The 563,312-nt window shown below is 47.2% G+C and overlaps 14 protein-coding genes, 1 long non-coding RNA gene, 2 other non-coding genes and 1 pseudogene across 31 annotated transcripts; 13 read left to right on the forward strand and 5 right to left on the reverse strand.

The window, feature by feature from the left end:
• Window positions 1–601: 601 nt before the first annotated feature.
• On the forward strand, window positions 602–1,750 carry LOC150051489 (uncharacterized). The gene is made up of 2 exons (XR_016538332.1): window positions 602–765; window positions 1,602–1,750. It is a non-coding gene; the product is annotated as an uncharacterized LOC150051489 (long non-coding RNA).
• Window positions 1,751–2,270: 520 nt separating this feature from the next.
• Window positions 2,271–2,377, forward strand: LOC150051490 (U6 spliceosomal RNA). Its single transcript, XR_016538512.1, has one exon. It is a non-coding gene; the product is annotated as a U6 spliceosomal RNA (small nuclear RNA).
• A 6,682-nt stretch (window positions 2,378–9,059) lies between these two features.
• Window positions 9,060–43,344, forward strand: Prpf8 (pre-mRNA processing factor 8). 2 transcript variants are annotated; one of them, XM_090350455.1, is made up of 43 exons: window positions 9,060–9,075; window positions 10,594–10,704; window positions 11,104–11,272; window positions 12,978–13,142; window positions 13,234–13,452; window positions 13,581–13,793; window positions 14,335–14,460; window positions 14,556–14,661; window positions 16,410–16,600; window positions 16,729–16,848; window positions 17,994–18,183; window positions 18,277–18,396; window positions 18,482–18,616; window positions 20,363–20,492; window positions 21,794–21,990; window positions 22,121–22,327; window positions 22,457–22,620; window positions 22,754–22,880; window positions 23,000–23,192; window positions 24,018–24,205; window positions 24,372–24,610; window positions 24,808–24,954; window positions 25,122–25,332; window positions 25,801–25,917; window positions 30,834–31,081; window positions 31,200–31,379; window positions 32,704–32,839; window positions 32,943–33,112; window positions 33,264–33,393; window positions 33,507–33,653; window positions 33,841–34,001; window positions 34,417–34,608; window positions 35,076–35,313; window positions 35,457–35,585; window positions 37,602–37,715; window positions 37,797–37,970; window positions 38,476–38,669; window positions 40,914–41,153; window positions 41,236–41,377; window positions 42,160–42,300; window positions 42,410–42,549; window positions 42,649–42,851; window positions 43,015–43,344. In XM_090350455.1, exons 2-43 carry the CDS (start codon window positions 10,605–10,607, stop codon window positions 43,167–43,169), a joined length of 7,008 nt encoding a protein of 2,335 aa, XP_090206581.1. In that variant the 5' UTR covers window positions 9,060–9,075; window positions 10,594–10,604; the 3' UTR covers window positions 43,170–43,344. The 2 variants fall into 2 exon arrangements, with proteins under 2 accessions (XP_090206581.1, XP_090206580.1); XM_090350454.1 differs by lacking the exon at window positions 9,060–9,075 and adding an exon at window positions 10,279–10,375.
• Window positions 43,345–45,211: 1,867 nt separating this feature from the next.
• On the forward strand, window positions 45,212–49,546 carry Rilp (Rab interacting lysosomal protein). Of its 3 annotated transcripts, none has more exons than XM_090350464.1 (8): window positions 45,212–45,510; window positions 45,584–45,677; window positions 45,752–45,858; window positions 45,939–46,178; window positions 46,402–46,547; window positions 46,823–46,945; window positions 48,752–48,835; window positions 49,111–49,546. In XM_090350464.1, the coding sequence occupies exons 1-8, from the start codon at window positions 45,283–45,285 to the stop codon at window positions 49,253–49,255; spliced, it is 1,167 nt and encodes a 388-aa protein (XP_090206590.1). In that variant the 5' UTR covers window positions 45,212–45,282; the 3' UTR covers window positions 49,256–49,546. The 3 variants fall into 3 exon arrangements, with proteins under 3 accessions (XP_090206590.1, XP_090206589.1, XP_090206588.1); XM_090350463.1 differs by having other exon boundaries at window positions 49,048–49,201; XM_090350462.1 differs by having other exon boundaries at window positions 45,216–45,510; window positions 45,939–46,124.
• Window positions 49,547–49,895: 349 nt separating this feature from the next.
• On the forward strand, window positions 49,896–63,777 carry Scarf1 (scavenger receptor class F member 1). The gene is made up of 11 exons (XM_090350456.1): window positions 49,896–50,043; window positions 50,351–50,412; window positions 50,639–50,740; window positions 51,799–52,321; window positions 54,998–55,216; window positions 55,636–55,764; window positions 57,866–57,969; window positions 58,803–58,920; window positions 59,802–59,923; window positions 60,005–60,151; window positions 60,948–63,777. The coding sequence occupies exons 1-11, from the start codon at window positions 49,943–49,945 to the stop codon at window positions 61,742–61,744; spliced, it is 2,424 nt and encodes an 807-aa protein (XP_090206582.1). The 5' UTR covers window positions 49,896–49,942; the 3' UTR covers window positions 61,745–63,777.
• A 6,853-nt stretch (window positions 63,778–70,630) lies between these two features.
• Window positions 70,631–120,710, forward strand: Slc43a2 (solute carrier family 43 member 2). Of its 4 annotated transcripts, none has more exons than XM_090350458.1 (15): window positions 70,631–70,675; window positions 71,540–71,742; window positions 82,392–82,599; window positions 84,561–84,616; window positions 85,601–85,677; window positions 102,464–102,556; window positions 103,785–103,918; window positions 104,005–104,207; window positions 104,562–104,708; window positions 107,292–107,303; window positions 107,843–107,981; window positions 109,305–109,434; window positions 112,387–112,460; window positions 113,626–113,749; window positions 114,723–120,710. In XM_090350458.1, exons 2-15 carry the CDS (start codon window positions 71,583–71,585, stop codon window positions 114,882–114,884), a joined length of 1,719 nt encoding a protein of 572 aa, XP_090206584.1. In that variant the 5' UTR covers window positions 70,631–70,675; window positions 71,540–71,582; the 3' UTR covers window positions 114,885–120,710. The 4 variants fall into 4 exon arrangements, with proteins under 4 accessions (XP_090206584.1, XP_090206587.1, XP_090206585.1 ...); XM_090350459.1 differs by lacking the exon at window positions 70,631–70,675 and adding an exon at window positions 71,119–71,343; XM_090350460.1 differs by lacking the exon at window positions 70,631–70,675 and adding an exon at window positions 71,121–71,138.
• Window positions 120,711–131,782: 11,072 nt separating this feature from the next.
• On the forward strand, window positions 131,783–167,972 carry Pitpna (phosphatidylinositol transfer protein alpha). The gene is made up of 12 exons (XM_090350467.1): window positions 131,783–131,820; window positions 132,082–132,112; window positions 138,745–138,890; window positions 145,834–145,925; window positions 151,338–151,345; window positions 152,305–152,379; window positions 155,338–155,421; window positions 157,474–157,551; window positions 157,704–157,814; window positions 158,591–158,713; window positions 163,314–163,382; window positions 165,418–167,972. Exons 1-11 carry the CDS (start codon window positions 131,798–131,800, stop codon window positions 163,356–163,358), a joined length of 816 nt encoding a protein of 271 aa, XP_090206593.1. The 5' UTR covers window positions 131,783–131,797; the 3' UTR covers window positions 163,359–163,382; window positions 165,418–167,972.
• Window positions 167,973–169,231: 1,259 nt separating this feature from the next.
• Inpp5k (inositol polyphosphate-5-phosphatase K) lies at window positions 169,232–189,410 on the forward strand. The gene is made up of 12 exons (XM_090350465.1): window positions 169,232–169,539; window positions 171,960–172,067; window positions 172,373–172,481; window positions 178,374–178,490; window positions 178,795–178,970; window positions 179,557–179,668; window positions 180,500–180,609; window positions 186,531–186,717; window positions 188,257–188,394; window positions 188,655–188,738; window positions 188,864–188,968; window positions 189,136–189,410. Exons 1-12 carry the CDS (start codon window positions 169,484–169,486, stop codon window positions 189,193–189,195), a joined length of 1,362 nt encoding a protein of 453 aa, XP_090206591.1. The 5' UTR covers window positions 169,232–169,483; the 3' UTR covers window positions 189,196–189,410.
• A 3,309-nt stretch (window positions 189,411–192,719) lies between these two features.
• On the forward strand, window positions 192,720–218,655 carry Myo1c (myosin IC). 5 transcript variants are annotated; one of them, XM_090350469.1, is made up of 33 exons: window positions 199,258–199,277; window positions 200,026–200,126; window positions 200,500–200,655; window positions 200,749–200,864; window positions 201,304–201,502; window positions 201,584–201,664; window positions 203,505–203,684; window positions 203,766–203,864; window positions 204,043–204,156; window positions 204,251–204,322; window positions 204,711–204,830; window positions 204,948–205,030; window positions 205,189–205,294; window positions 205,402–205,482; window positions 205,707–205,798; window positions 207,503–207,597; window positions 207,932–207,978; window positions 208,092–208,172; window positions 212,197–212,302; window positions 212,399–212,516; window positions 213,035–213,148; window positions 213,223–213,299; window positions 213,490–213,558; window positions 213,647–213,731; window positions 213,822–213,981; window positions 214,298–214,381; window positions 215,444–215,537; window positions 215,631–215,686; window positions 215,852–215,987; window positions 216,065–216,135; window positions 216,219–216,316; window positions 216,428–216,527; window positions 216,940–218,655. In XM_090350469.1, exons 3-33 carry the CDS (start codon window positions 200,530–200,532, stop codon window positions 216,964–216,966), a joined length of 3,087 nt encoding a protein of 1,028 aa, XP_090206595.1. In that variant the 5' UTR covers window positions 199,258–199,277; window positions 200,026–200,126; window positions 200,500–200,529; the 3' UTR covers window positions 216,967–218,655. The 5 variants fall into 5 exon arrangements, with proteins under 5 accessions (XP_090206598.1, XP_090206596.1, XP_090206597.1 ...); XM_090350472.1 differs by lacking the exons at window positions 199,258–199,277; window positions 200,026–200,126 and adding an exon at window positions 192,720–192,817; XM_090350470.1 differs by lacking the exons at window positions 199,258–199,277; window positions 200,026–200,126 and adding an exon at window positions 193,605–193,686.
• Window positions 218,656–228,675: 10,020 nt separating this feature from the next.
• Crk (CRK proto-oncogene, adaptor protein) lies at window positions 228,676–247,641 on the forward strand. Its single transcript, XM_090350473.1, has 3 exons — window positions 228,676–228,953; window positions 238,862–239,397; window positions 245,079–247,641. The coding sequence occupies exons 1-3, from the start codon at window positions 228,713–228,715 to the stop codon at window positions 245,214–245,216; spliced, it is 915 nt and encodes a 304-aa protein (XP_090206599.1). The 5' UTR covers window positions 228,676–228,712; the 3' UTR covers window positions 245,217–247,641.
• Window positions 247,642–269,897: 22,256 nt separating this feature from the next.
• Ywhae (tyrosine 3-monooxygenase/tryptophan 5-monooxygenase activation protein epsilon) lies at window positions 269,898–309,120 on the forward strand. Its single transcript, XM_090350474.1, has 6 exons — window positions 269,898–270,070; window positions 292,663–292,862; window positions 298,601–298,707; window positions 300,543–300,749; window positions 301,010–301,146; window positions 308,087–309,120. The coding sequence occupies exons 1-6, from the start codon at window positions 270,007–270,009 to the stop codon at window positions 308,137–308,139; spliced, it is 768 nt and encodes a 255-aa protein (XP_090206600.1). The 5' UTR covers window positions 269,898–270,006; the 3' UTR covers window positions 308,140–309,120.
• Window positions 270,531–289,067, reverse strand: LOC150051500 (small ribosomal subunit protein uS8 pseudogene; annotated as a pseudogene).
• Window positions 309,121–318,771: 9,651 nt separating the features above from the next.
• Doc2b (double C2 domain beta) lies at window positions 318,772–348,932 on the reverse strand. 2 transcript variants are annotated; one of them, XM_090350479.1, is made up of 9 exons: window positions 348,406–348,932; window positions 340,223–340,302; window positions 336,873–336,947; window positions 335,809–335,918; window positions 335,567–335,693; window positions 330,758–330,915; window positions 322,940–323,021; window positions 322,382–322,478; window positions 318,772–321,599 (listed from the first exon to the last, which is right to left on the reverse strand). In XM_090350479.1, the coding sequence occupies exons 1-9, from the start codon at window positions 348,776–348,778 to the stop codon at window positions 321,463–321,465; spliced, it is 1,239 nt and encodes a 412-aa protein (XP_090206605.1). In that variant the 5' UTR covers window positions 348,779–348,932; the 3' UTR covers window positions 318,772–321,462. The 2 variants fall into 2 exon arrangements, with proteins under 2 accessions (XP_090206605.1, XP_090206604.1); XM_090350478.1 differs by having other exon boundaries at window positions 335,492–335,693.
• Window positions 348,933–374,631: 25,699 nt separating this feature from the next.
• Rph3al (rabphilin 3A like (without C2 domains)) lies at window positions 374,632–472,310 on the reverse strand. 2 transcript variants are annotated; one of them, XM_090350477.1, is made up of 9 exons: window positions 472,226–472,310; window positions 454,982–455,090; window positions 452,765–452,908; window positions 450,009–450,138; window positions 422,132–422,218; window positions 397,050–397,224; window positions 376,943–377,056; window positions 375,136–375,282; window positions 374,632–374,759 (listed from the first exon to the last, which is right to left on the reverse strand). In XM_090350477.1, exons 2-9 carry the CDS (start codon window positions 455,056–455,058, stop codon window positions 374,725–374,727), a joined length of 909 nt encoding a protein of 302 aa, XP_090206603.1. In that variant the 5' UTR covers window positions 455,059–455,090; window positions 472,226–472,310; the 3' UTR covers window positions 374,632–374,724. The 2 variants fall into 2 exon arrangements, with proteins under 2 accessions (XP_090206603.1, XP_090206602.1); XM_090350476.1 differs by lacking the exon at window positions 472,226–472,310 and adding an exon at window positions 471,073–471,227.
• Window positions 405,837–406,211, forward strand: LOC150051503 (cytochrome c oxidase assembly protein COX20, mitochondrial-like). Its single transcript, XM_090351457.1, has one exon. It carries the CDS (start codon window positions 405,837–405,839, stop codon window positions 406,209–406,211), a length of 375 nt encoding a protein of 124 aa, XP_090207583.1.
• LOC150051504 (U6 spliceosomal RNA) lies at window positions 447,333–447,436 on the reverse strand. The gene has a single exon (XR_016538515.1). It is a non-coding gene; the product is annotated as a U6 spliceosomal RNA (small nuclear RNA).
• A 37,098-nt stretch (window positions 472,311–509,408) lies between the features above and the next one.
• Liat1 (ligand of ATE1) lies at window positions 509,409–513,820 on the forward strand. Of its 2 annotated transcripts, none has more exons than XM_090351654.1 (2): window positions 509,409–509,704; window positions 513,106–513,820. In XM_090351654.1, the coding sequence occupies exons 1-2, from the start codon at window positions 509,479–509,481 to the stop codon at window positions 513,576–513,578; spliced, it is 699 nt and encodes a 232-aa protein (XP_090207780.1). In that variant the 5' UTR covers window positions 509,409–509,478; the 3' UTR covers window positions 513,579–513,820. The 2 variants fall into 2 exon arrangements, with proteins under 2 accessions (XP_090207780.1, XP_090207781.1); XM_090351655.1 differs by having other exon boundaries at window positions 513,109–513,820.
• An 18,535-nt stretch (window positions 513,821–532,355) lies between these two features.
• Rflnb (refilin B) lies at window positions 532,356–542,284 on the reverse strand. 2 transcript variants are annotated; one of them, XM_090350481.1, is made up of 3 exons: window positions 541,975–542,284; window positions 538,549–538,658; window positions 532,356–535,251 (listed from the first exon to the last, which is right to left on the reverse strand). In XM_090350481.1, exons 1-3 carry the CDS (start codon window positions 542,194–542,196, stop codon window positions 534,921–534,923), a joined length of 663 nt encoding a protein of 220 aa, XP_090206607.1. In that variant the 5' UTR covers window positions 542,197–542,284; the 3' UTR covers window positions 532,356–534,920. The 2 variants fall into 2 exon arrangements, with proteins under 2 accessions (XP_090206607.1, XP_090206606.1); XM_090350480.1 differs by having other exon boundaries at window positions 538,549–538,661.
• Window positions 542,285–563,312: the final 21,028 nt, after the last annotated feature.

Below are 563,312 nucleotides of genomic sequence, written 5' to 3' on the forward strand. Positions count from 1 at the left end.
CCGCGGCCGGGGGGCCGTGGGTGAGGGGCGCGGGGCGGAGGAGGGGCGCGGCCGTGGGGCGGGGCTCCCGGGCGTGCCGGGGGCCCCGGGATCGGGACCCATTTCTGAAACTCCTGCCGAGGAAAACTCCGTGGACATTCTGGAACCGTCCCAGAGCTCGGCGGCCGGAGCCCCCCGAGCTGCCGCGCTCGAGGTGGGCTGGACGCGAGCGGTTGCCGGGGCTCCTCGGGCGGTGGCTCCGCCGCGGCTCCAATCAGCGCCCGGCCGAGGCGCGGAGGCGGGGCCAAGCCCGGAAAGTTCTTGCAGCTTGGGCGGGCGGGGCCGCCAGGGAGCCCCGGGACCGCGCCCTACGGGAGCCAGCCAGACCCGCCGCCCCGCCCGAGGCCTCGGGCCCGGCGCTGCGGGTGACCCTGGCCCCGACCCCCCCTCCTCCGCCGTGTTTCGAGGGGGCTGCGCTGGCGGGCTGCCGCGGTGGCCCACGCCAGGATCTTGCAGCTCGGGATCGCTGGAAGCGGCGGCACCTCTGCGTCCTGCAGGTGGACAACCTGCCTCACCAGCGCTGGGATGCGGCTCGGGTGCTCAGAGCCTGAAGGTTGGAGAAGCACCGGCGTGAGGATGCGGGGGTGGAGGGCTGAGGTTAGACGATCCGGCCACAGCACCGGTGAAATTCGTGAGAATTCCAGAGTCGCTGAACTGGGGGACGTGGGTGCCTGGGGAGAGCCTGGGCCAGGTCGGAGAGACTGTCCACAGCTCCCGCCCCTAAGGGTAGGGCTTTATCCTGAGGAGGACCCACCCACCCACTCCGGGCACTGGGACTGGGCCTCGGGTTTGTGAGTCAGCCTGCAGGCAAGGTGGAGCCAGTGAGGGCAACCTTGGAACTAGAATCCCACGTCTTCTTTTCCCGACTTCCGCAGGGATCAGATGTTTCTGGCGCTTTACTAGGGGGAAACTAAAGAACTTTGGGGCGGGGGAGCGGGAGACAAAAGAACCAACCAACAAAAGAACTAGGGAAAGAGAGGTTTGGGATTTCTTCCTAGGCTGTGTCCCAGCCCTGGAAAGCCTGATACCTTCACCCCTCCACACCCACGGGTGACTTCCTGACTGATGGAGCTCACACGTTGTGGAACCAGACTTTGAGCCAGGCCTGGGACCTTCTCTATCACCCTTTGGTGGTGAGACTCTGAAGGAAGAAAGCAAACCTGAGGAGAAGCATGTCCAACCTAGGATCCCAACATCTCTTCAGTACTCTGCCCTCTGAATTCCCACAAGTTCTCTGATTCTTAACCATCCGAACCTTGGGCCGAACTAGGAGGAAGGGAGTAACTGCTAGCTTCAGCTGATATAAACACTGCCCAGCGAGTCTGGATTCCGCTGTGATCGAGTCCACCTGATCACAGAACCATTGAATATGACACTTTTTTTTTTTGTCAGTCCTGGGGCTTGAACTCAGGGCTTGAGCACTGTCCTTGAACACTTTTTGCTCAAGACTAGCACCCTGCCACTTGAGCCACAGCACCACTTGTGGATTTTTAAGGACCTGGCTAGTGGAATGAATACAAATGATGACAGGTTCTCTGACCTTGAGCTTTACTTACAGGTAGTGAGCTATCCTAGCACTGGCTACTAGGTTTCTCTTTGGTGTCTAGTCCTGGATCTGAACTCTGGAACTCTGCCTGCTTGTACGTGCAGAAGCGTCTGCTGATTGTTTCCCGGGCCCCATCCCTGGGAATATAGTCAATTGTTCACTCTGGTCCACTTCCATCTGGTTGGTACCTCTGGTGGTTGTAACCACCAGGCGCCTCTGACTCTGGTTGGTCTTGGGGAAAATGGGGTTGGTCACTGTGAGTGTGACAAACATCATACTAGGTGTTCACATTCCAGTTGGGAATAGTCTGTGGTCTTGGGTCCATTTATGCTTAGGCTCAAGGAAATTAGAGGGACCAGGATATGTTGCGATGTGGAGCTAGTCATCAGAGACAATTCCATTCTCAGCCTAAAAGACTAGAACATAATGGCAGGCTTCTCTTCTGCCTGCCCTGGTGGAGGTGGGGCTGGCATAAGGGGATAGTGGACTGCATCCACAACCCCCAGGTGAAAAGGCCAAACTGGGTTATCAGGATCTCAGATCCTCTTTCACCTAATTCCCTTTCTCTCTCCTTTGCTAGTATCCAAGTAGAAATCCTGATGTTAGCAGTTGGGTGGGAACCTGTGTTCACTGAATTCTATCAGATGACCATATTTTCCAGGAAAAAAAAAAAACCAACCCTCAGGTGCTCGCTTTGGCAGCACATATACTAAAATTGGAAGGATACAGAGAAGATTAGCATGGCCCCTGTGTAAGGATGACACACAAATTTGTGAAGCATTCAATATTTTTAGTTCAAGAAGCTGTTTAAAATTCAGAGGTTTAATAATGACAAATAAAAGACCTATTTGTGTGAGGGGGAAAAAAACTCAGGAGGTAATATCTAGAGCTGTCAATAAAGGATAGTTAGAGGGATGAAGATAGAAGGAACTGCCAGGAAAACGAAAGACCCTTTGCTCTAGCATCAGGACAGTTGAGAGAAGGAGGGGTCCCAGTGGGATAAGAGAGATGTAGCATGGAGTGGATGAAGTCAAAGAGAAGAGAGACCTCACTTAGGACCAATTCTGGCAGCAGGAAGAGGGCACAAAAGACAATATCTGTGGCCAACAAGGATGGCATGACAGTTGCCAAATGACAAAAGAGCCCAGGAGACTGCGTTGCTGCTAATACTTCTGATTCCAAAAGCTACATGGCAAGTATTAAGTTTGTATTTAACCCATCTGCTGGGTCCAGCCTGTTTAATGTTTTTGTATCTTCTAAACTTTCAAAGAAAATAATTCTGAGCCAGGCATTAGTGGCTGAGATCTTAGGACAGAGGTTCAAAACCAATTTCAGGCAGAAAAGCCTGTGAGACTCTTCTTTTTGGTCAGTCCTGGAGGTTGAACTCTGGGCCTAATTGCTGTCCCTGAGCTCCTTTTGCTCAAGGTTGGTGCCATACCACATAAGCCACAGCTCTACTTCTAGTTTTTCTGTGGTTGATTGGAGACAAGAGTTTCCTGTCTAGTTGCTTGGAATCACAATTCTCAGATCTTAGCTTCTTGAATAGCTAGGGTTACAGGTGTGAGCCACTGGCATCCAGCTCTGTGAGACTCTTATCACTAGTTAACAAATCTGAAGTATAACTGTGGCTCAAGTGGTAGAGAAAAAAAGAGAGAGAGAGAAAGAAAGGAAGGGAGGGAGGGAGGGAGGGACTGAAGAAAAAGAGTCGGGTGTCAATGGCTCACACTTGTAATCCTAGCTACTCAGGAAGCTGAGATCTGAGTGAGGATTGTGGCTCAAAGCCAGCCCAGGCAGGAAAATCCATGAGACTCTTTTCTCCCATCAACTACCAGAAAAAATTGGAAGTGGCACTGTAACTCAAGTGGTGGTAGAGCACTAGCCTTGAATGCAAACAGGTTCAGGAATGGTGTCCAGGTCCTGAGTTCAAGCACAGGACTGGTAAAAAAAAAAAAAAAGAAAGAAAGAAAGAATGGGAGAAGAATTCTTTAGAGGAATGAGCACATGGCTAGGTGTGTCTTCAGTCAGCACAGCAGCCCAGAGTCATAGAAATACTTCATATATCCAATGTTTGCACTTAGTAGAGGGCTTTCCAGGGCCCACGATTTCACTGAGGAATGAGAGCAGAGATAGAATAGGTGAGAGAAGACTGCTACTTGGCTAAAGCGGGATAAAGGAATAGTTGACTCTCTTCCTTGCTGTTTCTGCTGAATTTTTCCTATTGCACAAGACTCCTTCTTTTTCAGAACATCCAAGAGGTTACTGGAAGTGAGCACAGATTAAGGTTACTATTCCATTAAACAATGGACAGAAAGAGATAACCTTTAATCATCCCCAGAAAAGACACAAGAGCAGAAAAACAAGAGACAGGAAGTTAAAAAAAATACTGCTAAGAAGCTGAGGGAGAGAAGGGCAAAGAGAATGACAGAGACTGATACACATAAAGGCATAGATAGAAGGAAAGAGAGAAGAATTAATTACATAGACAAGCCAGAAACAGAGAGAGACCGAGGGTGAGGGGGAAAGAAATCATGGCAGAAATATTGAGAAAGATTGTTACAGGGCTTCAGAGCCACCCAAATCATAGAATTGGTTTTAAAAAATAGTCATAAACAATAAAGACAAGATAAATAGAAAAACATGCAGACAGAAAAAGGACCCCAAAGGTGGAAGACAGCTAGCTTAGACAGCTGAATAGTGAGAACAAATGATAAGAAAGAACAAGCCGACTCAGGAGGGAGGGAAATGATAGAGATGAGCAGATGAAAGAAGAGAGGAGGAAAATGCAGAGGATAGGGATTAGACAGAGAGCTGGGGAGCAGAGGGGCTGGAAGCGGAGGAGGAGGTATCAATGAAATGATGCACTGGTGGAAAAGAAAAGGAAATAGGTTGAGCTAGAGATGGGCAGAAAGACAAAGGACAAACAGCTGCAGTGCCACACAAAGGCAAGGCTGACAATAATTGATAGGCTCAGATGGCAGGAGGATGAGGACAAGTCAGAATCTAACATACACTTTGGCATAGAAGAATAGCAACGGGCTGATGAGGAATCATAGGGAGGAAAAGCAGGGCAAGCTCAGAATAATAGAATAAATATCCCGAAGAAGGGATGAAGAAGGAGGGATGCAGAGACAGTAAAAGAGGGGAAAGAGGAACAAAAACTAAGATGGCTGTCTATCATAAAAATAGGCACATAAACTAGGTGCCTGTGGCTCATGCTGGTAATCTGAACTACTCAGAATCAGCAGGTTTGTAGCCAGCCCCAGCAGGGAAGTTCAGAAGCCTCATCTCCAATTAACCACCACAAAACAGGAAGGTGGTGCTGTGGCTCAAAGTGGTAGAGTGCTATCATTGAGCAGAAAAAGCTCAAGGACAGAGCCCAGGCTTGATTTCAAGCCCCGTGACCACCAACAACAAAAGCAAGCAAAAAGGGAGAAAGTAACTAGGAGAAAGGAGAAACTGATTACTGAAAACAGATAAATGCAGGCAGAATGTAAGAGCAGAATAATAAAGAAGAATAGTAAAACTAAAGTGACAGGCCACAGATAAAAGACTTAAAATAGGAAACATTGAAGTTATGTTTTCTTGTTTTTTTTTTTTGAGACAAGGTCTTGTATTCTCAACGCTGTCCTCAAATTCCTGGGCTCAAGCATTTCTTCTGCTTTAATTTACTGAATAGTTGACACCAAAAGTGTACAGCACTGTAGAAAGTAGTCTCGGTCAGTTTGTCCTTAGTAGAAATGCCTCTGTGTGTGTGTGTGTGTGTGTGTGTGTGTGTGTGTGTGTGTGTGTGTGTGTGTGTGTTGTATACTGGTGCTCTCACTTTTTCTTAACTTCCCACCCCCAAAGCTGACATTCTATCACTTGAGTCATACCTCTACTTCCAGTTTTTTTGCTGGCTTTGAACTGTGATTCTCAGATCTTAGCCTCCTCAATAGTTAGGATTACAGGTATGAGCTACTAGCACTCAGCTTAGAAATGTCTTCCAATAAAGTAAGCCATACTACATTCATAACTGAATGTCCTGAGTAAATGCTGTCCACCTAAAGTTTTCAAAGAAATGCGACAATCTTGCAAGACATCTATTCCTTACGAATATAGTGAGGTCTTGGATATGTGGCTTAGTGGTAGAGAGCTTGCCTAGCATGCATGAAGCACTGGGTTCCATTCTTCAGAACCACATAAATAGAAAAGGTTAAAAGTGGTGCTGTGGCTCAAGTGGTAGAGTGCTAGCAAAAGAAGCTCAGGGACAGTGCCCAGGCCCTGAGTTTAAGCCCAGGATGGGCAACACACACACACACACACACACACACACACACACACACACACAAGATTTTGTTTTGTTTTGTTTTGTTGGTCATGGGACTTGCACTCTGGGCCTGATCACTGTCTCTGAACTCTTCAGCTCAAGGCTACTACTGCTCTACCCCTAGGCCTGGGCCTTGGTGTTGTCCCTGAGCTCTTCAGCTCAAGACTTCTGTCCTACCCCTGGAGCCACAGTGCCACTTCCAGTTTTCTAGAGATTAATTGGAGATAGTAGTCTCAGGGCTTTTAGTGCTGAGCTGGCTTTGAACCGTGACCTTTAGATCTCAGCTTCCTGAGAAGCTAGGATTAACAGGCGTGAGCCACCACGCCTGGCTCAGAAGTTTATTTTTGTCCTGCAATGTGTGTGGTTCCCTGAAAAAGCTCTCTGCTTACCACCATCAATGCACAGACACCTGTATAGTTTATGATATTCCAGGGATACTAGCTTTGCTCTCTCATGCCTTCCCATGCCTTTGAGAGAACTCTTTCATCTCCTTGACCTTCACTAGTTAACACTGCTAATCCTAAAAATGAAGAGATTTACATGGTGGCTCTTTTTTTTTTTTTTTTTTGCTAGTCCTGGGTTTGAGTTCAGGGCACTGTCCTTGGACTTTCTCAAGGCTAGAGCTCTACCACTTGATCCTCAGCACCACTTCCGGCTTTTTTTTCCCTATGTATGTGGTACTGAGGAATCGAACCCTGGTCTTCATGAATGCTAGGCAAGCACTATACCACTAGGCCAAACTCCCAGTCCCATGGTGGCTCTTCTTGTCTCAGATCCTGAGCCAGCTCACTCAAAAAGGACAGAGATCCCTGCAGAGCTGGAGTGCCACAAATTTGCTGCCACCCAGTGACATACCTGCTCCTGTTAACGGCTTCCCTCGGCTCCTACCATTTCTTCCCCAATACCAAACCCTGGCAAAATCCAATCATGGCAATCAGAAGGGAGTGTTGGGGAGAAGGCACAATCCAAGGCAGCTATAACAGCATTTCCTTAAAATAACTTGATTCTTAAAAATTCATGTACAGGGCTGGGAGTTTGGCCTAGTGGTTAAAGTGCTTGCCTAGTATGCATGAAGACCCGGGTTCGATTCCTCGGTACCACATACATAGAAAAAAGCCGGAAGTGGTGCTGAGGCTCAAGTGGTAGAGCTCTAGCCTTGAGAAAGTTCAAGGACAGTGCTCAAGCCCAGGGCTGGCAAAAAAAAAAAAAATCATGTACAGGGCGGGGAGCATGGCCTAATGGGTAGAGTGCTTACATAGCATGCCCAAAGCCTTGGGTTCGATTCACTGGAACTACATACATAGGAAAAGCCAGGAGTGGCACTGTGGCTCAAGTGGCAAAGTGCTAGCCTTGAGCAAAAAATGTCCAAGGATAATGGGCCTGAGTTCAAGCCCCAGGATTGGCAAAAAAAAAAATCATATACAGTTTTTGGAGAAAGTCATATGAACTTTGCATTCTGCTTCAAAATCTTCCTGTCTGTTTTAGTGTAACATCTGAAACAACTTAAAAGTTTCAATCCTTGATTTAAAAAATTCTTACAAAATGTCAAAATGAGACTTAGCATTATGGTCTAAGGAACATATATCTTTTTATTCTGTTGTTCTAAGCACTACTGGCATAATTCATTTTTCCTCATTCTTTCTCTTTCCAACAAATATTTACAAAGGACCTAGGATGAGTGTAATAGAGAGTAAAGGTACCAAAGCCCTGGCCTCAAATGGACTGGTTGTCCATCTGTGAAATATAACAGGCTATCAATAACCTGACTCAGAATAATCTTCTCCTTCTTTTCTCCTTCTCCTTCTCTTTCTCCTTTTCCTTCTCCTTCTCCTCCTCCTCCTCCTCCTTCTCTTTTCTTCTTCTTCTTCTTCTTCTTCTTCTTCTTCTTCTTCTTCTTCTTCTTCTTCTTCTTCTTCATTCCTCTTCTTCCTCCTCCTCCTCCTCCTCCCCCCCTTCCTCCTTCAGTCTCCAAATTTGTATTTTGCAGTATTCTCTCCCAGGTTAGTCATAGCTCTGCCATATTGTGTAAGTCAGTAATATAAGAATCAGCTTCAAGCTACCACTTCCCACCCTGTACATATACATGCAATTAATTAATCATTAGATTCAGAATCACTCTGCCATTGTTCCTTTGTGTTCTTCAGTCCCATCCAGGTCTGAGACAAACTCCAGCTTGGGTAACATAATGATGCTCATACTATTTGTTTTGTTTTGTTTTGTTTCAATCCTGGGTCTTTTCCCTTGAGCATGTGTGCTCAAGGCTACTACTACTCTACCACTTGAGTTATACATCCACTACTGGCTTTTTGGTGGTTATTTGGAAGTAAGAGTTTTAATAGACTTTCCTGCCTGTTGTTAGCTTTGAACCACAACCTTCAGATCTCAGCTTCCTGAGTAGTTAGGATTATAGGCATAATCTACTGGCACCTGGTTTCATCTCTCTCTCTCTCTCTCTCTCTCTCTCTCTCTCTCTCTCTCTCTTTCTCTCTCTCTCTGTTGGTCATGGGGCTTGAATTCTGGGCCTGAACTCTGTCCCTGAGCTCTTCATTCTTCATGCATGCTAGGCAAGCACTCTACCATTAAGCCACATTCCCTGCCCTGAAAATATTTTTTAAGTAGTACTATAAAAAGTTAAATTAGAGGGCCGGGGGTTTGGCCTAGTGGTAGAGTGCTTGCCTAACATGCACGAAGACCCGGGTTCAATTCCTCGGTACCACATATATAGAAAAAAGCCAGAAGTGGTGCTGAGGCTCAAGTGGTAGAGCTCTAGCCTTGAGAAAATCCAAGGACAGTGCTCAGGCCCTGAGCTCAAGCCCAGAACTGGCAAAAAAAAAAAAAAGTTAAATTAGAGCCAGATGCTAGTGGCTCATGCCTGTCATTTTATCTGGTCAGGAGGCTGAGATCTGAGGATGGAGGTTTGAAGCCAGCCTGGGTATGAAAGTCTATGAGACCCTTATCCCCAATTAACCATGAAGAAGAAGAAGAAGGAGGAAAAGGAGGAGGAGGAGGAAGAAGAAAAAGGAGGAGGAAGAGGAGGAGAAGAAGAAAAAGAAGAAGAAGAAGAAGAAGAAGAAGAAGAAGAAGAAGAAGAAGAAGAAGAGGAGGAGGAGGAGGAGGAGGAGGAGGAGGAGGAGGAGGAGGAGGAAGAAGGAATAGAAGTAGAAGTGGTGGAGCTGGGGCTCAGGTGATTAGAATTCTACCCAAGTTGAAAACTAGGTCTGGAGCATAAAGAATCTTTTACATATGGTTCAGATTTCAAGACATTGATCAATATAATAGTGATGCTCCAGGTTGATAAATTCAATATTCATTTTCTATACCCTCACATCCCTTCTCCCTTACTCATTTTGCATTGCTGGGGATGGGATCAGGGCCTTCTGCATGCTAAGTAAGTACTCTATTATTGAATCAGCTCTCCTCCTGTATATTTTTCCCTAATATTTTTATCGTTTTAGCTCTTACTTGTAGATCTATGATTCAAATCTAATTAAAAAATCATTTTCTTTCTGGTGGTACTGGGGGCTTGTACTCAGGGCCTTGCACTTGTTTGGTTGTGGCTCTAGCAATTGTACCACGCCACCAGTCCAGCTGATTATTTTGTAATGTCAGACTTTTCTTTCTGGGCTGGTTTCAACTGAAATTCTCAGGATCTCAGCTTCCTGAGTAACTGAGACAAGGGAATTGGGCAATTCCCAAAAAAGTGAGTCAAATTTTGTGTACAGTATGAGAGGAAAGAGAAAGACACCACCCAATGAAGTTCCTCAAAGTATCTTTCATTTTCCTAGGCTCTCTGACAAACTCCTCTGTAGCTTCTGAGGCGGAATTTTTTTTGTTTTTCAAATTTTTTTTTTTGGCAGTGCTGGAAAACAAACCTAAGCCCTTTCACATACTAGGCAAGCACTCTACTACTGAGCTTCAAGGCTAAATGCCTTGCTTGTGAACTGTCACCACTCCACGTCAGAAGACTGCATTTTGGTCCACTTTCCTGCTATCTTGTGCGTTCCACCAGATCGTTCTCCCCACCGACTTGTGCTCTCAATCTTTGACATATAAGGGAAACTGAAAATGATAATGGAATAAATGAATATATGAACAAAGGGCTGATTGAATTGGAGCAAGTACTGCATATCAAGTCTGCACTTAAGAGATAGAATAGTTTATAATTTTGACAAATTTATTAAGATTCTGATGGCTCGCCCATCTAGGAGCAATGCAGAAAACCAATGGGGTTTACTAGAGGCCTCAGAAGGAGCCTAGGAGACGCGGGAGGCGGAGCTTGGAGTCGACCACACCCCTTTTCCGCTTATAGGCCCGCCCCCTCCGGCGCGGTACCCAATTCTAATTGGTCTTCTCATTCATCCATCTAAGTGCGAGGGCGCCTATTGGATCAGCTTCTGAACTCCGATTGCGCACTTCCTGGTGTTGGGAACGCGGGGCGGACGTGGGCCACCGCCATTGCGCTGCCGGGATAGCGGCTGTCTGTGGTAGGGGCTGTGGTGTGGGTGCCTTTCCAGGGTGGGTTTCAAGAGGCTAATCGGTTCCTCTTGAGCGGTCAGAGGGTCTGGGTCGGGCCGCGCTGGATGCATTCTTAGCGAGGCGGATTCAAGACGGGGGCTTCTGGACGAGTTCCATCTTTCTCAGCCTTTTGTGGGCCTGGGCCTTGCTGGTTAATTAATTTTTTTTTCCTCCCGCCGCTCTGTAGATTCTCCGGGTATGGCCGGAGTATTTCCTTATCGAGGGCCGGGTAACCCGGTGCCCGGCCCTCTAGCCCCACTGCCAGACTACATGTCGGAGGAGAAGCTGCAGGAGAAAGGTGAGGAAAGAGTGGGAGCGGCGCGCGCGGGCCCAGCTACGCGACGGGCATGCGCATGCGCGCAAGCAGGTTCCGAGCCGAAGTTGGATTTAGATGGATGATTAGGTGTCAGCTCACAGCTTAGCGCCATTTCACTATTTAGTCAAGTCACTTAAAGCTGCTGTTTGCAGCCAATGATTCAGTGTGTGTGCGTGGGGGGGGGCGGTTGTCATAGGGTTTAAATTGCAATGAGGAGGTATCGGTAAAAAGGCAAAGAGGGCAAAAATAAAACAGTATGATGTCAGGATAACTGGTAGGGAGCACTCCTCCGTCGAATGCCCTGACAGGAGTGTACCCAAGGGCGAGAGGGGGGATAATTAAGCAAAGGGTACAGCCCTTTAAACCGAAGTACCTTTGTAGCCCGAAAATGGCAGCAGCTGCAGGCCAAGCGATATGCAGAAAAGCGCAAGTTTGGGTTTGTGGATGCCCAGAAGGAAGACATGCCCCCAGAACATGTCAGGAAGATTATTCGAGACCATGGAGACATGACCAACAGGAAGTTTCGTCATGACAAAAGAGTCTATTTGGGGTGAGTATCATCCTGGAATAATTTCACCTGGACTTTCTTTTCCCCTATACTTTTCTCTGCCCTATCATTTTTAGTCTTGGATAGATCCTTTATCATCTGTCATCTAGCAGGGGTGTGTGTTCTGATACTAAGGTATAAAGCAGGTGTGTGTGTTTTGATACTAAGGCATAACAGTTTGTTTCTTGTTGTTTTCATTCAAAGCTAGCACTCTTTAGCCCCACTTCTACTTCCAACGTTTTGGTGGTTAATTGGAGGTAAGAGCCTTACTGGGTTCCATGCTAGGGCTGGCTTGGAACTGATACTCAGATCTCACCTTTCTGAGTAGCTAGTAATACAGGTATTTGTCACTGGCAGCAGTTCTGTCTTAGTGCTTAGAAGAATAAGAAGAGAACTGTTTGAACTTGGTGATGTTTCAGTGAAACAGTTTAACGTTTTGTTGTGTTCTGTGGGTGTTGTTATAAATGCCTGTATCATTGAACTGTGTGAAACCCAAAGTAGACAGTGTATATAGTCTAGATCCCTTTAACTTCTCAGTGACCAGAATTCTGAGATTTAGGATATTGAATTCCTAAGATCTGGGTACTGTTTGTTTGTTTGTTTGTTTTTCCTTGTAACACTAAGCTGTATGAGAACAAGAAGTTTCTTCACAAATCTCTGTTCTTGTGTACACAGAAATTTTAGTTCATTAATGCCCATGCTTAAGGCAGCCATGAGAGTTTAATTCAATAAGTAGTTTTGAACAGTATATTGGTGGTGTGGTGATGCATGTCTGCAATCCCTTGGGTGCCCAAAACTTGGGAAGCTGAGGCAGGAGGATTGAATTTGAGACCAGCCTGGGTTTCATAAGTTAGACCTTGTGTCAGAACAAAAAAATGAAGCCTCCAATAAGTGCTAAGCAGGCAGTAGTAATGATCTCCACTTTTCAGAAGTATAGAATCCAGTGACCTGATAGATATGAGTCAAATAGATTTAAAAAAAAAAAGTCTAGTTGAAGGAGGGAGGGAGGGGAAAAAAAGTGTGGTAAATATTTCACCATTATCTACAGGGAAGTATAGAGGGAGTAGACTGTGAGATTGCCTAGATGTTGTCTTTAGAAGGACAACTGTTGCTTTAGTCCTAATATTGCAGGAGACTGAAGTTTTAGTGGGGCAGGGAATGTGGCTTAGTTGTAGAGTGTTTGCCTAGCATGCATGAAACCCTACGTTCAGTTTCTCAGTACCACATAAACAGGAAAAGCCAAAAGTGGTACTGTGGCTCAAGTGGTAGAATGCTAGCCTTGAACAGAAGAAGCTCAGGGACAATGCCCAGGCTCTGAGTTCAAGCCTCAGGACTGGCAAAAAAAAAAAAAAAAAAAAGGTTTTAGTGAAAGAGTGATAGGAGTCAGAGTTTCTGGTCTTAGAGGACCTGACTTCATGGTGACTTGGTAAGTTTGGAGTTTGAGTTAGGATTTTCTTTTTTCTTTTTTCTGGTGGTTAATTGGAGTTAGGAGTCTCATGGACTTTCATGCTGAGTCTGGCTTTGAACCACAGTCCTCAGATCTCAGCCTCCTGAATAGCTAGGATTACATGCGTGAGCCACTGGTGCCCGGCTGAGTTAGGATTTTTCTGTGGAACATGGTACTGTGATAAACATGTGGCTTGTTAGCATAGCAAAAGTAGCAGAACCTCTTGTCATTTCTAATAACTTTCTCTCTTTGTTGTGACAGTGCCCTAAAGTACATGCCTCATGCAGTCCTCAAGCTCCTGGAGAACATGCCAATGCCTTGGGAGCAGATTCGGGATGTGCCTGTGCTTTATCACATCACTGGAGCCATTTCCTTTGTCAATGAGATTCCTTGGGTCATTGAACCAGTCTACATCTCCCAGTGGGGGTGAGAAGGGCTAGAATTTGGCATGTGATGGCGGTAGTGGTAATTGAGGGTCAGTGGGTAGAAACTGTTATGTGATATTCTTGCCACCTAGGTCAATGTGGATCATGATGCGTCGAGAGAAGAGAGACAGGAGGCATTTCAAGAGGATGCGTTTCCCTCCTTTTGATGATGAGGAACCTCCCCTAGATTATGCTGACAACATCCTAGATGTGGAGCCACTGGAAGCCATTCAGCTCGAGCTGGACCCTGAGGAGGATGCCCCTGTGTTGGACTGGTTCTATGACCATCAACCCTTGAGAGACAGCAGGAAGTGAGTAATGCACTGGGTGGACTGCTCACTTCTCGAGAGTTCTGGAAACAAGGAGTCCTGAAAGAGCAGTAGAATTATATGGTTTGGTTAGCCACCTGCCTCATATGAGGCCTCTTTTTTTTCTCTAGGTATGTTAATGGCTCTACTTACCAGCGCTGGCAATTCACACTGCCTATGATGTCTACTCTCTACCGCCTGGCCAATCAGCTTCTTACAGACTTGGTGGATGACAACTACTTCTATCTATTTGATCTGAAGGCCTTTTTTACTTCTAAGGCACTCAATATGGCCATTCCTGGAGGACCGAAATTTGAACCTCTTGTTCGAGACATTAATTTACAGTAAGTTGGAGAGAGATTAAGAGACTTAGCTCTTTGAGTGGAGTAAAGTCTAATCCTTTTTCTTTTTCTTTTCTTTTTTTTTTGGCCAGTCCTGAGCTTGAACTCAGGGCCTGAGTCCTATCCTTGGGTTTTTCTCAAGGCTAGAACCCTACCACATGAGTCACAGCACCACTTGGCCAGCTTTTTCTATGTATGTGGTACAGAGGAATCTAACCTGGGTCTGCATGCATGCTAGGTAACACTCAACCACTAGGCCAAACTCCCAGCCCCTAAGGTCTAATCTTTTTTGTTGTCAGTCATGGAGCTTGAACTCTCGGCCTGTGTGCTGTCCCTGAGCTCTTCAGCTCAAGGTTACCCTACCCCTTGAGCCATAGCCCCACTTCCCATTTTCTAGTGATTAATCGGAGATAAGAGTCTCACTGTTCTTTAATGCCCAGGCTGGCTTTGAACCAGGATTCTCAGATCTCAGCTTCCTGAAGTCCAATCTTAATCCTTAAGACTTTGCCAAACTTGTATACTTATCCTTGGTTTTGTATCCTAGGGATGAAGACTGGAATGAATTCAATGATATTAATAAGATAATAATTCGGCAGCCTATTCGAACTGAATACAAGATTGCTTTTCCATACTTGTACAACAACCTTCCACACCACGTCCATCTTACCTGGTAAGATAATGGGAACACAGCAATTAGAAAGGAAAAGGTTGATATTTAGATTGAGGCCAGGGAAGGAGAATTTTGACACAAACTTTCATTTTTAGGTACCATACTCCTAATGTTGTGTTTATCAAGACTGAGGATCCTGATTTGCCAGCTTTCTACTTTGATCCTTTGATCAATCCAATCTCCCATAGGCACTCAGTAAAGGTAAGAGAAAATGACACTTTCTGGTTCTGGGGCTTGAACTCAGGAACTGGGTGTTATCTCTGAGCATCTTTGTCCTCCATGCTAGTGCTCTAATACTTGAGCCACAGCTCTACCTCCAGCTTTTTTTGAGTAGTTTATTGGAGATAATAAGTCTTACAGGGACTTTTCTGCCTGGGCTGGCTTTGAGCCATGATCCTCAGATCTCAGCCTCCTGAGTAGTTAGGATTATAGGCATGTGCCACAGGCTAGTGGTTTTTAATGTAGTCTTGATGTTGTACAACTGTTACCAGGGAGCTTTATGGTTTTCATTATACCAAAAGAAACTGCATGGTTGGGTGTCTATTTTTCTCCTACTTCCCTTACTATAGACTACTTTTTGTCTCCTTAGATTTACCATTCTGGGTATTTGACATAACTATAATCATGCACTGTAGAGTATTTTGTGACTAGTTGCTTACACTAAGCATTATGTTTCCAGTGTTTATATTCTGTTACATTAATTGCTTGGTTGATTGTTATGCTTGAGCTTGAACATGGCCTCATGAATACTAGCCAAGGACTTTTTTACTAAGTTATATTCTTTTTTATTTTTTGGCCAGTCCTGGGCTTGAACTCAGGGCCTGAGCACTGTCCTTGGATTTTCTCAAGGGTAGAATTCTACCATTTGAGCCTCAGCACTACTTTCGGCTTTTTTCTGTGTATGTGGTACCAAGGAATTGAACTTGGGTCTTTGTGCATGCAAGGCAAGCACTCTACCACAAGGCCAAACGTCCAGCTCTAAGCTATATTCTTAATCCCCATTGTGTGCTTTATTTAATTTGTTGAGACAGCGTCTCAGTATTTCAGGTTTACCTTGACCTCATTATGTAGCATAGGTTGACCTTAGACTGTCAATCTTCCTGTTTCAGCCTTATGGATAATAGGAGCTGGGATACAAGGAGTTTTGTTTTTCTTTTGATGATACTGAGATTTGAACTCCAGGCCCATGCTTCTTTTTTTTTTTTTTTTTTTGCCAGTCCTGGGCTTGAGCTCAGGGCCTGAGCACTGTCCTTGGACTTTCTCAAGGCTAGAGCTCTATTTCTTGAGCCTCAGCACCACTTCTGGCTTTTTTCTATGTATGTGGTACCAAGGAATCGAACCCGGGTCTTCATGCATGCTAGGCAAGCACTTTAACCACTAGGCCAAACTCCCGGCCCAGGCCCATGCTTCTTAGGCGGTCACTACCACCTGAAGCCTCCTTTGGGATTCTTGGGGCTTGACCTCCTCAGGGTATTTGAGTTCTTTTGCTCAAGGCTAGCACACGATGACTTGAACTACAGTTCTCTTTCCAGGTTTTTGGTGGACAGCCTCATGGACTGTCCTTCCTTTGCTAGAGTTGAATCACAGTTCTCAGATACCAGCTTCCTAAGTAGCTAGGATTGGCACCTGCATCATATTGTGTTTATAACTTGAGTAGATAGATCTCTTAAGTGTAGTCTTTGAACCTCATGCAGGAACTTTTGCCTCCTTTGGGAGACCCTTTTGGTGGTGAGGTAATTGAGGTATGTGGAAAGATGCTTGCTTTGGTTGACCCTGACTTGTTGTCTGTTCCTTGTTCTTTTCTCTGACCCTGTAGGGCTTCTCTTGTCAGCATTCTAGTATCCATGGCAGATGTAGTCACTGTGCTTTGCTCTAGAGAATTTCCCTCTGATTTCAAGTTGTTGTGCAGTTCAGTAGGAGCTGAATCTTTGGTTGGGTTCCTTTTTCAGAGCCAGGAACCTTTACCAGATGATGATGAGGAGTTCGAGCTCCCAGAGTTTGTGGAGCCCTTCCTGAAGGACACACCCCTCTACACAGATAATACAGCCAATGGCATTGCCCTGCTTTGGGCTCCCCGACCCTTCAACCTACGTTCTGGTCGCACCCGCCGGGCCCTGGACATACCACTTGTCAAGAACTGGTAAACTTTCTACCTAGGGAAATGGCAGCAGGTGTTTAGACTGTAAGGCTACATCTAGTTAGGCATGTAGCCTTTTCCAGCATGTGTAGGAAAGATGGACAAAGCTCTAATGAGTACGTTTCTCCTAGGTATCGAGAGCATTGTCCAGCTGGACAACCTGTGAAAGTACGAGTCTCCTATCAGAAGTTGCTTAAGTACTATGTGTTGAATGCCTTGAAGCATAGGCCTCCTAAGGCCCAAAAGAAGAGGTAAGACACCAGCGGGCCCCTGCTTTAACTTGTGTTCCGAAGGTAATCAGCATGTATGTGCCTCTGATCATATAAAATAGCATTTATTGAAATGAAATTGGGAAAATGGAAGCAAGAGGTTTTTTTTTTTTCCCCAGTCTTTGGCTTGAACTCAGGGCCTGGGCACTGTCCTTGGACTTTCTCAAGGCTAGATCTCTACCTCTTGAGCCTCAGCACCACTTCCAGCTTTTTTCTATGTATGTGGTACCTAGGAATTGAACCTGGGTCTTCGTGCATGCTAGGCAAGCACTCTACCACGAGGCCAAACTCCCAGCTCTGAAGAGGTTTTTTTCTTTGCTGTTTTTTGTTTTCATTTTGTCTTATTTGTTCATTTATCTGTCTTTGGGAGGGAAAGAGAGGAGGGTTCACAGAAATGCAGGGACAAAGGCTGAACAAATGCAGCAGTGGCACTAGAGTGAATAAGAACTATACAACTTGTAGGTGGGGATGCAGGGAAACACTGGGAGAGAAGGTGACATTGCTTAAAAAGAGTTGGGTGCGGTGGCTCATGCCTGTAATCCTAGCTATTCAGGAGGCTGAGATTTGAGGATCACGGTTCAAAGCCAGTCCAGGCACTAAAAAATGTGAGACTCTTATCTCCAGTTAACCAACAGAAAACTGGAAGTGGCACTGTGGCTCAAGGGTTAGGGTGGTAGCCTTGAGTTGAAGAACTCAGGGAGAGCACCCAGGCCCAGAGTTCAATCCCAACAACAGACCAAAAAAAAAAAAAAAAGAAAAGAAAAAGGGGAAATAAAAATAAATAGTACTTTTTTTTTTTTAATGTTATTGTGGGATTTGAACTCTGAGCTCCTCAGCTCAAGGCTGGTGCTTTAATACTTTGAGCCATAGCTCCAGTTTTCTGGTGACTAATTGGAGATAGAGTCTCACAGACTTTTGGACTTTTGTGCTGTGATTGCTTTGAACTGCGATTCTCAGATCTCAGCTTCCTGAATAGCTAGGATAACAGGCATGAACAATCAGTGCCCAGCAGAAATAGTACTCTTTACCTGACTTACATAATTGTGACCCTTTGTACATGACCTTTATAATAACAATAAAAGTAAAGATAATAAGTATGCTAATTTTCACTCTTTATTCTCACCTAGGTATCTGTTCCGCTCCTTCAAAGCTACCAAATTCTTTCAGTCCACTAAACTGGACTGGGTGGAGGTCGGCCTACAAGTTTGTCGCCAGGGATACAACATGCTTAACCTTCTCATTCATCGTAAAAATCTGAACTACCTGCATCTGGACTATAACTTCAACCTCAAGCCTGTTAAGACACTCACTACCAAGGTGTCTACATTGGACCTTACGGTTTTCCTCAGCTTAGGGATGTGTTATTATTGTCATTGCCAATTTATATTCTTTCTGTTTTGATATCTTCAGGAAAGAAAGAAATCTCGTTTCGGGAATGCTTTTCATCTTTGTCGGGAAGTACTGCGATTAACTAAGCTGGTTGTGGATAGTCATGTGCAGTATCGCTTGGGCAATGTGGATGCTTTCCAGGTGAGGCCAGGTATCCCTGACCCATGTTGGGGGAGGCTGGGTGGAGTCGCTTAGGCTCAAAGTCTGATGGGCAATTACATTTCAGCTGGCAGATGGATTGCAATATATATTTGCCCATGTGGGGCAGCTGACGGGCATGTATCGATACAAATACAAGTTGATGCGACAAATCCGCATGTGCAAGGACCTGAAACATCTCATATATTACCGCTTCAACACGGTGAGACTCTTCACTGACTTCTTCCATTTATTTTATTCTGTTTTTTTTTTTTTTTTTTTTTTAATTTTCGAAATCCTTCTGGAGAAAATGATTTTTTTTTGGTTGGTTATAGGACTTAACTCAGGGCCTGTGTGCTGTCCCTGAGCTATTCAGCTCAACTCTAACACTCTACCACTTGAGCCACAGAGCCACTTCAGTTTTCTGGTGGTTAATTTGAGATAAGAGCCTTACGGACTTTAGTTCCTGGGCTGGCTTGGAACTGTGGTCCTCAAACCTCAGCCTTCTGAATAGCTAGGATTATAGGCATGATCCACTAGCACCTGGCTTTTTAAAAAAAATTTTTTTCTTTTGCCAGTTCTGGGGCTTAAACTCAGCCTGGGCACTGTCCTTAGGCTTTCTCAAAGCTAGACCTCTACCCCTTGGGCCACAGCATCATTTCTGTTTTTTTTTTCTGTATATTTGGTATTGTGGAAACAAACCAGGGCTTCATGCATGCTATACAAGCACTCTACCACTAGGCCACACTCCCATCCTCCCCCTTTTCACCCCCCCCCTTTTTTTTGTTGTTGTTGTTGTTGGTTGTGGGGCTTGAACTCTGGGCCTGGGTGTTGTCCCTGAGCTCTTCAGCTGAAGACTACTGCTCTGTCCCTTGAGCCACAGGGCCATTTCTGTGATTAATTGGAGATAAGAGTCTCATGGTCTCTGGCCAGGAGTTTGGCCTAGTGGTTAAAGTGCTTGCCTAGCATGCATGAAGACCCGGGTTCGATTCCTCGGTACCACATACATAGAAAAAAGCCGGAAATGGTGCTGAGGCTCAAGTGGTAGAGCTCTAGCCTTGAGAAAATCCAAGGACAGTGCTCAGGCCCTGAGCTCAAGCCCAGGACTGGCAAAAAAAAAAAAAAAAAAAAAAAAAAAAGAGTCTCATGGTCTTTAGTTCCTGGGCTGGCTTTGAACCATGATCCTCATATCTCAGCCTCAGGAGTAGCTAGGATTACAGGTGTAAGCCACCAGTGTCCAGCACTGCCACCCCAACCCCATTTTTTTTTTTTTTTTTTTTTGTTAGTCATGGGGCTTGAACTCTGGGCCTGGGAGCTGACCCTGAGCTCTTCAGCTCAAGGCTAACACTCTTACCACTTGAGCCATAGAGCCACTTCTGGTTTTCTGGTGGTTAATTAGAGATAAGAATCTCATGGACTTTAGTGCCTGGGTTGGCTTGAACTGTGATTTTTTTTTTTTTTTTTTTTTGCCAGTTCTGGGCTTGAACTCGGGGCCTGAGCACTGTCCTTGGACTTTCTCAAGACTAGAGCTCTATCACTTGAGCCTCAGCACCACTTCTGGCTTTTTTTTCTATGTATGTGGTACCGAGGAATCGAACCTGAGTCTTCGTGCATGCTAGGCAAGCACTTAACCACTAGGCCAACCTCCCGGCCCCTTGAACTGTGATTTTTAACTGTTTTTTTTTTTTCCTTTTTTGGTATTGAATCAAACCCAGGTTGTTGTACTTGCTAGGCTACTGAGCCGCATCCCAGCCCTGAACTGTGATTTTTAGACCTTAGCCTCTTGAGTTGCTAGGATTACACCTAGCCACTGTGCCCCCTCCCCCTTTTTTTTTCCCCCTGAGGATTGAATCCAGGGCCTTGAGAATGCTAGGCAAGTTGCCATTGAACACATCCCCAGTCCTCTGCCCACTTGTGATCTTTTAATAAATTACTAATTCATCTTCTTGATTTCTGCTTGTGGTTGTAGGGCCCTGTAGGGAAAGGCCCTGGCTGCGGCTTCTGGGCTGCTGGCTGGCGAGTCTGGTTGTTTTTCATGCGTGGCATTACCCCTTTGCTGGAAAGATGGCTTGGCAACCTCCTGGCCCGGCAATTTGAAGGTGAGTAATCCTCTTTATCTGACTTTTTGTTCATTTGTTTAAGTTTTAGCAAGGCTTTATTTTACTCTAACAGGAAAAGGAAGAGACAAATAGAAAAAGAGAAACGTTTCCTGTCAACATATAGGATGGACAAGGACTACTGTCCAACTTCACATTGCTACTTGAAGGGTAGATGACGTGTGTCCTTCTGTCTTTCCTTCCTTCCTTTCTTTGTTTCTTTCACCAGTCCCGGGGCTTGAAGTCAAAGTTTGGGCACTGTCCTTGGGTTTTTCTTTTTTTCTTTTTTGCCAGCTCTGGCTTGAACCTCAGGGCCTGAGCACTGTCCTTGGATTTTCTCAGGCTAGAGCTCTATCATTTGAGCCACAGCACCGTTTCTGGCATTTTCTATGTATGTGGTACTGAGGAATTGAATCTGGTTCTTGGTGCAGTCTACCACTATGCCAAACTCCTGGCCCAGGGTTTTTCTTTCTTTCTTTCTTTCTTTTTTTTTTTTCATTAATGGGGCTTGATTGTGGGTCTTGGGTACTGTCTCTGAGCTCTTCAGCTCAGGGCTAGCCCTCTACCACTTTGCGCCACAGCATCAGTTCCAATTTTCTGGTGATTAATTGGAAATAAGAATCTCATGGAGTCTACTGTCCAGGCTGGCTTTGAACCATGAGCCTCAGATCTCAGCCTCCTGAGTAGCTAGGGTTATAGGCATAAGCCACTGGTACCCAGGTTTGTCCTTGGATTTTTCTCAAGGCTAGCACTATTCCAATTTAGCCACAGCACCACTTTTGGCTTTTTTTCTGTGTATGTGGTATTAAGGGGTCGAACCTGGCACTTCATGCATGCTAGGCAATCACTCTTCCATTAGGGCATACTCCTGGCCCTGATAACCGGTCCCTGTGAATCATGCTGGAGTGCTCTCCTTTTCAAATAAATGACCTCTAGCATTCTGTTTGTTTGTTTGTCCTGGGGGCTTGAATTCAAGGCCTGAGCACTGTCCTTGGACTTTTTCAAGGGTAGAGCTTAACCACTTCCCATAGCACCACCCAGCTTTTTCTATGTATGTGGTACTGAGGAATCCAACCCAAGGCTTCGTGCATGCTAGGTGAGCACTCTACCACTAGGCCACACTCCCGGCCCCTCTGTTTCTTTTTCTCAGGAATTTTGAGGCTATCAAGCATTTGCAGGAATGGAAATTTCTCACAAGTATAGTTGTGAATATGAGATAGCTTGTCTTTTTACATGTGTTAGGTGTTGAGATGCTTTGTTCATATTTACTGATTTCATCACCATGGGTCATTCCTTACTTCTAGGCCGACATTCAAAGGGGGTAGCAAAGACAGTGACAAAGCAGCGAGTAGAGTCCCATTTTGACCTCGAACTTAGGGCAGCTGTGATGCATGATATTCTGGACATGATGCCTGAGGGCATCAAACAGAACAAGGCCCGAACCATTCTGCAGCACCTCAGTGAAGCTTGGCGCTGCTGGAAGGCAAACATTCCCTGGAAGGTAGGCTTGTCCCCACCTCAATGGAGTCACGACCATCTTCTTTCTGGGATTAGGGTTACCACGCCATGCCCTTAAAGGCAGCCTGGATTTTATCACATCTATCATTTTCTCATTGCACTTGTATGTTCAGGTCCCAGGGCTGCCAACACCCATAGAGAATATGATCCTTCGATATGTGAAGGCCAAGGCTGACTGGTGGACTAACACTGCTCATTACAACAGAGAACGGATTCGTCGTGGGGCCACTGTAGACAAGACTGTTTGCAAAAAGAACTTGGGCCGCCTCACCCGGCTCTACCTGAAGGCAGAACAGGAGCGGCAGCACAATTACCTGAAGGTTGGTTAGAGTACCTAAGGCAGGATATTGGGGGTTGGTCAGGAGAGTGGATCACAAGAGTTGGGACCATGTCTTGTCCTGGGTTTGGACTTTAGGGAGAGACTAATTACATGTATGTCCTTCTTGCAGGATGGGCCTTACATCACAGCAGAGGAAGCAGTAGCCGTGTATACCACCACTGTACATTGGTTGGAAAGTCGTAGATTCTCTCCCATCCCTTTCCCCCCACTTTCCTACAAGCATGATACCAAGTTGCTCATCTTGGCTCTGGAGCGACTCAAGGAAGCTTATAGGTAAGAAGTAGGCTACATGGGTAATAGAGGAATTATTTTTATTGTCAAGAGTCCAAAGAAAAGTTTAGCCTTCATTCTTTCTGACTTTGGTGTCCTCTTGGTTTTTTCATTCACCTTTCTATTACTTTGTTAGTGTCAAGTCTCGGTTGAACCAGTCACAGAGGGAGGAACTAGGTCTGATTGAACAAGCCTATGACAACCCCCACGAGGCATTGTCCCGCATCAAGCGTCACCTCCTCACACAGAGAGCCTTTAAGGAAGTGAGTGAGATGCACCCTAAGTTATCTTTTGGCCTATTGGCTATTTATTCTTGGCACCAAGGTGGCAAGTTACTCAGGTGATTATTGGATTAATGTGAGACAACTTCCTTATCTCACAGGTGGGCATTGAGTTTATGGACCTCTATAGCCACCTAGTACCAGTGTATGATGTGGAGCCACTGGAAAAGATAACTGATGCTTACCTGGACCAGTATCTATGGTATGAAGCAGACAAGCGACGCCTTTTCCCACCTTGGATTAAGCCTGCTGACACAGAACCACCTCCATTGCTTGTTTACAAGTGGTGTCAAGGTAAAACTTCTGGAATCATCCTTTGAAGATGTGAGGAAAAGGAGTCCGTCAGTTGGGTTCTATCCTTTGAAGATGTGGGGAAAAGGAGTCCGTCAGTTGGGTTCTGCATCAAAATTTTTCCCTCATCTGAATCATCAATCCACTCTTTTGTAACAACGCAATAATGTTGATGTTAAATTGAGCATCGTTGGCACTTGGTAGCAATATGAAATAGTGAATGCGTGGTAGTGGAATTGAGTTATAGAATGGCACTCACTATAAGGGGAATTTCTAGCCGGGTGTGGTGACTCACACCTGTAATCCTAGCTATTCAAGAGACTTAGATCTGTGGATTGCTGTTCAAAGCCAGCCCGGGCACTAAGGAACTGGAGATTCTTTTTTTTTTTTTTAAACTTCACCTTTGAGGTTTTATTTATTTATTTATTTATTTATTTATTTTGCCAGTCCTGGGCTTGAGCTCAGGGCCTGAGCACTGTCCTTGGACTTTCTCAAGGCTAGAGCTCTACCACTTGAGCCTCAGCACCATTTCTGGCTTTTTTCTATGTATGTGGTACTGAGGAATCGAACCCGGGTCTTTGTGCATGCTAGGCAAGCACTCTACCACTAGGCCAAACTTCCAGCCCCGGAACTGGAGATTCTTATTTCCCATTAACAACTAGAAAACCAGGCATGAAACTGTGGCTCAAGGAGTAGGGTAGTAGCCTTAAGCTAAAGAGCTCAGAGATAGCACCCAGGCCTAGAGTTCAAGCCCCACAACTGACCAAAAAAAAAAAACAAAAAAAGGAATTTCTAACTTGCTGGCGCTCTGTCTTGCCTATTTCTTAGGTATCAATAACCTGCAGGATGTATGGGAGACCAGTGAGGGCGAGTGTAATGTTATGCTGGAGTCACGCTTTGAGAAGATGTATGAAAAGATTGACTTGACCCTACTTAATAGATTACTGCGACTTATTGTGGACCACAACATAGCTGACTACATGACAGCTAAGAACAATGTTGTCATCAACTATAAGGTGTGTCCCAGGGCAAGGCAGCATGTAATTAATTGTGTTGGGGAAGAGATTGCTTGGACCACAGAGTTAGAATTTGGTAAAAGGAGAACAAAAGAGATTGGATCCTCAAATGACCTAAGTCATAGCCATCCATGGGTTGTGAAGATTTGTGGTTCTTTATTTTTAGGACATGAACCATACAAATTCATATGGGATCATCAGAGGCCTGCAGTTTGCCTCATTCATAGTGCAGTACTATGGCTTAGTGATGGATTTGCTTGTGTTGGGATTGCACCGGGCCAGTGAGATGGCTGGACCCCCTCAGATGCCAAATGACTTCCTCAGTTTCCAAGACATAGCCACTGAGGCTGCCCACCCCATCCGACTCTTCTGTAGATACATCGATCGCATCCATATTTTCTTCAGGTAAGAGACTTGCTCAGACTTATTTCTCTGTGATGAAGCAATCCTACATACTAAAGCAGCTATTAAAATCTTGACTTCTGGGCAGACTTGAAAGTGAAATGAAATTTGGTTTGAGGAGTGGAATTTTCATATCTGGAGCTAGAATTTCTACAAGGTGTCAGTGTTTTACTCATCAACAACATGATTTCTTTCTGTAGATTCACAGCAGATGAGGCTCGGGACCTGATCCAGCGTTACTTGACAGAACACCCTGATCCCAACAATGAGAACATTGTTGGATATAATAACAAGAAATGCTGGCCCCGAGATGCTCGCATGCGTCTCATGAAGCATGATGTCAATTTGTGAGTGTTGCATTGGGCCAGTAGGAATATCAGCCTGAGGGACATGAAAGCAGTTAGGAATTTGTATTCTGGTGGGGGGAATGAAGGGGTGGGAATATCATTGGTCTGACCTTTGATATTCAGGAAGTATCTGAGGACTGATGTGACTATATGTTCTCTGGATTCAGGGGTCGAGCAGTCTTCTGGGACATCAAGAACCGTCTGCCACGATCAGTGACCACAGTTCAATGGGAGAACAGCTTTGTGTCTGTGTATAGTAAAGATAACCCCAACCTGTTGTTCAACATGTGTGGTTTTGAGTGCCGCATCCTGCCTAAATGCCGTACCAGCTATGAGGAGTTCACCCACAAGGATGGAGTCTGGAACCTACAGAATGAGGTATAGTCTAGAAAGGACAGTATGACTAACATTACCTTTCCCCTCCACTTCTGTGGTAAATGAGATGAGAAATACAGGCATCCAAAAAAAAAGGAATGAAACCATAGGTATTCTTTTTCTTTTTTTTTTTTTTTTTTTTTTTCCTGCCAGTCCTGGGCTTGGGCTCAAGGCCTGAGCACTGTCCTTGGACTTTCTCAAGGCTAGAGCTCTACCACTTGAGCCTCAGCACCACCTCCAGCTTTTTTCTATGTATGTGGTACCAAGGAATCGAACCTGGGTCTTCATGCATGCTAGGCAAGCACTTTAACCACTAGGCCAAACTCTCGGCCCCATAGGTATCCTTTTTCATAATCAGTCCATTGAGCCGCTTATTGTGTTAGCAGTCTATTGAAACTTAGTGGTGCTCACAGTTGTTCCTTGCTTCTGTTGCAATCCCAGAGATAAATTAGATTTGACCTTGTGGTTTAGGTAACCAAAGAGCGAACAGCCCAGTGTTTCCTGCGTGTGGATGACGAGTCAATGCAGCGCTTCCACAATCGTGTGCGTCAGATTTTGATGGCTTCTGGATCTACCACCTTCACAAAGGTACAGAAAGCCCTAAGCCCTGACTTCACTTATCCTACATCCCCTGCTCATCTCTTAGCCCTTTCAACTCCCCTACTGATTTGAGCTCCTTTCTTCCCAGATTTGCTTTTAGTATACCTGTGTCCATACTTCATGGCAGAAGTAGGGAGTGCCCTTGAGAATTCTCTGTAGGGATTCAAACTTATGTCTTTTTTTTTTTTTTTTTTTTTTTTTTTTTTGCCTGTCCTGGGGCTTAAACTCAGGGCCTGAGTGCTATCCTTGGGTTTCTCAAGGCTAGAGCTCTACCACTTAAGCCCTAGTACCACTTCTGGTTCCTCCTCCCTGCTCCTCGTGGTACTGAAGAATCGAACCTGGATCTTTGTGCATGCTACACAAGTACTCTACCGCTAGGCCAGACTCCCAGCCCAAACTTGCATCTTTGAAAGTATGATGATTCTAAAGGCAAACATACGAGTTGGAATCTCTAATTTGAACAAAAAGTAATCAGTTTCCCAGTTTCCTTTTTGTCAGAAAACTCATATTTTAACCATTAGTATGAAATGTGGTTCTCAGTCTTTCTTTTTCCCTTCTTCCCTTTGTTCCTTCTTTCCTTCATTGTTTTTTTGCTGGTCCTGGGGCTTGAACTCAAGGCTTGGGCTCTGTCCCTGAGTTTCTTTTTTGCTAAAGGCTAGCACTCTACCACTTGAGCCACAGTGCCACTTCTGGCTTTTTGCAAGTAGTTTATTGGAAATAAGAGTCTCATAGACTTTTCGGCCTGGGCTGGCTTCAAAACATGATCTTAGCCTCCAGAGTAGCTAAGATTATAGGCATGAGCCACCAGTGTCAGGCAGTTATTATTTTTTTGTTATTTCCAGAGGCCTAGCTGAAGGCAGCTGGAATTAAGAAAAAATAATATGAAAATTTGTTGATGGTTAGAAGGTTATTTCACCCTGGTTTACCTTAGCATTTCACTTGGTATATTTCCCTTTCATTCTCACTTTTCTAAATCTTTATGCAGCATATGCAGAATTCTTCATATATTTTTATTAGGGCTTCTAGTAAGGTCATATTTTCTTACCTTTTTGAAAAAGGTTTTTAATTGTGCCAATCTTGGGACTTGACCTCATTGACCTGAGCTCTTTTTGTTCAAAGCTTTCCCACTTTAGCATAGCTCTGCTTCCTTTTTTGTTGCTCAGTTAGAGATAAAATTCTCATGGCCTTTCTTTCATGGTCTGGCTTTGAACTATGATCCTTATACTTCAGCTTCCTGCGTATCTAGGATTACAGGTTTGAGCCACCAGAACCTGGCTGTATTTTATATTAAAAATTGATTGTGGTGCTGGGAGTTTGGCCTAGTGGTAGAGTGCTTGCCTAGCATGCACAAAGACCCAGGTTCAATTTCTCCGTATCACATACATAGAAAAAGCCAGAAGTGATGCTGTGGCTCAAGTGGCAGAGTGCTAGTTTTGAGGAAAAAGCCCAAGGACAGTGCTCAGGCCCTGAGTTCACGCCCCCCGACTGGCACAAAAAAAAAAAAAATTGATTGTGGCGGGCCGGGAGTTTAGCCTAGTGATAGAGTGCTTGTCTAGCATGCACGAGGACCTGGATTTGATTCCTCAGTATTACATACATAGAAAAAAAAGCCAGAAATGGTACTGTGGCTCAAGTGGTAGAGCTCTAGCCTTGAGAAAGCCCAAGGACAGTGCTCAGACAGAGTTCTAGCCCTGGAACTGGCACCAAAAAGAAAAAAAAGGGTGCTATCACCAAGGAAATTAGAATGAGAAGAATAGAGAGCAGATTTGGACCTGTGAACAGACAGAGAAACAGTGTAACCAGAATTGCAGTATTTTGGGATGTCAGGAACACATGTTCAGAATTGGAGTGGGTCCTTAACAGTGTCAATTGCCTCAGAGCATTCAGTTAGATAAGGACTGAAAAGTATCCATTGGAGTTGCCAGTTAGGACGTCATTGGTGACCTTAGAGCTGTTTCAGAAATAGTGGTGATGGAAGCCAGATGGGAGGCTTTATGGGGGATGAGTGATACAGCAAGAACTTTGTATTTGCCAGAGTTGGAGTGAGAGCAAATTAGATGCCACCTAGAGGGAGCTGTAAGTCAAGACAGGTATTTTGAATAAGAATAACTTGAAGGTATTTAAATTAAATGAGTAGCTTGCAGCTCAAAAGTAAGCAGAGAAGCTGAGTAGGAAAGTTCAGTACAGGTAGAATACAGAAAAAGAAAGGGAAAACAAAACATTCTTTGAATCTAATAGAAACATGTTCTGAATAGCAGTGAATACAAATGAGGTTAGCAGGAAGTTAACACGAGATCATAAAATTTCAGCTTTGCTTGCTTGGGAGTAAGGAGTTAAAAGTGCACATAGTGGGCTCGATGACTGGGATGCAGTATGGTAACACTTGTTGAAGGAACTGAGAGGGATAGACAAATGTGTTGAGGTTCCAGATGGGTTCCGAGAAAGTAGTGGTAATTATATGGGTGATCATTCTAGAAGCATGCAGCTACTTAATGACAGGATGAAGAAAGTATTATAGTGTTGGTCTCAGAGTTCTAAGGTCCAACTAAAGGTCAAGGGTGCCATCCCCCTTGGGATCTTAGATAATGGGAGAGGAAAGATAAGGAACAGACCAGAGGAGGCCACTGTCCTTGGAAAAAATGTAGGCATAAAGGGACCAGATGAGAAATCAGAGCCTGTATAATAGAGGCTGTAACCACTGTAGTTAGAAGGACATGACCCATTCCAAATGTACCCCCCCCCTTTTTTTTTAACATGGGTCATGGGGTTTGAACTTGGCCTGGGTACTGTCCCTGAGCTCTTCAATTCAAGGCTATTGCCCTACTCTTGAGCCAACCCCCACTTCCCTTTTCCAGAGGTTAGTTGGAGATGAGAATCTCAGGTCCTTTTGTGCCCAGGCTGGTTTTGAACCTAGATCCTTAGATCTCAGCCTCCTGAGTAGCTAAGATAACAGGTATGAGCCACAGTGCCCGGCTTCAAAATGTACCTATTTTTATTTCTTTTAAAAATTACTGAGGGTGGGAGGAGGGAAATGGGGACCAAGACATGAGAAAGGGTATCAATGTTTGTGAAGTAATGCACCTTCTATCTGGTGAATATAATGTAACCCTTCTATTAATTACAATAAAAAATATATGGGAGAAAAAAAATTACTGGGCTGGGGCCGGGAGTTTGGCCTAGTGGTAGAGTGCTTGCCTAGCATGCATGAAAACCCAGGTTTGATTCCTTGGGCCACATGCATAGAAAAAGCTGGAAGTGGTGCTGTGGCACAAGAGGTAGAGCTCTAGCCTTGATAAAGCCCAAGGACATCACTCAGGCCCCTGAGTTTAAAGCCCAAGGACATCACTCAGGCCCCTGAGTTCAAGCCCAGGACTGGCAAAAAAAAGAATTACTGGGCCAGGACCAGGAGCATGGCTTGGTGGTAGAATGCTCACCTAGTATACAAGAAGCCCTGGGTTTGATTCCTCGGTACTACATACACACAAAAAGCTAGAAGTGGTGCTGTGAGTCAGGTGGAGGAACACTAGCCTTGAGCAGAAGGTGTTCAAGAACAGTTCCCAGACCCTAAGTTCAAGCCCCAGGACTGGCAAAATAAAAGTCTCATGGACTTTTGGGCTTTTTTTTTTGTCTTTATGGGACTGGCTTTGAACCATAATCCTCAGATGTCAGCCTCCTGAGGATTACAGGCATGAGCCACTGGTGGCTTCAGTTCTTTTTATAGATTAGTAACATTCCAACATACAGATATACCACATCTGTTTCCATCTTTGTAAGTCTATGAGCATTTGGATTTTTTTCCCCCTCTGTTTTTTGGGTATTATGGGTAATTTGCTATTGTTATGATTTTTATAGATTTGTATGTTTGCTTTGTGACAAACCACTTCTAGCTTTTTTCTATGTCTGTGGTACTGAGGAATTGAACCCTGGTCTTAGTACATGCTAGGCAAGCACTCTACTACTAGGCCAAACTCCCGGCCCTATGACAAATCCTTTAAAACAGGATCTCACCATGCTGCCCAGGTTGACTTCAGGTTTGGTATGTAGTTTAGACCAACATCACACTTGATACTCTCCTGTTGCTGCCAGCGGTACTGTTTTTTTCCCCTGTTGGGATCAGTCTTGGGGCTTGAACTCTGGGCCTAGTTGTCTCTGAGCTGTGCAGCCCACGGCTATGCCCTACCCCTGGAGTGACTGTGCCACTTCTGGTTTTCTGGTGATTAATTGGGGATAATGGTCTCAAGGACTTTTTAGTGCCTGGGCTGGCTTTGAACCACGATCCTCATTTCTCAGTCTTCTGAGTAGCTAGATTTACATTATAGGTTTGAGCCATTGCACCCAGCCTACTTCCAGTTCTTTTGGTTGTTAACTAGAGGTAAGAGTCTTACGGACTTTTCTTGCCCATGTTGGCTTTGAACCGTGATCCTCAGATCTCAGCCTCTTGAATATTAGGATCGTTGCCACCTGACTTGTACAGGGTTTTATGTGGACTTTTTTCCCCCTTTTTTCCTTTTTTTTTTTTTTTTTTTTGTGCCAGTCTTGAGGCTTGAACTCAGGGCCTGGGCCCTGTCCTTCGGCTTTCCACTTGAGCCACAGCACTATTTCTGCCATTTTATGTGTATGTGGTATTGAGGAATCGAACCCAGGGCCATGCTTTGGCCCCATGGACATGTTTTTATTTTACATGGGTAGAATTTCTCAGTAATACAGTAACATTTTCTAGTAACTTCTAGTATTCAGTAATTGCACCATGTTATATGGCTACCAGTAGTACATGAAGGTTTCATTTTCTTTATAATCTTGCTAATTTTTGTCACCTTTCCATCCTTGTAGTCTCAAGTTTCTTGTGAATCCCCCTTCCTTTCCTCCATGACTCACTTGGAATTATTCTTTCCTACCAACTTTAGATTGTGAATAAGTGGAATACAGCTCTCATCGGTCTTATGACATACTTCCGAGAGGCTGTTGTAAACACCCAGGAACTCCTAGACTTGCTGGTAAAGTGTGAGAATAAGATTCAGACACGTATCAAGATTGGACTGAACTCCAAGATGCCAAGTCGGTTTCCTCCTGTTGTGTTCTATACTCCTAAGGAATTGGGTGGACTTGGCATGCTTTCCATGGGGCATGTACTTATCCCCCAATCTGACCTCAGGTAGGGTTTCATTGAGAATCTCTAGTGTAAGATGCTATTGTTTAGACCTTTCGGGTAAAAGGCTATTTCTTTACTTTTAGGCTTTACTTTTCTCTATTATCTTGGTTGCCCAAAACAGGTGGTCCAAGCAGACAGATGTAGGTATTACACACTTTCGTTCAGGAATGAGTCATGAAGAAGATCAGTTGATTCCCAACTTATACCGCTACATACAGCCATGGGAGAGTGAATTCATTGACTCTCAGCGCGTCTGGGCTGAATATGCACTCAAGAGACAAGAGGCCATTGCTCAGAACAGGTGGGCATCTGGGAAGCCATGACAATCTGTGAGGAGTCTTGTATGGAGGTGATGGGCGGAATATTACTTGTATTTATTTATTTTGTGTCTGTCCTGAGGCTTGAAATCAAAGCCTGAGTGCTGTCCTAGAGCTTTTTTAGTCAAGGTTAGGTCTCTTAACACTTGAGCCACAGCTCTACTTCTGAATTTTTGGTACTTAATTGGAGATGAGTCTCATGGACTTTCCTGCTCATGTTGGCTTCAAATTTCAGTTCTCACATCTCACCCTTCTGAGTAGCTAGGATAACAGGTATGAGCCACCAGCACCTGGCTAGAACATAACATTTTTTTTTTTTTTTGCCAGTCCTGGGCTTGAGCTCAGGGCCTGAGCACTGTCCTTGGACTTTCTCAAGGCTAGAGCTCTACCACTGGAGCCTCAGCACCACTTCCAGCTTTTTCCTATGTATGTGGTACCGAGGAATCGAACCCGGGTCTTCATGCATGCTAGGCAAGCACTTTAACCACTAGGCCAAACTCCAGGCCCCTAGAACATAACATTTTTAAAAAATTATTTTTTTGCCAGTCCTGGGGCTTGCACTCGGGCCTGAGCATTGTCCTTGGGCTTTCTCAAGGTTAGAGCTCTACCACTTGAGCCACCGCACCACATCCGGGTTTTTCTTTTTTCTTTCTTTATTTTTTGGGGTCATGGGGCTTGAACTCTGGGCCTGGGTGCTGTCCTTGAGTTCTTCAGATCTAGGCTACCACACTACCCCTGGAGCCACAGCCCCACTTCCTGTTTTCTGGTAGTTAATTAAAAATGAGTCTCACTTCTTTAGTACCCAGGCTGGCTTGGAACCGCAATCCTCAGATATCAGCCTCCTGAGTAGCTAGGATTATAGGTGCCTGGCAATTTCTGCCTTTTTTCTATGTATGTGGTACTAAGGAATTGAACTGGGTCTTCATGCATGCTAGGCAAGCATTTTACCAAAGGGCCAAACTCCCAATCCCAAACACACCATTTTTTTTTTTTCCTTTTTGTCTTGAACTCAGGGCCTGGGCACTGTCCTTGGGCTTTTCTCAAGGCTAGTGCTCTACCATTTGAGCCACAGCATCATTTCTGGCTTTTTTTTCTATATATGTAGTACTGAGGAATCAAACCCCGATCTTCATGCGTGCTAATAAGCAAGCACTCTACCACTAGGCCAAACTCCTGGCCTCCCAAACATACCATATTTTAAAAGAAGGAGTTAGGTTTTTCTGTTCCTGCTTATCCTTATCCAGGGTGGAATGATGATCTTGCTGCATGAGAGTATTATGACCTTAGTTTTTGGGTTTTTTTGGACAGACGACTGACTTTAGAAGATCTAGAAGATTCATGGGATCGTGGCATTCCTCGAATCAATACCCTTTTCCAGAAGGACCGACATACATTGGCTTATGATAAGGGCTGGCGTGTCAGAACAGACTTTAAGCAGTACCAGGTATGTGAAAGGGGTAGTAGAGAAATTTTATCTAATGAGGAATACTTAACGACCATCCTAGGAACTTGGAGCAGAAGCCTGACAATACTTGGTTTTCCATTAGGTTTTAAAACAGAATCCTTTCTGGTGGACACACCAGCGGCATGATGGAAAGCTCTGGAACCTAAACAACTACCGTACAGACATGATCCAGGCCCTGGGAGGTGTAGAAGGAATTCTGGAGCACACACTCTTCAAGGGCACTTACTTCCCTACCTGGGAAGGTCTTTTCTGGTAAGGATTCTCCTCTCTTACAGGAACTTATTACAGTTCTCTGAGCTCATCCCTATGAGCTTTTTTTAGTCTAATCTGGTATTTCCCAGATAGCTACCACCTGAAAGTCAACAGTGCTCTGATAGAATCTCACCTCACATGATTCTTCCAGGGAGAAGGCCAGTGGCTTTGAAGAATCTATGAAGTGGAAGAAACTAACTAATGCTCAGCGATCGGGATTGAACCAGATTCCCAATCGTAGATTCACCCTTTGGTGGTCCCCAACCATAAATCGAGCCAATGTAAGTATGGTTCTTAGACAAGGGAGCTGGAAACAGACAAAAAGATGTCTTAATTATATCCTGAGAACTAGAGTCTCTTGATCTCTAGTGACACATTCCCTCTCTCCTGGCAGGTATATGTAGGCTTTCAGGTGCAGTTGGACCTGACAGGTATCTTCATGCATGGCAAGATCCCTACACTGAAGATCTCTCTCATCCAGATATTCCGAGCTCACTTGTGGCAGAAGATCCACGAGAGCATTGTTATGGACTTGTGTCAGGTAGGCTAGAATTGACGGATGAGGGTATCAGAAAAAGAGTTCTGTCAGCCTTCTCTTTTGAGTATGAGAGATCTACCTTGGATGCTATAATGATGGAGATTCCTATTGCTTGCTTCTCTTAAAGTCTACACTCTCATCCTAAGTGGATTTCCATAGTAAGTTACCACCTATCCATCTTCTCATTTAGGTGTTTGACCAGGAACTGGATGCACTGGAAATTGAGACTGTGCAAAAGGAGACAATCCATCCTCGAAAATCCTATAAGATGAACTCTTCCTGTGCAGACATATTACTGTTTGCCTCCTATAAGTGGAATGTCTCCCGGCCTTCATTGCTGGCTGATTCCAAGTAAGTAATTTATAACCTACTTTTCAGCATCCAGGTAACTTGGTATTACACTGTTTTTCTAGCAGGACTAAAGAAGGTGTTATTCTCATCTTTCTTTATCCTTTGTTTGCTTTTATAGAGAGAGGCTCACTATGTAGCTCAGCCTGGACTTGAACTTAGGATCCCCCCATTTCATCTTCATAAGTTCTAGGATTATAAATATGTCACTGCACCTAACTCCCTGCCTGACTTTCTTTCAAGCTTGAAGCCTGTGCTATCACTGTAGCCTATGATACTCTTAATGAGACCTACTGATCCTGAGGTAGAAGAGGCAGAGGGGATGGCTTCGTGATTTCAATGTCATGATTAGAGGTTCTTGTGGCTCTGAAGACGTGTTTTACTTGTAGCTTTCAAGAAACCTCTTTCCACTTTTTAGGGATGTGATGGACAGCACCACCACTCAGAAGTATTGGATTGACATCCAGCTGCGCTGGGGGGACTATGATTCCCATGATATTGAGCGCTATGCCAGGGCTAAGTTCCTGGATTATACCACGGACAACATGAGTATTTACCCTTCACCCACAGGTGTGCTCATTGCTATTGACCTGGCTTATAACCTGCACAGGTGAGTTAGAGTTTTGAAGCATATAATATCCTTTAACTATACATATAGTTTTATATACTTGTTGGTGGTGGTCATGGGGCTTGAACTCAGGGCCTGGGTGCTGTTCCTGAGCTCTTTTGCTGAAGGCCAGCTTTCTAACACTTCAGCTACAGTGACACTTCCCAATTTTACTAGTGTTTAATTGGAGATAAGACTCACACAGCTGGCTTTGAGCCTTGATTCTCAGATCTCAGTCTCCTTGAGTAGTTAGGATTACTGGTGTAAGCCACTAGAGCCTGGCTTACATTTTAATGCTCTCAATTTAAGGTAAAGATCTTTTGTAATTTTCCCAGGTGAGATGAGATTTCCTATTCTGAGTCTCATTTCCTAGTACATATGTACATTCATCAGTTATGTTAACCTAGCCAAGTATGTCTTCCTATGAAGAGCTATACTTATCCTTGTTCTTGCTCCCTCCATCTTCACAGTGCCTATGGAAACTGGTTCCCAGGTAGCAAGCCCCTCATTCAGCAGGCCATGGCCAAAATCATGAAGGCAAATCCTGCCTTGTATGTATTACGGGAACGGATTCGCAAGGGACTCCAGCTGTATTCATCTGAGCCCACTGAGCCTTATTTGTCCTCTCAGAACTATGGTGAACTCTTCTCCAACCAGATTATCTGGTTTGTGGATGACACTAATGTCTACAGAGTGACAATACACAAGGTGAGTGTTAGAAGCAGTGTGGGGGGTGGGGGTCCAAACACCTTTGTGAGTATATAAGACGAAGTGTGTGTAGTATGTAGAGATTGGGATGAAAGCAAGATGGTTATGTCTAGGTCTTGCTAACTAATGTGATCATTTTTTAGACCTTTGAAGGGAACTTGACAACCAAGCCTATCAACGGAGCCATCTTCATCTTCAATCCACGCACAGGACAACTGTTCCTCAAGATAATCCACACATCTGTGTGGGCTGGACAGAAGCGTTTAGGACAGGTGAGCAGCTTAAATTATGGTGAGGCCATTGAATCTTGCTGTCTCTAAATCTTGGTGTGTAAGAGGACAATGAGAGAGAAAAAAGTTACTGTTTATTGAAAGATAATGTCTCATTTGAATATTACCCTTTTCTTTTAGGAGGTCTAGAATATGTGAGACTCTTTATTACATTCTGGCTGATCTTTCTGAATCTCTGATTGCTAATTGGGCAATTGGTTACTTTTTCTTTTTTTGCCAGTCCAATAGCTTGAACTCAGGGTCTAGGAGCTGTCCTTGAGTGTTTTTTGCCCAAGGCTAGTACTCTGTCACTGAGCCACAGTTCCACGTCTGTCTTTTTGGTGGTTAGTTGGAGAGGTGTTGGGTTTTTTGTTTTGTTTTGTTTTGTTTTTTGCCAGCTGTGGGGCTTGAATTCAAAGCCTGGGCACTGTGCTTGGATACTTTTTGCTCAAGACTAGCACTCTGCCACTTGAGCCACAGTGACATTTCAGGCTTTTTCTGTGTATGTGGTACTAAGGAATCGAACCTGTGTCTTTGTGTGTGCTAGGCAAGCACTTTATCACTAGGCCATGCTCCCGGCGCCGAGAGAAGGATTTTGTGGACTTTCTTGCCTGGGCTGGCTCCAGACTGTAATCCTCAGATCTCAGCCTCCTGAGTAGCTAGGATTACAGAGGATAGTTACTGGCATCCAGGTCAGGCTACTGATTTCTAAAGGGAACATCTATTTTTTTGCTTCTTAGACATTTGTTACATGTGCATTTCAGTTGAGCCAGCTTTTTTTTTTTTTTTTTTTTTGGTGGATCTTGGGGTTTGAAATCTGGGCCTAGGAGCTGTCCCTGAGCTCTTCAGCTCAAGGCTACTACCCCCCCCCCCCCAGCCACAGCCCCACTTCAGGTTTTTTAGTGATTAATTATAGATAAGAGTGTTTTGTTTTTGTTTTTTGTTTTTTGTTTTGCCATTCCTGGGCCTGAGCAATGTCCTTGGACTTTCTCAAGGCTAGAGTTCTACCACTTGAGCCTCAGCACCATTTATGGCTTTTTTCTATGCATGTGATATTGAGGAATCAAACCCGGGTCTTTGTGCATGCTAGGCAAGCACTCTACCACTAGGCCAAACTCCCGGCCTCAAGCCAGTTTCTTTATGGCATGTTTCCTCTAGCAATAAGTCCAGAAGTTAGGGGCCGAGAGTTTGGCCTAGTGGTAGAGTGCTTGCCTAGCCTGCATGAAGACCTGGGTTTGATTCCTTGGTACCACAAACTTAGAAAAGCTGGAAGTGGTGCTGTGGCTCAGACATTAAAGTGCTAGCCTTGAGAAAGCCCTAGGACAGTGCTCAGGCCCTGAGTTCAAGCCCCAGTACTGGCAAGAAAAAAAAAAAAAATCAAGAAGCTACTATTCTAAAACCCTAATCTTTGTATCTACTCTGTAGCTCCCCCCTACCCAGTCCTGGGGCTTGAACTTAGGGCTTGGGTACTGTTCCTGAGCTTCTTTTGTGCAAAGTTACCACCCTACCACCATGAACCACAGCACCACTTTTGGTGATTAACTGGAGATAAGAGTCTCACGGACTTTTTATTTTTTAGTGCCCAGGCTGGCTTTGGTGCTCAGCCTTTGTGCTGTTTTTTTTTTTTTTGCCAGTCCTGGACCTTGAACTCAGGTCCTGGGCACTGTCTCTAAGTTTCTTTTGCTCAAGACTAGTTTCTTTTGCTCTACCACTTGAGCCCACAGCACCAGTTCTGGCCTTTTCTGTTTATGTGGTACTAAGGAATTGAAACCAGTCCCAGCTTTGAACTGTGATCCTTAGATCTTAGCTTCCTGAGTAGCTAGTATTACAAGTGTAAGCCACTCACCCCCCAGATTATTTAGTGAGAAGCCCCTCTGTAAAAGGCTGATACTTTTTCTACTTTGTAAGCGTCTCATTTAATACCAGTGTTTATCAGGAGCATAGTTTATTTGGAGACTAGGAATCTTATGTTCTAGTTCTGGGAGAGTAGGCTCAATATTCTTCTCTCTTGGTTTTTAGTTGGCTAAATGGAAGACAGCTGAAGAAGTGGCTGCCCTGATCCGATCGCTGCCTGTGGAGGAACAGCCCAAGCAGATTATTGTCACCAGGAAGGGCATGTTAGATCCATTGGAGGTAAAAGGGCAGTTGAGATATGAGGGAAGAAGTCTGAGGTGTTCAGGTTCCATTTCTAATCTTAGACTTGTCTTGTCTTAGGTACACTTACTGGACTTCCCCAACATTGTGATCAAAGGATCAGAGCTCCAGCTCCCCTTCCAGGCTTGTCTCAAAGTGGAAAAGTTTGGGGATCTCATCCTTAAGGCTACAGAGCCCCAGATGGTTCTCTTCAACCTCTATGATGACTGGCTCAAGACTATTTCATCTTACACGGTAATATGTCACTTCAAGAGGGTGTCCCTGAAGGAGTGCATTTAGTGTCAGTAGAAGATCCTATGCCTTAGGTTTCCCCACAAGCCATTTAATGAGGCGATTTTCAACTTTTTTTTTTTTTTTTTTTTTTTGTGGGTCATGGGACTTAAACCCTGGGCCTGGCCACTGTCCCTGACCTCTTCAGCTTAAGGCTACCATCCTACCCCTAAGCCACAGCCCTACTTCCCCTTTTCCTGGAGATTAATTGGAAATGAGCCTCAGGTTCCTTAGTGTCAGGCTGGCTTTGAACCGCATCCTCAGATCTCAGCCTCCTGAGTACCTAGGCCTGAGCCACCACACCCGGTGCCATTTTCAAATTTTTGATACATAGATGGGAAGAAACTGTCGCCATGAGAGGGATTAGGATCCTAGAGTTTGAAGTCAATTCTTGAGTTTTCTGGAACAATACAGAAAGATGGAAGATCTTGAAGTGGTTGACTTCTTGACACTTTGAAATCTTTTTCAGGCTTTCTCCCGTCTCATCCTGATTCTGCGGGCCCTACATGTGAATAATGACCGTGCAAAGGTGATTCTAAAGCCAGACAAAACTACTATTACAGAACCCCACCACATCTGGCCTACCCTGACTGATGAGGAGTGGATCAAGGTGGAGGTGCAGCTCAAGGATCTTATCTTGGCTGACTACGGCAAGAAAAACAAGTGAGCAGTGATGGTGGGGAAGCATGTAGGAGATCCCCAAAGGGCAAAGTGCATCTAAGCTTAGCATTTAGTCCTACGAATTTTTCAAGAAATAATCTTAGAGATGCCAAAAAAGGTAGACAGTATTTTCAGATAATGTAGACAGCACCCAGTCTCTTGGCCATTGCTTTTCATGAAGGTATTCTTGCCATTCTGAGCAGGATCTTTCTTTTCCTTCTTCCCTCCCTCCCTCCTTTCTTTCCTTTCTTTCTTTCTTTCTTTCTTTCTTTCTTTCTTTCTTTCTTTCTTTCTTTCTTTCTTTCTCTTTCTCTCTCTCTCTCTCTTTCCTTCTTTCTCTCTCTCTCTCTCTCTCTCTTCCTCTCTTTCTCTCTTTCTTTCTTTCTTTCTTTCTTTCTTTATTTCTTTATTTCTTTATTTCTTTATTTCTTTATTTCTTTCTTTCGTCCTGGGGCTTGAACTCAGGGCCTAGGCATTGTCAGGCTTTCTCAAGGCTACTGCTGTACCACTTGAACCACACAGTACCACTTCTGGCTTTTTCTGTGTATGTGGTACGGGCTTTATGCATGCTAGACAAGCACTCTACTTCTAGGCCATACTGGCCCCAGGATATTTCCTTCCTTCCTCCTCCTTCTTTTTTGTGTTTTTTTTTTTTTGTGGTCCTGGGTTCTAGGCCTGGGTGCTGTCCCTGAGCTCTTCAGCTCAAGGCTACCACTCTACCACTTTGAGCCACAGTGTTATTTCCAGTTTTCTGGTGGTTAATTGGAGATAAGACTCACACAGACTTTTTTCCCCAGGCTGGCTTTGAACTGTGATCCTCAGATCTCAGCCTCTTGAGTAGCTACAATTATAGGCATGAGCTGCTGGGCTCATGGCTCTGATTTTTTTTTTTTTCTTCCACTCCTGGGCTTGAGCTCAGGGCCTGAGCACTGTCCTTGGACTTTCTCAAGGCTAGAGCTCTACCACTTGAACCTCAGCACCAGTTCCGGCTTTTTTTCTATGTATGTAGTACCAAGGAATGAAACCTGGGTCTTCGTGCATGCTAGGTAATCACTGTACCACTAGGTCAAACTCCCCGCCCCTGGCTCTGATTTTTGTTCATTTTATTTTTGTTATTGGTGCTGATTTGGGACTTGAACTCTTTTGCCCAAGCTAGCACTCTACCTCTTACTACTTCTGACTTTTTTGGTGACTAATAATAGATGAATCTTATGAACATACCCCTGCTGGGCTTACTTCCAACTGCAGTTCTCAGATCTCAGCCTCATGAGTAGCTAGGATGAACAGGTGTGAACTTAGCTTATCTATAGTTTTTGTTGGTCAAAGGGCTTGAACTCAGGGCCTGGTACTGTCCCTAGCTTTGAACTATGATCTTCAGATCTTGGCCTCCTAAAGTAGCTGGGCTTATAGGCACCAGCCATCAGTGACAGGGTTTTTTGCAACAGAGTTTTACTATGTGGTCCAAGCTGCCTTGAATTTATAATACTCCTACTCAACCTTCTGATTGCTGGAATTACAATCATATGCTACCATGCCTGGCTTGAAATACATACACATGTGTGTGTGTGTTTCCCTTTTGGGTACTGGCATTTGAACTCTCCAGGCATGTACTGTCACCTGAATCACATATATAGGCTAGCATTTCTTTTTTCTTTTTTTCTTCCGGTTGTGGGGCTTGAACTCTGGGCCTGGGCACTGTCCCTGAGTTCTTCAGCTCAAGGCTACCATCCTACCTCCTGAGCCAGAGCACCACTTCTGGTTTTCTAGTGGTTAATTAGAGTTAAGAGTCACTCAGGGTCTTGAGTGCCTGGGCTGGCTTTGATCCCTGATTCTGAGATCTCAGCTTCCTGAGTAACTAGGATTATAAATGTGAGCCATTGTACCTGGCTAGCATTTTCATTTTTGAGAATTGTTTTGTGTCATTTGAGAACTATCTGGGATAGTGTGTTCTGCCCTGTTCACAAGTTCTATCCTTGGCAAGGAGTGTAGCCTAGTTGTACTCGCCTCGCATGCACAAAACCCAAAGTTCGATTCCTCGGTACCATATACACAGAAAAAGCCAGAAGTGGTGCCATGGCTCAAGTGGTAGAGTCCTAGCTTTTAGAAAGTTCAAGGACAGTGCTCAGGCCCTGAGTTCTGGCCCCAGGACTGGCAAAAAATAAAAATAACAAAACAAGTTATATCCTTGATATTAAGGCACAAGTGATTAGGGGAAAGGATCTGTTGTAACTCAGACTGTCCCCACAGTGTGAATGTGGCATCCCTGACACAGTCAGAAATCCGAGACATCATCCTGGGCATGGAAATCTCAGCTCCATCACAGCAGAGGCAACAGATAGCTGAGATTGAGAAGCAGACCAAGGAACAGTCACAGCTGACTGCAACCCAGACTCGCACTGTCAACAAACATGGTGATGAGATTATCACCTCTACTACCAGCAACTATGAGACCCAGACCTTCTCATCTAAGACTGAATGGAGGGTCAGGTACTGTGAAGAGCAAGAGGGCAGTGATGCACAGTTTGTTTGCTGATAGTGTTGAAAGATCCTGACATTCTCTGTTTTATAGGGCCATCTCTGCTGCCAATCTGCACTTACGGACCAATCACATTTATGTTTCATCTGATGACATCAAGGAGACTGGTTATACTTACATCCTTCCAAAGAATGTGCTTAAGAAGTTCATCTGCATATCTGACCTTCGTGCTCAAGTGAGTCTGTTTAACGAGGCCATAATTGTACACATATGTCATATGCCTCAAACTTACCTGTAATTCCCAGAACATGAGATGTTTGAAGATTCATGAATGAATAACTAGAAAAGGATAGCCACAGTAGCAGGAAGGGTTTTGTTTTTGTTTTTGTTTTTTTGTAACAGTACTGGGACTTAAACAATGGTCCCCTTTGAAGAGATAAAAGGTAGCTCAGTGAAGGAACTGAAAATGACGAATATAGTATGAAAAGGTGATTATTAGTAAACAAGGATTTTGTATTTTATGAAACACCATTTTGTGGCTTTCAGACTGACAAATTTGAAGATTGTTAATATCATATGAGTAACTTGGTAGTAGATGGTTCCTCTGTTAGTATCAAACTTAACATACCAATCTGGGATGTGTAGCTTGGTGGTAGAATGTTTGCCCAGCTTTCATGAGGATTCAATCCCTTGCATATGTATGTGCATGCGCGCACACACACACCTACACCTACACCTACACCTAAATTCGAACCCCATGTAGTCCTGTTTTTTCTGATGTAGTATTTAGTATTCATTGAGCTGTATGCTTATGGATACGCAATACTTACTGAAAAGAGCATACCCAGGAGATACTGGTGGGGACAGTGATTGAAGTCCAGGTGATTCTGATGCAGGGCTTTCTGCTTGTATTTGAGAAAATTCATTCTTATTCTTGTTAGTGGATGAAATCCAAACTGACATACCTTAATACTGTGGGCTGATACTAAGAATGTTTCTTGCCTCCCTTATCTTCAGATTGCTGGATACCTGTATGGGGTGAGCCCACCAGATAACCCCCAGGTAAAGGAAATCCGCTGTATCGTGATGGTACCACAATGGGGCACTCACCAGACTGTGCACTTGCCTAGCCAGCTGCCCCAGCATGAGTATCTGAAGGTTAGTGTGACAGAGCTTGGGAGGCTTCCTGCTATAGATGAGGTAGTGGGAAAGTAGTAATTTTATTATTATTACTGAAGATCATTATTTTATTCCTCTTTGCCTGTAGGAGATGGAACCCTTAGGTTGGATCCACACACAGCCCAATGAATCCCCCCAGCTATCTCCCCAGGATGTCACCACCCATGCCAAGATCATGGCTGACAACCCATCTTGGGATGGTGAGAAGACCATAATCATCACCTGCAGGTAGGTGTGGGTCCTCTGGAAGAAGTATGATGGAGAAGACAGTGCGTGCCAGGGTCCAAAATGGTAGCCTGTCTCACTCCTGTCTTTATGCCTCCCCAGCTTCACGCCAGGCTCCTGCACGCTGACAGCCTATAAGCTGACTCCTAGTGGCTATGAGTGGGGCCGCCAGAACACAGACAAAGGCAACAACCCCAAAGGTTATCTGCCCTCACATTATGAGAGGGTCCAGATGCTGCTGTCTGATCGCTTCCTTGGCTTCTTCATGGTTCCAGCCCAGTCCTCATGGAACTACAACTTTATGGGTAAGTAGTGAGTAGTGTGTTTGTGTGATTTCAGCACAGATGGGGGGATTAGTGATCGGTGAGACTTAGACCCTTAGCACTTGGGGCCTGATTCTGCCTTGGAAATGCTTGGTGAGGCAGGCGACGACCCTTGTTAACATTTGATGTTTCCCTCTCCCCTAAGGTGTCCGTCATGATCCCAACATGAAGTATGAGCTGCAGCTGGCAAACCCCAAAGAGTTCTACCATGAGGTGCACAGACCCTCCCATTTCCTCAACTTTGCGCTCTTGCAGGAGGGTGAAGTCTATTCTGCAGACCGTGAAGACCTCTATGCCTAGTGTTTTCCTCAACCCCTCCTGCTTCAGAGTCCCCAAAGGCTGGAGCTTCCTTTCCCAGCCCACAGACAAGCTGGTGACATTCAGCAGCTTGGCCCTCTTTCCCTGTTTTGTGCTTGTGTTGTTGATAGCTTGTGATCCTGAACAAAATAATAATAAATTTTGTATAAATGGGGTAGTTTGGGATTTTTTTTTCCCCCTAAACTCAGATTCTGCATGTAGATAGGTCAGGGGGCTGGTCTGAGACAGCTGTTGACACCAGAGTGCTGTGCTCGGTCTTGACATGGGGTATTAATATATTCCCTCTGTTCAGGACTTGGAGGTTCAAGGTCGCTTAGACTCGGTACCAAAATGTGGTTGGCCTTCACCCTCTGCTGCCTTGACCACATTTGCTGCTTTCTCAATGCAGAGTACATGCACATCCCCCATTGTCAACATCGCTTGAAGCAGCTGAAATTTTATGAGTCTAGTTTGGGCTGTATTGTCTGGCCTAGTGCTTCTCCCTCCTCCCTTCAGGTGTACTGGGGCTTTGAATTCAGCTTTACTCTCCCCCCCCCCCCCCAGTTGTGGGGCTTGAACTCAGGCTTGGGCACTGTCCCTAAGACTCTCTGTGCACAAGGCTAGTGCTCTACCACGTGAGCCACACAGCACCACTTGCGACTTTTTCTGTTTGTGGTACTAAGAAATGGAACCCAGGGCTTCATTCATGTTAGGCAAGCACTCTACCACTAAGCCACATTCCCAGCCCCTCAAGCTTTACTCTTGCTAGGCAGCCCTCTACCAGGAACCACCCCAAATCCTTATACTGCTTTCCTATTCGAATCAGGGTCGCACATTTTCTCTGGGCCAGTCTCAAATACCAATCTTCAGATCTCTGCCTGCTGAGTAGCTGGGATTTCAAGCATGAGCCATTCTTCTAAACTGGCCTTTGTTGTGTTTTTTTTTTTTTGCCAGTCCTGGGCTTGAGCTCAGGGCCTGAGCACTGTCCTTGGACTTTCTCAAGGCTAGAGCTCTACCACTTGAGCCTCAGCACCACTTCTGGCTTTTTTCTATGTATGTGGTACCGAGGAATCGAACCCGGGTCTTCATGCATGCTAGGCAAGCACTTTAACCACTGGGCCAAACTCCCGGTCCCTGTGTTTTTTTTTTTTTTTTTTTGCCAGTTCTGGGCCTTGAACTCAGCATCTGGGAGCTGTTTTACTAAGGGTAGCACTACCACTTGAGCCACAGCTCCATACCTGGCTTTTTATTTTTACCAGTCCTGGGATTGAGCTCAGGACCTGAGCACTGTCCTTGGATTTTCTCAAGGCTAGCGCTCTACCACTTGAGCCTCAGCACCACTTCCGGCTTTTTTCTATGTATGTGGTACCGAGGAGTCGAACCCAGGTCTTCATGCATGCTAGGCAAGCACTCTACCACTAGGCCAAACTCCCAGCCCCCATACCTGGCTTTTTTGGATAACTAATTGGAGATAGTCTCAGGCTTTCCTGCCCAGGATTGGAGCTGTGATCCTCAGATCTCAGCCTCCTGAGTGGCTAGGATTACAGGCTTGAGCCACTGGTGTCAGGATTGTTTTTGCTTTTTTGAGGAAAAACTAGTCTAGGTTGACCATTTCCTCATATTCCTCCTGCCTCAGTCTCCTGCGTGCCAGAATTACAGGTGTTCACTATTACCTGCCATCCTATCCCTTTTTCAGCTGTGCCATTCTGGGAAAACACGCACAGGAATAGCTGAGGCTATTTACTGGCCTTCAACCTTTCACTTCTCTTGACACTCAAAGTCCAGCCTCTGCTTCCAGATAAGGGTGGAGCCTGGCTGGGGTGCAATGGGGGAGGGTTTGCCTAAAGTGAACACTGACAGTGCTGGCCCTCAGCTCTTGGATGCCTGCCTGGAGTTGGCTGTCCTCTTTCCAGTGACCTTGGGGCTGAGCAGGACAGGGCCCAGGGGACCTAGTACCCGGTCTCCCATTCTAGAGCCCTTTCCCCTGGGCCCTCCTCCCTTGTCACTTCTACTCCGCCCCTTCCTAAACTTCCTGGGCTGGAACTTGTGGCTTTTTCCTGGCCCAATAGAGAGTAAGAGTGAAATTAGCCTAAGTGGGGCAGGAGGGACAAGTAAAATGGAGCCCAGACGGCCAGGGCCTGGGCCAGCTGGCTGTGGGTCTCGAGGGACCACGGGGTCGGGGTCAGCGGCGGAGCTCGTGTACCATCTCGCGGGGGCCCTGGGCACTGAGCTCCAGGAGCTGGCGCGCCGTTTCGGTCCAGAGGCGGCCGCCGGGCTGGTGCCGCTCGTGGTGCGGGCACTGGAGCTCCTGGAGAAGGCTGCCGTGGGGCCCGCTCCGGACTCGGTGAGTCTCTGTCCCCTCCGCTCGCGCCCGGCAGGGGTCGCGGTCCCTAACCGCGAGGCCCGGGCCTTTCCAGCTGCAGGTGTCAGCGTTGCAGGCCGACCTGGAGCTGCGGCGGCTGCAGGAGGAGAACGAGCAGCTCCGCAGGGAGCTGCGCTCCGGGCCGCAGGGTGAGTGTCAGCCCCTTCCAGGGTCCGGGGCAGGAGCCCTGCGAGGGCCACCGTTAAGAACGCCCCTTCCTCAGAGGAGCGCGCGCTGCTGCGGCAGCTCAAGGAAGTGACAGACCGACAGCGCGACGAGCTCCGCGCGCACAGCCGCGACCTGCGGCAGCGCAGCCAGGAGACCGAGGCCGTGAGTGCGGCCAGGGCCGAGGGCGCGGGGCGGGGCCTCGGCGAAGCCCCGCCCACCGCGTCATCTCGCACCGCCCCCAGTTGCAGGAGCAGCTGCAGCGCCTTCTGCTGGTGAATGCGGAGCTTCGGCGCAAGCTGGCGGCCGTGCAGGCCCAGCTGCGGGTAGCGCAGGACCGCGAGAGGGAGCGCGAGCTTTCTCGGGAAGGCGCCCAGGAGTTGGCTGGAGACCAGAAGCAGGAGCCTGAGCGGGCAGCCCCTGAGCACCCTGTGAGGATCAGAGAAGGGCAGAGACCTGTTACAGAACTCAGCATTTGGCACTCGGTTTGCACTGGGCAGGGATTGCTGCATGGCAGATCCACAGGATGGCGGCCCATGGGTTTGGTCCCCAGTTGACTTCTGGCTCCCATTCAGGCGCAGCAGTGCCTTGCCCATCAGCTGTAGCACCCTGGCTCTCCGCCTCCCGGTGTCCCCTTCCCTAGTGCTCCGGTGGTGGGGCTGCTGTTAAGCCGGAGATCACTATCTAACCACACCTGGCTTTCCACAGGTGGATGCCCCAGAGCAGCCCGGGAGCCCCCTGCAGGGAGGCCAGTGTGGCTTCAGCCGAGAGGAGGTTGAACAGATTCTTCAGGAGCGGAATGAGCTTAAGGCCAATGTGTTCCTGCTGAAGGAGGAGTTGGCCTACTTTCAGCGGTGAGGGCTGGGAAGCCAAGGGTCCTCCAGTCCCGCCTGTTCCCCGACTTCCTGCTGCTGCACCTCCTTCTTTGGTTCATTCTTGTATCAGCAGTAATATTTGCCAGGCCCAGCCTGGGCGTTCCTGCCCTTCTAGAGCTTGGTGCAGAGGGGAGTGAGCAGGCTCGTTAGGAGCCATCTAAGGGAAGGTCTGAGGAAGGAGGAACACAGGTACTTGTCTGAGACAGTCTTTGGCATCCCCATTGCTTTCTCCCTGCTCCTGCTCTTCTCTGCAGGGAGCTGCTCACAGACCACAGGGTCCCTGGGCTTCTGCTGGAGGCCATGAAGATGGCTGTCAGGAAACAGCGAAAGAAGATCAAGGCGAAGATGTTAGGGACACCAGAGGAAGCAGAGAGCAGGTAAGATCCTGCCTCCATTCCCACTGAGCCAGCCTTCCTTCCTCTCTCCCTCAGTTCTGCTGAGCCTGAGAATCCGGCCTGGCTACCTCTGGCATCCATGAACCCAGCCTCATTACCCCCTTGAGACAGCACAGTCAAGTTACTTCTTGGACCTGCCAACCTGGCCTGGTTTCCTTTTAGCCACCTTTCTCTCTGAATTTGGCTGCTCCAACCTGTCCAGCCCACTGCAAATCTTGCTAAAAAAATCTAAGCGCCAGGCGTGGTGGCTCACACCTTTAACCCTAGCTACTCGGGAGGCTGAGATCTGAGGATCAAGGTTCAAAACCAGCCTGGGCATAAAAGGATCTGAGACTCTTTTTTTTTTTTTTTTTTTTTTTTTGCCAGTCCTGGGCTTGAGCTCAGGGCCTGAGCACTGTCCTTGGACTTTCTCAAGGCTAGAGCTCTACCACTTGAGCCTCAGCACCACTTCTGGCTTTTTTCTATGTATATGGTACCAAAGAATCGAACCTGGGTCTTCACGCATACAAAGCAAGCACTCTACCACTAGGCCAAACTACCGACCTGAATCTGAGACTCTTATCTCCAATTAACCTCTAGAAAACAGGTAGTGGGGCTTGGCTCAAGGGTAGGGTGGTAGCCTTGAGCTGAAGAGCTCAGGGATAGTGCTCTGACTGAGTTCAGGCCCCATGACCCCTAAAAATCTACTAAGAGCTGGGCTGGATGGCTCAAACCTGTAATCCTAGCTACTCAAACTCAGATGGAGCAGTGACTCTTATCTCTAATTAACCGCACACACACACACACACACAAATCTAGAAATAGAGGTGTGACTCAAATGATAGATTGGCATCTTTGAGCAAAAAAAGCTAAAGGAGAACACTCTGGCCCTGAGTTCTCTCTCTCTCTCTCTCTCTCTCTCTCTCTCTCTCTCTCTCTCTCTCTCCCTCCCTCCCTCCCTCCCTCCCTCCCTCTCCTCTCCCTCTCCTCTCCCTCTCCCTCTCTCTCTCTCTCTCTCTCTCTCTCTCTCTCTCTCTCTCTCTCTCTCTCTCTCTCTCTCACACACACACACACACACACACACACACACACACACACAGAAGAGACAAAGTGACAGAGGGCTGGAAATGTGGCTTAGTGGTAGACTACTCCCATACTATACATGAAGCCCTGGGTTTGGTTCCCCAGTATCATATACACAGAAAAATCTGGAAGTAGTGCTGTGGCTCAAGTGGTAGAGTCTTAGTCTTGAGCAAAAGGAAATTCAGAGGTGCCAGGAGTGTGGCCTAGTGGTAGAGTGCTTGCCTAGTAAGCATGAAGCCCTGGGTTCAATTCCTTGGTACCATTTACACAGAAAAAGCCAGAAGGGGTGCTTGGCTCAAGTAGTAGAGCACTAGCCTTGAGAAAGCCCAAGACCCTGAGTTCAAGTCCTAGTACTGGCAAAAAAAAAAAAAAAAGGAAGGTCTGGGGACAGTGCCCAGGCCCTGTCCTTGATTGGCAAAAGAAAAGAAAGTAACAAAGAAATGAAGGAAGGAAGGAAAGGAAAAAAGGAAAAGAGAGAGAGAAAGGAAAAAGAAACTTGCTAATCACATTTTCACATTTAGCCTTCAGTTTTCTGCTCGGCTGGAGATGTGAAGCTGTGGCTGCAGCCCTCGGAGGCTTGCTGTCTGCCAGGCTATACAGTGAAAGCCTCAAATGTCCAGCCCTGAGGTCCCTGCAGTCACTGTCCTCCCTGACGCTCCTGGGAACAGTGAAGGCACACAGGAGCGGGGCTCCTGCTGTTTCATCATGCCCCTCCCTCTGTCTTAGTGATGAGGAAGACGGCTCATGGCTCCTGCTCTCCATGGATAAGGAAGATGGCCCTCCACCTACGGAGTCCAGAATACAGAGCTTGTATGTTGGGGGAAGGGAAAGGGCGGAGGAGGCAGTGAAGGGGCAGCCCACCTAGTTTTCCGTGCTCTTTCCTGTTCTACTTCCCCTTACCCAGCTGTCCTGAACATTAACATTCCTCCTGCTTCTGTGTCCTGGGCCCCTTTAGTTCCCTTTGATCTCATGCCACACTTTCTTTCCTCCCTTTCCTTTTTCTTGCCACTCCCTGCCCTTAGCCCATCTCCCTGACTTCTCTAGAAGGCTTTCTGGCTCCAAGACCCTCTTGGCTCTCCCTCCAGCTTTAGCTTGTGGTATCACGGTGAAGCAGAGGCCTCTGACGCTGAGACCAGCAGCAGTTCTCCCAGCAAGCTAAGGGAAGAAAAGGAAGCCCCCCAGCAACCTCCCCTGGATCCTGTGGCCAGTCCTCTAGCCCCCCCCTCCTGACTGTCCTTATCTGCTTCCCAAGACACGTGGCTTCAGGGTTTGGCTGGAAATGGATGTATGACCTCAAGTGAAGACAGGGAACTTCCTTGCAGTTCTGAAAGCTGCACTGGGGATTTTCAGCTGTCTCACTTCTCTGACATGTGTGCACCACACTGCAGGGCTAGATATAAAAGTGACTTGTCAGGCCCAGTTTCCCCCCTCCGGGAGCCAAGAGAACTGCCTGACTACCTCCCAAGACTCTGTGCATATGCCTCAGCTAATATAATAAAGTAATACCCTAAAACTGCTTTATGTCTGTCTGTCAGTGCCCTGTCAGCAAAGGGGAAGCCTAAACCTCCTCCCAGGTTCCCCTTTCCTCTCCCAGCCTTAGCCTCTCATTGACAGTATGGCTTAATGAAAAGCCATGGCTCCTACGATTACCCCTCTTCTTTGCCTCTCACCAGTGCCCAAGAACCTATGGCTTCTAAGCACTGTAGGTGACCCACTCTGTCCTTTCTTAACTTTCCTTTCTTTCTAATTTCTGGGTCTCTGGCTTTCCTAGTACCTTCCCGCCCTCTGGGGAGGTGCCTCAGGGCAGCCCGCCCCTCCGGCCTGGTTTCCTCAGGAAAAGCCTTGGGAGGAAGTTGGGAGGGGGTTGGGAGCTTGTGGGGGCCTAGCTACCCAGACCCTCCCACTGCTCTGGGCGCCATGGGACCAGGGCTGCTGCTCCTACTGCTGCTGTTCTGGACCAGGGGAACCCAGGAATCCACGCTAAACCCAAAGGGGCAGCATGTCTGCCCTGGCAGCAGGTGGGTCTGTGGGGGCCTGATGAGATGGTTGGCTGAACTATCACATCACGTTTGGGCATATGGGAGCAAGGGTGTGGAGAAGTTACTGGCCTGAAAAGAAGGGACCTTGAGGGACAGCCTGGCAGGCAGAGGATAGCCAGCACAGACAGTGGGAAGGCCAGAGAAGAGAAAGAGAGAGCTTGGGGACACAAGGGCCCTGACTCAGGGACTGTGATTACAGAGCAAGCTCTCCCTGGTAGGGCGAGTAGAGTCTGTGATCAAGCACGCTAGCCCGGGCTGCCCCAAATGACCCCTTTCTGCCCCACAGCCCCTCTGCGGAGCTCCAGTGCTGCCCAGGCTGGAGGCAGAAAGATCAAGAATGCACCATCCGTGAGTAGCCAGGACGGATCCCCAGGCAAAAAGGGGGATACACAACCTGTTGACTTCCTTCCCACCTCTTTCCCCTTCTGAGCCCTAGAAATAGGGTCCATCCTGTGACAATTTTAAGGGAATGGCTTTTGAAGAAGCAGAGCTCCCCTCCCGCATGAGAGCGGGAAAGGCAGGGGTACCCGATAGTCATGCCTGCCCCTTCTCACCTGGGTGGGGTGTTTTTCAGCTATCTGTGAAGGGCAGGATGCCTGCAGAAAAGACGAGATATGTGTGAAGCCAGGCCTCTGTCGATGCAAACCTGGATTCTTCGGGGCACAGTGCGGTTCTCGTGAGTTTGGGAAAAACCGGAAATGGGGCAGCGGTAGCACAGAGAGTAGAAATGTAGCCTTAGGCCAGGTGTTGGCTATAATCCTAGCTACTCAAAAGGCTGAGGTCTAAGGATCACAATTCAAAGCCAACAACAGGAAAGGAAAGGCTGTGACACTTATCTCCAATTAACCACCAGAAAGTGGCAGTGTGGGCTCAAAATGGTAGAGTGCTTACTTAGCCTTCAATGAAAAAGGCCAAGGCAGGCTCTAGATCCTGCGTTCAAGCCCCAATATTGGCTCAAAAAAAGAAAAAGGAAAAGAAAAGAAAGTAACCTTAGAGCAGCAAGGCCCAGAGCCCCAGAACCCTCACTGAGGAAATTGAGGCCCAGAAACTGGAAATGGTGTCTTCCTGGAAATGCCCTGTAAGACCCGGTTTTTACCAAGACCCACAAAGTCCCGGCACCTTCATTTTCCTTTTCAACTTCTCCATCGATGTGGGCCCTATTAACTGCAAAGTGGATGCATTCCCAGTCTCCCCCACATCTACCTTATACATCAATGGACCGAGGCCAGGGGCCGGGCTGACTGCCCTTTCTGGCAGGAAGAGGGGGGAGGGAAGTGTGGGGGGAGAGTGACACATAGCCGGTGGAAAGACACCAGGAATCCCTGGTCTGGGAGGGGACTTAGAGAAATGCAACTCTTCCTGCCACCCTGGTGGGCAGCACCCTCCTGATATCTGGGTGTGTGTGGACTCCCAGCTTGTCTCTGAGGTGGGGGGGGGCGTGGAAATACACCTCTGCATTGGTGACTCTGGGCACATCCCTTCCTTCTCAGGATCACTAAGTGTGCTCTGGAATGTGTAGTGAGAGGCAGGGCCCAGGCTAAGGTTGATCTGGTTCAGAGTCTGAGGCAGGAAATGAGCTCTAGTCAGGGAGGAGAAGCTGCTAGATGTCCTGAAGGACTGTCCCTGACTTAGGGGATCGGCCTGGTTACCCTTCTGCCTTAGGGAAAGGCCAGGGTGCTGATTTATCCCTGACTCTGAGCTCCCATCCCCCTGTTCTATCCCCAATTCCTGCAGAATGCCCAGGCCAGTACTGGGGCCCTGACTGCCGTGAGACCTGTCCCTGCCACCCCCATGGCCACTGTGAGCCTGCCACAGGTGTGTGCCAGTGCCAAGCGGGCCGCTGGGGCAGCCTCTGTGAGTTTCCATGCACCTGTGGCCCCCATGCACGCTGCGACCCTTCTACGGGCACATGTCACTGTGACCCAGGCTGGTGGTCACCTACATGCCACCGCCCATGCCAGTGCAACCCAGTGGCACGCTGTGACCCAGCCACTGGCGCCTGCTTGTGCCCGCCTGGCTGGTGGGGTCGACGCTGTAGCTTCCGATGCACCTGCCACACCTCACCATGCCTGCAGGACTCTGGCCGCTGCACCTGCCTGCAGGGCTGGTGGGGCCCCGAGTGTCTGTGGCAGTGTGAGTGTGTCCGTGGCCAGTGTAATGTTGCCTCTGGCCAGTGCACCTGCCCACCCGGCTTCCGTGGCAAGCGCTGTGAACTGCCCTGCGACCCTGGCCGCTATGGGGATCAGTGCAGTGAAAGGTGAGCCATGGGGGAAGACAAAGGAGGCCCTGGATAGGGGGAAATGAAGAAGAGGTAGGGGAGCGAGGGGAGAGGTGGACAGGTGGGGAGAAGGATGGGAGAAAAGGGTAGGATGTCCTAGTGCTATCCCCAAAGCAAGGATGAGACAAACAAAGCCTTGATTCCTCTAGTTCCACCTATACCTACTCTTTTTTTTTTTTTTTGCCTTTCCTGGGGCTTGAACGTAGGGCCTAGGTACTGTCCCTGAGCTTGAACATAGGGCTTAGGTGCTGTCCCCGAGCCCCGCTGCGCTAGCGCTCTACCAGTTGAGCTACAGTCCTGCCTTTTTCTACGTAGTTTCTTGGAGATGAGTCTCATGGACTTTCTGCTGGGCTGGCTTCAAACTGTGATTCTCAGATCTCAGCATCCTGAATAACTAGGATTGTAGATGTGAGCCACTGGCACCCTGCTCATTCCTACTCTTTTCATCCAGTGACTGTTAAAAAGTACAAGACCTCAGCAAGAGAGCAGCTGCCTAGCAAGCAGGAAGGCCCAGCTGGAGTGATTGTATACACCTGCAATCCTAGCATTCAGGAAACGGAGGCTGGAGTTTTAGGGTATATAAAAGATCTTGTCTCAAAACCAAAGGCCTATGTTTCAGTTTTTATGTAAACAATGACTAATTACCCTATAAAATATATTTAAAATAACAAGTGCCATTATATCTTTGTTGCTTTATGAAATACCTTTAAAGGGTTCTGATTTTGTCATATATGAAGCCCCCCAAATAATATTTAACGACTCTAAAAAAAGGACAGGTGGGCATTGTGGCTTAGTGGTAGAGTGTTTGCCTAGAATGCAATACAATTCCTCAGTACAACAGAAAAAGCCAGAAGTGACAGTGTGGTAGAATGCTAGCCTTGAGCAAGAGAGTCTCAGGGACAGTGCTCAGGTCCTGTATTCAAGCCCTAGGAGTAGCAAAAGAAGAGAAAAGAAAAGGAAAAAAGGTCTACTATTAGAATCCTGCTACAAAGAATGGTAAGGTCCCTTTAGGACTCAGTACCTTTCAGACATTGACCAATTTTCCATACTGAAAGAAATTATTGTCAGGTGCCAGTGGCTCATCTCTGTAATCCTAGCTACTCAAAAGACTGAGATCTAAGAATTGTGGTTCAAAAGCAACCTGGGCCAGACAAATCTGAGACACTCTTTTTTTTTTTTTTTTTTTTTTTTTTGCCAATCCTGGGCTTGAGCTCAGGGCCTGAGCACTGTCCTTGGACTTTCTCAAGGCTAAAGCTCTACCACTTGAGCCTCAGTACCACTTCCGGCTTTTTTTTCTATGTATGTGGTACCGAGGAATCGAACCCGGGTCTTCATGCATGCTAGGCAAGCACTTTAACCACTAGGCCAAACTCCCGGCCCAAATCTAAGACACTCTTATCTCCAATTAAACATCAAAAAGGTAGAAGTGAAGGTGTGGCTAAAGTGGCAGAGTGCTAGCCTTGAGCAGAAAAAAAAAAAAAGTCAAGCAAGAGAAGTTACCCACCCCACCCTACCCAGTATATGTAACACATATTTGATATAACTGAAATAAAAGTTCAACACATACTTCACTTTTATTTTACTTACTTAGGAATACATGAAGCTGAGCACTAGTGGTTCACGCCTGTAACTCTAGCTACTTAGGAGGCTGAGATCTGATTATCATGGTTCAAAGCCAACTGAGGCAGGAAAGCGCATGAAAAGGCCAGAATGACTCAACTATGACTCAAGTGGTAGAAGAAAATTTAAAAAAGCTCAGGGATAGTATCCAATCCCTGAGTTCGAGCTCCAGTATGGTACAAAAAAAATCTGGGTGCTGGTAGCTCACACCTGTAATGCTAACCACTTGAGGCTGAGATCTGAGGATTATGGTTCAAAGCCAGCCCGGGCAGGAAAAGCTGTGAGATTCCTATCTCCAGCTATCCACTAGAAAACTGGAAGGTGAGCTAGGGCTCCAAGTGGTAGAATGGTAGCCTTGAGCGAAAGAGCTCAGGGATAGCACCCAGGTCCTGAGTTCAAGTCTATGATCAAAGATAACAAAGTATCTGGAGAAAAACTTGAGGTACAGTTTGCATCAATGGAAAACTAAGACAAACTTGAAAAGAAAAATGGAACCCAGGGATTCATGCACACTAGGCAAGCCCTCTGCCACTAAGTCACATTCCCAGCCCATTTTGTTTTTTTGTTGTTCATATTTTGCACCTGTCTTCAGGTGTGAGCTCAGGTACTAGGTGGTATCTCTGAGCTTTTGTTGTTGTTGTTGTGTTGTTCAATGCTAGTGCTTTACCACAGCTCCCTGTCCAACTTTTTTTTTTTTTTTTTTTTGGTGTTTAATTGGAGATAACATGAGTCACAAAGCAGAGATTCAGATAACAAGAGGATGGCAAGTGGTTTTGCACTGCCTCTCAAGCTGAGAAGTTGAGTTCAATGCCCAATAGTGTGAGCACACACACACACACACACACGTAGAGAGACGGGACACAGAGTCCTATAAGCGCGCTCATGGCACAGCATGCAGAAGCCTTCCTGAGCAGACCCAGTGGGGACCTGGACACTCCCTTGTGTCCCTGAAGGCCTGCCTGAGTGGACAGGGCAGGGGTTGGAAGGGGTGGTACCCCATCCATCCCCAGTGCTCTCTTGCACCTCTTTTGTCAGCTGCGGCCACTGCAAGCCCAATGCAACCTGCTCCCCAATCACGGGCAGCTGTGACTCCTGCAAGCCCGGCTGGAATGGAACCCAGTGCAAGCAGCGATGCCCACCTGGTACCTTTGGCAACAACTGCAGCCAGCGGTGCCCCCGCTGCCATCTTGGAGAGCCCTGTCAGGCAGACACGGGGCACTGTAAGCGCTGTGACCCGGGCTGGCTGGGGCCCAGGTGAGAGAACCATACGGTCAGGACAGGCACCCTTTTCCCTAGTGCCGACTCCTCTGTTGCTCCCTCTGTGGAAGCCAACCTTTCAACACACACACACACACACACACACGCTTGTGCACGTGTGCACGTATACCACAGGTAGAACTCTAGTACTGCCTCCTAGAGAGACAGCTGGAGGCGGAGCTGAGGAGGGCTCTGCACAGTGCTCTCCTACTTCTCCCACTACTCAGGCTGCCTGCCCTCTTCTCCCCCTGGACATCCATAGTCTGTTACCTACTGGGTTTGGCTCTAGGTTCAAGTCCTGTTTGCAATAGAATCTTGCTGCTAAGGAATAGTCATTTGGGTCTCCAAGTCCAGGAGTGTGGGGGCAGAAGACCTACTACCCTCCCAGACCCTGACTGAATCTTAACTTTTCCCAGGTGTGAAGACCCCTGCCCAACTGGCACCTTTGGGGAGGGCTGTGGCTCTACCTGCCCCATCTGTGTTCAGGGGGTCTGTGACACGGTAACAGGGGAATGTGTCTGCAATTCTGGCTTCTGGGGAACCAGGTGAGGACTGAACCCTGGGGATGGGAGAGAAAAGAGCCCAGGCGAGGCCTCTGTGATATGTTTTCTAAACTTCCCTTCCTGGGTCTCTTCACTTACCAGACACCAAATGTCTTCCTCTAAGAAGGTAGTGATGGTACATCAAAGGAAATGTCTGCTGATACCTAATCCAGTAGGACAATAAATAAATAAATAAATAGATAAATAAATATCACAGTTTGGGGCCGATTTAGGCAGAAAAGTCTATTAGACTCCAGCTCCAAAATAACCAGAAAAAAAAAAGATGCATGGGTAGTGATATAGAACACTAATCAAGCAAGCAAACTGAGCAAGGACAAGGCCCTGAGTTTAAATCCTGGTTATGGCAAAAATTAATTAAGCAATGCAGAATAGGAAAAGAAATTGAAAGGATGGGAGTTGCTCCAGACATTTCCTAAGTCTGTACAGTGCCTGTGTACAGTGACAGATGGAAAAGATCTCGTTTCACAGGGGAGGGGGCTGGGGCTCAGGGAGTTGGGTCAGGGCTGGCTCAGACCATCAGACCCAGAGCCTGGGTCCACTGCATGTGGCTGATCTCACGTTCCGTGCTGGGTGGCCTGCAGGATGAGTGAGTGCAGTCAGAGATGACGCTGCCCCAAGGAAGCACACTGTCCTGAGGAAGGATTCCCCGACATGCTGCCATGCCATGGAGAATGGCTCAGAATGCAGAAGGGTCTGTTTGGGCATAGTCCAGGAAAATCTTCCTGACAGAGGAGTGGCAATAGTGCCCAGAAATCTACCTTGGCCTCTCCCTACCCATTCCCTCTCCTCCTACCCAACCTGTAGCCTGCTCTTCCTTCCTCCTTCCTTCCCTCCCTCCCTTCTTTCCTTTCTTTAAAAAAAAAAAAATTTACGCCCTTGTGCCTGTAATCCTAGCTACTCAGGAGACTGAGATCTAAGGATCTTGGTTCAAAGCCAGTCCGGGCATGAAAAATTTCATGAGACATTTATCTCCAATTAATCACCAGAAAAACGCAAGTGGTGCTGTGGCTCAAGGGGTAGGGTGGTAGCTTTGAGCTGAAGAGCTCAGGGACAGTGCCCAGGCCCAGAGTTAAAGTCCCACAACCAAACAAAAATATTTTTTTCCAAGTCTTGGGGCTTGAACTCAGGGCCTGAGCACTGTCCTTAGGTTTTTTCTTCAAGGCTACTGATCTACCACTTGAGTCACAGCCCCACTTTTGGCTTTTCTATGTATATGGATTTGAACTAGGGTCTTCATGCATGCTAGGCAAGCACTCAACCACTAGGCCAAACTCCTAGCCTGCTTTTTTATATTTTAAATTTTAATTGTTGTTATAAAGATGATATACATAGAGAGGAGTTGCAGTTATATAAGTCTGGTAATGAGTACATTTTTTTTTTTTGCCAGTCCTGGGGCTTGAACTTGGCCTGGGCACTATCCTTGGACACCTTTTGCTCAAGACTAGTGCTCTGCTACTTGATACATAGCACCACTTCAGGCTTTTTCTGAGTAAGTGGTACCTAGGAATCGAACCCAGGACTTTGTGCATGCTAAGTGAGCACTCTACCACTAGACCACACTCCGGCCCTTTTTTTTTTTCTTGGTTGGTCATAGGACTTCAACTCTGGGCCTGGACATTGCCCCTGAGCTCTTCAGCTCAAGGCTACCTCCTTACCACTTGAGCCACAATGCCACTTCCTACATTTCTTTTTGGACAATATTTCTTTCTTTTTTCTCTCCCCTCTCTTTCTCTCTCTGTCCCTTTTCCTTCCTTCTTCCTTTCTTCCTTTCTCTCTCTCTCCCCCTCCCTCCTCATCCCTCTTTATTTTGTGCCAGTTCTGATCTTAGGACCCGAGTGCTGTCCTTGACCTTTTCCACTCAAGGCTATATTGCTCTACCACTTGAATCACAGCTCCACTTCTGCCTTTTTGTTGTTGTTATTGTTAATTGGAAATAAGATTCTCATGGATTTTTTGCCTGGGCTGGCTTTGAACCATAATCTTCAGATTTCAGCCTCTGTCTAGCTAGGATTACTGTATAACTAGGATTACAAGCGTGAAATAGCAGCTCCCAGCTCAATTTGCCTTTTCTTGTTACACCTAGCTGCAATAGTTCCTGCTCATCTGGCTTCTATGGAAGCAACTGCTCTCTCTCCTGCCAATGCTCAGAGGGATTCTGCCACCCCGTCACTGGGGCCTGTCAGCTGGGTAAGGTAGAGGGAGGGCCTGGAGCATGGTAACTGGGTAAGTCTGGCTCTTTCCATGGGCTGGGCCCTATCTGCTGGGGAGCCTGGGCCACTTCAGTGATCCTGCCAATGCCTGAAATCTTTTTATTTTACTTTTGCCATTCCTGGGCCTTGAACTCAGGGCCTGAGTACTGTCCTTGGGCTTTCACAAGGCTAGAGCTCTCCCACTTGAGCCACAGCACCACTTCCAGCTTTTTTCTATGTATGTGGTACAAGGAGTTGAGCCCAGGTCTTTGTGCATGCTAGGCAAGCTCTCCACCACTAGGCCAAACTCCTGGCTCTTCCTGAAATCTTTTGCGGTACTCTGATACCCCTGTGGATACCCCTGAAGATGTGACAGAGCCTCTGCCCTTGGAAAACAGGAGAGTGGGGCAATGAGTGGGTGTGATTCTAGTATGGCATAAGAACTGGGACAAGAGGTTGTGGAATGAATTCTGGATCATCAGGAGGTGACAGCCCTGGTGAGGGTGGGAAAGCCACAGGTAAAAGATGGTGGAAACATAAAGCCGGGCGTGGTGGCTCACGTCTGTAATCCTAGCTACTCAGGAGGCTGAGATCTGAGGATCAAGGTTCAAAGCCAGTCCAGGCACAAAAGGACCTAAGACTCTTATTTCCAATTAGACTCTAGAAAATGGGAAGTGGGGCTTGGCGCAAGGGTAGGGCGGTAGCCTTGAGCTGAAGAGCTCAGAGACAGCACCCAGGCTGAGTTCAAGCCCCATGACCCCCCCACCCACCCCCCCCACACACAAAAAAAGAGGAAACATAATGTCCTGAATATTGAACCATCTCTCCTAGGCCATCATGGTAAGAAAGCCCTCATTGCTGGCATTCTTGTGCCTCTGCTGTTGCTCCTCCTGGGCATTGCCTGCTGTGCTTACTGCCGCTGGGCCACCCGGTTGGATCCCAAGGACAGGTGAACACTGACTGGTGCCATTTGGTTTCAGGGCTGGGGAAGAGCTGGCTTTGTTACACATTTAGGTTGGAGGTGAGATGCCAGGTCAGCCACTTGGCTTTCTTGGAAGCCTTTGATAGGGAAGGTCTCAACTCATGTGACATGAGTGAGGGATACTGGGCACCAAGCTGTCCAAATACAACTTGTAGCAGGAAGCTGAGCTCATCGGGGAGAGCAGGAAACACAGAAGCAGAGGCCCAGCTCTGGGCCAAGAGAGGAGATCAGAACTCACGCCTCCAAGAAATGAGATGGTTTAAACTCAGTGCAGAGGTTTGGCAAAGAAGGTGGTTTTCTGAGGAATAGACAGCTGGGCTGGTGAGGCCTCCTAGAGAGATGTGGCTCACATTCTGTTCTTTATAAAACCTCTTTTACACCTCTTGGCTCCTTTGAGACAGGAAACGTGGGGGTGGGAAGAATTATTTTGTCTTCAGTTCACGGAAGATAGCAAGGCTCAAGCTGACCCAGCTAGTCAAAGCTCCCACAGAGCCCCTGCCCAGTTTTCTGGACTCTGTCCTCATTTTTCAGATGAGGAAACTAGAGCCCAAGGAGGTGACAAAACTGTCTGACTTTTCAGCCACCTTGCCTTTGGTGACTCAGATCTTGGGCTCAGTAGTTTAGGTTTTCTTCTACCTTCAGTATGGAACCATTTAGTCCTGTAATCCCAGTACTTAGGAGGCAGAAGAAGGAGGTTCACAAGTTTGTGCTATGTGAGACCCTGTATCGGACAAAACAAAAGAAAACAGCATTGAAGTATATGTGATCACTTTGTCATACTGTGCAAAGGTGACTCAGGTTATCTTGGCTCATGGGCACTGACCACCCACCCTAACCCACCCTTCCAGGGCATCGAGCGACGGAGCTGCCTTGTCCAGGATGAAGCAGCAAGTCTGGGGAGCACTGACGAGGCTGGGTTCTGCACTGTCCTGTGGCTCCCTCAGCAACTATAAGCTTCCCTGGGTGACAGGTAGGTGGGTACGAGGGGCTAGGGGCTGAGAGGGGGCAAGTCTTCCCAAAAGGCTGTGCACCTGACTTGAAGTCCCTACAGTCTCTCACCACGACCCGGAAGTCCCCTTCAACCACAGCTTCATCGAGCCACCTTCTGCTGGTTGGGCCTCAGATGACTCCTTCTCTTCTGATCCAGAGTCTGGAGTAGAGGATGAAGGTCATACCTACTCTGTGCCACCCCGAGAAGGTAAGCCTCCCCCAAGGGCTCACTCAATCCTTGAGCAATTGCCTACCTCAGTCTCTTCTATACTCCTTCAGCTAATGTGGACCCAGTAAAGAATGAGACAGATTCCCGTCCTCATTAAGCTGGTAGTGTGATAGACATGAATCAGATATATCATTAGGTAATACAGGACAGTGTGATACATGTTTGATGTGTGTGTGTGTGTGTGTGTGCATGCGTGTGCGTGTGTGCATGCGTGTGCGTGTGTGCATGCTATTCCTGGGACTTGAACTCATGCCTTTAGTACTATTCCTGAGGTTCCGTGCTCAAGGCTAGCTAGCACTCTACCACTTGAGCCACAGCTCTACTTCCAATTTGTGTGTGTGTGTGTGTGTGTGTGTGTGTGTGTGTGTGTGTGTGCTTAATTAGAGGTAAGAGTTTCACAGACTTTCCTGACGAGGCTGGCTTTGAACTACAATCCTCAGATCTCAGCCTCCTCAGTAGCAGGGATTACAGGTGTGAACCGCCAGCACCTGGCTTGACATATGTTTTGATGGGGGAGGTACCTGGTGGTTCAGGGAGAGGCATTAGCATACACATGGTTCACATGACTCTAAGGCTTTGAAACTTTCAGCCTGACAGTGGTGCAAAGCAGGGAGGGGTAGGGAGAGAAGAGCAAAGGAGCCAGGGCTATGGACCTGGCCTTTCTCCTGCCATTCTGCACTTTACTTTGCTAGAGGCCTCTGGGAAGATGCTGCAGGTAGGATGAACTGGAGTAGCCAGCATAGCTACAGCCTAGCTCTTTTGTCTCCTCTGCCAGGGATGATCCCTGTGGCCCAAGCAGAGTCTCCAGAGCCCAGCCTGGCTGGAGGCTCCTTCCCGCCCCCCGAGGACGCCTCCACACCATTTCCTATCCCGCGCACCTCCAGCCTGGCCCGGGCCAAGCGGCCCTCCGTTTCCTTCGCTGAAGGCACCAAGTTTGCACCACAGAGTCGCCGAAGTTCAGGAGAACTCTCCAGCCCAATCAGAAAGCCCAAGAGGCTCTCCAGGGGGTCCCAGCCACGTCCTGAGGGCCAGGAGGCCGAGGAGTCCACAAACCCAGAGCAAGCGAAAGCGGAGGAGGCACCTCCTGAAGCTGCTAGTCCAGGAGAGGCGGCTGAGTGTGTGGACGTTGTCAATGGCAGTGCCCAGGACAGTTCTAGCTCTGTAGCCACCATCTACATGCTAGCAGGAACACCCCAGAAATCTGAGGGCCCTACCCGGTCTGTCTTTCATGGTCTTGGTAACTTCCAGAAAGGGCAAGCAGAATCCAAGATCAAGAGTGCCATTCCTAAACCCATACGCCGAGCCCTGGGTCAAAACAAGGGTGGCCTAGGGCTGGCCTCTGGCTCTACCAGCCAGAGCCCTGGCTCAGCCCCCAATGCCAGCATGGGGACAATGCCAGAGGATGTGCCCAGGGAGCTAGAGGATGGCACTAAGAGTGCAGGGAAGGTCCAGGAGATAGCCTCAGGAAGCATTTCCCCAAGACAAGATTCCCAGAAGCAAGCTGAAGAGGAAAGGCAGGAAGAGCCTGTATATGAGAATGTTGTACACATGTCTGGGCCACCACAGCCCTGAGGGTCTTGAATTTGGGGAGTGGGAAGAGGATGGATAGGGTGGGGAGGGGAACACCAGAACTGACCACCATTATATTGTGCTTTGTGCTAGAAAATGTTCTTGAGGCCAGGAGAGACATCAAAGCCCCTGCTCTGGAAGAGGCCAGGGTTGGAGGCCAACTGGCTCTGGGCCCTCGCTGTGCTTTGGGAGTAAATCTGTCTGGAAGGCCTGGGCAGAGACCCTGCAGGATGGGGTCAGGAAGGGGAGACAGATGGCGGTAGGGACTTTTCCTCTGTTTTCCTGGATCCTGCCCCAAAGGACACTACCCTTCTTCATTTGCAAAACATTTTTCTGAAATGGGAAACAACCTAAATTTTAAGCAAATATTTCTTAGGCTAAGTTACCACACAACCAGTGGGAAAAAAAATCATGTACCAGCCACTGGTAACTTACACCTATAATCCTAACTACTCAGGAGGCTGAGATCTGAGGATCACTACTCAAAGCCAGCCCAGACAATAAAAGTTGGAGAGATCCTTATCTCCAGTTAATCACACAAAACTGGAAGTGGATCCATGGCTGAAGTGGTAGAGTGCTAGTTTTGGGCACTCAGGCTCAGGGACAGCACCCAGGCCCTGAATTCAAGCCCCAGGACTAGCACCTCCCTACCCCCACCACATACTCAGATTGTAAAAAGCAATTTGGATCTTTGTTTAGAAAATTAAAGTAGTGACACCCTTTGCATTTAGTTACTCAAGAATTAAATAGTAAACAGCACAGTAAGAACTATCTCAGAAATGAAATTTGGTAGTAGAGGTCTGGTTCAAGTAGTAGAGCTTCAGCTGTGAGTGAAAAAGTCAAGTAAGAATAGGAGGCCCTGAGATCAAGCCTCAGCACACATAAGATAATAAAATTAAAACTAGGGCTGGGAAGGTGACTTAGTGGTAGAGTGCTTGCCTAACATGCATGAACCCCTGGGTTCATTTCCTCAGTACCACATAAACAGAAAAGGCTAGAAGTGACACTGTAGCTCAAGTGATAGAGTGCTAGATTTGAGCAAAAGAAACTCAGGGACAGTGCCCAGGCCCTGTGTTCAAGCCCCAGGAAAGGCAATGTATAAATGAATGAATGATGAATGAATGAATACACAAATATGTATTTCTCTTAAAATATTGCAAACCAGTATACTAGGAATGTACCTTTTTAATCTTTACTAGTTATTGTGAGATTGCTGTGTAAGTTAATAAAACATTTGTAAGTACATTTTTTACAGGGGAAGAACTTCTGAGTTAAAGCTCAGAAAAGGCCTGCTGAATCTATGTTGTAAGCATTACTTTACACAGTATAAAGATGAAAAGAAAAAAAAGAAACATGGTATCATTGGCCCAGGAGTTTGGCCTAGTGGTAGAGCGCTTGCGTAGCACGCACGAAGACCAGGATTTGATTCCTTGGTACCACATACATAGAAAAAAAAAAGGCAGAAGTAGTTCTGTGGCTCAAGTGGCAGACCACTAGCTTTAAGAAAGCCCAAGGACAGTGCTCAGGCCCTGAGTTTAAGCCCCATGACTGGCAAAAAAAATGGTAACATCACAAATATCTATAAAGTAAAACAGATTTCTCCCCAGCATAGGGGTAGGAGAAGTGTGACTTACTTTTCTGAGTATCTTTGGTCTTGTTTGGATTCTTGACTTTCATATTGCATTACACAGTCAGAAAAGAAGGGGAGAGGGCCTTTTACCATTTATCCTGGTGCTCAGAGAATCTAACAGTTGAGGCAGTGCTTATTTTGTTGTTGTTATTGTAGTATTTGGGGCTTGAATTCAGGACCCGGGCACTGTCCCTAAAGTTGGTTTGTTTTCACTCAAGGCTAGCACTCTACCACTTTGAGCCACCTTACCACTTCTAGTTTTCTGATGTTAATTGGAGGTAAGCATTCAAGGACTTTCCTTCCTGGGCTTCCATTCACCATCCTTAGCTCTCGGCCTCCAAAGTAGCTAGGATTATAGGCATGAGCCACTGATGCCCAGCTGAGGGTTTTCTGTTTTTTTGTTTTTTGTTTTTTTTTTGCCAGTTCTGGGCTTGAGCTCAGGGCCTGAGCACTATTCTTGGACTTTCTCAAGGTTAGAGCTCTATCACTTGAGCCTCCACACCACTTCTGCTTTTTTTTCCCCCCTTTTTTTTAATGACTTAACATTTTTTTCTCATTGCTGGCACTCTACCAATTAAGCTGTATCTCCATTTCTGACCTTTTGCTGGTTAATTGGAGAGAGGGAACTCACAGACTTTGCTGTCTTAGCTGGCTTTGAACCAGGATCCTCAGATCTCAGCCTCTTGAGTAGCTAGGATTACAGAGATAATAAAATGTTTTATTATTTTTTTTCAGATGTTTTTGTACATTTGTAAATACAGGTTTTTGGAACAGAAGATCATGCTCAACTAACAGCTTGTTGTATGTATGTGTATGCATGTGTGCATGTCCATGTATCTGTGTGTGTGTATGTGTTTGTGTATTGGTGATGGAACCCAGAGCCTCACACATGCCCTACCACTTGAGCCATACCCTTACCCCTGCATCTTAGCAGTATATCCTAGATATCTTTAGATGCCAATAAAAATAAAGCTACCTCTTTACATTAAAAACATGACATGGGGGGCCGGGAGTTTGGCCTAGTGGTAGAGTGCTTGCTAGCATGCATAAAGACCTGGGTTCAATTCCTCGGTACCACAGACATAGAAAAAAGCTGGAAGTGGTGCTGAGGCTCAAGCGGTAGAGCCCTAGCCTTGAGAAATCCCAAGGGTAGTGCTCAGGCCCTGAGCTCAAGCCCAGGACTGGCAAAAAAAAAATGACATGGAATTCCATCATGTCACAGGTAATTCAAACCAAGACTCTGCCTTGGACATTTGTTTCTAATTGTTTTGATACAATAAACAATGACTCTGGGTGTAAGTAACTTTGTCCTTCTTTTGTACTAGTGCAAATTTTTCTATAGCATAGATTCCTAGAAGTGGAGTAAGTTGAGTTATAGGGTAAGAATATTAAACATCTTGGTACCTACTCCGAAGTGCCCTCCCCAAAAGTCTTGTGTGTTTGTATTTTCACAAGGAATGGGTGGACCAATTTCTCCACATGCTATCAGAAACCTGTAATCCTAGCTACTCAGGAGGCTGAATTCTTAAGAATGACAGTTCATAGCCAGCCCAGGCAGGAGAGTTCATAAAACTTTTATTTCCAATGAACTACCAAACCCAGTCCAAAGCGGAAGTATGGCTCAAATGGTAGAGTGTTAGCCTGAAGAAAAAAGCTCAGGATAGCACTCAGGCCCTGAGTTCAAGCTCCAAGACACACACACACACACACACACACACACACACAAATGGTATCTCAGGGCTGGAGGTGTGAGTTGGGTAGTATCTTGCCAGCCTGGAAAACTTGAGGTACTGAGTTTGAACTCCAGTTGTGAAAAAATAAGAAATTAATAAAGCAATACATGTTAAAGTGTTTGAAAGTAGAAATGAATAAAATTTAAAAATAAGGACAACTCTCCTAGATAGCTAAAACTAGCTTTGAAGTTACTATATAGTCCAGGCTGGCTTTGAACTGCAGATCTTCCTGTTTTAGACTCCTGAGTGCTAAGATTACAGGTGTGTCCCACCACCAATTAAAAAACATCAAAGCTGGATGCATGCCTGTAATCCTAACTATGCAGGAGGCTGAGATCTCAGAACTGAGATTCAAAGCCAACCCAGGAACTATAAAGTCCATGAGACTCTTATCTCCAATTAAGCTGTGGCTTCAGGGTAGGCAGTATCCTTGAGCTGAAGAGCTCAGAGACAGTGCCGAGGCCTAGAGTTCAAACCCACCCATGACCAACAAAAAACAACAAAACGATTAAGTTGGGTATGGGTGGCTCATACCTGCAATCCTAACTACTCAGGAGGCTGAGTTCTGTGGATCATGGTTTCAAAGGCAGCAGCGACAGAAAAGTCCCTATGAGTTCCGAATCTCCAATTAACCACTCAAAACCTGGAAATAGAACTGTGGCTCAAAGTGCTAGAGCACTAGCCTTGAGCCAAAGAGCTCAGGGACAGCGCCCAAGCCCAGAATTCAACCCCCATGAATGACCCCCCGCAAAAAAAAATTGAAAGAGGCCAGGCACTGGTGACTCACACCTGCAGTCCTAGCTAACACAAGAAGAATCTAAGTTCCCAAGTTGTGCAAAAAAGCTAGGGTCCTCTTCTCAACAGAAAAATCTTGGCATGGTACACACATTTGTCTTCCATCTCGAGTGAGAAATCTAGGTTCGAGGATCACAGTTGAGGTCCAGGCAAATGTTAGACCTTATTTGAAAAAGGCTGAAGATGTAGCTCAGAACTATTTGCCTGTCATATAAAAGACCCTAAAGCTCTACCCCCAGACACACTCACATACAATCATTACAACTTAAACTTATTTGATTATTTTTTTTTTGCCAGCCCTGATGCTTGAACTCAGGGCTTGGCCATTGTCCCTTCTTTTGCTCAAGGCTAGCACTTTACCACTTAAGCCACAGTGTCACTTCTGGCTTATTCTGTTTATGTGGTACTGAGGAATTGAATCCTGGGCTTCATAAGTGCTAGATAAGCACTCTACCACGAAACCACGTTCCCAGCCCCAGATACTTTTTTTGTTTGGTCATGGGACTTGAACTCTGGGTGTGGGTGCTATCTCTGAGCTCTTCAGCCCAAGGCTACTACTCCACCCCTTGAACCATAGTGCCAATTCCAGTTTTCAGGAGATTAATTGGAGATAAGAGTCTCACAGACTTTTTAGTACCCGGACTGGCTTTGAACCATGATCCTCAGGTCTCAGCCTCCTGAGTAGCTAGGATTACAGGCATGAGCCACCACACCTAACCTCTTTTTTATTTTTTTTTGAAACTAAAAGTGACTGGGAGAGAGTGAGGGAACAGAAAACACTGTATGGAAAGAAATGTAGTCATTACCTGACTCATGTAATTGTACTCCCTCTGTATATAACCTCTATAATAACAATAAAGTAAATTAATTTAAAAATTTAAGAGTCTTACAAACTGTATTTTCAGGCTACCTTTCAACCTTGATCCTCCCATTTCAGCATTTGGAGTAGCTAGGATTACAGATATGAGCCATTGGTGGCCAGTTCCTTGTTCAAAGATCTTAATTGCTATTAGTTTTATTTTAGAACCAAGCAATAGTTCTATTTGTTTATGATTTTCAGCAATGCTATGTTGGGATCTTAACACTCCTGATGAAAAAATAAAAATAAAACAAAATCAAGTTTCATTTAGGTGGATCTGGGTTCAAGTTCCAGTTGTGGTGTGTGTGTGTGTGTGTGTGTGTGTGTGTGTGTGTATGTGTGTGTGTGTGTGTGTGTGTGTGTGTGTGTGTGCACGCGCGCTGTCTGTCTGTCTTTTGGGAGAGTCATTTAAAGCCTGCACTTTTCAACTAGAAAATGAGCTAAGGGCCTTTCCCCTACTGGTTATGGGATTAAGTGACACAATGATGTAAGGCCACCTATTAAAGGTTTAGCTTTCAAGAAAGGGTCATTAAGGGCTGGGACTGTGGCATAGTGGCACAGTGTTTTCCTAGTATGCAAACACTGCCCTAGGTTCAATTTCTTGGTACCACATAATAAAAAACTAAAAAACAACATAAAATGTAACATTTTAATACTGATATTGTACACTATTTTACTTAACACTTTGGGTAGTAACTGCCTCTGATATCAAGAAAAACATTTTTGTTGCTAATGAAATCAGTTTTTATAATGGCAGCCAACAAATAAAGGGATACTTATTATTAAAATAAAACCTAAAAAAAAGTCATTATTGCTAGTACTGCCATCATTCTCCAGCTTTAGATCTTGGTCCAAAATCCTACTTTTTTTCTTTTGTGGGTCATGGGGCTTGAACTCGGCCTGGGCGCTGTCCCTGAGCTCTTCAGCTCAAGGCTTCCACCCTACCCTGGAGCCAAGCCCCACTCCCCATTTTCTAGAGGTTAATTGAAGAGTCTCAGGTCCTTTTGTGTCCCGGCTGGCTTTGAACCTTGATCCTCAGATCTCAACCTCCTGAGTAGCTAGGATTATAGGCGTGAGCCACTGTGCCCAACAAGAACCTATTTCTTTTGTGGTCTGGTATTAGGGCTTGTACTCAGGGCCTGGGCACTGTTCCTTACCCTTTTCAATTAAGGCTGATGCCCTACCACCTGAACCCCTTCAGGCTTCTTTTTTATGGGGGCGGGGTTCATTAATTGAAGATAAGAGTCTCTTGGATTTGTCTGGCTCAGGCTGGATTCTCAAATCTCAGCATCCTGAGTAGCTAGGATTCCAGGCATGAGCACTTGTGCCTAGCTAAAACAGGTATTTTTTTCTTGTGATTTTCCTTCCCTTTCCTTTTTTATTGTAGTTTATTGGAGATAAGCTTCTCATGGACTTCTCTGCCCAGGATGGCTTCAAACCACAATCCATAGATCTTAGCTTCCTGAGTAGCTAGGATTAGAGGTGTGAGCCACCAGCTCCCATTTTATATATGTTCCCATATATATATAGATAGATATGTATTTATATACATATATATATGTTACCACTCTCACTTGTGTTTACACTAATGAACTCATATTATGCACTTGCTTTGTTCATACTTCAGTATTAAGGACTGTTCATGCAAAGCTAAGACATATTCCTGCCCCCAAATAATTTATAGTCATTGGTAAAGGGGAGATGTATACAGATGAATAATTATAAAAATAATGTAATCAATGAACATAGAGAGCTAAATAAATTCTGGAGTGTGGCTAAGGAAGGCTTCCCAGAAGAGATGTTGGGGCTATCTACATTAAGGACCAGAGATGAGAGAACAGTGAAACTGGAACCACAGGTAATTTCATCTGAGTGGATCTTCTAGATCAGACAGGGCAAATAGCTTGTAGAGGGGGGAAAAAGTGGTGGGGAAGACCCAGTGTGGGATCAGGTTGGAGAACTTGAGCTTTATCTTGCAGAACAAAAGGTAGTTTCTAAAGGACTTTGGTAGAGGTCAGGTTTACAAGATCAGGTTTGTTTTTCTCATAGCTCACTAGCTCACGAGGATGGCTTGAGAGACTTGAGGAGCAGAGATAGAGGTGCAGAAAATGATTGGGTAAGATAAACTGGAGGCATTGCTGTAGTGGTGTGTGGAGGAGAGGGGAATCACAGCGAGTGTCCAGTAAATATTTGTTGGAAGATCTACTTCAGTAGATAAAAGTGCTATTGTCTGAGGGAGAATGACAACACAGTTTTGAGGGAGACAGTGCCTTATTTAAATGCTGGAGGCCTGGAGAGGTCCTTGAGCAGGTCCATTAGGGAAGACCAGTGAAGGGCTGAGGATTTGTCAAGTGAGAACTAAGACCCTAAAGGGACGAGATTATGCAGGATGGGTAACCGGCTAGGACTCCTGCAAACCCACAGGCCTCTCTCCCTGTCTGTACAGAGACTCTTGCAGGAGCCGGGAGTTTGGCCTAGTGGTAGAGTGCTTGCCTAGCATGCACAAAGAACCGGGTTCGATTCCTCGGTACCACATACATAGAAAAAAGCCAGAAGTGGTGCTGTGGCTCAAATGGTAGAGCTCTACCCTTGAGAAAATCCAGGGACAGTGCTCAAGCACTGAGCCCAAGCCCAGGACTGGAAAAAAAAAAAAAAAAAAAAAAAAAAACTCTTGCAGTGGGCAGCGACGGGCTCCGGACAGCAGGGGGCGCACGCAGACTGGGCGAAGGGGAGCAAGGAGGCGGCTGCACTCGGGGCCCAGGGGTAAAGCAGCTTCCATAGTCAAAGCAATCTGGGGAGACCGAGTCTTCCGAGTTTAAGTTAGGACTTGTGACCAGAAAGATGTAGCCAGGCAGGTGAATCTTCAGAACCGCGGCTCCATCTATGCCTCCATCTCCAGCCATAGCCAGCGGATGTAGAGACAGGCCAGAGACCTCTAGATCCCTGGGGAGAGCCCGTGCATCTTGACAGCTTGGCAATATTCGCCTTGCAAAGAAAACCCTGACCTGAAGGAGACATTGGGGAACAGGGAAGAAGGGCAGGGAGCACCGGTCTGGGTAGGGGTTCCCATGAGGACTGAGGAGTGGTAGGAGCTGGAGTGGGGTGCGTGGGGGGGGGGCCCAGATCTGAGGACCAGAGGAGACACGGTCCTCTTAAGGGACAGACAAGCCCCCAAATACCTGTATAAAGATCTTCAGGGTAGAGTTACGATGAGCAGGCCGGTGACGCTTAGGAGAGGGGAAGGGACCCCGATCCCGAACCTTCACAATGTGCCCGGTTGGGGACCACTGGACACAGGACAGCTGGGAACCAGGATACAAGATCAAGGAAGCAGGGGCTGCAACACTGGATGAGGAGGGGACGGGAAAGGGTGCCCCTGGAGCTGAGCAGCCCCGTGGGGAGCCAACGCGTCCGGGCGTGGCGCCCTGGGCGCGGGGGAACTGGGGACGACCGAGCCGGCCGGAGCGGAGCAGCGGCGGGAGCCGAGCAGGGTGTGCAGAGGGACCGCGGTGCTGCTGGGGAAGTTCGGAGAACGGAGGATCGCGGGGCCAGGCGACCCGCCCCAGCGTCAGGGCTCGGGACAGCGGGTAGGGTCAAGGCTCCCGGGGATTCCCGGCCGGCCAGTGACTCCAGTTCAAGGCGGCGGAGCCGAGGCGCAGGCTCTGGCGAACCCCAGCCCCCCACCCTCCCCACCCCCGCCCCAACTCTCTTGTTTGTCTCCAAGTCCGGCCGGAACCGGCTTCTGCTTGCCGGGGGGCGGGCGGGTAGTTGCTGATTGGTCAACGCCTGTTTCCAGCTTCCACTCAGCCAATCAGCGGGCAGCACTGCTTTTCATCTTAGGGTCGGAATAAAAGGGCTGGAATAAAAGGGGACAGAAAAGGCGCCGGGCGGGCCCGAGACACACCAGTAGGAGCCGGGTGAGCTGGCCTTTCCCGGGATCCGGGCCCGAGGCGTGGGTGCGGGCTGCCGAAGATGCACTTGAAGGGGCTTAGGGGGACCAGGCGGATGAGGAGAAGAGATGACAAGCAGAATAAGGGGTTGGGGGAGAGAAGGCTGGGGAACCTGTCTTTATGGAAACAGGCTAATTACGGAGGTAACAGCCCAGAACCGGGGGGTCGCGCGGCCGGCTCGCGCCGCCGGTTTGAACCGGCTTCGCCTCCCCTGCGTGGGGTTCGCGTGGCCGCAGCGCCTAGCGACCTAGACTGTGACCAATGGCGCAGCAGTTCCTGCGTTGCCAGACCAATGAGCGCGCCGAGGGCGGGCCGTTCCGGGGCTGCGAACGCTGATCTTGTGGTTGGAGGAGCCTGCTCTGGGGAAGGGTCTTGAGTGCGGGCGGGCGGGCGGGAGCCTCTTCGAGTGCCTGGGAGTGGCAGCTCGCAGGTGTGCCCCTGCCCAGGTAGCCATATCCCAAGCTGCCTCCGCTTCCCACCCCCACGCTAGCTATGTCATCCGGCTTGGGTCTAGGACTCGTTCCACGTCCTTGAGCATGCGTTAGTGAATCTCCTCATGCCCCCTTGCCTCAGTTTACCTCGGAGTCAGCGCAGGGAGAAGTCCTCCTTCCTTGTCAGCACAGCCGAGGGCAGCGGTACGAGTCAGCCACGGGTTCGGGGGCGTCCCGGGTCCCGGGTAGGGTTGGGGCTTGCTTACTCCGCCACGCACACCTACACCGGGGGCTGGGGGATGCCAAGCTCCGCGCCCTGAGGCAGCGGCCAGGGCCTGCGGCGCGGGCTGCCCGGCACGGGCGCTGACGTGGGCCGGGGGGGTGGGGGCATCTTGCGCAGGTGGTCGCAGAGCCGGAGCCGGGCAGCCGCGCCGCGTCCCACCATGGCGCCCACCCTGGCCACTGCCCATCGGCGCCGCTGGTGGATGGCCTGCACTGCTGTGCTGGAAAACCTCCTCTTCTCGGCAGTCCTCCTGGGCTGGGGCTCGCTGCTTATCATGCTCAAGTCGGAAGGCTTTTACTCCTACCTGTGTACGGAGCCAGGTAAGGCGAGCGCCGTGGAGGGACGGGTGGGGTGGGGGCGGCTCCGGCTGGCTCCGGCTGCAGCTTTGGGAGAAGGCAGGTGGTGGCCAAGACCCAGCCAGCAATCTACGTGCTCATCACGGCGCAGTGCTCGTGGATGCTCACCCAGCGCCGTTTGGTAGAGATCATATCCTCGTCCCCGGTTTGTGATGGAAAAACAGAGGTTTGGACTCTTCTGGTTTGCTGAACCCGGGGACTATGACAGATCCCAAACTCCGGCATCCAGTTCTTTCTCCTAGCTAGAAACCTGGCTGGACTTCTGTTTGCCGGGCGGCCTGGAACATTGCTTGCTTTGCAATAAACATGTTGCTCCCTGATTGTAAGAAAGAGGAACTCTTGATTCAGGGAGGGAGGAAGTGGCTTTGCCTCCACCCCAAGGATGTTTTTCAGTCAGGCCATTATGGAGTCTTCTCAGGGCTTGCAGACACATTTTCTTGTCTTTTTTTCCCCCTTGATTGTCCAACAGTCCTTTCCTTCCACAAACTGTGAGAACATCTCAGTGGCTTTCCAACCCCAGAGGCAGGAAGAGGAAGGGCACAGTGAGGGAAATGATGCTAGGTTTGCTCTCGTCTGTACACCTCCTGGTTGCTAAAGGCCAGCTGGGGATTCTTGCCTACACAAATTCTGACCACCCGGCTCCTTCCCACTCTAGCGGCTGCAGGAAAGCCCTCCATAAAGACTCACTCAGTCCCCAAATTCTACCCTCCTATTTAGGCTTCCCTTTGCTTGTTCCCTGCCCCCAACGGAGGCTGCATAGGAGTGGAACTCAAAATCTCTCGGCACAAGTGCTTGATTCCCTTGTGATGGGGCTAGCCCAGCTTTGACTCCTCCACGCACCCCTACAGTGCTTTTTATTTTTAGTGTTCTTAGAAGAAGAAAATGCTTTGGGTCTATTCTTGCTGCCTGTAATCCTCAATTTTCCTTTCTGTCCAGGAGATTCCTGAGGACTGCAGTTGTCTGGGGAGACTTGACAGGAGACTTTAAGGGCAGGAGAAGGGGAAGACATTGGAGGCTGCCTGGGAGATGCAGAAAGTATAACATTTATAATCAACCTTTAACCTTTAGCCACTCAAAAACATTTCCTAACAGCCTAAGGGTTCTTGGCAGGCCTTTCCCCACATCAGCAAGAAATCTTGGGAGATGAGAGTCAGACCTTGTTCCTTAATCTAGCTTTCTGTTTTATCGAAGTGATGTTAGGAAATTGATGACTTTTGGAAGGAACAGGTTAGAGTGTTTGCCTCTTCCTCTCTTTCAGGGCACACAGAGAGTCTGGAAAACAGAAACAGAAAAAAAAAATCATCCCTAGACAAAGCTTTTAGTATCTCACCTAGACTAGAGGACTGTTGTAGTAAAAATAAATAAATAAAAATTAAAAAAATTAAATTCTGGCATTGGAAAAGTCAAGTTGTAGGAAACATTTTTAATGGATTGTCCTTTTATATAATTTATTGTGTGACATTAACCAAAGTGGCCTGGTGGTCACTTAATTCCCCCAAATCTTGGCTTCTTTGGGTGGGAAGGATCCCAGAGATTATGCCAACACAGCGCCAAGTTGGTATTTAAGCCCTGGAGAGTCTTGACAGGTCATTCCTACAAACCAAAGTGAAGGTGAAGGGTCAGGATTGTGAGTTGAACATCAACTTCTTATCCCATGTCTTTGCTCCTGCTTTTGATTTTGCTTTTTCTGATTATCTGGCAAACTGGATGATCTAGCATGCTCAGCGGGAAAGCCTGCTGATTCCACACAGCTTATCTGGCTTCCCTGCTCTTTGCTTCTTGAAATCTATCTAACCTGTTCTCTTTTGGAGCTAGAAGCCCCTGTGTTGCACTTACTGGGAATTCCTGGTAAAGTTTGGGTCAAGGTTTGCACTCAGGCTTATTATTATATCAAACTTGGATGGCTGAATTGCAGGGAAGCAATTAGGCCATTTATTATATTTATTGAATTAGATTCTTTGTTTGCCAGTCCTGGGACTTGAACCCAGAGTCTGAGCACGGTCCTTGGGCTTTGTCAAGGCCAAGGCTCTACCACCTGAGCCACAGCACCACTTCTGGGTTTTTCTATGTATGTGGTACTGAGGAATCAAACCTGGATCTTCATGCATGCTAGGCAAGCACTGTACCATTAGGCCAAACTCCTGGACCCTGAATTTGATTTTTGAAGAGCTGACCAGTATATAGCTGATGCAAATTTCTCAGCTTCTTGTGGCTTTTCAGATGCTGAGTTTGTTCTGTAAAGGCAATTTGCCTGAACCTGTTGAAAGGTTCCCAGAACTCTTTGTCGGGACTGTGGCCAGAATCTGGTTCCAGACATGGTGTTAGGTTCCAGCTTGGTGAGGTGAGAGAAGAAAAGAAAATAGCTGTTGTCCCATAGCTTGTTTTGCCTTACCACAGGAGGGGTGGTGGGTAAGTAACAGATGTGCAGGGGTGCCAGGGCCTGGCACTTCATACACTTCAAGGCTGGATTCCTCCCCAGTCCTTTGGTGTGGATACTGGCATCCCAGGCTGGGGCTTCCCCGGGGCTATGTCCTTTTGGCCACTCAATGGCCAACTGTAGCAATCAACCCACACTTGATTTATTTTTTTCTGTTGCCCAGTCACAAGGTCAGCTTAGGAGGACGAGGCCACCTGTGGATGTCCTGTCTCCTCTCTGATCTAATCTGTACTTTAGTAAACATTTGGTGAGGAGCTGGACTGGAGGTGCCAAGCAAACAAACCATCACACACAGATTTCATGCGTCTGGGAGACAGACCCATCACTGGAATCTGGTTGAGATTGAGTAGGAACCTCCCAGAGGTTTAAGCTGAAGCCTGGAGGGGAGGCCAAACAAACACCTGTCCCAGCAGGGATGACCTGGGAGGTGGGAAGGGGCTAGCATGAGCAAGATCGAGGAGGGCACTTGGGAAGACTGGATTTTATTATCAAGGCAGCCATGGAGACAGAGGAGGGTCAAGACCAGTTCACCTCTTAAAGGCTCTTAGAGACCATTGAGGGCTTGCCACATGCTGGGTATGAGTGAAGTAAGGGCTAGAGAGTAGAAATCTTTCCCTCCCCAACCCCTACTCCTCCACTCCTGTTAGAGGAAGTCATAGCCAAGCCAGAAACTTGAAGGCAGACTGCAGTTCTATGCTCTTGAGCTCTGTGGTTGCTGCTTGTGGCCATTCAAGGCCAGCTCCTGGGTCTCTGAGAGGGCAGAGGGGCTACTATCCCCCCAGGGAAGCAAGGCCACGCTAGGGTGCAGTTGTGGACAAATGTCCCTGGTTGCTTCAATCCCTCCAAACACTCCCTAAAGTAGTAGGATTTAAACTCCAGCCCTACTTTTTGCTTGTTACTTTGGAGATGGAGTTTAATGAACTTTTATGCCCTAGCTGGCTTCCAAGTGCAGTCCTCTAGATCTCAGCCTCCTGAGATTACAGGCATGAGAAAGAGCTCTCCCCATTTTTGGGGGGTGGTCTGTCATGGGGCTTAAACTGTGGGCCTGGGTGCTATCACTGAGTGCTTCAGCTCAAGGCTACCGCCCTACCCCTAGAACCATAGCACCACTTCTGGTTTTCTGGTGGTTCATTGAAGATAAATCTCATAGACTTTAGTGCCGGGACTGGCTTTGAACTGGGATCCTCAGATCTTAGCCTCCTGAGTAGCTAGGATTACAGGCTTGAGCCACCACACCTGGTACTTTTTTTTTTTTTTTTTTTTGGTCAGTCATGGGTCTTGAACTCTCTTAAACTGCTCCCATCTCCCTAGTGCAAGGATTACTGGTGTGCAGTGTTAGATTCAGCTTCTTTTCACTTCTTTTCTCCCAGTTTGTTTATTTTTGCAGTGCTAGGGTTAAACCCAGGGCCTTACATACGCTCAGCAAACATTCTATCACTGAACTATATCCATAGCCCATCCCCAGTTTATTTTGAATTAAAACAAAATTTCATAGGAAAAGGCCAGACTTGTGTCTCAGGATGTCTCATAGAAAAGAGGTAGTACCCTTGGCTGTCCCCAATCACCCTGCCTTTCTCTTTCACGTTTCATGACCTAATTTCCCTCCTCCAGCACTGTGTGTGTGTGTGTGTGTGTGTGTGTGTGTGTGTGTGTGTGTGTGTGTGTGTGTGTGTGTATGTATGCATATATGCACTAGTCCTAGAACTCAAGGCCTGAGCACTGTCCCTGAGCTTTTGTGCTTAGGCTAATGCTCTATCACTTGAACCATAGCTCCACGTCCAGATTTTTGGTAGTAAATTGGAGGTAAGAGTCTCATAGACTTTTTCACCTGGGCTGGCTTCAAACTACAATCCTCATATCTAGCCTCCTGAGTAGCTAGGATTACAGGAATAAAAAAAAAACAAAAAACAAAACAAAACGTGCCACCAGTGCCTGGTGTTTGTTGGCTTCTTGATGTTCCATGAAGGTCCTGTCCAGCTCGGACTGCCTCTCAGGTACCTCGTGGGAAGGCCATGATGCATCCTCTTTTCCTCTAGAGGATGTGAAAGGTCCTTGGCATGGTCCCTGATGCTGTGTGACAGCCTTTTCCCAGACCTGTGCTGTCACTGAGCCACTGGGGAGGACAGTATCAGCACAGCCTAAAGGTTAATAGCAGGACCTTAGGGCTCTGATAGCCCTGGATTCAGGTCTAACTTCCCCTACACCTTTGGCAGGTGACTTATCTGCTCTGAACATCACTGTCATGTGGAACATGGGGTCAGAGTGAGAAGGCACTAAACAATCCAGGGACTGAACTCCACTGGACATAGTGACACCATGGCTGGTAGACACAGGCTCTCTGCAGAAGCAGGCTGCACTGCCATCTCCACGAGGGGGTTGACGCTCTGACCACAGGCAGACCACAGTGCTGCTTCTTGTTTGCTCCGTGGTTCAGCCGACCTCTCACCCATATCTCCCCGCTGCTGGACTGAGGTGCTGCTTCCTGTTGCCGGATAGACTAAGGACTAGAAAGAGACAGGAGATCCTGGGGCAGGTACTCTCAGCAGGGCCAGCCAGAAATGCACACCCTGAAAGGGAGAGTCTCAAAAGCCAGCAGCCAGAAAAGAAGGCTGCCTGGGGATTTAGAGGCATCACCAGCTCTGTGCTCCTTGGCTTTCTGCATTGTCAGGGTGTTATTGTGGAGGCTCCCCTCTCTCTTTGTTTGCCTGGGGTGAGGGAGGCCCCTTTTTGACCTTGGAGAGGCTCTGGAGGGGCTGAATGGAGTCTAGCACCCTCTTTTCTCCCTGGCTTTCTCTGGAAAGATTTTGTTTGAGAGTCTTCTGAGTGGGGCTCAACAGTGCAGGTCATTGTTCTGTCTGCCCTGGCCCTGGCAGCCTTTGTCTTGTTTTCCCCACATTCTGCCACACCAATTCCTCGTCTGTCTTCTTAGTTCTCCCTCCCTGGCTGGGCCAGGCTGGGCCACTCCAGCTGCCCATTCTGGAGGCATCTGTTTACTAAACAGAGTTCTGGTGAGACCCCAGGCAGGCTTGCTGGGCTGGGCTGGCGCTGGGCTTCTAGGCCAGAAGCAAGGGAGGTGGAGGTGGGGACAGCCCAGAGCTTGGTACTTCCTGGGTGCTTATCTCTCTGTCTTTGTTCTGACCTCCATGGGAACAGAGGGAGAGGAGCAGTGAGGGCCTGCCTGAGTTTGGACATCTTCTGGGACTGAGATTATGTATGTGGGCTATTTACTGCCAACCCAACTTCTGGACTCGCCAAAGGTTTCACTCCCTCCAGGAGCAAGGAACACTCTCAAATTGCTCCCTGGGCAGACAAGAGAGGGCACTCAGTTTCCCCATCCCCCAGGTTCTTCTGTTGCTGGACATCGCTGTCTGCAGGCAGGAGGGCAGAGGGCTAGGTGGGCCTGTTGGCAGGGATTGCTTTCAGATAGAATCCTAGCTTGTAGGTCCCTGCTTCTGTGCTTAGTAGTTTCAGGGTGACAGAGGCAAAGACAGACACTCTCACTTCCACTTGGCCCCTGTCTAGTAAGGGGGTGACCATATCTCCGGGGGAATTTTAGAAGTTTCTACTGGTAGGCCTGCTGAGATGGAGGCTGCCTTGGGAATACGTCTTGCTTCCCGCGCCCCCTTTGGTGCTGAGGATGGATGGACATCTGGGCCTCATTCACACAAGTGCTCTACCTTTGAGCCACATCCCTAGCTAGTGATTCTGGATTTTATTTTCAGTCCTGTAGTGAAAAGGATCATAGGGGGTTGGAGGCATGGCTCAGTCAGTAGAGTTGCCAGCCCATGAGTGAAAGTGTCAGGTATTGAGTTTAAGTCCTAGTCTCAGACCTAGAAGAAGAGAATCATGGATTGAGGTAGCCAGCTGTAGTTTCTTCTCCGGGGGACTGTGGGATAGGGAGGAGGGGGCTGTTGCTCTTCCTGATAGGCAATACGGCCTTTTTCTTCCTCTCCTTGGCTCCTTACTGCTCCCTGAGTGGCAAAGCTGTGGCATTCCACCAGTCCAAGTGCAGTACTGGGCTCCAGATTCTGCATGTCACCATCAGGTCCCATCAGGCCATCCGGGGCCTGCAGACCTTCCCTCCACCATCTCTTGTATCACATCCAGGCTGCTTGATTCATATCTGCACGTAGACCTGGAGATGGGCACTGCTGGGTGCAGGCCCTGTCCCACAGCTGCTGTTCTAGTTCCTGTTGCTGGCAGGCTGACACCTGAGACCAGTGCCTTCCTATGACGTGCTTCCACGAGCTGCCCCACGGTGGGTAAGCCCACAGCTCAGGCCTCCTGCCCAGTAGCACAAGACCATTCTGAGCTGCATCCCAATGGGCTCAGAGGACCCTGTCTGCCATCTGTTTCGGCATCCATGCGGTGGCTATTCTTGTAAAAGTGGGAGAACGCAGCAGGAACAGGAACCTGTGGTTTTTGTAGTTAACCTTGTGGTTCTAATCTCCCACCATCCCTTCTCGGTGCACCTGGGTTCTGTGCATCCTCTTTCCTTTCCTCTGTCTTGATCCTTTTTGCTGTTAGGATCCAGTTCCATTGTTTTCACTCATTCAGTAAATAGCTGCCTGGGCCAGGGCCTGCTGGGAGCCAGGACCTGGAGATAGATAACCAGACCCAAGCGGCGGTGCTCAGCACTCCTGGCCCAGTGGGAGGCTAGACTAGACTAGAATCATGCATGGAACAGACACAGTACTGTGCTCCCGGGCACTGGGCAGGCGCAATCCTTTCCTTCATTCCTCCTATCAAAGTAATAAAAGAAAGTGATAACTGAGGGTTTCCTGTGCCTGTGTGAGCTTTAGAATGCTGTTTGTTTCCTGATACTGGGCTTGAATTCAGGGCTTAACACTTTCATTTGGGCTTTTATCACTCAAAGCTGGCATTCTCCCACTGGAGTTAATACCTCCACTTCTAGCACTTTTGCTGGTTAGTTTGTGAGGTAAGAGTCTCTTGGAATTATCTTCTGGGGTTGGCTTTGAACCTTGATCTTCAATTCTTAGCCTCTTGAAGCTAGGATTACAGACATGAGCCCCCGACATCCACATTCTTGTTCTGTTTTGTTATGATTTGTTTTGTTTTATAGTGCTAGGAATTGAACTCTGAACCTGGTACATGCTAGGCAAGTGCTCCCACCACTTAAACCACACTCCTAGAATACTATCTTGAGTTTCTCATTAATGTTTCCCCCAAATATAGATGTATACGCTATTGTTATATTATATCCATTTTACAGATAACGAAACTGAGATAGAACAGTAGTATCAAATCACTTCCCTCAAGGTTGTTCATACATAGCAGAGGAACCAAAATTAGAGCTCAGAGGTTGTGTTCTGCCTCATGATCTCAGCATGTCCCCAGCAGAACTTGTTGGTCAGGGGTTAGCATATGGCATGAATCATCATAACCACTTTCTTTATTCCCTGCTTTTTTTTTTTTTCTCTCCCCCTCTGCTTTTTGCTCATATCCAGACCTGACCTCAGTGTCTTGAACTTGCTGGGCTGGCACTCTACCACTTGAGCCATGCCTCCAGCTCAGGTTTATTTTTTTCTGATTATATTGGAGATGAAGTCTCAAGGACTTTTCTGCCTGGACTGGCTTTGAACCATGACCTTCCAGATCTCAGCCACCTGGTGTCCAGAGCAGCTGCTTTCTTTTCAGTTGTGTGAGGCAGCCCTGGATGTCTGGGCAAGCCTTTGCCTACCTCAGCCTTATAGCCCTGGCGCCAAAGGGCTGCAATTGGGAAGCAGTTAGTTATCTGAGGAACAGTATTTCCTTGGCTCTCTGGTAGTCTTGCATCTAATCAGTCTGTCCTGTCTCTGCAGGATTAGTCAGCACCTCTGAACTAGCAGTCCTGCTGAGGACAGTTCCTCAGTCTCAAGCTCACCTTGTCCCCATCCTCCCTCCTTTAGCTACCACAGCACTTTTTCCTGCCTTCTGTGTTCTTTCCGAGCTGGTTGGACTTTGGAGGGGGCCCTTAAGAGCTAAAATTACAACACAGGTGTGGCTGACACACTGGGCTTAGCACCCGGCAGGGTCTGGGTGTGGTCACAGGAGATAGCCATACAATGTTCCAGGAGAGAACAATAAGAAAAGATGCACCTGAAGGCCAGATATGTTGGCAATCCATAAGTAATTCGGTCATTGTGGAGGTAGAGATCAGGAGGATGCTATTTCCAGGCCAGCCAGGGAAAAGTCAGTGAGACCTGATCTCAATAAGTAGGCTGAATGTGGTGGGCTTTGCCTTTCTTCCCAGCTAAGTAGGAAGTGCATAGGTAAGAGGATCACAGTCCAAGGGTGATCCAGGCATAAAGCTCAGGATACTACCTGAAACGTAACTACAGCCAGCTGGGCACTAGTGACTCACGCCTGTAATCTTAGCTATTCAGGAAGCTGAGGCCTGGAGGATTTAGTTCAAAGCCAGCTGGGGCAGAAACAGCTAGACTCCATCTGCAAAATAATCAGTGAAAGTCAGGGCTGAAGATAGGGCTCAAGTGGTAGACTACAAGCTGAGCAAGCAAGTCAAGCGAGTATGAGGCCCTGAGTCCAAGCCCTAGTACTGCTTCCTGCCCCCACAAAACATAAAATTCTAAAATTATTATTATTTTTTTGCCAGTCCTGGGGCTTGAACTCAGGGTCTGAGCACTGTCCTTGGGCTTTCCCCAAGGCTAGCACTCTATCACTTGAGCCTCAGCACCACTTCCAGCTTTTCTGTGGATATGGTACTGAGGAATGGAACCCAGTCTTCATGCATGCTAGGCAAGCACTCTACCACTAGACCAAACACCTGGCCCACCAAATCTAAAATTATTAAAAAAAAATAAAACAAAAGTCTCATAGTTCCCAAAGGGATTCAAGACACAGTGTCTGCAGTTGTAGCTAGGAAGGTATCAGGGGAGAAAATGGCACATGGCCTGTTTTGTATCTGAGAAGGCAAGGCCATTCAGTCTCCCCAGGCTGAAGAGCAGGGATCATGATGAGACCAGCAGCCTGTCCTTCCCATGTGGTCTAGAGTCTGCTTCCATGCTGACTGCAGTGTTAGTAGAGACAGAACAGCTGAGAAGGCTCTAAACTGTCTAGGACTCCCCAAACTAAGGCTGGATCCCAAGGTTTGCTATCACAGTATAGGATACTTTAGAACAGGAACCCTAACCAGGCCCTCACAGGTACATCAAGGAGACAGCCTAAGATTGTGGACAAGAGGAGAAGGAGCACAGCCTGCCTGCCTGCCTGCCTGCCTGCCTGCCTGTCTCCCTCCTCCCTCCCTCCCTCCCTCCCTCTCTCTCTCTCTCTCTCTCCCTCCCTCCCTCCCTCCCTCCTTCTGTCCCCTCCCCTCTCTCTTTCTTTCTTTCTTTTTTTTTTTGCCAGTCCTGGGGCTTAAACCCAGGGCCTGGGCACTGTCCTTGGGATATCTCAAGGCTAGTACTCTACCACTTGAGCCAACACCACTTCTGGCTTTTTCTGTATATATGGTACCAAGGAATTGGACCCAGGGCTTCATGCATGCTGGGCAAGCACTCTACCACTAGGCCACACCCCTGATCCCTTTCTTTTGCAGAGCTGAGGACCAAATTTAGGGCCTTGCTCTTGCCATGCAAATGCTCCTCTTCCATGGTGCTAAATCTTCCATACTCCCTGCTTTCTCTCTCTATCTCTTTCTGTCTGTCTGTCTCTCTTTCATTCTTCCTTCCTTCCTTCCTTTCTTTCTTTTCTTGGCTTGAACTCAGGGTCTGGGCACTGTCCCTGAGCTCTTTTGCTCAAGGCTAACACTCTACTACTTTGAGCCACAGCTCCACTTCCTGTTTCCTGGGGATTAATTGGAGATGAGTCTCATGTACTTTCCTGCCCAGACTACTTTGAACACTGATCCTCAGATCAGATCAGATCTCAGCCTCCTGTGTGACTAGGATTATAGGCTTGATCATGTCACCAGCTCCTGATAAGCACAGCTTTCTTTACTGGATTTTCTAAATGGTCTTTGGTGCCTATAAAAGTTGAGACCTCCTAGATTATAGCTTCAGAGGGTATTGGTCAAATAGACATCCAGGCTTGCTGTGGATTATTGGAACCCTTAAGGCTCCAGAGCCAGCTCTGGCCTTCTCAGTGGGGTAACAGAATGCACACCTGCCCATCTGCTCTTTGGGAAAGCCTGCCATGTTCCTTTTCTCTCTATTCACAGAGAATGTCACCAACGGCACAGTGGGAGGCACCGCAGAGCCAGAACATGAAGAGGTGATCTGGGTAAATGGGTGGCTCAGCTGCAAGGCCCAGGACGAGATTCTAAATTTGGCCTTCACTGTGGGCTCCTTCCTGCTCAGTGCCATCACCCTGCCCCTGGGCATCATCATGGACAAGTATGGTCCAAGGAAACTCAGGCTGCTGGGCAGGTCAGTGTGGGCTCTGTGGGGGCACAGAGTGGGCAGGTGGAGTCCTTGGCTTACATTTCCTGCTGAAGGAAATCCTGGAAGGAGCTAACAAGTACACTGTAAAAGCCTAGAATATGTTAGCAGGTGCACTGAGGGACTCCTTAAAAGGAGTGTGTGTGCCTGTGCTCACGGGCGCGCACGCATGCATGTGTGCCACTATTAGGGCTTGAACTCAGAGCCTCTCTCTTTTACTTGGCTTTTTCCCTGATAGTTGCTGCTCTACAGTTTGAACCATACCTCCACTTCAGGTTTTTGCTGGTTCAATGGAGATAAGAGTCTTTCAAACTTGTCTGTTGGGCTGGATCCTCAGATCTCAGCCTCCTGAGTAGCTAGGATTATAGGTATGAGCCACTGGTTCCCAGCTCCCTAAAAGATTTTAAGCATGTAATCTTAGTATAAGCATGTGCAATTACTATTATCTTCCTTCCTTCCTTCCTTCTTTCTTTCCTTCCTTCCTTCTTGTGGTTTTAGGAATTGAACTCAGTACCTTGCATATTAGGCAAACATGTGCTTTTCCATGTTTTAAAATACATATACAAAAATAGAAGGGGCGAGGGTGTGGCTAAGAGGTGGTGTATTTGTCGAACATGTACAAGACCCTAGGTTCATTGAATATTAAAAAAAAAGTAAAAGCAAACAATCAATTAATTAAATCAAATGAGACTTAAAAACTATAAAATAGGCTGGGAATGTAGCCTTAGTAGTAGAGTGCTTGCTTAGCTTGCATTAAGTCCTGGCTTTGATTCCTCCATACCACAATAAACAAAAAAAGAAGGGAATGCTGCTGTGGCTCAAATGGTAGAGTGCTAGCCTTGAGCACAAAGAGACTTGGGGACAGAGCCCAGGCCTGAAATTCAGCCCCAGAGGAGCACCAAAACAACAACAAAACTATAAAATAGTTTAGCCAGGCACTGGTGGCTTATGCCATGGAACTTTTATCCATAAAAAATATCTATAAGTACAAGTGTGGCACAAGTGGTAGAGTGTTAGCCTTAAGCACAAAAAGCTCAGGGACAGTACCCAGGCCTTGAGTTCAAGCCCTAGGACTGGCACCAAGAAACCCCCATTAACTATAAATTAAGGCTCATGTGCAAACTCTAGGTTTGATTTCTTCAACACTACAAACATACATACATATAGACATACATGCATACATACATACAGCTCTAGTCTGTCAGGGTTTTCCCCGAGACTGTTTCACATTGGAAACAACCACCTCTTCAGGCAGTAGTGGATAGTGGGTGAGTCCTGTGCTCATGAAGGGAATGTGTGCCTTTCACTCTAGTGAAGAGACTGCTTTCCAGGGAAGAACTAAGCAGAGGGGTTTGGGAGATGGCAGACATTCATTCTGGCCGGTAGGTAGGTCATGTCCAGGCTGAAGGGGCCCAGGAACCTGAGCTGTGTGCTTTCTCCTTCCCTAGCCTGGGCCTGCTCCAGTCCAGTGGGGGAGGGGCAGTGCAGTGTGGCATTCACAGGACCAGGCATTGGGGTTTAGCCTCTTGTTAGGTATGAGATCTTGATTTGGGGGTTTGGTTTGCTTATTGGGGGGAGGAGCTTAGTACTGGGGAATGAACCCAAGGCCTTATATATGCTGGGGAAGTACTCTACCTCGAACCTATAAACTTAACCTAACAAAAACTTAAGGTTTACATTTTATTTTTAATGAGACTTATTTTCATCATTAGTAAATCGAGGCTAGCTATAGTATTCTTCTTTGTTAGTATTGGAGAATGAAATCTAGGGCTTTATGGATGTAAACCAAGTGCTCTACCACTGAGCCATGCCTTCAGCCCCTAGAATTGTAAATTAACTTAATGATTCTAAGTGCTCTAAAATGACACAAAATACCTTCCCATGATAAGACTACATAATAGTGACAACAATGCAAAAATACATAATGTACTATCTCTGCTTGGTTCTAGTGCCTGCTTTGCTGTCTCCTGCTTGCTGATTGCATATGGAGCAAGTAACCCTAACTGTGAGTATGCCTTTCTTTGCTCTACATTTTGATCAGGAGCTGGGGAGGGATTATCCAGAAGTGCTTTCTGGCTACCTGCTCTTAGATACTGTACCTGTAGTCCCTGCCTGGAGGAGACAGCTGTTAGATTTCTAGACTCAGTTACTTATCTCAAATGAGTGGCCAGGTAAGAGAGCAATCACCCCCAAGAAGTAGTGTCTGGAGCTCTCAGAGTGTATGAAGCCTCCATCTTCTACCAGGTCACTAAAGGCGATGGCAACCTGAGAGATCGGCACTAGGAACCAGGCCACTTGCAGGATGCAGTGCTTTATGTTACAGAAACTGTGAGCTGAGGCTTCTCAAGGTTGCCCAGGACTTTAAGAATGCACTTTAAGGATGTCTTAGGCTGGGTGCTGGTGGTACACATCTATAATCTGTAATCCTGGCTACTCAGGAAGCTGAGATCTGGGGATTTCGATTTGAAGCCAGCCTGGAAGTCAAAGAGACTTTTATCTCCATTTAACCAGCAAAAAGCTGGAAGTAACGTTATTACTCAAATGGTACAGCACCAGCCTTGAGTGAAAAGGCCAAGTGAGGGGACCTGAACTAAGCACCAGTACCAACAGAGACAAACAACAACAATAAAAAGATACCTTAGAAGTAACTTGGTCTCTATCTTGTTCAGATCCATATATCAAAGTAGGATCTGCATTTTGCCAAAATCTTCACCAGGTTCGTCCCAGTTTTTCAGGAACCAGCTTTGTAGTGTCATTGAGAATATTGTGGACCTCTGGCTTGCTGCTAGGTCAGTGGAGAAAAGATGTGTGGTTTTTGTAAGAGCTCAAGCTCTTGGGAGGCAGGAGATAGAGAGTGTCAGGCACAAACCCTCTGTAGCTTATCCTGCATTCAACCTGCATCTGTTGGGAACCTGTTCCATGCAGAGGGGTGGAGTGGGGGACCCCAAAGATTATGTATGGTTCCTTGCTTATGACTCTATTCCCTCAGCTCTCTCTGTGCTCATCTTCATTGCCCTGGCTCTGAATGGCTTTGGTGGGATGTGCATGACTTTCACCTCATTAACGGTAAGTATTGATTGAGTGATCATTCATTTACCTATCCGTTTGTTTATTGTGACAGTACTTAGGCTTGCACTCTCAATTGGCTTTTTCATTTAAGGCTGGCATCTACTAGAGTTATCCATCTGCTTTCAAATATTGAGGGTTTTTTCTTTTTTTGAAGATCTTTCTAGGCATATGTGGCTCGTGCCTATAATTGCTGAAGGTTCAAAGCCAGCCTGGGCGGAAAAGTCCATAGTCTCTTATCTCATAAACTACTCAGAAAAAGCTGGAAGTGGCATTGTTGTTCAAGTGGTGCAGTGCTAGCCTTGCGTAAAAGCAGCTCAAAGACAATATCCAGGCCCTGAGTTCAAGCCCCATGATGAGAGAGAGAGAGAGAGAGAGAGAGAGAGAGAGAGAGAGAGAGAGAGAGAGAGAGGTATCACAAGATCAGTAATCTGCCTTGAGACAGCTTTTATTGGTTTCTCCTTTGTCACTTTCCATTCATATTGTCTGGATGTCCCAAGCAAGACCTACAGGCACAGTGACTGCAGCTAAGCTCGTCATAGTCTTGAGCTGGAAGGTCTTGCCAGTGACAGGACACTGCTCTCAGGCTGACTTCTGGCCTTGACTTTGGCCCCTGGAGAGTGACTAACTAGACATGTGGGTTAAGGAAGAAAAAAGGCCACTGCCTCCCCTCCCCCCCACATACCCTCTTTTCTTTTCATTTCCCATGGCTACCAGAGTCTCTGGGAGTTCTAGCTAAGAGTTAAACCCCGAAGCAAACCTCCTTGGAATCTCCCCAGTCCTTACCTCTGCCTTGCCCAGACCTGAGTGAAAAAGCTCAGAGAAGCACCTGTGTCTCTCTACTTGTTTTTCTTAATGCCATGGCACAGCAGCCTCCAGAGGGGAGAGAGCGTTGTTTTTGTGTGATGCTAAGCGCCCCTTTCTTGGGTGCCAAAAATAGTCTTCTTTTTGAGATGGAAGGTGCAGGTTGAAAGAAAGTCAAAGAAGAAACAGAAGGGAGCTGTCTGTAACTTTACGTGGTTGGATAAGGATACCATTCAGAGCTGCTTTTCTGAGGCATTTTTGTTCAACAGAGAAATCTCATCTGCCTCAGTTTCCCTGTGAGAGATTTAAAGATACAACACCTACTGTTACTATTTGCAGTACACTGTGGTTTCTGATTCCCTCTCTGTCAGTGAGTCAGGAGTCATGCTGTTGAGAGGCCCTTGTTTTGCTGAGAGAGCTCTGGGGACTTGTGGTTCTTTGGTGAAGAGTTTGAAGAGGTGCTGGCATCTCCATGACCTGCCCTGTGACTGTGAGCCAGAGGCCAGGCCAGTGCTGGCCTCTTCCCTCTACGATTTACCGTGCTGGCTTTATCCTGGCAAAGAGGATTAAGTGTCTGGGCCTGGGTCCATGGACATGGAAAGAACATTGCAGTCCATGTTGGGTGAGCTCAGGCGGTATGCGTGGTGTGCTCTGGGTCTGAGTGTCTGCAGGGTGTGTGACACACACAGAGATGACTCGATTGCTTTGCCTCTGCTTGCACCTGGAAGATTTACTTTGTACTCTTTAGGGCTTATTAAGTTCTTTGTTTAGAGACAAAGTCTCATTATATAGCCCAGGTTAGACCTGAACTTGCTATGTGGACCAGGTGATCCTGAAACTCTTGATCTCTCTGCTTCCTGAGTGCTAGGATTATAGGCATCACCATTCTCAACTTTGTGTGTGTGTGTGTGTGTGTGTGTGTGTGTGTGTGTGTGTGTGTGTGTGTGTGTGTGTGTGTGTGCCAGTCCTGGGGCTTGAATTCAGGGCTTAAGTACTGTCTTAGCTTTTATTTGCTTTTTATTTGCTCAAGGCTAGTGTTGTACCACTTGAGCCACAGCACCACTTCCGGCTTTTTTTTTTTTTTTTGGGTGGTTAATTGGAGACAAGAGTTTCACAGACCTCCTTATCTGAGCTCGCTTCAAAACAAAATCCTCAGATCTTAGCCTCTTAAGTAGTTGAAATTACAACTGTGAGCCACCAGTGCTTAGGCATTCTTGACTTAAAAACAAAATGAAACAAAAAGCAAAAACTCTTTAACCAGTTACATTAAAGAAAACAAAATTAAACAAAAAAAAACCCTCTAACTCCTCCCCAACCCCTGTAAAACAACAACAACTGACAGCCACTTAGAGGAAAACAAATGTGGAAACTGTAGGAAATATGTTCACGCTGTCAGAAGTACACAAATTCCATTAGGCTGTGTAAATTGTGAAACAGGAGTCGTGGTTCTGTTTGTTCTTGGACAGTGTAAAAACCACCATTCCTTTCATCAAGATGAAAAATAAAAACTTGGCATCCCTAGCATTGTTTTAGTCACGCTGGATCTCTGTTATGACAAGTCTGAATTTCAGGGATAAAAGAACAAGATGGTCCAGGGACTTGAATTTAAGCTCCAAAGTATAGAGCGATGCTTTGTCATAATGAAGCATAAGATAAACAGGAATGGAGTACTCAGTGGCCGAATGTGTGCCCAGCATACCTGAGACCTCGGGTTCAAGCCCTAGGACCACAAAAAAGAAGTAGATTTAAGAGTACCACACCATTTCTTAAAGAGTACCCCTTTAAGAAATCTTTTAGGCTGGGTGGGGGTCTGGTGATACAGACCAGCACTTGGAAGGCAGAAGTAGAGATAATCTCAAATTCAAGACCTGCCTGGACTACGTAGTAAAACTAAGGGCTGGGAGTAGGGCTCAGTGGTGGAGCGCTTGCTGGTATGCTCAGGGTGCTGAGTTCTATCTCCAGCACCGCCCAAAAAAAATGAGTGTTTTAAAACTCTGGAACTGTTGCCCAAGTAACTTTTATAAGAAACTAACAGTCAGACTGGGAGTTTGGCCTAATGGTAGAGTACTTGCTTAGCATGCATGAAGCTTTGGATTCTATTCCTTGGTACCACATACACATAAAAAGCTAGCAGTGGTGCTGTCCGGAGTGGTGCTGTGGCTCTAGTGGTAGAGCGCTTGCCTTGAGAAAGCTCAAGGACTGTGTCTAGGCCTTGAGTTCAGGCCCCAGGATTGGGGTTTTGTGTGTGCGTGTGTGTGCGTGTGTGTGTGCGCGCGCGTGTGCGCTCTGGGGCTTGAACTCAGGGCCTGGGTGCTGTCTCTGAGTCCTTTTGCTCAAGCCTAGTGAACCACTTGAACCACAGCTCCACTTTTTTTTTTTTTTGGTGGTTAATTGGAGATAAGAGTCTCACAGATTTTCCTGCCCAGGATGGCTTCAAACTGCAATCCTTAGCCCTTATCCCCCCTTAGTTTAGGCATGAAGCACCAGCACCAGGCTTTTCCTTATTTTTTATGATTATATAACAAGATTGTTGCACTGGTGGCTCACTCATGCTTGTAATCCTATTTGCTCAGGAGGCTGAGATCTGAGAAGTTCAGTTCAAAGCCACTAGGGCAATTAAATTCAGGAGATTCTCATCTCCAGTTAAATAGCAAAAATGGAAAATAGAGCTTTATGCTTGAGTGGAAAAAGCTAAAGGAGAGCTTGAGGCCTTAAGTTCAGATCTCAGTATTGGCACACATGCACACACACACACACACACACACACACACACACACGATTCAGACACAGAATGTGTAATTCTAACATTCAACATTTCAGAAATGTGAATAATAGACTGCAAAAATCTTTTTTTTTTTTTCCTGCTGCTCTGGGGCTTGAACTCTAGGCCGTTATCCCTGAGCACTTATTTGCGCAAGGCTAATGCTCTGCCACTTGAGCCACAGCACCAATTCCAGATTTTTCTGTGATTAACTAGAAATAAGAATCGCATCAATTTTTTTGCCCAGCTTAGCTTTGAACTGTGATCCTCAGATCTCAGGCTAGAATTATGGATGTGAGCCACTAGCACTGGTTGACTGTAAAAATCTTGACATCTGCCTTAATTTGTTTTGGAATATATATGTGTACACATATATATATATATGTATATTCATATTCAGCATTACTTTAAATCTGTATATACCAGTGTTATTCCTTTGAAAAAAAACTGTTGTTATAATTTGTTCGTCCATAAATCTTTTTTTCCTTTCCTTTTTTTTTTTGCCAGTCCTGGGACTTGAACTCAGGGCCTGGGTACTGTCCTTGGGCCTCTTTGTGCTCAAGGCTAACACTCTACCACTTGAGCCACAGCACCCCTTCTGGCTTTTCCTGTGTATGTGGTACTGGGGAATTGAATCCAGGGCTTCATGCATGGGAGGCAAGCACTCCACCATTGAGCTACCTTCCCAGTCCCCACAAATCTTTTGTTTTTCATGTCAGTATTTAGAGATCTGCCTTCTTACTTTAAATTCTAGACATCTTCCTCATTATTAAACAGTGTCATATTATTTTGTAGTATAGATGTAACACAATTTATTCATTCAGTCTCCTAGTAATACATATTTGGGTTGGCTCCCAATTTTTCCGTATTATGAATGCTGCCTAAATGAACATCCCTGAACATGTATTTTTGTAAAATAAATTCTTGGAAGTAGAATTTCAGGGCCACAGGATTAGCATGTTTTAAAATTTAATGTGTGCTAGAAGGGTTCTATGCTGGTTCTTCCCAGTGTGACTCAAGGCGCCTTTTTTTCCCCACCTCCTTCTACGACTGTATCATTGATCTTTTAAACCTTAGCCAGTGTGACATGGTAAAAAAAAATGTATATATATATATGATAATTTTAATGTCTTGAATTATCAGTGAGAAAGAGAGTCCTTTCACCTCATTTGTCATTTGTATCTCCTATGAATTGCTTCTTTGTAACATTTATCTATTTTATTTATTTTTTGCCAATCCTGGGCTTGAACTCAGGGCCTGGGCACTGTCCTTGAGCTTTCTCAAGGCTAGCACTCTACCACTTGATCACAGCACCAGTTCTTTCTTTTTCAGTGTATGTGGTATCAAAGAATTGAACCCAGGGCTTTGTGTATGCTAGGCAAGCACTCCACCACTAGGCCACACTCCTGGCCCCTCTATTTTATTATTTATGCTTTGTAAGAGCTCTTTCAGATACAAAGAAACCAGCTCTATCTGAGTAAGGGATCTTACCAGAGGGTTTTTTGGACTTCTGCATGAACCAGCCCATGAATAGGCTTCAGCAGGGCTGCATACCTTCTTGAAATCATTTTCTGGCAAAATGGGCATCGATGTGCTGCTCTGGGGCGCTTATATATGGAAGTGCCCAGTGCTTTCTTCATCCTCTGAGGTTCTGTGTGAAGGCTGAAACCACAGCTCGAAGCACTCCCTGTGGGCTGGGGATGTGGCTTAGTGGTAGAGTGCTTACCTAGCATACAGGAAGCCCTGGATTTGATTCTTCAGTACCACATACACAGAAAAAGCCCAAAGTGGCCCTGTAACTCAAGTGGTAGAATGCTAGCCTTGAGTAAAAGAACCTCAGGGACAGTGCCCAGGCCCTGAGTTCAAGCCCTGGGACTGGCCAAAAAAAAAAAAAAGTATTCCCTGAGCTCCTGGCTGAGCATAGACCGGTGAGAGGCTGTCCAGGCTAGGCACTGGGTAGATAGTGCACAGGTGCAAGACCCTCTAGTGCACTGTGGATCTCTACGAGGAAGCCCATGGCTGGTCCTCTAAGGTCGTAGAGCTGGGGATCAACAAAGTGCTCCCCCCCCAAGGCCCCCTCCCCCGCCAAATCCAGACCTCTGCCTGTTTTTGTAAACAAAGTTCTGCACACGTGCCTGTTTGTGCACGTGTTGTCTACAGCTGCTTGCATGCCTCAGAGGCAGTCGTGACACAGACCATATGGCCTGCAAAGCCTGAACTGTTTACTGTCCAGCCCTTCTGGAGAAAGTTTGCCAGTCTTTGATCATGGCTCAAAGAAGCTGCTAAGCTGTTAAGTGACTATTCCCTGGCGAAGGAGAGGGATTGATGTGATGCGTCCCCCACCCCCACCCAATCCTCTTGAAGTCAAGCACTCTTGAAGTCATCCCCACCCCTACCCACAATGTGCAGGGATTTCCTTGTATGTTCCTCTGTCTCATGTGGCACTCTCATGAGAACAGACCCCAAAGGGAGAATGGGGAGCAGGTCAGAGAGGACAAGCTAAAGCTCTTGGGCAATGCTCTCTGGCTGGCTGAGGCTTCTGCTGAGCAGCACTGAATCCCCTTCTGACACAGCCCAGGCCTTTTTTTTTTTTTTTTTTACCAGTCCTGGGCTTGAGCTCAGGGCCTGAGCACTGTCCTTGGACTTTCTCAAGGCTAGAGCTCTACCACTTGAGCCTCAGCACCACTTCTGTCTTTTTTCTATGTATGTGATACCAAGGAATCGAACCCGGGTCTTCGTGCATGCTAGGCAAGCACTTTAACCACAAACTCCCAGCCCCAGCCCAGGCCTTTAAAAAGCAGAACCGGCTGCCACAGCCCTCAGTGATGCCACACTATAGCACAATGGCACTTTCTGTTCGTCTCCCACCCATGTTCTCATTTGGGGGACAAAGGAGCCTTTAGGGTGGCCTTGAGGAGCCTTCCCAAACAACATCTCCTGCTTTGGAGGGAACAAAAAAAATGGCTTTGGGGCTATGGATAATTGCTCCTTGATAACCTGGGAAGAAGGGTGCATTGCTATGGAAACCCTAATTGAGGGACTTTCTGAGTCTCAAAGGGTTTTGTGTGGCATGTCTAAATAAAGACGACCAGGAGCCATTCCCCCATTGGTGGGTGGGGAGGGGAGTCTTCAAGTTGGCAAAATTCCTTTTCCTCATAGTCCAGGGGGAGATGACCCACAGCCCACCCCCCAGAGGCTGGGCGCCTGCACTTGGGAGATTCTTCCCTCTGGAATGGAGGCCCAGTGGACACCTCCATGCCCCCTTTCTGCCAGTAGCTAAGGCTGGCAGCGCAGATCATTGTAGCATCAGGCCTGGGTCAGCCTGTGGCATCCTGGAGGGAGGGGTGCTAGGCCAGTGCACAGGGCCAGGCCTCCCACCCCACCCCTGACATCTGGTCAGCACACTGGCCTGTTTGCTCAGTGCCCTGCGTTTGTGCAGCCCTTTAACTCGCTTCATCAGCTGGAGCACAAACACCAGCCAGTGCCCAAAGATGCCGCCACCCTACAATCCAGGGCCTGGGTTGCTTAGAGATGGGAGCAGATGTAGCCAAAATTGTGAAGGTAGATTTTCTACTTTATTACCCTGACCCCTGTCAGGGGCTGAAACCCTCACAGAAGAGGAGTTACAAATGTTGCTAGCTAGCAATAGTCCCCATAGAGGAAATACTTCTCTGAGGTTCCCCCCCCCCCCATCAAGTCTGACTTTAAACCCAAGGTAGAAATGATCCCATGGGAGGTGGAGTAGAGTGTAAAGAAAACAGAATAAACAGACTTGGCCAAGCCTTGAGGGAAGGGCAGAGGTGGGTAGGTAGGTTAGCTCTCCTGCTCTTGAACTCTGATTCTCTCATCAGAGAGGGTGATTGCACTGGGCTTCTGTCCCCCTTTGGAGAGCCCAGGTGCCAGGTGGTCAGGGCCCTCCAGGGCCCAGGGTCTGTTTGGCTTCCAAACTTCCTTGTTTTTGGCAATGTCTTGGGACCCCAAAGCAATCAGCTAAGTACCACTGGTTTGGGGAAAATTCACCCATCAGAAGTTTTGGCTCATGAATTTGCTCCAGCATGTGACCTAGGCTGAGGTGAACAGAAAGTGCAGTGGGGACCTGGCAGGTGAGGAGGGAGGTGTCTGGAGGGAAACGTCCCCCTTCCCTGCCCTTTTAGCAATGAAGCGGAAAGGTGACCACAAGGACCTTCTCCTGGGTATTGTGTGCTCAGAGGTACCTGGTTTGTTTGCATTAGAGAGCAAGCTGGCTTTGCTGAGTGTGCTTGTCTAGACTGGTACCTGAGTCCTGGCTTCTATAGTCTGTACAGGAGTTAGGTGTTCACCAGCTACTTGCGGACGAAGCTCACTTCCACAAGGGGCCTGAGGACCAGAACACCAGCCCATAGCCACTGCTTGGCACCCAAGCCTACCCAGGATGTGTGTGGCCTCTCCCTGAGGCCAAACTGTGCCCCAGGGCTGGTGGACTTGGCAAGCCATACATTTGGGAAGTGGGGGGGAAATCAGTGCCAGAGATACTATATAGTAATCTCCAGTCCCTACCCCTATCTCCGGTTACCAACTCCAGCTCGTGGAGAGAGAGGCATCTTAGAGTCTTCTAAGGAGGAGAGTCCACTCTGTGACCCAGGGCCTCAGCCTCTGGGAATTCTCACCCAGTGGTGGTGCTTGGTGACCAGGATGCCAGGGGAAGGACTGCCTGCCGCCGCTATTCTCCTCCTGGGAAGGTCACACAGCTGAATAACCAGGCCTGTTTATGGCAAAGCTGAAGAGCTGAGAGAAAATGAGTCATCGCAGGCTTCCCTGGGTGGGGTGGGGGGTCCATGTGGCAGTCCTGCTGCCCGGGTCTGGAAGGCAGGTTTTGCCCAGCAGAGCAGAAGCAGCTGAGTAGCTGTGACCAGAACCTGAAAGCCAGAAAAGAGGCCTGTGTTTCTCTCCCGTGAGCGAGCTTGTGAGTCAGGAAACAGCCTCTGCCGAGTGTTTCCCCTGGCCTCCGTCAGTACAGCAGGGCTGCAGCTTCCTATTTGGCAGCAGTGCTGGTTCCTCCCCTTCACCGGGCCCTGGCACCCATCCTGAGGCACCCAGCTCAGTCCCCAGCCAGTCAGCCATCACCACAGCCCTGAGCAGTGAGAAGTGCAGCCCAGGCCAGGCAGACACAGGAGGAAAGAGTGATCCAGCAGGGATGGGCAGACGCGTGAGGGAGGAGACCCCCTCACTGAAGAAAAACAAGGGTGAGTCCACAGGCAAATATGCACATCACTCTGTGGTGTGGCCCTGGACTGTGGGGAGGTCAGCCAAGGAGGACCAGGGAGGGGAGGCGCGGGCAGAGGAGGATGGGTCTAAAAGAAGCATCCAAAGGGATGTAGGAAATCTCCAGTGGGCAGGACTCAGTTCACTTGCTAAATAAGGAACACGTAAGAGGCAGGAGAGTAGGGAGAACTGCCTTAGACCCAAACTTAACTGTGTGTATCAGACCTGGCCATGTAAAACTGCCTAAGGCTGTGTAGTCTGCTAGCTGTGTCCACCCCTGACCACTTGTGAGTCCTGAATTTGACCTTCACCAACTAGGAAGAGGTCAGGCACTAGTAGCCTATGCCAATTACCCTAGCTACATTGGGAGGCTGAGATTGAGAGGATCTTGGTTCCATGCCAGCGGGGACAATAAAATTCATAAGATTCCACCTCAGTGGAAGAAGCTGGGTGTGGTGGTGTGTACCTGTTGTCTCAGCTAAGCCAGGAAACCTAGCTTTGAGCCACGTGCAGAGAAAAGGGCTAGAAGTTGGCCCAGGTAATAGAACACCTGCCTAGCAAATGCGAGGCCCTGAGTTCAAACTTCATGACCTAAAGCAACAACAAAAACCAGATTGTGGTTCCAGAAGTTTGGCCTAGTGGAACAGTGCTTGCCTACCATGTATGAAGACCGGGTTGGATTCCTCGGTACAACATACATAGAAAAGAGCCAGAAGTGGTGCTATGGCTCAAGTGGTAGAGCTCTAGCCTTGAGAAAACCCAAGGACAGTGCTCAGGCCCTGAGCCCAAGCCCAGGATTGGCAACAAACAAACAAACAAGAAAAACAGTTTACAACTACTGTGTGTATTCTTACTTTATTTTGCCAGCCCTGGCTTGAGCTCAGGGCCTGAGCACTGTCCTTGGGCTTTCCTCAAGCCTAATGCTCTACCACTTGAGCCACAGCACTACTTCCAGCTTTTCTATGTATGTGATACCGAGGAATTGAATCCCAGTCTTCCTGCATGCTAGGCAAGCACTCTACCACTAGGCCAAACTCCCAGCCTGTGTTATTACTTTAATGGTAAGGAAATCTCATTAGATTGTTCCTGGGCATAGCCAATGAGATAAAAATTCCCTGGCAGGAAGACAACCTTTAGAAGGAAGGGGACAAGAAGCCTAAAAGACTTAAATTATATTACCATTTAGAAAAGTAAGGGGCCAGGAGTTTGGCCTAGTGGTAGAGTGCTTGCCTAGCATGCACGAAGACCTGGGTTCAATTCCTCGGTACCATTTACATAGAAAAAAGTGGAAGTGGTGGTGCTGTGGCTCAAGTGGTAGAGCTGTAGCCTTGAGAAAAAGCCCAACGACAGTGCTCAGGCCCTGAGTTCAACCCCCACCACTAGCAAAAAAAAAAAAAGAAAAGAAAAAAGAAAAGGAAAGTAAAAGAAAAGTAATTTGTCCCCACAGAGAAACTTGTGTTCTCCTGTACTTACTCTTTTGTGGCCACACAATTGATTATTATCAGGATGTTTATGCTTTGGGTTTTAGCAGTCAAGGTCAACCTTAAAATTCTTTTCAGAGCAACTTCATCTGATACAAACACTAGGTAATTCCTAAAAGCTACAAAAATATTGGCTACCTATTTCAAACCTTCTGGTTTGGGGATGGTAGTTCATGCCTGTAATCTCAGCCCTCAGAAAGGTGGAGGGAGGAAGCTTGAGCATTTGAGGTTAGCCTGGGCTACAAAGTGAGTTTCAAACCAGACTTGGCTATATGTCAAGACCCTGTTTTAAGAAGATCTAAACAACAATAACAAAAAGCCCTTCTTTAGATTTAGAAAAAATGTGATGTAAGCTGAGCACTGGTAGCTCATGCCTATAATCCTAGCTACTCAGGTGGCTGAGATCTGAGGATCATAGTTCAAAACCAGCCTGGGCAAGAAAGTCTGAGAGACTCTTATCTCCAATTAATCACCAGAAAACTGGAAATGGTGCTGTGGCTTAAGTGGTAGAACACAAGCCTTGAGCTGAAGACCCCAGGGACAATGCCCAGGTCCAGAGTTTGAATACTACAACAACAACAAAAAAAGATTATTAGACAATATGCTCCCATATGATCATATGTTAAAATTTTGTAGGTGGGAGTCCAAAAAGCTGGAAGTAGAGCTGTGGCTCAAGTGGTAGAGCTCTAGCCTTAAGTAGATACAGTTCAGGGATAGCACCCAGGCTCTGAGTTCAAGTGCTAGTACTGGCATAAAAATGTGTGTATATATATATATATGTATATGGAAAATATTAAAGAGTGCTATATATGTATGCATATATGTGGAAATTATTGCAGCTATATGAGAATCATTACTTAAGGATTTTTTTTGGACAATAGTGTGGATTAAACTCAGAGCCTGGGCACTGTCCCTAAGCTTCTTTTGTTCAAGAGTAGTGTTCTACCACTTGAGCCACAGCTCTAATTCTAGCCTTTTCTGTTTATGAGGTATAGAGGGAATAGAACCAGGGCTTCATGTAAGGTTGGCCAAGCACTCTATCACTAAGCCACATTGCTAGCTCACTTAAGGATTTTTTTTTTTTACTACCAAATATTATTTGTACATGAAGGGTTTCATTTCCATACATTATACAGTGTATCCCATTAACTTCTCTCCCTCATTCTCTCCATTTTTTTTGTAGGTTATGGGGCTTGAACTTTGGGCCTGGGTGCTGTCTTTGAGCTCTTCAGCTCAAGGCTAGCATCCTACCTCTTGAGCTACAGCATCACTTCCTGGTTAATTGGAGCTAAGAATCTCATAGACTATAGTGCCTGGGCTGGCTTTGAGTTGTGATCCTCAGATCTCAGCCTCCTGAATCCCTAGGATTACAGGTGTGAGCCACTGCGCCTGGCTCTCCATTTTTCTTAACTTTTCCCTCCCTCTCTCTCTCTCTTTTCCAGTCCTGGGCTTGAACTCGGGGCCTGAGCACTGTCCTTGGACTTTCTCAAGGCTAGAGCACTACCATTTGAGCCTTAGCACCAATTCCAGCTTTTTTCTATGTATATGGTACGGAGGAATTGAACCCAGGTCTTCATGCATATTAGGCAAGCACTCTACTACTAGGCCAAACTCCCAGCCCCAACTTTACTCTTTTTTAATGTATATTTTCTTTCAAACATTTTACAACAGAGAAACTTATTTTTTTTGCCACAGGGTCTTTCTCAGTAGTCCAAGCTATCCTTGAACTTACCATCCACCTGCCTCAGCCTCCAGAGATTCACTACTTTTCTTTTTTTTTTTTTTTGCCATTCCTGGGCTTGAGCTCAGGGCCTGAGCACTGTCCTTGGACTTTCTCAAGACTAGAGCTCTACCACTTGAGCCTCAGCACCACTTCTGGCTTTTTTTTCCTATGAATGTGGTACCTAGGAATTGAACCCGGTCTTCGTGTATGCTAGGCAAGCACTCTACCACTAGGCCAAACTCCCGGCCCACTACTGTTTTTTGATCAGGAAAAAGTTCCTAATTTAAAATAGAAGATGTAGGTGTTGGCAGAAAATGATATAGTGTGATTTGCCCTAAGGCTCTGTTGAAGTTCTAGGAATGGCTGGCCAAAATAACTTGTTGGGGAGAAGAATTTTCTTAGTGTTGATAAGAATGTTTCAGGCAGGGAGAAGCTTACCAGCAGGAGGAACGACAAAAAAATCCTCTGTCCTTGGCCAGAGTTAGGGTAATGGTCTCATTCATGAACAGGTGAAAAATCAGCCTGTTTTCTCTGTTCTGAGTCTACAGCCAGAAGACTTCAGATGGGGGCAAGGCTGTGGGCTTGCCTCAAGCCTGGTTCTGTTGGCCTCTAACCATTCAAGGATAGCCTTGAGTTTGTAATCCTCCTGTCTCAGAAAGAAAATGGCAGGGTAGCGTCTGCTTTCCTGGACTATTTTCTAGCCCTATTGAAAGTTTCTTTCCTCAGGTAATTTTACTGTGGGGAATTCGCCTTAATGAAGTAATATCTGTATGGCAGTAGGTTCATTTTCAAGAACAAAACCATTTCTCTGGCTTGACGGAGGCCAGGCTCTTGGTCTCCATCTGCTAGACGGGATTCTACGTCTTCTTTCCTTCATCCTTCCTCTCTTCACCTGTCTTGGCTGGAGTGCAATCCCAGGCAGGAACATTTCCTTCTTTCACTTAGGCAGACCCAATCTTTGGACTTTCCAAGGTGGATATAGCCCTAGAAATGCCTTCTGTCCAAGGCTGCTTTGCTGGTATAACCAGCATGTGGCTACCTATATGTGTGAGATGTAGTACTGCACCCAGCCTTGAACTCACAGGTGGTAGGTGGCTACTTGGGTGGCAGGTGCAACAAAAGTACAGCTGGGCTCTTTTCATGCTCACCTGGGTACGTCCAGCCATAGAGTGAACCTATCCCTTTTGCTTTGTCTCCTGCATCTCTCTTTCCTTCCTCCTCTTAACCTTTTTGAGAAATCTAGAACAATGTAGCCCACTCTATAGGAAATAATTTTAAAATGTAAAGTTAACATACAATGCCCAGCCCAATGGCTCACACCTGCAATCCTAGTTACTCAGAAGGCTAAAATCTGAGGCTTGAGGTTGAAAGCCAGCCTGGGGAGGAAACTCTAGGAGATTCTTAGCTCCAATAAACTATTCAGAAAAAGGCCGGGAGTTTGGCCTAGTGGTTAAAGTGCTTGCCTGGCATGCACGAAGTCCCGGGTTCAATTCCTCGGTACCACATACATAGCAAAAAGCCGGAAGTGGTGCTGAGGCTCAAGTGGTAGAGCTCTAGCCTTGAGAAAATCCAAGGACAGGACTCAGGCCCTGAGCTCAAGCCCAGGACTGGCAAAAAAAAAAAAAAAAACTATTCAGAAAAAGCCAGAAGAAGCACTGTTGCTAAAGTGGTAGAGCACTAGCCTTGATCAAAAGAAGCTCAGGGATAGAGCTTAGGACCTGAGTTCCAGCCACAGGATCAGAAAAAAAATAAGCATACATTAATAATACAAAGGGTTTCGTTATGATAATTCCATCAGTGCCCACAGTGTTCTTTGAGCAAGTCCACCTCCTGTCTTTTCCTATGCACCCCGTTCATCCTCCCTGCTTTTGGACAGTGTTTGATGGGTTCCATTATGCTGACTTCATACATACATATGTATGTAATGTACCAACATTCTCTTCACCCTCCCTGTTCTTTCCTTCCCACTCCCCCCTCCACCATCCCCTTCTTGCTAATGCTCCTGAGCCTCCCCTTATACACTCATGTTCCAGAATCATTTAATTCTAGAGTCCACAGTTGAGTTGAGAATGTCTGTGATTTGACTTTTTGAGTTTGGCTTCTCTTGCTCAACTTGATGTTCTCTAGTTCCGCCCATTTTCCTGCACAGGACATAATTTCATTTTTCTTTATAGCTGAGTAATAGTCCGTGGTACCTATGTATCATACTTGCATTATCTACTCAGTGGTTGCTGGGTACCTCAGCTGACTCCATTATTTCCCTTTTATGAACAGTACAGTAAGAGATATGGAATTTGAGAGTCTGTGTGTGTGTGTGTCTGTGTGTGCGCACATGTGTGCACCAGTCCCAAGGCTTGAACTCAGGGTCTGAGCACCATCCCTGAGTTTTTTGCTCAATGCTAGTGCTCTACCATTTGAGCTACAACTCTACTTCTGACTTTTGGTGGCTACTTGAAATCTCATGGGAATCTCACTTTCCTGGGCTAACTTTGAAATGAAATTCTCATATCTCGGGCTGGGAGTTTGGCCTAGTGGTTAAAGTGCTTGCCTATCATGCATGAAGACCCGGGTTCGATTCCTCGGTACCACATACATAGAAAAAAGCCGGAAGTGGTGCTGAGGCTCAAGTGGTAGAGCTCTAGCCTTGTGAAAGTCCAAGGACAGTGCTCAGGCCCTGAACTCAAGCCCAGGACTGGCAAAAAAAAAAAAAAAAAGAAATTCTCATATCTCAGCCTCCTGAGTAGCTGACATGAGCCATTTCCCATACAAGTTTTTATGTGGACATATGTTTTTGTTTCTCTCAGGCATTTACTGGGTTTCTCTGTGTAGATTGTGTTTAATTGTCTGAAGAACTGGCAGACTGTTTTCCAAAGGACAATACCATTTCCATTCCCACTGGAAGTATATGAGTTCTAAGCCCTCTATCATCTCACCAGCATCCCCTGCCTTTCCAATTATGACTACCTTCATTGGTTTCAAGTAGTGTCTTATATGATTTTGATTTGCATTTTTCCAGGACAGATGACATGGAGCTCCTTTCCACCTTCTTGATGGTGCTGTTGGGGTGACAGAGGTTTTTGATGTCTACTGTACATGTATAAATGTAGGGAAAACAAGCAGCAATGATGAGGATAGAGAGATGCAAAGCCGGTCACAACTACCTCCATCAGTAGCCATGAGTTTTTCTTGCAGCGGCCACAGGTGTTAGTTTGTTTATGAGACAGTCTCCCTAAGTAGCCCAGGTTGGTCTAGAGCTCCCCTTATAATTCAAACTGGACTTGAACTCAAGATCCTCCTGCCTCAGTTTCTGATTGCTGGAATTATATGTGTGTGCCACTACAACCAGCTATAGCCATCTTTGGTTAAAACAACAACAACAAAAATGATTCAAGCTGGATGCCAGTCACTCATGTCTATAATACCAGATATTCAGGAGGCTAAGACCTGGAGGATTTCAGTTCCAAGCCACTGCAGGGGAAAAACGAATCAGCAAAATGCCAGACTAGAGGCATTGCTGGACTGGAGATAGGACTGAAGTGATAGAATGCCAGCCAAGAGCAATAAAGCCCAATGAGGTCCTGAGTTCAAACACCAGCACCACCAGAAAAAAAAATCAAGACAAACGAGGGAGGGAGACATAGTGTAGATGCATATGTACAAGCCTGAATTCAATGGAATAGTTTGACATCACTCCGAGAGCATCCTGAACAGGGACTGTCAGTGTGCACCGAAATGTGCCGCAGCACACATGGTCTCTCCCGGGAGGGGAACAGATAGCGGGTTGTCTGGGAGGATGTGCTTCCCCCCAGATCTATCAGAGTCCACAACTCTGTTGCGTGTTATCTTACCGTGCCTGGATTTCTGCAGCATCATTGAGGATTCCACTATAAAGTCATTTTTGACAAGCTTTCTCTCCACAGCTAGTGGCTGTGAGCCAGAGTGGCTGTGTTTGGAATAGAGCCTGAGCCTTTCTGATTTTGGCCCTGTCGGGTGCCAATTGATAACTAGGGTGGAGTTAGGTGGGGAGAGGCTCCCCTGCTCCAACTTAGAAATGTGAAAGCACAGAAACAGAGGGACAAAGGGTGAACAAATACAGCAGTGGTACTCATAGACACTATGTTGAAAATTAACCATACAACTTGTAGGTAGGGATGGGAGGGAAACACTGGGAATAAGGGAACGGTTGACATTGTCGAAAAACAAAGGTACTCATTACTTGACTTAGATAACTATGACCCCTCTGTACATCACCTTTATAATAACAATAGAAACATTTTTAAATTTAAAAAGACCCACAAGTTTAAAAGCAGTAACAACCAGCTCTCTTGTCAGCTGTGAGGGAACTGACAAGAATTCTTATCAGCACCTTCCAGAAACCTACTCTCAAAACTGAAAACAGCTTTTGCTGACATCTGCTCCTTCTGGGACTCTGATATTTTAATTTATAAAATGACACTCTTATCCCTAAATAGATTCTTATTTTCAGGGGGCTTTCTATGGAAGGCCCTTTGCCTATGCCAGGACTAGAGTTGGGGGACGAGGGTGAGCCCAGCCAGAAAATCAAACAGCCATCGCCTTTTACCTGGAATTGGATTTCTCCTTTACTCTCCCTCCTTCCTCTTCTCATCCACTGCTGTCCCAGGAGGGAAACCTTACAATTAGTAGTCATTACGCTGGGCTTACTCTGTGGATTATCTGGAGGGACAGTGTGATCTGCCGCCTAGACATTTTCTCTTCCCTCTCTTCCTAAACCTTCCCTCTCTCTCTTCCCCTCAGCTGCCAAACATGTTTGGTGACCTTCGCTCCACGTTTATTGCCTTGATGATTGGATCCTATGCCTCCTCAGCAGTCACCTTCCCAGGAATCAAGGTGAGAGCATGGCCATTTGCTTTATCCTAGTGTCCTGGCAGAGGCCTCCCAAAGGCTGTGCCACCCCTACATCTGATGAGAGAGAGAGAGAGAGAGAGAGAGAGAGAGAGAGAGAGAGAGAGGGAGGGAGGGAGGGAGGGAGGGAGGGAGGGAGGGAAGGAGGGAGGGAGGGAAGGAGGGAAGGAGTATTGTGGGTGATGGGGATGGCTTCTCCACACTCAGGCAGGATGCACCTGTTACCACAGAAGAAAAGAAAACCATGGGGGGATGGGCGATGTGGGCGTGTCATTGTAGTGTGTGACCCAAGTCCCCTCCCTACTCTGTTGTTATTGGGCTGCTGCTCCCATTAGCCAAGTACTGCACTTGGCCCAGTTGGTTCAGCTGTTTCCCTCCCAGGCAGGATTCTGAGCCTGTAGAAGTCAGGATAAAGCCACGGCTTTCATTGTCCACCAGGCTCAGCCAGTCCTATAGCTCTGCCAGAGCTTTGGCAGGGGCTGGCACCAAGTTATAGCCACACTCAGAAGTCCAGCGGGTGCTGTGGTGATGAGCAGGAGACATAGAGTAGTCGGCTGGGCATCTGGATTCCGGCCAGGTGTCCTGTGGATTTCCTCTTGCTCTCAAATGGTAAAGAAGCCCGCATACTCCTTGCCAAGTGGCTAGATGCCGGCCTCCTCTCTGTGTGCCAGCACTTTGGGGACCCTCATGTTGGTTCTCAGGATAATAACCTCTGGCATGTTCAACAGGCTGGGTACTCAGCGATTCCTATGCTGAGATCACATGGCTCCACAGAGGGACGCCCCTTGAGTACAGAGGGGAGCCTGTCACACGTGCTCTTCAAGGCATTAGAGAAACACCAGTGGATGAGGCTGGCAGCCTCCTGTCCGCAAGGAGTTAGGCTGATGGCAGACAAATAAATGACTCAAAAGACAGCCAGCTCTAATCACTGTCAGCCTGAGACAGGTGTGATGGGACAGCCCGCCAAGGCCTCACCAACATGGCAATATTTTGGTCCAATTGCATATGCAAGGCAGACAAATTGGGATTTTTAGATGTGAGGGTTTCTGATGGCCTAACAGGCCGGCTGGCAAGGGTCTGTTCCTCACGAAGCTCACTCAGCACAGGGCGAGAAAGCCCAGCCAGGTGCCGTCCCCCTGCTTTCCCACTCTAACTGACTCCCCCAGCTAACTCTGCCCTCTTGTCCCCACCTCTACCCCATGGTGCTGAGCAGCTTATCTACGACTCTGGCGCCTCCTTCATCATCATCCTCGTGGTCTGGGCCGGCTGCTCTGGGTTGGTTTTCCTCAACTGCTTCTTTAACTGGCCCCTGGAGCCCTTCCCTGGGCCAGAGGACATGGACTATTCGTAAGTTGGCCTGTGCTTCTCTGCCCCACCCTCACACTTGCCGGAGTCCTGGGCCACACCAACAGATACCTTTCTATGGCCTGCAGGGTGAAGATCAAGTTCAGCTGGCTGGGCTTTGACCACAAGATCACAGGGAAGCAGTTCTACAAGCAGGTGACCACGGTGGGGCGCCGCCTGAGCGTGGGCAGCTCCATGCGGAGTGCCAAGGAGCAAGCCGCGCTGCAGGAGGGCCACAAGCTGTGCCTGTCCACCGTGGACCTGGAAGTGAAGTGCCAGCCAGATGCTGCAGGTACTCACTCACCTTCTCATCCACCGCCCGCCCCAGTCCTGTGACCTGGAGGCAGTGACCCCAGATTGGGTGGGTACTGTCTCACTGAATTCCCACGTCATCCCCCACAGGGCAGCGGCACCACCAGCCTTGTTTTTATAAGCAAACATATTAAGAGAGAAGTGCGGGCTGGGAGGGAGGCGCTGTTCCATCCAGCATCCGCGCCATGCCTCTCCCAGGGCAGGGCCTTTTTCTCATTTCCCCTCCTCACATCCAGCATGAGGTCAGCACATTGGGTCTCCCTCCCTGGCACTCAGCCCCCAGAGGGTGAGGGGCCCGCGTTCCCAGCCCTGAGCCCCCACCTTCTCCCCACAGCGGCCCCCTCCTTCATGCACAGCGTGTTCAGCCCCATCCTGCTGCTCAGCCTGGTCACCATGTGTGTCACACAGCTGCGGCTCATCTTCTACATGGGGGCCATGAACAGCATCCTCGAGTTCCTGGTCAGCGGTGACCAGAAGACAGGTAGGTGACCCCTGGGTCCCAGGGGACACTGGGTCACTTCCACTGGCCACACCAGCTGGGAGGTGTGAGGCCGGGCTGGATCAGCTGGGCCTGTTGGCCCATCCGAGCTGAGCGGTTTCGTCACTGCCAGCCTGACGGTTCTCTATGTCCCCGTCAGAGTTTCCCAGCTGAGGAAGGAGGAAGGGACTGAAATAGCTCCTTGTGTTTAGGGTGTGGGGTGTCTGTTTCCAGTACTGGTGGGGGAGCCCAGAGTGTGTGTGTGTGTGTGTGTGTGTGTGTGTGTGTGTGTGTGTGTGTGTGAATGAAACAGCAGACCTCGGGCCTACATCTGGGGGCTGCTGATGGCAGCAAGCGCAGCACCACCTAGATTCCTGAAGACCACAAACATGGTGCCTGGAGGGCTGCGGTTCCAGGGGAGGATGTGTGTCCAGTGGACACAGCAGTTAGGGCCACGCTGGGATCTGTGTCTTCTACTGGGAAACAGAGAAACAGAGGCTTCCCAGGAACAAGTAATCTAGTCGAGGCTTGTTAGCTCTGGTAAACAGGGCTGCTAGATAACCAGTAGGAAAACAGCAGCAGAAGGTCTTCATCTGAGGAGCGCCTTTGCACCTCCGTGCCTCCCTGGGCCAGCTGAGTCAGCGTTAGTCATCTGTAGCAGCAGCAGCAGCAGCAGCAGCAGCCGCCGCCATGGCGGCTGCAGGACCAGCAGTCTGCAAGGCCTCTTTGTTGGCAGGCTCACTGGTGTGCAGCTTTTTGTTGGTTTTCTTGTGTGTACCGAAGAGCTGATGCTCTGTAGGGAAGCAGATGCCAGTTTGGAACAGTAATAAGTTCTGCTTTCACAAAAGAAAAAGATAGCCAAGGGAATCAGATGATATTGGACAAGTGGAGAATCCAACAGGCAAAGTTATACTGAATACTTGACAGAGCAAAGGCCATGGAGAACCCTACAGGGGAAAAAAATAACTGATTTAGATTTGTTCAGTGATGATTCCACAAAATTTACCCTTAAAATTTAAAAAAAATGTGAATGTATGTATGTATGTATATTTTGGCTGTAGTAAGATTTTGAACACAGGGCCTTTGTTTTTTAGGCAGGTACTCCACCATTTGAGCCATACTCCCACATTTCATAAAGAGACAGGCTCTCTATTTCCTGGTCTTGAATTTGTGGGCTCAAGCAATCCTCCTGTCTCCTGAATACATGTGTGTAACACTGCAAGTGGGAGAACCTTATGTAATGCTCTTTAAAAATCCATGGACTAGCCAGGTGTGGTGGCTCATGCCTTTAATCCTAGCTATGCAGGAGGTTAATATCTGAGGATTGAAATTCAAAGCCATTCCAGGCAGAAAAGTCTGTGAAACTGTTATCTCTAACACACTACCAAAAAGCCAAAAGTGGAGTTGTGGCTCAAGTGGTAGAGTGCTAGACTTGAGCACAAAAATTCACAATGCCTAGGCCCTGGTTTCAAGCCCCAGGACTGACATTAAATTAATTAATTAATAAAATTAATAGAATGTAGACAGACACCCCTGTTATAAGCACTAAAACTTATGGAACTGTAGAACCTGGGGTAGGCAGAGGTTGCCTGTCCTGTTCTATAGTCACAAAGTAACAGCTTGGTCTTTTACTCAGGTAAAAATAGTTTTGCTGCCCCAGGGGATTTTTTTTCCGAGTATTTCCTACATAAACTTTCAAAAGCCAATTTTGAGCCAGTGGCTCATGCCTATAATCCTAGCTACTCAGAAGGCTGAGATCTGATGATCCTGGTTTAAAGCCTGTCCAGGCAGAAAAGTTAGTGAGACTCTTATCTCCAATTAACCAACAAAAAGCCAGAAGTATAGGTGTGGCTTAAATGATAAAGTAATAGCTATAAACAAAACAAGCTGGACAAGAGCACAAAGCCTAGAGTCCAAGCCCCCAGTACCAGCCACCAAAAAAAAAAAAAAGGTCAGCTTGAGCTGGACACCATAGTACCAGCCTGTAAATCCTAGCTTATGCAGGAAGCTAAAATAAAATACTAAGTTTGAGGCTGGTCTGGGCAACATAGCAAATCTCTGTCATTTTTAAATTTAAAAAAAATCAGTTTCAAAGAATAGAGGAAATCAGGGCAGGAAGTTTGGTCTGGCTTTGTCTAGAGTGGCTGCTGCTGGATCAAGGAGTAGGTGGGGGTATCAGATGGCATGGCAGATTCTTGCACCTTTCTCTGTCTGAGTGCAGCAGGAAATGACGGTGACAGAACAGCATTCCCACAGGGTCACACGTTAGTGGGGGACTTGGTTTCTGCCAGGCCTTCTGTACCCAGCATGCCACTTCCCCATCAGAGCACTGGCCAACAAATGTAGGCCTGCCCCGTGATGAGGCACCAGCAGACAGTTCTTTCTCTCTCAGATCCTTCCTGGGAGCCTGGCCAGGCTTAGCCACTTCTGAGCCTTCTGAAGGAAGGTCTCAGGTGGAAGGGGAGGGTGGGTGGGCCAGACTAGGAGCTAGCCTATTTCCTCTGCATCTACTTGCAATAGTTGTTTCAACTGTCTGCCACTAACCTCTTTCCTTTGTGCTTTTCTTCCTTTGCTTCTTCAATGCAGTGATGGCCACGGGTAAGCAGGGGTTTGTCCCACCTTGACCGTCCCTCTTGACTGAACTAGTGGGGGGAGAATCTAGGGGGGGAGCAATTAACTTTTAGCTATTTCCCTGACACCCTCCCTACAATAATTTTAAGTCTCTTTGAAGATGGATGCTCTTACGTCAAAGTTCCTGAGACTGGTGCCTTCCTGGTATATTTCTAGAGGCAGAAAACTAATGGCTAGTCACACAAAGCCTCAATTGTGAGCATTGGTAATTTTGTGGTTCTCAAGACATCGTGACTTCCTAGAACTTCTGGTGGGGGATCATTGTGACATACTGGATTTCATTAGCCATTTCTGGGACATAGGCAGTGAATTTGGAGCAGAAAATGAGGTAACCTGTCTCTTGATCCAGCTTTGAATTTGAGAGGTTAAGGACTTGAGGCTTTGCAGTAAGCAAAGGGTTTGGGGGAAGACCCCAGAAATGGGCCTGCAGATTCTAGGTCCCTTCAGCTTCCACCTGGCCTCTCCCCCCGGGTCTCTGTGACATGTCACACTGTATTTTTCTTCAGTCGCCCTGTACACCTCCATCTTTGGTGCACTCCAGCTGCTCTGCCTGCTGACAGCCCCTGTTATCGGCTACATCATGGACTGGCGGCTAAAGGAATGTGAAGATGCCTCTGAGGAGCCCGAGGAGAAAGACGCCCCCCAGTGCGTAGGCCCATTCCCAGCCCCCAGAGAAAGATCACTGAAAAGAACTATCTTGGCAGGGCCAAGGTGGGCACGTTCAATTTTATAGGCAGCAGGAAGGGTGAGAGAGAAGTGGGCCCTGTACTCTCTCAAGTCCTTGAGTGCTTACTGGCTCTCCAGTGTCTCCCACCTCGTCTTTGATGCAACGAAGTCTGGGAGGGACTGGGCTAGATGAAAGAAGGGGAGACACCAGAGGAAAGACCAGGGCCCCAGGAAGGCCTCAGATCCTTGGCAAACCAGCAGCATGGGGCGATCATAAAGCCACTTGCCTCGGGGTTTATTCCACTCAGTTCTAGTAGAAAGCTGCTACAACCACATGTGCTAATGGATTTGTTGATGTTTGTAAGGATTAAACAAGGTGCTGGAGCCCTACTTTATAAAAGGGCTGGGCTGTAAGATCAGAGGATAAGCTAAACTTGTCTTCTACAACTCCACCTTAATTATAATAAGCTGTTATTTATTGTGTCGGGCTCAGTGCCAAGCACTTAACACACAATGCTTTAGTTCAGCATCCTGACACCATGGGAGGTGTGGACTGGTATAGTACCCATTTTACAGATGAGGGGACTGAAGTGAGCTGTTTGAGTCACCTGCCCGAGGTCACGTAGTTAGGGAGTAGTAGGTCTGAGACTCCCTGCTCCTCTCTGGGTACTTGGCTTTCACTCTTGGGTGTCAGTGTGGGTGGTGAGATTGGCCTCAGCAGTAGTTAATTCACAAGGAAATAATTACAGAGAATACTCTGTTATCTAGGTCAGGCCCTACAGCCAAGGGGTTATTTGTGCCCATCCCCACTCCATCTGCTGCATATTTATTTCCTCTTCACCCTCTCCTGCCCCCGAAAGGAGAAATCCATTTTTTCCTCTGTGTCTCTCTGTCTGTCTGTCTGTCTGTCTCTTAGTTGGCTTATTATCTGGTTTATTACCAGCTTGCTGCAGGACTGTGGGAACTCAGTGCTAATGGTGGTGAGGCTTTTGCCGCATCCAAGCCCAGGGGAACCTCTGCTTCCCTTCCCCTCACCTGAGCTCCCGTCCTTGGGCAGTGTATGTACTGAGGGTCACCATCCTGGGTCAGGGACCTTCTACTGAGTTTCACATTCATGCAAAAACCAGAGGTGGCCTAGGGAGTGTCCTGCAATTAGTCTAGCCCCGACAGAGCCCCTAACATATGCTGTAAGTCTCGCATCAGTCCATAAGCTAGGTTCCCCTAATCCTGACTTGCTGGGAGGACTGACTTCCTCCAGGGAGCCTCCCCACTCCTCAGCCATGGTGTGTGCTGTCTTCACAGAGGTGAGAAAAAGAAGAAGCGTGACCGGCAGATCCAGAAGATCACCAATGCCATGCGGGCCTTTGCCTTTACTAACCTGCTGCTCGTAGGCTTTGGGGTGACCTGCCTCATTCCCAATCTGCCCCTGCAGGTGGGTATGGACAAAAAAAGAGGTCATGGAGGGGGGTGGTCATAGAACAATGAGAAGGACATTTGTTTAGACACTGAAAACTATATTATGTGCCACAGACGCCATCAACAAAGACAATGTGACCTTTTGTGGTGTGTGCCAGTCCTGGGGCTTGAGCTCGGGGCCTGGACTCCATCCCTGAGCTTTTGTGCTCAAGGCTACCAGTCTGCCACTTGAACCACGGCTCTACTTTTGGCTTTTTGACAGTTAACTGGAAATGAGAGGGTCATGGGCTTTCTTCCCTCAGCTGGCTTTGAATCATGATCCCCAGATCTCAGCCTCCTGAGTAGCTAGGATTCTGGGCATGAGCCATTAGTACCCAGAGCTTTATTTAACCACTGTTATTTATGGTTTTCTCTATGCCCAGTGGGAGGAAGAGCTGTAAAGGAGACTTGGGTTCTTGTACAGAGCTCTTCTCCATGAGAACACATTGCTCTTCTTCGTCTTTTGGTTACCTTGCATGCCATGAACACCATCATCATCCATTTCTTGGAACTGTAGGGCAGTAGTGTGGTTGCTTGTTTTGCATTTGCTCAAACATCTGGAATGCAGTGTCTAAAGAAGCGTGGCCAGTCAGTAGTAGCACTGCTGGGAACATCTCCATCTAGTACAAGAGTGCCCACAGGGCTTCTGGCCCGGAAGGACTGAAAAACAATGATCCTGGCCTCGCTGTGGAGCTCTGGTGGCCACAAATTCTAGCTCCTCCTGCCTCAGCCTCATAGGTGTTGGGATTCACAAACATACTCCAGCACCCAGCTTTACGCAGCTTTTACACCCAGCTTTTCTGATGTTTTGTTTTGTTTTTGCCAGTCCTGGGGCTTGAACTCAGGGCCTGAGTCCTGTCCTTGGGCTTTTTCCTCAAGGCTAGATCTCTGCCACTTGAGCCACAGCACCACTTCTGGCATTTCTATGTATGTGGTATGGAGGAATCAAACCCAGGTCTTCATGCATGCTAAGCAAGCAGTCTACCACTAAGCCAAACTCCCAATCCCTGATGTTTTTAAAACCTGACTTGCTATAGACTGGGAGCAATGTGTACTTTGTCACCTGCCCAGCCCCACCCTTTGGCTTGTCATAACATTCAGGCAGTAGATTTTGGCCCAGTCCCCAAATTAACACACATTAAGAGACATACATGATGGCATTGCATTGCTTCCCAACGGGCATAGCCCAAGACCATATGGTATGTCAGACCAGTTCCAGGAGAAAGGGAAGAGGCCCTTCCTGTTTACAAGGGGCCAGGTGTTGAGCTAGGTTGAGCACGCAGGTGTGGGCACCCACAGGTAGTCAAGTGTACGTGCCAACACTGGGCATGCAAACCAGAGTAACCCATGAGAGACAGGCACCCGTTTCAAGCGGCAGGCTCTTTGCTCGTGGGTCCTCCCTGGTCTCCTGAGCTGCTCTGTCTGTGAAGATGGAAGACCCTGGCTCTGACCATCTTGCCCAGTCCAGGGCAATGCTCAGTGGAGTACAGTTTTGTTTTGTTTTTTTGTTTTTTAGCAAGTTCATTGCAGGAAAGTTGTGAAAAGGCAGCAAGGCCTTGGAAGGACAGAGAAGGAGCCTGTGTATGTTTGTGTGTGTGTACATGTGCGTGTGCATTAACCACAGCCCTGCCAAGGGCAGCCCTCTCAACCCTGCCAAGGGCAGCCCCTTCCCCCTCCACCACCCACATTCCTAGGAGCAGGTCCTAGCTGTTAAGCAAGATGTCAGGGCTGTGTATAAAACACACAAAGGGCAAACACAGGGCTGTGGTGGCAACTCAGTTGCTCTGATGTTCTCATATCATTCACAAGGGTGCCTCTGAGCTTGCTGAGCTGTCAGTGGTGTCCTTCTCAGGAAGGGGGCTACTCTAATGCTATAGGGTATTGTTAAGGCCAGCCACCTGCCAAGGTGCTAGGCACAGAGACCTCAGATAAGGCAAAGACAGCTCAAGGTCATGGTTAATAACTTCCTGCTCAATGATGCATAAATGCATGGTTATCCATAGAACTAGTAGTCCTAAGGGTGGGGGGGGGGAGAGGATCCCTAATCTGTAGCATCTGCAGATGCTTTGTAGTAAACGCTCTCATCTTGGCTCTCAATATGATATCAGTGAATGTAGAAGGAAAAAGTGAAAAAAAATGCTCAGTAACCATCACGGTATGCTATTACCTTCCATGTAACCAATGTGAGACACCTTCAGAGCACAGGTAGTAGTAAAACAGTACAGCAATGAGAAACAAACTGGCAGTAGCTCATGCCTGTAATCCTGGTTACTTAGGAGGCTGAGATCCAGAAGATTTTGATTCAGAATGAGTCTGAGGGGCCGGGAGTTTGGCCTAGTGGTAGAGTGCTTGCCTAGCATGCACGAAGACTGGGGTTCAATTCCTCAGTACCACATACATTAGGAAAAAAAAAACAAAAAAAGCCAGAAATGGTGCTGTGGCTCAAGTGATAGAGCTCTAGCCTTGAGAAAACCCAAGGACAGTGCTCAGGCCCTGGTCTCAAGCCCCGGACCAGGAAAAAAAAATTAGTCTGAGCCAAAAAGTCTGTAAGCATGTGTCTGAAGTAAAAAGCCAGGCTGGGGACATGTCTCAAGTGGTAGAAGGCCATTGAACAAAATGAGAGGCCCTGGATTTAAACCCTGGTATTAGCAGTGAATGGGGGAGGGAGGAAGGGAGGGAAGAAAGGAGAAAGTGATGCATTTTGTGTACTCACTACCCTTGTATAAGCTTGTTATAAGCTTATACAATTTAATTTTTAATCACGACTGTGTTTAACAACTGGCTATATAACTAAGAATTCAACAGTCAGCTCTGGGTAGATGGGAGCAGCCAATTCCAGGTTGCCCCTGCTTCTGTGCTAGGAAAGGGAGGGAGGGAGAAGGGGAGGGCCTGGGGGTCTGCCACTCACTCTCTGTTCTCCTTCCCAAAGATCTTCTCCTTTGTTCTACACACCATCGTGCGAGGATTCATCCACTCTGCCGTTGGGGGCCTGTATGCTGCTGTGTAAGTCCTGGAAACTGTGGGTGGCTTTCTGGTGAGGAGAGGACATGAACTGAGGGTGGGGGCATGGGATTGAGTCCCTGGGGCTGAGCCAAACCTGTCCCATTATCAGAGTAGGTACCAGGGTTTCTGTTGGCCATGTCAAGGGAGGGCCACACCTGTCAGCAGGTAGGACATTGGGCAGACAGTTGGATGCCCATGAGCCTTGGCATTTAACACGAAATCATTCTTTCACCTTGGGTCAATGCCTCTGGAGCAGTGCGTGAGGGCTCAGCTGCATCCTGGGACTGCCTCTGGCTGCTCATTAGGACAGCCTGAAGCTAAAGGTTGAAGTTCAAATGGCTCTCCACAGGGGCAGCGACATGGGTAACTGACCCCGGAATGTGCCAGGCTCTCCTTGCCCAAGGCCCCAAAAGCCCTACTGCTGCCATAACCATCTTAGGCTTTAGCTGAAATGAAAGCTGCACTTTTTCCAAGAGGCTACACAGCTGGCTCTCCTTTGGCCCCCTGCTTGGTCCTAAAACTAGAATCCAAACACACCATTTACCATTTCTTGACTAGCTCATTGCTTGCTGGAAGCCCCTTCCCTTCCTGGGGTTTACCAAGACAACCCAGAACTCTTTCCTCTTCCAGCAACATCCCACGGGGGTCATTCCAGGCCGGCCTATCCCCTGTCCAAACCCCCCCCCCCACCCATGGAGGAAGTTGTGGCTGCCTTGGCAGGGTGTGAGGGAGTAGGGCAAGAGCTGTGATGCTGAGTTTCCGTGATTACACAATGCTGCTCTGGAGGAGGGTACAGCAGAGCCAGGCCCAGCCTCGGACCTGCTCCCTGGGCACGTTTCCCAAGCTGCAGACTCCTGCTGGCACCACGCTTTCCACTTAACTCCACCAGACACCCACAGGCTTAGGGCACATCTGGTTGCATGGGGGCCGGGGGAGAGGGAGGCAGGCTTTTCTTAGAATCTGGGGCCTTGGGGTGGTCCCAACCAGAAAGTGCAGCTGCTGAGGAGAAAGGAACCCAGGGCCAGCACCCAGCCCTCTCAAAGATCTCCTGCCTCAGGCAGAGGCCAAAGGTGCCTCTGTGGGTACTGGTGGAACCAGGCCAGGGTAGGGTGAGGGAAGCCCAAGAATGGCACGGGCCATTGACAGGTCTCCATTGCCCCCACAGGTACCCCTCTACCCAGTTTGGCAGCCTCACAGGACTGCAGTCTCTGGTCAGTGCACTCTTTGCTCTCCTCCAGCAGCCTCTGTTTCTGGCCATGATGGGTCCCCTCCAAGGAGACCCTCTATGGGTAAGAAGGGCTGGGCAGGGGTCACCTCTCCACTCCATTGCCTGGGAGCTGGGAGCCTTAAGGACAGGCTGTTTGGGAACTTTGGTTAGGACAAAATCAGGTCACCTTTGTGACTGTTGCCAGGCAAAAGGAAAAAAATGGTCTCTCTGTACCTGATTTGTGAAAAACAGAAGAGAGTTCCTGTAAATCCTGCCAAGAGCTGGGATTCTTAAGCAGGTACCATGAATTGTCCCAACCTCAGGCTGGGCCCTGAGGGCAGCTGCTGAGTGGGCAACCAGGAAATTTGGATATTGGAATGTGGAGTGACAGGCCCTGTTGAGCTTTTCTTTCTTTTCCTTTGTTTGTTTGTTTCTTTCTTTTTTTGCCAGTCCTGGGCTTGAACTCAGGGCCTGAGCACTGTCCTTGGACTTTCTCAAGGCTAGAACTCTACCACTTGAGCCCTCAGCACCACTTCCAGCTTTTTTCTATGTATGTGCTACCAAGGAATCGAACCCGGGTCTTCGTGCATGCTAGGCAAGCACACTCTACCACTAGATCAAGCTCCTGGCTCCTTTTTCTTATTTTCTGATGCCAGTCCTGGGGCTCAGATCCTAGGCACTGAGCCTTTTTTTTTCCCCTCAAGGCTAGTGCTCTACCAGTTGAACCACATCTTCATTTCTGACATATTTTTGTACGTGGCTAATTGGAGATAAGAATTTTACAGACTTAACCTGCATGGGCTGGCTTTGAACCATGATTCTCAGATCTCAGCCTCAGCTTCTTGAGTAGCTATGAGGATAGGCATGAGCTACTGGTACCCAGCATGTTAAGTTTTTCTGTTTCACCCTCTCCCCCTCCCCCCCTCACTTCCCTCTGCCATGACCACTTTCCTTTCCCAAACCCAAGTGAGGGTACATGTGGGAAGATGCTGAGCTGGGCCCTGAAGTGACTGGCGCCTCCGCCCCTGCTGATGGCCTCTCTCCCCCCACCCCAGGTGAACGTGGGGCTGCTCATCGTGAGCATGCTAGGGTTCTGTCTGCCCCTCTACCTGATCTGCTACCGGCGCCAGCTGGAGAGGCAGCTGCAGCAGAAGAGGGAAGATGACAAGCTGTTCCTGAAGATCAACGGCTCATCCAATCAGGAGGCTTTTGTGTAGCACTGCCACTCAGAACTGGGACCTCCCGTCCGTGCTTCAGTGACTGACCGACATACTCCTCCCCACCCCAGAGGACCCCACACCCTCCCCACCAGGATGATCTCCTTCTCCACGTTGGAGTGAGTCCACACTTCTTCCCAGGGCCCTGGTACCTGCCTCGGACCTCAGTGGTGGACGGATGGGAGAGAGCTGAGGACAGGAAAGTTCCTCTGCTGGAAGCAGGGCTGGCCTGGTCCTGCTCTTAACCCCAAGGTCCCTAAGGAACCCCAAGGCCTTGGGTCTCCATGGTGACTACAGGAGGAACTAAGGGTACCCCCCACCTCGAGCAGGCAGGCTTGTTTTTTTGTCTCTCTCAAGGGTCTGAACTCTGCCTCTTGCCAAAGCAGAAGGGCCTGCCATCCACTTCCCACCACCTGCCCCTCAGCTGCATGCCCACTGACCACGCCTGCCTGAGGACAAAGGCTTGCACTGTCTGCATCCCTTGCCTGGCCCCTCACTTCTTCCCTTGGCCAGTCTGCAGCTGCCTGAGGAAGGAAGACCTGCTTCCTGTTGTTGGTGCTAACCCCTTTGTAATCGCAGCCCCCTGTGGCCTGTCCATGGCCTGTTCTCTCATTGGTGGCCTGGGGAGGGGATGGAGGGCAGGATGACCACACGCAAGGCCCCTGGAACCATGGGCAAGATTGAAGTGTCATCACTCATCTCCTCTCTCAGAGCTGGAGGGGAGCACATTTCCACTGCCACACTGGGTCCATCTGCAGCTTGAAGGGAATTTTTTAAAATGGGCACCACTAGGTCAGCCTTCCTCCCCACTCCACTCCTCACAGCTGTTTATGTGGGAGCACAAGTAAGGCTGGAACTGGCAGATATGGAGGTCCAGGCCTAAGAAGGGAAGTAGATTGGTGAGTGACAGAGGTGTGTGTTCCCATGGGATGTGTGTGTGTGTGTGTGTGTGTGTGTGTGTGTGTGTGTGTGTGTGTGTGTGAGATGGTAGTGGGCTCTAAGGTTTGCCCTTATACTCACAGACCAAACCAAGAGCCAGCCAGGTCTGTAGCATCCCTAGGATATACCTGAGCAGCCTTGCTCATAACCAGGAGCCTGTCCATGGCTGTGGGGTCACAGTGCCCCCTGCTGGCAGACTCCAGAGCCTCAGAGTGTTCACTTGGAAGAGGCCAGTCCTGCCTGGCTCACTAATCCACCCACCTTGACCGTCCCCAGAAATGTGTCTGAGACCTCCTGGGGAGCCAAGGGGAGTGAGTTGATTTTTAGGTCTGTAGTTGTTTTCTCAACTTTTATCAGACTTATTTTTATAAAGCAATAAACCCATTTTCCTCCTGGTAAGGGATGCCCTCCTAGCCTATCAGTTGACCACTACATGTGCCTATCTTGAGGTACAGGAGAAATGACCTAAGAAGGTATTCTGCCACCGACCAGCCTCACCATCTCCCTGGGTGGCCTATCTGGGGAAGAACAGTGACACAGGAAAAGACACCCCACTCTGATTTCTTTCTTTTTCCATTTCACTGTACAGCCGTTTGGGCCACTCCCTCCCCAGCTGTCTGTCCCAGCCACATTGACTAATCCTGACCCCATCTCATCATCTACACAGATTTCCTGTCACTGTCACACAGCCCTGAGGGTTCCTCCTAAGTACAAGTCATAGGGTGACTCCAGAAAACTGCAGGCTTACAGAGCAGTATGAGGATATGGTGGTGAGGGAGGGGGGCAAACAGACAAGGAAGGGTTAGGCCCAAGCCACGTTCAAGCTTCATAGTCACAGTGGACCGTCGAATCTCGAGGCTCCAGTCTGATCAAACATTAAAAAAAAATTACAACCCAGTGGCACCAGCGGCTCATGCCTGTAATCCAGGAAGATAGACCCAAAGTATCATGGTTCAAAGCCAGCCTAGGAAGAAAAAAACCCATGAGACTCTATTTTCAAGTAACCAGCAAAATGCTGTACTGGCAGCATGTCTCAAGGGATAAGAGTGCCAGCTGTGAGCAAGCAAGCTGAGGGAGCACTCAATTGCTAGCACTAGCACATACATACAAAAAAAAAAAAAAAGCAATCACAACCCAAAGCATAATGAATTAAGGATGTAACTCGGTGATAGAGCATGTGTTCTGCATGAGTAAGGCCCTGGGTTTGTCCCTAAAAAGCACTGCATTGTCATTTCCCAAATACTTCCCCAGAACACTGGTCTATGATGAGTTAACAGTTATTCTAGTTAGAAAAGGTTGATAGTCAAACACGGGAAATGCTGAGTTAAAGTCAAGCCCATCGCTTTGAAGTAAGCACTCAGCACTTCCCTCCACATTTGTGAGGGCCCAGGCTGAACGAGAAAGGGATGTGGTGTCAGGCGTGGTGATGCCTAACCAGAAGCTCAGCACTCAGGAAGCCGAGCCCAAGGATCAAGAGCCTCGGCTCCCGGGATGGGTCTCAACAAACCAGAAAGCACAAAGGAGAAAAGCCAAGGCGGCTGAGGCCTGGCTGGCATCACTGGAACCATCTCCCCACCACGTAACTGACCGCCCGGCCACACTGGAGGCTCCTGGGGTGTTGGTGACAATGCTAGACTCCAGGTCTTGCCTCTGCCTTGGTTCTGGTGCTTTGCAGCATCGAGGAGCAGGGTATTTGCAGAACCTCTGGCAGCATCCCTTCCAGCTGATAACCTGGAGGTTGAATAGTCAGCCTGCACTGTCCCTACCAACATCAAACCCCAGCGTCCTTGGGTTGTGGCACTTTGAGGGAAGCTGCTGGCACTGAGAAACTAAAAATGAGGGCAGAAGCTGGTTGCGCGGCGGCTCACGCCTGTAATCCTAACTGAGATCTGAGGATCGCAGTTTGAAGCCAGCCCAGGCAGGAAAGTCCATAAGAAAGTCTTACCTCCAATTAACCACCAGAAAACTGGAAGTGGTGCTGTGACGCAAAGTAGTTGAGCGCTAGCCTTGAACACAAAAGCTCAAGGACAATGCCCAGGCCCTGAGTTCAAGCCCCATGCCCAAGAAAAAGAAAAGAAATGAAGACAGAAAGCAATCCACCAACAGCAGTGTAGGAAGCAGAGGCATAAAAATGGAGCATAAGCCAGATAAGTAAGCCTAGCCAGGGGCATTCTACCCTGACTTCTTTACAGAGTAGCTGAGTTACATAGTTTCTTGTCATCATGTTAACAGTCTAGATGAAATAGACGCTATCATCCTTTTTACACTTGGAAAAATTGAGGCCAAGACAAGTGAAGTAACTTACCTGAGGTTAGAACCTGGACTCTAATACAGGTCTTAAGCTCTCAGAGCAGCCAATTTCCCCTTAGACCAGGACATCCCATGCACTGCTACAACTCCATGGTGCACCACCCTCTAATAGGACAACAAACAGCTCAACAAGGGGGAGAAAGCTGAGGTCTCTAGTTTTTACATGGAATAAGGTACATTCTACTTACCCAGTGGAGTTATTTGAGCCCTGAAAGTTGATGGGTCACTTCTCTGGTCACTCCAAGTTCTTACACCCTGAGAGGGGAACATGATCACAAGCCAGGGCACCACGTGGCCATAGCCCTCCCCTGTCTTCCCTCTTGTCCTCCAGGTTCCTGTGAGAGAAGGAACAGGAAACGGATCCAGAGAAGGAGCAGTGTGGTAGCCCCTCTTCCCCAGTCTCCCTAGTTTCTGGAGTCCAGGTACTCTATGCTTGGCTTCCTCCAAGCCCTCTGGGCCTCTGTCTGCAGCCTCTGCCAGCCCTTATCCACAGAGTCAGCTCTACCTTGGCAAAGACCAAAGGCGAGATACAGGCCCTTAGGGCCCCTCTTTCACCCCATTCCCTTCCTTTCCTGTGCCCAGTATGGTTGTAGTCAAAAGAACATTACGCAGTCTTCTGTGGCCTAGGCAATCTGAGGACATCACATTGCTCTAGGACCCAGGAACACTGAAAACAATGAAATCTGGATCATAACAGCCACGTGTGTCCTAGACCTTAGTACAAATAGACAGGGACCAGCTATGTCACTAGCCTCAAACTGAATGCTCTTGCCTTAGTCTTTGGAGTACTAGAGTGCTGAGATTACAGGCATGTATCACTAAGCCTGCTAAACTGAGGTTTAATGCACTTGTTCGTCTGAACTTGAGGAGATGGTGGATGGGGAGGAGCAGGGACAAGCTATAGGAAACCTGTGGTAAAGCATTCCTGTAAAGGGCTGGGATTTTGGCCTAGTGGTAGAGTGCTTGCCTAGCATGCACAAAGACCCAGCTTTGATTCCTCGGTACCACATACATAGAAATAAGCTGGAAGTGGTGCTGAGGCTCAAGTGGTAGAGCTCTAGCCTTGAGAAAGTCCAAGGACAGTGCTCAGGCCCTGAGCTCAAGCCCAGGACTGGCAAAAAAAAGAGTTTCTGTATGGAGTTCTAGTCTTCTATTCTGCCTGCCTTCTCCACAGAACCTGGCCTTCTGCATGGGCCATTTCAGTAGCAGTCACCTTTCCTGTGACAGATTCTTAAGGGACTTTGGGAAGAGAGAGGTGCCTTATCTGTGTTAATTACCAGGGAACCAATTTCCCCAGACACATGGCTTATGAGGGTAGCAGCCTGGGCCCCTGAATTAGAGGGATTGCCTATCCTCAGGCTGCAGCCTTTTCTTGGGGTACGGTGTTGGGGGGAGCAGGTGGCCCCCATGAGACATTCCCCCATACCCTGATACCTGGCGCCTGACTGGGATGGGGGGGTCAAGGATCTTCCTGGGGTTCAAGGAGACTCTGCATGCTCATGAGATTGGCCTGTCACCTGTCACCACTCTGGCCTCTCCCTGCCAGCATGGAGCTGACAAGGCTATGTCTAAATTAGTCATTGTCACTTGCCTGGGCAGATCTAAGATTGAACAAGGGACATGGGCCATCCCTGACCCTGGACCTTCTCAGAGGGCATCCCATCTCCCCATGCTGAGGAGACAGGGGAGCAAAGGCCATGAGGCCTGGCCACATTCTCTCTGGTGCATTTAGGCAAGTCTTGAGCCTTAGTTTCCTCATGTGGCTGCATGTATGTAAAGCGCCTGCTCAGCAGCACCCAGCAGTTAGCAGGCACTTAACCACAGGGGCATTATTTGATGGAAGAAGGCAGACAGCACAGGGAACAAAGCACCCCCACCCATATGACAGGACACCTACTTAAGGTGGCTCTGACCAGGATGGACTTGCAGCCAAGTAGACAGTGAGATATGTCCTTTGCTGACCCCACTCCTCTCAGAACCCCTGTCTCAGCGAAGCCTTAAGAAGTGATTCTCTTGACCACTTTTCCTTTATGTTGTTTCCAGAAGACCTTTGTGTCTGGATTGTCTCTAAATGGAAGCAGGTTTACACTGAATGCGATAACTCTAATCCCAAGCCAGGGGTAGGGTGGGGGAGGACACAGCACCTCTACAGCCACCTCTTTGGACAGCTGTTTGGCTGTTTGGCTGGGCGTGTGTGTGTGTGTGTGTGTGTGTGTGTGTGTGTGTGTGTGTGTGTGGTCCGGGTATGTCAAGGGATGTCTGTGTTTACAGGAATATGTGCCATGGCACCTGAATAGAGAAGGAAAGGCCCTCACTGGCTGCATCTCTTTCCATTGCTAAAAGGAGCATCTAGGCAAGCCAGGTTCAGGGTTCAGGGTTCAGGGTCCAGAGTTCAGGGCCCAGCCCAGGCCTCAGAGTGGCGCCTGTTAGGGAATCCACTCTTGATGTTAACTAGGGTCACACAGAGTCACTGACAACTCAGCAGCTGACCCTGGTTCTTCCCTGCCCCTTCGCTGTTCCTAGCACCTGGCCTACTCCTTGGCACACAGTAAGCACTCAATAAATGTCTGCTGAGTATGACTAAGAATTGCACCTTCCATGCCTCCTGTGTTTCTTTCTCCCCTGGTCAGGTATCTTGTGTCCAGAATTCCTGTCCCTTCTGTAAATACATGCGTCCTGGTCTCCATCTTCCTCAGGCTGCCTTAGCTGTTTTAGCCTTCTGTCCTTTGAGAAAGGTGGACAGGACAGAAAAAGGGGCCTTCGAGAGGGGAAATGGGAATAATAGGGCTGCTGCTAAATCATGGTTCTCTGTGTGTGTCCATTTGTCTGTCTTTCTGTCAGTCCTAGGGCTTGAACTCAAGATCTGGACATTCTCCTTTAGCTTTTTCACTCAAGGTTGGCACTCTACCCTTGAGCCATAGCTCCACCTGCAGCTTTCTGGTGGTTAACTGGAAATTCCAGTCTCATGGACTTTCCTATCTAGGCTGACTTTGAAATATATTCCTCAGATCTCAGCCTCCTGAGTACTCAAGATTACAGGTGTGTACTATTTGCTCACATTGACTGAGTCCTGGTTCTAATGGAACTCATCCTTGCTTTTCCTCCTATGGCCTTCTCACCAAACTGACCACTTTCTTACCTGGACCCTGGGCAATGGCCTTAAGAGAGAGACAGCTTCTGGGCCTACCCAGAGTAGCTCCTAGGAGCTCCCCCTCTGAGCCAGACAGGGGAGGAAGCCAAACAAATTGTCTGAATGAGACCTATAACCTGACACTGGGGGCTTGGGGCCCAGGTGAGGTCATAGACAGCTGGGGTGGCGCCACTCAGGAAGGAATGAGTGGTGGGGCCTGCAGCCAGGGCAGAGACTTGCCAGACACATCAGGATGTGCCTGGTGGCTACTTCTTGTCAGGACCACAACTTCAAAGGCTGAGCTCGGCCAGCATCCCTTTGTTGTCACCTTTCATTTCCCACTTTTGATGGCGACAGCTCTTCTAGGAGAGCCCCTGGTTAAACTCTGTGGTCAAACAGCAACAGCTAGATCTTGACCTCCACGTTGGAACACGGGAGGACTTGGGTTGGGGAAGACCTGAAGCCCACAGCCCCTATCTAGGGGGGACAGCTTAGACACAGCTCTAGCCATTTGCTGTCATTTCGAGATGAGTTGCCAGACCTTTTGATTTTTTTTAAGAGAAGCTGGAAGCTGAGATTTACATAAAATATCCCCCTTTTCAAATGTTGGCTCAAAAGACTTTTTTAGGAAAATATCACAGCTGTACAAATCATTTTTAACTCTATGTAGGCTGAACCCTGTTGAAGTAGGGAAAAAGGGGAGCAAATAAAGGGTTTTGTTGTCCCCACCGCTGTTGGGTGTCCCTTCTGCCCAGGAGATCATACATTCCTCTCCCTCTTACATTACGTGGGTGGAGCAATTTCCTTTTTTACTTTTGTCTCCCCCAGACTGGCTCATAGTGAATGCTACTGAGTGAGCAAATAGGTTAAACATTCTCATCTCCGTCCCCTGTGGTGCTCAGTGTCTATTTAGGGACAAGGAATTGTCAGAGAAGCTTTGAGTGAGCCAGCTCACCCTCAAGGGCCACACTCCCTATCCAAAGCCAGTATGACCCTTGTGCCCAGTGGGAGAAGTAGGTGACCCCATGCTCAGCTATCTCATTTTATTTTTACTTTTATTTTTTAAATAAACCACACAATAGTACTGGGGATGGAACCAAGTGCCTCCTACTTGCTAAGCAAGACACACACACACACACACACACACACACACACACACACACACACACATTCATACACAGAGTCCAAGTTTGTTCCCTTGCCTATCTGTCTCACCACCAGAACAAATGTTCCTTAAAAGCTGGCATGCACGCTACCCTGATCATCACTGTACTTCCTGGTATAGAAGAATTACTCAGTAAATATTGTGGTGATGTAATTTAAAAAGAGATAGACAGGGCTTGGAGTGTGGCCTAGTGGCAGAGTGCTTGGCTAGCATGCATGAAGCCCTGGGCTTGATTCCTTGGTACCACATGCACAGAAAAATCTGACGCTACCCTTGAGAAAACTCAAGTCCTCAGATTGGCAAAAAATAAAATAAAATAAGAATAAAAATAAATAAAGACAAAAGATCTGGGGCATAGTTCAAGTGATAGAGTGTTTGTGAGGTGCTGAGTTCAAGCCTCTTTACTGCAAAAGAAAAAGGCTGAAACAGAGACAGAGGCTGGAGAAGAGCATGCATTCAGCAGCCAGGAAGAGACAGAACAGAAGATGGAAACAATGAAACACAGTCTCCCCAAGATAGGAAAGAAGAGATGGGTTACAAGTGTGACCACAGTGAGGGGCCAGCCAGCCAGGGGCAACTGCAGGGAGCCACAGCTATAGAGATGTAAGCACACATTCCCCACAAGGAGAGAGGGAGGAGCAGACAGGTGGGAAGGAGACAGCTGCAAAGAGAAGATGAAAGAAACACAGGCTGAAGGTCCACTTCCCTAGGAGAGCGACAAGAACTAAGACAAAGGGTGGGGCAGCATGGAGGAGAGACAGAAGGAAAGGCCTAAAGAGGGGGAGAGGAAGAGAGGTAAAAAGACAGAGGTAGGCAGATGGGGGGCAGGTAGTAGAGAAAGAGACAGAGCAGATAGACACAAAAGATTTGGGGGTGGGGGGGCAGGAGTTTGGCCTAGTGGTAGAGTGCTTGCCTAGCATGCACAAAGATCTGGGTTCGATTCCTTGATACCACATACATAGAAAAAGCCAGAAGTGGTGCTGTGGCTCAAGTTGCAGAGCATTACCCTTGAAAAAGCCCAAGGATAGTGCTCAGGCCCTGAGTTCAAGCCCCAGGACTGGAAAAAAAAAAAAAGGGTTTAGGGAGAAGGAGTAAAATAGCGTATAAGAATTCAGGGTGTAGGGGCCGGGAGTTTGGCCTAGTGGTTAAAGTGCTTGCCTAGCATGCACAAAGACCCAGGTTTGATTCCTTGGTACCACATATATATAGAAAAAAGCTGGAAGTAGTGCTGTGGCTCAAGTGGTAGAGCTCTAGCCTTGAGAAAGCCCAAGGACAGTGCTCAGGCCCTGAGCTCAAGCCCAGGACTGGCAAAAAAAAAAAAAAAAAAGAATTCAGGGTGTAGTGTTTGTACACTTGTAATCCCAGTGATTAGGAGGTTGAGGCAAGAGGTTCTCAAGGGTTTTGTTTGTTTGTTGGTAGTAGGACTTGAACTCTGGGCCTGGGAGCTGTCCCTGAGCTCTTTTAGCTCAAGGCTACTGCCCTATACCTTGAGCCACGGCATCACGTCCTGTTTTTCTGGTGGTTAATTGGAGATAAGAATCTCATAGAATTTCCTGCCCAAGCTGGCTTTGAAATCTCAGCCTCCTGAGTTAGCTAGATTACAGGTTTGTGCCACTGGAGCCCAGCGAGGTCCTGGAGTTTTAAGACCAGTCTGAGGTACAAAAATAAAAGTCAGGTGCTGGGGCTGGTAGTTCATGCCCGTAATCCTAGCTACTCAGGATGCTGAGATCTGCTGGAAGCCAGCCTGAGCAGGAAAGTTATGAAAATAAATAAATAAATAAAACTGTCATGAAGGTTAGAGGCATGGCTTAAATGGTAGAGCACTACCAAGCAAGCTCAAAGGCCCTGAATTCAAGTTCCAGTACTGCCAATACATACGAACATACACACTGCATATATATGTATACCTCAGGGAAAAAAAGAGAGGGAGAGAGAAAAGAAAGAGTGGCAAATATTTTATAACAGTTAAAATTGGGTGATGAGTTGGGGGAGAGGTCCTTAAGGACCCTCAAATGGATCCCCAACTCTCTTACCTGGGACTGAAGTTCCCACATTCAGCCACACCTGTTGGCTACCTCATTTTTTTGCTCACTGCATCCAGCATGCTCTGCTCAGATTTCCAGCATCAAAGCCTGTCCTCTACTTTTGCTCTGCCCCTTAGTCTCAGCTAGCCCAAGGCCCCCATGTTCCCAGATGCTTCGCTAGTGCTGATGCTCAAGGTGACATAATAATCTTTGTCAAAAGCTACATCCAAACCAGGATCTGGTGGCTCACACCTTGAATCCTAGGTACTCAGGAGACTGAAATCTGAGGATTGTGGTTCAAAGCCAGCTCAAGCAGGAAACTCTGAGACTCTCATCTCCAATAAACTACCAACAGCTCAGGGACAGACCCAGGCCTTGAGTTCAAACTCTAGGACACCCCCTAAGTTACACACCCTAAGTTACATCCAGTTCCCAGTGACTGTTCTCATTTTGTTTATGCCAGTAACTGGGCTTGGATTCAAGTCCCTGGAGCTGTCCTTTAGTTTTTTGCTGGGGCTGTAACAGAGCCCAGCTCCACTTTCAACTTTTTGGTACTTAATGGGAGATAAGAGTCTTATGGACTTTGCCAGCTAGACTTCAAACTGTGATCCTTAGAGCTCAGCCTCCTGAGTAGCTTGGATTATAGGCGTGAGACACCAGCACAGTAGTGATTCTTTTCTTCTAGTATAAGTTCTCTCCTACAGATGATCCCATTTCTCACCAATTCTAGTGCTTGTTTTCACTCCTATTTCTCCTAGTTGCTCAGCCTAGCCCTTAATCTCACCTTGAATTCTTATCAACTAAGTAGTCAGTTTAGCATTAATCCCTCTGGTCTTTCTGGTCTCAATCTAAACATGGCCTTGGGTGTGGTTCAGTTGGTAGAATGCCAGCCCATGAGTGAAACGGTGCGACTGTCAAGTACTAAGTTTGACTCTGATCTTGGACCTAAAGAGAGAAAAAAGAAAAGAAAGAAAGAATGGCCTCTCCCAAAGTTTTTTCTGACCACAAGCTAGTACTGCTTACCAGTTCAGCTTCTTTATCACTACTGTCTAGATCTATTTAATTATGTTTCCCTCCACTCAGCAAGGGAGGGAGGGATCTTGCTTTTCTTGGTCATCCCAGTGTCCTGAATGCCTAGAAAACAAAACAAAAGGCCCAGGACAAGACCAGGTGCTCAATCAATATTTATTGAGTGAATGAGGAATTGAAGTTTCCCGAACTAGACTGCAAGTTCCCAGGGGATAGAATCTGGTTACTTCCTGGAGAGAGCCAGTGCACAGGGTCTGTTAAAGAACTATTCGCTGATACTACAGAGAGGAGAAAGCCCTTTACTAGAGAGTCAGAGGACCAGAGTCCAAGGCTGTTATTTAGTCTTGGACTTCAGGTCCCTTCCATTTCCTTTCTTGGCTTTCCCTTGAGGAGCTTGGGCTTGGATTTCTAGAGTTAGACTTGCTCCTCCTCTATGGTTTGATGAGTGAGTAGTCAACACATGCAACACCCATGGGATTCCTGGGCATTACGCATTGGACAACAGTACCTACCCCATCCTCCCTCCCTAAGCATCCACTCATCTGAATGGAGTTGTCCCTGTTCTCAGTGAGTCCCACATCGAAGTCATTATTGCCTGGTCAACTTGTCTTCCTATGTTTTCACTAAAGGTAGTACTGGCCACCCAGGCTCCCAGAATGGAAAGCCTCCAGTTTTTCTCACCAGTTCATCATTAATACTCTGTCACCCTCTCAGCCAATTAGCTAATAAGCCCTTCAATTTTTTACTCCTCGTGTTCCCTGGATGTGGGTGGCAGGTTCCTAACAAGTGTTGCTGCTTCTCCATTAGTCCACTCCATCTCCAGTCTTTAATTTGTCCTTCTGGGTTTTGGTACTCTGCTAGTACTCATGTCTCCTCCCCTCTTTTGCTTTACTTTTCAGATAGGGTCCTGCACTTTTGACTGAGGTTGGCCTCTGACCTTGATCCTCTGATCTACACTTCTGACATAGCTAGAGTTTATGGGTGTGTACCACCAAGCTCAGTGACTACTTTTTTACACAACCTTTTCCTGGGTTTCAACCACCATCTCCCAGGGGAAAGTCCAAGCTTTGGGGTGCACCTGTTCCTTTACAAAAGATCATTCACACCTCACACCTGCCCAGATAGCTAGATTCTTAGATGTCTCCATTCCTTAGGCTTTGGTGTGAGCCTTTGCACAGTGAACCTACTCATGTCACTGCTTGACTCATGTCCTCCCTAGCTTGTTGGCCTCCAAATTCAAAGCTCCAGTCACCTCTTTCAGTGTCTTAAGGCAAGTATGTTGTTGCCAGAAGCCTTTGCTTTCACTCTGCTCACCATACGCTTCTCTTCCACAATCCCTTCTGGATCTCAGCCAAGAATCTTATCCTCCAAGCTGTCTTCCCTGACTACATACCCCTCCCTCACATTCAATCAAGTGCCTCTTGGTGTAAGCCTACCAAATCCAAGTGTCATTCTAATTGCCTGGCTCTGTCACCTCCAGATATGATCTATACTATCTGACTCTGAGTTCACTAAGGGCTAGATTCACTTTCTTAAGGGAAGTACATTACTAAGTATGACATAGTAATGAAGCTGTTGGGTTGGGATGGGTGGGGTTGGAAGAGATTCCCGAGAATAATGAAAAGGGGTGATACTGATCAAATGCCTGTACTCATAAACTGACTTGTTGAATTGGAACTCCTTTGTTACAGCTACTTAAAGATGATTTAAAATTAATTAATTAATTTGAAAAGGCTGCTGCATTAAAAATCTGAACTCTCTGGGCCAGAAGTGTAGCCTAGTGGTAGAATGCTCACCTCACATGCACAAAGCCCTGGGTTCGATTCCTTGGTACCACATACATAGGAAAAGCTCGAAGTGCCGCTGTGGCTAGCAAAAAGTGTCGAAGGACAGTGTCCAGACCCTGAGTTCAATCCCACAATTGGCGCACGCGCACACACACACACACACACACACACACACACACACACACACTGAACGAGTCTCATACTGGAGCTGTGGACTTGAGCAAATCTAACTTAAATCTCATTTGTAAATGGGACAGTAACCGTACCGTTCTGGTAGAGCTGTGATAAATCCAGTACTTGTAAACACGTTTGGCTATTATTTATTGCTATTATTTACTTCGTTGTGCTAGCAAGTGCTTTGCCACTGCGCTACATCCCCGGCTTCCTTTATTTTTGACACAACCTTTAGGTGGGTCTCAACCTCCCCCCTGGGGAGACCCTGGCATTCGGGTTTATTCGTTCGTGCTGTAGAGGAGCATTCATGCTTAACCCCTTAGATGCCTGCTCTGCCTACTAACCGGGCTTAGCGCGGGGCCCAGCTTTGACGTCCACACGGACGCCGCAGCCCACTTAAAGGCGCGAGGGGGCGTGTCGTGAGAGGCCCCGCCCCTCGGTGAGGTCAGCGCGTACCGCTGCGTGTGACGCTCTGGTTGCCGCAGAGACGCCCCGCCCCCGCGCGGCGCTGCGGAACCGGAGCTCCGGGCGGCGTCGGCATCGGCGCGGGAGGCGACGAGGCTAGGGTGGCAGGATCCCGCGCGGCGACCGCAGCGAGAGCGGCGGGGACGGAGCAGACCACGACGAAGGCGTACAGGAGGCCGGGCCGGGCCGGGCCACGAGGAGAGCGGCCTCCGGGAAGCGGGCGGGAGGCCGGGCGGACAGCCGACCGTCGCCGAGCCGCGAAGCGACATGGTGTTGCTCAAGGAGTAGTGAGTGTCCTGTCCGCGGTGCAGAAGCCGGGAGGAAGGGAGGGAGCGTCGGGGATGGCGGCCACGGAGGTTGGTGATGGGATAGTGGGTGGCCAGCAGGGACGGAGGGGAACCTTGAGGGCCGGACAGGGATCGGGGAGGCCAGAGGGGGCAGAGAGAGCCAGGCGTGCCGCCTGCGGTGGAGGGGCAGCGAGGGACGAATAGGCCTGAGGTGAGGCCGAGGGGGCCCGCGGGGCCGGACCGGGCGCCAGATGGGGTCAAAGGGACAGGAAGCTGCTGCTACGGGTCATCACGGGGAGCCGAGGGAGGTGGATGGAAGGGCTAGCCGGCACTGCAGGAGGGGCTGATAGCACCCGCGGGAGATGGAGGGGTTGTCTGATGGACCCTGGAACGGTGCGACAAGGGCGGGCCGAGCCGGCGAGCCGGCGGGTGGTTGGGAGGGATTTGTGGGCTGAACGGTACTGAGGGGCAGGGATCAGATAAGACAGCGCCTGGAATGGGGTTGAGATGCGGGGCGAGGGGTGGCGAGGAGTGCTGAAGCGGAACCTGGAGCAGGAGGAACAGTGGCTGCCTTAGGCAGCAGGGAAGGGTTGTAATACCTTGGCGGCCCAGGAAAAGGACTCGAGAGTCTGGGTCAGGCTTGGGTGATTGAGGAAGGGAAGTATAGCTTAAGGGGCTGAGATACGGGGTGGGAGTGGGGGTGGGGAGGCTGGAGTGACAGGGTGTCCAGATGGTAGGTACAGAAGAGGAGGTGTTTAGAAAAATCTTGGGATGACTGCTTAGGAATTGAGGGACACCTGAGTGAAGAGTCCAGATGATGATGTTGGGCACACTGAAGTGATTTGAGGGAGTTATGATGGAAAGGACCCAGGAAGTTATCAAGACCAAGAGCAGCCTAGAAGGAGAGAATATTTATCCATGAATACACCTGTTATTGAAGGTGGCAGGGGCCAGGACAGGGGTGGAATGTTTCTGAAGGTTTCTCGGTGTGAAGAGATAGGGAAATGACTTTCAGGAATTGAGGAAGATTCCATAAAGTCATTAATTGAGGAGAGATGTTGAATGGTGTGGGAGTTCTTAATGCCTTGGCAGTGAGAAGCTGGTAATTTTGGGCAAGGGTTAATAGGGAGGTGGAAATCCAGGGGATTCAATGGCTAAATATTTCAAATACAAAGTGACCTATCTCTGAAGATTCTGACAACATTGAGTCAGAAGCCCTGGAAATCCAGGGAAATACCCAAGTAGATAGAATCTTGTGGGACTCTTAGTAGGCAGGTAGGTATACAGAGCTTTTCCACTTGGTCAGCGAAGGCACTTTGCCCAGCTCCATCTGGCTTGCCCCTTGGAGTTACATTTAGGACATAGTGTGGAGTTTGGGTGACAAAGGGATCTAGTTGTCATCCACCTAGACACTTTAAGTGAAGAACATACTTTGGATGTCCCCCTTCACTCTGCTTTCTTGACATCTAGTCTGTAGTCAGTCTAACCAGAGCTGACTTTTACATGATGAAGAGGAAGAACATCTTACTGTTTCATCATCAGCGTCCAAAGCAGTAGCTTTCCCATTCTTAAGGGTTTTTTTCTGTTTCTCCTCCTCTCCCATTCCTTGATGAAGCCTAGAATCTGCAGAAATCTATAGTTTTGAGAAGAAGGTCATACAAGGGAAGGAAGGGTCCTTCAAAAGAGATCTGAGTGAGTTTGTAAGGGAGGTACTCTTTTCCCATTCTTTGTTCTCCTTCCTTTGAAGCCTGCCAGGAAAAGGCCCAAAGTGCAGGGTATACGGAGCTTGCCTGGCTTCTGTATTTCCTTACTGCTAGACTTGTGTTCAGACACCGGGACAAGGTGGGAGTGGGCATCCAAGAGACTCTTGGTTGTGACTTCAGTGCTACAGCTATAGGAAGGGTGCAACTGAAGGTCATACTACAGTATACTGCATAGCTCCTGTCTCAGGCCAGCTGTGCCCTATCCTTTGTAATTGTACACTATTGCTGCTGAATTTTTGTTCCCACGGAGCACTGGAAGCATGTCTGGGTGTGCAGCTGTAAATGAGAGCATCCTATCACAAACTGACTAGTACCAGTCTTTTGTGGGAGTGGGGCTTAGATCTGAAGGTTGTCCCTGTTGATTCTTCTGATACTTCCTCTAACAACATTCTTCTTAATTTGAGTTCTAAAAATTCTTGGATGTAATTTTTGCTGTGTTCTTAAAGATAGAAGACATTTGTTTTCTAGGAAGTTTCTTCTGAGGGTGCAGAAATTCTGGTCTCCAAGATGGGAGCATTTTTTTTTTTGCATCATTTGCTTTCTTTAATGGGGGGAGAGCTTTCATAGCAGCATCCAGTAAACTAGATGATTTACATTATTTGAGTCATTCTGGAAGATGGGAATTGTTAGAAGACAATAAAGACTCGGAACCTGTTTTGATTTTCCTGCTATTTTTCTGTGATATTTTCCTCAGATCCCTCTGTGTGCTCTTGATTCTTGGGGGCTCTGTTTAGAACTAGAAAATAGCTAGTCAACTGCCTGAAGTAAGGAGTCATGCTTGAACCTACTGTAAGATCATGCTTCACAAAGCAAGCACATAAGACAGAAGGGCCCAGCAGGGCTTAGTATGGGTTTGAGATCTCAGAAGCTATGCTTGAGAGCCAAGGTCTTTTTCCTCAGCTCTCTTACCTAGTACTGAACTGGGGATCAGCCATCCATCTGTGTTATACATGTGAGCCACCTGGAGAAGTGACCCTAGCCCCTTTTGTCTCTCACTCTCCTGACTCCATAGAAGACTTTACTGGCCATGGTTTCTCCATAAAATTATTGATGGTACTTCTAATAACTGATGGTCATTGAAATGAAGAAGAAAAAAATATTCCATGGGGGTGCCTTTGATAGCTTCTAGAGGTCAGGGCACAGGACTGGGTGTTCTCTTTTGAAGTTGTATGTTAATAGTTTGTTTTGGTTTTGTTAGTCATATGGCTTGAAATCAGGGCCTAGGCTTCCTGATTTTTTTTCAAGGTTAGCATGTTACCACTCTGAGCCCTAGCACCACTTCTGGTTTTCTAGTGCTTAATTGGAGATGAGTCTCAAGGACTTTCCTGCTTAGACTGGCTTCAAACTGTAATCCTCAGATCTCAGCCTCCTGAGTAGCTAGGGTTTTACAAGTGTGAGCCACTAGCACTTGGCACTTTAATAGTTTACATTGTAATATCCTGCCCCATAGCAGAAGTGGTTGGCATGTGCTTTTTTTTTTTTTAAAAATTATCTTTTATTTATTTTGAGGCAAGGTCTTGCTATATAGTCTAAACTAGCCTCATACTCACTCTGTAGCCCTGGTTGGCCTTGAACTTAGGATCTTCCTACTCAGTTTCCTGAGTGCTGGAATTACAGGCATGAGCCACCACATCTGGTTCAGAGCTGAAGGTGATTAAGCCTCCAGTGATCTTGGCCTCTTTCCCAGCCTTTCACCTTGAGGGTGGATGTTGGGAGGTTGGGTCCACAGAGATGCAAATCCCCAGGGCCTGGTTCTTTGGGTCTGAATCCTCCTCATGGTGGGTCCTTCTGTGTTAACCTCTCTGTTTTACTAGACACATTAAGAGATGGGTGAGGGAGCATGAGAAGAAGACAGCTCCAAATGTGAGTCAGCAGCCTGGGAAGTAGCTGGGAGGTGGGGGGATTCGAGTTTACCCTCAATCACAGGGTTCTAAATGGGATTCCAGAAGGGCACAGCGGGTCCTAACCTCAAATCACTCAGAGGGCCATTCCCTGCTGAGTGTTTGTCAGTGAGTATAGAGTCATATGCAACAAAACATTGAATACTGTCCTAAAATGATGCTTTAAGAGTCTTGAGAAGGTTTTGGAACCCGAGGTTGATTCTTTCTTTTCCCTCTCTTGTAGTCGAGTCATCCTGCCTGTGTCTGTAGATGAGGTAAGTTCTTTTTCTTTACTGTGCATAGTTGTACCTAAGTCTTGCTGATGATCTCTGGCTCAGTTGGGCTGAAAGTGGCCATGTTATTTATGTAGCTTTCCTATTTGTCCTAAATTAGAGGTAACCAGTTTCCGTGTCTTCAGTAAATTTTCCTGGTGCTGTTTAAGAAAGAGCACTTAAGTGGTGTATCTGGGCAGCATGGAAATCCTGCCCCATGGTGTTGGTGTACTAGATAGCTGTGAACAGAGGCTAAATCAGTCCTTTGCCTGCAGGAGTTGTGTCTGTTTGGGGACATATTATTGATGGGATGAAGTGTGTGCATTTCTGGGACCTCCATAATTTGACAAAAAGATGTACATGGCTCTCAAGTTGGCAACAAACCAGCAGGGCAGGAAATGAATTTTGAGGCCCTTGCTAGCCGCTCGAATGACTGCTGGAAAGACCAGGACATAGAACTCTTTGCTTTTCTTCTTTTTTTTTTTGTCATAAGGGCCTGGGTACTACTCCTGAGTTCTTTTGGCTCAAAGCTAGCACTCTACCACTTCGATCCATAATGCCACTTCTGTTTTTCTGGAGGTTAATTGGAGATGAGTCTCACAGACTTTCTTGCCCCAGCTGACTTTGAACCATGATCCTCAGATCTCAGCCTCCCAAATAACTAGGATTACAGGCAATTAGCCATTAACACCTGTCTCCCTTTTCCCTTTTTTTATTTGGTAGTACTAGAGTTTGAATTCATAGCTTTGTTCTTTGTTTTTGCTCAACTGGCTTACAACCTCTAGCCATGCTCTCTGCTGGTTATTTTATTTTTATTTAACTTTTTGTTGTTTTTTGTTGGTCATGGGGCTTGAACTCTGGACCTGGGCATTGTCCCTGGGCTCTTTAGCCCAAGGTTACCATCCTACCCCTTGAGCCACAGTGCCACTTCTGGTTTTCTAATGGTTAATTGGAAATAAGAGTCTCACGGACTTTAGTGCCCATGTTGGCTTTGAACCACAATCCTCAGATCTGTCTCCTGAGTAGCTAGGATTATAGGCGTGAGTCACTGCACTCAGCTTCTGCTGGTTATTTTTATTACTATATTTTGGAGATGGAGTCTATCAAATTTTTTGGGGGGGTTATGATTATTATTTTTGATAAAACTTATTTAGTTGTGGTATTATCTAGCAAACTTTTCTGTTGCTTCCAACCATCGTCCACTGGAGCTTAGGAACTGCAGTGGGCTCTTTTCTGTTTTTTGTTTTGTTTTCTTTTAGTTCTACTCCTGGGGTTTGACTTAGGCCTGAGTGCTGTCTCTGAGCTTTTGTGCTCGGTGCTAATGCTCTGCCTACCACTTGAGCCACAACTCCACTTTTGGATTTTTTTGGGTAGTTAATTGGAGATAAGACACACAGACTTCCTGCCCCGGCTGGCTTTGAACTATGTATGCTCTTCAGACCTTAGCTTCTTGAGTAGCTAGGATTACAGGTGTAAACCAGTAAAGTCCTTCACTGTCCTCACTAAACTCACCATCCTCCTACCTCTCCCCTCTAAGTACTGAATTAAAGAGCTGTGCCATCATAGCTGGCACAGAACCCTCCTTTGAGGGAGAGCAGGGAATGATAGATGGGCTTGGCTTTCCCTGTGTCCTTTTATGGTTTTGAGTATGACGTCCCTTTGTCTGGGCATTTGGCAGCAGCATTTGCCATAAGAAGGTTCATAGGCCATGCTGACTCAGAGTTGGTCTCTTGGATAGCAGAAAACTGTTACAGAACCTCCCTTGACCCACCCTTCCTCTGAACTTCCTCTCCCCTCCTCTTCTGGTGCAGATTTGTTCTTTGCCTCCTCTTTGCCCCACTCCAGCTTCCATTGTAACTTGAGTCGGGTGGTTTGTTGGCCATTGTAGTGCCCTCAGCCATGGCTTCATCTGTTTCTTGCAACTCTGTAACCATACTTGGTGACTAACCAACATGTAAGTTCCCCTTTGCTCCAAATAGGAGATGGGCCTTTGAGAAATGAAATCGGGCCAATAAAGCCCTTAGCACTCTCTTTTTGTACTGGTCCTGGTGCTTGAACTCTGGGCTTGGCCACTGTCCATGAACTGTTGGGCTCAAAGCTAGCACTCTACCACTTGGCCAGGGCTCTGCTTCTGGCTTCTTCATGATTAATTGGAGATATGAATCTCACAGACTTTCCTGCTCAGGCTGGCATTGACCTATGATCCTCAGATCTCAGCCTTTTGAGTAGCTAAGATTTTAGGCATTTGCTATTGCTGCCTCATTGCTTGTATGCATTATTAAAAATGGCAAGTAGCCAGGCACTGGTGGCTCACAGTTCGAAGCCAGCCCTGGCAGGAACATCTGTGAGACTTATCTCCTATCTATCTGTCTGTCTGTCTGTCTATTTATTTGTTTATTTATTTATTTATTGCCAGTTCTGGGCTTGAGCTCAGGGCCTGAGCACTGTCGTTGGACTTTCTCAAGGCTAGAGCTCTACCACTTGAGCCTCAGAACCACTTCCAGCTTTTTTCTATGTATGTGGTACCAAGGAATCAAACCTGGGTCTTCGTGCATGCTAGGCAAGCACTCTACCACTAGGCCAAACTCCAATTTATCTCCCAATTTAAAAAACAACAAAAAAAAACCCTCCAGAAGTGGAGCTGTGCCTCAAGCACAGCTAGAGTGCTAGCCTTGAGCAAAAGAAGAAAAGCAGCCCAGGGACAGCACCCAGGCTCAGATTAAGCCCAGGAATTGCCCCCCCCCCGAAAGAAAGAAAGAAAGAAAGGAAGAAAGAAAGGAAGAAAGAAAGAGAAAAGAAAAGCAAGAGGAGTAGCAAGGCCAAGCAAAAAGACCCAGCTCATCCTTTGCTCTGAAATGTAAGGATATGGTCCAGTAACTTTTTCCTGTATAGGGTCATCCTACTCTTCCACCTCCATCAAGAGTATATTCCCGGGCCGGGAGTTTGACCTAGTGGTAGAGTGCTTTCCTAGCATGCACGAAGACCCGGGTTCGATTCCTTGGTACCACATACTTAGAAAAAGCCGGACGTGGTGCTGAGGCTCAAGTGGTAGAGCTCTAGCCTTGAGAAAAATCCAAGGACAGTGCTCAGGCCCTGAGCTTAAGCCCAGGACTGGCAAAAAAAAAAAAAAAGAGTATATTCCCCCACTGGGTTGGAACTTCTTTCAGTGTGCTGTTTCAGAAGAATGGATTTTTTTCATGGGGAGATTCTTGATGGCATGATGGTTTCCCTGTCTTTGAGAGTACCTCTTCATCAGTGAGAACCAGAACCATGACTTAGGATGAGGCTAAGAGTGTAAGGAGAGGAAATCTGCCTCGAGAGTATCCACTTCAGCAGGCTTTATCTTAGGATGATTGTGGCACTGAGGAAGTATCAGGGCAGAGTGGGGTAATCAGAGCCTCAGCTAAGCAAAAGTTTGGGAATTAGGTGGTAGTTAGACATCATTATTTGTGGTGATAGCCTGTGTTCAATAAGAAACTTCTGCCAGGAAAGCAGTTCATGGCCTGGTAGAGCTGAAGCTGTTTTTTTAATGCCTTGAACTTGCGTTCCTAAAGATCAGAAAATTCTTAAATAGGGAGGTCAAAGAAGACAAACTTCCAGTGTTTGTCAGTAACCCCATCCTGACTCATCATACCCATGGACCAGCCCATCATGCGATGGGTATATTCATTTCCTATATTGAAGGTCATGACCGGAGTCCATGACTTGTGGTCCTTGGACCTTCTGATTTGGGGAGAAAAATGAAAAAAGAAAAGAAGTTATATCTTTATAGTCATTCTGATGGCCTGATTCAATATTGGGGGTGGGAGGGGCAGAATTCATTTGGAGTGGCAGAGTCTTTGGTAACACTGCCCTGGGTTTCTAACCACTGAGCAACAGAGCAGGAAAGCCCTGGCTGTGTGGTCAGAGTGTGTCCACAGTTGTTTCTGGCTCAGGCTAGCCTACCTTCCACTGTGGGTGGGGCAGAGATTCATGGCTCCATTCCCCTACGGCACCTGTCCTGGTAGTCTTGGGGCCAGGCCCAGCAGCTGTATTATTGTTCATTTCCTGTTTCATGTCAGTATGTCTGGCCCACCTACAACATCTTCCTGGGCTCCTACCCCTGATGCCAAAGTTGTGACAACTCTGTTTTTCTTAGCTGACTGTCTTAGTCTGTAGGACAGGGTACATATCTCAAGGGCAGAGAACATTTTCTCAGGCCTGAGTTGGCTGGAATCCTTATCTGACTTAATGGTCCGCACTCCTACTGCCATCCACTCTGAGTCTAGCAGCTTACTTAGGTGCAGACCAGTTATGCCAGAGAAAAGTATGATATGAAACGTGTCCCTCACCTGTGCAGGGCAATCTTACTCCTTTGCATTAATAAAACTGCCTCACTTGTCTCACTGGAATTAAAGGATCAGAATATCAAGAGAGATTAAAGGGGGAAGTTGCCAGTCTGATCCTCTTAGAACCTACCCTATGATTTCTATAACTGAGGGGACACCCAGTGATGACCATTAATCTCTGCCTGCCTTGAAAATGCCCTCCCCTAGGGGCACCACTAGCCAGCTGCCCAGTTCCCACAACCAGACAAGCACTGTCCCAGCCTGCCCTTTCAGATTGCTGAGTCAAGGATTCGATATTCTTGTGACTGAGACTGAGTTCCTGCTCCGTGTTAAGGAACCCTGGCTCAGCCAAACCCTGACCCACTTGTTAGTGGTTTCAAATGTGCCTTAGCCAGGTGGCACAACTAGAAAGGCACAGAGACACCCTGAGGTTCTGTGGAAGCATTGGGCAGCACCAATTTGCTTCGGATTAGCAAGGTCAAGGTCTGGCTGTCACCCAGATGTTCCTCTGTATGGGAGTAACTGAGCTTTGATCACTTGCCTGGACTTTTCTTTGACATTTTTGCTTTGGAAATTAGGGCTCTTTCGGCTTCATGGTAAGCAGTGAATTGTCTTGGTCTATTGCTTTGCCTTCCAGACCTTGCACAGATATTTCCTGCAGTACTGCAGAGCAGGCTTCCAAAGTTTGGTGAAGCAGTCCTGGAAGCTACTACACGTTTTGCTGTTACAGGCCATGGTGTCAGTGGCAGGTGCCAAGAGGACAGTTTCTGGTTTACTCCATAGATAGGAAAATCCCTAGTCTTTTATCCCTGGGAGACCCAGAAAGGGTGGGAGGAAGTTTAATCTTTATCCTCCTAACATGTTGGTTGATCAAGCATTTGCTTTTCTTTATGTTACTTAAACCTGTGCCTAGTTGGAACTGGCAGTGATGGAGAAACTGTGTCCCTTAGATAAAACTTTTTATGCTGTCTTTACCATATTTTTTCTTCCAGTCAGCCTCCCTCAGAAAGAAGAGGTATAAGGGCCAGGCCTGGACACTTACCAGTTCATTGGCCCAAGCACAAGGGGGTCAGAGGAGGCCAGTGATCTTGTTGGTGATTTGATAGGGTAACATGTGCCACAAATAAAGGAAAAGCAGGCTTTTGCATCTAGTAACTGCCAACACGGAGGGCACCCAGCCAGCAGACCAGGGACCAGAATCTGTATGTCTAATATAGGAAGCAGTAGCCCTTGGAAAGATTTGGGAAGTCTGGTTGTCACAAAGACTCTTCTATAAGTTCCTTGTGGGGAGGAGGAGGAGACAACACTGGAAGAAAAACAAGTGGGTGAGCTGGTTTTACAGCCAGGGTTGCGGACTTCACAGAGCTCTGGGGAGTTTTCTTTAATAAGAAGTCATGTTGGTGATCAGTTTAAATGAATAGGATAAAGAGATTTCTAGCAACCAAACCAGATCCTGCTTGGGATCTTAATGCCAGAAGTGGGTCCAGGATAAAACTACCTTAGACTCTATAATCTATTTTTTGAATGGTTCTATGATATTAAGAATGCTCCCTTAGCCCAGCAAGGTTGCTCATGCCTGTAATCCTAGCTACTCAGGAGGCTAAGATCTGAGGATCTTGGTTCAAAGCCAGCCCAGGCACTAAAGTCCATGAGACTCTTATCTCCAATTAACCTCTAGAAAACGAAAATGGGGCTGTGGCTCAAGGGGTAGGGTGGTAGTCTTGAGCTGAAGAGCTCAGGGACAACACTGAGGCCCAGAGTTCAAGCCCCATGACTGACAAAAAAATAAAATACTGCTCCCTCAGGCTACTTAAACCCCAATGAGTGATGTAAAAAATGGGAAGAGTGAGCTGGGTGAGGTGGCTCACACCTGTAATCGTAGCTACTCAGGAGGCTGAGATCTGAGGATGACAGCTCAAAGCCAGCCCAGGCACTAAAGTCTGTGAGACTCTTACCTCCAATTAACCACTAAAAAAACCAGAAGTAGCACTGTGGCTCATAGGGTAAGGCGGTAGCCTTGGACTGAAGAGCTCAGGAACAATGCCCAGGCCCAGAGTTCAAGCCCTGTGACTGACAAAAAAAAAGAGTGGGGGGGGGAGAATGAAATAAAATACTTCCAAAGTCTAAAGGGGGTCCACAGAGCAGAAGTCTCAGTTGCTTTGGGTAGATGAACCAGTGTTCAGCATGCAACTCCAGGCTCCTGGATGAGAGGACCCCCAGGGTTACTCACATGCACTAGCTGCTGTACTGTATGTTACTGTAACACTGTATTATTGGAGAATGATGCCTGTCTCTCTGTTCCTTTAGTATCAGGTGGGGCAGCTGTACTCTGTGGCTGAGGCCAGTAAAAATGAGACAGGTGGTGGTGAAGGTGTGGAGGTCCTGGTGAACGAACCGTATGAGAAGGATGGTGAGAAAGGCCAGTACACACACAAGATCTACCACCTACAGAGGTATGTGATATGACAGTGGGCAGAACAGTAGCCTTGTTTGGCTGTGGTTGGTATTGGTTAATTGGGGGGTGTTTCTAGGTTATTAGCTGGTTGTTTAAGTTGCCTCATCCATGAGATTGGGTGTGGATGGTACTTTGTTCATTAAAAGATTTTTGTTATTTTTTAAGAAGTAGTACTTGCTCTGCTAGGTTTCCAGTTCCAGGAAATGATAGATTTTGGTTTCTTATAGGTCTTTCCATTGCCGGTGGTGTAGAAGTATATATGCAGTGTGTATGTATAAACCAGTGGGTTTTCTTTATTGTTACCTTAAGTAGATGGGATCACTGGATGTACTGTTGATGTTTTGAAGTAGTACTAGGGCTTGCATTCAGGGCCTCAAGCTCTTGCTCCATTTCTTGCTCTTGGCTGACATTGTCACTTGAGCCACAACTCTAGTCCATCTTTATGCTGTTTATTGGAGATGAAGTCTCAACTTTCCTGCCTGGACTGGCTTTGAACCTCAGTCTTCCAGGTGTCAGCATCCTGAACAGCTGTTGGTGCCTGCTTTATATGCTGCTCTTTTGTTACATATTCTATCATACAGTCTTTCAGCCACAGCCTATCTTCCTATCTGATTTTTTCAAGCACCAATTCTTCCCCTCTTTCTTACATCTTTTGGTACTGGTGGCACTTTTGTTATTTTGTTTGTTGGTACTAGTATTTGAACTCAAGGCTTCACACTTGCTTGGCAGGCATTCTCATTTGAATCATGATCCCAGATCATTTTTCTTTAGTTGTATTTCAGATAAAGTCTTACATTTTTGCCTGAGGCTGGCCTTAGATCAAGATCTTCCTGCTAATGGCCTCCTAAGAAGTTATAACCCTATGTGTATACCACCATGCCCAGCTTATTAATTGCAATGAGGGTCTTACTAACTTCTTTTTTTTTTTTTCTTTTTTGCCAGTCCTGGGCTTAAGCTCAGGGCCTGAGCACTGTCCTTGAATTTTTCTCAAGGCTAGAGCTCTACCACTTGAGCCTCAGCACCACTTCCGGCTTTTTCTATGTATGTGGTACCAAGGAATTGAACCTGGGTCTTCGTGCATGCTAAGCAAGCACTCTACCACTAGGCTAAACTCCCGGCCCCTCTTACTAACTTTTTGCCTAGGCTGTTCTCAAACAACTATCCTCCCAATCTGCCTCCTGAGTACCTGGAATGATGATGTGAGCCATCACACTGGGCCATGTTTACAGGAACATGTTCTACCTCTTGAGGCATGCCCTCAGCCCTTTAATTTTATGTTAATTCTCAGATAGGGTCTCACTAACTTTGCCTGGGTTGGTTTTGAACTTGAGATAATCCTGCTTCTGCCTTTCATATAGCTGGGATTGCACCAGTCTTTCTCTCTCTTACCTCCCTACCTGCCTTCTTTCTCTCCCTTCCTCTCTTCCCGTCCTCCTCTCTTTCTCTTTGTGCCAGTACTGAGACTCAAACTCAGGGCCTCCTAACTCTTGGTTGACTTTTCTGCTTAAGGCCGGTACTCTACCACTTGGCCAACACACCCACTTTTGGCTTTTTGCTAGCTAATTGGAGATAAGAATCTCATAGACTTTTCTGCCTGGGTTGTCTTTGAACTATTGTCCTCAGAACTCAGCCTCCTGAGTAGCTAGGATTACAGGTGTACGCCAGCATTGTTTAGTGTATGTTTATAGTGATTTCTGGATGTCTGTATACTTCAGTAATAGTATTGCATATTTTCTTTCCCTCTTCCAGTATTGAAATCTGAGTTCAACCTCATACTTCTAAGGCAGGCATTGTATAATGAGCTGTGCCTTTGATATATTATACATTTATGTGGAATTCTATAGCAAATATTCATAATAGTATAATTACTAGGTCAGGCAGTATTTTAAATTCTGGTATTGTGAAATCAGCTGCTAAAGAAATTAAAGTATCTCCTAAGGTGCTGCGGTGGCTCAAGCCTATAATCCTAGCTACTCTGGAGGCTGAGATCTGAGGATCAAGGTTCAAAGCCAGCCAGGGCACAAAAGAGCCTGAGATTCTTATCTCCAAGTAACCTCTAGAAAATGGGAAGTGGGGCTTGGCTCAAGGCTAGGGTGGTAGCCTTGAGCTGAAAAGCCCAGGCCAAGTTCAAGCCCCATGACCCCCCCGCAAAAAAAAAATTATAGTATCTCTCTTTTGGTCAAAGCCATAAACTTTTTTTTTTTTTTGTCAGTCCTGAGCTTGAACTCAAGGCCTGAGCACTGTTCTTGGACTAGAGCTTTACCACTTGAGGTTCAGCACCACTTCCGGCTTTTTTCTATGTATGTGGTACCGAGGAATTGAACCTTGGTCTTAGTGTGTGCTAGGCAAGCACTTTACCACTAAGCCAAACTCCTGGACCAACTTTTTTTTTAAACGTTTCATTTCTTTCTTTCTTTCTTTTTTTTGGGGGGGGAGGGGGTCAGTCATAGGACTTGAACACTGGGCATGAGTATTGTCCCTGAGTTCTTCAGCTCAAGCCTATCGCCCTACCCCTAGAGCCATTGTGCTACTCTCAGTTTTCTGGTAGTTAGTTGGAGATAAGAGTCTTGAGACTCTTATCACGGAACTTTGCCCGGCTAAATGCTTAAATGCTTCATTTCTAACCAGGCACTGGTTGCTCACATCTGTAATTCTCATTACTCAGAAGACTGTGATCTGAGGATCACAGTTCAAAGCCAGCCTGGGCAGGAGAGTCTATGATATGCCTATTTCCCAGTTAACTACCACCTATGGATCAAAGTATTAGAATGCTAGCCTTTTTTTTTTTTTTTTTTTTTTCTAGTCCCACAGCCTGAACACGGGGGGTGAGCACTGTCCTTGGGCTTTCTCAAGGCTAGAGCTCTACCACTAGAGCCACAGTACCATTTCTAGCTTTTTCTATGTATGTGGTACCACGGAATCAAATCCAGCTCTTTGTGCATGCTAGATAAGCACTCTACCACTAGGCTACACTCCTGACCCTGACCAGTCTTATGTTGTAGAGGCTATAAAAAAGAGTGGGTTCAGAACCAGGAGTATGGCCTAGTGGTAAGAGCGCTTGCCTAGCATGCACAAAGACCCAAGTTCAATTCCATGGTACCACATACACTATTTTTTTTTTTAAAAAGGCAGAAGTGGTGCTGTGGCTCAAGTGGTAGAATAGTAGGCCTTGAAAAATGTATTTTAATTTCATTGCTTAGGCCCTGAGTTCAAGCCCTAGGAGTGGCAAAAAAAAGAGTGGGTTCAAGAATAAATTCAGTTTAATAATAATGTTATATAGAGCATTTTAAAAATTTGATTACATTATGTGGTTGAGGGGGGCATTTTTACATTTCTACACATTTATATTATATCCTAATCAACCCTAAGTCCTGCCTGTTTCCCCTTTCCTAAAACAGTGTCAACAATTTTCATTGCTCTGTTTTCACGGTGGCAAATAATCTATTTTGACAGTATTCAGCCTTCTCCCTCCTCCCTGTTAGCCCAACCACTTCTAGTTACCCCTCCTATTTCTTTTCTTTTTTTTTTTTCTTTTTTTGCCAGTCCTGGGCTTGAGCTCAGGGCCTGAGCACTGTCCTTGGACTTTCTCAAGGCTAGAGCTCTACCACTTGAGCCTCAGCACCACTTCCAGCTTTTTTCTATGTATGTGGTACCAAGGAATTGAACCTGGGTCTTCGTGCATGCTAGGCAAATACTCTACCACTAGGCAAACTCCCGGCCTACCCCTCCTATTTCTCTTTCTCTTTCCCTTTTGGTCCACAGAATTCAATGCAGTAAATTATGCTGGTTCTATATATAGTTTTAATATTTCACAAAATTATTCACCTTCTTACTATTTCCCTTTCCCTTTCTCTTTCTACTCCTAAATAGTTCTTTAGTTTGATTCCTATTCTAGGTTTATCCATATAAATAATTATGTATATGGACACATATATGTACATACATGTATATACATGTCTAGTTTACACCTATGAGTAAAAATGCAGATTATGTTGTATTGTACCAATCCTAGAATTTGAACTCAGGGCCTGGGCACTGTTCCCAAGTTTTTTTGCTCAAGGCTGGTGCTCTATTACTTTTAGCTTTTGGCAATTAATTGGAAATAAGAGTCCCATAGATTTTTCTTCCCAAAGCTGGTTTTGAATCGTGATCCTCATATCTCAACTTCCTGAGTGGCTAGGATTACAAGGATGAGCCACCAGCGCCAGCCCAGAATCCTATTTTTTAATTGTTAAGTGTGCAACAAGAAGTTGCGGGCGCTCTGGCTCAAAGGGTAGGGCTGTAGCTTTGAGCTGAAGAGCTCAGGGACAGCACCCAGGCCCAGAGTCCAAGTCCCACAATTGACAAAAAAAAAAAGAGTATGCAACATAAAATTCACCATGTTCAGATATCCAGTTCAGTGATACTGAGTACATTCACCTTGCTCTATGACTTAAACCTGAATCATAATTCCTGAATCCTAAGTGAAACTGAAACCAGTTTAATTTTCATTTGATAAAATCCTTATGTGCTGTCATCTGCCACTCTGGTGATAGAAAAGTACAAACCAGTCATATGCCAGTGGCTTATGCCTGTAATCCCAGCTACTCGGGAAGCTGGGATATGAGGATCATGGTTCAAAGCTAAGCCAGGGCAGGAAAGTCTGTGAGTCTCATCTTCAATTAATCACTGGAAAACCAGAAGTGGTGCTGTGATTCAAAGTGGTAGAGCTAGCCTTGAGCTAGCTCTTGAGCTAAAAAAAAAAAAAGCTCAGGGACAATGTCTAGCCCCTGAGTTCAAGTCCCGTGACTGATGTGAGAGAGAGAGGGAGAGGGAGGGGGGGGGAGTTTTAGTCCTGGGCACTGTTCTTGAGCTATTTGTTCAAGCTCGCACACTACCACTTAGGCTATACGTCTGGCTTTTTTTGGTGCTTAATTAGAGATGAGTCTCATGGACTTTCCTGCCTGGGCTGGCTTTGAACTGTGATCCTCAGATCTCAGTGTTTGAGGTGCTAGGATTACAAGTTTGGATCACTGGCCTCTGGCTTCCATGCACGTGTGTGTGTGTGTGTGTGTGTGTGTGTGTGTGTGTGTGTGTAAAATATAATTTTTTTTTACTATTAAGGGCTTGTACAGAGCTATCGCCATTTCACAATTCAGGTAATATGTACATTTCTCTTTTGTACAATGTCACTCCTTCCTTCGCTTTCCCCCACTATTGGTACTTTTTAAAAAGAACTTTGAAATGGTGTTTTAGGCCGAAGGAGCCAATTGGTTCCTCGAACTCAGTTGTTTCACCACAGTGACTGACTATAGACCTTGAGGTGACCCTGTTCTTTCTTTAACACCATAGCACCTAATTAGCACTAGCAGTATCAAAGGCAGCAGTGACTGCTGTCAACTCAGGACAGAAGCCTTCCTTGCAAATCAAGGTCTGTTGACTCTATCTCCTTAGCATTTCTAGTACATCCATTTCTTTGTATCATCCCTGGCCTGCATTATGATAGCAGCTCCCAACTGCTCTTCCTGCCTTTTTCTAGCCTCCATGTAGCTACACGCATCCTATATGGAAGATCTGTTTCTCCCAGCCTGAAAGTGCTAGCTGGCCCTCAGGATGAAGTTCACACTCTTGACATAATCCCCAACATCTTCTATGATATTACACCACCTCATACCTTGCGCCAACCACTCTCTCTTCCTCACAGATTTTCCTGCCTCACTGCATCCTTTTGTCTGCTTAGTCCTTCATACTCCCTGCTACATGTGCTCATGCCATCCCAGCTCTCCTGAGGCACCTCCTTGCCATGTTCACACAGTACTGTGTGTGCCCCCAATCCTGTTTACCACGACAAGTGTATACCTTCTGTGTTGTCATCTTCCCTGATTAGTATGGTTTATTCTGTGTATCTGAAACAAAGCAGTATCTCTGAGTGAGTGTTGTTGTACATGAGAGGCTTGCTTGCTCTAAGCTGGGTTCTCTCTCTGTGCTGGGGCTAGCTTGTTCTTCGGTGTTAGGTCTGAGGCACTAAAGGTTGCTAGATCCCACCAAGACTATGAAGATTATCAATTGAAAACTGAGAAAAAGTCAGTTGACACTATAACCCTAACTACTCAGGAGACGAGATCATCAGTAGAGGTTTGTAGCCAACTCAAGCAGAAATACTTCCCAAGACTCCATTTTGTTAACCAGGAAAAAGCCTGGTTAGAGGTGTGGCGTAAGTGGTAGAGTACCAGCAGTAAGCAAAAGAACTGAGTAAATGTGAGGCCTTGAAGTTCAAGCCATGGCACTAGCACACACACACACACACACACACACACACACACATACGCACGCACGCACGCACGCACACATCATGATAAGGAATAGAAGAAAACAGCAGCAAATGGTAATAGTGAACACCTATTCCAGCACTTGGGAGGCTGAGGGAGGAAGATTGTAAGTTTAAGGGCCAGTGTGGACAACATGGCAAAACTGTCTCAAAATAGAAAGGGGGTATTGGCTTTGGGAGGCAGTCTTTTATCCTTTTAAAACTTATAAAATTAGACTGGGTCATGTTGGATCCTATATTCTGAGTTCATCAGCCGGTCACCCAGGCCAGTAAACCTAGACTGGCAAGTGCAATTCATTACTGGAAGTATACACTCAAGGCATCTCCTTTGCTTCTCCTTGCTCTAGATAGTACAGTGCCCTGGGCCAGTGAGCTTTGGAAAGCTGTGTAATGGCTGGGGAGGTCTCTTAGACTGTCCTGGACCTGGTTGGGTGGTGGAGCAAGTTTGGGGTGACAGTCAACCTGAGGTGTCAGGCCCTGCCAAGTGGCTTCTCACAGAGTAACCTATTTATCTCATGGGAATTTGTCTGTCACTTCCCACAGAAAAGGCTGGAGGAATGGTCTGAAGAAGATGATATTAAACACTATTCTTTCCTTTCTTTCTCTCACTACTTCTTTTTTTTTCCCCCTACAGCAAAGTACCTGCTTTTGTTCGCATGCTGGCCCCAGAGGGAGCCTTGAATATACACGAGAAAGCATGGAATGCCTACCCTTACTGCAGAACTGGTGAGCACAGGCTCAGCTAAAAGCTGGATAGACCAAGGTGTACAGTGGACCCAGGGATGGGGTGCATGAGGGCTTTATGTCCCACTATCCCTTTTCAGATTAAACCAGAGAAGGGATGAATGAGCCATCAAAATAGGTGAGGACAGTTGGGTGCCTGTGGCTCCTGCTTATAATCCTAACTATTCAGGAGGATGATATCTGAGGATAATGGTTCAAAGTCAGCCCAGGAAGGAAAGCTCATGAGCTTTCTCAAGGGCTAGAGCTCCACCAGTTGAGCCACAGCACCGGCTTTTTCTATGTATGTGGTACCGATGAATTGATCCTGGGCTTTCATGCATGCTAGGCAAGCAGCATTCTACCACTAGGCCAAAACTCCCAGCGCCATAAGATTCTTACCTCAGAAAAATCTACTCAGAAAAATCTGGAAGTGGCACCTGTGGTTCAAGTGATAGTCCTGAGAAAAAAGAAACTCGAGGACAGCACTCAGGCCCAGAGTGCAAGCCCTAAAAAATAAATCAGAATCAACCCCCCTGGTTTAAGGAGAGTATAGTAATTTTCATTGTTGTTTTTTGTTTTTATTTTATTTTATTTTTTGCCAGTCCTGGGCTTGAGCTCAGGGCCTGAGCACTGTCCCTGAATTTTCTCAAGGCTAGGGCTCTACCACTTGAGCCACAGCACCACTTCTGGCTTTTTGCTATGTATGTGGTACCGAGGAATCGAACCCAGGCCTTCCTGCATGCTAGGCAAGCACTCTACCACTAGGCCAAACTCCGGCCCCGTGTTTAATTATTTTTATTTTTGCCAGTCCTGGGGCTTGAACTCAGGGCCTGGGTACTGTCCTTGGGCTTTCTCAAGGCTAGAGTTCTACCACCTTAGACACAGAACCACTTCCAGCTTTTTCTGTGTATGCCATACCAAGGAATTGAACCCAGGGCTTCATGTATGCTAAGCAAACACTACCACTAAGCTATAGTCCTGGTCCTTTTTTTTTTTTTTGTATATTTTGTTTTATTAATTATACAAATAATGTTCTAAACTGAGCATGGTGGTTCACACCTGTAATCCTAGCTACTCAGGAGGCTGAGATCTGAGGATCGTAATTCAAAGCCAGCCTGGGCACTAAAAAAAATCTGTGGGGCCGGGAGTTTGACCTAGTGATAGAGTGCTTGCCTTGCATGCATGAAGATCCGGGTTCAATTCCTCGGTACCACATACATAGAAAAAAGCTGGAAGTGGTGCTGAGGCCCAAGTGGTAGAGCTCTAGCCTTGAGAAAGTCCAAGGACAGTGCTCAGACCCTAAGCTCAAGCCTAAGACTGGCCAAAAAAAAAAAAAAAGTCTGTGAGACTCTTATCTCAAATTCACCAGTAGAAAACTGGAAGTGGGGCTGTGGCTCAAGGGGTGGGGCAGTAGCCTTGAGCTGAAGAGCTCAGGGACAGCACCAGGCCCAGAGTTGAAGCCTCACAACCAACCAAAAACAAAACAAAAACCCCAAAATGTTCTATTCATGTTTGTTGTAAAATAAATTTTAAAAATCGGGCTGAGAATTTGGCCTAGTGGTAGAGTGCTTGCCTAGCATGCACGAAGACCCTGGTTCGATTCCTTGGTACCACATACTTAGAAAAAGCCAGCAGAGTGCTGAGGCTCAAGTGGTAGAGTTCTAACCTTGAGAAAAATAAATCCAAGGACAGTGCTCAGGCCCTGAGCTTAAGCCCAGGACTGGCAAAAAAAAAAAAAAAAAAAATCACCTATGATTTATCTCTGGATAGACACTTAATATTTTAGTATATTCTTTGTAGTCCTTTTTGGGTCTGGGCACTATCCTAGTTTTTTCACTCAAGAGTTGCATTCTACCAGTTGAGCCACAGCTCCACGTATATGTGTATATTGTGTGTGTGTGTGTGTGTGTGTGTGTGTGTGTGTGTGTGTGTGTGTGTGTGTGTGCTAATCCTGAGACTTGAACTCAGGGCCTGGGCATTCTCTCTGAGTTTTTGCTCAAGGCTTTTGTTCTACCACTTGAGCCACAGCTCCACTTCTGGCTTTTTTTTTTTGGTATCTAATTGGAGATCAGAGTCTCGTGAGCTTTCTTTCCCACGTTGGCTTTGAACCAGAATCCTCAGATCTCAGACTCCTAAATAGCCAAGAATACAGGCATGAGCTACCAGTGTCTGTCTCCAACTCTTTTTTGTTTTGTTTTACTAGTCATGGATCTTAAATTCAGGGCCTGGCTGCTGTCCCTGAGCTCTTCAGCTTTCCTGCCCAGGCTGTCTTTGAACTGCAGTCCTCAGATCTCAGTCTCCTGAGTAGCTAAGATTACAGGCATGAGGTACTAGCCCCCAGCCCATGAAACTCATATGTAATTAATCAATATAAAGCCAGAACTGGATTCATGACTCAAATGTCAAAGTGCAGTTGAATAAGAACATGAAGCTCTGAGTTCAAGCCCCAGTTCTAGCATTAAAAAAAATTTTTAAAAAAAGTAACTGACGCCTAGGGATTTAGGAGACAATCATAGGAAAAAGGCCTAGACACTAAGCACAGTTAGTAAGAGTCACTGATGTTGAGAAAATTGAAATAAACCCAAGTCTTTAAGGGCAAAAAACTTAGAAACAGCTATCCTTCAAGTATGTTGTATATACATGGAAGGTAAAAGGCAGCGTCTCCAGTGAAGTGTGGAGTGGTTGTCATTGTTGTAGGTTCTGTAACCATGCCTTACGTGGAACCAGCATGTTCTGTAGTTGAGGGACGAGGTAGAATACGTTTCTTAATCTTGGCTACTCTCCTGTGTGGAATTTCTAGAAAGGGAAGGAGGAAAGGAAAGGAAAAGAAAGGAAGAGAAGGAAAAGTTTGACACTCTACACCAAACTTTCTGCTCTAGTATAGCTATTATGGCATTCCTTTTGAGTAGTTTACATAGCATTGCAAGATCCACTCCTAGATAGGAGTGGACCTCTTGAGCCCAAGCTAACACTGACTTGACTTATAGGACAGGGAAGTCCTAGAGGTCTCTGAAGTGGGTGATCTTTTTCCCATCAACCTGCATATGTTGATGCTGTCTGGCTCAGGGATCCTTCTGCAAGCCTCTGCTTACTTGCTTTATTTTTGGACCTGGTATATCCTGGATTGTATCTAATAAGGACATAATCCTTAGATGTGGAACCCAGGTGATCCTAACCCTATGGACTTTGGCAATGCTTAAAGTCATTGCTTTCTTCAGCTGTAGATAGAACTAGTATATAGCAATTAAGGTTTTAATGCTGTAACTGAAATCACAAACCTCACTATTTTTTTTTTTTGTCATGGGCTTGAACTCTGGGCCTGAGCACTGTCCCTGAGTCCTTCAGCTCAAAGCTACTACCCTACTCCTTGGCCCGGGCATTGTCCCTGAGCTCTTCATCTTAAGGCTACTGCCCTCCCCCATGAGCCATAGCACCACTTCTGCTTTTCTAGTGGTTAACTGGAGATAAGAATCTTACAGTCTTTAGTACCCAGGCTGGCTTTGAACTGTGATCCTCAGATCTCAGCCTCCTGAGTAGCTAGGATTACAGGTATGAGCCACCTCACCCAGCTAACCTCACTATATTTTTTTTTTGACAGTCCTGGCTTGAACTCAGGACCTGAGCACTGTCCTTGGGCTTTCTCAAAGCTAGAGCTCTACCACTTCCGGCTTTTTCAATGTATGTGGTATTGAGGAAAGACCTGGGTCTTTGGGCATGCTAGGCAAGCACTCTTACAACTAGGCCAAACTCCCAAGCCCCCTGAGTTTATATTGAAATGTAAAATTATGAATGAAATGAGATGTCTCTGTTCACTGAACAGAGCATTCTTTTCTGGGGGGGTGGGGGAGTGCCAACTGTGGGACTTGTACTCTGGGCCTGGGCACTGTCCCTGAGTTCTTCAGCTCAAGGATAGCCCTCTACCACTTGAGCCACAGAGCCACTTCCAGTTTTCTGGTGGTTAATTGGAGATAGAGTCTCATGGACTTTAGTGCCTGGGCTGGCTTTGAACCACGATCCTCAGATCTCAGCCTCCTGAGTAGCTAAGGATTACAGCCACCAGCGCCCAGCCAGAACATTCTTTCTTTGTGAATTCTACATGGGAAACCAAATTGCAATTAAAACTACCAATGGATAGTGAAAAATGTCCACTTGGCTAAGTTGATCAGGTTCTTGTGAATATTGATTAGTCCCTATAGAGGCCAGACTAGGAGAGAAGTTCTTAGACATAGTGGATTCAGAATACTAGGTTAATTGGAGAAGTTTATTGCTAGTTGTCATCAGACAGGGCCTGACACCACCATCTCCACTCTAGGGGTAGAGGTGTATTCCTATGACAGTGGGATAGAACTTCTGCCAAATTGGCCTTCCCTGTGATACATATGGCACCTATCATTTCTTTTTCTTCTAAAATGGTTTTCTCAAACTGCTAATTGGGCAGTTGTTTCAATTATAGCCCTTTAGTTAAAATCTTAATCTGGTGTTTCTTTCCAAGTGTCTCTCATTAGATTGGGGAAATTATTAATAAGTTGTCTTCTTCTTTTCTTCCTCCTCCTCCTCCTCTTCCTTCTTTTTTCTTTCTGCTGGGACTAAGGCTTGAACTCAGCCTGAGCACTGTTCCCAGCTGGCTTCAAACCGCAATCCTGAATAGCTTCCTGAGTAGCTAGGATTACAGGATAAGCCACCAGCGCCCAGTGACAAGTCTTTTTTCTGCAATAGTGGCCTGTAACTCCCTGTGTCTCAACTTTTCCTCATTTGAGTTCCAGAGGTCACCTTAATTTCACATTTGCAGTGGTGGAGTTTGTTGGCTCCATGTACTCCAAATTCAGGAGAGTGGTGTCCATCAGAAACTGAAATACTTCCCAAATTCAAAGGATATAGAATGAAATAGGCATTGTCAGAAGGGAGCTAGTCTGTCCCCAGTGACATGAGAGCTTCAGTCATTTTCTCTGATAAATAATTGAACTATGCTTTCCGAGGGGTCCCATTACAGTGAGCAGGAGTGCAAGAGAGGGAGATATTTGGTTACAGTGAGAGGAAGGATGCCACCAGCAAATAAGAGTGCCTGGCTCAGAGTGCCCTGCTTTGTGTTCTTCGAGGTAGAAATGGAGGCGGAGGTGCAGGTGTGCTCTTACCACAGAGTGATAGGCCATGTGCCTCAGCTGATCAAGGAGAATCTCAAGAAGCCCATACCCTAAGTCCAGATTTGATATTTCAAGACTTTCATATGAGTAAAACTTGAGGTACTTGTTGCATTGAAGCACTCTTAAATCTCTGGGGCCTGGAGGTGAGAGTGCAATAAGCTGTGGGAAGTAGAGAATATTCATTATGTATGGTCCCAGGGGATGGGGAAACAGGGATTTATTTGTTCTTATTAACCTTTTTCTCTCTTCTTTTCATGTCCTTGCCTTGGAGCAGTTATTACAGTAAGTATTTTCAGTGGGGTTGAAATGATAAGGAGAGGAGAACTCAGAATGTAACCATGTTAGAGGTCCTGGATATTTTCTACTTTCCCTGGATGTGATGTGTGGAGTCATTGAAGCTTAGAATTTTCGATCCTAATGAGGAGCTTGTTAGTCTGCTGTGGCTTTTAGGGCATTAGGGTACAGAATGAACTGAGAGTTTCTTTCTGCCCGCCTTAGGTCTTGACTACTCAGGGCTGACGAGAAATTGTAGTTCAGCAACCTTATGGTTGGCAACCTGTTGGCTCCTGTGAGCATTGATCCTTGGCAAAATTGTGAAGTCAACAGATATTTTGTCTATGACTGTCCCCTTTGTTATTGCCCTCGCATGCCACCCTTCAGCGTACTCACCCAAATGCCTTGCCCTTTCTGGAAAACTAATTTCTGCTAAGGGGATAATGGGTTGAATTCCTCCTTTGAGTAGCTCCAGTGTTTTGGGTGTTCTTTTCTTCTTACAGTTGTTCCAATTATAAAGAGCTCTAAGACCAATCATTAGCATGAAGGGGGTTGCCTTTGCAAAAGGCTAGTTCGGAGAAAATCTTTCTCTGCTCTTTGCACATTATGGATTAACCATTAGTACCCTTTGAATAAAGCAGTATGGAAGAGTGACTAATACATGGATTCTAAAATCATACCGACCTATTTCTGACCAAGTTCTGTATAGATTTCTGTGGCCTTGGACAAGTCACCTAACCCTTTTGAAATTCACTTTCTTCATCTATAAAGTGAGAGTGATTGTACAGACCTCACATGCTAGAATGATCATTATTCCATTTGGGTTAATGTGAACTTAAAATACTGTGAGCATCCAGTCAAGTTAACTTGTCAGGCTTGCAAATGGAGTCTCCCACTACTCAGGACCCCCAGTAATGGAGATAGATACTCTCTAGCTATGAGGTGACTATAAGGTATTTTTATTTCAGAATGAGTACATGAAAGAAGACTTTCTGATTAAAATTGAAACCTGGCACAAACCAGATCTTGGCACCCAAGAGAATGTAAGTAGTACTTTCCAACAGCCCAAGAATTCCTAGTACCAGGGCAGGATCTGAAGATCTGTCCTGTTGTTTCTCCTTCCTGTAGTTTCTCTCTCCCCATTGAAGGGCCCTCTCTATGGTCTTCCTTTGCCCAGGCAGGAAAGCAGTGTCCTCTAATCCTGCTAAGATGAGATTGCCCTGTCTCTAACTGTAAAATGTGGTTTTCAAAATTCCTAACTGGGCCTTCCCTATGGTGATAAGATTGGTCTAAAATGCAGTTCTTGGGGCCTGGAGTTTCACCTAGTGGTAGAGTGCTTGCCTAGCATGCATGGCATTCTGGGTTCAATTCCTCAGTACCACATCCACTGAAAAAAGCCAGAAGTGGTGCTGTGGCTCAAGTGGTAGAGTTCTAGCCTTGAGGAAAGCCAAAGGACAGTGCTCAGGCCCTGAGCTCAAAGCCTCAGGACTGGCAAAAAAAAATCCATAAAATGCAGTTCTTGACACAGAAGCAGCGTTTTGGTTTGGTTTTAGTTTTGGGTGTCAGTTTGGGGCTTGAACTCAGGACCTCATGCTTTTTCTATCTACTCACAGCTGGCCCTCTACCATTTGAGCCACGCCTCTAATTCCAGCTTTTTTGCTGGTTAATTGGAGATAATAGTCTTTCAAATTTGTCTGCCCTGTTGACTTCAAACTTTTTCTTTCTGAGTCCTTAGGACTATAGCCATCACTCATCAGTGCCCACCAGGAAGCAGCGTCTTTTAAAGTTTTATTGCTATTATTTAGGTTTGTAAAGAGAGGTTACCACTTAACAATTCAAGTACTATATACATTTCTCTTCTGGACAGTGTTGCCCTTCCTTTGAAGAAGCAGTAATTTTTTTTTTTTTGTCGGTTGTGGGACTTGAACTGTGAGCCTGGATGCTGCCCCTGAGCTCTTCAGCTCAAGGCTGCCTCCTTACCCCGTGAGCCACAATGCCCTATAGTACTACTTCTGGTTTTCTGATGGTTAAGTGGAGATAAGAGTCTCACGGACTTTAGTGCCCAAGCTGGCTTTGAACCACAACCCTCAGATCTCAGTCTCCTGAGTAGCTAGGATTACAGGTGTGAGCCACCATGCCTGGCTTTTTTTTTTTTTTCCCCCCTGGTCCTGGGGCTGATCTCTGGGCCTGGGACTATCCCTAAGCAACTTTTGCTCAAGGCAAGTGCTCTACCACTTGAGTTACAGCAACACTTCTAGCCTTTTTGAGATGAGTCTCATGGACTTTCCTGCCCTGGCTGACTTTGAACCTTTATCCTCACATCTCAGGCTCCTTAGTAGCTAGGATTACAGGGTGAGCCACTGGTGCCCAACTTGAAGAAGCAATATTTTTAAAACATTAAAAAAATTGCAGTAATTTTCCAGATTTAAAATCTATTTATCTTTGACCTCAGCAGTCCCATATCTAAGGATTTATTAAGTTGTTTTCCCACATATGTGAATTAACATATACTGAGTAATGAATTCAGCATTCTTTGCATTACCAAAGACTAACAACAGGGGCCGGGAGTTTGGCCTAGTGGTTAAAGTGCTTGCCTAGCATGCATGAAGACCCGGGTTCGATTCCTCGGTACCACATACATAGAAAAAAGCCGGAAGTGGTGCTGAGGCTCAAGTGGTAGAGCTCTAGCCTTGAGAAAGTCCAAGAACAGTGCTCAGGCCCTGAGCTCAAGCCCAGGACTGGCAAAAAAAAAAAAGACTAAAAACAATTTAAGAGCTTGTGAGTAGACATCATTAAATAATCGTGAGGCTAAGTAGTTGTATAGCAGCAATTTCATTAAAAAGAGCCAGTTGAGCTGGGTGCTGGTAGCTCATGCCTATACACCTAGCTACTCAGTAGGCTGAGATCTGAGGGTAAAAGTTTGAAGCCAGCCCAGGCAGGAAGTCCATGAGATTCTTACCTCCAACTAACCATCTAAAAACCAGAAGTGGAGTTGTAGCTCAAAGTAGTAGAGTCCTATCTTTAAACAAAAGAGGACAGGAATAGTGCCTAGGCCCTGAGTTTAAGCTCCACAACTAACATCAATAAAAAATAGATCTAGTTGGAAATAGTAGTTACAAAACATTGCCTGGTAAAAAGAGGACAAGCAGGAGGGAGAGTTCCTCTTCATTGTATCCTTTTGTACATTTTGAATTGGTGTCAAAACTTTATATCATGTGCAAATTCATCCTGATCAAATAACATCAGGTCGGCAATATTTGCTCTTTACTAAAGGACCCAGTGGAAACCATAGGTGCTTTAGGGAGCCATGGGGTGTGTTGACCTGCAGGTTAGAACAGCCTGAAAAATCAGTTTTCTTTCTCAAGTTTATGCCTACTTAAAGTACAGTCTTCCATTCTTTTAGATAATTTTGTAGGGATGGACTCCATATTATAAATTCTTGGGACTGGAAGTATTTCAGATTTCAGTTTTTGGAACTCAATTTTTCAAAACTGAGTGTATCCAAACAGGAAGATAAGGAGGGGGCCTCAAGTATAAATCTGAAATGATTTTTCATATATACCTTATATGCAAAGCTTCAAATTAGTATTTTTAGGATGCCTGCATTGTTACTGTAACCTATTTCAGGAGAAAAGGCAGAAAAAAGTTTCAAGAGGGCTGGAGACATGACTCAAGTGGTAGAGTATCAGCCAAGCAAGGCAAACTGAACAAGCTTCCTTAAGGCCCTGAGTTCAAGATCCAGTACTGATCAGGGTGGGGGAAAGTGTCAGGTTTTCCCTTTTTGTTTTTGTCAGTGGTGATTTGGTTGGTTGCTTATATGTGGTGTTAGGGATCAAATCCAAACCCAAGCCTTGTGCATGCTAAGAAAGTGCTTTAGTACTGAGCTACATCCCCAGCTCTGTAACCCTTTGCTAGTGGGAATATCACTTCTATGACTATGGGAAGGTGCTGAGAGCTCACAAAACCTGCCTATGTACAAGTGGTCTCCCTTCTTCCTACAGGTGCATAAACTGGAGCCTGAGGCATGGAAACATGTGGAAGCCATATACATAGACATTGCAGATCGAAGCCAAGTACTTAGCAAGGTAGGAACTAAACATGTGGATTCAAAGAGGACTTTCTTTGTGGTTTTAGATGGGGTCTCACTACATAGCCCAGGTTGGCCTAAAAATCATTATAGCCTAGACTAGCCTCAACTTCACTGTCCTCTTTCCTCCACTCCCCAGAAATTTCTTCTAAATGTTAGAGAACAGACAATTATATTTAACATAGCTTGAAAGAAATAGTGTGTGTTGATATCTATCAATCTATAGATCGGCCAGTCAATTGATCATTCTGAGGACTGAACCCAGGGCTTTGTCAGCTCTTTTTTTTCTCTTCTCTTTCTTTCTTCCTTCCTTCCTTTCTTCTTTCTTTCTTTTTTGTCAGTTTTGGGACTTGAACTCAGAACCTAGGCATAGTCTCTGAGCTTTTTCACTCAAGGCTAGCACTGTACCACTTGTAGCCACATTGTCACTTATGGTTTTCTGGTGGTTAATTGGAGATAAGAGTCTCAGTAATTTTTCTTATTCAGACTAGCTTTAAACAATGTTCCTCAGATCTCAGATGTTTAGGTAACTAGGGTTATAAGTGTGAGCCACCAGCATTTGGCCCAGCTCTTTTTATTTTTTATTTTTTTAGTTTTCCAGTCCTGAGAACTGAACTCAGGGCCAGGGCACTGTCTTTAGATACTTTTTGCTCTAGGCTAGTGCTCTGCCACTTGTGCCACAATACCACTTCCAGCTTTTTCTGTGTATGTGGTACCAAGGAATCGAACATAGGGTTTTTTGCATGCTAGGCAAGCACTCTGCCACTGTGCCATGCTCCTGGTACTTTATATTTCAAAAGACTAGAAGAAAGACATTTGAATGGCATATGTTTGGAGCTGGAGGTGTTACTCAAGTGGTAGAGCAAGCATCCCAGCAAGACAGTCTAGCCAGAGAGAGGCCTTGAGTTCAAACCCTAGAACTGCTCAAAAAAGGAAAAAGTGTAGCTGTGGCTCAAGGAGTAGGGCAGTAGCCTTGAGCTGAAGACAATGACAATGGACAATGACCAAGTCCAGAGTTCAAGTCCCAGGACAAAAAAAAAAAAAAAAAGAAAAAAGATGTTAGATGGGTGAAGAGATAGATAAGTTTAATCTGATTTAAGCATTACACAATAACCAAAAGATCTATCCATATATATATATATATATATATATATATATTATTTTTGTTTTTATATCCTAGTTAAGATTAATTTAAAGTTAAAAAATAAACTTAGGGCCAGGAGTTTGGCTTAGTGGTAGAGTGCTTGCCTAACATGCATGAAGACCCAGGTTTGACTCCTCAGTACCACATACATAGAAAAAAAGCCAGAAGTGGTGCTGTGGCTCAAGTGGTAGAGCTCTAGCCTTGAGAAAAACCCAAGGACAGCGCTCAGGCCCTGAGCCCAAACCCAGGACTGGCGAAAAACAAATAATTAACCACTAGGAAAAAAAACTGGAAGCGGTGCTGTGGCTCAAGGGGTAGGGCAGTAACTTTGAGCTGAAGTGCTTGGGGACAGCGCCCAGGCCCAGAGTTCAAGCCCCATGACTGACCAAAAAAAAAAAAAAGAAATTTGGATTCTCACCCAGATTAACAATCTCTGTCTTAAAAACACTGAAAATAGGAGCTTGCCAAGACAGTATTTCATATTTATAAAACTAAAAACAGGGCCGGGAATGTGGCCAGTGGTAGGATGCTTGCCTAGCATGCACAGAGCCCTGGGTTCAATTCCCTGGAACCATATAAAGCCAGAAGTGGCGCTGTGGCTCTAGTGGCAGAGTACTAGCCTTGAGCAAAAAGTGTCCAAGGACAGTGCCCAGGCCCTGAGTTCAAGTTCCAGGACTAGCCAAAAAAAAAAAAAAAAAAACTGGCAGAGAAACTCACAAAGAAACTCTTCCTTGAGGCGAATATAAACAGTTCTTTAACTTGTTAATAACATTTGTCCATATTTGCAGTGCTCTAGCAGCATGAAGAAGTGGTGTGAAATGCACTTTAACAAAAATCTGTTCTCTTTCCTTTTTCCTCTTCCTCTCCTTTCCCCTCTCTCCTCTAACCCCTGTCCCAAACTCTCAGGATTACAAGGCAGAAGAAGATCCAGCAAAATTTAAATCTATGAAAACAGGGCGAGGACCCTTGGGCCCAAATTGGAAGGTGCAGTTCACACACTTACCACCAGAGGGTCGGGCACTATATGGGTGGGCCTCTCTCAGGAGGAGGAAGGAATGGCTGGGGCTAGGCTAAGGAACAACCTGAGTTCTTTCCTCTTAGTTACCAACCTGCCTCTGGGTATGTTTCCAATGCAGCAAGAACTTGTAAATCAGAAAGACTGCCCATATATGTGTGCATACAAACTGGTTACTGTCAAGTTCAAGTGGTGGGGCCTGCAGAACAAAGTGGAAAACTTTATACATAAGGTAAATGAGCAGGTCTTTCTTCAGGGTGGGGGTGGGAGTGGTGAGGGTTTGAGTCAACGAGAGATCATACAACTATGTGACTTGTACCTATAGTTGCTAGCATAAGAATATCTCACAGTTGGCTTTCCAGACCTCATTTTTCTCTTGCATGTAATCGTTTTACAGTTTTTGGCTGTCTATCCAGGAGTATCACATGTGACTGGGAAGGAAATGCAGGCAAAAGAAGGAAATTGGAAGAGATTTGCTGTGATTGAATTACAAATAAAACTGTTTCCTTTTTTTTTTTGAAGCCAAAAGGCAGGAAGCATTGTGAACCCAAATCTCCAAATGTCCTGTCTTCTACTAACTAGGCATAGCTAAGTTTTATAGCCTTTAAATTCTCTGATGTGTTAAGGATACACTTTTGGGCCATAGCGGCTAGCCAGGTACAAACTGGCCTAAGGTGTCAGAGACAAGAGAAGAATCTAGCAGTTGTTTTGAGGCCTTGGTTTGGCTAGAAGCATACAAGCTGCCTGTCTTGGTAACATAATGGGCAAAGGGCCTAGACATGAAACAGGCCCATATCCTTTCTTGGGGGCTTGCTCCTACTTCAAGCCTCAACCTGTTAGACATTTGAAGGAGGAGGTCACTGACCTATGGCTGATCCTGACAAGCCAAGCAGACATCACTCCTCTCCACTTCTCCAGTGGTGTGGTATTAGTAGAGCTCATGAAGGCAAGGGCTGCAGTGACGGCCTTTACTTTCTGTGTTCTAACTTGATTCCCTTCTTTTTATAGCAAGAGAAACGTCTGTTTACAAACTTCCACAGGCAGCTGTTCTGTTGGCTTGATAAGTGGGTTGACCTGACGATGGATGACATTCGAAGGATGGAAGAAGAGACGAAGAGGCAGCTGGATGAGGTTAAGTGGGATCCCAGAGCACTCTGTGGCTCTTAGTTCCATACATATATGCATATTTTGTGTTAGGACACATCACTGAGGACATCACCTGTAGTTCCAGGAACATATCAGGTTGTACTGTGAGTAAAGTGCCAAGCTGTATGGGTAATATAAGGAAGAGAACAGTCTGTGCTCTTGAATTTTCAGTTTAGCTGAGATCTCATCATATCCACAGAGACAAATATGGTAGGTTGTGCTAAATGCCAAGTGAGTAATAGAGCTACTGCAGTGAGTCTCCAGAGCCAGGTGGGAGATCTGTGCTGGGCTGTGGAGCTGGAGGTGACCCTGGGAGGAAGAGGACTGCACCAATCCAGGTACCAGGAACACTTCCCGAAGAAGATAGCCACTCTACATGCAGAAAGAAGCTAATGCACTCAATCCGTACGATTTTAGCTATTTTTAGAGTGTAGAGTTTTGGATTTTTCTGCTTTTGTTTCTGTGGACCTGGCATGGATCCCAGAAAACCTGTGTGTGCTCCATTGGAGCCTGAAGACCCAGCACTTCTGCTCATTTAAGGAAGGCTTCCTTCCACCAGAGTCCCAAATAGAGGAGATGGTTAGTGGATAACCATCAGGCACTCCCTGTCTGCAAGGCACCATTCTAGGGGCATTAAACAACAACAACAAAAAGCTGGACACCAGTGGCTCATGCCTACAATCCTAGCTACACAGGAGATTGACATTTGAGGATCTCAGTTCAGAGATAGCCTGGACAGGGAAGTCTATGAGAATCTTGTCTCCAATAAACTACTCAGAAAATGTTGCTGTACTTCAAGTGGTAGAGCACGAGCCTTGAGCACAAAGAAGCTCAGGAATAGTGCCAAGGCCCTGAGTTCAAGCCTCAGGACTGGGTGGGGGAAGTAATTTTATTTTATAATGAAGGTATTATACAGAGGGATTACTACTTCATAAGTCAGGTAACAAGTACATTTCTTTTTTGGACAATGTCACCCTTCCCTTCATCTTTCCCCAGGTTCCCCTTCTGTCCCTACCCACAAGTTGCATAGTTCATCCTCCCAATAGGGTATACTGAATACCATGACTACTTTTTTTTTTTTTTTTTTTTTTTGCCAGTCCTGGGCTTGAGCTCAGGGCCTGAGCACTGTCCTTGGACTTTCTCAAGGCTAGAGCTCTACCACTTGAGCCTCAGCACCACTTGTGGCTTTTTTTTTTTTTTTTTTTGCCAGACCTGGGCCTGAGCTCAGGGCCTGAGCACTGTCCTTGGACTTTCTCAAGGCTAGAGGTCTACCACTTGAACCTTAGCACCACTTCCAGCTTTTTTTTTTTTCTATGTATGTGGTACCGAGGAATCGAACCCGGGTCTTCATGCATGCTAGGCAAGCACTTTAACCACTAGGCCAAACTCCCGGCCCCATGACTACTTTTTTTCAGCTTCATTCTCGGGGTTTTTACACACATTGGCTCATGTTAATCCTCACAGCATCTGTGAGGAGGCATCCTTAGTTGAGGAACAAATGGCTGAGAACTCAGTGCTTCTGTGCCAGGGCCTTTAATCCAGCATTGTCTGGTCCAGCATCCCTGCTCTTAAGCCACTTGTGTTACTCCTTTCCCTGTTTGGGACCCTCTTAACTTGTTGTGCTAAAAATGAGACAGAAATATCTGTTTAAAAATCAGCATGTTTGGCCTAGTGGTTAAAGTGCTTGCCTAGCATGCATGAAGACCCGGGTTCGATTCCTCGGTACCACATATATAGAAAAAAAGCCGGAAGTGGTGCTGAGGCTCAAGTGGTAGAGCTCTAGCCTTGAGAAAGTCCAAGGACAGTGCTCAGGCCCTGAGCTCAAGCCCAGGACTGGCAAAAAAAAAAAAAAAAAATCAGCATGTTTCTCATTCTTTGTCCCAAGTGGAGATTGGCCTTTAGGACCTTAGGTGAGGACCAAATATGGGTGCCATTGGTGCCCAGGTGACACCCATGCTCTGTACTTCAGTGCTGGTCTAGGATGGAATTTGGGCCCAGAAGTCTTCTTTCCTCTGGAGTCCCATAGGGGAACTATCTCCTGGGCTGACTCACTGGTAAGTGCTATCCTGAGTTAGTTCCTGCTGAAGGCGGATGTTTGGGTTATTCATTCAGCTGCATCTGGCAGTGAAATGGCAGGATTTTGGACACCATTCCTGATTCTTTTTCTAAGCATCCTCAGGAAGCCATAGATTTGCATGTTCAGGACTCTGGTGATTCTATCTGTATGAGAACTTGAATCTTTGGTCACTCCAACCCTTACAAAATAAAGTTACCAGCCTGGTGCAGCGGCTCACATCTGTAATCCTAGCTACTCAGGAGGCTGAGATCTGAGGATCGAAGTTCAAAGCCAGCCCAGGTACTAAAGTTCATGAGACTACTATCTCCAATTAAATACCAGAAAACTGGAAGTGGCACTGTGCCTGAAAGGGTAGGGTGGTAGCCTTGAGCTGAAGAGCTCAGGGACAATACCCAGGCCCAGAGTTCAAGTCCTATGACAAAGAAAGAAAGAAAGAAAGAGAGAGAGAGAGAGAGAGAGAGAAAGAGAGAGAGATAGAGAGAGAAAGAAAGAAAGAAAGAAAGAAAGAAAGAAAGAAGGAAAGAAAGGAAGGAAGGAAGGAAGGAAGGAAGGAGGAAAAAGAAAGAAAGAAAGGAAGAGAAAAGAAAGATAGATAGATCAAATTCTTGGAGCTATTAGTATAGATCTCCAAAAAAAGCAATGTTCACATTCTTGAAGCTATAACTCTCCAGTAGCTAGGATTATAAGCATGAGCCACCATTCCCCCAGCCTGTCTTCCTTTTTAAGGCTAGAGGTTTGTGAGGTTTTTTTTTTTCTTTTTTAGTTTCTGTGAATATAGTTTCCTCTGCTTTTTTTTTTCAATTTTTAAATATTCATACAAGAGAATATCAATTTCCTCTGAGTTTTTATGTTCAGTTCCTGTTAGAATCTGTCTCATATTAGGGGCTCTCATTTAATCAGTAGACAGGGTTCATTGTAAGATAGTCAGGTAGTAACAATGGGGAGCCTCAGTATTTTGTGTGGCTGCTTATTTTACCTCCTCAGTCTCTTGCTTTGGGGATAATCAGGCAGCCAGTATCCTGAGAAATTGAGGAAGAGTCCTGACAAGTTCATGTCATTGATTGGACCTAATTTAATTCCTATATATGCTGCACCATGCCCATTTTGCCTCTAGCTGAGCCCACAATCCTAAGTCCAGGTTTCCTATAGTACTTCCAGAAAGTGAACTTTTTGGCTTTTGTTGTAGCAAGAAGGAAGGGTAGTTTGCTTGTCTTCAGAGTAGGGAGACAGAACACCGTGACCCAACTATTCAGACTTCTGTTCAGACTTCCACAGAAAATCATCTGTATCAACTCTGCTGAACACTCCCTTCTATAGAGATACTGGTGCTTCCCTTTCCTGAACCTTTAGAGAATACCCAGCAGAGATGAGTTTGCTCCTTGGCTCCCTGTCCTCTTGGGAATTCTGTGAATTAGTACTCATCCCTCCTGTTTTCTTCTCTCAGAATATCATCTCTCCTTTGTTCTTGTCTTCATGAGTTTCTTCTTTTAAATCTTTTTTCCCAACTTTACTCTCATGGAGTATTGGGGTATCACAAAAGGAGATAAAGTTTACAATAGGAATTATGACTTTTTCTTTCTTTTCTTTTATTTTTTTGCCAGCTTTGGGGCTTGAACATAAGGCCTAGGTATTGTTTCTGAGCTCCTTTTGTTCAAGGCTAGTGCTCTACCACTTAAGGCACAGCACCCCTTCTGACTTTCTGTTTATGTGATGCTGAGGAATCAAACTCAGGGCTTTATACATGCTAGGCAAGCACTCTACCACTGAGCCACATTCCCAGTCTTAAAAACCTGGTTTTGTACTAGTAAATGGTTAGATTGTCATGCATGGTAGAACAGGATGGCTTGGGTTATATATTCAGACTTCTATCCTTCCAGTGGTTTGTTTATCTACAAAAAATGTCCCACTGATGGACTGGACTTGGTGGTCACAGCTGTAATCCTACTACTTAGGAGGCTAAGATCTGAGAATAAAAGTTCAAAGCCAGCCTGGGCACAAAATGACCTGAGACTCTTTATCTCCAATTAACCTCTAGAAAACAGGAAGGTAGGGCTTGGCTCAAGGGTAGGGTGGTAGCCTTGAGCTGAAGAGCTCAGGGACAGCTCCCAGGCCTAGTTCAAGCCCCATGACCCACCAAAAAAAAAAAAAAAAAGTCCCACCCAGCTGGGCAAGGTGGCTTAAGCCTGTAATCCTAGCTACTCAGGAAGCTGAGATCTGAGGATTGCTGTTCAGGCCAGGCATTAAAGACCTATAGACGCTTATCTCCAGTGAATCACTAGAAAAGGGGAAGTGCTGTTGAGACTCAAGTGGTAGAACACTAGCCTTGAGCTGAAGATCTAGGGACAGTGCCCAGGCCCAGAGTTCAAGCCCTGTGACTGCCCCCCCTCCACACACACATACACAAATGTCCTACCCTATCTATTAGCATAATTAAGAAGACAGATATGTATATAGTGAAGTCCTATCAGCAGCCAGAGTTTTCAGCTTTTCCTGCTTTTTCTGTTTCAGATGAGACAAAAGGACCCAGTGAAAGGAATGACAGCAGATGACTAAACTCACTCCTCCCCCTTCTGCACTGTATGTACTGAATTTCTTTCTTACTGTGCATGTCATAGAAGCTAAAGTCAGCTTGGCTCCTCCAGGCCTCAGCAGTTCACTATGGAATCAGAAAATCTACTTCATTCCTCATCCTTCACTCTAATAATGATGACTGCCATGCTAAACAGTGAGCTCTTGGGTTTCCACTGGACAGAGAATATGGCTGTTAGGACATTGTAGGGGCATGTTAAGGTAGACACAGACAGGGTGGTAGGAAAAGAGGGTGGAATGTGATAGAAACAAAGTTCATGTGCTACTACTGATCATGCTTCCTTTCCCCCCTCCCCCAGACCTGAGCCTTGAACTCAGGGCCTGGGCACTGTCCTTGAGCTTTCTCAAGGCTAGCACTCTACCACTTGAGCCACAGCACCATTTCTAGGTTTTTCTGTGTATGTGGTACCAAGGAATCCAACCCAGAACTTTGTGCAAGCTAAACAAGCACTCTACCACTAGGCCATACTTTGTCTATTGTCTCCCTGACACGCTGGGGCTGACATGCTGGGGCAGCCCCCAGCTCCCAAATACTGGATTCCCTTGCCCTTCCCTAGAAGAGCTGGCCAGCTTTTTGTAGCATTGTTAGGTCTAGCACTTCATTTTTTTCCTCCTCTGGTGCCATACAAAGTAGGTTTCCCCAACAGAGGTAGCATATTTCAAATATTGGTAGAGTATTTTCTGTCTAGGTCAGAGGGCCAGGACAAGGTATTCTTTGTTTCACATTGACATTTATTCCCAAGGCCTGCCTTTCTTTCTTTTTATTTTTCTTTTGCCAGTCCTTGGGCCTGAACTCAGGGCCTGAGCACTGTCCTTGAGCTTTCTTATATAGCTCTACCACTTGAGCCACAGCACCACTTGTTTTCTTCTGTGCATGCGGTACCCAGGAATTAACCCCAGTCTTCATGCATGCTAGGCAAGCTTTCTACCACTAGGCCAAACTTCTGGCCCCAGGCCTTTCTGATTATTAGCTTCCAGTGCTGGAAGTTACCTAGTGCCTGCACACTTTGAGACATGTGTGATTCTAGCAGATCAAGGTGGTCTTGATTATGGAGTGAAAAATGTGGCTCTACTACTAGCTAAGCTCTAAGAGAAAATTATTTGAGCAAATAAAAAAACTGTAAGCCAGCCACCAGTGACTCATGCTTGAAATCCTAGCTGTTCTGGAGCTTGAGACCTAGAGGATCATAGTTCAAAGCTAGTCCTGGCAGAAAATTCTATGAAACAGTCCAATTAATAAGCAAAAAAACCAGACTGGATACATGGCTCAAATGGTAGAGCACCAGCTGTAAGCAAAAAAGCAACAACACAAGACCCTGAGTTCAAGTCCTAGTACTGGCAAAAACCAAGCCAACTCAAAACAAAAAAATTGGATGACCTTTAGCATCAAAAGGCAGTGTCACCAGCAATGATGCATATTTTTATATTTTTGTGCTCACTGGCTGCCTGCTTCTCCTCCCCCCCCCCCCCCGCCTTTTTTTTTAGTCCTGGGGACTGAACTCAGGGACTAAGCACTCTCCTTGGGCTTTCCTCAAGGATAGTGCTCTACCACTTGAGCCTCAGCACCACTTCCAGCTTTTTTCTATGTATATAGTACTGAGGAATTGAACCTAGGTCTTCGTGTGTGCTAGGCAAGCACTCTACCACTAGGCCAAACTCCTGGCCCTCCCCTTCTTTTGCCAGTCCTAGGGCTTGAACTCAGGGCCTGGGCTCTGTCCCTGGGCCTTTGTGTGTATGGTATTGAGGAACCAAACCCAGGGTTTCATGCATGCTAGGCAAGCACTCTTCCACTAAGCCACATTCCAAGCCCCTGGCCTATATTCTTAAAACAGTTTCTAGGAGATAGAAGGGTAAGATTAAATGGATGCCACTTTCCCATCATTTCTAGAGCTTTAGTACCCTGTCTCCTGAAGCTTCTCCCATCTAACTAGTGTCATTCTTCCTATTGAAATTCCTCAGGATGATTTACTGTGTGCTTCTATTTTCCCTTGTTGTTTCCTTAATAATTGTATTTTTCTTCTAGTTTTGCAAGACAGTGGTCAACAGGAAGGCCCAGCAGCTCCACCCTCCTGAGTGACAGGCCATCTTCCGACGCAGCCTTTCTGTGCCCATTCTTCAGGCAACTTCCGATCCATCCCTTACTGTAGTTAATTCTAGATGCCCTTTAATATTGTGAACAAATAGACCGTCTGGTATTACAAAGCCTGTGTGCTCGGGAGCCTGCTCCTCTGAGATATGTGGCGGGTAGGTTGCTGTATTAACAGCTCCACCCTTTCTCCATTGTATTCTGACCCATTTCTGTGTGTGCCCCCAACCTTTATTTCCAAGTGACATTTTTAGTCTTTCAAAATAGCTGCCTTTTTGTGATGTGGTGATTTAAGTTCCTTTTTTTTCCACCTTGGGATAAACTGAGGTATTTTGCTTTCTGGGCAGACTTTGTAATTTTCAGTGCTCACTTGGGGAGAGAGAATGGGTTAAAAATACAGTTGTTCTTCTCCTAGGTCCACATAATAGGATGTGGCTTTTTAACTATGATTTCTGCTCTGAAGTACCAAGGAGGTACCTAAGGCCCAGCCAGTCTCTGCTTAAGGAAATTTAGCAAATTAATGAATTAACTCCTGCACCAGTCATTGCATCTCTGGTCACTATTCTTAGAAACAACTGTGGCTTCTCTGCTCTCCTGCTATCCACTCTGGATGAATCTGTCCATAGAACCTAAAAGACACTCTAGTCACTTCTTTTACCTGGAGGGAATTGTCCAGTGTGGTCCTTAGAATCAAGTATGCCCTGTAGATAGCAATCTGTCTGACCCCGAGGAACTTGTATGTCCATGCTCCTCTTCCCTTTTGGGCCGGTGCTGCCACTCAGCAATAATCTTTTCTCTATACTTTCTTAGATTCCTGTCCTCTGTCTTTGAGGCTGGTTAGGATGCAAGAGTCTGGATCTTTTCATGCTGCACAAACTGCACATGCTTCCCCCTGCAGAACATGTACCCTCTTGTCTCCAATCACTGGAAAGGAATTTGCAGATTAAGAACTCAGCTCATCCTGCCCCCAGGCTGAGTTCTATCCTGGACAATCAAAAGCAAATAGTGATGGTAGTATAGAACTGTACCAAAGTAGGCTGTGAAGAAGTCCAAACCCCAGGGGAGTAGAAACCATTGAGTGCTTCTTACTTCCTTCAACTTGGCAGAACCTGAGTATGCCTTCTTGACGGGAGAATCTTAGATAGCTATAGTCACTGATAGTTCCCAAACCTTATGAAATAAATTGGCCTGAGTGTGCAATGATTCAAGCCCATGCAAGTCAGGTACCTCTGCTAATGAGAGGGACCAAATCTCTGTTGGAGGAATAACAAGTAGGGTGGGATAATTTATTTTTTTTTGTCAGTTTGTTTGCCTTACTCATTTCTAAGTGCAATAAGGGAGTGTCTCAGAGGACTGCACCCGTGACATCCTGATTGGATGGCTCCCTGGGGCAATGGTGCACAGATTTGAGCCCTTTAACGTGTTAGCTCTGACCTTCATTGAGGTCCCCCTTTGGGACCAGATGTCCGTTACAGACACCTTCCATTGTGTTAGTCTCCTCACCTTGTGGGGTCTGCACTGGTGGACTTGGGGCATTTCAACTGTTGATAGCATGTATTGGACTGGGAAAGTTGGAGAAGAGGCATTCCTACTGGAGAAATGTGTAAATATTTTCCTATAAGCTCTGTAATGCCTATTAATTATATTTGTGCTTAAATATTTTACTTCTTCATTCATCAACTAGCTAAAATCTAGAAATGAGTTACATTGGAAAAAACTGATACTCTTAAGCAGACAAATGGTTTATGTGATATGAAGGCCAGTAGATACTCATCTCCCTTTAGCTCTTCTTTGAGACTCACACATATCACTATATCCACACATATCAGCTATTGTGGGGGCTTGCTTTATATCTGCCTTTTTCTCTGGCTCTTTTTGTCTCCACCTATTGCCCACATTTGAAAGCATTCAAGTGAACTGAACTAGACTTACTGAGATCAGCCTGGATCCGGGGCTCCTGGCCATGTAAACATAAAGGAAGGACATTTCTATTCCATCTCCATGGATGGTGTTGCTGCTGGACAAAAATGTTGGCTTCTTTTAAGTACCCTCCCCCTCTTTCCCCACCCCAAACTGATGAGCATTCAGAGGGACTAATGATCAGAGGCTCAATCCAGGGATGTACCTGAGAGTGTGCCATGCCCCTTTAGACCAGCTGCTTCCATTAGATTCCAGGATCTTAATCCCAACTCAAAACAGCAGTGCTTCACAAGAAGGCCACTGGGCTCTGGCATTCCCATGGAGAGAGACTGGGGACAGGGTCAGTATTGTGGGCACGTGTGTATCTTCCCAAGTTTTCCTTTTACAGTCCCTACTAGGGACTCCCTGACTTATTTTGGTTGGTTCCTAGTGCTACTTCTTTTACAAACTACACTTTGTAGAACTGATAAGATTACCTTGTTTATTTAATGTGAGTTTGTGCCTTTTTGTCTCAATCTTCCAATACAGGTATATTGGGGGAAAAAGCAGTCTAATAAAATCCTAGACAGAGATTTCTGGAGTCCAGCTGATTGGTGATGTTCTTAGGTTCACTTTACAATTTAGATATCCTCAAATTCCTACTTATGTCCCCAGTCTTACCAAAGCACAATTGGAAAAAGGTACAATAGTGTCTGGAAATTTCTGCAGGTGAATTTTCAAGTCATTCCCTTTGTCAATTTACTCATGCAACATTGAGTATCTAAATGTAATACAGTCACTTTCTACTAGCAGTATTTCATTTTTATCTGTCTTCCTTTGTCTTCACACATCCCTTTTTGTCCACTCTACCAAGAAAGATGTTTCGTGTTGGAGTTTTTGTTTGCTTAGTTGGTTTGGAGTTTTTTGGTGATGGTGACAAGTAGTTTTTATTCCCCTTAGAGACAGGGTCTCTGTTGCCAGGACTGGCCTGAAACCTCTGACCCCTGTTCTTAAGAGAGTCACCTGCTTTAACCTAAGTAGGTGGGACTATAAAGCACTCTACAATGCCAAGCTAAAGTAGAAAATCTTAACCTGGTTTCTGGTTTGTGAATCTCTTAAAGCTTGTTTGTAAAGTTGTGTGTGCATTTTTCTGGGGGAAGTCATGGCTCTCAAAGGGATCTCGGGCATTATCACTTATACCGATGAAAAAGGAAAAAAAAAAACAGACTTAATGCAACTGTTTTAGACTATTCAGGGCAGAAGGTATCCTTCCCTAAGTTCTAGAATAGAAATACTGTCACGTACACCCAGAAAGAGGTCACAGTGAATATTTGGCAAAGTAAAAATAACCTTCACTTTATGTATAGTCTTGAATTTATAGCAAACAGAAACAGAATTTATTTTTCATTCATCCAAGGGTACTTTTCCAAGAGTCCTGGGGACCCCCGCCCCCGAGAACGTACCATGGGTAATAAGTAAATCGAGTTCGAACAGCAAAAGCCATTTGAAAGTAGAACAGAACTGAGAATGCAAGAGCTCGTGACTGAGAGGTCGCCATGGGAACTGGAGAAGTTACCTGTAAGGGGTGTGTGTGTCACAGGCAGGACAGAGGATTTACTGGGTGACCACACCCCAATCTGCCCCTGACTGGGCCGGGAGGAGGCCTGCGGGAAAACAGCCCCCAAGTCTGCGCGCTCACGAGCGAGGGCGGGCAACGAGGCGGCTTCCGCCGGAAGGCGCGTGGCGGCTCCGCCCCCTCGCGCGCCTTCCTTGGAGCGGGCAGGTCCGGGCGTCGGCTCCCCCCGCGTGGGCGGGGACAGTGGCCGCAGGACCCGCCTCCTCGTCCCCCGCGTCCCGGAGCCCTCCGCTCAACGGCTGGCGGTTTCGCGCTCGTGGGCGAGTCCCGCCTCTCGTCCCGAGCCTCACCACCCCGAGCACTCTACGTAGAAGGTCCGCCTCTTACGGAAGCCGAGGCGGGCGGTCAGAATCCGGAAGGAAAACAAGCCGGCGAGAGAGGGGCGAGCGAGACCTGCGCTAGAGAGGCTGCTCTGGCCTCCACCGGCTGAAGCCAGGAGACCAGAGCCCGCGGGGCCACCGGGTGGGGATGATGGCGGCTGTCAACCAGCGGAAGCCGAGCGGACCCAAACTCACTAAGCTCTGGTGAGGGACGGCGTGCGTGCCCGCTGGTCGGCCCCTGGCGGCGACTGCCTCCCGCCTCTCACGGGACGCAGGCCTGGGGACGGGGCAGCGCTGGGAGGGCAGGGGCCCCTTGTGTGGCTCCCCTGGTTCCTAGACCTCGGGGTTCCTCATCACCGTCGAGTAGGGTATGTTGGGTGTGAGCCTCGCTCGTTCCCGTTGGGGCGCCCCAAGCAGGGGTCTCGGGGACTTCTGACAAGCAGCTGTTGTAGACTATTGAGGGTAAGACGTATTCATCCCCGGTTCTGAATAGAAATTCTTTCATTGCTTTTCGTCAGCACATACACCTTGGAATCTTTCTGATCTCGCTATGACCTCTGGATATCCGAAATCGGATTAAGATATGATCCTTTAGTGAAGCCTGGTCTCATGCCTGTTCTTTCACAAGGAACAGCACTAATCGCCAACCTTGTGTGCAGTCACGATGCGTGGATTTGCTGCTCATAGCTGAACCTAAGAGGAAAGACAGAAAGAAAAAATCCGACTTCTGTTTTCCACCCAACTAGACCAAGTGCCTGTGGGGATTTGTTGCTGATAGTTGAAACTGACAGAGTTGGGGCAGGAAACCCCAACTGCTTAAAGCTAGTAGTGCCTGGGAAACCAGGGAGCCTTAATCCTCAGTTGGACAGTAGGGGGAGATCGTAAACAAATGAATCTCATCGGGTTCTTGAGAAGGTGACTTTGTATTTTATGTTCATGTTATAGGGAGTGACAGGATGTTTAAAGCTGGCCACGAATTTCTTCAATTCATGTGTTTTTAGAGCCTCTTAAGAACAGGGTCTGGTGAAGAAGAGGTGTTTTACAACAATCGTCCCACTACTCTATAGTCCTCCTCACCCATTCTGGGTCTTTAGCTGCTTGCAGGTGCTTCCATACCTTCTCACAGTGTTCCTGAAACTCATAGGTTTGGTGGCTGTACTGTGTCTGTAGCTACTGCAGTTTCTGCTGCTGTGTCCTCAGCACCATTTGGGCTTCCTTGGAGTGTTGCTATAACTACTCAAAGAATCTTCAAGGGACTCCTCTTAGAGGTCCTTCTCCAGATGAAGAGCCTTACTACTTAAAAATAAATAAATTTAAAAAAACACTTCAAATCTCTCCTGAGAGGCTGTTTGGACAGAGTGTTATCTGAGAGCTGCTGGTCTAGTCCTCTTAATTTGCATGGCATTAATAATGGAGAACATTATTCAAATGATAACTTTTCCCAGTAGAGGATAGGCTCTTTTTAAATTTTTTATTGTTATTGTAAAAGTGAAGATAGACTCTTTTTTTTGCCAGTCCTGGACTTTCCTCAAGGCTAGTGTTCTACCCTGAGCCACCGCACCACTTCTGGCTTTTTCTATGTATGTGGTACCAAGGAATCAAACCTGGGTCTTTGTGCATACGAGGCAAGCACTCTACCACTAGGCCGAACTCCCGGCCCCAAAGATAGATTCTTGAGACAGGTGTTGGAAACCTGTTAGCAGCATTTCCTCAGGACTCCCTGAGGACTTGGTAGAATTTTTTGTGTTTAGGGAGTCTACTAGGTAGGAGAGAATGTGATGGTGTTCTGTTTTTGCCCGTCCTAGGGTTTGAACTCAGGGCCTGGATGCTGCCTGAGAATTTTTTGGTCAGCACTAGCACTGCCACTTGAGCCACAGCTCTGCTTCTGGCTTTTTGATGATGATTGAAGATTAATTGAGTCCCACAATATTCCTGTCTGGGCTGGCTTTAAATTGTGAGCCTCAGATCTCAGTCTTCTGTAATACAGGGACAAGCCACTAGTGTCTGGCCTGTTATTTTTGAAATTTGAGGCCTCTTACAGGTACAACCCCTGGCTTGAAGAGTGATAGTAGGAAGTTGCTGACTGCTGGCTGAGGTATGGCTAGCTGGAGGAGCTGGTAAGTTAACCAACTGCTGGCTATTCAGCAGCCATCCATCATTGTTCCTAAAAGCCTTTGGGTTCCTTTTGCACCGAGTACTGCCCAGATATGGGCAGCTGTATGCCTGCGTGGAGGAGCCAGTCTAGGGTAGAGATTCCTATTTCAGTGGACAAAAGTGAAGACCAAGCAGATACCATATGTAGAAACAGATTTCCACGGGGCATGGTGGCTCATGCCTGAAATCTTAGCTACTCAGGAGGCTGAGATCTGAGGATTGAGGTTCAGAGCCAGCTGGCTCTGGCAGTGAGACTTTTATCTCCATTTAATCTCTAGAAAATGGGAAGTGGGACTGTGGCTCAAGGATTGGGCGGTAGCCTTGAGCTGAAGAGCTCAGGGACAGAGCCCAGGCCCAGAGTTAAAGCCCCATGGCTGCAGTGGCAGCCATTAGCAGGCTTAAATCTCTGTCCATTATATAGACAAGATGTCAACCTTCTTCTTAGCCTTTCCTTTGCCTCCTTACTACAGTATACATGTTGTGACATGGAATGTGGCCTCAGCAGCTCCCCCTCAAGACCTGAGTGACCTACTTCTCCTTAACAACCAGAACCTGAATCTGGACATGTATATCATTGGGTACGTTTCTGCAGGATCCCCCATTCACCTACCCTCTAGCCCTGGAGACGATACCTACCATGTAACCTATCCTCTCTTGTTTTGGACTCTGAAGATGAGGGCCTTTCATCCTTATTGGGATCAACATTGTGTCTCTTGTCTAGAGTCAGCAATGGGAAGGGATTGAAAGTAATGACCAGATAGTTGAGGGAGGGAGAAGTTGTGGTCATCAGAACCGAGGGTCTGGGTGAGGGCAATACTAAGTATTTGTGGTAGAAGTAATATTCTCCAGAGCAGAGGATGAACATCCAACCTCGAATGGTCAGTTTGCAGGAAATGAACTCTGGGATCATAAGCCTCCTTTCTGACACTGCCTTTGAAGACCCATGGAGCAGTTTCTTCATGGATGTACTTTCCCCTCTGAATTTCATCAAGGTAAGTAAAGTGTGTGGATGATGGAGAAGTGTGTCTTACTTTTCACCAGCCTCCAGTTGTGATGGGTTCTTACTCCCACATTCATACTTTTCCCAATTTATTAAAAGTTTAAACATTACTGTATCAGGCTCCCTGGGGCTCCTGCCTGCATATGCTGTTCCACAGACAAGGGGTTAGTTTCACACATTGATATTTGTCACCTTCAGAGAATTCTTGGAGGAGGTGTAACTGAGCTTATTATCATCTCAGTGTCTACCCTTGCCCCACCTACTCACTGCCCAGCTCAAAATCTGAGTGTAATAATTGCCACCATTTATGGAGTGCTTACTTGGCGTGGAGCATTAGAAATTAAGATCTTTATGTACATTGTTTTAAGATCTTAACTCTTGAAATGGAGTATTTTAAAGATAAAACTAAAGCTCAGAAATCACATGGGTTGGCAAGGTATGGTATTGCATATCTGTAATCCTACCATTCAGGAAACAGATTCAGGAGGACTGAGCAATCCAAGTCTGCCTGTGCTACATAATGAGACCTTGTCTCAAAAAGAAAAATCAAGCTGGGCACTGATGACCCAACCCCTGTAATCCTAGCTACTCAGGATGCTGAGACCTGGGGATTAAGTTTCAAAGCCAGCCCAGGCAAAAAACTTCATGAGACTCTTATCTCCAATTACCTACAAAAAAAAAAAAAAAAAAAGGAAGAAAGAAAAGAAATGTAGCTCAAAGTGGTAGAGTGCTAGTCTTGAGCAAAGAGCTCAGGAAAAGTACCTAGGCCCCAAGTTCAAGCCCCATGGCTAAAAAGAGAGCGAGATAGAGACAGAACAGGAGCTCAGGGACAGTGCCCGGGCTGAGTTCAAGCCCAATGACTTAAATAAATAATAAAATAAAATTTCTATAGACCCAGAGGTTAGGAAACCGGAGCTATCTATGTACAGAGGAAAAGGTTTTTGGTCTGAGAGCCCACTGTACTATTGGGGGAAATTTTATACTATAGGAGAATATGCAAGAAGGCTCTAGGTTGACAAATCTTATTTCTGCCCTGCACACCTGAGGAATGAACATACACCCAACCAAATCACCTAGTTCACAGCTTCTAAGAATACCAGAATTTTTTCTGTGGCCATCCCTGGGTCACTCATGTTCCTTAAAATTAATTCTTTCATACAAGTGTGATGACTCAATATTTGGGTACCCAAGGTTATGGACATGGTCTTGGAGATATAAACATAGACATAAAAATCTATGATGGGGGGCCGGGAGTTTGGCCTAGTGGTAGAGTGCTTGCCTAGGATGCACAAAGACCCGGGTTCGATTCCTCGGTACCACATACATAGAAAAAAGCCGGAAGTGGTGCTGAGGCTCAAGTGGTAGAGCTCTAGCCTTGAGAAAGCCCAAGGACAGGGCTTATGCCCTGAGCTCAAGCCCAGGACTGGCAAAAAAAAAAAAAATCTATGATGGGATATATATATATATATATATATATATTTTTTTTTTTTTTTTTTTGCCAGTCCTGGGCTTGAGCTCAGGGCCTGAGCACTGTCCTTGGACTTTCTCAAGGCTAGAGCTCTACCACTTGAGCCTCAGCACCACTTCCGGCTTTTTTCTATGTATGTGGTACCGAGGAATCGAACCCGGGTCTTCGTGCATGCTAGGCAAGCACTTTAACCACTAGGCCAACTCCCGGCCCCAGGGATATATATTCTATAGAAATGTTTTATTATATAGATTAATATGTATCTGTGACATACAAACCCTCAGCTTAATTTTAATTATGTTCTAAAATCTATGTGCCAGTGATTGCATATAGAGATTCCCTTCTTGAATACTTGTTTGTTAAATATAAAATTTGAAATATGATGTAAAAATCAGTGTTAATAAAATCATTTAAAAAAAAAGTAGTTCTTTTACTTTCGGTAGGGGTATGACTGAGGTAGTTAGGGTATTTGCCAAGCATGTCAAAAGACATATTATTTGTCACCACCAGACAATAGTGATAATCATCATTGTTATCATCATCTGTTACTTTATTTTTCCTGAGGGTGCTGGAGCAAGAGCTCTGAGAAGGAAGAAGACAAGATTTAGTCTTGTTGAGGCTAGAATATGCTAGCCCTTGAGTCCTTGGTTCTCTTCACATCAAACATAGAGGCTCTCTCTTCTGGCTTCTTGCCCCACTCACATCCCAATACTGCAGTCCTCCTTGCGCCTTAGCTAACTGCCAAAAGATTGGTAGGATGGAGTGAAGCCAAGGAAATTAGCTCAGCTTGAGGCAGGGACACAATCCATTCCATCCAAGTGGCCTCCGAAATTGGTAGGCCAGCCTGAGGGCTAGGCACCCAAAGCGGATGCCCCTCCTCCCTCCAGCCACAAATTGAGATGGACAGGCAAGTCCTGTTTATAGCCTGTTCTTTCAGATGGGATTTGCTAGCTATAAGTTGAGAAGCCTGGGGTTGACCTCTTTTTGCTATGCCAAAGCTCCTGACACCTCCTACCAGTCCCTGCTTTAGCTCCTTCTACTTTACTCCTTCCATTTGGAGTCTCCTTCCCTACAAGTCTACTTTTTCCCACAGTCCCACCCTTTCTCCCAGTCTGATGCTCTCCTACTCTTACTACATTCTCTCTGCCTCCCACTAACTGCTCCTGATCTGCAAAATGAAGCCCAGTAGTCTAAAACTGTTTTGTGGGTTAGGATTTAGCTTGAGTCTATTCTTGAGTCTTTATCACTTTTCCTGGCACAGTCCTGACCCTGGGACTCAGTCCCTCATAATGTAGCCCTGCCCCTACTTCAGATGTCATATATGCTTCTGAATGGGAGAGAAGACTTGAAGTAGAAGGTGGGGTTGAGGGAACATTTGTAGCAACCTTGGGCCAAACCTCATATTCCAATGCCTCCGTTGCTCAGGACTGATTTAGGGGTTCTCCCTGCTTTGACTTCTGTACTGTGCTAGGGCTCCTGGCCTGTGGGACCAAGTTTCATAATTCCTGGAAGGCCCCAGTACATACTCCCCGCCCGGGGATTTCCTCCTTGGCCTCTGTACCTCATGCTCCGGAAACAGCTACTCAGGTAGTGGGTGTAGACAGCCTGAACCTGAGAGAGAGGGTTACTGTCTGTAGCTCATTCCCACTTCAGTCCCTGTCACTCAGACACTAGGCATTTTGACAAATGTAGACTAGGATTGGCTATTAGCCAATTAGGCTCCTGAGTCTGTTTCACATCTATAAAACAGTGATTTTCCTAGAGAGTTGGGGAAGGTTCTAAATGAACTATGAAGCCCTTTGATAGATGGTATTCTCTCCAAACTGCAAGCCCATGTCTTTCATACTGTCATCCCTATGTCTTCATGGATATACAGCCATGGCTTTATTGAGATAGAATTCTGTTGTGGAGTCCAGATTGGCCTTGAACTCTTCCTGTGTACTTATGTGTGTGTACATATATTCTGATACTGAGACGAACTGAGGCTCTCACTGGGCTTTTGCTCTTACCATTGATATTCCAATTACCACTTCTGGCTTTTTCCTGGTTAATTGGAGATAAGAGTCTCTGGGATTTATCTGCCCAAACTGCCTTTGAACGGTGATACTGATCTCAGCTTCCTGAGTAGCTATGATTACAGGGATGAGACACCTACATTACATTTTGCTTGGCCTTGAACTCTTTTTTTTTTTTTTTTTTTGACTAGTCCTGGGGCTTGAACTCAGGGCCTGTGCACTATTCTTGGACTTTATTTTGCTCAAGGCCAGCATTCTTCCCCTTGAGCCACAGCGCCACTTCTGGCTTTTTCTAGGTATGTGGTACTGGGAATGGAACCCAGGGCTTCATGCATACTAGGCAAGTACTCTACCACTAGGCCAAACTCCCGGCCAGCCTTGAACTCTTGATCTTCCTGCTTCAACATCCTGAGTATTTGAGTCCTACACCACCACACTTGGCTTATTATGTTTTTTTGTTTGTTTTGTTGTTTTTGTTTTTGCCTGTCCTGGGGCTTCTGTGTATGTAGTACCAAGGAATCGAACCCAGGGCTTCATGTATGCTAGGCAAACACTACCAGCCCAATAATGTTTTAGGTTTTTGTTGTTGTTGTTGTTGTTTTTGCCAGTTCTAGGCCTTGAACACAGGGCTGAGCACTGTCCTTGGGCTTTCTTAAGACTCTACCACTTTAGCCACAACAGTGCTTCTGGCTTTTTCTATGTATGTGGCACTAAGGAATCAAACCTGGATCTTCATACATGCTAGGCAAGCACTCTACCACTAGGCTAAGCTCCCAGCCCAATAATCTATTTATAGTGGATTTTTAAAGTTTCTTTTCCTTTCCTTCCCTTTCTCCTTCTCTCCCTCCCTCCCTCCCTTCCTTCCTTCCTTCCTTCCTTCCTTCTTTTTTTGCCAGTCCTGGGGCTTAAACTAAAGGCCTGGGCACTGTCCCTTACCTTCTTTTTATTTTTGCTCAAAGGTAGCACTCTACCAGCTAAGCCACAATGCTAGTCTAGCTTTTTCTGTTTATGTGGTACTGAGGAATCAAACACAGAACTTCATGCATGCTAAGCAAGCAATCCACCACTAAGCCACATTTCTAGCCCCTTGGGTATCCTTTTCATAGTGTGTGTGGGGGGAGGTATGTGTCAAATTTTAAATTTTTATTTTGTGGCAGTACTGGGCTTTGAACTTAGGGCCTTTCATTTACTTGTCTTGTTTGCTCACCTGGTGTTCTATGACTTGAGCTATGCCTCCAGCCTGGCTTTTTGCTCTTTTTTTTTTCTTTTGAAATTAAAGTTTGAATTTTTTTGCCCAGGCTTGGCATCAAACCATGATCCTTCAAATAGTAAGGATCACAAACATGAGCTACTGGTGCTGGCTTAGTAGTTGCTTTTTTGTTTGTTTGTTTTTACTTTTTTTCCTTCACTGAGAATATACAGAAAAGTACGGAAAGCCAAGTGTGAAGTTTGGTGGGTTTATTTATTTTTTTATTTATTTATATTTTGCCAGTCCTGGGGCTTGAACTCAGGGCCAGGGTACTGTCCCTAAGCTTCTTTTGCTCAAGGCTAGCACTCTACCATTTGAGCCCAAGTGCCACTTCTGGCTTTTTCTGTTTATGTGGTACTGAGGATTAAACCCAGGGTTTCCTGCATGCTAGGCAAGCACCTTACCACTAGGCTACACTCCCAGCCCACAGTTTGGTAGGTTTTTTTTTTTTTCCCTGAAAATTCGTACTAGTATTACCATCAGTGAAGTCACGATTCAGAACATTTCTAGTACCCTAGAAACCTCTCTTCTTTCCTTTCATTTAAGGATCCTCATACCAGGGACCAAGAATGTAGCCTAGTGGTAGAGTGCTTTGCCTAGCATGCACAAATACCTAGGTTCGATTCCTTGGTTCCACATATACAAAAAAAGTCAGAAGTGGTGCTGTGGCTGAAGTGACAGACTGCAAGCCTTGAGAAAGCCCCGGGACAGTGCTCAGGCCCTGAGTTCAAACCGCAGGACTAGCAAAAAAAAAAAAAAAGAATCAAGCCGAAAAATAACAGCTGTCAAATAAATTTCAAAATATCTGTGTTATAATCTTTTTGCTGCTTTGCCCATGAGAAAGAGGCTTGATCTACTTGGGAAGCATTCAAAGCATCTCATCAGGTGAAATGAGCGTGCAGGCATGCTAGAGTTGAAGAATTGGTGCCCTTCTGATTGCTGGGTATCCTGATGGCCTCTTGTCCCCCTTTTCAACTGAAAAGGCACACTGAAACTTCAACTTGGGGATAAAATAAAACTCTTTAAGTCTCAAACTAAGATACCATGGATACTTGGACAGGGCATTTTGTATAGATGCTCTAACCTTGGCGTAGCAGGGATGCACTTAGCATATTTAGTTAATGAATGACTTTTGTTTTTACTTTGCTTCAGATCTCTCATGTTCGCATGCAGGGACTTCTCTTACTGCTCTTTGCCAAGTATCAGCATCTGCCCTACATCCAGATCCTCTCTACGAAGTCTACTCCCACTGGCCTCTACGGGTACTGGGTAAGGACTGAGCTGTTATTTGAAGCTTGAACTAGAAAGCTGGGAGCTTTGGAGCTGGGCAAAAGAAAGAAGAAGTAAAATCTTGGTACTATATCCATCCCTTGCGCACTGCATACTCCTCCTCCTCCAGAGGAACATCAGACCCCAGGCTTTGTGGATTGACCCTGTGCATGGAAAGTTTACCATGGGACCATGAGGAGCTACGTGTCTATCTCTGGGAGGTCCTAGGGGAGATAAAATTGGGAACAGAAGGTATGTCCAATCAAGAGTGGCTGCTTAGATTTCTGTCCACCTGTCTTACCAGGGGAACAAAGGGGGAGTCAACATCTGCCTGAAACTTTATGGCTATTATGTAAGTATCATCAACTGCCACCTGCCTCCCCATCTATACAACAATGACCAGCGGTTGGAACACTTTGATCGGATCCTGGAGACACAGAATTTTGAGGGATCTGCTATCCCGAACGTCTTGGATCATGAGTGAGCCTGGAGTTGCAAGCTGACACCCCTGCCCTCTCCCTAATGCCAGCCCAGGCTAGCATCATCTGTCCAGTCTCTGCTCCCCAACCAGTCAGTAGTGTTCTATCTTCTTCCCTTCCTCCTACTCCTCACTCTATCCCATCTGCTGACCCACCAGCTTTGCCTGCCTGGGGTTCCTTTCCGCTAGCTCCTCTCTCTAGAATACCTAAGGTGCTCCTAAACATCTCAGGTCAAAACCTTTTGGTCCCCAAGATCACCAGGAGTTTGTTTTTAGCATGCCCTGCTGGCCAGTTGAGAAAGCAGAAGAGAGGGCTAGAGCCTGCTGCACATTTGCCATACACCCCTCTGAACTGTTCTCTTTGCCTTGAATGATGTACATCATCATGAGATCAATCCTACTAAACCCATGCATACCCTTGTCCTCACCTGATCCTCTCCTAGCACCTGGCTTCTCACTGGCACCACCCTTAAACGTTCTGCTCCCCAACAGCCCTTGGTTTGAGCAGACTAAAGCCACCTGTTGTTTCTACTTTGCTGACCTCATCACAAACCTCAGGTTATCCCCCCCCCCCTTTTCTTTTTGAAGCCTTATTCTGTGGTTTGGAGACATGAACTTTCGGATTGAGGACTTTGGCTTGCACTTTGTCCGGGAATCCATAACAAATAAGAACTTCAGCGAGCTGTGGGAGAAGGATCAGGTATCAAATGAGGGGAAGGTCCCTAGAAATAATAATCTGAGCCCAGTGAAGAGGTCCATATGAAAAGTATAGAGAGCAGGGCCGGGAGTTTGGCCTAGTGGTTAAAGTGCTTGCCTAGCATGCATGAAGACCCGGGTTCGATTCCTCGGTACCACATACATAGAAAAAAAGCCGGAAGTGGTGCTGAGGCTCAAGTGGTAGAGCTCTAGCCTTGAGAAAGTCCAAGGACAGTGCTCAGGCCCTGAGCTCAAGCCCAGGACTGGCAATAAAAAAGAAAAAAGAAAAGTATAGAGTGCAGTGCCCAGATTTCCTGGTGGCTTCTCTTTTCTCAATTGGTAGGGAGGGGAGTCTACCAGAGCTTTGCACATGGGGAGAGCAGTAGGACTAACTTGTCAGTGCCTGATCTTCACCTGTGATCTGAAGGAGCTGCTAGTGTGCTTTGGAATAGGAACCTGGAAGGGTTTTCTGTCTGTCATTGTCCCACACCATGCATCAGCCCACTTATATCCCTGTCCTCTTTCCTGTCCCAATCCTTGTTTACCTCCTAAAGGATGAAATACCACCCCATAGGCTCACTTAGGTTTCCCTTTGATGCAGGTGTACTGATGACCTCTAGAGACCTGGAATTCAGAGTTTGCTTCCTATATTCCAAATACTAGGAAATGACAGGCAGCCGCCTTGTCTGTATATGTGGGGTCATATTTCTAGAATGATTCTCCTGGGAGAGGAGAAGCCACTGTGGTAGCCATAGCAGCAATAAGGAAGTGAAGTAGGATGCTGGGCCCATGGGTCAGGACTGTGGGGCAATGGAAGCTCTGCCTTTATCTATAGCTCAGAATTGCCAGGAGAGGTGACCCACTGCTCCGGGAGTTCCAGGAGGGCCCCTTGCTCTTCCCACCCACCTACAAGTTTGATAAGAAGTCCAACAACTATGACACCAGGTAAGGAGGAAAAGGATTCCAGGAGGTGAGATTATGCCCGCTCTAGTGGCAGCAGGAGCTGTCTCAGAATAGAAGTGTTAGGGAAGCAGGAATAGCTCCAGATATCACTTCTCAGGAGTGGCACCTCCTGCCCCCCACATGAGGTTCTGACTGTGGGAACTGTCCTAGATTGCCTCAGAGAAAGTAGGAGGGGAAGCTGGTGCTGACAAGGTTCAGATATTGGTAGAAGAAGCTTGAAGAGACTGGGGAGGGAGCACTGACGTAGAAGGAAAGGGACTCCAGCTTTCTGGGAACCATTGCCTCTACTTCCCATGGCCTTCTGGTCTCCAGATGGGGCAAAAAGCTTGGTTTAGCTAGTAACTTACACTAAGTGTCCTTACCCCAGCCTGGGAGTGGGTCAGATACTATGTGAGAAGATAAAGAACAATGGAGAACTTCATAGGGAACACGATAGAGACAGTGCTTACAATGCTGTCCATCTCATCAGCCATCCCTGGAGGATAAGGGATGAATAGCAGGCCAGATCTACAGGCTAGTTCTGGAAGTAGCTCAACAGAGCCAAAGTACCCCTGCCCAGGAAAGCGAGATAGTGAACCATTTCAGTGTGGAGCAAGATAGGATGGGGTCATAGCCAAGGCAGCTGACACAAAGAGGCAGTGAACTGTGGAGACAGGGAGCAGCCAGGGCAACAGACCAGGCAGGAAAAGAGGTAAAAGGGCAGGCTCTAGTTGCCTGGTAGGGCCACATAGCCCGGGCCACATCAGGCCGGATGTGTGGCTCACGCCTGTAATCCTAGCTTCTCAGGAGGCTGAGATTGAAGATCGGATCATAGTTCAGAGACAGCCTGGGCACTAAAGTCCATAAGACTCTTATCTCCAATTAACCACCAGAAAACCAGAAATGATGTTGTGTCTCTAGGGTTAAGGCAATAGCCTTGAGCTGAAGAACTCAAGGACAGCATCCAGGCCCAGAGTTCAAGCTCCACCACCAACCAAAAAAAAAAAAAAAAAAAAAAATTAGTATCAGCATGGAAGCTGCAAGACCTCAGAGGAACTGATTGGGACCTTTAAAGCTGAAACATCTGTCACTTGATTTCAAGATGTGATATAGTGGTAGAGCTCTTAACCTTATATACTATGTACAAGGCCCTTGGTTCAAGTTTTAGCACTGTGTGTGTGTGTGTGTGTGTGTGTGTGTTTTCTAAGGGTGATATACAGAGAGGGGTTACAGTTACATAAGTCAGGTAATGAGTATGTTTGTTTGGGCTCTTTCCTAGTTTTCCCCTCTCATTCTCACCCATAAGTTTTTGTTGTCTCTTTTAAACTAGGCAGAAACTAGAGACATAAAAATATAAAATACAATAAAAAAAATTCCTTGTTGGCCAGGTGTGGTAGCTCATGCCTGTAATCCTAGCTACTAAGGAAGCTGAGATCTGAGGATCCCAGTTCAAAGCCAGCCCAGGAACTAAAGTCCATGAGACTCTTATCTCCAGTTAACCACCAGAAAACCGGAAGTGGCACTGTGGCTCAAGGGTGATAGCCTTGAACTGAAGAGCTCAGGGACAACTCCCAGGCCCAGAGTTCAAGTCCCATGACCAATCCCCCCCGTCCCCCGCCAAAAAAAAAGAAATTCCTTGTTGGAGCCAGGGTCCAGAGACAGCTATCAGTTCCTATGATACACAGGACTGAGCCTACCTGACAACCAGTGCAGTGAAACTTACCCATCCTTGAAGGCCAGTTAATACAGTGTTACCAAGAAGGCTTTCTGTTCTCCCTTAGCTCATTGAGTTTCTCCTTCACTGTGCTGCCATCAATCCTTGCGCATACCATGTATCAGTGGTGCTTTTAGGATGCAGCTTGCCTTTGCCAAAAAAAAAAAAATCAGTATTAAGATGATTCCTGGCATATATTTGAATTGGAAGTGTAAGAGGACAAAAGGGAAACGTGGTATTTATACACATCTGGCAAGAAGATACAAATAATTACCACTCTAGCCATGAGTTAACCAGCAAAAGGCTTCCATATCTCTGTACATGTACCAGCAGGAGGTCAGTGACTTGGCAAAGAGCTTTGTTTCTGTTTGTTTGTTTGTTTGGGGTTCTGTTGTTGTTTTTGGTGTTTTGGTTTTTTTGTTTTTAGTACTGGGGAATCAAACCCAGGGCCTCATTTGCTAGGCAAATGCTCTGTCACTAGGCTATATGCCAGCCCCAAGGAGAGTATATTGAAAGAAGCTGCAGAGAGGACCAAAGGAAGAAAGGCAGACTTTCCAGTTTGTAAAAACCACTGGTGAGAGGCACCTTGAGGGAGCCTGACCCAGACGAGACTATGGCCTGTTTAAAATGACTGTTGTAATTTGTAAGCCTGTTGAGCCATACAGAAAGACTGGGTGATTTGTGTGCAGTGAATGGAATGTAGCTTTGACCAGCCCTGAGCCAAGATGTAATGAGAAACGAGGATAGCTCCATTACAGAGGAGGGTGAAAGGGCTGAGGGCAGAGTGGGAGGGAAATCCTGTTAAGAGTCAGGGATTGCACTAGATTTTGTTACGTTTCCCATTATGCATGCAGACAGCCTCTCCTTAGGCAATGAGCAGGGGATAGATAGTATGAGCAAAATTAGTTAATATTTGTGTTGCAAAGATATTAAATGAACTTACATCGCAGAGACAGCAAGTTCTTAATGGTTAGCCATGGCCCTAGAGTTCAGTTAGACATTTAGAAGCCATCTACAGAAAGTGGAAGGGAGAAGTGTTTTCATACCAAGAAATTGGACACATTCCTGCTCTGGGGTCAAGTGACTGGCTCCATCTGTGTAGTACTTTTTTCCTTTCTTTTTCTCTTTTTTCCTAGACCTGGGGCTTGAACTCAAAACCTAGGTTCTGTCTCTGAGTTTTTGTGCTTAAAGCTAGAATTGTATCACTTGAGCCACACAACTCTGCTTCTGGCTTTTTGGTAGCTAATTGCAGATAAGCGCCTATGGACTCTTATCTACCCAGGCTGGCTTTGAACCACCTATCTCAGCCTCCTGAGCAGCAGGAGATTATGGTGTGAGCCAGCAGCACCTGGCTAGTAGAGCATCTTGCAGAGGTACATCATTTTTTTTTTTTTTGGAAGTAAAGGCATGTTCATTTAACATATGAGCAATTGTCCTCCTCAAACCACTTAGCCAAAAAGTCTTAGTGAAAGCGCACTGGTGATGCACACTACCGGACAGTTCTTACCACTGCGAATGGAGCCAGTGGAGCTCGTTAGGGGGGATATTAGAGAGCAATGAAAGACACGCAAACCCTGTAGTCAGCAGACCAGAGCAAGTATCCCGCCTTCACCTGGACCAAGTAGCCTATCAGCTTCAGCGTCATGCCTTCAGTGGAGAAAAATATGCCTATAAGAGGATCTTGGAAAGATTGGAACTGTTCACGGGACACCTGTCATAGTGTCTACTACACAAAAAGGTCACTCTTTAGGTGTTATTTATTTTATGCCTATGTAGTAGTAGATGCTGAACTCAGGGCCTTGATCTTGCTAGACAGGTATTCTACCACTTGAGCCATAACTCCAAGCCCTTTTTGCTTTATCTATTTTTGGGAATAGTCTTTTTGTACAGACTAGCCTAGACCACCATCATCCTACTTACCCTCTTTGTAGCTGGGATGATAGGTATGCACAACTATAACTAGCTGGCCATAGGTTGATAGGGAATTTTGCTTATGTATTACCTAAACTAGCCTCAAACTATAATCTCTCCAATCTCTGCTTTCCAAGGAGCTAGCATGATAGAGCCACACCCAACCTCTGGTTATTATGAGAAGCGTAGAGCTGCAAAGATACGTTCCATAATGTACATATTTATCCTGCCTTTCCATTTCCCATCCTGTTTGTAGTCAAGCTTAAGTGGCTGAAGGTAGGATTCAAGGTTCTGGAGTCAGTCTGAAACACTTCAGAAAAGTGAATCTTTCAGTTGTTTGTCATCTTCCTATTTTTTCTGGCATAGAATAAATCTTGAATGAAAGAATAACCAGTTAGAGCTGGGAATGTGGTTAGTGGTAGAGTGTTTGCCTAGCATGCATGAAGCCTAGCATGATTCCCTCAGTACCACATAAACAGAAAAGGCCAGAAGTGGCACTGTGGCTTAAGTGGTAGAGTGCTAGCCTTGAGCAAAAGAAGCTCAGGGACAGTGCCTAGGCCCAAGGTTCAAGCCCCCACTTGCAAAAAAAAAAAAAAAAAAAAAAAAGCAGTGTAGCCAGGTGCCTGGTCATATAAATGAAAAAGAGGGAAAGTTTGAGAGGTCCTGAGGAAGGAGGGGGCTTCACCAGGACTCAGGGTTGTTCTTTTTTTTTTTTTTTTTTGCCAGTCCTGGACTTAAGCTCAGGGCCTGAGCACTGTCCTTGGACTTTCTCAAGGATAGAACTCTACCACTTGAGCCTCAGCACCACTTCTGGCTTTTTCTAAGTATATGGTACCAAGGAATCGAACCCAGGTCTTTGTGCATGCTAGGCAAGCACTCTACCACTAGGCCAAACTCCCAGCCCCTCAGGGTTGTTCTTGAAGTGCCCGTTGATCTAGGCTCTTAATCATCACAGCAAATTGAGGAGGAGTAATGCTTTTCACAAGAAGGTTCATTTGTGTGGTTCTTCCCATGGGTTAAACTTTGCTAAGTACCTAATGTCCACAGTAGATTAGGGATTTCGTGCCTTTGGTCTGTAGAGTGGGAATGCAACCTCCCAATGTGTCTGAACACTCCTCGGAAGAGTAGAAGTCTCAGGGCAGGAGTTTGGCCTAGTGGTAGTAAACAACCCAAGGATCTAACTAACAGATTGTAGTTTAGCCAGTTACCACTCTTTAACCACTCCCTTGACGCACCTTAATTTATTTAACCTTTGCTGTTGGCCTTTGATGTAAGTGCTGTTATCACCCCATCCTACAGTTGAAGAAACTGAGGCAGAGAGGAGTGAAGTCACTTCCCCTAGGGCACATAACTGAATTACATGGACAGAACCCTCCCCCAGCTGGTCTCAGATTCTAGAGATTCTGGAGTTCACTATGATGCTCTCCTCATTTGCTAGACTGTACTGCTAAAGAGACAACATTGTTTGGAATATTTATTTAAAATAGTAAGTGTGGGGCTAGAAGTGTGGCCTAGTGGCAAAATAACCAAAATCATACTCCTCTCTGTATAACTCCACAATCCAAGTTTTACATAGTTTGGTTTTCTGCTTTTGTTGAGGAACACAAAACTTTGAAATGGAATGTTTGAGTCTCAATTTGTATCATAAAAATATAGAATATGGTGGGGCTGTGAATGTGTCTTAGTGGTAGAGTGCTTTCCTAGCATGTATAAGCCCTGGGTTCGATTCCTCATGAACAGAAAAGGCTAGAAGTGATATTGTGGCTCAAATGATAGAGTGCTAGCCTTGAATAAAGCAACTCAGAGACAGTGCCTGGGCCCTGAGTTCAAGTCCCAGGACTGGTTAAAAAAAAGAATATGGGACTAGTGGTATGGCTCAAGTGGTAGAACACCCACCTAGCCAAGTACAAGGCCCATAGTAAAAATCCCCAGTAACACCCCCTTCAAAAAGAAAATGTGGAGTAGGCAGAGGGTCATTGGCTAAGTAGGACAGCCACATTTTTTTGCCGTTTTTTTACCAGTCCAAGGGCTTGAACTCAGGGTCTGAGCATTACCCTTGGGCTTTCCTCAAGGCTAGTACTCCACCACTTGAGCCATGCACCACTTTTTTTTTGGGGGGGAGGGGGGGCCACAAGCCAGATTCTTTTGGGCAACCTCTTGGATGCTGTCATAATCCTTCCAGCTTTAGCCCAGGACCCTGGAGCCTTTGGCTGCTGATAGATCCTGGAGTTAGGGGCTCCTGAGGGCACATTCCTGCTGTCATGGCAACCTTTTCTTCTCTCCTCTACTCTGCCCCCAGTGAGAAAAAACGCAAGCCCGCATGGACCGACCGAATCCTGTGGAGATTGAAGCGGCAATCCCATACCAAGCCCCTCAACCCTTGTCTGCCAGCCCCCTACTTTTTCCTGTCTTTGAAGAGCTACATCAGCTACATGATGTACAGCATCAGTGACCATAAGCCAGTTACCGGCACCTTTGACTTGGAGGTGAACTTCTGGGATGCCCAACACTTGGCAGGGGAACAACCATTCTGAGCCATATCCCCAAGCCCTCCAGGCCTGGATTCTAATGTCAGCCAGTTCCCCAGGGGAGATCTGTAGGAGAACATGGTTGCCTTTTCTCCAGAGTCAGGTATCCCAGCTCTTAGGAGCTGTTGATAGTTCTTTCTGTCAAATCCATGTTGAGCCCTTGTGACTAGGCTTCTATTTCCTCTTACTACTCTCCCTTAGGCCAATGAGTCCATTAGGCTTATTATGTACTGTGTGAAGTAGAGCTTTCTTTCCTTTGTTGTAAACCCCTGGATCCAATTGCATAGGGCACTCCCTCCATCCTTGGACCTTGCCATCTAATGACTGTGTTGATATTAACTTCCTTCAAGCTACAGGCTACATCCTAGCCTTCACTTTTTTGTTTTGGGCTGGTTGGTTGTAGGGCTTGAACTCAAGGCCTGGGTGCTGTCCCTGACGTAATTCACTCAAGGCTCTACCACTTTGAGTCACAGCACTACTTCTGGTTTTCAGGTAGTTAATTAAAGATGAATCTCACAGGGACTTTTCCTGCCCCCTCTGGCTTTGAACTGTGATCCTCAGATCTCAACCTCCGGAGTAGCTATGATTATAGGTGTGAGCCACCATCCCCCAGCCCTAGCCTTCACTTTTTCTCTGTCTTACAGTATTGTGCCCTTCCATTTACCAGCTATTCTCATCAAAGCACCCCTCACATACACAAAACTGAATTTGGGTCTTTAGACCTGCAGATGGCCACCATTGTATGCTTCCTTTTCTGCCAGGCCTAGGAAGGCAAGCTGCCAGGCTTCTGTTATAAGCCTCTGAGCAACTACCTCTTCCCCCTCCACTGCCACCCTCATGGCTAGGATTCCTGTATTGCCCTCCTGGTTCTCAGCCCCATTCTCCCTAGAAGAGCAACTCCCGCTAATAAACCATTGGCCCTTTGGTCAGGTAGGATAGCCGCCTGGAGTTCCATGCCCATTCCCCTGTGTGCCCTCCTCCTCCACCACACTAGGTAGTCACTGTGGGAAACAGTTGCCCCAGGGAGAATGGTGCTAGAAGAATTCAACCTAGGGCTGGGAATGTGGCTTAGTGGTAGAGTGCTTGTCTAGCATGCGTGAAGCCCTGGGTTTATTTCCTCAGAACCACATACACAGAAAAAGCCAGAAGTGGCACTGTGGGAGCCGGGAGTTTGGCCTAGTGGTTAAAGTGCTTGCCTAGCATGCATGAAGACCTGGGTTCAATTCCTTGGTACCACATACATGGAAAAAAGCCGGAAGTGGTGCTGAGGCTCAAGTGGTAGAGCTCTAGCCTTGAGAAAGTCCAAGGACAGTGCTCAGGCCCTGAGCTCAAGCCCAGGACTGGCAAAAAAAAAAAAAAAAAAAAGTAACACTGCGGCTCAAATAGTAGAGGGCTAGCCTTAAGCACAGAGAGGCTCAGGAATAGAACCTAGGCCCTGAGTTCAAACTCAAGGACTGGCAAAAAGAATTCAACCTAATTCCCACCCTCTATTTGTAGTTGAACCCACTAATGTCTGTTCCACTGATAACCATGATGCCTGAGAGCCTGTGGACCATGGAAAATGACATGTTGATCAGCTACACCTCCAGCCCAGACTTCCTCAGCAGCTGCTGGGACTGGATTGGACTATACAAGGTAATGTGGTGGCAAAGCAATGAATCCCTTAACTACAGCTCCCCACCCCCGTTTATCCTCCTGGGGACTTACAGGAATTGGGTGAGACACTGAAAAACTCACCTTCGTCTACCCCAAGGATACTTGTCAATCTAGGGTCTGGCAGAGAAAGGAAAAGCAGTGGGGTGACCAGCCCCCAAAGCAAGACTACCCTCTCCTTAGGTTTTCCTTAGATCCATGCCCTCCCCAACCACCAATTATGTCATCTGATCCCCTCACAGGTGGGAATGCGTCATATTTATGACTATGTGTCCTACGTCTGGGCTGGGGACAACCAGGTCTCCTTGAGCGACAACCTGAATCAGGTACATCTCCAGGGCTTGCCCTGACACTCTTGTCTTCTGGAAGGAGAGTGTTGAATAACTTGTCACTAAGCCAGGAAGGGCCCAGGACCCTAAAGCTGATCCCATTTCTATCTTTCCTTTTACAGGTATACATCAACATCAACGATATCCCTAAGACTGAGAATGAGTTTCTCCTCTGTTATTTTAGCAACAGTCTGAACTCTGTAGTGGGGATAAGCAAACCCTTCAAGGTAAGGGATAATGGTTGGAGAAGGTATTACTAAGGACTTGGACCCATCCTTGGTTTTCTGAGGCCAGAGCCCCATTAGCAACTCATACCTGTGAACAGTTGGGGTATTAGTAAGGTGTGGAGAAAGACCTTCACATCCCCTTTATGCTACATGTTTTATTCCTACAGATCCCGCTTCGCTTCTTTTTGAAGGACAATTTACTGGATGAGGATGAACCACGAATCTGAGCTGAACTAGGAATGAGTGAGTCCAGGGTGGAGGCTAGACTGGCAGCCGACTCTGCTTTAACTACTGCCAGGAACACTAGGGGCCCAGCCCAGCCCTGCCCCTGAGGAAGGAGCCAAGTAACCTACACTCCCAGAGGGAGCTCAGCCAGACTCCCTTTGCTTTCTCTAGGCCAGATCTCTGAAATTGGCACTTAAATACAGGTTTTTGTTGCTGAGATGTGAGTGAAAGCAACTAGTTTGTCAGCAGTGAAGATTTGAGGACAGTCCTCTATAGACAGGAAGGCCTGTCCAGCAAGCATTTCATTTCTTGATTTTCTACACACAGACTCCTGTTCCCGCCCAAGCAGTCCTGCCAGGCACATGCCCCATCTGGCACAGGCTTGCATTCTTGTCACACCATCCAAGGCCTCAGGCTGCCTAGAGGGGGGAGATATTCACACAGACTCCACTGATGGTGGCACAAACAACATTGGGTTCCAGAAGTCTAGGCATATCATAGTGTGTCTGCATGAGGGATGAGCCTGGAATGAGGGTCTGGAGTCCCTGCTTTCAACAGAAGCAGTGTACTAAGTGGATAAAATAGAGGGTCATCCTCTAGCACACTGCCCTCCCTTGCCCTCTGCATGGAGTCCTTCTCAGAAGTTCCAAGACTCAAGCAGAGAGAATTCTTTAGACTCATATTAGTTTCCACAGCTTGGTTGGGCCCTGTGCCCCTAGCATGTCCTTGAAGAGTTGACAGGTTGTAGAGGAATAGCAGCCACAGACTTCCAGAGTGATTCTTGTAGATCAAGCTCATCTGGCCCCACCCTTGTCATGAGTCATTGGCAAAAAACTCCTGTCTCAGTGGCGCTGTGACTCAATATGGTAGAGCATCAGCTTTGAGCTGAAGAGCTCAAGGATAGTGCCTAGGCCCAGAGTTCAAACCCCATGACTGACCCCCCCCCAAAAAAAAAATCAGTTTATGGGCCAGGAGCGTGGCCTCGTTGTATGGTGCTTGCCTGGAAGGCACAAAGGCCTGGATTTGATTCCTTGGTACCACAAACACAGAAAAAATCCAGAAGGGTTGTTGTGGCCCAACTGTCAAAGCAAAAAATGCTCAAGGACAGTGCCCTGATCCTGAGTTCAAGCTCCAGGACTGGCAAACAAACAACCAACCTTCTGTCTGGACCCCCTGGAACCTAAAAGTATGGGGTTAAGCAGAAAGGGGAGTCAAAGTCAAGTCATTTTGGAGAAATCTCAGCATGTGGGAGGTTAAGGCATAAGGACCATGAGTTCAATGGAAGGCTTAGTTAATAGACACTGTCAGGATCCCCTCTTTCCAGTGAAAGATATTTTTGAGGCTCTAGCACCTAAGCATTTTCTAAGTGCAGCGAGAAAATAGCCTATTCCTACTCCTGTCAGTTGCCTTCTGCCAGTGGCCAAGTCTTCCCAGATCTCTTAGGAGTTGCTCTGTGACTGTTACATCCATTCTTTGACCTCAGACCGAGAGTCACTCTGATTGCTCTATTCTCTACACTCTACCTTAGCAGTTACATGTATTAAGAATTGCCCCTCTCCCAAAAACTGTTTCCCTGGCTTCTAGCAAGTAATGATTATCTGTTACTTTGAGGGATAATTAGAAATGTGGCTTTTACACTGTGTGTGTGACTCCTTCATGATAGGAAGTGAGGATTGAAAGTATAGGCAGAAACGGGGCCTGAAAACCAAGGTTTAAATCAGTGTTCCATTCTCCTTGCTTTTAATCATATATGAGTCTCAGTTATCAGAAAAATACAAGTAATGTGTCTGCTTATTACATTATGAAAAAGCCAGGTGCAGTGGCTCATGCCTACCTACTCAGGAGGCTGAGATCTGAAGATCACGGTTCAAAAGCTAGCCCAAGCACTAAAGTAGCAAGACTCTTATCTCCAGTTAACCACTAGAGAACCGGAAGTGGCACTGTGGCGCAAGGGGTATGGTGGTAGCCTTGAGCTGAAGAGCTCAGGGACAACGCCTAAGCCCAGAGTTCAAGCACCACAACTGACAAAAAAAAAATCATGAAAGAACAGTTGCTATGAAAAAAAATTACCCACTGCTCCATTCGGATTATGAAGACCTGAGGCTGACTCTGGCTACTTGATCCTTTTTTGTTCTCACATTCACTTCTGTCCTTCCTACACTTAGTACTTTATACATTCCTACCCCAGCCTCCTGTGCAAGGCCCCTCCTGCACTGGGAGGGGTGAGTCCAGCAGTGATTGAGAGGCGGAAAAGGAAAGGGGATTGCTCTCCCTCCTCTCTGCCCCAGTCAGGATATGGCTGCTCTGGGCCCACCCCTGACCCGCTGGGTGGAAACAGGAAATGTGTGAGACTTGGTGTGTTGGGTCTCAGCGCCTGGCTCCAGGGCTGATAAGGGCCATTGTGTGGCCACTGGAGATGAGCCTGTCCTGACAAGATGTGCTTCCCAGAGGAAGGAAGGAAGCTTTGCAGGCCTTTCCTGGGCGGGTGAACCTGTAGGGAGAAAAAGATGCCCAGAGATCTCTGCCCACCAAATACCAGTATCAGCTCAAGCTCATTGGACACCTACCCCTCCCGTGCCAGCCTGTCCCTTTGGAAAGGTCTGTTTCCCCCTCCACTTCCCCATTCTCACTTCCTATAAGGAATGACTGGAGACTGGCGAGCTGAGTCCCAGGCCAGGAAAATGTCAGCTGTGATTTAGCAACAAGAGAAAAACAGGAACATTGGGGCGGGGTTGGGAGGAGGGGGAACCTCAGGGTTCAGCTGAAGTAAGTGAAGGGCTAGAGGTGCAAACCCAAGGAGCCTAGGAACTAACCTCTCAAGTGCTGGAGGCGCCAAACCTTCCACCTCTCTTACTCTTCTACTGTTCCTTTCTTACACCTGCTCAATATGGCCAAACCTGGCCGTCTAAAACAAGGAATAGTAGAGTGGATGACATGCACCTGGTACTTGGGAGACCGAGGCAGAAGGACCCTTTGAAACATAAGTTCAAGACTCAAGGGTGGGGGGAGGGTAGAAGAGAGGAAGGCAAGACATCTGCTGCTCGCTCAGGCAGTACAATTTAGAGACATGCCAGAGGAATAGAGAACCTACTAAGAGTTCCTCATTGCTTGGGAGAGGGCTTGTCATCTGGCTAGGGGAATAATCACTGGGCTCTCCAGCTAGTATTAGACTGGACAGTGAGAGAGGCCTAGCGGAGGAGTCACAGGAGCAAAGAGGAAAGTCCTTCTACCCTTTGACCTGGAGCCCAGGGTCCCCCCATGGAGGACCCACATCAGCTCCTCTGGTTACCTGGGACAACAGGCATTTCCTCCATCCTTCAGCCCCTCCCCTTCCTGCCTCAACCCTCCAGCCAAGAGGCCTCCCAATCAGACCTAGACTGTTCCAGCTGTGTCCTGAGGAGCTGGACCAGCCAGCTCCCCTGGGGCTGAGTTTGAAGCAGAACCAAGTGAGACCGTAGATTCCTGGCTCCTGAGCGGCCAGTCAGTAGGCTGCCAGGCAGCTTTTGCTTCAGTGGTCTGTGCGCAGCAGGCTGGCTCTCCTGGGGCGGAATGGCGCTGCAAGTGGAGCTGATACCCACCGGGGAGATCATTCGCGTGGTTCACCCCCACAGACCATGCAAGCTTGTAAGCTGGAATGTTCTGGGCTGGAAGGGTGGCTATGTCTCTTCGGGGTCCGGCTGCCCTTTCCCAGGCATGCCTGTCTGGAAGGAGGTGGGCAGGGAGGGCAGATCTGATTCTTGGTGGTGGATACTCCGACAAGTAGGCCTAAGTGAAAAGAAATCAGGGATGAAAGGTTAGTAGAAGCCGTTTTCAAAGCGGAGATCTGAGTTTGAATCCCTCCTCCAGCTCCCTGAAACTCAGAGGACTACTGGACAGTGAACTGGGCCAAGAAGTCAGGTGGCAGGGCTGCTCTGGGGTCAGAGGACAATTGCAAGCCAAGTTCCAGGAGCCATGTCCAGTTAATGCGTCTCCTTTCCACCAGGCCAGCGGAACTGAGACTGCCCAGCTCACAGCAAGTAGCTTAGACCAACGAGGTGGAGGAAGGCAGAGAGGTTGCTAGAAATGGGGAAAAACTGCCCTGACTTAGCACGCCTGGGAGGGTTGGGTTTGCGCTGAGTATGCAAAGGGGACTTGGCCCAAGGAGCTAGAAGCCCTTCTGGCACACCCCGTACTGCAATGAGCCGGGCCTCGGCCGCAGGGGGTGTGTGCGCGCGCGCCAGCGCGACAGCGACGCGCCTGGCCCCACGAGCTAGCAGAGAGCAGCGCCGGCCTCGGTGGGCGCGGGCCAGGGCCCCGGCCCGGGCCCGGGCTGGCGGGGCGGGGCCCGAGGGCGCGCGCGCGGGAGCCTGGGCCCAGCCCGGGATGACGACAGGCGGCGGCCCGGCCCCTGGCGGGCCCTGGGCGGGGAGAGCGTGCCGGGGCCACGGACTCCCGAGGCGGCCACGCCGCCCAGCCCGGCCCCCGCCCGCGCACCCGAGGAGCCGAGCCGGTGGGTACGTGGGGCAGGGCGGGAGGCGGCCGCGTGGTCCCGGGAGGCGTCTGCGGCTAGCGGATTAGGGTAAAGGGCGGGCGGCAGGGCGCCGAGCCGTCCCCGGAGCTACGGTGGGGGTGGCGGGAGGGTCTCACGCTGGGTTTCGCCGAGGCCGTGGATCCCCGGGGATCGGCCTGGCCGGCGGAAGGTCCTAAGTCGTGGAGGCGCCGGGACTCAGTGTGGGGCTGGGGTGGGAGAACGCTTACAGTCCTAACGGGAAACGAGAAGGCAGGGAAGAGTGGCTTGGGGAGCGGGACCCGGGCACTCCAGGCGCCCTTCAGGCTCCTCCCGAAAGGGGAACCGCCGAGCCCCGCCCCTTCCCGTCGCCCGCCCGGGGCGCCTGGCCGCCCAGCGGCCCCTCCGTGCCTCCCCGCCCATGAATGCTGCGGGTGGGGGCTCTGGTGTGAAAGAATGAATGGCGCACCCACGACTGTATTCCACTCCGACAGGCCCCGACTGGGCTTGGGCTCGAGGTTCATTCATGCATGCATGCAGACACCCCAGAGTGGGTCACTGATCCCGGGTGGGTGCCTAGCCGGTGCCTACCGGAACGAGAGCAGTCTAACGGGAGGGGACAGACCAGTTAGTGCTTGACTTGATGTGGAAAAGGCTGTGTGTTGAGGGAGGTCGGGAAAAGATTCCGAGGGATACCTGAGCTGTGATCAAGGCGACCAATAAGAATCTGTGAGGTGGGGAGGCTGTGTGTGCCCAGCCGAGGAAGCCCTTGATGCAAAAACACAGAAGCTTAGAGAGCCACATGTGGCTGGTGGCAGATGCAAGCTGCTCTTGCTGGCTGTGTGTAGTGGTAGGGAGGTGTATAGAGAAAAGGGACTAGAAGAGGATCACCAGTGCAGGAATTGAGTCCATATGCAAAGGCATGAACAAGAAACAATGGATGTGAAACATCTATTGGGATGCTGTACTTTATAAACCTTCATTCACTCCCTTGACCTGAGGTGTCACATTTACATTTGTAAATATCACTAGTTACCATGGGAACATGAACTGGTGGGTGGAAGCCCGGAGACCAGAGCAGGAATGATGTTCCACCCTCTAAGGAGGGACACTGAGTTAAGAGACTAGGTAAGGGGCACTGTACTGTTTACTCTTACTAGATCACTAGGCACAGGTCTTGAGCCAGCCAAACACTCATAATTTTGAAGCTACTGTTTACAGCCCTTGTTAAGGCCCTGTGCGGGAGCAATCTGTTCCCTAATACCCTCGATTTCTCTGCGTTACCCCTCACCTCAGGCTTTCCTGAAGCCTGGAACAGCCTTTGATGGAGCAGCTTGAGCTCAGACCCAAGGTTTCATTTATTGTGCTAATATCAGAGCTTGAACTCGGGGGCTTGAGTTTTCTCTAAGCTTTCTTGTTCAGTGCTGGTACTCTACTACTTGTGTCTTGCCTCCAGTCCAGCTTTTTTGTTGGTTAGAGATAAGTCCTTCAAACTTCTACCTGAGCTGGCTTCAAACCTCTATCCTCAGATCTCATCCCTCCTGTGTAACTAGGATTATAGTCATGAATCACCAGCACCCAGCTTCATACCTTAGATTTATATGACAAATCTAAATTGAGCTGAACATGATGCTGTACACCTGTAATTTCAGCACTTCAGAGGTTGAGGCCAGCCTGGAATACATAATGAGAACCTGCCTCAAAAAATACATTTGTTGGGCCGGGAGTTTGGCCTAGTGGTTAAAGTGCTTGCCTAGCATGCATGAAGACCCGGGTTCGATTCCTCAGTACCACATACATAGATAAAAGCCGGAAGTGGTGCTGAAGCTCAAGTGGTAGAGCTCTAGCCTTGAGAAAGTCCAAGGACAGTGCTCAGGCCCTGAGCTCAAGCCCAGGACCTGCAAAAAAAAAAAAAAATACATTTGGAGGGACTGGGAGTTTAGCCTAGTGGTAGAGTGCTTGCCTAACATGCACAAAGATCTGGGTTCGATTCCTCGGTACCACATACATAGAAAAAAAAAGCCAGAAATGGTGCTGTGGCTCAAGTGGTAAAGCTCTAGCCTTGAGAAAACCCAAGGACAGCACCCAGGCCCTGAGTGAGTCAAGCCTCAGGAATGGCAAAAAAAAAAAAAAATACAGGGCCGGGAGTTTGGCCTAGTGGTAGAGCTCTAGCCTTGTGAAAGCCCAAGGACAGTGCTCAGGCCCTGAGTTCAAGGCCCAGGGCTCCCTCCCAAAAATACATATGCATATATATATGTGTATATATATATGTATATATATGTATACACACACACACACACAACACTTACAGTACTTGCTTCATGCCCACCACTGAGTTGCCAGTGAGACAGGCTATGGTTGTCTTTCCTCTGCCCCAAGAGGCCTCAATGGAAATCAATTTGGGGAGCAGCCCTTCAAACCTGTTACATTGGAGGCTGCCCACTTTTCTCCACACCCCCACCCCACCCATAAGTCAGTTGGGGCAATACCTGATCCACACTAGGTAGGCACTAGTTGATCCAGATTATCTGCAGTGCCCACTCTTTGTGATTCTACTGGACCCTTCTGCAGGCGGAGGATCCAGAGGTCCTTTGAGAAGTAAGTCTTGGGTCACTTCATAGACTGCGTTTCCCCACAGCCTGCAGCCAGCTCTTAGACAAAAGGCGGTAGCCTCGTTCCCTAACTTCCATCCTCGAGTACTACACTTCAACAGACACATAACATGTGTGTGGCCTTTTGCTGGGCATAGAGGGGCAGTCACAACCTGCCATGGTACCTGCTAGCACACCAGTGGGCTCCCATCTCATTCTTCAAGTCTAGAGATCTCGAACACCACCTACCCACACTCAAGTTTCTCCCTCTAAACTGGAGTAACACATCCCATGGCTTGGGTGGGGACCTTGAAAGGAGTAACATAGAAAGCACTAAGAAAGCCCAGTGCCCCGTGACTCATGCTTGTAATCCTAGCTACTCAGGAGGCTGAGCTCTGAGAATTAGTTGGAAGCCAACCTGGGCAGAAAAGTCTATGAGACTTTTCTCTCCAATAGACTACTTAGAAAAAGCCAGACGTAGAGCTACGGCTCACTTGGTAGAGTGCTAGCCTTGAGCAAAAAGCTCGGGGACATCAAGCTCCAGGACCTGCCAAGGAGGGAGAGGGAGAGGGGGGCGAGGGGGGGGCTGAGAATGCAGGAAGCGGAAGTGCCTGGCGCTGCGGTCTTGGTCGTTGCGACGCCCTCGGCTCCCCACTTCTCTACCCTCCTCTGGACCGGGCTCCAGCGAGGGGGAGCAGGCCAGTGAGGGGTGTGGAGGCTGTGGCCGGCCTGAGGCTCGCGGGGCGGCGGCGGCGACGCCCCCTCCTTCCGCTGCAGGGCGGTGGCCGCGGGGGCGCCAGCGGGCATCCCGGGAATGCTGCGCCCGGCTCGGGACGGGGGAAAGCCCGCCCGACCCCTCCGCTCGCGGATTCCCCTCATTCCAGCCTCCTGACGAGGCAGGGCGGGGCGGGCGCCCCGCACCCGGGGAGAGCGAACCCAGCTTCTGATGGGAGCCCCTTCCCTGGTCTTGTGAGGCACGCCGTCCTGGGTGGGCTGCGGGCCGTATCCTCTCACCGCTCCCTTCTGGATTTCAGTGCAGTGGGGGGAGCATCACGGAGGGTGACCCTGCCCCCTGCCCTGCGTCCCACGCATTTCCCAACTGCAGCCCCCTGCACCCCGGAATTCTCACCCTCTCCAGAGGGCTCCATCTCCCAGCTGCTGCCCCCACACAGGGTCCCCTGGGCCCTGTCTCTGGCCGAGCTGTTGTTCTTGAAGTAATGAGCCTTCCCCCAGAGGCTTCAGCCTGCACCTGCCACCACCTCCCTCTTTCCCCAGGGAGCCTGGTGGGGCCCGCCAGAGCTTTGGGTCCTGGCTCAGCTTTTCTTCCCTAGGACACGTCAGTGACCTTTGTGCCTCAGTTTCCATACCTTTCAGGTGAGGGTTAAATTTAAAAAAAAAAAAAACTGAAAAATCTTTGTAACTAGCAGGTATATGGGATGGGGATGGCATGTCCCAACTACATAAGAAAGGTTCTGTCTGTCCCCAAGCAAATGTGAAATGAATGTTGAAGAAAGAAGGAAGGGGCAGGTGTAGTGATTTGGAGGGCCTGGAAGAGGCCCTAGCACTCGATCTCAGGCTACCCAACAAACTGGCTTCATTGTAAGGACGAAGAACAGACTGAGAAGAAGATTGTGCTCACAGTTATGTATATCGCTAGTAAGAAAAAGCCAAGGCTTTTGCAAGCAATAACCATCACCATCCCACCAGCTGTGGGATCTGAGCTAATCTGCACCCAGAGGCCAAAGAGAGGCGGCTTCCTCCAGAGACTCTAATGAAGGGGCAGCTGCTGGAGGTTATTGTGGAAAGAGAGCAATGACCTGAACAGAGGGGCAAGAAGGCCTCCTCCAGAAGGGGGATAGAGAGGAGAAGCCCCTCTCCGGGCTCAGAAGCCTGAGAGGAATGACTAGATGGGAGAATGGCATGGGTACAGATGCCCTGGCAGAGCCGTTTTCCTAATGGAAAACTGAGGCCTCCGTTGAAGCAAAGCAAAATCACCCAGGGGCCATCCTGTTCCTGGAGTATGCACTCCATGTATGAAAACATCTAAAGAGACTTTCTTCTGGGGAGTGATGGCCCCACACCTTGGCAGGGCTGAGGCAGGAGGATCTCAAGTTCAAAGCTAACCTATGCTACATAGTGAGATCCTGGAGAGGGGGAGGAGAGGGGGGTCCTGGCTTATGCCTGTAATCCTAGCTGCTCCGGGGGAGGGGCTGAGACCTGATGATCGGGTTTGAAGCCAGCTTAGATAGGAAAGTCCCTAAGACTCTTACCTCCAATTAAGCACCAAAAGTGGAGTTGTGGGTCAAGTGGTAGAGCCCTAGCCTTGTGCGAAAAAGCTGAGGGACGGGTGCCCGGGCCCTGAGTTCAAGTGCAAGCACTGGCGCGCGCACAGATTTTTCTCAGCGCCGGACGCCTCGGCGTGTGTCGGGCTGGGCAGTGCCCCTGACCGAGGCTCCGCCCGCACAGGCACCGGCCGCCGTATTTGGACATTTCGATCTATTTTTAACTTTCCCGGGACTCGAGGCTGGTGTGGGGGAGGGGAGTCGCGCTTCCTCTGGGACCCACGGGGCCGCGGCCCTCGTCCCACGCCAGGCCAGGCCCGCGTGGAGTGTAGACACGAGCCCGGAATTGAGTTCCGGGTCTGGGTAGACGCGGCGGCCGCGCGGGTTCCGGGCCCCACCCTGCAACTTAACCACGTCTCCCTCCGGGAAAACCTGACTCAGGCGGAGCCCCGGCCCGGCGGGGAGCCCGCCGCGCCCCCAGCCCCGCGGCTCCCCGGTGCACCCCGCCCCGGCCGGCCGGAGCCCCCCCCCACCCCACCCCGAGCGGGGAGAGCGAGGTGGCGGCCCTGCGCCCCGGGCCGGCGCGAGGGCGGCGGGGGAGGCGGGGTGGGGCGGGCCGGCCCCTCCCTCGCTGACGCCGCCGCGGCCGCCGAGCCCCGGACCCAGAGCGTGGGCGGCGGAGCGGGGCGGCCGGTCGACCCGGCAGGATGCGCTACCGGGCGTCGGTGAGCGGGGCTGGCGGGCAGAGCGGGCGGAGGGGGGGTCCCGGGCGCCCCTCCCTGACTCCGGGCGCCGCCACCGCCCCGCCGGGAAGCGGGCGCGGCCCAGGAATTTCGGGTGGAAAGACGTCGGGGAAAGTTTTACCGAAAGGGAAGGCCGAGGCGGAGTCAGGCCGCGGCGCGGCCCGCTCGGACCCGGGGCTGATCCTGGGAACGGCAGGGACGGCCGCCTCTCGGGGCAGCGGGCTGGGCTGGGCTGGGAGTGGAGGAGAGGGACGGGCTGTGAGCGGCAGGAGCGGGGGCCACTGCCAGAGATCGAGGGGTCAGAGAAGACGTGATGACCTGGGGCTGGGCGAGTCTGACCCTCACCCCCACCTTCCTCTTCTCTGCCCCTTGACACTCGGGTCCCTTTTCTAGAGCCTCCTGACCCTCTCTGAAGAGGAATCTCAGCCCTAGGCTTAGGACCAGGGTCTGGCTAAGCCTTTCTGCCCCCCACCATGCAGTGGCCACGGGGCCTTTCCTGATAACAGCCCCACCTCCTTAAGCTTCCCAGGACTCTCGGAGGAGGTGTCTGAGCCTAGCAGCTGGAGGGGAGGGAGTGGCCCCAGCTAGGGGAGGGAAGGCAGCCTCCCCCCTCTCTGGGGTGGGTATCCAGTCCAGCTGGGGCAGGAGGGCCCCCTGGGGAAAACCCTCTTTCTGCTGGGGAGTGAGCTCTTGCTTGCTTGATCCCAAAACAACTCTTCTTCCCCTGGAGATTTTAGAGACAGTGAGAACTGGAAAAATGGCCTCAGTCTGTCTGCAGAATTCACTCTGAGCCATTTGTCCTCCAAAGCACCTGTCACACGTGGCTCAGAGGTAAGGGACTAATTCTGCTCCTCCCCCGTGAGGAGGAAGCAGCCCTGAAAAAGGAGGGGATTTATCCAAGGTCAATGTGGCATTCTTTCTACCACTCCAAGGAGTTTCTTCTCAGCACCCACCTCTTTCTGCACAAAACCAGCACCTCCCTGGATTCCATGGCTTCGTGCCCATAGCCGCTAGCCCCAGGTGCTCCGGGGCTGGTGTGTGGATCTCTTGTGTCCTCTATGGCCTCTGCTCTGTGTGCAGGCTTTCTGTGACCTGGGCCTTCCAAACCATCTGCCACTGCTTTCCACAGCCTGCAGGTATGGGAGGAACCGCAGCCCTACCTTTTACCTCCTGGTTCTGACCTCCACGGCTGTATATTCCACAGGCCCTGGGCAGTGACGGAGTGCGGGTAACCATGGAGAGCGCCCTGACTGCCCGTGACCGGGTGGGGGTACAGGATTTTGTGCTGCTGGAAAACTTCACCAGCGAAGCTGCTTTCATCGAGAACCTGCGGCGGCGTTTCCGAGAGAACCTCATTTATGTGAGGCCATATGGGGAGATGGGGCTGTGGGGGAAAGAGGCAACCCAGGGCCTCCGAGGCAAACTTCTGACCTTTCCTTTCCCCCACTTCCAGACCTATATTGGTCCTGTCCTGGTCTCTGTCAACCCCTACCGGGACCTACAGATTTACAGCCGGCAGCATATGGAACGCTACCGTGGTGTCAGCTTCTATGAAGTGCCACCCCACTTGTAAGTGACTTGTTAACTCTCTCTGGAGTGGCCCACCCTTCCCTATCTGAGATTACCCAGCTCTCTAAAACGATCAACTCCATCCCTCTAGCGCACACAGTTTATTTCTTCAGTTCTGTCTAGGCATAGCATTCCAACCTTAATGACCTTCTGATCCTCACCCAGGAGGCCCTCAACTTCCATCTGACCTCCAGTACCCCACCAGGAACAGCCCTCTCCCTCTTCCAGCTAACCATGACCTCATCCTCAATTACACAGGGTCTCCCTTGGTCTGTGCCATAATGCCCATTCTCTCTAGGCTATGTCCTATTTCTACACACAAGAGAAATCCAGTTAGATATGGGCATGGCCCCCCAGTCCTCGCTATGGGGCTCCACTCTCTGTAGGACTTGACTCCCCTAATCCTCCACACCGAACACTCTGATTGTCTCTGCCTCAGGTTTGCAGTGGCAGACACTGTGTACCGGGCATTGCGCACGGAGCGTCGGGACCAAGCTGTAATGATTTCTGGGGAGAGCGGGGCTGGCAAGACAGAGGCTACCAAGAGGCTGCTGCAGTTCTATGCAGAGACCTGCCCGGCCCCTGAGCGGGGTGGTGCCGTGCGGGACCGGCTACTGCAGAGCAACCCCGTGCTGGAGGTGAGGACCCAGCAGCTTGTGAGGGGAGGGTGGGGCTGGTGAGAATGCCAGACATCCTTCATACCCCTCCACCACTCCTAGGCCTTTGGAAATGCCAAGACTCTCCGGAATGATAACTCCAGCCGATTCGGGAAATATATGGACGTGCAATTTGACTTCAAGGTACTTATGAGTATATGGAACAGAGGGAGGAGTTTCTACTCAATTGACTCAATATTTGTTGAACACCTACTATGTGCTGTGTACTAGAACAGACACTGTGTGTACAGCAGTGAAACCAAACCAAACAGATAAAAATCCTTACTCAGCAGGGCGCAGTGGCTCACACCTAACAACTAGTAATTCTAACTACTCAAGAGGCTAAGATCTGAGGATCACGGTTCAAAGCCAGCTGGGGCACTGAAGTCCCTGAGACTCTCTCTTATCTCCAATTAACCACCAGAAAACCGAAAGTGGTACTGTGGCTCCAGGGGTTGAGTAGTAGCCTTGAGATGAAGAGCTCAGGGACAGGGCCCAGGCCCAGAGTTCGAATTGAACCTCTGGATCTCCCGTATGCTTAGCACAAGATCTAACACTAAGCTCCACTCTCATCCCTGAAAGAACTTTTTTTTTTTTTTTTTTTTTTTTGCCAGTCCTGGGGCTTGAACTCAGGGCTTGGGCACTGTCCCTGAACACTTTTAACTCAAGGCTAGTGCTCCACCACTTGAACCACAGCACCACTTCTGACTTTTTCTATGTATGTGATACTGAGGACTCAAACCCAGGGCTTCATGCATGCAAGGCGAGCACTCTACCACTAGGCTCCGCTCCCAGTCCCCTGAAAGAACTTTTTAAAAATGGAGAGGATGGGAGTTATTGGAAAGTTTTGAGTAGAAATGTCATGATCCAACTTTCCGTATCAAAAGGTCACTCTAGCTGCTTTGTTGGGAGAAGATGGCAGGGGAGCCAAGCCAAGCAGGCAAACCGGTTAGGAGACTGATGTAATAATGAAGGTGACAGATGACAGCGGCTTAGACCAGTGGTGGCAAGGGACATGGTAAACAGTTTCTTGGAATCTTGGCGATCCGAAGGTTAAGGCATCAGGATTGAGTTTTGGGGTATAGGACATGGATGACAGCAGCATATAGGATGGACCGAGCATGGTCAGGAGACAGAGGAAGGAGGATCCTGAGTTAAAAGCCAGCCTAGGCTACACAGTGAAAGTCTCAAGTAACAGCAGGAACTGGGTGCTAGCGGCCCATGAATATAATCCTAGCTACTCAGGAGGCTGAGATCTGGAAATCAAAATTTAAAGCCAATCCAGGCAGGACTAAAAAGCCTCCCGTGGTGGTGCACCAGCTGTAGGCAAAACAAAAACAAAAACTAAGGAATGGTACTTAGCCCCCTTGAGTTCAAGCTCCAGTATCAGAGGGGTGGAAAAAAGCATCCAGCATTGCAAATTTTCTTATCCTAATAACTAGCAGGATGGCACCACTGACCAAGATAGGAAGGCCCCAAAAGAAACCAATATGAGCCAGGTACGGTGACTCACACCTGTAAGCCTGGCTACTCTAGAGGCTGAGATCTTCAGATCTCAGTTCGCAGCCAGCCTGGGCACTAAAGACCGAGTGACTCTCATCTCCAATTAATCACTACAAAACCAGAAGTAGGGCTTGGCTCAAGGGTAAGGTAGTAGCCTTGAGCTGAAGAGCTCAGGGACAACACCCAGGCCCAGAGTTCAAACCCCATGACCCACAAAAGAAAACAGAAAAGAACAAAAGAAACCAATAGGAGGACTGTTGACTGTGGGATCTGTCAGGCATCCAGGTGGATCTGTGAAGTGAAAGTTGAGTCTTGCCATTTCTCAGGTGAAGAAATGGAGGTCAGAGTGGGTGATATGCTTGAGCCCACACAGGTGTAGGCAAAGATAGAATTAGAGCTTGAGTCTGCAGAGCAGAAAAAGGCAAGTGCATTCTGTCTCCCAGTCCCACTAACCAGTCCCTGTGCCCTGCCCTGCGCACAGGGTGCCCCCGTGGGTGGCCACATCCTCAGTTACCTTCTGGAGAAGTCCCGGGTAGTGCACCAAAATCACGGGGAGCGCAACTTCCACGTCTTCTACCAGCTGCTGGAAGGGGGTGAGGAGGAGACGCTGCGTAGGTTGGGCTTGGAACGGAACCCCCAGAGCTACCTGTACCTGGTGAAGGTGAGTAGCTGGCAGGCAGGAGAGGAGCCATCCAGGGAACACAGTGACATGACTGGGTACCCAGCTATGCCCTTTCTTTAGGGCCAGTGTGCCAAAGTCTCCTCCATCAATGACAAGAGTGACTGGAAGGTCGTGAGGAAGGCGCTGTCCGTCATCGACTTCACGGAGGATGAAGTGGAGGTGACATGGGGGACGGCGGGCACCTTCCCTTTATCACGCTCCCCAAATCATGCTTTGAAGTCTGCTTCTCCTCCCAGTGCTCCGTCACCTGTTCCCAGCTCCAGCTAAATACCTTGTCCTCATGGGGGGCCCTCCCCCTCCCCCCAACCCACCCTCTGCCACCTGCCTGCTCCCTCAGGACCTGCTGAGTGTCGTGGCCAGCGTCCTGCATCTTGGCAACATCCACTTTGCCGCTGATGAGGAGAGTAATGCCCAGGTCACCACTGAGAACCAGCTCAAGTATCTGACCAGGGTGAGGAGGGTGGACAGAGAGCAAGGGGAGGGGCAGCTGGGGCAAAGGAGCACCCCCTCCCATGCCTCATGATACTTCCCCCGAACCCCCACAGCTCCTCAGTGTGGAAGGCTCAACCTTGCGAGAAGCTCTGACACACAGGAAGATCATAGCTAAGGGAGAAGAGGTGAGGCCACAGGATGGGATGCCCTTCCCATCACCCCCTTTCCCCTCCTCATCTGCCCAGTGACCTCAGCACTGCTGGAGGGACATAAGGCAGGTCTGTCAGAGAAGTACAGCAAGCTGGCTGGGTTTGTACAGGAGGAGGGTGACAGAGCCAAACTCTCACCTCACCCCTAGGAATGAGGCCTCTTGTCCCTATTGCCACCTTCCCTCTGGTGTGGCTCCTCTCTTCTCCCTCGTGTCCCCTTACCACCACCACGCGCCAACCCCCAGGCTCACTAGAGCTAGAGGGCAGGCTGATGAGAGCTTTCTGCCCTCTGCCTGGGTCCAACGGGGAGCTGGAATGTAAGAGGGCCTGTGGCATTCATCTTTGGTCTCACCCTTGGAGACAGCTCCTGAGCCCACTGAACCTGGAACAGGCTGCACATGCGCGGGATGCCCTTGCTAAGGCCGTGTACAGCCGAACTTTCACCTGGCTGGTCAGGAAGATCAACAGGTCTTTGGCCACCCAGGTACGCTGTGTGTCCATGCCACCCCCAAGGCAGGTGGCAGGGCAATCAGGGAGGCGGGGACCTGAGCTGGGTGGCAGACACTGGGGCTCATGCTCTCTGTTGACTGTCTGGCCCCAGGATGCTGAGAGCCCCAGCTGGCGAAGCACCACAGTTCTTGGGCTCCTGGATATCTATGGCTTTGAGGTGTTTCAGCATAATAGGTCAGCACCTTCCTTACCCCTGTTCATCCTGTCCCCCCATCCTGTCTCCTGCCCATCATTCCTGCTCAATGCCTCCATCATCCATCCTGGGTCTTGCTCTGCATCTTACCCGGGCCACTCAAGGACCCAGTCCTCATCTCCTGCCCCCTGTCCCACAGCTTTGAGCAGTTCTGTATCAACTACTGCAACGAGAAGCTGCAGCAGCTCTTCATTGAGCTAACACTCAAATCAGAACAGGAGGAGTATGAGGCAGAGGGCATTGCGGTATGTAAACACCCAGGGAACCATGGGCATGGAGGGAAGCTGGGCTGCAGGGCTTTGGGGAGCATGGACTGGACCCATCGTGATGCCCTTCTTCTGTTTCTTCACAGTGGGAGCCTGTCCAGTATTTCAACAACAAGATTATCTGTGACCTGGTGGAAGAGAAGTTCAAGGGCATCATCTCCATCTTGGTGGGTCCCTTGCTTCAGATCTCTGACTGGGGCCCAACTGAGAGGTTATCCTTCTTTTCTCTACAGACTGCACTAGGATATGGGGTGATCAAGAAGAGGCAAGGTGCTGGCCTTGTCCTGGAAGCTCCATGTGGAGACCTCCTGTGCTCTGTTCCTTTCCCTTGTGTCTGTGCCTCCCTGCACAGTGCCCAAGTCCATCCCTCATTTTGTGTCCTGCTCCTCAGGATGAGGAGTGTCTGCGTCCCGGAGATGCCACAGACATGACCTTCCTGGAAAAGCTGGAGGACACCATCAAGCACCATCCACACTTTCTGACGTGAGTGGGGCTACTGGACTTCTGGGGCAGGACTCACGTAGGGCAGAGCCTCTGAAGGCTTGTGGACTGATCTGTCCTCACTCATGAACACCAGCACTGTGCCACCAGGGCTGGAGGCTTCACTTAGTGATAGACCATTCCCCTGGCATGCACAAGACCCCAGCTGTATCCTTACATTAAAAGCAAAACAAACAATAAAGCCTGTAGCCACCAGAGAACAGGCAAAGTGCCCAAGTCAGGGACATCCCAATGAGTTCTACAGACTTGATGCACCTACACTGCCTTCTAAGAAGGTGTCTTGATGTTTTCTCCATTTACTAGGACTAGGAAAGTGAAGTCATCCAAGGTTATCTAGATTGCAGAGCTGGGAGTCAGTCCCAGGGCTGTGGAATGCCAAAGCCCTGAGCATTGTTTGCTTAGTAGCATATTAAAAGCTTGCTTCTGATTATAAAAATAATATTTCTCATTAGAGAAAAGTTGGAATATGTGCAAAAAACTTCTGGAACCCTATCACCAAGAGGTCATCACTGTCAACAATTCCAGGCATTTCCTTCCTGCCTTTTTCTATACATTTTTTTTTCCCCATAGTCAAGAACTTATTGTGTATAAAGCTCAGGAAAGTGGTATATCCTGAGTATTTTCCTGCATCATCAAATAGACAGTTTTCCTCAAAACTTTTTTACTGCTCTAAGCCTGAGGGGCACTGACTAGCTACCAGGTTTTGTTTTTGTGGTACTGGGGATCAAACCCATACCTCATGACTTTACTACTGAGCTACATCCTCAGTTCCACTTCCAGGTTTCTGCTGGAAGAACAAGAATGCCACAGACATCTTTGTGCCTTAAATCTTACCTATATTTGTGATTTAGTCGTTTAGAAAAGTATTTATCTATTTCTTGATTGTGTTGGTCCTGGGGCTTGAATTCAGGACCTGAGCACTCACTGTCCTTGAGCTTTTGTGCTCAAAGCTAATGGTCTCCTACTTGAGCCACCACTCTACTTATGGCTTTTGGGGGTGTTAATTGCAGATAAGAGTCTCACGGACTTACCTGCCCCAGCTGGATTCAAACCACGATCCTCAGCTTTCAACTTCCTAGGATTACAGCCTTGACCCAATGGTGCCCGGCTTAGTATAGTTTTTGTTTGTTTGTTTTTCAGTTTTTTGTTTGTTTGTTTGTTTTTGCCAGTCCTGGGCTTGAACTCAGGGCCTGAGCACTGTCCTTGGGCTTTCTCAAGGCTAGAGCTCTACCACTTGAGCCATAGCACCACTTCCGGCTTTTTCCTATGTATGTGGTACCAAGGAATCAAACCCCAGTCTTAATGCATGCTAGGCAAGCACTCTACCAGTAGGTCAAACTCCAAATCCCTAGAATAGTTCTTAAAAGTAGAAAATGGGCTAAAGGATATAAATATAGTTAAGATTTAAGCAATCTCCCGGGACAGATTCCATTCTGAAAATGTAGTGGACAGCTTACCACCCTCTCAGTGGAGCCATGCAGCAGCCACATCAAATGAAAGCAGTCTTCTGCCAACTTCCCTGAGCCTTGTGCTCCCTGTGCAGGAAGATGCAGCCCTGCTCGTGTGGGTTGTATAACAGCTTAGGGGTTTGCTTGATCTCTACTAGACAGCTCTTCAGTTTTCTTCGGCAGGCCAGGACATGCCTAAGAGCAACAATCTCTTAGCTCCCTGTCCTTGTCACCTCAGGCACAAGCTGGCTGACCAGCGGACAAGGAAATCGCTGGGCCGAGGAGAATTCCGCCTTCTGCACTATGCTGGGGAGGTGACCTACAGTGTGACTGGTGAGGATCCTGAGGCTAGGGGACCCTGTGGGGCAGAAGGAGGTTATCCTTCACCTTTTATTTGTCCTTTTGTACCATTACTGAGGTTTGAACTCAGGGCCTTGTACTCGCAAACTGCCTTTGTTTTTGATAAATGATGCTCTACCACTTGAGCCACAGCTCCACTTCCAGCTTTTTGCTGCTTAATTGGAGATAAGAGTCTCATGGACTTTTCAGCACTGAATCGGCTTCAAGCCATGACCCCCAGATCTCACTCTGGAGTATCTGGGGCTACAGCTACTCAGCTACCAAGCACTCAGCCTTTCCTTCACTTCCTGTCTATTCTCCCCACCAGGGTTTCTGGATAAAAACAATGACCTTCTCTTCAGGAACCTGAAGGAGGTGAGGACTCGAAGTGGGTTGTGGTGAGGCTGGGGAGCCCACAGCTCTGTATGCACCTCTGCCTGTCCTGTGTACCATCAAGAGACCCTCTCTCCCCCTGCTCTACCTCACAGACCATGTGCAGCTCAAAGAATCCCATTATGAGCCAGTGCTTTGACCGGAGTGAGCTCAGTGACAAGAAGCGGCCAGAGACGGTATGGAGGCCATGGGATTGCTAGGCCATCTGGGTGCCTGAGTATGGATGAGCATGTGTGTGTCGTCGTCTGGGAGTTGCCAGTGTGCATGTGGTCATATGTCTGCTGCTCCAGCACATATAACTGTGTGTTTGCAAGAGATTGTTTTTAGGAAGACCTTTTCGGTTTTTGTTTTCTTTTTTTTTTTCCAGCCCTGGGCCTTGAACTCAGGGCCTAAGCACTGTTCCTGGGCTTTCTCAAGACTAGAGCTCTACCACTTGAGCCACAGCACCATTTCCAGCTTTTTTCTATCTGTGTGGTACCAAGGAATTGAACCCAGGTCTTTGTGCATGCTAGGCAAATACTCTTACCACTAGGCCAAACTCCCAGCCCAGAAAGACCTTTTCTTTTTTTTTTTTTTTTTCTTTGTGGGTCATGGGGCTTGGATCTGGCCTTTGGCACTGTTTCTGAGTTGTTCAGCTCAAGGCTACTGCCCTACCCCTTGAGCCACTGCCCCACTTCCCATTTTCTAGAGATAAGAGTCTCATATTCTGGCCAGGAGTTTGGCCTAGTGGTTAAAGTGCTTGCCTAGCATGAGCGAAGACCCGGGTTCGATTCCTTGGTACCACATACATACAAAAAAGCTGGAAGTGGTGCTGAGGCTCAAGTGGTAGAGTGCTAGCCTTGAGAAAGTCCAAGTACAGTGCTCAGGCCCTGAGCTCAAGCCCAGGACTGGCAAAAAAAAAAAAGAGTCTCATATTCTTTAGTTCTTTAGCACCTGGGCTGGCTTTGAATCACAATCCTCAGATCTCAGCCTCCTGAGTAGCTAGGATTACAGGTATGAGCCACAGTGCCTGGCTTGAAAGACCTTTTATTATCCACAAGTGTGTGCTTTTGTATCCGGCTGTCCCTTAAGTATGAGTCAGCATGTGCACACTTACCCATCTCCATGTGAGTATCCACATATGTGCATTTGTCTGTCAGTACCATGTGTGCCCACCTAATAAGCAGACATTTACAGCAGTTATCTCTAAGTACCAAGACTGTAAGAGTGAGGGCTAGGAATGTGGCCTAGTGGTAGAGTGCTTGCCTAGCATGCATGAAGCCCCTGGGTTCAATTCCCCAGTACACATACACAGAAAAGATCGGAAGTGATGCTGTGGCTCAAGTGGTAGAACATTAGCCTTGAGCACAAAGAGGCTCAGGGACAGCACCCAGGCTCAGAGTTCAAGCCCCAAGACTGGCAAAAAGGAGAAGGAGGAGAAAGAAAAGAAAAAGAGGAGGAAGAGAATGAAAACAAGAGTGGATAGCATTCATTCACTGGGTGCTGTGGACGCTTAGAGAAGGGAAGAGCCAGTGGCCTGAGGGAGTGGAAGGGGTAGGGCCAAGGATGGCTCCCTGCAATGGGAAGCTTTTGAGATAAGTGGAGGAGTAAATGCCTGTCATATGGACTTGTGAAGGGCCAGGGTTAGCAGCAAGAGCCCAGCAGAAACACATAGGAAAAAAAATTTAAAAAAAGTCAGGAGGTTGGCAGTATCCTAGCAGAGAGGGTCTTGGAAAGGAAGGTGTGTGGTTCAAAGCAGTGAGAGCTACAGCAAGCTGAGGGCAAAGGTGTGACCACTGGGCTGGACTAGAAGGACCGGCCTGCCTTGGTCAGGAGAGAGGTAGAGCCCGGGTGCCACTGGCTGAGACCCACCATGAGGGAGGGCGTAGAGGCACTGTGAGGTCCACCCAGGTCCCTGCCTCTTCTGTCTGCCATGTCCCTGATCACTCTGCTCCTGGCACAGCATCTCCCTATTCAGGATACCTACTCGTCTGCCAGGCCTCTTGAGGCAAATCACAGGTTCATGAGTCCATTGATCTCCCCTCAGCCTCCCAGCCATGCTCCTCTGTTCATAAGTCAGAACATCTTCCACCCAATCCCTTAGACCAGGAGACTTGTCAGGACACACAGCTCCTGCCCACCACCCTCATCCAGCCACTGGATAGCAACTATTTCTATTGCCAGAGTACATCTCAGCTTTTTCCCCTTGCTCCTCCTCTGTAGCCACTGCTCCAGGGTCAGTCCATTACTCCCCAGAGCCAGAACCCAAGCTGCCAGCCTCCTCCCACATTTCCCTTCACCCTTCCCCATCTGTCTTCCACATTATCTGCGGTAGAGCTGTTTCAAAATACAGATCTCTCTTCTCTCACTCCAAATTCCTTATTGACTTCTTATTTCCCACCAGGATAAAATCTAATTCCCCAGCCTATAATCCTAGCTACTCAGGAGGCTGAGATCTGAAGATCATGGTTCAAAGCCAACCCCAGGCACTAAGGACCATGAGATTCTTTTTTTTTTTTTTTGCCAGTCCTGGGCTTGAGCTCAGGGCCTGAGCACTGTCCTTGGACTTTCCTCAAGGCTAGTGTTCTACCCTGAGCCACCACACCATTTCTGGCTTTTTCTATGTATGTGGTACTGAGGAATCGAACCCAGGTCTTTGTGCATGCTAGGCCGGCACTCTACCACTAGGCCAAACTCCCAGCCCCAAGGACCATGAGATTCTTATCTCCAATTAATCTTTAGAAAACTGGAAGTGGGGCTGTGGCTCAGGGGTAGGGCAGTAGCCTTGAGCTGAAGAGCTCAGGGACAGCACCCAGGCCCAGAGTTGAAGCCCCAGGACCAGAAAAAAAAACAATCTAATTCTTCAGGGGATGAATATGGTCAAAGTACATTATATGTATCTATAGAAATTCACAACTAATATGTGTAACCACTGTGGCCAGGAAAAAAAAAAAAAACTAAAATAGACACTGAGAAGATGTCAAAATGAAAAATCTAATCTTGGGGTAACTCTCCCATAACACTGACCGTACCTGCCTGTCTAACCCCTCTTCTCCTCCTCCTTTTCCTCCTCCTCCCCTCCTCTTCTTCCTCCTCCTCCCCTCCTCCTCATCTACCTCCTCCTCTTCATCCTCCTCCTTTTTTTGCCAGTCCTGGGGCTTGAACTCAGGGTCTGGACACTGAGGGGTTTTTTTTTGTTGTTTTTTGCTCAAGGCTAACACTCTACCACTTGAGCCACACCACCACTTCTGGCTTTTTCTGTTTATGTGGTACTGAAATCGAACCTAGGGCTTCATGCATGCTAGGCAAACATTCCACCACTAGACCACACTCCTGGTTCCCTGACCCTATTTCTTTATACCCTAATTGGTTCTTACGCGCTTATATCTCCCTTTGTACATTAAGCCTTTCTCAGCCTGTCCCTCTGCCTGGACTGCCTTCCTCTCTCATCCCCCCATTTCAAACTCATTAAGGTAATATCCAGGAGATCTTCCCCAATGCCCTTTATCTCTCTGACTGACTAGTTGTTCCTTTTTAGTGCTCTCAGGACTCTTGGGGTATTAAAGGGATCACAAGAGATTGTAAATCTTTGATAAGGAATCTACTTCTCCCACATGCAATCTTTAAGGTCTTTGTAATTCAGTGAACAGAGGTGATAGTTCTGTGCATAGATATAGAGCACTCTGTTTAGGAATGTGAGCCAGTCAGTGGCTCACACCTGTAATCCTAGCTACTCAGGAGGCTGAGATCTGAGGATGTTAGTTTGAAGCTATGCCAGGCCGGAAAGTCTGTAAGACTCTCATCTCCAATAAATCACCAAAGAGCTGAAAGCACAGCTGTGTCTCCAGTGGTAGAGGACTAGCCTTCAGCACAAAAGCTCCGCCACATTGTTCAGCCCTGAGTTCAGGTCCCAGGACCAACACACACACACACACACACACACACACACACACACACACACACACACACACACACACACACGAGAATATAGCCCAGCAGTTCTACCAAGAGGATCATGTGAGGTTCCCAAACTGAAATCTCTTGCAGGGGGATGTAAGCAGTCTGGCCCTTTGCTCTATTGCAAAGAAGGGGTTATGGGAGGAAAGTAAAGGGAAAATAGGTGTGAGACTGCTGCAGGAACAGCTTCGGAGTGAATGCACACAGGCAGCAGCAGCCTCAACCCAGCGCTAGCCAAGCCTTCCTGCCTTCTTGGCTCTCCAGGTGGCCACCCAGTTCAAGATGAGCCTCCTGCAGCTGGTAGAGATTCTGAAGTCTAAGGAACCCGCCTATATTCGCTGCATCAAGCCTAATGATGCCAAACAGCCTGGTAGGCCCTTCCCACCCCGTGGGATGGGGTGGGGACTGGGCAGTAGACCATCTGTATGTGCGAGTCTGCTGACCCAGCATACTGCCCCTCTACCAGGCCGCTTTGATGAGGTGCTGATCCGGCACCAGGTGAAATACCTGGGGCTGATGGAGAACCTGCGAGTGCGCAGAGCTGGCTTTGCCTATCGTCGCAAATATGAGGCTTTCCTGCAGAGGTGAGGCCGGGTTTGCTCACGGGTTGGGGAGGTGTGGAGGGTGTAATTGTGGGAGCTTTGAGTCCACTGATTGGGGGTGGGCATTCACTGCCCCATTTTAGAAATGATGACATGAGCATCTTGAGGGTCTGTGGGACCAGCCAGGAACCTCTTGATGCGGCAGGCCTGAGGTCACGCTTAGCCCACCAGGCTCCCCCTAGGCCCTGTCCTTCTGGAACTACTCAGTACATAAAGAGCACCACAGACAGATGGCAGCAAAGGGACTCAGAGGATGAAGTAGGGTTTATAGTTACTCAGAGCAAGTGGCTTAGGTCATTAATCTGGGTATGGATTTCATCTCTGCTGCGCCGTACCTCTTGGCCTTAGTTTCTTCATCTTGAAGATGGGGAGCTCTAGACCACGGAGTTGTGAACGGTTCAGTGGGAGCACCTAGTAGATGCCCGGGGAAAGCTGGTAGTGACCTCCGGAAGAGGACGCTGGAGCATGGCCACATGCATTCCTGGTCCTCTTGTTTGCAGGTACAAGTCACTGTGCCCAGAGACGTGGCCCACATGGACTGGTCGGCCCCAGGATGGGGTGGCAGTACTGGTCAGACACCTAGGCTATAAGCCAGAAGAGTACAAGATGGGCAGGTGAGTGATACCCATCTCAGTGCCTGAGGGTTTAGTGGGTGCCAACCACAGACTGATCACTGCTGCCTTCTCAGGACCAAGATCTTCATTCGTTTCCCCAAGACCCTGTTTGCCACAGAGGATGCCCTAGAAGTCCGGAGGCAGAGCCTGGGTAAGAGGGAGGCCCACTCTTCCTGTCCTGTGCCAGTCCTTTCTAGAGAGCAAGGAAGAAGTCACTGAATTTGGGCTCTCCACCCACATCCAGCCCCACCCTCACTTTCCCACTGGAGCACCTGCCTGCCCAATGGCCTGGCCTCTGGGTTCCCACATTCATGGACTTTGACTTTCTTTTCCAACTCCAGCTACAAAGATCCAGGCTGCATGGAGGGGCTTTCACTGGCGACAGAAATTCCTCCGAGTGAGGCGATCAGGTTTGAGGGCCCAGGGTGTTTGGAACAGCAGGGCCTGGGCCCAGGGGGTGATGAGGAGAGAGAGGCCAACCACCTATTTTCTTCACAGCCATTTGTATCCAGTCGTGGTGGCGGGGAACATTGGGCCGGAGGAAAGCAGCCAAGAGGAAGTGGGCAGCACAGACCATCCGGAAGTGAGTGCTGAATGCAGGGGGAGCTGCAGAGCACGGAGGTATGGAACACCACTGTCAGGCTTCTCACCTTGCCTGTGTCGCCACTTTCAGGCTCATCCGTGGCTTCATCCTGCGCCACACACCCCGTTGCCCCGAGAACGCCTTTTTCCTGGACCACGTGCGCACTTCTTTTCTGCTTAACCTGCGGCGGCAGTTGCCCCGGAATGTCCTAGACACTTCGTGGCCCACGCCCCCACCTGCTCTTCGTGAGGTCTGTGGGTCTACCCTGCTGAGTTTGAGACCATGAGAGCACTCCTCAAAGGGGTCTGCATATCATGATGGCAGAGGGGCAGAAAGGGAGGGCGCAGCAGAAAGAGGAAGTCGAATTGGTTTGTGAAAAATGAGTTTTCGGAGGAGAAATGACTCTGGGTCAGAAAGATTCTCCAGGTGGAGGTGTGATGGGGTGTGGGGGGGGGGAGGACGCACGAGTATTGTTGCGACAAAGGCCTGGTGGTGAGAACCCATTGCAGGTTTTAAGAGGGAAGGAGCCAAGCCAGGTAGGTGCTCTAACCTTGCCCTTCACACAGGCCTCAGAGCTTCTGCGGGAGTTGTGCGTGAAGAACATGGTGTGGAAATACTGTCGGAGCATCAGCCCGGAGTGGAGGCAGCAGGTGTGGGGAGCAGGGTGCCACGGGACGGAGTGGACCTGGGGCGTCTCCAGCCAGACAAAGCATTTTATCTTCATTTATCCCGTAGCCTTGAGTGAAACCCCTCACCCTTCTGGGCCTCATGTAGGAAGTGAATGTTGGAGTAGAGTTTGAGTCGTAAACAAATAGATTACATCTGTGGGCCAGCTCTACTTGGGTGCTAGAAGATGCCCAGAGCTTGATGTTGAAAAGGCATTGGTGGTTGAGGTGTCTTCTTTGTACTAGCAGAGTAATTGAGAATGATCAAGGACCCACTCAACTCATAACCTTAGTAAATTTCAGTATTAGCAGTTAGCCAGTTACAAGATCTCAGGCTGCTCCAGAGACTGGTATCAGGAAGATCATAGTGAGAAACCTATCTCAACCAATAGCTATTGTGGTAATGTGCCTGTCATCTTTTTTGTGTGTGTGTGCCAGTTCTGGGCTTGGGCTCAGGGTCTGAGCACTGAGCTCTACCACTTGAGCCTCAGCACCACTTCCAGCATTTTTTTCTATGTCTGTGGTACCGAGGAATCGAACCTGGGTCTTCGTGCATGCTAGGCAAGCACTCTACCACTAGGCCAAACTCCTGGCCCTGCCTGTCATCTTAACTATATGGGAAACTTAAATAGGAATACCTCAGTCTGAGACAGCCAAGCAAAAATCACAAGACCCTACCTGAAAAGTAAAGTAAAAAAAAAAAGGATAGGGGTGTAAAGCCCTGTCTAGAGGGGTGAGGCTCTGAGTTAGATACCAAAAGGGGGATCCCAAGCTGGAGCTTAATCTGAGAAGCTTCTGGGCATGATAAGGAATCGTTTGGGGAAATCATTCCTGAGGTTAGCCTTAGAATGAGACAGTGCTATCATGACCCCTCTGGGGTGCTCTCTGCCTTGGTTGATGGGGACAGGGAGGGAGGAACTAGTGTGATGCTAGAGTGATGATGTTGGGACCAGAGAGAAGAGAGAAGGGGCCTGCCTCCTCCCCTTCCCCCCCTTCACCCCTTATAATACTCCCACACAACACACTTACCATCTCTGTCTTTTTTAGCTACAACAAAAGGCTGTGGCTAGTGAAATCTTCAAAGGCAAGAAGGATAATTACCCTCAGAGTGTCCCCAGGCTCTTTATCAGTACAAGGCTCGGTGAGTCCCTGACTTTGCAGTCCTCAAACCTCCCACCACTGTCCTATTCCCTCTCATCTTCTCTGGCTTCACTCTCCCCGATCTGGATTGCAGGCACAGATGAAATTAGCCCCAAAGTGCTGCAAGCCCTAGGCTCTGAGCCCATCCAGGTAAGACCCCATTTGCAGCCCTAGTCCAGCACAGCTCTGCTGCACAAGGGTGGGTCAGGGTACAGACAGAGAGTAGAGAGGGTAGGTCACCCCTGGAGCCCTCAGCCCCTCACCTGCTCCTCAGCTCCTTCCCTGCCACTCACTCTCTCTGCCCTGTGTCTCCAGTATGCTGTGCCAGTAGTGAAATATGACCGAAAGGGCTACAAGCCTCGCTCCCGGCAGCTGCTGCTCACGCCCAGCGCTGTGGTCATCGTAGAAGATGCCAGAGTCAAACAAAGGATTGATTATGCCAACCTGACTGGTCAGCCACAGTCCAGGGCTGTGAGGGAGGGTCTCTGCTTTGACCCTGGGTCCCTGACTTCTGCCCTTCTCCCTCAGGAATCTCCGTCAGCAGCCTGAGTGACAGTCTGTTTGTGCTTCATGTGCAGCGTGAGGACAATAAGCAGAAGGTGCTCGTTTCAGGCTGGGCAGGGGCGGGAACGGGAGTCCTCTACCTCTGAACTGGACTTGATCCTTCCACCTGCCCTCCCAGGGGGATGTGGTGCTACAGAGTGACCATGTAATCGAGACACTGACCAAGACAGCCCTCAGCGCAGACCGAGTGAGCAATATCAACATCAACCAGGGCAGGTGAGGGCAGTGGGGGCGGGGAGAGGGCTGAATCTGCCCCCGGGCACAGAGCAGAGACACAGCCTTGGGTCTGTCTCTGTGGGAAAGTCTCACATGCTCCCTTCCCTCCAGCATCACATTTGCAGGGGGCCCTGGCAGGGATGGCATCATCGACTTCACACCTGGCTCAGAGCTGCTCATCACCAAAGCCAAGAATGGGCACCTGGCGGTGGTGAGTGGGATCCGCTTACCTGGGTCATCTTTAGAGTCTACCAGTGGCCAAGCCTTTCTTGGTAGTGCTTGGCAGTCAGTCTCTGGACTCTTCCTTAGTCCAAGGAGCTCCATACTATGCCCACTGAGGGCCACAGAGTGACTTTGCGTCTCCATGATGCAGAGGGCATAAAGATGGCAGCATAGGGATGTGGGGAGGACACGGGGAGGAGGGGAAGGAGGAAGAAGCATGTACTGGATGGGAGATGGGAGGAGAGGCTCACTTGGGCAGAGCAGGTATTTCTGTGGAAGGAGGAGCAGAGTCCCCAGTTACAAGGCTCCTAGACCTGCCAAGTCTGCAACTGCTGTGTCTAGTCTTGGCCCATAGCACCTGCTTCTTGCTACTACCTGGGCTTCTCCCGCTGTCCCCACAGGTGGCCCCACGGCTGAATTCTCGGTGATGAAGGTGCCCTCTGGACCCCAACATGCATCCCGATGCTTTGCTTACCCCCTCTGCCCCTCCCAATTACCAAAGACTCGAGCTTCCAGACAGGGATCTAGGGACACCTCAAAGCCCACCTGAAAACTCCTGCCCCTATTCCTATCTCTCTTGAGTGGGGTCAGGGGCCAGGGAGCTACCCCAGGAGTGGGCCAGGCCGGGCCACAGCAATAGGAAAGCGGGGCCAGAGCAAACCATGCCAGCCCTTCTGCTGATGCCAAATACATGAGGGAAGGGAATTTTTGGTGAGGTTTTCTCTGAGATTTTTGATGCTTTATAGGAAACTACTTTTTTAAAAAAAAAATCCATTTTCCTACACCAAGACACACTGGATGTGTTTTCCCTGACATAAACAGGGTGAGGAATGTAGCTAAGAGGTTGGGTGGGCCGAGCTGTGGGGCCCTCTTCCCTATCCAGAACACCTCTCCTCTCCTTCCTTTGTACCTTGCCTCTCTGTCTGCCCACCTGCCCCTTTTGCAGCCCACTGACCTCCACCTGCTTGTCCCCATATTCCTGCCTTAAAAATGTCCTTTAGGTCGGGAACCAGTGGCTCATGCCTGTTATCCTAGCTACTCAGAAGGCTGAGATCTAGAGGATCATATTTCAAAGCCAGCCTGGGACAAAAAAAATCCAAGTATCTCTGTCTTTGATTAACCAGCAAAATGCTGGAATAGAGGCATGACTCAAGTGGTAGAGATCATTAGCCATGAACAAGAAAACTAAGTTAGGGGCCAGGAGTGTGACTTAGTAGCAAAGTGCTTGCCTAACATGCACAAAACCCTGGTTCAATTCCTCGGTCCTACATATACAGAAAAGGTCAGAAGTGGTACTGTGGCTCAAGTGGTAGAGAGCTAGCTTTGAGCATAAAAGCTCAAGGAAAGCTGAATAAGATTGAGAAACCCTAAGTTCAAGTCCTGGTACAGGCACAAATGCAAAAAAAAAAAAGAAAAAAAGGCTTGTTTAGGAAGTGGAATAGCATCTCAGTGGTAGAACATGTGCTCAGCATGTGTGAAGACTTGAGTTCAATACCCAGCATTAAAAAAAAAAAAAGACCATTTAAATATTTTTCTCAAAAATAGGAAAAGAAGTCTTAAACATAGGATTTAGAAAACCCCAAGAAAGCATCTAGTCCAGACCACTGGGGCTACAAAGCTGGAGACAGACACCAGAGAGGGGAAGACACTGACCCAAGGTCATACAACCGATTGGGGCAAAACCAGAAATGAAGCCCCAGCCTCAGCACTCTTCACTGCCTCTCCCAGAGACAAAGAGCCCCATTTAAAACATGGGTCATGTCTTAAGTGCACACTTGGCTCCCTGACCAGCAATCACTCTTGGGGGCCATCAGGCAAGAGAAACTTGTCTGCCTGAGTGCATGCCTTAGGAGGACAAACACCCTCACACATCCTGTTCCCAGTTCAAGAAGGTGGAGTTTCACTGGCCCTGACCCCTCTACAGCCTGAGAGAGTGGGGGCAGGGCTAGCCTTAGAGGAGATGCAGGGGCATCACCTCTTTCTGCTGCTTCCTCTGCACCCTCAGAGGGCCTGGAGGGGAGCACTCAGAGGTCCCTGTGCCCTTTGGGGACCTCAGCCCACTGCTGACACTTCTGCAATCCAGAGAAACACTAAATAAAGCAATATGCGTTTGCCAACATGGTCTCCTTGTGAGTAGTAAGAATGGCAGAGGGTGGGGAGTGTGCCCTAGTGGTAGAGTGCTTGCCTAGCATGCACAAAGCCCTGGGTTTCTCGGTATCAAATACACAGAAAAAGCCATAAGTGGGGCCAGGACTTTGGCCTAGTGGTAGAGTGCTTGCCTAGCATGGAGGAAGACCAGGGTTCCATTCCTCAAGGACAGGAAGTGGTGCTGTGGCTCAGGGGGTAGGGCATTAGCCTTGAGCTGAAGAGCTCAGGGACAGTTCCCAGGCCCAGAGTTTAAGCCCCATGACTGGGGAGGAGGGGTGGAGGGCCCAAGGGCAGTGCCCAGGCTCTGAGTTCAAGTCCCAGGACGGGCCAAAAAAAAAGGAATGACAGAGGACTCTAGAGGACCTTGCAATTTTTGTCTAGTTCACGGAAACAGCAGCTCCTCACCACACACAAGTATGATAACCTGAATAGTGACTTCCACAGACCTGATTCTATTGACCACTGACGAAATGCTACTTTGCCTGGCCCAATGGTCTGGGCTGGGAGCAAAAAAACATGCATGGTGCCAGCCTGTGTGGCCAGGCAGGGTTTCTGAACAAACAGCCTCATGTGGGCAATGGCCAGTCCAGGCACCAATTGTATACTGATGAGAGATGGACTGCCAGGAGGGAAGACATTTAAGGTGGATCTCAAAGGACTAACTGCTAGCTCTAATTCTGTTGGTGACAATCCAATTCCAAACTGGTGTAAGCACAAAGAGGTAGTGGCAATTTTATAATCCTGGGGGAGATTGCTTTTCAGTGTTCAAATGATAAGGTTAGGAACTTTGGGGACCAATTCTAGGCTCAGCTTTCCTCAAGGTAGGTTCTCAAGGACTTCTCCCTGGTTGGGTGGCAGTACCAGTGCCAACAGCTTCAGGTTTTTATTTTCTTTTTTTTTTTTTTTGCCAGTCCTGTGCTTGGGCTCAGGGCTTGAGCACTGTCCTTGGACTTGCTCAAGGCTAGAGCTCTACCACTTGGCCAAACTCCCAGCCCTTATTTTCTTTTTTTTTTGCCGGTGCTGGGGCTTGAACTCAGAGCTGGGTGCTCTTTCTGAGCTTTTGTGCTCAAGGCTAGAACTCTACCATTTGAGCCACTGCACTACTTTGGGCTTTTTGTGATTAATTGGTAATAAGTGTCTCATGGACATTTCTGCTTGAGCTGGCTTTGAATCATAATCCTCAGATCTCAGCCTCCTGAGTAGCTAGGACTACAGGTATGAGCCACTGAGGCCTGGATTTGACGCTTTCATTCTATAACTTTAGCATCAGAGGCCGAAAGACAAGGTTCAGGAGACCCATTTGAAAGGGACCCATTTGAATGATGTGCTCTGCCTTGACCTAGCTATTGTAGTTGGAAGAGCATTGTTGATTGGCAGCCCTGGGCCATGTGCTTCTGAAGCCAAAAGCAACCACACAGAATAAAGTGAGGAAGTATTAGGTGTGTAGCTGGTTATTTCAGTGGGATGGTCTGGGAAGGCCTCACTGAAGAGGCAACACTGGACCCCAGGCTTCAAAGAGGAAGAAGGAGGGGAGGTGACTACTGGATATCTAGAACCAGAGATTAAGGACATAGAGCATAGCAAAAGCCAAACCCCCGGGAGTGGGCTTTACAGAAGAAAGTAAATCAGTAGAGCTGATGGAGAGAGAGCAAGGTGGAAGACAGGTACCACTGCCTCTCATCTTCAGCTCTGAGACGATGTGGTCCCCACACTAAGCCCACCAGGAAGCACATTAGGACAGAAGAAGTGCACATGCTGACCTAAGTCAAGGAAAAGGATAGGTGGGATCAGGCCACCTGCTGAAGCTCAGATCCTCTCAGGAGGCTGAGATCTGAGGATCAAGGTTCAAAGCCAGCCCAAGCACAAAAAGACCTGAGACTCATCTCCAATTAACCTCTAGAAAACGGGAAGTAGAGCTTGGCTCCAGGCTAGGGTGGCAGCCTTGAGCTGAAGAGCTCAGGGACAGTGCCCAGGCCAAGTTCAAGCCATGACCCTCCCCCCCCCAAAAAAAAGAAAAAAATGTGGTTGAAGTGAAAAAGTGAAGCCTAGCAAGCAAACTAAACAAGCTCAAGGCCTAAACTCACATCCAATACTGAGAGAAAAGAAAGTCGGGTGCTGTGGCTCATACCTAGAATCCTAGCTATTCAGATGGTTAAGATCTGAGGATCACAGATTGAAGCCAGTCTGGGCAGCAAAGTCCATGAGACACTTATCTCCAATTAACCACCAGAAAACTGGAAGTGGTGCTGTGGCTCAAAGTGGGAGAGAACTAGCCTTGAGCTGAAGAGCTCAGAGAGAGTGCCTAGGCCCAGAATTCAAGCCCTATGACCCCTACCCTCTCCCTCCCCCGAAAAAAGCAGCTGATAAGATATGCATTGAATTAGACTCAATTACAGCTTTATAACTGTAGCAGCACGCCTTTCTTTAGAAAATTGGAACACATGTACACAGACAATCCATAAATCAGTCAAGATAACTGGGTTTTTGTTTTTGTTTTTGTTTTTGTTTTGCCAGTCCTAGGGCTTGAACTAAGGGCTTGAGCACTGTCCTTGGGCTTTCTCAAAGCCTAGTGCTCTGCAGCTTGAGCCACGGCATCACTTTGGGTTTTTTATTCTTATTTTATTTTTAGGATAATGTATACAGGGGTTACAGTTACATTCATCAGGTAGTAGGTGCATTACTTCTCACACATTGATACCCCTTCTCATGTTTTTGTCCCCATTTCCCTCCCCACTGAGCTTTTTGTTATGTATGTGGTACCAAGGAATCAAACCTGGGTCTTCATGCATGCGAGGCAAGCACCCTACCACTAGGCCAAATTCTTGGCCCTGACTTGGGCTTTTGTTTTTGTTTTTGTTTTTGTTTTTTTGGTAGCAGTTTGGGGCCTGTATCCTGTCCCTGAGCTTTTTCTGGGCACAGCTAATGCTCACTTGAACCACTGCTCCACTTCCACCTTTTTTGGTGATTAACTGGGATAAGAGTCTCATAGACTTCGCTGCCCAGGCTGGTTTTGAACCATGATTCTTAGATCTCAGCCTCCTGAGCAGCTAGGATTACAGGCATGAGCCACCAGTGGCTGGCTATGATTTTAGTACACAGACAGAGATAGAGTCTTGCTAGCAGGGTTGACCTCACACTTATGGCCTCCTGCTGCAACCTCCTCAGTGCCAGAATGATAGATATGCATCCATTATAGTTGACTTTTCTGGTTGTTGTCCATGTTTTTATCCTGAGGTTTGAACTCACAACCAGGGTTCTGTTCCTAAGGTTTTGTGCTGGAAACTAGCATTCTACCATTTGAGCCATAGCACCACTTCTGACTTTGTACTGGTTAACTGGAGAAAAAGTCTGGTGGACTTTTTTGCCTGAGCTGGCTTCAAACTATGATCCTCAGATTTCAGTCTTTTGAATAGCTAGGATTACAGGCATGAGCCATAAGCACCTGACTAGATTTTTTTTTTTTGAAAGCTAACCAAGAATGGTTTGAATGGTTGTGTCACATCCTGAGGAAAGTCCATTGCCCTCTAGGAGATATTTGCAAACTATAGTAAGCTAATTTCAGTTCTGAACAAGAACTTCCACCAGACCCTCCATTCCATTCATTCTTTCATTCAGCAAATATTTACTAATTGCCTACTGTATAGGCATTCTTGTTCTTGCAAGAACAAGGAAGAACCAAATCCTGGCTCTCCTGGAGTCCACATCAGAGTGGGGTAGAGAGAAGAGTGAGGAGGAGAGAAAGCAGATGTGGGATAACTAGAATAAGAGGTAGGCACAGGGAACAGAAAGAACCAAGACCAGGGCAGGGAGCAAGAGCAGGGTTTATGGGGGAAAAGTAAGCCAGTGGAGCTGGGGAGAGCAAGCAGGGCTGACAATAGGTACTGTTGCCTCTTGTCTTCTTCAGTTGTCCCCATTTCCTCAGCTCTGAGAGGACAGAAACAGAGAAATTGGTGTCTTCCCCTTGCTTCCATATCCCAAAAGGTATTTGTGGGAATCAAAGATGGAGACAATGGGGCAGCTATGCTAGCACAAAGCCAGTGATCCATTCTCTCTCCTTCAGCCATGTCACCACTGAGACATAACATTTCTGGAACAGTTCCCAGATCCTTTCATACCCCCAAGACACTTGTCAGAGTCCTGTCATGGGGCATCCGGATCGTTCCTGTAGTGTCTGTCTTCATACATTTTTTAATTAATTAATTAATTCGGTGTTGCTCTTGGGGTTTGAACTCAGGGTCTGGCTTCTCTCCCTGAGCTTTTGTGCTCAAGGCTAGCATTGTACCACTTGAGGCACAGTTCAACTTCTGGAGTTTTTTCCCTTCATCATTATCATCATTATTTGGTGGTTAACTGGAGATAAGAATCCCAGGGTCTTTCTTACTAGAGGGGTCTTTGAACCATGATCTTCAGATCTTGGCCTCCTGAGATGCTAGGATTATAGGCATGAGCCACCAGTACTTGGGTACACTTTAAGAGACGGTGTGTGTGTGGCTCCCAGCAACTCAAGAGGCTCAAACAGGAGAATCACCTGAGCCTAGGAGTTAAGGGAAAGCCTGAACAACAGGCTTTAAGAGACTTCTTTCTTTTTAAAAACTTTTTTTATTTTTGTGGGTCATGGGGCTTGAACTTGGCCTGGGTGGCTGTCCCTGAGCTCTTCAGTTCAAGGCTACCACCCTACCCTAGAGCCAAGCCCCACTTCCTGTTTTCTAGTGATTAATTGGAGGTAAGAGTCTCAGGTCTTTTTGTGCCCAGGCTGGCTTTGAACCTCGATCCTCAGATCTCAGCCTCCTGAGTAGCTAGGATTAAAGGCGTGAGCCACCGTGTCCAGCTCCTTTTTTATTTTGTAAAAATGTTCATGTAAAGGTGATGTACAAAGAAGTGGTGGTTATGTAAGTCAGGTAATAATTACATTTCTTTCTGGACAGTGTCACCCTCCTCACTTTCTCTCTTTCAGTTTTTCCCTCTTGTCCCCATATACAAGTTGCATAGTTCATGTTCAACATAGTGTCTAGAGAGCGCCACTGCTGCATTTGTTTAAGAGACTCTAATCTCTTAAAAGGAGGAACTTAAATCCAGTGCCAGTAAGCCTAACTACTCAGAGGCTAGGGTGTTTAGAGCCAACCCAGGCAGCAAAGTAAAGCTGTGGTTCAAGTGATAGAGCACTAGTTTTGTCCAAAAAAGCTAAGGACAGTGCCCAGGCATTGGTTCAAGCTACAGTACTGGTGTGTACACACACACACACACACACACACACACACACACACACACACACACACGGAAATTGAAAAGCCAAATGCCAGTGGTTCACATCTGTAACCCTAATTACCCAAAGTTTGAGAACTGAGGATCCTGGTTTGAAGCTAGCTTAGGCAGAAAAGTCTAGGAGATTCTTTCTCCAATGAGCCAATGGAAAAAATGGGGTAGAGGTATCAGTTCAAGTGATAGAGTAAGAAAGCCTGGCAAATATGCACTGAGTTCGGTCTCAGTATAAGGAATACAAATAATTAGTCTATGAGTCGGGCATGGTGGCTCACACCTACAGTCCTACCTACTCAGGAGGCTGAGATCTGAGGATCGTGGTTCAAAGCCAGCCAGGAACTAAAGTCCCTGAGACTCTTTTCTCCAAGTAACCACCCAAAAACCAGAAATGGTACTATGGCTTAAGGGGAAGGGCAGTAACCTTGAGCTGAAGAGCTCAGGGACAACACCCAGGCCCAGAGTTCAAGTCCCATGACCAACCAAAAAAAAAAAAAAAAAAAAAAGGGCCATGTTCAGAGCATTCCCTCCACATAGTTCCCAGAGTTGAGAAGCTCTAGCTGTATGGTGCAGCCCTGGCAACTTCAGGGGGCACAGAGCGGGCAGGCCTCATCATTTCCATCTTTTTGGACAATTTTGAAACATTTTCTTCCCCCCACCCCCCAATCCTGGGTCTTGAACTAGAGGCCTGGGCACTGGCCTTGAGCTTTCTCAAGACTAGTGCTGAGGGGCCGGGAGTTTGGCCTAGTGGTAGAGTGCTTGCCTAGCATGCACGAAGACCCGGGTTCGATTCCTTGGTACCACATACTTAGAAAAAACTGGACATGGTGCTGAGGCTCAAGTGGTAGAGCTCTAGCCTTGAGAAAAATCCAAGGACAGTGCTCAGCCGCTGAGCTTAAGTCCAGGACTGGCAAAAAAAAAAAAAAAAAAAAAAAAAGACTAGTGCTGAGCCACAGAGACACTTCTGGCTTCATGCATGTAGGTACTCTACCACTAGGCCACACTCCTGGTGGGACATTTCTTTTTGGATAATGTCCCCCTGTTTAAATTTTTTTGGGGGGGTCATGGGGCTTGAACCCTGGGCATGGGGGCTGTCCATGAGCTCTGCAGCTCAAGGCTACTGCCCTACCCTAGAGCCACAGCCCCACTTCCCATTTTCTGGAGAGTAATTGGAGATAAGAGTCTCTTGGCTTTGTAGTGCCCGGGCTGGCTTTGAACCAAGATCCTCAGATCTCAGCTTCCTGAGTAGCTAGGATTACAGGTGTGAGTACTGCATCTGGCTTTTTCTTTTTCTTTTTTTTTCTTTTTGGCTAGTTTTGAGGCTTGAACTCAGGGCCTGAGCACTGTCCCTGGGATTTTTGCTCAAGACTAGCACTCTACCACTTGAGCCACAAGGCCACTTCTGGCTTTTTCTGTTTATGTGGTACTGAGGAATCGAACCCAGGGATTCCTGCATGGTAAGCAAACACTCTACCAATAAGCCACATTCCCAGTTTTAATTCTTCCTTTTAAACACTCTCTTGCCAAGGTGCCAGTGGCTCATGCTTGTAGTTCTAGCTATTCAAGAAGCTGAGAGCTCTTGAAAGAGCTCAGGGACAGCACCCAGACCTTGAGTTCAAGTCCCATGACAAAACAAACAGAAACAACAAACAAACAAAAGACAACCAAAAACTCTTCCTGTTTGTTTCTCATGCTATAGGAATCTCACAGCAATCTCCAGGTGAGGTCTTGCCCTGGAGACAGTTGTCCTGGGAAATGGAAAAGGGTAATCTTTTTTTCTCCAAGGGTCAGAAGTCCCACTGGAATGGTTCTGGTGCTAACTCTGGTGACATAATCGTGAGTAAGCCAGAAGCAGAATGAGTCATCCACAGCAGGGAAGGTGTCCTTTTCCCCTTTCCCCTTCTGAGCTGGCCCAGGGGTAAGGTGACATAGATCCAAGAGACCTGTGTTACTTATTAGACAGGGCTTTTTTTGTTTCGGGATGTAGAGATGGAAATTCAGGGCCCAGCATTACCTAGGCAAGCACTCCACAGTTTAGGCTGTGCCCCAGCCAGCTTTTTTCACATGTAGATTTCTGCCACCTCCTTATCCCTCAATTCTCATTCCAGAAATTTGTGGGTACAGCCAAGCTACCAGAGTTTTCTCAGGGATTTGAATCCCAGTTCCTTAGCAGCTGTGTATTGCCAGAAAAGTTTCTTGCTTCAGTTTTCTCAACTGTAAAATGTGGATAGCTATATGATGCTAGCCCATGAGACTGGAGAGAGGGGGCACCAGGAGCTCATGCTGCTTGCAATTCTAGTTACCCAGCAAAAATCCAGAGGTGGAGTTGTGGTCCAAGTGGTGGAGCACTAGCTTTGAGTGAAATGTTAAGGGACAGTGCTCAGGCTCTGAGTTCAAACCCCAGTACCTGCATTAAAAATAAAATGTGTGAGCAGTGGCTCACATCTGTAATCCTAGCTACTCAGGAGGCTGAGAGCTGAGGATCTCGGTTCAAAGCCAACTTGGGCACTAAAGTCTATAAGACTCTTATCTCCAATTAACCACCAGAAAACCGGAAGTGATGCTGTGGCTCAAGGAGTTAGGAGGTAGTCTTGAGCTGAAGAGCTCAGGGACAGCACTCAGGTCCAGAGTTCAAGTCCCACAGCCAACAACAACAACAAAAAATCTGGGTGCTGGTGGGTCACATCTGTAATCCTAGCTACTCAGAAGGCTAAGATCTGAGGATCACAGTTCAAAGCCAGCCTGGGCAGGAAAGTCCATGAGCCTCTTATTTCCAATTAATTACTAGAAAAAAAACAGAATCAGAAGTGGTGCTGTGGTTCAAAGAGATACATTGCTAACCTTGAACAGAAGAGCACAGAGATAAGCTCCCAGGCCCTTTTTTTCAAGCCCCATGAAAAAAAATGGGAAAAACAGAAAAATAAAACAATACAGGATTCATATAGGAGTAGTTAGGGTGAGACAACAGCTTGGTTCTGTGTTGTGGGAGTTTTACCTCTGAAGGCTGTGAAAAGTTTTATACAGATTTATATTTTAGAAAACATATTAACAGCTTTACGCAGTGCAATCAGGGACCATGTGACTGAAGACCCACAGTTAGGATGCTATCAACAGATAGAGTCAGGTGTCGTAGTAAACACCTAGAATCCCGACACTCAGAGATGGAGGCAGGGGGAAACTGGAAGCCACCTGGAGGGAGAGAGGTTGTGGGGCAAAGGGTCACCAATGACCAATGTAGTGATTAGAAGGTGCGTTCACAACGTAGGGTTTAGAAAAAAATCTGAGCAGGGCTGTAAGGACCTCAATAGGGCACTCCATTCTTCTACCTGTCTGGACACACTTCATTCTCTTAAGCCTAACTCATCTTCCCACTTGCCATTCAACATTCCTCCTGAGCCATCTCTTCTGGAATCCCTTTTGGATCTCTTTGCAGATTCTGCAGATTAGATACTATTTGTATTCTTGTCTGTTTTTCATCAGAGAGAGAGAGACAGACAGACAGACAGAGAGAGAGAGAGAGAGAGAGAGAGAGAGAGAGAGAGAGAGAGAGAGAGAGACAGAGGGAGAGAGAGAGTGTGTGTGCTGGTCCTCTTTTGCTCAAGGCTAACACTCTGCCACTTAAGCCACAGCTCTACTTCTGACTTCTGTGTGCGTGTGTGTGTGTAATTGGAGATAAGAGTCTTATAGACTTTCCTGTGCAGGCTGACCATGAACTGTGCTCTTCAGATGTCAGCCCCCAGAAGAGTTAGCATTACAGGCGTGGGCCCCTGGCCTCTAATCAGAGCTTCTGCCATTCCTTAGTAATGCTTCATTGGTCCTCATTTGTTTTTTGGTCTCTTCTGACTGGTCTGTGAATTTGGTGATAGCACCTTCCAGTTTTGATCACCATCGTACTGGAAAGGCAAGTGCGATGCCAGTAAGGATTTGCAGAATCAAAGAACTTTAGATGGTTTGGAGGAGACAAGCTGGAAGACCTCCTGAAAAAGACCACCCTGGCCTCAGGAAGTCTTCCTATGAACTCAGGTCCTAAGGCCCTTGCTTGTTTGAACTCTGGTCCTGGTGATTGTTTGGCAGGCATTTTATCACTTGAACCACACACCCAATCCTCATACTTTTATTTTGTCAATAGTGAGGCTTAAACTCCGCGCCTGGGTGCTGAGCTCTTCTGCTCCAGGCCTGCGCTATAGCCACAGCATCACTTCTGATTTTCTGGTGGGTAACAGGGGATAGGCACGGACTGGCTTCGAACCATGATCTTCAGACTAAAGCCTTGTGAGTATCCAGCATTACAGGAGTAATCCTGGAGCCACCAGTGCCCAGCTCTACTCCAGTTCTTGCATGGCAGCTGCTACCTGTAGGAAACTCGAGACAAGGTGTGGAGAAGAGGCCCAAAACCCACCCAGCAAACTCAGATCCCCAAACTGCAGCTCAGGCTCCGCCCCTAAGCCATAGACTCCGCCTTCCCCGGCCCGCAGTCTGGATTCGCGCCAGGCGGCGCCGCCCAGGACGCCGCATGCGCAGTGCGCACGCCAGCGCGCTTTTGCCCTTCTCCCAATGGCGGGCGGCGGTCCCTTTCCCGACAGCCTCCCTCGGGGTAGGGAGTGCGTCATTTCCGGTGGGGAAGGCCCGCGGCCGCCGCCGCCATTTCAGGCGCTTCTGTGAAGCTGAGACCGAAGCCGGTCCGCTGGGCGGCGGGGCGGCGGGGCTGGAGGGGCGCGCGTGGCGGCGGCGGCGGCGGCGGCGGCCCAGCGTGGAAGCGCGGAGGCGACCATGGCGGGCAACTTCGACTCGGAGGAGAGGAGTAGCTGGTACTGGGGGCGGTTGAGCCGACAGGAGGCGGTGGCGCTGTTGCAGGGCCAGCGGCACGGGGTGTTCCTGGTGCGGGACTCGAGCACCAGCCCCGGGGACTATGTGCTCAGCGTCTCCGAGAACTCGCGCGTCTCCCACTACATCATCAACAGTAGCGGCCCGCGCCCGCCGGTGCCACCGTCGCCCGCTCAGCCTCCGCCCGGTGAGGGACAGACGGATGGACGGGGGGGGGGGGGGGGACGGGAGGCCCGGGGCGGGGGGGGGCGGGGAGGGCCGCGGAACTCGCAGCCCGGTCGGCTGCTCCCGGCGAAGCGGACCTGCACGAGGGACGTGGACGGAGGGAGGCCCGGTTCCCACGGGGGAGGGGGTGCGGGAGCCCGTGGGGGAGGAGAGGCCACTGACCCGGGCCTCAGGGTGTGCCTGGAGGACGACCCAGCCGAGGGAAGGGGAACTGCTTCGGCCCCAGGGTGGGGCTAGCGCCCGGGGCCGGCACGGGGCCAGGGCCGGGCCGGGCAGCGTGGTGACAAAGGGCCCGAGGGGGATGTTGGCACTGCGGGGGCACCGCTTGGCCGCGGTGCTCAGGATGGATCCCATAATCCTACAAGTGGCTTTTAGGTTGGAAACATTTCCTGTAGCGTTGGAGAGCTGGGTTTGGCCGTGCTCCCCTGGTGGCCTTCGGTAGGAAGTCACCGCATACTGGCCGGGAGGGATGGAGACACCCTCAGGAAACCGGTCAGCTTTTTCCTTTCTTGGGCATTTTTCCAGCAGGCTTTTTACCGTTCCCTTCCCCAGGGGAGGAGGAAGGTGGTGAATCGAGTGCTGTGGTGGTAGAAGAAAGCCTTCCCTGACCAGACTGGCCCAAGTGAATGCCTGGCTGGCTGTGTCCCAGACGTTTTTAAGGTTCAGAAGATTCTTCCCCCTGCATTGAGAAGCTTCTACTTTTCAAAGTGCTCAGTGCAGGAAAAGATCATTGTAACCAGACATAAGCTAGTGGAAAGAATCCCTTTACTGGAAATGAACAGAGCTTCATTTTCCTTGAGCTTCAACCTTTTGTCTGTCTTGCCCTGGTCCTCTCCTTGCCGAGGCCCCTGTCTTCCTGGATGGACTCTTGTTGGAGAGATCCTTAGAGAACTTAACCGGCTCACTGAGCCTTCCTTGGCAAGGATCATAGAGATGTGACTCCCAAACATTGAAATTATTTAGGAAATGTTAAGGGGACTTGAGATGTAGCGTAATGAAGAGATTACAGTAGTAATCTCTTCATATGTGTGTCTATGAAACCGCACCAAGGGTCCTAAGTGCCTTCTCACTGTTTGCAGATTGGAAGCAGTTTCCTGCTGACCAGCTGAGATTATATCCAGTCCAGGCTCATGTGAGTTAGGAGGCTTTTGGGCCAGCCCTTGTAGACTTGCTCTTTTAGGATAGTTCCAGTTTACATTTACAAACTCTAGCTAGAAGATGGGATAGGTGGTCATTTTGTTATTAACACATGCCCGCTTTAAAAAAAAAAATGAGTGTGGGATCTTTAGTTCACAAAGTATCCTAGATCTTTCTTGGTAGTCATTTTAATGGTATTGCTGTAACATGTATTTGCCCTAAACCAGATACATTCTGCTTTACTTCCATCTAAAAGGTATCCCCAGTATTCCATTAAATGCAATAACAGTATGGCATACTATTACTCAGCCTTTTGTTTGTGCGTATATTGTGTTGATTAGCTTATTTCTCCATGCTTTTGGCTTTGTGATTTTATACTTCAGTACGTGATATTGAGCTCCACCTTTACAAAACAGATAAGTGTTCATATGCTGAAGTGAAGATTGCCAGAGTTTATAGATAGGGTGGGGAAAGTTCTTTGGCTTTATGGTAATTCTTTATTCTGCCATGAGTGCCATTTTCTGTATAGAGTTATTGATTTAGTTGCTGTTTTTATAGTGACTTCAGTGATTTCTTGAATTTCAGAGAGGCATATACAATATTAATAGCTTATACTTATTGACCTGTTATTCTATGCCATGTACTTTGCTAAGTACTTTATGTGTGTGCCTTATTTCATTCACTGTAGTGAAATACTGTTATCATTAAAAGATTTGCATTTTATGGAGGAGGGAACTGAGAGTCAGATTTAGAGAATTGCCTCACACAGTTCCTTTTTGACTGACTAGAATTGGAGTGCAGAAATTGGGATATAAAGACTGAGCCTTTTCCTCTCTACTCTTTCCTTGGAATCCCAGCAGTGTGCATAAAGGAATCTCTTTGACAGTTATCTCTGCTTTGAGGTCCCAGGTTAGGTTTAAAAGTCAGAAAAGAAAGGGTTAGCAAGAGAAAACCTGACTTTAGCATATAGGTAATACACATCTGCTATCAAACTCAGTCATGGAGCATGACTTAGACATATACAAGTCCCTAAATTATGTCACACATTGAATATGTGTAAGAGGAGCTTCTTGCTATATCAGTCTGATAGGTAACATTGGTAGGGTGTGGAAAGTCTAGAGGTAGAATAGGTCCAAGGATTCACAACCTGTTTGAATGACCTGTTTTAACTTGTTCTTTAGCTCCCACAAGGCCCCCTATGCTGCTGTATAGCTCGGGAATCCCTGCTTGTGCTCTCCAGAGTCTGATTGGGTAAACTTCAGAATATATAGTTCACAGATGCTTTTTGGAACTATAAAGTACTATTAGACCTTGACTAGTAGAATTCTTTTTTTGTTGCTGTTGATCATTGGGCTTGAATTCTGGGCCTGGGTGCGGTCCCTGAGCTCCTCAACTCAAGGCTACTGCCCTACCCCTGGAGCCACACTGCCATTTCTGGTTTTCTGGTGATTAATTGGATATGAGTCTCACAGACTTCTGTGCCTGGGCTGGCTTTGAACTGTGATCCTCAGATCTCAGCCTCCAGAGTAGCTAGGATTAGAGGCATGAGCCACCACAGCCCAGCTTAGTCAGAATTCTTTTGTTTTTGTTTTTGTTTTGTTTTGTTTTGTGGATCATGGGGCTTGAACTCTGGTCCTGGGCGTTGTCACAGAGCTCTTCACCTCAAAGCTACCCACACTACCCCTGAGGCACAGCCCCAGTTCCCATTTTCTAGAGATTAATTGGAGATAAGAATCTCACATTCTTTAGTACCCTGGCTGGCTTTGAGTACATCCTCAGATCTCAGCCCCCTGGATAGCTAGGATTACACAAGTGAGCCACCACCTGCATTGATCAGTAGAATTCTTAAAACAATAAATGTATATACAAGCTTCTCTGAAGGTATCATTTCGTGTAACTTCTTTTTTTTAATGTGGTACAGAGGAATTAAACCTAGGACTTTCTATATGCTAGTAAGCACTCTGCCACTAAGCCACATTCCCAGCCCACTTCAGGTAACTTTGGAGGTTAAATAACAACTCCCTGTTTTATGTTCATCTGTAAAAGAGAAAATAGTAATGCCTTATAGGGTTAAGCTCAAAGATATTAAATACTTAGGAACATGGTAAACATATTAAGTGCCTGAAAGTAGTAAATATTAATGTTAGGAACATAATGAGAGTAGTTGAAAAAAATTGAAAAACCAGAGTTGTAGAATACCTGCCTAGCAAGTGTTAGGCTGGGAGTTCAAACTTTAGCACAGCAAAAGAAAAGGAAAAAATCCTAAGTTTTGAGGCTCATTGGCCTGTACAGGATGGGTTGGTAAACATTGGTAAAACAACATGCTTCTGGAAACAATGCTAGGTAGGAAGAGATAGGGGATACACGAAGTATGAAAGACAAGAGGTGTCTAATGCTATTCTCAGGCAAAAAAAAACAAGAGCTTTTTTTTTGGGGGGGGGAGCAAAAGAGGGCTAGAAGTTTGGCTTCAGTGATAGAATGCTTGTCTAGCCAAGTGCAGGCCCCAAGTTTAAAACCCCAGTATCACCAAAGGGGAAAAATTGTGAAAGAAATTTGGGTTCAGATTGTGGCAGTAGTATGGTACTCTGCCTCAAAGCCTTCTGCCTATTGCTCTAGAGGGTGAGGAAGCACAGAAACTCCCTAGGGCTGGGCACTGGTGGCTCACGCTTATAATCCTAGCTACTCAGACAGCTGAGATCTGAGGAGCCCAGTTTGAAGCCAGCCCAAGCAGGAAAGTTTATCCCCAATAAACTACTCAGAAAGTCAGAAGTGGCAGTGTGGCTTACGTGGTAAAGTGCTAGACTTGAACATCAAGTCTCAGGGACAGTGCCCTGATTTCAAGCCCTAACACTGGCCAAAAAAAAAAGAAAAAGCTTGGGACAGGAGTTTAGCCTAGTGGTAGAGTGCTTGCCTAGCATGCACGAAGACCTGGGTTCTATTCCTTGGTACCACATACATAGAAAAAAGCTGGAAATGGTGTTGAGGCTCTAGTGGTAGAGCCTTGGGAAAGTCCAGGGACAGTGCTCAGACCTTGAGCTCAAGCCCAGGACTGGCAAAAAAAAAAGAAAAACCTTACCAGAGCATCATGACATACATACTATATACGTATGTATATAAATAATCCCAGCTACTAGGGAGGTAGAGGACTGGGCAAGAAGTTATTAAGATCCCCCTGGGGGGGAAAAAAGTTGAGGGCTGGGAGTTTGGTCTAGTGGTAGAGTGCTGGGTTTGATTCCTTAGTACCACATACACAGTCCTGGAAATGGTTCTGTGGCTCAAGTGGTAGTATCGCTAGCCTTGAGAAAGCCTGAGAACAGTGCTTAGGTCCAGAGCTCAAGCCCAGTACTGGCAAAAAAAAAAAAAAAAAAAGTTTAGCTGTTTAGCTTACTGGTACATATCTGCAATCTTAGCAGTGTGGGAGGCATAGCTAAGAGGGTTGTCCTTGTCCTTGAAGGTGTCCTGGGCATAACACTCAGGACCATATAGGGAAAGTAACCAAAGCCAAAAAGACTGGAAAAATGGCTACAGTTAGCACTTGCCTAGTAAGTACAAGACCCTGAGTTCAAACCTCAGTACTCAAAAAAAAAAATTTTTTTTAACCTCTACCTGGGCAGGTAGCTTTCATTTGCCTAGTAAAATCCTGGATTCACTTCCTATCCAGCTTCCTGATGGAGGGTTATCTCATTTTAGGAAATGGGAAAGTTAGGTGATAATTGTTCTTTTTTTTTTTTTTTTTTTTTTTGCCAGTCCTGGGCTTGAGCTCAGGGCCTGAGCACTGTCCTTGGACTTTCTCAAGGCTAGAGCTCTACCACTTGAGCCTCAGCACCACTTCCGGCTTTTTTCTATATGTGGTACCGAGGAATCGAACCCTGGTCTTCATGCATGCTAGGCAAGCACTTTAACCACTAGGCCAAACTCCTGGCCCCGATAATTGTTCTTGATTCCTTTCAAGATAGTGTTATCCAAGCTACCTCTTTGTTTTGCCTTTTCTTTTTTGGCACTGGAGATCGAACCTAGGATGTTACACTTGCTAGGCAAGCGTTTTGCCACTAGCTACCTCCCAACCCCCAAGCCACCTCTTTGTAGTTGTGCTCATTACCCTGTGCCTGTTATGTCACCTTCAGCTTCTATACCTTGTTCTTACCTTTATAATTCACAAACTTACTTTTCTTATTCTCCAGAATCCTTCGCTTGGCAATTTCAGGGAAATTCTACAGTGTGTTAGTTGGGAATTTTACACCAAAGGATAATCATGGCAAAAGGTTTATTTCTTGCATGATTTCTTCACACCTTGCTACATTCATGTGTAAGAGAACGCTCTGGGTTTTTCAGCCTCTTGGATCAGATTGGCTAGCATGTACAAAACGTTGGGTTTGATTTCTTAGTACCATTTATGTACAGAAAAAGCCAAAAGTGGCGCTGTGGCTTAAGTGGCAAATCACTATCCTTGAGCAAAAAGTGTCCAGACCCTGAGTTCAAGCCCCACGACAAAAACAACAAAGCACACGCTGGAGTTGGAGTAGTGGCTAAAGTGGTAGAACACTGAGGGATGAAAGAAAGCTCAAAGGAAGCATCAAGGTCCAGAGTTCAAGCCCCAGGACCAGTCTTTGGCTGTTTTTTGTTTTTCTTTTGGTGGGTCATGGGGCTTGAACTTGAACTTGGCCTGTGTATTGTCCCTGAACTCTTCAGCTCAAGGCTACTGCCCTACCTACTTCTGGGCCTGGGCTACCTACTCCTGGGCCTGGGCATTGTCTCTGAGCTCTACCACTCTACCCTTGAGCCAAGCCTCACTTCCTTTTTCTAGAGTTTAATTGGAGAAGAGAGTCTCTGGTCCTTTTGTGCCCAGGCTGGCTTTGAACCTTGATCCTCAGATCTCAGCCTCCTGAGTAGTTAGGATTGCAGGCATGAACCACGTATCAGCTTAACTAGTACTGGGGATCGAACCCTGGACTTTGCATTTGATAAGTAAGTGCTTTGCCGCTGAGCTGCATCGCAGCCCAGGACCAGGCTTTTTTTTTTTTCTTTTTCCAGTCCTGGGATTTAAGCTCAGGGTCTGAGCACTCTCCTTAGATTTTTCTCTCTACCACTTGGGCCTCAGCAAGCACCACTTCCGGCTTTTTCTGTGTATGTAGTACCAAGGAATCGAACCCCGGTTTTCATGGATGCTAGGCAAGCACTCTACCACTAGGCCAAACTCCCAGCCCCAGAGCTGGGCTTCTGTGTATGTGTGTGCTGTTGGGTCTTAAATTGGGAGCCTTATGCTCACTCTCATTACTGTTTTGCACATAGGTGGTTTTCTACCACTTGAGTTAGGCCTCCACTTCTGCTCTTTCCATGGTTAGAGATACAGACTTTTCTGCATATACTGGCCTTGAACCTCAAACCTCAGATAGCCTTCCACTCTTGACTAGCTAGGATTAGAGGAATGAGCCTCTGGCAAGGAACAACATTTGTAGCTTAGCCTGGCCTAGAACTCATGATCCTATCTCTCCTTTCTAATACTGGGATTATAGGACTGTATTACCAGGCCTAATAAGCTTATTTGGCCATGGAACCTTTTTAGGGGAGGCAAGGGTTGCCAGTACTGAAGCTTGAACTCAGGGCTCCAGTGCTGTCCTTGAACTTTTTTTTTTTGGCCAGGCCTGTCTGAGCTTCTCTGTCCTCAAGGCTAGCATTCTTCCACTTGAGCCACAGCTTCACTTCTGTCTTTTTCTATCTATGTGGTAGTAAGGAATTGAACCAGGGCTTCGTGCATGCTAGGCAAATAGTCTACCATGAAGTTACATTCCTGTTTCTGTCCTTGAACTTTTTGTGTTCAAGACTAGCACTCTACCACTTGAGCCACAGCTCTATTTCTAGCTTTTTGGTGATTTATTAGAAATTAAAAAAAAAAAAAAGCTCCCACTCCTCTGTGGGCTGGCTTTGAACCATGATTCTCAGATCTCAGCATTCTGAGATTATAGGTGTGAGCCACAGAACTTTTTTTTTTTTTTTTTTTTGGCCAGTCCTGGCTTGGGCTCAGGGCTTGAGCACTGTCCTTGGACTTTCTCAAGGCTAGCATTCTACCACTTGAGCCTCAGCACCACTTCCGGCCTTTTGCTGTATATGTGGGGTACCAAGGAATTGAACCTGGGTCTTCGTGCATGCTAGGCAAGCACTCTACCACTAGGCCAAACTCCCGGCCCCAGCCACAGAACTTTCTAAAAGCATCTTGAAGTTCTGTACAAGGTTCAGTGGCAAACACAGTAATAGACTGGCTTTGTGAGCAAATGGAAAACTTCTGAAGGAATTGGGAAAGAAGAGGGAAGACTTAGCTGAATTTGCTTTTTATTGAGCACTAATAATATAATATACCAGCCATGTTTAGAAACTTTACTGGATCTTTGGCCTCATTTTACCAAATGAATAAAAGACTGAGACACTAAGTCTGGTACTCTTTTTTTTTTTTTTTTTTTTTTTTTACAGTCCTAGAGCTTGAACTCAGGGCCTGAACACTGTCCTTTGACAGTGCTCAAGGCTAGCACTCTACCATTTGAGCCACAGCACCACTTCCAGCTTTTTCTATGTATGTGGTACCGAGGAATTGAACCTGGGTCTTCGTGCATGCTAGGCAAGCAGTCTGTCATTAGGCCAAACTCCCGGCCCAGTACTTACTCAGCCTTTTACCCACTATTGGAATATAAATAGCATAGGCAAGGAGAAAGAAGTGATGGATTCGGAACAAAAGGAAAGAGAAAGTGGTGTGATATTCATTCAGAAAGGTGATGATGTCTGCTGTGTGAGATTCAGGAAGGGGAATTGGTGGTTTCTTGTTGGAAGTAATTTGACCTGTGTTAGCCCAAAGAGCCTTAGGTGTTCATGAAATCTTGAGTGCTAAAGTACTTAATCCCTTGATCAGATACAGAGAAACCAAAAGAATAATGGCTTGCCTTGATTTTTATTTCTGGTTGTGTTAATTCATAATTCGTTATCAAAACCCAGCCTGGTTTGACTTAAGAGTCAGAAAGGTTTTCCAAGTCCCAGTTAGCTATAAGAATTCTGTCAGTTCTGTCATCTAGACTTGACTATATCCTTCCTTTTTTATCCTTCTATTTCCTGCTGTTTGTGGTTGGAAGGAGGGAAAGGAGCTGGAATACACAGCTGTGGTGAGGTTTGGACTTATCTGGGATTTACATATGTTCTTTTCTCCTAGCTTCTCTCTGGAGTCTGGATCAGTGAAACTTGCTTGCCCTGTATTTTTCTGATTGCTCAGTAGTACACAATGCCATGAGTTTCTCCGGAAATATAGCTTTAGTAACACAGAGGGAGTAACTTATGGGTAAACTATATCAAAGATTTCCTTTGGTGTTTTGCTTGTATTTCTGCGTTTGTTGAAGTTGGAAGTCAACGAGATAGTTTACACCGTGTAGCATTAGAATAAAAATTTAAGCTCATTCCTTTCTAACCTTTGTGCCAGAGGAGCTATTAGGTTTTTTTCACACTGATCTTGAAAGGGATTTGGCTTAGTGATCATACCTGTTCTAACATTCCCTACCACTACCAACCCCTAGAAAAAACACAGATTTCACTTGGCTTAGTACAATAATAGAGGAACAATAACAATGGATGACAGGGAGTTGTTACTTTTCAGGGTAAAAGGAGTGGGGGGTTTTTTTGGTATTGTTTTTTTGGTTTTGTTTTTTTTTGTTTTGTTTTGTTGTTGTTGATTGTGGGGCTTGAACCTGGGCATTGCCCCTGAGCTCAAGGCTAGGACACTACATAAGTCAGTGAGCCACATAAGTCAGTGGCTCACATCTGTAATTCTTAGCTACTCAGGAGGCTGAGATATGAAGATCATAGTTGGAAGTCAGTCTGAGCAGGAAAGGCCATGAGAGTCTTATTGCTAATAAATCACTCAGAAAAAAACAAACAAACAGAAGTCCCACTATGGCTCGAGTAGAACCAAAAAAAAAGCCAGGCCCTGAGTTCAAGCCCCAGGACTAGCCAAAAAAAAAAGTGTATCAGCTCACTATAGATTCAAATCCCTTCTCACCTTTTCCTGAAGCAGCTGCAAGGACCTAAAAAGGAGTATTTGGTATATTTCCTGAGGTTAAAAAGATTATAGCAAAACTTTATATCTGCTGGGCATTGATGGCTCACACCTGTAATCCTAATTAATCAAGAAGCTGAGATCTGAGGGTAGTGGTTCAAAGCCAGCCTGAGCAGGAAAGAGTCAAAGACTCTTACCTCCAATTAACCACCAGAAAACTCAGGGTCAATTCCCAGGCCCTGGATTCAAGCTCCATGACAGAAAGAAAGACACAGAGAGAGAGAGAGACACACACACACACACACACACACAAAGGAGAGGGGGAGAGGGAAGGAGAGGGGAAGGAGGGAAGGAAAAGAAAAGAGAAAAACAGAATCTTATATCCAAAGCTACTCTAGTTAGTCACTGGCAGCTAGATAGGGTGGGACAATGAGTGGGCCTCCCTGTGAGGTTGAGAGTAACCCCACATGGCCTTCTCGTCCTTTTCTGTCCCTGCACTGCTCTCCCACTCTTACTTGGTGGTGGTAGGAACCTTCCCAGGAGTTGTTATTTTCAAAGTATTTCCTATGTACTATGTGGAGAGGGCTCCTCCCCAACTTTCTTTGCCTGATTAACTGTTGACTAACTCTATGTTGGAAGTGCTTGAAATCTGTATTTCATCTTCAGTACAGTACATCTTTAACATTCTGCTCTGTTTTTTTCAGGGGTGAGCCCCTCCAGACTCCGGATAGGAGATCAAGAATTTGATTCATTGCCTGCTTTACTGGAATTCTACAAAATACACTATTTGGACACTACAACATTGATAGAACCAGTTTCCAGATCTAGGCAGAGTAGTGGAGTGATTCTCAGGCCAGAGGAGGCAGAGTATGTGCGAGCCCTCTTTGACTTTAATGGGAATGATGAAGAAGATCTTCCCTTTAAGAAAGGAGACATCCTGAGAATCCGGGATAAGCCTGAAGAGCAATGGTGGAATGCAGAGGACAGCGAAGGAAAGAGGGGGATGATCCCAGTCCCTTACGTGGAGAAGTATAGACCTGCCTCCGCCTCAGTATCGGCTCTGATTGGAGGTAACCAGGAGGGTTCCCACCCACAGCCACTGGGTGGGCCGGAGCCTGGGCCCTATGCCCAACCCAGCGTCAACACTCCGCTCCCTAACCTCCAGAATGGGCCCATTTATGCCAGGGTTATCCAGAAGCGAGTCCCTAATGCCTACGACAAGACAGCCTTGGCTTTGGAGGTACATAATGTGCAAAATTTAGAAAGAAGAGATCTGCTACAGGGTCTCCCTTTCACACCTCTTAGAGCTTTGTAGGAATGCTGAATACAAGCACCAGCACTATGATGTTGCAAACCATTAAGTACTGACTTTGACATTTAATGTTTGGTTTTCTTTTTTCTTGTTTTTAATAGAAAACCTATTTTGCAATGAGTAAACTTAAAACTGTAATACTGAATGTTCTGATCTACTAAACATACTTTGACTAATAACACCTGAATTTATAAGAATTAACCTAAAATAGTTTTTCTCATCTATATTTTAATCTCTTTTCTTTTCTCTGAGTTTACAAAGATTATAGTGTAATAGTACTGTGTAGCTAAAACAAAACAAAACAAAAAAAACACAAGTTTTTCTTAGTTTGGTGCCAGTGGCTCATGCTTGTAATCCTGACTACTTGGGAGGTTGAGATCTGAGGATTACGGTTCAAGGCCAGCCCAGGCAGGAAAGTCATGAGATTCTTATCTCTGGTTAAACACCAGAAAACTAGAATTGGCATTGTGGCTCAAGTGATAAAGCACTAGCCTTGAGCTGAAGTGCTCAGGGAAGGGACAGTGCCCAAGCCCAGAGTTCAAACCCTACCACCCCCCTTCCCCCCAAAAAAATATTTATATATTTTTCAGGCCAGGAGTGTAGCCTAGTGATGGAGCACCTGCCTAGCATACACTAAGTCCTGGGTTTGATTTCTTAGTGCCACATGTGCAGAAAAAGCCAGAAGTGGTGCTGAGGAAAGCCCAAGGACAGTGCTCAGGCCCTGAGTTCAAGCCTCAGGATTGGCAAAAAAAAAAAAAAAAATCATAATAACAGTTTAAGAACTATGAAGTTGCTTTTGACAAGAATCAAAGAGTGGGTAGAACACTTGTTAATATGTCCAAATTCCATTCCTACTATCATACAAAATGAGTAGAATTGGAAGGTAGTGGAGTAATAGAGGTGTAAGGAATAGTAAATTTTAGTCTTCGTTGTTTAATGTATTCTATAGTTCTTCCTAAGAAATTAGTTTTTTCCTTGGATGAGTAGTTACCCTTGGTAGCCCATCTTCCATCTTCTAACCAAACTTTTTTTTTTTTTTTTGGTCATGGAGTTTGAAAATGTGGTGCAGACACTGTCCATACGCTTTTTTGCCAGCCCTGGGGCTTGAACTCAGAATCTGGGCACTGTCTATGAGGGTTTTCTTTTTTTCCCTCTCTTTTTTTTTTCCTCTCAATGTTAGCACTCTTATCGCTTGAGCCACAGTGCCGCTTCTAGCTTTTTCTATTTATGTGGTACTAAGGAATTGAACACAGAGCTTCTCAGCACACCCCCTCTACCACTTTGAGCCACAGTGCTAATTCTGGTTTTCTGGTGTTTAAGTAGAGATAAGAGTTTCATTGACTTTTCTGCCTGAGCTGGCTTTGAACCATGGTCTTCAGCTCTCAGTCTCCCAAGTAGCTAGGATTATAGATATCAGCCACTAGCACCTGGCTAAGAATAATTTTCAGTAGTGTCCGGGCCTTGGTTAGCTTGTGTGTGTGCGTGTGTGTGTGTGTGTGTGTGTGTGTTTGTTTTATTGCACCAGGCTTTACCACTTGAGTTGTCAGCTTTAGTTATTTTGAGAATAGGGTCTCTCATTTAATGCCTATGCCTACTGGACCACATCCTATTTATTGATATCATATTTGTTGATACGGAATCTACCTAACTTTTTGCCTAAGTTTGGCCTGTATAGCACCATCCTCTTGATCTCTACGTTTTGATAGCTAGGATTACAAGTGTGAACTACCAAACTAGCAGATTAAGAGGTTTGTTATTTTATTGAGGGGGAAGGTATCCTGGGATTTGAACTCAGGGTCTTGAATTTGGTTGCCTTGCCTACTTAGGTGGTATGCCTGAGCCATGCCTTTAGCCTGACTTTTTGGCTATTTTAGAAATAGAGTATGGTGGACTTTCTTGCCCAGACTGGCTTTGAACTGTGATTCTCCTGATCTCAGTCTCCTGAATAGCTAGGATAACAGGTATGAGTTCCAGTACTCAGCCTTAGATAGTAATTTTGAGATATGTTTTTCTTTGCTGTAAAGGACCTCTTGCAAATTAGAAGAAATACCCTAAGAAATAGCATTAAAGCACCTTCTTTAATGTACTTTAAAATAGATTAGCATCATAATTCTAGAAGTAGCAAGAACTTTTAATATCATTTGATGGGGGGGGGAATCTCATGTTAACATAGGTTGATATTGGGCCAGGCCCAGAGTTCAAAGCCCATGACCAACAAAAAAAAAAGAAGAAAAGAAATAGTGTAGAGATATACTGAATGTTGGGAATTAGGAATATGGAAATTGACTCTAGAATGGTATGAGCAAATACCTTTTTTTTTTTTTTTTTTTTTGGCCGTGGGTGCTATCCCTGAGCTCTTCAGTTCAAGGCTACCACTCTACCTTTGAGCCATAGCACCACTTCTGATTTTCTAGTGGTTAATTGGAGAAAAGATTCTCATGGTCTTTAGTGCCTGGGCTGGCTTTGAACTGGGATCCTCAGATCTCAGCCTCCTGAGTAGCTAGGATTACAGGTGTAAGCCACCATGCCCGGCTGATAACTTTTATTTTTGATGCCAGTACTAAGCCTTGAACTCAGGGCCTCTTGATCTCAACTGAAGGCTGGTGATCTACTGCTTGGACTAAACCTCTACATCTAATTATTTGGAGATAAAAAGTCTTAGGGATTTTTCTGCCCAAACTGGCTTTGAACTAGGATCCTCAGATTTTGGCCTCCTGAGTAGCTAGGATTATAGCAGCTAGGTACCAGGTTTATTTGTTTATTTTTGTTGGTTGTGGGACTTGAACTCAGGGTCTGAGTATTGTCTCTGAGCTCTTTAGCTCAAGGCTACCACCCTATTCCTTGAGCCACAGCATAGTTCAGACCATGTCACCAAAATAAAAAACCTTATTTTTCTGTAAAATCCATTAAGACCGACATGGTCTCTGTCATAAGTACTCTACTCTGCCATTGTAGCAAGAATACAACCACAGACAAAACAATAAATGAGCCTACTATATTCCAAAAAAAAATTATTGACAAAATCAACAAACTGGATTTGGCTCATGAGCAATAGTTTGCTGACCCCTGCATTGCATTGCTGTTTCCTTAACCTTCCCCCAGCCTAATCTTGAAATATTTGTTAGTTATTGTTGTCTTTGCTCATCCCAGGGCTTGAACTCAGGGCCTGGGCGCTGTCCCTTAGATTTTTTTGCTAGTACTCTACCACTTGTGCCTCAGCATCACTTCCAGTTTTTTCTGTGTATATAACTGAGGCAAGCAGTGTACCACTAAGCCACATTCTCAGCCCTCTTCCCTGGTTATCTACAAACATTTGTGTGCCCCCTGCTCTAAGCTCACTGGAACCTGACAGTTATTGCTATCTTTCCTGTTAGGTAATAGAAAACATTCACCTGGGATTGTACCCATAAAGCAGATCATATTTTCTTAATATTTCCTGTTGAGTGAATTCCAAAAATCAGTCCCATTTGTGTTCTGGTTTCTTCATTCCCAGTTACAGATTTGATTGATCTGTACTAGGATCACCATTGAATTAGCTCCTCAAGAGGTAAGAAATAGATAACATCACATTCAGTCCTCTTTACAAACAACTCTGTGATTGGCATGAAGACTTGCTTCTGAGGATGTAAGAGGTTAAATTATTCCCTTTTAGCTTTGAGATAGGTTTTTCTCTAGGGCGGGGAGTATTGTCTAGTGGTAGAGTGCTTGCCTATCATGCATGAAGCCCTGGGTTTAATTCCTCAATACCACATACACAGAAAAAGCTGAAAGTGGAGCTGTGGTTTAAGGGAAGAATGCTAGCCCTCAAAAAGTTCAAGGATAGGCCGAGAGTTTGGCCTAGTGGTAGAGTGCTTTGCCTAGCATGCACGAAGACCAGGTTCGATTCCTTGGTGCCACATACATAGAAAAAAAAGCCAGAAGTGGTGCTGACGCTCAAGTGGGCCTTGGCTCTAGGGTAGGCTGTAGCCTTGAGCTGAAGAGCTCAAGGACAATACCCAGAACTTTCTTACTCCAATTAATCACTAGAAAATGGGAAGTGGGGCTGTGGCTCTGGCGGTAGCCTTGAGCTGAAGAGCTCAACAACGCCCAGGCTCAGGGTTCAATCCCCATGACCCACCAAAAAAAGAAAAAAGAAAGATCCTTTCATTTATAATACTTTAGCAAGCTGGGCACCAGTTGCTCATCCCTGTAATCCTAGCTACTCAGGAGGGTGGGATCTGAGGATTGAGGTTTGAAGCCAGCCCTGGCAGAAAAGACCAAGAGCCTCATACCTCCATTTAACCACTCAAAATCCAGAATGGTGATCCTGAAATCTCAGCCTCCTGAGCATCTAGGAAGCACCTGCGCCTGGTGGACATCAGTGGTTTATCTCACCTTTGTTCAGTGTTTTGCTGCAGAATGAATCCATTTATCACACTCACTTTGACTTAGATTTTATTGTAGGTATATCCTGTATTGTAAAAACTGTGTTATTTCAGAGTCACAAGAAACTTTATAAGCAGAAATATTGGTTGGTAGTTAATTATATATAAGGTGATATGATAGTTGAGTGAGTGAGTGCACGTGCGTGTGCGTGTGCGTGTGCGTGTGCGTGTGTGTGTGTGTACGTTTGAACTCAAGGCCTGGGTACCTGAACTTCTGTGCTCAAGGATAGTGCTCTCTCACTTGCCTCAGCTCCACTTCCAGCATTTTGGTGGTTAATTGAAGATACTTCCTTGCCAGCTGTCCTGCCCCTGGATCCTCAGAACTCTGCCCTTTATAGCCAGGATTATAGGAGTAAGCCACAGAACCTGGCTGATAGTTGTGTTGAGCCAGGTGCCACTGAGGGAGCAACAGTCTGTTAATAGATGCTGAAGGAGGTGGAAGACTTGTAGGATTTGGAGTTTGTGCCTATACTTGCCTGAGTGAGAAAGGGTTTGCCTTGATCAGAAGATAATAAAAATCATTTCATTTTTTGAGGCCATATAAAAGGTATGTTTGTCATGTTTCCTATGGTTGTGCAAACAGTAGCAGCTTGGAGGAATATACAAGAATAAGCTGGAGGATTGGACTTCTGCTTATGCCAAGGAGGGGCCAAGGGAGTGTTAAAGTGCCAGTGACTCATACCTGTAATCCTAGCTTCTCAGGAGGCTAGAGATCTAAGGATCTGGTTCAAAGCTAGCCCTGGCTTTGAGTCCATGAGACTTATCTCCAAAGAACCACCAGAAAACCAGAAGTGGTGCTGTGGCTGGAGCTGAAGAACTCAGGGATAGGCCCTGCTCCAGCGTGCCCTATAACTGACAAAAACAAAACAAAAAAGAGTACTAGCTCATAAGATCAGGACTGCTCATCCAAAGAAACTTGAGGTTTGGAAAAAAAGGATTATTTCCTAGGATACTATCTACTTTCTGTCTACTCTGTGTTTTTCTCTAATGCTAAAAACACTTCGTCCTTTTGCCTGCATTAACCATAAGTAACCAGTCTGGTGGCTGGGGCTGGGGAGGTAGCAGTCACTTCTGTGACGTCAGCCCTAGAGTAATCACATGGGCAGGGTGTGCCTAACCAAAGTGGACATTTTCAGTTTGCATTCTAATTGGAAATAAAGTGCTCTCCTTATTCTCCTCCTGCAGGTCGGTGAGCTGGTAAAGGTTACGAAGATAAATGTGAGTGGTCAGTGGGAAGGGGAATGTAATGGCAAACGAGGTCACTTCCCATTCACACATGTCCGTCTGCTGGATCAACAGAATCCCGAGGAGGACTTCAGCTGAGTATAGCTCAACAAACAGTTTTGCTGACAGATGGGAACTTTTTTTTCCTCCCCCAGTTGCCATCTATACACTTTTCTTACAGGTATCAAAACAGTCTAGTTTATATAAGCATTCTGTTACCTGTGATCATTTTTAGACTGAACTACTCCATTTCTACTCTTACTTACCATGTTCAGGGTACGAAACTGGAGGGCTGTGTGGTTAACTTCTGAGTTGGCAATTTTTTGGTGTTATTGGACCTGCCTATATCAGAAGGGATAGGTATCTTACCTCCTTTCAGGCAGTGGAGAGCAGCCTGTGAAAAACGGATGGACACTGCTTACCCTGATTTGTCCAGTGGTTCTGTTTTCATTCTGGAACCATATTATCCAATGGCAGGAGACTGTCCCCTTGTATCCAGTTAAGTAATGCACCGTGTGAATAGTACCCAGTGGGATTACATTTTCATTTACAGAACATGACCATTGTATGACTCACTCTGACATTTCAAATCCTGGGAATTCTGAGAACACTACTAGAGGCATTTGTCTTCCTTTCTGGTCATTGCTTCAAACTTTTTCTTGGGGTTCTTTCAACTCTTAAACTATCTTCCCTCAGACCTACAAGTAGGCCAATTCTTAATATAATGTATATTTCCTTTCCAGATGAAAATCAGGATGTTCAGAGCACTTTATTCAGTGCATAGCTTTAAGCCAGTATTGGATTCACTCAGTGAGCAAACTCCTAGCTCTCTGCCTTCCCTTGAGGAGTCATAGTAGATCCACACTGCTACAGCACCTAAAGAGACTCTTGGCTGATGGGACCTAACTAGGCCATTTCTCCTGGGTGTCAGTATCCTCAGGAGAAGCAGAATTCTAATGATCAGATTCTACTTGGAGTGGAAGGACCAATCACTTATACTATTCCATGGGAGGTTTCAGGGCCAAATTCTGCCCTATGCATTGTGTGCAACTTCTATGTAAGGCAAATTAGAATTATATGAGTGGGGTAGGGTTAGAGCTTTGAAAAATGTGTGACTCAATCATGAATTTACTTATATATTCATTTTACATGGCCAGAATAGTGTTTGAAGTATATGACATTATAAATTGCCTTCATTTTTGGTTCTTTTTATGTCCAGGTTTAATTTACGAATCTTGTAAGTGTAGAATGGCTTATATGGAGCCTCATGCTCCAAAGAATAGATCTATGAGAGACCAAAAATGATTTAGGCTCTTTCTAACTACAACATGAAACTTTTAAAAGTTATTACCCAATCAATATAGGCACTGATCTCTGGTGTCATATGACCAATAAAAACATCTGTACTTGGCTTCGGACCTCATTTTAGAAAAATAATGTACCTTTCTAGTTGTCCTACATAGGTTATATGATAAATTTGCATTCTTGAACATACACCAAATCATGGTATTTCAGTGACTAGCACATTGCCTGGAACACAGTACGTGCGGCTGTGTGTGTGAGTGAATGAGGGGAGTGCAGGGAAGCCAACTGGAGCGGGATTACACACCTCATCACAGGCAAACTATTGAGTTGACGCTAATTTATTTTTACCTCACACTAAGGTAATGCTTGATAAAGACAGTAATGCTCGACTTATAAAACATTAGCACAGGGCTATGCACATAGTTGAGTGCTCAATGTTGGATGAACAGATTTGCAATACTCGACATAATTCCGCCTGACTACTTTGTACATTTTCAGTTAGCATAGATACTGTAAAATCCAAATTCACCTTCAATTTTGTTTTCCTGAAAGTATGGCATCTAAAATGTTTGTATAAGAACTTTGTCACAAATGATCTGAATGTTTGTATTTTCTTTTGGCTTTGATACTGGCTGAAAATATGTTTCTTCATCATATGTAATGTTAATGGAACATGCAACTCTACGCAAAATAACAAGAACTTCTCTCAATGATCAGTCGTCTGAAGCCATTGTATGAACTCTTGGGTTGATTTGGCTTGGTGTAGCAGTTACTGGACCTCAAGAAATCAAAAAAACATTGCATAAGTATCTTCCCATAAAAAAGCAAATGCTAAGCTCTCAAGTTCATATGTACATTGTCACAGAGCAAAGTAAAGTGAAATTGGCTGCTATATTTTATATATAATCACTCTGCAAAAGCCCATTTTTTGAATACTAATATTTGACATGGTTAATTCTTATTAATTTGTTGGAATTGTTTATTGTTAATAATGCAAATAGATAATTTTTAATTATCCATAAGTAACATTTCACTATGAATGGTTTGAAATGGGTGATAAGCAAACCAATTTGAAATAAAATATGACATGTGCCATTGTATTATAACACTATACACTTTCTTGACAGTTAAATTTTAAAAAAAAAAAAAAAGGTTTTTTTTTGTAGCATGTATTGTATATGTTTATAGTATATGTAGTAAATAAAAATATGGCCAAATATTTGGCTTGGTAATCTTTTGAAAGAAGTAATCTTTGAATATTTGTCACAAAAGTGCTATTTTCTTTTCTTTTTTTGTGGTGCTAGGAATCAAGAGCCAGAGCCTTTCAAATGCTGAACAAGTAGATAGTCACTGAGCTATATCCCCAGCCTGTGGATTTTTTTAAATAGGGTATCACTGTGTAGCTCAGGCTGAATCTGTTAACCTCTTGCCCCAGCCTCCTGAATCTGGGGTTAAAGGTGTGCATAACCACAGTAATTACAGGAAATCAGTAGTAGATAACCTCAACAGCCCATCAACAGTCAGGTCAGTTATAGGCACTGTGGACATTACTAAAGGTGGGATTGGTCATTGATGTTCTAAGGATCTCCAGAAATCAAGAAAGAATGATTTGCAGCGATAAAGTGAATCATTTTGTATGTAGAAAGATGTGAGAAATGAGCCTGGCGCGGTGGCTCACATTACTCAGGAGGCTGAGGATTGCTGTTCAAAGCCAGCCTAGGCACTAAAGACCCTGAAACTCTTGCCTCCAATTAACCATCAGAAAACAGGAAGTGTCGCTATGGCTCAAGGATTAGGGCTGTAGCCTTCAGCTGAAGAGCTCAGGGACAGCGCCCAAGCGCAGAGTTCAAGTCCCACAACTGACAAAAGAAAATATGTGAGGGGTGGAATGTTGTAGACAGAATAATCAGGCTTCTTGGGGCAGGGAGTTTGGCCTAGTGGTAGAGTGCTTGCCTAGCATGCACGAAGACACGGGTTCAATTCCTTGGTACCACATGCATAGAAAAAAGCTGGAAGTGGTGCTGAGGCTCAAGTGGTAGAGCTCTAACCTTGAGAAAGTCCAAGGACAGTGCTCAGACCCTGAGCTAAAGCCCAAGACTGGCAAAAAAAAAAAAAAAAAAAATCGGGCTTCTCCAAAAGTGTATATCTTTGGATATAAAGAAAATAAGGACAGGGACTGGGGAAGATAGCTTAGTGGTAGAGTTCTTGCTTAGCATACATAAAGCTCTGGGTTCTAATCCTCAGTACTACATAAACAGAAAAGGCCAACTGGTACTGTGGCTCAAGCAGTCAGGACAGTTTACCTCCAGTTAACCACCAGGAGTGAGTGGTGCTGTGATAGAGTGCTAGCCTCGAGCAAAAGCTCAGGGACAATGCCAAGACCCTGTGTTCAAGCCCTTCAACCCACCCAAGGGGATAGAAATAAGGACATGGCCAGGAACTTTGTAGAGCAAAAAAGGAAAGTATTAGAATAGTGGCATGAATACTTTCCCCTTTCTTATGTACATAACACTTGTTAAATAAGAAAATGCTGGTAATAACAAAAACATCCGTTAAACATTACCATATATTCTTATTGTCCTCAAGTTATGTGTAGCGACATAAAATATGTATTGCCCCAGATGCTGATGGCTCACACCTGTTATCCTAGCTACTCAGGAGGCTGAGATCTGAGGATTCCAGTTCAAAGCTGGTCCAAGCAAGAAAGACTATGAGATTTGATTTCCAGTTAACCATCAGAAGTAAGATGTGGGTCAAAGTAGTAGAGCAATAGCTGTGAGAAGAGCTCAGGGACAATGCTCAGCCCCTGGATTCAAGCCCCACGACTGACTAAAAAGTGATATACTTGGCTTGTGGCCTATGAAGTTTTCAAGAAAAAGACAAGCCTGGGCACTGTGGCCTTTTCTCAACACAGGAAGCAGTGATTAAATCATTAATTTGAAGCCAGCCCGTGTGATATAGCAAGACCATGTCTAAACTAAATAAATTTTTGTGTTATACAGTATTCTCAGACTCAAATCACATGACTTGCTGCTATCAATTCTCCATTTTGGGAAATGCCGCCAAAGGGATCCAGTCTAGGCATATATTATAAGCTTAAACGGCAAAACGATCCAAGTGTTTCAACTTATTGTCAATAAAAGATGAATTGCTAACATCTTGTTTTAATATGTTGAATACTTTTTATAGCTTTTATGTACTCTGGTTCTTTTTTGTGTGTGTGAGTCATGGGGCTTGAACTCAGCCTAGGCGCTGTCTCTGAGCTTTTCAGCTCAAGGCTACTTCCCTACCCTTGAGTCAAGCCCCACTTCCTGTTTTCTAAAGGTTTATTGGAGATAAGAATCTCAGGTCCTTTTGTGCCCGGGCTGGCTTTGAACCTTCATCCTCAGATCTCAGACTCCTGAGTAGCGTGTGGGTGAGTCACTGCACCCAGCAAGGATAACACTCTTCTTTTTTTCTTTTTCCTTTCTTTTTGAAAAAAAAAAAAATCGGGGTTGAACTTGGGGCCTGGGCATTATCACTAAGCTTTCTTTGCTCAAGGCTACCTCTTGAACCACAGTGCCACTTCCAGCTTTTTTTGCTTATGTGGTACTGAGGAATTGAATCCAGGGCTTCATGCATGCTAAGCTTAGTGTGTCACTAAGCTATATTCCCAGCCCACACTTTTTAGTTCTTAATCCATAGCTCCACTTCCACCTTTAAAAAAAAAATTGTTGGGGCTGGGAGTTTGGCCTAGTGGTAGAGTGCTTGCCTAGCATGCATGAAGACTCGGGTTTGATTCCTCGCTACTACATACAGAGAAAAAGCCAGAAATGAGCTGGCTACGTTAGCTCATACCTATAATCTTTAACTACTCAGGAAGCTGAGATTTGAGGATCAGCATTCAAAGCCAGCCCCAGCACTAAAAAGTGAGACATCTCAAATTAATCACCAGAAAACCAGAAGTGGCACTGTGATTCAAGGGGTGGGGCAAGAGCCTTGAGCTTGAAGAGCTCAGGGACAATGCTCAGGCCCCCAGAGTTCATGTCCAACAACCAACCAAGAAAGAAAGAGCCCAAAGTGGTGCTGTGGCTCAAGTGGTAGAGCACTAGCCTTGAGAAAGCCCAAGGACAGTGCTCAGGCTGAGTTCAAGCCCTAGGACTATATATATATTATACTGGTAATGTACAGAGAGGTGTTACAGTTATGTAAGGTAAACATTACATTTCTTTTTGGACAGTATCACCCTTTTGCTCACTTCCATCTTTTTGCTGGCCACTTGGCACCTGGCCATATCTTTTTTTTTTTTTTGCAATATCTTTAAATTTTATTCTTTTTGTAGATACAAAGAAAGAAGCAGGTTTCTCCCTCCGTAGGAGAAAATCTGAAAATACACCTCAGTTTAGGAGATAAGTGTGGGCTGAGAATTTGAACCTCTTTTGCCAGTCCTACTGTAAAGAAAGAAAAAAAAATGAGCTAGGGGCCAGGAGTTTGGCCTAGTAGGTAGAGTGCTTGCATTCACAAAGACCCAGGTTCGATTCCTCAGAACCACATACATAGAAAAAGCTGGAAATGGTGCTGTGGTTCAAGTGGTAGAGCTCTAGGTCCTGAGCCCAAGCCCAGGACTAGCAAAAAAAAAAAAAAAGATAGCTGTGTCAGTACATACACAACCCCAGCACTTGAGAAGTTAATGCAGGAAGGTTGCCAGTTTGAGGCTAGCTTGGGTTATAGATCAAGAACCCATCTTAAAAAAAAAAAAAAATTATGGCCGGTGGTGGCCTGATGGTAGAGTTCTTGCCTAACATGCACCCAGGTTCAATTCCTCAGTACCATATACATAGAAAAAAGCCAGAAATAGTGCCAAGGCTCAAGTGGTAGAGCTCTAGCCTTGAGAAAGTCCAAGGACAGTGCTCAGGCCCTGAGCTCAAGCCCAGGACTAACAAAAAAAAAAAAATCACAGGGAGTGTGGCCTAGTGGTAGAGTGCTTGCCTAGCATGCACAAAGCCTGGAGTTCCATTCCTGTACCTACCACATACACAGAAAAAGCCAGAAGTGATTCTATGATTCAGTGGTAAAGTGGTAAAGTGCCTTGTGAAAGCCCCAAGAACACTGTCCAAGCCTTGAGTTCAAGCCCGAGTAGCAAAAAAAAAAAAAAAAAATTGTAAGCAAAAATAAATCATCAGCTGCTTGCCTGGGCCTCATGCCTATAATCCTAACTACACAGGATTCTGATATGAAAGGGTTGTGATTCAAAGGCGCCCAGGCAGGAAATGGTAGACTTTTTGTGTGTGCCAGTCCTGAGTCTTGAACTTGTGACCTGTGTCCTATCTCTGAACTTCATTTGCTCAACACTAACACTTGAGCAACAGTTCCACTCCTGGCTTTTGTTTTTCTTAGTAGTTTATTGGAGATAAGAGTTTCACTGAACCAGACACCAGTGACTCATGCCTATAATCCTACTTACTCAGGAGACGGGAAAGTCCACAGACTCTTTTTTTTTTTTTTTTTTTTTGCCACTCCTGGGCTTGAGCTCAGGGCCTGAGCACTGTCCTTGGACTTTCTCAAGGCTAGAGCTCTACCACTTGAGCCTCAGCACCACTTCCAGCTTTTTCTATATATGTGGTACCAAGAAATCGAACCCGGGTCTTCGTGCATGCTAGGAAGCACTTTAACCACTAGGCCAAACTCCCGGCCAGTCCACAGACTCTTATCTCCAATAAAGTACTCAGAAAAAGCTCAAGTGACTGGGCGAGGTGGCTCATACCTGTAATCCTAGCTACTCAAGAGGCTGAGATCTAAGGATCTTGGGTCGCCACCAGCCCAGGAAGGTAAATTTTATCTCCAATTAGCCACCAGAAAATCAGAAGTGGAGAGGTGGTGCAAAGTAGTAGAGTGCTAGCTTTGAGCAAAAGAGCTCAGGGACAGCACTCTGGCCCTTAGTTCAAGCTCCATTTTCTGCCATGGCTGGCTGCAAACTGATCCTCAGATTTAAACCTCCGTAGGATTATAGACTATGAGAGTCTTAACACAATTAACCCCAAAAAGCTGAAAGTGAAACTGTTAATCAAGTGGTAGAATGCTACTCTTGAATCAAAAAGCAAAACAAAACAACAACAAAAAAGAACCTCAGCGATAGCTCCCAGGCCCTGAGTTCAAACCCCAGGACCAGCAAACACACAATCACAAAAAAGGTTCATATGGACTTGTTAAATTGTTCACTTTGTACAACTATTTGAAGACAAATTTTTACAATAGCCAGGTATATAAAACTGGTCTCATTCCTGTAATCTTAGCACACAGGAAGCTGAGCTCTCAAGGATTGAGCTTTGAAGGCAACCCTCCAGAAAAGTTTGAGAGACTTTATTTCCAATGAATTTTAAAAAGCTGGAAGAAAGGCAGAGCTCAAGTGGTAAGAGAAAAAAAAATCTATGTAAGAACCCACTACCCTAAGTTCAAGCCCCAGCAATACTGAACACACACACACACACACACACACACACACACACACACATACACACACACACACACACGTGAGGTTCAAAGGGCAGTGCTGGAGGGTGGGAGTTTAGTCTAGTGGTAGAGTGCTTGCCTAGCATGTACGAAACTCGGGTTCATTTCCTTGGTACCATATACATACAAAAAGCCAGGGGGTTGGCTGCAAGGGTGGCCTAGTGGTAGCGTGCTCGCCTAGCATACACAAAGTCCTGGATTTGATTCCTTGGTACCACATACACAGAAAAAGCTGGAAATTGGGGGAGGGAAATGGGTACCAACACCATGTATGCGAATTAATGCACCTTCTATCTGGCAAATATCATGTAACCCTTTTACTAATTACAATAAAAAAAAAAAAGCTGGAATTGGTGCTGTGACTCAAGTGGTAGAGTGCTAACCTTGAGAAAGCTCAAGGACAGTGCTCAGGCCCTGATTTCAGCCCAGGACTGCCCCCCCCCCCCAAAAAAAAAGAAGAAAAAGAAAAACCGCCAGAAGTAGTGTTGTGGCTCTCTAGCCTTAAAAAAGCCCAAGGATGGCCGGGAGTTTTGCCTAGTGGTTAAAGTGCTTGCCTAGCATGCATGAAGACCCGGGTTCGATTCCTCGGTACCACATACATAGAAAAAAGCCGGAAGTGGTGCTGAGGCTCAAGTGGTAGAGCTCTAGCCTTGAGAAAGTCCAAGGACAGTGCTCAGGCCCTGAGCTCAAGCCCAGGACTGGCAAAAAAAAAAAAAAAGAACGAAAATGTAACAGACTTTTAAATTTGTTGTTGTTACTGTTATAAAGGTGATGTACAGAGCTGGGAATGTAGCTTAGTGGTAGAGTGTTTGCCTGGCATGCATGAAGCCCTGAGTTCAATTCCTCACTGCCACATACACAGAAAATAGTATAGTGCTAGCATTGAGCAAAAGAAGCTCAGAGACAGTGCCCAGGCCCTGACTTCAAGCCCTACTACTGCTGGAGTGGGAGGGGGGAGCAAGTTTGTGCTATATAAGGACACAACTAATTAACTGAGTTCTGAGTTGAATTTGTTTATTTTGCAGTTATGTGGATTGAAGTCAGCACCTTGACTTTACTAGACAAATACTCTAGCCCTTGAGACACAGCCCAAGCCTTTCTAAGCAAATAGGGTGTGTGTGTGTATGTGTGTGTGTCAGTCCTTAGGTTTGAACCCAGGCCTAGATACTGTCCCTGAGCTTTTTTGCCCAAGGATAGCACTCTATCTCTTGAACCACAGCTCCATTTTCAAATTTTTCGAAAGTTCATTGGAGATAAAATTCTTTCTTTCTTTCTTTCTTTCTTTCTTTCTTTCTTTCTTTCTTTCTTTCTTTCTTTTGTTTTTGTTGTCATCAAGGGGCTTGGACTCTGGGCCTGGGTGCTGTCCCTGAGCTCTTCAGCTCAAAGCTACTGCCCTACCCCTTTAGCCACAGCCCCATTTCCCCTTTTGTAGTGATTACTTGGAGATAAGAGTCCACCAGTGTTTAGTGCCTGGGCTGGCTGGCTGGCTGGCTTTGAACTGTGATCCGCCAACCTCAGCCTCTAGAGTAGCTAGGATTCTAAGATTACAGGTGTGAGCCACCATGCCCCGTCCAACACAACCTTTTCTTTTGAATAGTAAGTTGCTCCAATCTTGTCTTCCTTGTTAAGCATGTCTGTGACATTAAGTTGATGTCTAGGCCAGCTTGCTGCTTCTTTAGGAACCTGTGTCATATAATCAGGGATATTTTTGTTGTTACTGTCATGCTGATACACCTTTCTTTTTTTTTTTTTTTGCCAGTCCTGGGCTTAAGCTCAGGGCCTGAGCACTGTCCTTGGACTTTCTCAAGGCTAGAGCTCTACCACTTGAGCCTCAGCACCACTTCTGGCTTTTTTCTATGTATGTGGTACCGAGGAATCGAACCCGGGTCTTCGTGCATGCTAGGCAAGCACTCTACCACTAGGCCAAACTCCCAGCCGCTGATACACCTTTCTATAAGCAAGAACATAGACCACTTGTTATTTTGACTTACAATAAATTTCATTGAAGAACATTCTACTGCTTGATGTACTAGAAGCTAGAATTTAGAAAATAGACATTCAGAGCATTTAGGTGAGCTCAGTTTTATTTTTATTTTCTTTATTTATTTATCTTGCCAGTCCTCGGTTTGATCTCAGGGCCTGAGCACTGTCCTTGGATTTTCTCAAGGCGAGGGCTCTACCACTTGAGCCACAGCACCACTTCCAACTTTTTTCTATGTACATGGTACCAAGGAATCGAACCTGAGTCTTTGTGCATACTAGGCAAGCACTTTATCACTAGGCCAAACTCTCGGCCCCTATTTTACTTATTTTTTTGTCCATCATGGGGCTCTGGGCCTGGGCCCTGTCTGTACCTGAGCTCTTCAGCTTAAGGCTATCACTCTACTCTTTAACCCTAGCCCCGCTTTCCGTTTTCTAGTGATTAATAGGAGATAAGAGTCTCACTGACTTTAGTGTCCCTGCTGGCTTTGAACCGTGATCCTCAAATCTCAGCCTCCTGAGTAGCTAGGATAACAAGCATGAGCCACCACGCCAGCAATTTTTATATTGATTTTGCCAATCCTAGGCTTGAGCTCAGGGCCTGAGCACTGTCCTTGGGGTTTTTTTTCAAGGCCAGAGCCATACCACTTGAGCCATAGCACCACTTCCCGCTTTTTCTATGTATGTGGTACTGAGGAATCTAATCCACATCTTTGTGCATGCTAGGCAAGCACAAATTCCTGGCCTGAGCTTAGTTTTAATTACTACTACTTTTTTTTTTTTTTGGGTTGTGGGCTTCTGGGCTTCTCTTTGGCCCTGGGCACATTTTACTAAGAACTAGCACTTTACCACTTTGAGCCACACAGCGTCACTTCTGGTTTCCTGATGGTTCATTGGAGATGAGTCTTATAGCCTTTCCTGCCTAGGCTGGCTTTGCACCTCAATCCTCAGATCTCAGCCTCCTGAGTAGCTAGGATTACAGGGGTACACCAGGCTGTAGTTCCCAGTTTTGAATAGTATACCAAAACCTTTCAATTCTCAGAGTGAAAACATGGAATGAATTGGGCTGGGAGCATGACCCAGTGGTGCTTGCCATGAAGCCCTGGGTTCCATTCCTCAGTACCACATACATAGAAAAAGCCAGAAGCGGTGCCGTAGCAAGTGATAGAGTGCTAGTCCTGAGAGAGCCCAAGGACAATGCCTAGGCCTTTAGTTCAAGCCCTAGGACTGGCAAAAAAGAAAAAAGAAAAAAAGAAAGAAGAAAGAAAAGAAAAAAAGAATGCATGGAATGGAATGTTCTCTAATTCTGTTCTCCATTCTAAGAATGGGGCTTGAAATCAGAGAGAGGGCCCAGACCCAGAGTCCAAGCCTCACAGCCCCCACAAAAAGCTGTACATCAGCCTAGGCTGTGGAGTAAGACCTGTCACAAGATAAAAAGTTGAAGTTGGACACTGTTGGCACTCTCTCTGAACTCTTCAGCTCAAGGCTACAGCCCTACCCCAGTGCCTGGGTGTTGCCCCTACACTCTTCAGCTTTAGGCTACCATCCTGGAGCCTCAGCACCACTTCCAGTTTTCTAGTGGTTAATGGGAAATAAGAGTCTCCCATTCTTTAGTGCTTGGGCTGGCTTTGATTCTCCGATCTCAGCCTCCTGAGTAGCTGGGATTATAGGTGTGAGCCACCGCAGCTGGCTTGACATACAACTCTTGATCCTGCTACAATTGCCCTCCAGAGTTACTGGCATTACAGACAAGGGCCACCATGTGCAGTTATGTCTGGTCTATGTGTGTGTGTTGGTACTGCAGCTTGAACTCAGGGCCTGGGCTCTGTCCCTAAGCCTCTCTGTGCTCAAGGCTAACACTCTACCATTTGAATCACAATGCCAGTTCCTGCTTTTTCTGAGTAGTTTATTAGACATAAGTGTTTCATGGACTTTCCTGCTGGCTGGCTTCAAATTTTGATCCTGGATCTCAGTCTCCTGAGTGGCTAGAATTCCAGGTGAGACCTGCCTGTGATTGAGAGATTACACTGTCTTCTCTGTGTGTGTGCCACTATTAGGACTTAACTCAAGCCTGGGCAATCTCCCTTGGCTTTATCTTCTCAGGGCTGGGGGCTCTACTACTTTGGCCCCACATCCACTTATGGCTTGTGTGTGTGTGTGTGTGTGTGTGTGTGTGTGTGTGTGTGTGTGGTTAATTGGAGTTAAAATGTCATGCATGTGGCTGTGAGTGTCATTTAGTGGTAGAGCGCTTGCCTAGCATGCATAAAGCCTGAATTCAATTCCTCAGTACCACATAAACAGCAAAAGCCAGAAGCAGTACTGTGGCTCAAGTGGTAGAGCATTAAATTTTTTAATTTTTTTTTTGCCAGTCCTGGGCTTGAGCTCAGGGCCTGAGCACTGTCCTTGGACTTTCTCAAGGCTAGAGCTCTACCACTTGAGCCTCAGCACCACTTCTGGCTTTTTTCTATGTATGTGGTACCGAGGAATCGAACCCGGGTCTTCGTGCATGCTAGGCAAGCACTCAACCACTAGGCCAAACTCCCGGCCTAGAGCATTAAATTTGAGCAAAAACAACTAAGGGACTGTGCTCAGTCCTTGAGTTCAAGCCCAGGATTAGCAAGGAGGAGAAGGAGAAGGAAGAAGAGGAGGAGGAAGAGAAAGAGGAGGAGGAAGAGGAGGAGGAGGAGGAGGAAGAGGAGGAAGAGGTGGAGGAGGAGGAGGAAGAGGAGAAAGAGGAGGGAACAGTAAGTTTCAAAGTCAGAAAAGGAGGTGAGACAGTAAGGTTTGAGAAGCGTTTTGAAGATGGAAGACAGGGCCTGGAGCTAAGGAATGTTAGCCAACTCTACAGTTAGTAAGACAAGGAAACAGATTCTCTGAAGCTTCCAGATAGAGCACAGCTCAGCTGGGGGGAGGAAGTCCTCATCCCCCCCCCCCATTACAAGATAACACATATGTGTTGCTTTAAGCCACAAAGTTCATAGCGACTTCTTACAGCAGCCATAAGAAAATATTACACCCATCTTCATGAATCTTTTCTTTCAACAGAATTATTTTTAGCACAAATTTCCAGGAGTAGGATTACTGAGTCACAGCTACTATTGCATTTCAATATCTTGCTTTCCAAAGTGTGTTTACCAATTCTAATGCTCCAGGCAGAGTAACCTAGAAAGTAATTTTCATTTAACTTGTTTTTTTTTTGTCAGTCCTGGGGCTTGAACTCAGAGCCTGAGCACTGTCCTTGGGCTTTCTCAAGGCTAGAGCTCTACTAGTTGAGCCACAGCACCACTTCTGGCTTTTTCAATGTATGTGGTACTGAAGAATCAAGCCCAGGCTTTCGTGCATACTGGGCAAGCACTCTACCACTAGGCCAAACTCCCAGCCCCATAAGGTGGCTCAAGCCTGCAATCCTTGCGGTATACCTAGAAGGCTGAGATGTGAGGATTAAGGTTTGAAACCAGCCATGGAAGAAAAGTCCTGTGAGATTCTTATCTCCAATTAGCCACTCAAAAACTGGAAGTGGCAGAGTGCTAACATTAGTGAAAGAGCTCAAGAACAGTGCCTATGCACTGAGTTCAAGCCCAATAACTGACAGAAAAAAAAAAGTTAATTTGTATTATTATTTGGGATGAGAATTTGCTATGTAACCTGGCGTAGCTTAGAACTTACAAGATAGCCTAAGCTGGCTTTGTATTAGCAGTCCTTCGGTCTCAGTCTGCTGAATGCTGCCCACACTGCTATACCTGACAAATTGTGAATTTTGTGTAGTTCAGAATCACAAGGTTGTTTTTTTTTTTTTTTTGTCCTGCACTGAGGCTTGAATTCTGGGCCTTGCAATATTGCAAGTTATATTCATTGCATACTTTATTTATTTGTTGTTTCCAGCACTTTTTGAACTAGTTGATTTTTGTTTTCAGTGCTTAAAAAACATTCTTCTTGTAGAAAAGTCTCCTACTTTGCCCAATTTCTCCACAGTGTAACATTTTGATGATGCATATTTCAATCTCTTTTGTTTTTGTTTTTGTTTTGCCAGTCCTGGTGCTTGAACTCAGGGCCTAGGCACAGTCGTTGGGCTTTTTTCTCAAGGCTAGAGCACCACTTCCTGCTTTTTCTATGTATGTGGTATTGAGGAATCTAATGCTAGACAAGCATTCTTACCACTAGGCCAAACTCCCAGCCCCTCAACCTCTAGAGATTTTTTTATCAAATATAAACCCTCATCCCCCCCCCCAAAAAATGCCATGTTAGGCTTTTTTTTTGCCAATCTTAGGGCTTAATTCAGGACATGGGCACTGACAGTGAGCTGCTTTTGCTCAAGGCTAGCACTCTACCATTTGAGCTACAGTGCCATTTCCAGCTTTTTTTCTGTTTATGTGGTACTGAGGAATTGAACCCAGGGTTCGTGTATGCTAGGTTAGCACTCTACCAATATACCACATTCCAAGTCCTAGACTTTTTTTTTTTCTTGTGCTGGTCCTGGGGCTTGAATTCAGGGTCTGGGCACTGTGTCTGAACCACAGCACCACTTTTGGCTTTATCTGAGTAGTTTCTTGGTGATATGAATCTCATGGGCTTTCCTGCCCTGGCTGAGGTCAGGTGCTCAGATGATGCTCAGATCTCAGCTTCCTAAGTCTCTAGGATTACAGACATGAACTATCAGCACCAGAATTTTTTTTCTTTTTTTGTCAGTCATGTGAATTGAACTCTGGGCCTGGGCTCTATCCCTGAGCCCTTCAGCTCACAGCTACCCCCCAATCCCTGGAGCCACAGCACCACTTCCGGTTTTCTGGTGGTTAATTAATTTTTTTTTTTTTTGCCAGTCCTGGGCTTGAGCTCAGGGCTTGAGCACTGCCCTTGGACTTTCTCAAGGCTAGAGCTCTACCACTTGAGCCTCAGCACCACTTCTGGCTTTTTTCTATGTATGTGGTACCGAGGAATCGAACCCGGGTCTTTGTGCATGCTAGGCAAGCACTTTATCTGGTGGTTAATTATAAATGAGTTTCAGGGACTTTAGTGCCTGGGCTGGCTTTGAACCACAATCATCAGATCTCAGCCTCCTGAGTAACTAGGATTGCAGGTGTGAGCCACCACACCCAACTTAAATATATATATATATATATATATATATATATATATATATTTTAAAGATAGGGTCTTTGTGCCTGGAACATGGTCCAGTGGTAGAGTGCTTGCCTAGTATGCATGAAACCCTAGATTCAATTCCTTGGTACCACATATGCAGAAAAATCTGGAAATGGTGCTGTGGCTCAAGTGGTAGAGCTCTGGTGCTGAGAAAGCCCAAGGACAATGCTCAGACCCTGAGTTCAAGTCCCAGGACTGGAAAAAATTAATTAAAAAATAGGGCTGGGAGTGCCGGGAGTTTGGCCTAGTGGTTAGACTGCTTGCCTAGCATGCATGAAGACCCGGGTTTGATTCCTCGGTACCACATACATAGATAAAAGCCAGAAGTGGTGCTGAGGCTCAAGTGGTAGAGCTCTAGCCTTGAGAAAGTCCAAGGACAGTGCTCAGGCCCTAAGCTCAAGCCCAGGACTGGCAAAAAAAAAATATATATATATATATGTGTATATATATATATATATCTCAGTTCTCAGTAGCCCAAGCTGGCTTGATAATAGTGATACTTATCTTTTAACCTCTGGAGTGCTGGAATTATAAATATGTGCACCATTCCCAGCTTATCATGTTAAATTCATTATATTCTCGTAGTGCTGGTACTGGGGCTTGAACTCAGGAGGGCCTCATGCTCTTGTTTACCCAAGGCTGGCCCTCTAATACTAGACCATATTTCCACTTCTAGCTTTTTGTCAGCTAATTGGAGCTAAGAATTCCTCAGGTTTGTTTACCTAGACTGGCTTGGAAGTGTAATACTCTAGTGCCAGCCTCCTGAGTAGATAGGATTACAGGTATATGCCATTGGCACCCACCTGCCACATTAAGTTTGTTGATTGAATGATTGATTGATGGTACTGAGATTTGAACTCAGAGCTTCTCATACTTCCACTCTACTTACTTGCTTGCCTGGTACTCCATCAGAATTTAGAGCCCGGCTTTTTTTTTTGCCAGATCTCAGCCTGCTGAGTAGCTGGGATTATAAGCGTGAGCCACTGGTACCCGGCTACTAGAATTTTTTTTTTTTTTGCCAGTCCCAGGGTTGAGCTCAGGGCCTGAGCACTGTCCTTGGACTTTCTCAAGGCTAGAGCTCCACCACTTGAGCCACAGCACCACTTCTGGCTTTTTTCTATATATGTGGTACCAAGGAATTGAACCTGGGTCCTAGTGCATGCTAGGCAAGCACTCTACCACTAGGCCAAACTCCCAGCCCTACTAGAAAATTTTATAGGCAGTAAAGATACCATTTCAAATCAGCTGAATTGAATGGTTTTTTTTTTTTTTTCTGTCCTTGGGCTTTCTCAAGGCTAGTGCTCTACCACTTGAGCCTCAGCACTACTTCTGGCTTTTTTCTATGCATGTGGTACCGAGGAATCGAACTCAGGTCTTCGTGCATGCTAGGCAAGCACTCTACCACTAGGCCAAACTCCCCGCCCCCTGATTTTTTTTTTAATGGCAGTGGGTATATTGATTTTTTTTAAAAGCTCTCTAGTTTTCTTTTTTTTTTTTTTTGCCAGTCCTGGGCTTGAGCTCAGGGCCTGAGCACTGTCCTTGGACTTTCTCAAGGCTAGCACTCTACCACTTGAGCCTCAGCACCACTTCTGGCTTTTTGCTATGTATGTGGGGTACCAAGGAATCGAACCCGGGTCTTCGTGCATGCTAGGCAAGCACTCTACCACTAGGCCAAACTCCCGGCCCCTGCTCTCTAGTTTTCTACCACACTCAATTTCCAATATATTAAATGTGAAAATGCTAAAAGTAAAATCGTAACAGAACATGAAGGAAACATGGGCAGATAGTTTGTGTGTGTGTAGGTCATGGGGCTTGAACCAGGTCTGGGCGCTGTCCCTGAGCTCTTCAGCTCAAGGCAACTGCCCTACCCTTGAGCCTGTAATCCTAGCTACTCTGGAGGCTGAGATCTGAAGATCAAGGTTCAAAGCCTGCTCGGGCACAAAAGGACCTGAGACTCATGTCCAATTAAACTCTAGAAAAAAATAACTGGCAAGTAGGGCTTGGCTCAAGGGCAGGGCAGTAACCTTGAGCTGAAGAGTTCAGGGATAGCGCCCAGGCCAAGTTCAAGCCCCATGACCCACAATAAATAAATAAATAAATAATTGAAAAACAGCTGGGCCACTTAAAAATATGTATTTTGACTAGGGCCAGGAGTGTGGCCTAGTGGTAAAGTGCTCACCTAGAGTGCACAAAGCCCTGGGTTCAATTCCTTGGTACCATGTACACAGAAGCTAGAAGTGGTACTGTGGCTCTAGCCTTGAGAAAGCTCAAGGACAGTGCCCAAACCATGATTTAAAACCCCAGGACTAGCAATAAATAAATCAATAAATGAAAATGAAAAACATTTGGAGGTTGGAGGTTTATCTTGTTAACCTTTGATTTTGGTGGACAGACAGTTTTCCTCTTTTTTTTTTTTTTTTTTTTGTTGGTACTGAAAATTGAACTAGATCCTGGATGCTTAGCAAACTATTTACCACTGGAAGAAGCCTGCAGCTCTTCTGTTTGAACGTTTTGTTTTGTTTTGCCAGATCTGGGGCAAACTCATGATCGTACAGCCTCTGTCTTTATTGTAGCTGAGAGATGTTAGTGCTCTCATGCTCTGTTAATCTTGTGCACTTGGTGATGTTGAGTGACGGACTGCAGCATTGAGTGCTGGCTGCTATTACAGCTGCCAGGCTCTGGGTATTGGCAGCACATCTTCTAAAAGTAGCAAATGGCACAGTGTTGGAGCCCTTGGCCTTCAGGTCTTGGCAGGGTCCTGAACTTTTCTTCCAGCTACCAGGATGCACAGTTCCTTGTCTTCTCAGCCTTGGCTTTCTGATTTCCTCTTGAATTTCACTATCTGTCTTCTCTATCATCTTTGTCCCACTTTGCTTTCTTTCTTTTCCTCCTGAGTAAGATTGTAGGCACGAAACCTCAGTTCCCTGCTTCCTGGTTGCTTTTGGACAATCTCCAGTGACTTTTTTTTTTTTTGTCCATGCCCTACCAACTTGAGCCACTCCTCAAGCCTATCTTTTTTTATTTATTTTTAATCAGTCCTGGGGCTTGAATCAAGGGCCTGGGCACTGTCCTTGGGCTTTCTTTCTCCTTTATTATTATTATTATTTTTGGGGGGGGTTGGACTCTGGGCCTGGGTGCTGTCCCTGAGCTCTTCAGCTCTAGGCTACCACTCTTCCCCTGGAGCCAAGCATTACTTCTGGTTTTCTGGCGGTTCATTGGAGATAAGAGTCTCAAGGACTTTAGTGCCTGGGCTGGCTTTAAACAGAACTCAGACTCCTGAGAATCTAGGATTATAGATGTGAGCCACCCCACTTTGTGCCTATGCTTGGGCTTTCTCAAGACTAGCACTGTGTCACTTGAGCCACAGCACCAGTTCTGGCTTTTTCTTTTTCTTTTTTTTTTTTTTTTGCCAGTCCTGGGCTTGAGCTCAGGGCTTGAGCACTGTCCTTGGACTTTCTCAAGGTTAGAGCTCTACCATTTGAGCCACAGCACCACTTCCGGCTTTTTTCTATGTATGTGGTACCAAGGAATCGAACCCGGGTCTTCGTGCATGCTAGGCAGGCACTTTAACCACTAGGCCAAACTCCCGGCCCCAGTTTTGGCTTTTTCTATGTATGTGGTTCTGAGGAACCAAACTCAGGGCTTTGTGTATGCTAGGCAAGCACTCTACTACTAGGCTAGGATCCTGGCCTTCCAGTGACCTTCTTGTTGTAACTGCTGCTGCCACGGATTCTACTAGAGCCACCAATTGTTGTTTGGACCTGCTCCTCATTGTGTTATGACCAACTGCAGCCTGTTCTATTCATAAAGAAGATCATAAATATTCAAGAAAAGAATATTCATGTCTGGGTGTGTGGTTCAAATGATAGAGCATTACTTAATATGTGCAAGATTCTAGGCTCAGTCTTGTGATTCCCTCCACCCAAAATAAACAGTTAAAGCTTTGAATTTGGGTCTAATACTGTGATACTAGATGGGAACAGGATATGGTTTACATGTGGCATTCAAATTCAGCATTGTAATTTGCCCCAATTACAGCGGTTTCCCGAAACTCTAGTCTTGGGTCAAATAAGAACTAGTCACAGGTTTTTCATTGCACCAATCAACGCAGTTGGAGAAAAGTATAGGGGAGGAACTCCCTAGGAATAGAGGAGCTATGCTCCCGCAGGTGATCAAGGTCATTTGGAGTTCATGGGTACTTGTCTGGCAGCATGTCTTTCAATGCAGGGGAAAACTGCATTGAAGCAGTCATGACATGAGTATGGCCTTCTGGAAAAGGAATCCTAGGCTTGTTGCAATGGTACTTGAAGCTAGAGTTCAGTGTTCTCTCAATGGTATTGAAAGATGTAAAACAACTGGCTGGCTTGGAGGCACTCCAGTTGTTTGCCAAGGATCTGGCAGCTTCCATGTGAGGCAGCTAGGTTTGGGAAAGGATCTGGAAACAGCTATTTAGTAGTTGTATGGCTTTTTCCAAACAGTTGAATTTTTTTTTTCTGCCACTCCTGGGGCTTGAACTCAGGGCCTGAGCACTGTCCTTGGGCTTTCCTCAAGGTTAGCGCTCTACCACTTGAGGCACAGCACCACGTCCACCTTTTTTATGTATGTGGGACCAAGTTACTCAACCCAGGTTTTGGTTGCATGCTAGGCAAGTACTCTACCTCTAGGCCAAACTCCTGGCCCAACAGTTGACATACTTTTTTTTTTCCTTGGCCAGTACCGGGGCTTGAACTCAGGGCCTGAGCACTGTCTTTGGGCTTTCTCAAGGATAGAGCGCTTCCTCTTGAGGCACAGCACTATTTCTAGCTTTTTCTACGTGTGTGATACCAAGGAGCCGAACCTGGATCTTCATACATGCTAGGCAAGCACTTACCATTAGGCCAAACTCCCCGCCCACAGTTGACAGTTTAAGGGAGAAAAATAAATAAAGGAGTATATGTGCCAAGGCATCTTTTCATGTTGTTGGTACTAGGATTTTACCTCAGATTACTTCACCTCTAGTCCCTTTTGCTGTTTTTTTTTTTTTCTTTCCTAGTCCTGGGGCTTGAACCCAGAACCCAGGGCCTGAGCACTGTCCTTGGCCATTCTCAGGGCTAGAGCTCTACCACTTGAGCCACAGCACTACTTCCGGCTTTTTCTGTGTATCTGGGACTGAGGAATTGAACCCTGGTTTTTGTGCATGCTAGGCAAGCACTCTACCACTAGGCCAAACTCCCTCGGATGAGCCAGTGATGCCTGGGGAGTTCTTGTTTCTATTGAAGTCAGTTCTTCAGTAAAGCTGAAAGACTCACTTAAGTATGTTTAAGTGTGTGACCCAAAGTTCTGATTGTTTCAATGGAGTCACAATGGAGTACAAAGAATCCACAACCAGTCGAGGGTGAGATAGAACCATATAGTGGAACCCACCTAATATAGTATAAAAATTTTTCATGTTTATCATAAAAAATGTTTGTTTCTATTTTTTGTTTCCCATCAACAACTTCTGTCCTTTGACATTCGCTTGGAGAGAACAGACTGTGCAGTCAGAGAATCAATATAGGTTTAATATTTCTGCTTTCAAAGCAGCTTCTTAGGAAGCAGCTCTTTTGGATACACTTCAGGGAGAACTGAAGTCACTGTTCAGTCTTTTTTTATTATTATTATTTTGTCAGTCCTGGGGCTTGAACTCAGTGCTTGAGCACTGTCCTTGAGATTTCTCAAAGCTAGAGCTCTACCACTTGAGCCACAACACCACTTCCAACGTTTTCTGTATATGTGAATCAAACACAGGTCTTCATGCATCCTAGGCATACACTCTACCACTAGGCCAAACTCCCGGCCCCAGAGTCTCTTTTTTTTTTTTTTTGCCAGTCCTGGGCTTGAGCTCAGGGCCTGAGCACTATCCTTGGACTTTCTCAAGGCTAGAGCTCTACCACTTGAGCCTCAGCACCACTTCCGGCTTTTTTCTATGTATGTGGTACCGAGGAATCGAACCCGGGTCTTCATGCATGCTAGGCAAGCACTTTAACCACTAGGCCAAACTCCCGGCCCCCAGAGTCTCTTTTAAAAGGAAGAGAAAACCCAGCAGGTAATGCAGTTTATCCCGAATCTCTGCATATCTAGGACAATCCTAAAACTAGGCAGGAGAGCCAGCTTTGTGGACTCAGCTATTATTTGTTCATACCTCCTAGCCACTGTCACAAATGCTCATTCCCTGGCTCTTCATTTCCATTCTCAAGAGACCAAGTATTTCCCCTCAGCCTTTCACACTTCCCTGTGCTTCAGCCAAGAGCAGTCTGGCTCCCAGCATCCTTCTGAAACTACTCTCGAAGGTCACCAATGACCTAACTGCTATATCTAATAGCTTTTCTTTAGTGCTAAGCTTGCTGGATGTCTCTGTAGAATTTAAGACCATTGACCACCACTCTGTATTTTTGAAGATATTTTATGACACTTTTTTTTTTTTGAGTCATGGGCTTGAACTCTGGGCCCGAGTTTTGTCCCTGAGCTCTTCAGCTCACTGCTACTGCCCTACCCTTGAGCCAAGCCCTACTTCCCATTTTCTAGAGATTAATTGGAGATGAGTCTCAGGTCTTTTCGTGTTGGGGCTGGCTTTGAACCTTGATCCTCAGATCTCAGCTTCCTGAGTAACTAGGATTATAGGTGGCCTTGGGATGGATTTGAACTGAGATCCTCAGACCTCAGCCTCCTGAGTTGGTAGGATCATAGGTATGAGTCTATAGTAGCTGAGTAGCTTTTGGAGATTCGAGTGTCACAGACTTTTCTGGATGGGCTGGCTTCCAACTGCTTTCCTTAGATCTCAGCCTCCTGAGTAACTAGGATTAAGTCCAGCTTTCCTTGAGCTTTTATGCTCAAGGCTGTCACCCTACCACTTGAGCCACAGCTCTACTTTCTGTTTTTTGGTGGTTAATTGGAGATAAAGACTCTCATGGAATTTCCTTCCCAGGATTTCAATCTGTGCTCCTCAGATCTCAGGGGAATGCGGCTTAGTGGTAGAGTGTTTGTATAGCATGTATGAAGCTTTAGGTTCAATTCCTCAGTACCACATAAACAGAAAAAGCCAGAATTGGGCCAGAAGTTTGTCTAGTGGTAGAGTGCTTGCCTAGCATGCACGAGGACCTGGGTTTGATTCCTAGGTACCACATAGAAAAAGCTGCATGTGGTTCTGTGGCTCAAGTGGTAGATGTTAGCCTTGAGAAAGCATAAGGACAGTGCCCATGCCCTGAGTCCAAGCCCAAGGACAGGCAAAAATAAAAAAAAAAAGAAAAAAGAAAAAGCCAGAAGTGGTGCAGTGGCTCAGAGTGGTAGAGTGCTAGTCTTGATCCCAAGAAACTCAGGGACAGTGCCCAGGCCTTGGGTTCAACCCAAGAACTGGCCAAAATAAATATTTCAGCCTCCTGAGTAGCTAGGATAACAGGTGTGAACCAGCAATTCCTGGTTTCCCATTTAATTTTTATTTGGTAGGACATTTTTTTTTGGGGGGGGGTCATGAGGCTTGAACTCTGGGCCTGGGTACTGTTACTGAGCTCTTCAGCTTAAGGCTGCTGTCCTACCCTTGAGCCAATCTCCACTTCCCCTTTTCTAGAAGTTAACTGGAGATAACAGTCTTTTGGGTCTTTATTGCCAGGGCTGGCTTTGAACCTTGATCCTCATATCTCAGCCTCCTGAGTAGCTAGTATTACAGTTGGTAGGGCTTAGTGTTTATTTTTGTACCAATTTCAAAAACACAAAGACCCATGTTCGATTCCTCGGTACCATATACATAGCAAAAAGCCAGAAATGGTGCTGTGGCTCAAGTGGTAGAGCTCTAGCCTTGAGAAAGCCCAAGGACAGTGCTCAGGACTTGAGTTCAAGCCCCAGGACTGGCAAAAAAAAGTGATCAAAAGAAAAAACTGAGCATGGTGATGCCAGCCTGCTATCTCAGCTATGATGTAAAACGTAAATAGAAAGAACACGATCTGGGCCAGCCTGAAAAAAAAGTCAAGACTTCAATTCCAAAATAAGCAAAGCAGCTAGGCACCAGTGGCTTATGCTTGTAATCCTTGTTAATGAAGAAGTTGAGATATGAGGATGGAGGTTCAAAGTCCTTTAGAAGTCTATAGACTCTAAAGTCTATAAGACTCTCATTTACAATTATCCACAAAAACTCACAAGTGGAGCTATGGATCAAACTGTGGAGCACCGTCTTAACCAAAAATAGTTTACAAGGTACCATCACATCCCTACTGTGACTTCATGAGCGCTTGACCTCACGTTGTCACTGTGATGTCACAAACCCACTGTGACATCATGTTTGTGATCTCATGAGCACTGTCCCTCACATCACCATTGTGACATCTCAGCTATATTGTGACTCCATATCCCATTGTGACCTCCTGACCATTGTGATTTCACATGGTATTGTGATGTCCTAGGCTCATTGTGATATTACTCTCCTCTATGATCTCATGACCATGATGCCCTCCATTGTACTTGTGATCTCATCTGTCCATTGTGATCTCATGACCACTGTGCCCTCACATTGCCGTTATAGCTTAGACAAATTGTGATATCATATACCGATTGTGATAGCACATCTTTTTACTTCATGACCATTGTGCCCTAATTTCACCATTTTGATGTCACATTACCATTGTCACATCACAGTCTTGTTGTGACTTCACTTTTCCTTTGTAACCTCATAGCTATGTGCACTCACATAGCCATTGTGACATCACATTCTCATTGTGACATCATAATCCCTTTGTAATCTCATGACAATGATGTCGCATTGCTACTATGACACAATAGTCCCATTGTGCTCTTGTCCTCATTGTCACTTCACCACCATTATGATAGCAGATCAGTTGGGACATATCCCCATTGTGACCTCAGGGTGCTCTTCAGCTCAAGGCTACCTCCCTACTCCTGGAGCCACAGCTCCACTTCCAGTTTCCTAGAGGTTAATTGGAGAGAAGAGTCTTTTGGGTCTTTATTGCCAGGGCTGGCTTTGAACTGCGGTCCTCAGATCTCAGCCACCTGAGTCACTAGAATTACAGGCAGCGAGCCTGGCGACCTTCAGGTATTTTTGTTGTTGTTGTTGTTATTATATATACATATATATATGTTTTTTTTTTACCAGTCCTGGGCTTGAACTCAAGGCTTGAGCACTGTCCTTGGGCTTTCTCAAGGCTAGAGCTCTACCACTTGAGCTACAACACCATTTCCGGCCTTTTCTGTGTATGTGCTACCGAGGAATCGAACCCGGGTCTTGGCGCATGCTAGGCAAACACTCTACCACTAGGCCAAACTCCCAGCCCCTTCAGGTGTTTTTTTAACACATTCCCTGCACCTATCCATGCAGAATCTGGGGGGGGGGGACAAACAAGGACAGGAGGGAGATCAGTGTGCTAGTAAATGGAGGCGTGCAGACGAGCCCCTCCGGCTCTCCTTGACGTCTCTGGTACTGTAGCAGAGCCTAATTCTTTGCTGAAGAGGTCTGAACATGGCCCAGTATCGGACTTGGGTGAGAAGAGGGAGCAAGGAAAGGCAGAGGGCTTGATTCCAGCGGGGAAGGTCTGCCATTGCAAAGTAAAAAGAAGAAAAAAACCAATCACAGTCCCCCGCATTCTCTGCGCTCTGGCCCGGGCTCTCCTCGGCGCTCACGGCGCCATCCAGGCCGACCTTGTCCCGGCGGGCGGCCGTCCCCACGCGCAGTCGCAGTTCCCGCCCTGGGCCTTTGGCGCGGGCTGAGCGGATGCAGGAGGGGAATCTCGTGGGTTCCATCCTCTTCGAGCGCGGAGCTCCAGGTCCCGCCCCCCGCGCCAGTTGCCAGGGAGCGGTTGCCATAGAGCCGAGCAGTTGTCCGCGTGCGCAGGCGGAAGTCCCGGATTGAGGCGCCGCCATTTTTGCTTCCCGGACGCAGAGCGAGAAGCAGAGAGAGTCGGAGACGCTATCCGCTTCCATCCGTCGCGCAGACCCTGCCGGAGCCGCTGCCGCTATGGATGATCGGGAAGATCTGGTGTACCAGGCGAAGCTGGCCGAGCAGGCTGAGCGATACGACGGTGAGGTGGGGGCGCGGCGGGGGGCTGGAATGCTCGGACCCTCTGCCGCCGCCCACAGAGGCCCGGGATCAGGAGACAAAATGGCGGCATCGCCTCCGCGCCCGGCCCGGGGACGTGGATTCGGAAAGCAGGAAATGGCGTGTGTGGGCTCCAGGAGCGACGGGCGTCTCCAGGTTCAGGGATCTGACCTGGACGGTGTCCTTAGTCGCAGAGCGTCTCGAGCCGGGAGGCCGAGGCGAAAAGGGTGGAGGAGTTGGTTGTAAAATGGCGGCTCGAGGGGGAGGGCGAGTCCCTGGGCGGGGGAGGGGGGCGATGGCGGGTGCTGTCCCCGGGCGAGCATTCCCCCGGAGGGGTCCCGGGACGGTTGAGAGGGTGAGGGAGAACCGGGCGGAGTGGTGGGAGAAGAAACGCCCGCCACATGGGACGGAGTGGAGACGGCGAGCCGTGGCGCGGACGCCTTTCAGGGAAATATGGCGGGTGGGGGCGGTGGCTTTTCCCCTGGAGGCCCCGTGCGGGGCGGCGGCGGCGGCTGCTGTGGAGCCGCCTCATAAAGGAGATCCTTTTGGAGTGGGGGACTTCGGGATGGGACACGGTCTTCGCTGAGGTTGAGGCGCAGGGGCTTGGGAATCACAACCGATATCCTTGGGTGGAGGTGAGCTGAGATGTACAGTCGGATTTCCTTCCAGGCCGACACACACACACACACACCTTGGGTGATGGGGGGGAGGTTTGCAACATTGCAGTCGTCTGGAGGGGATGCAGAGAAGTGTCTGTCCTTTCCTCGACTGGCCCAGGAGACCCAGAAGGGCCTGCAGTCAGCACTCTGGGTAAAGCTCCTTAGCTCTGCCCTGACAATGGTCATGCATCCGTCTGCTGGTTTGTAAGGCGTGACTTTCATCGGTACGCACCTGGATGGCACACAGAGAGACCTGTTGAAAAATAAATCATTTCAAATAACTACTTAAAAAAAAATCCACCGCACTTTGATTACCAGGCGTAGAATTCATGTACTTCATTTCGTTTTGGGATGAAATCTTACTCCAGGCACTCAGTTGAGATTTGGGATTTTTGGATTGGATTATGAATGTAGGCGATCTCATTCATTTTTTTTTTCTTTAACTAAACAGTATTTTTTTTTTTTTTTTTTAGCACGAAGTTGAACAGTTTCTTTCTTTCTGTGCTGGGAATTGAACCAGGCGCTTCAAGTATGCTAGTCTATTGCTCTACCCCTGGCCACTACACCATCAGCCACTATTCAATTGATGATGTATTGATTTTTTTTTTTCTGAAATTTACCCATTGGATCTGTCTAGTTCTTGGCGTTGTTTTTTAAATCTCACCTTCACCCTATTACATTTTGAATCTAGATACTTAAGTTACCCTAGCATCTGTTAAAATAGTATTTAAAAACTGAAACATGATGTATGTGTTTCACTTTTTAAACATATATCATGTTTCTAGTGGTTTTTATGCTTTTGTGGGGTAACAGGCATGGTTAAAATCAAGTGTTGATCATTAGATTTTACTTAGTTTTCAAAACACTGTAGGGTCTTTGAGTAGTTGTTTGGGTCATATGGACTAGCTCTAGTGCATCATCAGAAATTCAAGGATTTCAATAGCAAGAGAAATGGCCTGAAAAACTCAAAGCTAAGGAAGACACTGAACTAAATTTAGACTTAGAGATTTTTCCTATTGGGAAGGGGTGTGGATATAAAATGAGTACAGCTCAAGGTCAGCGTTGTCATTATTTCAGTGTGTTTAAAAACCAAACACATGAAGGTCTACTAGTAATGAAAGTCTCTTAACACTTTGCAGGGCCCCCAATAAGTTTTTTTCTTTTGATGCCCTTGATAGGAAGAAACTTGATTCTATTTGAATACTTTTGGGGCCTGTGGGAATTTAGGTTTTGCATATACTGGCTGAGATAAAGGAGATGTATATTGGGGAAGAAGCTATTTTAGACTAGTTAAAAAAACGGGTTTTAAAGCTTATGATTGTAGCTTCCAAATAAATGGCAGGTTAGTGATGATTATGATTAGCATTTGAGTACTGAGGGTTTATGACCAAGCCCTGATTATTTAATGTAGGACTCTAGGCAGAGCTAAATGTGTTTTGTGTCCTCTTTATGGTTTAAAAGGTTGAGGAAGGGTCTGGGAATGTGGCTTAGTGGTAGAGTGTTTGCTTAGCACGTGTGGGTGAATTCCTGGGCTCCGTTCCTTGAAAAAGCCTAAAGTGGCCCTGTGGCTCAAGTGGTAGAGGGCTGGTCTTGAGCAAAAAGAAGTGCAGGGACAGTGCCCAAGCCCTCAATTCAATCCCAAGACTGGCAAGAAAACGAAATGAAAAGGTTGAGGAAATGTGATTTACTGTAGGTAGCGTAAGGAAAGGGAGAGAAGAGGCAGTCACCAAAAATCAGACTGTGGTTCCCTCTTTCATTAATAACATTCAATAATTTGGTTTTGTGATGATAAAAAATTGCATAGTATCAGTCATTTAACAGAGAGTTGTTAGGTGTGGGAGTGCGGAAGGAAATGAGAGTGCTCCTATAGTATTAGTCATTTAAAACTTAACCAGGTGTGGTGTAAAAGAAAGTGAAAGGACATTGTAATGGGTTTTGGATACTGTGAGAGTGCTGGCCTCCAAGTGTCCTTCTCTTTGTTGTTACTGCCTTAGGCTTACCTTTTATTTTTGCATGCTATGGACATGTGTCTAAAACTATTCTTTGCTACTCTGGAGAACTGAAATTAATTTATACTGATTGATTACTGGTGCTAGAAGAGGTAAACTATTCAGGAACTGGACAGTTTGAGGTGCATATGGGAACTACCGAAGTTTTTGGCTACGACTATTAAATCATACATTTAATTTCCCCCTCCTTTTTTTTTTTCCTTCCAATCCTGGGACTTGAACCCAGAACCTGGGCACTGTCCCTGAGCTACTTTGCTCTCTACTACTTGACCCACAGTGCCACTTCTGGCTTTTTTCTGTGTATGTCATAGTGAGGAATCAAACCCAGAGCTTCATGCTTGCCAGGCTACCACTAAGCCACAGTCCTAGCCCATCTAATTCCTTAAACAAGTCAAGTAGTCTAATGTATTTTTGTATATTTGTAGCCATAGTAATAAGCAAGTCTAATATTTGATATTACAGAAGCAAGTGTTAATCTTCCAGTCAGTATAAACTACATTGATAAAGAAAAGTGGGGTGTATTGGAAGATGAGAATGAATATTCTTTTTTGCCAGTTCTGGGGCTTGAACTCAAGGCCTGAGCACTATCCTTGAGCTTTCTCAAGACTAGTGCTCTACCACTTGGGCCACAAGATTACTTCTAGCTTTTTCTTTTTCTTTCTCTTTTCCAGTCCTGGGGCTTGAACTCAGGGCCTGAGCACTGTCCTTGACTAGAGTTCTTCTATTTGAGCCACAGCACCACTTCTGGTTTTTTCTTTTTCTTTTCTTTCTTCTTTTTTTTTTTTTTTTTTGGTGGGTCATGGGGCTTGAACTTGGCCTGGTCACTGTCCTTGAGCTCTTCAGCACAAGGCTACCACCTTACCACTGGGCCTGGGTATTGTACCTGAGCTCTTCAACTCAAGGCTACCACGCTACACTTGAGCCAAGCCCCACTTCCCATTTTCTAGTGATTAATTGGAGTTTTAGGTCCTTTTGTGCCCTAGCTGGCTTTGAATCTTGATCCTCAGATCTCAGCCTCCTGAGTAAGTAGCATTACAGGCGTGAGCCACTGTGTCCAGCACTTGTGGTTTTTTCTATGTATGTGGTACTGAGGAATTGAACCTGGGTCTTCATGCATGCTAGACAAGCATTCCACTAGGTCAAACTCCCTGCCTCGGCCCCTTCCAGCTTTTTCTGTGTATGTGGTACCAGGGAATCAAGCCTGGGTCTTCAGGGCCTGGGAATGTTCCTGAGCTGTTTTGGTCATTGAGGCTTAAACTCTGGGCCTGGTGCTGTCCTTGAGGTCTTCAACTCAAGGCTACTGCCCTACCTCTTGAGCCTCAGCTCCAGTTCCCCTTTTCTAGTGGCTAATTGGAGATGAGTCTGTTGTTCTTCAGTGCTGGGGCTGCATTCTCCGATCTCAGCCTCCTGAGTAGCTAGGGTTACAGGTGAGAGCCATCGGCCCTGCCTGAGCTGCTTTTCTTCAAGGCTAGTGCTCTACCACTTGGTACATGGTGCCACTTCTGGTTTTCTGGTGTTTAATTGGAGATTAGAGTGTTACAGCCTTTCCTGCTGGCTTTATAAACTGGTTCTTAGATCTCAGCCTTCTGAGTAGCTAGGATGTATGAGCCTCCCAGTGATGGTTACATTTTGTGTGTGTGAGTGTGTGTGGGGGGTTTGGGGCTTGACCTCTGGGCCTGGGTACCATCCCTGATCTCTTCAGCTCAAGGCCACCCCTCTACCCCTTGAGCTAAACCACTTCCGGTTTTCTAGTGATTAATTGGAGACAAGGGTCTCATGGACTTTAATGTCAGGCAGGCTGGCTTTGAACTACAGTCCTCAAGATTTCAGCCTTCTGAGTAGCAAGGATTGCAGCTGTGAGCCCCTGTGCCCAGAAGGTTGCACTATTTGTTCTTAATTGTTTCTGTGCAGATGGTCCTGGGGCTTGAACTCAGGGCCTAAGCACTGTCCTTGGGCTTTCTCAAGACTAGAGCTCTACCACTTGAGCCACAGCACCACTTCCAGCTTTTCTATGTATGTGATACCGAGGAATTGAACCCTGGTCTTGGTGCATACTAGGCAAGCACTCTACCACTAGGCCAAATTCCTGGCCCTTGAGCTCTTTTTTTTGTTGTTGTTCAAGGCTAGCTTGTGCTCTACTGCTTGAGCCACAGCACAGTAATGGAAACTACTCAGCCTCCTAAATAAATAGGATGACATACTTGACTCACCAGCACCTGGCCTCTTCCTAATAAAATGTTTACTATTAAAATTGGTTCCATGTAAGGTTGGGTTATTCCCCTTCATGCAGGGGTTTGAAATGAACTCAGGTCCTTGACCTAACTTTGTTTATTTTTGTGGGTCTTGGGGCTTGAACTCTGGGTCTTGGTGTTGTCCCTAAACTCTTCAGCTCAAGGCTACTGCCCTACCCCTGAACCACAGCCCCACTTCCCTTTTTCTGGTGATTAGTTAGGGTTAAGAGTCTTTCAGTCTTTAGTGCTCAGGCTGTCTTTGGACTGCAATCCTCTGATCTCAGCCTCCTGAGTAGCTAGGATTAGAGGCGTGAGGCAAGTACCCAGCAACAAATACGCTTTATATTTGATCCATTCTTCCAGTGATTGGTAGGATAAAATTGATGATCGCTCAGAATACATCAACATCAGGAATGCATCTGTTAGTCTCTTGCTTGAGAATTATTATTATTGTTTATTTTATGTGGTACGGAGGAATTGAACCCGGGCCTTCGTGCATGCTAGGCAAGCACTCTACCATTAGGCCAAACTCCCAGCTCCTTGAGAATTATTTTAAAACACCACTTTCAGCTTCTGCTAGGTGATCATGTTTTGAATTAAATTGTTATTATGGAAAAAATGTGAAATAAGCTAACACTAAGAGTAAGAACATTTAGATTAGGTCAACTACCAATTATTGTTCTTTGTATTTTTTTTGCCAGTCCTGGGCTTGAGCTCAAGGCCTGAGCACTGTCCTTGGACTTTCTCTAGGCTAGAGCTCTACCACTTGAGCCCTCAGCACCATTTCCGGCTTTTTTTTAATGTATGTAGTACTGAGGAATCAAACCTGGGTCTTCATGCATGCTAGGCAAGCACTCTACCACTAGGCCAAACTCCCTGCCCTGTTGTTCATTTTTAATGTTGGTCCTAGGTTTGAATTTAGGGCTTAGGCATTATCCCAAAGCATCAAGTTGCTGGCTTAGGGCTCTACACTTGAGCCAGAGCTCTACTTGTTCTGTGATTAATTGGAGATAAAAGTCTCATGCAGGGGCCAGGAGCATAGCCTAGTGGTAGAGTGCTTGCCTAGCATGTATGAAACCCTGGGTTAGATTTCTTGGTACCATATGCACTAGAAAAGCTGGAAGTGATGCTGTGGCTCAAGTGGCAGAGCACCAGCCTTGAGCAAAAAATGTCTCCAAGGACAGTGCCCAGGCCCCAGGACTGGCAAAAAAAAAAAAAAAAAAGTTTCATGCACTTTCCTGCCTAGGCTGGCCTTGAAATGCTCATGTCTACTAAGTAGCTAGAATTACAGATCAGAGGCACTGGTATTCAGTTTAACAACTCTTTTTTTTTTTGCCAGTCCTGGAGCTTGAACTCAGCCTGGGCACTGTCCTTGAGTTTTCTCAAGGCTAGTAATAATAATAATAATAATATTTTATTTTTTTAGTGTTGGCTTGTATTTCTACTCAGGGCCTGGGCTCTGTACCTTTGCCCAAGGCTAGTTCTCTGCCACTTGGAGTAACAGTGCCATTTCTGGTTTTCTGGTGGATGATTGGAGAAAAATGTCACACAGACTTTCTTGCCCAGGCTAGCTTTGAGCCTTATTTCACTGGTGTGAAAACTTAACCCAGTGGGCTAAGTTTTTTTTTTTTTTTGTAGGTAGCTCAAGGCTACTGCCCTACCCCTTCAGCCTTAGCCCTACTTCCATTTTCTAGTGGCTAAGTGGAGATAGAGTCTCAGGTTTTTTTTAGTACAGGGACTGGCTTTGAACCATGATCCTCAGATCTCAGCCTCCTGAGTAGCTAGGATTACAGGCGTGAGCCACTGAGCTTGGTTAATACTGGGAATTCACCAAGCACTTTACATTTTACTGGGCCTCTAAAATCTGTTATTTTGTACGAGTATTAGATGCTTTTTTTATGGTAAAAAGTTAAGGCCAGGCCAGAAACATGGCCTGTTGGTTAGAGCACTTGCCTAGCATGCTTGAAGCCCTAGGTTCAATTCCTTAGTACCATATACACAGAAAAAGCTGGATAGGGGGTTATTGCTCAAGTGGTAGAGTGCTAGTCTTGAAAGCTCAAGGACAGTTCCAGGCCCTGAGTTCAAGCCCCAGGACTGGAAAAATTAAAAAAAAAAAGGGCTGTAGATGCAAGTCAATTGTAGAATACTTGCTTACAATGTGAATGACCATATCTGGGTTTAATGTTTAGAACTGCCAGAAACTCCCCCAAAACTCTTACCTTTTATCTTTTTTTTTTGTTCAAGGCTACCATTTGAGCCATTTTTCTTTTTTTGCTCAAAGCTACTATCTGAGCCACAGTTCTGCTTCCTGCTTTTTGGTGTTTAGGGGGACAGGCATCAAAAGGATTCCTGAGGAGGAATTTCTAGCAAACTATTCATAAGACCTGAAGTGGCCTAGTACAAGTGGCTCTTGCCTGTAGTCCTTGCTACACAGGAGGTTGAAATCTGAGGATCTATGTTCAAAAGCCAGCCTGGGCACAAAAGTCCTTGAGACCCTTGTCTCCAATTAACCATCAAAACACTGGAAGTGACCCACAGTGAGCCTACTGTGGCTCAAGTGGTAGAGCACTAATCTTAAACTGAAGAGCTCAGGGACTACACCCAGGCCTGGAATTCAAGCCTCCTGAACAACATAACAAAACAGCTAGGTAAGACAGGCTGCAGTGGCTTTGAACATTGATCCTCAGGTCTCAGCTTGAGTATTTAGGTTTACAAGTGTGAGTGGTATAGTGTCTTGCAAAACAACTTTTTTTTTTTCTTCGTTTAGCTTTTTTGTTCAAGGGTAGTGTTCTACCACCTTGAACACAGCTCCACATTGGTTTTCTGATGGCTCATTGGAGAGTAAAGTCTTGTATATTTTTCCTGATCAGGCTGGCTTTGAATCTTGATCTTCAGATGTCAGCCTCCGGAGTTACGATAACGGGCATAAGCCACCAGCACCAGCGCCTCTTTGTCTATTTTGTCTGTCAGTCGTGGAGCTTGAACTCTGGTGTGAGCTTGTCTCTGAGCTTTTGTACTCAAGGCTGGAACTCACCACCTGAGCCACAGCTTTACTTCTGGCTTTTTGGTAGTTAATTGGAGGTTAATCCCATGGGCTTTCCTGCGTGTGCTGACTTTGGACTATGTTTCTCAGAACACCCAATTTTTTTCTTTTTTTCTTATTTTTTGGGGGTAGTCCTGGGGCTTGAACTTGGGGCCTGGGTGCTGCCTCTGAGTTTTCTTTTCCTTAATAAAAGCTAGCTCTCTACCTCTTAAGTCACAGCACCACTTCTAGCCTTTTTTGTATATGTGGTACTGAGGAATTGAACCCAGGGCTTCAGGCATGCTAGACAAGCACTAGACAAACACTCTACCACTAAGCCACTTTCCCTGCCTTGCAGACATTTTTTAATCCTTTATTTTTGAAAACTTCTTGTATATACAAACAATATTGAGAGCATGGGGTAAATGCTGAATTTCAGAACTTTGTGGCATACATTATTAATACATCAGCCATAAAACATTGCTGGTTAGTTGGAGATGGAGTATCTCAGGTTTTTCTCCCTGGGTTGGCTTTAAACCACCATCTTCCAGGTCTCAGCTTACTGAGTAGAAGTATAAGCATGAGCCACCAGTACCAGGCAGCATGTCAGTTTTTAAATAACAAAGCCAGGACCGCTTTCAGCACACTTAAAAAATTATCTTTTAGCTGGGTACCTGTGATCCTAGATAGTCAGGAGACTGAGTTCTGAGGATCATGGTTTGAAGCAGGCCTGGACAGAAAAGGTCCCATGGGACTTTTTTTTTTTTGCCAGTCCTGGGCCTTGAACTCAGGGCCTGAGCACTGTCTTTGGATTTTCTCAAGGCTAGAACTCTACCACTTGAGCCACAGCACCACTTCCAGCTTTTTTCGATGTATGTGGTACCAAGGAATGGAACCAGGGTCTTCATGCATGCTAGGGAAGCACTCTACCACTAGGCCAAACTCCCACCCCTCTCACGAGACTCTTATCTCCAATTAGCCACTCAAAAAACTGGAGTTGTAGCTGTGGCTCAGTTGATAGAGTAGTAGCCTTGAGCATAAAGACTCAGGCGCAGCACCTACACTCTGAGTTCAAGTCCACAGACCAATAGCAAAAAATTAAGTAGCTGTAAAAAAGTGATTCAATTCAACATACCAGTTTATGAGTAAATGCTTTTTTTTTTTTTTTTTTGGCCTGGGCACTATCCTTGAGCTTTCTCAAGGCTAGTGCTCTACCACTTGAGCCATGATACCACTTCTGGCTTTTTCTATTTATGTGGTACCAAGGAACTGAACCCCAAATTTTTGTGTGTTAGCCGAGCACTGTACCACTTCACTCCTGGCCCCACCTTTTTTTTTTTTTTTTTGGGTTGTAAGGCTTGAACTTGGTCTCAGTGCTGTTCCTGAACATTTTACTCAAGGTTAGTGCTCTACTACTTTGAATCACAGTGTTACTTCCCATAGTACAATGCATCTTGATTATTGTCAACCCCCTCTATCATTCTCAACCATCTGTCTTAAACTCCACATGTACCCTTAAGTTACCTGTGTTGGATATATATGACTGCCTACCCTTCCTCTCTTCATTTATCTCCCTTTTTCCCTTAACCTTCTCACCTGACAAAAACATGTTTCATCTTCCCAGTGCTCATTTTATTTAACTGAAAATTAGTTGTTCAAAGAAGTAACACCATTAGAATATTTTGTATACCTTTAGTAAACATTTTTTCTCAACAGTCTAAAATCACTTTCGTGTAACTGAGTAAGCTGATACTTCTCCGATATGCTATTTTTTCAGCAGCATTTCACATGGTGTCTTTTTTTGTTTTTAAAACTCTTACTACTGGCTTTGAACCTCCTGGATCAACTTTTTTTTTTTTTTTTTTTTGGCCAGGCCTGGGGTTTGAACTCAGTGCCTGGGCACAGTCCTGGAGCTTTTGTGACCAAGGCTGGTGCTCAACCACTTGAGCCACTGTTCTATTTCTGGCTTTTTGGTAGTTAATTTGGCCAACAGTCATGGACTTCTTGCCTGGGATGGTTTTGAACCAGCATCCTCCCACCTTAGGCTCCTGAATAGCTAGGATTACAGGCATGAGCCATTGCGCTTGTCTTGGCTTCCTTTGTATCTTTATTTTTTTTAAATCTTATTGTTGGTTGTGGGACTTGAACTCAGGACCCTGGCGCCTCTCTGAGCTCTTTTACTCAAGGCTAGTGCTCTACCATTTTGAGCCACAGCTCCACTTTCAGTTTTCTGGAATTAATTGAAACTAAGAGGCTCATGGACTTTGTTCCCCTGCTGGTGTTGAGAACAGTGATCCTCAGATCTCCACCTCCTCAGATCTCAGCAAATATCATTAACTTAAAAATGTCAAAACTTGGTGTAAGGCGTTGGCTCATGCCTGTAATCCTAGCTACTCAGCAGGCTGAGTTCTGAGGTGTTAGGTCTGACTGTGGTCAGAGTGACCTTGGACCTGCACAGCTGAGTACACAAGGAAATGAGCTATTAGCATAACTTTGGGCTATGTTAATCTCTTCTTCATATCTGAGACTTGATTGCTGTTTTGTACAAATGCAACACCTGGCCATTTCCTGGTTTTAAGAAAAGTATTTAAGGGGCGGGGGTTTGGCCTAGTGGTTAAAGTGCTTGCCTAGCATGCATGAAGACCCGGGCTCGATTCCTCGGTACCACATACATGGAAAAAAGCCAGAAGTGGTGCTGAGGCTCAAGTGGTAGAGCTCTAGCCTTGAGAAAGTCCAAGGACAGTGCTCAGGCCCTGAGCTTAAGCCTGGCAAAAAAAAAGTATTTAAGATTGGAACAAAGAAATGAACAGAGCTACAGTCTTAAGCTCACAGCCTTAAGCTATAGTCTTAAGCTCTCCTTAGGCTGCAGACTTGGGCCTGCTAACTTGACCTGTAGACTCCTGACCCCATCTTTTTCTTTTCCAAGTCCTCACCCCCTAAATCAGGAATCCCCATTCACTGCCTGCTGTCCCCGGCACTGAGGATCTTGGTTCGACACCAGCCTGGGGACTATAAACAACCTGAGACTCTTACCTCCATTTAATTACTAGTGAGGTTAGTAATTGAATGGAGAGGGGCTGTGGCTCAGGGTGGTGTTAGCCTTGAGCTGAAGAGCTTAGGGCCGGCACCCAGGGTCAGACAAGCCCCATGACCCCCCCCCCAAAAAAAAAACCCACAAAAAACCAAAAACTTGGGGCCGGGAGTTTGGCCTAGTGGTAGAATGCTTGCCTGGCATGCATGAAGACCCGGGTTCAATTCCTCGGTACCACATACATAGACAAAAGCTGGAAGTGGTGCTGTGGCTCAAGTGGTAGAGCTCTAGCCTTGAGAAAGTCCAAGGACAGTGCTCAGGCCCTGAGCTCAAGCCTAGGACTGGCCAAAAAAACAAAAAACAACAACAACAAAAGAAACCAAAAAAACTTTTAGAAAGGGCAGAAGTTGACATATAATTCATAAATGTTCCAAAGAGCCTAGATAGTCCAGATCCTATAAAACAGAATCTCATTAAAAGGAACAGCAAAAGAAATTAGTTCTCCTTTTGAAATGGTCAGTAAATGGTTAAATATTGCATTTAAATGCTGTATTGTTGCCAGTTTACCTATGGTTTGAGTTCATGAATGTCCATACTAATATCAACTTCAACGGTTTATTTAAATTTATTCAGCAAAAAGCCATCAAAATTTATTATCCAAAACAAATGTTGAGGAAAAAAGATAATAATTCATAAATGTGCCAGTACAGCTGGTAGAAATTGGCATTATTCTTGGTGTGATAAACTTGTCCTAAGGATAATTCTACTTAAGGTCATTTTATTTATTTTTTGCCACTCCTGGACAGGCTGGCGAACAGAGCCACTTGTGGCTTTTTTCTATGTATACGGTACTGAGGAATCAAACCCGGGTCTTGCTAGGCAAGCACGCTACCACTAGGCCAAACTTCCACTCACCCATTTGGGTTAGTCTTAAATTGGAATTCCTCCCTCAGCCTGCTCACTGCCGGTATTATAGAGGTCTACTTCAGTTCCCAGGGTAGTTTTTTTCATTTATAATCATAGGAAAGTTTCCTAAACTTTGTCCCTTTACCATAGAGATACCTTAAATCCCATTCCCATTTCTTTCTTTTCCTTCCTTCCTTCCTTCCTTCCTTCCCTCCCTCCCTCCCTCCCTCCCTCCCTCCCTCCCTCCTTCCCTCCCTCTTTTTGTTTCCTCCCCACTCCCCCTCTCTCTCCTCCCTCCCTTCTTCTCTTCCTCTCTCCCCCCCCTCCTTCCCTCTCTCTTCCTTTGCTTTTACCATTCCTGGGGTTTGAGCACAGGGCCTGAGCACTGTCCTTGAGTTTTCCTCAAGGCTAGCACTCTACCACTTGAGCCACAGCACCACCTCTGGCTTTTTCTATGTATATGGTACTGAGGAATTGAATCCCCTGGGTCTTTGTGCATGCTAAGCAACCAGTCTACCACTATACCAAACTCCTGCTGCCCTGCCCCCCCACCATTCCCATCTCTTGCTCATATGATCTTAGTATATAAGAATGAATTATTTTCTCTGTAACTCCCTTTTATTCAAAAAGGGAAATGAAAAAAGTCAAGGATTTGCTGAAAAAGAGCTTGCTGGCATGTCATCTTGTCAAATATGAATGGTAATTTTAGAGCCAAGTATTTAATAACCTTAGGTATTGGCAACAGTGTCCCCAAACTCAGGAATTTTGTCCCATAATTTTTAATTTTTTGCCAGTCCTGGGCTTGAGCTCAGGGCCTGAGCACTGTCCTTGGGCTTTCTCAAGGCTAGAACTCTACCATTAGTGCTTCAGCACCATTTCTGGCTTTTTTCTATGTATGTGGTACCGAGGAATCAAACCCAGGCCTTTGTGCATGCTAGGCAAGCACTCTACCACTAGGCCAAACTCCTGGCCCCTTCCCTGGCTTTTTCTGTGTATATGGTACTGAGGAATCCAACCCAGGGCTTCGTGCATGATAAGCAAGCATTCTACCACTAGGCCATGCTCCCAATCCCTGTCCCATATAGATTTTATTTTATATTACAGTCTTGGGGCTTGGACTCAGGGCCTGAGCACTGTCCTTGGGCTTTCTCAAGGCTAGAGCTCTACCCTTGAGCCACAGCACCACTTCTGGCTTTTCTATGTATGTGGTACCAAGGAATCAAAACCAGGCCTTCGTGCATGCTAGGCAAGCACTCTACCACTAGATGAAACTTCCATGCCCCCCCCTCCCATATAGATTTTAAAGCCTTTAACATACCTAATGATATGATTATTCTATTTAGAACACCGGCGATTATACCTAGGACTTCCACATTCTAGGTAAGCACTTTGGGGTATAATCTCCAGCACTGTGAAAAAGTAAAAACAAACAAAACCCCAAAAGACAACAAATACCTCCCAAAGTTTATGGTTGTTTTCTGAGTTGTATAAGACTTTTTTGACATTTTAATCTTGACATTTAGAGCTCTTATAATTACAGTAATTCATCAAGTTAAACAATGTGAAATATATTGAATTCCATCTATATATGAAATTTGAAGGAGACATTACATTGTGAATAAGAAATGACTCATTTTGGCAAATGTGGCAGAGTGCAAACACTTTGGGATCATACTGTCTTTTTTTTTTTTTTTTTGTGGGTTATGGGGGTTGAACTCAGCCTGGGCCCTGTTCCTGAACTCTTTAGCTCAAGGCTACTGCCCTACCCCTGGGCCTGGGCTCTGTTGCTGAGCTCCTTAGCTCAGGGTTACCACCTTACCCTTGAGCTCAACTTCCCATTTTCTAGAGGTTAATTGGAGATGAGTCTCAGGTCCTTTTATGCCTGGCTGGCTTTGAACCTTGATCCTCAGATATCAGCCTCCTGAGTAGGATTACAGATGTGAGCCACCACGCCCTGCTTCATACAGTCTTTGGCTAATAGTTTACAAGTCTGTTAGGGAATTGTGGGATTATAAAATGTAATAACTAGGGTTGAGAATGTGGCTCATTGGTAAAGTGCTTGCCTAACATTCATGAAATCTTGGGTCTGATTCCTAAGTACCACATAAATTAAAAAAAAAAAGCTGCAAACAGTGCTGTGGCTCTAGTGCTAGAGTGCTAGAGTGCTAGCTTTGAGCAAAAGAAGCTCAGGGACAGTGCCTGGACTGAAAGTAATACTTTCAGTCCTGTTATTAATACCAATTTTTTTTTTTTGCCAGTCCTGGGGCTTGAGCTCAGGTCATGGGCACTGTCCTTGGGCTTTCTCTAGGCTAGGTAGAGCTCTACCGCTTGAGCCACAGCACCACTTTGGCCTTTTCTATGTATATGATACCAAGAAATTGAACCTGGGTCTTTGTGCATACTAAGCAAGCACTCTACCACTAGACCAAACTCCTGTCCCCAACTCTGCCCTTTTTTGGGGAGGATCAGTTGTGGGGCTTAACTCTGGTGGGCCTGGGTGCTGTCTCTGAGCTTTTCATCCCAAGGCTACCACTTTGAGCCACAGTCCACTTTCAGTTTCCCAGGAGTTAATTGGAGATAAGAGCCTCACAGACTAAATTGCCCTGACTGGCTTTGAATAGAAGTCCTAAGATTTCAGCCTCCCGCCCCTAGGGTCCTGCTAGGACTGAGATGAGATCCTCTTTAATTTGTATACTTCATTGCTCTGCTGGACTGACAAGTATATATCATTTCCCAGTTAATAATGGTCAAGGCAGAGTCCTTTGAACTATATTTTTTCCTGTCATGTTAATCATTAATGTCCATTCTGTCACTACTTCCCAAGAAGTTAGGATTGAAGACTTGAGCCACTGTGCCTGACTGAAAGCTTTATTTATTTATTTAGCCAGCCCTGGAGTTTGAACTCAGAGCCTGGACACTGTCCTTGGACACTTTTTGCTCAAGACTAGCACTCTGCTGCTTGAGCCACAGCACCATTTCTGGCTTTTTCTGTGTTTGTGATATTGGGGAATCAAACCCAGGGCTTCATGCATGGTAAGTGAGCACTCTACTACTAGGCTATACTACCAGCCCTATTTAATTTTTTTGTGGATCGTGGGGCTTGAACTCTGGGCCTTGCCTGTTCCTTTTCCCTGAGCTCTTCAGCTTAAGGCTATCGCCCTATCCCTTGAGCCATGCTCCACTTCCCCTTTTCTAGTAATTAATTGGAGATGAGTCTAACATTCTTTAGTGCTTGGTTCTTTGAATCAAGATCCTCAGATCTCAGCCTCCTGAGTAGCTAGGATTACAGGCATGGGCCACTGCTCCCTGATGGAAATTAATTTCATATGATATTTATAAACAGATTTCAAAAAATACTTGTGTTATTTCTAGCAGCATAGGAGAGGTAAAAAAATCTGAATATAGCTTTGGATTCAATCTACAGTTATGTATTCTATAGTCTGTAGTTGCTGGTCTATTTAATAGGCAGACTTATTCAAATTTGCATTAGTGGTTCTACTTGTGTTGAATAAATTGTGAACTTGAAGTGTATGAAATTGCCATTGCTAGGTATTCAGCCTTTGAACTACAGTGTCCCCTTGGTTTGTTAGTATTTATGTGTATGTATGTATGTGTGTGCTAATACTAGGACTGAAACTAAGGGGTTGAACTCTGTCTGGGCCTGGGTGCTTGTCCCCTGAGTCTTTTCCCTCAAGGCCACAGTGCCACTTATGGCTTTTTCTGGGTAGTTTATTGGAGATGAGAGTCTCCAATAATAATTGACCAAGGTGGTTTTGACCTGCAATCCTCAGATCTCAGGCTCCAGAGTACCTAGGATTATAGGTGTGCGCCTTTGGTACTCCAAGAGATTGGTTCCTAGTCCACAGTCACAATAATCATACCTGGATTACTTCTTTCCTTCTTTTCTTTGTGGGTAATGGGGCTTGAACTTGGCGTGGGCACTATCCCTGAGCTCTTCAGCTCAAGGCCACCACCCTACCCCTGGGCCTGGGTTGTCCCTGTGCTCTTCAGCTCTAGGCTACCACCCTACCCTTGAGCCAAGCCCCACTTCCCATTTTTTAGAGGTTAATTGGAGATAAGAGTCTCAGGTCCTTTTGTGTCTGGGCTGGCTTTGAACCTAGATCCTCAGATCTCAGTCTCCTGAGTAGCTAGAATTGCAGGCGTGAGCCAGTGAGCCACCACGCTGGCCTGGATTACTTTTCTTTGAGAAAAGGAGTATAGAGTTTGGGACAGAGCTATTGAGGTTCATTTTAGGTTTTTTTGTTTTGTTTTGTTTTGTTTTGGTGGGTCATGGAGCTTGAATTTTGGGCTTGGGAGCTGTCCTTGAGCTCTTCTCAAGGGTACTGCTGTACTCCTTGAGCCATAGCCCCAGGTTTTCTAGAGATTAATTGGAGATCAGAGTGTCTTTGGCTTTGAACCAAGATCCTCCAATCTCAGCCTCCTAAGTAGTTAGGATTACAGGTGGAGCTGCCTCCATTTTAGTGTTTTGAGTAAGAAGGAAAATAAGCTTCCCCTCTAATTGTTTGACTCCAAATAAATCCTTAGGGGAATAGTTTATTGTACCTTTTAGATTGCTTTGATTGAATTTTTTTCTCACCTTCTCCCACATTTACATTAAGTAGACATTTGTTCATACAAAGCCAAGTTATAGATCTCTCCAGTTTATTTTTTTGGTCAGTCATAGGGCTTGAACTCTCCCTGTCTAGAGCTGTTTTTACTGGCTTTTCTGGATAACTCTAGCAGAGAAATGGCCTAAGGCTTCTAGATAACCTTATACTATGTTCTTCGCATACCCAAAATTCCTTGGCTGATACTGTGAGAATATTGGTTTTGCTTTAGTTATAGGATCTGATTATATATTAGCTCCTTAATGTCTCTGAAGATGCTCATCTTTTTACTTAGGAATATCCAACCATGTAGGCACTTTTCTTTGCTAACTTGATAATATATGACACATGAGACTTTTGTTATATATTTGGTAAACTGCATCTCTTAAATTACTCTTTTTTTTTTTTTTTTTTTTTTTGCCAGTCGTGGGGCTTGAACTTAGGGCCTGAGCACTGTCCTTGGACTTTTCTCAAGGCTAGATAGCTCTACCACTTAAGCCACAGCACCACTTTCAACTTTTTTTTTTTTTTTTTTTTTTTTTTTTTTTTAATGTATGTGGTACCAAGGAATTGAATCCAGGTTTTCGGGCATGCTAGGCAAGTACTCTACCACTAGGCCCTTTAAATGATTCTTTTAAATACTTTAAGGGCATTTTAACTGTTTCAAATACTTCATGAAAGATAGATGATAACGAGGTTTCCCATTATATAAAATAAGTTGCAGAAATGGGATCTGTTGCAAGTGCCCAGAAAAATTACAGAATTTAAATTTTACTAGAGGAGTCTTTATACCAGGTATCTAGGACATACCCAGTCAATTCCATTAGAAAGCATTTCAGTTTCTTAGGCTGGGTGATGGCTCAGGTGATAGAACTGCCTAATATGCAAGGCCCTGAGTTGAAACCCCAGCACAAAAAGGGGAAGAAGGTAGTTGTGAGCATGGTCTAGTGGTAGAGTGCTGATTGGAGATAAGATTTTTCTGCTTGGACGGACTTTGTACCACGGGATCCTCCGATCTCAGCTTCTGAGGAGTAGGATTTCTGGCATGAGCCACCAGCTTACCTCACTTTGTGTGTTTTTTTTTGGGCGGGGAGGAATGGGCAGATGGGGAGGGAGACAGCTAAAAATTTCACTTTTATTTATTGTATTTGGAAAGTCAGCTAAGAGGTGGTAGTTAAGAACATTATCTAGGTGGGAGTAGTATAAATATAATAGTCATAGCATTTAGGAGTCCTGGGCCTTGAACTCAGGGACTGAGCACTGTCTTTGCTTGGGCTTTCTCAAGGCTAGCACTCTACCACCTGAGCCACAGCACCACTTCTGTTTTTTCCTACATGTGTGTGGTATGGAGGAATCAAACCCAGGTTTTTGTGCATGCTAGGCAAACTCCCAGCCCCCCCAGTGAGGATACTTTCTCAAAAATTCCCAAGAAAATAGTCTGAATTTGAATTTTGTTTTCTTATTTTATGGCTTTAGGCAAATTTACCTTGGCTTCTAGTTTAATGCTTGAAATTTTAGCTACTTAGGAGGTTGAGGTCTGAGTTGCCATCCTCCACAGAAACGTTTGTAAGACTATCTCCAACTTAAGGGGGGGGTGGAGGGGAAGGTAATGGGGACCAAGACATGTGAAAGGGTATCAATATATGTGAATTAATGCACCTTATATCTGGCAAATATCATGTAACCCTTTTATTAATTACAATAAAAAATTTTGGTAATAAAAAAAAAAGACTGTCCAACTTAAACAGATTTGCCTCAAGTGGTAGAGTGTCATCCATGAATGAAAAAGCTGACTGAAATTAGCTTTTTCAAACCTTGGTATCAGTACAAAAAAATAAATAAGAAAGTTGTAGCTAAAGTGGCTGGCAAACATTTTTTCTATGTTGGGGAGAAGTTAACATTTTAGCATTGTATACTTGGGTATAAGACAGTGATCTTCTAAGCTTGTACAGAGCCTGGTGGTTTTCTTTGTGACTAGTTTGGAGCAGTTTGCTTCTATCCTGTGCAGGATTGTGATTAGTATCTGTAGATTTAGGCTTTGTGGTAATTTTGTCACTGTGATAGGTGTTTATTATGTCTTGTCCCCTGCCACCCATCCTCCCTCCCTCTCTCCCCTCTATTTTTCCACTGAGGCATTTTATTTATATGCATGTGTTAATCCCTAGAAAAATCCCAGGATTTTCCCTCCTGTGTGTTGCTTCTTCATGGTCCATGATGCTAGGCGAGGTGATCAGTACAATGAAGCCAAACTGATGGGATAGGAACAGATTATTCTGCAGTTTTTCAAGGTCTTTGAGCTGTACATCAAATCCACACTTGTTTAACCTGCTTGTGAAGTTCACAACAATTTTTCCAGCTCTGTGATCATCAGTGATTTCAAACTCACCAATGTAGCCATGCTTCATCATCACAGTGAGAAACCGATGACTTTGGAGCATGGCCTGTTGAGGACCTGGCGTTTGCTTCTCTTCTCAGCATGGTGGATGCTCTTGAGGGCATCGGCCAGGACATTCATGCACTCTGTGATGGCGGCACTGAAAGATGGCCGAAAGAGCTCATTTCTTTTTTATAAATTTCCAAAGGACTTGGCCTGGGCCTGTGGCAAGCCTATTATCTAAGCACTGAGGTGCTTAAGGCAGGAGGATAGAAGCCAAGGTGGGCTACATACGGAGACCTTGTTTTAAAAATTGAGGAGGACTAAGAGACAAGGTTTCACTGGCTGTCAGGGGCAGTAGGGGATGAGATAGTGGTCAAGCTAACCCTCTAGGTGGAAAAGTTTAGTGTCTGTTTAAAAACTTGTGTCATGTCAAACTGGTCGGTTCACGAGCTTCTTTTTGGTGCTGAAGATTCACCTCATTCATGTTGTTCCTTTCCTTTTGGGCCTGAGGGCTGTCCCTGAGTTCCTTTGGCTCAAGGCTAGCATTCTTTTCACTTTGAGCCACAAGTTCTCCTTTGATTTTTTTTTTTGGTGGATAATTGGAGACAAGTCTCTCAGACTTTCCTTGCCCTGCCTTGCTTAGAACACTGATCCTTGGATCTCAGCCTCCTGAGTAGCTAGAATTACAGGCCTGAGTTAAGGTCTGGCTTTTTTTTTTTTTTTTTTTGGGTGCCTGTCCTGGGGCATGAACTCAGGGCCTGTGCACTATCCTTGAGCTAATCTTAAGCAAGGCTAACACTCTACCACTTGAGCCATGGCACCACTTTTGACAATTTCTGTATATGTGGCACCAAGATTTCAAACCTAGGGCTTTGTGCATGTTAGGCAAGTGCTCTACCAGTAGGCCACACTCCGGGCCTGTCTCATGCATGTCCTATCATCCCTAGCTTTTTACCTCCATGTGTGAGTGTATATGTACACGTGTGTATACATATTAGGTACACTATTAGTGTATGCCTGCGACCATTGAGCCACATCCTCAACCCAAGTGATTTCTTTTAAATGCAAATTAAAGCTGGGTGCAGTGGCTCACCTGTAATCCTAGCTACTCAGGAGGCTGAGATCTGAAGCTCTTGGTTCAAAGCCAGCCATAACATTAAAGAACCTGAGACTTATCTCCAGTTAATCAGTAGAAAATGGAAAATGGGGCTGTGGTTCCAGGGGTAGGGCTGATAGCCTTGAGCTGAAGAACTGGGGACAGCACTCAGGCTCAGAGTTTAAACACCATGACCCACAAAATAAATAAAAAGTGTAAATAAAGAAGTGTAAATAAAGGATTACAGGTATTAATTAACAGTGCCCAGCTAACTGGTGGTTTTACTATACTTGACCCCTTCTCCAATTTTTTTTGGGGGGGGGTCGAACTGGGCCCGGGCACTGACCTTCAGCCAAGCCCCACTTCCTGTTTTCTAGTGATTAATTGGAGATAAGTCTCAGGTCCTTTTGTACCCAGGCTGGCTTTGAACCTTGATCCTCACATCTCAGCCTCCTGAAGAGCTAGGATTGTAGGTGTGAGCTACCGCACCCGGCCCCCCTCCCCCTCCCCAATTTTAATAAGCCAAGAAAGAACAGAAGAGGGAAGAGGAGTACCTTCTGTGTGATCTGCTAGTGGGTGGTGGTAGCAGCAAAGGTTCTGCATGTTGCACAGTGTCTAAATATAGTTAAATTTGTAAAGCACTGAAAAAAGAAAGATGTCAGAGGTTTTTTTTTTATCAGTGTTAGAATTCTGATAGTATTAGGTAGTTGTGTCATTTGCCCCTCCCCCCAAGTCCTGGGGCTTGAACTTGGGGAGGACCTGGGCACTATCCCTGAGCTTGTTTTGCTTAAGTACTGTACCACTTGAGCCACAATGCCGCTTCAGGTTTTATTTGAGGAGTTTATTGGATATGAGTCTCATGAATTTCTTGCCCAGGCTGGCTTTGACCAGCGATCTTCAGATCTCAGCCCCAAGAAGGTAGATGTGAGCCACTGGGGCCTGGCTAAAAGCATATTTTCAGTACTCTTCTGTTTATATTTTGCTATCTTGGTGTTATATCCCCATAATTATCTGGCCCCCTGTAATTGCTCGCCGCCTAGTAGTAACAAAAGGTTTACTAGTAAATGGTTGAGGCATAGAGCAGCTAGTTCGTACTTGTGAATAGCCCTGTTTAGCTGTGAGTGAATCTTTCCCCCGTGTCTTCAGTTAAGTACTAAGAATTGAAGGCTTAACACATGTTGTGCCATACCTAGAGCTGACTTTTGCTTTTTTAAAAAATGCAATTTAGGGCTGGGAGTTTGGCCTAGTGGTTAAAGTGCTTGCCTAGCATGTACGAAGACCCCGGTTTGATTCCTTGGTACCACATACATAGACAAAAGCTGGAAATGGTGCTGAGGCTCAAGCGGTAGAGTGCTAGCTCAGGCCCTGAGTTCAAGCTCAGGACTGGCAAAAAAAAAATGCAATTTAATTTTTGTGTATTAAGGGAAATAAGCATTGGGTTTAACCTGAAAGATACCTACAAATTATAGCATAATACTAGGCATCCTTTGAAGTCTTCTTCATTCCATGTATCTACATTCTTCCCCTATCTTGGCACTGGGGATTGAATCTAGAGCCACAAAATATGGTAGGCTAGTTCCTTTGTTTGGCCAGTCCTGCAGCTTAAACTCAGGGCCTGAGTACTGTCTTTGGGCTTTCTCAAGGCTAGAGCTCTACTTTTTCCCCCCCTTTTCTCCCTCTCTCTCGCTCTCTCGCTCTCTCGCTCTCTCTCGCTCTCTCTCGCTCTCTCCCTCTCTCTTCCTCCCTCTCCCCCTCTCTCCTCCCTCTCTCCCTCTCTCCTCCCTCTCCCTCTCTCCTCCCTCTCTCCCTCTCCCCCCTCCCCCTTCCTCTCCCCCTCTCCCCTCTCCCCTCTCTCCCCTCTCTCTCCTCTCTTTCCTCTCTTTCTTTTTGTCGGTCGTCTTGGGCACTATTCCCGAGCTCTGCAGCTCAAGGCTACCTTCTTACCCTGTGCCTGGGCATTATCCCTGAGCTCTTCAGCCCCAGGCTACTGCCCTAACTCTGGAGGCACAGTACTACTTTCAGTTTTCTTGGGGTTAATTGGAGATAAGAGTCTCTTTGGTCTTTAGTGCCCTGATTGGCTGTGTACAGCTATCTCGGTCTTCAGAGTAGCTAGGATTAAGATTACAGACATGAGCCACTGCTCCCTGCTCGCAGCACTTTGCTTTTTCTGTGCATATTGTACCTAGGAAGCAAACCCCAGGTCTTGTAATCTTCCTGCCTCAACTTCTCCAGTGAATGATAGGGTGATATGTATGTGGCTAATTCAAATTAGGTTTTTTTTTTTGGTTGCTTGTGGGACTTGAACTCTGGTCCTGGGCATTGTCCCTGAGTTCTCCATGTCAAGGCCACCGCCCTACCCCTTGAGCTACATTGCCACTTCTGGTTTTCTGATGATCAATTGGAGAGAAGCGTCTCAGGGACTTCAGTGCCCAGGTTGGCTTTGAACTGTGATCCCACGATTCTCTTGTCTCAGCCTCCTGAGTAGTTAGGATTACAGGTGTGAGCCACCGTGCCCTGCATTTTTGTTAAATTTTATACATTGTTTTTTGTGTTTCCAGGAAAAAAAAGTGCTGTGAAAGGGATGTTAAAACAACTTTAAAAATTTTGTGTAATCTGATTTTTCCTTTTCTCACATAGAAATGGTGGAATCAATGAAGAAAGTAGCAGGGATGGATGTGGAGCTGACAGTTGAAGAAAGAAATCTCCTATCTGTTGCATATAAAAATGTGATTGGAGCTAGAAGAGCTTCCTGGAGAATAATTAGCAGCATCGAACAGAAAGAAGAAAACAAAGGAGGAGAAAACAAACTAAAAATGATTCAGGAATATCGACAAATGGTGAGAGAGGAATGTGGGGGAGAGGGAGAGAGGGAGTGTCTATGTGTATATATATACTGGTGCTGAGGCTTGAACTTGGTCTGGGCGCTTTTCCTGACTTGTTTTTCTTAAAGCTACTGCTCTACTGTTGGCATTTTGTGGTTAATTTTGGGGAAGAGTTTCAAGGACTTTTCCTACCCTGGCTGGCTTTAAACTGTAATCCTCAGATCTCAGCTTTTAGTCAGGATTACAGGTGCGAGCACCTGACTGTATGTATTTGTACTGGAGGATAATTAGATCATTGATGCTGTTTTATTTATGTGTGTGTATACATGCAAGTGCATGCATGTGCCAGTACTGGGGTTTGAATTCAGTTCAAAGCTATCATGATGTTCCTTAGCTTTTTATCCACCCCGCCCCCCCCCACCCCAAGGAAGATATTCTATCACTTTGGGTCATACCTTCACATCCTGGAATTTATTGTCCAGGTTGACTTTGAACCTTCGCCCTCATATCCCACTGGCACCCAGCTTTCTTACTGCTTCTCAAATATTAATGTTGGTTGAGAGAGAGAGGGAGAGAGAGAGAGAGAGAGAGAGAGAGAGAGAGAGAGAGAGAGAGAGAGAGCGCGCGCGTGCGCGCGCGCGCGCAGCGCGCGAGTGCGCGCGTGCATGTGAGTGTGTATGTTTATGTTTATATTGGTTGAGAGGCTTGAATTTGGGCCTGGGTGTTCTTCCTGAGCTCTTTTTGCTCAAGGTTAGTACTTCCCTACATTGAGCCACAGAGTTACTTCAATTTTCTGGTAGTAATCTTAAAGACTTTCCTGCCTGGGCTGTCTTTGAACTGTGATCCTCAGATCTTTGCCTCCCAAATAGCTAGGATTACAGATGTGAGCCACCAGTACTCAGTAGATGTTGAGTTTAATTTATAGCTTTGATAAGTTTTGTGCTTGTACTGGGGTTTGAACTCGGCCCCACACTGCATGGCTACTGTCACTTGAGCCATTCCTCCAGTTCCTGATTCCATCCCTCTTTTTTTTTTTTTTTTTTTTTTCTTTCTCCTCTAGTCTGTAAGTCCTGGGGGACCTGAGCACTGTCCTTCTGCTTTCTCAAGCTCAAGGCTAGCACTCTACCATTTGGGCTACTTCTGTGGCCTTTTGTTCTTGCTGTTGTTGTTTTTGAGGTGCTAGCTATCAAACTCAGGGTCCTGTGCATGTTAGGTAAATGTTGAAAGTGTCCTTTATTTTTTGTATTAGAGATGATGAACTTAGCTGGGAGCCAGTGGCTCCTGCCTATATTTCCAGCTACTCAGGAGGCTGAGACCTTAGGATCAAAGTTTGAAGCCAGCCCCAGCAAAATAGTTCCCCCTGGGACTACTTTTTTTTTTTTTTTTTGCCAGTCCTGGGACTTGAACTCAGGGCCTGAACATTATCCTTGGGATTTCTCAAGGCTAGTGCTCTACCACTCAAGTCACAGCATCCTTTCCAGGTTTTTCTGTGTTGTGTGTACCAGGCTTCATGCAGCTAGGCATGCACTCTACCACTAGGCTACTAGGCTCCTGGCCCCCCTCAGACTCAAACACTGGAAGTGGTACTGTGGCTCAAAATGATAGAGCACTGGCCTTTAGCAAAAAGATCTCAGAGGCAGCACCAAGCCCCATTGCTCAAGCTCCAGATTGGGGTTGGGGGAGAGATGAGGGGAGAGAAAGAGAGATTTTGTGTGTGTGTGTGTGTGTGTGTGTGTAGAGAGAGAGAGAGAAAGAGAGAGCGCGCATATGAACACACGTGTGCTGATGAACTTGTAAATCAAAGAGACTTATTTTGGTTCAGTTTTTTAGAGGTTTGTGTTCTTTGGTGGGTAGATTCTAATGACAGGCCTTCTGTATATCATTGATGGGAAGAGCCTGACAGCAAAACCAACTGCAGTATGAGCTGGGCTGGGGAGCAAAGAGAAGGAGAAATTGGGGCATTAGTTTAAGCCATAGTAATATTATAATTTATAGTGCAGAAATCACTTTTATTTTACAGGTGGTGGTTGTTAGCTGAATATGTCCTAATTCTTTTGAATGTCTGAATTATATCTCAGGCCTATAATTGTAAGTAAGTTGGCCTTAGATGTTGGACATTTTAGATCACTGTCTAGTACTCACCTAGACTTGAAATAACAGGACTTCAGGACAGAAGCAAATGATATATTTTGCTAGAGACTGCAGAGGCTGGCATTCCAGTTAGTTTTTTTTTGTGCCTCTGATATATATCCATAATGTAGGAATTCAGTTTTGATCATTGCACAACCAAGCAAATAAGTATAATTATTGCCCTTATGTTAGTACCTGTAAAATACTACATCAAGTATCTGACATTCACATTTGTGTTAAATTAGTAAATATTTGCGTGTCTCTTGTTCTGCATGTCTCAGTTTGTTAGGTATTTTGAATCAAGAGAGGAAATAAATCTATTTACTGTCTTTATGGGAGTTGGTTTTTTTGGTCAGTCCTGGGGACTGAACTCAGGGCCTGTGTACTATCCTTGAGCTTCCTCAAGATTACCACTCTATCCCTGAGCCATAGCACCATCATTTCTGGCTTTTGTGTGTATGTGGTACCAAGGAATTGAATCCAGGGCTTCATACCTGCCTTGCAAGCACTCTACCACTAGGCCATACTCCCTACTCCTAGAAGTTTTGTTCTAATTGGGTTTTTTTTTGGGGGGGGGGACCAGTCGTGGGGCTTGAAGTCAGGGTCTGAGCACTATCCTTGGACTTTTCTCAAAGCTAGAGCTCTACCACTTGAGCCACAGCACCACTTCCAGCTTGTTTTTGTTTCGTTTTTTGTTTTTTCCTACGTATGTGATGCCAAGGAATCAAACCCAGGTCTTCGTGCATGCCAGGCAAGCACTCTGCCTACCATTAGGCCAAACTCCCTGCCCTGGTTGTTGTTATTTTTATTTTTGTCAGTTGTGGAGCTTGAACTCAGCCTGTGCGCTGTACCTGAGTCTCTTTGTGCTCAATGGTAGTGCTTGACTACTTGAGCCATAGCTACCTTTTCTGGGTTTTGAGTGGTTAATTGGAGGTAAAGGTGGGGGACTGGGGGCTGGGGGTGGAGTGTGGCCTAGTGATAGAGTTGCTTGCCCAGCACACACAAAGACACAGATTGGATTCCTTGGTACCACATACGTTTTTAAAAAAAGCCGGAAGTGGGACTGTGGCTCAAGTGGTTGGTAGAATTCTAGCCTTGAGAAAACCCATGGACAGTGCTCAGACACTGAGCTCAAGTACAGTTGGGGCTGTGGGGGGGGGAGTCTTGGGACTTTTCAGCTGCAATCCTCAGATGTTACTATTATTATAGGTGTGAGCCACCAGAGTCCAGCTAATTGCTGTTTATAAAACAGAATGGAAAATATTAGGATCTCTATCAATATAAGTGCTAAGAATTGTTTTATGAATTTATTCCAGTATTTAGGTGGCAAATTTGAGATCTGTAGGAAGTTAGTTGGGATAGACACTTGCCATTAACCTCAGTTTTGTTAGAACAAAGAGTATTGGCTGGCAGATTTGTTGGGTGTAAAGTATGGGAAAATAAGAAAGGTGAGGTACTAAAGAAGAAAGTCTACACGTGAGTTAGACTCTAGGGTTTGGGTTAAGCAGGAAAGGGAAGTGGGATGCCAGGATTAGTAACAGGAATGGGGGTGGGGGCTAGTCCTAGAGCTTGAACTCAGAGCCTGGGTACTGTCTCTGAGCTGCTTTTGCTCAAGGCTAGCACCTTTTTTTTGGGGGGGGGCAGTCCTGGGGCTTGAACTCAGGGCCTAGTTCTGTCCCCAGCTTCTTTTGCTCAAGGCTAGCACTCTACCACTTGAGCCACAGTACCATCTCTGGCTTTTTCTATGTATGTGGTACTAAGGAATCTGACCCAGGGCTTCATACGTGCTAAGCAAGCACTCTACCACTAGGCCACCTTCCCAGCCCAAGGCTAGCATTCTTAATACTTAAGCCACAGTACCACTTACTGTTTATATGATATTGAGGAATTGAACCCACAGCTTCATGCCCATTAGGCAAGCATTTTACCACTAGCCACATACCCCAGCCCAAATCTGAGATTTTGATATGTTTCTGAATAGGATCAAGTAAACAGGAACTAGACAGTGAAGCTGCAAGCCAAGAGTAGAAAGTTGGGGGGTTTTAAGATAAGACAGTAGTTAGTGATATTGCCATGTGCAAATCACAGAGTATAGCAGTTTTGATTGAATAGAACATGGTAATGGCCTTATCTTATCAAGTATTGAAGAAACAGCTGTATGTGCTTAGTGAATGAGAGGATGGACATGGAGGTAAAATGACAGAAATTGAGATGAGCTTTTTCAAGAAGAGGGATTTGTAATAATGAGAAGCAAAGGTCTAAGAGAGTTTATAAATTGGTCTGTTTGAAAACTCACTCGGATTGTAGTTGATCTAGAATAGAACTAGTTTTGCTTAGAAGTACAAGGTTATACTCCAACCCCCTACCCCCCCACCCCTTTCTGGTACTAAAGATTGAACTCAGTATGCTTGCTAGGCTGGCCCTCTACCTATCACTCGAGCCCTGTGTCCAGCCAAGGCCTTCTTGTGTTGGTTATTTTGAGGTAGGGTTGTCTTGGTTTTTTGCCCTTGCTATTTCTGTTTTCCCCACATCACTAGGGTTGACAGGCACACCTGTGGTTGAGATGGAGTCTTACAAACCTTCTTTGCCTTAAACTAGCCAGGAACTTCCATCTCCCATTATCTGCCTCCCAAGGAGGATAGCTAGATTTTTGTTATTGAAGATTGAACTGTATAGGCCCACTATTGTCTTGTGAGTTAATAAAAAATGGAGGGCAAGATGACTTATGTTTAGGCATGCTTTAACATTTTAGACATTATAACTAATATGAGATATGAATACTATAACTGGTTATAGATGTAGGAATACAAGTACCAGAGAAAATGCCTGGGTCTGAAGTTTGTTTTTAATACCCTGCCTGGGCTTAAGCTCTTGTTTTATTGTATCCTCCTTTACAGTACTGAGATTTGAACTCAGGGTCTTGCACTTGGTAAGCAGCTATTCTAGTACTGGAGCCCTTTCCCTGGCCTGACTTACCAAATAGGGTCTTGTGTTTCTCCCAGGACCGGCATTGACTGTGATCCTTGCAGTTATGCCACCTTTACCCATGTAGCTGGGGAGACAGGTGAACAACATTACACTTGGCTTTATTGTTTGAATTGGGATCTAAGGTTGGCCTCAACCTTTCTTGCTCTTCACTTCCCCATAGCTGGACTCATAGGCTGGCTTCAAACGGTGATCCTAAGGTCTCATCTTCTTGAGCAGTTAGGATTACAGGTGTGACCCACCAGTGCCCAGCTGATTTTTTTTCTCTTTATGGTACTGTGGTTGAACTCGTATCCTTAAGCCTGGCACCATACATACTTGAACCATACACACAATGCTTAAGTTCTTAGTCTGTTTTCCTATTTAAGTGTAGATAATAGCTATTCTGTAATCTTATTCATAGAAGCTGCATGTAGTGTTATTGAAGTGTGATTGTACATCCAGGATACATGCATATTTAAGAAGGAAAAGATACTTTCTATAATCTAGACATATCCTTTCTCTGCTTTTGTGTCAAGGGGGAAGGAGATTTGTAGAGAGGTATGTTCTTAGTACTATATTCTTAAAATCAGAGATAGGTAAAATATGTAGTACTTTGTATAATTTCTAGACTTAAACATTCTGTTTTTCCCCCCCAGGTTGAGACTGAACTAAAGTTAATCTGTTGTGACATTCTGGATGTACTGGACAAACACCTCATTCCAGCAGCTAACACTGGCGAGTCCAAGGTTTTCTATTATAAAATGTAGGTTCTATACTAGAAGGGAAAAAATGTAAGAGTAAAACTTGGCCTTAGCCAATGACTTATAAAATGTAGGTTTTCAGCTTTTATTTCAGGTAGTTTTTGTGTTGGTGGTGGTTTTAAGGCTTGAAATCAGTGCCTCATCCTCTTCTTGCTTGGCTTGTTCTTTCATGCTAGACATCATACCACTTGAGCCACTTATTATTTTTTATTTTTGCCAGTCCTATGGCTTGAACTCAGGGCCTGAGCACTGTCCTTGGGCCACAGTATCATTTCCGCCTTTTTCTATGTATGTGGTATCCAAGAATCAAGTCCAGGTCTTAGTGCATGCTAGACAAGCACTACGAGTAGGCCAAATTCTCAGCCCAGACTTGAGCCACTTTTATCTAGTTAACGAGATTGAGTCTGGTGGGTAAGGACTTTTCTGTGCTAGCTGACTTTGAACTACAATCCTCTGGCATGCCCTTCCTGAATATCTAGGATTATAGGCTCACTGGCTAAAGTTACTTTCAAATTTACTTGTAATGAACAATGAATAGTAATAGATTTAAAATGGTCAGACTGTTGTAAAAGTAATTATTAACTCTGGCTTTGTGAACTTCTTTGCTCTAATTATAATTAAGCATTTTATAATGCGTTTTTTACTTTCTATACACTTACGTTAAGGAGTGGGTTGAATGCGTGTTTAGCATTGCATGAGGCCCTAGGTTCAGTCCTGCACAGTTACGTAAATAGAGTAATAAAATCAGAAAGACTTAATTTTATGTTCAATAAACTTGGCCGGGCATGGTAGCTCATGCCTTTAATCGTAGCTACTCAGGAGGCTGAGATCAGAGGACTGCAGTTCAAAGCCAGCCTGGGCACTAAAGTCCATGAGACTCTTCTCTCCAACTAACCACCAGAAAACCGGAAGTGGCACTGTGGCTCAAGGGGCAAGGCGGTAGCCTTGAACTGAAGAGCTTAGGGACAGTGCCCAGGCCCAGGGTTCAAGTCCCACAACTGACAAAAAAGAATTCCATTTAACAGCATCAATACTAAGCACCCTAAGACAGCTCCCTAAGAAATCACATTCTGCCCCAGACTACATTAGAATATCTTGTTGGCAACTATTGCTATCATATTCTACCTGTTTTTGATTATTCACAAATCAAGAGTAAACAAAATGGACAAAGCCCAGCACATTACCAAAAGCATTGCCTAAAGGAAACAAAAGGAGTCCTTCAAAGAGGACTTCATAGCAATTTCATGGGCCACCCAAAGAAGCAAAACTTGTGTCATTATTTGATATTTCTTTGCTTTCTTAGTTTTACTCTTCTTTCTTAGTTTTACTCTATCATTTGTTGGCAGGGTGTGTGTGTGTGTGTGTGTGTGTGTGAGTGAGTGTGTGACTCATGGGCCTTGAACTCAGGACCTGAGCACGACATGTCCTTGGGTTTTTTCAGGGCTAGAGCTCTACCATTTGAGCCACAGCACTACTTCCGGCTTTTTTCCATGTATGTGATACTGAGGAATCGAACCCGGGTCTTTGTGTGTGCTAGGCGAGCATTCTACCACTAGGCCAAACTTATGGCCTGGTGTCAGTTTTGTGTGTGTGTGTGCACGAGCATGCATGCGCGCTCTAGTTAATATTTCTGGGACTTTGCTTATTATGGTTAATATATAGTACCTTAGGAAAATGAATTAGTCAAGCTGATAATTTCTGAGTGTTTAAATTTTATTACAGTATGCCTTCATTTAAAATTTTTAAAAATCATGTTTATGAACTAGAAAAAGATTTTAATTTATTTTCCTTTCAAAGCATTGTTCCTAATTACAGTTTTGTTTTTCTTTTGTTGTAGGAAAGGGGACTACCACAGGTATCTGGCTGAATTTGCCACAGGAAATGACAGGAAAGAGGCTGCAGAAAACAGCCTAGTGGCTTACAAAGCTGCTAGTGATATTGCAATGACAGAACTTCCACCAACGCATCCTATTCGTTTAGGTCTTGCCCTCAACTTTTCTGTATTCTACTATGAAATTCTTAATTCTCCTGACCGGGCCTGCAGGTATGCCTAGGATGAAAGCAAAACTCTTAACCACCTTCCTCTTCCCCCCCCTTTTGCACCAATTGTGGGGCTTGAACTCAGGGCCTAAGCACTGTCCTTGGGGCTTTCCTCAAGGCTTAGATACCACTTGAACCACAGCGGTACTTTTGACTTTCTATATATGTGGTACCGAGGAATCGAACCTGGGTCATCATGAATGCTGGGAAAGTTTTTTTTTTTTTTTTTTTTAAGGTTTTTAATTTTAGTAATGTTTATTTCAGGTTGGCAAAAGCAGCTTTTGATGATGCAATTGCAGAACTGGATACTCTGAGTGAAGAAAGCTATAAGGACTCTACACTTATCATGCAGTTGTTACGTGATAATCTGACACTATGGACTTCAGACATGCAGGGGGATGGTAAGAAAACTTTCTGAATTAGATCTTTTAGTTCCTAGGTTATTTTAGAAATGACCTTGTATTTCTATAAACTATAGTTTTCCACTCTGCCTATCTGTTAATAAACTCTTTAAAGTTCATTTACTGTCTTAAAAAAATGAATCCAAGGAGCTATGGTGTTTGATATTACAAGGTGAAAGGACATTTTATTTTTTTGCCAGTCTTAGGGCTTGAACATAGGTCCTGAGCACTGTCCCTGAGATTTGTCAAGGCTAGAGCTCTACCACTTGAGCCACAACACCATTTTGGCTTTTTCTGTGCATGTGGTTTCGAGGAATCAAACTGAGGACTTCGTGTATGCCAGGCAAGCACTCTACCACTAGGCCAAACTCCTAGCCCACAACTTTTATTTTATTTTATTTTATTTTATTTTTGCCAGTCCTGGGCTTGAGCTCAGGGCCTGAGCACTGTCCTTGGACTTTCTCAAGGCTAGAGTTCTACCACTTGAGCCTCAGCATCACTTCTGGCTTTTTTCTATGTATATGGTACCGAGGAATCAAACCCGGGTCTTCGTGCATGCTAGGCAAGCACTCTACCACTAGGCCAAACTCCCGGCCCAACACAACTTTTATTTTTATTGTTTGTTTATTTAGTTTTTGTGAGGGAGGCTGTCATGGGGCTTGAACTCTGGACCTGGATGCTGTCTGTCCCTGAGCTCTTCAGTTTAAGGCTCATGCTCTATCACTTGGAGCCACAGCACCACTTCAGTTTTCTGGTGGTTAATTGGAGATGAAATACTTTCCTGGCTGGGTTGTCTTGGAACTGTAATCTTTAGAACTCAGCCTCGTGATTAGTTAGAATTACAGAAATGAACCATCAGTGCCCTTCTAGTGCTCACCAGCATCCACAACTCCTAGCCCACAACTTTTATTTATTTTATTTTATTTTATTTTTTTTTGCCAGTCCTGGGCTTGAGCTCAGGGCTTGAACACTGTCCTTGGACTTTCTCAAAGTTAGAGCTCTACCACTTGAGGCTCAGCACCACTTCCAGCTTTTTCTCTATGTATGTGGTACTGAGGAATCGACCCCGGTCTTTGTGTATGCTAGCTAGGCAAGCACTCTGAACTCCTTGGCTTTCTCCCGCCCTCCCTTCCTCCCTTCCTTTCTTTTGTTGGGTCATGGGGCTTGAACTTGGCCTGTGTGCTGTCCCTGAACTCTTTAGCCCAAGGCTACCGCCCTACCCCTGGGCCTGGATGTTGTTCTTGAGCTCTTTAACTCAAAGCTTAGGCCCTACCCTTGAGCCACAGCCCCACTTATCATTTTCTAGAGGTTAATTGGAGATAAGTCTCAGGTCCTTTTGTGCCTGGGTTGTCTTTGAGACTTGATCCTCAAATGTCAACTTCCTGAGTAGCTAGGATTACAGATGAGACCCAACATGCCTGACTACTTCTGCCTTATCTATGTATGTGGTACTGAGGAATTGAACCCACGTCTTCATGCATGCTAGGCAAGCACTCTACCTCTAGGTCAAACGTCCAGTCCCAATATTCAAAAATTTTAAGTTTGTGTTTCAGTATTTATTTGGTTGGTTGGTTGTGTGGCTTAAACTGGGGGCCTGGTGCTGTCCTTAAGATTTTTGGCTCAAGGCTAGTGCTCTACCACTTTGAACCACAGCCCCAGTTACCATTTTCTGATGATTAAGTGGAGATTTAGAGTCTCAAAGACTTCTGCCTGGACTGGCATCAAACCTCAATCCTTAGATCTCAGCCTCCTGAGTAGCTAGGATGACAAATGTGAGTCACTGATGCCCATCTGTCTTTTAATTTTTATAATGTTTTGTTAACTGAATTCTTTCACACTGTTTTGAAAGCTAGAGATAAACATGGGGGAGATACATGGGGAGACAGAGAACTCCATTTGAGGTTAAAACAGTTACTTAGGGTCTGGGCACTGGAGGCTTACATCTATAACCCTAGCTACTCAGGAGGCTGAGATATGAAGATCAAGGTTCCAAGCCAGCCCAGGCAGGAAAATCAGTGAGATTTTTTTCTTTTCTTTTCTTTTTTTGTGGGGGTGGAGGTTGTTTGTAGGGTTTGAACTTGGGGCCTGGGTGCTGTCATTGAGGTCATTTTGCTCAGAGTGAGTACTGTACCCTTTTGAGCCACAGTCCCTTTTCTGTTTTTCTGGTGGTTAGTTGGAGAGATAAAAGTCTCATGAACTTTCTTGCCTAGGCAGGCTTTGACCCATAACCCTCAGAACTCAGCCTCCTGAGTAACTAGGATTATAGGCATTAGTCACTGATTCCTGGCCATGGGACTCATCTCTAGTTAACTACCAGAAAACTGAAAGTGACACTATGGCTTGAAGTGGTAGATTGCTAGCCTTGAGCAAAAGAACTCAGTAACAGCACCCAGGACCCAAGTTTTAGCCCCACGACTGATACCCCCAAAATTATTTAGGGAATATCTTCATTGTGGAAATGTGGAAGGGAGATTAATATGCCTTTGAATTGTATAGAGAAGTAAAATTACCATCCTTAGGTCTGATATGCCTGTTTTTAATTGCAAATAGAATATTTAAAAAGCCTAATTTGTGTTGTGGTGTGTGTGTGTACTGTGTAAATGATAGGTTTAAATTTAAAAGTCTACATCTGTCACATGAATTGATTTTCAAGATTTTACCCCCTTTCTTGGAAGACTTTCTGCCTCCCCTGTCTGTCCTCTCCTCTCCCCTCCCATTTCTCCCTTTTTGGTGCTGGGGATAGAATCCAGGTCTTTGTGCTACATGCTAAATATGTGCAGTGATACCCTCATCCTCAAAGAGCCCCTCCCCCCTTTTTTTCATCAGTTGTAGAACTTGAACTCTGGACCGGGGCCTTGTTCCTGAGCTCTTCAGCTCAAGACTGCTGCCCTACCCCTGGGTCTGGGTGTTATCCCTGAGCTCTACAGCTCAAGGCTATGGCCCTATAGCCACATAGCCACTTCCGGTTTTCTGGTGATTAATTGGAGATAAGATTTTGAAGGGGTTTGTAGTGCCTAGGACCGGCTTGGAATTGTGTTCCTCAGACCTCAGCCTCCTGAGTGGGTAGGATTACAGGCATGAGCCAGGCATCCAGCTTCCAAAGACCTTTTTTCTGTGTAGATGGCAATTGTGATGTGACCATTCATTATAAGATAATGTAGTTGCTGGTGGTAGATTGAAAATCAAGTTTGTTACTCATTTGAGCTAAAATTTCTTCGAGGGTTATCCTAACTGAAGCAAATACTGCATTCCTTCAGGACAACTATAATTTGTCTTTGTTGGTCCTAAATTTTAATCTCTAAAAAGTACGTCTGAAAGTGTCTACCAGACATGTGTGTTCCTGGTTTCCTCTTTAAAGATGATGAATCAGATATCTGGTTATGGCACTACATTAGAATTAGGTAACTCAGGTTTTAAAAACTTGCTAAATAACTATGTTGAATAAATATAACGTATTTGTGTAAATCAGGATTGTCATGATATGTGACCTACTTACACACTTCCAACTGCTAAATGGAGCTGCAGAGTACTTTTCCACACAGCACTTTAAAGACTAGCCCTTGGAATGCAAAACCAGTATATCGTCTCTGAGGTAATTACTTAGGGTTCTTTTAGCTTTGAGTTTGATTCAGTTTTAATTATGAATAGCCAAACAGCTATTCACAGTTGATTTGAGAACCACTAGTATTTATACCTCTTTTAGGAGGGTGAAAGAAAGTGTGTGTAAAGTTTGGAAAAAAATTCTGGAACACATCGTTAAAGTTAGGATTTATTTTAGTGTAACAGGATGTTAAAGTAAGGAGAAATAGAAAAATATTAATATTTCCTTATCTCATAAGGAATAGGAATTAAAGACTTCCAGTTTTGTTTCTAGAGAAATTGAGTTGCTTCGGTACCTAATTCAGTTTAAAGGATTGATGTTGGATAAAGACTTTTAATTATTTTTTGCTAGTCCTGGGGCTTGAGCTCGGGGCGTGAGCACTGTCCTTGGGCTTTCTCAAGGCTAAAGCTCTGCCACTTGAGCCACAGCACCACTTCTGCCTTTTTTCTATGTATGTGTACCAAGGAATCTCCATGCTTGCTAGGCTAAATTCCTGGCATTTAGGTTTTTTTTTTAATGAAAGAATTTATTAATATTGATTTTTACATCATATTTCAAATGACATGTTTAACGAACAAGTTATTTTTAGTTTTTTTAAAATGCAGGGAAAGAATCATGGTACCTTGGCGGATGGGTGGGGGGAAAACCTTCAAAGATTGATAACATTTTAATAAAATCAACTGAAATTTGCCTAAAGTTAATAATTGTTACGAATACTAAGACATTATTCATTGTAGAACTACAGTCTATTATCATTTTGTGATTCAGTGCTAACTGAAAGATCTGCGGTCATAGAATTCAGGTTTCTGGAATGTTAATTTGCATTTAGGTTAAGTGTTACTTCGATCATTTTTTATTAGCAAGTAATTTTAAAAATGATTTTCCTATGAAAAACAGCATTTCTGTAAGAGGAAATACCTGGTTTATGTACTTTTTTTTTTTTTTTTTTTTTTTTTTTTGGTGGGCCGTGGGACTTGAACTCTGGGCCTGGGCACTGTCCCTGAGCTCTTTAGCTCAAGGCTACCACCCTCCTCCTTGTGCCACAGCACCACTCCGTATGTACACATTTTTGTCTTTGTGTTGAAAACGTCACTATCTGTCCCAATGTGCTTTCTTTTGAGGGATCAGTACTTTTTTTGAGTGCATTTGGACCTTTTCTCTAACCCGTAAACATATTCATACATAAGGCCACAGTGGAAACGTATGCCCTCTGCCTGTTCACCAAAATTTAGAAATAGCAGGCAAAGAAATACTTATTTAGGAAACCTTTTCTCCCTGTCCTGTATATCTTTGCGGTTTAAAGGATCAAAATCTGGCCAGATTCTGGTTGCTCATGCCTGTAATCCTAGCTAAGAGGCTGAGATGTGAGGATCACAGTGAAAGCCATCCTGGTCAGGAAAAGTCCTCCAGTTAACTGGCAGAGTCAGATGTGGAGATGGGGCTTACTTGATGGAAGTGCTAACTTTGAGCACAAAAGCTCAAAGACAGTTCCAGAGGCCTTGTTGAAGCTCCTTGGCTACTCACATACAAAGAACAATCTTAACTTCCCTGTATCATTGATGTTTTCTTTTGTCCTGCTCTGTTGATTTTTCCGGTAATGTTGCTTTCATATGATTGTTCTCCCTCCCTTTCTCCTTGCAATAGATTCCTAAAGGAAAATCCAACTCTTCCTTTCCTAAAAACTACTTTGTAAGTCATTGTCATGGCACAGTGAATTCTGCTTTTAGTTTTGATTCTTCACTAATCATGCCTGCATATTATCATCCTGTCGCTTACAAAACTGCCTGTTCTATATTCTGAGGCGCTATAAACTATCTTAAGACATAGATGGCCTGCTCCCCTGCCTTTCTCTCTTTGGGTGTGACTTGTATGAAGATACATGATTTCCATGCCAAAGTTACTTGAAACCTTTTTCTCATCTAATGGTTGCTTATGAGTGACTTGGAGTGTGTTGTAGTGCTGTATGGTAGCTGATTCTGGCATTGTATTCCTGTTAAAACTGATTTCTGAGTGAATGATGTTTTCTCAGTTTGAATGTTGATATTGCTCTTTGGGGAACCCTTGGTGTCAATTTCCTTTGTTTTTGTCTTTGCATGTCTTTCTTTGTTATAAGTTAGAAAAGCGTTTTCACTTTTTTAAAGTCATATATTAACCTAAATACATGTGTTATAGCAGTAATCTTTACTTAATCCTTAATGCTATGACATTTTCTGCTTGTTATACCAAGATACTTAAGATTGCTTAAAAGCTGGCCTCAGTATGTTTCACATTTGTAGGAAGCCAGTCTTGAGTTAAAGCCCATCCTATTTGAATGTGTATGGTTGTTGGGTTTATTTTTCAATTTTTCTTAAATTTATGGTTTAGCACTTATTGTGTATGTGTATTACATTTTACGCAGTACTAGGGATGAAACCCAGAGCCTTGCACATGCTAAATATACTAACTTTGAGCTATACTCCCAGCTCCTGGTTAAATTGATTTATTTTGATTCAAACTAATAACTACAAGGAATTATAAGTATAGTGAAAGTACAAGAAAGAAGATGATGTTTACCTGTTATTTTTTTTTTTAGCAAAGGCTTTTTGCATGCTTCATTTCGGCTGATTTGATTAATGCTTCTTAACAGGTAGAAGACCCTCCAGAGACTGGCTTTTTGTTGCATGCCTTAGTGCAGTTGATATTCCCTAGGTTATTTACTTGTTATGTTCAAAGGGTAAACAGATAGCATGAGAAAACTGGTCCAAATGCTCTTTAATAACCTCAGTGGTCTGGTTTACTTTGAGAAGGCTGTTTCAGTGAGGAATCTGGTTTAGAGTTTGATGTATGATAGGCCAACAAAACAAAATATTAAACATTCATTTGCAACAACAGAACACAGAAACTCCCATGGTGCATTTTACTCGTCAGTTCATTTTTTTATTGAAGCATATCTGATAATGAGCTTGTAAGTAAATTAGATTTTTGTTTAAAGAAACCAGAAACTTAATTTTTGAAGAGGTTATTGAAAAGGGTATCTGATCCAGGATCTACATGAAAGCCTGAAAAATCATTTTAAGAATATGGTTACTTTGGCTGTGTACTTTTACGAGCTGCTTTAGCTTAAACATCATTGACGTTGTGCATCAGTTTTTGGTTTTGGACTTGATATATATCAGGGTTGTGATGAGCAGCAGCCACTTTGGTTTAAGCATCTCAGATGTCAAGGATGGTTGAAGCCCTTTGCCTGTCTATATTTAATAGCAATTTGGCCAGCAGAAAAAACCTTCATGCATTTGGAACAATTTTATGAGTACAGTAGCTTAATGGTCACTTCTGATAGAATTTTCTTTCTTCTTGTAGGTGAAGAGCAGAATAAGGAAGCGCTGCAGGATGTGGAAGATGAAAATCAGTGAGACATAAAAGCCAACAAGAGAAACCATCTCTGACCACCCCACTCCTCCCCACCCCGCCCCTTGGAAGGTCCCCATTGTCACTGAGAACCACGAAATCTGACTTTCACATTTGGTCTCAGAATTTAGGTTCCTGCCCTGTTGTTTTTTTTTTTTTTTTTTTTTTTTTTAAACAGTTTTCAAAAGTTCTTAAAGGCAAGAGTGAATTTCTGTGGATTTTACTGGTCCCAGCTTTTAGGTTCTTTAAGACACTAACAGGACTGTGTAGAGGCTTTTTCAGCATTACTGTATTGTCTCCATGCCAGATGTGGCAAGATCATTAGAAATGGAAATGACATTTGAAAGCCATTAGACTTCTAGGTGATGCGTCTTAACAAAGAGATTGATCACACTGTAGAGGCATATGTGAATCATTTTTCCTTTTTCTAATTGTTTAAATAGAATTTTATACCAGTGTTTAAATTGAATTGGGTGTGAACTTGAAGTGGTTAAAGATTGTTTTGGGGGGAGTTTGTTGCAATGGTTTTGCTGTAAAAAGTGTTTCAAACTCTGCTGAAGTGTTGGCTGAAAAGTGAGTGCTGGTAAACAGTTCAACAATCCGTGGCTACTCATTCTTGCCTACTTTTTCTCTCCCTCCGAAGCAGGTTAGCATTGAAGGTGATATGGAGAAGCCTGCATGCGTGTTCAGTTCTTTGTTTCTTCTCCTTCCCTCTCCCCTGCCTTCCCTTCTTCTTCCTTCCCTCCCCTCCTCCCTTCCTGTCCTTCGCTCGCTCAACCTCTTTTGTTCAGTATGTGTAACTTGAAGCTAATTTGTACTACTGGATATCTGACTGGAGCCACAGATACAGAATCTGTATTGTTCTTACTGAAACACAGCATGGAATTAACATTAAACTTAAATAAAACAAACCTAAATGAAAAATGCCAAATACATTGCGCCTCCATCCTTTATACTTCTAAAATAAAATCTCTAGTCCAAACATATTGACAGTATTATGTTTGTCTGAATGTGAAAAGATATACACCCCTTTCCAAAAATCATTTGTTTCCCAAAGATGTATGTTTTGGAAAAACAAAACAAAACAAGACATTGCTTGTAATCTGGTTGTGAAGAATACTGAGTAATCTAAGCCATCCTGTTTTCCAACCCAGTAAACACAGTATTTATGTTAATCATTAAAGTATAATGTGTATTTAACACAGGTGTAATTATGAATCATTTTACCATGGAGTTTTGGGTACAACCAATTAGGCTGAATTAAAGTCCATTCCCAGTGTTCCTTCTTACCAGAAACGGATACGTGTGTAGTTTCTTCCAGACGTAGTTCATGTATCATTATATAGATATTTGCTTTGTTTTGTATGCTGATCTTATGTTAACATGGATGAATATCTGAAGCTTGCATTGCCAGTTTACTTTTGGACAAGTTCTTTCCAACTGTTACATGAGATTGCTGTGGTAATACCTTAATCATTTCTGTTTATTTGTGTTTTGTGTGTGTAATGTACAGATTTCTGCATGTCAGAAAATGTTTTCTTCCATGGGAACTGGAAGGAAACATTATTCAGTTGGTAAGTACTACTTTTCCACATTTGACTTTTTAAGTGACAGACAAAAGTATAGTCCAGATAGGAAATCTTAGCAAAGAGTGGGTTTTATCTTTGGTTATGCATTTGAAGTATGATGGTCTCTTTTTGTGTGTGGGTCTTTTTTTTTTTTTGTACCAGTCTTGGGCTTTCTCAATGCTGGAGCTCTACCACTTGAGCCACAGCACCACTTACGGCTTTTTTCTATGTATGTGATACCGAGGAATCGAACCCCAGTCTTCATGCATGCTAGGCAAGCACTCTATACTAGGCCAAACTCCCAGCCCAAGACTATCTTTTCACCACATAGTTGGAGACAGTTGTATATAGCCATTTAAGGTCAAAATTTGAAGAGCTTGATAAATTTATGTATTACAAGGCTTGAACTCAGGCCCTGGCCATATTCCCTTAGTTTTTGTTTCAAGGCAGTGCTTTAGCACTTGAGCCAGAGCTCCACTTCTGGCTTCTTGTTGGTCCTCAGTTCTCAGTGTCATTGTCTCAGTAGCTAGGATTGTAAGTGTGGACCACAAGTGCCCGTGGCAGAATTTTAAACCATTCACAGGAGGCAAGAGTTTTTAGACTGTGCCATACCGAATACTGCCTGATGCATGAACTTGAAAGATGTGAGCTCAGCCGTGGTAGTTCACACTTGTCACACTTGTGACTTCTGCCTTAGTTCTTCAACTCCTGAGAGAATGTAGCTGTGAGCTATCCGTGCTTGGTGGAAATAGGAGTGCTAATTTAACTGTGCTGGGCACTGATGGCTCATACCAGTAATCCTAGCTATTCTGAAGGCTGGGATCTGAGGATTGCAGCTCAAAGCCAGTCTGGGCAGGAATGTCCATGAAACATCTCTAAATAGCTAGTTACTCAAAAATGTCAAAGTAGGGGCCAGGAGTTTGGCCTAGTGGTAGAGTGCTTGCCCAGCATGCATGAAGACCTGGGTTCAATTCCTCGGTACCACATACATAGAAAAAAGCCAAAAGTGGTGCTGTGGCTCAAGTGGTAGAGCTTTAACCTTGAGAAAACCCAAGGACAGGGCTCAGGCCCTGAGTTCAAGACCCGAGATTGGCAAAAAAAAAAAAAAAAAAAAAAAAACCAGCAAAACAAAACCAGTTCTCAGTGCCCAGGTGTGAGTTCAAGCCCCATGACCTTTCCCCCTTTCCCCCCCAAAAAAAGCAACCTGCTTTGAAGACTATGCTTTATGGGCTCTCATAATCTGCTCAATGTTTTAGATGTAGGTACAGGCCTAAGGAAGGGCAGGAAATTGATTTTCTTTGAAGATAACATGCTCTTTGATGTTAGCTTTCTAGATTCCCAAAGGTTCTTTGTGTACTTGTACAGCTTGGCAGGGTGAATCATGTTTAGGAACAGTGTTTTCCCTGGTTTGATTTATCTTTAGAGATTTTCTAGTTAGGCAGCAGCTTGCATCATTTCTTGGGCATTCACGCTTCTGAGCTGTAGCTGATTTACAGGTCTTCCACAGATATTTGTGTTGCTTAAGGATTGATTAGTTTGACTCAGTTTCAGCACCCAAGTTGCCTTCTGCAACAATGCAACATCTATAGTCATTATGGATACCAACTTTTCTTAGAATTTGGTTTCAATATAAATTTAAGAACAGGCGGGAGTGTGGCCTAGTGGTATGAGTGCTTGCCTAACATACACGAAGCCATGGGATAGATTCCTTGGTAGCAGATACACAGAAAATGCTGGAAGTGATGCTGTTGCTTAATTGGTAGAATGCTAGTCTTGAGAAAGCCCAAGCAGGCCTTGAGTTCAAGCCTGGTAAAAATAGCATTTGTTACCATGACTGGTGTAAATACCAAATTTAAGGACAAAAGAAGAAAAGGGGTGTGGTAGCTCAATCTTGTATTCCCAGTTCCTTGGAAAGCAGTGATCTAAAGATTGCAGTTTCTGAGCCTGTCAGTTAAATTTTTTTAGAGATTTCAACTTGGCCAAATGCAGGCCACAATGGTCCATTTGTATCATCCCAACAATGCGAGGAAGCACAAATAGAATCAGTCCAGACTGGCCCAGATAGGAGACCCCATCTCAAAAATGATGAGCTTAAGGTACGTGTTTAGCCATTAAGAAGAATGTAAAAGCTCATACTTCCGTAATCATAGCTACTCAATAGACTTGAGATCTGAGGATTTCTCTGAAAGCTACCCAGGCCAGACACCCAGTGAGATCGTCAGTTAACTAGCAAAAAGCTAAAACTAGAGGTGTCTTCAGGAGGTAAGTTGTAAGAACAGTTGCTGGTCTGGAGAGTAACCATTGTTTCTGGGTAGAGACAATGAAATTCTGGTTTATTTTTACAATTAGCCCATTTCATTTCTCTAATAAAATGATTTTAGAAAGGAAAGAGTAGGTCTAATTATGCTTATTCAGAGCAGATAATCTGAGGATCACAGTTTGGAGCCAGCCCAGGCAGGAAAGTCTGAGAGACAACCTCCAATTAAATGCTCAGATAAAGCTGGAAATGGAGCTGTGGTATAGCACTAGCTAGTCTGGAACAAAGCCCAAGCCTCCAGTAAGTTCTGGCCATGAGTAAAATCAGAGCAATAGGCCTTGAGCTCAAGCCCTCCAGTGTCAGAACAAAAAAAGGACAAGCAGATGGAAACTAAAATAGTTAAGAAGTGGCAACTTGGGTTGGGAGCCTTCCTCATTTCTGCGGGACATAGCCCAAGCATGCCTCAGAAAAGCAAGAACAGAATAAAAAGTCCCAGCATCCTAGAACTGATGATCCTCGGGTCTGACTTCCCCTTTGCCCTGTAAAATGGGGTCTGGTGTTTTGCGATTACTACCAATTGTTTTGCCTGTCTTTGAGCTTGATGGAAGTTCAGTTACAATATTTTTTGGGGGGGTTGGGGGCATGCACATGTGTGTGTGTGCATGCCTGTGTGTGTGCTTTTTGTTGCTGGTTCTGGGGCTTGAACTTTGGGCCACTTTGAGTTTTCTGTGTTCAAGGCTAGCATTCTACCACTTGAGCTACAGCACCAATAACTTCGGTGTGGGTGTGTGGTACAGAGGAATCTAACCCAGGGCTTCATGCATGCTAGGCAAGCACTATACCACTGGGCCAAACTCCTGGCCCCATGTCAGTGTGTTTTTGTGGCTGTTAGTCTGTTGCATTAATGGGTTATTCTGTTGAAATAAATGAACAGATTGGGCACTGGTGGCTAAAAAGAAAACCCAGAAGTAGAAGTATGGCTCAAGCAGTAGAGCACTAACCTTGAGCAGAAAGCTCAGAGTGCCAAGGCCCAGAGTTCAAAACCCCAGGACCAACAGGCACACGCGTACACACACACACACACACACACACACACACACACACACACACACACACACACACACACACACACACACACGCACACACATGCCCCATTTTCGGACATGTGTTGCTGTGCATTTATGTTGTATGGATATTAAAGGAATTAAGTGGGTGGTGGGAGGGGGGGTAGTGCTCAGCATCAGTGGTCACTGGAAGTTTTCCAGTGTGGTTGCACCCTTTCCTACAAGCCCTAACATTCCAGAGCTCCAGCTGCTCCACATTTGTGCCATTTAGTGTGTGTTTAGTCACAGACATTCTGTTATATGTATAAACGTTAATTTGAGACCTGGGGCCTGATTTAATTTCCCTGATGACTTTTTAATATGTTGAATATTTATTAAATACCACTTGGTTGTTTTGGTTTGGTGGACCTTTTCTTATATACAGAAGGTGTTGTTTTAGGAAGAGTCTGCTTTTGGACTTGTAAATTCTCCTGTCATTCTGTGTCTTAATAATGATTTTTTTTTTTTTTTGGTGGATTATGGGTCTTGAACTCTGGGCCTGAGAACTGTCCCTGAGCTTTTCAGTTCAAGGCTACCACTCTACCCTTGAGCCAAGCCTCACTTCCCATTTTCTAGGTGTTAATTGGAGATAAATCTCAAGTTTTTTTGTGCCCGGGCTGGCTTTGAACCTTGATCCTCAGATCTCAGCCTCCTGAGTAGCTAGGATTACAGGTGTGAGCTGCTGCACCCAACTTAATGATTTTTTTTTTTTTTTTTTTGCCAGTCGTGGGCTTGAGCTCAGGGCCTGAGCACTGTCCTTGGACTTTCTCAAGGCTAGAGCTCTAGCCCTGAGCCTCAGCACCATTTTTGGCTTTTTTCTATGTATGTGGTACCGAGGAATCGAACCCAGGTCTTCATGCATGCTAGGCAAGCACTTTAACCACTAGGCCAAACTCCCAGCCCGATTTTTTTTTTTTTACCCTCCTAACAGCATGGGTGCTCTCACATCCAGAACCTCAGGCATGTTAGGCAAGCACTAGCTTTCCTTTGAAGTAACTGTTGGGCCTGTGTTAAGTGTTTGTCATTCAGAAGGCTTTGCACAATTTGACCTTGTCCCAAAAAGAAAAGATCTGTTACAAGATCATGAATCCTTTGTTTTTCCTATCATCTAGTTCTAGGATTAGGCAGAATCTGTTTTGTGCATGATATGATAAAAATACTGAAAACTTTAGTTGGGCACTGGTGGTTCACGTCTAATCCTAGCTATTCAGGTGACTGAGAGGTAGGCGTAGAAAAATCTGCGAGACTTAGTTCCATTAGTAAATAGCTAGACTGGTTCATGGTACAGTGCCAACTGTGAGCAGGAAAGTTTACAAGTATGCAAGGCCTAGAGTTCAAGTCCTAGTACTAGCAAGCACAAACAAAGTAAGTACAGGCAGAGTGCTCATACTTGTAATCTACTCAGGAAGCTGAGATCTGAGGATAGTGGGTAGAGGCCAGTGTGGGCAGGAAAGTACCTGTAAAACTCTTATCTTCAGTTAACTACTCAAAAACGAAGTAGAGCTTGTGGGTCAAAGTGGTAGAGTGCTAGCCTTGAGTACAAAAGAGCTCAAGGCTGATAACCACCAGTAATGAGAAAGGAAATTGCTAGTTAGGCATTGTTGGTTCACCCCTGTAATCCTAGGTACTTACGAGGCTGAGATCCTGAGGACTGAGGCTTGAAACTATCCTGGCATCTCCAGAGAAGACCAGGAACACCAGCAGACTGGATGGATTCAGGCTTGAGTGGAATAGAGCGCTAGCTGTGATAAGAACAAAACAAAAATAGCTGGGTGCAGTGGAGCACACCTATAATCGTAGCTACTGAGGAGGCAGGGGGAGATCTGAGGATTGTGGTTCAAAGCCAGTCCAGGCACTAAAGACAGAGACTAACCACCAGAAAAGTGGCGCTGTGGCTCTAGGAGTAGGGTGAGCTGAAGAGCTCAGGCCCAGAGCGCAAGCCCCACAACTGACAAAAACCAAACCAGCACAAAAGCCCTGAGTTCAAATCCCGAGGCTGAAAGTTAAAGTAATGGCTACATGACCCTTGAGCCTTTGGAGGGCACATGGAGATCGCCCGTTCTGTGAGTCATTGTGTCATTCCCATGTTGATTTGATCTGTTTTTAGTGATTGGCTGTTGATTATTTGTTATTAGATGTATGTGGGTAGTAGGACACTGGCATCTGTCCCTTTGTTTCTGTGGATGGTAGTTATCTTTTGCTGCTGACTTGGGGACTTGGTGTGAAAGCGGTGTGTGTGACGCATGTCTCCAGCCATAGGTTTTTTTTTGTTGTTGTTGTTCCCTGAGCTTTTTACTGCTGGGTGGGGGTGGGAGGAGGGGAGAAGAGCCAAACCGTGTGTGTCTGGGGCACTGGGTTCACGTGGTGTTGGACCCACACCCAGACAAGCTACCATAAACCCAGTGCCATGAATGGAAACGGGAAGAGCAGTTGTGCTGAATGAAAGTCATTCCGCTTGGGAAAAAGCATTGCCTTTTGTCACAGTGTAGATGGACATGGAGGAAATTATACTAATGAACTAAGCCAGTCACAGGAGGACAGACAAGGCATGGCTCCATTTGTATGAGGGATTTGTGATAATCAGACTTTTCAAAGCAGAGATTACAGTAGTACTTGTGAGAAAATGGTAGATAGTGTCCTTTCTGCTGATGAATTTATTCTGGAGATGTACAGCATGGTGTTGATAACAAAACATTCCGTTATGAAGTTCAAAATAGGCTGGGGTTGCATCTCTTTTAACAGTGAATTTTTTTTTTATTTTTTATTTTTTGCCAGTCCTGGGCTTGAGCTCAGGGCATGAACTCTGTCCTTGGACTTTCTCAAGGCTAGCGCTCTACCACTTGAGCCTCAGCACCACTTCTAGCTTTTGTCTATATATGTGGTACTGAGGAATCGAACCCAGGTCCTCGTACATGCTAGGCAAGCACTCTACCACTAGGCCAAACTCCCGGCCCCGAGGTTGCATCTCTTAACCCCTCCTCCAAGGGAACTGGGAGGCGGAGGTGTGGGCATGTTTCTTCATTGATACAAACATATATGCATGTATTAGTTATATCTCAGGCTGTTAACAAAAGAGCCTATGAGCTGGCAGAGAGAGGAGGGGGTCCAGGAGGGTTCAGAAGCCCTGCAGGGGAGAATCCAGAATGCTTTCTCTGCTTTCTGTAGAGTTGATTCTGGGGAGGCCATTTGGCTCACCAGCCCTATGAGGTGCCACAGCATAGCTCCAGCACCGCATCTCCCAATAAGAGATTTTCTTCCTCATTGTGTGCCGGGTCATGCTCTCCCTTAGCTTTTTTGCTCAAGGCTGGTGAAAACTATACCACTTAAGCCATAGCTGTTTCTGCCTTTTTGCTGGTGAATTGGAGATAGGAGTCTTGGAATTTTTTGTTGTTGTTGTTGGTCATGGGGCTTGAATGCCTGGGCACTGTGTCTGAGCTCTTCAGCTCTACCCCCTGAGCCACAGCGCCACTTCCCATTTACTGATTAATTGGAGATAAGAGTCTCATGGTCTTTTGTGCCTGGGCTGGCTTTGAACCATGATCCTCAGCTCTCAAGCCTCCTGAGTAGCTAGGATTGCTAGGTGAGCCATTGCACTCTGCAGGACTTTTCTTTTTGTGCTGGCTTTGCACCGGGATCTTCAGATCTCATTCTTCTGTGTATAGCTAGGATTGCAGACATGAGCCACCAGCCAGCACTTGGCTCCTGCTCTCCCCCCCCCTTTTTCTTTTTGCCAATCCTGGTCCTTGAACTCAGGGCATGAGCATTGTCCTTGGGTTTTCTCAAAGCTAGAGCTCTACCACTTGAACCACAGGATCCATTTCTGGCTTTTTTTTTCTATGTATGTGGTATGAAAGAATCAAACCCAAGTCTTTGTGCATGCTAGGCAAGCACTCTACCACTAGGCTAAACTCCCAGCCCTTTTCCCCCTTTTTAATGACAGTCTTTAAGGGTTAAGCCAGTGCTCCTGTATTCCATCCAGGTTGGGGAACTTTTTGAGGGCTTGGGCCCAACACCATCAAGACCATTGCCCCAGACACCCAGGGTTAGCTCTCTGCAAATGTCTGGCCAGCAGCTTTCATCCACTTGTTCCAGAAATTCGTGCTGCAGGCAGGCCTGTTCTGTGCGCAACTGTGGTTTCAGCTCTGGAGCTGATAGGGTTGATTTGACAGATATGGTTTCTGCTATCTTGAAGTGGGGGGGGGTTAAGGAAAGGAATAAGCAAGTATGTCAGATGCTTTGGGACATGCCATGCAGAAGGGTCAGTAGGACTATGTGGGAGAAGTTGGCATGCAAAGTGGTGACACAGGATCTGTCCAGGTGACATCAGTGTTCTAGGCAGGTCTGAGAAATGCACTCCCAGGGTATTGGGTAGTTCAGAGAATGGGCTGGAAGCCTGGGAAACGCAGTGGCACACAGGTGGTTGCTAAGGAAAGTAGGCAGCCAGACCTTCCACCAGAATCATGAAGCATCGGGACTGGTGGGGATATAGTACCTCGGTTTTGCTACTGGGACTCTTGTCACACCCAATGAGGACCTTCAGACTGTGTGTCCAGATTACAGGCTGTATCTCCAGCAGGATGCCTCTTAGAACCATACCTAGCTTTTGAAACCCCTCTGGCCTGGCCCTGTGCCCTGTGCCCTGATCTACCACCCTTCCTGACCCTCACTGTTTGAAACACACTGGCCTTGATATCTCCAGCCACACCAAGCCAATGCCTAGAGCATTCTTCCTCAGATGTCTGCACAGGTCCCTCTTGAATTTCTTCCAGGTCATTGCATAGGTCACCCTGTCACCTTGAGAGGTAAAGATGGGAGTCTCAAACTTAAAAAGGGAGGCTCCGTGGCTTGGTACAGTGGCACTGAAGTCTTGATTGTTCCAGGCTTTTGAGGGGTTTAGCTGGCATTTTCTCAAAAGTGCCCAGCCTTGAGTTCAAACCCTACTACTACCAAAAAAAGTAACAAAGCTAACCTTCTGCAAGCCCACCTGATCCATATAAGGACCTTTTCTGCTTTTATTTTTTGAACAGGGTCTTGCTATCGAAATCGGGAGCCTCCTGCCTGGGATTTCAGGTATGTATCATGGTACCAGTCCCACCTGATTTTATTCCCTCCCACACACAAAATAGTGGTTTCCAGTGCTGGAGTACTCAGTCTCACACCTGCAAAGGGGGTGTGTGCCATTTCAATCACATCTCCAGCCACTTTGACTATTGCCCAATGACTTTTTTGTTTTTGGCCAGTCCTGGGCTTGAGCTCAGGGCCTGAGCACTGTCCTTGGACTTTCTCAAGGGTAGAGCTCTACTATTGGAGACTCAGCACCACTTCCAGCTCTATTCTATGTATGTGGTACCGAGGAATCAAACCAGGGTCTTCGTGCATGCTAGGCATGCACTCCACCACTAGGCCAAACTCCTGGCCACCCACTGACTATTTTTGAAGTAAGGTCTTGCTTTGCGCCTGGGGCCAGCCCTAGCTGTGGTCCTCCTTAGGCTTTCCTGTGTTTCTGGGGATGTCAGGTGCACACCACTGCACCCAGTTATTGAGACTAGGTCAGCTCGGCTGACCTAAAGTAGTACTCCCTCTCTGCTTTCCAAGCAGTTGAAGATGACAGACTGTGCTCCTGGGCCACCTTCACTATCCCACGAATCCCCACAATTCCTCCTCATTCTCAGGCCTGAACACCCTCTCCTGCTGGTGCCCCCAGGAATCACTTTTATTCATATCTTTACTTTTCTGTCCATTCTTTTTGCTTGCTACCTTCCCACATTTCGTCGTTTGTGGGCAGGGCACACATGCAGGTGCCAATAGGTCTACTGGTCTGGTTGTGCAAAATCCGATGAGGTTGGAGTATGGGTTTTGCCAATATCAATTACACATGTTCACTTCCTCCAGCCTCAGTTTTCCCAAATGTAAAGGGAACATGCCTCCAGTGGGTTCTTCGTGAAGAGGAAAGCCCCATCCACTCATCCAAATCTGTTAGAATGAATCTCGCACATCAATGTTGCAATATGATGTTTCTGTTTACTTTGGATTATATGCCATTATAAATATTAATAAGACTTAAAAAGGACACCTTTGGGAAGGCCAGACGAAAAGTACAAAATTTTTGTTGTGAGGCTGCAGTTTGAGGACAGTTTCTGCAGCTGTCACATGGTAGCAAAACGGTGTTAAGCAGTGCACGAGAGTCTGCGTCGACGACAGCCAGAGTCCATGCATCGGGAGGTTGGCTCGGTTTGAGACAGGACAAAGGGCAGGACATGCACGACCCTCTCGGCCGGTGAGGTGCAGTTCCTCCTTCTCACCACTAGAGGTCAGGAGGTTACTGCCTCAGGGCTGGAAGACGGCTGGGGTTGTCTGGTGGTAGCAGTGGGCAGGGCAGAGAACTAATTACTGACACCAGACTTTGGAATGATTTTGGACTTCTTTTTTTCTTTTTTTTGTGTGTGTGTGGAGGAGAAGCATTGAGAGTAATGGGCCCAAGGAAAGATGCTCATCAAAAGCAGAGCCGATTCTGCAGCTCCTCACAGCGTTTTCTTAAATGTAATGTGCACAAATAGCCTTAAGAGTAGTCTCAGGACCCGAGGGAAAGTCTCACCACTCCTAGGGGTTCCTGCTAGGCTCCCCATTTTACACCTGAGCTAGCTGATCAGAAGTTTCAGCTCCTCACTGTCCCATGGTCAGCAAGGACCATCTTTCACAACCATCTTTTTTACTCCTGTACATCCTGGTGGAGAGCCCTGAATTGGGTACTAGGATCTAGGAATCCTGGCTTGTCTCTGCTGAACCCCATTTCTCCACGTGTCTTATTAGAAAGTCATCCTTGGTGGGGCTCAGTCCTTGAACTGGCTGTCACACACAAGCTGAGGACTACAGGGCTTACCCATACACAGGGTCCCTTAAATGTTAGCCACCTCCCTCTTTAGGCTTCTAGACCTTCCCCATTCTAGCTGTGAGCATAGAAGAAGGCCCTTTCCTCAAGCTCCTTGACCATAGTTGAACTCCAAAGTGGCAGGACGATGTCAAAGCCAATTAAGAGGATAAGACCCATGGCTCCACTGTGGAACAGACCATGCCAGGAGGCAAGGTCCTGGAAAGTCCTCACCAAACAGACTCTTCCAGCAGTGTGGCCTTAGCCAGTTATCATACTTTTTCCACCAAGCTGATAGTGCCTGCTGCCCCCGCAAACACAAGGTAAGACTCAGTCAGGGTGGAGACCCCCTCCCCATGCACAGCAAGAGTGCCAGGGGTGTGAGGGTTGGAAATCTGCTTTCCCTGCCAACTAGAAAAAGCCTGAGAATAAGTTGGGATTCTATCTCCGGGAGGCCATGGGTCCTGGTTCCGGCCGTGCTGGGGCCCCTCCTCGGCATGCAGAGCTCTGTCATGCAGGAATGGATTGAAACGCCTTGGTTCTGCATTTGTTTATCCAATGTTTCTGAAGACTGGGGCTGTGGGCCTGGCTTGGCCTTGCACCCAGCCACCACCCTTTCCTGGAGAGACTGGCTGTCATGGCAGGGTCTCTTTTCCCTAGTTCTTGGCAGGAGAGGCAGTCCCCCAGGTCTTCTGAAAACAAGATCCTGGACTGTCACTGATAATCCTGAAAGGGACATGGTGGCCACCTTAGGACAGAGTGCCCTGGGTACCCAGGAAGGTGCCTGACACCAACTTGGGCCCAGAGGGATAGGAAACGGGCATGGAGGTTAGAAGGAATGCTTTTTTCTTTTGTAGCTGAGGACAGAAAGATTCGAGTGCTGTTCTCTGGTGTGACCCCCAAGACAACACACCTTCCTACTCCTTTTCCTTTGCCTACAGCCTTGAGCATGCTTTAAGACCCGGCTGAGCACAGCCTCCTCCAGGAACCCTTCCCTACCTTTCAGCAGTCCTGCAGTAACCACAGCACTTGCAGGGGCCAGCTGTTCCGGTGGTCGTCACCCTCTGTGGTGGAGGCTGGCACTCAGCTCTCCTGAGACAGAGGGCTCACTTCCCCTCTCTGAGACCTGCAGATCCTGTCCACTGGAGCCTTTGGAGCTGTACTTGGCTCCCAGGCCTTGTATCTGCCCTCAGTGCAAGGGAAACGGATGTGCCTTCTCCCTCGAGTCCTGTCTTGAGCCTGCCCCCTCCCTCCTCTGCTCTTTGGCACCACAGAGCACAGAGCTCAGCCAGTCCCAGGCAGTGCTGTGGCGGAGGCCTCGGGCTCCTCCCACCACTGGCTGTCCTGGACTCCAGGGCTCTGGCGTCCCTGTCCCCTCCCTCTGAGTGGCTGAGCACTGTGTCCTCCAGGCCATGGAGCTGCAGTGACTCTGAGCATGTGTTCTGAAGGTTGCCCAGCGTTGGGGCCACAGCCCTTGGTGGCAGCTGAGGAAGCCCAGGCCAGGCCTGTGTGGCCGCGGGGTGGAGGGCCAGTCAGTCACTGAGCGCTGCTCCCGGGAGTTCGTTGGTGAGTGTGTGCCAGCGCTCGATCCGCTTGTCCTTGTTCTTCAGGCAGTCGAACCAGTGCTTCAGGCGTTCGCCCTTGGCGTTGATGCCCAGGACCACACCGCCTGCAGGGGGGGCGGGGAGGGCCAGACCTTGGTGACCAGGGGCGCTGGGAGGTTCTCTCCCAAAGTCTGCAAGGAGTTATGCTCTCCCCTGCCCAGCCAGGCTCTGCCATACTGTCTCCACGCCTGCCCTACCGCAGGTCCCACTCTGCCTATTAGAATGGGGACAGAGCTCGGAAAGTGGAGTGGCAGGTGGCTGAGGAATGGGGGCCAGAAAAGGGAGAGGAGGCTGGGTGGGATGGCTCATTCTGTACTATCAGCTACTTAGAAGGCACAGATTGGGAGAATCATAATTTGAGGCCAGCAAGGCAAAAAACGAAGCTCCATCTCCGCAAACCAAATAAAGAATACACTTCTGTAATGCTCGCCATGTGCGAGGAGAGGACCACGATCTGAGGCCACTCTGGACAAAGTGCTAGAGGCATGGCGTGAGTGCTAAAGCACCTGCCTGCAGAGTGCTAGGCCCTGAGTTCCCATCCTAGTACTAAAGGTAGGGGAAAAGAAAGAGTAGGGCCATGGCAGGCTACTGTGTTACAACCACATGGGCTCAGATCTAGCCCCAGGCTTTAACCATCATGTCCCCTCACACCCTCTCCCAGGCTTCCATGTGGCCTCTTAAGCCCTCACTCTGTGCACCTGTCACTTGTCACATGGGACAACCCAGGACAATGGAACACCTTACACTGAGGACAAATGGTCCAGAGCACCAGGCGTCCCTAGAGACCACCAAGGAGGGCCAGGCCCAGGACACGCACACGACGAAACCATTCCCATCGTCCTCTCACCGATGAAGTCATTGGATTTTCCAATGTCATAATCCCAAACTGTCACCTCTAGGGTCTTCTTGGCCAGATCCCCATGCTTGATCTCATAGCAGAACTCCTGCTGGGCAGAGGGTGGTGTGAGGGCCAGGCCCACAGGGGGCGCTCTGCAGTGGGGTGAGGACAGGGACCGGTGGAGGTGGGCAGGCACGGGGCTGGACAATGGTGTGCTCTCCCCCATTCCTTCCTTTTACCCGAGAGTTCAGCCAGGGTCCCCATCTCCTCCGCCCCTGAAGCTGTCCTTGGCAGCTCTGTGAGCCCCTATGCCGGCTCTGTGCTACTCATCCTGGGCTAGCTTTGCTTTGTGGCTCTGCTAGCTGTGGCTCAGGCTGTCCTAAGAACGCTCCTGCCTCTCCTCAGATCCCCGCACTGGCAGGGTGGAACCTTGCAGCAACTCCCCACCCATACCACCACATCCCCTTCTGTGTGGAGGCTATTCTATGGGCTGTTCACCCCTTTCTTGCCACCCCCCCCTCCCGAGGGAGTCAGAAAGCCCTCATGAAGCCACGGCAGCCCTGGTACCTCGTTGAACTCTGGGTTCAGGGTTTTCTTCTTCACGGCTGTCTTGTGCTTGGATTTCTTGTCCACGTCTGGCTTTAGGTACCTGGAATTACAACCGGGGGGCAGTGAGGGCTGGGGAAAGTCCTGGACCGCAGATGGAGCCTGTGGGGCTGTGTAGAGCTCCTGTCCCCAGAGACAAGGTTCCAGCCCTTGTCACAGGATTTCCCAGCATGGCGCTTGGTTGGTGATGGTGCTGTGGAGAAGGAAGTGGTCCTGTCCCCATTCCTGGCAGTCCCCAGGGGCCTTCCGTTCCACCGGAAGAAAATGGTCCTATCTCTGGAAGCTTAATTTTTGTGAAGCTCATATTTACTACCAGAAAAATGTTTTCAGCAGAGCTGGTCCTTTGTTCAATTGTTTTCCTCTTTTTTCTGGCTGTATTGGGGTTTGAACTCAGGGCCTTATGCTCGCCAGGCAGGTGCTTGCCAGTCCTGGGGCTTGAACTCAGGACCTGGGCACTGTCCTTGGACGTTTTGGCTCAAGGTTAGCACTCTACCATCTTTTTCTGTGTATGTGGTTCCAGGGAATCGAACCCAGGGCTTTGTGCGTGCTAGGCAAGCATGCTGGCACTAGGCCACTCTTCCAGCCCTGCCAGGCAGGTGCTTTAGGGCTGAGCTGAGCCGCCAGCCTTTTTTGTGCTATTTTTTGAGATAAGGCCTTGCTTCCTGCCCTTGGGTATCAGGAACTCGGTCTGCCTATTTTAGGTTTCTATCTTATCTGCAACGACAGGCAGATGCCACTGTGTCCAGCTTCTTTTCAGATCTGGTCTGCCTGTGTTAGCCTGGAAAAATCATTCTCCCACTCTCAGCCTCCTACTTAGCTCAGGACAACAGGAACATTCCACCATGCCCAGGAATAGGCTGACAAGAGATCCCACCAATTTGTTGCCCGGGCTGGCCTTGAACTATGATCTATCTGTTCTCAGCCTCCCAAATAACTTATAGGAATGTGCCACTGACACTTTGTGTGTGTGGGGGGTCATGGGGCTTGAACATGGGCCTGGGTGCTGTCTCTGAGCTCTTCAGCTCAAGGTTACTTCCCTACCCCTCGAGCCACAGCCCCACTTCCTTAGAAAGTGTTGTGTTTTTTTTCTTCCTCCTCCTCCTTTTCCTCCTCCTCCCACCCCCTCCTCCTCCTCCTCCTCTTCTTCCTCTTCCTCTTCCTCGTCCTCCTCCTCCTCCTCCTGTTGGTCTGTTATCTGAACTCAGGGTCCAGGCACTGAGCCCGAGCTCCTGGGCTAACATCTATGGAACCCTAGATCCTCTCGCAGCTTTTCCTGTCATTCCCTGGAGATCAGAGTGTCTCAACTTAGTCACCTGTGGCTGAGGCCGGCCATCCACTAAACTCAGACTCGGGTCTGAGGATGGGAGTTCAACACCAGGCCTGGCAGAAAGGCCTCCCTAACAATTTTTTTTTTTCTTGGCCAGTCCTGGGGATGAACTCAGGGCCTGAGCACCACCCTTGGGTTTTCTTCAAGGCTAAAGCTCTACTACTTGAGCCACTTCCCGCTTTTTCAATATATGTGGTACTGAGGAATAGAACCCGGGTCTTCATGTATGCTAGGCAAGCACTCTACCACTAGGCCAAACTCCAGGCTCACTGGCACTTTTCTTTAAATATGCAGATTAAAAGCCAGGCATAGCCAGGCACAAGTAGCTCATGTCTACAATCCTACTCAGGAGGCTGAGATTTGAGGATCGAGGTGTAAAGCTACTGGGGTAGGAAAATCCATGAGACTGTCAATTAACAACCAAAAGAAAAAAGCAAAAAAAAAAAAAAAAAAAAAAAAAAGGTGGAGCTGTGGCCTACTGGTAAAGCATTAGCCTTGAGCAAAAAAGCCCACAGACAACACCCAGGACTGGTGGGTGTATGAGCTTGTGTGGGTGTGCACACATTTATTCACATTCACACACACACACACACACACACACACACACACACACGTACACACAAGCACAGGTGACTTGCATAAGCACCAGGCATTGTGATGCAAGCTTGTAATGCCAGCAGTCAGAGCTCATGAAAGAAGATCAAGTTTGAGGCTAGCGTATGCTACACAATGAAAAAAAAAAAAGACTTTGATGGGTTGGGAGTGTGGCCTAGTGGTAGAGTGCTTGCCTAGCATACAGGAAGACCTGAGTTTGATTCCTCAGTACCACATACACAGAAAAAACCAGAAGTGAGTAGTGCTACAGCTCAAGTGGTTGAGTGCTCTCCTTGAGAAAGCCCAAGGGCAGCTGGGCGCATGCCTGCAATCCTAGCTACTCAGGAGGCTGAGATCTGAAGATAGTGGTTCAAAGCCAGCCCGGGCACTTAAGTCCATGAGACTCTTATTTCCAATTAACCACCAGAAAACCGGAAGTGGTGCTGAAGCGCTTAGGGACAGCGCGTAGGCCCAGAGTTCAAGTCCCATGACACACACACATACACACACACACAAAGAGAAAGTCCAAAGGGCAGTGTGTTCATGCCCCAGGACTGGCAGAAGAAAAAAGGCCAAAAAAAAAAAAGATTTCGATGAATTCACATAACATAAATTCATCCTTCAAGTATAAAATCCAATGTTTTCCCAGTGTTTCCCACAGGGAAGGCCTCCCTGAGAGGCTAGGTTGATGGTCTTCTCTCTGCAGCATCCACCTGGTAGATGAATGCTGACAAGCTGCCTTCTCCAGAGACTCAGACTGACTTGTCCATGCTTCTACAGCTGTCATGGATAAGGGTGGCGCTTGGAAGCCATGTCCAGTGACAGCCTGGAGGGGAGGACTTGCTTCAGCTCTCTGAAGAGCTATAGCCTTGTCCCTGCATAGATAACCATGTGACAACTGCTTTACTCCTGTAGAGGGTGCTCTAGGTGGCAGCCACCTCAATCTGACCCAACACCAACTCAGCTTCCTGGCACCTGGCTCTGTGTCAAAGAAATGGCTGTAGTCCTAAAAGTATCATGATAGGCCCAAAGGCAGCTGGCACCAGCTTCTAGTTCCATCCTTGCTGGCATCATTACTGCTTTCCTTTGTTCTTTTTTTGGCCAGTCCTGGGGCTTGAACACACTGCCCTTTGGACTTTCTCTTTGTGTGTCCTGGGGCTATCACTGGGCTTTCTCAAGGCTAGAGCTCTGCCACTTGAGCCACAGCACCACTTCCAGCTTTTTCTATGTATGTCGTACTGAGGAATCAAACCTGGATGTTCGGTGTATGCTAGACAAGCACTTTACCACTAGGCCAGACTCCCAGCCCCTCTTTTGTCCTTTTTATTTTTGCTAGTCCTGGGGCTTGAACTCAGGGCCTGGATACTGTCCTGAGATTCTTTTGCTCAAGACACTAGAAAGTATGTATCAACAAAAGTGGGAGCAGTTAGGATACTGTTTACAGCAGCTTCATACAATCTATTGGCCCTTCAGTAGGGGTGTGGTCAGCTACAGCTGTGGCTTATGCCCCCAGCAGGAGGCTACTGAGCAAGGAAGCTCAGCAATACTGGCTCACAACACAACCACTTGCCAGAACCTCAAAAACCTCCTGCTGGGCTCAAGAAGTCAGACACCAGAGTCAGCATCCATCTGAGGATGCCATGAAAATCTTGGCCAGAAAATGGTAAGGCAATATACTTGGCCTATCCTTTGCATCTATATTTAGCAGATTCAATCAACTGGAGATTGGATACATTCCAAATAAAAAATCACACGGAGCCCGTGCGCTTATTTTGTCCCTAAGATTCCTAATCAGCAGCTATTTACACACCCTTCTTGCTTCTCGAGCCTCACTTCACCACTCCTCCTCCTCCTTCCAAGACTCACCTTTTCCTCAGCCCGCTCTTCTCCCTTCTGGTCTCACCCTGGCCCCAACACTTCCTCAGGCCCCGCCCGCTGGCTTCACCACGCCCCTTTCACCCCAGCTCTGCAGGAGCTCCTTCAACACTGTTCCTAAGCCCGCGGATTATATGTTAACACACGGGTAGCCAAGACTGGACTCCCGAACACCTTCCAGGACCCCTCCTGCCCTGCTGTGGCCACTCAAGAAAAGCCCCCCACCACACCCCAGGCAGTGCCACCTCTCAGTTCCTCAGTACAGCGACTTGTTCTTTCCAAAAGCTTCAGGAAAGATCCCCTGGGCCCAGCAGGGAGGAAGCTGTCTGGCCCCACAGAGCAAGTGGCTCCCAGTTTCCTTTAAATGAAATGGAGGTCCCCACAGGAGTGAGCACAGGGCCTTGTGGGAGGGTTAACTAAGGCCGCCTGTTCAGGGCTGGCACCTTGTGCTTAGGATTAGAACCCAGTGTTTCCCATCACACAGCGTGGCTGAGCCTAGGGAAGCTGCACTGGTGACACTAGGGATGGGGTTAGTAATTGGCCCGACGTGCCTTGCCCCTCTGCCTGCCAACCTGCTCCCTCTCCTTTTCCTCCTGGACCAGGGTCAGGGTGCTCACCAAGATCATAGCTGGGGGAGGGGGTGGGGGTGGCTGTGGCTCAGACCTGCAATCCTGGCTACCCAGGAGGCTGAGATCTGAGGATCGCTGGGTTAAGCTAGCCAGGGCAGGAAAAATCCATGAGGCTCTTTCCTCCGATTAGCCACCTGAAAACGGGAAGTGGATCTTGTAATAACCTGGCTGGCTTAGTTGCCAAATGGTTGTTTTGTAAAAATGCTTAGCCTGTTCGACCACCTGTGAGTGGTTACGACCTCCTGCGTGCGATTTCGTCCTTGTGGTTATTGTTAGTCTGTGGGTATTATAAGTACAGTGACTATCATCTGTGTGTGGTGTTTTCCTTGAAAAGCTCAGCCCCACTGCCAGTCGGGGCTACTCTACCAGCCCTAAGCTGGAGAGAAGCTGCTGTGCTGCTATTAAACTGGCTCCTAGCTCAGTTTATTGAATCATGGTGACTCTATTGCTGGGGGGGGCTCAGGGTCCCCGAAATGGCTGGGATATTATAGATCTGTGGCTCAAAATGGTAGAGTGCTAGCCTTGAGCAAAAACGGTCAGGGAGAGTGGTGAGGCCCTGAGTTCTAGCCCAATGATTGACAACAAACAAAAACACTGCTCAGAGGTGCAACTGCTGGGAATCTAGCCTGCACCCTCATTTACATTGTATTTCTGCTTGAAGAGAAATCTAGCATTACAGGTAGAGGTAAAGGCACAAAGCTGCTTCCCCAGAGACCATCACTCAAGACATGCTTTTAGGGCTCAAGAAATACAGGGGCTCCTTGGGCCCGAGCCTAGTCTAGTGGCTGAGTGCTCGCCTAGCATGCACAATGCCCTGGTTTTGATTCCTCGGTACCACATGCACAGAAAAAGTGGGAAGTGGTGCTGTAGCTCAAGTGGTAGAGGGCTAGCCTCGAGAATGCCCAAGGACATTGCTCAGACCCTGAGTTCAAGCCCCAGGACTGGCAAAAAATAAAAATAAAATAGACAAGTTCCTCTCTCGGGGGGATTGCTGCCAGGACCCCTCTGGACAACAAAATCAAAGAATACTCAAAGCTCTTGTATGAAAGGCTCCAGAACATGCATATTACTCATACACGTCCTGACTTATGCTTCAAGCCATCTATAATACCACATTCGGTGGAAATTGTTACTCTTTGTTCAGGGAACACAGTACAATTATTTTTTTCAGAAAATATCTGTGTCTACAGATGCAGAAAATACCCACACAAGCTATGCATGTTCCTATGGTTTACCTTTTGGCTCAGTACTTTTTGCATAGCTGTCTGTTAATTCATCTAGTTCTAATTATTCCTTTTAACTTCCTAGTACTCGCCCGTATGCAGATGTCATGTTTTATTAATCTACTTTGCTGACAAATGTCTGCCTATTACAAAGAATGCTACCATAAACAGCCTTCCACCTGGGCAGTTTCTAGGAGATGAACCTGGAAAGGATACACTTGCAGTGTAAAAGCATGTTTTCCAACTTCTCCCCAACACTGTGTCTGTATATCTAATCCATTGGAAACATTGTTTTGCTAAATTCAACTTTCAGGTTTCTTTTTTATTTTCATTGTAATTTTTTTTTTTTTTTTACTAGTCTTGGGGCTTGAACTCAGGGCCTGGGCACTGTCCTTGTGTTTTTCTCAAGGTTAGTGCTCTACCATTTGAGCCATAGCACCACTTCCGGCTTTTTTCTGTGCATGTGATACTGAGGAGTTGAACCCAGGGTTTCATGCATGCTAGGCAAGCACTCTACCACTAGGCCACGCTCCCAGCCCAACTTTCAGGTTTCTTATGAGAATCAGTAGTAATCCCCCGCACTGCTTTCTCTGGAGCCTGACTTCCCCAACAATGCATTCTTTATGCATGGCCTCTGCTTTTGGAGGCAGGGTGATTTTTAAAAAGAAAATAACTGCTTTATTGAGAGATAATTCACCCCTGTGTGATATACCCTTTAAAAAAGGTCGGGAGTTTAATTCGTGGTCGGGAGTTTGGCCTACTGGTAGAGTGCTTGACTAGCATGCACGAAGACCGGGGTTTGATTCCTCGGTACCACATGCATAGAAAAAATGCTGGAAGTGGTGCTGAGGCTCAAGTGGTAGAGCTCTAGCCTTGAGAAAGTCCAAGGACAGTGCTCAGGCCCTGAGCTCAAGCCCGGGACTGGCAAAAAAAAAAAAAAAAGGTACAATTCAACAGGCTTTTAGTATATTCAGGAATTACAAGTAGAGCCAGGTACCAGTGGCTCACACCTGTTATTCTAGCTACTCAGGACGCAGAGGTGGAGGGTCAAGAGTTGAAGGTCAACTGAGTTCCATAGCAAGACTCTATCTCAAAATAATTTTTGTTGCTGGTCTTGGGGCTTGAACTCTGAGCCTGAGTGCTGTCCTTGGGATTTCTCAAGGCTAGAGCTCTCTCACTTGAGCCACAGCACCACTTCTGGCTTTTTCTATGTAAGTGGTACCAAGAATTGAACCTGAATCTTCATGAATGCTAGGCAAGCACTCTACTACAAGGCCAAACGCCCAGCTCTTCAAAATAAAAATGTTTAAATGGGCGGAGGATGTAGCTAAAAGGACAGAACACTTGCCTAGTGACCAGTACACACGCACACACAAAGTACTATGCAGCCATCACCATAAGCAATGTTCACCACCCCAAAGGTGTTGCCCCATCTGCTGGGCACGGCCCCCTAGGGTCGTATAATGGCCATCTGGTAGGACCAAGATGGCTTCAGCCACTCTTGTGTGCCTTTAGGTTGAGCCTATCCTGTAGTAGAGTTCATGGGTCCTTCCCCAGTAGCCCCAGCTCTGCTCTGCTGAGCTGAATTTCTGCCCCAGCCCTTCTTCCAGAGAGTCTCTGTGGAGTCTGAGCCCGCCCTCTCCATTTGTGAGGCATCCTGCACTAGAAGTGGGGTTCCAGGACTCCCACTGTTCCTCACCTCAACCACATCTGTGCCTCCAGGCTCGAGCAGTCTCCCCTGGCCAGGCGAGAAGCTTGCGCTCAGGTACAAGCCCCGATGTCAAGTTTTTCCTCAGTGCCCTCATCACATACAGGCTGAGCGCCTGGGGGCTCCCCTACCTCGTCTCCCAGCCTCTTGCCCTCCCCTGGCATGGCCACCACCTCCTCCTGTCCCCTCTGGTGTACAGGTGACTCTGCACCCCAGGCTCCCAGGGAAGACCCACCCTCGGTGACCCTGGGGAAAGCACTCAGTGCCTATGAGCCTCAGTTTCCCCACCTGTGAAATCAGGCTGGTCACGCTCAACCCTCCCTGTCCCTTCTTGAGGTGTCAAAGGAAGCAACTCTGGCCCCCTGGGGCAGGGAGGAGAGGGGAGGGGAGGGGGTTCAGGCACAGGCCAGGCCGCACACTCACGTTTTCACGTAGGGGTCTGAGTAGCCATTGGCGTCCATGGCAGCCAGGTGCGCGCACCGCAGGATGCCCACCAGCAGGCCCTGCTTCTGTGAGCTGTACTTGAGGGAGATGAGGATTCGGCCCCGCTCCTCCAGGGACTTGTCTTCTGTTTTGTCCACCTGTTGGGCGAGACAGTCACTCGGCTGTCTTGGCCGGCTCCCATTGCTTTTCTAGGGCGGACACCTGGGCTGCAGAGCGGGCCTCGTCAGGGCCCCGTGTTCACCCGTCTAGTTGTCTCCCCTCAGGCTTTCCTGTCACCTTTTCCTTCCTGAGGGACTGTGACCCTCCCAGCTCCTGACGCCCATGGCCTGTGCCCAGCGCCATGGCCCCGCGTGTCTCAGCTCATACACCAGCAAATACAGATCTACAGGCCAAAGCAGGCTCGGTGCCGGCTCGTCATGGGGTGAGGGCTAAAAGTAGCTTTTTATTTTTCCCCTTCTTGAATCATTTTTTTTTAAAGGTGAAGTCTGTGTGTAGTGGCATAATCTGCAATCCTAGCGATGTGGGAGGCAGGTTGAGTTTGTATGACTGCAGCTAGAGCTTGCACACAACTATACTTCAGAAAATAACCTAGGCTGAGCACTGGTGGCTCACACCTGCAGTCTTAAATACTCGGGAGACTGAAATAAGAGCATCATGGGTTCAAAGGCAGCCTAGGCAGAAAAGCCTTCCAGACTCCATCTCCAAAATAACCAGCAAAAAGTAGAGTTGGCTCAAATAGCCCAGCTACGCAATAATTTGAGTGAGCTCAAAGCTCTGAGTTTAGATTTCAATTCCATAAAGAAAAAAAAAGAAATGTTAGTATCCACTAATAAAATTTTATTGAAACACAGTACTGTCCTTGCATTTACATCTCCTCTGGGCTGCTTTAGCAGCAGAAATAAGTGGGTGACTAGAGGTGGTAAGGCCAGAAAAGCCTAACATTATCTACCATCTGGCCCTCTGCAGAATGCCTGAAATCCTGCTACTAAGGATGGTGAAATCTGAGGCTTGCAGTTCAAAGCCAACCTGGGCAGGAAAGTCTTTCTTTTTTTCATTGTTTGTGGGACTTGAACTCAGGGTCTAAGTGCTGTCCCTGACTTGCTTTGCTCAGGGTGAATGCTCTACCACTTGAGCCACAGCTCTACTTCTAGCTTTGTTTTGGATGGTTTAGTGGAGATAAGAGAATCATAATTTTCCTGCCCTGGCTGGCTTCCAGCTGTGATCCTCAGATCTCAGCCTTCTGAATAGAAAGGATTAAAGGCACTTCAGAGCTGGGCTGAGGGGCTGACACTGAGCTGTCTCTGCCAGAAGCTTGTTGAAACCTTCAGGTGGGAACCAGCAGTGTGACAGATGGTCCCCTTTGGGTTCAGCTTCATGCTGGGTGGGCCTCAGAGAAAGATCAAAAGGCTTGTCCAAGCTCCATGGAACATTCTAGAAGGCAAGCGTTAACTCTAGCGCCAGCGTCCCAGGGTGCCTCGTAGTGTCTTTCAGGGTCCAGCTTTGTGGGAGCTCAGAAAACAGAACTTTGCCCTTTCCAGCCTCTGTGGGGCTGAGAGCCAGGCAGTCTCTAGAGTGCCTCTGCATGCCCAGTGCCCACTGCAGGGGCTCGGCTCTAGGCCTCAGTGTGGCACCAGCCCCCACCCCAACCAACTAAACGCTTCTCCATTCCTTGTCCTCCTGAGATACTGGGCTCCTTTTGTCTACTGTCCCAGAAGCCCCTTCTTGTGTCCTCTGCCCACTCAGACATGCCCTTCTGGAGCCCATGCTATCCTGAGGGCCTCTCCTAGGATTCTGTGCTAGGTTCTTCTTGTGCCAAGGCTGCACACAATTGCTGCACCTCCATATGGTCAGTCACATGCAGAGGGGTGTGTGTGTGTGTGTGTGTATGTGCACACGCCAGTGAGCGGAGTTCAAGAACACGAGGACTGAAGGAGCCTGTGTGGCCTTCCTAAGTGGTCAGGTGTACCCATGGCCAGTGACTAACAATAAAGCAGAAAAGGTTCTTTCCATCACACAGGTGTCTGTGAGTAGAAAGAGGAGATCAGGGAGTAGATTGACCATGATGTGCAAAACCAGGCATGGTTGACTCACACTAGAATCCTAGCTACTCAGGAGGCTGAGATCTGGAGGACTGTGGTTCAAAGCTAGTCAAGGCAGAAAAATCCATGGGACTGGTATGGCCAATCCACTAGCAAAAAGCAGGACTGGAGGTGTGCTCATAATAGAGTTCCAGCCAAGGAACTGGAGGACCTGAGCGCAAATCTCTCAGACTGTACTCATCAAAAAAAAAAAAAAAAAAAAAAAAAAAAAAAAAAAAAAAAGAAAGAAAGAAAGAAAGAAAGAAAAGAAAAAAACAAGCCGGGCATGGTGGCTCAGGCCTGTAATCCTAGCTACTCAGGAGGCTGAGACCTGAGGATCACAGTTCAAAGCCACTCTGTGAGACTATCTCCATTAACCACCAGAAAACTGGATGTGGCGCTGCAGCTCAAGGGGTAGGGCGGTAGCCTTGAGCTGAAGAGCTCAGGGACAGCGCCCAGGTCCCGAGTTTAAGCCCCACAACCAACAAAACAAGCAGCACTGTGTTGTGCTTGGCAGTCTACATCCTGAGGCCATGTCCTGCAGGTCCTCCACCCAGCCTGCCGGGCTTCACCTCACTCAGGCCTCTGGAAAGGTGTTGTCCGTGTCTATGTTCTGGCAGCTCAGGGCCTGTGTTTCTCTTGGCCCTGGGCATTCATGGCCTCGCATCACCCTTCTGACCCATGTGGAAGCCAGGCATGGAGAGGGAGGTGGCAGAACAGCGTGAACTGAGAGCAGGGCTCTGGCAGGGCTCAGCTGCTGGAGCCAGCCAGGGGGCGAAATCTCTCCTGACATCATTTTCAAACAATTGCAATTTCTAGGAAAAGAATCATCTGCTGTCTCCTCCTGGCATCTCAGAGGCACTTCAAGTCTAACATGTTGCAATTGAGCTCCTGCAAGGCTGTCACTCTGGCTGCCCCTAGTTAATGGCCGCTGCGTCCCTCCAGTGGCTTAGGCCCCAGACCTGGACCTGTCCTTTGCCTCACCCGAGGCCTAGTCTGCTGGTATACCCGTCTGGAGGCAAGTCTGTCTCTGGCCTAGGAGGGGACCTTATCTCTCTCTCGCCTCTCTTCTTCTGGCCAATTTGAGTCCAAGAAGCAGAGAGCTGGGGACCTGGCTCAAGTGGTAGAGTGCTTGTCTAACATGTTCAAGCCCCAGCCAGAAAAAGCCCCACCCTTCACACAACCAAACAACAACAACCAGGTGCTGGTGGCTCACACCTACAATCCTAGCCACTCAGGAGGCTGAGGATCAGTCTGAAGGCAACAGGGCAGGAACGTCTGTGAGACTCATCTCCGACTAACCAGCAAAAAAGCAGAAGTGGACTTCGCGGAGCCGAGGCACTGGACAGGCAGGCCTACGAACGGCAGTGCGCTCTGTCTAGAGGTGGTGTTTCTGCTGATAAGGAGCAGGCTACTGGGCTGGAAAGGGAGTCATGATAGCCACAGCAAAGGCACTGGACCTTTACAATACTGGCCCCTAAAGCAACTTCAGGCATTAAGGAAGACCCTAATTTGGTTCTATCCGTCGGCAGCAAGAGGATAGTGGGCTGTGTTTGTGAAGAAGACAACTGCACCATCATCTGGTTCAGGCTGCACAAAGGGGAAACCCAGTGAAGCCCAGGCTGTGGAACTCACTATAAGCTGGTGTCACACCAGAGGGGCCACTGAACCCCATACTGTTGTTCTCAGAATGTGCTGTGAAATTTCTTCTTCCAATAAAGGCTAGCCATTGCATTGGCTCCTTCCCAAAAAAAAAAGAAAAAGAAAAAAGAAAGCCAGAAATGGAGCTATGGTTCAAGTGGTAGTGCACTAGCCTTGCTTGAAAAAGCCAAGCAATAAGTTCAAGCCTCAGTACCAGCACAAAAACAAACCAAAAATAGAGCAGGGTATTGGTGACTCATATCTGTAATCCTAGCTATGCCAGAGGCTGAGACTTGAAGATTACGATCGTGGTTCAAAGCCAGCCAGGCAGGAAAGTCCTTGAGACTCTCTTTCTTTCTTTCTTTCTTTCTTTCTTTCTTTCTTTCTTTCTTTCTTTCTTTCCTTCTTTCTTTCTTTCTTTCTTTCTTTCTTTCTTTCTTTCTTTCTTTCTTTTGCCAGTCCTGGCTTGAGCTCAGGGTCTGAGCACTGTCCTTGGGCGTTCTCAAGGCTAGAGCTCTACTACCACTTAAGCCAAAGAATCACTTCCGGCTTTTTTCTATGTATGTGGTATCGAGGAATCGAACCCAGGTCTTTGTACATGTTAGGCAAGCACTCTACCACTAGGCCAAACTCCCAGTCCTCCTTGAGACTCTTATCTCCAATTAATCATCAGATAGCTGCAAGTGGAGCTTTGCCTCAAAGAGGTAGAGCACTAGCCTTGAGCTAAAAAAGCTCAAGGACAGTGCCCAGACCCACTGCCCACAACCACACACACACACACACACACACACACACACACACACACACACATATACACACACACACACACACGCACGAAGAAACCTGGGGTTCTAGAGCACCAGCTCAGATATCAAATTTGAGTCTCAGACAACTTCCTTCATCTCTCTCCTGTCACTGCCCAGCATTCACTCCCCACCATTACCTCTGACCCCTCCTGGGATGGTCCCCTCTCCTGGCTCTGGGCTCCACTCACCCCCACGCCTCCAAAAGGAAGTCCCGAGTGCCTCCCACACCTGTGGCCGCGCACGTGGGGGCTGAGGCCGCTCACCGGCAGCTGCTTCTCCAGGCAGATGCTGAACGTCTTGGTGTGGTTGGGCTTGAGCCTCTTCAGGGGCACCCGCGTCTCTCCGATGAACTCGTTATGGCGGAACTTGTCCTCATCGCATACGGAGATCCTGGGGACAGGACAAGGCCAGTACCTCAGACACCTGGCAGGGTGGGGGTATAGGGGGCCTCCACATCCTTCCACAGCCAGTGGGGTCTGGCCTCAGGCAGGGCTGGGGCCCTCACCGCAGTGTCTTGCGGATCATGTCCTCGTCTGTGATGCCATAGTAAGTGAGGGTCTCGTTCCACGTGGGGTTCAGAGTGTTCCGCAGGGTTTTTGTTCTGAGCTTATTTGCCTGGGGAAATGAAAAATGGATTCTATTAGTCCCAAATCAGTGCAGCAGACAGAATCATGGCCCCCCAAAGTAGACAGCCTCCCATGGCAGAAGGGGCCTAAAACTGCAGATGGAATTACAGTCATCGAATGGTGGACTCTGAGCCGGAGGCGAATGGCTCACTCCTGTAATCCTGGCTACTCAAGAGGCTGAGATCTGAGCATCATGGGTTAAAGCCAGTCCTGGCAGGAAAGTCCATGAGACTCTTATCTCCAATTAACCACCAGAAAATCAGAGTGGAGATATAATTCAAAATGGCAGAGCACTAGCCTTGAGCAGAAGAGCTCAGAGACAGCACCCAGGCCCTGGGTTCAAGCCCCACAACTAACCAAAAAAAAAAAAAAGGTTGATTATCCTAGTGAGGGGTGCCTGTCACCTCATACATATGTGAAAGTAGAAGAGAGGCCAGCGAGGGGGTGTGGCCGCAGGAGCAGGTCAGGAGACGCATGTGGCTGGCTCTGAATGTGTGGGGAAGAGGCCACAAGCCAGGGAATACAGGTAACTTTTAAAAGCTGTGAAAGGAGGGAAAATGAGATTGTTTCCGGACTCCAGAAGAAATGTAATCCTGTGGACATCTTGGTTTTCAGAATAGTGAGGCCTGTCAGGCTTCTAATCCATCCACAGACTGAACAGACCAGGGAGATAACAAATGTGTTGTTTTCAGCTCGTAACTTTGTGGCAGGTTGTCACAGTGGCCACAAGGAGCCGCCCTTCCGGCTATGTGGGGAGCACTGCTTCTGCAGGAGGCAGGGGACCTTCTTTACAGCCCTTCCTCCTGGCTTCTGCCCAGGCTCTTTCTTCTGCCTGGAGAAGGTCTTGTCATCCTATGTCCTGTCCAGACTGGTATAGCCTCTCCTCCCTGTGTTTCCATCTACCTGCTGGCTCATCGTCATGGGGGAAGGGATTCCTTCTTACCTTACTGGCTCCTGGCAGCAGGTGCAGTTTGACGTAGGGGTCTGCCAACCCGTTGTGGTCCATCGGCTTCAGGCCCTAGAGCAGAGACCAGCAGAAGGTATGAGCTGGAAATCAGGGACACGCTGCAGCTAGCAGAAGATTTTGCATGTCCCTGGAGCCTCCTGGCCTGGTCGCTTCATGGCCCTCTGTATAGAAGTTCCCAGCCCCAAGGTTCTATGTGAGATGTATAAGGCTCAGTCTCCCCTCCCTGTAACACCCTGGCTCTGGGCGGTGGGGCCTCTTATTTTCCCAACTTCCGGATCATGAGAGGCCTCACGGCCTGGCTTTGGTCAGGCCCTTCTTTCCCCAGCCCCAAACCCATTTCTCCAACATGGGCTCCTGGGAGACTTCTCTCCATCCACTCCTGCACAAGCTCCTTTGGTAGCTGGGACATGTGTTCCACATCTGGGTTGAGTCTAGCTCAACCCAGCGCTTGGCTTCTCGCTGGATTTGCCCCAGTGTCAGCCAGCCAGTGTCTCCAGAGCCACAGGCTGCATGGCTGTGGAGGATTCTTCCACAAGATGGCACCCCTCTCTAATGCTGCTTCCACTCCCTGACAACTCAGGTACGCAGGGCCTGAGAGGCAAACAGGCGACACTGGCCTGCAGGAGTTTCCATCTGGAAATTCCTTTTTCTTGGGAGGTGCACAGGGCTGGGAGAGGCAGGGGTGGAGTGTGAGGGGTTCAGCCAGCAGGCCCACTGTCTGTTTCATCTTGGTATCTGGGGGCCTGGCCTCTAGGTTGGAGGGGCGCCCAGGGAGATTTCCACCTACCATTTCTTGGCTGCCAACCCAGGGCAGAGGTTGTGGGGTGGGTAGGCGGGCTGGAGCTCAGCGCTCAGCTCTGGCTCTGGCTCTTATTTTCTAGGCAAGGAGCCCTGGGCCAACCCTGCCCCACCCTTATCCAGACCTTTTGTCCTCTCTCCACAGCCTGCAGCAGAATTCAGAGGGTCCTCGGGGATCAGGTGACTGTGTGTGAGCAGGGGATGGATGAAGCCTTGTGTTTATTTCTGTAATTCCCACACATTTGCTTATTATTGTGGCTTAAACTGTTTTCGTTGCATCAAGTCTGTGATGTTCCTCGCAGGTCTCTGGGATGGACATGACGAGGCTGGGCCTGGGGATTGCATGTGATTGCCAGGCTGGCATGGCTGAGATGCCTGCTCTAGCCTTCTGACCCACACACTGCATTGGGGTCCCTGTACCCCTCCACCAGGCCAGTCCTGGGCATTCAGGTGTCTGTACACCTGGCCAGAAGCAGGAAGCACGGACAGGAGCCTACCTCGGCCCTCTGTGGGCACTGCCCTCCTGGGTCAGGGGCTATGGAAGGGGGCCTTCTCAGCTTATGTCTGCAAGAGACAAAAGTTGAAGCCAAGAGGGTACAACAGAAGAGGTGCTGGCACCAAGGGACAGAGCCCTCCCAGATCTCAGGTCCTTGATGTCTCTGGAGGGCAGAGGCTGTGGCTGGTGAGGGGCTCAGAGGCTGCTCTCTCTGTACTGTCAAAGCAAAAAGCGCCACCAGACCAAGCATAGTGGAAAGGGTTCTGACATGCTCCTGCAGCGATTGGTGGGGGATTTGGGATTGAGTTGAAATGACAAGCACTCATCTGACCTACTTAGGAGGTTGGGATCTGGGGGCTTGTGGTTCAAAGCCCGCTCTAGGTCCTGAGTACTTACGAGGGTCAGGTACTGCCTGTGCCCTCATTTTCTGCCCACAGAAGCCATACAATGAGCAAATGGAGACCAACCCTCACCCAAGGCAGGGGGGACTTCCCCTGGAAGCATCTCCCTGGAGATGCCGCCCCTGTTGGAGGCTCCGGGAAAAGCAGAGTCAGCCTTACTTCATTTTATTTATTTTTGCCAGCCCTGGGGCTTGAACTCAGGGCCTTGGCACTGCCTCCTGAGCACCTGGGATTACACGTCAGCCATCAGTGCCCGGCTAGTTTATTTGGTTTATCTGTTTTTATTTGGAGTTTGGACTGAGGCCCATTAGAATTTTTGGTCAAGGCCGGTGCTCTTCCAGCTCTTCCCGCACAGCTGCAGTTACAGAGGAGGAATTAGAAGGGGCCACTGTGGTTCGGGGGGGCTTCCTACACTGATGCCTTCAGATATGCACCCTGAGTGGACACATTAGCATAAGTATCAGAGATCTGTGCATGTACAGAGGCAGGGAAGGTAGGATGAGTGTGGGAGGGGCGGGTCTGCATGGGCAGGGAAGAGGTGGCCTGACAACTAGTCCCCAAGCCTGGACAAGCTCTGCAAAACTAGGTGAGGGGAGAAGGGAAGGGTCTGCCTGGCCCACAGCCTGACCTCTTCCTTGAGAGCTTAGGGGTCCTCAGGCGCCGTTCCTTGGAGCGGGTCTAGGCATCCCTCAAGTCATGGGAAGGGTTAGAGGCTAGAGCACGGGCTCTCACCTGACACGTTGATCCTGCCGTGGCAGTCCTGGCTTCGCTGCGGGGAGACCAGGGTGAGGTGGGCCAGGCTGCTAGTCCTCTTGGCTGTCCACACGGGAGGAGCAGGCTGGGTCTGGGCCAGGCAGCTCCATGGCAACCCCTCCCCCTGAGCACAGCTGGCCTAGGCCCTTCTACAGTCCTACTGGCCACCCAGGCCCTTACCTTTCGAGAGAACATCAACTTTGGCACCTTCCTCCCGGAGGGAGCCATGTGGGGGGGATGGAGAAACACAGATGAGAACAGGGCTGACGCTGGCTCACAGACACCCATAAGCCCAAACAAAGGCTCGCAGGGCCCTTGCTGGACTGTCAGCTTCCTCTGGTAGCCCCTGCTCCTTACAGAGCAGGTCAGTGGGGTCCAGGCCAGGAGCAGGTCAGGAGGCCTCGGTACCCTCTCCCTCCCCCGTCTTTCTACAAGCCAGACCTGGCTTTCCTATTTCCTGTCCTCCACAGCTCCTCTAGGCCCCCTCCCCAAAGTCCTGCCCGGTCTCTGCTGCTTTTGCTCCACCAAATGTACTTACTGAACAGAGATTTTGTTTTGTTTAGCCTGTACTAGGGTTTGAACTCAGGACCTGGGCACTGTCCCTTCGCTTTTTGGCTCCAGGATGGTGCTCAAGTCACATCTCTACTTGCAGCTTTTGGGTGGTTAAATGGAGTTTCACAGATATTCTTGCTTTGGAAGGGTACTTTTAGGAATAGGCATTAGAAGTAACTTAGGCAAAAAAAGAATTCCCCCCTCCATACCGCACCTCACGTAGAGACACTTCAATGCCTCAACAGAAAGGATGAGGGTGTGGATTGCCCGCTGATTTCTGGGCCATTGCTGAGGAGCCTGGAGCTGGGGGCACGGGCGGGGCCTACCTTGGCCTTGCTGATGGTGCAATGCAGGGCGTTGTTCTCCTGGTCGTAGAGCAGGCTGAAGTCCAGTGTGCCCAGGGCAGCTGTAGGCAGAGGACATGGGGCAAGTCTAGTCACATCCTGTAGGAATGCCACCATCCTGTGTGGCTTGAAGTGCCACGCCCCCTCCCCTTGAACGGCCAAGATTAAAAAGGCTTATTTGGAAAGATTTGCGCAGGACAAATATCCTTCATAATCCTTTTTGGAATATTCAAACATGCAGAATCTGCATGAAATGGAAGCAGCGTTAATAAAGCTGATCCCACAGCAACCACAGGTGTGTGTAGACCCAATTCCCTGGCACCTGCGCCGAAGGACACTAGCTGTCACTCACTATTTGCATGGCTGCTGGGCAAACCAAAAGGTGATTAAAAGAATGTTTTTTGATGGTTGGAATTAATTAAAGCAGCCAAAGTGTTACCATCACACCAAAGCTTAGTGAAGCCAAGGGCTCGTGGCTCATGCCTGTAATTCTAGCTACTCAGGAGGCTGAGATCTAAGGATCACAGTTCAAAGCCAGCTGGGACAGCCAACGAAACTCTTATCTCCAATTGATGTCAGGAAACTGAAAGTGGCACTGAGACTCAAAGGCATAGAGCGCTAGCCTTGAACAAAAATAGCTCAGGGACAGCTCACAGCCCCTGAGTTCAAGGCCCACAACAACGACAACAAAACGCTTAGTGAAACTATCTAGGGATGGCATTAGTGACATTAAGTTATCTGAATGATTTATGTTTTTGCCTGGCATTTTCACTTAAGGCTGTCATGCTGCCACACCTCCACTTCTGACTCTTTGCTAGTTAATTGGAGCTAAGAGTCTCAGGTTAGTCTGCTTGGACAGGCTTCAAACCACGATCCTCACACCTTAGCCTCCTCCCCAAAGAGTTCTGTGTTGAGATCAGGGAAGAACATGCAAGTCCCAGTGCCGAGGAACCCTGAGAGTTGGCTAAGGGCCCAGAGAGCCCTTCTCACTCACGTGAGCAGCATCTCCACCACTGGACACTCCCTTGCTTGTGAATGACAAACTCGGAGCAGGCATGTGTGCTCAGCGGGAGAGCACTTGTTTGTGTGTGCACGGCCCTGCATCCCAGTCCCAGCACGGCAAATATATATATATTTTTATTGTATATATAAACAATATATACTATATATATATATATACACACATACAATAAAACCATTCAATTCAGTGTAATGGCATATAGTGGATTTTTTCCCCCTCTAAATAATCAAGGAATCAATGCCCAAATGTCCTGGGTCACAGCCACCAAAAGAACACCAAGTATATGCCAACTCTTTCATCCTTACCCCCTGCACCACCCAACTGTGGAAGCTGATAATGTTCTGTCACTCTCCAGATAAGCTGATGCTCAGATGGTGTGTGTGTGTGTGTGTGTGTGTGTGTGTGTGTGTGTGCATGCACACGCACGCACATGTCTCTCAGAGCCCATGAATGGTAACCCAAATTGCTCTCCTGCTGTTACCTTAGGCCCCAAGCCTAACTGCATTGCCTGGCCTGGCCCAGTGTGGTGTCCATGCATCAGACGCCTGTCCCCTCTGTGCACGTGCTGGCCTGGGTATCAGGTCTACCTTTCCTTCACGTAGGCACTGCCACAGGAATGTATGAGAAGGTGCACGAGACCCCAGCCTAGGGCAGGCTCACCCGCTGATTCATTCATCCACTGCCTGGCTCCTTCAGGGGTCTGGGGCAGGGGGGACTGTGGTAAACCAGCTGGGTCCCATGTTGCTGCCCCCAAGTCTCTCCAAAGCAGCGGCAATTCCCAAGGGACAGGCGCAGCTATGTCTTCTGTGCCCTGGAGGCTCCCACAGGAAGGCCAGGGCAGGGGTGGGGGAGACCCCAGCACATCCCTAAATGTCTCAGAAATCCTGGTTCTGCCAACTGCTGGGCAGGTCCTAACAGTCTTGTTAGCCAAGAGCGATTGGGTCACAAGGAAGGACACCTGTATTCTGAATGAGCTGGGGCCATCAGGGGCAGCTTCCCGGAGGAGGTGAGGCTTCACCTGAGCTAGGAATGATCAGTTGTTTAATGGCACAGAGGGGCTGAGGAGGCGAGATGGCCACTGCAGCGGCTGAGGTATTGTGAGCCATCAGCGGACGATTACAGAAGCAGGTCTATTTCAGTGACATTTCTGAATAACCATGCCGGCTCCTCCGAGGCCTGCTCTGGAAGGAACCCATTCTAAACTGGATCATGCCTCCCTGTCTTTGGGGACAGAATGTGCCAGTGGTCACTTAAGGTTCTGAATAACTGGAGTCACTGAATGCCTGTGGTCATCCTGTGAGTCACACACAGAGGGTGTGAAGCAACCCCTCTTTGTGGGGGGGGTCCAGGAGCCCCCTTGTGTGAGGTCATCTTCTTTTTTTTTTTTTTTTTGTACCAGTTCTGGGGCTTGAACTCAGGGCCTGAGTGCTGTCAAAGAGCTCTTTTGTTCAAGGCTAGCACTCTACTACCTGAACCATAGTGCCAGTTCTACATTTTTAATGTGTGGTTAATTGGAGATAAGAGAATCATGGCCTTTCCCATCCAGGCTGGCTTTGAACCGTGATCTTCAGATATCAGTCTCCTGAATAGCTAGGATTATAGGTGTGAGCCAGCAGTATCTGGTGCTCGGCTAAGGTATTCTCTCTTCTGCCTCCTCCCGCCACAGCAGCAGAGTATTTGCCCCTGGAAACACAGACAATTTTCTTTCCTATTCTTTTCCTTCCAATTAGACTTCCAGGATACTTGTTAGAACTATGGCCAGACTACAAGTCAACAGTTTAGGAGTATGTGAAGCATGTCGGCTTCAGTGGGAGCTGAGTCCAACCCTTCATTGTCTGAGTCCTGGCTTCCCCTGGTGCAGTGGACAGGAGAAGCACTCGTCCTGCTTCCTGTACCCACTGACACAGCAACAGGCCCAGAACTGAGTCAGCTTGGGCAGCTGTGACACCAGTCTCGAAGACGTAGAATTTTAATTTTTTTTTTTTTTTTTTTTTTTTGTTGGTCATAGGGCTTGAACTCTGGGCTTGGGCACTGTCCCTGAGCTCTTCAGCTCAAGGCTAGTATTCTACCACTTGAATCACCGTGCCACTTCCCATTTTCTGGTGCTTAATAGGAGATAAGAGTTTCATGGACTTTTGTGTCCTGGCTGGCTTTGAACTGCCATCCTCATATCTCAGTCTCCTGAGTAGCTAGGATTACAGGTGTGAGCCACTGCGCCCTACTTTACTTTTTTTTTTTTTTTTCTTTTTTCTTTTCCAGTATTGTAGCTTGAACTCAGGGTCTGGGTGCTGTCTGTTAGCTTTTTCACCCAAGGATAATTCTCTACCACTTTAGCCACTCCAGTGCTTTGGTGGTTAGAGATGAGTGTCTCACAATCTTTTCTGTCCAGGCTGGCTTTGAACCGTAATTTTCAGATCTCAGCCTTTTGAGTAGCTAGGATTACAGGTGTGAGCCAGCGGTGTCTGGCTGAGCTGTGCGTTTTGAATGGCATCCAACCAATGTTCTGTCTCCTTCAGGTCTGTCTTGGCCACATCTTCTGACACTAACATGAACGTCAGTGGGATGCCATTTAAACTACCTTGCTTGCTGGTTGCTCCCAGGAGCAGGATTTAGTGTGGTCATGTGTGAAAGTGCACATGTCGTGCTGTCTGTCTTCCAATCCCAGAGAAAGATGAGCCAAAGAGACAGAAGGATCTTTGCCACTGCTCCTCAGAAGGCCCTGTCTACAGAGGCTTGTCGCTGCCCCACGGAAACCACATCCTTCGAAGGAGCAGCACACCCCAGTTTCCCCAGGATGGGGCCAGGGTGGGGGGAGCTGCTGCACTTCCTTAATTCCACTGGGATTTTTGGAAGACAGGCTAGTTTGAGCCAGATGCTGGTGACTTTAACGCCCATAATCTTCGCTACCCAGGAAGCTGAGATGTGAAGTTCATGGTCTAAAGCCAGTCTGGGGCAGTCAAAAAAAAAAAAAAAGCTGAAAGTGGAGGTGTGGCTCACATGCTACAGCCTTGAGTGATGAAAACCAAGCAAGGGGCTGAGGCCCTGAGCTCAAGCTCCCATATGTGGGTGGAGGAAGCTAGTTAGTTTGTAAGTGGAAATTTGGTCACGGTCTTGAGGGATGTGTGGGCAGGGGTGCGAGGATAGGGAGAGACAGAGGGAGACTATGGTTCCCTTCCATGCAGAGAAGTAGGGCTCTGAGATGGGAAGTCACCTCATCAGGGGGGCCCAGCAGAGCTGGGCAGGGCTTGTTTCTTTTCTTTCCCCCTTTAACTCATGAAACTTCTCATCTGCTACTTGTTGAATTGCTGGAGAGAGACTACAGAGCTGCTGCTGGGGAAGGGCGGGAGCCAGGCCTGCACCCTGGTCTGTGGAGTGTGATGGAGGCCTGAGGGGAGGCCTGCCTTCGTGAGCGCTGGGATCCGCCACCTTGCCCCTGGAGCCACTCACATCGTGGGCCCTTGATGAAAGTTTTCATCTTTGGAAACATAATGAAGGTTGGTCACTAATCGGCTTTTGAGAGCTGTCACCCCCTTGTCGATAATGACAGAGCTTTAATGGGCTAATTCAGAGAAAATCAAGCTCCAGGCCCTCTAAGGCTGAACATCCCGCAGCTGGGCCAGGGGAGGCCAACAGCCTCACTGTGACTGGTCTGCACCTGAACTCCCTGGGGAGTAGGAACTCAGTATGAAACTGAGGGATACCCTGGGGGTGAGGGATGGGATTCTGTTTCCTGCCTTAGAGGAATACATCTCTTTATTTCCTTGCTTTAAATTGTGCAAAAGTTCTTCCCCTCCCAGATTCCATTCAACTTCCTTGGCGTGGCATTCTAGACCTTTTGTGATAGGGCCACTCACTCAGGCCTGGACCGCATCACCCAGCTCTTCTCCTTGCTTTAGTCCCCTGCTCCACGTGCCTCTGCCAGCTATTTCCGGTACTTTGGTGCCCTATGCTTATAGCAGTCTCCTTTCCTCTCCTCTCATAGTGCCAGCCTGCTCTCCAAGTCCACACGGCCTCAGAGCAGGAGCCCTTTCTGGGGGGCAAGCCAGAGCTTCCTTGATGAGCCCCTAAGGTCAGAGGTTGTGTCTCTCACAAGTCCTGATACACAGTGGTGGTGTAATGCTGAGTATATAAAAATGTGATGCTACGTCTGTGACTCAGCCCCATGGAAATTTGGAACTCAGAGGAAGGGAAATTGTATCCAGTGGGAGCTGGGGTCTCCCCCAGCCATGCGGAGCCTTTGGGCCACACTCAGCAAAGGACCCCTCTACTTCCGTACCCCCCCTCCCCAATCCCTTCAATAAACATCCCTCCTGCTCTTGCCCAGGGTAAGGCACCCAGGGGCAGCTTGAAGCTGGGCAATGCGGCACAATTCTGGCCAATGAGACAAAAGGGCAGCTCTTTGGGTCCTTCTGAGAGGTTTCCTTGCTCTTAACCTCGACACCGGCATCCTTAAGGAAATCTAGGCTCTTACTGTGATGTCTGGGGTCACTGGACAGCAAGGGTCCTGTTGGGGTGATGGGAATTAACAGCATGGCAGGACTGTGGTTTTCTCCCTGTCCATACATGCTTGGGAATAAGACATCTCCAATTTTCAGCCTAAGAGTCAAAGAGCTGGCCAAGTGGGAAGAGACGCAGGTGGTGAGGGGCTGCTGTGGCAACACAGCCTGCACTCTGCACAGGGTCTCTACTGCCCCCTTGTTTAAGCCATTTGGAATTGGCTTTTCATTACTTGCACACCACAGCACCCCAGCCACCACCCCTGAGAGGAGCAGGGCTGGTGGGGGCTGTGTGCAGCGTGGGGTGGGGGCATGGGCCTTTCTAGAGGGTTCAGATAGCAGTGAGCTTGAGACAGCTGGAAAGGAGGTCTGGGCTGGGCCTTCTCCCTGTGCTCTGCCTTCTCCCCATAATCCACCCTGTGGGAGATGGGCTTGGGACCTGGGAGTTCTGGGTGTGTGCTTTGGGGTGACTCACAAAGGGCTTCAAAGGGGAGGAAAAAGCTGCACAAACAGCACTTCCTACTCTGCGTAGACAACACAGCCACCGCCCTAATTTCTTTTTGTCAGAAGAGATAATCCAATAATTAGGGCAGCAAATAGCATAACCCTGGCTAAAGCCGTAACAAACCATCTGGCTTGAATCATTTAGGCTTATTCTAGGTATCTGGTTGTCAGAATTCAGCCAGATGCAGAACCTGTTATCCCCAAGATTTCTGTGCCCCCTGGCCACGGATGGAAATCCACGCCTAGGGTGGGTGCACCTTTGAAGGAGGACGGCCTGGCTCGTCCACACACCTGCTTCTCTAGCCCCAAAACTTACGGCCTTCTTTTTGTTTCTAAGAGTGTTTTTAGCCTGTCCTAATGATACGGGTGTGGCCAGCTCCACACTTCAAGCTGGCAAAGGTGTTCCCTGAACAGCCTCGTAATTGAGTACCCGTGTGAGTGTGCCAGGCAGAACTCCTGTGTGCGCTGAGCCTGGGATGGGGCGTGCTGTGTGATTGACAGCTAAGATGATGGAGGGGGACGAAGCTGCTGGTTTGAGCTCTGGGCTTTCTGGTTCTCTACATCTGTGGGTTGAGGGACAACCAAAAGCAATGACAGTATGTCTCCCCTCTTGGCCTAGGCCTGCTGTGGCACCTGGAGGGTGGCCGGGGGCTTGGGTGGATGTCTTGCCCTTCTGTTCACCTCTTTGGTGCAGGAGCCAAGATGCTAGAAACAGAAACAACTTCCTATCCCTTCTCCTGGGTGGCTCTCAGTCTAGGGCAGCCAGAGGGCTGACTTGAGTCCCAGTTAGGGTTTCCCCGGAGGCCAGTGAGCTAGGGAAGAGCCTTGTTCAAGGTGCCAGAAGCTGGGCAGGGGAGCAGCCCTCCAGGCAATAAGCTCTCTGAACCCAGTTTCTCCAAGCCAGCAAGAAGGGGAGGGGCAGGCCAGCTCCCCAGCCCTCGTGGCCAGCGGCAGGACCTCAGCATGCGTGGGCTGCAGGGCTGTGGTCCAGGCCTGAGAAAGTGCACAACAAGCAATGTTCCCCAAAGCAGCCAGCTCGGACCCACCACGCTGTGGATTCTGGGGTGGGGCAATGAGGGGTCTGCACCCCAGGTGGCACTGTGAGCTCCACTTTCAGCTTCGGGAAGCATACCGTGGAGCTCCAGGGTCCAGCTCAGAGGCCTTGAGTGAGCGCCCAGGCCAGGCGCGGCCAGTGTGGCCCTGGGGTGGCTGGGGTAGAAAGGTCCACGCCTCCCTGCCACCACTGGCCCATTTGGCCGTGGTTTCCCAGATCTAAGCGTCGAGGCTGGGGCCTCGGCTGAGTTGAGCTTTCCATGCGGTGATCCCTCCGCGTCCCCGTGCAAGACGACTTGGCACAGCCTGTGGAGTCTTTGGGCCTCAGTTTCCCTGACGATCAGGTGATGGGTGCGAGGAAGGCACCCTCAGGGTCTGTAGGAAACGCCAGGGGCTCCTGCCAGCCTGGCCTCATTCTACCCGGGGAACCCTGGCACTCGGGCTCTCACGGACTGGGGCTCAGTCCCGGGAGGAAGGGGTGCGGCCCGGGAGGGGGGGGGGGGGCTCGTGCCCAGGAACGCTGGCGTAACAGGTGGGTGAAGGTCGGCGGCCCGGGCTAGCGCCACCGCAATGGGGTCCAACAGCGCGGGTGGAAGAACCGCCAAGGTTTTTCCAAAGGACAAGCGGCTCCGCGGTCCTCCTGGCGCTCGGCCCACGCTAGTAAAGCCGCGGCGCCGTGCGGGCCTCCGGGCCCACCGGGCAGGCAGGCGGGCCCCAGCCCCGGCCCTCCCCGGAGCGCCCCATCCCTCGCCGCGGGGCCGCCCTGGGCCGCCTCACCTGCGGGAGAGACTGCGCGGCGGGCAGCAACTGGTGTCTCCCCGGGCGCAGCTCCGCCCTTCCCGGGAACAAAAGCCGCCGCCCGCGCCGGGGCTCGGGGCGCGCGGGCCGAGAGGGGTCGCGGCGCGGGCACCAGGGCGCCTGGGCCTGGAAATGGGACACCCTCCCCGGGGGGCGCCCCCAAACTTCCCAGGGCTCGCGTCCGGGTCGGGGGCGGTGTCGGGCGGGTGTGCGGGGCGGGCCGGGGAGCGCGGGGCCGAGGGGGCGCGCGAGGCGGGGGGCGGGGGCGCGGAGCCGGCGCCTGGGAAACTTACTGCAGTCGTCCGATTCGTAGCCGTCGGCGTCGGGCTCCTCCTCGGGCGGCTTGGCGGGTGGCCGCACGGGGCTGGGGCCGGGGCTGGGGCCGGGGCTGGCGCCGTAGGCTCCGAAGAGCTGGTCCACATCCTCGTCGTCGTCGCGGGCGCCGTCGGAGGGACTGCGGCGGCCCGCGCTGGCCGCGGCGGGGGCCGCGGGGGCGTCCGGGGGCGCCGGGGCGCGGGGCCCGGCGTCCGGGGGCAGGCCCCGCGGGAAGCGGGGGAAGTAGTCGGAGATCTGCTTGATGGGCCGGATGGGGCCGGGGCACACGTCGATGGCCATATGCTCCTGGATGCTGATGGTCGCCTTCTCCCCGCGCCTCCGGAGGGTCATGCAGGCAGCGCCGCCCTGCGCGGGCGCGACCCCGGCCCAGCGCCACCCCGGCCCCCGGGGAGAGGGGCGGCTCAGCAGGCCCGGCGGGGCGCGGCGGGGGCTGCGGGCATCACCGGCGCGGCCCCCCGGACGGCCCTGTGGCGGCTGCTGCCCGCTCGGCGGCGGCCGGGGAGTGAGTGCCCGCGGCCGGTAGGCAGGGGGCGGGCCCAGCCCGCGTCACCCGGCAGCAACCAAGCAGCGCGAGTGTGCGGGCTGCGCGCGCGGGCGGGCGCCGAGCCGAGCCGAGCCGAGCGCCGCCACTCTCGCACTCTCACCCGCACCGCGCGCGCGCGCCCGGGCCGCGCCGTCCCGCGCAGGACCCGCGGGGAGCGGCCCCGGCCGGGACCCGCACGCAGTCCCTCTCCCAGCGCCTGCAGAAGTCCACAGACACGGCACGCACCCGCGAGCGGACGCGGGCACAGACACTTAGTGCGAGTGTCTGCCCGTGCCAGGCTGAAGACCCACACGGCAGACACACACGCATGCAGAGTTGGAGGACGCTGTGGCACACACTCCTTCCAACACACACACACACACACACACACACACACACACACGTGTAAGATCTCACCCACACATGGGTCAAGGACACAGTCCTCCATGCACCCAGGCACAGATAACAGAAACCCCTGGGTAGAAGAAGCCATTGGGGTACCCAGGCCTGGCATTCGTTCTAGGAGTCATGGCCACACTCCTAAGAGTGTGGGAACAAGCCACACACGTACACAACTAGCAGGACGTGTGCCCTCTCAGCTAACCCAGGACACTCCTGGCCCTGCCTGTGTCCACTTCCTCATGTCACATACAAAGGTGAGCACTGTCACATGAGTCAACCCCTCAAACCATATGTGAAGAACCCACTGGGACAGGACCAGGGCCTCAGGTCAGGAGGGGGCAGTAAAGGCCCTTGGGGTGTATTGGTGAGGGGGAGACCAGCCCACTCACTTAGGCCTGCCATACTGTCAGCTAACTAAACAAATCTCTGACAAGCTTGTGTCCAGCTTTCTGGGAGCAGACTGTGCTGGGATCAAGCTTCTGCTTATACAGATGGGTCCTACAGACCCCTCGGGGGAGATGGAATTCTTGGGCTGAGTCCCTCCAGTAAATCCCAAGGAAGAGGCCCAAGCCACGAATCACCCTAAGCTCCGAGGAGGGTGAAGAGCAGAGGTAAGAGAGGCCTTTCTGGGTTGGGAGTGTAGCCTAGTAGTAGAGTGTTTACCCTGCAGGCAGGAAGCCCTGGGTTCAATTCTTCGCCACCACATACACAGGAAAAGCTAGAAGTAGTGTTGTGGCTCACGTGGTATAGCGCTAGCCTTGACAAAAGTGTTCAAGGACAGAGCCCAGGCCCAGGCCTGGCAAAAACAAACATAAAAACAACCAAGAACTGCTTTCCTCTGGTTGTTTGCAGATGCATCATTCAGGAAAGTAATTTGAACCCTCTGGACTGCTGGGGCTAATTTCAACCTCACAGCTTGTGGTGAAGCCCTGCTAGAACTAGGAAGCGCAACAGATTCAAGGTGCTCAACGAGGCTTGCTTTGTTTTCTCCCCCCCCCCTCCCCATGGATGGATGCCCTGCTGGGTAGCAGTGAGCTAGATGTTGTGCTGTATTCTGCCTACCTTTGACAACCTCATTCAAACACCTTTCATTGCTAGCAACGTGGATTCCTTTACTAGTCCAGAAAACAAGCCGAGCATGTGCTTCTCATTTTGAAGGTAAAGAAATTAAAAGGTGGGTGCTAGTGACTCATGCCTGTAATCCTAGCTACTCAGGAGGCTGAGATCTGAGGATTTCCATTCAAAGCCAGCCCTGGCAGGGAAGTATGGGAGACTCTTATCACCAATTAACCACCAGAAAACTGCAAGTGGCACTTTGTTTCAAAGTGGTAGAGCACCAGCCTGAAGCAAAAGAGCACAGAGACCAGGCTCCAAGTTCAGAGTTCAAGCCCCATGACCACCACCATCACCAACAACAACAGAGAGAGAGAGAGAGACAGACAGAGAGAGGGGGGGGGAATCAAGACTGAGGCACAGGGATTTGCCCTGAGTGACTGCTTGGTTGATGACAACTGGGATTAGAACGTCCACTTTTTGATATTTCCGCTCTCTGTCTCTTCCAACTTTTCTTTCCCACCCCTACAGAGCCCCAGGGACACAGAGGAAGCTGGCTATGCGGGTTTAACCTGAGGAACAACTTGATGGAGAAAGGTGTAGAGGAAGAGGAGGAGAGTGAGGAGGAAGAGGGCAGAGAGGCACTGAAATCTTCCGAGATTACAGTGGAAAGGAGCTGGTTCCTGGTGGAGCACAGCGCCAATCTTTGAGAGTCCAGAGAAGGATGGAGGAACCAGGGCTCAGTGGGGTTTTCCTTCTAGGACTACTTAAGGGGATTAGTCCTTAAATAAGCACAGCGACTTTTGCTGTGCCAGAGGTGGCTGTATCATGATTATGTAATGATATGGGGATTAAAATACAGAACGGAATTGCTGTTTCATAATTTCTTCACTGAGGAGTAAGATGATGTGATAATCATTTTGCAGATGGGGAAACTGAGGCTTTAGGCAGTCAAATGACTAGTGAGACACAGACCAAGGAGAGAAGTGTGGATACACTGACCTCTGACTCCTGTGTTCCCTAAAGAATGAGACTCATGGCTCTCTCCTGGCCTCTTGACCTTCAGAGGATCTGCATTTTGGAGGTGAGCGCCCAGCTCTTGGCTCTGCTGGAGTTGACTTTTGGGGTATAGGGGCTGGAAGAAGTAGGATGGAGGGCCTAGCATCCAAAGAATAAACCAGGGACCCCCAATACACTCTCATCCTGTGGGGTGTATGTGGATAAATCCTTGGGCAGATGGAAGAACTGAGGTCCATTTCAAGTCTGAATTGATGTAAACATGAGCCCAGTGCAGATGAGGTGGAGCCCATGATGGGCTAGAAGTGGCCAGATGTCCAGTTTCTAGAAAGAATGAGGGTCAGGACCAGGAGTTTGGCCTAGTGGTAGTGTTTGCCTTTGCATGCATGAAGACCCGGGTTTGATTCCTCAGTACCACATACATAGAAAAAAGCTGGAAGTGGTGCTGAGGCTCAAGTGGTAGAGCTCTAGCCTTGAGAAAGTCCAAGGACAGTGCCCAGGCTCTGAGCTCAAGGCCCAGGACTGGCAAAAAAAATAAAAAGAATGTGGGTCAGGGAAGGAGACTGACTTGGATTCAGAAGCTAGTGTCTAGCCAGCTGCTGATGGCTCATGCCTGTTATCCTAACTTCTAAAATGGCGAATCTCACGATTCTGGTTCTAAGCCAGCCTGGAGAGAAAAAAAAAGTCTGTGAGACTTATCTCCAATGAACCACCTAAAAGCCTGCCTCAGTTTCTCCATCAGTGCAATGCACTTGGATAGTCTCCCTGTCTGCTGTCAGGACCAGGTGAGGATGCTGAGTGGCAGCACATTCAGAAGCACATGCCCTTGCCAAGACTGCAGGGACTGGCAGGCATGAGTCCCTTGAAGCAGCTGGAAATGTCCAAGCCCCATCAGTCATGTTGCTGGGGTGGGCAACTTAGCAGCTGGACTGGCCCTTGGGCAAAGTTAAATGAGTAGAGTCTGCTCTTGTTCATAGACGCCCGCACCTCGTGCCCTTCCTGTGACATCTACTAGTAATGATATCCCAGTGCCCTTTCTCACCCTGGCCCAGCATGTGGGCAGCTCCCGGGTGTCTCAACATAGCTCCCCTGGATCAGCCTCAGGCACCATGAAGGCTGAGAATGGTGGGGTTTGGAGGTGCAAATAGCTTCGCAGTGATTCTCCACTCGTTGGCAGCTCCCACATAGCTCACACGTGTAATGCACGCCATCTCCACCGACAGCATCTCTTGCTATCTAGCAGTTCTCAGCTGGGAAGGTGAGTGCCCGAGGGAGTTATGTGAGGCAGAGTGGCAGTGCTGGATTTTTTTTGGGGGGGGGCAATCCTGGGGCTTGAACTCAGGGGCTGGGCACTGTCATTGAGCCACAGGACCGCTTCCAGGTTTTCTGTGTATGTGGCACTGAAGAATGGAACCCAGGGCTTTGTGCATGCTAGGTGAGCATTCTACCACTAGGCCACACTCCTGGTCCAATGCTGGAATTTCTAGAGGGGTACAGCAAAGCCACAGTGGGAAGCTTGATACCTTAGCTCTTAAGATATGCTTCCTGGCTCAGGAAAACCAGTGAATGAATACCTTACCTTCCAATAGATGGATGCTTTGTGTTGGGGGTGGGGGGAGAGGCAGTACTAGGATGGGGCTTGAACTCAAGGCTTGAGCTTTCTTGCTCAAGGCTGGTACTCTAGAATCATACTCCTAGCTTTTTTGCTGGTTAATTGAGATGAGAGTCACATGGAGTTTCCTGCATGGACTGGCTTTGAACTACAGCCCGCAGATCTCAGTCTCCTGAGTAGCTAGGATTACAGGCGAGACCCACTGTACCCAATTTGTGACATGATTTTTTTTTTTTTTGCCAGTCCTGAGTTTGAGCTCAGGGCCTGAGCACTGTCCTTGGACTTTCTCAAGGCTGGAGCTCTACCACTTGAGCCTCAGCACCACTTCTGGCTTTTTTCTATGTATGTGGTACCGAGGAATCGAACCCAGGTCTTCGTGCATGCTAGGCAAGCACTCTACCACTAGGCCAAATTCCTGACCCTGTGACATGATTTTTAAGGAAGCAGCGCCTACCCAATACTTGTCTGGGTGTCCTCAGTTGGCACCTCTGGCTAGTACCCATGTACTCTAGGAGAAAGGCTTCTTATGATCCCCAGCATAACATGTACCCTCAATTTGTGCACCATTCCTTGATTATTGGGGGTCCTGTCCTGCTGTGGGGCTAGAACCTTACCTGTAGGAAGTGGAATTTTTAATGCAAAGGGGATGCTGGTGTAGGAATTCTAGACATTGTTGCTGGCTGGCGGAAGAGAGGAGCCACCCAGAGGTTCTTGTCCATTCATTTATTTATGAAGCCACATTTCAACAAATGCCTTTGTAACGGGCCCCGTGCTGGGGGCTGCAGGGGACCAGGTGCCCAGCAAAGCGCTGATTTTCTTCAGAGTTTGGATGACAAGGGTGGGGGGTAATCGGGGCCGGGTGTCAGAACCATCCTCTCTGTGGGACCTTTGTCTTCATTGTACGTTTGTTCTCACCATAGCCTCAGCATGGGCCAGGCGGGGCAGGACGGGGCGGGGGGGGGGGGGCACAGACACAAGCAAGTCTGTTTTTAAGTGTTTGCAATATAGCTTGTGTCTGCTGTGGGGCAAACTTGATGTACTAAGCGATATTAAAAATGCAGCTATTTCAGATCATTTATTATGCGCATTCTCCTAAACACATTACACTCGTCACAGTACATTTACGAGCACGGGCCTAGCAGTGCGGACAAGTTAACACTTACCTAATGATGTTGTGCAGATGTCAAATGCTCTGGAGCTGCAATGATGGACTAAAGGAGGCACCTGGGGGGTGGGAGCACCTCACCTCCCCCGATCCAGCTTTCCCCATGAAGCCCGAGGCCTGGGGAAATCCAGTACCTGGCATGAGGGTCCACAAGACAGGCTGGTGACTCAGCCAGGTCTCTTGACGTGTGGCTGGCTCTAACCCCTGGATGGAAAGTCTAGGCCCTGTTCCTCCACTATCGTCACCATCTGATCCACCAGGCAAGAAAGAGGCCCATCTGTCAGGAGAGACTTAGCTCAAGGAGATCATTTTCCCATAAAGAGAAAATGCTATCTCATCCTGGGACCTCCAGAAATGACCTCTGGGAGAAAATGGTCATTCGAGTTTTAGGTGACAGTATTGATGAGCCATCACCCCTGCACCAGGCCCGAAGACCGCTGCATCTCAGGGGCTTGGTTCAAGTCAGGAGTGGGTGGACATCCGAGTGTAGTAAATGTATGCGAATGGAAGAAGTTGGGTTTGAGGGCTTGCGCAGTGGTGGAGCACTTGCCTGCTGTGGGGAAGCCCCTCAGTGCCATCTCCAGCACTGACAAAAATAAAAAAAGGAAGTATTCAAACTAATGATTTTGAAACACAAGGCACATGCAGTTCAAAGGTATTAGCAATGCAAGTGGGAACTTCCAATTATAACCCGTTCCACCTCTGAAATTCATAAACTAGTTCAGTCATTCAAAAAGGTTGAGAGTAAAATGCACCCATCAGCTGACTTAAAAGTAACTCATTCCAAATGCTTCAAAAAAGCTAAATTTAAGGGGTTTGGGGTGGAGCACAATGTGGTAGAATGCTTGCCTAGCATATACAAGGTCGTGGGTTTGAAATGTATCACCATACCAAAAACAAATGAGAAATAAGAATAAATATTTTTAAAAGGGAAAAGCTAAGCACAGGAGCTGGTGTGATGGTACATGCCTTCTAGTTATGGTGGCTGAATTGGGAGGATAACTGAACTCAGGGGTTCGAGACTAGCCTGGGCAGCATAGCAAGATTCTGTCTAAAAGAAAATGTCAATGACTCACACCTATAATCATAACGTCTCTGGAGGATGAGATTAAGAGAATCTCAGTTCTAGGTCAGCCCAGATAGAAAGGGCCAAGAGACCCCATCTCAACAGAGAGAAACACACTTGTGGCACATTTATGTTATCTCAGCAACTACAGGAAGGCAAAACAGGCAGATTTTAGTCTGGGCACATGTGTGGACAGAAAATGAGACCCTAATTTAAAATAAGGTGTGGTGCTCTCCTGTACCAGCCGGCTTAGGGTTGAAGAGGCTTTCACCACACTATTCAGTGACAACCTTTTCTCCTTACATGAGATATCGAGGCTAGGTCAATTTATGGAGGCAGAACACATATTGGAGGGTCCCCAAACTAAGGGGCTCAGGGAATGGAGAATTATTATTTAATGGGACTAGAGTTTCTGTTTGGGGTGATGGAAAAAAGACTCAGAAATAGTGATAATAGCTGAATAATGTTGTGAATGTAAAACCAAACTGTACATTTAAAATGATCAAAAATTGAGGGGCTAGGTCTCTCATGCTAAACATTGAAGAGGCTTGGTTCAATTCACAACCTGCGATAAAATTATTAAAAAGGTAAATGGTATCATTTATATTTTATTACAATTTTTAAAATGTGTTATAGGGCTGGGAATGTGGCTTACTGATAGAGTGCTTGCCTAGCATGCATGAAGCTCTGGGTTTGGTTCCTCAGTACCACATAACAGAAAAAACCGGAAGTGATGCTGTAGCTCAAGAGCTAGAATGCTAGGCTCAGGGACAGCACCTAGGTCGAGGTGGGAACTGTCGGCACTGTCCCCAACTTCTTGGCTCAAGGCATTCTACTACTTGAGCCACAGCTCCACTTCCAGCTTTTTCAATGGTTAATTGGAGACAAGAACCGTATGGACTTTCCCTTGAGGTCTGGCTTCAATCTTTGATCCTTGGATCTCAGCCTCCTGAGTAACTAGGATTACAGGTGTGTGGTGCCTGTAACAATGTATGTATGTATGTATGTATGTATGTATATATGTATGTATGTATGCATGCATGCATGCATGCATGTTTGTGGGGCTTGAACTCAGGGCCTGAGCACTGTCTATGGGCTTTCCCCAAGGTTAGCTCTCTACCACTTCCAGCTTTTCTATGTATGTGGTACTGAGGAATGGAACCAGGTCTTCGTGCATGCTTGGCAAGTACTCTACCACTAGGCTAAACAATGCATTTATTTTTACATTTGCTCAATAAGCATGTACCTTTCAATAATAAATGGCATTGTTCAGCTTGCATTAAACACTTTACACATGTACTGTCAGAACACACAGCTCCTCATTTGCTCAGGCTGTGACTCACAATGTTTGTGAGCTCTCTTCCCGCCCATGGTGTAACTGTATTTGTTTTCCTTACTGCACTATTCTACTCTGAGAATGCATGGTAATTGACTTCTTTCTTCTAATTTTGGAATGTAGGTCGGTTCCTATACTTTCATTTTATCAACGTGCCGTGATGGTTATTCTTGCTTGTCTCTTTTTTGCTTTGTTTTGGCAGGGCTGGGGGTGTTAGCTAGGTACTGAGCATGCAGGCAAATGTTCTGGCACTGGACACACCCCCGCTCTGGTTCTTGACCCATGTGTAAGAGTATTGTTGCTTTTGCAAGTCCTGGACAGGGGATTGCTACTCGGACTAAGTGAATGCCTTTAGCTTGACCAGGGATTACTGAATGGCTTCCTGAGCTGATTGCAGCCTGTCCCCTCCCACCAGCCATCCATTCCTGTCACTTTCTCTACATCCTCATCAACACTTGGGAGCCTCAGACCTGTGGTTTTGACAGTCTGAGAGACATTAAAGTGTTTCTCCTCTGTTTGTTTTCCTTCTAATGAGGCTAATTTATTTTTTTTTGCCACATGTCAATAAAGAAACATAAAAAGTAGAATGGAGGAATTATTTCTTCTTCTTCTCCTTGCTGTGCCCACGCCCCCCCCCCCCAAACTCAGAACCTAGGCACTGTCTCTGAGCCTTTTTGCTCAAGGCTAGGGCTCTGTCACTTGAGCTACAGCTCCATTGCTGGCTTTTTGCTGGCTGATTGGAGATAAGCATCTCATGGATTTTCTTGTCAAAGCCGCAGGTGGAATGGTGGGCTCAGACCTCCAACAGTGGCCAGCCAGCCTCCTTCCTTCTCCCCTGAGCCCTTAACCCTTCAAGAGATCCAGTCCCTTCAAGGTCCTAGAATCTGAGGAACAGTTAGAAAACTATCAGTTTCTGGGAAAAACCCAAACCATAGCCAGACATGAAAAGAGCCGTTGTCCTCACTTCACTCTGTCTCTCATTTCCCTTGCTAGAAACCAGTTTCTCAGCTGGAGTCTCCTTCCCTTCCCTTCCTCTCCCCTCCCTGTCCTCTTCACCTCTATACCCTTGTGTGGAGGCCCTGAAGTTTGAACTCAAGGCTTCAAGCTCTTAACTTTTTCACTCATGGCTGGTGTTTTGCCATTTGAGCTTCCAGCTTTTCGTCGATGAATTGGAAATAAGAGTCTCAAGGAGGTACTGGTCACTGGTGCATCCTACCTATAATTCTAGCTACTCAGGGTGCTGAGATCTGAGGTCCTAGGTTTGAAGCTAGCCGGGGCAGGAAACTCCATGAGACTCATCTTCAGTAAACTACTTACAAAAATCCAAAAGTGGTATTGTGGCTCAAAAGGTAGAGTGCTAGTTTTGAGTGAAAAAGAAGCTCAGGGACAGTGCCCAGGCTTTGAGTTCAAGCTCTGGGATTAGCCAAAAAAAGCAGGGAAGGGGGGTGGTCTGTAGGGTTTTTCTGACTCTAAATCTTAATCCTCAAATCTTAGCCTCTTTTTTTTTTTTTTTTTTTTGCCAGTCCTGGGCTTGAGCTCAGGGCCTGAGCACTGTCCTTGGACTTTCTCAAGGCTAGAGCTCTACCACTTGAGCCTCAGCACCACTTCCAGCTTTTTTCTACGTATGTGGTACCGAGGAATCGAACCCGGGTCTTCATGCATGCTAGGCAAGCACTTTAACCACTAGGCCAAACTCCCGGCCCCTCAAATCTTAGCCTCTTGAGTAGGCAGGATTACAGGTGTCAGCGCCAGTGCCCTGCTTTTAATTTTTCTTAAACTGGACTCACTTAACAATGCATCAGAGGGCTAGGGGTACAGCTTGGGGGTTAGAGCGTGCTCTGTGGGTTCAGTTTCCTAGCACCAAACCAGATCCATGGATGTGCTGGGCTAGCTTTGTCCTAACGAGAGTGTATTTCTCTTGGGAGGGGGTGGTGGGAGGGAAAGGGGGACATAAACATGAGAAGGGGTATCAAGGTTTGAGAAGTAAAATACCCATTACCTGAGGAATGTAAATGTAACACCTCTATACATCATCCTGACAATAAAATACAATTTAAAAAAAGAAAAAGAAAAAACCAACAAAAAGAGTATATTTCTCTACTGGAACGCCAAGATAAACACACAGTATTACAATAAAATACATTTGCATGAATTACCCAACATCTCATCACTAGAAAGAGTCAAAACTAGTGTTTAAAGCGACCTTCAAGTCTGCACATGGCACAGTCTCTCTCTTAGTGGGTGTGTTGGGGATGGAGCTTAAGATCCTTGACAGTAGCCTCCAGCTCTGGGCCAGTCCTGTCCTTTGGCTTTTTCACAAGACAATGACCCGGGGTTCCACATTCTTTACAAGGCCAGGTCTTGAGACTCACTGGTTTTCTCCATGAATCCAGAATCTTCCTCAAGCTCCCAGCCTGGCAGCCCCTGCCTCTTTGCTCTGCCCCTCTCTGTTGGCCAGCCCAGAAGGCCTACCTTCCACCCTTACTGCGTGGGGTGCTTGGGCCTGGCAAAGCGTCTTCCTCCCCTCTCTCTCCCCAGAGCACCACCCACACTTCGGTCCATCTGCCTTCTGGGCTTCATGCCTGTGTCTGCAATAGAAAGTTCGGGTTTGAAGGGTTCTTACAGCCTCCCTAGCCTCTCCTGCTGTACAGCCAGTGCCAGCCCCATCAGCAGGCAGCCAGCTGCATGGCCACATCCACTCAGGACCACCCAGCACAGTAACTTGGAAGTTGGACCAGGATCCTAGGTGTTTTTGTTGTTGTTGAATTTGAACTCTGGGCCTGGGCGCTGTCCCTGAGCCCTTCAGATCAAGGCTACCACCCTACCCCTTGAGCCACTTCAGGTTTTCTGGTAGGTAATTGAAGATAAGAGTCTCAGGACTTTTATGCCTGGGCTGGCTTTCAGCCATGATCCTCAGATCTCAGCCTCCTGAGTAGCTAGGATTACAGGAGTGAGCCACCATGCCCGCCAGGATCATAGCTTTGTGTCCTCCTTGCCTAGGGCAGGGGCAGAGGGGAGGGATAGGCAGTTGGTTCTGTGCTCTCTGGCCATCTTTGAGCACAGCCCCCAGCTCAAGGTTTAAAGTCTACCCCGGTGAGGTCCACAGATGGGTTGTTTTGGATGCTGTTCTTTTTTTTTTTTTTTTTTTTCAGTCCTGGGCTTGAGCTCAGGGCCTGAGCACTGCCCTTGGACTTTCTCAAGGCTAGAGCTCTACCACTTGAGCCTCAGCACCACTTTCGACTTTTTTCTATGTATGTGGTACCAAAGAATCAAACCCGGGTCTTCGTGCATGCTAGGCAAGCACTTTAACCACTAGGCCAAACTCCTGGCCCATCTTTAGCTTTTTTGATCAAGGCTAGTGCTCCGTCACTTGAGCCATACCTCCACTTCTGACTTTTTGCTTGTTACTTGGAGATAAGAGTCTCATGGGCTTTCTGCTATGGCTGGCTTTGAACCTTTATCTTCAGATCTCAGCTTTCTGAATAGCTAGGATTACAGGCAGGAGCCACCAGTGTCTGGCTTGTTTATTGTGTTGGTGGACAGGGACCTAGCCCAGCCCTCAGTCACTGGGTGATGGGAGGGGTCTGAGTCAATGGCTTTACTGGCAGGGTAGCTGGGAAGGAGGCCAGCAGAGGCCCAGCAGCCCAGGCCAGTGGCTCCTCCCTACTGCTCCTGGGGTGATGTGGCCTTGGAGACAGCCGTGCTTAGAGAGAGGAGGAGGGATGGGGGGGGGGTCATCCATCAGCCAGCAACGTGGAGAGCCTGGGGAATCAGGGAGGCTGTCTGAGGCCCCTTCCCTTACGGTCTGCATGGCACTCAGGTTATCTGGGAGCCTGCTGGGCAGCTGTGCCGTGGAGACTGGGGACAGTGGTGGCTGAGAAGGGAGGGGGTCCACAGCACCACTCCTCTCCCTCCCCCCCCCCTGGGTACTGCAACCTGCTCACTGTCCTTGTAGCCCTCATCTCATTCTGCCAGGCAGGGCTTTATTTTATCTAAATTTTAATACATGAGGGTTTAAAGAATAACACAATAAACTCAAAGATGTACCTTCCAAATAGTTTTATCTTTTTTTTTAAAGAGATTCTTTTTACCTTAAAAAATTGGGACTATAGAGGCTGGATGGACAGCTCAGTGACAAGAGTGCATGGTTGGCATGCAAAGGCCTTGGGTTCCATTCTCAGTGAGTGCATGCATGCATGCACGTGCGCCGCGTGCACACACGCACACACACACACACACACACACTCACACACTATGACTGTTATAAAAGTTGCACAGAAAGCAGATGCCTGGGGCAATCACCCGTGGTACAGCACACACCAGCAAGATCAGCAGCAAAGTCATATATGGAATTGTTGTCCCCTCCTCCATGACCCTGTCACTCATGTAGCCTCCCGTACTCACTGGGGTCTGATGCACATGACACCACTGCACAGTTTTTCCTGCTGTCTACAGCTGGGTGCTGGTAGCTCATCCCGGTAATCCAGCTACTCAAGAGGTAGAGGTCTGAGGATTGGGGTTTGAAGCTAGGCCAGGCAGGAAAGTTCCTGACTCTTTTTTTTTTTTTTTTTTTTTGTCGTCACAGGGCTTGAACTCTGGGCCTGGGCACTTTCCCTGAGCTCTTTAATTCAAGGCTACTGCCCTACCCCTTGAGCTATAACACCACTTCCAGTTCCTGAGACTCTTATCGCCAATAAACCTACCCAGAAAAAGCTGGAAATGGACTTGTGGCTCAAGTGGTCGAGCACTAGCTTTGAGCAAAAGAGGCTCAGAGACAGTGCTTAGGCCTTGAGTTCAAGCACTGTGACCTACACACACACACACACACACAGCACACTGTCCTTGGATACTTTTTGCTTAAGGCTAGTGCTCTGCCACTTGAGCCACAGTGCCACTTCCAGTTTTTTCTGTGTATGTGGTACCAAGGAATCAAACCCTGGGCTTTGTTCATGCTAGGCAAGCACTCTACCACTAGGCCATACTCCTGTCTGTCCATCTGTCTGTCTGTCCATCTGTTTCCCCAACCACCACCACTCTTATCTTGGATTAACAAGCAAAAAGCTGGAGATGGGGGTGTGGCTCAAGTAATAAAGTGCCTGCCTTGAATGAAAAAATCAATTGAGAGTATGAGGCCTTGAGTTCAAGCCCCAGTATCAGCACATAAAAAAGTATACAGTGAAACATAGTTAAAATAAAAATAAAACTTCTCTTCTTATATCCCAACTGTATACTCAACTGTATGCTTAATTATGAAACTTACCTCCTTCACTGAAGGCTGCCTTTGATGTTTTTACTATGCAAATTTTATTAGAGCACTATCCTCTCATATAGTTTAGAACCTTTCATAAGTGGTAACAATGTTTCATATATAATCTTGCTAGTTGGTTTCCCCTCAACTCTAAGTGCAGAAAAAAAGAAAACAGCTTTATTGGAGTATAATTTATATACCATAAATCCAACCGTTCCAAGCGCACAATTTAATAATTTTTAGTAAACTTACAGAGCTGTACAATCATCAGTAGAATCCAGTTTCAAAACATTTGCATCTCTTCTAAAAAAGCCTAAATGTGCTGGGTGCTGGGGACTCATTCCTATAATCCTGGTTATCTGGGAGGCTGGGATCTGAAGACAGTCGTTCAAAGCCACACTGGGCAGAGAAGTCTGTGAGGCTCTTGACTCTAATTAAACAACAAAAATCAGGAATTGGAGGTGTGGCTCAAGTGGTAGAAAACCAGCTTGGGATGAAAAACCCAAAGAAGAGTCAAAGCCCCTGAGTTCAAGCCCTAGTACTAGAACACACTACACACACACACACACACACACACACACACACACACACACACACACGCATGCACGCACGCACTCACACACATACACACACACACACACACGTGTAAATGCTGTTTGTTTTCTCTCTAGTCTGCTGGGAGTGCTTTACGATAAACATCTCAGTAACCACCCCTTAGAAAGCTCCTCACTGCCCCAGGAGGTTAAACGCGTCACCACATTTGGTCCTAATGGCAACTTGGAAAGGAGCAGAGTCTTAGAATGATGGAGACCAGAGGGGCTAAGAGGCTGCTCAGGTCACCATACCAGAAACAGACTGCGAGTCCCAGGGCTGTGAGCCCCCAGTCCAGTCAGCCCCAGGGTCCCGGGCGTGGGCGCTGTGAAGCTGAGAGCTTTCTTGCCGTGGGGTGTGAGCGGCAGTGCTGGGCTCACAGTGCAGGCCAGGCTCGGACCTGAACCCAGCTGCGTGACTCCCAAGCTGGCCTGGCCCCTTGCAGGTCTCTTCTGCTGCCTTCCATTCTTCATGAAAAAGAAAATAGGAAGAAAGGAGTAGCAGAAGAGAAAAGAGAGGGAGGTAGACATGGCAGAGCCAGCACTTGAATTCTTTTATACTCGGGCTATCCCATGAAGGCACTTACAATCCCGTGTGTACACACTCATGCATGACATGCAGCACTCCCATGTGCACACACGATTGTGTAAATAAGAATACATGTGCACATCCACACAGGCATGTGGATGCACGTTACTGAACACTCAACTAACCATGGCTGGTGTTCAGAGGCGCTTTGTTAGCTCAGGTGTGTGTGTGTGTGTGTGTGTGTGTGTGTGTGTGTGTGTGTGTGTGAGAGAGAGAGAGAGAGAGAGAGAGAGAGAGAGATTGCACAGGCGTGTGAACTGCTGTGTTTGTGATCTAGATGAGGTCTGGCCCTTTGGGCTGCCCCTCTGATGAAGTGCCTCCCCAAAGCTACCTCTGTGTCCACTTCCTCCCTTCTGGCTTTCAGGACTCCACTCCAAAGCCCATTCCTATATGAGCACTCAAAACTTCCCTCCATAGAGCCTCCAGGGGCTGGGGCGACTTCCGTGAGACCAACAGCGGAGGTCATGCGGCTTACACCTGTAATCTCAGCTACTTGGGAGGCGTCTATTAGCCATGGCAAAAAGTTTATGAGCGCAGCACTTGGGTACAGTGATGCCTGCCTGTCACCCTAGCAACGGAGGAAGTGGAAATAGGAGGGTTGGGGTCCAGGATGTCCCAGGTGAAAGCATGAAACTCTATTGAAAATAAAGAAAGCAAACATGCCTGGAAGGGCTGGGAGTGTGGCCTAATGGTAGAGTTCTTGCCTAGCATGCAAGAAGCCCTGGGTTCGATTCCTCAGTACCACATACACAGAAAAAGCCCAAAGTGGTGCTATGTCTTAGTGGTAGAGCAGTAGCGGGAGGCTCAGGACAGTGCCCACGCCATGAGTTCAAGCCCCAGAACTGGCAAAACAAACAAACAAAAATGTCTGGAGGCCTGGCTCAAGTGGTAGAGTCCCCATCTAGCAAGTCTGAGGTCCTGAGTTCAATCAAACAATCAATAGGAAGCAAGGACAAAGTGCACCTCACTGCCAGTCTAAGAAATGGTCACAGCAACTACTACTTCTGTTTAAATGGGGAAACCGAGCCACACTTTCCTGCAGCGTCCTTATCCAGCAAGAGCTGGGCTCTGGGTTCAACTCCAAACCCTATGCTTTGAAGACCCTATTACCTAGCAGCTACCCAGAGTTTTGGCATCCAACTCCCGAGTCTTGGACCTGCCCTGGAAGTTTGTAAAAGCGGACAGGCTGATTAGTTCATAAGGACGGCTTCTTGTCCAATCCAAGACTCAGCTGGGAGAAGAAGAGGGCTGTGGAGTAGGTTGCTCACAAAGTTAAATTTCCTGAGTTTATAAGAAAGCCCTTTGATAAACATTTTCTCCTTTCTGAAATGAGGGCTATTGTATAGGCGGCCTTGAGTGAGAGATGCGCTTGCGTCTGCCTCCTGAGTCCTGACGTACGCGTGCTCCACCACGCGTGGGTGCTGCTCTTGTATTCTTAGTTGGCAAGTTAAAATGTGAACCCTCAAACCTAAGTTATTTTTCTAGCTTATGCATTCCCCTGAGTCTGAGTGCCATTGGGATACCCTCTGCTCAGTCTGCCTCAGTCTGATACTGGGTCTTATTTTTCCTTTATGTGTCTGTCCCCCTAATTTTATTCTTGTATTTGCAACAACAACAACAAGTCTTGTTGCAGAAACCTACTTAGGATGTTTGAAATCTTTATGCTACTAACTCAGACCCTGGATCAAATCTACAACAAAGCAGGGAAAAGCTCTTTGTTTTACCCAGCAGTCCAACTTCAAGGCAACTTCAGCCTTGGGAAACTCAGCCAAGTTCCTGGGCAGCGAAGGGATCAAAACCCTTTAAACAGTGAGAAATGTCTTTAGAACAGAGCTCATCTCAGAAGCTGGCCTCCCAGCAGCCCAGAGCAACAATTCGGTGATGCTCGTTTATCTCCTGTCCACCAGCGGGTGCCTGTCCCCCGGGGGCTTGGACAGCACAGTCAGGAGCAGCGCTTCCGGGGCTGGTCTCTTGATGTGTTTGTTAGGTGCCAACTGCTGCTCTCATTCCACAGGGCCATTTGGTGTGCGGGCAAAGAGGGTTCCTTCTTTCCTAAGCAACCCGAGAGATTGAAATTCGCAAGATAGTGTTCGCCTGGAAAATGGGTCCGCCCCTCATCCATCCCCATCCTCATCTACCCAAGATTTCCACAAGAGGTGGGGTGTAACTCTGTGTTTAGTATACACAAAGCCCGAGCTTTGACCCCTACCGCCAAAAGAAAACGCAATGTCCATAAAAGCAGTTTCAAAATGCAACTATAAGTAGAATGTGGTGGTGCGAGCCTATAACCCAGCTACTTGGCACGTCCAGGTGGGTGGGTCAAGAGTGAGATTTGCCAGCTGCTGGTGGCTCACACCTGTAATGCCAGGTAGCTCACAGGCTGAGAGCTGAGGATCATGCTGCAAAGTCAGCCTGGGTTGGAAAGCCAGGTTTGAAATGGAGCTGTGGCTCAAGTGGTAGAGCACTAGCTTTGAGTAGAAAAGCTCAGGGATAATGTCTAGGCCCTGAGTTCAGGCATCAGGATTAGCATTTAAAAAAAAGACTGAAAGCAACCTTAAAAGAAAAAGAGAGGCAGGCTTGGCTCAAGTGGTAGAGAACTTGCCTACCAAGTAAGTGCAAGGCTCAGAACTCAATCTTCAGTATCAAAAACAAACTCAAAAACTAGAACCAAAACCCACAAGAGCAGAGCCCTAGTGGTTACTCAGGAGGCTGAGATCTAAGGATGGCAGTTTAAAGCCAGATAGGCCTAGAGAATTCATGAGACTCTTCTCTTCAATTAACCACCAGAAAATTGGAAGTGGCGTTGTGGCTCAAAGTGGTAGAGTGCTAGTTGTGACCAAAAGAACTCAGAGACAGAACCTAGGCCCTGAGTTCAAGCCCCATGACTGACCAAAAATACAAAACAGAATCAAACAAGCAAAGGAAAGGATAAACTTGTTACCTGTAAGTATCTGAAAGCATGCAGAAGCATCCCAGGTGAGTGCCAGACTGTGGAGGTGGTTCGGACCTGGTCACTAGGGCAGGAGCCCACTTTTGGAAGCTGTCCTGCTGTGTCAGGCTGTGGTATCCCAGAAGATCCTGAAGGTCCTGAATCCAATCCTCGTCAACTCTGAGGCAGCTCCCGTCATCTCCACTGCAGCTGTGACACTCCTGCTGTACCTCCCTTCACCTCTGCTCTATACAGCTCCCATTATCCCTTGCGCCAAGCAGCTGTTCTGGGCCCCCTGATCGAGGGGTGTGGGTATAGGTTGAAAGAGGTGAGGCAGAGAAGTCCAATGCCTGCAACTTACTGAGACTCAGGCCCTGCTGCTTGGGGCCACTAAGGGAGGAGATGGCTTTTTGTGTGCCCAGTCTGGGATTGACCCCACACTTATACTTACCTGGGAGCTGTGCTGCCAGCAGCAGGCAGAAAGCTTCTATTTCTCTTTCCCCAGATACCAGCTCTGACTCCTCCAATTTCCAACATGATCACGATGTTTTGTGAGTCAAGTAGGCTATAAGGAAAATCATTCTTTCCCTAGAATAATTTATCATCTTGTTATTTCCACTAGCTGACCCTGTTGGAGCCTGTTCTGTGCTGAGCTCTTTGAATTCCCAGCTCAGAACTCCCCAGGCTAGGCAGGCAGGAAACGCTGCCTCCTGTGCCAGGAGGGAGTGCCAGCAGGAGAGTATGGGGAGGAGGTGTATTGGGAGGTGGGGTGGGACATGGAACCCATTGGAGACAAGGACACAAACTAAGGGCTGTGTGTGTGTGTGCATGTGTATATGTGTGTGTGTGTGTGTGTGTGTGTGTGTGTGTGTGTGTGTGTGTATGTGTGTGTCTGGACTCAGGGTCTCACCCTGAGTCACTTAGCTTTTTCCATTCAAGGCTGGCACTCTACCACTTGAGCCATGCCTCTACTTCTAGCTTTTTGGTGGTGAAGAGTTGCTCAGATTTGTCTGCCTGGACTGGCTTCGAACCTCAGTCCTCCGAGCTCAGCCTCTTAAGTGGCTAGGATTACAGGTGTCAGCAACCAGAGCCCAACTCCAGAGGGAAGTCCTCAGCTCATGGTGCTATTTGGAACTTGTGGAACTTTTAGTCAGGGGAGGTGAGGTCTCTGGAGGGAATGATGGGACCCTGGCCCCTCCTCTCTCCCGTTTTTGTTCTTCAGACGCTGTGATGTGAGCAGAACCGTATGGTCTCACCATGACATGGCGCCTCTTCACTGGCTCCAAGCAACAGGACCATGCAACCATTGCTGGAACACTGAAGCTATAGAAAACCTTCCCTCCTTTTAGTTTCTCTCAGGCAATTCATCACAGCATGGAAGGTCGGCTGACACAATGAGCGTGCAGTTAGGAGCACAGGTCAAGAGCTCCGATCCTTCCCCTGCCACCTGCTGGCTGTCCTCAGCCAGGTGCTTCACCTCTCCTCGTCTGTTTCCTTGTCTGTGAATTAGGGAAAGCGGGGACTAATCTCTACCTCTACTGCATAAGAATTAGCTAAAGTGAGCAGTCTAAGGCTCCGTGTGGCCGCTCTTTGCCACATGTGTGATCTAATACCGATGGCTCTAGTGATCAGATCTCCCCACTGCCCTAGAACTTCCCTGGTTTCAACACTGAAAACCCCAGTCTCCCAGGAAACTCCTATGTTCTGGGAAAACTGGGATGGCTGCTCACCCTGGCTATGGGATCTCCCACCAAAGAAATTAGGGTTCTGAAGCTGGGCGCAGTGGCTCATGCCTAGCTACTTAGGAGGTCAGGATCAGAGAATCAAGGTTCAAAGCCAGCCCGGGGAATTAAAGTCTATGAAACTCTTATCTCCAATTAACTGCCAGAAAACCGGAAGTGGCGCTGTGGCTCAAGTGGTAGAGCAGTAGCTTTGAGCTGAAGAGCTCAGGGACAGCACCCTGAGCTCTAGAGTTCAAACCCCACAACAAGAAATAGAGAGAGAGGGGGCCAGGAGTTTGGCCTAGTGGTTAAAGTGCTTGCCTAGCATGCATGAAGACCCAGGTTCGATTCCTTGGTACCACATACATAGAAAAAAGCCGGAAGTGGTGCTGAGGCTCAAGTGGTAGAGCTCTAGCCTTGAGAAAGTCCAAGGACAGTGCTCAGGCCCTGAGCTCAAGCCCAGGACTGGCAAAAAAAAAAAAAAAAAAGAAAAGAAATAGAGAGAGAGGGGGCCGGGAGTTTGGCCTAGTGGTTAAAGTGCTTGCCTAGCATGCATGAAAACCCGGGTTCGATTCCTGGGTACCACATACATAGAAAAAAGCCAGAAGTGGTGCTGAGGCTCAGGTGGTAGAGCTCTAGCCTTGAGAAAGTCCAAGGACAGTGCTCAGGCCCTGAGCTGAAGCCCAGGACTGGCAAAAAAAAAAAAAAAAAAAAAAGAGAGAGAGAGAAAAAGAAAGAAAGAAAGAAATCAGGGTTCTGGGAAAGGTCAAAGACTAAGATTTCTTGGAAAATGAACTCCTAGGTCAGTTTGTGTTACCTCCAACTCTGTTCGACATACAAGTTCTGAATCATAGAGTCAGATATGACCTTTGCTACTTTTCTTAATCCCAAATCCAGTCCCATAAGACACTGAGGTGTTGGGGGGGGGCATTGTGGATATTTAGGGTGAGATGACGAGGGGTTGACATCACCACGGTGCAAGGACCATGTGACAGGACCATGGCACATGCTCTTCTGTCATTCTTAGGGTGCAGGGGCTTCACCTAAGGGTCCCTTGTCTCATCCTATCTCTGACCTGTTCATTCCTCTAAAGGTGGTATTTTTTTCTCATGTCTGTTTTGTGGCCCTGTTAAAATATGCTCTGAGGTTCAACACAATAAGCCTTATTATTATTATTTTTTTGTGGCAGCCAGTTTGAACTCAGCTTGTGCTTGGCAGGCTGACACATCTCTAGCTCCCCCCCCGTATTGTTTTAACAGTCTCAATTCTTGTTCTGGGGGTCTGTACCTGGACCCATTTGTTCTCTCTATTCATCTACCCCAAACCAAACGTTAACCCCCACCTGTGCACTCACCACTCATCTATCCATCATCCATCCTTCCATCTACCCACTCAACCATTATCCTTCCCTCCATCTACCCATCCGGCCAGCCAGCCATCATCTGTCCATCCACATACCCACACATCCACCCACTATCCCACCATCCCTCCCTTCTTCCATCCATCTATCCACCCACCTATCTATCCATTATCCCCCCTCCTTCCATCTATCCACCCATCATCCATCCATCCACACATTGATTCGTCCACCCATTATCCAGCTAATCAGGGACTTAAGGATGAATAAGATTTGGCTTCTGCCTTGAAGAAGCCAGTGGAAGACAAGAGCTTTTAGCACTGCTCCACCACATTCTAGAACATAGACAGGGGGTCTAGGGGACTGATTTGCCAGGTTCCTTTCTTAGGAGGACACAGCTTTGGGTCTTTCTTTTTCCCTAAAGAGTCAGGCAGGAGGGGGGAAGAAATGGCAATTGGGAAGGAGGGAGGGGGAGAGGGAGAGGCTTCACTTGTCAGCTGCTCAGCAGGTACAGTCAGATTTAAAATGTCCCCAAAGAGTATCTGCTGAGAGGCAGGGGGTGTGCACACTGAATTATTTCTCCAGTAATTGGCACCGAAGAAGCTGCAGACGTCCTGGGGCCTGCATCAAAGGGCTCAGAGTTTCAGTGTGTCTCAGTGATGATGTGGCAGCTTGTGGGGGCTCTGGGGCTCCTGGGCTCCCAGAGCTCCCACCCACCTCTCTCCTCCACCTGCCATTCTCCTCCCCCTCCTCTTGGTACTCTGCAGGGATGGGGGTGGGGGTAGGCAATGCTTTCCCTAGCTTCTGCACAAGACAGCCTGGAGGGGTTAGTGTGCATGTTGGGGGGGGGGGCCCTTCAGTGGCAGAGCCTACCGCCAGCTGTCATGGGGAGTGGAGGAAAGGAACATACAGGTCACTGGGATCTGGCCATGGTTGTCCACCAGTGCTCTCTGTAGGGACGGGCGGAGCCTTCTCTTCAGTGCTGTAGGCAGGGCCAGCGCTAGGTTTTCTCTTTGGTGTCATCCGTGGCACATTGACAGGTCGTTTGACCAACCACCTCACGCTATTAGAAAATGGGTTAGCTCGCTCTCTCGTCTCACAGGTGGGGGTTGTAACACACACTGGGCTGGCAGCAGGGCCATGGGGAGGATCCAGGTTCACTGTCGGAGTCTGCACCCCGAAAGACACGGCCAGTCTGGGAGAGCTACACAACTTGCAAGGCCTGGGTGTCGGTGGTAGTAGTGATGAGGGCACCTTAGTTGAAAATTTGAAGCATTTCCAGATGATAACAGAAAAGCAAGAAACCAAGCCCAGGGGAGGATGCCAGGCAGCTAGTACAGAGTCCAGAAGGACTCCAGCCACGCCAGAGCAGCCTGGCTCCACAGCAACCATCTGTTCTCGTGGGGTTAGTGAGGCGATGCAGGACAGCAACCTGCTGAAAGAAGAAATGATAGAAGACGCTGCTGCTCTGTTGGGGGCTGTAAATGGTACAGCTGCTGCAGAAGCAGCTTGGTGTGCCTCAATTAAACAAGCGTGTAGAAGTACCTACCTGGAATCCCAGCCCTTGGGAGGCAGAGGCAGGAGAACTGAGAGTTCTAGGGCTGAGTTAGAGTGAAAGCATGGCTTAAAACAAATGCGTTAAAACCCCCCACAAAATTCTCCTAGGATCCAGCAATTCCACACCTGCTTTTACCCAAGAGAAGTTGAAAGCGGGAACTCAAACAGATGTTTGTATTCGTAGCAATTATTATTTACAACAGCCAAGAGGGGAAACAAATCAAATGTCTGTGGATGGAGGACTGGTGAGGGGCAGGCAAGAGTGGCTCGTGCTTTTTACCCTAGCTACTAAGGAGGCTGAGACCTGAGGATTCTAAGGCAGCTCGGGCAGGAAAGTCTGTGAAACTCTAGTCTCCAACTCACCACCTGGACAGGCAAGATGCCCTGTGCCCACACAGTGGGTGTTACACCATGGGCAATTTTGTACGATTTGCCTACGCAAGGACACAGAATGGTTAGAAATAAGACCCAGGAAGTTGGTGGTGGTTATGGAGCCGGTAAAGTGGAAGTGGAGAGGTGCTGTAAATGGGTGTAGGGCTTCCATTTGGCCTGTCTTCTATAGCCTTGGAAGGGTGGTAGTGAATGTAGAGACAGCCCAGGATGGGGAGGAGATGCTGCTCGATCACTGGAAGCTTCTGGAAGCTCTTTAGGCCAAAGCTACCTTTACTCACCCAAGTGTGGCTGGATGGGACAGCGGCTTCACTGTCCCTTCTGCCTATACCAGCTTCCTCTGTTCTCAACATCCTGATTTGTTTTCACAAGCAAATTCTCAAGGGCACGACTGGCATTGGATTGCCCTAGAGGCAAATGCAGGTGTTTCAGGGTCTCTCTGGGCCTCAGTTTCCTCTTCTGTGAAATGGAAAGAGTGAGCGTGATATGCCTCTTAGGAACACAAGGATTCCCCAGAGCTGGCCGCAGGTGTGAGGGCAGCCGCAGTGGTGATCGTCCCCTCATGGCAAAAACACTTGCTCTCTCTTTAGCCTTGGCTCTGTGGAATGGAGGCCTGTGGTGGGGGGGTGCTGCCTGGCAGCCTTGGTGGAGGGCCATACCAGCCTGAGTTGGCAGCGTCCCCCTTGCTGCTCCCTGCACTCGGCAGGGCTCAGTGACTTTCACTGGAGGAGCAGGGACACGCAGACACATAACACAGCTCCTGGGAACCTGGAGTGCTATGCCAGACGGTGGGTGTTTTTACGTTGGGGAAGGATGCCAGCCCCCCACTTTTGGGGGGTGAAAGTGGCTCTAATGAGCTGAGCTGTTGGAGGTGATCCCGCCCAGATGCTTAGCTCTGTCCTGGGGTGGGACACACAGCAGGTCTTCTCCTGAGGAGTCACGTGAAGATAGGGGTTCACCTGACACACCAGCCCCCATCTCCTGTAAGGTCGGTGTCAAGTCCCCCAGCAGGTGTTAATCCTATGAAACGCAGGGAAATGGTTTCCACAGAGCGCTGTGGTCTCTACCTAGAAGCTTCCACATCACCTGGGGATACGAGATTGCACCTTCCCAGCCTGCTCCTCTTCAGCTCCTCCTCCTCAGAGCAGTCCCCGAGGGGAGGGCGCCCATGAGCCTTCCGTGTAGGCCACTGGGTCACTCAGGAGGGCAGGAGTCATGTCTGTTTTGTGGACTATTGAGCCAAAGTCTCGAACAAGACCTAGACCCCAGCAGCTGTACAGGAACCGGCCAATGGCAGAACTGATCCAGCTGGGCATTACTATTCCAAAGAGCCAAATGCCAGAGGGGGAACATTTAGTTGTATCCCAGGTACCATGGCACTATGTAGTCACTGCACTGTCTTTTTATGCCACCTAGGTGAGCCATACCTTTTGCTTTTAGTTGTTTTTTTTTTTTTTTTTTTTGGTCGGTTGTAGGGCTTGAACTCTGGGCCTGGGTGCTGTCCCTGGGCTCTTCAGCTCAGCACTCTACCACTTGAGCCACAGTTCTACTTCCAGTTTTCTGACAGTTAATTGGAGATAAGAATTTCATGGACGTTAGTGCTTGGGCTGGCTTTGAACCTTGGTCCTCAGATCTCAGCCTCCTGAGTAGCTAGGATTACAGGTGTGAGCTACTGGGGCCCTGGCTTTTTAGTTTGCTTTTGAAATAAGGTCTTACGCTTTTGCCTGGGTCAGTCTTGGACCATAATTTTCCTGACTCCACTTGTGGAGTAGCTGGGATTACAGATATGCAACACTATGCTTGGCACAGCTTTCATGTTTATACTGTTCATAATAGTCCTGGGAAGGAAGTATTATCTTCATTTTACAGATGAGAAAAATGAGTCACATGGAAATACTCATTATCTCAGGTAAGTTTTGGGGTTCATACTATTTTTATAACTTTGTGTCATTTTAGAGGGAACTAGGGTGGGGAACAAAAGAAATTATGTATATCTTTAGGCCACTATATGTTACTAGAAGTCTTTAACTATTAAAAAAAAATTAAGGGAAGCAGAGCTGTGGCTCAGTGGTAGAAAAAAGAGTGTTGAACAAAAGATCTCAGGGACAGCACCCAGACCCTGAGTTCAAGCCCTATGGCTGACAAAAAACAACAATCACAAAACAAAAACAAAAGCTGGGCACCAATGGCTTATGCCTATATTCCTAGCTACTCAGGAGGCTGAGATCTGAGGATCATTGTTCAAAGCCAGCCTGGGCAGAGAAAAGTTCCTGTGAGACTCATCTCCAATTAACTACTCAAAAACTGGAAGTGGAGTGAGCTGTGGCTCAAAGTTGTAGAGTGTTAGCCTTGAGTAAAAGAGCTCAGGGACAGCACCCAGGTCCTGAGTTCAAGCTCCATGATGGGATATATATATATATATTTACTTATGTATATACATATATGTGTTTTTTTTTCACACAGCTTGCTTAACATATGCGAGCCTTGGGTTTAATTCCTAGTACATCCCTCCCCCCAACACCCCCCCCAAAAAAACCCCAACAACCCATACAGGATATTTTTACACTGGTATGTAAATATAACTCATTTTGACTCTTTTTTTTTTTTTTACCAAGATGGCCTTTTTTTCCAGTCAGCATAGGATGTGAACTCTAAGATACACATAGACCTAGCTCATTCCTTTCACTGCAGCAAATCAATGGAAGCTCCCCCTCCCCCCGCCCCCCCCCGCATTTCTCTTCTGAGACAGCTCAGAAACACAGGCCACTGGAGTATTTGATTACCACACCGGCTCAATGCAAATTTTAATCTTTATTATTTCAGTTCTAAAGCATAATATGTCACAGGAAAACAGTGAGTTTTTCTACATCTGCCAGTGGCAAGAAAGGCTAAGGCATGAGAGGCTTCCAGCTTGTAGGATTGGGGTGGGTGAGGGAGGGAAAGAGTGACATTACACATGTACACACACACACACAATTCTCTTTTCAGAAAAGGGTTTTTCAGAAGCATTTACACTGAGTATTTTTCATACCAGCCGGCATCTACTACAGAACAGTGAATTCATGTCTTAGGGGACCCATGTTTCCTGGCTGAGCAAAACCTGGGAAGCCCATGGAGAGACTCAAGAAACCTCACTTGAGTGAGGTTAAACAGAGCTCCTGGAGCACTGGAACGCATAGCTATCTCTCCTCCTACCTGTTCTGGACTCCACGCACACCCACACTTGGTGTGTGTGGGGGGAACACACTCAGCAATGAAGGGAACACTCAAGAGTTACAGTTCTCACTGTGAACACCAAAGCGGAGAACACCCCGCAGGACAAGACTGCAGTGCACACGGGAAGGGCCCTTCCAGCCAGCCCAAGACCTCAAACTTGAACTTGGGGCAGTCTGGTGAGTAAGGGAAGAACAATAAATACAAATGAGGGCTGAGGGGGAGTGTTGGATGAAGAGGTCCTGGACAGGAGGGCACAGAAAGGCACTGGGTGGGGCTAGAAGGTTCAGCCCCCAAACACTGGTTTAAGTTTACAGGTCATGGGTACCAGGACACAGGCGATGGCTCAGGCCCCTATCCAGAAGGAGAAGGAGCCGGGGAACCTGGTTCCAGCGCAGCGTCCTGCCCCTCCCCCCCCCGCCTCTCTCTCTGAATTTCCACAGGAGAGTTAGCTTCATGGAACAAGCGTCTAAGCCCAGGTCAGGCTGAGGGGCAGTCTGAGGCCACATCAAGAGCGAGGACTTGCCCGGATGTATCTCTTGCCTTTGGGAGGAGAAAGAGAAAGGCCATTATGCAGTGAGGACAGGTGGAGGTGGAGTGGGTCCTCCCTAGGTCAGTCCCCATGGGGCATTGTGGCTTCTGCCTGTCTGAAAGGAAACACAGAGCTGTGGGAGACAAGGAGCCGAGGGTGGGAGAGAACAGAGGGCCTGCACTCCGGGCCTGCTCCTCTCTATCCATCGGCTGAATGCTTCAAGGCCTGTTATCTGTCTCTCCGAGCTTCTGTCTGTCCATCAGAACCTTGGCCAGCAGTACCATACTTTTGTCCTCTAGTACCTGGCACCATGCTTGGTCACCATGAGGAGAGGAGGACAGAGAAGCGGAAGGAATTGGTGGCTAAGGAGGTGTGGGTGATACTCACCAGAGCTCTTGGGCTCAGGACGGGGCAGGGTGCCTCCCTGTGAGTCTGCAGAACCTGCCCCAGCCTCGCTGGCCAAGCTGCTCTGGCTCCCGGAGAGATGGCTGGGCAGCTGAGTGAGCTCCATGCAGGGGGATTCCACACTGCCACCTGCAAGAGACCAGGTATGGGCCTGCATGGCTCTGTGCTGCATGGATCCAAAATAGAGTCGGGGGGAAAACAGCCCAGCTGGTCATAGCTTCTCATTTGGAATCGTGGTGGGGGAAATATGGGGCTGTCTGCCCAGCAACTCCTATGTTGGGAGCTGCTTTCATTCACATGGCTGCTGTCTTCTAGAATGTTCTAACAAGACATAACTCCTGCCACTGATATTATACCAAGGCAACAAAATGGACCCTAGGCCATTTCATTAAGGAACACATCACCAGTGTGACATTTATGAGCTTTCCTTACCTTTACAGAAAGGGTGTTAACTCAGCTGCAAAGAGAGGGAGATATTATTTCCTGTGTATATTCATAAAAGAATGCTCTCTCAAACATGGCTGACAGAGATGGAGCTTCTAATACTTTAGCCAATCCTTTCCCATCTCCTAGCTCTGCTTGGTCATGGCTGAGAGTTGGTGTGAGGGAAAGGAGGAGGGGAGAAGCATGCTTTGGAAACCAAAGCAGGCAAGTCATTTTCCTTTATACTTTTCTAATGCAGTATTGCTTCATCTCCTGTCAATACTGACCACTTGAAAAGGATGTGAGGCTACTTGAAGGCTTTATGAAAGGGAATTTGATGATTGACTAGTAATGTCTGCCATAGCATCAGACACAGAGGAATAGCATGTATGCCCAGGCCTTTACCTCAAACTTCCACGCCTGATAGAAATTCCTTCCACATTGGCTCTGGCAGAGGATTACTCAGTCTTGGTTTTAGAATAGCACCTCAAGGCATTTTAAAAAGTCCAGTTTGGGGCAGTTATTAGAAGGCTCTTTCTCCTTTATGCACTAACATTGGCTTTCCTGGAACTTCTTTCCAAGTTCCCGTTACTCATCTGACACTTGTGGCTTTCACACGTAATCCTAACTAGTAAGGAGGCTGAGATCGGAGGATCAAGTTTCGGAGTCAGCCCCGGTAGAAAAATCTACAACACTCTGTCTCCAATGAGTGGGCAAAAAAATTGGACTGGGGTCATGTTTCAAAGCAGCACAGCACCAGCCATGAACAAGCAAGCCAAGTGAGAAATGTGAGGTCTTATCCTGGCACCAAAACCTCCAAACTCCCAAACTGAAAAAAAACCCCAAACCCAGTTCCCAGAAAACTCCTCACTTGATTCTGAGGTAAGGAAACAGCTTTCCTTCTCCTTCCTAAGGCCTTCTCTTGTCTCCTTTGAGTTAATTCTCTGTCATAGGACAGTCACAGAAGTGTCGTTACAGAGATAGCAAACTCAGGATCTTTGGAGACCACCTGTTCCACCTCCCATGTGCTAAAAAAGAAGGAAGGGCCAGCATGGAGATGACCACGTGTTAAGAACTCCACTGCTGTTTTGGGTGGATACAGACTAGCTCAGGAAGCATTGTGCCTGATTTGCACAGTTTTTGTCATTCACAAGGCAAAATTTCAGCTGGGGAATGTTCCTAGGGGAGCTTGGTACACAGGCAGAGGGCATGGCTGGCTGGACCTACCTCTTGTCACTAAGACTTTAGCTCACAGAGGAGCACAACAACTTCACACACCAGCCAGGGAAGCTTCCACCGCAGCAGCTCAGCCCAGCTGTTCTGCGCCTCAGGCCTGGGAAACAAACAGTTGACCTCCCACACTTACCTGATTCTCCTCCAGGTTTAGCACCTTTCATGTCCCTGACCCCAGCCGGCGGAAGTCTGTCATCTGGGCTGGAGGAGCTGAGATCTGAGTCGCTATCACTGTCGCTGGAAACCACTGGAAAGACAGGCAAAACAGAAATCACCCTTCCTGCTGCTGCTTGAACTGAGACCAGGCCTCTCTTCGGCCATGACAAAATGACCTAGAACCTCAGGCAGCTAGGGCATAAGAAACACTGCTGCGGGTGGAGGTAAGACACTGATGGAGGGGCTGGGGGTGGGAGGTAATAGTGGAATGCTCCTTTCTGCTAGTCAAAGAGGGGAAAGCTGATGTGCAGAAGCTAAAAGCTGAGCTCTGTCTTCCCAGCACCAGTAGGGAAGGCTAGATCACTAATCAGACTTCTCCCCCACTATGTCACCTTCTTTGTCACCCCCTCTCCTTGCCTGGCAGAAGCTAATAATCCCCATTGATGTAGGCAGAACAATTCCAAAGCCTCCCACCTAGTAGGGCCTAAAGGTTTAAGACTAACCCATAAGAGATAGTGTCACCCATTTCGCAGATGAGAACACGGAGGCCCAGGCCACAGGTTAGGAGAAGGATCCTGACAGGCTCCAGAACCTGAGAACCCGAGGACCATCCCACTAGAGGAGCTGAATCGGGGAGCCAGGAGGCCTGGATCCTTATCCCAGTCTACCTATGGATGAGAGGGAAGACGGTGCCATCTCAGGAGCAGGGAGGGGATGGTGGGGGAGGAGCTCTCACAGTGAAAGTCTTCTTTTCTATACTCAAGAAGACCAGATTTGGCTGGTGTGACAGTGGGTGTCGTTGATACAGGATATATTCATCCTCTCAACAGTCTATTTTCATTTTAAACATAGAAATGTACATCCATGTGCCCACCTCATGAGCCAGGCTTCAAGGCTTAGAGATGGGGCCCACACAGCTCGGTGTGTATAAACTGCATCCGAGTCCCAGTATTTATGACTCGTTTCAGATGCTTTAAGCTGAAGCAGGAGCTTAAAGGCACTGAAAAGTGATGTGACTGTGAAATCTTTCTATATTTTCCCATTTCTTCCTCCTGTTTTTTACACTTGTCCTGCCCACTTAATTCAGTAGGCTTTCCCCCAACTGCCTTCTATCAAGATCTTACAAAGTTGGTTTTAATGCCAGAGCTCTGGCCTCTTTCCTGACTCATCTCATCAATTCGCATAGCATGTAATTAAAGGCTGTGAGGATCCTAAGTAAAAATGCACAGAAAGGTGTGAAATCAAAGGTAACCAGCTCTCACAGGTGACCAATGGGGGCCTCTGTGGATGTGTTTTACTTTGAAATGCAAAATGCCAGTTACAACAGAGAGGTAGGAGAATGGGTTGGGGTCTTGCAGACACCGTGTTTGGTGCTTAGAAAGCTGGTCTTAACCCTCCTGACAGCCCTGAGCTGTAGGCCCTCATTTGGCAGAAGATAAGATTAGAAACAGGATTGATCTGTACCCAGGGTGGCTAATGGGTTTCATTTGATCTGCCAAGTCCTTTGTGAGCAGCATGCGGCATTCTCAGACTGCATTAGGCTCAACAAGAGGAAGTGCCTGTTCAGTCAGGGAAATCAGCCAGAGGAACCGGACCGAGAAAACGGGGCTCTTCTATGTGGATCTGGAACTTCCTGGAAAGTCTCTGTGCCTCAATCTATGTCACATTTCAGCTGAGGTAGTCACAGGTCCCAGAAGCAAGCAGTCAGAGGGTCAAAGCTGGCTGACCATTTTTGGCCTTATAATAGAGCCTCAGCCCTGGATTTCACAGCCAAATGGCCAGCACACAGTAGGTGCTTCATGAAGGTCTTATCTTCACATCCTGCCAGTTTCACCACCTGAAGGGTCTTGAGTCAATTGCCTCATCACTCTCATCACTGGTCATGCTCATCTCCAGATCTCGAAGTGCCTTACGAGGCAACAGATGACCACCTATCCAGTTCAGCAAAAATACATTGCTGAATGCCAAGGGCTCATGCCCAGAATCCCAGTTATTCAGAAGGCTTAGATCAGAGGATCTCAGTTCAAAGCCAGCCTGGTTAGACATATACATGAAACTCTTATCTCAAACAGGCATCAAGAAGCTGGGAGTAGAGCTGGGTGTGGCTCACATGGTAGAGCACCAGCCTTGAGTGAAAAGGCAGAGAGCAGGAGGCCCTTAGTTCAAGTCCCAGTACCAGCACACAACAGACAAAAATCCCTACAGATCCCAATTTAATCCTCTTCAAAGGCTCCACTCATGTTCAGTTCAAGCCTGTTCCTCTGCCCACCAAGGATCTCGGTGGCCCCCTCACTGGGGAGAGAACGAAGGCATGGGCAAGTGGTGACCACCTGACTGTCCCATGCTTCTTCCTCCTCCTATTCAAGGATCACCCCCCCCCCTTTTTTTGCCAGTCCTGGGCTTGAGCTCAGGGCCTAAGCACTGTCCTTGGACTTTCTCAAGGTTAGAGCTCTACCACTTGAGCCTCAGCACCACTTCCAGCTTTTTCTATATATGTGGTACCAAGGAATCGAACCCGGGTCTTCATGCATGCTAGGCAAGCACTTTAACCACTAGGCCAAACTCCTGGTCTGGATTGGGCCCCTTTTTTACTCTGGTCCTCTCCCTCTGCCTGGCAGGAAGACTGCTGTGGCTTTTGTGGTATAGAAGTAAGAGGAAGAGGAATGTCTATGAGCCTTGTGCCCCATCAAGGAACCGGAGAAATGCAAGGAGACACCTGGCATATTTTGTAGTTGCTTTTCAGATCCTGGACGATGTGGCTTTGAGCAGCAATCCACAGAGATCAGACCCCTCGGGCCTCAGCGCTGTAAGCACTTACGTTGTTTTGACTCATTTCCTGGCTGACTAAACACCACCCCCAAGGCCCCTAGACAAAGAGGGTGGGAGGAGGTGGGCAGGAAGCAAGGATGCTTGTTAGACATGGTGGGGGGGGGGCAAGCGGCACAGTTAAAGGAATGGAGGAGGGCTGCAGCTAGTGCTCCCCTAAGCGCTATCAGCAAGGGATAGGAGGGCAGTCGGCTACTGTGGAGCTCAGGGGGAAGACAGCTTCTGCGGAGAGCTGGTGACTGACTTCCCCATGAGTTTTTCCAGGTGCTCTGGTATCTGTTCATATTTCCCGACATGGAGATGTGTCGCAGCTCCTACCTTTCCTTTCCCCAGCTGGTGTGCAGTAGCTGTGTAGTTGGAGGTTAAAGTAGACCTGGTCTCTGGGGGGTGTTTAGTGACTCCTGGATCCCTTGTTGCTAATGGGCAAATGACAAAAGCCTTGGCAGGAGACCAAGGGGTAGGGTGTCCTAGGACTTAGGTTATCCATTGTTCTCCTTTACATGTCATCACGGAAGTAGACTAAATCACAAGACACAGGTGCCATGCCACACAGGACTTGTGTGTTGGTCCAAAATGGCAGCAGGAGGTGAGATGAAGACGCCATATTGCCTGTCTTCATGGGGTCTCTGTGTTGCACAAGGTTAAAAAGCACCTGGTAAACCTCCCTATAAGTTCCCATCATTTGTCCTGCTCTTTGTTTTCCTATCACACACCCCAAAGGACCCAGTTGTGGAGAGCAGGAACAGCCTTAGCGTGGTGATAAGTGTTCCTGAGGATGTCCCAGAGCAAGGACCAGCCAGGTATCGACTCATTCTCTGAGCCCCTTGGCTCTCTGGGCCTGCGATTTCAAACTGGAGCTAGGCCTCCACGTGGAAGGCTTTGTGCTGCAGATCCAAATCCCATTTCTAACCTGTTCTCCTAAACCCTACTTGAAAGAAACAAACCGAAATAAGTCTGCAGTGTCAGTCAGTGCCTGGCCTTGGCACTTCCTGTCACTGAGTAAGGAGGCTCTGGGAGAAGACTGGGCCAAGGGCAGCTCACACAAGCATTCTTTACCCAACCAGCCATAGCTTCCTCTCCTGGCCAAGAAAGCAACTCTTTTGTCTTTCTGTCCCCATAAAACCCAACCCTGGGCTAATTTGCCATTCGATCACCATTGCCACCTTCCTCCCCTAATAGCAGCTGGCATCGTAAATCTTTCAGGTCTATTAACGGAGATTTTAGGCTCATAAATCTTCTGGCCTTGCTCTTCCATCCTCTACAAAACACTTGGAATGTCTGAAGCTCGATTTAAAAAAAATTTCTTTTTCCTTGAATTCCCTAAAGGCTGCGTCTGGGATGGCTCAGTGACGAGCCCTTGCAGTCTGCCCACACCTTAGTTTTCAGATCGAGGATGAGAAACCCCCAGGGAGAAGCCGGCCCTGGTGGCCTTCAGGAGAGGCAGTATTATTATATGGATTCACTGTGCTCTGCCATGGCGGGGTGAGGGGAGACTCCCTCCTGCTTTTCTCCCTTGGTGGCCTGAGTTCCTGAATCACTCTGGAGAACCTGGTATCCCTGAGACTTCCCCATCACATCTAAAAGGGCTGCCTTGTTCTGCTGGGCCCCCACCCTCAGCACTGGACAGACACAGTGCCAGCTATGCCCGCTTCTTTGGGGATGGGCCAAGCTCCTTTTTCTCCCCCACCAGCTCACTCTTGGATGGATTTGCAATTTGACTATCACCATGGAAACTCCGAGTTTTGGTACATGAAGTTGGGGGAGAGTATTCCTTTTTGGGAAGTTTCCCTTGATTGCCTCAAAGGACACATGTGACAGCTGCTGTCCTGTGAAGACAGCTGGCCTGGGGTGGTCCAGGGGACCCTTGAAGGGGGATGGGTCCTAAGTCAGCCTCACACAGAGCTGCACAGGGATTGGGACCTGCCTCCAAGCTCTGCTTGGCTAGCACTTCTCTGGGTAGCCCCGGTATTTCCCTCCAGGCTCCACAGGACTCCGGGTCTGAGTCGTAGGACTTTGTGGGGTCATCCCAGTGCTAGAGATATTGCTGATATCATTTTCTGATGGATGGGTGGGGAAACGTCCCCTCTGGACCACATCACATCTGCCTGCCTGGCACAAGGACAATCGGCAGCCTGGGAGGCACTTGTGATCCACACGGTTGCTCTGCTCCGAGACTCCGAAGCCCCCAGAAGTTGTGGGAATTAGGGGAGGAAGGAGCTATTTTCAGCAAACATTCTGCCAAGGCAAAGCAGATGGTGGAAAATTTTGCATACTAAAAACAAAAAAAAAAGTATTTTTTTTTTTTAAAGGAATGATTATAAGGCCCCAGGGAGGGCACAGACACTAGCCCTCCCCCTGACCTACGAGCCTGGCACAGCTCACAGACAGAGCTGGTCTCGGTGACCCAGGGACAGCTGCCCCCGCCACCAGCTGGGCTGGGCCTGACATTGTATTGAAGAGCCTGAGGTGGTGAGGAGGCCCTAGCCCTGAGTCACAGCGTTGAGTGTGCGTCCTGCCTCTGCCACTTCCTAGCTGTGTGACTTAATGCTAGTTTCTTCATCTTTCTGTGCTCAGTGGGCTCAAGAAGTGAATGGGAGGGGAGGATGGTGACTCCTTCCCTGGAGGATGCAAGCATTAACAGAGGAAATGGGGGGCGGCAGCGCTGGTTGTCATGTGGCAGGTATTTAACAGACAGAAGAGGGGTGGTTCCTGAACTCATGGGCTCACAATCTTCAGGGGCATGGCTAGCCTCTGGAGTTACCATGTTCCATGCCCAGAATCATCTCTTCGGGACACCCTAGCCTCTTCTACAGAGTAAAGGTCCCTGAGCTGTGCCTTATAGAATGTAGACAGCCCTGGGGACCTTCAGCAGCTGGGTGCTGGTGGCTCATGCTTGTAATCTTAGCTACTCAGGAGGCTGAGATTGGAGGGCTATGGTTCAAAGCCAGCAAAGGGAAGGATGCCTATGAAATTTTTTTAAAATCTCCAATTAGCCAGGAAAAGCTGAAGTGGAGCTGTGGCCCAAGTGGTAGAGCACGAGCCTCCAGCACAAAAGCTCAGGGACAGCACCAGCAAGAAAGAAAGAAGGAAGGAAGGAAGGAAGGAAGGAAGGAAGGAAAGAAAGAAAGAAAGAAAGAAAGAAAGAAGGAAAGAAAGAAAGAGAAAAAGAAAAAGAAAGGAAAAAAGAAAAAGACATGTCCCATCTCTACCTATAAGTATCAGTGCTCGCTCACCTCACCCAGCTTGAAGGGTATCTGATCCTGCCTCCCTTCAGAAATCCTCCCCTCCTAGTGGCTAGCTCTGGCTTGGTCTCCCTGTCAGGGCAGTGTGGGAGGACGTGCCTTCTAGTTCAGGTTCAGTATCTGGGTTTGAGCTCTGGCTCTGCATGGTGTGCATTTGAGCAAATACCTCAGATCACTGAGGCTCAGGCTTCTCATCTGGAGAATGGAGATAAAAATAGCTACCAATAATATCAGTCTCAGCAGGACAAAAGGGTTTATAAGTTTCAAAAGCTGTACCAATCTACCAATATGGTGAAAAATCAGACTCTGATTCATTTCCCAGGAGCCTCTACTGAATAGTCCTACCTACCCTGGGAAGGAAGGATGGAAGGCTACCCCTCTATCCTCCTGTTCCGCACCTTCCAGCTCTGAATTCCTTCCAATGATTGCTTTAACATCAACTGAGCCAGCAGCTATGGCAGGCAAGGATGCATCTCAATCTAAACCTGCCTCCTTCACTAAGTCCTGCTTGAGGTCTTGTGCAAAATAGGCACTCAGCAAACACTTGTTGACTGTGCTCTGAAAATACCCCAGAAGAAACAACCCTGCACAAGAACAGCAAAGTGCTGGTGTGCCAGCAAGCACGGGAGCCCTGGAGCCCAAGGGCCTCCCTTGCCTCCACAGAAGAGTGGGTACTTGCAGGCTGGCACCTCTTACAGTCCCTTGTGAAGGACACTCAAGGGACATAGGCCAGAGAATGCAGGTGGCTTTGGTCAGGGCAGGGGGAGAGAGGGTGTTGGAAGCTGATTGCCATGGACACAGAGTGACAGTGCCATTGCTCACTCAGGACCTGTGCTTGCAGGGCAGGAGAACCAGGCTCTTCCTTTGACTTGGGAAGTCCCCAAAACTGTCCTCCAGGGATGGGCTTCTGTCACCAGCAAGAGGCTCACAGCCTCTCTGTCCTTCCTTCCCAGTCCTTGTGGCTAGTTGGACATCAACTGACCACATTAGAAGGACCCCCAAGGAAGGCAGGGTAAGGCTGTGGCCTCTGTATTGTCAGGGTGAAGCATCTGAGGAACCCTCCCCTCCTTAGTTCTCCTTCCAGGCTGCCTCTGGCAGGCTGGAGGATGACCTGGGGCAGGGGAGGGGCGGTCTGGGAGGCAGGCCTGGGAATAAGGGCTCCAGTGCTTGCTTATTCATTCACCATCGATTTTGATTTTCTCTCTTCTTCAGGCTCTCAGACAGACAGGAGGCACTGGCTAACGAAGACAGATCCTCAGATCAATAGAGCTGTGGGGGCCAGCACGGAAATCCTGCAGTCCCTGGTCCTCATTGAGGGGCTCTGGAGGTGGAGACCTCCTCCAGAGAGAGAGGTGGGGAGGGAGGGAGGGAGGGAGAGAAAGAGAGAGGAGGGCTATATGGATAGAGGCAGAGTGTGGAGTGGGGGGCAGTTAGAACTTTCTGGGGTGGGTGTGTGTGTGTGTGTGTGTGTGTGTGTGTGTGTGAACTTAGGGAAGGCTTCACGCAGATACAATAGCTGGGAGAGGAGGTGTCAGGCATCTCAGACATCAGGAGAAATAAAGGCTTCTTTTGGGCCAGCCCTCTGGCTCAGGCACTTAGGTCACAAGGAGCTGGTCTGGTGTGGGTGTTCCCTGAACTGTCTGGGAACAAATGATTGCCTCAGCTTTCTAGAAGATGTAAAACGCAGCAAGCATACCAGCTGGAGCCTGCTCCTTGGCGGGGAGGCAACTATACTCTTTGTTCTCTAACTGCAGCTCTCTAACTTCCTCTCTCTTTGTGTGCCCCTTGCACACTTTTCCTTTTCTTTCTTTTTTTGTTAAAGTTAATTTACTTCATTGTTATTATAAAGGTGATGCATAGACAGACTGCAATGACATGAATCAGGTAAGGACTACATTTCCTTTCGTACAGTGTCTTCAGTTCCCTCACTCTGGTTCTTTTTCATTTTTTTCTTTTTTCTTCCTTTTGCGGGTCATATGGCTTGCACTAGGCCTGGGCACTGTCCCTGAGCTCTTTAGCTCAAGGCTACCACCCTACCCTTGAGCCAAGCCCCACTTCCTGTTTTCTAGAGGTTAATTGGAGATAAGAATCTCAGGTCCTTTTGTGCCCTGGTTGGCTTTGAATCTTGATCCTCAGATCTCAGCCTCCTGAGTAGCTAGGATTATAGGTGTGAGCCACCGCGCCAGCTTTCTGGTTCTTTTTCTTGAGGCAGGGTCTCCTTGGATAGCCCAGGGTAGCCTGGAACCAATAATACTCCTGCCACAGCTTCCTGAGTGCTAGGCTTACAAGGCCTACACCACTATGCCAGGTTTTCATTCACAATTAAAACAAAACAAAACTCTGCCTTTCATCGCCTCTTTATTTCCCTCTCTTCTGAGTCTCCATATGTATTTCTTGTTTTCTTGGGTCTGTCTCTTGATTCTTTTCAGTTTTTGTCTCTAGACCCTGTCTCTGAATTTTTCTGTCTGCCTCTGCATCTCTGTTTCCGTCTCTCATCCTCCAGACCTCTGGCATAATTTTCCCAGAGCCAGAGTCTTGTGGACTCTGAAGTTTGTGCCTCAGTTTACTTCACTTGGCCAGGAGGTTCAGTTCCTCTTCATCCCCAAGGAGATGAACCACATGCCTGGCTTGGGTCATACCCCAGGAGCAGTGGAGGCAGCGGGGAGGCCTTCCTCACTTCTTGTGTGGACTCTGCTTTGGCTGTGCTCTTTCTCTGTCAGTGGAAAATCAGCTTGGCTCCCTCTGCCAGGATGGACTGAGTCCGGGATGGACAGTAAGTCCCAGGAGCAGCTGGAGAGTGTCATGAGCCATCACTGCTACTGCACATAGCTTTACTAGAGTCAGACAGTATGGGAGGCTACGTTTATTCATTTCCCCCAGGCTCCCAAAGGTTGTCCAATCTAGAGTGGGGAGAATTAAGTTGTAGCTTCCCCTGGTGAGACAGGTGGAGCAGCTGGGAAGGGATGTGCCATACTGTGTACACACAGTGTCACGCCAGCTGGCCTGGTTGCAGCTCTGTGCTTCTCATCTACACTGGAGCCAGGCTATCTTTCCTGCTTAGTGCCTCAAGATCTCACCTTGCAGCTGGAAGCAACCAATCCGCTGAGGCAGTCATCAGGTTTGGGCAAATGAGAGATGACAGTTGTGTGCCTAACTTCCATGGTGTGGCTAATGAGGGCCGTCTGCTCCTGGGAAATCCATCCCCAAACCAGGGAGAACATCCAGGACAAACAAGCTATTAGGGGAGCAGGTGGTAAGGCCAGGGAGAGCAAAGGAGGGTCATTCCAGCATTTGCTCCAGCGATGGCCCCTCCCCATTCAAACCCATTGATCTTAGGCTGAAGAGCGCCAAGGGTAGATCAGGCCCAAACACATGGGCTTCTTTTTCAAAGCACAGATGTGGCTGGGCACTGGTGGCTCACACCTGTAATCCTAGCTACTCAGGATTCTGAGGTCTGAGGATTGCAGTTCAAAGCCAGCCCAGGTAGGGAAGTCCATAAGACTCTCATTTCCAATTAACCACCAGAAAACTGGAAGTGGTACTGTGGCTCAAAATGGTAGAATGCCAGCCTTGAGCAGAAGAGCTCAAGGACAGTGCCTGGCTCCAATGACCCAGGGCCCAAGTTCAAGCCCCATGACCGACCAAACCAAACAAAAAACAACACAGATGTGGCCTGGCCTCTGTCTTCCCTGAGGTGGTAAGGCCCCCGCCTTCCACTGGCAGGTGGAAGGGCCAGTCAGTGGAGTAGGTTGGATATGAGAAGCCTGCACTTCCAGAGAAGTCTGCCCACTTCTCTTTCAATAGGTGGTCTACCTTCTATTCTTTTCACAGAAATGGTGAAACAAGAATAGCTGCCTGCCGGGTACCAGCGGCTCACGCCTGTAATCCTAGGTACTGAGAATTAAGATCTGAAAACTGAGATCAAAGAATTGAGATTCAAAACCAGCTGGGGCAGGAAAGTCCGTGAGACTCTTATCTCCAATTAACCACCAAGAAGCTGGAGGTGAGGCTGTGGAGCTTAAGTGCCAGCCTTCAGCAAAACAAACGAACAAGAAGACTAAAGGACAGTGCCTAGGCCCGCGTTCAGGTGCCAGGATGGAAACAAAATGAAAAGGAAAAGAATAATGGCCTCCCCCACCTTAGGGCTGGACCCCAGGGTCGACACAGGTTAGCCAGTGCTTTACCACTCTCTTCTTTTTCTTCTTCATCACCAGATAGGGGTGAAGCTAAAAGAATATCAAGATAACAGGGAGGAGTGGGACTGTGGCAAACACAAAGCATGGTGCCCTTGTAGAAAGGGGAAGCTGCTACTTAGCCCCACAGATTTCCCCAGAGAGCAGTGGCATTGGCACCCCTTCTTATATTCAAAAAGAAGGTAGAACTTCATTTTTTTTAAAGTGGTAAGTCTCTACATTTAAAAATCCCCACAATGCATTTAGGCCGTTCTCCAGATTGGGTCACTGCTCCATAACAGGTGCAAATGTCTGACCTTCCCAAGTCAGATAGCATCTCACCTTCCAACATGGATGCCCTGCTCTGCCCAGCCACCCGCACACAACACACACTCCGTTATTCTGAAGGAAGGCCAAAAGGTAAGTTCGGAGTCCACTGGGAAATGAGGGGTTAGGCTAAGGCCAGCCAAGGGCTCTGAGGAGCTTCAGTAGGCTAATTTCTTAGGAGCAGAAGAAGAGGGAAGGCGGCATAGAAACAGCTGGCTCTGGGCAGGGAGTGATCCTGTCTGGAAATAAAGCATTTTACAATCCACAACCGCGGCTCATTAAGAATGAATGGCTTGACTGGTATAAATAGCACGCTGCGTTAAGAAGTCAGGAAACAGCATATGCGTTCCATGGAAAACCGGCTGCCGACGAACTGCCTATTAACTCAGCTGGCTGCCATTCTGTGCTAACGAGACAGAGGTCTCAGGTCCAGTGCTGGCGGTGGATGTGTGGTTTGGGCTATGACATGTATCCTTTGCCCAGAGCTGGTCCCAACACAGCAATCCAACTCTGGACACACAGTAAGAGCTTACGGTGATGAGCTTCTTGTCACTTCTGATCCATAGGATCCTCCAGCATAAAAACTAGCCCTTGCTTGAATGCTCCCAGCAACAGGGAACTCAGTGCTCTGTCTGATATAAAACAATTCTGAGGTTCGTTTTGATGGTGGGACAGACTTTCCTCTCCTAAATTTCACTTGGAGAAAAGTACTTGAAACTGACCATGGCATTCATTCTGTTTGTCTGGGAGCAACAGGGGTGCTCTGAACAGAAATGAGGGACTGACCCTTCCCCTCCTGAGTGTGTGTGTGTGTGTGTTCTGGGAATATAGGTGGGGCAGGTGCACACAGTAGGGTGTTCAGACATAGGCAGGGATGAGAATGGGGCAGGGTCAGGCAGGGTCAGCTGTGGCCATCACCCCCACTGCCCATTTCCATAACTCTGCTCTTCAGCAGCCTGGCAGCTGCCCCCTACTCTGAGCCAGCCTCAGTGGGTTCTGCTCCAGTCAGGAAAGGCAAAGCCAGGGCATGTAGGGGTGGTGTGGGCCTAGAGTGTCTTCATGCATTCTGCTCATGAGGGAAAGGGGTGGGGGGGACTAGGATACAGAATCCTGGGCCCCCAGTCTGCATAGTTACAGCCTCGCAGCTGACGTGACCTTGGACAGACAGCCCTTGTCATCCATCATGAACAGTCAATTTCACCGTCTGTAGCTGCCCCACAGGCCGCTCCCAGCACCAAATAAGATAATGACTATGAGTCACGGGGCGCTTTGGCTGAGGGCAATGCTGCTTCCAGGAGGTGGGGATGGACAGGTCAGCTGGGGTGGTGTCACTTGGTAAGGGCAGCCCCTGGTAAACTTCTGCAGCTGGAGCTAAGCCAGATGGTCCAATCCAAACAGGAGCCCGAAGCTTGCTTTCAGTGGACTGCGACCAGAACCAGCTTAGGAGTTTTAATAAATTGCTTAAAATCTAGTAAGCCAGTGAAGTGATACTGAAACTCCCATTTTTCTTAAAATTATCCAAATGGAACTAAGCCAAAACCTCGAAGTACTTTTCTGGAACAGACCTGGAAAGGAGCCAGTCTGTGATTCTGTTCAAGGCCATGCAGGAAGCAGAGCCTGGCTAGGGGTGAGTGGGAGACAGGAAACTTCCATGGAGGACCCTGGGGACAGATGGCTACCTAGGCTTTGGCAGGGAAGGAACTCCACTGACCTCAAGGCAGAGCTAGTAGTTTGTTTCCTGGTAGCAGGGAGAAGAGGTGGCGGTGCCTGGAAGGAGAAGAGAGCCCTTGGTTCCAGCTCGGGCTGGACATTTGGAGAGGGGATCTGCTGGGCTGGCTGGAGCCCATAGCAGGTACCCCAACTGGACCGATTTCCCAGGTCAAACTCTGGGGACAGTTTCCAGGAGGGAATTAGATCAAGCTCTTCTCCAGGCTTTCCTGGGACAATGCTGATTGGTCTCTTGTGGGTGAATGATGTCTCCTGGAGCTAATCAAGGGACTGCAGGAAAATGCTCAATCCAAGTCAATGCCTCAGGCTTCAAGGGAAGAAAAGAGGATCACACCATCACATACCAGGTGGGAAGCCCACCTGAACTGTCCAGGGAAGGAAGTGATGGGAATTTGCTTTGTTCTCCTAACTCAGTGATACTCCCATGGCCCACTGACCACCTTACATAGGGGTGGGGACCACTCCTGAAATATCTCCCTGGAATCTTGTCCTTGATTTATTCTCAGCAAGATTTCACCCCTGACCCCTGATCTGAAAGTGCACTGTCTGCCACAGTTGCAAGGGCACCAAAACAGGACAGTATGCTATAAGTACAAAGACATTACAAAAACTTCTTATAACCAACTATATTTAAACCCTAAAATCCCCATGCTCCCCACTCCTTGCTTCTCTGCTCTGTGTCACATGGAGCCCCTATGCAGCCAGAATTAAATATTCGTCTGATCTGCTGAGGTCTCTGTCTATTTCTTCCCTTTTGTCTTCTTGATCTTTCCTAACGGAAAGGACCACCACTCCTCTTCCCTTGATTTCTGTCCCCTTTCCTTGTTATTCCCCTTCTTCTTTCCTTTCCTTGGAAGAAAGGACCGTTCATTTCTGTTCTTCCCCTCTTCCCTTCCCCTCTCCTACCCTCCCAGCCCTTCCCCTCCTTTCCTCTTCTCTTCCCTTTATTTTAAGATGGAGTCTTGCTGCCTAGGATGCTCTAAAGTTCCCAGGGCTCAATGGATCTTCCTGCCTCAAGCTCCCGAGTAGCTGGGACTAAAGCCATGTACCACCATTTCTGTCTCATTTTAAATATTGAGATGTTTGGTGTGTTTGGGGATGCACTGGGAGGGGATGGAAGTCTACATGCACTGCTTCTTGTTTTTAAGTAAACCTGCTCTCTTCTCACGGAGCTGAAAAGCTACACTATGTTCAGCTTCTATACACTCTTTTTTTGTTTTTTTTTTGCCAGTCCTGGGCTTGAGCTCAGGGCTTAAGCATTATCCTTGGGTTTTTCTCAAGGCGAGAGCCCTACCACTTCTGGCTTTTTTTCCCCTATGTATGTGGTACCAAGGAATCAAACCCGGGTCTTCCAGCATGCTAGGCAAGCACTCTACCACTAGGCCAAACTCCCAGCCCCAACATTCTTAAGTCTATTTTACTTTGATTCCATTCTCCTTTCTTACCTATGCACTTACTTTCTAGTACATAAGCTATTTGGACTTCCTTATGAATTTTAATTGAGATGCAATTCATGTCCCATAAAAATCACCTTTTGAACATATACATGAAGTGATTTTTAGTATGGTTGTAAAGTGGTGTAACTATCACCACTATCTGATTCTAGAATGCTTTCATCAACTTTAAAAAGAAACGTGTGCCCATTAGCACATCCCCTGGCAACCATTAATCTACTTTTTGCCTCTACAGCTTTGCCTTTCTGGACATTTTATATAAATGGGATCACACAGTATGTGGCCTTTTTACTCTGGGCTCCTTTGACTAGGGCTAATTCGCTAAGGGTTCATCCAGGCTATAACATGAATCACTACCTCAGTTCTCTTCTGCCCATCCTTCTTCCTCCTTCCCTTCTTCTCTGCCTCCCTCCCTTCCTCCTCTCACTCCTCTCATTTCCTTTCTCTTCATTTTCCTCAGATAGGCTCTCTACATCCTAAGGCTGGCCTCCAACTTTCTATCGTCCTACCTCAGCCTCTTGAGTCAAGACTCCAGATGCAATGACCTCATTTACTTCCTTAGAGACTCTAGCTCCTAATATGGTCATGCTAAGGTTTACAGCTTCAAAATGAATTGGGAGTGGGAGACACAACATTCAAAATCAAATCAAAGGACAAGCAAATAAGCCTTGAACAGAGAGGTAGATAAGAGTACAGGTGTGTGCCACCATGGATGAATAGTTTTTCATGGCTTGGTTGATTATGCTACCTTTGCTTATCCATTGATCAACTGGTAGTTATCTGGATTGCTTACACATTTTGGTTATTGTCAGTAGTGTGAATAAGAACATTTGTGAATTTATGAACTTAAAAAAAAAATCCATTCCTTCCTAATGGTTCTATTGGAAATCTGACAGGAATTATAATACATGTATAATTTTGGTTCTTTATAAGAAAAGACTCCTAGAGATTCTGCCTCTCTTTTCACTGTATCCCAAGGGGACAGACCTCCTAACAACAGCTCCACTGACACCTTGACCTAGCTCTTCCACACTCCAGAGCAAGGAAGAAACAAATTTTTCTTGTTGTTAAGCCATCCAGACTTCAGTATTTTGTGACAGCTTCCCAAGCAGACAAATACAAAACTGTATTGCAGGGCTGGGAATTTGGCCTAGTGGTAGAGTACTTGCCTAGCATTCATAAAGACACAGGTTGGATTCCTTGGTACCACATATATAAGAGAAAAGCCAGAAATGGTGCTGTGGCTCAAGTGGTAGAGTTTTAGCCTTGAGAAAGCCCAAGGACAGTGCTCAGGCACTGAGTTCAAGGCCCAGGACTGGCAAAAAGAAAAAAAAAGCAAAAAGTGGTGACACAGTTTAATTAGACATTAAACAAATGTTCCATAAAGGGGAAGGAGAACTATGGGACATGGTGAAGTAACTTGAGCCACAACACCACTTCCATCTTTTTCTATGTACGTGGTACCAAGGAATAGAATCCAGGGCTTTGGGCATGCTAGACCAGCTCTGCACTTTTTCTTTCTTTTTGTTTTTGCCAGTCTTGGGCCTTGAACTTTGGGCCTGGGCACTGTCCCCAGATCCTTTTGCTCACTTGTGCTACTACACCATTTTGGCTTTTTTTTGTGATTAATTGGAGATAAGAATCTCACAGACTTTTCTGCCTGGGCTGGCTTTGAACCAAGACCCTCAGATCTCAACCTCCTGAGTAGCTAGGATTTCAGGTATGAGCCTGGCACTGGGGTGCACTGGTAAATTTTGATCTAGTATCTCATTTCCTGTCTAGGCATGTGCCTGAACCTTAATTTGCCTATTTTAGGCTTCCCATTACAGTGAGGATGTCAAGGGAGGTTTCTGTGCCCAGCTTTTAGTTGAGACTGAATCTTACTACCTTCTCTGTTGGCACTGGCCTTGAGCTTTAATCCTCTTAATCTTTGCCTCTCAAATAGCTAAGATGACAGGTTAGAGTCACTGATGCCTAGCCATGTAAGAAATTTTTATTGAGATTTCAGATGAGCTTTCCCATAGCAACTTCTAATTAATCAGTATAAAGGTATTTTTAATAGATTTATCTAATGTCCTATCAATTTTCAAATTTTCTTGTTCATCTAAGTTATTTTGGTACAACCTGTTGAATTTTCTTGGCATATAGCGAAGCCATCTGCAAGTAATGTTACTTTTCTTCTTTTCCAAGATTAACAGAAGCTTTCATTTTTCTTGCCTTGTTATATTAGTCAAAAACTACAGAGGTTGGAGAGGGAGGTGTTAGAGCAAGTATGTGCAAGATCTGGGTTTAATACTTGCCCTGAAAACCCTATAAAATCATGTTGAATTAGGATGATAGTATTCCTGACTTGCATTTTGATTAAACATGGTTCAAGGGCTTTGTCAATTAATATAAGCTTTACTTACTTATCTTTGCAGTCATGAGGCTTGAACTCAGGGCCTGGGTACTATCCCTGAGCTTTTCATACTCAAGGCCAGCTCTCTACCACTTTTACTATAGCTTGATTTCCAGTTTCCCACCTGGTTTATAATATTTATTTCATTGTATTTGTTCATTTGGGAAATTTAGTCCTATATTGTTTTCTTTTATACTCATATTATTTATGTGTTTTATTTAGTCATTCTTAAATTTTGGGGTGAAGAAGACATTTCAAAGCAAAATAGGAAACCTAGAAATGTAAGCTGGGCACCTGTAATCCTAGCAACTCAGGAGGCTGAGATCTGAGGTTAGTGGTTCAAAGCCAGCCAAGGAAGGAAAATCCTTGAGAAGCTTATCTCCAATTAACCACCAGAAAACTGGAAGTAGTGAGGTGGGTCAAAATGATGGAGCAGTAGCCTTGAGTGCAAAAGCTCAGAGGCAGTGATCAAGCCCTGACAAAACAACAACAAAACAAGACAAAAATCCTACAAAGCACATTAAAATTTTTTGTTTTTAAATGTCAAGAGATGCTATAGTGAATTGCAAAGTTAAAAAGGAGAGAAAACTATCCTTAACATATAAGAAACACATACAAGGGCCGGGAGTTTGGCCTAGCGGTTAAAGTGCTTGCCTAGCATGCATGAAGACCCGGGTTCGATTGCTGGGTACCACATATGTAGAAAAAAGCTGGAAGTGGTGCTGAGGCTCAAGTGGTAGAGCTCTAGCCTTGAGAAAGTCCAAGGACAGTGCTCAGGCCCTGAGCTCAAGCCCAGGACTGGCAAAAAAAAAAAAAAAAAAAAAAAAAAAGAAACACATACAAATCAAGTTGAATAACTAGGCAAGGTGCTGGTGCCTCATGCCTGTAATCATAGCTACTCAGGAGGCCGAGGTCTCAGGATCAAGATTCAAAGCTAGCCTGGGGAAGGAAAGTTCCTGAGGTCTCTTATTTCTAATAAACTTTCAAAAAAGCAGTAGAGCACTAATATTGAGCAAAACAAGGCTCAGTGATAGTGCTCAGACTCTGAGTTCAAACCCTAGAATCAGCGCACACATGCATACAAAAAGATACCTAGGCATGGTGGTGATTCATGGCTTTACTCCTAGCATTCCAGAAATAGGCAGGAGGAACTTAAGTTCAATGCTAGGCCCTATATGCTAGGCCCTATAGGTTACTGAGCAAGATCTGTCTTAAAAACAAAACCACACACACACACACACACACACACACACACACACACACACACAATAAAATACAGTAACAATAGAAAGTAAGCAATGGATTTGGGCAGGAAATTTTTACTTTTTTTTTTTTTTTTTTTTTTTGCCAGTCCTGGGGCTTGAATTCTGGGTCTGGCACTTGAGCCACAGCACCACTTTTGAGTATTTTATTGGAGATAAGAGTTTCATGGACTTCTGTCTGGGCTGGCTTTGAACCATGATCTTCAGATCTCAGCTTCCAGAGTAGCTAGGATTACAGTTATGAGCCTCTGGTACCCAGCTGGGCAGGCAATTTTTAAAAGAAGATTTCTAAATAATCGATAAGTAATGAAGTCATGAAGGGATATTCAAGTATACGAATTAAAACAATGAAATGTTATTTCCTATCCTGTACATTGACCATGATCTTAAATCTTAATATTCACAGCCCTCAAGGACTCAGGTAAATGAGTAGTTTCACTGAGGTGAGCATAAATGATCAGAACATTTTAAAAACAGAGTTTGGCAAGGTCTCTTGAAATTTGAAACACACAGCCTCACTTTTGGAAACCCAGCCACAGACAAGAAGCTCTGGCTGACAGGTTCCAAATGGAAAGACATCCAGTATTGCTCACGGTGGGAAAATCTGGAGCCAACCAGAATGTCAGTCCTCAGGTGAATAATGAAATCACTATACACTATGCTGTGGGGTTTCATTCAGCCATTAAAATGAATGAAGGGAAATCTGTATCCAGTGGCCTGGAGAGATGCCCACCGATAATCTTTTTAAAACAACAACAGAAAACTGCAGGAATCTTGGGTAACAGCCTATCTATTTTTGTCTTTAAACAAAAGTAAAACAAAAAAATGCAAATACCTCCTTTAAGTTTATGTGTGTAGGAACGGTGTGAAAGGGATTTCATCTGCGGCTAAACTGTTCGACTTGAACTCTCATGTAATAAAAACTTAACTAAGGCATGGCTCAAGTGGTAGAGTGAGTTTGAGGCTGCTGAGTTCAATCCCCAGCACCTCAAGAAAAGAAATTAACCAAGAAAATTTAAAGCAGGATGCAAAAGAGCCAAACTTTTGAAACATCAACACATTCACTCGATTGCTCCGTGGACTTGAAATCTCACGGCTGTAGCTACTGATTACCATTCCTCTTTAACAGAGCAGGAGAAAAGAAATGGTATGGGGGATTAGGATAAGGAGTGCACAAGTTGGGGAGACAGGAGTAAGATAAGATTGGGAGCTGGTGCTTGGCTCAGTTCCATGCCCAGAGGGAGTACTGCAGAGCAGGAGGAAGAGCAGGGTCCCTCAGAGGCTAGGGGTGGAAGGAGAGCCATCTCAGGAGAGCAGGTGGTTTAGTAACAGCCCCCGGGCATTTCCTGTGTGGTCTACAGACCCTGAGTCCAAACTTAACCAAAACCTTTCCATTCACAGGCTTCCTTCGGATCCCCAGAAGCCCCATCATTTCTCTAGTATCTGAAAAGCATCTTGGCTGAATTGTCCCCCTGTTGTGTACAGAGGAATGATCAAGTCTAAGACGCAAACAGCCTTGCTCACATGCAGCTTCCAGGATGGGAAGGGGTGTGTGTGGAGGGCGGGGGCGGGGGGAGAGTGCCAGGCTGCCTCTAAATACAAATCACTCTGTTCCTATCTGAGCTTAGCCTGGGCTGTATCAACTGCACTGTAAGGACACTAAGGACAATTTTTTTTCTAGTCCTGGGGCTTGAGCTTGGAGCTTGGGCACTATCCCGGAGCTTTCTCAAGGCCGATGCTCTGTCATCTGAGCCACAGTACCACTTGTGGCTTTTTCTGTGGATGTGGTACCAAGGAATGGAACCCAGAGCTTCCTGCAAGCTAGATGAACACTACCGACAACCTTCAAATGTTTATTACAAACAAAAGTTAGTCTTGTGGTAAAGAAAAAACAAACAAACTCAAAATGGTCAGCCATCAGACCTCATCTAAGAGGTTTGAAAACTCTTGGTGGCACCTCCCCCAAGATAAGCCATTGTGTCTAGTTAGCTACCTCTCCAAGACCCTCCGCCTCTGGTCTCCCTTAGGACCCTCAGGCTGAAGTCTTAGGCCGATCAGAACAGAGCGGGCCTGTCTTTACACCCCAGCTCTGCAAAGCACTCACCGAGGCAGGCCTTCCTCCTCTCTGGGCCTCGGGTTACTCATCTGTAAAATAAAGCTTTTAAACGCTGGTCCCATTTACCTGTCTAACTCTTGAGCCTGCCGTGTGTCTGGGAACTTGGAAAACCCTGAACATGGACACACTGGGAGAAGTGGGGGAGTGCCTCTACCCCACCAGCTACCATCACAAGTGTGTCACCAAGGATGCTGAACACAAGGTCACCATGCTGGGAGGGACCAGGTGGGATCAAGAGTCCTCTCTTCCAGAAGTGCAAAAGAGACAAAGGGTGGCACAGACCTGCCTGGGAAAAAACTCCTCATGGATATGTCACGCCATACCATAGGGCAGCGTAACCTATTTCCATCCCCAAATTAATGCTTGTTTGGGCAACTGTCCCCTGAGGGCAGTGAGGGGTGAGAGAGGCTGAGTCGAACTCTGGGTAAGGATAAAGTCCAACTCGAGCCCTCTGGTTGGTGTGGTATGGTGGGTGGTAAGCTGGTACCCACATTGCCTTACTGGTAGAACCAGGCCTGAACATCAAGGGCCACCCCAGAGCTGGGTACAGGGGTCTTACCTCTCCCTCGAGCCCATGTGTAGATGCGGCTGGCCTCGGTGCTTTGGGGCTCAGGCTCTGGAGGCTCCACTATCAAAGGTCGGAAGTGGGGGACATCTGCTCGGCCAGGAGTCTTCAGGGGCAAGATATACTTGGGGAGCCCTTTGTAGAACCAGGCCCCTGACCTTTTCCAGACCTGGGAGCGGGAGAGGTATCTGCTTAGAGCACAAGGTGGTTTGTTCCAGTTGTGCTAGCATGGTGTGCCATGCAGTTCACCCACCCATCCCACACCCTGTCTCACCTACCAGTGATGGGGACTGGAGGACCAAGAGCTAGGACAGTGCAAAGGAAATCCCAGCTCTGCCCTCCCTGGCCTGTGAGCTGGGCTAGACACACGACCAGAGACAATCCATGCTACAGGCTCTTCACACCCAAAGCCAAGCCCACATTCTTCCACTTTCCTTGCAAAATAGGCACCAGAGAATGCTTGTGGCGACTATCATCCTGGTGCTAGTGACTCATGCCTGTAATCCTAGCTACTCAGGGGGCTGAGATTTGAGGATTGTGGTTCAAAGCCAGTCTGGGCAGGAAAGTCCATGAGACTCTTATCTCCAGTTAACTACCAAAGAGCTAGTAGTGTAGCTATGGCTCAAATGGTTGAGTGCTAGTCTTGAGAGAAAGAGTGCTCCTTGAGAGGAAAGTTGTCGGGAGCAAGAGTGGAATCAAACTGTACTTTGATTTGCATCAGATAATTGCTTGATTGTCTTATTGTTTTTTGGCCTTCTCTTGTTCTATTGATCTGAGATTTACCATATGAATGTAACCCCCAACAGTTCCCTGATTAACCATCTGGATGTAACACCTGGGAGTGCCCTGGTCTGGGGAGGGGATATAAGCTTTGAGTTGAGAATAAACGAGAGCTGCAGTTTTTGCCTGTGCTGCAGACCTCCCGGACCCGATGTGTTTGTCTCTCTTCTAATTTTTCCAGTCCCTGCCCCCTATTTCAGGAACCCCAATTTGCTGCCGGTAGGCCCCGGCAGAAAGTGAACCAGGCCCTGAGTTCAAGACTAGTAGTGTCACATATGAAGAAGGAGGAGGAGGAGGAGGAAGAGTCTATTGCTCTCATCTGTCTAGCTCTCCAAATCCTGCAGATGACCCAATCACCACCCTGCCTGGTCCAACCCTTTCCCACCTCTGCTGGGAGACAGCTAAGTGGCCAGAAGCCCATGCACATAAGACACTTGCTGGGCTCCATGTCAACAACTGCTCCACCTGAGCTTCCTCTCCCTGAGGCTGAGAGCCTTACAGGACCTTCCCAGACACAAGAGGCCACAGGCCTCTGAGTCCACCAGTCTTGGGGCCTTCTCAGTGCCATGCCTCGGCCTTGGCTTTCTACCTGGCTCCCCTTGGCTCATGGTTGTCACTGCCCTTCATGACAAGGGTTCAGAATTAGCCATAAAATGCCAGGCTTTGTCAGCTTGTCCCTAGGGCACAAGCATCAAGGTCTCCCTCATTTTTGCTTTAGAAGTGGAACTTCCCAAGAACCCCCTCTGGGGACAATCAGAACCAGAGGAAGTAGATGATGCTGGCAGGGTCCCAAGCTTTGGACGAGTAACTCAACTTCTCTGAGCCCGAGTTTCTTCACTAATGGAATGTGTTAACAGTGCTTACCCAAAAGGGTTGTTGACAAAGTTAGAAGAGTGCTTAGCACAGCACCCACCAAGTGCCACCTGCTTTCCTCCTCTGCCCTGTTCTTCTCCTGAGAGCTCTGGGCAGAGTGACATGAAGCTTAAGGAAGCGCCAAGTCAGGACCCCCACCCTTGTCCCCTCCCACTAGGGTTTAAAAGCTTTTCCTGGAGATTTTCTGCAGATGGTTGGAGAGGACCGGAATCTTATAGAGCCTCTGATTAGAATTCAGAGCAGTCCCCGAGATAAGGCCGTAAACTCTTAATGCATACTTCAGAGAGCAACCAGTGCTCTGTAATCTCTTTCCCGGAGACGGAGATGTGTTGAGGGTATTGAGTAAGGCGGCGAGGACTGTGGGGAGTGGCAGCCGATGTCACCTTGTCAGCCAGAGCAGGCCTTGGTAGTTCTGAGCAGACATCTTGAGTTTGGATCCTGGTCTGTCACCCAGTGGCTGTGAGCTCTCAGGTATGCAGGGCTCACTTCTATGTTCTGGAATCCAGATGCGAGACTACCAGCAAGCAGGCCCCAGGGTAAACTATGCTTTGATCTTCCCATGTACAGGGCCTGACTCTCTGTTTGTTTGTTTGTTTGTTTGTTTTTTGCCAGTCCTAGGGCTTGGACACTGTCCCTGAGCTTTTGTGCTCACAGCTAGCATTGTACCACTTGAGCCACAGCTCTATTTCTGGCTTTTTTGTGGTTAACTGGAGATGAGAGTCTCATAGACATTCTTGTTCAGGTTGGTTTTGAACCGTGATCCTCAGATCTCACCCTCCTGAGTAGCTAGGATTACAGGTATGAACCACCAGTGCCCAGCTGATTTTTTTATTGTTATTATTAAAAAGGTGTTTGGGTGTTTTGTTTTTTTTGGCAGTGCTTAAGATTGAATTTAGAGATTCATGCTTGCTAGGTGGGAGCTCTACCACTTGAATCAAGCCTCTAAACCCTTTCTGTATTGATTTTCCTTCAGGTAGGGTCATTTTCCTTTTTTTTTAATTTTCTTTTTGCCAGTCCTGGGGCTTGAACTCAAGGCCTGAAGAATGTCCTTGGGCTTTCTCAAGGCTAGAGCTCTACCCTTGAGCCACAGCACTACTTCTGGCTTTTCTTCTGTGTATATGGTACTAAGGAATTCGTGCATGCTAGGCAAGCACTCTACCATTAGATCATTGTATGTGTCTCAGCCATTCTTGACTGTCTCCCTGGTTATAGCACAGTCACCAAACCCCAACCTCAGGCTCACCTTCTGCCATAACCCACTTCCATTTAAAAATAAAATTGCTTAGTAAAGTGATTTGGGAGGACAGGATCCAAAGAATTAGGCTGAACTGCATGACATTATTGATAGTCAATCTCTGGGTTTTTCAACCCTCAAATCCTGTTAAAAACTTCATTAACTCATACAGTTCATCCTGATATCTATCCTCATTTGGAGCAATGACCCCACAGGTCACGCTGCGTGTCTCCCTGAAGCTCAGTGGGTAGGCCCGTGGCTGGCTGACAGCACAGTCTTTCCTGTGAGTCCACTGTGGCGGGGACTCTGGTCTGATTCTTTCTTTTGTCCCTGTGGTCCAGGTGGATATTTGGGGAGCTCATCCTGCCTCCCAGAAAGGTCAGGATCCTGGCTTAGTGAGAAGTGTGGCAGCTCCAGGGTCCTGGCATTGGAGGGACGGGAGCACCAGGTCTGTGACGTGGGCCTGCACAGATGTACAGGGAATGCACTGCACAGAGTGGAGAAGGGTCTGGAGGAGGGGAGTGGTGAAGATCCAAGCTCAGCTGAGTTCCAGCAGCACCCCTCCCCCACAACCAATCCACACCATCCCTACCTTCTCTTGACTCAGTAAAATGCACCACAGAGGCTCCCAGCCAAGTGGCTTTCGTTGGTGCATCCAGGCCTGTCACTCACTGCCAGGGCAACACCTGGTCCCTCCTTTAGGAATACTGGCAGGACTTGCTCTAAAGAGGGATTAGCCTGGCCCTGTCCACCACACCCCACTGAAGAGAACAGTCCCTTTCTGGAGAAGCTCAGCAATGATGCAGAACCCAGCTCTGCACCCTCCCGTGTGCTTTGCTGTGATAAGGCCAGCAGAGCAGCCAGCTTTAAAAATGCCACTTAATGAAAAAAGCCCCACAAGGCTTCCATGGCCCTTGCAGGGGGTATCTGACAGCATGGAGGGCTCCCTGGTCCCATTGCTTGGTCCTGTGCTTTGAGGTTTTCATTACAATCAGCTCACGGCCAACCTGACTGCAGATATGGATGGATATTAGCCAAGCTGTTCCCAGGGAATTTTAATTACCACGATAACAATCACTAATCACTGACATTTCCTAAATAGCTGTGGCTGGAGAAGGTGGTAATTGCCCAGGGCCCTGGTGGGAAAAAGAGGGGGCCTAGTGGAGCAGCCATTAGAAGAGGCTGGGAAGAGCTAAGATTCCCCTCCTCCCCAATCTGTCCATTGCTCTGTCCCTTCTGTTTGTGACCACTGGCTCCCATCGTCCATGCACCTGGCATGACTCAGTAAAGTGTCTTCACACTCAGACGTCTGCTCACTCCCTTCCTCCTTGACCAGTCAGAGCAGGGGAGCAGTGTGTGGTCTTTACACACTGCTATTTCTACCACCTGTCAGGCCCTTCATCTGGTCTCCACTGGGAAGCTGCGGCCCAGAAAGCCTTCTGTGCCACCTTATTAAAGATCAGGGCCCTGTGCCTTGCTCCTGGAGGCCACACCTGGGGCTAGAGTATAGACTCATCCATCTTCTCTAGGATGATGGGAGCTCTCCAAAGGCAGGCTGCACCTGAACCGTCCCTGGGTGCCAGGGACACAGTGAGAGCCTGCAAAGTGGTTGGGGGACTAAATAAACAGATAAGGCACAGTAAAGGAACCATCTTCAGGAGACAGAATATAGGTCTTTTTTTTTTTTTCAGGGAGATCACATTCTGTCTGTTGTATAAGCTCTAGGCTGATCCAGCCTTGAACACATGGGAAATGGCCAATATTGGAGCAGTTTTCTCCTTTACAATGTGATTACTTTAAGGGCCTTTGTAGGGGGTCAATCCAGTGTGTCAGGAGAGGCAGCTTGTCACTTGAGTGTACACATAACTGCCCCCCTACACACACACAGACACACACACACAGACACACACACACGAACTACCAGGCAAGCAGAACTTGGGAGGACAGCTACTTCCCTGCTTCCTGCCAGCCTCAGTCTCTTACCCTGTCCTCCCCACGAGCTAGATTCAGTGGTTCTCCCTCAACCACACTAAGATCTCTCTTACCTCCAGATCTTTGTAGATCCCATTCTTCCTTCCTCCCCTAGCTCTTACTCCATCCCTGGGAACATTTTATCCAGAGGCCTCCACAAGCAGAATCTTGAACTGCTCCCACAGTAGGGAACTCCATGTATGTGTCTATCTCCTACTAGATGGAAAGTTCCACAGCAGCAAAAATCACCCCAGGTACTTAGCACATGCCAGCACATAGTACGTGCCCAAGAAATATACCAGCTGATGACTAGATCTAGGTCCATACTGCAAAGCTGTAGGAAACCTAGCTGCACAAGGCTCTTCGAGGCTTTAGGACCATGCAGTCTCCATATGTTGAAAGTGCTGGCCTACAAAATATTTGTGTGTTTGCAAGGGTGATGGTGTCCCATGAGCGAACTAGTGCCTAGCTGGAAGAGAGCTACTTCTCTCTTTGACAGGTGAGGACGCAGTGAGAGTATGACATCTGTAAGCCTGATGGAGGGATTGAATCAATGGGTGCCTTGAGTTTGGAGCTTCCTAGACTCCAAAACAGTGAGGACAAAATTCCTGCAGTCTCAGTGCTCAGTCTACAGAGTTTTGTTATTGCAAACAAATTACTTTCCTCTCCTACATAGCATACCCTTGTTTCAAAGACCAAAACTAAAGGAAAAATAAAAAGATGGAGTCTATTTTCACCCCTTTAATCCAGTCTAGTCTATGACTTGCTGTGACCAATAGAATGTGGTAGAGGGGACCTGTGATGCTGGCCAGATGTTGAGAGGCCTGCAGCTTCCTTTTTGCCTCCAGAAATATTGCCAGCATTGCCTGGCACTTAGTCCAGTGTCCTAAGGATGAGAGGCCACAAGGAGAGCTCTAACTCTCATACTCCAAGGCACAGTTCTGTTGCTCTAAATAACCAAGGGCATGGAGGTGGCAGACAGGCTCCCCAAAGCCCACAGGAACTATTATCAAACTTGCTGATCCTCAGTTGTTCCCCTAACATCCTTTTCCTGCAACAGCCCTAATAACACAATGGCTCCTTTTGCACCTTCTGCCTCCTGATCAGCCCTGCGTCTCCCCCTGGGACTCAGCTAGCCAACACCTCACCTTCCACAGCGTAAGTCAGCAGAAGGCATCTCACGCCAATGAACAGTGAGAGAGTTGTGGTTGGGGTAAAGGAGAAGCCTTGTCCTGTGATTTGTCTTTGCCTATAGATACTTTTCCTAACAATTTGATTCTTGGGAGGGAAAAACACCCAAAACACATGCATGACTTTGATTAAAATGAAAATCGAACAGACTGATAATTGGATGTTGATGTTATTCAATCCCTGGGCCACATGTTGGGCCTACATGTGGGGAGCTGGAACAATCTCTGGCTGATATGTTGATTCTGGATGTGGCTTTAGAGAGAAAAGCTGGTAGCTTAGGAGAGGAAAGAAAGGCAGTAATTAGGGTGGAGAGTTTGGCCTAGTGGTAAGAGTGCTTGCCTAACATGCATGAAGACCTGGGTTTGATTCCTTGGTGGCACTTACATAGAAAAAGCTGGAAGTGGTGCTGTGGCTCAAGTGGTAGAATGCTAGTCTTGAGAAAGTGCTCAGGCCCTGAGCTCAAGCCCTGAGACTGGCACAAAGGAAAAAAAAAGCAGTAATTAAAATGTGTAAATATGTGTGTGCGTGTGTGTGTGTGTGTGTGTGTGTGTGTGTGTGTGTGTTGGGAGTGGAGTAAAAAAGCCTTTATGACACTATGTTTAGTTGAAAACACTAGCTTAAGATTATAACATTGACATTATTGTCCCCACAAAAAGCCAAGCTCCCCTGGCCTGTCCCTTCAACCATCTAAACACCCCTGGTATGTCACTGCACCAATTAACCACCAGGAGTCACGATCTTGGCAGTGGGGACAAGAACGTTATTGCATCGAGGCCCGCAAAACTGGAGCTAGTGGAAAACAGGCAGGGACATGGGGCCACTGGGGAATGCCATGGTATTCTCCGAAGCTGCTGGACATTACTGGTCAGTACCATGCGACCAGTATTCTCTCACAACAAGTTACAGGCCATGATTACAGTCAAGAGTAACAATCTAGATTTCCAACAGTTTGAATCTGGTGTATCTTCCAAAGGCCCTTGTATTAAAGGCATGGAGGGGTCCCCAACCTGTGGGGTGACTGGGAGGTGGGGGGAGGCAAGGTTTAGTAAGAGGTCCTCAGGTCACTGGGGGAGTGTTTTTGGTAAGGATAATGGGAGATCAACCCCTTCTCTTTTCTGTCATTGCTCCACAGCCATGAAGTAATAAGCAGTTTGCTCCCTCAAAGGTATAAGAAGTAAGAGCTCTGCTGGACACTAGTGGCTCACGCCTGTAATCCCAGCTACTCAGGAAGCTGAGATCTGAGGATCAAGGTTCAAAGCCAGCCTGGGCAGGAAAGTCTATGAGACTTTCACAGGACTTTTCTATCCATGCTGGCTTTGCACTATGATTCTTAGATCTCAGCCTCCTGAGCTGCTAGGATTGCAGGTGTGAACCACCAGTGCCCAGATTGGTGAGACTCTTATCTCCAATTAACCACCAGAAATCTGGAAGTGGAGCTGTGGCTCAAGTGGTAGAGAGCTATCCTTGAGCAAAAAATCAGTACTTCTATCTGAGCAGGAGCTGGAACCTCCAAAACCATACACCAGTTAAAACCATGTGCCTCAGATCTCGACTGTGAATGTTTGTGCAGTTTTTCTGAGCAAAAGTGCAAAATAGGTCAGATGGTCTGTCAGTTACTCTTGTGACTTAAATCAGAACCAGTGCAGGGAAGAGGCTGGTATCTGTTCTTCCTAGGACTTAGGATGGTACTACCATTGTCCCCTGTAATCCTGATCCCTAGCAGGTACAGAGGATCTATCAGTAAAAGAGAACTCAGTGACGTCTTTTGTTCCTTAAAAAGAAATTCTGGAATGACATTGTCCAAAACAGAAATGTACTTATTGCCTGAATTATGAAGTGGTAACCCCTGTACAACACCTTAATAATAACAATAAAATTACATTTTAAAATGCTTAAAGGTATAATGTTTTAGTTGACCAACAGAGGAATTAAGATAAAAAGCTTAAACTGGGGGCTGGTGCTAGTGGCTCATGCCTGCAGTCCTAGCTGCTCAAGAGGCTGAGATCTGCAAAATCCCAGGCAGAGAAGTCTTCAAAAAAACCAGTAAAATGGCAGACTGGAGGTATGGCTCCAGTAGTAGAGCTCTAGCATTAGCAAGAAAGATAAGCAAGAACACAAGGCTCTGAGTCAAGATCCTGGTACCTGCATAATCAATCCAATCAATCAATCACTCAATCAGGCAAACAGCTCAAGAATGGGGTCTTGTGGTATGGGAAGATTCATAGTGGTCAGCAAAAACAACAAAGTTCAGTCCAAATAATGTAAACATAACTACAGAATAAAAAACGTGAAAGAATTTTTTCTGAAGCAGATATAAGAGAGAATTAGGCAATAATAATAATTAGATCAGAATCCCAGATTATCTCAATGAAAACCAAGTGGCTAGAAATAAAGTCCTTCTGTTTTAGCTGAGCATGATAGCTCGGCAGAGATCTGGAGGACTGAGGTTCACAAAACCTGATCTCAACCAATAAAAAGCTGGAAGTGGAAGCATATATGCATAGGAATATCAGTCTAGGCTGGCCCAGGCATGATCCTATTTGAAAAATAATTAAGGCAGCCAGACACTGGTGGCTAATTCCTGCAACCCTAGCTCCTCAGGAGAACTCAGTACAAAGCCGGCTGAGGCAAAAAAAAAAAAGTCCATGAGACTCTTATCTCCAATTAAATACCAAAAAAGCCAGAAGTGGAGGTGTAGCTAAAGAACACCATTCTTGAATAATAAAAAAAAAATGAAGACCGACTGGTCCGCAGCGCCGGAGCCTGGCGAGGCCGGGCGGGGGATGTCCTTCAGGCTCCTAGGAATTTTAGACGTTGAGAATACTCCCTGTGCTCGGGAATCAATCCTGTATGGCTCGTTAGGATCTGTTGTGGCTGGACTTGGACATTTTTTATTTGCTAGTAGAGTGAGAAGATCCTGTGATGCTGGAGTAGGAGGGTTTATCGTGGTCACTTTAGGATGCTGGTTCCATTGTAGGTATAACTATGCAAAGCAAAGGATCCAGGAAAGAATTGCCCGAGAAGGAATTAAGAACAAGATTTTGTATGAAAGCACCCACCTGAATCCTGAAAGGAAACAAGCCAACAGTAGCCACCAGCACAACTAAGCAGCCTTGAGCACAAGACAGAGTTAAAATGTCACTGCACGTACAGTAATGAAGCACCCAGCACTGTCTGATGCAGCCTTTCTTCTTCGTATGCAACTCTCCATTTCATTCTGCTCTTCCACTGATAGTATATATAATATATATGCCTGTATTATGTATTGGATCTGTGTTGCACCTATCATGCCAGAAGTTACTGGCAATATGAATTAATGATACTTCAAGAAATAAAATCAGGAGATTCATTCATCAAAAAAAATGAAGAAAGAATACTAAAGGGCCTGAGTTCAAGATACTGTATTAGCACACACAGAAAAAAAAAGTCTTTAGGTTTCTCACTCTTCATGGTGACAGAAAACTGATGGATTTTTTTTAGACAAAAATTTAAACACTTACCTGTCTAAAACAACCAACAAACTTAAAACTAGGAAGGTTTATCATCCTGACATTCTTAATTTTCTCACCTTTTCTTGCCTTCCTTTCCTACCATCCTCCCTCTCTGTTTTATATTTTTCTCTGTTGATTTTTTTTTTTGGTAGGAATTCAGAGTTGTTTGCTACTCTACCACTGGAAGATAATGCATGCCCAACTACTTCTGTAAAGACAGCTGTGCACACAAATCAATCCAAATAGCACTTATTAAGTTCCTCTCATGTATTAGGATTGAGCTGTAGAAACAAAGATCAAATGTTCTTGGAGATGGCTTAAACCCATCTTTGCCTAGGGTGAGCCTGTGTGGTCCCTTCCTTATTGTCAGTGTAAGGCTCAGGGCTCAGTTCAGTGGGTAGCACAGACCAGCCACCAGGAGCTCAGGGAGAAGTTGGCAAGTGGCAGGCCTCAGGGCAGAGCTGTTAGCAGCCCTGCTTCTCAGCCCAGACTACCAGCTATTTCAATTCCCCAAGTGTTACCTCCTAATTGAGGTGTTAACTGAAGGCTGAGACTCCTCCCAGGAGTATTAGCATATTTGCATTTTAAAAAATAACATGTAACACTTTTTGGGGAATGGCTGGCAGTGCTAGATATGATACCCAGGGCCTCAGGCATGGCAGGCAACTTGAGCAATGCCTCCTAAGAAAGAATAAGAACTCCAAAACAGGGGCCGGGAGTTTGGCCTAGTGGTTAAAATGCTTGCCTAGGATGCATGAAGACCAGGGTTCAATTCCTCGGTTCCACATATAGAAAAAAAACTGGAAGTGGTGCTGAGGCTCAAGTGGTAGAGCTCTAGCCTTGATAAAGTCCAAGGACAGTGCTCAGGCCCTGAGCTCAAGCCCAGGACTGGCAAAAAAAAAAAAAAAAGAACTCCAAAACAATACTTTAAAACCTCTAGGATGTGTGTCTGTGTGTGTGTGTGTGTGTGTGTCTGTGTGTGTGTGTGTGTGTCTGTGTCTGTGTGTCTGTGTGTGTGTGTGTGTGTGTTGGATAGCCAAAAGAAAGCCCCACCATCCCCTAGTCCACCCTCAACTCTGGCCAGAATGCACAAAACCATCCTGCCTGGTCCTATCTCCCACATCTAGCTGCAGAATTGCTGGTTTCCGCCCCCCCCCCTCCATGATGCTCCAAGATGCTGTGCCAGCAGTGCAAGGCCCTGGACCTCATCAGGAGGTGGGTGAATTTGACACCGAGAAGGAAGCACCCGCTCCTTCCCTTGAGCTGGGAGGGCACTGAAGCTGGAGCCAGAGCTGGGGCTTTCCCAGGCCTGAGTGCATCTCTTTGATTCAAGTGGGTTTTGTGTAACCAGGTCAGTCTGGAAGACAGGCAATTGCCTGCAGGGCCGAAAGAAAGAAAATGCAGTGAGAAAAAAAATTCTGAGGACGCTATCTGTTTTCTTGACAGATAATTTAAACACTGAGGCTGGATTATTTCAGAACCAGAGGAAGTCTTTGGCTTCCATTAACCCCTAGTGAGGGGCTGCTCCTGACAGACTCAGGCTCCATCACCACCATCACCAGAGAGAAGCACGACTCAACCTCTCACAGGGAGTCTGCATCCAGGACTGGCTCCAATGGGGTGGGGGCTGTGCATGACCCTTAAGGAAGCCTTGGGGCAGGCTCACTGGCCTCAGCCTCTCTGGGAGCCCACCATTAGTGTCCAGGCTCCATGGGCAGCTCTCCAAGTTCTGGCCATGCCCATATTTATCTGGGATATGGAAAAGTCCTCAGGGACCACTGACAGCAGGGACACATATCTCTCTCTGGCCCTGAACACTGTCTCCACCCTTTGTCCTGGATAGCTGTGTAAGCTCAGCAAATCCCCAGGGAATAAGGCACTCTCAGCACCCCAGTCTCCATTGCCTGCTTGTGTTGTCAACATTTGGCACAGGCTTCCTCTCTCAGTTCGCAAGCAGCATAAAATCCTTTTGAATCCCAACATTTAAGTCCCTTCCCTGATCTGCTGCAGGTTTGAGAGAACGTGTTGGGGTGGTATTTGGCGGGGAAGCCACGCTCTGTCCCCAGATGGAGGGAGATGCACACAGGAAATGAATAGGAGCTGGAAGCAGAAAATTGCACAGGCCAATTACAGTGCAGCAGGTCTTTTCAGAGGAGCTTCATGATTTTGATTCAATTCCCAGAACAACAAATATGCCTGTGTTTAAACACAATCTCAGAAAGATGTTCCACAGCCAACGTGAAAGCGCTGACCCTCCACGGGCAGGATTATCAGCAGGGGAAAGTAGGGGAGATCTTCAGTTCAAGGATGCATCCCTCAATCATGCCTTTAATAATTGCTGAATTTCCCGTCAGTCTCATCCTCTCCTGGGTGAATTCCTAATTCTGAGGTTCCACGGTTTTCTCTGCCATCCCTACTTAGCAAGGCCTGCCCATCCACCCACCTTTGCATGGTGGGAGATTTGACAGGTTTTCCTTTGTATATCACTAATTCAAGCTTATTTGTCAGATTTTAGGGAGATGTCATCTTTTGTGTATGTGGGCTATGAAGTCTAGCATTTATATGCAAGTATTTCATATACAACACACCTGAGAGCATCACATTCAAACACGTTTACACTTCTCAGGAAACCAAACATTGGCTGGGTGTTGGTAGCTCATCCCTGAAATCTTAGCTACTTAGGAGGCTGAGATCTGGTGATTGAAGTTTAAATTCAACCCAAGCAGGAAAGTTCATGAAATTCTTATCTCCAATTAACTACTCAAAAGCCAGAAGTGGGGCCGGGAGTATGGCCTAGTGGTAGAGTGCTTTCCTAGCATGCATGAAGACCCGGGTTCGATTCCTCAGTACCACATACATAGAAAAAGGCTGGAAGTGGTGCTGAGGCTCAAATGGTAGAGCTCTAGCCTTGAGAAAGTCCAAGGACAGTGCTCAGGCCCTGAGCTCAAGCCCCAGGACTGGCAAAAAAAAAAAAAAAAAAAGCCAGAAGTAGAGCTGTGATTCAAGAGGTAGAGTGCTGCCTTTGAGTGGAAAAGCTCAGAGGTTGCACACATTCCCTGAGTTCAAGCCCCAAGACTGGTAAACATCATGTGCCACACCCACACCCACCCCCCTCCACATGTCAGTGCTTCTTGATTCCTTTTTCCATCCAAAGAATGTTCTAGCAGCTCAGTGGGTTGTGCATTCTGAGCTATTTCTTTAGGAGAAGGAATGTGTGTGTTGTTCCAGGGCTGGGTCCCACCTAGAAGCTTAATAAATACTTCCTGAAGGATAGGAACCACCCTCAATTTCCCCAGTCTCCATCTGTAGGACAGCTGGCTAGGGGGAGGGGCAGAGCTGTGCCAGCCAATGTCACTTGGCAGCTGAAAAACGGGCAAGAAAATTGGATCGAATTTTTATTCAAATTAGTGTAAGAAAAAGACCGAATTGAGACACTTCCTCCTCAGCTTTTCGCCCACCTCCTTAGGGGCACACACAGAAGGGTGGCATTCCAAGATGTAGTCAGTGACAGGGATGGAGCAGGGAGGGAGGGCCAGTTGGGCTGGTGCTCCATCAGTTGACCCATGGAAACACAGAGGGGTCCTCATCTTGTTGTGGTCAAGGTTGGTTCCACAAATTAGAGGGCTTCCAACACAGCCAAGCTGTGAGTACCTATGCTAGGAATTGTGGGCTGAGGTGGTTCAGAGAGGGTTGTGTAGACCCATAGAACCTACTGGAACTTCCTTGCGCCCTTGCTTTGAGTAAGCCCAGGGCTCAGAACCTAAAAAATGGTAAGTCCCAGCTAGGCACCATTGGCTCATGCCTGTGATCCTAGCTGAAATCTGAATGCTGTGGTTGGAAGTTAGGAAGGCTAGGATCTGAGAATTGCCATTCAAAGCCAACTTGGGTAGGAAAATCTGTGAGACTTTTATCTCCAATTAACCAGCAAAAAGTTGGAAGTAGAGCTATGGCTCAAGAGGAAGAACACCAGCCTTGGGTGAAAAAGCTAAGGGACAGTGTTCAGGCCCTGAGTTCAAGCCCTAGCAGCACATATACACACACTCTCCTGGATATGCTCTACAGATATGTTGGGCATTAGAGCATCCCCTCTCTCTGGATCATTTTTCATTCAGTCAGCCACTAGCTTCTCCACTATATTTGCTTCAAACTTTGCTGAAGTTAAACTTTCTCAAAGAGTTCCATACTACACTATGGATTGTCTTTGGTTTTTGTTGTTGTTGAATGCAGGGCCTGAATACTATCTCAGAGCTTTTTTCTTTTGCTCAAGACTAGCAATCTACCACTTGAGCCATAGCTCCATTTCTGGCTATTTGTGATGGTTAACTGGAAACAGGAGTCTCACAGACTTTCCTGCTTCAGATACCTTCAAACCATGATTTTTAGATCTCAGACTGCTGAATAGGATGATAGGTGTGAGCCACTGTCACCTGGCTAACTTCATGTTTTATAAAACTGCGATAAAATATACAGCACATAACAGCTCTATTTTAGCCATTTTTAGATGTACAGTTCAGTGGCATTAAGTACATGCACACTATGAATGCAGTGAACCCATGTGATTGACTGTGCTTGTCCACCCAACATCTGCTGAGCTTTTCATCTTCCTAGACAGAAACTCTACACCCATGCAACACAAACTCCCTAACACCCACACCCACACCCACACCCACACCCACACCCCCCCCCACACCCAGCCTCAGCAGCTGTCATCCACTCCTGCCTGCCCTCGTGCCTCCTGGAAGTAGAATCCTACAGTGGTGACCCTTTATGATGAGCTAATTCCTCTCAGCACAGCGCCCTCAAGGTCCACCATGCTGAGACACATGTCACAATTTCATTCCTTTTGGAGGCCAAACAGGAATAATATTATGTATGTAACACATTTTGTTTATCTGTTCCTCTGATGATAGACAATTGGTTTGTTTCCATGTCTGAGCTACTATAAATAATGCTGCTATGAGCATGGCTGTGCAAGTATCTGCTTGAGACCCTGTCTTCAGTTCTTTTGGGTTTATACTCAGAGATAAAGAATGGATGGCAGGTCATTCTATGTAATTTTGTGTGTGTGTGTGTGTGTGTGTGTGTGTGTTGGTGCTGGGGCTTAAACTCAGACTGGACTCTGTCCTTGAACTTTTGTGCTCAAGGCTAGTGCTCTAACACCTGAGTCACAGTTCCATATCTGGCTTTTTTGGTATTTAATTGATGATAAGTGTCTCACAGTTTTCCTGCCTGGGCTGGCTTTGAACTGTGATCTTCAGATCTCAGCTTGCTGAGTAGCTAGGATTACAGGCATGGCCACTGGTGCCTAGCTCTGTATAACTTTTTGAAGTGCCACCATACTTTCATCAACAGTAGCCATACTATTTTATATTCCAATCAACAATGTTCAAGGTTCCAGTCTCTCATCAGCACTCTGCTTTGTGTGTGTGTGCACGCGTGCACAGGTGCACACACACACATCTGCTAGTACTAGGGCTTAATGCAGAGCCTCATGCTCTCCTTTGTTTCTCATTCCTTATCCCCAGCCCCTACTATATTGTGAGCTCAAGTCAAGATTATTTGGCTATTTATCTCACTACTGTATTTGTTTGTCGTGGTGCATGCACTTGGGGCCTGGGCACTATCCCTGAGCTCTTTTTACTCAAGGCTTGTGCTCTACCACTTTGAGCCACAGTGCCACTTCTGGTTTTCTGGTGGTTAATTAACTGGAGATAAGATTCTCACAGACTTTCCTATCTGGGTTGGCTTTGGATGGCAATCCTCAGTTTTCAGCCCCTTGAGTAGCTAGAATTATAGATGGAGCCACTGGTGTTTGGCTCCACTACTCTTTTCTAAGGGCCTAAAACAGTGAGTAGTAGATGAATGGGCAAAAAGAAAAATGTAGTGTTGCTCAAAGGCATTTTGGAGGAAGACACATCTGGCTTCCTGTCCTGGAATTCCTCCCTGGTTTCTCTGGGCAAATGATATCCTTTTCCAAACCTGTTATTCCACCTGTCACAAAGGGACAGCTGACCCTCTATGTCCCTCACTGGGCTGCAGTGGGGATAATGAGATGTTGGCTGCTTGGAGTGTAGCTTGGCTCATGTCAACAATCAATAACTGGATTCTTTGGTGGAAGTGGGTGTGGACAATTAGCCTGGAGGTCAGACAGCACATTGTGGCAGTGAAGGGCACTTGTCTTGGGCCTGCTGTCACTCAAACACCTCACAGATGAGATCATCCAGTGCAGTCTCAGGTAGATGGGTACCTGCACCTGGGGTGGGGAGGTGGTGAGAGTGGCTCACTCTGGAGGGGAAATGATTGCTGTGGGGGTCACCACTAGGCAGACCACCTTGACAACTGGCAGGTAGGTATCAGGAGCCTGTTCCTGCTGTCACTTGTATGTGTGTGGAAGGCCAGGAGGCAGTGCTGATAATGGGTCCACTTGGCAGAGCTGTGGCAGCGTGGGAGGTGACCGACACATGAGGAAGTGTGACCATCCAGGTCCCCCAGGGACGTTGTGACAGCAGCCCAGAGCAAGCCAGGCGCAGATGGCAGGGCGCTTAGGCAGTTACCCACCCGAGTGCCAGCCACCCACTCGTAGGCGTCCTCACGGCCTGTGGAGGGGGCCCTCTGGCAAAGCTGTTTGCAGCACAAATCCAAACTGCAAGGAATGAGAGGACCAGGAGACAACCAGCACAGAGGGACAGATGGCTGCCTACAGCAAGCACAAGCTGCCCACCCAGGAGGCAGGTGCCAAGGATGCTGGGCTTGCTTGGCATGGCTGGTTCCACTGGAGACTGACTGGGAACCTTCTGCAGGCCCAGGGGTATTACTGGTAACCTCCAGCATGGGTGTGCTGGTGATAAAAGCCAGTTCACATACTCCCTTCAATCAATCAACAAGCAGGAGGCAGGCTGCAGGGGGAAGGACTCCAGACCCATCCCCAGTAGACAGAGTGGGTCACCAACAAGGACCCTTTAGGATAAGACTTGTGAGAAATCAAAGACTCTCTGACAGGAAAAAGGTTCTAAAGTGATCAGAGCAAGGACATTTCTTTGCCAATTTCTCTTTCCACCAACAAACAATTCCTGAGCACCTGTATGTGCAGAACCCTGCAGGAGAAGCAGTAAGTGTTGGCTGAAGCCCAGCCTCTGCTGAGTTATAATCATGATGACGGTGAATCTGGGAATGCAAAGCAAAGGCTGAACAGAGGGGAAAGGAAGCTCTAATTGTATTAATCAGCTTTCAATTACTTACAAATTGGTCTTTACCTCTGCCTAGCTTCCCCGCCCCCCCCCCCCCAGATAACAAAGCCTTCATTCTCAGAAGCCTTTTAAGACAGTGCTACCTGTTAAAGGCTGGGGGAGTGACTGGTTTTGAGAATCCTGGGGAATCTAGATTCCAATTAACCTTTCCACTGATTGCAGGGCAACCTGGAGTGAGTCACTACAATGTGTGGGATTTTTTCCCTCTCCTTTTCTTATGGATGAGGAAGAAAGACTAAAGAAGAAAGGAATGAATTTCTAGTTTGCAACATTGGTTTAGAAACCATCACCACAGTCTCTCCAAACCCTAAGTGCCACCCCCCATGAAAGCAGATGAAAGATATTGAAAAACTCCAATGCAGAAGGGATGGCAAAGTGAAGTCTATAGTGTCATGGCCCACCCAGGCTTGCTGGCTTTCCAGGGGGTAGGGGACAAGGTCTCATGCCTGCTTGGTAGCTTTCCTGACCCAGCAGGGCTATAGGTTTCAGGTATCACACAGGGCCATGGTCCCTTCTCCAACACTGTCACCATTCCCGAGAAACAGGTCTCCTGGACACAGCTAGAGTGGCCAGGGGAGGTATAAGAGGGAAGGTAAATTTCCTTAGGTCATTCCCTGCACAGGAAAGCAGAAAAAAAGAGCTGAAGAGATGGCAGAGCCAGGAACTTTTATACCCTCTCCAATCCTGAGGGCTTGTGAGGACTAGCTCACAAGTAAGGTGGAAATGCCTTCCCAGGTACCATTAAAAACCTCATACACAGAGAAAGGGCAGGGAGAGATCTTATCACCTCCTGATCATTCTTGTCTGTTGGGCTCTCTGCATCTGAAGATGCTGAAGATGGATGATTGGGAGATGGGGAGAGGGGATTGAGTCTGGGGAAATTGTCCATAGAAGTGGGGAAGGTGAGGCCCATGCAGCGGCTTATGCCTGTCACCTTAGTCATTTGAGAAACAGAGATTGAGAAGATTACAGTTTGAAGCCAGCCTAGGCAAAAAGTTTGTGAGATCCCCATTTCAATCAATAAAGCCAGGCATGGTGGTCCATGACTGTTATTGTCACCCCAGTTGTGCAGGTGGCTGGTGCTGGGAGGATCGTGGTCTGAGACCATCCCTCGGTAAAAACATGAGATCATACCTGAAAAGCAACTAAAGCAAAAGAGATTGAGGGCATGGATGAAGTGGTAGAGTTTCTGCCTAGCAACTGTGAAACCTACACAGATACACACACACAAGCACAAAGATGGGAGGGTTAATGTTCTTCAGAAGATTTGCAAGTGTGCGTGAATATATGCATGCCAGCCTTCAGGGGCAATTAGGTAATTGTTTGGTGTCTGGAAAGATAAAGTCTCTCCTTCTCTGAAAGACAGACAAGAGAAGAACACAAGCAAAAGGAGGGAAGAATGGAGGACTGCAAGGAAACCAGAGAGGAGAGGCAGAAGCCAAACGCACTCCAGGTGCAGGAGAGAGCAGAGGTGACCTCAGAGGAAGTGGAAGTGGATGAAGAGGACACGCCCACCTGTGGTTACAGGAGATTCAGTTGGTACAGCAACTTTGGAAAATGTGCCTCAGCCCCAGGGGAACTGCCTCAGGTGTTTCTATAGAAACACCCATGTTTTCCATGTGACACAAATGGTTAGAGAACACTCACCAAAACCATCCAGGATCCAGAGCACAAGGATAATCAGGGAAGCCGAGGGAAGAAGGGGTCACTTAGGAAGGAACAAGCAGAGCACTGACAGCAAGGAGATGCGATTTTCAAAATCACAATGTTGAATAAGAGAAGCACGTGCAGAAAAATGCATAGGGTTCTGTCTTATTTCTTTCCTATTCAAAGGCAGGCATGGTGATGATCTACATTGTGGTTCAAGTGGTGGTTGGTTACTGTTACATTCACATTTGGGGGGCATAGAACCTACACACAAGCCATGTTATGATTCCTGAAACTATTCCCATGTCTTTTATTTTTGAAAAGGGCAGAGGGGAGGCTTGCAATGTTGCTCAAGCTGTCCCTTAATTTCTGAGCTTAAGCAATTTTACTACTTCAGCCTGCTGAATAGCCAAGACTCTAGATGTTATGTTCCCATGCCTGGCTTATACAAATGGTTTCCAAGTCTTTCTCATTTGGGCTATTTATAATGCACATACACACACCCCATCAAGATAAAATCCAGCAAACTACCTAAATCAGACAAGACAAAACCAGTTATATGGAAGAAAACTTTTTTTTTTTTTTTTTGCCAGTCCTGGGCTTGAGCTCAGGGCCTGAGCACTGTCCTTGGACTTTCTCAAGGCTAGAGCCCTACCACTTGAGCCTCAGCACCACTTCCAGCTTTTTTCTATGTATGTGGTACCAAGGAATCGAACCCAGGTCTTCGTGCATGCTAGGCAAGCACTCTACCATTAGGCCAAACTCCTAGCCCAGAAGAAAAGCTTTTAAGATTTTTTTTTTCCAGAGTGGAGGGAGTTGCACATGGAGTAGAAGATAAAGAGTACAGAAGGCAGAGGATGGAAACATAATCTGCCAACAACTACCAATATCTGGGGACAAAGCAATGTGCTTAAGCACACTGAGAAGCTTTCCTAGTTTAAACACACAAATGCCATACATTTGTTCTGGAAAAAAGTCAATGAAAATGGTCCCTGCAGATCCAGACAAAAAAGTTCATTCCCAAATGTGAAAAGAGCCCCAACAGGTTATTTAAAGCAGGATAAAAATGCCAGGGTGAAGGTCAACTTCTCTGGCATGTCTCTATTGCTGCTATTAACACATGTCCTGCTGAATCCCTTCCCTTCCAGTTCTCTGTGACTTCATACACTGCCCTGCTTGGCTTCTATGCTACGTGTTGAAACTTCCGTCTACTTTCCACATCCTTTTTGGTTAATCCTGCTTTTTGGCAGTACTGGGCCCCAAGGCTTTGTACTTGCTAGGTGGGTCTCTTCCACTTGAGCCATGGTCCAAGTTATTTCTTAGGTAGTATCCTGCATTTTTGCATGGGTCCAGGTTGGGCTGGCTATGATCCTCTTACCTAAAAACTCTGATAAAGCTGAGATATCAGGCATGGACAACCATGCCCAGCTGAAGTGCTGTTTAAGTGGCCCAAAATATTGATCGTATGTCAGTTTATTAATGTGCCAGTAAGCTGACCAAGCAGGTGACTAAGGAGTGTTCCAGTCCTCAGAGGAGTAGAGAGGAAGGGGTCTATAGAGCAGGAAAAAGAAATGCTGGTGAAGAGATAAGGGAATATTAGCAGCTGTTACTGGGAATGCCAAGGGCTTGCTGCTCCAAGTAATTAATGATGGGGAGAGTACAATTCAATTGACTTTTTTTTTTTTTACAATTAATTGATGGCATTACTCACTTGTAGAAAGGAAAATGGCTCCTTTGGTTCTTTTTCAAGTTTGCCTGTACATTTTTCAAAGGTCCTGTATGTTCAATTTGGCTTCTATGCCTTTTTCTTATATCTTTTAATTAAATAATTATAAAAGCACCCTTATCTACAGTCTCTTTCATGGTTTCCCTATTATGTCTCATTCCCCAGGTACCAATGCTTCTAATTGTCATGTTTGCTAGCTCTTCCTGGCATTGTTGCTTTTCTTTCCGTGGTTGGTAGACAAAGAGGGTAAGACCCAGTGCACTGTGAGTGTGAAAGATCACCATCAGTTGTATTCCCAGTCAAGCTGTCTTTCTGCACAAAGGCAACAATTATCAGCAAAGAACTCAGAAAGCAGACTGTCGCATGCCCTTGTTTTAAAAAATTGCACCAAATTATACACCAGCTAATTATGAGATAAATGAGAATAATAACAAGGGTCTATAAGAAAAGAAAACAAATCAGTGCTGACATTTCCTTTTGGCTTCTAGGAATGTCTTCTGAGGCTATAATCTAAGAGGCAGGCCAGGGGCAGGTGCAGGAGGAGTGGGAGGCTCAGTGTTTCCCATGGGGAAACGAATCACTGCCATGGAGTCTTGTTTCTAGAATCAGGGCGCCTGGCTAGTGTGCATGAGGCCTTGGGTTCCATCCTCAGCACTGCACAAATAAATAACATGAATACATAAGGCAACATAAATAAAATGGAGAACAAAGAACTATACACGTGGTTACTAATTAAGAGGAGGAAATGGAAAGAATGTCCTCCATAAGGACCAAGTTCATATAACAGAATGCCACTGTGATGATAGTTGTATCCCACTTTTTGTATTTGGTTGTTTGGTTCTGTTTTGGCAGTACTGGGCTTTGAACTCAGCGCCTCAAGTTAGCTAGGCAGGTGTTGTATCACCAGAGCCATGCCTGGTAGTGGTTTGTTTTTTTTCCCCCATAGGGTATCATGCTACTGCCTGGTGCCAGCCTTAGATCATGATCCTCCTACCTAAGCTTCCAGCCTCACTGGAATTACAGATGTGAGTTGCCCTGCCTGGCTTACTGAGATGGAGATCTCATTAACATTTTGCCCAGGTTGGTCTCAACCACAAATCTCTTGCACTCTACCTCCTGAGTGGCTGGGATTACAGGCAGGAGCCTTAAAGAAAATGAAAATGAAGTATAGCCACATTCCAGATCGTAGCTAGCTAAGCAATATTAAATATGAATAATAAAACATCATTGCCGCTGGCTCTGATATTGTAGTGTACAACTTAGTCTCAACCAGAATTTCTTTAAAAGACAAAGGTTACTTCCTGTACTTGAGACTCTTCCAAAGGCTCCTCATTTCACTAAGTATAAAATTCAGTGTTTGTGGCCGGGAGTGTGGCCTAGTGGTAGAGTGCTTGCCCAGCATGCACGAAGAGCCGGGCTCGATTCCTTAGTACCACATAGATACAAAAAAGCCAGAAATGGTGCTGAGGCTCAAGTGGTAGAGCTCTAGCCTTGAGAAAATCCAAGGACAGTGCTCAGGCCCTGAGCTCAAGCCCAGGACTGGCAAAAAAAAAAAAAAAATTCAGTGTTTGTACAATGGTTCACATGGACCTCCATGGTCGACTTCTTCCCCAGCTCTGACGTTTTTCCAGCCACACTTGGTTTCCTTGCTGTAACTGGAACCTACCGTTGCACTCTTGCCATAGGCCCTTTACACTTGCCGTAGCCCCAGTACTGTCTTTCCATAGTGTACTCTGGATCTCTAAATATTATTTTAGCTAGTGAGCCTTTCCTTGCTATGCCTTAACTAGTTTATCAGTATCTACAAAATTTCCTTACAGTTGACCCTCCTCTGTTTTCAGTCTCTCTTCTATTTGAAGAGCTGTCTTTCCAGAGACATAGAAGATACTCAATAAATCTGCGAATTCCCAAATGAATAAATGCATTAGACTGGAAACTCCCCAGATGCAGTGGGACTGAGGCACACATCCCGGAATCATTTATGTGCCTAAAACTGGAACCGACACCAGCTCCATAGCATCAGGAACAGTTCCTCTGCATCCAACTCACTCCTGAAAAGCTACTTGCAAAGACTGCAGGGCTAGTGGCAGGGAAGCAGGGGCAGCGGAGGGAGATAAGAGTTCTCTACATAGAGTGCAGGAGCATTTCCAGCAGAAAACCCATGCTCTTCTGTTAGGATTTGCCTTTTGCAGTGAGGACCCAACTCCAAGTTCTTATCTCACAATCAGCTACACATACCTTACTGTGTGTGGTACTTAAAACCTGACATTTTCAATGCCCTTTCTGTTTTCTCTTTGTTATAATTCAATAATTTTCTAAGAGAAAAGCAGCATCAGGAAACCAATTTCCCTGCACTCTCCTTCATCTAAAAGCAGACAGGAAACTTCAGTGCCTGGGCACATTGATTTAGGTACCACACACACCACGTACAAGCAGCTGTACTAAATGCCTGTGGAATGCCTGGTGCTGCCAGAGCTAGTGGCTCCATCTTGCTAAGCTTTATCAGCTCCTAAGAATTCAAGGGCAAACTGATAACATAATGTGAAGGTCTTGGCCTTGGGAAAGATAAGAAAACACATCCAAAGCTATTTCAGACTTTTCTGGGCACAGGCATACTCTGGGAGATGTCTCCCTGGTGCAGTGGGTCAGGACTGCTAAGCAGCGTGTAGGCAGCTTGTGATAAGATGGACAGAGCAGCAGCTCCCTATCAATTCCATTGGGCTCCACCTCACCCTCCACCCACTTCCTTTTTCCTGACAGCTCCTTGACCTCTGCCCTGGAAAACTGGAACTTCATCTTGCTAAGGCTTTCCCTTCATGAAAATATTTTAAGGAATTTCTTCCCTCGTGGATATTCAATATCTGCATCTTAAAGAGGGGCTTCTAAAAGCCAGAAGAACCTCATTTCAAAGGCAGAGCTCCAGGTAGGGCAGAAGGGAAACATCTACTTTATTTTGCATGCTGGATATCCGGTGGTGGAATTCTCACAATAACACTATGAAGTGAGTGTGACCATCACCATTTAGGACCCAGTGTTAGTGCCCACTTTGAGACCCTGCCTTTTTTCTTTCAGACACATGGGCAAAATGGTTTGTTTGTTTGTTTTTTTTTGCCAGTCCTGGGCTTGAGCTCAGGGCCTGAGCACTGTCCTTGGACTTTCTCAAGGCTAGAGCTCTACCACTTGAGCCTCAGCACCACTTCTGGCTTTTTTCTATGTATGTGGTACCAAGGAATCGAACCCGGGTCTTGGTGTATGCTAGGCAAGCACTTTACCACTAGGCCAAACTCCCGGCCTGACAAAATGTTTTTTGTTTATAATAAATGGTGGAACTATTTTCTTTTCCAGTCCTGGTCTTCGGCTCAGGGTATGAGCACTGTCCTTGGGCTTTCTCAAGGTTAGAGCCCTACCACTTGAGCCACAGCACCATGTCTGGCTTTTTTTCTATTTATGTGGTACTTAAGAATTGAACCTTGGTCTTCATGTGTGCTAGGCGAGCACTCTACCACTAGGCCAAACTCCCAGCTCATGGTGGAACTATTTTTAAAACAAGTAAACTAATTTGTACTCTGGAACAAAATATACATCACAGTGGATCAGAAATGCATACCACTTGCTTTTTGTTTGCTTGTTTCCCTACATGGCCCCGAGTAGCCTCAAACTCACTACCTTTCTTCCTAAGGTACATTTTGGTACTAAGACTACAGGCCTGTACCATCACACCTGCCTACTTGCTATTTTGAGGAGCTGAACACACTGTGTGTGGAGTTGAAGGCAGGTGGTGGCAGCTGGACAAAGGGTCTTCCATGGGAGGTAGGGGGACCAGAGCCAAGACACCAAAAATGGGCTTGAGAGGGGGATTGCCACCTGGAAAAGACGCTAAAACCAGCAGAGCCCAGCCCCAAGTCAGGAATGCATCTGAGAGTGGGCAGCTGCCCACACAGCAGGGCCAGGGCCAGGCTCCCATGCTCTGGGAATAATCCCATTATCCCCATGGACGAGCAGCTCTGTCATGATTCCCAGGACACCTGGCTTCTCCCTAGGACACCCAGGACCCCAATGGATGGAGTTGTAGCACCACTCTGCAAGGGGAGCAGTTAAAAGTTACTAGAAGCAGTTAAAAGCTACAATACGTCTTCCAGAAGATAAAATGGCAATAGTCAAGGTAACAGTCAAGGGTGTTACGGCTGAAAAATATCCAGAACTGAAAACATGGTACAGATCCTCACAGTGTCAAGCAGAATGCATTCACACACACACACACGGATCTGGAGAGCTGGAGACAGAGAAACACACCCTCTGCTCAGCTCCTTCTGTTTCTGCTCTGCATTGCCCAGAAGCTGCCCGGTATAGCTAGCTCCGTTTGGCTCCGTTCTGATCTCAGGGCAGTGAGGAAGCCCTAGGCTGACTCTTCTTCCTCTCCATACACAGGGTCAGACCTGGGCTGACCACCCTAGCGCCAGGAGGGACTTTGTGGGTCAGGCCATGACTCTACTTGGTTTCCAGTACACAAAACCAGTTGGCCTCTGTACCTCCATTTCCCCCTAGGGAAAAGAGAAACCTACAGGGTATATAGGGAAGAAACCCATGAATGGACGTTAGAGGCTTAGCACACATTAGTAGATGTCAACCTTGAGTAGGCACAACTGTTACCATAGCAACAGCACCCAGTGAGTGCCACATACCTCACCTCAGAACAAGGGGCTTCCCACTGAAACCACCCATACCAGAGGTTCAGAACGAGGGCCCAGGATCACCTATGCACAGGGAGAGGGCAAGCCAGCAGTGTTTCCCTCTGACCCTCGCCCCCTGGGTGGTCCAGAGAAGCCCCTGACCATCACCAACTGACCAACTCCTACGTGTGAAGCTCCCCACAGCCACCTCAGCCCACCCTATCCCTGTGCTTGGGCTCTGCCTACCTCTCTCTGCTCACTGCAGATCTTACACAGCCATAGGGGCCGCTTCTGGCCAGGGGTGACCTCGATCCCACATTTGGTGCAGACTTTCTACAAGAGAGAGGACACAGATATGTCAGTGCTCTGCCCCTTCTTCCTCGGCTGAGGGGTTGGGGCAGCGGCAGCCAGAGGACACATCATCAACTTTTGAATCAGGATACAAGGACAGATCTCCCCAAAGGTAGTGATGATCTAAAAATCCCCGGCTAACTTTGGAGTGCAGCAGGGGTACCATCCATGCAGCTCCATGTTGAAGATTCACATCCCTCCCTCGCCCCCTAAGTTCTGTCCTGTTAGGACCACATACAAAACCAAAGCCCATTGACCTTTACAGTTGCACGGTTACCAGCAGGACAGAACTGAAAATGACCCAAATGCCCAATACCAGCGAAGGTGCAGAGAAATATGACATGGGGTGATGGGGCCTGCACAGAGCAACCTGTGCAGCCACCTGAAAAGGAGGGTTGAAATACTGTCCTCCAGCAAGGAAATCACATACACATGTACACATGCAACACACACACACACACACACACACACACACACACACACACACACACGGTGTGCCCATCAGCCCAGGAAAAATACCAGTGACATTTTGAACTTGCCCTTTAAACCAGGCCCCTTCACTTAAAAAATTCCCCGGATTCCTATGGTAATCTTGAGGATGGGGCCAGTTTTCAGGAGGAACTCACAGTATGGAGGACTTAAGAATTTGCCCAAGATCCAGAAGCAAGTGAGGACGGGGTTCAAGGCTGACTCTGGAACATTCTATCATTTCCTCAAGATATGCAGAGTCAGAATGTAGATTCTATGTTTTTCCATCTGCAGAGCTGTTTAAGCTCCTAACTTCTAAACACATATTTTGCTTTCCCTAGAGGCACAGCAATAAGCCTTGGTGAGGAAGGCCAGGATAAACACGCTGGGAGGCAGAGGTGGACTTGTTGGGGTTCAGCCTGGCTCTGGGCCCACCAGGGGAAGTGTGATTCAATGTTGGCGCCTCCTCTTAAAGGGGTGGGGGATGGGACCCCACCTTGGCTCCCTGCATTGGTGAGGGCTCTCTCCTGTCCCCTGCAGAGGGATAGCAGGAATCTGTTACTTGGCCTTTTCTGCAGGCTGCCAACTGAGCAAGGCGCACACATCTCTGAGGAGAGGGAAATGTCACCGACTTGGCTTCCCAAAGTATGTGTCACCATCCTGATTGGGAGTCTGGGCTGGGCTCTGCAGGAGAGGAGGCAGCCAGTACCCACGGAAGGGAAGCTATGACACATCCGTGGGGGCACAATTGGCTACCCTCCGAGGATCAGGTGCAAAAAAAAATGTCACTTCTCTATTTCTCCAAGTAAAATGGGATGTGTTCCAAGTTCTGGTCCTCTGGGTTGGCAGGGAAGTCACTCTCAGATCCCATTATCCTGGGGCCATTCCACTGGGGAGTCTACCTGAGGCACAGCCCTCTGCTATCTGTTGGCCCTTTTGACTCTCATGGTCAACTAAAAGGCAAGGCACCCACCTCAGTGTTACTGTTTGCTTTGGGTGAACCCTCTCAGGGACCAATCAACTGCATTGCTAGACCATAACCTACTAGCCTTGTCCCTTTCTTTCTTTCTTTCTTTCTTTCTTTCTTTCTTTCTTTCTTTCTTTCTTTCTTCCTTCCTTCCTTCCTTCCTTCCTTTCTTTCTTCCTTTCTCTCTCTTTCTTTCATTCTTTTTGACAATCCTTTTTGAACTTAGGGCCTGAGCACTGTCCTTGGGCTTTCTCAAGACTAGAGCTCTACCACTTGAGCCACAGCACTACTTCTGGCTTTTTTCCCTCCTATGTATGTGGTACCGAGGAATCAAACCTAGGTCTTGGTGCATACTAGGCAAGCACTCTACCACTAGGCCAAACTCTGGCCCAACTTGTCCTTTTCTTAGAGCTGCATCTCTTCTTCCTCCCATCCTTATCCTCTCACTTCTAGGGCAAGATCAACCACCATTCACAAGGTCTTTTCTCCCTGGGGAAAGGAGAGAGGAAAGAGGCATCAAAGCCAGTTGATTTGGTCTTTCCTCTAGAAGCACAGAAAGAGGCGGGGGGGGGGGGGGGGAGGGGAGGAGGGGAGGAGGGGGACAGAGAGGTACTGGGATTTGAACTCAGGGTCTTATACTTGATTGGCAGCACTTTACCACTTGAGCCATTCCCCCAGCCCATTTTTGCTTTCATTTTTTCTCTCTGGAGTAGGTCTAGGAGCCTGACCCTCCTGTCCACATAACTCACATAGTTGGGATTACAAGTGTGTGCTATCACGCCTGGCTTTCTATTATACTGTTTATATACATACGGGATTCAGGATTCGTTGGCAGTATAATGTAAAACAAAGAATCTTCTGCCCATCCCAAGCCATAGAATTAGACTGCAGTCTTGAAAGTCAGGTAGGAAAACACCAAAGGCTGTCACTTACTAAGCAATTATATGTGCTAGGCACAGTGACCCTGACCACTAATTATGAAGGAAGGGGTATGGGGATCCCCAATAATGGAAGCTCTGCTGTTACAGGCTGCTAGAACCACACAGCTAGGCAGCCAGTTGATGCTGGCTCATAGTCAGTCTGGTCTGTCCTGAGCTCCCTTAGGAAGCAAGAGAACTTTCTAGCTGCAGACTGAAAGCCCAGGTTCAGCAGCCTCCACAAAACCTGTAGGCCTCTTTACAGCCTGATGGCCACTTACCCCTGCATACACAGACAAGTGTTAGGGGACAGGGCAGCTTGGGCTTCTGTCTGCATCAGCTGCTATAATATGACTATCTTAGATTAAAACAAGGTGCTGGTGGCTCACATCTGTAATCCCAGCTACTCAGGAAACTCAGATGGATCATGGTTCAAAGACAGCCCAGACAGGACAATTATCTCTAATTAACCACTAAAATGCTGGAAGTGGGGCTGTGGCTCAAGTGGCAGAGTGCTGGCATTGAGCACAAAAGTTGAGGGATAGTGCCCAGGCCCTGAGTTCAAGTTCTAGGACTAGCACAAAAGAAAGAAAAAAGGGAGAAAAAACCCCCCAAAGAATCTTAGTTTAAGAGGTAGAAACAACAGAACCTTTTTCTTAGTTCCAGATGTCTGAATCCCTAAACAGGGTGTTGGTCTTAGTTTGCAGAGAGCCAACTTGCTGTTTCCTGTCATGATGGAGAGACACACTCTGGTCTCTTCTTATAAAGACATCATTCTCCCTCTCCCTGCCCCTCCCCACTTACCCCACACATGGGGAAGACACTCTCATGACTGTCTAACACAAATGAAATCCCAAAGGGCTCACCTCCAAGTATCATCCCTTAGGGGTGAGGGCTCATCATATGGCCTTCAGGAACATACGTTCTGTCGTGCACAGTCCTCTCCAGGACTGCGCTCTTCTTCACATGTGCAGGTTGAAGACGTTAAAATGGGATTATATCTATATCATCCTTCTTTCTACTCTGCTTTCCCGGGCACTGCAGCTCCTTCGACCCTCTGTTTCATTGCCACCTTCATGTTCCCAGGTCTTACTGAGGGCTCCTGCACAGGCAATGTGGCTTGGCACAGGGGCATATGAGATAGACATAGGCCTGGGAAATCTACCCACAGCCTCTCCAAGCCTCTACTGTTCCTGTCTGTTAAATGAGATATGTGTGGGCCTGGAGTTTGGCCTAGTGGTAGAGTGCTTGCCTAGCATGCACAAAGACCAGGGTTCGATTCCTCAGTACCACATACATAGAAAAAAAGCCAGAAATGGTGCTGAGGCTCAAGTGGTAGAACTCTAGCCTTGAGAAAGTCCAAGGACAGTGCTCAGGCCCTGAGCTCAAACCCAGGACTGGCAAAAACAAACAAACAAACAAACAAACAAAAAATGAGATATTTGTCCTCAAGGGCTGCTTTGGGGATGAACTGAGATATACAAGCAAAGCTACCAACAGATAATAAACACATAATAAATGCCAAAGTTATTAGTGGCAGCCTCCTTACACCCTGTCTAAAACTCTATGTGTTTCTTGCATAGGCCTGCACTATCTAATTCGGTGGTCCTCAGCAAAGATGGCTATTTAGAGTGAAATCAGACGGGAGTAGAGTTGCTTAGCATGCTCCAAAGCCCTGGGTTCCATCCCTCAGCACCTCAAAAATGATGATGATGATTACAATTCAATGAAAAAAACCATGAGCTCATTTCAAGTACTCACGTGGCTGCTACACAGGGCTGGTAGCTATGCTAGGACAACACAGAACCAAGACATTTCATCATGTTCTGCTGGTCAACACTGGATTGCAGGACCCAGTGCCCAGCCTCCATGCACGGCTCCCAATCTGCCTCAACGGCCTACTTCAGAGGCTCCCAGGCCTCCTGCATCTGTCTATCCCCATCTCCTCCCTGGCTTCCCACTCGCTCACGTAGGTGAGCACTGCCTGTGGGGTGCCATGCAGAGCACAGCCCTGGGCTGGAAGACAGATGAACAGGGCAGAGCCAGGCCTCACTGCATCTGATCAATAGCTACAGCTCTCGCAGAGGCCATCTTGCCAAAGCTGAGGGCTGCGCAGCTGCATCCCAGGAGGGACAGCTCAGCAGGGCCTTCAAGAATAAACATGCACACTCTTGGTTAATTCCATCTGACCGACTGAACATCTATGCTGTCAGGGCAGAAAACAAAACAAAGAGAATTCACGGGTGAACAAATGCAGCGGTGGCACTCACTAGACACTGTTGAAAATGAACTACACAACTTGTAGGTGGAGACAAGAGGGGAAAACAGAGGGCAAGGGAAGGGATGACATTGTCTAAGAGGAAACATACTCATTACCTGACTTATGTAACTGTAACTGGCTCTGAATGTCATCTTTTTTCCCCAGTCCTGGGGCTTGAACTTAGGGCCTGAGCACTGTCCTTGGACACTTTTTTTTTCCTTTTTCCTTTTTGTTTTTCTCAAGGCTAGTGCTTTGCCACTTGAGCTACAATACCACTTCGGCTTTTTCTGTGCATATGGTACCGAAGAATGCATGCTAGGCAAGCGCTCTACCACTAGGCTACATTCCCAGCCTTATATAATCTTTATAATAAAAATAAGAGACAGGGAACTCAAGAAACTAATTCCCCCCAAACCCAATAAACTATTCACAAAATGGGTAAGGGAACTAAAGAGAGACTTATCAGAAGAAGAGATTAAAATGGCAGAAAAACATATGAGAAAATGTTCATCATCTGTGGTCATAAAGGAAATGCAAATAAAAACAACCCTAAGATATCACCTTACCCCAACAAGAATGGCCAAGATTTTGAACTCAGACAATGACAGTTGCTGGCGGGGTTGTAGAGAAAAAGGAACCCTAACTTCACTGCCGGTGGGAATGTAGACTAGCTCAGCCACTCTGGAAAGCAGTGTGGAGGTTTCTTAAAGAACTGAAAATAGACCTTCCCTATGATCCTGCCATACCACTTCTGGGCATCTATCCTGAGCAGCATGACCCAAGATATGATAAGGACACCTGCTCAGCTATGTTCATCTCTGCACTATTCACAATAGCCAGGCAATGGAAACAACCCAGATGCCCTACTCCAGATGAATGGATACAGAAAATGTGGTATATATATATATACAATGGAATTCTACATAGCCAACAGGCAAGATAAAATAATGGCATTCACAGGGAAGTGGATGAATCTAGAGCAAATCATGTTGAGTGAGACAAGTCAAGACCAAAGGAACAAAAGGCGCATGGTATCCTTACTATGTGGCTATTAGATCCAAAGAGTACAAGAGTGAGGACTCAATAACTGCATATTCAAAGCTATGGACATGGTAATGGAAATATAAACCTAACTATATAGGCATAAAAACCTATGACTCTATAGACATAATGTTTGATTTCATAAATTAATGTTTCTATGACATACAAACCCTTAACCTAATTTTCATTAAGTTCTAAATGCTAAGTTCCAGTGACTGTAAATAGAGATTCCCTTCTTGAACACTTGTTTGTTAAACTTGTCGTTTAAAATGATGTAAAAATCAATGTTAATAAATTTTTTAATAAAAAAATGAGAGAGAGAGAGAGAGAATTCACAAAAGACAAAGCAAGGTGATCCCACCAATATGGAAGCAGCGGCAGGAGGATTGCCACGTTTAAGGCTAGCTTAGGCAAATGTAGTAAGACCTGGGCTCAAAAAAGAAGAAAAAACCAACAACCACCACCAAACAGGCTGGGAATGGAACCTTAGAAGTGGAGGTTGCCAGGTATATATAAGGCCTTCAGTTTAATCCCTAACAAGAGGGGAAAAGAAATTCCTATTCTTTGCTCAAAGACTCAGTGATACACAGTCACCTGGAGACAGGAGCAGCATGGACCAGCTTCCCTTCAGAGGTAAGGTCAGCTCCAGTCTGAGATGCAGGGGGATGGAGGGGAGGAAGGAGGTAGGTAGACCGTCCCAGTTGGAGCAGGGAGCCCCTACCCTCCCCAGCAAGAGGCTGTGACACCTAGTCCTTAGGAGCCAAGGAAGCTTAGGTAGAGAAAAAGCCATTTCATGCATCTTAGGCATAGAGTGTTGCTGTAAGGGTTCCCCCCCCCACAGTATCCCTTCTTTCTGGTCTTTCAGGGTACTAAGGAAGTCAAGAAGGTGGATGAGGGGACAGCCATCCCTGTGTATACGCAACTGGTATCAGGCTACATTCATATCACTTGCTAAAGGCAGTCAAGTCCTGTCACCTCTTAGTCATCTTCACTTACCTGTGGCATCTCTGGCTGGCAGGGGGGATTTGGGGGCTCCTGAGAGGCTAGACCCACAAAAGGACAATATGCTCTAGTTTAAATAATACGTAATTACTTCTCTATTAAATCTCAGATCAGTAAGAGAATAATGAACCTTTTCCCCTTAGGGCTTGGTCTTTGTTTGCAAGTTCCTATATTGAAAATTAAGAAGCTGTTACTTTTTTCTAAACAAACAACCTTGTGTGAAAGAGCGTAAGCCAGCTAACCAACTCACAATGGAGTCTCTCACTGCCAAGGAAGGACCAATTTCAGGGAAGCCTTCTACTTCCTGCAGAATGAGCTTTCCATGAGTAGAATTGCTTCAGGCAACAGCATATTGGCAGCCAGAAGCTGCATCTAAGTGATACTTTGCTTCTAGGATAGACTCAAGCACGAGTGACAACTAGGCCTTCAGCCCAAACATCTCCTTCTCCCTCCCTCCCATCTCAATCTCTCCATTCATCCTGTCCCAGTCTCAAGATCACAGAAAGGAGCTTCCACAGGACACATGCTCAAGGCAGGAGGAACCTTGGATATGGAACCTTTTCTGGGCCTTTTTTTCTCATCAGTTCATTAATGGTGACACCACAGTTGGGAGGATCAGGGAGATGACTCACAGAAGTGCTGACTGCGGTGCATGGTGAGGTCCTTTGCCAAAAAATCCTGTTCAGTGAAAGACACAAGATGAAAAGCCCCTACCAGCCGTCGTCCTTACCTCTATACAAACCATCCATGTCCAAACACTCTGAACATTCCCTGACTCTGTCATTTCCCTCTCTCCCTCATCCACACTGCCACTGTCTGTGCACCAGGGGACCCTCAGCAGGTGTTCCCATACCTACACTGGCTGGCCTGCAAATGATTTCAGACAAAGGGCCTGACTGATCATTCCAAGACACAAAAACTGGATTACATGCCATTTCTCCCATCTCTGCTGGCCTAAAATCCTTCAGAGTCTTCCCCTTGCTTTTGCATAGAGACCACCCCCCTCTGCATGTGCATGATGTAGTTATTCTGACTGAACTCTACCTTCTCAGTGGCTTCTGCTCATCCCTAACTCCTGTTGCACCATCTTGCTCTCTCTCCTCTGCTCCAGCATAACTGGTCTTCCTCAGTCCCTGATTCTTGCTCTGCCACATACTATAATCGTGTTCAGGATGCACCTGTCTCCTCATTAACTGCAGCATCCTCTAGACTTCAGTTTAAAAAGTACCCTTCCCCTAAGGCAGCCTTTCCTGTCTTCTTACCCAGTCAGAACTTCCATGATGGGTTGCTGTCTCTTCTCTTCCACTGTCAAGGTTGTAGTTTTGCCCTCAGCTGTATGTGCTGGGACAACTGTCACTCCCTGCACTGGGCTGTCACACAGGGCAGAGGCCATATCTATTTCTGTTCATCTTCCTGTTCTGTGGCCTGGACCATGACTGCGTGCAGAATGAGGGAACAAGCATAGGGGACAAAGGGGAGGGGATGTTTGTTTGTAATTTTAGAGATGGAGTCTTGCTATGTTGCTCAGGCTGGTCTCAAACTCCTGGGCTCAAGAGACACTCTCATTTTGGCTTCCAGAATAGCTGTGACCACAGGTGTGTCCTGCTCAAGATGAATAATTTAAAAATATTTGGGGTTTCAACTCAACAACTGTTTATTGAATACTGTATGTGAGGTATTATTTTAGGATTTTTTTGGATATAGTAGATTATGCTGGCATGAACTCATGATCCTCCAGTCTCTACCCCTGATTACTGGGGTTTACAGATACATGCCTGGCAGTTCAAGAATTTTGAGGATGAGTAAGACATGATTCTTCCGTCCTCAGTGAGTACCCTTCTGAATGGAAAAGTTTATAAATGAGCAAAACCACCTAGCATAGTGGCACATGCCTGTAATTACAGCACTAGAAGGCTAAAGCAAGAAGATTTTGTTTTTGTATGATCAAGGCCAGCCTAGACAACATAGAAAAACCCTGGCCTCAAACAACAACCACCATCTAACTGAAGAATAACTTCCTCAAACATTGCAATAAATTAAAGTTGGTAAATTAGACAGTTGCTCTTTAGAAACAAACTATGTTACAAATGTTCACAGACAGGCACCAGTGGCTAAGGCCTATAATTCTAGCTACTCATGAAGCTGAGATCTGAGGATTGAGGTTTGAAGCAAGCCCAGGGAGGAAAGCCCATGATTTTCTTATTTACAATTAACCACTAAAATGCCAGAAGTGGAGTTATAGCTCAAGTGGTAGAATACCAGCCTCAAGCAAAGAAGTTAAGGGATAGCCAGGCACCTGTGGCTCATGCCTATAATCCTAGCTGCTCAGGAGGCTGAGATCTGAGGATCCTGGCTCAAAGCCAGCCTAAGCACAAAAGTCTGTGAGACACTTATCTCCAATTCCAGAAAACCAGAAGTGGTGCTGTGGCTTAAGTGACAGAGTGCTAGCCTTGAGCTGAAGAGCTCAGGGACCGTGCCCAGACCCAGAGATCAAGCCCTATGACAAGAAGAAGAAGAAGAAGAAGAAGAAGAAGAAGAAGAAGAAGAAGAAGAAGAGGAGGAGGAGGAGGAGGAGGAGGAGGAGGAGGAGGAGGAGGAGGAGGAGGAGGAACAACAACAACAACAACAACTACTTAAGGGATAATGCCCAGGCCCTGAATTTAAGCTCTAGTACTGGGCTCCCCACCCAGGAAATGTTGACAGAGGATTAGTTAAATATGCCAGTAAAGCAAGGAAAAGAAATATCTGCCTAAAAAAGGATCCAGAGCACACATACTTGGGTATGTGCTTCATGCCCCATACTGTGCTTTTGATGCTAGAAATCAAATCTACAAAAGGAAAACAATTTTATTATGTTTAGATGGAAGCTATATCAGCAATAAATATGATGATATATATAGAAAAAGAGGCCAAAATACTGACAAAGCGGAATATATAATGAAATAGAATGAAACACACGAGTTAAGCAAAAAAAAGAAGCTTATTATATAAAGTCAGCATAGTATGATGTTTGGCCACATAGAAATGTATACACGCTTAATGGATTCATAAGTCTTTAGACACAAAATTGTCTGGGAGGAGACAGGCCAAAATATGAATTAAATAATGGCAAGTCCATTTCCTGGGCCTGGTGGTACACAGCTGTAATTTCAGCTACTGGGAAAAGTTAGTGAGACCTTTATCTCAGAAATAAAAGAAAACCAAAAGGGCTAGCCAGGGGCATGACTCAAGTGGTAGAATACTTGTCTCACAAGTGGGAGGTCCTGGGTTCAATCTCCAGAAGCTGAGGGAAAACCTGGAAAGAAGGGTCTTGATCTGGTGGCTGGTACCTGTAATCTTAGCTACTGAGGAGGCTGAGATCTGAGAATCATGGTTCGATGCCAGCCCAGACAGAAAAAGCTGTGAGACTCTTATCTCCAATTAGCCACTAAAAAAACAAACAAACCAGAAATGGGGTTATGGTCCAGAGTGGTAGGGCATTAGCCTTGAGCAAAAAAGCTCAGTGCCTAGGCCCCGAGTTTGAGCCCTACAACCAACCAACCAACCAACCAACAAGCATGATTCTTATTTAAAAGAAGCCTAGCCTGTGTTTGTGTTAGAGTGCTTACCCAGCATGCATGAAGCCCTGGGTTCATTTCCTCAGTACCACATAAACAGAAAAAAACTGGAAGTGGTGATGTGGCTCAAGTGGTAGTGTTAGTCTTGGGCAAAAGAAACTCAGTGACAGTTTCCTGTCCTGACAGTCCCTGAGTTCAAACACTAAGACCGGCTAAATAAATAAATACAATAAAAGAAGCCTATGCTCAATACTATAGACAATTATTTACCCTAAGTTTGTTGTTTTTCTTTCTTTTTTTTTAAACCAGATCTGGACTTTTGAAACATGAGCTTAAGAAGCTGACAGTATATATGCAGAGAGACAAGAGACAGGACTCATCAGATGACTTCAGTTCAAATGAAGGCAGGCCTGTACTCCCATCCCTCCCAGGGCAGGGTCACTGGGTCACTGAGTCCTCTGATTGCAGGCTCAGTCCTACTCAACTGTGAGACATGGTCTGCTGCTGTGCCACCAGCCCTGCTGGGCAGAGGTCCGGAAGAAGCCATGCTCTCAGTATTATACACACCTTGTAAAGATCTATTAACTATGCCAGGCACTGATGTGATTGTTTCATGTAGAATCTCATTCAATTTTCATGATGATCTGTTTTTATAAATGAGGGATATGAGGCTTAGATAAGCAACCTGACCATGGCGGGAGGGCGGGTTTGGTGTGTGAACCTTGAGTTGTCTGAACCTTAGGTATACGTCAGGTCTGGCTGCCTCCTCTTCCTGCCTGGACCCCACTTCACCTTCTGTACCCCAAGTTAAGGCAGACTTGGCTCCTTTTACCCCACTGTTCCTCCATAAGCCTTGAGTGGGAGAGGAGACAATCTGGCCCCTCTTCCCATTTGTTGGGACGTGGCCTGGGCAGCCAGCGAGGCTGAAAGCTTGCAGGGTTTGGCTTGTGGAGGCCATAGGGGTCACGTCTCAGAAGACTGCACATACTGTCACAAACACTGCCCAAAGAGGCACAACCTTAAGAGTGCCAGTCCTGCCTAGGCACCAGGTCACTAGACAAGCACTGCAGAAGAAAGACAAGGGCTGTGTCTCCTACCCCACACCCTGCCTAGGAGCCTAGAGGCCCTTTTGCTGCTCCTTGTCAGTGGTTAGGAGAACCAGGCAAGTAAGCCAGGACCTCCTCTCCTCATCCAGAGTTCCCAAAAGCTGTGCTGCCATACTGAGCAGGTCCTTCCCCTTCTTCAGAGGAGCCACTGGCACTGTGAGGACCACCTGCAAGTCCCAGACCCATGCAAGCCCTCAGCTGCCTTTCCAGTTGAAAGAAAGTCCCATCATTTCCTGCTGATTGCAGGACTAGCTTCCAACTCACGCCTCCCTCCACCTGCCACTCACAGCCAGTCACCACAACGTCCCGAGTGGAGGGGAGGATTAAAAAAGGCAACAGCATCAGCTCGTGATTATTAACATTCACAGAGCACATAATAAGAAATCATGACTAGATGTAGCCGTGGATCATTTCTGGGCCTGTGTCTCACTGTGTGCGTGTGTGATAGAGGAAATCAGGATACGGGGAATAAGATAAACCCCCAGCTGGCTGGCTGGCTGTGGGCAGGGTGGGTGAGGAGGACAGCACCTTACCTCGTTAACTCTTCCTAGCCCTGGTGAACCTGGGAGACTGGGTTTGGGTTATGTATTTTCTAGTAATCTAGGGAAAAGAAGGTATGAGAGCTGTCTCCACAAAGCCAAGGGGTGTGCAGGGTGGGCCAGGAATACTGACAGAAGCAATAAGTTAAAAAAAAAATTACTTGAATCAGGTGTGGTGGTATATCCCTATAATCCCAGAACTCAAGGCACTGAGGCAGGGGGATAGAGACTTCAAAGCCAGCCTGGGCCACATAGAGAGACCTTATCTGGGAAAGCCCAAATCTATATTGATCAGCAAATCAATTAAAACTTGGGCAAAGAGGACAGGAGTCACTCCATTAGAAGTTACATGTTTTATTATTTTATTTTATTTTGGTGGATGTGGGGCTTGAACTTGGGAGCTGGGTGCTCTCCCTGAGCTTTTTTTTTTTTTTTTTTGCCAGTCGTGGGGCTTAAACTCTGGGCTTGGGTGTTATCCCTGAGCTCTTCAGCTCAAGGCTACTGCCCTACCCTTTGAGCCACAGTGCCACTTCCAGTTTTCTTGTGGATAATTGGAGATAAGAGTCTCACAGACTTTACTGCCCAGGCTGGCTTTGAACCTCGATCCTCAGATCTCAGCCTCCTGAGTAGCTAGGATTACAGGCGTGAGCCACCGTGCCTGGCGTTCCTGAACTCATTTGCTCAAGGGTAACACTCCACTGCTTTGAGCCACAGCTCTACTTTCAGGTTGTAGGTTTTAAAACAGCAAATCTAGGCTGGGGTATGATTCAAGGCGTAGAGGAGCTGTCACCTGTCACCTAGCAAGCTTAAGGCTCTGAATTCAAATCTCAGGATTATTATTATTTTTTTTAAGTCAAAGAAGATGAGTCTGTGTAGTACCACAAATAGGCTTGAGTGATAACTGTAAATTAATATGTAAATCCACACTCATAGGTCCTGGGGTCAGCTCCACCTTAGATCCCTAACATGACTTTCCGAATGCCTCCCAGACCTGGTGTGAAGTGCAGGTCTCAGCTCTGTACCTAGACCAACCTGCCAGTTTGCATCTTAAAACCCTTCTCAGCTTCTTCCAGCCTAAAAGAAGCTGTTTCTTGTTCTGCACCCCACCTCTCAGCCTGGGCTTTTGGAACTGACTAGGTCTGAGCCTGGCCTGAATCTAGGCTGCAGTCCTCCTGGTTCTATCTGAATTACTGGGGGACTGACAATAGGTAAAGACCACCTCCATGGCAGTGGGCCATTCTCTAACTCATCTCCCTCCCTTCACAATCAAGTTGCCTTCAGACTGGGAGGAAATCAGGGCAGAGGAAGGCCCAAGTAGTGGAGGAGATCGGCTCATATCAATCTTGTTCCCTGCCTCGTGGTTACTTAGAATTACAACTCCTAATAACGATAATAGCCACCATTTATTGAGCACTTTTTCCATGCTTGGCACCACACTCAGCGCTCAGCACACACAATCATTATCACATTTAGTCTCGCCGACTTTCCCATCGGCCCTGAGCAGGAGGCTTGATGATCTGAACATCATGCATGAGGAATTAAAGGTCCAGACATGCTGAGGTACTTGGCCAAGTTCACATACAGAGCCAGAATGGGCATCCTAGTCCATAATATAGAAGCAAGGGCTTAAGCTGAGGAAAGTGGCTCAGTGGTGGAGCATTTGCCTAGCATATGTGAGGTCCTGGGTTCCTTCCCTTGCCCAGGGGAAGAGGATCCAAAACCACCAAAAATAAGCTTTGTGTTAGATCCAGTGAACATATTCAGCATAGAGTATGCTTTTAGCAAGAATGGCATGGTGCATAGATAGCTTAGGGCATTTGTCAGGGGTCTTGAAGCTTAAGAAAGGGAGAGGAGGGTCTCACTCCCTCTCTTGCTTCTCTCCTGTACTCCAGAACCCTTACATTTATTGAGAAGATATTTATAGCTACAGGAAATGGATGCCCCTGATTCAGAGGTAGCCAGGGAGAAAGCAGGTGGCTAGATCTGTCCCCTGAAGAGAAACAGCAGCCACTACCCAGACACTGGTCACATGGTCCTGATCATGAACACAGGGAATTGAAAGCCCCAGACAAAGCCAGCTCTACCTCCTCCAGCCAGGCCCTGGTTGCATAACCAACTTATGCTTTCCCAAGGCCGCCCACAATTTCTCATCAAGAAGCACCTGCTGTCAGGAAGTCACCTGGCTCAGGCTCTGCTAAGGGAGCCCCATTCTCAGAGACACTGTCGAAGATTTCCATCTGCACCTTAAAAATATCCTCTTCCTCACAGCAGACCCTGAGCTTCTGACAACATTTCATGAAGATCAAGAAGGCAATGGTTCACGCCTGTACTTCTAGCTACTCAGGAGGCTGAGCTCTGAGGATTGCGGTTCAAAGCCAGCCTGGGCATTAAAGTAAGTGAGACTCATCTCCAATTAACCACCAGAAAAGTGGAAACAGCACTGTGGATCAGGGGTAGAGTGATATCCTTGAGCTGAAGAGCTCAGGGACAACGCCCTGAGTTCAAGTCCTATGACCAACCAAAAAAAAAATAAAAAAAGAAGCTTCATCATGAAGGGAGGATGTATTTGCTGTAGTCGACCTTGGACATTCAAGGAGCTCAGCCTGGTCAAAAAACTGTAGAAAAACGTATAGGAGCTGGGCACTGGTAGATCATGCCTGTAATCCTAGCTACTCAGGAGGCTGAGATCTGAGGATCATGGTTCAAAGCCAGTCCAGGCAGAAAAGTGCCCAGAAGACTCTTAACTATTCAAAAACCAGAAGTGGTGCTGTGGCTCGAGTAGTATAGTGCTAGCCTTGAACCCACTGTCAGGGACAGGGCCCAGGACCCTGAGTTGTCCATGAACAACCAAATAATAATAATAAGAGAAAAATAAAAGTGTATGGTCTCTACACATCTGACCTGGAGCCTCTCTGAGGACCTATGATATTATGAAATATGTATTTAGTTTTCATCCCATTTCCTGACACATAGTTCATAATGCCCCAGGAATCTTGTTTTTTTGGCCAGGGCTGGTGGTTTACACCTATAGTGATAGTGACATAAGAGGCTGAGATGTGAGAATCATAATTAGAAGCAGCCTAGGCACACAAAAGCCAAGAGACTCTAACCTCTAATAAAGAGTTTCACTGACTTTCTTGAACCATAATCCTCAGATCTCAGCCTCCCAAGCAGCTGTGATGCAAGCCACCAATGTCTAGTACCCAAAACTTATTTTACTTTCCTGATTTTGCCCATACTGTGTCTCATGCCTGGAAAATTTCTATGTATACTCAAGAACCAACCTGAACATCTCTGTGCCCCTCTTCCTTGAGTTTTCCCAGAAAGTACCAGTGTGTCACCCTTTTTGTCCCACAGTGTGACCCCATCCCTAGAGAAGGATTGCATCTCCGTGACTGGCCCCTTTGGGGCCATGGTTCCTTTGAATCCTAGGGATCAAATCCAGAGCCTCGCACATGCTAGGAAAGAGCTCTGCTTCTGAGATTCATCCCCAGCCACAACACTTTCCATATTTAATGCTGAGTTTAATAGATGTTCTGCACATGGCTGGCCGGGAAGGGAGGAGAGACTGAGTGACAAGTATGAGGTGCTATGGGACTTGGAATTCCTAATGCAGTGGGACCTGTGATGGTATGTAAGGAGAGGAAGAGACATGCTCAGACCCAGGATTCGGGAAAAGGGCCTTTGTTAGAACCCGGACCTCGTTACTCTTCCTTCCATATTCTTAGCTGAGGCTCTTTTTCTAGAATATTCCCAAACACCCATGGAATCCCTGGGTCCTTATGGGTTTTTCTTTTGTTTTGTTTTGTTTTGGCCAGTCCTGGGGCTTGAACTCAGGGCCTGAGTATTGTCCTTGGGCTTTCTCAAGGCTAGAGCTCTACCACGTGAGACACAACATCACTCCTGGCTTTTTCTATGTATGTGGTACCAAGAAATCGAACCTAGGTCTCTGCACGCTAGGCAAACACTCTACCACTAGGCCAAACTCCTGGCCCCTTATGGGTTCTGAAAGGCAGAACCTTGAATCCTTCTAAGGCCTGGTCACAAGATGGAGAAGTGTGGGAACAACAGGACCAGAGTAGTGCTGATTTTTGTGCTGTTTCTGGACTCTCTTGGAAGGGTCCAGCTACAACTGACACACAGGCCTGGATCCTGGGAACAAGGAGGCATGGCACATGGTGTTAGTGAGCATTGGACCTCGGGGGATGAGGGAGGCCTTTGGGATCACTGTGCTTACAGGAACAGACACATCAGGATGCCCTAGGATCACCTGTCCTGTTCTCTAAGGTGGCTCCATAGCCTGGCTTGGGCCCCAGCACAATTAGGTGCTCAATAAATGTTTAAATAAAGAAAGCTGTAAAAGGTGCGGCCCCGGGGATATGGCTAGCACCTTTTCAGGAGACAGAGGTAGTAGGGAAGCAACGGGGGCAGGGCTCATGAGGCGGTATAGCTTAACCCTCTTTCCAGAAGTCCAGTGAGAAGCAAACACAGAGAGGAGCAGATCATGGGCCTGAGGGAAGGGGTTCTTGGGCTAGTGGGTTGGGAATGTAAGAAGAAAGATCACATCTGGGGCCAGGAACCAGGGGGAGGCAGGAGGGACCCAAAATGGAGTATCAGTCATCTACTGCTCCACTCCAACTACTAGGCCAACAAGAGCAGATGAAGAGAGGGGAGTCCTGGGGTGACTTCAGGATAAAGAGTGAGTCCTGGGCTCCCAGAATCCCAGGTAGCAGAGGTTCTCTGCCCAAAGTCATCCCACATCCCCCAGCTCTGTTTCTGCCAATGTGGCCAGAGACATGTATACCTCTTGGTTGCTCCACCTGTCTGAGAGTACACCACTGGTCTATCTGATTTCCTGGGGTTACTGTGACTGTCACTAGGTCAGCCTCTATGGAAACATCCTCTTCCTTCTCCGTGTTCTCTCCAGTGCCACGGGCACAGTACAGATCCTTCCTGTCAGTAAATACCTGTAGGAAATGTTTTGGTTTTATTTGGAAAAAAAAGAATACAGCTGACAAGACCAACACTCCAGAGCATCTAACATTCCAGAAGCTATAGCAGTAATGATTAATTAGGGAGCCTGGTGATGTGCTGGCCTAGAGTTCCTTGGAGACTCTGGACAGATCAGGGCGGGGTGGAGTTAGCACCCCCAGCCAGGGAGCAGACTGAGGACCCCAGACACCATGTGGAGGCATTTAGACTTCATCCTGCAAGCAGTAGGGAGCCACTGAAGCCTTCAGATTTCAGGGAAGGGGGAGGGATGATGTGATCAGAGAGAGCTGCACTTGAACTAAATGAACAAGCAGAGGTACAGAGAATGAGCTGGAAAGGAAATAGGCCTCTGGCAGCAGTTGGGAGCCTGGCAGGGGGCCCTACAGTGGCAGGACTGGCAGACCTGGAGCTTGTCCTCCCTCCCTGGGGGACCAAACTGCTTGAATGCAGTTCTGGGCAGAAATATCTCTGGAAGGCCTGGCAGATCTTCGTCCCTGCCAGCCTCAGTTTCTTCATCTGCACCCCTGGGAAAAGCATCTCTCAGAATGATGAAGGTAAGGAAAGAATTTGGAAAGGAGAGTACTAACTTGATTCTTAGTTTTGTTTATGGTTCTGGGATGGAACCCAAGACCATGCACATGCTAGGCAGGTGCTCCACACTCAGCCACACCTCCAGCCCTTGCTTGTTGGTGTTAGGATGAGATCTACAGGGAGCCTGGAAGGGGAGGGGCACCTGGCCCCCACTTCCCTGGGATTCCATCAACAGGTAAGCTACCCTGGGGCCCTTCAGGTGAATAGCAGACAGTTGTAGGGCAACATCATAGGTGGAAACCAAGAGGAAATGAGGGAACAACAACAAAAAAAATCACAGGTCTCTGGAAGTGTAGCAGCTGGTAAGGCAGCCAGCGAGGTGTGGCCTGCAGCCACACACAAGACTGGAAATGTCATTATCTGCTATTTACCACAACTGAGGACAAGAGGCTGAACAGAATTACCGTTCTTGGTAAGAGCCTTAAGCAGATTTGCCAACAACGCTTCCTGCTGCCAGAGTTTCTCCCAGCTTCCCCCACAGCAGACCCAAGAAAAGGAGCCATGGGTGGCAAAGGATCGGAGGGATGCCAGGCAAGTGTGCTTAGGGGAAAAGCTATTATGCGGTAGCCTTGCCAGGATACTAGGACCTCTTACCCACTCAGTGAGGGGCTGAGCCATAGAGACCATGATACAAGATCCAAATTCCTACAGACCTCTCTACCAGGATCCAGCCATCTCTGGATGGACAAACCAGGGAAAACGCAGGTCTATTCTGTAGGGGACACTCAGCATTTGGGGTTCTATCCTAAGCAATCTACATTTACCATATCTGCCCTGGGAGTAGGAGTCCCTTCCCTTCCCCAGCTTTGGAGACGTGTAACCATCAACCTGGGTATCCCGCTGCATGCTTTACACCACATCACCATCCACTGAGGTCTGTGGCACACCTTCAGCTCTGAAATGCAAAGTCCTTGCTGTGCCATTGTGAGTGAGCCACTCGCCGAGTCTCAGTTACCCCATCTGGAAAATGCATACATACTGCCTCTTGCATGCCTGTGTCTGCGGACACAGGCTTCATGGTATCAGAGGCAGAGGGACTCTCAGAGCACATGCCAACCCCACACCTTTATCCAACCATTTCCTCTTCTAAGAAGATCCAGAAGGGAGATGGAATTTTCATCCAAGGTGGTCCCATGGGGGATTCAGAGCTTAGCCATGACTAGGCTTAGCCTTGGGTATGTTTTACTATGGTCTTAGGCAGCATGCTCCACTCCTCTCTACCTTATTATGTGTGATTTACACAAGGACCAAAAAGACTTCTGGGAAATAAACCTAAACCATGCCCACTGGATTTTGGATATGGTGGGCAGGGAGAGCTGTGATCAGAGGGCAGCAGGGGACTATGGCCCTGGGAAAGATTCAGACAGAAGGAAAAGACTAGACATAGCTAGGAGCAGCATGGGGTTGTGTGGACCCAGCCCTATCCATGTTCACTTGCACCACCCCAGAACTGCCCTTCCCTCTGAAAGACTGTGTTGAGAAGGTGTGAAAAACTCCCTTGTACTTGGGGGAAAGGGGGATTTATACATTTGGAAGGGAAAGGGGCTATGTGTTATCAAGTGGAAAAAGAACAATGAAAAAAGACAATTGCAGAATAAGAAGTATATTACAGCCCCCTTAAAAATAGACTTTATGATCACCCTTGTGTACATTTGAACACTAGTAGAGGCAGATGGAGCTGCTAAGGCCAGGGGTGGGGGGAATATTTTACTTTCATATATACTGCTGGATCTGTGTAATTATTGAGTAGTTGAGTCGTATCAGGAATTGTTCCTATGAATTTATCACAATCTTCCCTCATCTCACTCTTCATATTCATCCTCTGAGGCTTTTTATTGTTCTCAGTTGCTAGGTGAGGAAACCAAGAGAGAGAGGCAGAACACAGATGACTAACTATGCAATAGTATCACTTTTTTGGTTACTATAGTAGGATATTTGCTATGCAGGCACTCTACCACTTGAGCCATGCCACACCCATTTTGCTTTATGTTAATTTTTTTTTAAGATAAGGGCTCTCAGTTTTGCTTGGGCTGATCTCAGACTGAGATCCTTCTAGCAAAGATTCCACATAGCTGGGATTACAGACAGGTACCACCATACCTCTACTATTTGTTAAGATGGGACGCTCATAAACTTTTTGCCCAGATTAGCCTTGAACTATGATCCTCTCAGTCTCTGTCCTTCAATTAGCTAGGGTAACAGGCATGAGCCCTTGCACCTGGCTACTTGTTAGTTTTTTAAATGGTAGGAAAAGAGGGACTGAAGGTGTAGATCAATGTAGAGTGCTTGCCTCAAATGCTTGAGCTCTGGGCTCTATCCCCAGTGTTAAAAATGAAAGACAGAATTTGTAAGAAGATAAGGGGACCCTTTCTCATTCAATTATTTAATCTGTCAGATCCCCAAACCACCAAGGTTGGCACCATTTGCCTGGCTCCCACTAACAATATAACCTAGATGGGAAGGTTGTCTTATCCCTTCTGTTTTTTGCTTTACTGGCCATGGAACCCAGGGCCTCATGCATGCTAAGCAAGTGTTCTACCACCCACCACATCCCTAGCTCTCCTTCTCACTTCCAAGTGGCAGTGGGTATCCTGAATGGCCTGATGGACTAGGACTGGGGAGGCCACACTTTCCCCCCTGAAATACTGAAGAGATGACTGCTCCAGCATGCCTGCCTCACAGCTAGGAAAGAGAAGCACACATGTCGGTTCCAGCCATTCCCACCCCCAGATCCTGGCCCTGGTTCCTGCTAATTAGGGAATTCAGAATCACTATGCTCTCTCAAGCCCACCCCACAGTCCTGCTTGTCAAACTTCTCCGTGGACTTTGCCCCCTCAATATTCCTGTGTCTGTCACCTACTTGGCACCCTTGGAGGGCTCTGCTGCCCACAGGAGAAAGGCCAGACACCTGTTGAGCTTTCCCTGATACCACTGACATTCTTTCCCTCCCTCTGTCTGTACTTGGCCCCTCATGGCCACCTGTGTGCTCTCCCTCTGCTGCTTTCTCCCTTCTCTCCATCCACCTTTCTTCCTTGCTTCCTAGCTGGGCTCCCGCATTTGCCCAAACCGCCAGTCCTGCACTTTGTCTACAGAGCTGCACCTACTCCATCCCTGCCTGGCTAGCCACCTCCTACCAGGCTGGCCCAGCATCTGTTCCAGCATCTGCAGTGGAGGCCACCCTTCTCTCCAGGCTCTGCTCCCACATCACTCCCGGCTTCCACTTGTATAGCCCTACCTCATGGTAAACTGCATCTGCGGTTGACAGCCATGAGCTCCTGGAGCCACAGTCTCCAGAGAGCTCTGGAAAGGACTCAGGACAGGAAGCTAATGTCAGTCCAGCAAGCTCTAGGCTTTGCCACCAGGGGGCAGATTGGTCCCCAGCCCACCCTTTGTCTTGATGATCACAGAGGACTCCACCCTGGGGAGAAGAGAATGGACTCTGAATAGCACCAAGTGGCAGTTCTTTCTTCCTTTCTTTGGAGGAATAGCAGTCGCTCTGCAGGTATCAAACAGCAAGAAAAAAAAATGCGTGCTTTAATGGAGATGTTCTGCTCAGCACCCAGAGCAAGGTGGATGCTCTAAGATGCTACATGGGTCTTTGGTCCAACCTTGCAACAGAAGCCAACTCAATTCCTGCCAAACCGTCTTGGGAATGTGTAAGCGGCCAGAGCGGACCCCTCAGGGCAGATGAATTAAGAGACTTTCTTCCTGGGAATTTAGGAAACACTGGTAGCAGAACGAAAAAAAAAAAATCCATCTCCATAATGAGACATGTGTCATCGACATTGAATCTGGCCAAGGAGGAAAAAGAACACTGTGAGGCCAATTTGAAGGCAACTCAGATGACACGGCTATTTGCTCAAGGTGGCTGCACCTTGGGGGAAAGGCAGCTGAAGGTTTGGAAAGGGCGTAGGGGGATGAAAGTCACTAATTACTTTGAGCACATCCTAATTTGAAGAGTTTGACTGCAAACCACAGATACTTTCTAGCCCTTGGGAACCAATAATGGGAAGAGTACAGTCACTATGAGAAAACAGTTTGGCTACTCCTCAAAAAAAAATTACCCGTAGGCTTACCAAATTACCCAGTTATTTCACTGCTGGGTATTAAACACCCTCAAGGATGAAAAGTGAGTCTTAGTGAGACTTGCACAGCCTTATACACAGCCTTATAATCCACAGCAGCTGAGATATACAACCTTATACACAGCCTTATAATCCACAGCAGCTGAGATATACAACCTTCTACACAGCCTTATAATCCACAGCAGCTGAGATATACAACCTTCTACACAGCCTTATAATCCACAGCAGCTGAGATGTACAACCTTCTACACAGCCTTATAATCCACAGCAGCTGAGATGTACAACCTTCTACACAGCCTTATAATCCACAGCAGCTGAGATGTACAACCTTCTACACAGCCTTATAATCCACAGCAGCTGAGATATACAACCTTCTACACAGCCTTATAATCCACAGCAGCTGAGATGTACAACCTTCTACACAGCCTTATAATCCACAGCAGCTGAGATGTACAGCCTTATACACAGCCTTATAATCCACAGCAGCTGAGATGTACAACCTTCTACACAGCCTTATAATCCACAGCAGCTGAGATGTACAGCCTTATACACAGCCTTATAATCCACAGCAGCTGAGACGTACAACCTTCTACACAGCCTTATAATCCACAGCAGCTGAGACGTACAACCTTCTACACAGCCTTATAATCCACAGCAGCTGAGACGTACAACCTTCTACACAGCCTTATAATCCACAGCAGCTGAGACGTACAACCTTCTACACAGCCTTATAATCCACAGCAGCTGAGACGTACAACCTTCTACACAGCCTTATAATCCACAGCAGCTGAGACGTACAACCTTCTACACAGCCTTATAATCCACAGCAGCTGAGATATACAACCTTATACACAGCCTTATAATCCACAGCAGCTGAGATGTACAACCTTATACACAGCCTTATAATCCACAGCAGCTGAGATGTACAACCTTATACACAGCCTTATAATCCACAGCAGCTGAGATGCGGGAACCATGTAGGTGTCCTACCCTGTCATCTTTTTTTAATTTTTTATAATTTTTTATTGTAATTAGTAAAAGGGTTACATAATATTTGCCAGATAGAAGGTGCATTAATTCACATACATTGATACCCTTTCACATGTCTTGGTACCCATCACCCTCCCCCCCAACACCCACCCCCTACCCTGTCACCTTTAAAATGTCAGTCATCTTTAAAAGGAAGGCAGATCTAGCCAGGCTCACACCTGTAATCCTAGCTCCTCAGGAGGCTGAGCTCTGAGGATCAAGGTCCAAAGCCAGCCTACTCAGGAAAGTCCATATGATCCTTACCTCCGATTAACCACTGAAAAAGCTGGAAAAGGAACTGCGGCTCAAGTGGTAGAACACTAGTGGTTGAGTGGAAAAACCTCAATGACAGCACCCAGGCCCAGAGTTCAATAGATACATGTGTGAGTGCATGCATGCATGCACACCAACACAGGGAAGTTCTGCTACATGCTCTGATATGCATACACTTTGAAGATATTATGTCAAAGGATCCTGAGAATCTGCATTTACAACAAGGTTTTTGGGGTGTCCATCCTGCTGGTCCTCAGCCCATGCCAAGTGAGGACCCCATCAGCATCTGAATTCTCTCAATGTTCATACCTCATCATCCAGGAGGTGCTCTCAGGTGTGTCCCAAATCCCAAATGACAGATGTAGAATCCTCAGGGGTCAGGACCCACAGAAAGGAACCCTGTGCAGCAGATCTAGAAGCAACACCTGAGAGTGGAGGGCTGAGCACTAGGAATGAAACTGTGCTGGGCTCGGCAGGGCTCAGCCTCCTTCCGTTGTCCCCTCCAATGGCAGACAGAGTGTGATACTGAAATTCCATTAGCTCCTCCGTTGGCTTAGCAGACACAAGTCCCCAGCTCTGAACCAGGAGGCAAGCTGTGGCTTTAGAGGATGACTGAGATTTGGGGGAAAATGCAGAAAGACTGCCCATTCCAGGGCACTGCCAGCTTCTGCTGCGGTTCTGGACTAGCCCTCGGCAGGACACCTCCTTAGAACAAAGTGGCCTTAAGCCAATGTAAAAGGAAGCAGGTCTACCCTAGTCCCTTCCTCATAGCTTTCCTCCATGACGGTCTGAGGCTATGCTGCCCCATGGAGCTACTCTTGTCTTAGGGGCTGTGAATTAAATGCAGGCTGACCATATCCATTCCCTATCAAGCCTCAGCACACATGACCCCGCAAACTTCTCGGGACAACTACCTTGCTCCCACACTATGGGATCCATTAGGCTGAGACCAAAGAAAGATCCAATTGCTTTTCTGGAATGGTGACAATGCCATCCCAAGCTCAGGCAGGTCTACAGCCTGGCCTCCCTACAGCTGGTGGAGCTGGACTCTCAATTAGTCTACAGCTTGCCTCACTCAGATTCTGAGCAATTAGGCACGCCAGGCCTCTTTAATTAACCATCCAGCCCCTCTCCCTTCCCACCATGGCCCTGGATAATGAGGGCAGGCAGCCCGGGCGTGCAGGCCCAATTACAGAGGGATGCAGCTCTGAAGACGGGTCGTCTTCCACCCTCGCGCTCATTAGCGGTGGCTGCTGAATGCTGCTAGGGCTCATGCTGGGGACACCTCCCCACATCCCCAAGAGTGCCTGAAGAACTGTCCTCCCCCATCAGGCCAGGCTCTGGACACTTTCCAAGCTGGATATCCTCAGCATTCCTCTACAGTCTGCTAAAGGGCATACACCTCTGGGGTTCCAGGGCTAGAGCCAGCTAGCAGGTGAGGAGGAGGGCCTGGGAGAATACCACTCAAGTGGGAGAGCATCTGCCTAGCAAGTATAAGACCCTGAGTTCAAACCCCATTATCTATCTATCTACCTCCATATTAATGAGGGAGAAAGTAGAGACAGAAATGAGCAGAACCAGACTCTTGATACCTCATGATCCCTCACACACACCCTGTTAAAGAGTTCTTTCCGCCCTCCCTATCCCCTAAGAGGACTTCCTTAACATCTCCTCTAACTGCACTTAATTATCCATAACCAACTAACCCTTGTTGGGTGCTTACAACCGATAGGACACCTGAATGAGCTTCCCTAAGCAAGTGAATCTCTTCTCACATTCTGTGGCTCACGAGAGCCCTGATTTACAGATGAAGCTAAATGACTTGTACAAGGTCACTCTGTGGTGGCCAAGCTGGTTCCCTCAAGGTGGGTCTGCCTGGCCCTGCAGTTTGGGACAGGTTTCTCTTCATTCAGCCCCTCTAATTCTTCCCTATCTGCTTAGAATACACTGAAGACATTGCTGCTCTTTCTTAGCATAGAGTCTCTGTCCCAGGCCCATCATCTCTCAATGACTGTCATTTCTACAAAACTTGTCTCCTGCCATTCACTTTGTGTTCCAGCAGCCAAGGCCACTAATAAAAACACAGAGCAAGCTGCGTAGTACTAGTGACTCATGCCTGTCATCCTAGCTACTCAGGAGGCTGAGATTTTTGAGGATGGAGGTTTGAAGTTAGCCCATGAAGAAAAGCCTGTGATGCTATCTCCAATTAACCAGCAAAAAGCTCATAGTAGAGGTATGGCTCAAGTGGTAGAATGCCAACCTTTTTAAAAAAAATATGGAATGTTTCACGAATTTGCATGTCCTGGCACAGGGGTCATGCTAATCTTCTCTGTATCGCTTCAATTTTAGTGTATGTGCTGCCGAAGTCAGCACTAGAATGCCAACCTTGAATGAAAAAGCCAAGTGAGAGTATCAAGCCTGGAGTTCAAGTCCCGGGACCAACATCAAGCAAGCAAGGAAGCAAGCACAGAGCAGATCACATCACACTCAACACAAACACAGTGCTGGCCTCCCATAAAACTTAGAATCAAATCCCAGCTCCTAACCTTCACTTAGAAAGTGCTATGGGATCTGCCAAGCCTACTTCTTTCTCCTTCTGTCCCTAACTCCATTAATTCTTGAATAAGCACAGCTGGTTCTGCTGTGGGGTCTCTGTATGTGCCGTTCCCGCTGCCTTTTCACTTTTCCTCACAGATCTTCCTAAGCCCAGATCCTGCTTATATTCTCTGGGCTGAGCTCAGAAAAGCTCTTTCCAAGCACCTGATACATGCCATTGGCATCACTGTTTTAACTCAACCTGGAGCCCCCAGGTTGACATACCCTGGTATTTACTCAGTCACTTGTTTGTCTCTCTTTCTTCTCTCACCCTGGATAACTTCCATGACAGATAGGGTTTGGGCTAGTACCTAGAACCAGCTTGCACACAGTGGGCCCTCCCTCTACTATGTAAAGAAAGAGTGAATATGAATGACTGACACATTCTTCTCAAGGACAGATGATGAAGAGAACTCTGCAAACCTCTCATGCTACCAGGGTATTGCTACTGCCCCAACTCGGCCCAGGAGCAAGTCCCCTCTAAAGGTCAAAGGATTCCTCCACTGCCCCAAATTGCCTTCCCAGGCTGGCACCTAGTCCTAAGCCAGCTGGCAGAATAAGAACCTCTTCAAATAGAAATGTCCTTCCAACCAGCCCAATGCTCCAGGGCACCAGGCGTTGGGGGTGGCGAGTCTGGAAGGACATTTTCCCCACACCCCACATCCAGCTGGGGCCCTCCCCTGGGAAGGCCACTGTTGCCTAGGAAATGGCTCTCCCAGGAGCCACTGGTGTTAACTCCTTATCAGCCAGGACACAGTGGCCTCTATGTCAGAGGCCATGGATGTTCCCAAGGGAAGAAGATATGGCACTGCTTTTCCTCACTAAAAACTTGAAATATTTAGAGCTGTTATAGGGCTGAGAGATACATGGAAGAAAAAGGTAGAAAATTGATCTCCCAGGGTAGAGGTCACAAATCATTGCCCTACCTGGCTAAGTCCTGGGAGCAAGGCATTTCCAGGTCCCTGTACCCACTCCTTAGATGGTCCCCAGTCCATGGCCTACAGAAGAGCTGGCACACCCTGACACCTCCACTGTGCTTAGACCAACTGACAGAGCTGGGCTGGGGAGAGGGGGAAAAGAGCAACCATATTCAAAATCCTGACTTTCCCACTTATTAATTGGGTATATTAGTCCCTCTTTTTCTTATCCAGGTTTTGAATGCCAAGGCTACCAATTGTTTTATTCCAAGTCCATGCTAATTTCTCTGATATTTTCCATCTTTCATATTCAGTCCTTTCAACTCTTCCTAGACTTCTATCTTCTGATATTACTTCCTGAAGTCATTTGAGTATTACTTTTTTTAAATGTTCTCACCCAAGAGAGAACTCTCCTTTTCTCTCTGTCTTGTTCACTGTAACAACTTCAGGCTTAAAGCAGTAAATGGCACATGGAAGTTACTTGTGGATACATTCCTGCAAAACTACAGTGAAAACCAGAAGTGGCAACTTGAAAATAATGTCTCTAACCTATGAAGGTAGAAAAGGGAAATCTCATGAATATTACTGTGTAGCAACTAGTTTGGGCTGGAGTAGGAATGAAAATCCAGGATTTCTGCCAGGGGAAAAAAATAAAATAGGTTCTATGTTGTAAGGAATAAAATTGAGAAGCTAAATAATCTTGAAGCTTGAAAGGCATATTATTCTTCGAGCAATAAAAGAAAAGAAAGAAAGAAAGTCAATTAGGAACCCCAGGAAAAAATACCTAAAAGTTATATTTTAAAAAGTCTTGGATTCAATATGAAACAATTTAATATATGACACAATTTAGTGTAAGAAAAGGAGAAAATCAATTTGATCTTTTTACAAATACCATTCTTCTTTGAGTGATCAAAAGAACCAGACAAACAGAATAGGAACTTCAATTTTACCACACCAGTTGGCCCTGAGGAAAACAGTACTTATCTAATAACAAGTAATAACATTTATTCAGTGTCTGTGTGCCAGGCAGGGTTTTGAAAGCTTTGCATTTAATATTATTTAATCCTTACAGCTCTCTGAGGTACATATTATTATTCCCTCTATTTTGCAATAGGAAGATGAGAGATTTGATATAGACATATTCTGAGATTATCTGGGTGGTATAAAAGCTGGATTCACATCCAGGCTCAGAGGTCCATTCTCCAGAGCTGGCCACAGAGTCCAAACCTACAGGCCTTTGGGCCTGGTCCTTGACAAGAGAAGCATAAATATGCTCGCTCGCGCGTGCTCGCACACATGCACACGCACACACACACAGTTTCTACCCTTCTCCCTTTCTCCTCTGAAAGCTGGGATGTAAAGCCAGAGAACAGAATAGCTGATCCAGGCTGGGTAGCTATAGCTAGAACAGCAGGGGCAGAGCAGGGTCTTACCTTCCTGCAGTCTTTGCAAAATACTGAGGAGCTTCCCAGGAAGCCCAGCACCTCCCCACACAGCAGACACTGGTTGAGGCCGTTGCCCATCACATTTCTCCTCATGGTTTCTAGCCGCTCCACCAGCCGCCTGCAATGTAGGACAAGGAGTCAGTGCTTCCTGTCACCAATGCAGTGACTGACTGCACAGGCCCAGCTGCCACAGAACTCAATACTATATGCCATGTCACATGCTGTCTCCTTAACTAGGGTTCTGTTCCCTGCTCCATCCTGTCCCCTGGCTAACTCTTTTGCCAACTATTGATAGAGCATTTACAATGTGACAAGACCAAGAACAAAGGAAGGACTGCAGCAAGTAAAATGGAGACAGACACCGTATTTTCATCTGTGGAACTCATGGTCCATCAGGGTAGCAATCTTGAAGAAGAAACCACTTTCAGACGGGGTAGAATCCCATGCCATGTACGTGGTGGGAGTCTGGGTAGGACAGGTGAGGAGCCTCAGGTGTGTTAGATAGAAGCCAGGGAAAACTCTGAAAGCACATGAGAGCTAAAGGGTAGCAAGAACCAATCATGTGTGAGAACAGCCACGTTGCTTCCAGGAAGCTGAGACAGCAAGTACTACAGCTTAGGCTGGGGTCAACAAGGAGGCCAGGGAGGCTATTTCTACTCCCCTCCCCCACTGAAGCAACAGGAAGACAGGGACAGTGAGGGGGAGGGAACAAAGGAGGGTCTTCAAGTGGTTTACAGAAGCCACTACAGGGTTTGAAGGAGGGGAGAGATTTGACCCCAGTGACATTCTCCAAAGTTATGGAAAACAGGAATAAGGGAAGCCAGAGGGAAGAAGCTAGTAGGAGGCTAAGGCCATCCTGCAAAGGGCAGACTCAGGCTGCATCTGGGGCAGAGGCAGGGGGTGGGGGGGAGAGGGAGCGCAGGGTAAAGGAGGCTTTTGAGTCTCAGCATCTAGGCAAGTGAGAAGCTGGAGCAGGAGAGAGAAGGGAAAGAACCAGGCTCCTTTTGAAATCCTTGGGCTCTGCCTATCAGGGGCTTCCCTGTACCCTGTTAAGCCTAGTGGATCTCCCCTGGGTTTCTACAGGCCCTTGTCACACGGTGATCTCCACTATGCGACAGCCTCTAGCAACACACCATACCCTCCTCAGAACTGTTCTAATTTGTGAACCTTATATTTCTGGGACTCAGAGGATGAGATTCTTGAAAGAATGACAAACGAAACGCAGGCAGGTTGTGTCCTCCATCACAGACTCCTAGGGAAGAGGATGCATTTTAAAGGTTTAAAGACTGAGACTCTACAATGTGAGGTCACTTGCTGGGGTTACAAAGTTCGCAAGAAATGTTATTGGGGTCCATCTCAGACCTGTCTGGTTCAGATCCTACAGGTTTCCCTTTAAGCCATCCAGTGTTGCCACAGGGCCTGGGAACAACCCCAGCTCCTACCCTGGCATAAGCCACTGGTCCTTGAAGGACCCTACCCCCTACTTGCACACCTCATAGAAACACACAAGATGCAATTCCTTCACCTGAATGACAGATAACCTACAACACTACTTCCGGATCATCCCATATCCCTGTACACACATCAGAGCCAGACAATTGGATGGCTGAAAGGGGCCCTGAATGTTTCCACAGCATGGGAGAGCCTTCCATGAGGCTCCTGGGGGACATGGCGCCATAGGCTCAATCACTAATGTTTGAGGTAAGGGTGTGACAGGACCCTTGGGGCATACATCTGTATGAAGCCCGGCCTCCACCAGTTTTTAAGAAAACAAAAACAAGAAAAGAAAAATCTCAGTAGAGTGAGGTGAGTGAGCCCTACTTGAGCTGTCACGGAGGCATATATTGGAGACTGAGCCAACAGCTACTTTTCTAGTGGACTGTCCACCATTCAAAAGGTGGGCTTCTACAATGTCTGATTTCCAAACATGGTCATCTCACAAACAGAAAAAAAGGCAAGTAGAAAAAGAACGGATGCTGGGCACTGGTGGCTCATGCCTGTAATCCTAGCTACTCAGGAGGCTGAGATCTGAGGATCACAGTTCAAAGCCAGGTAGGGCACAAAAGTCCATGAGACTCTTATCTCCAACTACCAGAAAACTGGAAGTGGCTCAACAATAGCTTTGAGCTGAAGAGCTCAGGGTCAGCACCCAGGCTCAGAGTTCAAGCCCCATGACCAATGGTGGGGCACGGGGCGGGGGTAGGTGGGGAAGGAAAAGAAAAGAAAAAGAACAGGGAGAGCAGAACAGAATGAATTCCTTCCCCATGCAACTTGGTTCCAATCATGTGTTACTATTTGTACTTTACTGTTACTTCTCAGACTTTGTTCTAGGAAATGTTTATTGCTTTTGTAATTAAATGACAAAAACAACAAAAACCCTGTACAACAAAAACTATGGAATGCCTGAGTCATGGTCAGCTCTGAAGGTTACAGGCTGGCAGAGCTTGGGACATACTGGAGGACACCTCCTGCTGGGGCCTGGTGGGCCTGGCAGAGGCCTTTTGTGCTTTGGAATCCTGCTATGGTCAGGGGCGCAGAGACAACAGCCTCAGTGGGCTTCCCTAGGACTCTGTGACCTGGGGCTCATGTCAGTCACTAACCTTGCTTACATAGTCCAGGTGTCCCCTGACTCAGGCCCACTGGTGACCCCAAGTCCCAGGACCCAGTGCACTAGCCTCCCCACCCCTAGGCACTCCTGCCTTCCTTCCACAGCTGGTTGCTGCCCAGCCCATCCAGCCTGTTACCCGATTCTCTGCTGCTCCATGATGTCAAGCTGCTCAGCCCTCTGGATGACCTGCAGGATGGCCTCCACCTCTGCTGAGCTCAGGCACTGGCTCCTCCTCTGCTTCTCTGTTTGGTAGGTATGCACGGACCAGCCTGTGTGTAGCCTGGGAGGGAATACCACCGACGGTCATGAGGTTTCCCAGGGCAAACCTGGGACCTGCCCCCCCAACCCCCTGCACACAGCACATCTACAAGGCCCCTCTGAGAATGTGTGGTATAGGATCAGAGCTCATAATGATGGCCCATACAAGAGTCCCTACAAGGCCTGGCAATGTGTCCATCACTGAGTTTCAGCTATACTGTAAGACAAAGGGCAACCAGCTGTCTGCCTTCCAGAAAGGGAGTTTCTGGAAGGTCAGGGCCTGGCCCCAGCCCTAGCCTGTCTGGTCCTGGCTGACCTCTCCATCTCCCCTTTATGTTGTTCACTCTTTACTCAAGTCATACTGGCCTCCTGTCAAAGCTTATACATGTCATGCTCTTTCTACCTGAGGGCCTTTGTACTTGTTCTTGCTTACTAGAACTTGCTCTGTATTTCCATTTGACGTAAGCATCACACTCAAAGGGAAGTCTCCCTAACCCCAACCTAAGTTAGTTCCCCTTCCCTGACTATTGCCAATTATCCTGGTTAAAGCAGCCACTTGTATAATGTCCACGAATCCTTTTCTATTTCTGCTTTAAGGCAAAGGACCATGCTGCTATGCAACTAGTACCTGGCGCATAGTAGGATTTAGAAATTGTGTAGACCTAGGAGCCTGCTTTCTATTCCAGGAGATTGAAACTTTGAGGCTAGCCTGGGCTAGGAGGGGAGGGGCAGAAAGGGAAGGAATGAAAGGAAGGGATAGAGAGGAGAAAAAGGGAAGAGAAGGAAAGAGAAACTGGAGGCAACTGCCAAGAATGGCAGAAGGCCCTGCACTGGAGAGGGGAGAGAATGCCCAGTCCTGGCAGACTCTGAGGATCCTAGTCGACCCTTCTTCATGAAGACTACCAGCCCCGCAGGCAGCATCCCCAGGGGGAAGATATAAGAACGTCCACTCTTCCTCCACTGGTCTCCATAGAGAGGGGCCGAGGTCAGAAGGAACAAAGGGGACCCTGGAGGGGTTAGTGAAACCCTTCTGGGCCGCGTGGAAGCTTCTGAATTCTTCTGGTGTCTTGTGCTGGGGAGGACATGGCATCTGCCTGGCATAATAGGAGAGGAAAACAGGCTGACCTTATCCTGGGTCACTCTTCCTGGAAGAGTGGGGGAAGCTGGAGGGGGCCTGAGCTACCCAGGCAAAGGGGACAAATCAACTGTGGGGCAAAGCAGCCTGCAAATCACGCGCGAAGCCTCTCTTCCCAGGCGTTTCGGATTAATTTTTCCACCCCCTTTGATGTTCAGCTCTGTCCCCCCGCAGGCTCATAATATCTAATTGCAAATTTCTTAAACTTAGTCCCCGTTGGGAAATGCTGGCTCTCATAATTGGCACAGTTGGACAGACATAGGAGTTTATCAGGCACCAGGAATCCTCCCACCCCCCTGCAAGTCCTTGGAGGCTTGAGGAGGTGCTAAAGGGAAGAGGAGCATCCCAGAGCTACCTTGTCTTCTATGGGCACTGGGAATGGTAAGGGCAGCATCAGATCTAACAGGAGCTGAGGGTTACCAGGCTGAGGGTTAACAGGAAGACTGGGATCAAAATGGGGAGCAGACAGACTTGCTGGGAGCATGGAAAAGACCTGGAAAAATTCAACAAGGGGCAACCCTTCATTCCTGATGTAGGCCATTGCTCTAGGCTGTGATGGTGCCAGGCTCTGAGCCCTGAAGGTGCCGTCCACATACCAAAGGCTCTCTGTCTTAAGGGGCTTTGGAACTTTAGGCCCAATGACAGAACAAGGGGCAGGGAAGGTAGTGCAGCCCTTGAGGTTTGCTGGGACAAACTGAATGCATGAGAGTTTCCTAGGCCCAGGAGTGGCTCCTAGCGAGGTAATTCACAGGGACGTGACAAGGACAAGGAGGTCAGCCTTACTTCCTTCATCTGAGCAATGGAGATAAATTCCACTCGGCGCATAAATGAACTAAGTGCCCAGTCCAGAGCCCAAAGGACAGGCAGCTTTCTCAAAACTCTACCCACAAAGAATGAAAGGGGTAAGTCAGGGAGAAGGGCAGGGGAGGGAGGGATGTGAGGGAGTGAGGAGGCACTCACTTGGCTCGCAGGGCCAGCTGCCGATCGTTGGGACAAACCCACTGGTCGCTGCCGCTGCCAAAGATGGTGTCAGTCATGGCTTGAGCAGCAGCCGGGACACAAGTCACATCTGAGGTGAGAAAAAGAAAAGACAATGTGTCATTGACTATGGCGCTAATGGCAGACAAGTTCTCAGTGAACACAGGCACCAGACAGACACCTGGCACTTCAACCCTGCATGTCCCTGGCTGACACCAGGACTCCAGCAAAACATGGTTCCTGTCCAAGCTCTTTTCCAAAGGCCTTGACGATTTCTTCTTCTTCCTCTTCTTCTTCTTCCTCCTCTTCCTCCTATTCCTTCTTTTTTTTTTTTTCTTTCTTTTTGCCAGTCCTGGGCTTGAGCTCACTTCGGACTTTTTTCTATGTGTGTGGTACCAAGGAATTGAACCCGGGTCTTCGTGCATGCTAGGCAAGCACTCTACCACTAGGCTAAACTCCCAGCCCCCTATTCCTTCTTCTCTAGTGCTGGGCTTGAACTCAGGGTCTAGGCACTGTCCTTAGACACATTTTGCTCAAGGCTAGCACTCTGCCACTTCAGCCATAGCACCACTTTTGGCTTTTTCTGTGTATATGGTATTGAGGAATCGAATCCAGGCATGCTAGTTGAGCACTTTTTTTTTTTTTTTTTTGGCCATGGGGCTTGAACTCTGGCCCTGGGTGCTGTCTCTGACCTCTTCAGCTCAAGGCTACTGCCCTACCCCTTGAGCCACAGCGCCATTTTTAGTTTTCTGGCAGTTAATTGGAGATAAAGAGTCTCATAGTCTTTAGTGCCTGGGCTGGCTTTGAACTGCAATCCTCGGATCTCAGACACCTGAGAGGTTACAGGCATGAGCCACCATGCCTGATGCTAGACGAGCACTCTACCACTAAGCCACAGTCCCGGCCCAGGCCTTGACATCTATGAGGGTAACTAGGTAGGAGATGTGTCTGTGACTACAGTGGCCCTGACTGTCAGGCTATGGAAGGTGAGAATCAGCAGAGAAAGAAGATTCCTTGCCCTTCAACTAAACTGCCAAGTCCTGGAGGGCACTGGGCCCCTCCTGCCCCTTCCTAGTTCCATTCATGCTCTGCACTCTAAGACCTCCAAACCAAAGGCCCAAGTGCTCTCTGGAGCCAGGGACAAGGACAGGAAGGCTAGTAGCAGATGAGACCTTACCCCCTAGTGAACAAAAAGACATCAGCTGTTCTGATCAGTTCCTATAGCTCTTTCTTTGGTGATGTGTGCTTTTCAGAGAACAAGGGAGATGTGGGGACTCTCACAGACATGTAAGACTGCCACAAAGGGAAGCGGTATCTTAATAGCTTTGTCAGAGAATGTGATGTTGTTCTTGGACATTGCACCAAAACTCAACATATTGTAGTTTCTGAAACACTAGTTTCGGATGTGGCCTCTGAAACTCTATCCATGGACTTTCCATTTTCTGTACATTGTGAGAGAAGGCCAAGAGGCTTAGAATGATGTGGAAAACATTGCTCATACACACAAAACAGTAATTGAACTGAGAGCCTTGCATTCTTGCTCCGCTTTCTTGCTCACAGCTGGCTCTCTCATACGTGAGCCATACCTCTAGCCCAGCTTTCTAGTGGTGATTTTGGAGGCGCAATCTCTCTGACTTTACTGCCTAAGATCCTTCAGATCTCAACATCTGGAGTGTCTGGGATTCAGGACTGAGTGACTGGGCCTAGAAGAAAAGTAGTTTTTACCTCAAGGAATCTTGAAATGTGGGGAGCCCGCAATAACCCCTTTGCTTGAAGAACTAGTCTTCAAGAACAACATCTGTAAATGACCAGCAGGGGGCAGTATGCTGGTGATCCACAGTGACCTTGCCCATAGCATCTAGCACCATAGTCTCTGGGCCTTAAATACAGATAGGCACCTGTTTTCCCCAGCTGAGCCTGACATTCTGCTCTAGGTCACTTCAGGAAAAAGAGACCTGAGCCATGCAAGATTCCAAACAGCCAGATGTGAGACCTCACAGGCAGGCCTAGCCCTGGTCAGTCATTAATGGTCTCCACAGGTGTCACACTGGACCTTCTCCCAAACGAGGCTAATACATTCCCTAGGAAAACAGGCGGGCTCAAAAGTGACATGTTCATTAAGCAGTTTTAAACTTGTGCTCCATTTCCAGTCTTCAGTGCTCTGTGCTGTTTTGTTTTTGTTTCTGTTTTCATTTTAATTTCTGTTATCTTGTAAATAGCACAGTCACATTGCTGTGGGGGTGTAAAATGTGTTACTCTGTTCAAAGTAAACATTTAAAACAATTCAGTGGCCCTGTTTCCTTTTCCTTTCCTTTCCTTTCTTTAATTCTGAAAACTTGAAGAAATGGAAGGAATGGGGTTGCTCTGGAAGACACAAGTTGTGCCCCCAAGTAAACCAGGTATCCATAAAAGCAGGGTTCACCTACACAGGTACACAGTTTCAGTCCCAACCCACAGGGAACACCTCTGTTGACAGAGCATGTGACTATGCCCTTAGTTCAATCTCCAGAACCATAAAACAAATTAGGAAGTAAGTCAAGGCCTTAAAACTTCTCAAAAGCCATAGTAATATATGCATTATCTTGTGCTAACAACAATAATTAAACTGGGCAACAATGAACTTAGGTTCTGGCACCAGTGGCTAATACCTGTAATCCTAGCTACTCAAGAGGCTGAAGTTTAAGAATCACAGTTCAAAGCTAGCCTAAGCAGAAAAGTCTGAGACACCCTATCTCCAATTAACCAGGAAAATGCCAGACTGGAAGGGTGGCTCAAGTGACAGAGCACCAACTATGAGTAAAAAAGCCAAATGTAAACACAAGGCCTATATCAGTATGTGAGCATGCACGTATGCACGTGCTTAGGAAGGAATAAATCAGAGGCTCCTCTCTCCATCACATTTTGGGCTCCCAGTGTTCCTCATCCCTCTCCTCTCCATTCCTCGTGGCCTACACAGGGCGGATGCAGCAAATATATGTGAAACCTACTTGTGTTTCATTGCCCCTTCCCAGACAAGGAAGAAATCAGAAAACAAACCAGACTTGCAAAAGAGCAGGCAGAGTGGGGCTCTATCCATGCTCTATGACTTGTTGACTCATCCGCATTTTGTTCCTTGAGATTCCCCTGGGGCAGTCAGTCACACGTGGTTGTGGAGCCCTGTGACAGCTGAGCTGGTTCCCTAAAGGCCCTGTGTGCTCACAGGGCCTCTCTCTGGCAGGAAGCCTGGGCAGACCGATATATGCAGGAGTTCTGCATTGCAAAGGCTAGGGGGACTTGATGGAAGGACAGGGATCAGGAGTGAGAACATTTCCTGAGAAAATTCCCCTGGGATAAAGGCTCACAGCAATTTGTTACCCCCAAGCTCATCACCCTAGGTCACTGCAGGGAAATGCCACAGTCACAGGACACATGTCCCTACTGACAAGCCATTATTCAACTTCATGTGGCCAAGGTCCCCAGCGCCACAGAGAGCGGATTGTACAGAAAAACAATCAACACTCACCCATCTCTCCGATGAAAACTCAGCAGCATCTTAACAGAGATTTTCCTACCAGGCACCAGTGGCTCATACCTATAATCCTGGCTGTTCAGGAAGCTGAGATCTGAGGATCAAGATTTGAAGCCAGTCTGAGCAGATAAATCGGAGAGACTCTTATCTCCAATTACCCAGCAAAAAGCTGGAAGTGGAGGTGTGCCTCAAATGGTAGAACACCAGCCTCAAGTGAAAAAGCTAAACAAAATACATAAGGCTCTGAGTTTAAGCCCCAGTATCAGCACACACATGCATACACACACACACGCAGCATTCTTCCCAATCTTTCTAGGTATGTACATACAGATTTTAGATAAAAATGGGTTCTGATCACTTACATTGTTTACTTTGTTTTCTACTACATTGTATTTTCTTTCCCACACTATCAAAATTCTTCCCAAAAAAATGTTTTTTTGGTTGGTTCTGGGACTCTGGACCTGGGCGTTGTCCCTGAGCTCTTCAGCTCAAGGTTACCACTCTACCCCCTTAGCCACTTCTGGTTTTCTAGTGGTTAATTGGAGAAAAGGGTCTCTCAGACTTTTTAGTGCCCGGGTTGGCTTTGAACTGCAGTCCTCAAATCTCAGCCACCTGAGTAGCTAGGATTACAGGCGTGAGCCACTGTGCTCAGCCTCGAGATGTTTTTTTAACTTAACTTTGCATTCAGGATATATTTTATCATTCTTCTATTTGGAGCATACGGATTGTTTCCCTTTTTTCTATAAACAACACTAAAATGAATATCTTGAGAGATACAGCTCTGTGCCCATCTATAATGGCTTCCCTGGATAATTTCCCAAAAGGGAAAAGGAGCACGCATTTTTTTGGAACTGCATTTTTGAGTCAGATTTTCTATAGTAACACTCATAGCTCACTTGAAGCTGTGAGCTGCAGACCTCCTGCCTGCTCTATCCAAAGTGTGTCTAGAATTGTCCATCAGGGAAAAAATGTTGGCCTACTTGTATTTTGTACTTTTGAATTCAGAACTCAAAAAGATGGAAGAGCCTGTCTATAGATCTCCACTGGGTTGCTTTCAATCGAGGATGAAATCCGCCTCCCGCCCCACCCCGCATTGCTTGCCACCAAAAAAAAGGCCTCCTCTTCACAAAACACTCCAATCTACTAGAAAGAAGGTTCCTAAACAGATTTTGTAGGCTCTGAGTTGGGAGAACCAGCACCAGCTTTAGTACCTTGAGTGACCCAGTGAGCCACATGGGTCATACAATGGCCTGCCAGCAGAACACTGTCTTCTAAGAAGGGGTAAGAAAAGTGTAGTTCAGAAGGCAAGAGCTTATTTAGCATGGCCCTGAGCTTTAATCCTAGCATGACCAAAAAAGAGAGGTGAGGACCTGCCTGCAAATCATCATTAGTTTAAGAAGATTGCTACCGACCTTCTTCAGATGTAATAGCTGTAGCAGTGTGAAACCACCACCGTAGCTGCTACTAACATTCGCCACACTCGGAATCCAGAATGGCTGGCCCTTAGAGCAATGGTGTATATGAATGACGCTGCCAGCGGCAGACAGAGCATCCAAAACCAGCTGATTTGCTTAGCTAAGACGTGTCTTAATGAAGTCATGAATGTACCCCAAACATACGCATTTCTCAGAGAAATACATCCCCAAGCCCACGGGATATATAAGAAGAGAAAGAAATAGTTACTTAGGAGGCCAAGACTGGGATTTAATTGTGAGTACTCAAAGAACAAGACAAGCATGGTGGCTCATATCTGTAATACTGGCTACACAGAAGGCAGAGAGAGGAGAGGCCAACCCCAGGCAAGAGTGCAAGACTAAAGCAGAAAGGACGAGGAACACTGCTCAGTTTGTAGAGCACCTGCCCAGCAAGTGCAAGGTCCTAAGTTGAAATGCCAGTACACTTACAAATAACAATGGCATTTGGTAAAAAAAAAACTACCCTGATCTCTCATCAACCAAATACCTTCCTAGAACTGTTGAGTTTGATTTTTTTTTTTACTTGTAGTTGAAAAGCCAAAAGCCCAAACAAAAGAGGCAAAATGAGGACACAGTAGGCTACAAAACCCACTTCCCTCCCTACCACGTGACACAGTTCTGATGAGTAGGGGGTAAGGAGAGCCTAGCAGCTTAGCAGGTGGCTTCTGCAAGCTTCCTTCTGAGGGCCAAATATGAGACAGTACCCAGAGAGCTGATGGCAAAAGAGACACAGCCCATATCCAGGCTCCACAGGAAAGAACGTCAAGATTGGTTAGTGATGTCTGCCCTGGTGTGCAATGTGGGAAGGGATGCACATTTGCTACTGGTGAGCAGAGGTACATAGGTCAGGGAGATAAAAAAGAAAAGGAGGAAGGGGTCTAAAGGAGGGAGAAAAAGCTAAGACAAATAGAAAATAATACTTGCCACCAAGCAGGTGCTTCCCCAGGCCTCTCAGGCACATGGAAGATCCCTCACTCAGCTCTACACTGGTATTAATATTGCAGGGAACCCTTAGCAACAGGCCCTGCCATCTGCTCTGTTACTATGAGACAGGAAACAGGACGATGGCAATGAGATAAGGTGAGCCCAGATGTCAATATTCAATATTCTCCCCCACCTGGAAAGATCCAGACAGGAACAGGAAGCCTCTGGGGCCTTTCTGAAAGCCAGGGGGGACCACTCACTCAGAAGCTTGTCAGGCAAGACTTGAGTGGATTTGGGAGATGAGACAGGAGCCCTGGGGAAGCTAGTGGCAGACAAATGTCTCTAGAACCCTGTCTGTCATCATACATCCTGCCAGATCTGACTACTCAGGCTGCTTCTCCCTCCCTCTTACTCCACCTTTGGAGCAAGAAGTCAGACTGTGTGATTCTCTTGCTAGAAAACTGCCAAAGGCCCCCACTACCGTGGGGGGGTGGGGGAGGAGAAACAGGTTTCATTCGAGCTTGCCCATGTTTTGGCCTAAAGTATCCTTCCAGGCTCATCTGTTACCACCTCTCTCTGCAAAACGTAGGCTCCAGCTTCAGAGACCTGGACTTGTTGCAGACAGTCAGAGCACTGTCCCTCCTCATCCTCTTAGCTGCGACACCTTCTTCCTACTGTCACTCTATAGATACCCAGTGCCATCTCCCCTGGGAATTCTCCAGCTTTCCCCCTATTCCTATTTAAGCTGATGCCAGGTCCTCTTGGCATTTCAACCTGGGGGTGGGGCTGCTTCTGTGATCACCATAAATACCTGTTTCCCTGTACTAGCACAGTGCCTGGAACATGGAGCATGTTTAGTCACTTTTTCTTTTTTCTTTTTTGCCAGTCCTGGGACTTGAACTCAGGGCATGGGCCATGTCCCTGAGCTTCTTTTGCTAGCACTCTACCACTTGAGACACAGGTATAAACTAATGGAACCAGGCTAATACTTGATAAATCACACATCAATGGGACAATCCAGGCACAAGGTCACAGTCAACGTCAAAAATGGCAAATGAATGGAAAAGGTGCATAAAGTAAGAAAAGGAGGCAAGCAGTAGAGAAGCAGGGATCCATGAAATCATGAAAACAGAGCTCATGTGTCACAGTAGGATTTGAGATCGGGAGAGTTTATTTCTTTAGTTGGCTCCAATTAAACAAGGAACAATTAAACAAGCCAGGGCCCCCGACCTGTCCTCTCAGCTCCCACCCACATCCCTCCATAGGGAACTCTGAAGCCAAGCTGTGAGACCAGGGAAGGGTTAAGGGGTTGAAGGCTGAGAGCTGGAACCTGGAAAGGTCAAACAGTCAAAACAAGGCAGAGGTAAGTATAAGTGACTTCCCCAAACTGGTTTAAGTTAGAACTGTTTGGGTACTAAAAGCTTAAGACCTTGGAAATAAGATGAATGTCTGTGTTACGGTTAGAATGTTTATAGCTCCCCTCTGTTCCCTAATGATAAGGGAGCCAATTATCACTAGGTATACAAACTATACCTCATGGTAATGGCTATAACCACAAGATAGATTGATATCCTGGTTTCTGCACATACCCGTAGTCACTTCTCCTCTACTGAACTAAATAAATAAGCTTGTTAATGGGAACTTGGGGTTCAGAAGCTGGTGAGTGCCCGACTCCCTGGTGTTCCTTTTCCTATACTCTCTCTCCCTCCTTTCTCAGTTCTTCAGCCCAGTATCCTGTCATGCTGTCCCTGGTTAAGGGGAACGAAATTCTTCCTCCCAGGTAGACTTTCAGGTTCCTGTAAGACCTTTCTGCCTGAGCACTTTGAAAAGTAATCAATTTTGGACACTCCATGGGGCACCCCTACTTAGTTATACAGCTAAGCACATACTATATAGTTGGTAAAGCAAGATATAGCAACCTGTGCTCTTGTGGTATCATTCATTCAATAACCACACACTGGACTCTTTTTTCTTTTGAAACCAGGAAGGTAAATCCTCAAAACTTTTAGAGACTTAACTGGTCCGTTCCAATAGACCCCCAAGTCCGTGCCTATCTCTTTTCCTAACTTTTAGCTGTTTCTTTTTTTCCTTTCCCCTTTCTAGGCTGAAATGCTAGGCAAAGCCTCCATCTAAAATGAGATGCAAAATACCCCAGCTCTTGCCGTTCTTCTTCCTTTAAGCTACAGGCTCTGCCCACGCCTCCCCAGAGGCTCAGCTTGCTTTTGTCATTTCTGAAAAGCCTGACACAGAGCAGGTAAAACTCCCAAATCAAGGCTATCACAGCTGCAAAAAAGGCGGTGACTCTAGGGAAAGCATCACCCCTTGATGGCCCAGGAAGGAGGAGGCCTCGCAGGCTGGCTTCCCACCCCAGAGCAGGGCAGGGAACCTAGGCATATCACGTGGCAGCTGTCTCCTAGGATAAAGTACTGAACGCTGGGTGAGTTAAAACAGCCCTGGAGCAGAAAGGGCAAAAGCAAGAAAAGGGCATCAGAGCTAACCTCTCTTTGAGGTCAGAAAAGAGTGCACACACTCCATGCTTTCGTGTTGGTGAGCTACTGGAGCCTGCTGACCATTCTGGACAAACTCCAGCTTCCAGCCTCCACCTTCACCTCCACAATGTGCTCCTGTTCTGGTGTTCCCTCATGTGCCAGTATTCCCTTCTTGTCTCGGCTTTCTTTTTCTTTTTTGTAGGGCAGAGAATATTGAACTTAGAGCCTTGCACATGCTAGGAGAGCGCTCCACCAGAGAGCCATGGCACACACACCCCCACTCCCACCACTAGTCTTTGTTTTAGTGAGACCCTGGCTCACTATGTAGCTCAGATCAGCCTCTAGGCCCTGTTGCTTCTGTCCTCTTGAAAGCTAGAATTGTATCATCCCACTCCAGAACAATCTCATCTTAGGTAACTATATCTGCAATGGCTTTGTCCAAATAAAAGTCATATTCTGAGGTGCTGGGGGTTAGTGCTTCAGCATATTCTTTTGAGAGACACACTTCAATGTGCAACACAAGAAAATAGCAGGACTCAGGGCCCAATTTTGGAGGGTGGGGGCAACCAGGCATTGTGGACCCATGAGTTCATGTGCACAGCTGTGAAAGCTAGTCTGAGACGCGCCCAGGAAGCTCTGGGGCACGAAGGCCTAGAAGAGAGATCTATCTTCTGAAAAGCCATGGTTGACTCAAAAGAGAATACAGAGCTAGGCATGATGTTACAGACCCAGATCAGGAGTTCAAGGCCAGTCTAGGCTATACAGTGAGACATTTTGGAAGAGAAAAGAAAAAGTCTTAGGCAAACAGCTCCTTCCTTTGGAAGGAGCTTCCTTTTTCGTCTCTGGTTTGCCTGTCTTGGAAATTCTTTACATGGTAACCACCAATACTTTGGATATATATATTTTTTCCCCATTAACCTAGAACTGAAATTTTCTATTTCTTTTCATCATAAGTATAGTCAATATCTCACAGTCATATTAATTGTCAGTATTTGATCACCAAGAGAATCAGAAACTTTCCTATCCCAGTATAGAGCTGTAGACATCCCAAAATATTCAAGTTCACCACTACTTTAAAGTTACAGTAATAATCAGAAGCACTGCAAGGTTGTTTACTTAACACAATAGCAGAGAAGCATACTGGTTACTATAGCACAAGCTTTAAAAATATTCCATCAACTCTAAGTTAATATAATTGGTTTCCTCTGAATCCTGTCTGTGCAGCTAAACCCATTATTTCACCAGCTGTCAAAACAGGTCCTCAGTGCACAGATACAAGAACAGGAAACAGAATTAGAATCTAACTCCACAGTTAAGGGAATAAGAAAGATCAAATCATCAGGGTAAGCAAGCCTTTGCTCAGAACATGCCCAGGGCCTCCAGGGGCTTCCCAGCACCTGGATGGGGACGGCAGTGAGAGGTAGATGTATGCTCTCAGGGTATTTAGTTTCTTACTACAGAAATATAACCTGCTTCCATTTGCGTGATTTAATGTGGATCTTCTAAGCCCCAGCCCACCTAAATTTCTGCAGAGGAAATCCAATTTTAGCTCAGATTTCTGATCATCTATTGCTTATTAAAGGAACCTGAGAAACTTCTCCACAAAGCAGCTAAACCTCTGCAAAGAAAACCTTCCATTCCTCCTTACCTGCTAGGCCGATACTCAGGTTTGCTTCCAGGGCAGGCCTTAAGGGCCTGGAAGCAGCTTCCTTAACAGCCACCACCTCTAGTGCCTTCCACACAGCCAGGCCAGACACTAGCCCTCAGGTGGCTCTTCTGGGGGTTGCCAGGTGCTTCTCCATCCTTCTTCCGTCCAGGCTTCTGGCCCTGACTATTTGCTTTAAGCCAGCAGCCAAGGCAACCCTCAGCTGACCCAGCTTGCTATCTGCGGGCCAGCTGTCCCCTCTTGTTCATGGAAACACAAACAGACATTTCTCTGTTCCAGCTCCAAGATTAAGTGCCCCACAGCCTGGGCGCCAGCTGTCTGCTTCTCTGTACACTGCCTATGCCCCTGGCAGAAGCCAAGACCCCAAATAAGTGTGGCTGCCCACCCCAAATGAGTATGGAATGGATTACCCAGGATTCAGGCAACAGTGGGGGAACCTGGAAGTCAGAGGAGACTATCCCAACATGGCTTGGTACAAAAGAGAGAAGCAGCAAGGACTGAGAGAACCAAGTTAGGAGTTTTTGTTTTTTTACAAATAGCCCGCAAATTTAAAAACACCTCTGCACACATGTATATAAAGGTACCTCCTCCACAAGTATCTACAGATGATGTATCAGGTGACAGGGCCATCTGAAGCAAGAGCTGAGAGAGTCTGCTGTGAGGACCCAGACCTGGAGTCTGAGGAGACCATCTCCACATAAGTACATTCAGCAACTCAGGTTCAAACCAAGCCAGAGGCAGGTAGCAACCACTGCTAGTTATTAGCTCCAAATGAATGTGATGACAGATGTCTGGCTGACCAAAGAGGCCCCAACCTGGATCCACACTCCAGGTGTCCCTACCAGGAGAAAGAATCTCTTCCCAGGAGGTAAAGGCACTAGTCAGGAGCCTGGGCTTTGCATCTTGGCTCTGTGAATTATTAGCTAAGTGGCCCTGGGCTATTCCATGTCTCCAAGCCTTAGTTTGGCTCATCCATAGACCAAGCAGCTGCCTGCTGAGAATGTTGAGAAGAAGGAATTAGGTGAGTGGTTCTGAGTTAAGGTGACTGCCCCACAACAGACACCTGACACATTGAGAAGTTATGAGGGACACTTCCCATTGCCCCTAGCAGAGAGCAGAAATAACTGCTGAACATCCCACAGAGCATGGACGGAGAGCTATCTCCACAACAGAGAATACCCAGGCTAAACAGCAGCACACTGAGCTGGGAAACCTTAGTTTAGATGGACAGGTAACACAACCAGCACACGACCTGACACACAGTGTGATGCCTAATGCAGGGCTGCTGTCACTACCAATGTTATCATTATCACCATCACTGTCACTCTTCTACTGCCATCATCATCACCGTCACCACCGTCACTGTCATTCCATCATCACCATCACTGTCACCACCACTGAAGTCCCGGCACTCAGAGCACAGGTAAGAGGCATAAGTAAACTGAGGCATTTCCGTGGGGGCTTCCAAAACCCTCACAGCCCTCAAGTCCTTGGAGGGAATCAGAGAGGCAGAGGGAATCAGGAGGTGGGGAGGTGAAGGAATAGAAGGAGGGGAAAAAAGAGAAGAAAAGGATCCTGGGAAAAGGGAGTTAGACGGAGGGCATGGAGGGGGGGAGGGGGGAGGAGGGTCTAATCCAGTGACAATGATACCAGCTGACAATCTTCTTGAACACTGAATGTGTGCAAGTTCACACATTTTGCCTGCATTAATTAACCTCTCAACTTGGTTGTTGGAGAAAGTCACTCAGAATAGAATAACATAATAAAAAAACTACTGGGCTTCTCCTTCCCAGGCAAGAAGGAAGAGTGGCATTGCAGAATTGGCCCTTTGCCTGTGGCTAGCCCTGCTACTTGTCTCCCAGCTCTAATGTGGCCAGTGTTCAGGCCTTCCGGGAAATGCCCACAGGAGCTCACTTCCAGGAAGGACAGAGCACTGGGGAACAAACCCAAGGTGTATAGACTAGAAGAGGAAGTAGCTTAGGGAAAGGCCACAGGCTGTCCTGGTTGGGACTGGTGGTCTGCTGGCAAGGGCCCAACAAAAATCAACCCCCAAGCGCCAGTGGCTCACACCTAAAATCCTAGCTATTCAGGAGGCTAGAGATCTAAAGATTCTGGTTTGAAGCTAGCCCAGGCAGAAAAACCCGTGAAAGTCTAAGCTCCAATTAACTACAAAAAGCTGAAAATGGAGCTGTGGCTCAAGAGATAGAGTGCTAGCTTGAGAAAGAAAGATAGAGAGAGAGAGAGAGGGAGAGGGAGAGGGAGAGGGAGAGGGAGAGGGAGAGGGAGAGAGAGAGAGAGAGAGAGAGGGAGGGAGGGAGGGAGGGAGGGAGGGAGGGAGGGAAAGTTTGATACATGGACTCTTTGTCATCTCAAAGCCCTATAGATTCAGATATCCCTAGGGTTGGCTTCACGTGAGCTCCCAGACATTCATTACCGGCCACTGGAGGCCACTGTGGCATCTTCCCCAAATAGGCTCTACATTTTAGGAACACTAAATCCCCCGCCGGGGCTGAGGCCTCATTACTGAACCAAATTATGTTTTCAAACCTTGATCGCTGGGAAGCTTCTCTATGAGTCCTACACACAGAACTAAGAAGCCTCAGTCTCACTGGACAGCCACCCATCGATACATGCCAGGTAAGGACCCAATTAGGCTTAATGCTTCATTCATGAAATCCACAAATGCCTTGTGGCTTTCAGCAAATGGGGCCTCAGAACCAATATAAAATGCCTGACTGAAAAATTTTGGTGATGTGCGAGATATCATTTATGGGCCAAGGGAGATTAAAAAAAATAAAACAGTAATCTATGAGAAGACATGTAGGAATGGTAAAGGTGGCATTCTCCATGATCCCAGTCTGAAAAAGACAAAGTGTGGAGACAGGAGGAAAATCAGAAATGTGGGGAAAGAGAAGGAGGTTGCTGGGCAGGGAAAGGACTGCTGCCTGTATCACAGGTACTTGCACATCTGTTGAAATGTACTGAAAGCTAGAGCGGCAAGAGGGAACCCAAAGGCAAACTACAGGTTTGAGTTAATAATACTGTATCAATTGGCTCCTCAACTGGAACAAATATTTCCCACTAATGCCAAATATCTGCATTGGGAAATTGGAGAAACTCAAGGTATGAAAACAATTTTTTAAAAATATTTTCACTCTTTTTTTTCCCCCTCTATAATCCTAAGGCTGGTCAGTTTAAAAAGTTAAGCACTACCAAATGCAATGGGAAAAAAAGCTTAAAATTAAAAAATAATCTCTCTGGGTATGTTAGTACACATCTATAATTTTCACTACTTGGTTGGCAGAGATCATTAAGATTGGTTTGAGGTCAGGGCAGACAAAAAAAGTTAGTACTACTATGATAAATAAATATATAAAAATAGAGGCCGGGAGTTTGGCCTAGTGGTAGAGTGCTTTCCTAGCAGGCACAAAGACCCAGGTTCGATTCCTCAGTACCACATACACAGAAAAAGCCAGAAATGGTGCTGTGGCTCAAGTGGTAGAGCTGTATCCTTCAGGCATGCCCAAGGACAGAGCTCAGGCCCTGAGTCCAAGCCCCAGGACTGGCACCAAGTGGTTTATACTTGTAATCCTAGTTACTCAGGAGGCTGGGATCTACAAATTGAGGTTCGAAGCCAGCCTGGACAAGAATGTCTGTGAGACTTTTTATCTCCAATTAACTACCAAAACCCAAAAGTGGAATCATGGCTCAAGGGGTAGAGTACCAACCTTAAACATAAAAGCTAAGGAGCAGTACTCAGACTCTGAGTCTAAACCCCATTATTGAGCTCTTTTCCCAGAGCAAAAAAACCCTCACCACAATCTTCATCAAGTGCTTGTTGTTTTTGTTGGGTTTTTGTTTGTTTGTCTGTCAGTTGTGGGGCTTGAACTCTGGGCCTGAGTGCTATTCCTGAGCAATTCACCTCAAGGCTACTGCCCTTCCCCTTGAGCCACAGCACTCACTTCTGGTTTTCTAGTACTTAATTGGAGATAAGAGTCTCATGGACTTTAGTGCCTGGGCTGGCTTTGAACTGTGATCCTCAAATCTCAGCCTCCGGAATAGCTAGGATTACGGGCATGAACCACTCGGCCCGGCCTGGGAAAATGTTTTGTTCTACTAACTCCAGGTGCACACATAGTCACACCCTTCGGAATGTTTTTGTGTTGATGCCCTCAGAGGAATGCCCATCTGTGTGTGCTTTTATTTCCATAAGGTCTATTGGGTCTCCACTACGTGGTCCTCAAGGGAACACAGCCTGGTGCAAAAGATGAGACGGTCAACAAGGCTAACTGCCAGTTCTTTTTCTTTCCGGCTTATATGGTATCCTAACTTGAATCTGTGCACGTTTTTCTCTGCTCACTTGTTAGTCTCCAGAAGGTCTCTGGAGAGAAGGGTCACCTCTATTTTGCTTGCCTTGAACACCCTGAGCTAAGAGTATGTGCTGAATCCCCAATGAATCAGACAATGATGCTAACAAAGGCCGGAGCTAGCCAGGTGCCAGTGGCTCACACCTGTAATCCTAGTTACTCCGGAGGCTCAGATCTGAGGATTGAGGTTTGAAGCTTGATCTGGCAACAAAGTCCATGAGATTCTGACCTCCAATTAACCACCACAAGGTTAGAAATGGAGGAGTGGTTCAAGTGGTAGAGCACCAGCCTTGAGCTAAGAAGCTAAACAAGGTGGTCAAAGACCTCCTTGATTCTCACACTTTCCCTGAAGTAAGGCTGATGGGAGAGAGAGCACTGTCACAAAAAAGTCCCCCACAAACTGTTCCTAAGGTGACACACCCACCCCTCCCGATTGGCTGATAACTATTTTAAATTTGTAACAATGCTTCTCCCCCCCACTTGACCTTCCAGAAACATCTTCTACAAAAATCAGGACTGTGCAAACTCCAACTGGCATTTCTATTATGCATTATCCATAGCACAGTTCAATCACCCCACTGCAACACTGTTGGGGTACCTTCAACACCCCTTTTTGGCTGATGTGCCTAGCACATTGCTGAGGTGCTTTGCACACACAGAAGAGTGTGACAGTGATCTATGTCACCAGGTAGACGTTTTGCCCAGCCTGGCCACTAAGAAACACACATTGGCAATTTAGAATCTTCTATAACCCAGCTGCCTCTTTGCACCTCACCCCTCCTCTGCACCCCATAAGCCATTCCCCTTCTGCAAGTTTCTCCAGGGGTACTCCTAGAACCAAACCTAGCATGTATACATAGTAGGCCCTCAAAGGGAAAAAAATTAACAACCTGTGTTTGAAACCCAGCTTTTTTTTTTTTTTTTTTTTAGACTCTAGGTGTTGGGCTTTTCAGGCACCAGCAAAATAAAATCCTGACCCCTAGCTGTCAGTCAAAGAAGTTTGGACCAACAATAGCTAACAATAGTCAGGAAATCACATTCTTCCTGCATGTCAGAACTCTGGCCAGAAGAGCTGCCTTCAGCTGACTCCACCTAGCTCTCCAGTAATATTCCAGAACATTCTGTGCTAGGCCAGGAAGCAGGTCACTGGGCCAATCCCCCGCTTTCCTCTCGGCTCCATCCTCAGGCCTTCATATACATCCTGTGACCTCAGCTCAGCTCTGCATCCATTGACTCCCAGAGACAGACCAAGGTTTGGCTACCTACCCCAGACCTGCCTTGCTCTAATATTTCTGGGCTTTATGCCAGAGGCGGCAGGAGATGGCCTCTGTGGCTCTGGCCTTAGTTTGATCTCTTAATAATCATTTTACTTAGGTTCCTGACTGATCATCCTGTCTCCAGTCCTGATACCCATCACAAATAAATGAGGCTCTTTATAAAGTACCACAACAAACCACTTCCCCGCCTCATGTACCTTCAATGACTCCCATTGCCTCTGAAATTAAATTCAAAGTGCATACCCTGCCGTTGACGGTCCTCTACAGGTCGTCTAAACCCACCCTCCCATCCCTTTGAGACCCTGAGCAGATTGAATTTACACCAAGACTCACACCCACATTCCTGGGGCTAGAAACACAGACTTACCGTCCAGTCTCCACGTCATGGATGTTCTTCCTCTCTGACTCTACCTACTCCTTTCCCTCTGCCATCTCTGAACTCCTCTAAGCAGGCTTTCCCCGGACCTGCCTGACTCCCATGCAGACTCCACATCTTCCTTTTCCTTCACTCACTCTTTTACTTAAATTTGTTTCCAGAGGGAATTTCTCATCTCCAGCATAAACAGAAAATCCTATCTTGTGCATAAGTAAAAGACAAGTGGGAGAAGAAAAAAAAAAATTACGGCCAGGAGCATGGCCTAGTGTAAGAGTGCTCGCCTAGCATGTGAAAAGCCCTGGGTTCGATTCCCAGGTACCACATACAAAGAAAAAAGCTGGAAGTAGTGCTGTGTCTCAAAGTGCTAGAGTGCTAACCGTGAGAAAGCTCAAGGACAGTGCTCACACCCTGAGTTGAAGCCCCAGGACTGGCAAAAAGAAAAAAAAATATGTTTCTATATATGAAAACACTCCATCCTGGGTTTGATTCCCAGCAGTGTAAAAAAAAATCATGAAAAGAAATGATTTAAATGTTATAAATGCTTATTTGTAGACCACTTAAAACTCTTTTACACACACCAAAAAGGTTGCTTGGGCTATTTACTTCTGCTTCTATTGTGGCTGTTGTATTTTGCTGGTTTTTGTCTCTTGGCTACCTGAGGACTTTTCATAATCTCGTGCTGACCACAAACATGAGGCCAGTTCTTGCCTACACACAGCGAGACATGCAGTCAAGAGTTCACCAAATCGAAGGGCTAATATCAGCTCTCAGTTTGGGGAAAGGGGGTATTTGTCCCAGGCCCACCTACTGCTCAACACAAACCCTCAACACCCCAAATTCATTCCCATCCACTAGGGCACTGGGAAGAATGAAGTAGAAAGTGTGCAGAGCAATGGTCCTTGGCAAAAGACACACTTGGCTCTCCTCCAACTGCTTCTTCCTCCTGCAGCAAGGTCCTGAGCAGCCAGGAAAAGCAAATTTCTGTCAACCATTAACTAAACACTCTCCCAGCAAGACCCACACTCCTTCCCATGGGTGAGCAAATTTCTGGAAAAAGCCTTTGCGGGAAACTGCACCCCAGTTCCTGGGAAACACAGAAGCATCTGCCTGGGTCCTCCGAGCCACAAGACCCAGCAATACCTACCAGGAAGCAGGGGTGGCCAGCAAGGCCCCGTGGAGCCCAGCCAGGAGAAGGGCTGCCTGTCCACAGTTGTCAGGGGTGACCCAGGCGCTCCAGAAGAATCTCTGAGTCACTGAGACTTAAGTCAATAAGTGGCAGTCACAGGGAACGCCCAGCTAAAGCCAAACCCAGGCCTGGATTCTCGAGGGGAGGATGGAAATCTAGCCAAGGCCACTACAACGCCAACTCACCAGGCACCAAATCCCTTAGAGATAGTCTACCAAGACTGAACAATGGCAGGACATTTTAAATTTTTTAATCAGAGAGAAGCTCTGTGGGGGAATACCAGTGTGTGTTAGATCTGAGTGTGTGTTAGATCTGTGTGCGTGTGCGTGTGCGTGTGTGTGTGTGTGTGTGTGTGTTTCAATCTAGAAATGTTGGCAAATTTCCAGGATATTTTGTGAAAATGGGGTCATTTTCTGAAAAGATCTCTAAAGATTCATTATAGGCAGTGGTGGGGCACAGGATTTAAATTTACGGAAAAAATTTCTGAGGTCTGGTGGAGAGAGGAGTTTTAGGGAACCCTCTGGCTGTGGCTCATGAAAAAGAAGGTAAACAGAGGCCAAGGCAACTTGACCAGTGGAATGAGCACTCCCAAAGGATGCGGAGGACGAGGGTAATGAGCTGTGGCTGCGGAGTGCACACAGCCTGACGTCTGCCTGCAGAGAGAAGGAAGACAACAAGATCTCCATGCTGACCTTTTCACAGACAAGCTCAAGAAGGAACAAAATGTTTCGGTGACAATAAAAACACAACACTGGCAACCTCGCTGGGTCTGCATGTCTGTAATCCCAGCACTCAGGCATCTAAGGTGGGAATCTTACAAGTTCAAAGCCAGCTTGGGCTATATGGAAAGAAAATTGAGGAAGGAGAAAAAAAGTCCTGAGAGGTGCTACATCAAAGGGCAGGCAGTTGATGGGGCCAGGACTGCCATGTAATCAGGATGTCCCTTTGCTTTATCCACTCGAGGCTGGTGCTCTACCACTTAAGCCACGCTACATTTCCAGATTTTCTGATGGTTAATTGGAGAGAAGAGTCTCATAGACCTGTCAGCCCTGGCTGGCTTCACACTGTGAAGTGTGGCAGTCTTTTTGTACCACCTAGTGTGTTCCCTCATCATTTACCCACTTGTTCAGATCCCAAGGATCCCAGAGATGTTCCAGCTCATCCCGGGTCCTGGTTCTTCCTCAAAACCATTCAGGCTCCATTTTCCACCTCTGAAAATTCTGGACCACTGCACCCAGAAGGAAGGTGGAAGGGGAGCCTCTAGTGCTGGCCTGAAAACCTACGCATGCATGCATGTATTTACCTCTGTCACTCCTGCACCACACCTCAGTGCAGAAATTGCCACCACCAAGACTCATTGCTATAGCTCATCACACTCTGGTCATATGAACCTGACCAGGAACACAGATGAAAAATGCTTAATCAAGCCACAAGATTTGTAAGGAGGAGGAAAAGGAGACAAACAAAATGACTCATATATGAAAACTCATAATATGGCTTTTTTCCCCCTTTAGTGGTACTGGAGTCTGAACTCAAAGTCTAACAATTGATAAGCTGGCATCTACGATTGCGCCACATCTCTAGCTCTCTTTTACTTTAGTTTTTGTTTTGTTTTGTTTGATCAGTTGTGGGGCTTGAACTTGGCCTGGGCATTGTCCTTGAGTTCTTTAGCTCAAGGCTACCACCCTACCCTTGAGCCAAGCCCCACTTCCCATTTTCTAGAGGTTAATTAGAGGTAAGAGTTTCAGGTCTTTTTATCTCTGGCCATAAAAGAAATGCAAATCAAAACAACTCTGAGATTCTACCTCACTCCAGTTAGAATGGCCAGGATCAAGAAACCTAATAACAACAGTTGCTGGTAGGGATGTGGCCAGGAGGGATCACTACTACTCTGTTGGTGGGAGTATAAACTCGTTCAACCACTATGGAAAGCAGTATGGTGTTTCCTCAAAAGATTAATCATAAAGCTCCCCTATGACCCAGCAATCCCACTACTGGACATTTACCCATTGGTCCAGAAATAAGGACACACTAAATTCCACTAGCACAGGATGTTTATTGCGGCACCAACCCAGATGCCCCTCAGTTGATGATTGGATCAACAAAATGTGGTATTTATACACAGTGGAATTCTATGCCACCATCAAAAAGAATGACATCACACCATTTGTAAGAAAATGGAAAGACTTGGAAAAAATCATATTAAGTATGTCAGACCCCCTCATCTGTAATAATTAGTACACATCTAAAACTCTCCTAGCAAAGGATTATAGTAGCTCAAACCCTAGATACATAAGGCCATATAGGATGAGGCCAAATTAATGCACCACCAGGACATGGAAATAAGAGCTTAATTATAAATGACTGTTGTTCTTTATGTATTATGTTTCTCTCCCTTCTCTTGTGTTGCTCTTTGGTTAATCTCATATTGTTACAGTGTCCCACCCTGTTACCTGGTATATTATATAGATGTTTACTTGTTTATTTGAAATAGGAAGGGTAAAATGAGGGGAGGAGGTGGGGGAGGGAAATGGGGACAAAAACATAGGAAGGGATATCAATGTGTGAGAAGTAATGCACCCTCTATCTGACGAACATAACTGTAACCCCTCTATACATTGAAATATATATATATATATATATATATATATATATATATATATATATATAAAAGAGTCTCAGGTCTTTTTATGCCTGGGCTGGCTTTGATCTGATTCTCAGATCTCAGACTTCTGAGTAGCTAGGATTACAGGTGTGAGCCACCGCATCCAGCTTTCTTTAGTTTTTTTTCAGATAGGGTCTCTTGATTTTACCCACGACCCACTTCAGACTATAATTTCCTACCTCCAGCTCTTACACAGCTGGATTACAGGCATACACAACCATACTTCCCCTGGAAAATAAATGCAAGCTCCTAATCGCTTATCATGACTGCCTGGAACATTATGATCAGAAGGGCAGTAAGGCCACTCTGGGCTCAGGGGGATGAGGGGGATGTTTTGTTTGGCTTTTGTTTTTATGACAGTCTGGGGATTGAACTCAGGGCTTGGACACTGTCCGTGGGCTTTCTCAAGGCTAGAGCTCTACCCCTTGAACCACAGCACCAATTCTGGCTTTTCCTGTGTATGTGGTATTAAGGAATTGAACCCAGGGCTTCATGCATGCTAGGCAAGCACTCTACCACTAGGCCACACTCCCTAACCCGAGGTGGTTTAAGTGATTAGTGATGTCTGCCACAGGAGCAAGCATCAAGAGCAGTGGCATGTGTACCACACATCTTCCCCATTACTCAGGATCCTATAGATGAGGAACATGTGAGACATTCCTTCAGCTCTACAGTTCTAGGAGTACCTTCAGTGTCCGGTATCTGTTTCCTCATGGACTAAAGGAAGCAGGCCACTGATATTTTTCTTCTTGCATTGGTCATTCTTTGGCCAGATCTAAGTATAATTCAAACACAGAAACCTGGGTACTACTCTATGACTTAAATATATATCCTCACTCTCCCCTTGTTTTGACCTTGAGATTAATTTGTATATTTCCTGACTTGGCAGTACTAGGGATTGAACTCAGGGCCTTGAGTTCACTCTGTGGATGATCTACAATCACCAGTCCTTCTGATCTTAATTTTTTGTGAGTTTCTACTTCAATTAAATAAACATATACATATAGACAAGACAGTATAAATATACATATACACACAGACAAATGTAAAATATTTGTATGTTAGTGTAATACATAGCACCTATATTATCTTTTTATTATAAATACATATTTCTAGATGTCATATGCATGCATACTTATTTTCTAGCCATCCCCAGTTTCTATATGGAACATCATGGCGGATAAAATGGACAGATGGATGGAACAGACAGACATACAGAAAAATAAAGGAAGAAGATGGCCTAGTCTTTGCCTGAAAGGAAAAATGCAGTTGCCTTCTGAAAAGAGCTATATGGATTAGAGATCAGAAGCCAGGCTATGTGAATATGAAAGGGAAAAAAATCCCACACTTTCTTACCCCCCACTCAGTGACCTGAGATATTATCAACTACTAAATGCCTCTCACACAGATGCCCCACGCCCCTCCTTCACATGGCGGCTGGGAATTAAATGCAGAGGTTGGCAGCTGAAATAGCCAGCCCCAGCTTTGTGCACACCGCTGACAATTAGTATTGAAGGCAGCACTCTAGACAACAGCATTCAGCCATAAATAATAAGACATCAAACCGCATGGCCTCCTTATAAATGCTGAAGGAATTCAAAGCCACCAGAACCCACATCTGTATTCAGAGTGCCCTTGTCCCCCTGAGAGCAGCGGATGACTGAAGGACTCTTTCCAGTGACAGAGAAAGCTCCAGCCAAGATCACATGGCTCCAGAATGGAGATGCTGCCCCCAGCACAAAGGACCTGAGCCCCTATGGCCCTCAGTGGCCTTTGTGACTGCAGTAACCCCACAGAAAGAGCAGCACAGCACGCAGCACCTGCAGGCCAGCTGAAAGAGAGGGATGATCCCGCAGGGCTGTGTAGGCGGCTGACCTCCCACACATCCCCAGCTGACTCTTCAGGTATGTCCTATCCCTGCCTGGCCCAATCACAAGCCCATTTATTCCACTGTCACGAAGGCTCCGAGCACCAGAACTAGCCCCACTGAGTTGCAAACAGCAGGTGGAGATGACATGATGACAGGAACTGGGGTCCTTTCTATTTGTCAGAGAACATGGGCCAGGTTGTTCTTTTTTTTTTTCTTTTTCTTTTTTGCCAGTCTTGAGGCTTGAACTCAAGGCCTGAGCACTGTCCTTGAGCTATCTCAAGGCTAGAATTCTGCTACTTGATCCACATCATCACTTCTGGCTTTTTTTGTGTTATTAACTGATCTGGGGTGGGGGGGGAGGTGGCTGTTTTTACCAGGTGGATATGCCCAGTTAGGAGAAAATGGAAAGTGGTCTTCAGGGTGAGGAAGAAAAGAGGAGAGAATACAGAGATCAAGGTAGGTAGAGAGGAGTTCCTGGCTTCCCTCTGGTCTCATGCTCTTTCTTCCCTTTCTAAGTGGTACTGGCAATAAACCCCACTGTTCAATCTCTGCTGTCTGCAGCCAGACCTCATCAGCTGCCCATCTTTTCCTCAATAACCTGGTTAACAGAACATGCACTGCCCTGCCACCTAGGCCAACTCTGAGCTGATTAAAAACACCCGGAACAATCATATCAGTGGCTGGGGAGGGTGAAGATTTTGTGCCAGAGGCTCCCAGGTCTGTCTCCACTTACCAGAATGACCCTGAGCAACAAAGTCCTCCACAATGCAGGCTCCTCTTACTTTTTTTTTTTTTTTTTTACTGCTACTACCTCCTCAGATCCTTCCCTGACCCTTTTAGTAAATCCTTGGAAATGTCACAGTGACATCAAAATGCCAGCCATGGCACAGAACTAGTCTGCTTGAAATCCCCCCACTGATCTTCCTGCTACTCTTAGGATAAACCAAAAGTAGATTCTCTGTGTATCCCTTGGGCCTGCAAGTATCCCAACACTGCTGCAGGAAAAATACTTCCTCTAACCTTCACCCACAGCTCTTTCACCTAATTAATTCCATTTTAAAACTTTTTTTATTAGCACCAGTATTGAGATTCACAAACCATAAAACTAACCTTTTTAAAGTTTCCGATTCAATGGCTTTCTGATATACTCAGAGTTGTGAGGCACCGCCACTATGGAATTTCTGAATATTTTCATTACCCAAAAAGAACCCATTAACAGTCACTCCATTCCTTCTTTGTACAGCCTCTGGAAACCACTGATCTACTTTCTCTTCTATGTATTTGCATATTTTAGACATTGAATATAAATGGGATCCTACAATACATGACCTTTTTATTCACTATTGCAGTTTTTTCTTTCCTAATCTTAATTCTTTCTTTCCTTCTGCTAGCTTTGGATTCAGTTTGTTGGTTTTTACTATTGTTATTGCTGTTGTTTTGTTCATTTAAGGTAGATGAAGATAGAGTTAAGGTCTTCTTTTTACTATAAACATATACTACTACATATGTTATGTCAGTGCATTATATTTCTATTTCTATTCACCTCCAAGAACTTTCTCTTGTGATTTCTTCTTTGACCCATTATTTAGAAGTGAGTTTGCTTTTCACATATTGGTGAGTTTTCCAAATTTTATTTAGTTTTGATTTCCTATCCCACTACAGAGAACATACATTATATGACTTCAATGCTTTTTTTTTTTTTTTTGCTAGTCTTGGGGCTTGAACTTAGTACATAGGCACTGCCCCTGAGCCTCTTTGTGTTCAAGGTTAGCATTCTGCCACTTGAGCCACAGAGCCACTTCTGGCATTTTTTTTTTTTGAGTAGTTTATTGGTAATAAGAGTCTCATGTACTTTCCTGCCCAGACTGTGAATCCTGATCTTCATATCTCAGTCTCCTGAGTGACTACTGACATCTGACTTTCAATCCTCTTTTATTGAGACTTGTCCCATGGTCTGACATATGTTCTTTTCTGGAAATGCTTCCACTATTCCTGAGAACAGCTTGCTCTTGTCCGGCAAAGTGTTCTAAAGATGAATCTAACTCTATTATAGTGTTATTCAAGGATTTTATTCATTTATTGATCCTCTGCCTATTTGTTCTATCCACTGTTGAAAATGAGATTTTGAAGCTGGCCATAGCAGTATATGTCTGTAATCTTAGCATTCAGAATGTGGAGGCAAAAGGACTGTGAATACAAGCCAGCATGGGCTACCCACTATGTACAAATCCAGCCTGGCTGCATGGTGAGACCCTACTTTAAAAAAAATGTGGGGCCAGGAGTTTGGCCTAGTGGTAGAGTGCCTGCCTAGCCTTGAGAAAGTCCAAGGACAGAGCTTAGTCCCTGAGCTCAAGCCCAGGACTGGCAAAAAATAAATAAATAAATAAATAAATAAATAAATAAATAAATAAATAAATAAAAATGTGCAAGTGGAGCTGTGGCTCAAGTGGTAGAACACTAGCCTTGAGCTGAAGAGCTCAAGGACAGTGCCCAGGCCCAGAGTTCAAGTCCTATGACCAACAACAACAACAAAAAAAAAATATGGGAGGAATGAGAGGATCTGTGGTCCAAGGCCAGCACCAGGCAAATAAGACCCTACTGGAAAAATAATTAAAGCAAAAAAGGCTGAGATGGGGCTTAAGTGGTAGGGCAAACAGAAAGCCCTGAGTTCAAACCACAAGAGGAGAGAGGGGAGAGGGAGAAAGGAAAAGAGGGAAAGAGGGAGAAAAGAAGAGAGGAAATAGAGGAGACAAAGAGAAAGAGGAAGGGAGAGAGATATTTAGTCTATTGTTGTTGATCAATTTCTTCCCTCATTTTTGTTAGCTTTTCTTTCTATGTTTTAGAGGTCTGTTACTGGTTTGTTATGGTTTCCTGATAGATTAATCGTTTGGTTATTACAAAATGTCCCTATTTGTCTTCAGTAACAATTAGTCAATTTGACATTTTATAGCTACCTTGGATTTCTCTTAGTTACTATTTGTATAGTATATATTTTCCCTATTGTTTTACTTTCTACTTAATCGTGCCTTTGAGTCTAAAATGTGTTACTTAAAAACAGAAAAGAGTTGGATCCTGTTCAGATCCCCATTCTGCCAAACTCTTGTCTTACTGGAGTGCTAAGTCCATTTGAACTTAAAATAATTACTAACAAGACAGAATTGATGTCATTTTACTGTTTTATAGTTTCCATTTCTGCCTTCTTTTGTGTTAAATAGGCATTTTCTAGCATAACTTTTAATTACCTTTTATTTTCAAGCAGGGGAAAGACAGAGAGACAGAGAGACAGAGAGAGAGAGATTTGAACACAGGACTAGGCTAGCGTTCTACCACTCAACAATATCTTCAGCCATTTAGGTATTTTCTTTATAGTTGCCTTGGGATTACATGTATGTATGTATGTATGTATGTATGTATGTGTGTGTGTATCTTGTATTGGGGATAACATCCAGGACCTTGCATATGCTAGACAAGTGCTCTATCACCAAGTTATAGTCTCAGGCCACAAACTAATATTGTAATTTAAAACAATTTAGCTTGGATTAATGATGATTTAACTTCAATAGTACACAAAAACTTTGTTCTAGTATAGTTACTTGCTTCATGATGATCTTTGGACCACAATGAATCCCACATACAACAGTAGTCCTATAAGATTATATACTTAGTGATGCTATGATCATCTTAGAATGTGTAAGAACATTCTATGGGAACTAGAGGTGTGGCTCAAGTGGAAAATGCCAGCCATGAGCAAAGAAGATAAGCAAGAGCACAAGCCCTGAGTTCAACACCGCTCCCCCAGTACTGGCACAAGAAAATAAACAACAGCTGGGCAGTGGCTCATGCCTGTAATCACAGCTACTTAGAAAAATATTATTGCTGGGCCTGGGCGTTTGGCCTAGTGGTAGAGTGCTTGCCTAGCATGCAGGAAGACCTAGGTTTGATTCCTTGGTACCACATATGTAGAAAAAAAAGCCAGAAATGGTGCTGAGGCTCAAGTGGTAGAGCTCTATCCTTGAGAAAGTCCAAGGACAGTGTTCAGGCCCTGAGTTCAAGCCCAGGATTGGCAAAAAAAAAAAAAAAAAAGTATTATCGCTGCATCAATTGTCTTTTTAGTGGGATAGGAGAAGCAAAAAGTTACAGTCAAAGTATGTTATACTTTTATTTATTTGTGCTAGAACTGCAGCTTGAAGTCAGGACCTAGCATTCTTGCTTGGCTTTTTCACTCAAGGTTAGCTTTCTCTCACTTGAGCCATACCTCTACTTCTGGCTATTTGGTGGTTAATTGGAGATAAAATTCTCACAGACATTCCTATATTATAGGCCTGAGCCATCAGCACCCAGCTTCCTGTACTTTTAAAAGTTTCCTTGCATAGGCACGAGCCTAGTATTGCTTTATTCCAGCCTAAAGGACTTGCTTTAGTATTTCTCACAAAGCATGCCTGCTAGTGACAAATTTGCCCAATTTTTTCTTTATTTCTCCTTCATCTTGGTAGGACAGTTGTTTTGGTTATAGAACCTTTGAGCAACAGTCCGTTTCATTCAGCATATTGCATCACCCCACTGCCTCTGGCTTCCATGTCTTCTTCTGAGAAGCCAGCAGTGAGCTTAACCTGATTACTAAAGGATCAGAATCCTTCAACTCTGAGCTCAACCATCCTCCTTCCCTGGGCAATGTCAGTCAGGCTTTTTGTGCCTTTGCTGTCTTGTGCTCTGTAATTCTCATTCATCATTATCACAATGGCAATGAAACAATGAATGATAAAAGAATAACTCTTGAATGGGTTCTCCCACTCTTAGGATACAAGTTCCATAAGCCTAGAGGCATCCTTTCTCTCCAGAATAGTAGAACCTGGCCTGCTGCAGACCATTAATCAATATTTACCCAGTGAATGAGTGATGCTCACACTACAGGAAGCTGGGTTGTGGCTATCAACTCTCCATTCTTTTAACAGCATTAAGTAGCATGCCCAGTAGAGGCCTGCTGGTGAGACTGCACATGGACTACCCTGCCCCTCAACTTCAAGTTGAGACTTGCTTTGGCCAGTGGGATATTTGTGCATATAATGTGAGACAAGGCTTGACACATGCTTATACAATTGTACTAGCTCTCTTGCCTTTCCTACCTGTCACCCTTGGGTGGTTACTGGTCCAAATGGGTTCAGTGACACATGCAACAAACTTAAACCCAACTCTGCATAAAGCCAAGCAAGTCCCACTGACAGCAGCCTCATCAGTGAGACTCACCCAACCCACAGATCTGTGAGAGAGAAATAAATACTTGCTGCCATATGCCAGCGGGTTTCAGGGAGGGTGATTACACTACAATATTGTGGCAATAGAAGACCAGGACATATGTGCTGGTGAGTCTGAAGAGGGGGAGGATGTCCTCGGAGAGGTCTTCTGTGTGTCCTTCCTGGATCCCACTGTGGGATCCAGTCCCTCCTCTCCATATACACTTGCACCCCCAGTCCATCCTCTTGTCATCAGTGTCCTTTCCTAGCATCTACTCCACCTCCTCCTGCTGGCTTCTATGGCTCTCCATCCCCCAGCCTTGTCTCAGATCTTAACACTGACATCCTAAGGGCACATGCTCTCTAGCTGTTAGCACAGCTCCCAGGAATCCTGCGATGCGATGACTGGGATACTCCTTAGCAGCCCCCTGCAGTAAGTAATGCAGCATGAGCTGAGCACCTAGCATAACACCAGGCATTCATGGGTGCTTGATCAGACTGAGACTTCTGTCTTCTTTCTCCCTCCCCCCTCCCCAGTTCCACCCCTGGCCCCAAAAGTCATCTCTGTAGCCAGCACATCTAGATTTTTCCTCTGCAATGGAGGATGGGGGGTAGAGCTGGGGGAGAGACAGAAGGGTCTCACTGACCTGTCCCAGGGCTGGTCCCTCTGTCTACTCAACCCATCATTTCCCAGACTCAGTGACCAGGAAGGGACCGGGAGTTCCTGTACCACTTTACATTGCCAACAAAGCCCATGTGGGATCTGAAAGTTTATTCATTCCAAGTGTATAACTGCTTATATTAAAGAGGGCTGGAGGCAGTTTAGGGGCTAAATGCAATTTAAAAAATTAAAAGCAACTTAAGGATCAAAGAAAACAGAGGCCACATCTAAAGCAGAAAGAGCTGTCACTAGAAATCTGATGATTCAACTGAACAACACACACATCTGACTGCAGCTCCATGGCAGCCACAGAAATGACAGGCAGGGGCGGCGGAAGGAATACCACAGAATACCAAGGATGGTCCTGAGTGCAAACTCCATTCCCAGGCAGCAACTAGGCCTAAAGAATGTTCCGAGGAGACCATTGGAGAGACCCCTGTACCCACAATACCACCACCAGCCATGGGCCAAGGGTGGTTCTAGCTGTTCTATGTGACTTCTCATCTAATCTCACAACAGTGCCATAGACATACTCATCTCTCCACTTGACAGAGGAGGGAAACTGAGGTCCACAGAACGCCACAGAGTAGGGCAGGGGTAGCCAGGAGAAAAACGTAGCATCTGAGCCATCACTTGTCAGCAATGCAGCTTTGCTCACATTGGGCCCACCACCCTCTCCAGTCCTAAGTGGTAGCCTGTGGCTCTTGGTGGCCTTTTTTATGAGGCTCCATCCCCTCACTCTGAAGGATCTGCTGTTGACCCAGCCCACTTGTCAGGGCCTCATTACCTCCTAGGAGCTCACAGAGTCTTCTATGATATATCTCTTAGAGCCCCACCTTCTTGTCCACCACCCATATCCCACCTGCACCCCAGCACACCACCCTTGCCATTGATCTGCTCCAGAGCACCATTCACAGCTCTTTCTGACTTGCCTCTATTTACTGTTCATCCCCCACCCCACTCCCTCCACACCTCTATCAGAACCCAAAGCCTAAACCCCAAGGGCCCTAACTCTGCATCTGTTAACAGAGCCCACCAGTGGGAATGTCAAGTAGTCTACCTCCCCTGAGGCACCAGCCCTACTGAGAGATGTCTAACCCACACAGAGCTGACGTGTGAGCCCTCGCTCTAGACTTCAGGGCCACACAGGGACTCCTGGCTGCTCTCTTGCTGCCTGACCTCAGACCTGGATGGAGATTTTTCAACTCTATAAAAGCAACTTTAACTCCACAGGTAGCCTTTTGACTCCCAAGCCTCCTCTTTTGCTTAGTTAAATCCCAATTGCCCCCTCGAGGGCTACTCAATCCCCCCTCCACCTCCCACCCCCACTGCCCTGTAACTAAATCTGAGATTAGTTTGTATGAAGTCTAAGGCCAGCTCCATCTACTACAGGACAGTCAGAAGAGGCATGCATCCACAGCAGTGCTTTTCTCTCACCTGCTTAGAAATCACTGTACTAGCTGGGCATGGTGGTACACCCTTACAATCCCAGCACTGAAGAACCTCAGGAGGATCCTGCGTTCAACACAAGTCTGAGCTCAAACCGAGCAAAACAAAACAAAACATCAGGGCTGGGATGTAGCTCAGTGGCAAGCACTTTGGTACTGGATTTGATTCCCCAGTACCAAAAAAGAACAGACAAAAAAAAAATCAAAACAGAAATCATCTTAACAAACCAATAAGGTTAAAACAAGATACTTTAGGGCCAAGTGTGCTGGTTCGTGCCTACAATCCCAGCACCAGGGAGGCAGAGGTGAGATGATTGAGGTTGTAGGCCAGCTGGGGGCAAAGCAGCTCAAACATGGAAGGCCAGTCAGATAGCATCATCTCATGTGTAATCATAGCTTTTCAGGAGGGAGAACTCAGAAGGAGAGGCCAGCCTATGCAGAAAGTTTGTGAGACTCAGTGGAAAGTAGCTGGGCATGGCACATGCCTGTCATCCTAACTACAGGAAGATCACAATCCAGGCAAAAAGTGAGACCCTGTCTCAAAAATAACGAGAGGAAAAAGAATTGAAGGAATGGCTCCCACGGTACCATCCCTGCTTAGCAAGTCTGAAGCCTTGAGGGAAAAAAAAAAAGGGTAAAGTCAGAAAAACCTAGAGAGAGAGAAAAAAAAATGTCTTTGCGTTATCTAGGCTGGGGTCCCTGAAAAGGAGCTTCTGGAAATGAGAAAGCTCCCAGCAGAGGCAGAATTGGCAGGTGAAGAAAAGGCCCTGCAGAAACCAGCTCTGAGAAAGGGCTGGCAGGGAAGGCTGGGAGACCAGGGCACCTCTTAGGGCACGGGAGCAGCGAGGACGATGAGTACATGTGCAGTTAGAAATCATTTTACATTCATCTCTGACCTTTGCCTGGCCAATTTTATCCAGGGCACCTTCCCCTTGATCAAATACTTCCCCAGACTCTGACATTAAGCGAAGGACAAGCACTGTGACAATTCAGAGACCCACTGAAACTGGGTCGTCTCCTGTCACTAATCTGTGTGATTGGATGATGAGAGAGAGAGAGAGAAAGGGGGTGGGGAGAGGGAGAGGGAGAGAGAGAGGGAGAGAGCACACACGCACAGAAGAGAATTCCTTTTCTTTTTTTACTTTCAGATGAGGCTATACTCAGAGCAGGGCAATTTAGATGTGAGCCTTGTTAGGTGAAGTCCCTGAGAGGTGGCCAGACAGAACTTCGGATGTAATCCTGATTTTTGGACCACTCTACCAAATGACCCCTCCCCTTCCCTTCCCAGACCCCTCTATAGTCCATATTGAGGAGCAAGAGGGGTGAACCTGCCCCCCCAAATTAAGCCCAGGCAGTAACGCATATGCCTCCATTTCACCTTCTAAATTAAGCCATGTTCTCCATTAGCTTTCCACTGGGGACTAAGAGAAAATTGTTTCAAAACTGGAAACTGAATTTAAAGTAGGGAGGAAAAAAGAAACCTCATAAAACCCAGATGTTTTGAAGTCGCTTGCTGGAACAGTTTTGTTTCTTTTGCTGTGGTAGGATAGAACCCAGTGCCTTAGGAATGCTAGGCAAACACTCCACCGTGACCTGCAGCAAACTTTTTAGGTTAACTCATAAGTAGCTGCCTGCTTTGAGAGGTCACCTTGTCTTCTCAGGAATCCAGATGTTCAAATGAGGTTATGGGGCTGGGGATGTAACTCAGTGGCAAAGTGCTTGCCTAGCATGCTCGAGGCCCTGGGTTCCATCTCCAACACACACACACGGCAAATCCACACCGAAAAAATAAGGTCACGTAAAAACACAGAGATGTTTAAAAGCAGCTGATTTATATTTAGAGTTTCAGCAATGTAAGAGGCACATCCATCCACTAAATGATAGATCGGGCACACTGTACTCATCAAGGGTCTTTGGTTGTGAGCAATAGAAGCCAAGTCTGGCTAACTTAAGTAGAAAGGAGTTTGCTAGAGGAATAAAGTCAGTGGAAAGCTCCAGGTCAGAGCCAGTAGGAAGGCTGAAGAGTCTGAGGTAGAGGAAACAGGAACCGTGGTGACTACAGGAGTCTAAACCTCTGTCTCATCAGCTCACATGGTAAGACTAAGTGCCTTCAATGTCCCTTGCCTTCTGGCTTGTGTTCAAGATTCAGCTCCCAAAATGGACAACCCAGAAATGTAGACCAGCATAGGCCAAGTCCCATAATCTGGGAAATGGCTACGTATACGAGTTCACTGTGTAGAAATGAGGCAAGTTGGGGTTGGGAATATTGCTCAGTGGCAGAGTGCTTGCCTAACATGCATGAAGCCCTGGGTTCAATTCCTCAGGACCACAAAAACAGAAAAGGCTATGGGTCAAGTAATGGAGTGCTAGCCTTGAGTAAAAGAGGCTCAGGGACAGTGTCTAGGCCCTGAGTTCAAGCCCCAAGACTGAAGAGAGAGAGCGAGAGACAGAGACAGAGACAGAGACAGAGACAGAGAGACAGAGAGCGATCCTTTCTGAGTTTTGCTGCTTTCAAACCTAGTACTGCCATTCTTTTCAGAGCAAGCCATATAAAGACATAACATATGTGAGGCTTGAAAACATATGTCAACATGAAGACTTAGAACATTTATAATGGCCAAAAACTAAAAACAACCCAGTGGTCAATCAACAGGTGGATAGAAAAGCAAATTTTGCATATCCACACAAAAGAATACTACAAAGCAACAAATAAGCAATTATTGTTACCTCAAGGAAGAATCTTAAAAACATTAAGTGAAGTCAGGAGCCTTTCACAAAAGAACACATGTTGTATGAAGTTCTAGTACAGGAAAATTTAAGCAATAGAAAAAAGTATCAGGGAGCTGGGAATGTGGCTTAGTGGCAGAGTGCTTGCCTAGCACGCACAAAGCCCTGGGTTTGATTCCTCAGTACTACATAAAGAGAGAAAGCCAAAAGTGGCACTGTGACTCAATGGCAGAGTGCTAGCCTTGAGCAAAAGAAGCTCAGAGACAGTGTCCAGGCCCTGACACCACCACCACCAACAACAACAATAATAAAAACAACAACAGCAACAACAGCAGCGGCGGCGGCAAAAATCAGAATAGTGGCTGATTGTGGGGACTCCCTTCACTGCCAGCAGGGAGTGACTGAGAAGGCACATGAAGCAACTTTCTATAGTGATTGCCACATTTTCCTTTGATAGAGGTCTCAGTTGCACAGGACAATTGAATTCCTGAGCAGGTGCATTTATCTGAGCTCACCAAGCCAAACATATTGGTTTTTGCCCATAGTTTCAGCTATTTGGAAGGCAGAGGCAAGATCTTGAGTTTGAAACCAATCTTGGATACACAGTGATAACCTCCTCTCAAAAAGAAGAAAAAAACTAAAGAGCTGTTCTATCTGAGCTCATCAGAGGTAAAGTAAGATTTGTGTACTTTACCATGTGCACATCTTATCGCAAAAGAACCATTAAAAAATACTGAATTTTAGCTAATGACAAGCTTGCTGAAGTATCTGTTCTGTTCAACAAAGGATGGTTACTTACCACAATGAAAAACAGTGGGAACCAGTGGCTCACACCTATAATACTAGCTACTTAGTAGGCTGAGATCTGGAATATTGTGGTTCAAATCTAGCTGAGGCAGAAAAATCTGTGGCACTCCATCTCCAAAACAACCAGCAAAATGCCAGGGCACCAGCTGAGCAATAAGATAAGCAAGCATGAGACCTTAAGATCAAACTTTAGTACTGGCAAAAAATAAAAAGGGCGGGGTAGGCGGGAGTTGAACCTAACATGCACAAAGACTCAGGTTCAACTCTTTGGTACCACATACATAGAAAAAAAAGCCAGAAGTGGTGCTGTGGCTCAAGTGATAGAGTGCTAGCCTTGAGAAAGCCCAAGGACAGTGCCCAGGCCCTGAGTTCATTCTGCAGGACTGGAAAAAAAAAAAGTAAAAAGCCACAAGTTCAAAGAATTTGTAACACACTAAACAGGTATTGGGTTACTACTGCAACATGAATGTATGTCAAAAATAATCTTCAGTCAAAAATAATTTAATAAGAAACAAAGGGTTAAAAAAGGTACAGGCACATAACTACGGAAACACAAATAGTCCACCAACATATTTAACCTTAATAAGAAGGTCCATTTAAACCACAATGAGACACCAATCAGGTCACTGGGGCCAGACTGGCATAACTGAAATAAAAGTGACACTAATATAAGGAAGATAGAGCATGAGGCAGCAGGCATGTGCATGCACATGAGAGCATGTCAGTACTGGGGCTTGAACTCAGGGCCTGGGCTCTATTCCTTAGTTTTTTTACTCAAGACTGGTGTTCTATCATTTGAGCCACAACTCCACTTTGGGAGTTGGTGGTTAATTAGAGATAGGAGTCTCATGGACTTTGCTGCCCAGGCTGGCATCAAACCATGATCGTCAGATCTCAGCCTCCTGAGTAGCTTGGATTACAGACTTGAACCACCAGCACTCAACTGCTTTTTAGGAACACAGAGCTTCAAACTTTGGGGAGCGACAGGAGGTAAGGATGCACACAGAGCTGGGTGCTTGTAGTTTACACCTGTAATCCTCGCTACTCAAGAGGCTGAAATCTGAAGACCACAGTCCAAAGACAGTCTAAGTAGGACTTTCGTCCACGAGATTCCTATCTCCACTTAACCACCAGAAAATCAGAAGTGGTCCTATGGCTCAAAGTGGTAGAGTGCCAGCCTTGAGAAAAAAAAACCAAACTCAGGGACAGCACTCAGGCCCTGAGTTCAAGCCCCACCACAGGAAGGAGAAAAAAAAAGATGCACACAGCCCACAACCTCCCATTTCTAACTTCTAGTATACAGCCTAGAGAAACATCTTCTGCAAAGGACGCTAAGAAGAGCAAAGAGAGGCAGAAACAGCCACAGGTCCATCAACAAGTGCAGAGGATAAAGCAATTGGCACCTTTACACTGGACAGGAGAAAGGGCCAGGCAAACCAATGGAGCTGGTAAGAAACTGGAATGCAGTATTATTCCATTTATAAAAGTCAAATGCATGCAAAATCAAACAATGCATTAAGGCTATAAAGAACAGTAAGTTAATGATTATAATAGCATCTCCCCTGGGGATAGAGACAGCCTGATCTGTTTAAAGAGCTACATAAAAGCAATTTCTAAAAGGCTAGAGGTGCTCTTTTACATTAAGTGAGAAAATGTCTAATTTATTAGTCTTCTTAAATGGCATTTGCATGATTTTTGAGCTCTTTTGTGTATATTTTTAACAATTAAAAATCACAAACTTGCTAGGTACTCACAGCTCATGCCCGTTATCCTAGCTATTTCAGGAGGCTGAGATCTGAGGATACAGGCGCAAAGCCAGTCAGGGCAGGAAAGTCTGACACTCTTATCTATAATGAACCACCACAAAACCAGAAGTGGTGCTATGGCTCAAGTGGTAGAGCACTAGCTTTGAGCTTTAGAGCTCAGGGACAGCACCCAGGCCCAGAGTTCAAGTCCCATTACGGACCAAAAACAAAAAGAAAAAATTGGAAACTTTCAGCCAGGAGCAGGTAGCAATGTGTCTGTGGCCAGAGCTACTCCAAAGGCTGAGGCTGGGAGTTACCTGAGTCCAGGAATTCAAGGGCTGCCTGGGTGTTGCAGTTTGGATGTCAAATGTTCCCTAGAGGTTCCTGTGTTGAAGGCCTGGTCCCAGGTCTATTGCTATTGCAAAGGAGATGGCATAAATTTTCAAGCTGGGACTTTAGTTGGGAGAAATAGGTCAGTGGAGACTGCTTTTGCAGGTTCTTTGCAGGCCCTTTCTCCCTCCTTTCCTTGAGACAAGACATGCTCCTGCCACCGTGATGTCTCACCTTAGGCCACAAACTTCTGTTGCTAAAGAAATCTTTCCTTTTTTCCACTGTTTGTCTCTGGTCTTTTCTTTAATCAGACAGAAAGGTGACAATTAATGCATAAAGGACAGAACATGCTGGTGGCCCACATCTTTAATCCTAGCTATTCAGGAAACAGATCTATTCAGGCTGGCAGTTCAGAACCAGCCCTGGCAGGAAAGTCCATAGGATTCCTCTGCAATTAATCAGCAAAAAGCTGGAAGTGGAGCTAGAACTCAAATGGTAGAGTGCCAGCCTTGAATGAAAAGTTGAGGAATAGAGTCCAGTACTAGCACAAGAAGGAAAAAAGGAAGGAAGAAAGGAAGGAAGGAAGGAAGGAAGGAAGGAAGGAAGGAAGGAAGGAAGGAAGGAAGGGTGGAAGGGAAGGAGGGAAAGAAATAAAAACTCAATGTATTCTAAATAAGATTCTAATGGAATTTATAGGACAAACAATGTAACCATTATGACTTTCATTCAGAAGAATGAATAAATTACACAAACATAACCAGGGAAATTTGGATAAAGAATTCTCATGGCCAGACATTCAAATATGACAGCGGGGAGAGAGATTAGTGAAACACCAGAATGCCTGGACAATAACATGTCTCTTAACTTGCCTACGAACTAGAATAGAGCTCATACTACAAGTCAGGAAAGAGCTGGGTCCTCAAAATCTAGCAGCCTGGGTTACATGGATATGGGGGGCGGGTGCAAAGGGATAAGGGAAAAGGGGAGAGACCCTTCACCATTTGGCTGGATTTTGAACATGGTGGTCGCAAGCAGATATTCAACCTGAAGTGTATATTCAAACAACACATTGAATTTAAAATACAGTGTGTGGGAAAAGAAATGAATAGAAAAAACTGGTCAACCATTTGCAAAGACTTTAATGAACTCTGAGACTTACTTCCCATCATAGACCAAAATAAATTTTGATGGAATAGAGCTGAACTTAAGAAGGAACAGACCAGAGAGGCTGAGCACAAAAACCCTGCAGAAGAATATACAGGATCCTATTTAACCTTGGGCTGAAGAAAATCTTGTAAACTCATAGGCAAAGGATGAAGCCATAAAACTAAAGGCTTGATGGGTTTAATCATGTCTATTGATCAACTGGGGCTCCCACAACCAAATGGGACAGACTAGGGCTAAAACCACAGGCATTTATTTGGCCCAGGTCTGGAGGTAGAAAGTCAAGATCAAGGTAACTGGCTGACTAGGTTCCTGGTTAAGGGCTCTCTTCCCAGCTGGCAGACACCACCTCTCCCTTCCCTATGTCCTCATGTGGCCTTTCCTGATGTTTGTGTGCCCTGGTATTGCTTCTCTAAGGTCTCTAGTACTGCCAGATCTGGGCCCTATCCTTATCATCTTCATCTCTTTTCTTCCTGGTACACACCTCCTCCCCACCTCTCCCCCCCACCAACGCCACACATGCAGGCAAATGCTCTACCACTGAGCCACACCCAGCCCTTTATGACCTCTTTTTATCCTGAGGATTAGGGGTTCAACCTATGAATTTGGAAAAACAGTCCATAAACATTTCAAACTTCTCTGTGTCATAATAATTAAAGAAAAACACCAAGCTGAAGGATAAATGTTTGTCATGTAGTTGTCAACCAATAATCTATGAACAGGAAATAAGTTAATTAAAGGCAAGTTGTGTGGCCCCATGGCTCATGCCTGTAATTCCAACTACTCAGGAAGAATGAGATCTGAGAATCAAGGTTCAAAGCAAGCCCTGGCAGAAAAGTCCCTGTATGACTTAAATAGGGCTGGGAATGTGGCAATTAACCACTTAAAAAAAAAAAAAACAGAAGTGGAGCTATACCTCAAAGTGGTAGAATGATAGCAAAAGAGCTCAGAGACAGCATCTGGGACCTGAGTTCAACCCCACGACCAACAAAAATAAATGAAAAATAAAGGCAAGTTGTAAAGTATATCATGAAATCTCAACTTTCAAACATGAAACAGAGGTTCTCTGGTGGTAAAGAATCAGATTTTTATTTTCTTTTTTGTGCTTTCTGTATGTTCTAGACTTTCCATCATAAACACAAATTAGTTTTATAATTTAAAAAGGTAAGCATTCTATTTTTGGCAATACTCAGGATATTCTGCTAGGCATTACTTAAGCTACAAATCCAGCTCTTTTGTACAAGGAAAAAATGTATCACCAAGAACGCTCCATTTTCCCTTAAACCTCCCGACACACAGACAGTAATTATTTTACAAGAGCTTTTCGTATTCTTTTTGTTTTCTGACCATTTTATAGGCTTCTACATATATGTGTGGCATTTTTGTATTCACAGAGGTTCTCATATGTACATACTTCTTTTTTCAGTGCTGGGAGTTGAACTGAGGACCTCGTACAGGATGGGCAAGCTCTCCCACAGAACTCCATCCCCAGACCATGTATGCATCTCTGTACAGAATATCATACTGCATCTCTCACTTTGCAAGTTGCTTTCTTCATCTGAAAATCTTCGAGATTCATCTATGTTGGCTTATGTAAAGGTGCATAGTATTGGGCCAAGGTGTGAAACTACATGTTCATGTGGTCATGAACAAACAAGCACATGTTCTGCCACTCAGCCTGTGCCAGCATTTCTTTAGGGTTGTTCCTGAAAGTATATAAGGGAGCTACCATTTCCACTTTCACAAGTCCTGCCAAATTATACCCAAATAATACTGTTCCCTAAGCCTCAGACATCATGGATTTATATGTCCAACCCTGTGATATTTCTCTTTGTTGGTTACAACCTAGTATTTAGTGGACCTAGTTATCCTCCTGTGCTCTATTTGCCCAATAAACATTCCTTACCAGTCAAATCACTGGCCAACAGGCCAAATAGTTAACTGGTCACTAAAAGGGACTCTGTGTGTGTGTGTGTGTGTGTGTGTGTGTGTGTGTGTGTGTGTGTGTGTGTGTGTGTGTACTGAAACTTGAAATCAGAACTTCCAGCTCTCCCTTAGCTTTCTCCCTCAAGCTGGTACTCTATCACCAGAACCTCTACTTCCAGCTTTTTGTTGGTTAACTGGAAATAAGAGTCTCTTAGGGCTGGGAACATAGCTTAGTGGTAGAATGCTTACCTACAAAGCAAGAAGCCCTGGGTTCCATTCTTCTGTACCACATAAACAGAAAAAGCTGGAAGTGGCACTGTGGCTCAAGTGGTAGAGTGTTGGCCTTGAACAACAACAAAAAAAAAGCTCAGGTATAGTGATCAGACCCTGAGTTCAAGCCCCAAGACTGGGGGAAAAAAGATAGATAGATAGATAGATAGATAGATAGATAGATAGATAGATAGATAGTCTCTTGGATTTATCTGCCAGGGCTGGCTTCAACTCTCAATCCTTGGATCTTAGCTTCCTGAGTATCATAGGGTTACAGGCAAGAGCCAGTGCTGCCTAGCTAGAGCGAGCTTCTGAAGGACACAGGTGGCCCTTTAACTTCAGGTGCTGTCAGTGGATAAGGGAGGGGCTTAGCAAGGGGAAACGTTACACACTTTGGCATGAGTCCAACTGTTTGGGTGTGCCAGATTCAATGAGGCAGCTATGTAAGCCAGGCAGGGCTGGACACTAGCTCTCCTTTCACCTTCTCACCCAACAAACCCACCACCAACTTCATAACAAAACCCACCATGGCAACAGGCCTCTGACTGACTGCAGGGGCATAAGAAGTGCTTTTATATAAGGTGCCAATGACGGGTCTACGCTCTTACATAAGGTGCTCTGGTATTTTTAGCAGCACGGAACTGCTGTGTGAATGGAGGAGCCATTTTCGCAGCAAATGCAGCTGCTTTCCAGGCCAGCAAGGTCCTCGAAATGCTGTTTTACAGCAGTTCTCTGTGGTGGGAGGGCTGAGGGCTGTGCCGAGGCTGCATATCAACTGCTCCTGTAGCTCCTTCAGGCTGACTTGACTCCTCACCACCAGCACACAATGAGAACATCCCTGAATTCCTTCAGTCACCCCCAGAGCCTCCTTGGAGCAAGACAGGGGACTAGGTCCAACCCAAGCAGACACCTGCTAGCTAAATGAGTTCCTCCCAAAGCCAGTGGGTGCCACAGGCAGAAAGAAACCAGAAGGAACCTTGGTTCTACTCGCATGCCCACATCCCCAAGTCAATCCCCTCCAGAAATTAGGTGCTCACGCTCAGGGATCACTGCTGCCTCTTTCCCTGCTTTGCAGTATGACAGACACAGGAAAAATTGAACAAATTCTAAGCTAAGATTGTAGCTTACTCAGTGGTAGGATGCTGGCGTAGCATGTAGGAGACCTGGGTTTGAGCACCCATATTGCACACACACACACACACACACATACACACACAAATTGATAAATTCTGACAATATAAACATACCTGTATAATCAAGATTATATCCAGAATAAAAACAAATAAACAAGGCAAGTGTGGCAGCATATACCTATAGTCCCATCTAGTTGGGAGACTAAGGTAGGAAGGTCAATTAAGCCCAGGAGTTTGGGGACAGCCTGGGCATTTTAATGAGACTGTGTCTCTTTAAAAAATAATAATAATAATAAAGTAAGGCACCCATGGCTTACACCTGTAATCCTAGCTACTCAGGGGTTAAGATCTGAGGTTCATGGTTCAAAGCCAGCCAAGGCAGGAAAGTCTATGAGACTCTTATCTCCAATTAACTACAAGAAAACCAGAAGTGGCACTGTGGGCCAAAGTGGTAGAGAGCTAGCCTTGAGGGAAAGAGCTCAGGGATGGCACCTGGGTGCCAAGTTCAAGCCCCACAACTCAGTAAAATCAAGCAAGCAAAAATATATTAGCTTTCTAGGGCCTTCCTAACTACCAACACTAACTCCGCTTGCCTTTCTTGCACTTTGTATAAATGCAATCACAGTGTGTGCTCTGTTACATCTGCTTCCTTTTGCTCAACAGTCTGTGTGACTCATCCCTGTTACACCACACGGCTGAGGACTTCATTCTCACTGTCTCAGTGTTCTGTTGTCTCCATGCCACTCTATCACTCACAGATAGTGACTGATTTCTACTTTTCCTAGCTATTGCAAACAATGCTATGAACATGCCAGCTCATGCCTTTTACTGTGTTTCTAGGCTTCAGTGGCTCATGCCTGTAATCTTAGCTTCTCGAAAAGGTCAAAATCTGAGGATCCAGGTTTAATGCCATTCTGGGCAGAAAAGTGTGAGTGGTTCTTATCTCCAGTTAACCAGCAAAAAGTTGGAATAGAGGTGTAGCTTAAGCACCAGCCATGAGCAAAAAAGCTGAGGGAGAGTATGAGGCCTTGAGTTCAGGTTCTAATACTGAAGGGGAAAACAAAACCTATTACGTTAAGCCTCAAATCTTGTAAAAGCCCATCTGTCTCACCAATTTATCCTGTTGTTGTTTTAACATGGTCTTTCCACTACCCAGAGAGCAATGAGTAGAGGACTGGCCACAGAAATCACTTTTCAGGATACTCTGCATCTGCTGTGTGTACTAATAAACACTTGCCCTCTGCATCATCAGCTTCTTGGCCTGCAAAATGGGAGCAACGGAGCTTCTAACTTCCATGGGTCAAGGGGTCTGCAATGGCGACACTCAATTACATTAGCAGCTGTGACCACAGCCCTGTCTTTCTAAATACTTCTGAGGCGAGGCTCAGCCTTTTCCTCTGTAAGACTGGTAAACACAGCTCCAGTGACTCACATCCCTGTTTCAGTGGCCCCTGCTACGGTGTAAATGAACAAGGCCCTCAGCGAGGAGGAAGCAGCAGCTGGCAACAAGCAACTTTGCCACCCATCTTGAATGGTCCTCACAGGGACCACGCCACGTCCCTCTTCCTCTCCAGCCAGGCATCGGAGATGCTTGGCAGCTGCAGTTTCTGTCCTTTGAATCATAAGGCATCACTCAAGTGACCTGAACCACAAATATGGTTCTGAGGTCATTATTAATGGTGTGCCTAGAGCCTAGTGACAACTTGCTGGGGCACCAACATTACCCAGAAATCACTGCTTCAGGAAAAGAAATGAATGTCTATGCGAAAGAAGAACACCGAGCAATATTCTATTTAGGCAACAGAGATGGAAAAAGCCCTTGGAAGCACACAGTGCACAGACCTAGGAGCCAGAGACTTGGGCCTCACACTACTGGTTGCCATGGTTACAGGATTTCACAGCAGGAGCTCATTTTCCTATGACAGTGACCTGTTGGAGAAGGAAAGGACATTTCCTAAAGAAACTTAGCTGAAGGCTGTTACTATGTGGGGAGGTGAGGAGGGCCTTATGAAAATTTTTAAGGTACCCTAAGGAATAGAAATGACTCAAGGGCCCTTGCAAAACTGTTGCTTTATCTCATAACTCTTACTTAAAGCCAGGCCTCAGAAGCCTGTTTCTAAGGCTTCCCTGCATCATGGGTCTCACCATTAACCATCTGTCTGCTATACCATCCTTTCCTGGAGTCCAGAAATGTCCCAAGCCACCAGTTTATACTACATACCTGAGCAGGTGCTGAGGAGACAGATATGGAACACAAATGTCTCCCTGACAAACAACAAATCCCAGTACCCAAGGATAGCCTTGAGAGTCAGACAAATCTCCACTTTGCCCACTGTGATTTAGGCAGGTCCTGGCCCTCTCTGAATCTGCATCCTCGCAAGCAGAATGAGGCCAGTAGTTGTAATGCTCACCGCTACAGGTATTGTAAAAGGCAACAAATACCTGGACGGGTCAGCACACAGCCCAACTCAGGATTTGGAATAGCTGCTATGATTAAGAATTAAGAGCCAGAAAAGTAGAACCCCAGCTCCTGATCCAATGGGAGGCTAAGAGCAATCAGTAGCCAATGAACCCAGCAGCAGATAGACAGGAACCTGGAAGAAGGGGGCAGGCTTGGGGAGGTGGAGTTTGGACTAGACTCCAAGGCTGATGAGGAGTGTTCTGGGAAGTTTGAGGTGGGAATACCTTTAAGTATCCACAAGGTACCCAGTCCTGGAGATCCAGGGAGAAAGACAGCAGGCTTATGGCTGCCATCAGAGACAGGCTAGGTAACAGCAGGGAAGGAGTCAGCTGAAGCCAGCAGTGGTTCAAGGACATAGGGCCATGAAAGATGTCCTTATGGAGGTCAGGGGACAGAGGGGTGCAAAGCCAAGCTTTGCCAGTAAACAGCACCTAAACAAGTACTGTAGGGAAGAGCAAGAGGGTGACCAGGAGAGGAAAGGAAGAAGATACAGGACTGGAAACTGGTTTGAGAACATGGAACTGGACCCAGGGCCTACAGTAGAGGACCAGCTGAACTTTGCACAGGAGGAAATCTCCAGCTCTAAAGAGTTCTCAGGGGAACAGGTCAATGCAAGGTCAAGGGCCCATCATTCTACAGGTGACATGAGACATAGATTGCTACATGGACTAGTTGACAGTGGGTGAACCAGCCAAGAAACTTCTGTGCGCTGGTCTACAGTGGTCCAGGCCTGGAAGAGCTGGGCACAAAGGAAGAGGAGAGGGGCAAGGCACTTGAGAAACAAGTACAGAATGAGGGAAACTCACTGCCAAGAAGTGAAGGAGAGCTGGGAGCTGCTGGCTCACACCTGGAATCCTAACTACTGAAGAGGCTGAGATCTGAGGATTGTGGTTCCAAGCCAGTCCAGGCAGAAAATTCCACAAGACTGTTATCTCCAAATAACAGGGAAAGGCCATAATTGGAGGTATGATTTGGGAGGCTGAGTTGGTAAAGATGCTGGGACAAGCAAGGGAAAGCAAGACTGGATTGAGGGTGTGTGTCTTAGATGACTCCCAATAATGGTCCACAAGAAGAAGGGACCCTGGAAAATAACAAGACCAGGAAAGAGCCAAAAAGGCTGCAAAGTGAGCATGGACAGTTTTCCAGGCAAGCAAGGGAGGCAGAACAGAAGGCCCACGAAAGAAGTGTGTGGAAACAAGATGACTTCAAGAAAAATAGTTTAGCAGTTTCAGCAAAGTGGCAGGACCAGCAGCCTGGCTGCCTGAGCAGGGGGAGGGGAGACAGGTGGCAGGTACAGAACACTTGTGGGGAAAGTGTGACACAGAAAGAGGAAGTGAAACTTATGACTTATAGCTGTCAGTTATCCTTTGGGGTTTTGTTTTTTGTTTTTCAGACGAGAACCAAGCAGGAGGGGACGGCAGGGCTTGGAGAAGCCCAGTGTGAGGATAGGATAATGGTGCTGGCCTTGTTGATTCTCTCACCAGGGCCTCCAGGGTTATCCCCACTGCCCTGCCTCCAACTGCTGTCAGATCAAAGGCTCACTGCTGCTCCGGGAGAGGGTGTCACAGATCTTTCCTGTCAGTCCTCCTAGCTCTGATCTGAGAACACATTTCCTTCTTCTGCATCAGCGCCTCCCCTGGGGTTTGATGGGCCACCCAGGTGGATAATCAGGTCCACGAGCCCCAGGAGCAGCCCGGCGAGGAGGCCACCGCCCTAGATTGCAGCGCAGTCCTCTCCATAGTCTAACCAAACCGGCTGGAGTCCAGGGAGGTGGACTGAGCGCTTCTCCAAAATCCCCGCCTTGGCATAGAGGAGTGGGTTTAAGACTAGTAATGGCAGGGCGGGCACACTTGGGGTTCTGGCTGACCAGGGAGCAAAGCCTCCATCCTGCAGCCACACACACACACACACACACTCACACACACCAGGGAGCAAAGCCTCCATCCTGCAGCCACAGTCACAGACACACACACACACTCTGACACCAGAGAGCAAAGCCTCCATCCTATAGTCACAGACACACACACACACACACCAGGGAGCAAAGCCTCCATCCTGCAGCCACAGTCAGACACACACACACACACTCTGACACCAGAGAGCAAAGCCTCCATCCTATAGTCACAGTCACACACACACACACACCAGGGAGCAAAGCCTCCATCCTGCAGCCACAGTCACAGACACACACACACACTCTGACACCAGAGAGCAAAGCCTCCATCCTATAGTCACAGACACACACACACACACACCAGGGAGCAAAGCCTCCATCCTGCAGCCACAGTCACAGTCACACACATACACTCTGACACCAGAGAGCAAAGCCTCCATCCTATAGTCACAGTCTCACACACACACACACTCACACACACCAGGGAGCAAAGCCTCCATTCTATAGTCACAGACACACACACACACACACACACACACACACACACACCAGGGAGCAAAGCCTCCATCCTATAGTCACAGTCACACACACACACACACACACACACACACACACACACACACACACACACACTCTGACACCAGAGAGCAAAGCCTCCATCCTATAGTCACAGACACACACACACACACACACCAGGGAGCAAAGCCTCCATCCTATAGTCACAGTCACACACACACACCCCGGAGTGCCAAGGTAACAGCAAGTCGGAGAGCACAAGCCAAAGGTCCAGGTCCCGGGACCCCCATGACACCCCACCCCCACCCCCTTCAGGGTTGGATCCCCTCCCCCCTCCTCCCCCCTCCTCCCCCCGCCCCCCAGGCCCCGCCCGGCCAGGCCGGGAGCAGAACCCGCTGGGCGCCGCCGTGGCCCTTCGCACGTGCGCGCCGGCGGGCTCCGGCTCCGCCCCACACTTGTTGACCGGCGCGCGGGGGCGCGCGGGGGGCGGGGGCGCGCGGGGGGCGGGGGCGCGCGGGGGGCGGGGCCGCGGGGGCGCGCGCGGCCGCCCCGACCTCGGGGCGCACCCGGGGCTCACCTCAGGACTCCCCCACCCGCAGGACTACGGCCCGGGCACCAACACCGCGAGAGCGTGCGGGAGGAGCCCGGCCCCCGGCGAGGCTCGGACCCAAGGACGAGCGCGGCCGGCTAGGGCAGTTCGGAGCCACAGGCCCTGCCCGCGCCCCGCGCGTTCCCCGGGGCTCGCCCCGACCCCGGCCTCAGTAAAGCTCCCGGGGCTCAGCCCTCACTCCCGGGCCTCACCCGGCGCGCCCCCTTCGGCCCCCCCGCGCCACGGAGCCAGACGCACTCCCCGCTCCCCGGAGGCCGGGCCCCGAAAACGGGGTGGCCGCTCAGGAGCCGCAACTCACCTGGGGAACCGGCCCGGGCGCCCCGCGCGCTGCCTGGCTGCCCCCTGGCGGCGGCGGCGGGAAGCGCGCGCCCCGCCCCGCCCCGCTCCCACCTGGAGCGGCCCAGGTGCGGGTCACCAAGGTGCCCGGCGGAGGCGGGACCCAGACCCGGCTGCGGGGGCCCAGCCCCTTCCTGGCGATCGGAGCACCTCTTGACCGGCCCGGACCCTCATCCAAGGCGAGCATTTACAGAAAGGACCCACTCTCACCACCCCCGGGAAGAAGCAGGAGGAGAGCTGGAGCGTTTCTGGAGCCCCCGCTGAACCCGCCTCGTAGAGCGGTCTGAGTGAATTGAGCGCGGACTTCATGGAGACTCAGACAGGGGCAACTGTTTCCAGTCTTGGAAAAAGTCATCAGCCACAGCTCACATCAGCCTCGCCTTTCTGGCTCCATCAATGCCAAACCAATTTGCCACGTTCTCGGTTTCCAGGGCCTGGGTAACTGGCAAGAGTGACCGCGGAGCTGAAAACGTATGGGAGAGGGGCCCGGGAGCGTGGTCTCGTGGTAGAGTGCTTGCCTGGCACGCACAGGGGCCTGGGTTCAGTTCCTCAGCACCACATTCACAGAAAAGGCTGGATCCTTGAGAAAGCCCAAGGATAGTGCCCTGACCCTGAGTTCAAGCTCCAGGACTGGCAGGGGGAAAAAAAATAATAGGAGAAACAATTAGACAAAAGTTTATCTTCTAATGGTGGTACTAGGGTCTGAGCTTACACTTCTTGTTAGTGGGCAGGTGCTCTGCCATTTGAGCCACTGCCCAATCCCTTTGTGCTCTAGTTACTTTTTTAGGTAGGGTCTCTGTTTTGCAGGGAGGGGTTGTCTTTGCCTAAATTAGTCTTAAACCGCAATCCTACCACCTATGCCTTCACTGCTGGGATTACAGGTATGCCAGGCTTCATGGTTGAGGCACACGGTCCCATTGACTTCCTGCCTCCGCTGGTCTTGAGCTACAATCCTCTTGATTTCTACCACCTGAGTAGCTGTGATTATAAACATGAGACCAAGCTTTTTTTTTTTTTTTATGAAATCATGTCCTGGGATGACTCTGAAAATCAATAGTTGAGTGAAATCAGATCTGGAGTCCTGGTTGTTACATGCACTCAGCAGCCTCTGACAGTCACAATTCTTCTCCTGATGACCTCCTTTGGAGTTCTAGATCTTTTCTATGGGTAAGGGAATCTTGGGCAGCTAAGCAAATTTCTATAATCCATCACTGGCCAGTCAACTTCTTACCTTGCAGAGATGCAGTGTGGCTGCGTTGGTATTTAAGGTTTTAATGTCACTTAATTTTACTTCGTATAAACTGCCATTATGGTTCGTGGCTGTGCATCAGATCACTCAGTCTAGGTAAATCCTGGGGTCTCTCAGCCTAGGGACCAGCACCAGGGGCTCACGCCAGTAATCCTAGCTACTCAGAGCCTGAGGAAAGTGGTTTGAAGCCAGCCCCACCAAGAAAGTCTGTGAAACTCTTTTCTCCAGTTAACCATCAAAAACAAAGTCATGTAGGGGAAGCCTCTGGTGCAATGCCTGGCTCATGGGAATTTAATGTCACCACTGCAACCCCTCATCGCATCACTTATCCCTAAATCCCAAGGGGGCAAGGGCCACAGATACAATCATAAGCTCCCCTCCAATGGTTGTTCACACCCCAAGCGGGAGCACTCACAGTTTTGGTAGGGAATCAGCCTCTCTGACGTAGCACTACAAGAAATCTAAGGAAGGCAGCCTTTTGTAGCACTTTCCCTATTGGGAGGGGTAACCCTTCCAACCCTGGGCAAGACTGCACTGGGTCCTGTTGCACCTCTCAGTTGTGCTTTGGCTAGGCCAAGGACACTGGCTCACTGGTCTCACTGAATTCTTCTCCCGGTCTCCCACACAGCCCCTACAAGACTGCCTTCATCTGGCTGTGCCCTGGGGCATCTTCCCTGAGAAAGCAGACACTGCCTTCCCAGCTAGCTAAGAAACAATTTCCTCCTCTCCTGAATCTGGGGGATGGCTTGTCCTCTGCTCTATATGGAGGAACACACACATCCAACACACGTGACTGCACGTGTGCACCCCACTGTAGACCAGCCACCAACCAGTAACAGACTCTCACTCCAAGATCCTGGAGGGAGACTAGCCGTGTGGCCTGCTTGTTCTTGGCACCTTCCCCATCCACTCAACAAAACTCTAAAAATGACCTCAGCTTTTTTTTTTTTTCCTGCTTGCTCCAAGCTAACTCATTTCTTTCCTTCTAATGGATTACATATGGGGCTAGGCATATAGCTCTGTAGTAGAGCACTTGCCTAATATGTGCAAAGCCTTGAATTTAATCTCCAGCACTGAAGACAGGAAAGAAGGAAGAAGGCACAAAGGAAGGAAGAGAGAAGGAATGATAAAAAGAGAGAAGAAAGGAAAGAAGAGCGTAGTAGTGTACATCAGTAGTGCCAGCCATTACACAGTGGAAGCAGGAAGAAGATCCCAAGTTCATGGCCAGCCTGGGCAACACAGGAAAAATAACCAGACCCTGTCTAAAAGGAAAAGAGATGTCTGGGACTGCACGTGTGTGTGGTGTATGTGTGATGTTGGGCTGTAAATCCACCTGTTATCTGTACCACAGAATGTTTACTGCATGTTGATCTTATAGTGCACAGCTACCACATGAGGCAGCCATGGAAAATGAATCATAATAACATAAGTGATTAGCCCTAGTCATACAGCCAGATAACAGCAGAGCCATAATCGCAGAATAGACAGGCAGACTCCAGAGCCCACTGTCTTAGCCAGTAGGACTTCTGCAGCTGAACAGGACACAGGAGACATGTGGCAGGACACAAAGAGGCATTTTCATAGGGAACCTGATACAGAGACTTGAAGGATGATTAGAAGTGTGTCAGACAGACAGGTGGAGAAGGTAGCTGGAACAGCAGGTGCAAAGACAAGAGAAGGCAGATGAAGGAGCATTAAAAGGTTGTTTTGTGGCGGAGAGAGCAGAAAATGATGCCAGCGGGCGTAAGCTAGAACTGGTTTACGAGGACCTACTAAGTTCACCTTGCCAAGAATGTGGATTTCAGGGAGGCAATGGTTTCCAGACTGTGAATTCTGCAGCTCCATCAAAAAGTAGAGACTCATCAATCTGTGTGTGTGTGTGTGTGTGTGTTAGATTCTATTGAGTCTATTAGACAAGGATAAATAGATATCAGATTACATAAATTACTCCCACAGGTGGGACCTCTTTTTCACTGAAGACCTTATGAATATGCATGCAGAATGCATCTTCATTAGAGAGTTGTATGCATCTGCAAGTGACACTGATTTCGATCTATACTTTAGCTATTTCTGCCTTAGGTTATCTTTTTTATGGGACCAGTGACACACTGGTAAGAATTAGTGATTATTGGGGCCGGGAGTTTGGCCTAGTGGTTAAAGTGCTTGCCTAGCATGCATGAAGACCCGGGTTTGATTCTTCGGTACCACATACATAGAAAAAAGCCGGAAGTGGTGCTGAGGCTCAAGTGGTAGAGCTCTAGCCTTGAGAAAGTCCAAGGACAGTGCTCAGGCCCTGAGCTCAAGCCCAGGACTGGCAAAGAAAAAAAAAAGAGAGAGAGAGAGAATTAGTGATTCTTAGCCAGGCGCAGTGCAATCCTAGCTACTCAGGAGGCTGAGATCTGAGGATCAAGGTTCAAAGCCAGCCTGGGCACAAAAGGACCTGAGACTCTTATCTCCTTTTAACTACTAGAAAATCAGAAGTGGCACTGTGGTTCCAGGGGTAGGGTGGTAGCCTTGAGTTGTAGAGCTCAGGGACAGAGCCCAGACCCATCTTTTTTTTAGTCCAATAAACCCCAGGACAGCAACTGCTTTATGTTTCCTGTGACACATGACACACATCCAATGAGACAGTAGAAAAGGAACATCCGTAGTCTATTTTTCACATTTCAGAAAGCCGTGGAAACGGTGGAATGTCCCTCTATTAGAAAGGGTGAAGGCGTGGGTGGATGGGGATGTCGGTCACGTGCTGTGAGTGTTAGACTCACCTGGCAGTTTCTGTAAAGTGCGTTTCCACATAAACCTCTGGAAGATTCGGCTCTTCTCCCCTCCATGTTAATTCATTCAATTAGTGGTTTATGTTCACGTTCATTTTATACTTTGAGTTATAACCCAGTTCTGTTCTATTCTTTTAGATTCTTCCAGCTTGAGCATCAGTTGTCTTCACGTTGACTTTACTGTGGGGTTTGGGGTTTTGTGTTTTGTTTGGTGGTTGCTTCCTTCCCTCTTGACAATGCAAAATGTGTGGGACTTGTTTTGTGGGTCTCCCTGCTCCAATGGTATCCCCAGAACTATGACTCTTTTTATTAGAGAATGGCATTAGTGGTCTTAGCTTGGGCATGTTTTTTCTTTTTCTTTTTGCCAGTCCTGCGACTTGAACTCAGGGCCTGAGCACTATCCTTGAACTTTCTCACAGCTAGCACTTTATGATTCAAGCCACAGCACCACTTCCAGCTTTTTCTGTGTATGTGATTCTAAGGAATGGAACCCAGGGCTTAGTGTAGGCCACGCTCTGGGCCCTGGGCATGCTCTTTGCTAGTGGACCCCTTTATTATTTTTTTTTCTTGGTAATGCTGGAGATTGAATCAAGAACCTGAAGTATGCTTGACACCCATTCTACCACCAAGCTATCCTCTAGCCCCGCTTGCCTTTTCTCACTAATGAACTACAGCAGCCCAAGGGATTCAGTCCATCTCCCCATCACGTGTCTACCCAGGGTTCAGTGTTTGGGACCCCGGTTCCAAAAACAGCACCTACGAATAGGAGAGAGGTAGGCAGTGTGGGGGTGGTCTCAGCCCCTACAACTCAAGAGTCATCTGCAGGCCAGAATCAAGGTTCGGTAACCTCAGAGATAGCTAGGTAACAAGCCTCCAGCCAGGGAAGGACTATAAGGATGCAGCCTATAGATGTGTGAGCCCAGGAAAAGGTAACAGCGGGAGGCGACTTGCCAGGCATCACCAAGTCACAGCTCCTGGGGCAAAGGTATATTAATTGGGTGCTGGGTCCCAGACAGCTTTTGGCTGTGTGTGTGTGTCTAAACAAAATCTACTTTAAACCAGTCAGTCAGCCTGCCTGTCTTCCTTTCCCTTCCCTTCTTTACGTCCCTTCTCCTTCTTCTTTTTTTTTTTTTTTTTTTTGATAGGGTCTTATATAGTCCAGCCTGAGCTTAAACTCTACATTCTCCTGCCTCAGCCTCTCAAGTGCTGAGATTACAAGTCAGCACTACCTTTGGCTTTGTTGAATTGTATTTTATTGTGGGGGTAACGTATAGAGGGGTTACAGTTGAATTCATCAGGCAGTGGTGGGCCACTCTGGGCTTTTAAACCAGTTTTTTGAATGTGGCCTCACAGCACTGGAAGGAAGGAAGGAGGAAGATGGAGGAGGGTTCTGTGCTGAAATCTGCATTTTAATTAGTTATTAGTTCTCCCAAGGATTCAGATGTACACTAAGGTTAACTTGTGCAGAAAGGTCTAGGAATCCTGTCAGGTACCATAGTAAGAGAACATAATGGGTGCTTATTTTCTTCTTTTCTTCCTTCTTTCTTTCTCTCTTCTTTTTTTACGGTAATGGTGGCATGGGGATATTTAAGGCCTCACTTTTGGTAAGCAAGTGCTTACCAAAACCCTGTTTTGTTTTTCAGATAGGACTCCTGAGTTTTTTTTATCAGACTAACCTCAGAGCACAATCTTCCTATTTTAACCTGCCACGAGCTAGGCTTAAAGGCATGCACCAAACCCAGATTGCTTTGTGTACATGTGTGTGTGTGTGTGTGCATGCACGTTTGTGTGTGCGTGTGTACACACGTGCACTAGTCCTAGGGCTTGAACTCGAGGCCTGGGTGCTGTCTCAGAGCTTTTCTGCCCAATGTTGCTCTACTACTTAAGCCACAGTGCCACTTCCAGATTTGGGGTGGATAATTGAAGATAAGAGTCTCACAGACTTTCCTGTCTAGGCTAACTAAACGTCCATCAGTAAATCACAGCTTAACCACAGGGACCCTGACTTTAGCAGGATACCTAAAGGTAGAAGGTGACATTGCATGTAAGTTAAATATCTATGCTTTAGTACTATTTGTTGAGTCGCCTTAGGCCAGAAGGAAGCCTATCATTTATCCTTAAGTGGGCACAATACTCAAACTAGCTTCTGACATTTTATGACCCTGGTGGCCACACAGATTGGTCACTTGAAAGGCCAACTACAATGCTGTGATCCCTTCCCCCCCCCCCAGAATCCCCTGCCCCCATTACCCACCAACTATAACCAACTGCTGCCCACACTAACGTCAAGTAGCCTCTATACAGATGGGAATTAAGCTCAAGTCCATCCTGCAGTCTTGTTCCTCTGCAGGATTAGCACTGATTAAATCTGTCTTTGTGCCTTTCATTGGTGTCTAGCTTTCCTTTTCTAAACACTTTTCAGGAATCTTCCTAGGGAGCAGGAACCTTGGGGCTCCCTCTCCGCCTTAGAACTGACCCCCTGAAAGATTCGGCACACAGCATGCAGTCTACCAAGACAAGCGGTAAAGTTCATTGCTCAGCTCTCAGTCAGTGAAGCCTAGCTGCAGCTCTAGCTATACAAAAGGCCTCGTGGGGGGTGGGGTGCTTCCTTAAGAGATCAGAGTGTAAAGCAACAACAACTAACATGGAAGAAACTTCGGGAAACAGCGTGAGGATGGTGGGGTCAAACCCAGCAATTGAAGTTCTAAAGGAAACTAAAGTTCAAAGAAGGGACCTAGCTTCCTCTCCACGGTTTATGGTGTGGGGTGACTGTAAACAGCGGAGGGGGTGGGTGGGTCTCAGCTTCTGGGGGCTTGCACTATGAAAGCCCACAAAACTGGTCCAGACAGCAACCTAAGGGGCACTCGGCGACTTCATGGAGTAGCCTGTATGTGCCAGAACCTGTGCATGATGAGCATGCACGCAAATACTTACTTTCTGCACGCTGCCTTATTTCAAGTTGATGAAGCCAGCTCGTGAGCTGCTGTCATGGTCTCCCTTTCACAGGCATGGCGGAGCAAAGGCTGGAAATGGATAAGGTTATTTACCCAAGATCACAGAGCTGAGTTTTTCAAATCACCAACTCCTTAAGGCTGGTGCTTGACACACCAACACTGCCTGCTCAATGCTCTGCCAACCCTGAAAACAGGTCAGCTCCTGTTTCTTCTGCTGATCCCTTCTGAGCGCCTCCTTCTGCCACTTCCTGGGTTCCATGGGCCAAGTCCCCCTGTAAATTCTCTAGAAATCCAAGCTGGGAGGAGGGAAGCTGGGGAAGACAAGGATCTTGCGAGGGATTCTTTCCTCAGAGCTATCCAGGGGTGGCACGTGCCATTCCAATGCTCCCATGGGTAGATGGAGAAAGTATTTGCGCATAGGAGCCATGGCCATTCAGCAAAGTGCTGGGTTCTTAACCCATGAACTAGAACAAAGGGGAGAGGTTAGTGTGCAACCACTTGAGTCACACCTCTACTTCCAACAATTATGCTGGTTAAATGGATATGTAAGAGGCTCGTGGATTCGTCTGCCCAGTTTGGCTTTAAATCATAATCCTTCGATCTCAGCCTCCTGAGCTAGGATTTACAGGTGTGAGCCACCAGCACCCAGCATCAGCATAAGATCTTTTGGGATATAAGACCTGGGGCAAGGCCTCGTCTTGCTCAAGTCTAAGACTGATGCTGGTGAAGAATAGACATGGTTTATGGGGAAGACATTGAGAGCCTGCTCAGGATAGAGCCAGGGGCCCCACAGTCACCTGAGGGTACCCAGAAGGCAAGAAGAGACAAAGCAGCAAGCTCTGTCCACAGCACACCCACGTCAGCACCATCCAACCAGATCCTCCCAGAGAAGGAAACCCCCGTTCTCCCCTGAATACAACAGTAACTGCCCAAGACCACAACAGAAAGGGGAAACAAGGAGGAATCTGGCTCGGATTATGAAGACACTTTCACCTCTTCTGTTGGTCAGTGAACATCTTTGCAAAGTCTGCTGTTTTCCTGCAGGATGTGGGAACTGGGAGCTGGGGGAATACAGCTCAGTTGGTAGCGTGTACTTGAGGTCCTAGATTCCATCTCTAGAATTACAAACTAAATAACGTAATACGTAAGTAGAATTAGGATTAATAGGATTCTAGGCTCAGCTTTAACGACTAATGAGCATCGACTTTACGTCTGTGTCTCAATTGTCTATCAAATGGGGATAGTTGCACAGTCTCTCTCCAGTTGTAAGTTCTATCACCCAGACTTTGCTCATTCATTCATTCTTCATTCATTCATTCAGAGAATACTAGCTGTGTGCCAGGGGCTGACTGGCTGTGAAACAGAGTTAACAAGGAACTGGACCTGACAGAGGAGACAGCCAGCTGCTCACTGAGTTTCCCATTACCTGTTGCATTTCTTCATAGTCAGGAGTGTTTTACTTGTGCTGAGAATGTGGCTTAGTATGCATGAAGCCCTGGGTTTGATTCCTCATTACCCAGACAAAGCTGGAAGTGGTGCTGTGGCTCCAGTGGTAGAGTGCTAGCCTCGAGCAAAAGGGGCTCAAGGACAGTGCCCAGCCCTTGAGTTCAAGTCCCAGGACTGACAAAAAAGAAAAAGGAGTGTTTTCCAGATGAATAAACAAAAGACCAAAAAATTCAATTCAAGTGGTACATCAGCCTCGAGCAAAATAAAAAAAGCTAAAAGACAGCTTTCAGACATTAGTTTATAAGACCAGCACTAAATAAGTAAGCAAGGAAATAAATAAATACATAAATAAATAAATGGGGAGGAGGGGGAGGGGAGGAGGAGGAGAAGCAGGAGGAGGAGCAGGAGGAGGAGGAGCAGGAGGAGGAGGAGGAGGAGGAGAAGAGGAGGCAGTTCATTAGCTAATGATTCAGTGCCCACCTAATGAAAGCTACTCAGGAGGCTGAAACCTGGAATTCACCATTCAAAACCAGCCTGAGCAGAAAAGTCTGCAAAACTATGTCCAATTAACCAGTGAACAGTGGCTCAAGCACCGCCGTGAGTAAAGCAGTCCAGTGAGAGGTGCTGAGTTCAAGTCCCAATACTAGCCTACTTCCCTCAAAACAAAAACAAAAAACAAAAGGAAGAAATAGCATTCTAGAAGGCACAGGTACGAACAAGCCCCGGAAGTTAGAATCTCTAGCTACCCAGCCCGGCACCTAGCTCGTGGGCTTAGACCATCCGAACCACGCATGCGCACAACTAAGTCCCCGCTCCACACCCGGGAGCGCCGCGGCGGCGGCGGCGGCGGCGGCGGCGGCGGCGCCCACCGCGCAGGCGCCAGGCGGGCGCGGTCGCCATGGAGACGCGTGGGCCTGGCTTCGCCGTGGGTGTCTGCAGCCAGCTCGGCGGCCCGGTCCCGCTGCCCCGGCGCTGGACGCGATCCAGCTGGCGGATGGAGGGCCGTGGTGGGTCTGGGACGAGGGAGTATGGCGAAGACAGGGAGGAGGAGGAAGAGGAGGAGGAGGAGGAAGAGGAGGTGCGGGAGGGCGGCGCTGCCGGCTCGCCGCCGCCGGGGTCTAGGCTGCCCCCCATTGCAGGAAGCACCAGAGAGCTGAGCAAACGCAAAGTGAAGAGGAAAAAGAAGAAAAAGAAGACCAAAGGCTCTAGCAAGGGGGACGGTAAGAGGAGGTCCCCACCCCGCCCTCCTCCGTGCTACTCGGCGACCCCCACCAGCAGCTGCAGCCCCACCTCCCGCCCTGGGAGTCTCGGTGTCCAGGGTCCTCGACCCCCGCTCCCCCGCCCCCACACACTGGGAGCCGGGCCCCACGGCAGGGCTGCCCGGCTGCACTCACTCCGCGAGCACGTGCAGGCCCGGTCCTCCTGCCCCCAGCGGACAGGAAGCCGCCCTCGTCCTGGAGACGCTAACCCTTAATTTACCAGCAGCACAAAAGTGGACCAGAGGCGTGGCTGCAGTGGGAGGGTGGCTGCTCTGAGTGCGAAAGTAGAGAAGCTGAGGCTCTTAGTTCAAGACCCGGAACCAGCACTAAAATAGGAAGAATCCTCCCCCACCCTGGGGCTGGGATGCCGCGCAGCGGCAAACTGCCAGATCCTGGGTTCGATTCCCAGTGCCAAAAAAGAGAGGGGTGTGTGTGTGTGTGTGTGTGTGTGTGCGGTTAACCCCCCCCCACACACACACACAATAGACTCCACTCACTATCCATCGAGGAGCAGCCTTGGGCTTCACAGACACCAGTCATTGCCACAACCTTTTATCATCCCTGATTCCCTTTGAAGCAACACCCTACAATGGTAGACCACTACTGAATGGTACCTGGGCACATTCACCCAGATACTTTCACCCTGATACCATTAGACATTCACAAGCTGGATATCCCCCCTCAAGGAACTGGAGGCTTTACCCACGTATGAATCCACATGGGATCTCTCTCTCCCACCCTCTCTCTCTCTCTCTCTCTCTCCCTCCCCTCCCTCTCTCTCTCTCTCTCTCTCTCTCTCTCTCTCTCTCTCTCTCTCTCTCTCTCTCTCTCTCTCCCTCCTTCCTCCCTCCCTCCCTCTCTCTCTCTCTCTCTCTCTCTCTCTCTCTCTCTCTCTCTCTCTCTCCCTCCCTCTCTCTCTCTCTCCCTCTCCCTCTCCCTCTCTCTCTCTCTCTCTTTCTCCCCCTCTCTCTCTCTCTTCCATCATGGAGCTTGAACTCTGGGCCTGCGTGCTATCCCTAAACTATTCAGTTCAGAGCTATCACTCTGCCACTTTGAGCCAGGGAACTACTTCCGGTTTTTAGTAGGAGATAAGAATCTCACAGAGACTTTTCTACCCAGGCTAGCTTTGAACCTTGATCCTCAGATCTCAGTCTCCTGAATAGCTAGGATTACAGATGTGAGCCACCGCTCCCAACAACGCTCAGTCTCTTACCAATCCCTTCATAGGTGTATATACAACACCAGCCACAGACCCCATCCTTACCCTTTGCCAAGCTCCTTTCCTGGAACCCCCCAGTTCCCTCCATGGAGGCCCTGGGCGCCCACTGAAGAAGAGAGTGCAACAGACATGGAAAGGCACTCATCCTAAGTGCTAAGAGACTGTCTGGTCACCTGCACGGTGACTTCTACTTTAGTGGTTTTGACCTTCAGGAGAGGGGCTCCCACCTCCCATCCTGCTAGTCCTGGCTGGCGTTTCTGGCTTTTATGCGCAGAGCTAGGAACAGAAAAAGCAGCCATCTTCCCCAAGTCAGCCTTGTGTCTGAGAAGGGATCAAAGACTGGGAAGGTTAGAGTTGCTTCATTGTGGCAATAATAAAAAGGTAAAAAAAAAAACTTAATAAAAAAAACTCTAGCATAAAAGGCAAGAAGTTGTCTGTGTATCTGAAAAGCCAAGCCAGAAAGTTCATTGCCCTTTGGGTGTAGCTTTTGGTTGTGGACATTACAGTGGCCATGTGGCATGTTCCTCAGACTGTCAGCAGGGGACACCAAATAGTTTCAGAAAGAAGTAAGAGCATAGCATAATAGGGGGTTTTCACCTGTCTTTTCTTTTCTCTTTTCTGTTCTCCCTTTTCCCTGGGGGATATGTCTGTTTCCACCTCTACCCCCAAAAAAGAGAAAGATGATGAATAAAACACAACTCAACTTATATATTTATCATATAATTTTTTTTTTGCCAGTCCTGGCTTGAGCTCAAGGCCTGAACACTGTCCTTGGGCTTTCTCAAGACTAGAGCTCTACCACTTGAGCCACAGAATGACTTTCTTGCTTTTTTTGTATTTATGTGGTACTGAGGAATCAAACCCAGGTCTTTGTGCATGCTAGACAAGCACTCCACCACTAAGCCAAACTCCCAGCCCCTGTATCATATAATTTTTAAGAGCTATCAATGTGAAGGAGAGAAAGGAAAAGATGGTGGTATGCTGACAGCTCATACCTGTGAGCCTGAGAGCTGATGACTGAGCCTTTTCTTTTTTTTTTTTTTTTTTTTGCCAGTCCTGGGCTTGAGCTCAGGGCCTGAGCACTGTCCTTGGACTTTCTCAAGGCTAGAGCTCTACCACTTGAGCCTCAGCACCATTTCTGGCTTTTTTTCTATGTATGTGGTACCGAGGAATCGAACCCAGGTCTTCATGCATGCTAGGCAAACACTCTACCACTAGGCCAAACTCCCAGCTGATGACTGAGCTTTGAAGACAACCTGGGCAGAAAAATCTGAGAGACTTTTTTTTTTTTCTTTGCCAGTCCTGGGCTTGGGCTCAGGGCCTGAGCACTGTCCTTGGACTTTCTCAAGGCTAGAGCTCTACCACTTGAGCCTCAGCACCACTTCCGGCTTTTTTCTACGTATGTGGTACCGAGGAATCGAACCCGGGTCTTCATGCATGCTAGACAAGCACTTTAACCACTAGGCCAAACTCCCAGCCTCTGAGAGACTTTTATTTCTAATTAACCAGCAAAAAACTGGGAGTGGAACTGTGGTTCAAGTGGTAGAGCACCAGCCTTAAGTGAGAAAGCAAATTGTTAGAGCACAAGGCCCTGAGTTCAAGCCCCAGTACTGGGCACCAAAAAAAAGTGCGGGGGGGGGGGGGTAGGGAGAAAGAGGAGGAAAGGCATACATCAGAAGTATGTCCTGGTTTGGCCTAGTATCCATTTCACCAATCAGATTTAGGAAGCATTTCTGTTCTGCATTTGTTCCATCATAAAATGTCTAGACTGGTGGTAGAGTCATAACCTCCGAGGCCTGGAAAGCTGTTGGTGATGTAGGGGAGGGGGACACGAGGGCACAGTGGAAAGAAAGGGCACTAAGAGCCAGACCAGCCTTCAGATCTCCCACTCCCTGCGTGACACTGACAAATTCATGATGCTCTTGGGGCCTCTTGGCTCCAGGGCTGGGGTATAACTTAGCATGCAAAAAGTAGGGGGGAAAACCTCCTCCCCCCGAAACAACTGACAAAACCCTGCAGGCTGTGGAGTTGGGGGGAGGGTGAATGAGGCTGGAGGAAAAGAGCTTCCTATCCCCTGTCTGTGGTTTTTTTAGGCATCTTTCAAGGCAGGGGGCAGACATTAACCTCCTTCTCTTCCACGCAGCAGATAAACACCAGAGTCGAGGCCCGAAGACTCAGACCCTTTCCGCATCCTTCCAGGACATGTTAAGCCCCAGCAAAGACCACAGCCCCATGGAAGAAAGCCAACACAACCCTCCCTCCTCCCACACCATGACATTCCCCCATTTTGCTGAAATAGAAAAGAACCTCCCGAACCAGGTCAACGAGAGTCTGCGCTGGGATGGCATTCTCACCGACCCAGAAGCAGAGAAAGAAAGGATTCGGATATATAAACTGAATCGGAGGAAGCGCTACCGCATCTCTGCCCTCAAGGGCTTCCCTTCCGATCCCAGCCCCGAGGAGACCCCCGACAACTTACCCTACCTCTCAGACAAAGACTGCAGCCCCAGTGGCAGGCAAGACCCCTCCAACACAGACCCCACACACCTGCACCTGGAAGGCAACCTTACTGCAAAGTTCACGCCCAATGATTTAGCCGGTGATCTGGCCAAGTAAAATCTATTCCCCAGGGCTGAGCAGCTCCACCCTCTCCCCTCCTCCTCCCCACAAGTTTATGTGTTCAAAAAGTAGAAAAGGAATCAGACTTGTCTGTCCCCTGTGTGGAGGAAGTCAGCCTCTTCTTTGCCAATAAGCCCAGGAAAAACATGTGCCTGACCATCAGCCAGTTAGGAAATGTAGCGCTTTACAGAACTGCTTTTTTTTTTTTTTCTTAAATAAACAAGCATTTCTGTTTGTTATTTAATGTGTCGTTACAGCTAGATACTACCCTCTGCCTGTGTGTGTGTGTGTGTGTGTGTGTGTGTGTGTGTGTGTGTGTGTGTCCTGCGACTTGAACTCAGAGCCTGGGCTTTGGCCCTGAGCTTCTCTGTGCTCAAGGCTAGCACTCTACCACTTGAGCCACAGCACCACTTCCAGCCTTTTCTATGTCTGTGTTACTGAGGAATCCAACCCAGGGCTTCATGCATGCTAGGCAAGCACTCCAAGCCACATGCTACCTCAGTCCTTTTGCTTTTAGTTTTTGATTTAGATTGGAGTCTCATGCTTTTTTTTCCCCAGGCTAGCCTTGAACTGTGATTTCCCTATCTTCACCTTTTGAGTAGCTAAGACCCCTGGCATGTACCACCACACCTACTTTTTGGTGGTGGTTGTGGTTGTTTTTTCGTGTGTGTGTGTGTGTGTGTGTGTGTGTGTGTGTGTGTGTGTGTGTGCTGATACTGTACCTAACTGTGCCACTTATCCTAAATGTATATTCCTTTCTTCCACAAATATTTTTATTGCGTGAGCACTAAGGATTGTCTTGGTTTGCCTTTGCTCAGCTGGAGGCCCTGAGGTAGGAATTCAGGAGATTATTCAGGAGGTGAAGGGAGACCAGGCCACAGCAAAGAGCAGGCTAGGCTGCACAGAGAGCAGGCCAGGCCGCAGTGTTAATCCAGCTTTCCTACTGCACTTGACCCTACAGTGCAGCGTGGGAAGTAATTCAAAGCTCAGCTCTGCCCCACCCCATGGCAGCTGAGGAGAGAGAGGGCTGGGGTATTTGGATTCCCCAAGACATTAGTGTAAGGCAGGTATTAAATTAATCTCCTTCACGGCCTGTGAATATCCTGGCTTTTTTTTTTTTTTTTTTTTTTTGCCAGTCCTGGGCTTGGGCTCAGGGCCTGAGCATTGTCCCTGGACTTTCTCAAGGCTAGAGCTCTACCACTAGAGCCTCAGCACCACTTCCGGCTTTTTTCTATGTAAGTGGTACCGAGGAATTGAACCTGGGTCTTCATGCATGCTAGGCAAGCACTTTAACCACTAGGCCAAACTCCCGCCCCCCCCCCCCTTTTTGTGGACAGTCTTGGGGCTTGACCTGAGGGCCTGGGCACTGTCCCTGAGTTTCCTTTTGCTCAGGGCTAGCACTCTACCACTTTGGCCACAGTGCCACTTCTGAATTTTTCTGTTTATGTGGTACTGAGGAATCGAAACCAGGGCTTCATGAATGCTAGGCAAGTACTCTACCACTAAGCCATATTCCCAGCTCATCTGGGCATTTCTGGCTTGCCATACCTTGGGGGCTGGGATGCCTACTTCAGTTCAAGGGGTAGGGGGACACAGAGATGCCGCCTGACTAGTGCAAAGGCTAGGTAGGGCCCTGGATTTGTACCATTTACCTGAAGAAACAGAGTAGAGGTCTAAGATGAGGCCCCTGCCTTCCAGGGGGTGGAAGTATTTGGGGGTAGACAAGATACACAGGCAGTATAAAACCTCCCAGGATGCTGCTTTGAGGGCTAAACAGAAGAGCCCTCAAGTGTGCCCAGAAGAGTGTGCATGCGTGCTGTAATATAATTTAGCAAAATACCCTGAGAGGTCTTATTGACAAGGTCTCTCTTTCTCCCAGGCTGGCCTTGAACCTGAGATTCTCTGGCCTTAGCCCCCCCAGTACTGAGTAACAATTTAGCCTGGTGAAGACTCCAAAACAGATAGGAACATCCCTCTTTGCTGCCCACGGAGAGGAAGGGACAAAACTGGAAATATGTTCATGCTCAGATGCCCTTGGGTATCAAGGTAAAGACAGAGCCATCTCATTTGTTCTCCAAAGCAACTGCCACAACTGGGTTACATGGCGGGGTCTCGGGGCACATGGGAAATGCCTTGGATGCTTGGTAATGGCTTCCACTGGTGGTGAGGTGTGGAGAAGGTGCCCAGGCGTTACGAGCTTTGACTTCAGAGCCAACCTGATCACTTCTTCACCAATCCCTTATTTTCCTCAGCACTTTAGTGCTGTAGAGCCAAAATGCAGTAATGGCGAAAAGCATGCAGACTGGTGCCCGGAGCCTAGAAAGCACTCAATCTATTAGGAGTTTTGGCCAACGACATATTAGGTGGGCCTAGACCCGCAGCCACTGGAGAGATTGTCTTGAATGCCGATGGGGATGTCTCTGCAGGGGCAGGAGAGTTTCATAAAATAAACATGGCTACTGTGGGCAAGGAGCAGATACTAGTCAAACAAACCACACAGCAAGCCTCGCCTGGCAAAGAGATGGAACTGAGGATGTAGGCGGGACTAAGGATGCAGCAAGGGTCTGAAAGGTGGGTGGTGCTGGAGATTTGGACCAGACTAGAGCCTGGAATTGAATGAAGAAAAAAATAAAGGAAATTGGGGGGGGAAATAAGACTCCTATCAGCACAGGAAGGGCTCCAACTCAAAATACCCTGGGTTAGAAGTGTGTGTGTGTGCCCATGATAGGGCTTGAACTTAGGGCCTGGGCACTGTTCGTTTTTTACTCAAGACTGGCAGTCTACTACTTGAGCTATACCTCTACTTCTGGCTTTTTGGTGGTTACTTGAAGCCAGGACTGGCTTCAAACCTTGCTAGGGTTACAGGTGTGAGCCACTGGAGCCCGGCTCTGAGTCAGACATTTTAAGGCTTTATTCACACTCAGGCTGTATCCATCCATGAGTATTTTCCACTAGCAATGACACAAAAACATCATGAGAATCCGTTTGTAGTCAAGCGGATTAGAAAGCCAAACCCAGGGTTAGCTGTGGCTTCAAGCATGGCTAGATCCAAAAGTCACATTGTGTTCTCAAAATGTCCCTCTCTTACTCACACGCACACCTCTGTATTACCTTCTCACCTCTTCTCTCAGCTTCCTTTTCAGTCCAGTTCTCATTACAGGAGGCCAAGGGGACTACCCATAACCCTTACGGTCCTCCAAGGAAAGGACTTCCTCCTAACTTCCTCCCCACCCAGTGTCCCTGTGTATCCCAGAGCTGGTCTGCAGCCTGGCAAGGGCTATTTGCCCATCTCAGAACTAACCATAGCTGTCAGGGCGATGGAGCACTTAACCCCTGCACAGACCTGGAATACGGAAGAGCCCCATTGGATCTATGAGCTGAACAGATTGCTATAGAATCTGTATGGTCTCTTCCCTGGGGACATGAAAAGGTTTGCCATCAAATTCCCAAACACAGGCAGGTCCTATCTCCTCCCCCCTCCACCTTTTTTTTGGGGGTGGGGGGCAGGGGAAGGAGAGGATAAGGTCTTCCCAGGCTAGCTTCAAATGCACATCATCTTCCTGCCTCAGGCTCCAGAGAGCCGGGGATTACAGGCGTGTACCACCACACCCAACTGGGAGTGACTCAGTTTTGAAAGCCTGATCAAGGGTCACAGGAGTGGCGAGCTCAGGCGTGAATTAATCTCAACTGGTCTTGGATTGACAGTGCGCTTATCTCTGAACTACTGATCCTTATCCAATGCCAGGGAATATATTATACAAATATAGAAGCTTTGCAACCGTGGGTCTGTGAGTGGTTTGGGGGTAGAAGGTATCTGGCCACCCATCCTGAGTCCTTTTCAGTCCTAATAAGGTCGATGGGGGTGGAGAGGGCATTCTGTTTTAAGGTTAAACACACCTGGGTACCCAGGTGCCCAGTTCATAAGACTCCCTGCATGAATAGCCTTAGGATTTTTCGGTACACCAGTAGTCTCTCACTGACTCTTAATAGTTTCATTAACCCTTGGCCTAGACTGGCCTCAAATAGTAATCACCCCAGTGAAGCCTCCTGACTAGCTGAGATTTGTGCTCCTACACCTGGCCCTTATTTTATCATACACACATCAGTGTAACTGGGGAGGAAAACGTTACTGAATATGTCTACTACTTGCTGTGTTCATTCTGGGAATTGCACTTGGCTGTATTTCCCCTCCATTCAAAAAACAATTTGGTTTGACAGTAGTGGGGTCTGAACTCCCCCAACATCAAATCCACGGGACCCATGCCTCCAACTCTTTTTTCTATGGGGTCAGCCTGGTCTGAAATCTTCCCACTTTGTGCTTCCTTACAACACTGGAGATGATAAGCATGTGACATCACATCCAGCCTATGAATGAGATGGAGTCTCCTGATCTTTTTTTTTTTTTTTTTTTTTTTTTTGCCAGTCCTGGGCTTGAGCTCAGGGCCTGAGCACTGTCCATGGACTTTCTCAAGGCTAGAGCTCTACCACTTGAGCCTCAGCACCACTTCCAGCTTTTTTCTATGTATGTGGTACCGAGGAATCGAACCCGGGTCTTCATGCATGCTAGGCAAGCACTTTAACCACTAGGCCAAACTCCCAGCCCTCTCCTGATCTTTTATGCCTAGGCTAGTCTCAAACTTGGATCCTCTGATCTCTGCCTCCCCACAAGCTCAAGATTACAGGATTGAGCCGCTGCTCTCAGCTCTTTCTACATATTTGTTAAAGTTAGCACCAGTTAGCTTCCCCGGGGGTTACAGGGTGACACGTCCATGTGTGCATACACTACCTTGAACACATGCACCCTCTTCCTCACTCTTCCTTGTCCCCTCCCCCTTCCCAAGTCAGCCTCACCGAGTGTCACTGTTCCATTTCCACACATGTATGTGTACATGCATATTGATTTTATTGGCCTTCTTCACCCTCCCTATTCGCTCCCCTGCCGCCCCACCTCCCACTAGTAGCCACGCCCAGGCAGGATCTCTTTTACATACATATCTTTCCTTCTGTGTGTGTGTATGTGTACTAGAGCTTGTACTCAGGTCCTTGTACTCTTATGTGACTGTTTTGCTCAAGGGTGACAGTGTTTATCACTTGAGCCATACCTCCACTTCTAGCTTTTCAGCATTTAATTGGAAATATGTCTCTGGGATTTGTCTGCCCAGCCTGGCTCCAAATAGCAATTCTCAGAGCTCAGCTCCAGAGTAACTAGGATTACAGGCAGAAACAGTGGCTCATAGAAGCCAGCAAATGACATTATTTTCTGTTCCTTCCCATTTGTTGCCTGAGCAGAAGGAATTATTATCTCTTTCTCACACACAACGAAGGCATAAAGAAGGCACTAGGTCAAATCACACAGCTCGGCAGAGGCTTCATCTAAGGTTTCTCCTTGTCTTTATAGGAAACTTTTTCTTTGGCACTTCTGATGGTAGCAGCTCCCTTTGTGAGGCCTGCCTCTGCCCAGCGTGGAGTTAGTGATTAAACACACACCCCTTCATTTCCACTGCACAGTAATCACTGAACAGCAAAAGTGTTAAGATGTGGCACCTACCAGGATACCAGCACAGACTGTGAAAGTGGCTTGATCTCTACTTGTTGCCACTACTGAGAGCTTGGAAGAGCTGGTATTAGGACTTGAACTCAAGGCCTCTTGTTCTAACTTGGTTTTTATCACTTGAGGTTGGCACCCTACCACTTGAACCATAGCTTCACTCTAAATTTTGCTGGTTAATTGGAGCTAAGAGTCGCACAGACTTTTCTGAACAGACTGGCTTTAAACCTTGACCCTTAGATTTCAACTTCTTGAGTAGCTAGGAATACATGCTTGAGTCACTGGCACCTGACTCATGCCTGGCTTTTTTTTTTTTCATGCCCTCTGAGATAGGTTAGTATGCGAGTCCAGCTTTATTCCCCAAGATACCAAAGAGTCTAGTGGTGAAGAGAAGACACACTTTGGGGAGAGGCAAAGTCAACACTTCTGCCTATCTCTCCCACACAGACATAAGCTTTAGGTTTTAATAGAGGTAGAACAGGGGATAGGGAGAGAAGTCTGCCTAATCAAACAGGCCCAGCCCCAGTCACAGGTGTGGTCAGATTGTTCACCAATCTCAGGATTGGTCAGGCCCTGCCTTGTAACCATAAAAAAAACTGTCCTTGGAGCCTGGCAAGAGGGGGCTTGGGTCATGCTTATTCAATAGCCTTTACTGGATTAGAGATATAAAATGGACAGCAAGATGCCAAACTTCACGGGCTGCTCTTCATTAGCCCGTGAACACTGGCAGGTGGCAGGAGTCCGAGCTTCCCAGCCAACGCTGCTTCTAGGTACAGATTACAGGTGCATGATGGAAATGGCAAAGCTCACGTGGAAATGCCATTATAATGAAACCCAGACATTCAGCAGGTGTCAGGGTCGGCCATGTTGGTTCCAGAAGGTTCTGGAAAGGTCTTGTTCTCCACTGTTTGACCCATCTCCAAGACATTCTACAGCCAGGCAGCTGCTGGTTCCCAGTGCATCTGGCTGCCTCTTTGTGGCCTGGCAGGGGAAAGGGTCTCCTGTCACCAGACTCGGCGTAGTCATTGTGTCTGGTGAGAGGAATTATTAAGGCAACACAGTTGAAGTCACAGGAAAGTCTACTAGGAAAGGAACATGTCAATACCAGCCATTTGCCCCTATGTGCCTAATAGAGACCCAGTGAAGGGCAGAGCAAGATTATTTTGTATGTGTGTGGGTCCTGGGAGTTGAACTCGAGGCTGTGAGCTGTTTTGTTCAAAGCTATCACTTTGCCTCTTGAGCCACAGCTCCACTTCTAGAATTTTGGTGATTAATTGGAGATAAGAGTCTCACAAACTTACCTGCCTGGGCTGGCTTTGAACCTCACTCCTCAGATCTCAACCTTCTGAGTAGCTAATATTACTGGTGTAGCAACCAGCTCCCAGAAAGAACCATTTTTTTCACATGGCCTGATGTCATGGGAAGATGACACTTCAGCTCACCTTCAGCCATCTTCGAGGTAAAGAAGGACATAAGCATTTGGATTAAATAGAGGAAGAGTTGGGGGTAGGGAGCAAAGATATGCATGAGTCTCAGGTACAGGTGTGGCCTGGATGATCATTATCTCAGTTTTGGTTCTCTCCAGGTGCTAGCAAAGGTGCTATAGCTGTCATTACTTGAGAGAAGCAATCTAGTTCCATTATATTATTTCCATTTATTTTTCTATTCTATAGATTATAATTATATCAATTACATTGTAATTAATTATAATGACATTATACTTAATCTATACTAATTATATTTCCCACAATATAATTACATTATATTATTTCTCTTATATTACTAATTATGGATAATTGTTCTTATTTGGGGTGATCTGTCCTGCAAAGCTCTGCTGTTTCTTTCTTTTCTTTTTCTTTTTCTTTTTTTTTCCAGTTCAAGGGCTTGAACTCAGGGTCTAGGCACTATCCTTGAGCTTTCTTAAAGCTAGTGCTCCACCACTTGAGCCACAGCACCACTTCTGGCTTTTTCTGTGTCTATGGATGCCGAGGAATTGAAGTCAAGGCTTCATGTATGTTAGGCAAGCGCTCTACCACTAGGCCACACTCTCAGCCCAGCTCTGCTATTTCCTAGGGGTAGTTTTAGTCCTGTGTCATAAAGATGTCATAAAGATCAGTCCTGCCTTTCCTGGAACCCAAAGTGACCGTGGAGAGAACTGCTTAGAACAAAGCTGAATACAACATGGAGGTAGAGATGCCAAGCTTTCCTCCTGATTTTAGTGAATTTGTAGGATACAAGTAAGGAATCAGTTCACTTTTCTTTTTTTTTTTTTTTCAGCAAAAGAAAGTCAGTTTAAGAGCCTGTCACAAATCAGGTGCTAACAGCTCATGCCTGTAAATCCTAGCTACTCAGGAGGCTGAGATCTGAGGATCACAGTTTGAAACTAGCCTGGGGCTGACAAATCTGTGAACGTTTTATCTCCCATTAACCAGCAAAAAGCCAGAAGTGGAGATGAGGTTCTTGAGATAGAGCACTAGCCTGAAGGGAAAAAGCCAAGCAAGAGCGGGAGGCCCTGAGTTCAAGCTCTAGTACTGGCATACACACACACACAAGCACACCCAAAGAACCTGTCACAAATGTACTTTTAATAGACTGAAAGCAAGTTGCCTGTGGGGTGAGCACAACAGCGCTAGGCTTGAGTATTTGTGGAGATATCTGTGAGAAACTCCCGGAGCCCAGCCTTCAGGCTATGGAGGTCACTTGTGAGTTGGCAAGTTTTCATTACATTACAATGCTTTCTCTCTTTACAGCTCTTTGTTAACATGTGTCCCCTTAAGGAGTAGAAGGATTTTCTGTTTCAGGTTTCCTGCACAGCACACGGCATCATCACCACCCCATTCAAGTATTCCCTCCATCACAGAGGCCCAGACTGGCACTTAGGGGCCTGCAGGGATTGCTGACGTCTTGGCTTTGAGGCTGGGACGTGATTTTGTGATTTGGGAGCAGGTTGGCCCTCTTGTTGATAACTCTCTCAGATGTCCCCCTTCTCCCCCTCCTCTGTTGACCCGCTAGATCACAGCCTCACAAGACTTGAATGAAGATTAAATTTGAGATACTCTGATTGTTGGGAGTTCATTCTTCAGAGAAATTCTCATGTGTCTCATGTTCCAGCATTTCAATGAGTACAGTCACAAGACTGGTACAGCTAACAGTACCTTTATTCTAATCTCTCCTGCTCTCTCTCTCTCTCTCTCTCTCTCTCTCTCTCTCTCTCTCTCTCTCTCTCTCTCTCTCTCTCCCTCTCTCTCTTTCTCTCTCTCTCTCCCTCTCTTATACTGGGGCTTAAACACAGGTCCTGAGTTGTATTCCTAAGATTTCTTTTTCTTTTGTGGGTCATGAGGCTTGAACTCTGGGCCTGGGCGCTGTCCTTGAGCTCTTCAGCTCAAGGCTACCGTCCTACCCTTGAGCCACAGCCGCACTTCCTGTTTTTGTTTTGTTTTCTAGTGGTTAATTGGAGATAAAAGTCTCTTGTTCTTTTGTGCCTGGGTTGGCTTTGAACTATGATCCTCATTTCTCAGCCTCCTGAGTATCTAGGATTACAGGTGTGAGCCAACGTGCCAGCTATTCCTGAGGTTTTTCACTCAAAGTTAATACTCTACCACTTGAGCCACAGCTCCATTTCTGGTTTTGATTTTTGGTTTTGAGGCTTTATTGGAGATAAGAGTCTCACAGACTTACAGGACTAGGCTGGCTTTGAACCACAATCCTCAAATCTCAATCTTCTTAGTAGCTAGATTACAGGTATGAGCCCACTTGGCTCAAATAATCTTTTTGTTGTTGTTGTTGTTCCTGGGCTTGAATTCAGGACCTTGAGCTGTTTTGCTCAAGGCTTGTGCTCTTTCACTTTGAGCCAGAGCACCACTTCTGGTTTTGTGGTAGTTAATTGGAGATAAAAGTCGATCAGCCTTTTCTGCCCAGGTTGGCTTTGAACCAAGATCCTCAGATCTCCTCCTCCAGAGTATTTAAGATTACAGGCATGAGGGAGTTTAGCCTAATGGTAGAGTGCTTGCCTAGCATGCCCAAAGACCGGGGGTCGATTCCTCAGTAGCACATACATAGAAAAAGCCAGGAGTGGAGCTGTGGCTCAAATGGCAGAGTGCTAGCTTTTGAGGAAAAAGCCTCAGGACTGGCACCAAAAAAAAAAAAAAAAAAAAGATTACAGGTGTGAGCTATTAGCAGCCTAGTTTTCAAATAATCTCTTAACTGATCTTTGTACAAGGAACAGCCTTGGAAGACAGAGATAGATAAAGGGCAGGTTTTCTTCTTATTCTAGAAGATTCTGGATCTTTAAACTCAGTATTCCCTTTGTAATATAAATGTTGCTTTTGGTCAGGAGTGGTGGCTCATGCCTGGAATTCTAGCTCTTCTGAGGATCTGAGAATGGTGGTTCAAAGCCAGCCTATGCAAGGAAATCTATGAGACTCTCATCTCCAATTACCAACCAAAAAAATCTAGAAGTAGAGCTGTGGCTCAACTAATAGAGCACTAGACTTGGGCACAAAAGCTCAGGGACAGTGCCCAGGCACTGAGTTCAAGCCGTAAGATACTCTATCCTAACCACCTACCACCCCACCCCCTTCCCAAAATTGCTTTTTACTGAACAGCACCAATTCCCTACATAGGCCTAGGGAATTAACCAATAGCAGGAGATAAGCTAGGCAATAATGCTTCTATTTTACACTTGTCTGTCTAAGTCATTCACCTTGGAGTCCAGAGAGGACACGTTGACAAGAAAGAATGGAGGAAAACCTTCCAAAGGAAGGGAATGACAGAGCCTTCTCAGAACTAACAATAATCCCTGAGATAAGGTCACCCAGGCCACGCCTGAACGCATCTTCATTACACAAACCTCCCTCCCTCTACCCCTGCTTCTTTGTCTATTTCAACCTATAGCTCATGTCTGTACCTGAAGCTGGCTGAAGAGAAACAGAAGCTGCTCATGCTACCTAATAAACCACCTTTCTTTATTTGACATAGAGGGCGTGAATGGTGGACCTGACATGTGGAAACTCAAGAATTTGGTCCGAGGGCCTAAAACTCTGATTTCATGTGCTATGTCGCAGTTCTCTGTGGCCCAGTGTTAGTTGCCTGGAACCCCATTGCATTGCTCTGTGGAAAATGAGACTACAGAGCCAAGCACAAAAACGCTATTGTGTTTCATAACCCACACTTTGTTTCTGACCCAAAGGGTTACTTTAAAACAGCTATGAAGTTATGGTAGGCTGTTAACTTGCAAACAGCATCAAATCACAGGCCCTGCCTCGTTCTCCACCCCAGTCCCCATCTCTAGAGAGAGACTAACCAGTCAGCTTCTTGTTTCTACACTTAAATCATCACGAGCTGAGTGAGGCCGGGCACCAGTGGCTCACATCTGCAAGTCTAGCTACTCCGGAAGCTGAGATCTGAAGATCCTGGTTCAAAGCCAGCCTGGGAAGGAAAGTCTGTGAGACTTTTCAATAAACCACAAAAAAAAAGCCAGAAGCAGATCTATGGCTCAAGTGGTAGAGTTCTAGCCTGGAGTAGAAAAAGTAAAGGGTAGTGAGTGCCCCGAGTTCAAACCCTAGTACTGGCACCAAATAGAGAAGAGGGGAGAGGGGAGGAGGAGGGAAGAGACAGGGAGACAGACGCAGACAGACAGATACCTAAAGCAAAGGGAAACTTGGCATTTCTGCCACCATGTTTTGTTCATCATTGCTCTGAGCTGGTCCCTTTGGCAATTACCTTGCATTCCAGAAACAACACAACTCACTGGTGAACCAGCATCTTGTAAGAAAGGGCTGGACACATGGTTCGAGGGTAGAATATCAGCCTCACAAGTCTGCCGCTGAATTCAAATCCCAGTACACTGTCACACATATACATATGACCATCCCCAGGCAGGCGTCCAGGACTTTTTAAATGATTTTAATGTGTGCGTCAGTTCCTGGGCTTGAAGTCAGGGCCTGGCTGCTTTCTTTGAGTTTTTGGGTTCAAAGCTACGTGAGCTACAACTCCACATGTGGCTTTTTGGTGGTTAATTGCATATTCTTGTCTCAAGGACTTGCCTGCCTGGACAGGCTTTGAACCATAATCCTCACATCTCAGTTTCCTAAGTAGCTGGGATTATAGGCAGGACACCCTGGCACCCGGCTCAGTAAGGAATTTCTTATCGTGACCTGCCATCCCTGACCAATCCTGCCATGTTGGCCAATCACAAGGCACTATGACCAAGACTGTTTGGCTGGTTATGGATGCTTCTTGTTCCTTCCCTATAGAATCTGGAAGTTTATATGAGTACCCTCAAAATGGGCATGGAGTCTCCAAACTCTTTTTTTGGGGGGATGGGGTGGGGCTTGAACTCAGGGCCTGGGCAACTGTCACAGAGCCACTTTCAGTTTTTTGTTTTGTTTTGTTTTGTTCCTGAGTGGTTAATTAGAGATGAAAGCCTCACAGGGACTTTTCTCCTTGGGCTGGCTCTGAACCATGATCCTCAGGTCTCAGACTCCTGAGTAGCTAGGATTACAAGCATGAGCTACCAGCTCCGTGCTCCAAACCCATTTTTGCATTCTTCCTGTTGTGGCTCACTTGAAAAGCCTCCTTTCTCTGCCCTTCATAGTCACTCTTCATTGTCCCTTTGGAGCAAGTGGCTGAGTCCTAGCTATTGGATTCTCAGATGTTCAGGTTTTAACTTTTAAAAAATCATACAAGAGGGGCGGGGAGTTTGGCCTAGTGGTAGAGTGCTTGCCTAGCATGCACGAAGACCTGGGTTCAATTCCTCAGTAACACATACATAGAAAAAGCTGGAAGTGGTGCTGAGGCTCAAGTAGTAAAGCTCTAGCCTTGAGAAAACCCAGGTACAGTACCCAGGCCCTGAGTTCAGTCCCCAGAACTGGCAAAAAAAAAAAAGCATATGGGCCTAGTGGTAGAGTGCTTGCCTAGCATGCACAAAGACCCAGGTTTGATCCCTTGGTACCACATGCATAGAAAAAAGATGGAAGTGGTGATATGGCTCCACTAGCCTTGAGAAAAAAAAAAACCCCAAGAACAGTGCTCAGGCCCTGAGTTCAAGCCCCATGACTGGCAAAAAAAAAAAAAAATCATACAAGAAATACATGAGCACTACAAGAAAATTAGAAAATATAGGTTTTAAGAAAGTGTTCAAACAGCTCACAGTCCCAGAATTATGCAGATAATTGCATGTATTTGATAAATCCATCATCCTCTTGGTCTTTTTACTATTAAGACATCTACATGTAAGAAAATAAAATTAATGGGATAATAATACACATGTTGTCTTGTAATGGTTCTCTTCAAAATATGGCATGAAGAGGGTGAGATTGGTTGGAACATATTGTAAACATGTGTTGAAATGTAACAAGGAATTCCTGCTGTGAAATCCATCTCTGAACTAACGCTGCTCTCTTTCCCCAATGCCTGACGAAAGCTCCATTCACTGGATCGCGTTTTTGTAAACATTTTGTTGGTTCCCCCATATTCTCTCTGTCTCTCTCTGCCTCTCTGTTTCTCTGCCTCTCTGCCTCTGTCTCTCTCTATCTCTGTCTCTCTCTGTCTCTCTGTCTCTGTCTCTGTCTCTCTCTCTCTCTCTCCTAGTCTAAACAATTCTGAAATAAATATCCTTTTGTGCACAATTATCCAGTGCTTTGAATACATTCTTGGGAATGAAATTACAAGTCAAAAGATAATTAAAGTTAAGAGCTAGTGGTTTATGCCTGTAATCCTAACTAATCAGAGGGCTGAGAGCTGAGGACTGTGGTTTTAAGTTAGCCCAAGCAGACAAATCCAGGAGAGTCTTATTTCCAATTACCCAGCAAAGAAGCAGAAAGAGAGAGAGAGAGAGAGAGAGAGAGAGAGAGAGAGAGAGAGAGAGAGAGAGAGAGAGAGAGAGAGAGAAATTCAAAGTCCTGAGTTCAAGGCCCAGTACTGGTGCACGTGCATGTGCACGCGTGTACACACACACACACACACAGAAGATAGTTTAAACAATGAACACTCGCCTGGCCTTTCTTTTCGTCACCCCTGGGGTTTGACGCAGGGCCCTTGCTTCCTAGCCAGGCACTCTACCACTGAAGCCACCGTTTAGTCTGAGTCCTGGGGCTCCTCCTCCCTCCCTCCATCGCCTTTCACTCTGCTGTGTCTTACTAGTCACCTTTGAAAGGAAGCCGATGCGAAAAAACACACATGCATGTGCACACGTGGGCATTCACACTCAGAGAGCAGAACAACGTCTTTACATGAAGCTGTACCGCCTTCTTTCCTTCGTAACGAGCACTGTGGCTGGCGGGGAAGGTGCGCTGCTGGCCGGGAACCTCCTGTGAGTTCCACTTGTCTAATTACCTAATCAACAACCGGGCTGAGGCAATTTGTAATTAGTAGCACCCAAGACTCCTGAATGGTGATTCTGAAAAAAAGCCAGAAAACATAAAGAACAAAGCTTCCTTCCCACTCTCCCTCACCTTCTGATTGCACGCGTACACTACTAGGGCCTAACTAACAGGAACATTTTCCTTGAGCTACTCCATCAGAAACCAGAGTTCTCACCGGGCAATGGCGGCCCATCGCTGTAATCCCAGCTACTCTGGAGACTGAGATCTGAGGATGTTAGTTCGTAGTTCAAAGCCAGACCAAGCAAAAAAATAAATAATAAATAAAAATCCAAGAGACTCTTATGTCCAATTAATCACCAAAAAGCCAGCTATAGAGCTGTGGCTCAAGTGGTACAGTGCCAGCCTTAAACGATAAAAACTAAGAAAGGGGCTGAGAACGTGGCTCAGTTGTAGAGTGCTTGGCTAGCATGCATGAAGCCCTGGGCTTGATCCCTCAATACCACATAAAACCAGAAGTGGTGCTATGGTTCAAGGGGTAGCCTTGAGCAAAAGCAGCTCAGGGACAGTGCCTCGGCCAGGAGGACAAGCCTCAAGACTGACAAAAAATAAAACTAAGAAACAGTATCTAGACTCTGAGTTGAAGCCTCAGCACCGGCACAAAATAAGATAAAATAGAGTAAATGCTGAAGTTCCCTAGAAAAGTAGAGATGGATTAATCTTTGGGTTGAATTTGATTAGTTTCTAGTCTTTCTGATGTCTATTTTCAGATTGTTTATTGAAGTGCTGGGGAATCAAACCCAGGGGCGTCTGGCAACATGCAAATGCTTTACTTCTGTGCTAACATCTCCAGCTTTATTTACTTTATTAAGATAGGGTCTCCCTGGCTAGACTGTTTTGGCCAACTCTTCACTCTCTTATGCCTCATGCTCTTTCTTTGAATCTACTGTTTCTATTGTTTCCTAGGTTTGAAATGGATGTTTTCGTGTGTGTGTGTGTGTGTGTGTGTGTGCACACGCGCATGCACACACGCGGGCGCGCCATGTCTTGGAGTCTCACATTCTCGTTCAACTTTTTCACACAAGGCTGAAACTCTACCACTTGAGCCACACTTTCACACCCACCTTTTTGCTGGTTAATTGGAAATAAAAGGACCTCAGATTTGTTGCCCATGCTGGCCTCACCCCTTGCTCGTCAGATCTGAGCCTCTGGAGTGGCTAGGATTACAGGCATGAGCATACAAGCGTCTGGCTAGCGTGCTACATATTTTAAGCTTCGGGAGATGAGAAAACTACAGAAGCAGGAAGTTCTCAGCCCTCCCTTGAAGCAGGCTATCAAAGTCAGGAATTCCTTCCTGACAGCCCTTCCTTGAGGCAGGCCATAAATACCCAGGGAGCTCCCACTCTGACTGGCTCCTTCCTTTTCCCTGAAGACCTGCCTATGCCAGGTGTCCTACTGTAATCCTGGAGGGAAGGAATGTCACACAGTGACGCCAAGGAGAAACTGAACAAACATGCTCTCCTGAACCCCAGTATGTTACCTTCTCTCCTCTGGTCAGATTTCCGTGGGACTTCACAAAATTATACAACTTTCTTTTCTTTTCTTTTCTTTTCTTTTCATTGTTGTTTGTTTGTTTGTTTGTTTTTCTGCCAGTGCTGGGGCTTGAATTCAGGGGCTGAGCACTGTCCTTGGGCTTTCTCAAGGCTAGAACTTTACCACTTAAGCCATGGCACCACTTCTGTGTGTGTGTGTGTGTGTGTGTGTGTGTGTGTGTGTGTGTGTGTTGTGTGTGTTTTCCTATGGTGGTACCGAGGAATTAAACCCCAGTCTTCAAGCATTCCACCACTAGGACAAACTCCCGGCCCATCCTTTCTTTTCTCTTGGTGGCACTAGGGATTCAAGTCAGGCTGTCTTGCTAAGCAAGTGTTCCACCTACTGCTTGAAACACAACCCTAGCCCCTTTTTGTCCCTTTTTGGTTTTTTGCTCATCCTGGGGCTTAACCTCTACTGGGGCTCTGGGGGTCCTGAGGCTTGGTCCTTGAGCAATTTTGTTCGAGGCTAGCACTCTATTGCTTTGAGCCACACGCTACTTCAGATTTTCTGGTGGTTCATTGGAGATAAAAGTCTCATGGACTTTCCTGCCTGGTTGGCTTTGAACTGCCATCCTCAGATCTCAGCCTCCTGAGTAGCTAGGATTACAGGTGTGTGTGAGCTACCAGCACCCAGCTTCTCCTCCCCATTTCTACCCATTAAGCTATGGCTCTAGCTCTTTTAGCTCTAGCTATTTTCAAAATAAGGTCTTGCATTTGGCTCAGCCTGTGTCAGGATCCTCCTATTTATATTTCCCATGTTGCTAGGATGGAAGATCTACCACCATGTCTAGCTTTTCATTTGTTGAGGTGGAATCTCTGGAATTTTTCCCATACTGACCTCAAACAGTGATCCTCCTGAGCTCTGCCTCCAGGGTAACTGGGATTTCAGGTGTACGCCCCTATGCTTGGCTTGGGTCTTTCTATCTGAAAACTTTGGTGTCACATCAAACAGTAAGTCAATCTCTTGTTAGTCTTTTGCCACAGGGGTCTCAACTACAAACCTTTTGCCAGGTTCTTCACAGGACTTTGCCACAGGGAAGGTAATAGCCTGAGATTGAAGAGATGATTCAAATGTTCCGTGAAAAGTGTCACTGCCTCCACTGGCCTTGCTTTGTGAGATCCTGGAAGTGAGGACATCCCACCTCAAGGCAGCCTTGCTCCTGCCTCTATAAATCCACCACAACAGAATTATGTACCCATAGGCAAACTCCTTCAGGGTCTCCTGTAATGGTACCTACTTTCAGTTGTCTAATGTCTTCAGGTTCTTCTAGCCTGGAGCCATATACCACAATAAAATTAAGAGTGGGTTAGCATGCATCTGTCCCGTAAAGTGGAGGGAAGAGTGTGTACATCAGGAAGGGAGGTAGAAAAGTGACTCCACCTCCCCAGTCACAGCTGTGGTCCAGGCAGATGGATCTGAGCAAAGAGTGCACATCTGTCCCAGAGTCAAATTCCTTTGTGGGGAAGGAATAAGAAAGAATACTAGAGGGAAGTCGGGTGGCAGTGGTGGCTCTCACCTGTAATCCTAGCTACTCAGGAGGCTGAGATCTGAAGATCACTGTTCAAAGCCAGCCCAGGCAGTTAAATACGAGACATTCTTATCTCTAGTGAACCAAAAGAAAACTGGAAGTGGTGCTGCGGCTTAAAGTGATAGAGTGCCAACCTTGAACAAGAGTTCAGAGACAGTACCCACTCTTTGTGTTCAAGCTCTGCAGCTGATCAAATAAATAAATAATTAAATAAAGAGTAATAGAAGAGTAAATTTTATTGAAATGCATTATAAGCATGCATGAGCATATCACAATGAAACCCATCTGTTCCATTCATATAGACCATTAAAAACAAATAAATAAAATTTTTATGTTCTGGGCCGGGAGTTTGGCCTAGTGGTAGAGTGCTTGCTTAGCATGCATGAAGACCCAGGTTCGATTCCTCGGTAGCACATACATAGAAAAAGCTAGAATTGGTGCTGTGGCTCAAGTGGTAGAGCTCTAGCCTTGAGAAAACCCAGGAACAGAGCTCAGGCCCTGAGCTCAAGCCCAGGACTGGCAAAAAAAAAAAAAATGTGTTCAGCTCCTTAATACCTGCACAGTAACACTGTTTAATGTGATCATGTCTTAAAATTTTTCAAAATGAAATATTTTCCTCATCTATTTCCTCATCTATATGAGAGATGTTTTCCTCATATATCATTTTAGTTTAAAGAAAGAGAAGCAACTAGTAGCTCGGACTTGTAATCCAAGCTATTCAGGAGACTGAAAGATAGACTTTGTGGTTCAAAAGTAGCCTGTGCAGAAAAAGCCACAAGACTCTTATATTCAATTAACCAGCAAAAGGCTGGAAGTGGAGCTGTGAGGCAAGTAGAAAACATCAACTTTGAGCAAAATAGCTAGATAATGCCCAGGCCCAGGCCCTGTATTCAAGCCCTCGTACCAACACACACACACACGCACACACACACACACACACACACACACTCACACACACACAAAGATAGATAAAGAAAACCATCCAGCTCCTACTCCTTCCTCCCTATCTGAGTATCGCCAAGGAATCTTCCTCATTTTGCTGAATACAGCATAACTTACTTTAAAAAACAAAGAACAGAGAAGCATCACCCAGCTTTTTTTTTCCAGATAATTTATTACTACATGGACAAATCACAAAACAAAATGGAGTGGGACAGACATCAAGGATCATTTTTTTTTAAACACAATGTTTGTCAAATACTATTTTGGATTGTCTAAGTTTAAACCAGGAAAAGTGACAACTGAAAAGATACTGGTTCACAGGAAGTCTGTCTAAAAGTGCGTGTGATCTGAAAGGCAAGCAAGTTTCCTCTGAAAATGCAAACCATCCTTACATCAAAGCCAAAATGTAAGAGACTGGCCCAAAAGATTTATAATTAACCAAGTATCTCTCTCCTGCACATTTAGGAAATGCTTATTTTTGAATCAATGAGTTTGAAAAGAAAAATCACAGCTTCCATCTTGCAAACAAAAGACTGGCTTTTGCTACCCACTGGTGACACTTGACACTTGATTAGTTGCCAGGGCGTCTCATGTCTCCCTAGTTTCTGGGTTCTGGGTTCTGAAACTTTCAAGAAAAGCAGGTTTGGAAAAAAGGAAAGAATGCGAAAGAAGGACAGCGAATAACTTAACAAAATAAAGCCCTGCTGTATTTTACACCCGCAATACACATCCACCATGGCTTGCTCACTTGCTTTAAGGATACAGTTCCGGCTCTTTACACACCCAGAAGGAGCCGTCTGAACTTAATACAATGCCTCAAAAAAAAAAAAAGTCTCAAAGATACCACAAAACACTGCAATGTTCAAAAGCCACATTCTCTCTCCTGCTACATGGGGCCCGCAGTCATTCCCAGTGTCCCCCCTGGGGCCAAACAGAGCAAAGTCTTGAGAATGCCAACATATCGTTAAAATTTACATTCACCACTAAGGGACATGACAAAGTCAGATGAAAATCCACTTTTTGCCAATAAAGGCTGCATAATTTGCTTTTTGCTGTTGTTGTTTGTTTGTTTTGTTGGTCATGGGGCTTGAACTCTGGGTCTGGGCTCTGTCCCTGAGCTCTACAACTCAAGGCTACCACCCTACCCCTGGAATCACAGTGCCACTTCTGACTTTCTAGTGGTTAAATGGAGATAAGAGTCTCACATTCTTTAGTGCCAGGGATGGCTTTGAACCTCGATCCTCAGATCTCAGCCTCCTGAGTAGATAGGATTAAGGCATGAGCCACCTTGTCCGGCTTAATTTGCTTTTTTGCAAGGCAGTATGGTTGCCGTGCACATGACTGAGGAGACTGTGGGATTCTAGGGTGTCCTCCCCACTTCATTTTTGTCCCTGCTGAGCTCAACTTGGGAAAACTGGAACCATGAAGCCAAGTATTGGACAGGGACACAACATGGCAGGCCCTGTGGTCAGTCAGTGGAGGACTGAGGACAGTGTGGCCTGAGGCCTCTGTCTCCTCTCTCTTTCTCTTGCCCTCTCTCTCTCTGTCTCTCTGTCCCTGTCTGTCTCTCTCATCAGTTGTGGGGCTTGAACTCAGGGCCGAGCATTGTCCCTGAACTCTTTGTGCTCCGGGCTAATGCTCTATCACTTGGGCCACAGTTCCATTTCCGGCTCTCTGGGTTCTGTCACTTTTAAGTGAGAACACTTCTCATTGCACAGCTTTCTGGTAACAAAACACCCTGCAGTGGTGCCCGGCGGCCCCAGCAGCTCTCAGCTCCATTTTCCGGACAGGTGAAGTCATCACAGAAAGCCAGGGAGACACAGCGGGAGGCTGAGCTCACAGGAGCACCTGAGCCCTCTGGGAGGTATTTGAAGTATGCACGGTTTGTTCCTTCTAATATTAGACAGGGGAATCCATCTGACTCCTTCTTTCCTCCAGCACCACAAGATTGGCAGATTCTAAGAAGCAAGGGCTGGGATGGGGCTGGGCTTGGTGTGGTGTGGTGATGGCCGGAGACGGGTGGGCAGGGCCCTCAAGTCCTGGCTCTGCTGTTGTAGCCATGTGATCTAACTTACACAAGGGCTAGAGGACGCCATGGCTCATGACTGATGCTGGGATGGCCACCTGTGTGTCTACCATGGTAGAAATGTCCAGAAAGGTGGCGGCGTTTGGATTGTGCCGTCATTCCACTGCACTGCAGCTGGGGTGGGGGGGGAAATGGGGGAATGGAGACTAAGCAAGATTCTTAGCCTCCTGGATGAGACCCAGTCTCAATCCACCCCTCCCCGCCCCCTCCACTCCCCCCTCCCACAGTCTGTGGAGACAATCAGGATGACTGGGTCGCAGCCACCACCACCGCCTCCTCCCCAAGGGCCAGCGTGGGGCTTCAGCTGAAGTCCAGAGTGGAAACCTTCCTCACGGAGTTCCAGAAAGTATTTTTCCAAAGCATCCTTTTCAAATGCCATTTCTCTCCAAAACAGCCTTCTACTACATTTTGCCTTAGGAAAAAAAAAAAGAAAGAAAAAAAAAAAAAAAGAAAGGAAGAAATCTAGGAAAGTATTGTGAACCCCAAAATACCTATCAAGAGACTTCCTCCAGCCTGGGAGATGTTAACCAGACGCCAAGCAGACAAAGGTTCTGCCAGAGCCATGCCTGGAACCAGCCTAACCTGCAAGCAACCAGACAGCAGCCGCGGGCTCCCAAACTGGGCCATCGGCGCCCCTCCACCACCCAAAGCAGACAGGAACAGGGTGAGCTTTCCTTCTTAAAAGCATCTCATATTGTGGTTTGGGTTCCTCCCCACCCCCTCTTTTTTTTTTTTTCTTTTTCAGTATCGTGAAAACGATCTCGAGAAATTCCAAGAGTTTTGGTTAACAGGAAATTCAAATGGAAGTGGAAATAAAAATGAAATGGAATTCGGCTCTCCCCAGATTGAACACATATGGGGGTCACAACATACTGAGTTCACTCCACTCTTGAAAGCAGCAAAGAGACCTAAGGCTGACATTTCTTACACTTGACTTCTTCCACCCTGTGGCTTTTCCACGGCAGGGTTGTGTGTGCTCTTCCTCACACTCGTACCCTGGCTGCCAGAGCGCCGGCTCACCTCCACCCTCCCTCCTCCAAACTTCACCATTGTCCTTTCCCTCTGGTCCTCCTTTCCTTTCCTCAATGGAGAGGGCACAGCCGCAAACCAGGAAATGTACTCCTGGTAAAAGCAATTTGAAAATGCAAAACCCAAACCAAGTCTCTCCATACTAAGATGCCTTGACTTTCTGCTCCCTCCCCCTCCCCCTCCCCATCGCTGGACTTAGAGTCTCTCCAGGTTAGACTTCTGTGGGACTGGGATTGGAATGATACAAGGGCAATGCCACCCAACTTGCCCCGGGAGGTCCGGGGAAGACGAGTCAGCAGTCATCCGAGAGGCCGTCGCTGCCCAAGAACTCTGCCGCCTCGAGCTCCACGCTGGACAGAAACCTCCTCAGCTTCTTGTGGCCGTTGTACTCCAGGGTGGTGGTGTAGACGGTCTTGGGGTACTTGGGGTAGATGATGGTGGTGCTGAGGAAGCGCCTGGGCTTGTGGCGCGGCTCAAAGCGCACCTCGGCCTTGTAGTTACGCCATGTGCAGTTGGGGATGCAGGTGACCGTCTGGCTGCAGGAAGCCAAGGCCAGGCCCAGGGGCAACTGCACGTGGTCAATGAAGTGGCGCTCGGAGTCGTACTTGACGGAGGACGTGTACCTGGAGGGGAGACGTGAGGCAGCAGCTGAGACTGGTTTGGTTTGGTTTGGCATATCTGTGCCAGTACAAAGAACCCGTACTCAGTTCTGTACTCTAGGTGCTATTCCTTAGCTGTGTCATGCAAAGCTGGCACTCTACCACTTGAGCCACAGCTCTACCTCTGGCTTTGCTTGTGGGTCACTGGAGAGTCTCATGGAATTTCCCATGGAGACTGGGTTTGAACCATGACCTTCAGATCTTGGCTTCCTGAGTAGCTAGGATTACAGGGGTGACCCTATGGCTCTGGCCATGACTGTGACTCCCTCCAGAGGAGCCAAGCTGAGGCTATCCAGCGAGAGGCAGCAGAGAGAGTTTATGAAGTAGTTACTCTGGACCAGGCAGAACATTCTCAGCACTTTACCCATAAGCTCTAACTTAATTTCCTCAGCAGCTGTGGGAGCCAGAAAGGGAGTAGTGGAGATGGTGAGGGGCCAAGGAATGGTGGGACGGGGACTTACTCATCTGCGGTGCTGGGGACCCAACCCAGGGCCTGGCATGTGCCAGATAAGTGCTCTTCCATCCAGATACGCTCAGCTCAGAGTGGAACAAGATTGCTACTGCAGGCTACAGATGTTGCATTTTCTCCTGATTATAGAAGCCAAGAGCTTTTAATCCAAAGCTTAACCTGTCCCAGCCTCAGTTTCCTCTTTCTGTGCCAAATAATAAAGGGGCAGAATGTCAAACACACAGCAAGTGTTGACATGAACATCAGAGTGGTGTTCTGATTAATGGTGCGCTACCCAAGGTTATCTAGCCTGGTTAAACCTTTCCCTAACAGCTGTGATTAAGTGACTGTGTTAGAGAATGATGTGGACTCTGCTGTTCCATAGGGAAGGTCCCTTGAAGGGACCACAGTGGGCTCTTTAGTTTTATGTGTTTTTGGTTGGTTGTGGCCCTTGAACTCAAGGCCTGGGTGCTGTCGCTGAGCTCTTTTGCTCAAGGCTAGCCCTATACCACTTTGAGACGCAACTCTACTTCCAGTTTTCTGGTGGTTAATTGGAGAGAAGAGTCTCACTGACTTTTCCTCAGGTCTCAGCCTCCTGAGAAGCCAGGATTTCAGGCATGAGCCTCTGGCACCTGGAGGAGAAAAGCCCAGGACTCTTGAATGCTAGTACTGGAAGCTTAGCTATATTAAATCCGAGTACTTGGTCCTTCTTGGTGTTTGCCTTGGAAACCACCAGGTACTCAGGGACCTAAAAAGCTTGTTTACAGTGTTGATATCCATAAGCTCCCATTATGTTTATCTGCTTCTTTACTCTTTGAAACATTTTTATTGTTATTATAAAGATGAAGTACAGAGGTGTTACGGTTATATGTCAAGTAAAGAGTACATTTCCTTTTAGACAGTGTCTCTCCTCTCACTCTCCCAGTTTTTCCTTCCCATCCCCATCCACGAGTTGTATCGCTCATTTCCAATATAGTGTCTACTGAATACTAGTGCTGCCTTTTTACCCTTTGTTCCTCCATTTCTCTGCCTCCCCTTACATTCCCAAAGACAGATAAATGAACAAACAAGACAAAAAGAAAACAAAAACAGCAACAAAAACAGCAACAAAAACAAAACCTCTTGTTTCCATTTCCTGGAGTATTTTAAAATTCCTCATTGGAGTTCTATTTTTTTTTTTTAGTTAATATCTTTATGGAAGCAAAGCATCTATTTCCCTACATGCATTGTTGTTGCTGTTACTATTACAACTTCATAGACACTAAAATACGTAAAAGCATTCCTTAAAAAAATTAATGTAAGTGGCGCTGTGGCTAAAGGGGTAGGGTAGTAGCCTTGAGCTGGACAGCTCAGAGACAGTGCGTAGGCCCAGAGTTCAAGTCCCACGATCAACTACAACAACAACAACAAAAAAGATCTACTGGCCAGGAGTTTGGCCTAGTGGTTAAAGTGCTTCCCTAGCATGCACAAAGACCCAGGTTCAATTCCTTGGTACCACATACATAGAAAAAAAGCTGGAAGTGGTGCTATGGCTTAAGTGGTAGAAGACTAGCCTTGAGAAAAGTCCAAGGACAGTGTTCAGGCCCTGAGTTCAAGCCCCACAACTGGCAAAAAATTAAAAAATGAATCTCCCAAGCCAGGCACTGGTGGCTCTCATACCTATAATCCTAGCTATTCAGGAAGTTAGGATCTAAGGACCCAGGTTCAAAGTCAGCCCAGGCAGCACAACCCATGAGACCGTTATCTTCAATTAATCACACCCAAAAGCTTAAGCTGTGGCTTAAGTGACAGAGTGCTAGCTTTAAGCTAAGAGAGAATACCAAGCCCTGAGTTTGAGTTCAATCCCTACTACTGACACACACAGCCCTGGCACCCAGCAGCCCCAAGCCCTGGGTGGAAGAGTGAGGGGCAGCGTTCCCTGTGAGCTAGGTAGAAATGTCTGCTCTCCTTGGATAAGGAGCAAAGAGGCTGGTGGAACTGTCATCCTGCTTTGTTAGAAACACAAACTCCACAGGAACAAAGGCTTAACTCTCACCTCCACAGAGCCAGAGCCATGCATTTCTTTCTGTTCCACATCAAAGGGCCCTTTGTGTGAGCCAACTACAACTCCAGCTTCAAAACCCCCAGACACCAAGAGTGAATCCTTTCTCCAGTGTCGGATCTTTAACAGAGCCTCTTTGCCCTGAGATCCTGCATGAGCTGATACACAGAGGGAGACTGGCACTTGCTCAACTAGCCACAGCAGGTAACAGCCCTCAGCACAGTGAGGAGAGACCCAGAGAGCAGCCTCTGGAAAAAGGAAGCCATATTCCACACAGGTTTTCATATCCCAAGGCCATTGTATATGAAGTACACAAGGCACTTTGCACAACTTTGTGTATCCTAGGAACTTACTTTTTAAAATTTATTATTATTAATATTATTATTATTGCCTGTCCTGAAGCTTGAATTCAGGGCCTGGGCTCTGCTCCTGAGCCTCTCTGTGCTCAAGGCTAGCGCTCTACCACTTGAGCCACAGTGCTACTTCCAGACTTTGCTGTCTATGTGGTACTAAGGAATTGAACCCAGGACTTCATACATGCTGGTCAAGCACTCTACCACTAAGCCACATTCTCAGCCCCTCATTTTCATTTTAAACACAGTGTCTATGTATTTAATTGGCAGGGGAAAAAATCCTAAAGAATATCTACCACACTATTAGTAATCTTTGGTTTATTTTCACAATTAACTAAGTTAAAACATAATAAACAATTACATCTGGATTTTTTAAAAGTGAAAATTAAAGAAATAAAATCAGGGCTTGCTCTATTTACCTTACTTCCTTTGGTGGTAAGGGATCAAACTCTACTCCTTCGCCAAAAGACAGGGGACAGAGCCTGGGTGAGCAGCCAGCAGCCAGGACATGGGGGAGAGATGCTGAGTTCTTCTAGGACAGAGAAGGCAGTTAGAACATCCCAGACCGATGCAAGCACCCGGCAGAAATCCTTCCTTGGACCTGGGCCCGCTGGGGACACAGCCCTGAGCAAGAGCCAGGAGGTCTGTGTTCAGATCTCAGGCCTATCCTGAATGCTTGGTGCCCTTAGAAGTCATGCCATGCTCTGGGATCTCCTCCACACACTCTTCTGTCCACATGGCTTTGGGAAAGGCAGAACAGAGGAAGCAGATTTGTGGCACACCAGGATGGTGGCCAGGGGCCCTGGGCCACAGCGGCCATGCAGCCGGAAAAGCACAAACCCCGGCTTCACTCTCTGGAACCTTCAATTATACAGCACCTCCTCTGACATTGTCTCAGCAACAGTCTAGAAAAGAAGAGGAACAGGAGGGAAGGGAAGGAAAGAGAAGGGGAAATGCCACCATGGGTTTTATTTCACTAAGGATTCACTCCCATGAATCCTTTGCTTCTAGGATGCTGAGACACATCTACCCTCACAGAAGAACCCTTCAATTCACTATTGAACATGGACAGTTTCTTCACGTCTCTTCCACTATCCTGAAAACTCGACACCTAGGTGCAGTCTACTGTAGGGGGACTGTCCCCAGTTTGCACTGATTCATCAGGAAACACCTCCATCCTGGCACCCAGTTTGCTAGCATTAGGGCTTCTGTGTTCCCGGGGCAAAGCGAAGTACAATGTGGAGCCACCTCAGCAGCTGCTGGTTTTTTCGACTCTGTCATTTTCTTTACCTAATTACACTTGGGCCAGGGTGTGGAGGTGGCTGTCCCACCCCTAGGTCTGCCTGGACCGGGGAGGTAAACATCTTTAGAAGGTTGGCTCTGAAACAGTTACTCTGCTAGGACACATCAAGTGAGGCTGTAGGGGGCAAATATGGAAAAGCCAAAGAGGATCAAGAAAGGGAGAGGTGGACGAGCTGTCAAGGTCCAGCTCTGAAGTTCACTAAGCCCAAGCTGGCCAGTGAGTCTTGGTGCTAGCGACTCATGCTTATTATCCTAGCTACCAGGAAGCTAAGATCCAGAGGATGGAGTTCAGAACCAGCTCGGGCAGAAAGCTTTGTGAGACACCATCTCTAAAGTAACCACCAAAAAAAGCAAGAGTGGAGACATGGCTTAAGTGATAGAATAGCAGCTGAATATTAAGTCAGGCAAGCATGATGTCTGGGGGTAGGGGTGGGGAGGGAGGTGTGGAAAGTTGGGCATTGGTGGCTCACACTTGGAATTCTAACTACTTAGGAGGCTAAGATCTGGGGATTGAAGCTGGGCACTGATAGCTCATGCCTTAATCCTAGCTACTTCAGGAAGCTGAGATCTGAGGAGCACAGTTCAAAGAGCCAGGGCATGAAAGTTCATGAGTCTCTTATCTCCAGTTAATCACCAGAAAACTGGAAGTGGTTCTGTGACCCAAATGGTAGAGTGCTAGCCTTGAGCAGAAGAGCTTAGGGACAGTGCCCAGGCCAGAATTTAAACCTCATGACCACCACCACCAACAACAAAAAGATCTGAGGGTCAAGGCAGGAAAGTCTGTGAGACTCTTATTTCAGCGGACTACTAAAAGGTCAGAAATGGCGGTGTGGCTCAAAGTGTTCTGTAGAACCTAGCTTTCAGTGCAAAAGTTCAAGCGCCAGGACTAGCACCCAAACAAAGAAGTTCATAGAGAATGTGCATATGTATGTATGTGTGTGTGTGTGTGTGTTGTGTATGTGTGTTAAGATGTGGGCACTGGCTGCTTGTAGCCCTTCTGGAAACATTATCCAAACAGTGACAATGGGCCCAGCTCTACCCTTGTGGCTGTGGCTGCCAGCCACTCCCCAGTAGCAAAGTCATGTCCCATGGAGTCCTCAGGACTTTGAGATGGAGGTGTCTGCTCTCTAAGCTGTACTCAGCAACCTTCTCCCAGGTATCCACGCAAACACTTGCTACCCTTGTTCTGTCAGACACATCTCTGAGTGCCCACTGGCTGCAGGTGAAGGATGGGGAGGCTTGTGTCATAACAGGATCATGTAGGGAATGGGGGGAGGGGGAGGAATGAAGCCCTGGGCTCTGGCAAGGAACTCTGGGAAGGATGCTTTCCCAGAAGAGGTGATAAGAGTTGGGCATAGAAGGGCTGGAGTTGGGGTTGGAGGCATAGCTTAGGAGGTAAAGGGAAAGCATCAGATACACAGTTTGAAGCCCAATCTTGGTGGAGGGGGTGGGGAGGAGGAGAAGGAGGAAGAGAAGGAGGAGAACTAGAGTAAGGGGCAATATGCATGGCAGGTGGAAGAGGGAAGAGGGAGCGTTAGAATCACCAATCGTCTGAGGTGGGGGCAGGTGGAAGATGAGGCTAGAAAGGGTCCTGCCGAGAGTGCTCCGAAGGCCAAGCAGAAGCCAGCAGGTTCTTGGAATGGAAACAAGAGGGGATAGTGGCTGCTGAGAGACAAGGTCAGTTGGTCAAGAAGGCCAGGCGCCATCCAAGCTCCCAGGGGAGTCCTCAGGAACCTGCTGCCCTGACTACGTCACCTCAGGTGGGAGGGGAGTCCCCAGCCCCCCCTCCGCCCAGCCCCAGTGTTGAGTTTTGTCCGTAGACAGGATGTGGCTTCCCCTGAGCTCTACAGACTTCCCCTGAGCAACACACACTTGGTATTTTTTTTTTTCTTAAATAAGTTTTAAAGAAAGAAAAAAGAGAAGAGTAGTCGATTACAAGTTATGCTCCTCTGAACTCTTCGCCCTCGCTGATTAAGTTCAGGGTGAGTTGTTCAGGACGAGGGGAGTGCCAGGGGGCTGGAGGCTAACGGAGTGACTCTCCTCTCTCGGTTTGCTCCGAATCGGGGAGCCCCGGACACACCCCCCTCCCGGGATCGGGCCGGAGGAGGCCGCCTAGGGAGCGGCCGCCCGCCACGGGCGAAGCCGCAGGGCGTGGGGCCCACCGCCAGTCTCCAGCCGGGGCCCCGGGGTTCCCGGCTGGTGTCAGGGGGCCCCGCCCGCCCTGCGTCGGCTGGAATGTGGTCGAACCACAGCCTGGCAGCCCCCGGGGCCGCCGCTGCGAAGGGAGGAGACGGCGGCTCGCCTCTCTCCCGGGGCTCCCGCGCCTCCCAGGCGATGACAATTTTCCAGCCACCGGCTCCAGCTGGCCAGGCTCTCCCCCGCCGTCGTTCCCGCCCCGGGCTCCCCGCGACAGCCGCGCCAACCCGACGGCCGGCTGGCAGCACCGACGGCGAGACCCTGAGGAGGCGGTGGTCCCGGGGACCCCGCAGTGGGTGGGCGGCGGGGGGGGGTCGGGAGGGAGGGAGTCACGCGGGGCCACTCACCTGGACCGCAGGGGTGGCCGCCACGTCGGGTTCCAGAGCCCCGGAGACAGGCGCGCGCTCCCCAGTGCCGCCGCCGCCGCCGCCCCCGGCCGCCGTGAGCCCCCAGTGGCTGGGGCTCGGGCTGGGGGGCAGCCCCGAGTCTGGGCTGTCCAGGATGCCGTCTCCCTTCTTCTTCGTGTCCACGAGCTCGGGGACATCCTGCAGGCTCAGCCGGCCCACCATGGCTGTGCTTGTTGCTTGGGCCCTGAGGCAGCCGGCGCCGGGGTCGCGGGTGATCCTGGGCAGCGAGGGCCGCTGCCCTCCCCGCCGCCCTCCCTGCCCGCAGCCCGCGCGCGGTCCGGGTCTCGGAGGCCGCCGCGCTCGGGCCCCGCCCCGCCACTCCTGGCCCCGCCCCGTCTCCGCCTAGGCCCCGCCCCGTCTCCGCCTAGGCTCCGCCCAGACCGCGCTAACCGCGCCGCGGGGCCGAGCGCCAGGGGCCGCTGCGCTCACGCCGTGCGCCACCGAGCCTGCCCGGAGCCTCCAATCGCCCGGCGCTAGGGGCGCCTGGAGAACTTCTCAGCCGAGAGGCAAGGCACCCAGACTTTACTCAGCCTCTCACCCCGATGGTGGGGGTGCGTGGGGACCCTGCTAGCACCCGGACCCTGGGGGCGCGCTGACCTCTTCCTGTCCCCACGGTGTCCGGGAGGTGCTAATAACTCCAGACCCGACGGTCCTAGGGAGCCAGGGCAGAGTCCGGGGCTGCAGAGGCCTGGGGGAGCGAGCAAACAACTGGAAATTATTAATAGTTAATGCGCTTCGTATGGCTCCAGCCGCCTGTTGGCTCGGCAGGGCGGGCTCTGGCTCTCACGTCTGTCCCTGAGGAGAGACGGCCTACTTGTTACTCCGTGGGGCTCCCGGGACGGGACGCCGATCGTTCCCGCGTCCCGGTGCCTGGCTGAGCCTTCAGGCTGTGGCCACACCGGGCAGGAAGTTCTGCGGGGGCGCAGACACGACTTCCAAGGCGAGCTAGCTCTGTGGGCTGCCCACGGGCTTTCTCAAGTGCCAAGGCCTCCCCTCCTGCCAGTGAGGGGCACACCTTTTCACTCACAGGAACTTTCCACTGTGCCCCACCCGGGGGAGGGCGAAGTGGGGGTTGCTGGGACCTTTCTTTAAAAAAAAAAAAAAAAGACTGGGGACTTCCCTCTCCTTTAGTTTGGAAAAAAAAATAATAAAGCCCTTCCTGAGCCACAGCTCCTTGTTGGCTGCTGGGATCTTCCCAGATCTAGCCAGCATTCAGGATCAACAGCAATTGTCACTGGAGCCTCTGCCACCAGCTCTAAGCAGGTGCTCTACCCTGGGCCAGCAGGCTTCCCTGCTAGACAGAAGGCAGGCTCTGTGCTCTGCACACCGTGGCAGAGATGCTACTTGCCAAGATGAAGGATAAGCTGCCTTACTTAGGGCAGACCTGCTAAACAGAAATTTAGAGCAGGCAGATTAGTTGGCAAAGTCCAGCCCTCCTTCCTCTCCCCCTGACACTTTCAGGTAAGGAAATAGAGGGACTTGACTTACTTCAAGTCACCTAGCTTGGAGGCAAGCCCCCCGTGGCTCACATCTCTAATTCTAGCTATTCAGGAGTCTGAGACCTGAGATTTGTGGTTTCAAGCCAGCTTGGTTCAGAGACTTTTCTTTCCAATTAACTACCAAAAAAAAGCCAGAAGAGGAGGTGTGGCTCAAGTGATAGGTCTCCAGCCTTGAGTGGAAAAAAAACAAAGAACAGCACCCTGTCCCTGAGTTCAAGCCTTAGTAGCTGCGCGCACATGCACGCACACATCTTCCAGCTGGTACCAGGCAGCTTGCTATGAACAGGAATCCAGGATCATCCCTTCCACAGACAATGAAGTTGGGTGTGTGCCTGTGGCCTGATAGGTTGTTCATTTATTTAAGGCATGTGGGAATAGTTTACAAAACCCACATTGCACAGTTTTGGACAAATGTGCCACCACATTGCCTTGTTCCTGTGGAACCTGCTGTCCGCACATGCAAGGGTGACCCAGGGCATCACAGGAGGGATTGCTGTCCTTTTCGGGCTTGTGAAAGGTGATCTGTCAACAATGGGAGAAATTCTAAGGTAGATCATGAAACATCTTTCTCAGTCTGATCAAACTGGAGAAGAAAGATGGCACCTCCTTCAAGGAAATAGGCTGCCCAGTTCAAGGTCATTACCCAGAAGAGATGGAGGAGAGATTTAGGAACTCTAGCAAACTAGCCAGAGAATCCATAGAGACATCAAAGCTGCCAACATGGGCTGGAGGCTTGGTTGAGTGTCAGCCTAGAAAATGAGAGCCCTTGAGTTCAAACCCAAGTACCACTAAAATAAGTGAATAAAAAACATCAACCAACCTAAACAAGAAAGTAGGAAGCTGCCAGCTTTAGGGCATCCAGGTAGCACTAGGATCATTAAGCAACTGGCCCAGGATTTCACCATGGCTTCTGGGTCCTGGGAATAATAGGAACCAAACTGGACTCAGGAAACAACTAAAACTTGCCCTCCATCCTATGAGGGCTCTGGCTGATTCCCTAGGAACAACTGCTTCCCAAGTCCTTAAGTTGGAAACCAAGGTGGACTTCCTAACCCAGAAGATCTCCTCCAGCCTCGTGACATCTGCCACCAGGGCCATGTGGTATGCTCAGCACTGAATGTAAAAGTCAGAGGAGTAAGAAGGAGAACTGAGCCCACACATAATGGAGAAGCAGAGATGGGAAAACTCAGTCCCATAGGAATAAGCTGTCAAGGCAACCTGTATATTCAGTCATCTCCAAGAATACAATACAGGGTGTTCCTGGTATGGGTGAGGAACTAGCCAACTTCAAACCACCCTGGAGTCAGTGCTTGGAGAGAAGTAAGGAATGGGGTGGGGGGTAAGGGGCTCCCTTTTGTAACCACATATGAACTTGCAGCTCAGACTATAGAGCTGATTGTGTTTCCACAGTCCTCAACAATGTAGTCAAGTTGTGGACTTACTAGAAAACTGGATTCTTCATCATCCTACCTCTTCTCTACCCCCCTGTCCCCCCCAGCCCTGGTCATAGGCTTGAACTCAGGGTCTGGGCATTGTCCCTGAACTCTTTTGCTCAAGGCAAGCACTCCTTGAGCCACAGTGCCATTTCTGGTTTTCTAGTTGTTGATTGGAGATAAGTGTCTCATGGTCTTCCTTGCCTGGGCTGGCTTTGAACCACGATCCTCAGCGCTCAGCCTCCTTAGTAGCTAAGATTACAAGTATGAGCCACCCAGAGCCTGGCCGCTTTACATCTTATTCCAAACATCCAAAGGATTTGCTTATTAAGAGATTGAGAGGACTGTGGTTCCAGCCTGCCCAGGCAAAACGTTTGGAAGATCCCATTTCAACAAAGCCAGGCCACATAGGATAGGAAGTATAAATAGGAAAATTATGATACAGGCGTAGCCCAGGCCCAAAGCCCAAGAAAAAAGGGCTGAAAGCTTAACTCAGGCTGAAGAGTTCGTGCCCCACAAGCCAGAGTTCAAAACTCCACTGCTGGGAGAAGAGGGGGAAGCTTGTTGGAGTTGCCAGGTTCTCTCACAGTCTTCCCTGGCCCTCCTTTGGAGACAGGCTTCTTTTGGACAGGAACAGCTGGGGTTCCTCTGGAAATCAAGGATGAGTTATACAAAACAAGCATGGCCAAGGGAGACCATGAAGCCTGAGTAAAAGTCTGGCCTGTTCTCAAAGCTGTCTTTTCAGAGTGGGGGCCATGGTCCCCAGGCCTGTACCACAGAGACACCACAGAGACATAGTGTCCTCAGAGGACTTTGCTTTTGGCCTGAGGCCCCTCCAGGCAGGGGCTGAGGAACAAAAGCTACCTAACAATGGATGTCAATCCTGTTTGTTTTTGTTTTTGTTTCCCTCCCCTCCCTGCCCCCCCACATTGAATTAAACTGATGGCCAAATGGGAGTTAAGTCAGTACCCCTGCTTTAGGACTGCTTCTGTTAGCAGAATAATTGGTTCAGTAAAGCCAGACAGACTGTGGGTTAAAAACCCGCCTGGCAGAGCTTACTGGCTTTCGTCCGTGCCCATGGCACCTTGCAGCTCCCAGCCTCTGAGTCCCACATTTTTCTGTGGTCCAGGCTCAGAGGACTTGCCTCTGAGGGCCTGTCTACCAAAAGGCTAAGAAAACAACCAAACAACAACAACAAACAGAACTTAGATGGGCACTGGTGCATTATGCATTTAGTTAAACTACTCAGGAGGCTGAGCTCTCAGGATTGTAGCTAAAAGTCATCCTAGTTAGACAAATTCAAAACTCTTATCTCCAGTGAACCAGCAAAAAACTGGAAGTAAAGGTGTGGCTTGGCTCAAGTGGCAGAGTACCAGCCATAAGCAGAAAAGCCAGGCAAAAGAAAGAGGCCCTGAGTTCAAACCCTAGTACCAACATACACACAGACACAGACACAGACACAGACACACACACACACACACACACACACACACACACACACACACACACACAAATTACAAAGCAAAAACAACCCCCAAACAAACCAGAACTTCATTTTACCCTTCAAGTATGTGGAGATTAAACTTACGATTTTCAAAGAACATTGAAAGGGACCTGACAAATTCAATATAGAAAGGAATTAAATAATAATACAATGATACCAAAATATGCTGTAACCCAGCATAACCCATGAGAGTGGATGCACTCATGTTGGTAGGTTGATGACCTTGAGCCTTTGATCCTCACAAGGGGATACCAAAATCTTTGCTTGGCGATTTCTGAGCTAAGCAAGGGGCCCTTCCCCCACCCCCCTCTCACCTGGGAGATCACCAGTTTGGTTGGAGAGATGGAGTCTGCTCAAGGCCAACTGGCAACACTAACCCAGTATAGCTGATTTGGGGGTCAGACCAGTGTCCCCCAACTGGGGAATCCCCACAACATCAACCGAATATGGGTTCCCCTGGATTCCTTTCATTTGTAAGCTAAGAATTGATTCTCCCAAATGCTTCCTACTTACACAGAGAAGGGCCTTCCTTGGCGTCTGTAAAATAAAACCAGATGGGATTTTACAAAGAGCTGGGGCACATGGCCTCTTTGGAATTGCATCAATGCACTTGTACTCCTGGCTCTGTTCTGCATATCCAGACTGGACAGAGACTGGCAAGCCAGAAAAACAGCTTATGGTTGAGCAACTGAAATTCAGCCTCTCTTGACTCTTTGGCTGAAAGGCACAATAGAAGGGTGTGCTGTCATCATCCCTGGGGAACAGATGGCAGGTCTGGGCGACAGTACTCCAAAGGCAGCATTGCTCTCCATGGTTGCTTTAGGTTTTGGGTCTGAAGGGACTGCTTGGGACAGAGTGGAGAATGGGAGTCCTTGCAGCAAGCAGCCAAGCGGCCACACACAGTGACAACTGACCTGCTATGTCCTTCCTGGGAGCCTGCAGTCTTTTAGGCCATTCTTCTCCAGCTGCCAAGTGCTGCCAAGTCAAGGCATAACTCACACAGTACGCTGTGTGTGTGTAGCTGTTCATAGCCTGGAGCTTCTGGAGATTTTTGCTGAGGATACAATCACAGGCCTTTAAAGAAATGTATTTTTTATGTGTGTGTGCTTTATTTTCGGTTTTGGGCCTTACTGAAAATTAGCTGGGGTTGGGGAAGAACTTAGTATGAGAGGCATAACAATGAAGAGAAGGCAACTAACTGGTTTGGTTTTTATGCTGGTCCTGGGGCTTGAACTCAGGGTCTGGGAGCTGTCTCTGAGTTTTCTTGCACAAGGCTGGCTACTACAGACTGGCTTTTTGGTGGTTAATTGGAGATGAGTCTCATGGAAGTCCAGTACCTGTAATCCTAGCTACTCAGGAAGCTGAGATTGTGGTTCAAAGCCAGCCCAGATAGGAGAGTCCAAGAGACTCTAACCTCTAATTAACTACTAAAGGTCTGAAAGTGGTACTGTGGCTTGAAGTGATACTCTACCACTTTAAGTGATACTCTACCACTAGCGTTAAATGAAAGAGCTCAGGGACAGAGTCCAGGCCCTGGTTCAAGCCCCATGATCACACACACACACACACACACACACACACACACACACACACACACACACTTGTGGATTTTCCTGCCTGCCTGGCTTCAAGTTGAATTGTGGTCTCAGATCTCAGCCTCCTGAGAAGCTAGGATTACAGGAGTATGCCATCAGTGCCTGGCTACTCTGTGTGTGTGTGTGTGTGTGTGTGTGTGTATGTGTATACATGCATGTGCACTAGTACTAGGGCTTAGATTCAGGGCCTCATGCTCTCATGTGTTTTTTTCCTCTACTTAAGGATGAGGCTCTGTCACTTAAGACACAGCTTTACTGCAGGCTTTTTGTTGGTTATTTGGAGATGACTCACATGGATTTTCCTGCCAAGGCTGGCTTTGAACTGCGATCCTCAGATCTCAGCCTCCAGAACAGCTAGGATTACAGGCCACTGCATTGGCTTGTGCTAAAAATTTAAAAGCAGGGACTAGGAATGTGGCTTAGCGGTAGAGTGCTGGTATGTGTGAAGCCCTCGATTCTATTCCTCAGTATCACATAAACAAAAAAGCTAGAAGTGACACTGTGCTTCAAGTGGTAGATTGCTAGCCTTGAGCAAAAGCAGCTGAGTTCACACCCCAAGAGTGGGAGGGAAAAAAAAAAGTACATGCCAAGTATTAGGCTTGTAGTCTTAGCTACTGTGGAGGATGAAATCTGAAGCTTCTGGTTTGAAGCCAGCCTAGACAGCTAAAACCAAGAGACTCCTATCTCCAATTAACCAGCAAAGCGGCTCAAGTGTAGAACACCAGCCTTGATCCAAAAACCCAAGACAGAGTGAGGGGCTCCACACCCACACCTTGCACAAAAGACGCATGTTTAAAAATAAGGAGCAAAACCAAACCAACCCCACACCTGACTGTTACACTCTTGTGAGGACAGCCACAGATTTCCAGACTTACCTTTAGTATAGAATTGCAAGAATCAACATTAAGTTCAAAGCTGTGAATTCCAGCTAGTATCTCTATATGCTGAGCTTGAGACAGTGATGTAAGACTGTGAGCCAATTGCTGGAGTAGAGGGAGAAGGGCTCTACTGGAAATAACTGGGAAAATACTCCCTGTAATATCAAACCACATCAGTTGGTGTAGAAAGCAGGACCATGGATCCTTTGCTTTCATGAGTACACCGGCAGAGATGTTCTTTAGGAGCCCGGAGTGGAAGGAAGCTGTCACTCAACAGATCTCAAAGTAGGAAGTTTTCTTGCAAGACACAACCCAGGATGGTCCACCTTTGATTTTATGCAATGAAAACCACAGGTGAAACGTCCGCCTACAGGGTTTCTACAGATAGCTGGAGAAGTAGGAAGGTACTTCCTGAGCAAGTGAGGATGTGGAGAAGTGGGTTCTCACATCCTGTCAAGGGAAGCAAAACCACTTTGCAGTGTGCATTCAGGCAAGAGCTGGCAATATTGTCAATGTGCATGCCCTTTCATCAATGTAAGTAGGAATATACTATTTCAGGAGAGGATCCTGCAAAAAATGTGAACAGAAATAAGCACAGCATTTATAGAACGATTTTCACTGATGATAGGAAATCTGTCTGCATACTGACAGGAGGCTGGAAGTCTCAGTCTGTTCATGTTGCTATAATAAAATATCCCAAACTGGGTAATTCATAAATAAAGAAATTTGTCTTAGCAATAGGGGATTGGTCCCAAATCAGATTGTTGGCAGACTGAATGTCCAGTGAGGCCTGCTCAGTGCTTTCAAGATGTACCTCATTGCCAACTGGTTATTTGCCAGAGGCCAGGGGGCTGAACAGCTCTCACACCACACCACACCCTTTTTTTAGTACTGGAGCTTAAACTCAAGGCCTGATCATTTGATCATTTCCCCCAGCTTCCCTGACCCCCGCTTTAGGTACTGCCCCTGTAGCTTTTATGCTCAAGCAAGGCTGATGCTCTATCACTTGAGCCATAGCTTGACTTCTTGGTAGTTAATTGGAGATAAGGGTCTCACAGTTTCCTGTCGCTGCTGGCTCTGAATCACAATCTTCAGATCTCAGCCTCCTGAGTAGCTAGGATTACTGGCATAAGCAACCAGTGCCCGGCTTCCCACACTACATAGAAGGTCAATGGTTGCATCCACAGGGCCTTAGGACTGAATCACCTCTTAAAGCCATATCTCTTAATAAACACTGTCACATTAGCAATTAAGTTTCAAGATGTGAACTTTGGGAGGACACAACCTACAAAGTACAGTACTGGGGAAATCAATGGCTTAATAATCTGATCTGTAAAACAACATGCAGCCATAAAAAATAAAAATGTGTTAGAAGTGGTACTGTGGCTCAAGGAGTAGGGCAATAGCCTTCAGCTGAAGAGCTCAGGGACAGCACTCAGGCCTGGAATTCAAGCCCTACTTCCTACCAAAAAAAAAAAAAAAAAAGAAAAAGAAAAAGATAAAAAAAGTATGGGCAAGGGATATAGCTCAGAAGTAGAAAACTTGCCAAGTGTATGTGAGGTCTGGGTTCTACACACATGCAAAAAAGGAGATTTGTGGAGGAAAAACGTCGCCAAGACATATCATTAGTGAAGAAAAATACGCTTAATATTGAATTTTTGCAAAGTATTACTTTCCCCCCATATTCAGGAAATATAGGATAGTCAGATCTCTGTCTGTCTGAGGAATTTATTTGGGTATTAGTGTTCAAACTCATAACCTTGTATTTGCTAGGCAGTCACTCTTCCACTTGAATTATGCCCTTTGCCCTTTTTTGCTTGAGTTCATTTCCAAACAGGGTCTCTAATTTACGCCTAGACTTGCCTAGACTATGATTCTCCTACTTAGACTTGGCACAGAACCCACCTGAGTTATTGGGTTTGAACTGTGTTTGAACTGTGTTTAAACTGATTACTAGTTAGGTGCTCTACCGCTTGAGCCATGCCTTCAGCCCTTCACCCTACTTTTTATTGGTTGAGATGGTATCTCATGAATCATTTGCCCAGTCTGGCCTTGAACTCTAATCCCCTCCCAATCTCAGCATCTTAAGTAGTTAGGATTCTAGGTGTGGGTTACTAACACCCCCCAAAATAATTTTTTCTTTAAATGATAAACTAACAATATTGGTTGACAAAGTGTCAAGGATGGGGGCTGGGAGTTTGGCCTAGTGGTAGAGTGCTTGCCTATCATGCACAAAGACCCAGGTTTGATTCCTCAATACCACGTACATGGAAAAAAGTCAGAAGTGGTGCTGAGGCTCAAGTGGTAGAGCTCTAGCCTTGAGAAAATCAAAGTGCTCAGGCCCTGAGTTCAAGCCAAGGACTGGCAAAAAAAAAAAAGTGTCAAGGACGGTTGCTTCTAAGGTGTTGAGACTGGGAGATTTGGGGAAGGCAGGGGAAATCCAGGAAGGGAGCTGGTATACCCCGAAATGCCACATAGGAACTAACGAGGGTCATGCAAGTGGACTGACCTCAGAAAGCAGAATTTCACAACTCCTGGGATGAAAGGGGCTGGAATGAAAGCAGTAGAAGGCCTAGATTCTGGAGGGCCTGGCCAACGGGAGGGTGCCAAAGAAAAGAAGAGAGACCAGGAAGTACTGAAGCCAGTGGAGGAAGTGTGGAGTTAAAGGAGAATGTGAGGTGGGGCAGGAGAATAAGTGCAAAGGGAAAGGGAGCTTGGCCTGAAGTGCACTTGAAGAGAAGGTTCAGGAAGGTGTTGGGATGGAAGGTGAATGAAAAGGAAGGCCTGTGAAGCTGGAAGGGCTGCAGGCTTCTGGAAGTACGGACACTCAGGTTCACTTCTGCCAACTGAGGGCAAAAAGGAGCTGAGTTCTGAGGAACCGGAGGAGACACCAGGGCAGGGGAGAGGAACATGGGGAGCTGAGATTAGGATAGATAGAGAATATTTAATTTTATAGAGTATAAATTTATATAGACTAGGAGGCATAGAGTGTTATTCCCTGCCACCCTTTCATGGCAGGGAGTAAATAAGTGACTTTGTCTCAAGGCCTGAGTATTTCATTTCTACAATGAAGGGCTTTGACTAAAGTCCCCAAGCAAGTAAACCAACCACCACCAACCCTCTTGTTCCAATTCAGAATTTCCCCACTAGAGAGCAGGGGCCTTGCTGTGGTGCCTGGGCTGCAGAGGGAGGACGTACCAGGTACCCACAATCCCCAGATCCATCTTCTCTGTCCACCAGCCTCTCCTACTGACTCACTCCAGAAGCAACAGGAGTGCTGTGCAGAGGTGAAGGTGTGAGGCCTGAAATGTGCAAGACTTGAAGTCTGGGGGTCTCAAACTGAAGGAGTGGCTTGCTCCTGTCAATCTGGGTACAGTGTCTTGGTTCAAAGACTTACTTGACATGGTTCTCCCTAGACTTTTCCAGAGGCCAGAAGGTTTCTTCTGCCCAAGCAGTGGCCCAAGGGTTAATTTGCATAGCATCTGGGTGACAGTTCAGGTATTATTTGGAAGGGATGATGTACTTCATATGAGAGGTGTTCCTTCCTTCCTGTTGAGGCCTCACCCACTGGGACGGCAGAAACGGAGAACTGAGCCTGCTAATGAGAGCCACAGCTTTCAGACTCCTGTGGTATTGGTGGGCTCACCTGGAATTCAGGGAAAGGGGCTTCTACAGATTACAATCTAACCCCACACCAGGAATGCATATTTTAGCCAGGTATGGTGGCTCACACCTATAATCCTAGCTACTCAGGATGATGAGATCTGAGGATCATGGTTCAAAGCCAGCCCAGGCACTAAAGAACATGAGACTTTTATCTCCCATTAACCACTAGAAAATGGAAAGTGGGGCTGGAACTCAAGGATTAGGGTGGTAGCCTGGAGCTAAAGAGTTCAGGGACAATGCCCAGGCCCAGGGATAGTGCAGTAGCCTTGAGCTGAAGAGCTCAGAGACAGAGACCAGGCCCAGAGTTCAAGGTCCATGCCTCCCCCCTACCACCAAAAAAAAAAAAAAGAATGCCTATTTTAGCTGGTGCCAGTAGCTCACACCAATAATCCTAGCTACTCAGGAGGCTGAGATATAAGAATTGAGGTTTGAAACCATCCTGTGCAGTAAAGTCCATGAGACTTTTATCTAAAATGGTAGTGCAAGCCTTGAGTGAAAAAAGCTAAGGGTCAGTATATAGGCCCTGGGTTCAAGTCTCAGTACCAGCACAAATACTTCCCTTTCTCCCTCATAGCAACATGGCATCATAGTCTCAAGGTACATGTGTCCCTGGCTCAACTGTGAGCTGGTAGAGCCCCTGCGTCTCTTAGTGTTTCTGTTTAATAAGCATATTGGTGGTTGGAAGAAAAACTGTCTAAAGAAAAGATTTGCTTGAAAATTCTTTTCTGGACCAAATAAAGATTTGCAACCAAAACAAAGGGAAATAAACTAGATGCCAGAAACAAATTATCATCTATAATCTTAGACAAAATATTCTTTACTGAGATAGTTTCAATGTTCTCACTGACTTGCTTTAAAAACTAAAAATACGGTAATAAAATTCTTATTCCTGTCCTTTTTATCTTTAATGCCAGTACTAGGACTTGAAGTCAAGACCTTGAATCTCCCTTGACTTTTTTTTTTCTGCCAGTCCTGGGGCTTGAACTCAGGGCCTGGGCACTGTCTCTGAGCTTTTGCTCAAGGCTAGCACTCTACCACTTGAGCCACAGTGCCACTTCCTGATTTTTCTGTTTCTGTGGTACTGAGTTGAACCCAGGGCTTCATGCATGCTAGGCAAACACTTTACCACTAAGCCAAATTCCCAGACCCAGGTTTGCTTTTTTTGGGGGGGGGGGGTAATCAAGATTTGCACCCTACCACTTGAGCCATAGCTCCATTTCTGGCTTTGTGTGTGTATGTGGGCGGTGGGGGTCATGGGGCTTGAACTAGACCTGGGTGTTGTCCCTGAGCTCTTCAGCTCAAGGCTACTGCCCTACCCTTGAGCCAAGCCCCATTTCCCATTTTCTATAGGTTAATTGGAGATAAGAGTCTCAGGTCCTTTTGTGCCCGGGCTGGCTTTGAACCTTCATCCTCAGATCTCAGCCTCCTGAGTAGCTAGGATGACAGGTGTGAGCCACTGTGCCTGGCTTTTAAAGGAAAAGTTTCATAGACTTAACTGACAGGCTGGCTTCCAACATTGGTCCTTAGTTCTCAGCCTTCAAGTAGCTAGGACTACAGATAGGAGCTACCAATGCATTTCTATTTACTCTGTACACTTAAGCAGCCCATGTATAATTTAGTCTCATAAATTTTGATACTACTGGTATAATATAAGGAGCCCAAATGCTGGATTGAGATTAGCTATGTCAAGTGTCCTGGGGGATATGTCACATTAGTCCTGAGTCTGAATTTTTAGGTCTTAGCTACAAAATGCAGCCAAGCACACCTGCTTAATAGGAATTTTGATCCTATGAGATACAGTAAGAAATTATAATATATTCTGGGCCCAATAAATACTTAGTAACTGCTTTCTTGTTCCTCCCCACTCCCTTTCTTTGTGATACCTCCTTCCTCTGACATGTACAGATAGCATCATCTGACCCCAGACAGCCTCACAATGAAGGGCTGGTACCAGTAAGCCAGATGTTGCTGGCTCTGCCACCAAGGCCCAGGGCTACAAAGACAGACATCTGCTCTAATAAAGGAGCTTGCAGCCTCATAGCCAAACCTTGAGACCTGTTAAGAGTTAAGCAGGGCATGGTGAGGCTCTGCCAGGCACAGGCATGAGGTTGTATGTGGACAAATGCCCCCTTGCTATTTTTCCATGGGCTTGATAACTGCTGCAGTGTCTGCTGAGGCAGTAGCCCAGTCTCAGGGCCTTGTTTGGTGAGGAAGCCTGTGGAATGTGGCCTCTGTGGCAGCTGGCATTTCCTGCTCATTTTCCATGAGCACAAAGCCATCAGGCAGCCGGAAGCAGCCAGTCTCCTGCCGCTCTTTCACCTGGTGCCCTGGAAAATTGCTGTGCACTTTGCAAATACTTTTCTTGGCCCCGGAAGTGGAAGGAATTGGTTGAGAAGCTGTTCTTAATTTTTGAAAGATTATCCCAAACAGGAGGCACGGAAATGGTGCAAATTCCATTTGATTACAGAGCAGAAGTTACTAGAGCCCTCAGATTAAGTGAGAAATGTTCATGGAAGACAAAACATTTAACATTAGTGGTGTGTGTGTGTGTGTGTGTGTGTGTGTGTGTGTGTGTGTGTGTGTGTGTGTATGCTGGTTCTGGGTTCTAGCTTTTTCTGCTCAGGGCTGGTATTCTACCACAGCTCCACATTTGGCTTTTTAATGGTTAACTGAGGAGTCTCGCAGACTTTTCTGCCTGGGCTAGCTTCTAGGTTGAATCCTCAGGTCTCAGCCTTCTGAGTTGTTAGGATTACAGGCATGAGCCATCAGTGCCAGCTGTGTGTATGTGTGTGTGTGTAGATGAACTCAGGGCGTAGCACATCAGGTAGGCAAGTGTTCTGTTATGGAGTTATATTCTTAACCTTATACTAGTTTTTGTTGAATCCACTTAGCCTTGAACTTGTGCTCCTCCAGACTCAAGTTTCCTGAGTGCCAATATTAATAATCAAGCACCAACTGAACCCATCTCTACATTATTTTATTTCAACATGACTTGACATTACAAAAGTCTGATTCTAGCACTTGGGTTCTTTATATGACACCAGTAGTATCTAAATTTATACACTTCTGGAATCAACAACCTCAAAAGTGTTGACCTCTGAATGCAGAGAATCAAAAGGTTCCCAGAAAGTTCTACGCTTCTTTGAAAGGCAACTGAATCAATACTCCAGTACCGTCTGTCTGAAGATAACCTTGCTTAGTTTGGTGATGGTGTATGTGGTGGCACTGCAGGTCACAAAACAAAAACAAAACCCCCCAAACAAAACACATCAGAAAATGTGCAGGTATGAATTTTACCTCCCCACCACCATCAAAAAAAAAAAAGAATTTTACCCCTTCTAGGAGCAAATAGTGAATAATCAAGTCTGGACCAGATGCCATAGGCAAAGAAGCTTTTTGGAGAGAAGCCTCTGCCAACCCTTCTGATTTGCTTTCAAAGGAAACGTGTCCCATTTTCCACAACAGGCAGCCCAGCCTACAGCATGAGGAGGAGGAAGCTCTCTGTATGCAGGTTTATCCCAGAGTGTTACAGAAATAGCAGCTGCCAAGGCAAAGGGAAGACAGAATGGAGAATTTTAGAACTCTTGAGTAAGATGAATCTCACAATTATGTCCTAAAAAGGCAAAGACTAGATGCTCCAATGCTTACTGTTGCGGATGCAGCCGGCATACAGCAGCAGGATATGTAACCACTTGGCCATTGGATTAAAGTCAACCCAGGAGGACAAGCTGGCCACATGGGATTACAACACCATCCAGCTAGTTGGCCAGCCACAGCCTTTGGCCACAGCAATTGATAATGAACTTTTACCTCCCACTTCCCAGTGCTATGGCTTATGAAGACACATTCACAGCCTTCATAGCCCTAGGATGGTCCCCTTTTGTGGACGGCAAAAGCAGAGGCTTAAAGATCAATGATGCCCCATGGCCAAAATGCTAGAACCAGACCTGCAGCATAGAGCCTCTGTGGAAGTTTCCAATCAATCAGGCTTTCTTCATGGGCCGCTACTCACCAGACTCACTCCCCATGCCTGCTATGTCTTTAGGTGAGGAGGCAGAGAACTGGTGGGTAAGCAATCTCACTCAGCCCTTCCTTTCTGGGTAGGTTACTCAGACTTTTTCCTTTTCTCTCCCCCCCACTTTCTCTTCTTCTTTCTCCTCCTCCACATTTATCTCCTCCTCCTCCTTTTTCTCCTATTTTTCTTTCCCTTCCTCCTCCTCTTTCTTCTCCTCTTCCTCCTCCCGCTTCTCTTGTGCCAGTACTGGGGCTTGAACACAGAGCCTAGGCACTATCCTTCAGCATTTTTGTTCAGGACTAGCACTCTACCACTCTTCTTTTGGCTTTTTGCTCATTAATCTTATGGATTTGTCTGCCTGGGCTGGCTTTGAATACAATCCTCAGATCTCAGCCTCCTTAGTAGGTAGGATTCCAGGAGTGAGCTACTGATGCCTGGCTCAGTGTTTCTTTACTCATGAGACTGATTCCTGGCTGAGGGGGAGATGGTGACAAGGAATGGAAACTAGGTAAAGATCCCAAAGCCAAACGAATGGAAGTGCTGTAGCAGATTTTTCCACCGTTGAAAGAAACATCAAAACTTCCCCCAAAGTTTTTATTGCACAATGCCCACCCAGTTGTGAAGGAAACGGGATTAACTTACTGGGTCCAGGAGAGGAGTTACTTGGCAGCCACATGGGAAAGCAGGCTGAGATTGGAACAGGAAGGGTAGGGAGGAGAAAGTCAACAGTGTGGAAAGTCAGTGCAAGGAGAATTCCAAATCAGAAGCAGAACACTTTACACATTCAGAGAGGCTGCCACTGCAGCAGGCCAGGCCAGGGCAGGCCTGGTTCAGGACAGTCATGCTTCCTGGGTCTGGGTTGCTTCCTTCCCCTTCAGGAAGGGGGCACATTTCTACCTGCCCCTTCTTGAGGAAAAGGGCAGCTGCTTAGAGGGACAGTTCAAGGTTCATGGTGCTTGCTAACTCTTTCCTATAATCCCTGCTGTTTTCTGTCAGCAATAGGAAAAGTCATTCTAGCAAGTGGTATCCAGTAATGCTTTAATTAACTACAGTATTTTCATGCTCCAAGAAATCAATTCCAGATGGGCAAAATGAGAGCTATTTATATAAAAAGTAATCCTTATTTATTTTGCCAGTCCTGGGGCTTGAACTCAGGGCCTGAGCACTGTCCTTGGGATTTCTCAAGGCTAGAGCTCTACCACTGGGGCCACAACACCACTTCTGGCTTTTTTTTTATTTTTTATTTTTTTATGTATGTGGTAGGCAAGCATTCTACCACTAGGCCAGACTGCTGGTGCCAAAATAATCATTAGAAATTTAGATCTCTCGGGCCGGGAGTTTGGCCTAGTGGTAGAGTGCTTGCCTAGCATGCATGAAGACCAGGTTCGATTCCTCGGTTCCACATACATAGAAAAAAGCCGGAAGTGGTGCTGAGGCTCAAGTGGTAGAGCTCTAGCCTTGAGAAAGTCCAGGGACAGTGCTCAGGCCCTGAGCTCAAGCCCAGGACTGGCAAAAAAAAAAAAAAAAAAAAAAAGAAATTTAGATCTCTCAAAGGTGTAAAACTCTGATGGCCAAAAGGCTATTTGGATGGATATAGGATGGGATAGGAAACTTTCACATATAAAATGCAATGGTACTCAACATCTCCTGACTTTTCCTGAGTCTGTTTTTTGGAGGCTACTGATTCAATGATTCAATGGACCATTCTAAAGATTTTATTTTTAGAAATTTCTCCTGGAGTAGATGAGGACTGTGGAATACTTGCCTTCACCTCTAAGCAAGACAGTTATTTTGAGCATTCTCTTCCTTTGGAGAGGGAATTACATTTCTAGCTGTGTACTTCTGGCACTCACCTTCACATTCTGTACACAAGTAGGCTTACGGATCTAACAGTGTAACGTGTCCGCAGCAGGCAGTGGCCAGGCCTGTTCCCTCGCCCTCTGCCCAGCCCCTGCTGTCTCCAAGGCTTGTTCTGGTCTGATCTGCACTGATACCTCAGATGGGAGGAAAGTAGACATTGCTTCAAGGTGTTGGCCAAGTGCTTTGGGTGCTAGTGAATTGTTCCACCCGCGCGATTTTTTTTTTGTTTGCCTGTTTGTGACAGTACTAGGGCTAATTTAGCCTCAGGGCCTCATGTTCTCACTTGGCTTTTTTCACTCAAGGCTGGTATGTTACCATTTGAGCCATTCCTTCATCTCCAGAATTTTGGAGATTAATTGGAGATAAGAATTTCATAAATTATTCCTGCCCGGACTGGCTTTGCACTATGATCTTCAGATTTCAGCCTCCTGAGCAACTAGGATTAGAGTTGTGAGTCACCAATGTCCAGCCAAGACCCCAGTCTTTGGCATGGTCCTCATCACCAACACAAAATTTAAATAAAAGCTCCTAGTTTTCCAGAACAAGAAAAAAAAAAAAACTATAGGACTCCTTCAAGAAAGCAAATTTCTGTCTATTGCAATGGTTCTTAGCAAGAAGTAAACATTATACAACCAGTCCTCTGTAGGCAGGGGCTTTGTTATCTACAGATTCAACCAAAGGTGATTTAAAAAAAAAATACTTGGAAAAAAGCTTGGTGTACTGAATATATTATTTCCTAAATCATACAGTATAAGAATTATTTATTAGTATTTGCATTGTATTATGCATTGCAAATAGTCTAGACATGATTGAAAGTATATAGGAAAAAAGCAAAAAATGAAAAAGAAAAAAGTATGTAGAAAGGGCTGGGCATGGGTGGCTTGTGTCTCTAATTCTAACTACACAGGAGGCTGAGATCTTTTGGACCCAGACTGGGAAAATCTCAGAGATTTTCATTTCCAACTAACCAACAAAAAGTGGGAAGTAGAGGTGTAGCTGAAGTGGTAGAGTATCAGATAGTGCAGAAAAAGTCAACTGAGAGATGAGGCCCCAAGTTCAAGCCTCTGTACCAGCACGCACACATGTACACACACACACACACACAGCAATAGGAAGGTCAAGTGCAGTGACTTATACCATTAATCCTAGTTCACAAGACCTGTGATCCTAGCTATAAGGTAAGTGTAAGGGCCAGGAGTTTGGCCTAATGGTAGAGTGCTTGCCTAGCATACAAGAAGACCAGGGTTCCATTCCTCGGTACCACATACATAGAAAAGCCAGAAGTGGTGCTGTGGCTCAAGTGGTAGAATGCTAGCTTTGAGAAGCCTAAGGACAGCACTCAGGCCCCAAGTTCAGTCCCCAGGACTGGCAAAAAAAAAAAAAAAAAGAAAGAAAGAAAGGAAAAAAAGATTAGTGTAGATAGGAGAATCAAAGTCCAGAGGTTAGCCCCAGGCAAAAATTTGAGAACCTATTTAAAAAATAACTAAAGGGCTAGAGGTCTGACTCAAGTGCTAGCAAACACAACGTTCTGAGTTTAGACCAGAGCATTATTTAAAAAATATATACATATACAGGGAATGTGCTTAGATGACATGCAAACACAGTGCTATTTTATAAAGAATTTGAGCATGCAAAAGTTTTAGTATCCAGAGGGGGAGCCAGTCCTGTGTGGATACTAACAGACAACTATAATCACCTATAGAGCTTGTAAAAATGCACGACAGGCCCCACTGCAGCTGGACTGACTCGAAGTCTCTAGACATCTACATTATTTTCAAAGTGCCCCAGTGATTCTGATGTATCCCCCAGGTGAGGATCAGGCTCTGTCTCTACAGGATGCACACCCTGTGCAGTACGCATCAAGGAGACATTTAACATAACTCCTACTGACATCTGTTGGCTCCTTGGGGATTACTGACAATGTAATAAATCAAGAAAGCAACTTCCCTGGCTGTGACCACCAACTGGGAAAATCAGCAGTTTGACATCTCAATGCCATTATGGAGATGTCCAGAAAATAGCTCTTCATGAACAAGAAGCGTAGATCTGTAAACACTGAGTGACAAGAACCAGGCCTAGGAGTATCCCCTGGCTTTCCCAGCTCCCCCAGGTGGATGACAGGTGGCTGAATTGGCTTCACTGCTGGGAGACAGGTCCATAGCCCTTTCTCTGCAGTAGTGCCTGGCCATAGAACTTTCCCAGGGAGACAGGAAGACACAGAGAAGCCCCTCTGCTGAGCTGGGCTTCCAACCCCTTCCCCACCTGTCCAAGTGTGTCTTAGAGTCTTTTCCTAGTAGAGTTCAGCTAAAGATCATGCCTCTTTCACAATTGTTCTACTCTTGTGTTCTTGAATTTGAAATGCTCAATATTTGAGTCCTACTAAAACAAAGACAATATATGTTTATTTGGTTATTTGAAATAGGATAGGGAAGGGGAAAACAAGATGAGGGATGGGGTGGGGGAAGGGAAATGGGGACCAAGACAGGAGAAAGGGTATCAATGTTTGTGAAGTAATGCACCTTCTATCTGGTGAATATAATGTAACCCTTCTATTAATTATGATAAAAATATATGAAAAAAGAATAAAAAAACCAACAAACAAAAAAACAAGGACAAAGACTAGCTGGGAGCTGAAGAAACAAGGCTCTGGCGATGGGGATGTGTCTAAGCACCAGACCCAGAGGCTGAGGGAAAAGTTGATAGGGGAGGGGTCGGGACAATGTAAAAACAAGATGGGAGAAAAATCTTTCTCTCTCTCTCTATAGATCTATCTACATAGATATCTTATCTATATCTAGATATCTATCTATATATATTTAGATAGGTTGATTGATAGATAAGAGACAGATTTTAGAGACAGGGTTTATTATATAACCCAGGTTGGGCCAGAAAAAATTTATTTTGTTTAGAGCTCAGTGTAGTTTAATTCTCTTTAACAGAAGGCTCTATTAGACAATTTAAAAACATCTAGATAACATGCATATGGCACAAAATATGGAAGGTACAAAGGGTGTCGTTATTAAGGAACAGTTCTTTCTCCTCTTCTTTTTCCCCCCGTCTCTAGCCAGAGATCCATCCACAACTTACACTAGGTGCTCCTGTCTCCACTGAAGCAAGCTCAGAGTTCCGATGAATGAATGACTCAAGGAGCTGGATGCTATACCTGTGTGCAGCTTGCAGATGGGCAAACTGAGGCACAGCACAATAAAGTTACTTCAAGTTCACAACAGCACAGCCAGCATGCTTAAATACCCACCCTCTGTCTCTCAGCACAGTGGAGGCTAGTGACTGTTGTAGGCTTCCAAGCACACTCAAAGCAGGGTCTGTCATATGGAGCCACATCTTCAGCAAAGGTTTACAAGGAATGTGTGTGAGTTGATACAGATGTGCATATACATGTATATCTGTATTCAGACACATACATACATACATACATACATACATGCATGAACATGCCTGGGTTTACTACAGAGATCTATTTGTATTCAAGTGTGTATATGTACATATACATACTGTTCCATGTATATAAATGCATGAATAAGTTGCCATGGGAACAAATGGCTCTGAAACACAGCCAGGCAAGTCCTTGGTCTTCCCACAGTCCTCATCTCCTAGTAGGCTTCTACAGCCACTTCCAGCTGCTTTAATTCAGAACCCCTGAATCTATAATGACCTATCTTGGTGCATGTCAGGATCACACAAGCAGCTAGGGCAAGCCCACTGAGAACTAGGTCTGATCCCAGATTCAGGTTTTGATTCTAGACACTTAGACTGCTTCGGGACCTGTGGGTCCTGCAGTGTCTCCCCAGGAGAGGGTGAGCCCTTTCCAGGAAGGAAGTACTCTTCCTTCTTTGGCCTGGAATCATCAATCTTTATGACTCAGCCTTCCAAGTGCTGAGGTTATATGCATGTGCCACCACACACAGCTGACACCCAGCTCAGGCCTGTTGGGTGTATTTTCTGCAGAGAACTACACCCTTCTGCTAAGGGCTATTCTGCCTGGCCAACAATTACAATGCTTGGACAAAAGCTGGCACCAAAAAAAAAGTGGTTACTTTGAGATGGTAGTTAACCGAGCCTGAGTTTCCAGTGACTCACCTGGTCTGGATCCTATTCCCAAGATACAGGGAAGACTGAAGCTGCCCTGCGGGGTCAGTCTCCTCTGCAGAATCTGAGGTGGGGAGCCCGGGCAGACCTGTTCTGAGTCCAGTTGGTATGTAAGGAGAATATTGTGGCCCTAGGTAACGATGGACAGGAGTCTTTCTTGTTAGTAGCATGGTTAGGTGCTCTGTTCTAGAACTGCAACCACCCTGGTTGTTTCAAGTGACTCCAGAAAGTACTGTGGCTTTGAAAATGAATGAGCAGGAGGGAGATCAAATGGTACAGGCCTATTTATTTGCTTCATCTGCAGCAAAAAGCTTTTCCAGGAGGTTTCTGATCTCCTTGTATAGAGGTATAGAAGGCAATCCGTTCCTTGGAAATCAGGAGCAGAGTGAAACAGGGCAAGCAGGCTGCTTGAGAACACAGCGATGAGTCAAGCAGAAGCCTCTAAGCCAGCTCTGGGTCCTCTGCACACCGGGTCAGGAATCCCATGGCTGATTGGACATTGCTGCTGAGGCCTGGTACACATGGCCCTTCTTGGGGGGCGGGGTGGGGGGAGATTAAGGGTAGCTCTCCTCCGGGGAGAACATGTGGGAAATACTTGGCCATGTCATGAAAGTTTACAGAAGTGTGAACAAGGAAATTGCGACTTTCGTGAAAAGTGCACGTGGACTGTCTTCCTGAATAAAGGCTGATGATGCCTTATCCTGCAACCTACCACCTCACT

The sequence above is a fragment of the Megascapheus bottae genome, chromosome 17 (assembly GCF_031878675.1).
Source record: "Megascapheus bottae isolate mThoBot1 chromosome 17, mThoBot2.hap1, whole genome shotgun sequence".
Lineage (NCBI taxonomy): Eukaryota > Metazoa > Chordata > Mammalia > Rodentia > Geomyidae > Megascapheus > Megascapheus bottae.

Excerpts from the sequence above, each read along its gene's own strand:
- LOC150051503 (XM_090351457.1), top strand. The coding sequence starts at position 405,837 with ATGAAGACCGACTGGTCCGCAGCGCCGGAGCCTGGCGAGGCCGGGCGG.
- Ywhae (XM_090350474.1), top strand. The coding sequence starts at position 270,007 with ATGGATGATCGGGAAGATCTGGTGTACCAGGCGAAGCTGGCCGAGCAG. Across the intron at positions 270,071-292,662 it reads GCAGGCTGAGCGATACGACG|AAATGGTGGAATCAATGAAG; the intron begins GTGAGGTGGGGG and ends TTTCTCACATAG. Across the intron at positions 301,147-308,086 it reads TTCAGACATGCAGGGGGATG|GTGAAGAGCAGAATAAGGAA; the intron begins GTAAGAAAACTT and ends TTCTTCTTGTAG.
- Rflnb (XM_090350480.1), bottom strand. The coding sequence starts at position 542,196 with ATGGTGGGCCGGCTGAGCCTGCAGGATGTCCCCGAGCTCGTGGACACG. Across the intron at positions 538,662-541,974 it reads CGGCCACCCCTGCGGTCCAG|AAGAACTCAGCATCTCTCCC; the intron begins GTGAGTGGCCCC and ends TCTCTGTCCTAG. Across the intron at positions 535,252-538,548 it reads TTACCACCAAAGGAAGTAAG|GTACACGTCCTCCGTCAAGT; the intron begins GTAAATAGAGCA and ends TCTCCCCTCCAG.
- Rilp (XM_090350464.1), top strand. The coding sequence starts at position 45,283 with ATGGAGCCCAGACGGCCAGGGCCTGGGCCAGCTGGCTGTGGGTCTCGA. Across the intron at positions 45,678-45,751 it reads GCTGCGCTCCGGGCCGCAGG|AGGAGCGCGCGCTGCTGCGG; the intron begins GTGAGTGTCAGC and ends CCCCTTCCTCAG. Across the intron at positions 45,859-45,938 it reads GCAGCCAGGAGACCGAGGCC|TTGCAGGAGCAGCTGCAGCG; the intron begins GTGAGTGCGGCC and ends CACCGCCCCCAG.
- Prpf8 (XM_090350455.1), top strand. The coding sequence starts at position 10,605 with ATGGCCGGAGTATTTCCTTATCGAGGGCCGGGTAACCCGGTGCCCGGC. Across the intron at positions 33,394-33,506 it reads CAACCATAAATCGAGCCAAT|GTATATGTAGGCTTTCAGGT; the intron begins GTAAGTATGGTT and ends CTCTCCTGGCAG. Across the intron at positions 42,301-42,409 it reads CCCAGCATGAGTATCTGAAG|GAGATGGAACCCTTAGGTTG; the intron begins GTTAGTGTGACA and ends CTTTGCCTGTAG.
- Doc2b (XM_090350478.1), bottom strand. The coding sequence starts at position 348,778 with ATGACCCTCCGGAGGCGCGGGGAGAAGGCGACCATCAGCATCCAGGAG. Across the intron at positions 335,919-336,872 it reads TGCTGCCAGGAGCCAGTAAG|GCAAATAAGCTCAGAACAAA; the intron begins GTAAGAAGGAAT and ends TCATTTCCCCAG. Across the intron at positions 321,600-322,381 it reads AAAATCCAATGACTTCATCG|GCGGTGTGGTCCTGGGCATC; the intron begins GTGAGAGGACGA and ends CCCCCCCTGCAG.
- Scarf1 (XM_090350456.1), top strand. The coding sequence starts at position 49,943 with ATGGGACCAGGGCTGCTGCTCCTACTGCTGCTGTTCTGGACCAGGGGA. Across the intron at positions 55,217-55,635 it reads CCGGGCTGGCTGGGGCCCAG|GTGTGAAGACCCCTGCCCAA; the intron begins GTGAGAGAACCA and ends AACTTTTCCCAG. Across the intron at positions 59,924-60,004 it reads TAAGCTTCCCTGGGTGACAG|TCTCTCACCACGACCCGGAA; the intron begins GTAGGTGGGTAC and ends AAGTCCCTACAG.
- Liat1 (XM_090351654.1), top strand. The coding sequence starts at position 509,479 with ATGGAGGGCCGTGGTGGGTCTGGGACGAGGGAGTATGGCGAAGACAGG. Across the intron at positions 509,705-513,105 it reads AGGCTCTAGCAAGGGGGACG|CAGATAAACACCAGAGTCGA; the intron begins GTAAGAGGAGGT and ends TCTTCCACGCAG.
- Pitpna (XM_090350467.1), top strand. The coding sequence starts at position 131,798 with ATGAGAAGAAGACAGCTCCAAAT. Across the intron at positions 157,815-158,590 it reads TGGAAAACTTTATACATAAG|CAAGAGAAACGTCTGTTTAC; the intron begins GTAAATGAGCAG and ends TTCTTTTTATAG. Across the intron at positions 158,714-163,313 it reads CGAAGAGGCAGCTGGATGAG|ATGAGACAAAAGGACCCAGT; the intron begins GTTAAGTGGGAT and ends TTTCTGTTTCAG.
- Myo1c (XM_090350472.1), top strand. The coding sequence starts at position 192,743 with ATGGCGCTGCAAGTGGAGCTGATACCCACCGGGGAGATCATTCGCGTG. Across the intron at positions 205,483-205,706 it reads AGGGCATCATCTCCATCTTG|GATGAGGAGTGTCTGCGTCC; the intron begins GTGGGTCCCTTG and ends CCTGCTCCTCAG. Across the intron at positions 214,382-215,443 it reads GCCCGGAGTGGAGGCAGCAG|CTACAACAAAAGGCTGTGGC; the intron begins GTGTGGGGAGCA and ends TGTCTTTTTTAG.
- Rph3al (XM_090350476.1), bottom strand. Across the intron at positions 375,283-376,942 it reads TAAACCTGGAGGAGAATCAG|GTGGCAGTGTGGAATCCCCC; the intron begins GTAAGTGTGGGA and ends GGTCTCTTGCAG. Across the intron at positions 374,760-375,135 it reads TCCTGAGCCCAAGAGCTCTG|GCAAGAGATACATCCGGGCA; the intron begins GTGAGTATCACC and ends CTCCTCCCAAAG.
- Slc43a2 (XM_090350458.1), top strand. The coding sequence starts at position 71,583 with ATGGCGCCCACCCTGGCCACTGCCCATCGGCGCCGCTGGTGGATGGCC. Across the intron at positions 102,557-103,784 it reads TCACCTTCCCAGGAATCAAG|CTTATCTACGACTCTGGCGC; the intron begins GTGAGAGCATGG and ends GGTGCTGAGCAG. Across the intron at positions 104,208-104,561 it reads GTGCCAGCCAGATGCTGCAG|CGGCCCCCTCCTTCATGCAC; the intron begins GTACTCACTCAC and ends TTCTCCCCACAG.
- Crk (XM_090350473.1), top strand. The coding sequence starts at position 228,713 with ATGGCGGGCAACTTCGACTCGGAGGAGAGGAGTAGCTGGTACTGGGGG. Across the intron at positions 228,954-238,861 it reads GCCCGCTCAGCCTCCGCCCG|GGGTGAGCCCCTCCAGACTC; the intron begins GTGAGGGACAGA and ends TGTTTTTTTCAG. Across the intron at positions 239,398-245,078 it reads AGACAGCCTTGGCTTTGGAG|GTCGGTGAGCTGGTAAAGGT; the intron begins GTACATAATGTG and ends CTCCTCCTGCAG.
- Inpp5k (XM_090350465.1), top strand. The coding sequence starts at position 169,484 with ATGATGGCGGCTGTCAACCAGCGGAAGCCGAGCGGACCCAAACTCACT. Across the intron at positions 172,068-172,372 it reads CTGGACATGTATATCATTGG|TTTGCAGGAAATGAACTCTG; the intron begins GTACGTTTCTGC and ends TCGAATGGTCAG. Across the intron at positions 180,610-186,530 it reads TCCAACAACTATGACACCAG|TGAGAAAAAACGCAAGCCCG; the intron begins GTAAGGAGGAAA and ends CTCTGCCCCCAG.